Consider the following 544,040-nt stretch of genomic DNA (forward strand, 5'->3'; position numbering starts at 1 on the left):
TGTTTTGGCTTTCTGGAGTAAGTCATTTTCTATCATCTTGATTATAGCATTTATAACTTCAACACAAATCTCTCCTTGAGTGAGAGCAGATTACACTCTAAGAACTGGTGTAATTCTACATGTCTGTGATACTTTCATTCGCAAAGGTGGATAGTATCTCACTGCAGAAAGACCTAACTGAAGATATGTGTGCATTACATACATTGATTCCAAGATGGAAGTCCTTGCCTCTATGGGAATACATGTGAGGATCCACTAAAAGCAGGGATTTTGAGGGATCTAATCACGCCAAACAGTAAGGCACAGGGGCACAGCTTAGGCAAGGTATGAAGGGACTGAATTCTGAAGGAGAAAGCTCCTCTATGCAGATGCATCATGCAGGGTAGGGGCCTACAATTAGCAATAGAGCCTGTATTCAGCTTTGTACCCTAGCTACACTTCTGTCACCTTCTGTTCCAGGTCTACACCTTGAAAAGATGCCAACAGCAACTTTCTGCTTCAGTCATCCAGTTCAAAGTTTGTGGTGTGCACCCCAATCTCGTGCTTTTTTTTTTTTTTTTCATTTTTCACGTTCTACTTCCTGCCTTTTACTACTGGATATATTTTTTCTTTCTAATCTGACATCAAATCCTGTAAAAAAAAGGTGATGCTTTTTCATGTTAAAAAAAAGTGAAACAAATAAGGCCAGGGAGAAGGTGAAGTGCCTCCCTATTACCCTGTGCTGGAGTTCTAGGACTCCTTGGAGCACGCACAGTGTGTGTGTGTGTGTGTGTGTGTGTGTGCGCGCGCGCGCCTGTGTGTGTGAACGTGTGCAGAGGGAGATCCAGGCTAGGCCTGCGAATTGGCCAGCCAGTGACCAGCGAGCCCGCCCCCAGCCCCCTCCCCTCCCCCTCCGGCGCTCACACTCAGGAAGCAGCTGGCTGCAGGCCGGTCCCGGCGGCGCGCACACAGACACGCTGCGCTCCCGGCAGCCGCCCTCCCTCTCTCCTTTCCCCTCTCAGCAACCGCGTCCACACTGCGCCGCCTGGGCAGCCCAGAGCGCGGCGCGCACGGACACCGGCGCCCGGGGTCGCCACCGCCGCGCCCCCCGCACCCCGGGCCACAGCTGGCCGCCGTCCAGGCTCGCCCCGGTGCTCCCCGACCGCACCCGCCGGGAGCAATTAGCCGGCACCTCCGGCGGCCCCGGACGCATCCCCTGCCCCAGGGCGAGGATGAGCGGCGCAGGCGGGGCACAAAGTAGCAAGTCAACTTTCTGAGGAACACTATCCGCGCGTGACCGTGTGCAGCGGGGAGGATGAGCTGATGCCCAGGGTCTGGCCGCCCCCCCACCCCCGCCTCCTCCCCCTGCCGCCGCTGCCCTCCCAGACGCGCGCGCACCCTCGGCGCTTGGGCCGGGTTTCCGCGCTCCGGCCTCCGGCTTGGACGCGAGTTTTCATTTCTGAAGGAGGCAGAGCCCGCGGGGCGCGCTGAGGGGCCAGGGACTCGAGTCGCTCCGCGCCAGCGCCGGCCGCCCGCTGTCAGCGCACCGGCTGGCCCGAGGAAGGGACGCGCACGCCGAGCTGTGTTGTGGAGATCCCGGTTACCTGGTAAGTAGGTGCCATAGGAACTTTGTTCGCAGGCGGGAGACGGAGAGAGGAGAAGCGCTCGCGAGTGTGAGAGTGTGGGGGAGTTAAAGCTCGGGACGCAAACTAGTAGGGATTAGAAATAGTTTTCCGCGAGAGCCGCTGGCGTCCGGGCAGGTTTAAGGCTCCGCGCACCCCACCCGCAGATTCAGAGATGTTTCCGAGACCTCCGCTTATTGAGGTCTCCAGCAACCCCCAGAAAGGAATCAGACTGGGTTCTTGTCAGTTCTAGAGCCCTGAGTGGAGGCGATAGAAAGGGAATCAACACGGCGTTAAAGTTTCGCTCTTTGGGAAGAGTTCTTGTTTTTTCTTTTAAACTGCAGGTTCTAGAAGGCTACAAAGTCGGGGCACGGTGCACGCCACCCCGAGTCCCTACTTGAGGGAAACTGGCAAAGTGGGAACTGATGGGGTGACCTGAGGTCTTCCGCGCTCACACGGGCTGTAGTTGCCTTTTCAAGTTCCACGTGTGTGTGTCCCCACGAAGGCTTTTTCCACCCCTGAGCCTCACCCAGGCGGGTGCCCCCCCACTGTTTCGGGGGTCCTGGAGTTTGGGGGACTGTACAGTCGCGGGGCAGGCCTGGCGACCCGCAGCTGCTAGGTCAAACTCTCACCTCCCACGCCACGGACGCATTCAGACACCAGCGCTCCCAGCCGGTTCGTCACCTCGCGTTTACATTTTTATGCGTCCCGACAAAATGTCAGGACTGTTTGGAAAATGTCTCAGTCTCCGGGACTTTGTCCCGCGCAAGGCTCCAGTCTCTATAAATGACCCTGTGTGTATTTTGAAGTCTGTCGGAGCCGCATTCTGGAAAGCGTGAGTGAGCTGCCGCTCTCTCCTGGACACACACCTTGCCCGAGGGACGGTTCCAAGTTACTCACTGGAGCTGACAAGTCACCTCGAGGACGAGGAAGTCACCCATGTGTCTGGAAATCTTGGCCTTGGCAGATTTGTCATCCTATGGGTGATTCAGTTAGGTACCTGGAGGGAGAAACTTTGGGGAAGGTTCCTGGCCCCGAAGTCCGGTCCTCAGACCTGCTAGGGGAGTTTGGGAGGTTGGAAGCGAAAGGACACGGCCGGCGAGCCACTTGCACCGCCGGGGCTGGGGCCGGCGTGCGGGACACTGCACCCCAGGGCTGCGGGAGCCAGGCTGTGGCTCCCTGGGCTTCAGACTCCTGCCCGGTCGGGCGCGCGCGCGGGTCCCCGAGGCCCGGGCTTCCTGTGGCGGCGCCCTTTAAGCCTCCGACGTACTCAGGACTCGGTTGCACAACAGGAAGCCGGCACGAGTTTGTTTTGTTTTGCTGTTTCTGCGGACAGGGCTGAGGGGTAGGGGCGGAGGCGATGGGGAGTGACGGGGTCGCAGTGGCGCGCACTCTAGCGGCCCGGCCGCCTCCGCCTCCGGGCCCGCCCCTCGCTCGCTGCGTGGGAGCCCCGGGGCCAGGGCCTAGACCCCCTCGGGCCAACCTACGAGGTAAGGAACCTCAGAGGGCTGCCCTCCTCCCGCTCTGCCCTGTGCATCTCTCTCCCGCCCAGCGGGCCTCCATCACCTCTCCTGGCTCCCCCAGGCTCTGCTACCTAGGGAGCCTCAACATCTGGCTTGGTTTCCTTGGCGTGGACTTGGCCCCTATCACTGAAACATTTAAATCAGGGCCCAGGTTAGGGGGTTACTTCTGGACTCGCAGAGAGCTAAGTTGGTAGGGACCAACAGAAGGGCCCGTGCGCCTTCTTCCCAATTCACCAGAGCCCTCTTTCTTTCAGGACAGCAGCATCTCTTTAAAGTTGGGGCCCTGGACCATGGAGTGGGAAGGAGAGGGAGGTTCTGCAGCTCCCTCGGTGGACCGGTTCCCCTCCTGTCTCATCTCCCTATACCTGAGTAGATTGGTGAGGCTGGAGGAGACTTGGAGATCACCTAAAATGAGAAATCTGAGACCCAGAGACTTTAGGGATTTTGCCTAAGACCTCGCTTCCAGGCTTCCAGTCGTTGCAGAACCGGGACAAACACTTATGCTTTCCAGTACCCAGTTCAGACAGCATTTCTTGCCCTGAGAGTGAACTCAAGACAAATGCAAAGTCTCTTCTGTGCCCCTGAACGCTTTGATGAGTCATGATTTCTGCCTTTAAAGGTAGCTGGGTGTCCTTTCCTCCTATATTCCTACATATCGGTTCCCACTTTTTAAACTACTTTCTTGCTACAACATTGTGTTGGTTTAAATCTTCCTCCAAGTTTGCTTACAGTGAGATGCAAAGCAGGTGCAACCTGCTAAAGTTTGTAGAAAAACAATAAAGATTATTCCCTGAAACTTTGAAGCCATCTAGAGACAAGTATATTATGTGCTCTCTCTTGCAATTGAGAATGTGTTGAAATTAAACTATCCTTGAGTGTACTATAGTTTTCATATATTTTTACTTGTCTTTGCAGCCCAACCAGCTCTGTTACCTTTGAAAGGAAGAATATTTCTTTTCCACTATTTCCAAAATACCTGTGGTAGTTGCCAGTTTCTTTTCTTGCTTGGAGGACTAATCACTAAGTATGAGTAGTCAGATCTGATGGCTGGCTGCTGTGGTAAATCCTCACCTTGGGTCACCCTAGGCCAGTTTTAGGTGAGCATCTTTTCTCTGATATCCTGATTCTACTTAGATTCCTTATTAGTAGTCGTATTAGTATGGGTTGAGTACTGGGGGTTGGCTGGTTTGCTTGGAAGTGATCCGTATTTCAAATAGGGCATACTTTTTTCTTTTTGGATGGATTCTAGGTTCTACCTAGTGGGTGAAACTCCTGTAGGGCCAAAATAGACGGGATGGGAGTGGTTCAATAAAATCAAATACATGTTATGTATCAGCCCTGCTCTCATCTATATGGAGGAAAGTGGTCTTTCCTCTATTTCAGGAGAAAGAGTTTTTTTGGTAGTCTTTTTTTTTTTTTTCTTTTTGGTCTGTATTTTCTGCTAGTAAATTAAGCCTGAGGAATTCTGTCTACATCATTCCTCTCATATTGTCGTTATTGATCTTTGGGGTTGGACTGTTATGTTGCAATTCTCCCAGATTATAGGAGTACTTTTGAAGAAGATAACTAAGGAAGCGGCATCCCAGGCACACTTTCATCCCTAGAGAAGTCATTTCCTGTGTTTTTGTAATTATTTTCTGAGAGAATGTTATATCATAAATAAGGTAGAAATTCAGGGCTTAACTCCTTTAACTTTTTTTTCCCTTCTCTGTGTATGTGTGTGGTACTGGAGATTGAACCCAAGGCTTTCACGCTAAGCTACATCCCCAGCTCTCTTATTTTTTTATTTTGAAACAAACTTCCACTGAGTTGCCCAGCCTGGGCTCACACTTGTAATCCTCCTGCTTCAGCCTCTCAGGATACTGGGATTATAGGTATGTGCCATGGTGCAGTTTAACTCATTAACATTTAAAGTATTGTTGGTTTATAGACTTAATCAGGACTGAAGGAAAAAAAGGCACATGGAGAATCTGGGCAAGAAAACATGGTGCCCTTAACAAAACTTTAACACAACTTTTAAAATAACAACAAATAGTTGGATTACAAGATGGTCAGGTTCCAAGTTTAATTCACTTTCTTCTTCAGGCAGATTTGACCCAAAACCAATTGTTTGGATTGAGATAAAATATGTATATAGAAAAGCATTACTGTCTTAAACTTAATTTCTCATGAACTGAACACATAGGGCTAAATAGCATTTGGTCTAAGAAACAGAAACATCTCTTACTCTTACCGTTCCAGGGACTGCCTCCTCCTAAAGTAATTACTGCCTTCCCATCTAACAAGTATGTTAATTTTGCCTGTTTCTTTAAAATATGTAAGTGGAATAATCCAATATGTACTCTAGGACCTCAACACAACCATTTAGTGGGTTAAATAATTTGGATTCTCCTTTAAAGGTAATGGGAATATTTTGACTCTCAGAAATTGATTAGGCGTTACTTAATATGATACAATTAAGGAAAAACACTACTGAAACAGGAGCTACATTTATTATGTCTTCCCAGTATAGGTGAGGAGGAAAACACTGAGGGGCTTCTCCCAGCAGGATAGCCCAGAATGCACTTGGTAGTCCCTACTGGGGCCAACAATGCCCCGTTAGCAGGAGCTTTGTCTCAGTACAGACCTATTTGTTTTGCAGCTTTTAGCTAGGATTTCTCATTGTTTACCAGCATGCCAAGATAAAGGTAAGAAAGAAATACCTTCCTAGAAGAGTACAATAGAATTTCTGTGCTACTTTTTCCTATTAGAGAATGGACCAGATGAGGAATGGATTGGGAAACATGCAGCTGAAATTAAATTGGTTCCATAGTCCACAGCATGGGACTTACGATTGTATGGTCACATTTTATACTATTTTTATTCAAGCAATAAATGATAAATGTAGGATATAATTATATATTTCACTTACAGTTTACTTTTCAGTGTGATTGGTTAATATGAATAATGTGAATAGAATCAATATATATAAATATTATGTAGTGTTAAAATATGTGTGATGAAGTAGTGTGGAAAATATAAGTATATAGGTATAGTATAAAACCATCTATGTAAATGTAAGGGCTGGGGAAAGTTCCAAGGTAAATTAGACATAACCCACAAACTTAATGAAATTACAGTTTAGACAGGGAGATGAAACATAGGCAAATAACTATAATGGAATGTAGACAGGCATGAATATTAAGAGAGAGGTGTTTAAAGTGAAATATTTAACATTTATAGGCTAATTTTACATCCCAGGCACTGTGCTGGACATGGGGCATATTTTCACATTTACTAACATGTAATATTATAAATACAGTAGTGTTACACAACATTGTAACAACTCTCATTTTATAGATCAGAAACTTGGAGGCTAGAAAGGATCAGGGAGGCCCTAACTTGGATATTTGGGGGAGGCCCTGGAGGAAGAGTAGGATCTGGATTTTTGGGAAAAAGGACAAAAGGAGGAAAGAGGGGTCAGACTATTGTGGTAGAGCTTAAGGTGGTGTGGTGTATAGGATGAACAGAAGCAAGGATCCAGTCACGCTCTGCTTTGGGAAGAAAATCAGGGGATTTGTCTGTAAAGCCTGAATCACGAATGATCTCAGTATTAGCTGAGGGCAGACTTGAGATGAACAAAGTTGATGGGGTAATTCTTGTAGGCCAAGAGTGTGAAGGGCTGCACATTCCTTCAGGGGCAGCAAGCCTTGCTGAACTATAGATGAGCAGATAGGGTCACAGGGTAAGATCTCACCCAGTCCTTGATAGAGAAATCAGACTTTCTGAGTATCAGTGGTTTCTGCAGTTCTGAGCCAGATCTGTGAAGTTTCATTTCTAGGGCTGCTGAATACTGTACACAGAAAACCAGCCAGATGCCAGGGCTATGTACAAATTTTTGTTATTCTTGTATGTGAAGAAATGGATTAATATTTTCCCAACCTTTTTAGCATGACCAATAAATTCCACTTCTGTCTGTAACTTGGCTGAGTCATTCATAGAGGTTTAAATTTTTTTAATAAATATGTTGTCATGTTGGTTAAGGGCCTAGTCATTGTTGTGGACATTCATACTTTTACACTGATGTCAGTGAACATAATTTAACTTGTATAAAACTTCTGTCTCTACCAACAGCTAAAAATAGTGACATTGGTCACTTTTAAGCAATAACACTGAAAGAAAAAAATCTCTCAGTTATATGTGTAATAAGGATGCTTTAATATGCTTGAATATTGGCTAAGTTGTGATAAATTTTTATTTCTAGAATCTTCCACAGATAGATGTTTTACCCTTTGAGAGAATTATGGTTTTTACATTGAAAATAGCTATTCATATGGACTAAGTAGTAGATTATAAATGACAACTCTTTTCATTTTGCCATATTTTACCACCCTATGCATACTTCTTTGTGTGAGAATGGGCTTTTTATTTATTTATTTATTTTAAGAAAACTCTCCATCCAGTTTTTTTGCTTTTATAGTTTTGAAGAAACTGTGTGTTCAAACCATGGCCATGTGGTGCTTGCTCTCTGTAATTCAGGTAATTAATTCAGTGGTGACATCATAGGGAATGTGTTCATTTTTCCATTTCAAATCCTGGTCTCAGAATCTAATGGTTAACTCACATTAAGAACACATTTTGAAAACCTACTTTCTCAAAGACAATGATGTGTTACTTTCAACTTTTCCCCTCTTGCATTTTAAGATCAGGGTTTTATTCTAGGGCAGGGTTTTCTGTCTTCTTCGTGACAGAATTGTCAGGCATTTTGATGTTGATCTTCTTAGCTTATGAATTATTATTAAAACACAACCGATCAATTGATATTTACTGAGTAAAAGCACAGTACCAGCACCAGTAGGAATGTGACTTTGTATTATTATTTAGCTCTTATTTATTTATTTTCGTACCAGGGATCAAACCCTAACCCTTGTGCTTGCAGGACTTTTATTTATTTATAAAGCTAAATGTCAAGCTTATCTTAGATCTTTTCTTTATCACAATTGTATTTTCGTGTTTATTTTACTTTAACTCTGTCTATACCCTCACCTCTTCTTTGTAGGTACTGTATAGGTTAATAGTCCAAATGCTTTTATAACAGTGGCTTTTATTCTCTTTTCACTATGATCCACCATAAAACACTTTTTATCTTTATCCAGGACACAGTATTTACATACAAATGTGTACACCCACAAGTAACTTACAAAATGACACTTGACAATTAACACATTTTATGTACTGTGGTAGCTTTTATTTTCTTTTGGTTTGTTCTTTTTCATTAATACTTTTCCCTGTTGAGTAATTTCATGGATCACCAATACACATATTACAATCCAGCTGGAAAACATTGTTTTAGAAAGAATACTTTTTTAAACACAGGTCTGGGAACTTAACAGCATTTTCATACCTAGACTTGGCCAAGGCATATTTCCTTTCTGAACTTACCTGTTTGTCTTCAACAGAGTACTACTCAGCCTTAAAGAAGGATAAATTTGAGTCATTTGTAGGAAATGGATAGATTTTGAGAATATCTGCTAAGTGAAATTAGTCAAACACAGAAGGATAAATATCCCATAGTTTCTCTTTTATGAGAAACCCAAAATATAAATGAAGAGCAAAATAAAAGTAGGAAACGGGGGAGAAAGACTTTGTGGAGATGGGAAGGGGATTTGGAGAAGGGTTGATAGGGAAGGTGGGAAGGGAATAAAAATGATCAAGATGTGGTATGTGTATGTATCAATTCCCCAAGACAAATGTCTTTATTATATGTCACAAACATATACTAACAATAAAAATTTTAGTTCCATATTCACTCTTTTTTTTGGTACCAGGGATCGAACTCAGGACCCTATGCTTGCACGGCAGGCACTGGAACCACTGAGCTAAATCCCGGGACCCCTGTTCACTCATTTTGCATGATTTCTTTTGGATCACCAAAGAAATCCCTAGTTATACCCTCCCCTGCTTCCTTTGTCATTTTTGGTAGGGCCACAGTTTTGTAGATCTTTCTGTCCTCATTGATGAGTTAATGACCGAGGCAGAGTAAATGAAACACTTTAAGTAATTTCTACTAAAACCAGTGACATTTAGTAAGCTACAAGGAAATGAGAGGACAGGATGCACCTAAGTGTAGAAAGCAGATTCTAAGACAAGTTATTGAACTTTAATATTGCCCTTCAGCAATATTTTCCTGAGGGTTCTGAATCTCCTCCAGCAATCTGTAGTCACTGACTGATATTGTGTGGAAGTTCTGAGCGCTGCTTCTGATTTTTAATTTGGGATTGACTAAGAGGGAATGAATTCCTGAACTAGATTTAATTATTCCCTTTTTTCCCATTCCCTTCCCTTTGCCTTTCCCTTCCTCTTCCTTTCTTTTATGTCCTATCCATATTTACTATATTTTGAATACCATAGCCATAATGTAGATTTAAAATGGCATCACCCATTATTTTCATAACCCCAAGAAAGGATCTTTTATTATGAGTAAATTTTATAAAATATAGAAATAAAAAAATAGTTTAAATGTGTCTATATCTAATTAAGGGTTTAAGTCCACAGGTAAATGCAAGTCAGGCTTTCCATTACATGGGATCCATAGTGTTCATTATATTGTGTCTTCTGAGTGGTTTGGAAAGATGGTCTGGAATTTATGGAGGAAAGACTTAATTTGTCTACTTATTTTTAATTAGTGTAACTCCGAATGAACCTCTTTGATTTCATCTTATTGGTGATTGTATTGCTTAGTGTTCAGAATGAATACATTAATATATTTCCAATTACCAATATTAAGCCTTGGGAATACTTCCGTGAATAGGTCTGCACATGCTAGTTATTAGATGTAATCTCCTGAAGTTTCTTCTTCACATTTCAATATTGAGGAATTAGCTTGTTTTTGTGTAAGTTCTGTTTTAATTTTTGCATTTGTCAGTTTTGCTGGATAAAGCTGTGAACCTACAGAAGTGATCAACTGTACCTTGTTGTGGGTTGCTTTTTCATAATATAGGACCCTCCAGTTTCAATTTAGAGAAATATTATACACATCCAATACATTTCCTCCATAATATCCTCCACCTTCACTGGCACATGTTTGCACTTTCCTCTTGTTAAAATTGCAGACAAGAATAATTTTGATTTATTGGTGACATCTAATATAGCTGTGTTTATATTGTTGCCAATAAAATGACTTACATGATTGGTTTTTGTTTATACAATCTTTTCTGAGGAGTCAGTCACCTGTGTTAGGACAAGGTACATTCTGCTTATTAAAATGAACTCTTGGGATCTAAGAACATTCGGCTCTATCTGTTCTTGATTGAATGCCGAATGTGCTTCCCACTGCAGCCGTGCATGAGAATAACATTATCTATCAGTACGTTTTTCATTTCTATATTCTGGCTACAAAAGCTGTGACAAGAGAAGTGAGGGGGAATAGCAAGGACCTATTAACGATCAAGGCAGAGGAATTGAAAAGGCAGTGTTAATGAAATTATACAGTCATTAACCCAAAGGAAAAAAATGAAAAGAATCAATAAGAACTCTATTTAGATGGACTGCACACATACAAGTATGTATATATGGAGCAGTTTGCTGACCAGTGTTTTGAGCCTCATTATCAGGTTTTCTGTGAAGAGGAAGAAATACTTGCGGCATAAGGAATGGAAAATATAACAAACGGTAAATGTAGCCTAAGGAAATGAAATGATGTATGAAAATTAATAATTAACTGGCTCATCAGATGAATTATGACTCTAGATGAGCCTATTAATGATATTTACTAAGAAAGGGCCTTTGGCTGTAAATAGGCATTATAGAACTTGTATTTTTGGAATTTTCTTGAATGGATGATTAACATTGCTTTTATTTGTTTAATCTCTTAATCCAAGAGGAGCAGTGCCTAGAGCCTTGGGTAGAAGGTAGAGTCATGATGTGATATTTTGATTAAAGTCTTGCTTTTCCAGAAAACTAGTGGAATTATTAAATGGTTTTGTGCCTTTGTTTCCTTAGGGAGTTAAGTCATTTCCTCTCTGACCTGATTTACAGGAGTGTTTTAAGAGTTTGAAAGTGGTCAGAAGTAGAGATTTATTAACTCTTATGTTGACTTATTAGCAGAATGAACATTTTCATTGTGTCAACCAGTGGAGTATAAAAATCTAAACATGTCAATGTCAGATTCAAAATATTCTAAATTTATTATACTTCTGGTTGCTCCTTTTTTCTTTTTTCATTTTTTTGGTAGCCTAGGGTAGAGCAGTTGGGCAGAAGACAGATTTAAAAAATGCCGGAAATTCAGTCAAGTTTTTAAATAGAGTGAGTATCTTCCAGTTGAATTTTACCAGTTACATTTTTGATACTGATTATTTGTGATTTTACTTACTTTGCAAAGTTTAAGTTTAATCCTCAGTTCATTGTTCCTGGTTGATGTCATTCTGCACATTGCAGGTGGGAGAGCCTTCTTACATGCTCTTAATTGGTTAGGATTGGTAGAGGTGTTTTATTTTTTACTTCTGTGTCTACTCAGTCCCCCTAGATTTAAGTGCCATAGGTATAAAAGCCACATATTTATTTTCTTGATTATAGTAAATGGACATTTTAATAATCTTCCTCATCCCAATTATCTGGATTAACAAAATGTCGAGAGACCATAGTGATTATTTCCCACTTCTCAGCCTTTTGTGGATGAAAAAAACAGAGAAGTTAAGTCTGGCCTTGAATGCATTATGTAGCCCAGGCTAACCTCAAACCCTGGGTGATCCTCCTGTCTCAGCCTCCAGAGTGCTGGGATTACAGGTGTAAGCCCAGCTGATAACTGCTTTTTGTTACCAAGTGAATTTAGAATTCTGTGCTGATCATATAGATTAGCCGAAAATATACGAAAGTATAATATGAACAAACAAAATTGGTTTTTACATTCTGGTATCTAATGCTTGAAAAATTCTTTAGCGTAACTAATGTGAAAACTGGAATTTTAAGGAACATTTTTACTTTTTTTCTTTTCTGTCTTGAGTCTGGTTTTGTTCAGCTCATAGGCCATTGCCCTGGTTTTTCTTGCCATTGGTTTTTTTTTATGGTATTAATCGCTTTATTTTCCAGTTGCTGCTTTTTCGTAGTAAAATTAAAGTACATTTTGTTGTTAATTTTACTTTCAACCTAATACTATTTAAAACAATTTCATTTTATAAAAAAATCAGATATTCAGCGCAAGACAGACAGGTATGAATGCCTGGTATCTAATTAAGTTCTCAGTACTTCAAGTTATTTTTTCTTCTTTCATACTCACCTTTTTAATGGTACAATGCAATGCTAAGTACTTACATGTTTTTATTCACATCTTTGATGAGAATTCCTGCTTGTCTATGATCTTGCTGCCAAAAATGACTCCCTTATTTTTAAAAACCTGGAAATGGGGACAGTCTGGAAATCTGCAGACACTTGTCAGTTGGACCATGGTCTTAGTGACTCATTTCCAGTCATGTTGAACAATTCTTCATTTTTAAAAAATTGCCAATGTGACATATTTCTTTGCCCTTTTTTTGGTGGGTGCTGAGTAAGTACTTTCTTTAGGGTTCAGAAGGCTCAGAAAACAATATTTTATCAATGAAGGGAGAATAGATGGCTAATTTTATCTGGGAAAGCACAGAAACTTTCAATGACTCTTGCTCAGGCTGACTGGTAAAGCACTCAAGTTCTACATGGACACAACACAAGGGGCATTGGAATTTTTCCAGTGTAAAAAAGAATCTTACTAATGGTGTATTTCTTATTGTTCCATAAACAAACTTAAAATGTAGAGGTTTGGTTAATTTGCACTCACTTGTCCCTTCATGGGTATTGTTGTGGAAGGGAAGGCAAGAGTAAAACCTGATTTAGATTGGTACTATTGAGTGTCTCCTAGGACTGCTGGAGGGCAGGATAGTATTTAATGTCAAAGACTAAACATTTCAAATTTTATGAGAGAGACAGGGAGAAAGAGAGAGAGAAGAGAGACAGAGAGAGAGAGAGAGAGAGAGAGAGAGAGAGAGAGAGAGAGAGAGAGGGAGAGGGAGTAAGCCCTGAGCTGTCCACGCTCAGCTCAGACTTGTGATTCTCCAGCTTCAGCCTCCTGAGTAGCTGGAATTATAGGCATGTGCCATCACACCTAGATGCTAATTATATTTGTAGCTCCTCAATATAGGCACACATGGTAAACTTTGCAGCGGGCATAGTGAGCAAGCATTTGACTTGAAACTTAAATTTTGTTCTTTGATTTCCTAAGATGAGAAAAGAAAAACAGTTCTTCACAAAAAGTTTTCTTTCCTTGATATCCTTTCTGTAATGATTTATGGGGTCATTTGGGAGTTGAGTTCAAAGTATTTGTCTTGAAACTTTGAGTGGATTATAAAGAAAAAATGAAAACTGTATAATTAAAGATATCTGAACACTGCTGCTTTGCACTCAGTCCTTATTTCCTGTGTTTAGCTTGGCTTCTTTCCATGACTGTCATGTCTGTATGGAAAGCAGACTGAATGGGGTCTATCATACATTTGGAGAAGTGGCATTACCATGGCACTTGGCCACCCATGGCATTACGCTTTGGGGGGCAGCTGCTCTAAGGAGGGAAGAGTCTTCCTTAATGCTTTAGAATCATGAGTACTGACTTCATCACATGTGGTGGAAAATGGTGTCCTGTGGTCTCCATCAGTGCTTCTTTGGCTTCTCCCATAGGGAGTTTCATGAGGGCTGTGGCAGAGGAACAGCATATGGTATAGTGCACATCGAACATACCAGAGAGCTCATTTTTAGGAGGACTATTCTGTCTTCATGCTTTCTATCATTGGAACTCAGACTCTAATACAGCTGTGAATTTTTAAATATAAGCATACATAAAACCTTTGTGACTTTTCCCAGGATTAGGCTTTTATCTTTTGTAAATCTAGGGGCTATGAAAAACTTCGTCTTAGAGTGAAAGTGAGAGATAGTATAATGTCCCCATCATCCCATCTAGAGGCTAAGTCTGTTTTGTGATTGTTCACTGGGGCCTCTGACGCATTGGTCTCACTGCTCATGAAGGTAGTGCTTTTTTGTTTCCCAGGACCCACTGTAAAAAAAGTGATCTAGTGTGGACAGATCCTTTTGGAATCAAAATAAGTTTAATTTGGCAAACTGGCACCACTAGATTCCTTGTAGTTGCCAAGAGCACCTTATTGAGAAGGGCTCAGGGGCAAACAAAACAATACAGTGATCCATAATCCATGTCTCCTGTGAATGTAGAAGGGGAGAGTGCCTGCCAATGAGCTATGTATTTTATGACCTTGTTCATATAAAAGGCCATTTTGCTAAGGGTGCTTCTGTTCTTCCTGATATGCGTGCTACAAAGTTGAAAACTCTGTACTTTATTTTCATTTTTACTTTAAAAAATGCCTGTATTTATTTTTTTAAACAGGCTTATAACCCACACCATGGATAACTTACTGGACTTTGCCTGAAAGGAGTCATTAGTACCATTGGATATTTGACCATCTTGGCCACAGGTTTTTCAGGATGAATGGAAGGTCACGCAGAATGAGTCTTCACCATACGTCGGGAACACCACAGGGGCCTAGGATGGTCAGTGGCCAACACATTCCTCCCATCCGAACCCACTCAGGGACTCCTGGCCCCTCGTCTTGTGGCAGCACACCAAGCCCTGCTTTTGGAAGCCCTTCTAACAGCCTGCATCGCAAGATGCCCTTGGGAGGAGGGATGGCTCTTCAGCACAATATGGCTGAGAGCCCCATCCATCTGCCCGCTCTGAGCCCCAGGAGACAAGTGCTCACCAATGAGAAGCCGACATTCCAGGTCACCCAGCCTGGAGGCATGTCAGGGACACACACTTTAAAGCCAAAGCATCAAGAGTTTGGAAGCCCTTTTCCTTCAAATCCTGGGAAAGGTAGGATTGCCTTTTTGGGATCTTTTAAAAGTGGAAACTATTTTTTCCTCCCCCTAGTCCCTTCCCTGCCAGTAAATTCTACAGAAAAACATGTAATTTAATTTCAGGGTCAAACTTCATGGTCTCATAATGATATGTAGCTTGCTCAGTAAGGTTTTGTGTGTGTGTGTGTGTGTGTGTGTGTGTGTGTGTCTATGTGGGTGTGTGAATGCTGGGCACAAGCGTGGGACACCTCATTGGACTGTGAAGCAGATTGAAGGTAAAAAAAGAACAGAGGTAGGGAAGTGGAGCAGGTGGTGATCCTGCCATAAAAGGATCCTGAGTACATTGATCTCTGCCTATGGGTCATGGATGAGAGGGTTGACTGGGATGGCCATTTATGCTCGTGGTAGAAATGCTAGAAGAAAGGTGATGAATGGAAGGAAAAGGATAAAGTGAGGAATTTTAATAAGCAATAACATGAAGAATTGGTACATATAAATGATAAAAATTATGAGCAAACTATAATTTTTACAGTATAGCTAGTAACAAGAGAAGAAAGCTGAAAGAGAATAATGAAGAGTGTTTTGTACTTGTGAAGAACTAGAAAACTTAGTTAACTTGAAATATTTTTGCATGATCATGTATTTTAAATTGAAGCATAATTGTTGGGGAAGAGCAAATTATTTGATAACTCTCTAGAAACTCTTGTGGGTTTTTTTTGGTACCGGGGATTGAACTCTGGACCTTGTGCATGCAAGATGGGTGGCAGAACCACTGAGCTAAATCCCCGGCCCACTCTCTAGAAACTGATGTTGACTTAATGAAGTTATATTGTAGATGGCATGTGTATTTAGGCTAGAAGTAGAAAGAGCATGTATATCATATAAAATATAGCTTTGTTATGCAAAATAGCACAATTATATACTCCTTAAGATATTTTAGATTTAGTCTTTAATGTTTACATTAAAAGTGCTTATACCATCAAATAATATGAGCTAGCAGCCTTCTGAATAACTACTCATTTGGTTAATTGAGGTGAATAATGATTTATACCAGACATGTACACTAAGAGTTGTTTGTCATAGTGTCTATGTATTTTTGGGTATGGAGGAGTTGGTACAAATGGGGATATTAAAAAAAAACAATGAAACACTACACATTGATGTAGCTTTTAAATTTTTCTTTTCTTTTTTGTTTATTTGTATTTGGTCTAGGTTTTGTTTTGAGTTGTTTTACTTCCTAGAGGTACTGATGGTTAGTTTAGGAAAAAGTTTCCCTGGGGGCTATCTCTACAATAGCTCTGTCATTGTGAGGTTGCTCTGCTCATGGCATGTCAAGGTAAGTTCCTTAATATCAAACCCCAGCGTTTAGTTTTTCAGGGGCAGGGGCCCATTAAAATCTTTCAGTTCATGCTTGACCAGTGAACTGTTGCTTGCTTTTATAGTTATTTGTGTTTGCAAGTCTGATGACAGTAATAGTGGTAATAATATTAATAACTTGCATTTATTATATCATAACTTAGTATATGTCAGGTAACATGTTGAGTCCTTTCCAATGCATAGTCTTCAGTTATTCCTCACAATAGCGTCAAGTTGTATGCTATGGTTGATTGAACTGATAAGGGAACTAAAATCTAGAAAGAATAAGTAACTTCAGAAACACCAGCCAGTAAGGAGTTACTTTGATGGTGACCAGAAGTGACTATAATTACGATCATGGTTAAAAAAATGCTTCAGGTACTTAAGGGATAGTTAACTCTCAGGGTCAGTACACTTTGGAATGCATGTAAAAATAGTGCTGCTTCCTGACTGTATTTTCTGTGGCCTTCTGGTTCAGCTTGTTAGTTTATAGTGTGGGTTCTGCATCAGTATGGTTGGGGCATTCATGGAGACAGATAAGGAGTTAAAGACACTGTTATTATTCCTCCTAGCCCTACAGCTTGGATACAGTCAGTGGTCCAGATGATGTCAGAAATGGTTGAACGTGTCCCTTTCAGATTTTGGTTGACAATTCCTAAATTAAGCCAATAATTGATGGTTTAGAACTGTGTGAACTTCATTTGATCATTTATTCAACAAAAAGTTACTGAGGATATATGATGAGTGAGCCATTATTCTGGGAACTCAGTAGCCAATAAAAATAGTTCTAGCTTTCAAGGTGTTGGAAAATTCAGACAAATATGTGGGCAGTTTAAGTATAAAGGCTCTGATAGGATGCACTCTTGAGTACTATCGCAACCTTAGAAAGGAATTTTCTGCCTGTGCTTGGTAGGTGGATCTGGGAGGACAGTTGAGATATCAAGGCAGAAACTTGAATAGTGAGGAGTTAGCCTTGCAGTTGTACAGTGTATGTCCCGTGTGTATTTTTTTTTTGGTACTGGGGATGGAACTTGGGTCCTGTCGCTTGCGAGGCGGGCGGAGGAACCACTGAGCTAAATCTCCTGCCTGTGTGTGTATGTTTGTGTGTGCTTGTGCATAGAACATGTGTGCATGAAGGGGTTGTTTAGAACATATTCTGGGTCGAGAGAAAAGCACATTCAAAACTTCATGGGGATGGATCATGGGGCATGTTATTAATTTCTATGTGATTTACATAGGTTGAGGATGCAGTGACTGCTTAAGAGATGAAGCTGGAAAGGAATAAGCAGAGAGTAGGTGAAGAGTCATGAATGATACACCAAGAAGTTTGAATCTGTCTTGAGAATGTTGGCAGAACATGTGACTCTGGGAATATTATTTAGGGATCTGCAGAAAAATAGAACTAACAGGATATGTATTTGTGTTTGTATGTATCTGTGTGTATGTATGTATGTATGAATTGGCTCATGAGATTATGGAGGCTGTTAAATCCCCACATCTGCGGGGTGAGTGGGTAAGCTGGAACCTCAAGAGAGTGGATGGTTAATTGAGTCTGAAGGGCTTGAGAACCAGGAGAGCTGATGGTGTGGTCTCTCTTTTGAAGGCAGGCAAGCTCAAGATTCAGGAAGAGCCAGTGTTTCAGTCTGACTCCAAAGGCAAGGAAAAAGCTGATGTCCCAGTTCAAAGGCAATCAGGCAGGAAAAAATTCTGCCCTACTCAGGGAAAGAGTGAGCCTTTTATGCTATTCAGGCCTTCAACTGATTGGACGAGGACCATCCACATTAGGTAGAGCAATCTGCTTTACTTAGTCTGCCAATTTAAACGTTAACCTCATTCAAAACCACCACAGTGGAAACACCCAGAATAATTTTTGACCAAATAGTTGAGCAACCTGTAGTCCAATGAAGTTCAAGTGTAAAATTAACTATTATAGTGATGTATAATTGTTTAAGGAAAATGTACAATTTACATGATGGATAGGAAAGTGGATTTTCTGAGCCTTGAAAGTGATGATAGTAACTCTGAAGAACATAGGGGTGCTGTGAACAAAGAATTTAAATTAAAGATTGTCAGATTGGCAAGCATCTCTAGTGAAAGCCTTGTGGAAAGTATACATTTGATGGTAAGGTTTGCGTTACTTAAGGATTGAGTTCTGCTCAATTGGAAATTCGAGTGACAGTGGCTTTCAGATCATATGATGTGCTTCCCAGATGGTGCATCAACATCACTAGGGTGTCACAGCAAACTCAGAGAGTCTTAGGACATTTAAAATTTTAACCACAGTGACATGTGAAATCCTTTAAACACCAGACAAACTACTAGCTTGAGGAGGTTGACAGTTTCAATAGTAAATTGCATAATCTTCCTTTATCTTTGCAAAGCTACATTTTCAGTAGTTGTGATTTTATAAAAACAAATATTTTCTATACCTGTGTTCATGGCAGCATTATCCACAATAGCCAAAAGGTAGAAATAAATGTCCTTCATTTGGATGAGTAGTTAAAAAATGGCATATATCTCTATTTATATATCTATATATAATGGAGTATTGTTTAGCCTTACAAAGGAAACTTCACATGCCACAACACAGATGAACTTTGAATAAATTACACTAAATGACATATACTAGTCCTAAAAGGACAAGTATTGTATTATTGCTCTTATATGAAGTTCTCGGAATAGTCCAATTCATAGAGACAGAAAGAATGGTCGGGATAGGGTTTGGGGAAGAGGAAAGGAGGAGTTAGTGTTTAATGGGTACAGGTTTTCAGTTGGAGAAGATGAGAAAGTTCTGCAGATGGTTAATGTGACAGCTGTACAACGATGTGAATGTACTTAGTGTCCCTGGACTGTAAATTTTGTTACATATATTTTATCACAATTGAAGAAAGCCAAGTACTAAGTGAAAATCAGTGTGAACAGGAAGTGAGGGTGGTGGTGTCCAGTCTTATTTCAAGGTTTGAAAAAAAGTGGTGGACAATTGGAAGACCCATTTCATTCATAATTGTAGTTATTTAAAATTAAATAGCAATACTGTTTTTCTTTCAGTTTATGTGTATTACTTTTCCTGCTCTTTTTTTTTTTTTGGTACCAGGGATCAAACTCAGGACCTTGGACTTGCAAGGCAGGTGGCGAAACCACTGAGCTAAACCCCCAACCCTATATGTGTGTTACTTTTTAAAGTAGTTAATAAGTTGGCAGTACATAAATGCTATTACATGTTGACACCTATCTAGTTAATAAACATAACTGTTAGGTGTTTCTTTTGGCTTAGGGGCACGATGAACAAAATTATTTGAGAGGCTAAGCATGGTATGAACTGAGAGCATTTGGGAGCTTCTGTCATAGGCTATTTTATTCACACAGAGAAGCTTGGGGCAGGGGTTTACAGCTAACCACTGGCGGCTCTGCTGTGTATAGGCCAAGATCACGGTACTTTGCTCAGTCTTCTCTTTTCGGCTGCACAGTGATTCCAGCTCTGGCTAGATGAGCTTGCCTTCTGAGAAGCATGCAGGAGGAAGGAAGGACAAAAGGGAAAAAGGTAGAAGGACAGTTCTCCCCAGTCTGTCCTCTTAAAACAGCTTTCCCAGGAGCCCTGTCCAGCCAGCCCCACTTATTCTAGCCAACGGTTACATACACAATTTCTGAAGTTAAATTCATACATTGGACCTGAGGTTATTTTAAACAAAAGTTTAATCGTGTCTTACATTCTTTTGTACTATGTAAAATAGAAATTCTATTTTACTGCACTTTTCAGCATTTTGCCACCTGTATCTCTCTGAAGATATCTCAGAAGTCTCAGACATTGTGACATTTCACTGCCCACCCCCTAACCAGGCACTCTCCATGTATTCATTATAACTGAGGAAGTTAATTTTTATGCAAAAATATTCCTTGCATGTGGCTATATGTTAAAATATGGGCCACATTGAAATTATGTAGTATTTTATATTTTATTCTACTTATTATTTAGAAATTTTTTTCTTTACTTATAATCCAACTACCCTTTTTAGCTGTTTGTTTTTTCTTTTTGATCAGAATCTAATCAGAGATAATTTGGTTGTCAGGTCTCTTCAGCCTCCTTGAATCTAGAACAGCCCTTTCTGCCTGCCTTTTAATTTTGTGTTTCATGACAAAATATGTTGATATTTTTGAAGACTTCATGTCACTTGTCTTGTTCCACAGTCACATTGTCTGGTCATTTCTTCATGACTGGATTCAGGTTAGATTTTTGGTTGAGAGGATTGTGTAGGTGATTTGTATACTACCCATTACACCAGGAAGCACTGAGAGCTCCTCTGAGAATCTGGGCTTCCGTATTTAATTACCTGGCTAAGGTGGTGCCAGCAGATCACTGCAATGTGAAGGACATTTTCTCTTTCAGAATTAATCATTCGGGAATGTTCTGTTCTCCACAACTTTTCATAGCTTCCATTGATGATCTTTGTATCAGTTTTTACCTTGTTGATTGCATAATAGTGATTTCCTGATAATGATTATTCTTCTATGTTTATTACTTGGTATTCGACTAGAGAGGAGAGCTTTTCTTCTTCCTCTTTTTGAGAATCACTGTAGACTCATGGATTCTTTCATTAAAAATTTATGGTGATATCATTCATTTTCATTTTTTCTAATGCTTAAACTATCCAAATTTGGCTAGAGAGCACCTCTTGAAGTCAGTTTCTTTGTCCTTTTAACTTGTTCCCATCTAGCACTTCCTTGCTTTCAGGCATAACAAGATGTTCTAGGCTCACTTATTTTTCCCAGGCCCAGACTTGGAATCATCCATTTTCCCCAAAATTTCAAGTCTCTTTTAGTTGGGGAGGTGGGGAGTGGGTAACATGGGATGGAGTATGGTATTTGGAAAACTGTGAAAATGTCTTTATTGACTGAGATGTCATTGATTCTAAGCCCTTCCTACAGGGCTAAGAAGTGTATTAGACAAAGATAATGAACTCCAGTTAAAATATATTACTGAATTTTTTTTGTGTTCCTCCTTGCATAGTGTCAGCAACATCAGTATGTTTTTATTTTGTCCTGCAATAGAGGAAAGAACTGCTTTATAGCGTAACGTTTCCAAGATTATAGATACTAGTTTTAAAATTAAATGCTTACTTCATATAAATTTTTAATGTGCAGAGATAAGAGTGTTCCTATTTATCTGAGCCACTGAGTGAGCATGGGAGACATTCTACAGTTGGCAACCAACCGACTGGCCTTGGTAGGACTTGTGCGCAAGCTCCCAGTTTTGTTGTACCAATAACAGCATTTCCCCTACTTCCTGTTCCAACAGTTATTCATTGTAATTAGACTGGTAGAAATGCATTTTTCAAAGCATCTGAGAAATCAGGTTTATGATCCCCACTTTAAGCACATTTGACACACTATTTAAATATTTAACATAATTCTACATTTCTAGTACTCGGAGGACTATATAATTGGGAAGATTTTCATTATAAAGGTTTTTATTTTACCTCAGGGCCTCTGACATTTCTTGTTGGGCTCTGCTGTCCTTGGAGACAAAGGGAGTTAGTTATTCATTAGCGCGTTTGTGGGTTATTCATTATTGTTGGTCAGAAAAAAAACCCAGAATAATATCAACCAAGGGCACAGAACTAATTGGGATTAAAAATCACTTTTGTGCCATTTGAGGCTGGTGTGTCTTGTAAAGACCTGGTTTAAGGAAGATAAAGTGTGAACCTGGGAGGTCTACAAATTAATGTACTTGAAGTAATACATCAAGTTTTATTTTTATTTTTTACTGTCTGTGGTTGGCTAATTCAGTTGGTTGTAATCTGGAGTTTAGGTTAGTGTTTGATGCCTTACTGGGTCTGCTAGCTTCATGTTTTTCTCCCTCTGCTGCATCATAAATTTTAAAATACTGCCGCTGATTTAAAAAAATAAATTTTAAAATACTGCCGCCAATTTCCTGTATCATTTTTTTACTTACGTTTATCGCTGGAAAAACAACAGGCTGAGTCCATTGTAGCCATGTTAGAACCAGAGGTAGAGTAACAACTGCCTCTTATTTTGGAAGAGATACAGTTAATATGTTAGCTAAAGAAAGTTGGGGCAAAATACTGGGCTATTTTTTTCATTTCTGCTTTTCAATCATTTATATTTCCTTGCACTTCCAATGTGGCTTCCTGCAGAATTAGAGCAAATAAAGTTAACATTCCATAAAGCTTTCCAAAAAATAACCAAACCAGCTAGAGACCAAAGGTATTATTCCAGTTGAGGAGGCCAGAGTTTTCGTTTTGTCTAGCCAACAAGGCAGGTGAAATACAGTGTTTACTTTTGTTTACTCCCTGTGCTATACAGGGTCTGCTTTGTGTGATTTATTGATGTTGGGTGTAAATCAAATTGATGATGGATTTCCAAGTATTGCTGAATGTCAGGTACGGTTTGTTCCAGTTATGAAAGTGGTTCATCAGCCTGGTAGCATTCCACCTTTAAAAGCCTTTAAAAGAATACAGTATATTCCATTAACAACCCCCTCCAGCCCCCAAATGCTATAGGACATGAAATTGAAATGTAACATCCATTAGTCACTTAGAACATTTCTAAAGGCTGTTAAGTAGGAACAGAGTTCACAAACTTTCATATTGATTTCCTTGTGTGTTTTGATTGAAAGCACTGTTCTGCTAGGCAAGGAAGGTGTTAATTGGCTGCATTTGTGGGATGGAGGTTGAGGCTCAGTTTTCTGGCCACCTCATTCTTATGTGCTGTATGGGTTTCCCCTGAAGGTGATTCACAATCTGAGATCTCATACCACAGGAGTCTTGGGAAAACTTGTTTCCTTTCTCCACTAGATATAGGGTTGCTGCCATTCCTGAAAGAGGATGCCTTTAGCATTCAACCCAAGCAACTCAAAACACTCATCTTCATTCCCATCCATGAGCTGAAGAATGGGCCCTTGCTGCTACTTTTAGATGGTGTTACTTGACCACTTCCAGTGAGTGACCTTTCTGAGCATGGAAAGTGCCTGCCTGGGGAGGAGCTAGGCAGACTCTTTGTTGTGACCACTGGGGTGACAACAGTGAACACACCAGTACATTGTCATTCTTCTGTCTATATAAAATCACCAAAGGTGGATATCATGAATGTGAATTGGTTTTGTTACTTCTGACTCATCACATTTTAAAGACACAATGGATGGTCGCTCGTATTTAATTCCTATTTTCAAGGCTTCCTTTTTTTCTTTTCTTTTTCTTTTTTTTTGGTATGGGAGATCGAACTCAGGACCTTGCACTTGTGAGGCGGGCGCAGCACCACTGAGCTAAATCCCCAGCCCCTGCCTTTTTTTGAATAATGAAAGAAATGGAAAGTTTATAATTGCTTAAACATCAAAACAGGTTAAAAGGGGAATTCTGTCATCAAGGTCTCTGTTACTCAGGTATAGCCTGAGGACCAGCAGTTCAGTTTTCCTCCAGGTTCTGGGCAGAAATGCGCTGTCTCAGACCTACTGATTGGGAAGTGCATTTTAACAAGATCACAGTTGATTCATGTGCCCAGGGCTGGCTTCATGGCTGCAGAGGGCCCCAAATGCAGAGGGGTGCCTAGCCCTTAGGTTTAATCCTCTGTGGTTCCGTGCTGACATTTCTCACTAATTTTGAGTCTGTGTTTCTTAAGTGGAGTTGGATGGGACACTGGAGCGTGCAGGGGCCTTGGAGCCTCAGCTCACAAACGGCCCCATTTTCTGCAAGATGCAAGATGACTGTTTGTTCCTTGCCTCTGGCCGGTGTCCACTGCTGCCTTCTACCTCTGGCAGGGACAAGGGAACTGGCGTGAGGAGGATTGAGGTGAGTGTGCTACTTGTGTGCCATTGTGGTAGCTGTGAGGGTCTGTCCTTGTCTTGTGTGGAAGGAACCCAATGTTAAATAGCAACTGATAAAGCACCAAGAAGGGGTGGGGGCGATCTAAAAAGAAAGGAAATGTCTTTTTTTTCTTACTTTTCAAATATGAGTCCCAGCAATTCTGTTTTGCACTGGTTCTCACAAGTTATGTAGCTGACCTTAGCAGGTGCACATTGGACTTTGAGAAGCACTGCTGCGGGAGAAGAGCAGGATCGTGGACTCAGAAGACTCACAGTCCTGGAGTTGACCCTGGCAAGCCAGTTAGCCTCCCTGCCTCAGTTTGCTTCTCTGTAGAATGGGGGTCTTGTTTTATCCTCATTCCAAATGGGCAGAATCTAGTCAAAGGGCGTTCATGGCCATGTGCCCTTGGCTAAGGAGGAGGGTGTGTGTCACACAAGCTCTGAGCCAAGAGGGTTGGCTTTCCAGATTGTCAATCCTTGTGTGGAACTCCCTGGTACCTGTAAGATGATGGGATGAAAATGACATTTGTGTTTGAGGATTGGATGATAAAGGTGAAAGTACATTTTAAACTGTAAATAGCCAGGGGCACATAAAGTCTGGTTGTCCCTTGATTACAAAAGAGTGTATGGCAGTATGGACTGTAAGCCACAGCACCTGCTGCTGCATGAGCAGGCTGTCACTACTCCACTTCCCTCCATTCCATGGCTTGTCCTCTGAAATAAAGGTCCATTGCTTCGTCTTATCTCCATGCCTGGACCGTGTGCAAAGCTAGTATGTGTAGATTTGGATCCCTAAAACTGTATTTTCACAGTTTGCTTCAAAAACTAAAAAGAAAAAAAATCCCTCAACGACAACAAATACACATTAAGGGCCGGGGATTTAGCTCAGTGGTGCCGCACGTGCCTCAAAAGCTCAAGGTCCTGAGTTCTATCGCAGGTACCGCAAAAACAAAAAACAAAAAACAAAACAAACAAAAACCCCAAATACACACAAGGTAAGATAAAACATTTTTAATGTTTATCTCTCATCTAAAGTTTTTGTTCTATTTAGGTAGGGTGAGCATATAATTTATTATCCAAATTGGCACACTTTTAAGACTGAAATGGGAACCTATTAATAGTTAAGCCCAAGACTATTCTAGACCAAAGGGTCACCCTCTTTAGAGGAAAGCTTGATTGCATTTAGATTCAGAATCTTGCCCAGTTGCCTTAAGGTAGAGTAGTTCAACCTACTTGGCAGGGTTAGTCTCATATAAGTCAATAGCAAAATTACACCTTGGGGTCAGTGAGTGATTATAGCTTATTATTATGTAGAGCACATATATTTTTGGTTGTTCTAGAATGGAAAGTAAACTAGCTAGCAGTCATTTAGCACTTTATATACTCTAGATCTGTGGTGAGCGTTACACAACTTAGTCCTCAACAATCTTATGAAATGTCTCTGTTGAAAACATGAGAAAAGAGAGGAAAAGATGAAGAGCATTCAGTGGAGGAGCTGGGCATCTTAATCCACGTCTTGTTAACTCCAAATCCCCAAATATCTCGGTATAAAATGTTTGTTTTTTTGGCACATAGATTTTGCCTCAGAGGGTTAAGTTCTTGGGAATTGAGAATAATTTCCTGAAAGATATGTTATGTCCAGAAGAATTTCTGCTATGTATGGTGGTGTAGTGTCTAGTATATGTTTATTTTGGAAAAAGCAAGCTGAAGCAGAGAAATCACTGAAGTAAATTGTTGCAGGTGTTTCTGTTGACTTGAGTGCCCCTTGTTACTTGCTTAACATGGTGGTTTTGATACAGTTGAGTAAGCAATAAGAAGCGAAGAGGAAAGATAGAGAAATGGCTGAATTTTGATCCTTTTTTTCCAGTCTGCTGGTACACTGAGTGGAACTGCTCACTCAGCTCCATGATTAGGGCATATTGTGTGTTTGTGTGTGTGTGTGTGTGTGTGTGTGTGTGTGAGAGAGAGAGAGAGAGAGAGAGATTGATTGATTGATTATGAGAAATTGGTTCTGTAATTATGGAGGCTGAGGAGACTCACTATCTGTAGCTGGCAAGCTGGAGACCCAAGAAAGCCATTGATATTGTTCCAGTCTGAGTCTGAAGGCAGGAGAATACCCATGTTCCAGCTCAAAGATGGACCTGCATTAAACGTTAATTAGGCTACAAAAGATTTGGCTTCTGACTGTGGTAAGACTCTTCATTGTCTTCTCAGTCTGCCATGTTGGAAAGTCTGATGTGGCAGGCAACAGGCTGAATTCTGACCAACGGAGAGGAAAAGCTGCCCTTAGCCCAATAACGGTCAAGAAACTGAACTCTGCTAACAGTCATGTGAGCTTGGAAGCAGATGCTCCTCTCTTCCAATACCTTTGGATGAGACTGTGGCTCCAGCTTACACCTTGAGTATAACCTATAAGAGACGCGAAGTCAGCTATGCCACACCGAGATTCCTGACCATAGAGACATATCAAGTGGATATATATTTTAAGCCACTAAATTTGTGGTAATTTGCTATATAGCAATAGATAACTAGTACAGTTATTTTCTGGGTTTTCCTGTCGTAAAAGACATACTTTTTTATTCAGTACTGGGAACTGAACCCAGATTCTTCACACTGAGCTACATTCTCAGCCCTTTTTTCGTTTTTTTTGGAAACGGTCTTGCTAGGTCACTGCATTGCCCAGGCTGGGCTAGAGCTTGGCGATCCTCCTATCTCAGCCTCCTAGAGTGCTGGGATTACAAGTTTGCACCACCAAGGATACACTTTCAGATTAGGAAATATCTAGGAGAAGGAAAGAAGAAATTGACTTCTGTTGAGGGCCTGTTTAATGACAAGCTTTAACTTGAGGAACCGTAAGGAATTTTTTATTACTCCCAGTAATAAAACCGACATTCAGGGAAGTGAAATTACTTGCTCAAGTTCATTTCCATGGCTGGTAAGAGGCACAACCAAGGTTTAATGTAGCCTGTCTTACTCCAGTGCCCCTGCTCTTCAATGGTTAACTCCCATGAGAAACATCGGTGTGGCATTTTACCTTGAGAAAAAGGTAACTAACAACTGAGTTTTAAAGCATCATCGTGGCCTTGTCCTCAGGTGTCACTTTCCCCCAGTTGTGGGTTCCTACCAGGTATTCTTTTGCTCTTTTCTTCTTGCTATCTAAACATGTGTTTCACAGTCCTATTTTTTGTTGGTTATTATTCTGAAACAATATTAATAGTCAGTATTATCTACTTACTATTCACAATTTTAAAGATAAATGTAATTTCTAAGTTGAAATGCAAGAGAAGTATAAAAGCAATACAGTTTAGACTGAAATATGGATTTAAATATGAAAAATGCTCCAACATAACCACACTAGAAAGATACAATGAAATAGTGAGCTAAGCTTTCATTTAAAAGTGGAATTAGCTAATGCTCTTGTGATTTAGGTAGGTTATATGGTTGATTCAAATATTTAGTAGCTTTGCTTTCAATCATATGATTTGTGAGATGTAGACAATACTTTGTATTATCTTTATCAAAATAATGATCAGTGGTCCCTTGACTTGCACTGTAATTTAAAATAATTGAGCATAAATAAGAATCATGAAATAAAGTAGACTTAGATGCTAAACTCAGATAAACACTGATAGGACTGGCCTGGTCATACAGTGTGTTTGGATGATTCTGAGCATGTGTGGGGAGTGTGGAAGATGTCTAGAGTTTACATGGATAAGAGGCCGAGAGAACGTACCATATCTCAGGTGGAAGAACTGAATTAGACATTAAAAAGAGCTCCTGCTGGCTGCAGTGGCACATGCCTATCTATAATTCCAGCATTCTGGGAGGCCGAGGGAAGTTCAAGAACAACATTGGCAATTTAGTGATTTAGCAAGACACCCCCCGCCCCGAAAAAAAGCTCCCTGTGTTACAAGTTTATTTTTTTAGTGTATTTAGGTGAAGATTTTGAGTTACTATCTTTGTCAGTTTAATAATGTCAATGATTTTGTGTAGTGTGAGAAAATTTGGACTAAATGCTCATCCAATTATATTTGCAAAAAAGGGAGAAGCTGCTCCAGTTATTTTAACAGAAAATTGGAATTTGTTAAAGAGAGAGAGGGAGAGAGAGATCTGTCATTAAGGCTTAGATAGGAACTTCAGGAAGCAACTACCACCTTAGGGCTGGAGGGTCAAAGGGAAGAGCTTGCTCGAGCCTTGGAGCTGACAGCCCGCTGGTGCTGGTAATGTAGAGAGCTGCAACAAGCTGCCCTTCCAGAGACTTTTCCAGAGTCATATGACCAAGTATGGGCCCTACCCTCTGTGAAGTATCATTGCAAATCCAGGAGCGCTCATGCAGTTGTCAAATCAGCAGTGATTCTCAAAACACAAGTCAGGGTATATTTGTGACTAGCAGGACCATTTCCACCTCTTAATCTGATTCTTAAATTGTTGAGATAATAAATAGTTAGGTCTAGGCAAAGTGCACTAAGCTATGCTATTGACATCCTGTCAAAATATTTTGTACCAATGATGCTTGTATATATGAAGTGTTTAGAAAAAGCCCCAGAGAAATAAAGCAAAGTATCTTTTTCATGATTCTTTTTTTTTTTTGTGGTACCAGGGATCAAACCTAGGGATCTTGCACTGGCTAGGCAGGCGGTGGAACCACTGAGCTAGATCCCAGGCCTTTCATGATTTCTTTATAGTTTAAGTCAGATTGAAAGGATAGTGATAGCCAATACATACCATTTATGTTATAGTAGATGTTTATAAATGCTTGATAACTTGTTTTTTATGTATTAGTATGAAAAACATCACATTTAATCTGGCCTAAAACCCAGAAGGTAGGTATCATTAGGCTAGCTATTATTATTATTCTGCACTTCCATTTTAGAGATTAGGAAATTAAGATACAGTTGAGTCATTTGCTCAAGGTCACATAGCCATTAAGTGGCAGACCCAGGATATAAGCAAGTCAGTTGGCTCTAGAGTACATGCCTTTCACCATTAAAACCACACTGTATTTGGTTTTTATACAAAAAAGAGAAAATCTATTCTTATCTATGGATGGATAGCAAATTCATTCATTTCTTCAACAGTGATGTAACACAAACTCCTAGCTTGGTGAGCAGGAGAATGAAACCCAAAACCCGTCTTGCATTAACTTTCTTTGAGGTTTTAAGAGAATAAATTAAGCAATCTAGGCTCTTATTCTATAGAATGAAGAAGTCAAAGGTGATGATTTCACAGATTCTTTATAGCTTTCATTGTTTTATGATTTGTAAAGTGATAGAACTTGGTCCCCCTTTAGGAATTGGGAGCTGTAGATGGAGCCTGCCTTGCAGGAAGAGTTAACAAAGTTTTCTAATATGTATCAGCCATTGACTTGGTACCAGTGTACTACTGATAGTTAAGTAGCTAAGGATTGTCAAGGATAAAGAGATTAAAGACTTGCTTTAGTCACATATTTGGACATTGGGGCTGGTTGTTGTTTTATTTTCCACTGTTTGCTGAATTTCAATTTTTTTTTTTAACATCCAAAACTTAATCTTGTCAGGACCTGACAGGGCCCTACTTAGAAGTCATCTCATTTCTGGGGAGGTTAGCCAAGAGTGAATGGTTCTTCTGTTAGTGTCACTTGCTTCTTTTTTTTTTTTTTGGTACCGGAGATCGAACTTGGAACCTTGCGCTTGCGAGGCAGGCACCTGAACCACTGAGCTAAATCCCCAGCCCTTCACTTGCTGCTTAAGGGGCTGTCTTGTTCCCCATTTCATAGGTGATTTGTATATAAACTTTGATCCGAAGATGGCGACATGGAGTACAGAGGCTATAAAAGGTGTAGGAACTAGAACAACCTAGCAAAAATGCTCCCAGATTAGAATATAGGAGATGAGTTTGTTGGGTTAAAGAATCTTATTGAAAAGTTAAGGAGGGAACATGGGTGTGTGAGGAGTGGGCATATACATGGGGCAGCTGTTTTCTTAGTCTCTGAGTGAGGACATTTCCTCTTTACTCACAGGTATTTTTTTTCCCTCTGTTCCTCCTCACTTCCGCATTTTTCAGCGTCTTGATTTTTATGAAAGAATTAAGTTTAGTCTTCAAAGGCTTTAATTAGGTGAGCTGTATTACAGCATGTAGCACTTCATCAGCAGTTTTATAAAGTTTATGGGCTTATTTAGAGTCCATAAGGGTTTCAGATTAGGTACTGAGAATTGTCAGTGTCAAAATTGATATTATTTTTGGTTAATTTAGAACAACAGAATAGTTTTGGCTCATGTTCATTGATAAAACTGAATGCAGATATAGTTCGTTTTCCACATAATTCTTCCCAATTTTTGAATTGTGTCAGGGTAGTTTTTACTATTTATCTTAATTTTTCAATCATTATCATAGTAGATGATATCTATCCCATACTCATTCAAGAACCATGAGGTTGATAAGAGATTGTACATGTGTTTGCAAAATGGAGGGCTCCAATTGTATATACTATGTACCATGGGTAGTAAGACTCTTGGTACCTTGACAGGGGACACAGATGGTTTACTTCTAACTTATGTTATAGTAGAAAAAAGAAAGTCAATATTGCATCTTTGATCTTGTGGGACTTGTTGTTAGATCTTGAGCCAGTTTAGAATTCAGCTAGAAAATTTTCTTAACGATGTGTCTTTCTGAGGCACTCCATACTGTACAGTTACTCAAAGTTTGAAACAAGTAGTTGGATTGGTTTGGTTCTTTATGCATAAGTCAGGTGGCTAATTTTCCTGGTGACAGATGAAGTTGAGAATTAAAGTGAATGTATTTTATTAATAATGCTCTGCTTTGGTTTACTCCAGATTGTGAACTTGTCACTTCAAGTAGTTTTTGTTTAAATTTATAATCTTTAGAAAGGGAGAATTCATAGTGTGGGTAATATGGGTGGTGAATGGCATGATGAGTGTCTCATTGGATTTGTTACTGCCCTAATGTGACACGTGGTCTCTACATAGGCATTTCTGCATTGGTCTTTGACCAGTAGTCTCCCCTGTACAGTATTTGGATAAAAGAGGTCTTGTGATGTAATATATAAATTAAATTTCAAGCAATGCAAGTGACATTTCTTTTTCTGTGTTAGGAGGTAGAATTGACATATTACAAGTTATTCTAGCACAATCATCCCATTTTCCAGAAAGTAATATAGAGATGGTATAAGGATGTTGACCAGGGCTGTGATTGATCTGAGATTTAATCCCAACTCTGCCTTTATTAGCTCTGGGACCTTAAGCAAAAGACTTACCCTCTCTAAGGGATTGTATTTGTACTTGTAGAAAACTTTAAAAATTAAAATAATGGATGTTTAGAATTTTAGCATAATTCTTGGCACATAAAAATGCTAATATGTTAAGTAGCATATTGTGAGATTTGCATAGTAAACAACAGACTCTACATCAGATAACTGGGTCTTTTGAGCTTGAGGTGTTTTCCTTGTCATCTTTCATGAGATGTAAACTCTGAGGACAGAAGATTGTGATGCATCAAAGTAACTGCACTCAAGTTATATTCTGATGGAAATAGCAATCAACGAGTAAATACCTGAGATGTATGTCACAGGGTAATAAGTGCTATGGGAGAAACAAAGGAGAATAATGGGTATTAGAAGGATGGGGAGAAGATTTCAGAAAGGGTTCTAGGGAAAGCTTCTTTGAGTCAAGTGAAGAGGGAACCATCTGAAGGTCTAAGGAAGAATGTTCCTGGAAGACAGAAAAACACATGTACAGGACCTGATTTAGCTCAGGTATAGCTAGGTCACTTCAGTTCTTAGAGGTAGGGAGTTCAGAGATTCCAAATGTGATGGAAACTCTTTGAGGACTTTTAAATAAAGGATTTTCATGACCTAACTTGCATTTTTAAAAAAGAACATCTGGTTCCTATGTTGAAAATAGATTGTATGGGAGGTCAAGAGGGAAAGCAAGAACACCAGTTAGGTTATTGCAGCAGCCTGGTGAGATAGGTGGTGGCTTAAGCTGGGGTGGTAGTGGTGGAAGTTTAGATTTGGAATAGCATGATCAGTAGGATTTGCTGAGGATTGGCTGTGAGCCAATAAGAAGCAGAAGAATCAAGGAAGACTTCCAGATGTGTCCCAAGCACATAGTGTATGGTAGTACCATTTCCTGAGATGGAGAAATCTGGGGTTGGGGGTAGTAAATCAGGTTTCTGTTTTAAATATATAATATTTGGGACATAGTCAGACTTTTCATGTGGGGATGTTGAACACCTAATTGGATATACAAATCTGGAGCTTTGAAGTGAAGTGGAAGCTAGAGATAGAAATGGAGGTTCATAGATAGAGATGATACTTGATGTCATGAGTCTACAAGGAATCACCTAAAGAGAGAATGAAGGTGGAGAAATTTGCCCAGGCTTGGAAAATCAATGTTGAAGGCTGAGAAGAAGGAGAAATTTGTAAGATGCAACCAACGAAGTCAGAGGAAAACCAGGGTAGGAGATGTCTTAGAAGCCAAGTGAACAAAGTGACTTAAGTATGAAAAAGTGATCAGCTAGGTCCGATGGTGGGAGGTGGGATTAGATGAAAACAGAAAATGCAGTATTGCATTGAAAAAGAGGAAGGTCCTTGTTGCCCTCAGGAAGAGGAAAAAAGCCATGTTGTGCCTGGTGTTTTTGCTACGTCCCTGTGACTGAGCAGTGTTTGGAATGTTAGAGAGACATAAAGATCTGTAGAATGAATGAGTGGTTGAATGAATGAAAGAATAGACAAGCCCGACTTTCCTCCTTCCTTTTGGCCACAGGGTAATCTTACTTGTTTTAGACATTATTTTTTTAGTCTCACTTGAGATAAAATCATGGGATTATTAATAAAACATACACATAGCCTCTTTCTTTCTGTCAGCAATTTGTGATAGATTCAACCTTTAATCCATATGTCAATTAATGAAAACTGTATAAACCATAATGGTTCTAAACATTGTTCTACATTATACCATAGGGCGAAGTAGTTCAAAAAAGCAACCTAATCCATTAAAAACCACATCCAGACTTTCCTCCTTGCTCTTACAGAGTGTGTGTTAGCCTTCTGGGTAATTTATTACTTACATGCTGTTGTGAGAACACTTTTAGTAAGGAAGGTGCAAAGTTACTTCAGTGATCAAGCCCAGGGCCATTTAAATCCAGGCCATGCAGCTTTCTCCTTATTGTCAAGCATAAACCAGCATGGGTTCACTTAATCTAGCCTTGCACTTTCACAAACTGTTTTCTGAGGTATCATGGGATGCCACAGTGAGTTCCTAGAGAGACTGTAGGTTATTTTAATGTTTTTAAGGCAAACACAGAAATAATCAGCATTTGTCAGCTACCATGTGAGCTACTGGCTTAAGGTGGTTCATAGTTGCAGTATTAGATCACAGCATTCCTTTCAATGATGTCATATCTTTGCAAAGCTTGGCTTTCAGGATTTGCTGTGATAAAAAAGCCTCCACCATATAAAGATTAATGTGGAGCAGGAAATGGGATGGCTGCACCCCATCTAATTCCAGATTGTGTAGTGCCCAGTACTGGGGATCAAACCCAGGGCCTTGCACTGAGCTATGCCCCAGATTGTTTTTAAGTTAGCCACATAGGGTCTTGCTAAGTCACCAAGGCTGAGTTCAGACTTGTGATCCTCCTGCCTCAGCCTCCAAGACTGTTGGAATTACAGGTGTATTCCACCAAACCTGGCTTAAATTGTGGTAAATTAAGAATGAAATAAAAACATCATTTACTTCTTTTTAAATAGCTATAAGCTTGTAAGAACATGAATACTTAGTAAATTGTTTAGATCTACCACATGAAATTTTTAGGTATTTCTCTTGGCCTGGAGGTGCCATGAAAAAATAGAGACATCAGAGTGTCATGAACTGAGAAGATTGCTAAGTTTGATTTAGCATTTTGGACATCTATTAAAGAGAAAAGGGAAGGGGGCATCCAGCTACCTTCTGCAGCTTGGCCTCTGTACTTCTCTGCATCTTGCCCCAAATTGATGCCACTTGGTACTCTGTCAAGGGTTGATGAGTGATTGGATGAATTTGCAAAAATAATAGATATCTACGTGTGATGCAGTTTCTGTCAAATGAGTATTCTTCCATTACAGCTTGTTGGCAGCCCCTTCTCACAGATGACTAGAGTTACTCCCCAACCAGGAGAAAGTCAGAGAGCATTCTCTCTCCTTTCACCCTCTTCCCACCCGGCCCTCGTTGTAGCAAGCATTCCACCATAGCTTCTGGAATAGGACTATTGTAAGGCATGTAGTTCAGACAGATGGTTAAGGAGACTTTTAGGATTAGAGTGGATCTCTCTCATGAAAGGTTATTTTGTTTCTGTTTTATTTTTCTGTCCATGAACATGTGTTCTAAGCTCTAGACATGGAAGCGTTCACAACATGGCCTTTTATGACGTCTGAACCACCTGGATCTGTTGGACAGCCCTCTTTGTAGACAATATTATAGGATACACTGTTGTGGTGTACTGTATTTAGTGGTTCAAAACTCAAAGTCCCTATCTGTTCATAGCAAGAGTACGTTTTTTGAGATTCAAGATGAGAGAGTGGAAAGGACCCATTTTCATGGGCTGTGAGGCAGGGACACATGCTTTAAGACTCCGAAATGAGAACTTGGTGAAAGTGCAGGTTTATGGCCATCAAAAAAGATGAAAGGCAGATAAGTGAGTGAGTTACATAATGTGGCATCATCCTTTTGCTCAGGGTACTGTACGGACTCAGAGTGTCTGGGAGGTGTCTTCTACCTTCACTTCTGTGTCTTTTTTTACTGAATGACCCTCTTGAGTTTTTTTCCCTAGGAGAAATTGTCAATTTATTCTTGATACTGCCCTCAGGTTTAGTCTTGAAAATTACTCTGAGCTGTGAAGATTCCGCATTTTCTCCCCCACTATACAGCTATTCTTCCTATCTCTGTCTTTTTTCTTTCTAGCCTCCGTGTTCCCATCCATACCTTTACCAGCCCCTCTGCTCTCTTTCCATCTCAATCTACTTCATCCCTCTTCCTTTCCCCCTTTCTCTTTCTTCCCTCCTTTTCTTCTATCCTTACCTCACTTTGCTTCCATGATGGCAGAATCCTCGAGCTCTGCTTCTCATTTTCAGGTATGCATAAAGGAAATAAATGCTCACAGTGAATTTTGGACATCACTCTAGCCCTGAATGTTGCACAGAGCTTTGGAATATTCTGTGTTAAACTCATAGATAGGATCTAGATGAGCCCTATGAATGTATTATACCTTTAGATGAGTTAGTCTGGACTAAATTCCTCAATCCGTTCTCCAGAATGCCATAAAATTTGGAAAGATTAGTTTCTATATTCTGCTTGGGTTTCAGCATCTCTTAGTACCATTATCTCTAGAGTAGCACTATGGGAATATGAATATCCAATCTCCACAGCAGTTCTGACCTGTGGAAATACAATGATAGGCACAAATATGAACCATGCACATAGTTTTAATTTTTAGTAGGGGTATATAACTTTGGCTTAGCCACATTGCTATTGCTTAGTGGCTATGTTTACTAGTGGCTTCTGTATTGGACAGTACAGCTCAGAGGAGTAAGATATGAAGAGCAAGAGAGATTTTAGGCAATCAGTGAACTGAAAGTAGTTCTTGACCTTTGTGCTTCCAGAAAGAACAGTGCATGGAGCAGGTGCTTGATGAGTAAGGTGAGCTTGGGAAGCATCTTAAAGTTCACCTGATTAGCTGAAGAGTGTGACCTGAATCAGGTAGAAGGCCAGAGATCTCTGCTATTCCTTCCATGCAAACACCAGTTCCCTTCCACATCTCCCTCTCTAGTTCTACTTCCTATACTTAAATTTCCCTCCTTCTTGGAAGTCTAGGAACTAAACAAAGACTAGTCTTGCTGGTGAAAATAACTCAGTAATAGTTCAAGTATGTCTTTAAATCCTGGAAACATTTTCACCCTTTTTACACCTTGGCTTACATGGTAAAAAAGATTTACATTATTCTTGAAATTACAGAATGGCCTTTTATTCCAGAAAGGCTCAAAACCGATGCATTTTCTTAGTTTGTGTGTCACAGTGACAGGAGTTGCTGCTCATCCCCACCCCACCTGAGACAGGGGCAAGTTTGAACAGGCCCTGCTTCCTGTGCCTTGGTTAAGCGTTACCTTATGTTCTTTGTTTTACTCTTGCATAACACTATCAGAAGTATAAACTGAAAGCACCCCCATTTAACTTTGGTCTGAGTCTGTCTTGACAATAAGGGATAGGCTGGTTGGGGTGGGGGCTTGGTGAGTTATCAGGAGGTAGACACATAGAAGGGAATACCATCAACTTCAGCTCCTCCTACCTCAGTCCTCTCACCCCTGACTTGCATCTGTTTTCTTCCCTATGAAGTAAGCAATTTGAATTAGATGAGGCATCTTCCATTGTTTTTTTGTTTGTTTTTGGTACCAGGGATCGAACTCAGGTCCTTGCACTTGCGCAGCAGGCGGTGAAACCACTGAGCTAAATCCCCAGCCCCCAGTGTTTTTTTTATGAGGAGGGTCTGTTTTTAATTATCTGTATGTAAGGGGAATGACTACCTGGGAGCTGTTGGTCCTGAAATCAATTAGTTCTTCCTAAAGATGAGCAATTAGAGAGGGATCCTTAGATCTTGTGAAACCTAAGGCCCTTGGTAGTCTCAATTCTTAGTCTTGCAGAATAGTTGATGTATTGCTCGTCTGTGCTTTTAACAAAGAGATCGATCCAAGTTACGGAGTTTTCATGAGAGAAGCATCAGGAATGATTGGGAGGGTTATGCAGGGAACAGGGGCAACTACCAAATGACAAACTCACAGTTTGCTACAGGAAAATTCTTCGCTGGGTAACACCTCGAGTTTTGTGATAATAACTCCTATAAAGAACTATGTTTAGAAATAGGTTTGGAAAAGTACAGAAGTTGAATTATTACCATGTGTTAGGAATGTGGAATGTTGATTGGATAAAAGAGAAAAGTATGGAAGTATCATCATACTAGTGTAGCCAAATATTTTGTTTCCAAGTAGCTTCAAATTATTAAATATGCTAATTATATATTATACATATTTAGTATAGTGTTATTTAGTGATCATTTTTCAGGTTAATATTTTCTATGAGGAAAAATAGCCCTATTCTTTTAGTATTAAAATGTTTTGTTTCATATCTTACTGAGTTCTCTATATCTTCAAAATAATACTAAATTATAATAGCGGTAGTAATTATCTTGGCTGTGATTTTAATAGGGATGCTTCTGGTGCAGGAATTAGTAACATCCTTTAGAACAGGTGGATGGGCTTTAGGGAGAGTCTCTTCACACCAGGAAGCATACATGGATGTTTGGTTTGATGAGACATTTTGTGTGCATTTTTATTTCTTTATCTCTATATATTCTTATAAATTGAATAATTATATTATTATATAGTTATAATTATGTATTATAATTATTTTAGTATAATTTATATTATAATTAAATGTCTTATTTTAACCATGTAGGTAATCTGTCTCTGTTCCTCTATTTCATTTTACCATAAGATTATAATCTTTGTTTGAGTTCATCTTTCCTTTTCTTTGTTTTATAGAGCTTTAAGGTTATATCCCCTTAAAATAACTAGTTTTGACTGATGGTCGTATCAGCAAAGAGGGACAGCTATCGAAAGAATTCAGGCAATTGTGAGATTTAACTGTGGTAGCTCAGGGTACTTTCTCATGGCTGGGAAGACCTTTCTCATGTGTTTTGGAGTACACCAAACTCGAGAAGACCACAGAAAGGAGGAGGGATGATCAGAGATAATCTACAGCTTTTGAAACTCAGGGTGATTTAGAAACTCTGTTGTTTGGTTGAGAAACACATTGGAGAATTTAACTATTTATCACAAATTATTATATTATACTTAACCCAGACTACATGTGAGCTGGTTTATTTAGGGTAGGTGAAGCTGGTTTTACTTCCTTTGGTGCTAGTGTTTAGCTCAATAATGGGAAAAGGGCAAAACGATAAGAGACTATCTCATTGGACAATATTCACTAAATCAAATGAAACAATAACTTAAAGTTTATTCTAGAAGTTAAGATACAAAAGATGAGGTCTGTTTAAGATCTCCAAATAGGTTCTGTAATAGGGCATGTAATTTTGTCTTAGGAAAGAGCAGGAGGAAAAAGATGAGACCAGTTCTTACCTTTAACCTTGAGCACATTTCTTACCAGGTAAGTGCCTTTAGTCACAGCAGTCAGTGAGGATCCTGAAGTCTACTCTGTTGGGAAAATGCATTCCTAAAGTGGTGGGCTGTGGCTTCATTGAGACTACCAAGGACCTTAGGTTTCATGAGATCTAAGGTTCTCTAATTGTTTACACTTTAAGTTTTAGTTGGAGACATTAGAAATTTTGAAACAACCAAAAGTGGCACTTAGAGAAAATATATGCATATTATAGCCATCAAGATCCTCTATGGAGTTGTGAAAATATTTTATCTTTAATAAAATCCTAAGAAGCTCACTTCCTGCCTGCATTCTTGGGAATCTGTGAGTAGTTTCTCTAGGGAGTGACTTACTTCACATGTTGAATTATATGCAGAAGCATGTCAAATGTTGATTAGCAAAAGCATCACGAACCATTTAGATGAAAGATGTGTTAGCTTTGTCACTGTAACAAAATAATTTATAGAAATCGACTTAAGGTTGGAAAAATTTAATCTGACTCATGGTTTTAGATGTTTAGTTCATGGTTGATTTGTCCCATCACTATGGACCTGTGCCAAGGCAGAATATCATGGCAAAGAACACATGGCATAGCAGTGCTGCTCATTTTATGGCAGTGAGGAAGGGATGGGGTGGGAGAGGAGGAAAGGAAAGGGGGGGAATTATTTTTATGTAGTTTTCTAAGTCAAACTGTAAGAGGAAAAAGAAATGCCAGCATAAGGAATAGAAGATACAAAAGTGAACAAAAACCTGTGAGCTATAACTACCTTGATAGTAAGTTGGAATTCTTCATTCAGCCCTCTTGTGCGTGGGTCAACACAGGGCACTTTGACATACTCTGAGGTGTCTTGGAGATGGAAACCTGTGCTCCATCCTGGAGGCATTTAACAAGCCAGGTAGGTTTATTAAAGTCTAAAGCAGAATTAGGATTATAATAAAAACATAAATTATGATGGGAATCCAGAGGAATTTGAGGAATGAAGAAGGTGAGAATTTTGTGTTTTTCAGACCAGGTATAGATAAAGGAATCCATTCCAGGCCAGAGTGTGGGGGGAGTGTCTGCAAGCGGGGAATGTTCAGGGGGAGCTTGTGGTCCCTTGTGATTCATGGCAAGGTGTGATGGTAGACAAGGTTGTGGAACTATGGTGGAGCCATACTATGAAGTCCTCCAGTGCAGGTTTACTGTGTTGGCAGTGCTAAGTTACTGAAGGATGTTGGGGAAAGAAATGACATGACTTGAGTGGTGTTTTAAGACCATTTGGCAGCCAGTGATCAAGCATTTGGGGAAGGACAATAATTTTATGGATTGCGTTTAGAAATCACATCAGTTTTCAAAATAGCTCTTTCTTTTTTTTTTTTCCCCTTTCCCCTGCCCTCCCTTCACCCCCTCCACCCTTCCCTATTTGCAAAGACTTTATTTCGATTTTTTCCTTTTCTCATATTTTTTCTTTTCCCTTTTTTCCTTTCCCCTATCCCTCCCACTTCCCCTACTCTTTAGACCTTTTCTTCCTGTTACACAATATCAACTATACATTTTAAAAATTACAATATCAATATCTAGTAGACATTACCACAGATTTTACAGAATTTAAAAGGATATAGAAAGCATATTACAAAAATCTTTTTTGAAATAAATTTGACAACTTCTAAGAAGTACCTTGGAAGACAAATTAATGAAACTAACTCTGGAGGAAATATAAAATTTGAATAGCACCTATTAAAGTATATTCCTAGCTTGAAAACCTACCTATATGACAACAGCAGGCTCATATACATTTTAACTGATGAATTATATCAAACAATTAAAGCAGAAAAAAGAAGGAACACTTCTCCCCTCATTTTAGGAACTCAACATTGTGCTAATCCGAAAACTGCATAAAGATAATAGAAGAAAAAAATATGAACATAGAAATTTGTTTAACAAAACAAACTATTAGAAGTCAGATCTGGCAGTATGCAGAAAGCGGTTTTGTTACAGGGATGGCAGTGTTGGTTCATCCTTGGAAGATCCACCCCCAAAAGTCATCATTTTAACAGAGGAAAGGAGAAAGCCATATGATCCTGTCACTAGTTGGAGAAAAAGTATTGGACTAAATTCTACAGCTGTTCATGGTAAAAGCTATCAGGAGACTAGAAGTAGAACAGAACCTTCTCAACAGATTAAAGACATGTACTCCATACTTCCAGCGAGAACGCCTTATATGAATGGAGAAGATACAATGCTTTCTCCTTAAGGTGGGGAACAAGGACAGATATGCTTATCTTTATCTGTCCATTAAACTTTGAAACCTAGGCCCCACCAAAATAGTCTGGCAATAAAATGACACAATTAGGATAGGATTGGCAAGGTAGAAGCAAAATCTTCATATGTAGATGAAATGATCATCTACAGAGAAAATACTAAGAAATCTCTAGGAGCCCCTAGAACTTGTATTTGAATTAAGCAGGATTAGAAAACACAAGGTATATATAAAAATGCAGGTCTGTGTATAAAGGACCTCAAAAGTTAAAAAAACAAAACAACAAAAACAGTGTTGGAAGACATTTAGTACCTAATTTTAAGACTTCTTCTAAAGCTACAGTAATCAAGGTAGTGTTGGTGTAAGGAAAGACATAGATCATTGGAATAAAACAGAATCTAGAAACAGAACCACACATGTATGGTCCACTGAGTTTTGAAAGATTATTTAACATTAGCATTTTATAGAATATAAACTCAATTCAAGAGCTGAGGAAGAGATAGTGTTTTCAGCAAACGGCACTAGAACACCTGGTATCCATATATAAAAAATTAACCTCAACCCTTCATTTCCATACATGAAAATAACTTCAAGGGATCTATGAACCTAAATATGAAAGCCTAAAAGTATAAAACTTTAAGAAGAAATTATAAGGGAAAATGTTTATGAATTCAGGGTAGGCAAGAACTACCTAGTATACAAAAGACATGATATATAAAAGAAACAAATTGATAAATGAGATTCCATCAAAATGTAGAACTTTAAATGACATCATTAAAATGAAAAGTAGTCCTTAAACAGACCATATTTACAATGCATATAACCTATGACCAGAATATATAAAGAATTCTTAGAGCTCATTAATAGACAACCCAATTAAAATGTAGACATAAGATGATAAATAGCCAGTACAGCACAAGGAAAGGCGTGCAATTCTAGAATCAGGAAAATACTAATAAGTATAATAACAAGATTGAATTATACGCTCACTAGGGAGATGAAGTTAAAAGTTTTAAAAGCCTTGTCGTGACTTTTTCTTTTTGTTGGATTCTCCCCCTTGGCATTTAATTTGTCACGCCCAGTGGATTCATTCTGCTGGGCTTCCTGGGGTTGTGATCCTCAATGTCTGTTCCTAGGGTATTGTCTAAAATTTTTTGGAGTGCCGGTTTGGTATTCATGAAGTTCCTGAGGTGCTCTTTGTCATGAAAGTATTTTATTTCTCCATCAATTTTGAAAGCTAGTTTTGCAGGGTACGTCAATCTGAGTTGGAGGCTGTTTTCCTTTAGGACTTGAAATACATCACTTCAAGCTCTTCTTGCCTTGAGGGTTTGCATTGAGAAGTCTGCTGTGATTCTGATAGGCTTTCCTTTGTATGTGATTTATTTCTTTTCTCTCACTGCTTGTAGAATTTTGTTCTTCTGTGGGATTTCTGGAATCCTAACTATTATATACCTATGTGTCGATTCTTTTTGATCAAGGCTAGCTGGAGTCCTATATGCCTAACTTATCTGTATGTCAAGTTCTTTTCCCCTCCTTGGGAAGTTTTCTGCCATCACTCCTGTGAACAGTTTTTTTATGTCATCTGCACTCTCCCCTCTTTCTTCATTGACTCCAGTCAGTCTTATGTTATTCTTCTTTGCATTGTTTAGCAGCTGCTGGATTGATTTGTGTTCCTTTACAATTTTAAAGCAGTTTTTCTTTTCCTGGTCACTAATTGCAATCTTTTATTCTATATCTGAAATTCTGTGCTCACATTGGCTCATTCTGCTGTACAGACTTTTGATGGAGTTTTTAATCTCCTGGAAATCTGTTTGCATCTGTTTTATGGATTCCATTTGTTTCCTATGTTGGGATTCCATCATGTTCCTCAGATCCTCTTTTTTTATCTGTGTCCTCTCTAGATTTATTAATCATGTCTTGCACCATGAGCAAAATCTTTGCTGTTATCTGAGTAATTATTTCTGATTTCATTTTTCCCAGATCCTCTTTTGTTGCCAGTTCAGAGAGTCCAGGTGGTTGAGTATCAGATTGTTCCATCTCGTTTCCCTTTGGCGTTGCTGTAGGTGATCCAGAAGTCTGTTTTTGAGGCTTGTTTACGTGTCTTCTCATTTCCCGGGGGGTGGTGGTGGTTCTGGCTCCCACAAGGCTCAGCTTCTCTGCCCCAGGAGCTTGGGATGGCGGTGGGAGGGGGGGTTCCTTCCGGGTGCCGGGATCCAAAATAGCTCTTTCTTAATGTCATTGAGGATTTAGAGAGTTGCTAGTTTGTTTCTTTCTTCCACTGTGTATTTTTCTCTTTAATCATTTAGGAAGAAAGTTCTCAACACCCACCATTACACCCTTACATGTCTCGTGCTTTTCAGAGTGGCTTTATAATTTTGACTGCCTTGTTTACTGTCAATGCAGTATGAAATAAGTAGGGCTGATATTATGTTTCCCATTTTATATATGTAGAACCTGAAAACTGCTCAAGGTCAAAAACTGTCAAGTAGGGAGTTATCACTGGAATTTGGGTATTCTGATTCCTGAAGCAAATTATAACTTTCACCTTCTGTAAAACATTTGATCTTGTGTGGAATGCCAAAGGCTATGGGCTACAATGACCTGTTCTCTAAGAGCGGTAGAAATCGTCATAGGATTTGAGGCTGTGTATCTACAAAGCAGTAGAATCCCTCCAAACTGACATGATCTCAGCTAATGCTCAGGTCATTTAAAAAATTGGTTCAGGTGCTAAGTCACAAAGGTGAGATAAATACCTTAAACATGTTACAGCAACCTAACCATATGTGCGTATTTATTTATCAGTCTTTTGATGCAGGACCAAAGTCTTTTCTTTGATTGAAGATCTTCTTCTTCGAGTCCACTTCAGTCATCTTTCTTGCATAACTCTTATGTAATTTAAAAGCATTGATTTCTTTAATGTGGAATGAGAATTTAAAAATATTTGTGAAGCAATCAAAGGTGTAGAATCATTTTAGACTTAAAATTTTCCTTTAAGGCCCAGGGATTTAGCTCAGTGGTTTCACCGCCTGCTGCGCAAATGCAAGGACCCGAGTTAGATCCCCGGTACCAAAAAAAAAAAAAAAATTTCCCTCTAAGGTCTCTTACAGGTATCTCCCCCACATCTAATTTAACTACAGCATTTTAAAAGCAGTTTACCCCTTTTTGGGAAAGAAAACTCTTTTCAGTGAATTTTTCTAGAAAACAATCTACTTTCTCTTTCTACTCACTTTATGAAATATTTAATTAAATTATGTAAATAGTATCAGCATACAACTGTCATAACCATGTCTGTCATAAATGGGTTTAGCAACAAACACAATGACTCTTAGTAAATATTCGACTGCATTGGTTGGAGCTAGGTACACTGGCATATTGGAAGGCTATCCTAGCCAAGAGCATTCACTGTGCCATGGAGAACTCTAGTGTCTTTCACAAAGGAAGTGGCAGAAAGCAGCTCTTCTCGTGAGTTGAGATTTGGTTGCAAGAGAATCAACAGCAGGGCATTATGCTGAGGACCTCCAGAGGTTGGGGGTGGGGGTGAGGTAGTCCAGGAGGGTTTACACAATGGTTGGAATGTTAGTTGGGGCTGAAAAGATGAGTGATACTCTGAAAGCGAAGTTCTAGGTGAGTTAGATGAGTGTACATGAAAAATCATTGTGACAGGAACTTAGCCATCTGGTCTCCTAGCTTCAATTTGGACCACACCTAATCCATTCCAGTAGATGAGAGGCTACCCTGTTTTAAGAAAACTGCAACAGAAGCATTTAGGATTTTTTCTTACTGATCTAATGTCCCTTTGTAATAACCCTTTTTGTTTTTGAGAATGATTAAGTCTTGCTTCCTGTGTGTGGTCTGAGTTATCCCAAAGCAATAAAAATCTTTTTCTATATTCTTTATTCTAAACCTACTAAATAAAGAACTTAAAAAGCATAACCCATTTCTCATCCACAGTTTTCAAATTAACCACGAAAGGTGTTGTTACTAAATGTGCATATCTGTGTTAGCATTATAAGTGTACATATGTATATCTGTATACATATATGTGTGTAAAATAATTATGTATGGAAAATAGTGAATATAAACTATACACACAATGCATAAATGTGCACCACAATTTTGATAGACAAAAAAGGAGACACTTGATTAGATAAAAAGTTAACACAGTCTTGGAGGTGAAACTTCAAGGTCAAAAGGTTGAAGTTCTGTCTCCTGGGTTCTGACTGCTGGGAAAGCTGCTTTGTTGATAGCCTTTCACCTCCATCACTTTGGGCTGATGCTTCCTGGCCACTTCCTCTTCTTCCTGAACTCTGTCACAGGTTAAATACTATCTGACTCTCCTATCAGCTTGCTAAGCTTCCCTTAATTAAGTGGAATTGGTGCTGTAAAAGCTTCCCTGTAGGATTGTTTCTTAAAAGAGGATTCTTGGAGATGGAGGGTCTTCAAAACCCACGGTTGGGAATCTTGAATGTGGGACCAAGTAGTTGTAGGGATAATCATGGTTAATTTAGTCTGGAATTCACTGAAATCTTTTTTCTGTATTTATAGCTTATCTAGAGTAGTAATGTTCACTAGAAATTTAATACAAGCCACACAGAGGAACCATGCATATAGTTAAACATTTTTAGTAGCCACATCAAAAAGGGAAAACAAGTGAAATTAATTTTAATGATAGATTTTATTTAACACACTAGATCTAGCCAGCCGGGTGTGGTGGCGCATGCCTGCAATCCCAGCACCCTGAAAGGCTGAGGCAGGTAGGATCCCAAGTTTACGTCCAGGCTGAGTAATGTAGTGAGACTGTGTCAGAATAAAAAAAAAAATTTTTAAAGGGCTACAAATATAGCTCAGTGCAAATGTCCTGGGTTCAATCCCCGGTATAGCAATAAGAAAAAACAAAAAACTAGAACTACAGGGCCGGGGATTTATTTAGCTCAGTGGTTTCGTCGCCTGCTGCGCAAGTGCAAGGACCCGAGTTTGATCTCCGGTACCAAACCCCCCCCCCCACAAAGAACTAGAAGTGCAATATTTCAGTGTGTAATCGAATGTAGAAAGTCAGTCATGAGATATTTTACCTTTTTTGTGCTAAGTCTTTTGATTCCAACATGTAGTTTTGTGCAGCGTGTCTCCACTCAGACATGGCGAGTGTGTAGTTGGAGTGTGTAGTTTCCATCATGGCTGGCTAGTATCTGATGGTGAGGACAGGGAGTGACCTCTTGAGTTTAGGGACCCACTCAGTACAGGAAACTGTTGTTTGACAACCTCCATCAGCCAGGGTGGTTCCATGGTATGCACCGGTCATGCCCAATAACCAGCTGGAATCAGTGTTTTGTGGAGTGTGGGCCTTTGGTATGCCACTGTGTGTTTGATTTCACCTTGGAGGGAGGAGATGGATTCCTATAGAGATCTGAATAAAGGGAATTGTTCCTCAAAAAGGGTCTTGTTAGCAACAAGTATAAGATTTCCTGGATGATTTCCAATCCTGGGCAAGTTTTCTATAGATTGGTTGGCACACATTTTTCTCCATTTCCTAGAGATGCCCTGGAATTAGAAGGTGAAAAACAGCCCTGTGTTGTGGGGGGGATCTTTGGAGACAGCGTGTTCCTGAAGCTGACCAGGTTGGAAACTCTTCCAGGGCTGGAGGATGTGTCAGGAAGCACCCGCAGCAGCACACTGGCTTTCCAACCTCCTGTTCAGGCTCAAGAGCACCCCTGTGAGCCCACTTCACTGCAGAGGGATGCAAAGTCACAGGATAAACATGTAGCTGTCTGTTGAGAATAATGCAGAATTTGCTCACATTAGAAAACAAAAAACACAAGTCATAGAAAAAAGAGTTGACAGTGAATTGCTTTAGGACATAACCTTATTTTCTTCAGCCCTGGAGATCATTTTTCTTTGCCTGTTAGGAAATACTTGTAGACGTGTTGTCTTTCCTCTTACCCGACTGCGCTTAATTCTGTCTTGACTTTAATGTGCCTTCCGGTTTCAGAGTGTGTACAAACAGGCAAGAAAATTCTGGCAAGGTCGTATTATAAAGGGTGTTATCCCAGGGAGAGAGAAGTCAATGTGGAATCTGTATTTTGGAAGAAAGGACAACTGCTGTATGACCAGTTAGGATAATTTCAGAGGAAGTTCAGTTTTAAAATGTTTATATGTATATATGCATGTATATTCTTTGCTTTTATTTTAATATTTGCACTGGAATTTGATGAACAGGGCTGTGTTACTAAGATAATCATTCTTTTAGGCTTCCGTCTTGTGTTTTAAATTTTTTCTAGTTTTTTTTTCTTGTGATCTGATCAGAAGACTAATGCATATTGACTATAAGATGAAAATAAATATATTAGTATTGGGATTTAGTACCATTTTATAATTTTGCTCATTATTGCTAAGGGTTTTTTTTGAGGGAAAGAAGTTGGAAAAAAATAAGTTAATAATGAATAAAATAATGCAGACTGGTGAGACAAGGACTGTTACCCTTTATTGTGGTAAGAGTCTGACTCAGAATTAGGAAATCATGTTCTGTTTGCTGATACTCCTGAAATCTAGTACCCAGGGCAGTCCTATTGGTCACAGTCCTTTTTCTATTGCATTTAGATGTAGCCTCAAAATACTTTTTAATCAGGCCAGGGATTTAGCTCAGTGGTTCTGCCACCTGCTTTGCAAGCACAAGGACCCGAGTTCAATCCCAAACTTTTTAGTCATCTGTTGGTATATTCAAATGGAAACCTACTTAATAGCCTGGATATAATCAAATAAGGGGAGGAAAGTAGGGAATAGAGAAATGACAAAACCCTTAGATCACGGTTTTAGTAGAGCTTGAGAAGGGAGAGATTATTCAGATCCTCTCCAGCCTTCAAGGTTCAGGTCTTGTTATATTGAATTTTTAAGTATGTACTTTATTCATATATATTTTCAATCCATAATCATTAGTTATCTTGGGGAATTGGTACATATCCATATCCCATCTTAATAATTTTTACTTCCCCTTTCCCTCCCTGCCCTCTTCTTTCCTGCATTGTTATATTGAATTTAAGGAAAGCTAGAGAGCATTAATGTAGCAATTTTCAACGTTGGTACCAAGATCCTAGGGACTGATTCATTGAGATGATGTCACGCAAGTTTTCTCATGAATTATGACATACTAGAACTTGCCCTGCCACGTTTCCAGGAATGATACCAAGCTGCATCCCATAATGTAGGCCTGCTTCTCATACAGAAGTATGAGAGCTTCAACCACAGGGCAGAACACACTGGCTATGATCTGCCATGGGAAGTGAAAACTTTGATGGGTGACTATCAAGAACTGGTAATTTTGGGGCTGGGATTTAGCTCAGTGGTTCTGCCGCCTGCATCACAAGAGCAAGGTCCCGAGTCAGATCCCCGGTACCAAAAACAAACAAACAAAAACCTGGTAATTTAAAAAATATTACTCCTAGGGAAAGCCTGACTCACAGAAGGCTTTGGCACATTGATATTTAAGGGTTTAATTAAAGAAAGCCAATCCTGGAAGAAAGATGTCAAGTGGGCTTGCAGTACTGTGGATAGGAGTCTTAATTCACAGGAGTGACAGAAAGAGCATTTGTTCAGAAAATTGTCCATTTTTTCATTAAGAACTGAGGAATCAATGGTGGAAATTTTATTCTACCAGAAAGGGTGATGGTTTTTGGTTGGTTCTTGTGGGCTTTCTGAGTTCAGAGAGTCACAAGTGGTTTAATACGGCAGGGTGGGAACATGTTTGGCACCTTTCTTTGTTAAATGGTAAATTGGTAGGTCTAGGTATATTTCAGGAAGGAAGTTAGAACGTTGGGGGATGGTTAGTATCTTCTTTCATGTGGGTAGACAGTTTCATTTTCAAACCAAAAGGTTTTATAGTTACATTCACATTCTCTTCCTATCAAAGTAACAAATTCCTTCTTCTGTCTCATCTAGTTTGAGCAGAGGTTAGGGGAGAATAATACTGGGTGTGTATGAGGAGCTCACCTCTTTTGCTTTTAGTTACATTGTTTCAGTCTTTTAGGAAGCACTTTGGAGGAATACATAAATTCCATGAGAGGCAGGCATGAGAAGTCCCAAGTTTCTTTGACAGAGAGTGTTTCTAAAAGCTTATCCCTAACATTGTGCTCCCTGGTAAAGAAACAAGGCAAGATAGCAATAGGAAATTCCTCAGGGAAATTTTTGTTGTAGAACATTCTTAGGTAGTGCTCCGGAGGAAGGAATTCTCGATAATCCCCGGTCAAAGGTAGAATAAAGGGAACATTAGAGAGAGGCAGCTTGTTCCTGTGGAGCTGCTGGGCTAGGGAATTAAGGAAAGGGGTGTTATTTAAAACTGTACAAAACTGAATAAAGTGCTGAAGTAGTGGAAGACTGGAAAAGAAAATGTTTCCAGTGTTTCAAAAAACAGGAAGAGAAAAATGAGCCTGTCAGTACTTACCCTCTTAATTTGAAATTAATCTCAAGTGAAACAGTGGAAAAATATAGCAAAACAAAAGGTGTGTCTGATTATAAAGGACTAATCAGGTCATTAGAATCATCAGTTTGATAAACTATACTTTAAAAATTGCATTTCTGGACCTGGGGTAAAAATGATAGTACAATTAGATAATGAAAGTGCTACATTAAAAAGCTAGATTGGTAGTTCAAAAAGTAAACTAATTCCAAATGATAAAAATACCATTTATAGGTTTCCAGCCATGCCTCAGGGCTTATTGGACTAAACTTGAAATTGGAACTTCTTTTACTTTAAACTATTTTTTGCATATTTAATTAAAATATTTATAATCCTATTATAGACTTGATTTTTATTTTGATTTTTTCAAGATACTGTAAAGTTGCCGTGAATGGCTGTTTATTTTTCCTGTTGTTGTGACATTTATGGCTGCATAATATTTCACCTAGAGGCTACTTGATTGTCCCTTGTATTGGATATTTAGGTTATTTCAAAGAGCATTTTTGCTATTGGAATAACCTGGTGTAAACATCTTTGCACAATACACCTTTCCTTTATTGGAGTATTTTCTTAAAATTATTTTTGAAATAGGATGAGTGTGTAAAATGAATGTCTGGGTGACTGGTTAGGCTTATTGTTATAGTAGTTTTAAACATATTTTGTGATTTTTTTTCACACAGAGGAAGAGTGAATGTGGCCACCTGGGCCTGCTGATGCTGCACAGGGTAGAGAATTCCGTGTTTAGTGCAACTGGAAATGATTCTCAGCTGAGGTGATGCTGAGTGATCTCCAGCAGAATACTAGACTTAAAAAACATGTATAATAAATTAATATGGTCAAAAAGCAAACCTGCCAATGAGACATTTTAGGTAGCTTTACTGGAGCTTTTCTTTTCTTTTTTTTGGTACCGGGGATTGAACTTGGGTCCTTGTGCTTGTGCAGCAGGCGGCGAAACCACTGAGCTAAATCCCCGGCCCTGGAGTGTTTTTTTTCAAGTTGGCATTGTTTTGTGTAATAGATTTGGGCCTAAGAACTTAGGGAATAAATTAAATTTTAATACATTAAGTCTTCTTTTAGATAAGATAGCATCTAAAGATGCTTTTCATATAGGGGCTCCACACTATTTGTGAGTAAGTGAAATATTGAGGGAAACTTGTTATTGACAGTCACTTTGAAGTGAATTATTTTTCTCATGTGGAAATTAGACTGTTCTGCTTGACATTTCAGATATTTTTCCACCCAGGTTTCCTTAAAATTAGGTTTGCTTCTACAGTTCACTGTTAACAGCCAATATTCGCAAATACTGTAACAAAAAACTGTTTAAACATAAAAACAAATATTCAGTCTGTCACATCCCAATTCTTGTGGAAAAAGGAAATACTTTTTAAAAGTGGGAATTCTGAATATTATTAACTGCCTGGAGCTGAATTTATTTAAAAACTCAAGCAACTTTAATAAGTGAAGGAGACAAATGGATACAAACCACAAACATGTTTAAGGCATGAGGTCAGCAGTCCTCACCTTAAAAACAAAAGGTTTCTCCTCTGGATTTTCTTTCTTACTTGGTTTTTTCCTGCTTTTTTTTTTTTTTGACAACCACATCAAGTTTTCCTGGCTGTGGACAGGGAGTAGCGCTCCAACTATTAAGCTGTGTGAGAACAGTGAACTTGTCAGCAAGGATCATTTGTCTCCAGTTGTCAACAAAGGCTTGTTTTACTAGGAACAATGACTACGCAGGTTTGTGCAGAGTGTTGTGTGCAAAATCGTTAATCAGTAAGCAGCTTGAGCCATATTCAAAATCTCTTTTACACAGTTATTTTGCTCTTTAGGGGTGATTGTTGTTTCTGTCAATTGGCAGCATCTGAAAAAGAAGTTCATCAGTATGCTGGGATGTGTTCTGCAGAGAGAGCTTGACTCAGTCCTCTGTTTCTTTTGGTTCTCTTTAATCAGTTTTCAGCAGCACACAGACCCGCTATTATTGATGTTTTAGTACAGCAAAGTGATTAAATGATAATGATCTTGTTTTCCATCCAAGATGAAGGATTTTTCTAGGGTTGGGAATACTTCAGTCCCCATTATTGAGTGCCTTTTTACACACTCACACTTGGATTCACATACGCACTCACTTTCACACTCACAGAGGGCCTTGGTTCCAAGAAGTACAGAAAGGAGGACTTGGCCATGGGGAAGAGTGCTAGCTTAGAGCCAATAGGAATAACTGGGGGGTGAATGAATTCTTCTGCTCTGTTTGGCACTTACCAAAAGTACTGAATCACTGTAAGAAACACTGAGCTGAATTCCAGGGTGGGTGAGTGACTGAGGTGAAGTTGTTAGAAACTTGAAGCTAATGAAAGTTCCATTTGAGTCCTGAGCAGTACACACACATGATCCTTCTCCCTGTACTCATATCAGGAGATCCTCCCTAGCTTTCCTAAACACTGACCCATTCATTGTATATTTGTTCAGTCTGATGGGTGTGTTTTCCATATTTAACTGAGGCAGTTGAGACTTGATGCCTTGGAGTGTGTACAGTGGCACCTTTGTGAGTCCTAACTCTAGAGTCTTGTCTTGGTGAGGGAGTGAAGAGTAAGATGAGCCTCGTTTGAGATAGTGGAGTGATCTTGACCAGGTCTCTTAGCCCTACAGTATTATTGGTAGACATTCACATACTAATAGTTTACTACTCAGTGACCTCCCATACATGCTGGGTTCTGCTGGGCATGACGTATGTGGTGTCTCATTTAGTCCTCAACAGTGCAGTGAGGTCCAAAGTCTTGTTGAAGGTGGCATGGCCAGTATGTGGCAGATAACTGAATCTCCAGAACCACATTCATCCCACCACTCCCTGCCATGATGTCTTGTCACTGGGATCTTCTGCTTCTGAAAGACATGGAAGGGAGGAGGTCGACCAAGGATCTCCTCAGATTCTAAAATTATCTCTGCTTGGCTTCTCACCCCTAATTATTGAGGAGCAGGGGTGATGTAAAAGACCTAACATACTAATCGTTGGTTAAATGGTTTATAGCAAGTGGTTTAGGTATAGTGACTTTAGTCGAAGGCCTTTCAGTTTGAAAGCAGAGGTATGAGGATTTGATTAGCTGAACCACAATAGTGACACCACATCTTTTAAATGTTTAAATAAATATTCACCAGAAGCTTTTAAAATACCCTTGGGAGCATCCCCTGAGCCCTGCAGATTTCACTGTCCTTGAACAGCATCCCTGAGCTAAGGTTGTAGGGATTGAAGGAAGATTTGGACTCCTCAGGATGGATAGCCTTGAAGAGAACCTAAACAGGCCCAAGAGGGGTCAGTATAAAGTACAGGCCTTTTAGGAGGGGCCCTGGCTGATGCCTAGATTGGTCCATAGTGACACTGGCTGCCTGTGACTTTTGGAAACTCGGATGGAGACTGTCACAAGAGGAGCAGCAGTGAACTATAAGAGCACCAGGGAATCACCTTCTCTGCCATGTTCAAAGATTGAAGACAGTAAGGGAATTCTTTTCATTGAAAAAGGAAGCATCTGTTTAGGTATATAAGTGGTACCAAAATTATGTAATTGGTCAATGGAACTTTTCCTCCTTGTTAATACAGACTTTACTGTCATGTGGTGGTAGTGGAAGTCCTGGGAGTGCAGTAGTTCATGCTATTCTAAAATAGAAAAGAAACTGACCCACATACAAAAATATTTTGCACCCCCTCTTTCCACCCAAAGTATTCCATGCTTAACAGTCTCCTGTTTGGGATGGCTGAAGTTGCCTACCTGGGTCTGTGTGTGTGTGTGTGTGTGTGTGTGTGTGTGTGTGTGTGACTGAAAATCAAATCAAACTAGCTACATCCCCAGCCATTTTTTCACTTTTTAAATTTTGAGATAGAGTTTTGCTAAGTCAGTAAGTTGCCCACGCTGGACTTAAACTCACAGCTCTCCTGCCTCAGCCTTCCAGAGTGCTACAATTACTGATGTGTGCCACCACACTTTCCTGACCTAACATTTATTTACTTCTTAACGCTGAATAGTTAAACATGATTTGTTTAATGGAAACTTTAGGAGGAAAAATAGAAAAATAGGATTAATGTGGGTAATTTCCTAATTTTAGATGCCTTTTTACAAAGCTCCCCCAATTTCTTTATCTTTAATATGACTACTCCGAGAAGCATGTAGCTATTGTTTTGTAGTAATCTGTCTGTTGTTAGTCTTTGTATAAAGTTTAGAAAATTTTTTGAATAGTAACTTCCAAATAAAGTACTGACATATAATCTGTGTTTGAAATAAAATAAGGACATTCAGAGCAGTGATCACATTGCTCAAAGTCACACAGTAAGTAAATGGCAGTGAGAATAAGAACTTAAGGAAGTGTAGTGCTAAAGGTTGGCTCCTGTGTTTCTTTCTTTTTTCTTTTCTTTTTTTTTGGTACCGGGGATCAAACTTGGGACCTTGGGCTTGCAAGGCAGGCAAGGGGAACCACTGAGCTAAATCCCTGACCCTTCATTTGTTAATATAATGCTTTGAGTTGTAAGACAATGAGCTACGTAAATTTATACAAACCTTATTTTAAAAATGACAATTTTTTTCTCTTGGCTTTTGGTAACTGAGAACAAGTATTATTTGTGGGAGTTCCCTACTGTAGAACAGAAAGAAGGACTTTAACAGGAACACTGTGACAACCAGAGGGCCTTGGCCCCCTCTGTCCCAGGCTTTTTCATAGGCCCACTTGAACTACATCCTTTATGTTCCCTGTGTGGTCTGTGAGTATTAGGCTTTGATTTGAATGTCTGGAAATACCCTTATACAGCATTGCCTTAATGATTGAATGATACTTCAGTCAGGGATAAAATTCTTGATTGATGTCTGTTTTCCTCAGCATTTATGAAGATTTTATTCTTTTTTAAAAAAATTCTTTTATTGGTACATTTTAGGTATACAGTATGTTTACATTTATCATTGGGTGCTTGTGCCTGTACATGATGTATCTTGGTTCTTATTTATTTCCCCATTACCTGTGTGCCCTTCAGCCCCTCCACCCTTCCCTATTTACATAGATTTCGTTTCCATATTTTTCTTTTCTCATAATTTTTCCTTTCCCTTCTTTCCTTGGCCCCCCACCCCTACACTGAAGATTTTATTCTTGTTGGCATTGACTTTTTGCTTTTAAGAAGTTTACTAACCATGTAGCTGCAGTTTCTCTGAGAGTTTTACTTTCTTTGCATGTTTTTCTGTTCCATGACAGTGTATTTGACATGAATGCTATCTTTATGTATCCCAGGCATGCTTTTTTTTTTGGGTATCAGGGATTGAACTCGGGTCCTTGCACTTGCGCAGCAGGTGGCAAAACCACTGAGCTAAATACCCGGCCCCTCCCAGGCATGCTTTTAATCCAAGAACTTTTGTTTCTCCTATTCTGGTAGATCTCTCCAAATATTCTACCTTTCTAGTTTCTTCCATTCTTTTTTCTCTTGAAATTATTATTTGATAGATATTGCAGCCTGTCAATATATCATCTAAGTCTCTTAATTGAAACAAGTTTAAAGAAAAGTATTTCCTGTTTCCTTTTAAGTGTTTTTTTTTTTTTTTTTCCTTCTGGTACTGGGGATCAAACTCAGGACCTTGTGATTGCCAGGCAGGTGTGGCACGGCTGAGCTACATCCCTGGCCCTTGTTTTCTTTTAAGTAAAGTAGCATAATCTTCTTAATTTCTTTTTTAATGTGTCAAATACAGATTATAATACTTTTTTTGGTACTGGGGATCGAACTCAGGTCCTTGCTCTTGCGAGGCAGGCGGTGGAACCACTGAGCTAAATCCCCAGCCCCAGATTATAATCCATTTTTTGAAATTTTCTAGTTCAGTTTATTATACTGTTATGTTCCAAAATTTTTGTTTCTTTTTAATATCTACCTGTACTTACTTTGCTTTTTATTCTCACAGATTCATACTTCTTTATAATGGTTGGTTCTTTATTCATGAATTTCATTAATCATCCTAAACATGTTTAAAAGTTTTTGTCTGACTATTCTATGAAATTAATTTCATTTGGGCTGAATTCTTAACTTGATGGTTGATTTGACTTTCTTAGAATTCAATTCTTTCATTTGTTTTGGAATTTTAGTTTGTGGGCTCATTTTGAATGGGAGGAATTCTTGCTTTTCTGTATTGTTTCTTTCTCTCAGTCTCCCTTCTTGACCAATACTTTTGTGGTTTTACAATTGCTTTTACCTAGTTCCACTGGCCTAGTAGATAATTAAGTATCATAATGGTGCTTAATGTTTCCTTGCTCTGAGATGGCTTGGAGACTAACACAAAATCCTGAAGCAAGCGGGGAACCTGATTTGGTTCCTCTTTGAAGGGTTCTTTCCTCTTTCTCTAAGCCCATAGTTGTAGTTGCTGATCAACCTGGAGACTTAGACAGTTGGACTGGCATTATTTTGTACAGCTTCTTTTACAGATGTGTAGGAATTTGGGTATTTGCAGAGGAGGAAGGGTAATCTACCTTGGTCTTTGACTTTAACTACAAAGTTGAACTAAATACTTATCTAGCATGTGGCAATTTGGTTTTGTGTACCCTTTAGAAGACTAGTTTTCTGCTCCTTCTGTCTGCTTTTGGCTTGAGAGTCTTGGACTTTACCTTCAGTCCCACTTTCTGTATTTCTGTTTCTTTTCTGTCCATTGGAGATTCATCTTGCCTTTAAAACTGATACTACCTGTTGGTTTTCTTTTTTTAATTAAAATTTTAAAATGTTAAAATATGTTCAGGTCAGAGAGATGGTTATTCAGTTTGGACTTATAGGGCTGACTTCTGGTTCTTTACTCAGGAATGCTGAGCTAGTGCTGTCTGCTTGTCTTCCTTCTTTCTCTTGCAGAATTGCTTCAGAAATTAAAGGATTTAGTTTCTTCCTGGTATTAGAGTGATTGGGTAATATTCAGAATAAATTTCAGAGGTCCACCTTCAGTGTAAATGTCAGTGTTATCTCAAGTTCAGGAGAATAATATTAAGAAATAAGTAAGTTTACAGAAATTATTCTTGTGAATCAGTCTTCAGGAGATGTGACATTTGATATATGTACTCAAGTATAAGCGTCTACTTAACTTCCATATATATTGTTATGAAGTAGCTGAGAAATCATGAGTTATGGTCTCCTTCCTTATTTTTTTAAAATATGAAGTAATAGTGTTATAAAAACTTTCTATTAAAGCTTTTTAGAAAAGCAAATGTTAATAAAACTGGAAATACTTTATTTATCTTTTTTATGTCTTAATAAATCTAGAAAGGCAAGGAATATCCATGCTTCAGGACACTTTTAAATGTGCCTTAAGAAATTTAAATGTAGCTTTGTGCTGAGAAAGCTGCTTCAGTCCTCCTTTAAACCCTGTCAAAGACCCACCATCATGCTCCGATCCTTCCTGTGGTCTTCTCCTCTGATCCTGAAATCTGGTTGTTGATCGAGATAACCAACAAAAGTTAGATATCTTAACATTTATGATAACCAATGAAAGTTAGGTATCTTGACCTTCTTTATTTTGCTAAACCTTGGTATTTGGCTGCTCTGAAACTTGTCTAATTTGATACTCGATGAATTCTAATGTGAAAATTTTGTTCTGTTACTTTTCATTTGTTTGGCGCACCACATACAAGCTAGAACTTGCCCATGTCAGTTGCCTCGTGACTCATTACTCTTTCCAGCCAAAATGCCTCTCAGAACCAATTAATGAAAAACACCAAGGTACCTCTGTGTAGTAGTTTAATATCAACTATTGTATTACAAACTATTATTCCTTTTAAATTATCCTTAAATATGTGTATATGGTGAAATTTTTACACAGAGTAAAAGCAAGTGTGGTGAAGGCCTTTTAAGATCTTATCCTCATCTTTGTAAGTGCATCCTTATATGTCCCCTGTTTCATAAATGGTCATATATCAATACACATTCTGAAACTGTGTCTTTTAGTACCTGTTTATTTTAGAGTTTGTTCTCTACCAGTCCATATGAAACTGCCTTGTGATTCTTTTACATTAAAATAGTTTAACTACTATAAGATTCTTGTACTCAGCAAACTATCACATAGTAACTGAAAATGTCCATGACATGTTTGTTGCATTTTAGAGTAGACTGAACTCTGTTTATGTGGCTCTCCTAGTGGGTGGATTTTGAAACTTTACATGCAGGAAGGTAACAGAGCAGTTTCACTGTGGAAGTTAGCTCAGAAACCGGCCCTTCAGTTCTGTGTTTTCAACAATAGGTGGCACCAGCAATTTCTGTATTGGAGCTGTATAGAGATGGAAAGCATCATCATTTTGATCGTTTTTCATTTCATATCGTTGTGTTCACAGATTATTAAGAGCAAAGATGTGTTTACCTGAGAGCCTGGGGGCTTGCCCATGCATGCATACATTCAGAGAGGATTAAGAAGCTCTTTGTAGACAGGTACCTGTAACACGATGCTGTGTCTCTTTTCCTCGCCCAGCCTGTATTTATAGCAGTCATCTAGTGGGACCAAACATTTAGTTAGCACATTACTAATTACGAGTATGATTTAATATATATATATAGATAGATAGATAGATAGATAGATAGACATAGACACACACATACATGTATGTGTATATGAACATATATATGAAATTTATCTTGGCAGTTTTATCTTTTGAGATTTATCTTGGTGGAAATTTGGCTTTGACTGCACATCAGTGCATTTATTATTGTGCTGAGGAGCTGGGTACTCTGGGACCTAACCTATCAGATTTGAATTGACAATTCTCCATCTCTGTCTCACCGCGTCCCCATACCCTCTATCACTTGTGCCCAGACATCGATCAACCTTTAAAACTCAGCATTTTAAAACTAAATTCATCATTAGTCTCCAGAGAGCAGTTCTCTTCTTTTCTTTGTATTGCCACTGTAAAATTCTCCCCACCAGTTTCTAATTTGTTTTTCCAAATAATTTCCTTTATTTCTGTTCTCTGGAAATAAAAGGTTTTGATGGCCTTAGAAGTAGATGATTATCCTGGCTACTCCTGTTCCTGTTAAGTATGGAGAGATAATTCTCCTGGATTGAGGATGGAAGATTGTTAATGTGGTCCTCAGCAAGTTTTTGTAAGTTAAACATATACAGATCCCCAAAGATCTATGTGATCCCAAATAGATTTCAGTGCAAACATCTGATATCACTGTCCCTGTGCATGCATTCTGGGTCCATGAACAGATCCTGGAAATTAGGAAGTGAAGGTAGATTCTGTGGCCCTGAACAGTGTGGATTTTTAATTGAATTGGCATTGTTTCTCCCTTTGCTTTCCTGCCTAAAAGGACCATGTGTCTCGGCTTTCATCTGGCACTATGCTTTGCTTTCATCCCATGCTGATACTTGAAGATTTTTGTCTTCATAGAACCTTTTGATCTTATAGAAGTCCCAGGTAGGACTACTGTGTACCTTTATGCCAACCCCTTACAAATTCATGGATTTTTCAAATCTTCCTTTGTGTTCTGTAAATCAGTACTTGACTCTTAAAGTTATTGGCTTCTTCGGGTATTTAAGTTACTCTTCTAGTCAGTAGTAAGAAAGTCATACAGAATTACCCAAGTGCACATTCAGAATTATGAGTATTTTTTGTGTCCAAAGCTTCTGACTGATCCTATTTTGACATTGTGTTAGGACAAGTCTCCACATTAAAGACGTTGATCTTGCCTTGGAGTTGCTGCCTCTTTTGCTTCAATATTTCAATGGCTTTTTGTAATTTTTGCATTCAAAACCATCACTATGTAGGCCTAACTTATTTTTACAAAATGATAACATAACATGACTCAGAGCCATCTTTGGGAGTCTGGCATATTCTGTCCTGATTCTCTGAGACCAGGGAAGATCATCAGTCTCAAATACTATGGAGAGGAAGAGAAAATAGCAGAGTGCTTGATGAGCTTGCTAGCTGCCCGAAAGAGCTAACTCCAGGGCCTCCTTTTGCACACTCCCCATCCGACCTGCTGGGGGACAGACCTGCTGTGCCATCCTTTGGCATCCTTCCGCAGGGTTCTTCCCATACCGACTTACTGCCTGCTTATGGGACTTTAGTTTTTAACTTCCAAGGATGTTCCTAATTCTTGATCTCACTGGATTTCATCTGTATATGGTACAGATCAATTTTGTACCTCTTATGGAGAAATAACTGATTCCTTTAAAACTGTATGGCTTGATTTTTCTAGGAATTTATTTTAAACTAATTAGCAATAATAGTCATTGCTTCCTGAGGTCCCAGTATAAATAAGCAAGACACTTTATATTTATTGTCTTTTTGGTTCTCTTCCACAACTCTGTGGTAAATCCTGTGACTTCTACCCTATTTTGTGATGGAGGAAACCAAGATTCAGGAGAGTTAAGTTGCTTAAGATCACACAGATAAGAAGTAGCCAGATTTGGATCTTCTCCTTGTACCTTGCTATCTCTGAACTTTGAAGCAGTGCTATAGAGTTCTACTTCCATAAGAAGCAAAATGCCATACAGTTTTCTTATCTCAGACCCAACTTGGCTCTTTCTTACTATCTTACTCTCCGTTATGCCTAGACAGGTTGTTTCTGTGAGATAGAGGTCCAGCCCAGCCAGAGCACCCTTTAACCTTTTCTAGGCAAAGAGCTAATATTGCCCTGTTTGACTTTTATAAGATCTCTGTTGGCAATTTCTTCTTTAATAACATACATCTATTCTAATAAGTATGTGCTAAACACAAGATATAAAATTGTTTAAAATACATGTATAGGCCTGTCTTAATGAAATTTTTTAGATTAGGTAGGAAGAATGTGGGCTATATGTAAGTGAAAAAAAATAAGAATCAAGTAAAAAACCAACTTACTTCCATTCTTATTGTCAGGATGTGGGAAAGCAGAATTAACTTGAATATCAATTCCATAATTTGTTGAGAAAAGATATTTTTACGAATATTTTTATCTCATGGGTGGGAACTAGTAATTCAAACCAGTAAATGTTTGAAACTGATTAAAGGAAAATAGTCAAATTCCTGGATGATTTCAGTGTGCTGGAACAGAACCAACTCCCATACATTATATATTGGAAAATCACAGACAATGTTAAAAACACAATATTTCAGGTAGATGGAGCTAATAAGTGTTCTTACCTAGATTGATGAGTTAGAAAATTTGTGGGTTGCTTTGACCTTCATTTTCTCTGAAGAAATTAAAACTCAGAAATCACATATGTAGTCTTCGCTTTACTTTCCAGAGTCATGACTCGTAGAATGAATAGACTCTAGTTTATTCAAGGTCTCAAGAGTTCAAGTTGCCAACATTTCACCCTCTCACACATTAGCAATGTCGCTGACTTGGAAATTAATATCATTTGAACTTCATGCCTCCTTCCTTTGGATGTGGTTGAAGTACGGTGAGCTCATGATGAAGCAGCAGTTAGTTAGATCTTCTCTTTAGCTTGCCTTTTGTACATTTCATCTTCTACTACTAAGTGACTCAAGTCACTAGTCCTAGTGACTCAAGAGTCAGTTTTACTTTGTGTAACTATTTCAGCAGACCACATTAAAGTATTTATGTTCCTTGTTGGGTTGCAGGAATGAGTTTTCTTAATGCCATCACTGAATTCCAGTGGAAGAAGTACATTACTCATGCATTTTCTAATGTTTGAGAAATTTTCCAGAGTCTTGGCTGTCCAGTTCTCACTATGTAGAGGTTCCATTGCCAAATAGTCGTTGATGTGATTTTGACTACTAGCTTGATACTACTTAGAAAATCAACTGAATAAAACATTTGAGTCATAGATCCTAGGCCAAAATTTCAGAGTAAGGAATTTGAGAGAAAACCTTTTGTAGTTAAGGGGAAAATGCCGGAGTTAAAGAGGGGGAAAAGACTGACCTTGTCTTATTAACTTACTTTGTGTAGAGGACCAAGTGCTTAACATGTCTGAGCCTTGTTTTCCTCATATGTACAAAGGAGGACAATCATAACTATAGCTGCTGTAACCATCTCTTATGATTCTTGAGAAAATCTAATGAGTCGCAAGTGTGAAACCCACTAGAAAAATACTACGAAGATCTGTGTGACTGTTAAGAGTTTAAAAATATTGTAGTAATGAAACTCGAAAGTGACAATTTTTATCTAAGTCTTGGCATTATTATGGGTGTTTGGATTCTTGTGATAGTGTTGAAAAATGCAAGTCACTATTTTGCTGTTTGACATTAATGTCAGTAAATGAAGTAGCTTGAAATACCACTTTTGTTTCAAAAAAGGTTAAAAGTAGCTTTTAAAAATAGAAATGCCAGGGGCTGGGGATGTAGAACAGTGGCACCACGCCTGTCTGAAAAGCACAAGGTCCTGAGTTCCATCTCTTGTACCAGGAAAAAAATAAACAAATAAAATTTGGGCTGGGGATTTAGCTCAGTGGAATAGCACTTGCTTTGAAAGTATAAGGTCCTGAGTTTTGATCCCTGGTACAAAAAAAAAAAAGAAAAAGAAAAGCTGGGTGTGGTGGTGCACACCTGTAATCCTAGCACTCGGGAGGCTGAGGCAGGAGGATTGCTGTGAGTTTGAGGCCAATCTGGGCTACATAATGAGACCCTGCCTCAAAAAACAAAACAAAACAAAAAACAACAACAAAAGACTATAAATGATAGCAGAAGATGATATACAGGTAAGGCAACAGGAGAAGGGAAAATGAGATGAACTAAAAGGTGAAGCTAGGATCCCAAATGTGTCTCAGTGAGGCCCTGTTCCATTTATTAAAGATGAGTCAGAGGTTTGCCTCTGAGTTCTCCTGCACCCAGAATAAGGAGGGAAACATTATCAGCTGTGTGAATCATGGTACCCATAAGGTTAAACAGTGAAACAGTTCTGTTCGTAGTGATGAGATACAGTGATGATTTTCCCAGGGAGTCCTTGTCAAGAGGACAAAGCATCCTACAAAACATCTTGGTGGTAGACAGACTTACATTTTTTGAGACTGGCTGTTCTCATTGTGATTGCTAGATGAAAAATTATTGAAAAATTCACTCTTTACAAACTGTTATTTATTTTGTTATAATCATGCTGAAAACCACATTAGAATTAGAGGTAATTTAAGATCATCTTGGTCCCTTGTTTCACAGATGAGAGAACTGAGATGTACAGGAGTTGAGTTAAAGCTCAGGGTTACCTGCGGGATTTATGGATCTAAGGGAAAATACTTTGCTCTTAGCCAGTTCTTTGTGATCCTGAGAACTTTCATGGTGTCAGTGTTAATACCATTTGGTACTTTGTGCATGTTTCTATTTGTAAGTTTAACAGTGCACTGTGTTTTAGCCCCTTCTGACTATTTGCTGCAAAGTACAAAGCTATTGAATTTGATGGCATTGTCTCATATTGTTTTTTGTTTGTTTGTTTTGTTTTCACTGTAGAAGCTGTCTTTATAAGCCTACAAAATTGGATCTGAAATTTTACAGAGAAATTTCCATATGCTTAATTTCCAACATTTATACTACCTAGACTGTTTCTCCTCATAAAGTATCCTGAACACTCATGATGAGAAAATGTTGAAAAAAAAATCAATATTTAAGCAAAGATTAAAAACCAATTAATTTTGAGATATAGATAGAATTTTAAAATATTGGGTAGATGACTATAGGAATTGTAAATTGGTGTCTGTAGCAAAGTTGTTTGCTCACATTTATGGCCAGTGACTTCTTGATATGAGTAGCAGCAGTTCAGGGGGTTCCTATAGCATTTTAGAAGCTGATGATAATAAGCTTTTGTCATCAGGGAATTTAGAGCAACATGGAGAATAAACTAGTGGCCCAAGTGCTAGAGAAAATAAAGGTGAGTCTTCTAAAATGCCAGGCAGTGGACATGAGAGGAATTAGAGGAACTTGACTCTTGGTAAAGTATTTGGCTATGTCTCTGAAGGAAGCACACATGTAGATTTTCAACCTGGAGGTTGTGGATCACGGAATGTGCGTATTAGAAGTGGCAACCGTGAGGAGTCAGCATCCATCTCATTTACCAGGTTAAATAACTTTCCCAAAGGGACTTCGTGGGAGATGAAGCCTTGAGGCTCCTCACTCCAGCTTGGGGCGGTGTAGGGGGTGTGCTGGGATTGAGGGGCACAGGAGGCAGTGTGGATATGAAATTCCTTTTCCAGCTGTCTGCTTTCTAATTTGTAAAATTAACAGTTAGAGCCAGACTATCTCAAAGGAACTGCATAAATACAGAAAGGGTTCCACATTTGAAGTGTAGGTGTGGAAGATAACAAGTATTCAAAAAGTGAACTTTCTCTTTGTAGGAAAGATCCCAGCCTACCTAAAAAGGAGTGCGGCTCACCCCTCCAATTCCCTAGGAAGCATTAGTTAAAGGAGTAAACCCAAAGGGAGCTGAGATAAACAGCAGAAGATAACCATCACCCCTCTTCCCGCTCACTACAGCCTTGTGAATGAACACGTTGGCTTGAGAAATGTAACATTGCCTCTTTTTAATCTTACCGACAGCCAAATGAATTTGATGGTTTTTATCTCAAACATATGCACTTGCTAATCCAATTTTTGAGATATAAAACATACTCCACATTTTAAACTCAAATCGCTACTTCACAGTTAAAGAATAACTCATTTGCCTGGACTTGATACTGCTCAGACCTGGTTTGGGAGATGCTTTTATTTCTTTTAAAGTAGCACTGTTCTTTGGCCTTTTTGGCAAGCTCGAGTACTAAGGGGTTAGGCAGTTTTTTGGCTGAGTCTGTTTATGTTTGTTGTAGGTAATGAGTGTTAGGTGATTCACAAAACAAATGGCCAGGTAAACATAAGAGGAAATGATGGGCCCATTGTAAGCGTCTCATTTATGCCTATCCATTTTCCAGGTCCTAGGGTGAGTCAGTGCAGGGCTTTCTGGAAGCACTGAGTCATGAGAAACCTGATGCAGAGAAAAGTTGTCTTTTCGTTAAGCGAGTAGTGGGAATAAGCTAGGTGGCATTTTGTTTGGGGTTGCTCAGGAAAAGCAGAAGGAGGGTATACTTTGCAGCAGTGCTTGTCGAGGGGTTAGAGTCCACAATGACGTGTGTCTGCACAGGGCTTAGTGCTTGCGAAGGGATGTCACACATAGCATCTCACTGACTCTTGGTGGAAAAAAGGGAGGGAGGGAGAGGTGCCTGAACTGGCATTGGCAGCCAAATGATGACAACAGAGACATCTGGAGGTTCCTTTGGTGCCAGTGGCAATGCTCCAACTCTTTTCCCAAGAGCCAAAGTAGCTTTTTCCTCTTTCTCTTTCTGGATCTCTCCACAGGCAGCTGGCCTAGGGTCCAGATATGCTTCACTTAGCCATATATAGGATGGAGCCTATAAAGGATAGGAAATGTCTTGCACTTGCTATACGGATGAATTATCTGTGTCCTAACAGAACTGTTTTAAATGGGAGATGGAGATACTGTGGCTCTGGGTTCTCGTCATAAACTAGAGGCAAACTGTGGCACAGCCCTAGGTATCAGTTCCCCCACCGTCTGTGGGGAAATTTGCCTTGGTGACCTCTGGGGTCCCTTTCATGAGGTCTCAGGCAGTTCCCAGCCCAGGGTCTTCTGTGTAACGACTGAAGATGCTGCCTTTTTAGATTCTTATTCCTGTCATCACGTGCCTGAGCCTCTTCTTCCTTTCATTGGAGATACACACAGTTCTTTCCTCAACCCTTCCTACCTGTGGTATTTCCATGTGTTAACTCTGCGTCTTTCTCTTACTAGTATAATTTAGCTGAAGGCAAGTAGTTTTCCAGTCTGTGTACTGGTAGTTCTTTCGTCAGACATTCTTTGATATCAAAGGTGGGTCATAGGGAAAAAAAATCAGTTCAGATGCCTGAATCGAATCTAGAGAAATTTAAAGCCTTTTACCTTGCTAATTTATTTTTATATTCATATTCATATACAGAGGATGGGGAAAAATATTTTCCAACTAATTCATGGACCTTGTACTGTACATTGTACATGTGTTTTGCACATGCATAGGGATTCCAAGAAACTGCCAAATAAAATGTAACTTTGTTTTCCGCTGTCATTTGTTACCTATGTATTTTTTGTTACCTTTTTCATTTTAAAATAACTTTAAAAGTACAGGAAAAGTGTAAAAATAATACAAAGAATTCCCATATATCTTGAACCCAGTTGCTCTGGATTTTAACATTTTCTTTGATTTTATCTTATCATTCTCACTCTTTGCTTTTCAAAATGTTAAGCATTTTGACCTACATATTGTTTTCCTGATTATCTAAGGCTAAGCTGTAGACATGTTGTCCTACCACTTTGAAATACCTCAGTGCAAATTTCCTAGAAAAGAAAAAATAAAATCCTTTTTCTTTCTGCTTTAGGATCCAACCCAGGGTCACATCCTTTTAATCTTCTTTAATCAGGAATAGTTTCTGAGTGGTTTTTTTTTCTGCCGTATTGACTTAGCATTTTTGAAGAGTACTACTTACTTTGTGGATGTTGCCTCATTGTGATAGATATCTCAAGATATAATGTACGTTCACAGTGTACCAAATGAGGAGGTGTTGATTTGTCTATTACTGGTGATGAGAACTTCTTTTTTTTTTTTTGGTCCCAGGGATCGAACTTGGGTCCTTGCGCTTGCGCAGCAGGCGGCGAAACCAATGAGAACTTCTATTCCTTAGTCAAGATAGTGTGTGCCAAGTTTCTCCACTGTTGAGTTAATTAATAAATATTTTATATCCATGATTTATAAGTGAGTAATAAGTTTTTGACTTGGAGCTTTTTTGAGATTTTAAAAATAGCCTATTCCTCATTAAACTTTACCGTCTGCCTTTAGTTACCGTGATTATTTTCTAACTTCATAATTTAAAGAAATCATATTTTTATTTATATAATATATGAGTTTTAATTTGTTTTTCACTATTATCACATATATTTTGATACTCAAGATGTCTTACATTTGGTCAGTGGGAGGCCTTTCAAGCTGCCTCTTGGATCCATTTGAAATGTCCGTGTCATTCTTTGTGTAATTCCTTACTTTTTAGGCAAAACAAGATGTTCTGGGCTCATCCACTGCTTTCTTGCCCTAGTCCTGGAGTCCAGGACTGGAATCAGCTCCTTTTGGTGGACAGTAAGTGGTATTTAGAAACCGAGATCTGAGAGGTAGGTGTGCTTATTGCTACTGAGGTATCACTGTTTTTTGGTTCTTTCAGCAGGGAGATCTAAGAAATATTAAAAAATAACAATCACACAGCATACATACACAAGCAATTATATCTTTATATACCTATCTATATGTAGCAGTTGAAAAATAAGAGTTTGCATCAGTACCTCCAATTCTAGTCCAACATCACAAGGTTTATTCTTGTTTTGTCCCTTTCCCTGTTTGTATCTTCCTTTTCTCACAATGAGAGCCTTATTCCTGCTGTTCTTGGTATATGTGTCTTCTCAGTTTCCTAACCATGTGGATTGTCTCCCAGCTCCAATCTCTGTGGCACAACATTTGTGCTGGACAGACCTCCACCTTGCTTTGCCCACCTTGGGCCTGCTGCATGTGCTGATTATACCAGCCAAGACTCCACACCGCCCCTCAGCTCAGCTGTGCTAGGTGTGTTTTTAAAAGTATTTCATTAGCAGATGCTTACAATAGTGATTGCTTTAACTAAGGCCAAATTAGTAACTAGTGATTATTATCCATCCCCCTGTTCACAATGGATGTACGAGAAGTGACTAACATCTAAATATTTGAATGATAGTTTGATAAGAGCATTGAGTTTGCTCACATTTGTTAGCGGGCTCAGGAGGTTAGTAGAGCATTTCAGCCCTTTTACTATCTTGACATGTGTAGAAAATGGTGGTATTGTACTTTTCAGCCCTTCGGGTATGTTGACATATATAAAAAGTGGTGATATTTGTATTGCATACAAAGTAAAATGAGCATGACTTACAGTGGATGCAGTCAGTGGGCCTGGGGGTGTGGGATGTTCAGGTTACCTTTGTCTTTTTATACTTGTCATCTAATAAGCTGTGGATTAGAACATGGTACTCCAAAGCTGCTACATTCATTTCAAGACCTAAATCTTGTTTTTGTAGCCTGTGTGCCTGAAGCATAGGTCTCTGTGTCAGATTAAGTAAGATCTAGGACAACGTAAGATGTCTAACAGCAACTCACTGGCTTGTCAGGTGCGGAAACTCTAGGCAATTAGTGGAAATGCTGCTTGACCTCCATTACATGATTGTGACAAATCAACTAGTCAGTTGATTGATTTGTTTTAAATTCATTCATGTATTTATTGAGCATTTATTTTTGAGTTTCTGCTTATATGCCAGGCAGTGTTGGAGATAATAGAGACCTGGTGATTACCAATTTTAGCTCTCATGGGGCTCACATCGTAGGAGGGAGAAAGATAATAAAGAAATAGAGAATGGATTGTTTCAGATAGTTATGAGTGGCGTGCTGGAGGTAGAGCCAGGATGGTTTTTAAGGTGGGTTGTGGTTGGGCTGTTACACTGTGATTTACATTTTTAAAAGATCAGTTTGGTTAGTATGTTGGGCATGGAGTTTTGGAGGCAAAGTGTTGTGAGAGACTGGGAGGAGAAAGATGACGGTTTAGACCCGACTGTCCAGTGTGGTAGCTACTAGCTACATGTGGCTATTCAAATTCAGTTCAAAATTAATCAGCATTACAGTTTTTCTCAGTTGCATGAGCCACATTCAAGTGCTCCATAGAAACATGTGGCTGGTCTCTACTACATCACACAGCACCTATACTGAACATTGCCATCTTTGTAAAATGTTCTGTTGGTTGTGTTACAGGTAGAAAGGAATAGGTGGTCTGAGATAAATTTGGGAATTATCATCAAAGACTTACTGATTATCAGGATGTGGTAGAGGGAGGAGACAGATTGAGGACATGAGGCTTTTTGAATCGAGCAACTGGGTAGATGAATCTCTTGGTCATAGGGATCAGGACATACTATTATGCCATCTCTTCTAGAACAGATACTGTGTTCATCTTAATGGAGATAGAAGGAGAAAGTAAAGTCCATTATGATGAGATTTTCAATCTCACAGCAAATACTAAATAAGTCCCTTATGTTTGTAACTCTCATCTTGTTTTCATTTTAAAGGATCTATTATTGTCTGTTGGTTATTTTATTAAATATGATTTCATGCTGCTGCACAATTTTAATTCCAGGGAAAGCCCTTTGCTTATTTTCATTTTGTTTGAATTTGTGATTTGAGATGCCAATTCAAAATGACCGGAAAATTAGGAGTTATCTTTGCGTAAGAGTTACTTATCAAGGGACAACAGGTTATAGGACCCTGGTCTGAGGCCTCTAACCAGTAAATTAAAGCCTACTTGACTTTTTTGGCAAGACAATGTAGAAAAGGCATAACTATCTATATATTTGGCAAGACAATAGATACAGAATAAAATATGTAGATAACGCATATTTTCTAAAAGAGCAGCTTTGGGTGCTGCAGGTAGCCTGCCCTTGAACCAAGTGCATGTTGTGGCTCCTTTCCAGGAAGGTGGTACTTTCAGACACATGGACTGTGCATGGACAGTATACTGTATGTAAGTGTGTATACTTGAAGTTCTTGAGAAATTTCTGCCAATGTTGCCCTGTTGGAAGGAGTCAGTTGCCTATTAGGGTAAGAGACCACATATTGATAGTTGTCATGGGGCGAGGGGCCTTTTTTAAATGCTACAATATTTTTATGGCTAGTGACCTATAGCCAGGTATGGGGTCTGAGCCAAGTGAATGAGTCTATGTCCATGCTCTGTGTTCTTCCTGGCACACATTCTGAAGTGCAAAATTTCCTTTGACTGCTGAGGTTTCATGTTCACTGCCCTTATGCGTGAAATAGTCCCTGTGGTGCCCTACTCCACACTTCTGGAGCCTCTTTAATTGTTCTGTGGGAGTGGGAGAGCACACAGAGGGGCTCACAAGAGCAAACTGGGGTTGACTCTGAAAATGTGACCCTGTCTTTTGTTCCCTTCATCCTGGCATTTCGGAGAACCATAGCTCCTGGTAGCTGTGAGCCTCTTAATGTGCCTTGTTTCCCCTTTGAATGTTCACTCATTAATGTATTGAAGTCTTCATTCTCTCATGATGTTGGGCAGATCAGATTGATTGCAATTTTCTATTCAGGAGAAGGGTTTTGATTTTTAATGTAATGCATGTGACATGCCTCATCTTCATCTCTTTTTGTGGTGACAGCCCCCTCCCCCACATCCCCACTTGTCAGAACTAGGATGAGTATTTACAGATCTATATCTATGATAAGAATAAACTCAACTAGGAAAGTGTGGAGAGTTTTGAAACTTGAGTTCTAGGCCACATTGGACTCTGAGTGAATTGGAAAGCATTGGCAAATTGGGCTAGAACTAAAAACAAAGAACCCAGGTGTGCATCTCCAAGAATTTATATGTGGCAGCCAAACCTTGGCTCTCTTAAGCCTTTTTTCAGAACCACTGTTGCAGGTCTCTAAGTCCAGTGAATTGGCTGATTCAACCCACATTTTCTTCCTGCATGGAATTAATTTAAAACTAAGGAAAAAAACCTGCCCTGGCATCTGTCTTTTTAAATAGAAGGAAAAGTCAAAGACATTAAAAAAAATCTTTTCTAAGCATATGTGGTGAATTTATGTGGACATGATTTTCACAAACACTAGGAAGGCCACAATGAGAGATTGCAGCAAGCAACAGAGTCCAGCATGAAAAGAATTAGATTTGAATTAAGAATTTCATTAGAACCACTTGATTTTTAAATTCTTGTATATCTGTCCCTATATTGCTGAACAATTTTTGAAAGGATTTTGGAAACAACTGAGTTTGCCTTTCTTTTAAAGACAGGCAAATACCAACCAAGTATTGTCATACTGTTGAAGAAGACAAACACTGAAAGCTGGAACATGACTTTGTAGTAACACAATGTTATGAGGACATTTTGAAGTGGTTAAATTATGTAGACATGTTTTCAGAGTCTAGAGTTTTAAGTAGATATTGGAAATGGAAGTTGATGATGGGAACATTCATTGCATAGAAATTGAATCATAGAAAGATGATTCCATGGCACAGACCCAGGCAATGGCATTATTGTGAAGCTCCAGGGTTTTTGACGCTTGGAAAATGAAAGCAGGGCATTGAAAAATCCAGGAATCTTTTCTTAATAGAGTTGTAATAAGGCCAAATAGATATTTTTCTTCACCATAAATGTTAGGCCATGTTGCACCTCCACAGAACTCACATTCATCATTAACAAAGAAGCAAGCTCTCTCTCCAGCTTCTGAAAGTGAGTGTATATAGAACACGTGCTTATTATTTATATGTATGTGCATCCATATGTGCATACAGGCATACACACAGAGACACACACACACCCCATCACAGGCAAACAGATGACCGACCAGTGACCACTCCATGTAGAAATTTAGACAAGGCCAGTTCTCATTGGAGACTTTCCCAGGTGAAGTTGGAAGGGTTTCACATAGATTAATTTGCTTTTATATAAATCATCTCCTCCAAGGAAGAGGATGGAGGTGATCTCAAAAATTTTATCCTTTTTTCAATCTCTCTGCTCTGCTCTCTGTGAACAGTTCAACCAATACTGTGAGGACAAAACCATTATATTTACTCTTATGACCATAAAGGCCTTTTCAAGTGTAGAACATTGTCCTGTTTACTCTTACTGAAATCTCACAAACAGATGAGGTGGGCAAATATTTTTAAAGTCCAGGTCAGCCTGTTGGTGAATTTCCCCTTAGACAAATGATTAATGTAAGTAATATGGCATTGACTAGTCTTTTTTTTTTTTTTTTTGGTACTGGGGATCGAACTCAGAACCTTGTGCTTGCAAGGCAGGTGGCAGAACCACTGAGCTAAATCCCTGACCCTACTAGCCATTTTTTCCAGCCTACAAAATACACTTTATATTCTAATATTTTTTTCAGCTACACAATTTGTAATCTCAATGGTGATAGAAGCTACAATAGCTAAGAAAACTTTGCTTTTGTTCAAGATGTGAAATTATGAAATAACTTTGGTTTTAGCAAAGAATACAGCATCTTTGGAGATTTTATGAGCAGAGGGAAAGTAACAGATAGCTCTGCCCAAGTTGTCTTAGGTATTTTCTGTGAAGCTTCTCTTATTCCTAGCGTAGGAGCTCATGGAGGGCAGACTTCAGGGGGTTTCTATCCTGGGGCTCTACACAGTCTTGGCACTTGGGGAGATGCTCAGTAGATGTGGAGTGAATTTAATTGCACAACAGAAGACACATTGTTGTAGGTGGAAATTTTGATTGGCTGCTGGTTCTGACACATGTTGTGACACTAAGCAATTCTGAAGATGATTTCCCCCAAAGTTTGTAGAAATTTTCTGCCTGCTGGGGTTAACCATTTGACACATTAATAGCTTTGAAATAGAATATGGGTCAGTTTTGCTGCTTCATCTTTTCCACAAAAATGCATACTTGAAAGCTTTTATGACAAGATAATCAGAGAGCAGAATTTATTTCTGAGCAATTATCCGACTTTCTGTTCAAGTTTGTTCCATTAACTTTCATTATGAGTTTTGTTTGATATGTGCTAAATACAACCTATGCTGGGACAGCAAAAGTTCTGGCCAATGGTACTAGTGCTTTGAAGTGTCACTGAGGCCACGCCCACTCCTCTGTTACTGTCTCCTTACCTTGCTTTATTTCTTTCTTAAATAAGCCTCTCGATCTGAAATTGTTTATGTTGTTGTTGTTAGTTTTTAGATTCTTTTTGCTTACATGTTTATTTTCTGCCTTCCATTTTAAAGCATAAGCTCTACAAAAGCAGTGTACTTAACGTCTGGATCAATACTGGGTCCACTGTGAGTGCATGATAAATGTTTGTTGAAAGAATGAGAGAATTAATAAAAATATTGGCACTGAGAGCCTGTGTGTATTGTTTATTTGATAACAAATGTTTACCCAATTCTTATTATTTGCTTTGTATTCTTCTACATACTAGGATTTTAGTGATGAACAAGATAAAGTTCCCGAGTTTATAGCGCCTAGTGTTGGACTATCCAATATAGTAGTCACTAGCCATATGTGACTATGGAAATTTAGATATAAGTTAAATTAAAATCAAATTAAAAATTCATTTTCTTAGTCATGCCAGCTATATTTCAAATGCTTACATGTAGCTAGTGGCTAACATACTAGACAGTACAAATATAGAACATATCCAACATTGTAGAAAGTTCTATTAGATAGACTTTGTTTAGTGATAAAAACAGATTGACAAATAGGAACTTTAATGGGAGAAGAATATAATAGATGTTGTGTGAAGGATAATTACATTTCAAAGGGAGCATATAGGAGAGGTGACTAGCTTAGATTAGGATGTGGCTGGATTGTCAGGAATGGGTTTCTGAAGGACTTCTTCAAAATGAGTCAAAGAATGCATAGGGATTAGACAGGCTGAAGGAGACAAAAGAAGGTAGTTTTTAAGTCAGAGGAAATAGCTGGAGGAGAAAAGGAATGTGTGGTGTCACTGTGACAAAATATCTGGCACAAACTACTTAAAGAAGGAAAGGTTTCTTTGGCTCACAGTTTCAGTCCACATAGTTCTATTGCTTTTAGGCCTGTGGCAAGGCAGAATCATGATGGTGGAAAGGTGTAGAGGCATAAAGCTGTCTATTTTATGATGGCCAAGAAACAGAGAGAAAGAGGAAGGGCCAGAGAAGGGACCAGGAACTAGTTGTAGTCCTCAAGGTCACGCTCTTAGGAATCACTCTTGTCAACTGGGTCCCACCTCATGTTTCCATCACCTCCCAGTAATGCTATCACATTATAACCTCCTCCATGGCATGAGGCACTGATGAAGGTAGAGTCCTCGTGATCCAGTCACCTTCTGAAACTCTCACCTCTGAGTATGTGAGGCTTTGGGGGGACATTTTAGAGCTACTAGTGGTACCCTGGTCCACAAACTTGATTCTTTTCATGATTTTGGTCACAAACCAGACTGGATGAGAACCAAATCAAATTTCCCTGCAAGGTCAGTATTGAACCTAACCTGGAATTTGATTCAGTTCAATTTTTTGACCAGATCATGGAAAGAATTAAGTTCATGAAAGAGGTACCATTGTATATATAACAAGGGGTCAAAATAGGTGTCTTAATCTGGTCAGCTACAGGAGGCCTGCTGTTTTATTCTGAGATATAAATGAGAATGGATGGATGGCATGTAGGAACAAGTCATGTCTCTCAGGGGGCAGGCTTTTGTGGTTTTATCTTATGCCTCTTCTCAGCCCCAAATTTAAACCATCTCCTAATGAGTCTTCCTGCTTCAAGTTTTGATCCCCCTCATTCATCTACAGCAAATCCCAAGTTTGAAGTGATATTCACTTGCTTAGAACACTTCATTGCCTCCCCATACCACTTATGATAAAGCTTAAAATCCTTGATTTGCTTCTTGGTCTCCTGTAATAAGACCCTTTTATGTTTTTCTGAAACTTCTCTTCATTTCTTACACTGTGACTCATCTGGAAAGATGAACATCAATTCCCAAATGTCTCATATCTCTTGCTTCTTGTCCTTTGCACCTGCAATTTCTTCTGCAGGGAAAGCTATTCCCTTCCCCTGCTTTCCTCCTTGTTTCTGTATTTGTCTTTTTAGACCTGACTGAGAGTTAGCCTCTTCAGGAGCTCCTGGTAACAAAGTCAAGGTGAGGTGTCCCACCTTGGTGCCCTCTGTATTGTAGCATATGTAACACTATTGTTTAGCTTGCTTTTCTGGGCATAACCCTCAGTTCTTGTACTGCAAAAAACCACGTGTCTCATTTCCCACTTTATCCTAAATATCTAGCGTAGTGCCTGGCATATGAAGAGTGTTTAGTGAATATTTTCTTGATAATGAATATATTCCATGATCCATCCCAGTTTCCAAGATGTGATCAGTCACAAGTATGTTTCTAATGTAAACTGTCAACATGGTTGTAGCCTGGTGGAAGACACCCTAAAAACTCAACTGTGGGTGAAGGGCAGAGGTGGAAGTCATCCCATGAAGAATAAATATAAGTGTCCTTTACTTGTTGTTTTACTCATTTTTATACTGAAAATTTGGGAATTAAGGTGTAACGTGCATTATTACCCACCCACTTAAAGCCTACAATCTAATGACTTTTGGTAAATTTACTAAATTGTCCAGCCATTATTGTAATACGCTTTTAGAACATTTTTATTGCCCCAATAAGATTCCTTCTGTGCATTTAGCCCTAGGCAACCAATAATCTACTTTCTGTTTCTAAGGATTTGCCTTTCTGGGCATTTTATACACATAGAGTCATATAATATGTGATCTTTTGTGTCTGGGTTCTTTCACTTAGCAGAATTTCCTCAGGGTTCATCCATTTTGTAATACGCATTAATATCTCATTCTTTGCCAAATAATAATCCATTGTTTTGGTATACCACATTCTGCTTATCCATTCATCAGTTGGTAAACATCTGGGTTGTTTCTATGTTGTCAGCTGTTATGAATAATGCAATTATGAACATTTGCATAAAAGTTTTCCAGTAGATAAATGCTTTCATTTCTCCTGATTAAATTTCTGGGTGGATTTATGTTTAACTGTTTAAGAAATTGCCCACTGTTTTCCAAAGTTGCTGTACCATTTTAGATTTCCACCAGAAATTTATGTGGAATAACTCTTGTTTTTATGGCCTAGCTTTAACCAGGACTGTGTATACTCTTTTATACCATTATCAGATGATGTGCTGGCAGTTAATATACAGTTCTTATCGAATAAGCTGTGTACACTATAGATGAGATGGTGATAATCCTGGATGAGTCTCTTTTTGTACTGCAAGTGAACTTAGGACCCCTCAGAGATACTTTTAGGAGCCTTCTGGAAAACCCACTGCCTGTACCCATTCCAGTGAGAATTCCACTTTGCAGGTCTTGTTAGAGTAGAGCCACGTGGACCTTGAATTACACAAATTACAGAAAATCCGTAAAAATGTACATAAAGGACAGGGAATGGATTTGTACATTTAGCACGATCTGGAATAGCCCATGGAATAGGTTTTTATTGAGCACTTGCTATGTGGACAGGATTAAGGTAATGCTCATGGGACATGGGTGACATAGATGGTCAAGGAATTCAAGCTTATTAGGGAGACCAGTTTTAGTACACAGGAAATCATAGCCAAATCTTGCAAGATAGGGTTTTCTCAAATTTATAAATGTGGTAGCAACTCTGAGCAAAGACTGCTTGTGGGGAGCTTGAAGGGTTAGAAAAGGCTTCCTGGGTGTGTAGGTTTTACCCTGGAAGAGGGACAATGGGAGATGCTCCAAGTGCAGGGCAGCAGAATGGAAGGTTCACCAGTACTTATTAGTGAGACCATGGGCACCTTAATTTGGGCAAGCGAAACTTCATCAGATTATGAAGCTGGGGGCGCCTGTAGGCACTCTTCTTCCTTGGACTAGCAAGATAAGCATTGTATTTCTTTTTGTGATTTGAAGCTCTGTCATTTCCCAGCTTTGCTTATTTTAAACTGAACACTTAAGTTTTCTGGATTGTAAAATTCCTGCCAAAAAAAAAAAAAGTCCAGGGGCAACTCACTAAAGTTTGTTCTTAAGGAAAAAAAAAACAAACAACACTGCTTAGCAGTCATAAATAGCTTACTGGATATGAATTTAAGCAGGCCAAATTTGAAATTCTATTCTAATTCAAAGCATGTTGCACAGGCCTGTTTTCAGATTGGCAATTCAAATGCTTTCCCAGATATTACAGGAGGATATTAAGATAAACTAAGGCCACCGCAAAATAGGAAAGGCAATTGGATGCCGAACCTCACTGATAACAAGGGGCACGATAAACTGATGGTTACTTTCTGGTTGGGTTGTTCATAGATGGAATGATTACCCACATCACAAATCCTTTATGTATTACAAAGCTATCATAATAGGTACTTTCTGATGTTTTCTCAAGAAGGACTGTAAGGCTTCTGTTACTGGAATTAAGCTGATTTATTAAGGCTTGAGTTAACTAAGGTATATACTGTTCTGAAGAAGGCTTCTTTCATTCATTAAATACTTACAGGGTACCTGACATGTGTCAGGCATTAGACTAGCAATGGAGATACCAAGCTGAACAAAACATCATCCCCACATTCCACAAAGTATATACCTTACTTTGTCGCCAAGCTGTAAACTGATATTGACAGAAAACATGGATGAGATGATGAGATGAGATGTCTTGTCTTCTTTAGGCCTGAACCACGGACTTCTTTGCCACCTTCACCTAGAGCAGTGGTTTTCAACTGGAGGTGATTTTGTCAACACTTGGTGTTTGGTGTTATGGTTTGGGTTTCGATGTCCCCAGAGCAGTCATAGATGGGTGAGTGTAGACTGTATGATACTAGGATTAAGGGCGTGTGATTATTAAGCCACTACACGTGAGTGATTGGTTTGGCATCGCCCTAATCCGGGTAGTCTGAATAAGATAAAAGGAGCAGAAAGACATTGTTAAGGCCCCTTGTTGCTTTTTGTACCTTCTGGCCACCATGAACTGTTGCTTCTCTACCATCCTGCCTTGGAGCCAGTCGACTGCGGACTGAAATCTCTACAAACTGTGAGCCAAATAAGTCTTTTCCCCTTTAACTTTGAGCGTCAGGTATTTTGTCTCAGCAACGAGAGAAAAGTAACTAACACACCTGGAAACATTTTGATTGCCATAGCTTGGGGGATGCTACTAGATTTGGGTGAATAAAGGTCGAGGTGCTGCTAAGTATCCTGAAATACACAGAACAGTTCCCCATAACAAAGTATTATCCAGCCCAAAATGTTGATAGCACAGAGATTAAGAAACCCTGGCAGGGGCTGGGGATTTAGCTCAGTGGTTTCGCCACCTGCTCCGTAAGCACAAGGACCCAAGTTTGATCCCTGGTACCAAAGAAACCCCCCCAAAAAAACCCCTTGCATAGAGGAACATAAAAAGAGAGGAATCCTACAAAGCCTCTTATCATGAGCCTCTTTTTGACAAATATTGTGATTAACATTGGAGAAAGTGAAATTAAATGAAAGTGATTTATAAGACCAGAAAAGGACAGCAGATGCAATGAGAATAAGCCAGACTTATCACCAATGGAGTTTGTGTTTGGGAAATAAAGCCAATCTTAAGAGAGTTTCTCTAAATAGAGGTTCTTTGACACTTGGGGGTAGAAGGTTTCTCTGGGTGTGGAGTGTTCTGTGAATTGCAGGATATTTAGCATTTCTGAAATGCACTCACTAATGTCAGTAATATGATCTGGCATTCTGACAAACTCGGGGACATCATGTGCTTCCAAATCCCCCAGAAGGGAGATACCAAAAGCCCCTGTTGAGTATTTCCTTCAAGGAAGGAAAATTCAACTAGAAACCGGCATGTATGGATTCTCGATGAACTCAGTGACTCTCTTTGGAAGTTCTTCTACTTCTTTGAGCCACATACTTTTATCTGTCTTCAAAGTAGAACATGGACATCCATCTTAGTGTAAGAAGAAAATCTTGGAAATTCTGTAACTTTATTTTTCATGTCATCTTTTAAAACGGTGTATTTTTAATGTTTTAAGACATATCTGGTCTGGGTAGTGGCCTGGGTAATTTATATAAAAATGGGCGTACATTTGTGAGAAATGTGCTCAGTAGCATTTCATTGACCAGGTCAGAGAAGTCAGGGACTCAGGCCTTCTGACACTCTATGTTATGGAAAAGAGTACCACAGAAGGTTGGGGGCATTCTAGCCATGGATTCACCCCCAACCCCCACTGAAGGGCACAACAGGGTGATGGACATCGGTGTCGCAAAGGAGCCACCCACTGAGTTCCACCTCCTGGCATTTGGAGAATGACATAGGGTTTTGGGCAAAAATTGACATGTTCCTTGTCACATGGAGTCAGAATTTTAAAAAACGGCAAGCCACCAGGGTTTTTCAAATTATTCTCTACATGAGTGTGGAAAATACTATTCCCTGACAGAAAATTTGATTCTCACTTGACAAAGAGCATGGGGACATGGTTGAATTGCATAATCGCCTCTCACAAAAGGGCCCTGAGAAGAAAGAGTGTCTTCCAGTCTTGCCTACTCCAGCATGAGCAGAATAGCACACTTGTTTTCAAACACTCAGGCTTCACTGCGTTGAGCAACATTGTATGACTTTATATTCTTAAGACCACTATCTGGAAGTTGCTCAGGGGCATGGTCCTTGCTCAGTCCCTCTCCATTGACGTCAGGCCGTACTGCACCGAGATATGCCTAGTGAGGTCCAGAACTTGTCCACGGCCATTGCTGTCTCAAGATTTAAGCTAGAAATCCTCTCCGTTCCCCGTGCTTGATACCCTTAATTATCAGCTCTCCTCTTGCCATTTAACTTAAGGGAATGCATACTTATAGTAATATAAAGCAGTCATAGTTTAGAAATCAGCTAGTTTCTCAGATTACTTACATGTGGTAAGAATCTGCTTTGACAAATAAAAGCTCTTCTCCCAATGGACTGAACCAAAAATGAAAACTATGGGCCTAGTTAGGCCTGCTCTTGGCAGGGAAGGAGGTTAATGCGCTGTTAGAACAGGAGTAACTTGGCTGTTGGTGTGCAGATGGTTGCTGAGGTCACACACACTAACTGTGCTGTTTTAAGTGCCCTGTCACCGCTGCCCCCAGCTTTGCTTGAGAGATGTATGGTATTCCCATGGTAGTTAAGGTAGAAGTACTTTAGCCAGACAAAGTTAAAGTCATAGAATCAGTGACCTAAAAGTGATCTTAAAAAAATCTTAACTTGTCAGCCTCTCCCCGGAAGCAGTGTGGTGGAATGGGTAAGGGAGTGGGCCTCAGGCCAGACTGCCTGCTCTGAATTTCCCCTTTGCTCCTCATCGCTGTGTGACCATCGGCCACCTGTTCATCCCCTCTGATGCTATTTCCTCATCCACATGCAGGCACAGTGAGAAAGATGACGCTTATGTTATAGCATTGCTGTGATGTTTAAATGCATTATTATCTTGAAGATTTTATTATGTATATGATACCTAGTAGTAAGCTATTATTATTAGCTACAGTTATTAACTTTAAACACAATTAATCATGAATCTTCCTAGAGTTGTAACTTGTCTCTAAATGACTCCATAAGCATAATTTTGAGATAAAGGCTTAATGAAAACATGCACATTTTAATATGGCAAATGGTTCTTTTGCATCTGATTGGGGAGCACAAATTACTGATGATTATGTATTTTTGGCAGAATGAAAATTCCTAAAGTGAGAGTGTTCCCCTTGCTGGGTTGATTATTGAAGAATATTTTGTGTGTACCTCTAAGTTTAGGTAGGGCCAGCAGAGTCCATGTCCCCTCCTTACAGGGGAAGGACAAAGAAGGGCAACTTCAGCAAGAGGGTGCTCTGTGTAGGAAGTGCATTTGGGGTTAGAACATACCCTCAAATGGGATTACAGGAAGAGGTTATCGGTTATTCACTGTATATCGTTATGAATGTGGAAGTGTGACACGGAGGTAGAAATTAATGTAGTGGCTTTCCAGGGGCCCTCTGCTCTAGCAGTTTTGTAATTTTAAAAGGGCAAGCTGCCTTTGTTGGCTTTCAGTCCCTTTGTCTCCACAAAAAATGTATTTGGTTTCAGGGGGAATGAGTGTCCAAATAAGGGTGTTAATTAAGCAATTGTTTGTCCTTATCACGGATTTGAGCCTCTCTCCCTCTTCCCAGCACAGTGTGCCAAGTATCTACATTAAAATGTGAAAACTATGTTATTAATCTCTCAATTGTTCCAAGATTTGACAGGTCACATTTCAGTAGACAGTTAAGCAGTTCAGTGGTAGTGTAAATTGACCCAGAGTCCATATCTATTAAAGATCTTCATTCAGGCAGTTACCACAATTCTGCATTTTTCACAGGTAGATCATTTCATTTATGGATGGTTCAGACTCCTCATTACACCTGAGAATTTAAGGTCGAGGTGCTTGGTTCCTTCAACCCAAAGACATGCTGTGGGAGAGAGTGTAAAGTAGTCGCTCATTTCATTGACCTCAGAGGTCAGGGAACATGGTGGTTTCCTTGAAAGTCCACTGCACATATGTTGTCTGGAATTTCTCTAAGCCGTTCATAAAGGTACGTCTACATTTTCTATTGGCAGGCATTCTGTGTTTTATGTTATTATAACTTTATGTTGGGAATAGTTTTATTTGTAGAAAATAAATCAAGGTTAGAAGATGCCAGCCAGTTCTCTGTATATTGGAATTTAATGAGTAAGATCCTCTGTGAAGCAATCCTTAAGTACTTTTTTTGGAAAGCCCTCATTATAGCTCTCCTGAGCTTGCTTCTTTGCAGTACAAAACACTTTAATATTTAAAAAAAGTAAAAATACAAAATCATAACTCATTTGCAAATGCCCTTGATTGCCTCTTAGATCCCCTTTTGTGGACAGTCTTGTAATAGACTTCCTTAGGTCCAGGGACGGGCAAGCATTGACTTTCCTTCCATAATTTGAAAATGGAAGGATCTTATACAATTGCTTGCTTTCTTTCCCAGACCTTCAACTTTCCTCCCCTTTAGATACTTCTGGCAGGTATCAAATCTGGTTCAGCTATCTCGTATCTTGACAGAAACAACCAAGCAAACAAGCAAACAATTAAACTGAGCTAAACTTAGACTAGCTGTTCTTCTTTGTCCATACTTGATCTTTCTTTGAAAGCTACCTCAGCTTTTCCCTTTCATTTCTATACCTTAAAGGGAAACCATCCATATTTCATGGGTCTCCCAATCCATGGAAACTGCTTTCCTCAAGGTTATTGCTGACCCTACCTCAGCTGGAATTCTTTGTGTGGCCTTGGTGAACCAACTCTAACCAGCTTAATAATAATGGGACATTCCTAGCTCATGAAGATCTTGAAGTAAATGAGGCTTGGATTCACTTCCTGAAATGATTCATGGAACACCTGGATTCTCCGTGTGAGCCCGTACATGGGCTTCACCTTTAGGCTGCTCTGTGTCACCCACTTACCTTTCAGCCCCTCCACCTGTAGCTGAAGACTCTCACCTCTTATAGCAGTGAGTCTGTAAGCTCCAGATACCACATCTTCACCTCAAACCTTTCAGGGAAGGGAGAAAAAAAAAATCTATTTCTCAGAGTCCCCAGCAAGTAACTCCTCATATTCTATTGACTCTGCTTGTGTTCTTATCTGTGCTTGAACCAATCTATCACACTGGCCAGGGGCTATAGAGTATGGATATTGGTTAATGCCAGTCATGGGCCCATCTTTAGATCTGCTGCTGAGATTAGTAAGTTCAGATCAGGTGACTGAGAGTGGGAGAAGAGGCAAATTGGGATGCTGTTAATGAAGAGCAATTGTCTTGGGTAACAGAAGTGGCTGCTGTCTTTGAAATGGTCATGGCCTTTTCTTTCTTGAAATTGAAACTCCATTCTTTGGTATCAACTACCTTCTGTCTTGGTATCTCTGACCTCCCTGGCTCTCTGAATCTTTCTGGGCTCTCATACATCAGTTTTTTGGGGAGAGGGGGGTGAACTCCTCTTACTGTTTTTGTCAATCAGCATTGGTTTCCCCAGAATGCAGTCTTTCTTCTTACACCTCTTGCTTTTCATTGGTTACTTTCATGTTTTAAATCTTCTCAGTTTCTGCTCAAAGATTAACATAGAGTCTCCCAATCTCAGACATAATGAGTTGAAAACATATCAAATGTTTGCATGTACAAAAGTCAAACTGGAAGGCATTGAGATGTATGTGAAAAATTGTTATAAAATCTCTAATTACACTTTTTCTTTTAGATAGTATCTTCATTCAGAAGGTATTTCCAGAATAGGAAACCTGTTTTCTTGAATTTAGTGCTTTTTCTGCATAATAGAGCTTGCTTTTGTCAGTTTAAATCCAGTGACTACCTGACATTTTAGTAATTTCTGACTTCTCTGAAGCGTACGTATGTTTCTTATTAATATCCGTACTTTAATGTTTTTATCTCTCCATCTTTTGTTGCTATTAAAATCAAAAGGCCAAAATGTAATAAATTCCAGTAGTCACACAATTGTACAAAACATTATTGGGTGAAGATCTTGCTGTTACTGCCAGAACTGAACATCTGGCTGATAAGTACAGTGGGGTTACCATGTGATTGATCAGAATGTCTGTTAATCAGCTAAAGATCCAAAGTGCATATATGGCACATGGAAAGTGATTTATGGATTTTTAGTATACTGTGTGCAGCAGTGCAATGAATCGGGCCTTACTGCAGCCTGCATTTTTAGCCTGTCTTGTCCGTTCACCTCTAGGACATCACCATAGAAATGACTTCAAGGGCATCTCATTACACCAGTTTCACTCCTGCATTCTTCAGCATAGGTGGAGATACCACCATCCTCCCTGGTTATTTAAAACAGAAACCTGAAATTATCTCCAACACAATCTTGGGTCTCAGCCGCATACTCTTGCTCCTGTGTCATGATACTGCCCTGCACTCTCCATCCGTATGACCCCTGCCCTAGTTCAGCCCCATGTCGTTTTTCAGTTGGTATGGTCTATTGCAGAAGCCATCTTCCTGCTCTTCCTTCTTTAATCCATCTTCTATGCCAGCATTGAGCAATTTCTATAATGGGCCAGATACTAAATATTACAGGCTTTGAGGGCCATATGGTCTCTACTTAACTCTTAACTCATTGTCATTACTTAACTCTGCCTTTGCCATTGTAGCCTTTGACGCAATGTAAACAAATGAGTGTGGCCTGTCCTCCCATAAAACTTTATGTGACCATTACATGTTGTGTGCATGTGCCAAAATATTACACTTGACCTCCAGAAATATGTACAATTAGTATATTACAATTGAAAAATTTAAAAAGAAACTCTGTGGAAACCAAAATTTGAATTTCATGTAATTTTTCTGTTTCACAAAATATGAATCTTCTTTTCATTTTTAAAAAACCCTTTAAAAATGTAAAGATCATTCTCAGCTTACAGGCCAAATAAAAGTCCTACAGTCTACACTTTGCTGACCCAAGTTCCACTTACTTACTGGAATGAGCTAGCCAAAAAATGAATCTGAACATTTTCTTTGAAAGCTTGAATCCATCAAAGGTTGTCAACAGGGTCTGAAAGAATAAGGTCTATCTTGCTCAAGATGGCCTATTGGTTTCTTTGTGATGAGAGCACTAGCGTCATATCTTGCCAGTTATCATATGCTGCCCTGCATGCTTCAGAATACTGAGTTCTTTGCAGTTTTCTGGACACACTGAGCTATTTTCTTTCAGAGGCCCTGATCTCTCTTTCTGGAATATCTTCCTTTTACCTTTATCCTCCTCCCCTTTCTTTATAATGTATTAGAACTGTTTATTTGCTTCACTAAGAGATTTCCTGTACGCAGGACAATGTCTTACTCCACTATCCTATCATCTCACTTCTAGCTGGTGTGCTGCTCAAGTAGGCACTTAATAAATATTTGCTGAATGCATGAATGGACAAATGAATGAGTAGAATGCTACTGATAAATGAGCCAATTTTGCTAACAGCTCTGACCAAAGTGTTGATGACTTCATGGATTGAAACCAGTACAGGCAGTTCTTCATAGGAATGGGTTGGGTTCCTATGGTTGGTTTGTTGGTTGGTTGTTTAAAACTTGGAATGCATTTTCTCATATACATGATGTTATGAATTATATTTGACTGTTCAGCCTGGTCCACAAAAAGATTATTAGATACATAATGTTGCTGAAAATAATTAGAAAACTGAGGTGTTAACCTTTTACATTTTATTAAAATATTTTAATAAATTGATCCCATGTAATTTTTAAAAAGCCCTTCCTAGCTTTGTATTAATACTGTAAATTAAACAAGACTGAAACCTATTAAAGGAATAGTGTGGATAAAGAAGGTGGATGGAGAGATTCAGAAAAATTCTATGGAAAAACAGAATTTTTAAGACAGTGAGATCTGTTCTTTATTCATTATACTTCAAAATTCATAGTTTTCTTTGCTAAATGATTCTTTGATAAATGTTTACCACAAGAATCTGCTTTGAAGTCATTAGAGACATCGTGCACCTTTTTGGGGACCCAAATGTAAATATACATCAACACATTTTAGAGGCAAAAAAGGGAAAAGAAAACAATAACATAAAACTTAACCATTTACTTTTAACTTCCTTTAACACAATTCCATTTATCTTGATTTTATTTCCGTTTGGTTTAGCAATATTGTCTTTCCTTTTCTTCCTTTGTCTGCTCATTATCCTCTCTGAATGGTTAATGCTTTTTTTTTTTTGGTACCGGGGATCGAACTCAGGTCCTTGCGTTTGCGCAGCAGGCAGCGAAACCACTGAGCTAAATCCTTGGCCCTGTTAATGCTTTTCTTGTCTTTAATTTCCATGTATGTTGTCTAGGAGGACAGGTAGGCACTTTTCATTTCTTATTTGACTTGTTTGTTAAGTCTTTCCTTTAGTCTACATCTACTTATTTAAATGGTTTCTAAATGTAAGGCAGGAGTTCAGGCTTTCTGGAAGTTAGGGAAAATGGTTTGGAAAGACAAAGGGGAGTTAATTGGAATGAAAGGAAGCTTGATGTGAAAGAACAAGGCTTGATACTTAGAAGCCATGAAGATACAGGTCATTCTTGGTGATGTGTTTACACTTAAAAATTGTGCACATTAACAGAAAATTTTCCTGCAGACAAGTTTCCTTTTAACCTCCCCTCTTGCAGATGAAATATATGTCCAGATTTTACTTCATGTGTATGTGAGCATATATTACTAATAATAACTTTTACAAAACAAGCATTGTCCTTTACTTCATCAATTCTGAACTTCTCAAATGAAAGTACTCCATTGTTTTGGTGTATCACTAAGAAAGAATAAACTTCCACTCAACTTTGACACTCTGTGTCAGGTATGCATTCAGATTGCCCTGCTATATCTGTTCTCCACCCTGCTGTCTTCCCTGGAAGATCTTGTCAGTAGTCTCTCTTGTCTTCTGGCTTCCAGTTGGGTCTGGCCAGTGGGAAACCTGTGCAAGACATTGAGGGAAGGAGAAGAGTGAGAAGGGATGATTTTGTATTGTACCTTTGTCCCTGAAGCATGCCTTGTGCTGAATGTGCTCCAAGATTGAACACTTTCTTACCTACACTGCTGACTCTCTCCATCCTGGCCTTTACTTTTATATACTTAGTCCTCTTGTTAAACTTCCTTTGTAGAACCTTATTTGTTTCCTTTTGGGACTGTGACTGATAACATAAACCATCAGTTGTAAGGCATATTCTAATTGCCAAGATATTAAAATGTGTTGCTCTTTGAATTAGTGCTGTTTCCTCCCTCCCGTACTAGTATATATGGGTATGTGAGCACAAAGGCTTGCATGTGGATGCTGTTATGAATAACAGTGGTATTATTCATAATAGCAAAAAACAGAAACAGCACAAATATCAACTAGGGAATGGATAAACAGAATGTGGTGAATCTATACGATAAAGTACTATTCAGCAACAAAACAATGAATTCTGAAACATGCAACAGCACATGCAAGCCTCAGAAATATAAGTGAAGGAAGCTGGGCACAAAGACAACATGTTGTGCTTTGCATTCTTTATTGGTATGAAATGTTCAAAAAGTCAAATCAGGGGCCAGGGATTTAGCTCAGTAGTTCTGCTGCTTGCCTTGCAAGCGCAAGGTCCTGAGTTCGATCCTCAGTATCAAAAAAAAAAAAAGTCAAATCAGTAGAGACAGAACATTGCGTAATGGTTGCCTAGGGTTGGGAATGCGAAACAGGATTATAGATGGGCACTATGCTTCCCACTGGAGTGATGGCACAGTTCTAATCCTAGATTATGATGCTCATTACATAATTCAGTTGTACACTTATGGTAAAAAAAAATTATACATCAGGAAAGTTGTTTTTGACAAAGTACACATTAGATATCTTTTTATGTCAGTAAATATAGCTCTAACTATAACTTGTACATCTAAATAACTTGAATTAGCTTTTGTAGCTGATTCTCTGTTTTACTGCCATGAAATATGGATGGATTCCATGGCATAAATCTACTTGCATAAAGGCTCTTATCAGAAATTGTTACAGGGGAGAGTTAGTATCCACAGCCGAAAGATCTACTGTCCCAAGTGTCTCCAGGCCTTTCCTTGAGCCAAGGGCTCCCCTTGCTGGAATGTTTCCCCTGCATGCTGTGCCAGCTGGATTGCTCTTCTTTTCTCTGGCATGCAAACAAATTATTTATGCTTCTTGCAGAGCAGTTCTGTCTTCATCTGTCAATGAGGACTGATTCTAGTGGTTCCTTCATCTCAGATACCTATCCAGGCACTTTCACAATAAAAGCAAGTGTTGGGAGTATTCTATTACAGATGCTAAGAAAAATAAAATACTATTATTACATTCTTTATTTGATTGCTGTGTGGTATTTAATTTTATTGATAAGGTAAACTTCTTATCAGATTTTTTCCTAAACAGCATCCTTGTTCAGTTACATATCTTCATGCAAGGATGGTCAGCCCCAGTGTCCCAGATGTAGGTGATGCCTGGCTGATACTCACAGATGCTCAGGGGAACACTTCTGAATGATGCTTGTGGCAAGGAGCTTGTCTGCAGCCGTTCTCATTACCATCCAGGAAAAGTATCCCAAGGATGTTCACTGCTGGTCTTCTGATCATCTTCCAGTAGGACAGACACCTGCTTGTGCTGAAAAGCTTTACTTAGCTCATCCTGCTTATTGGGGTGACACTGTGCTTCAACTTCAACACTGAAGGGCACTCAGCAGACTGCTTATACCCTACCTCCCACATAGAGAGTGGTGTTCATGTACCCAAGTAGATGGTGGCTGTCATGAAGCAGAAAGGATCTGTACTTGTGCTTGGGTGGATCTGACGTTTTATTCATTGGCTATTTGCCCCCTGCTACCTCACCACCTCCCGGGTTGGGATGGTGGTGAAACTTACCTCTAAGTTTTTGACTATCCATCTTGTAGCTCTTACATATCTAAAACAAAATCAGTGCCCACCAAGGTACCTGTTCATTTGCATGTAAGATAGAGATAGGATTTTATGATTTTTTAAAAAATCTGCTAAAATTTCCTTAAAGAAAGGAGAGTAGAAAAAAGTTAACATGAGTGAGAACTGTTCTCTGTTGGAGCAGGAAGTGCACAATGCTCTGATTAAAATTGGAGAGAGTTTCCAGAAAAATGTTTCTGATGATAGGCCTGACATTTATTGAGTGCCACCTGTGTGCAGTACTGAGAAGTACAGTAAGTCCCTTACTTACAAATGAGTTTCGTTCTTGGAGAACATTCGTTAAGTCAGATTCATTCATGATCCACAATAGAGAGAGTCTTACACAGTACACCTGTAAATCTTATACAGTGCACTTGTCAAAGTTTGCAACTTGAATATTCGGAAGTCAGGGAGTTACTGTACGTCACAGGTATGTATTTCATTTGATCCCAAAATAACCCTAAAAATTTATGCAGGGGAGTCCTCATGGGTAATGAGGCAGCTAAGGCCTAGAGCAGCTGAACAGTCCAAGCATGCACCCTGAGTGAGGAAGAGGTAGAAGCTGAGTTCTTTTTGCTATATTACAATGTTCCCTGCACCTCAGTGGGTAGGCAAGGGGAGCCATATGGATGAGATTGGGTTGTTGCTGACTGAGGACTGGAGTAGCTTTGGAGATCATTCTGTTTGGAATCTCTAAGTCTCCCCAGCCCCCACCCTCTCCTTGTGTATGGTCCCCCTGCACTCCCACACCCTTCTGTGTCCATAGGATTCCTCACTGACTCTCCCCAGCTCAGCCTTGACATAGGTAACCACTGGAAGCTCAGAGCTGGGAGGGAGTCACTAAATCAGGTATCCATCAGTTGGCAAACACAGTGTGTTGCAGGTCCAAGAAGATGATGCAGGCTCATGGAGAAATGTCTTTTAAATTTCAAGCCTTTTTATTTCTGTTACTAGAAATTAATTTTAAATGATTTTTTAAAAAGATTATTTTTCTTCTCTATGGGAGATTGTGTACTGAGTTAATAATTAGAGAGACTTAATACATAGGATTCCAAATAATTTATCTTCTAAACAATGCTTTTGAGAGCGAAACAGGACTCTATTAATACGCCAGAACATCTCCAATGAACAGGAATGTATAGCTACCTACACAAGGGAATTTTAAACCTGAACATCTTTGAAAGCTGGGGACTACTTGCACATATTTTGTAATTTGGAGACAAGTTGTTTTAGGTAGTGTCTCAGTAATTTTAAAGAAAATATATGCATGTCTCCAGGGCAAACTTCGAAACAGGGAAAGAAGAGTAACTTTTGGTTTGCTCATTATTAATAGCCTCAGTGCTTCTAAATTACCAATAAATCTCTGTCTGGATCACACATTTAGGTTCTGTCTTTCATTTGGAAAACTGCAAACTATCCAAATATAAACATCCTTAATGAAGTACTAAGATACTGAGATGAAACAATGTCCAAGGTGTGAATTCTTGCACCATCCGTAACTCAAACTGTTAAGTGTGACTTTTTGTGATTGCAGGATGGCTGTTTGCCAAGTTGTATAACACAAACTCTGGTAATTGCAGCCCTAAATAATTCATATTATCTTAAAATATCTATTTTTAAGTTAGTAGAAACAGTAAAATAACTCAAATAGTAAATCTCTTCTTCCATTTTAAAATTTATTTAAATAATTGTTTTTTTGTGCTAAATACCTTCCAAGATGTTTGTTTCTTTTGTCAGTGATTTTTATGAAATATTAATGGATAGTGAGTGGGAGGGGCAGTAAATGAAAAATATCTTAGTGAAAGTCTTCTGATCAACCTGTAACTATTAGAAATAATTTTATGCATTTGACAATGATGCCATTAACTTCTGAATTCCTATAGGAAATTTGGATATATAGTCCTCTATTTTTTTTATCAAAAACTGTGATTCCTTTGATATAGGTTATATTTGCACTTGCATGTTTGGAATACCTAAGGTATATGTTGGTCAGGCCCTAGGCAAAACCATGAAACAAGCATTCAGCAGCACTCATTTATTTAGCTGTCTAGGCACTGGATACTTCTAGCTGTATATCCATCATCCTCCCCTCTTCCTTTTTTGGACTGGAGTTTGGACCTAGAGCCTTGCACATGCTAGAAAAATGCTCTTTCGCTGAGTTGCATCCTCAGCACTTTTAATTTTTTGAGATAGGCTCTCACTAAATTGCCCAGGCTGGCCTTGACCTTTGGATCTCCTGTCTCAGCCTCCAGAATATCTGAGATTACAGGTGTGTGCTGCCATGCCTGGTTAGGTGTAGATTTTTGTATGTATTTCCTCTCTTTGCTCCAGCTTGCTCTTTTCCTGTCTCATTGCTTCAGATCTCTAGTCAACATAAAACTGTTAATAAGTGATAATGATTCACATTAGCTCCTATTTAATCTCTTCCACCCTTTCTGTAGGATATCTTTGAGAAAAGTCACCTGGAAGAGTGAGTAGCTATGTCAGGTACTGTAGCAGAGTAAATTGTGAGGCAGAAGTTTTAAGGGCAGGGCTGGGTCTTCCTCAGCACCTCACAGATCTTCTTGTGCTAGTGTTCACCTGCCTATCTGGCACATATGCAACTAGCCAGGGACATTCTAGTTCACTCAGAAATAGGAACGTATCTTTAAGAATAAGCAGTCCCATGAAAAGCTGTGCTGAAATGTGAGGCTTTTGAGAAAGGACGAAATAATTGCTAGCTTCGCTCCGTAAATCACTATATTTCCCTGAAGGTAGTGATAATCAATGTGCTTTGACTCTCAGCTTCAGCTGGAAGGATCAAGGAAGAAATATTTGATTCAGCTCATCCAGGACCCAAGCTGTGATGCGAGTTAGTGAATTCTGAGAATGGCGGATACATCTGCTGGAAACATTCAGCATTTGGAATACTCCTGTCTTTCTGTCACATAGCTTATTCAATACTGCTTTCTTTGTCTGCACCAACTGTACTTTCAGAGAGAAAAAAGAAATACCTCAGACTCACCAGGGATACTTGCCATGTGAAGGCTCTTATGATGTCTCTTCGATGCTGGCTTTCCTAACTCACCCAGTCTTAATGTGATTTCTAAAGTTTTCCTTTTCTTCTCAGGGAAAGATTGGTTTCACAGAAGTTAAAAAAGATCTTCATAATCAACAAGCTCATAAATGTTTTGTTTTATTCTTTGGAACTGCAGGATCCCTCTGAGAGCTCTCAGAGGGGTGCAAGGTATAGTATATGGGCAGAAGGTGGGTCCTCTGTTTTAGCTCTAGCACCTTCATTTTTATATATTGGGCTCTGTGTAAAATTTCCTCTGACCAGGTCAACCAGATTTGAAGCCTGTATTGCATGTGAAGTGATTAGTTCCAAGAGTTCCTCGTAGTTAATGCTAAGGTCCTGGTCTAGGATATATCTCCTTGATCCTGTAGGTCTTCTGTTTTGTCATGTTGTGGCAACTTTTGAAAAGTGTCTTATTTACTTTCCTGTTACTGAGTCACAATACCCAACATTTGAAACTTAAAGGAGGAGAGGTTTATTTTGTCTCATGGTTTTTTAGAAGATTCAGTCTACAGTCAGCTGACTGACTCCAAGGCAGGAGAAGGGCAAGGGTCTGGTGGAGAAAGCCACTCATGTCTTGCAGTCAGGAAGCAGCACAAAGGAGGAGCTGGGGAAGGAGATGTACCCTTTTAGGTCATTCCTCTAGTGATCCACCTCCAAGGAAGAGATGAATGGGGAGAATCATGAAGACACTACACACAAAGAGGAAATAAAACTTCGGAGAAAATGCTAAACCTCATTGAATTCAGAAATATAAATGAATACAATGGTGATTTTTTTGGGCCCATCACATTAACAAAGATGATAATAGTGTATGACCAGCATACCTTTATACAGGGTTCCCATTTATAATAAAGATGTAAATTTTGTGAGGACACTTATTCTATTAGGGGTTAAATGTGTTGATGTAACTCTCACATATAACCCAATAACTCCACTTCTAGAAATTGACCGTAAGAAAACAATTGACATATGGTAAAAGAAATGTGCATAGTGACTTTTTTCTTTAATAGTGAAAAAAAAATCTCTAAATCAATAAAAGTAAAGGAACAATTACAGAAACTGTTAATGGCTGTATGGTAAAATATTACAGTGAAGTTTACAAATTGTTTTAAGGTGTTAAAATAATTTAAATATATGATTAAGTGATTGTGATTTTATATAAAATTGCATATCAAATACAGGCCAAATGCTTTCAAAATATGTGTAGGTGTAGAGAACAGCCTAGGAACAAATAGCTCGAAATACTATGGTATCTCCAGAATGGGATTACAAGTCATGATTATTTTTTTCTCTGACTTTAAAAGTATTTTCTCAGTTTTTCATATTGTGTATTACTTTCATAAAAGTGGGAGAAATAGCTTTTTCTCTTTCTGACAATTACACCAAAAGTGTCACTAATACCTTGGTTCTGGGTCGTTTGCTGACATAATCCAGGAATGAGGAAAGGGCCAGAGGCTGTCTTCAACTGTGTGGTTTTGGTTCCATGAACAGAAGCGATTTCCTTGTGTCATTTGGCGTGCTCAAGAGTTCTCAGTGTACACTGTTGGGCTTCGTTAGGAGTCAGCAATGTGAAGACACTTTATTCAGCTACAAAGGAGAAGCCCTGGGTCTCAGGCCAGCTTATATCATCTCCTGTGTATGGAACTTTGATCAAATTAGGAAACCTCTCAGCCTCAGTGTTTTCTTCTGTCAAATTAAGATGATGACACTTCCTTTATGGTGTATGAAAAGAAGAAAGGATGTATAATATATGTAAATGGGGCACAAGTTGATGTAAAAGAAATGTTCCATCCCTGTTTGTTACATTGCCTCACTTTGTTTGGGCCTCCTATCTACGTTATGGGAGTTACACAAGAGGATATAACTTGGGCTTTGAAAGTTTCTTATCCAGTACAGTGGGGACTTGAGTAGGTGTGATTTTAGAATCAGAAGGATAGTCCCATCCAGATGGTAGATCATTCTGGAAACTACAAGAAAGCGAGTTCCTGGTTTACAGGGACTGTGAACACCATAGTTAAGAACTTCGTGTGTTTATGTGTGTGTCTCGGAGGACATATATAAATTACAGACATTTGTAGCCAAAGGTGTAGCTTTTTATTATGTATTTGTGACTAGGACAAGGCACCTTGAATAGAATGAGTTGTAGAACTGTGGAAAAGGAGACAGTTCTTTTGCGCACCTCCTTACGTTGCCTCTACTCACGCAAAGCCCTCCACATTTCAATCTCTCTTCTTTGCCTTTTCAGAGAACTACTCTTAGATCCATTATTTTGCCATAATGACATTATTAACAGATTTTTGTGTATGTGGTGCTGGTGATTGAAACCAGGGGGTTGCACATGGTAGGTAAGTTTGATACCACTGAGCTATAACCCCAGCCCTGTTAACAGAATTTGATTTTACCTTTGTGTTAGTAAGCTTTTCCTTCCTGTAACAGAATACCCGAGACAGTTAATAAAGGGGTTAGTTTGGCTCACAGTTTGGGAGGTTCTAGTCCATGATTGATTGGCCTTGTTGCTTTTGGGCCTGGAGCAAGCCAGCTCGCCATAGTGTGAAATACATGGCAGAGCAAAATTGGCAGTACATGACCCGGGTGCATGACAGTGCATGGCAAAAAGGAAGGAGAGACCAGAATTCCATAATTCCCTTTAAAGGCATACAGCCTCTGCCCCAGGGGTCCAAAGACCTTCCACTAGGTCCTACTTTTTAAGTTTCCACATTTCCCAATTGTGGCGATTAAGCCTTTAACGTGTTGGCCTTTGGGGAACTCTCAAGCAGTTTCACTGAAGCAATTTAGAACTCAGAGTATGGGTTTCTAATGGAGAGATTCTCAGGTTCAATTAGCAAGGGAAATTTTTAGAGGTAGAAAGACCGTATAGAAAAATCTTGGCACGGTTTGCTCTTTAAAAGGAATGCTGAGCTGAGCAGACCACATCCTTAGAGAGAGCCTGCCACTGTGCGCTCACTGCCCTCTGATGTCTTTCCTCTGTCCACTTGACCCATTTCTGAGTCATGTCACTACTCCAAATGTCCCTAGTCATATTTTCTGTGAAGATGGCCCACTCTAGATTCTTGTAAGCCTGATGGCTCATGTTGGGAGAACTTAAAATTAAACTAGGTCAGATGCCAATGTATAAATAAAATGAAAAAGAATTATTAAATAATTAAAATGGACTCAGTGTGTACTGTCTCCTGGAACCTAGTCTGGGAGCCTGAATGCAAGTTGGCACACTTGTCTAAGATGATGCAACTGCAGCACGGGATTTAAAAGCGAGTATTTCCAAAGGAACAATTAATTAAAAAGGGAGGTTAATTCACAGTTTACAGACTTAGCATCTGCTTGTTTAGCATATGTAATAAAAAGCATAGTAGCGGTAGATTTATAAAATGTCAGTTAGATAACTGATTATATACATACACACTGATCAGTTTTGCATAATTCAGTTCTCTTTTTCCTTTTGTGATCCTCACTAAAATATTGTTGCAGAACAGAGAGTATATTTGCCCTTTTAAGATTTGAATATTCTGAATTGAAAAATTTTATATACTTTTTCTGTGCCAGATTTGTTGTTGGAATTTCTGGAACTTAAAAAAAAAAAATCAGTGAATTGGGGCCAGGGATTTAGCTCAGTGGTTCCACTGCCTGCCTTGCAAGTGCAAGGTCCCAAGTTTGACTCTTGGTACCAAAAAAAAAAAAAAAAAATCAGTGAATTGAGACATTTCTAATTGTGTATTTTTCTTGGCATGTCTAAGTAATATTTTTGAGCTGAAGTTAACAGGTTATATTGTTTTTCTAAGTAGTTATAATACTTGAGGCCTGTTTGATTTGCTGATAAGCAGGGTTTACATGTGGCTGATTGGGCTAGGAAGAAATTCACATGTTACTGCTTTATCCTCTTCAGAGTTGTATTTACCTTTATTTTTTGAGGGGCACACTGTTACTTTAACTGCTTTTTTTCCTAAGAGATGCTTCTGCTATAGAAGGCTTTTATGTCTTACCTATTTATGCAGAGTTTCCTATAGAGTCTAAACATACTAATGTGCAAGGGTTAAAAGTCAGATAGAAATGTGGGAATCTGCATGTTTTCAGATTTTTGTTTTTTGTACCAGGGATCGAACTCAGGTCCTTGCGCTTGTAAGGCAGGCAGTGGAATCAACGAGCTAAATCCCCGGCCCACAGATTTTTTTTTTTATTTATAAGAGTGTTTAGGTTATTTGTCTCTATGAAAATGCTTGTGTATGTGTGTCTTTACCAGATATTCAGAATACATTCATTTTTTTTTGCTAAAGGCCCAAAGAATATAAATAATTTGAAGAAAGGACTTCCAGTATTTTCCAATGATAATTTTTTGGATACAGAACTTTTCAATAACATTTATTGCTTCAGAAAAATCTTATCCCTCAGAGAATTGATTCTTTTGGTAAAAATATGTAGCTCCTAAATATAGTAATACATTTGCCTATAATTAAAGTATCATGAACATGTGAAAGATTTTATTTGTTGAAATTTACTTATACCCCACCTCTTTCCAAAAAAAGAGTTTGAAGCTATTTACAAAAAGAAAAAAGAGACTTATATGACATGATTAATACATAGCAAGAACAGGGGGCCAATTAGGGGTTTAGAATAAGGTTATAAAATAGGAGGAAATGAATTGCCAACTGAAGTGTAAATATAATTACTGAGATTGAGAGCATTAAGGACTTAATTTAATATGAGCCTTACTGGAATTTAGATGTCTAAAAGCTGTGCCTGTTTTTCCCATATGAATTCCTGTTTTGGCTGATTTCTTCAGTGATATTGGTATGATACCACCAACTCCCATCCTTTGCCAGACTTGAAGATAAGGTAAAAATGATCACTGATTTCTTGATATGTAGAAAGACAGAGACAGATTTACAAAGGGGGTAGTCCACTGGTAGAGTGTGGCTCATAGGTGTGTTTTGTTAAGTCCACAGAATAATTACAAAATTAACTACAGAATTCACATGTAGACATGAGAGGATTTCACAGAAAACTTCAGACTTGGTCTCCTTTGGAAAATTGAGTGACCAACTGTCGGGCTTGGTTTCCTGCATGATCACATGGTGTCTACATGGAGCTTGTACTTGTTCCCATTGCCTGTTGGTAGGGAGGGATTTGTATGGCCCCTGATTACGACAGTCTTTGCTTGCAAAGAGTTTGCAGTCTGCTTAACAGTGATAGAGAATATGTATTGCATAGCTTGAGCTTGTTTCCTAGTGATTTTCTGCCTTGTTATAGACTTCCCTCACCCTTCCCTGTAGAGACTACATACAAAGCCTTTTATGCCATACTTTATTCCAAGTGTTACCTACATGTTGAATATTTCTTTATTCATTCACTCATTCATTCATTGATCATTTAAAAAATTTATATCACTGTTTACTGGCAAACCCACTTCCAGATAACTACATTTATAGTTGATATTTTAGAAAGCTCTAAATATTCTTGTTTGTTTGTTTTTTGAGACAAGGGGTCCCTATATAGTTCAGGCTGGAACTGTAGCCCAGGGTGGCCTCGAACTTGAGGTGATCTTCCTGTCTTAGCCTTCTGAGTGCTGAAAGTTCTAAACACTCTCATACTATGTAAAAGGGGACTTTTTATACACTGTACTTGTGATTTGGGGGTAATTTCAGATGTTTAGAATCAACTTCAGATTGCCACTTCATGTGTTGTATAAAGACCTAATGCTCTGGGTGGGTGAGGTTTACAATCCTGTGCCTGTCAGTCTCCGTTTACCCTGAGGAATGGAATAACTCAGGGGTTGTACAAGCTAAGACTAGAGCTGAGCCACTGATCTGAAAAAGAGAGCTCACTGATAGTAAGAAAGACAAGTGCAAATACAAGATTTTCCAAGTAAATAAGAAAATATATATTCATGTAGATTTATTCTAAGCCTGACTGTGATTCATTTTGAAGGCACGTCTTTATTTTTTCTCAGATCCTAGCATTTGGAGACAAACCTAAATTTCATTTTTCACAGGCTGTTGAATGCAAGGTACCTATAAAAGTGGTACTTTACCAAAAAGAAATTTTCTGCAAATTTGTTAATGGCTGGAATTAAAAAAAAACCAACTACCATAAAACTCTATTTGTTCATTAGTACCTCAAATACAAACAAAAATCTTTAGAAATCTACTCCTTGATAGGTTTATTGTATGTTGATGTTCACCAACAGGTCCCAGATTGTAGTGATGCTGAAGCTGATGTTGGGTTGGGTGGAGAAGAAGAAGTACGTGGCAGTGTGGAGGAGGTAATCAGAGTTAATGGCTCAGATGATGGGCAGGTTCCCAGTTAGGGTGGCCAGGCACATGGATATGTGACCAGGAACAGCCCAAATAGAGGGGCTGCAGTTTTGGATTATCTGAAAAATCAGGAGAAAGAGTTCTAAGATACCTGTTGAGGTCTGTGGTTCCATATAACGAGGATACATTTTCAAAAGAAGAGACTGTTGTAATAAATGAAGCAGTGCAGAGGCAACTAGCCAGATGTCCATATTTTGGATTCAAGCAATTCAGGATAAAATATTCACCCTCAAAACCAAAAATCTATTTCTTAGGAGCCTCTTCAGTCATTTAATTGTTCATCCAATTGACATTTGAACTTTTGTTCTGTGTATGGTATGGGAGTTCAAAGTGACACTCATTGTAAGCCTGAAATATCTAACCACTGCAGACTAAATTTTAAACTAAGCTATATTAAAAGAAACAGTTCCAGCCATCTGAGATTCCTTCCATTGCTTTTGTTATAAATTTTTATATCCTGTGAAAATGTATCAGTCCGTTAAAGATCACACTGAGTGGCCAAAGATAAATTCTTTAAGGAAACCAAGCAGCAAGAATCTTTCCTTATTTCAGATTTTGAAGTCTGCTTTTGATTTTCATATTAAGTGAATGAGGTTTATTCCATCTGTGTTTCTTTCTTTTTTTAACACTAAAAATGGAAGCTCAAATAGAGAATTTAACATTTCTTTTCAGCTGGAGAACAGAATGTGATAGGTTAAATTTTAATCTCTCTCTAAGCAGCATTCATGGAATCTTTTTTTCATTACTTGCACACACCACATTTCATGTTGTAGGGTTTAATTTAAAGTAGTCCCCCAGATTATGTTAGTAAGTAAAAAGAACTCTTTTATCTTCATACTGTGATGGTGAAATTATGTACACACACACACATCTATTTATTTGTTCTTTTCTGTCCCTGAGAAGTTGAATTGTAATAAATAGCCATTTAGTGATGGAAATTAGTAGTATTTCAGGAGTTAATATCTGGTTTTCTACATATAACTTGCAGGTGATACTGTAAAATTGCATTCACTATATACATGAGTGTGATAAATCTCATATGATAGTACCTTGATCAGTATCATATGACACTCTTTGTGTGACCTCAGTGTGCTAAGGACCATGAACATGGTTCTAGATATATGATTTTAAAAATAATTTTTGACAAACTGAGTTTTGTACTTCATTGTGTTCCCTACCTGACTCTGAGTGTGATCCCCAGTTATGAGAATTTTATGGTAATTTCATGAATGATTTTTATTTAGTATTTACAGTGGAAATCTTTTGAATGCTCCTGTTTAGGTGGGTTTAGGTAGTTACTAGTAAAAAACAAACTCTGAACATAAAAATCAGACCATGGATAGCCTTCCAAAGACTTTGCAAAATGGAAAACGGAGTCCTACTGTACATTTTACCCTTGCTTGAAGTTTACTCAAGTGATACGAGGTAAGAGCAACGTATTGACCTGCAAACAGTGCTTGATTTGGGGATGTAGTGTGGGGTGTGTGCTTGGAGAACAATATTGAACAATACTGAAAACACAGTCTTCTGAAAGACTTTAATGTACTGTACTTGGCTTACTGAGTTGGAGGTTTTCCAAAGGGCCAAGAGGGTATTTTTTCACAAGCCTTCATACCTTGGTTGCAGACTCTCATATGGTTTTGGAAAATTGGTTAAAATGCTACAGATCCACTGATTGGCCCAGCTTCACTCATCCTCATGTAACACACTTGCTTAGAATTTCTGGCAGGAGACTTCTTCAGGTCTACATTCAGGCCTCTGTCCAAAAAAGTGGCCCTTCCATACATTCCCCTGTAGCTTCATTGTTAAGTCATATCTCTACTGCCTTTCAGAGCCCACTGAAGCCCCTCTTTCCTAGAAAAGTTTCCACCATTTTCACTCATCCTGAACTTGTTTCTGTTTTATCAACTCATCCTTCTTGAAGGCAAGAATCATGTCTATATTGTTAATTGTTTTCTCCGTATGCTATAGAAAATTTGCTGTATAAGTGCATCATTACTTACTAGAGACATTTTTGGTTAGATAGATTTTAAAATACCCTCTGGGGTTTAATCCTCTCTTATTTTGCACATGAAGATACTGTTTCCAAGGAAATTTAAAGTAACATTCGGTGAATATTTACTGATTGCCAATTATATGCCTATGATTTATTCTGTTTTGTCTTTGTTTTGATATAATTTCAGCCAGAAATTATATCAGAAAAATTGCATGGTTAGTACACAGGATTCTCATATTGTTTACCCAGATTTTCCAAATACTAAGTTCTTACCATTCTTGCTTCATCATTCTATTATTTTTTGGATTGGAGTAAGTTGTAGACATAAAGCTCCTTTACCCCAAGTGCTTTAGTATGTAGTTCCTAAAAACAAGAACATTCTCTTATGTAAGCACAGTATAGTTATCAAAAATCAAGAACTTGACATCAATACATATTATTTGTTAATATAAAGACTTCAATGACTTCACCAGTTGTCCCATATGCCCAGTGCTTAAAGTTACACAGCACAGTGTGACAAGTGTGAGACTGCCCCTCAGATCTTAAACTCATTCTCTTATGGTTCCTTCTGCCTCGCTGAGCTAAAATGGCATCTTTGGAACTCATATTTGACAACACCATGGAGTGATCTGGAAACCTTAGTACACTGAGGGCTTTCAAAACTGTTTGCTAACTTCTGGAATCTGGTGCTAAAATGACGTTATTTTTTTTAAAGGTTAGTAAACACAAAATAGAAATCTTTTTTTTTTTTTTTGTACCGGGGATCGAACTCAGGTCCTTGCGCTTGCGCAGCAGGCGGCAAAACCACTGAGCTAAATCCCCGGCCCCATAAAGTAGAAATCTTGATGTCATTTTTCATGCTTCCTTGTGTCTGCCAGGCAGTAGAGGTCATTTATGAGATTAAACTCTCCGAGAACTACCAGGTGACAATTTTAGACAGCAGCAGAAAACTTGTCTGAGAAATAATTAGGGTTGGAGACTCCTGAAATGTAGGGAGCAGAATCAATTCTGTCCTCACCCTCAAGGAAGGTGGTGGTGATAATATTTGACCCCATATGGTAAAAACATCAAAATACTGTGTGAGACTGTAAGTGTTCATCTCTTACGAATTAAATAGTATACTTTCCCAGATTGCTACCTTGATTTGCATAACTGAATTTTCTGGCTAACAGAAAATTTGGATAAGGAGGTTGATGGTTCAGTGATTAGGCATAGTACTGCTCAAAGCATGTATCTTTTTCCGTGCCGTTCCTTGTTTAATTTACCTTAGACATCCCATCATGGCTTCCAGCACTAAGAGAACATAATAAAGTAGAATGTTCTGCTAGAAAAAGAATTTGGCATTGTTCAGAGGTTTAGAGGACAATTACAGCACTCATAAAACCAGAAAATGATACATAAATCTTTTTTAAAGTAAAAATGCTGGCTTATGTTTCAAAATGTTTCTATTACTTAATAATATGAGTATCAGAGCCTTTGTTCAGAACATAATGTTCAGGATAATTTGGTAGACATGAACTAAAGATCCTTTAAACAACTTGCTTTTATCACAGTTCAATTTTATTCTTCTATTCAGGCATAGTGACATTCATTTAGTGACTTTGTTGTGGGAACATTTCTTTGCATATAATATACAGTACCATTCAAATGTAGTCTGTTTTGGATCATTACTCATTTCTTTGGACTTTCTTGGATGGAACAAATAGAGTCCAGTTAACCGCCACAGTCAAAAGTATCTGAAGAACATCACTTGTCTTATGCATATAGTTAGGAAAAATCCTTTTACTTTTGTATATACTGTAGACAGTCATTTATAGCAGAGAGCAAGTCTGAAGCTTTGGCAAGTACGTATGTGTGTGTGTGTGTATGAGGGGGTGGGGAAGAGGACAGAGACAGAGATGGACAGAGACAGGGAGACAGAGAGGCAGACAGTGTGATTTGCTTGCTGAGCTTTCAGATAAAAACCTTTGCATCAACCAATAACAAAAGTTAGAGAGATTGTGGGGGTGGGAGGGAAAGGAACTCTTCTTCATTCTTGGTGAGAGAGTGAACTGGAACAACCACTATGGAAATCAGTATAGAAATTGCTCAAAAAACTACAAATAGAAATTTCATTTGACCCAACTATTCCACTTCTAAGTATCTTCCCAGAAGAGTTAAACATAACATAACACAGTGATACATGCATACTCATGTTTATAGCAGCACAACTCGTAATAGCTATATCTTGGAAGCATCTTATATGTCCATCAACAGATGTATGGATAAAAGAAAACGTCGTATATTTATACACAGTGGCGTACTATTCTGCGATAAAGAAGGATAAACTTGACTCATTTGTAGGAAAATGGATGCACCTTGAGACCATAATGTTAAGTAAATCGGACAGGCAAGCTTAATATTACTTGGTTTCTCTTATATGAGAAACTCAGTATATAAATAAAATGCAAAATAAAAGACAGACAATAGGAAAAAGAGAGAGAGAGAAAAGTCATTGTAGTCCAGCATGTGGACAATGTATCTAAAAGTGTACCTTGACTTAATATAATTGTTTTATTACTGTGTTTTATATGTTTTTGGTCTGATAGTCTGGCTGTTAATCTGTATATATGATTATTAACTTTATAAAGTTTTACAAATAAATGAATCTGATTCTGGCAAAAAAGGAGGTGTGAGGAAAGTGGAAAAAGAATTGAGATGTGCTATGTAAATGTACCAGTTCCCCACAATGAATGTAATTATTATGTATTGCAAACCTGTACTAATAAAAATTTTAAAAACCCTTTGCTGTCAATGAGGTAAGGAAAGAGTGCGTTTAACCAGAACAGTAATGTTATGCCTACTTGGGAGGAGCAGCCTTCCAACTGAGTGCAAGAGCAGTGTGTTCCTCCTGTGGTCCTCACCTCCTGGTAGCTGGCCCTTTAGAATGTCCTCCTCCGTACCTTAGAGATGGTAATGAGACTTTGCCAGTGGAGAGGACTAATCAGACCAAAAGTGTGGGATCTTGAAAAAAATATACTTGAAAGGAGAAAACACAAAAAGGTTGCAGTAGTCCTAGTTGCTATATAAATCAGCCACACCAAATATTAGTAAGTAAGCATATTTTGAGGAAATATGTAGAAGGCAGCCTGTTGAATGAAAGGAACATAAATGAGCAGTGGCGTCAGACAATCTCAAAATTGGATCCTGATGCTGCCACTTTGACCAGTGAAATGACTACTTTAAATAAATTATATAATCTCCATGATCCTCCTTCATGCACCAGGAAAATCTTACATTCATTCAGCAAATATATATTGGGCACCTACTGTGTACCTTCACAGTATTCAGGCACTGAGGACCCATTAATGAATAAGAACTTCCCTCTCCTCAGATACCTCAGAGCTTGCTAGACTCACAAAGTGGTGAGGTGTATGTGAGAACATATGTGAAATCACTTAGCAGAATGTCTGGCACATAGTAGCAGATTAATGTATTTATTTCCTTTTCCTGTTTGTGTGCTCAGCCTTCTGGGAAAATGGGGAAATCCAAAAATTTCCCAAGACCTTAGTGATTTTAGTCAATTTTCTCCATTACTTCTCAAGAAAAATTTGTTACCAGGAATTAGTGTAATTTAGAATTTGATCAGTTAGATACATAATTATGTAGAATTTGTACTGGACTGAATCAGTAAACATGAACTCCTATCCCAGCTTCTGTTGGATAATTAATTCATTTTGGCTCCCTGAGTCATTTCTCTCAATGGTGCAGTGAGGGTTAGGATTAGTTAGGTGTGATTTTTATCCTTTCTGCTCGGTCTTCTGATTTTCCGCTTGAGTCAATGTCCTTTCCATGTATGCTTGTATATCTTAGGTCCACCTTCTCCCTGCCCTTGTGCTCAATGGCTTTGTTGGAGTTGCTAGTGAATAGGAACATGGCTTTAGCTTTCAAAGCCTTGATTCAGCTGCCTTTATTTTTTTCCTTCCTCTCATTTCTTGTGTGGGGGCAAATGGGAGAGGAAAGAGAAGTGGAGGAAAGACATAGAGGTCTCTACTTTTACTATCCGCCCCCTTAATTAAACTTAAGGGAGCCTTTGAGTTCTCTGTTTCATTCTAAGAACATGAGAAGGTGAGACACTCTGTTCTCTAATGTATTTACCAGTTTATTGCTTTTATTTGTAGCCACAACCCTTAAGTTGTAGAATACCAAAAGTCATAAATGATGAGAGGTAGAAGTAACTTTAGTGGCCATTTGGGAATCTATAAAACTGAAACTCCAGAAGGAAAAGGAACCTTTCCAAGGAGCCAGTTAGGCTGGAACTTGAACTCAAATATCTAGTGTGGCTCTCCTTCACTCTACCATTGCTGTAAGAATGGTTATCTTTATGGTTATCTTCCCCATAAGCTCTTAGGTGACCCAACATTATGTGCCTCTTTTTAACAGTAAAAATCGTCCCAGAGCTTCCATGTTCCTCATTTATGGTCTCTCTTACTTAGCCTTATGTGATTTTCCCCAATGTCTTCTGGGCTGAAACTTTCTTTTTTACCATTCAGAGGAGTTGTAGGAAATATCTGAAATGTTCCTAATCTCCTTTAACTCTGTAGATACCTTCTAATCTTGTTGTTTCTTAACAAACATATTAATTGTGGCTTACCATTTCTAAAATTTGACTGACTGTTTTGCTTCCTGTGAGCACAGCACTGTGTATATTAGTCAGTTTTCCATTCCTGTAACAAAATGCCTGAAATAAACAGCTTACAAAGAGGAAAGGATTTTTTGCCTCACAGTTTTAGCTTATATCCAGTTGGCTGCATTGTGTTTGGGATCATGGCAAGGCAGTAGTACATCATGTTGGAAGTGTGAGGCAGGGGAAGCACGCACCTCAGGGCTGGTGGGGAAAGAGAGACAGAGGAAAAGACGAAGGCTCCAAATCTTCAAAGTCATGTTCCTAAGGACTTACCTAACTTCCTCCCTCTAGTCCCCACCTTTTAAAAATTTCACCACCTTCCAGTAGCACCATGGACTGAGGACCAAACCTTTAATATATAAGTGCTTAGGGGATATTCAAGATCCAAACTATAGCATTGTGTTAAGTACTTTCCATTAGAGAAACTATTTTCCTCCATATTCTAGAGGTTGGTTAAGGTTTAGGGAACTTCTGTGCTTTGCCTGAGATGCTAAGTCTAGTAAACAGCAGTTGCAGGATTTGAAGCCAAGTAGTCTCAGTCCAGAGTTGGTGCCTTTAAACATTCTTTTGTATTCCTCACTTCCTTTCTTTTGACTTCCCTTACCCCACCCTAGCACTTTCTCTGCCTATTTTGAAGATTCTTTTCTGCCTCCTTCCTTAAGCCTTGGAGATACAGTGGACCCTCAAGTTACAACCAGCCTGACATATGAACAACTTGGGTTAATGGAAGATTCATCTGCTGTTATCTATAGCATGTACTGGTAAACATCCAGATCTCAGCTATATTGACTACAACTGACTTGAGTTACAACCAGCCCTCAGGAACCCATCAAGTTCATAACTCAAGGGTCCATTGTACTCAGAGTTCCAACTCTGCCCCTATTCTCCAAGCCCTATATATTTGTGGTCCTTGAGCCATATTATCTGCATCAGAGCCTCAGTTCTTACTGATATGACTAGAACCTAGTTCTGGGCCCACTTCAAGGTGGTCCTTTCCAACTGTCTCTGTGTGGTTCCATTTGCATATGAGCAGAGCCAGCTCACGTTCAGCTTGTTCAAAAGCAAGTGGCAGTTTACTCCTTTGTCAAAGATGAGGTGGCTGAGTGAGTATGTCTGGAGTTTCTGCATCTTCTAGTCTATTCCACTGATCCTCAGGTCTGTTCCTTTGCCAGTACCATGCTGATTTTATCACAGTAGTTTTGTAGTATAGTTTCAAGTTGGGGATTGTGATACCCCCAACCATGTCTCTGTTGCTTAGAATTGCTTTAGCTATTCTAGGTCTCTTATGGTTCCAAATGAATTTTTGGATTGTTTTCTCTAGTTCTGTGAAGTATATTGTTGGAATATCAATTGGCATTGCATTGAATATATATAGTAGTTTTTGAAGTATGGCCATTTTCACTGTATTGGTTCTTCCTACCCAGGAGTAAGGGATATCTTTCCATTTTTATATGTGCACCCATGTTCATAGTGGCACAGTTTGTAATAGCTAAAGCTTGGAAGCAGCCCCAAGTGCCCATCAACTGGAAACTGGATAAAGAAAATGTGGTTTTTTTAATAAAATGGAGTACTACTCAGCCATAAAGAACGAAAAACTAGAGTCATTTATAGCTAAATGGATGCATATCAAGGCCATACTCTTAAGTGAAATAAATAGGACACACATGTGTAAATACCGAATAGTTTCACTAGTGTGAGAAACTAATAGTATAAACAAGGGATAAAATGATTAAAATGAATAGTTGATAATTTGAAATAGGAAAAAAGTCCAAAGATGAAAGAGTGAAGGGAGGGGAAGGGGAAAGGAAAAGAGGGAAAGGAAAAACTATGAGAAAAGAAAAAAAAAGGAAATGAAATCTATGTAAATAGGGAAGGGCGGAGGGAGTGAAGAGTGCACAGGTAATGGGGAAAAAAAATGAGAACCAAGATACATCATGTACAGGTACAAACACCCAATGATAAATGCAAACGAATTATATACCTAAAATGTACCAATAAAAGAAGTAAAAAAATAAAATAAAATGGTGTACTACTCTGCCATAAAAAGGAGAAACTAGAGACAGTTATAGCTATATGGATGCATATTAAGGCGATACTCTTAAGTGAAATAAATAGGACACACATGTGTAAATACCGGATAGTTTCTCTGGTGTGAGAAACTGAAAGTGTAAATAAAGAGTAAAAGGATTAAAACAAATAATTGATAATTTGAAATAGGAAGAAAAGTCCAAAGGGGTAGGGGAAGTGAGAGGGGCAGGGGAAATGAAGGAAGGGAAAGGAAAAACTATGAGAAAATGAAAAAATGAAACAAAGTCTTTGTAAATAGGGAAGGGTGGGACAGGTGCAGGGAAGACAGGGAATGGGGAGAAAATAAGAACCAAGATGCATTATGTACAGGTACAAGTACCCAATGATAAATGTCAACGTATTGTATACCTAAAATGCATCAATAAAAGAATTTAAGCAAAAAAAAAAAAAAAAAGATATTCTGTCCTCAGGATGTTCCCCACCCAATGTATCAAAATGTTCTGTGACTGTTTGTCTTGCAGGATATACCTGCTTAATGGAGCAGATGTGTTCTGTTGAAACAATGTAACTGTTAGTAGCTGATGTTTTTACCTTAGTTAGCTAGTTCTAGCTATGTCTCTGCTCTGAAAGGTTTCTCTCAACTTCCTTTCCCCAACTGTATGTAAACAACTATCCCGGCAACTCATTTCTCAGAATTCTGAGGGGGCAAACTCCTTTGAGCCAGCTGGCTAATAAAAGGTTTTTCTACCAAAAAAAAAAAAAAGTGGCAGTTTAGATGACTGAGTGATTGCCCTGTAGGTATCGGCCTAGAGGTGTTGGATGCTTTAGAAGGCTTTCAGATTCTTCTGTAGAACAACTCTAGCTGTAGCTGTATGTCAGAATGTACATGTCTGGGTACTAGAAATTATTTTATAAGCATTTACCTGTAAATAAAATAAATTAGAAAGTTTTTTTTACAATGGAAAAGAATACAGTTTTAAAAAGCTATGATAATTTCTTTTTCTTTTCTTTCATTTTTTTTTTTTTTTTTTTTTTTTTTGCCTTGGGTATGAGTTGTTGCTATCAAAAGGAACTAAGCAGAGATGATACTGGAAATGGCCTATTTGCCTCATTTGAGGGCCTTCCCAGCCACCATTTTTCTGTATCCTCAAAGGCAGAGGTACGATAGAACCTCTCACAGTGTGAATGAAACACAGCCCATGTCAGCTTTCCTAAGTTCCAGTAACCCAGTGCATCAAACTACAGAGTGATACTTGAAGAGGAATCCAAGAGCAAAATTTGGAATTAATCTCTCTTTACTCCTCTTCACTGTCCCTAGTCTCCAGCTGCTTGGCTATCTTTGGTTTAAACCATGCTATTTTTGTTAAGATTAAGCATCTTTTTGTTTCTTTTAAGTCTGGACTTTGCTTTCCTTGGAAATGTTCATCTGGGTTTTACTCCCTTCCTCCCTGATCCATAAATTTTTGTTTTCAGATAAGCCTTTTACTTTATATAGTATCTTTTGCTTCTCAGTATTTGTTTGTTCCCTGCTTATAGGATGTTCTTTGCCATCTAATTTTAGATCATACATAATGCCCTCTATGCAGCCTCTCCTCTGGTGGGATAAAAGCCATGGTTAAGATGTCACTTCCCATAAATCAGTTTTGGTGAAGATGAAGGCAGGTTTGTGTTGAAAGAGGGGAGCAAGAGCTCACGAAGTCTGACCCTTTTAAAGTCGCATTAATCCTCCCTCTTATCCCCTCCATCTCTGTGCACTCTTGGAGGGTACATGGACCCTCTTTAACATGAAGGAATGAACTTTTGGATTGTTCGCCTTTGTTACAACAACAAAAGCTCTGGAAAATTCCAATTAATTAGCAAGCCTTGGGCTAATGAAAGAATAAAACCGTAAAAGAAATGCTCTAAGCTTTCAGAGAGACATGAGCATGTGAGGACAATGGTGATTTCAAATATGTGGGTCTGTTTGTATAATTTTCCCAAGATTTGCCTTTCTGAGTCTCACAGAGATAAGAGTAGAGAGACAAGAACAAGGATTTGTCAGAGTTAGGATGCAATAACACTGCTGGATTTTAAGACACTAAATGACTATCATTTTAGAAGGCAGTTAAATTTGAACTCACACACTCAAGGAAATTAAAACCAGAATATAGAGCTTAGTCCATTTTGTGTTTAGAGGAAGACATGGCAATTGGGTGGACATAAAGTATATTATGAAATAAAGTAAAAGTTAATTACTATGAAGGACCAGGAAATCACTATACCATTGTATCTTTGAATGAGGATTTGCAGCTAGGGTGGCTGATAGAAATGTGTGATGATGAAAATCCCTGAGGTCATTCACTTTTAGCCTTTATATTGTGTATTGTAGAAGTATAATAACCACCCTAAAACCACTGCTAACAGCTAACATATACTGAGCATTTTGTGTTTTGAGCACATTTAATTTTCTCAATAATCTTATGAGACACTAGATACTCTGTGACTGATGCTTTTATTATCTTCATTTTAGAGTTCAGAATATTGAGTATAAACTACTAAAATACTGGCCCACATATGTAAATTACAGGCCTATATTTGAATCCATGCAGTCTAATTTTGGTATTTGGATTCCCACCTACCATACCATCTTGCCTGTGAAGTATGGTCTTACTACACAGATAGCGTATATGTGGCTTGGCTGGACTGAGAGTGTGAGAGTCTGAAACCCTCTTCCCAGTTTGATCTCAAGTTATTCTCTTTATCTTGGACAAATCATTCACTTATTATTCCTGGGCTTCAGCGTGTTCATTTCTGAAACGAAATTGTTGTATCATTGAAATATCTTCCAGTTCCAGTATCATATGGATTGAGCAAATGATGAGTTTCAGAAACAGATAAATAAAATAATTTTTGAGGTGTATCTGTTTGTGTGTGGGTGTGTGGGTGTGTGTGTGTACATTCAGGCATAAAAATGAGGGCACCACTTTGGATCCAGATATATCCTAACTTTTCTGTATGACTTGGGCTTATTGCTTCAGTCTTTGAAGTTTATTTTTTTTAATTTTTTTATTTTTCTTATTAACCATGGTTGATTTAGTAGCTGAATCCCTGTAGAATGTTAACAGACAACAGTTATATATTATAGAGGAACTTAAGATCAAGAGCCACACATAGTACTTTAGCATGACAATCATGATGACATTTTCTTTATAACACATGTCTATCTTAGTACGGAATAGTCTTTTAGTCAGACACCTCCATCTGATCACGAGACATAAATGACATAAAGAATACTCTTATTTGTTATTCTTTAGTAGGATCCCATCTAAAGAGAACATACATATTGGCCTATACATGCACCTTAGGAGTTCATAATGTCTAGTCTCTAATTTTAATGTATGATATTATTTCAACTGTTTGGCGACTGAACATCCCTAAGTGTGGTGACACATATAACATACATCACATAAGTTTTTAAGAAAACTACTATTTGACGGGTTTTCTCATGTTGCCTTGACATGTACCTCTTATCACAAGTATCTGGAGTGCAAGAGAAAGGCAGATACTTGAGTCAAAAAAGATCATTACCATAAACAATATCCTAGGAGACTTGTACATGCAGAAGGCATAAATATATATACCATGAAATAATGAGTATCCATTACATGATGAAACCCTTTGTCCCTTAATTTTGTTTTGTACCAAGAGCATTTTAAATAAAACCTTGTTTTCCCACAGAAAACTTAGACCATGGCCAGTGTATACATATCACAATGATATGTTTAGCAATGTATTTCCCACAAGGCTATGGAAATTATTGGGGTCCCCTTTGTGAAAAAAGGCTGGAATAAATTATTTTCCAGGCAGCCGCTCCTTTATTTACCAAGGGGAGGCCTGTCCAATAGTTTTCCTAAGCCCAAGAGTCTTTATTATTATCTTAACAAACTTTTAGACAGAGCTGAGGGTGAGAGAGAAGGCCACATTCCAGGTTGAGACTCTGAAAATAACCCATTCCTGGCTCTGTTGCTAGCCTTGCACTGTGCAGTGGAGAATTCTCAGTTGTGATTTTTCAAAATCTGGGTTTGGATTCTTGGAGCAGCTGAATTACTATTGCTCAGCACTCTATTTTCCAGCACTTGAGATTTGAAGGCTTCTGATCTTCAACAAGTTCTTGCTGTCCTCATGCCTTCCAGTCAAAGGAGTCAATTCTGTGACGGTTCAAGCTCCTTGCAGGACACACGCTTCTCTCACATCCTGCAAAATATGCTCCTAAATGCCAGGTTATGTAAGTTGGTGTCATTTCTGCTCCACAAGTATCAAAAGAAGGAGCAGGTCACCATGAAAGAAATGCTGCATGTTCTGCCCCATGATTACCGTAACAACTTCCCTCTGAACTTTTGGGAACTCTGTGAGTCCATGTATCTGGGCTTTGGCATTAAAATCAGGAAAGTGAATCACTCTGGCAACACATATGAACTAGTCCCCGTTTTGGGTCTTACAGTGGGCTACTAGATGGTGATGATGAAAGAATTATTCTCAAAATCGACATCATTATATTTGCCCTGTCTCTAATCTTCACAGAGGGCAACTGTATCAGTGAGGAGGACCTAACTGAAAAAGTGAAAAGATGGGATATGTTAGCTCACCCTGAGCATGTGCATTTTGAGGAAGCCTGGAAATTCATCCCAGAAGATTTAGTACAGGAAGAGTACCTGATGTACCGGCAGATTCCTAAAAGTGATCCTGCTCGCTATGAGTTCCTGTGGGGTCCAAGAGCCCATGCTGAAACCAGCAAGATGAAACTCCTAGTTCATATGGCCCATCTTAATGGAACAGATCCCAAGTCTTATCCAGAACTATATGAAGAGGCTTTGGAAGCAGAATAAAAAGTATAGAGCCAGGGTTCCTGAGAAATGGGGGATATTGCATAAGGGTGTCAGTGAATTTGTTTTCCCCCAAGAAGAAATGAGGCCCATTTTCAGTCTCTGTGGAGAGCAGGCAGTTTTCTAAGTAGTGAAGGGCCAGGGGAGGGGTAAAATAGAACACATAGCATCTTGCTATCTCTTCTATTTGGGTTACTTGGAAATGGACAGGGCTTTTCTTTATGGTTTTTTGAAGTATTGGTCAGTTTTGGGGGAGACTGAAGTAGCTTCCATATTTATTGAATGATATTGATCTCCTGTGTATTTTTAGCTTTGTGATGTTGTTTGTGTTTTCTGATGGGAATGTGATTTTGTGTGATGTTGATCACAAATGGAGTGCCTTTTCCATTCAAATGTAACAGTCTTTCCTGTTTTATCATACAAACAGAAAAACTATTCAATTTATGATAAAATGGGAGTGGAATAGGAATTTCCTTGGAAATTATAAGTTTACGTCAAGTTAGAGGAACCCTAGAAAAGGTGATAAGGATAAAAATCAAATATTGGCTGCTGCTTATTTCTTTTTCCCTGTTCATATATACTATTAAACTTATATTTATTGCATACCTGAAAAAAATTTTTAGATGACCTGTGAGAGCAAGATCATAAAATTAACACATTATTTTTGACCAATGAAAGATTCCCGAGATATTATACATCTTAAAAAATCCAAAATACCAAAAGAAAAATGTTCAAACAAAACAGCTGTATGTGTTGTAACAAATTGAACAGACAGACACACACATGAGACAACTTGTTTATAAACCAGAGTGCACTCAGATGTATTTGGCCAAGTTGAATTATAATAACTTTTATAATTTTTAATTTGTAACTATAAAAAAAGTCAGAACATTGTAGATCAATTAACAGAGATCTCTTGTAATAAGAATCAAAAGGAATAAAAATGTTCTACACCTGTGAAAGCAAAAACGGTTTTAAGATGGGCCCTAAGCTGATGGTTTATCTGACTGGAATACCCAGCTACACAGGCTTCTCATGGTTGCTTTGATAACCATAGTTGTTTGACAGCCACATGTAATTGTTTCCTCTAAAGGGACAGACCATTAAAGGTAATTTTAATTATCTCCAGGGGGCTCTGCTCAGGCCAGGTTTGCATGTAGAAGATACTAGGGTGACCCTCTTTGGAGCCAAGTATGAATTCTGTGCAGTGAGGGAAGAAGGCCTGCCAAGGCTCCAACCTGCTGTGCTGCAGATGTCCACCTATGTCAGTTTTTCCCATTTAAAAAAAACCAAAAAACAAAGGAAAAGAAGGCATCCCTGTCTATCTCTCTTATTCTGTGCCCAATCTAAGATGTCCCTTAGACTTTATCTCATCCAGTGACAGTGGACTAGAGGTGCAAGAAGTGGCCAGAGCCAGGTTAGCTGTTCTTACCATTCTCTAATTTTGCCTGAGGGCTGAAAGACAGATAAATCTGAACTAAAACTTTTACATTTATTCCTTGAGAGGTTCAGGATTAAACCTAGACCAGTTTTCTATATGGCCCAGAGATAAGTGAAGGTCAGCTTTACTCTGAAAGGATTCCAGGGAGGGGAAACTCACCATTTTGGAAGCTTTGTCTTGAAACGAAGCAGCCAGAGAGGAGGGAAAATGCCTTGAGTCAAACTGCGTTATTTCCAAGGGGCAGGGCAGTGGAGAAGGGACAGAAGAGTGCCTTTAAGTATGGCACAAGAACTAAATCTTAACCATCTCAGGAGGACAATTAAGATCAGGAGCTTTTCCAGAGTGGATCTGTGATCCTTAGCAAAACATGTCTCCAGAGACAAAAGCTATGATTGACTCCCACTGCATTGCCAAGCAGAAAGATCAAACTAACAATCAAAGAACCCAAATGGCTGCTTTTTGCCTCTTGAAAGAGAATAAAAGTGTTCTAACTATATTGTTTAGGGCTTTTCTTTTTAAATAAATTATTTTGAATCTATAATATCTAATTTATGACTTAAATACCCTACAGGCAGTTGAGCAGCTCCCTGATCTTGTAGAAACACTCCCAAAGCCACGTCTCACCTTTTAGTAACATACAAACTGAAGCAGTGTCCTAAGTGTCCTAGGTAGGCACTTAGAAGTGCTTGCTTGAGCTTCTGGAATGCCGTCTGGGAACCAGGTTCCCAGGTTAAAATACGGCTGTCTTTTGGGTTTTTCTATAAACTGATAGAAGGACCATGTAATCTCATTATATCCTGCTACCTAAAGGTGACAAAAGCCTATAATTTCTAGGAATCTCCTTAGCTGTTTTAGAATCTTTGCCTGTGGAAAGGAAAGAATTGGTTTAATTCTTTCTTCCCTCAAGTCTTTGAGTTCCCTTAAATATAATAAGGCTTAAATATTTACCTCAAGGCTGCAAAGCTGTGCCTTAGATCTAGAAACATTGTTACCCCTGTCAGAAAGTTTAGCAGAGCACAGGTGTCTTGGCTAGAAAGCTGAGGGGACACATAACACTATACTATCTACATACTGCAAGACTGTCACTTGGGAAAAACTATAGTATTTTCTTTTATCAAATCAGGATGTAGGGATGTCCTATCTTTTTTTCCTGATAAATAGTTGACAATTTAAATTAACTGAAGGACTTAGTTCTCATGTCTCTTAGACCTGCAAGAGTACATGCCTGAAAATGTCTTCTGTTTAATCTCGTATCCGGTTGGCAGGCCAGTGGGGGCCTTGTATAGGAACTGCTTATGTTCCAGTAGAAACCAGTTGTTCCCCTGGTTGCCTGTCTTTTGAGCTTCCAAAATTAAGATAATATTTGTCTCAGGCCGGAGATTTAGCTCAGTAGTTCTGGCGCCTGCCTCTCAAGCGCAAGGTCCCAAGTTCGATTCCTGGTACCAAAAAACCCCTAAAACTAAAGATAATATTTGTCTCTAGATGTAGTAGCAGCTTGTAATACTACTTGTCTGTCATTAAAAATCAATATTTAACAGCAACATTCCATCTTTCTAATCTAGTCCATAGGTCTGAGTAAGTCCTCTAAAGACCTCAATGTACATATCAGGGTCATCTGAAAACTTTCATAGGTCTCATTTAATCTGCCTTATCACTGAAAGAAAAAGACACATGAACACAGGTAGTCCCATATTTGTCATTTACTTCCTGCAAGGGATGTTGTCTTTGAGGTACCTGAAGATAGCTAAGGATGGATATAGCCTCATGGAGGTTTTAATTATAGCTGGCCTAGAAACTCCACCCTCAGCACCTGGTGGTCAAGGCTTAAAGTTGTCTTGGAAACTTTGTTTTCAGGTTCTAAAGGGTGAGAGGTAACTTCAGGCTTAGAGGTACTGAATGCCTTAAGGGTGAGGTGTCTCTCTTTTTTCTTGGCCCACATTTACATTTGAACACAAGCAAGAATTACTTCTCAAGGTAAAGAAAATCTTAACATAAGATGATTTTGACCGTTTTCTCTCTTTTACAGTAATTCTAATTGTGAGATAGCATCATAGTACTGTCCTCTGTGTACTTGGCTTTGGGAGGAAGGCACACCACGTGCGGGTGTAGAGAAATACTAAATTGTTCCTTAGTGTATTCCAAAGGAGTAAGAGGTTCAGATATGGAGTTCCTAATCTGAAACAAGAGACATAAATATGGCATCCCATAAGTCTCTGCTTGATTCCTATGTCCCCTAGGGTGTCCCCTAGGGTGTCCCCAGGGTGTCCCCCGGGTGTCCCCCAAGGTTTATATCACTCCAGGGTAGGTAGCTACCCTTTAGAGAGAGAACCAGAAAATAAAACTGGACTGGACTATCTACCCTTTACCAGTGCGTGATCTTATCTTCCTCAGGTAACTCATATCCTTACTCCAGTAGGTACTTTTAAAGTGCAAGTTACAATTGACTTTAGCCATAACAATCATGTTTAGAGAAGAAAGTATTGCTAGCAGACCAAGAGATTTAAACCACTGCTATCTAGTTCCTTGAAAGAGAGAGAGGAAAATAAGTCAATAGTCAAATTAGGGCACTTTTCCTGAAAAAGAGATCACCTCCAGAGATGGTAAGTCAGAGATTCTGCCCTGGGCCCTAGGGCAGAGAAAGCTCTGAGAAATTTCTGTTGTCTGTCCTGTCACTCAGGCAACTTTTATTAGCAGCAATACAAGGCTACTCCTTTAAGGTCCATTTTAAATTCACTAAGTATTTGAAACTCATAGGCCCTCCTAGCAGCCACAATCTACATAGTAAAGGTGCTCTCATCGAATTCCTATGCATGCATGAATGAAGAGAAAGGCTGGCTAAGATAGTCCCATATTCTAGCTAATGAGTAAAAACACAAATGCAAGTTACTGATTGCTATTTTCCCTAGTGTAAGACAAAACAGTTGATGGGGGTTGCCTTAGTCTGACTTTCTGGAAGGAGGAGTGGTCTGACTACAAGGGATTTTCAAACGAAGTCCCAACAAGTTGGAGAAAAGTTTAAGTGGAGTTTTAAACTTACTAGCAGAGAGAAAAAGCCCAAATAAAGCTCAAGCTGGTTAAACATCCCAAAAAATTATCATACAGCATTTTATAAGTCCACAGTCTATCAGAAAAGGCATTTTTCTCCCCTACACACATAAATGATGAAGACCATGCCTAGGTGGGAGAAAAGGTTCAGGTAGTTTTATACTATCAAAGATTTGTTTTGTACATTTGTCTAGAGATCTTACTAGTAGTAGAGAAAGCAGTCCATACCTGTAGCTCAACTCTTAGGCTTAAGGAAGGGCTCTGATGGCATCATTTCAGATCACTCTGAGACAGAGGATAGCTGATCATCACTGACAGAGTTCCCCTTTCACCTCACTGAGGAGTCCAGATAGGGACAAGATGTGGAGATTTTCTGCTGATGACCCGAACGGGGTGTCGGGGAGCTAGTTTCTTCTGAGGGACTTTTGGGTATCTGCCAGAGGGTATCCCTGGCCATGGGCCCTCAGTTGTCACCTCAGTTCCTGCTAGTTCCACGCTATCAGAGATCTGTCTCTGAAAGGAACACAATTGCCTATCTGGTCAACATTCCACCCACCATTGGTGTCAGTGGGAGTGGGGATTCACCAGAGGACAACTGGAGAATCTTTCTGCTTAGATAGTGGCAGCCTAAAGGCAATTACTAACTGGCAGAGTAACCACTGCTTGGCATTCTATAAGGGACAGATAAAAGCCTGAACTGTCTTTATCTGAGTTGATTTTATAAGAGACCCATTTTACAACATTTTTAAGCAACTAAGTCCAAATGAAAAACATACAAAACAAGAGTAAAATGTAATTTTAACAAAGGACTATGCATAAGAAAACCAAGAAATGCAAACATTTAAAACACACAACTTAAAATGAAGATACTTTTGAAACAAAAGCTGAAACAAAGGCCAGAAATATGAAACAAAAACCAGAATCTGTATAACACAAATATCCAGAGCCTATGAAACAAAAGTTACAATCTATGAAGCAAAAAGACCAAAGTTAGAACTATGGAACAAAAGCAAACTCTTACCTCTGACCAGTAATCTTGGTGGAAGACCTCCAAAATGAAATAGGGGCAAGAGATATAACTCCCAAACCTACTAGATATTTGAAACTTGAGTTCATGTTCTCTAAAATTGAAGAATGAATTCTAGGAACAATGGAGGTTAAGAGGAGGAAGAATTTATTGAGAGAAGGAATGCTTCTGTCTAAGAGAGACAGAAGGGGGACCGGAAAGTGGGTTGCCCCCAGTCTTTCAACTTTAGTTCCTTCCTTTCTCTGATAGAGGTAATGATGGTACATGTATAGAATCCCCAGCATGATGCCCAGGCTGTGTTGATACTTCTTCTATTTGACCCCACATGGATGGTATAAGCATTATTAGGTAGCAGTCACCCCACTTAGGGAGCTGATTCCAGAGAAGAGATTAGTTCAGCCCAAAGGAACATTTTTCTTGAAAAGATGACAGAGGAGGTATGTTTGTGTAGTTGGAACCATTGATGATTGACCTCATAAGTGAGAATAATTCAATCCTCAACCAATTAAGCTGCTGACAGATTTCCTATTAGACTTTATTGAATTATACCACTTACCTTTCATTGTTCTTCTTTGGGGTGATTATTTTGTCTGCAAATGTTCTTCAGATTTCTTGGAAAAGTTGCCAATTGAAAGGATGCTGGCTTAATGGTCATACACAGTTGGAGAGTGTTCCCCTAAAAGTCATGCCCATTGGAACATCAGAATGTGACTTTATATGAAAATAGGGTTTTTGGAGATGAAATCAAGATAAAAGATAAGGTCATGCTAGAGTAGGATGTGACCTAATCCAATGATTGATATGAAAAGAAGGAGATTTGGACACTGAGATAAGAATACCATGTGAATACAGAAGACACACATGGAAGACTCTCACACAGAGGGCCTTGGAGCTGCTTGCTGTCATCATGATTTCTCCTTAAAGAGCTCTTTCTACTCTTATGGTCCAGGATCAGAATAGGTTTCATGGAAATGCTGAAACAGAGAACTTGGTGAAAATTGTACATGAAGTAGACTAACATCGCTTAAATTTTAACTTTCATAAAATCAATATACTGTAGACTATAATCATGGCCACTGAAGATACTGAAGTGTTGTCCACATGATGAATATGAAGAGAGGCACCACTTCTTGGTTAGCCAGTTAATTTAAATGTTCTTTTAAAGTCATTTACATGCTTTGAGAAGTTGGAAAACAATTCTTATATCTGAAATATTCACTGGATACAGAGTAGATTGGAAAGTACAGAGTTCTTCAGGATTTGGTTATTATTTATAATATTAGAGTTGGATTTTTATTTGTAATATGGGAATAAGTCTTGAAATGGTAATAAGAAAAATAAGTCATAGTTACCTAAAAGGTGAGGACTTTGCAGAAAACAGCATGATTATAAGACAAAGTCATCAAACATGCTCGGGCTATATGGACTTTGTTTGTTCCAGAAAAGTCAGAGTGAAGACAGCTCGTGAATTCTGTCATCAAGCAGTGAGGCCCATATCACATGTCACTTTGCTTTGTTTTCAACATGTGGCTCAAGCTATGCCAGACCTGCTGCTGTGTGGGAGATGTACTTTCTGACAAAATAAGGCATTTTCCTGGCATCAGGCTCCTTTGGAATTTTTACTAGTGTACATAAATGCAGGGAGCTTGAGTTTCCCACACATATCCAATATGGTCACACTTTGTGGATTTATGGTGGTCTTCAAGCCTGTCATTGCTAACATGGTGAGTTCCTCATCACCATTGGACATTATTTGGAAGAAATGAAACCAAGCATTCATTCATCCATTATTTAAAAATCGCTCCCCATCTACTATGCCAGTTACAGGGAAGAAACAGTGAAGACAAAATAGATAGACCAATTTTGGGAGGACTGAAAATACTCTGCAGAGTGGAAATGCAAGTATTTCTAGCAGGCTGTCTCCTTTTCTTCTTTCTCCTCATTTATCACAATAATAAAGTTCACTGTGAAAGTTCATTTATATATACCTCTTTGTGTTCAAAGAGGTGATAATGATGACATTAATATTAATGTTCATCCTTGATTGTATGTTATTGGCTAAGTTGAAGCACTGTATAAATTAAACAAATCAAATACTAAGACAAGAGAAACTTGGAGCTACTTGTTGCCACACTGTTAGCTTGTTCGCCAAATTCTTGATTCTTCACTCATGAATGTATTTCATTGTTGATCATATGAGGGATCAGTGAACTCCAATCACAAATTCATAATCTCTGATATAAAAATGACTTTCAGAACTTTTCTCTAGCCTTCAAGAGGACTTGGTATGTTCACATGATATTGAAAGAAGGGGCTGAGTGAAAGCAGATATTGTACAAAATTGTAGCAAAATCCTCAGTGTATCTGTCATATATGACCCTGGGAGATTGACCATTCAGCCCACACTTGTGAGCCATGTATCAAACATGGGACGAGGTACTAGAAGTGCAGACTCAAGTAAGACACAGGGCCTATTCTCTAGAAGCTTGTAGTCTAACATCCAGAGAAAGGCAGGTCATTTCCATATTTACCTGATACCTTGCTCCCCCTTTTTAGTACATTCTACCTACCTACCTTGCTTTCTTTTCCTTCCTCCAACACACCAAGCTGTTTCAGATTCAGGCCAGTTATGGTTTAGATCTACAAAGTTCCCCCTAAAATTTCATGTGTTCAGAAGGGGAGGTTTTGGAAGCTGATTGGATCATGGGGGTGCTGTACTCATCAAGGGATTAATCTATTGTTGAGTTCATTGCTAAATGTGATGTTAGGAGGTGGGGCCTGGTCAGAAGAGGTGGGTCTTTGGGGACCTGACCTGGAGGTTGTATTCTTGCTCCTGGCTCCTCCCTTATTGCTCTGCTTCTTAGCTGACATGTGTAGAGCAGCTTTCTTCTTCCAGGCCTTTCCATTGTCCTGTTTCTGACTGAACCCTCTGAACCCATGAACCAAAACAAACCTCTTAAATTGCAGGTATTGGGTAATATGTCCTAGTGTGGGAAAAGTGACTAAAGTTATTGTACTTGGCTATTTCTCCTTCTGAAACTCTCCTCCCACATTATTATATGGCTATTTTCTTATGATTTGAACCTTAGCTTATGAGCTATTTTTTCCACAGGTCTTCTCTGCCACTTGGAGGAGCCTCCCAACCCATGACCCCTCATCCCACCTACCTGTTTTATTTCTTTCATGACACCTTTGTTTGAAATGGATTTGCTCATTCATCCATTCACTTGTTTTACTGTATATCTCCTTTCCATTCAATGGTACGCTTTATGAAAATAGAAGGGACCTCACTTGTATAATTTATCATTGTATCATTTTTGTTGAATGAGTGGTTGTAAGAATGAATAAATGAGTGAATGAATGACCATAAGATTATAATATATTCTGTAATGAAAATGTTAACAAAGAAAATGAGAAAAAGAGTGGCAACTACTGTATATGAGCAGGTGGAGGGCATTTTCACGGAAAAGGCAAGTGAACTGGACCTGGGAGGCAGGAGAGAGTGAAGCAGAAGGTGTTACTTCTGCCTATGTCAGTAAACTGCTTTCTTCTTAATTCTAACCATCCCCACCTGTCCTGGCATTCAGGGAGCAGCTCAGATTATTTAGTGGCAGGGTTGATGGTCATAGTCCAGTGTCTGTGACCCCTGCCCATCTTCGGACACATGTTTCCTGACAACTTCTGTCATGCTATGGGGAGTTGCTAAAAGCTTGTCTTTCTAATAATGAGAAACTTGGAATTGATGGAGAAAAGGAGCTTATGAAATATAAGTAGGCATTCTTGATGAAATAAAAATAGAAGCTTAAAAGACACATCTTTTTTGGAAAAGAAAAAACGGCTTTTTTTCCCTACTGTAGGAAAATATGTGAGAATGAGGCATGTGTGTTAAACTATAGAATAAAATTTGCATATCACTTCAGGGTACTGCAACCATGGCAATTCAGAGTTTGTCAATCCTGATAGACATACTTGCAATCTATACATCCATTTACAAGATTGTCACTTGAAGAGACAATCATATTTTTACTGAAAAGGTTTTTTTTGAGGATAGAATTTATTGGTATTTAATGAAGCATGAGGTTTCTAAATGAACCATGAAAGCAATAGCTAAACTAATTAACTGCACATAAAAGCTCCCAGAATACATGGGTGGTGTGGGCTGGGTGCTTATCAATTGTGCCTGGTTACACTGACATCTTGAATAACATGCTCCTCATACATGCTTTGTGGAAGCAACAGTAAATCCTCCTGTAATGCATGCAGTAAAGGAGGAAATAACCATTTAGATTTCCTGCAAATGTGGATAGAATATTTAAGTCAAGCACCGCAGGGTATATAGGTTATAATTTAGCAGAGTTAAGATTAGTCATAACAGTATATTATTTCCACACTCTTGATTTAAGCCTCTATCTATGCTGTTTCATTGAATGGTAAATCATTCCCTAGTTCTAAAAATATGCATCTTCTACCTCCCCTCTCCCTTGCCACAAAGAGAGAAACCAAGGATGCTAAATAACATGAGATGAATATTTTATTGTGGGACAGAGATTCATGTGGGCCTTTTTCACTGCATGCAAAAACATACCCTGTTGAGAGCTCTGAGAATTTAAAAGAGCAAGCAAAACCAGTGCTTCTTTGGTGCTAAGTTGCACCAGTTTGAGGGGGAGGTAGCTTTCTGATACGGTAAGAGCTGTTAATCTTGAGTTTTATGACTGACCATTTTGCTTTTTAGCCAGTGTCTCCCCTGGTCAGCCAGTGTGTTAGCCTTAGGTGCTTACAATCTTATCCATTACCACAGAGCTTTGCTCTCAACAAGTGACTTAAGATCCTGTGTGTACCTTTCTGAAAATGATATTCAAATACTAATAAAGGAGTCTGACAAATCATTCAGACATGTGATAGTAGCATGGAATATGCATCAGAAGCCCCCAGAGTGAAAACGCCAACAGTAGGCCCCACTCCCAGAGTTCATGATTTGGTAGAGCTAGGGTGGGGCTTGAAGATTTACATTTCCAACACTTCCCCTGGAGATGTCCATGCTGTTACAGTATTACAGGCACTATACTTTTGATAACCACTATAGACCAGTGTGCAAGCTAGGGTGGGGTAGGCATTTTTCAGGGATACCCTTCAGGGAAGTCACGGACAGGTAAGGATGTGGTTTGTCTCAGATACTTCCTAGACTCCTATTCTATACAGTTTTCTTCCTTAAAAGGTGTTTTTATATTTTTCTAAGACATAACACGGTCTTCCTTATCAGACAAGGGCATAAAACTTACTCACATATAGATGTAATGGCTCTTGACCAAAAAAGGGGTTACCCTTAACAAGAAAGTGGGAATTTTAGTGTGATGAAGTCAAAGGAATGAAGAATTGGAGAAGATGTTTAAGATATTCACTAGTAGATAGAAGGATTTTTAGGGGACATAAAATTCAGGTCTGAACTCATTGTGCGAGCCAAATACTCTACCTGTCTATGCAGAAACTGTGCTCCCGTAAACTCCCAAATGAACTTGGTGTGCTTTCACATTGTCTTTCTATTCCCATCAGCTGCCATACCTGTTACACAGTAGACACCTTGTAAGTGTATACTCAGTGGTTGGGGGTGGTGGTGGATGGATACATGAGTACCAAGGACAAAATGAGTAGAGCTTGTGTGATTTAGTGCTTCTCTCTCCTCTTGTCCATTAAGTAAAATATGAGGGTAACTGAAAAGAAAGAATTGTCATGGTTTGCAAGGTACCCCCCATCACCACCAGCATCACACCTGTTTTTAAGGTTTCATATGCTAATTAATAAGGGGAGACATTTGGGGGAAAGGGAGTAGAGAAATTTTTATTGGAAAGAGCTAAGACAAGATCATAGGACAAGGAGGTCAAAGGAAAGGAAGATCTTTCTATAGGAAAGTTGGGGGGAAGTTTGTTTTCATGTGGGAGAGTGGAAAAAAGAAGGAAGACTTCAGGATGGCTGAAGGGTCTCAGTTGTCAATCAAGAGTAATGGTAGAGAGAGACAACACAAACGATGGTATTTTTCATCTATTGCTGGAGTTGCTTGCATGTTCTACTCCATCTGAAACTGGAATGAGTGGTTCTGGGATTTATTTGGGTTCTAGATGATTAAGCTTATTAACAGGTCCAAAGTAATATGTTCTTAATGTGAATAATAGGGGATACTGGACAGTAGTGGGAAGATGCTTAGTTGTTCATATGATCTTCTGGAGCAGTGATTTTCAAAGTAGAGGGGGTCACAGGACCCTTAGTATCAGCATCATCTTGGAACTTGTTAGAAATAAGAATCCTCAGTTCCGACCCCACGCCCGAATCAGAAACTGAGTGAGGTTCAGCAATCTGTGTTTTAATAAGCTCTCTAGCACACTAAAGTTTGAGAACCAGGGGATGAAGAATTTCTATAATCATGGTTCCTCCATCTGAAGGAGCAGTAGAAGCTGTACCTGATCAGGAACCTCTGAAATTCAGGAAGCTTTTTGGTTAAGATTACTGGTGATGGCTAATATCTTAGGTGTGCATTTGAGTTTTTCCTAGATATTTAATTATTTGAAAGGCCTATCATTTGAGCTCAGCAGAGAAAGCAAATGGGTTGAATATTGAAAGGGGAAAAAGAACAGTTATAAAGCAGTCAGACCGAGCAGCTGTATATGAATCTATGCCATGGCTGGGTTGTGAACCTGGGAAAGTGACTTGGTTGCAGGCCAAATGGTTTGTGTATGGATGGGGCAGTGGGTCCAGGTGTGGTTCCTTTTCTGATGTCACCGGCTGCAAAAGCATGCTTGTTCTCTTGACTTTTTAACTTGCTTTTTCATCTTTTGGCATTCACTCAATAACATGCAGCCTTATTAATCTTTATTTCTTTCGTTAAATAGCATTTCTCCCCTGAATTTAAAAAAGAATGTCTATATGTTTGTTACAGAAAAAAATTTAAATGTTGAAAAAAACCCAGAGAATAAAATCAAATCACCTTCATGGATATGGAGGTATCAACTATTAACATTTTAGAAGAAAAAAAAGTTTATATATCTTGTGAGTTTTCTCTAAAGTTTTGAGTTATGAACTTCCCCCATGTAGTTCAGTATTCTTTGAAAATTTGATTTTTATGTACAGCAGAAATTTTCTTATGTAGGGAAGGTATACTGTAATGGTCTAAACCTATGAATATTTACTTAGGATAGAATGGGTCAAATGAAGATTGAAAGTGCTCTTAACTGTGCTGAGAAGTTGCTTCCCCAAAAGTTTATTTCACAAATTACATTCACAACTCAATCTGCTGGCAGAATTTTGAGTGTCTATTTTTGTCGTGTCTACTAGATTCTTCTCTTATGAACAATTTATATTCTTTGTTTCTTCCTACATAGGAATGCTTGTCTTTACTGTTGATTTATAAGGCCTTTTTTTCCTGTTAAGTAGTTAACCCTTGTATATAGAATGCTGGTTTACTTCCTAGCCTTTTTTGTGCCTTTTTATTTTGTTCTTACTAATTAAATTATTTTAGGAATGCTTGTCTTTACTGTTGATTTATAAGGCCTTTTTTTCTGTTAAGTAGTTAACCCTTGTATATAGAATGCTGGTTTACTTCCTAGTCTTTTTTGTGCCTTTTTATTTTGTTCTTATTAATTAAATTATTTTTGTAGTTATAGTTGCTTGTTTTTACCTCTTGCATCTTAAAATGAAGTAAAAATTCAAGTCTGTTTTCTTTTAATTTTTTCTTTTATCTTTAATATTTAGCTCTTTATTTCCCTGGAATTTATTGTGATATTTTATTGGTGATTGTATTTTCCTGTGATGACTGAAATGATAGCACCCATTCCATATGCTCTTCTGTAGTATGACTTTGGCATGTTCCTGTCAGAAGGCAGAGCCTCTTTCTCTACTACCCTGAATTTGGGTGGCTGCTGAGACTGCTTTGGCCTGTAACACACAGCGGAAGTGACGTGGTCTGAAAGCTCCCTCTTTCTGCCTCTTGGAAGCTAGCACCTGTGCCGTGAGAAGCCATGCGCTGATGCTGTGTGTCTATGCTCCTGCATGAGGCTGCCAGCTAGATGGTCCCTGCTGAGCCCAGTTCACCCCCAGAATCACTGAAGAGAATGTATTACTGTTTTAAATGTTTAGTTGTGGAGTAGTTTATTATGTAGTATTAATCAGAACATATATAATGTGAAAAAGAATTTGGGTTTGATCTTTCCCCCAAACTATAATAAACATCTGTTCCACAACTACTTATTGATCTCCTTTCTCTGGCTCATTTGTAATGTCATCTTGTGCTAATTTTTATTATATGTATATGTTGGGTCATGATCTTGTGCTTCTGTTCTGTTTCTGCATTCAATTTAATTGGTCTTCAGTCTGTTCTAATTTTTATTTCATAGTTTTATAATATATTTATTTTCTTTTTCAAAGGCTTTTTTACTTATGTTAGTACTTTTTTCTTGCAGGTAAACTTAAGAATCCCATTGCCAAGGCTGTGAATAAGGAAAGGCCTTATTAAGACTTTGCATCAAGTCAGTGGTTCTCTTGAGTGCTGTTGTTTTCTGGGGACATTGGCAGTGTCTGGACAGAGTTTAGTTTTGTTTGTCACATCTAGGGGTGCTGCTGGATAGAAGTTAGAGATGCTGCTCAACCTCCTGTAACACACAGAGAACCCCCCCCGTCCCGAACAGATTTGTGAAGCACAAAATGTCAGTAATATAGAGGCAGAGAAGACATATTAAGCCTAGGAAATGTTTATAACAATAAACATACTTGCTATATTTATTTTTCTCCTTCAGGATTGTGTGTATATCTATATTTATTTGTGTTTAGGGAAAATACGGTTTTCTTATATGCTGTTTCTAGAAATTTTTAACTTAAAACTTTTCTGTTTTATTTTGTATATTCTGTTGTATTTTGAAACTCATAATTGATAGTGTGAAACCTATTGCTTTTGTCATATTTATGTTGTTTTGTCAACATACTCAATTTTCTTTTCTAATAATTTTTAGCAGATCTTATTGAATTTTATAGGTAGAATTTCTGAAATTTAACTTGGTAAAAAGAGTAAACTTGATGTTTATTCAGAAAATATTTAAACTGCAAGGTACTTGAGAGATTATTTAATCCTTTGTGTCATTTTAGTAATAATAAATCTGAGGCCCAGAAAAGTTAATTTAACTTCCTATCCTAGAATGGAAAGGAAACAAATACAGCCTTCGGATAATAGTAAAAGTTGTCCTAGAAAAAGTTCTACAGAAAAATGTAAAAGTTAATGCTATTTAAAGCCTTTGGGATGTTTTAGAGTTGGGAATGACTTTAGACATTTTCTCTTCCATTCCCCTCCTTCCAAATTGTCTGTAACCTCACCTTGTATTTTTCCAGGGACAAGAACTTGATTCTGCGCAAAGGGTTCCCAGCCACTTTTGATTTCTAGAAAGTTCTTCCTTTGGTTGAAGCACACACAACCTTTACGGTTGAATGGCTTTGGAGGAAGCAGAATTTTCATCAGCTGGCTAAGTGGCAGCTGATAGAGGTTTGAATGACATTGGGAAAAAAATTGTATTTCTTGCTGGTTAACTAGGTAAGCGATGAGGTTGAGAGGGTTTGAGGGTTTGAGGTGTTTTTTTTTTTAAATACAAGACCTGGGTGAATTAGGCTTCCCATATTGTTGAATGGCATTGTATTTAAATGGTTTTGATGTTTTCTAGTTCTTATATTGAGAGGCTTGTGGCTAAGAGTTTGGCCAGGAAGGGCTGAGGGTCTTAACCTCACATGCCCCTCTTTCTGTCACCTTCCAAATGTCCTCCTTTCCTCTGAGCCTTCGGCTAGGGTTGCCTCCTGCTGTGGAGGGTATGAGCAGATTTAACTAGGAACAGCTGCTTCTTATGCTTCATTTCTAGGCATGGTCCCTGTGCCATGGGGACTCCATCCAAACTCACTTACATAATGAAGAATGCTTTCATTATTTCAGATTCCTGAAGGCAGAATTTTTCTTTAGAACAAAGACAAAGAAAGTAAGGACACAATGCAAAGGAATTCCTCTGGACAAAACTGCTAATTGTTGGACAATTGTTTTACAGTTCATATTATGCCAGGACATAATAGCCTTACAGCCTCACTCATTGCATGTAAACTTGCCTTGAGATGGGAATCTTTCAAAAATTACCCTGTCAAGCTTGATACGCTTAAATTAGACTTTTTCCGCCTTTTTTTAGTAAGGTGCTTACTGTTCCTCAGCAGCCTGAACAGTGGTTCCTCAGCACATTTACATTTAGCAGATAAGCAGGCAGCAGTTCCACTAAAACCTAAGGTTTAAGGACATATGCACAAACTTAAACCAAATCACTTTTATAAAATGTTGAAGTTAAACAATTTCATTTCCCTCTTCTGAAAATTTATACATTTTTGTCTGATTGTGGGAGTGATGGGTTTTATATCCTGTAGGCTTGAAGACAAAAAGAAGAGAGAAATCACTCTGGGGGAGTTTTCAGATTTCATTTGTGGACTGAAATGGAATTGATCTTTAGACACAATTGTCCTTTCTTGTCGCTGGTCCTGTCTTTTGTGCTCACCCCTTTACTCTTCCAGCTCTCCATGTCTTCATAAACACTCCTGTCCCAAACCCACTGCTCAGTGCAAGAGTTATACCATTGGCCATCTTCAATATTTTGATGAGGAAAGACATTTTTAATAGAGTAGTAGGATTTAGTAGAAAGTGGGTTTAAGTGGGTGCCCAGCTATTTAATTTTTATGCATGTGCTGATTCTGCTGTTGACTAGACATGTGATTAGGGGTGAGTCACTGCATCTCTCTGTACTTGAATTTTATTGTCTGTAAAATAAGGAAGTGGACACAGGATTTCTAAATCTCTTCTTGCCATACAAATCTATGAATTCACAGCATGGTGGGAGCAGTGATACATCTATATCCTCTGAAGAAAGACACTGAAATTATTTTATCATTTGTTCGGACTTAAAGATTGTCTTTTAAATGATGAAAGATGAAAGATTTTTATATATGATCAGCAAGTGTGAAGAGGAATTAACATCTCTTGATCAGTGATCAGGCTTGAGCTGGGGCAGTGCTACAAAGTTCATTAGATGATGTCACCAGACTGGTTGAAGTGATATGGTCAAAAACCCAGCCACATAGCTGCGAACCACACATGGCCCTCCTGACTGTCCTGGCTTAGACTCCTCTTGCCACCATGCAGTTGTCCCCTTCCACACATATATCCATTTTCCACCTCCTTATACTTGTGTTTGTTGTATGTGTGTAAGTGGGTGGGTGAGGGGGTACTACGGATTGAACCCAGTGCTTTTGCACTGAGGTGCATTCCTATGTCTTTTATTATTATTTTTGTTGTTGTTAATTTTAATTTTGAAACAAGGCCTTGCTAAGTCACATAGTTGCCTAGGCTGGGCATGAACTTGTGATCCTCCTGGCCTATGCCTCCTGGAATGCTGGGAGTACTGGCCTGAGCCACCACGCTCCTTCTACTTTTATTGATTACTAAAAGCAGGGAATGGCTGCTTGCCTGTGGACAGCTGCTTTTAGGACAGTGTAGTTTTGCAAGATGAAAGTTTGGGCTACTGAGGCAGAATTTTAGAAAAGGTCCCCTTAGGTAGGCTGATTTCTCGTAGAAAGGGTCCACTGTAAAAGGTCATATTTAGAGCTGGGGGTGGTAGCACATGTCTGTAATTCTAGCACTCTGCGAGGCTGAGGCAAGAGGATGGCAAGTTGGAGCTTAGCCTGGGCAGTTTGGTGACTTAGCAAGGCCCTGTCTGTGAATGGATGAATGAATGCATGAATGAATGAGCAGATAGATAGTCTGGGGGTGGAGTGCTCTGAAAAGGCCTTGAGTTTAGTCCTTAGTACTGAAAAAAAAAATCAGGGTGGCATGAGAAGTCGTCCTTTCACGAGACTTCCTATTTCTTATTTTACTTATACATTGTATAACTGTCTTTGTACTCCTGTAAGTGCCTCACATTCTTACATCCCTGTGCCCTGACAAAAATGCACTCAAGACTGTTGAATAAATAGTAAGTTAGTAAATCTCTTTATAGTAAGATTTATGTGAGTTCTTTCGTGCCTTGTTCCTAAATATCACTGTCATCACCATCATTATCATCTTTTCCTCCTCCTCAGTACACTGACAACTTTTTAATCTTATTTTATCAGAGATCATTTTGTGCTATGATTCTCTTGATGTTTTTCACCTGCTGAATGAACAAATGAATTTGATGTCATGGACCAAAATCTTCTGAAAGTAAGAGATGTTATATAATGGACATTTATTTAATCACTACTGCAAATGTTAGGCTAGTGTCATTTATTTATATTTGTGCAGCTGATATCATTGATGATAACCACACAGGATAAATTCAGGCATCACTCCTGACTATTGCTTATATATGGAAGCCAAGATGTTGGAGGCTGTGGATATTTATTTTATTTGGGAAAAAGACTGGATTTCCAATCCTATGCTTTCTCCAGTGAGGTATATTTGCCCCGCTGTGTGGTGGTTGGTGGTTAAGGCATCTGAGCTCATGGGCATCTTTTCAGTTGCAGCTTTTCACTTGGACTGTTCTACTTTGAAGCCCCGATCTTGGCCAGTGACTATGTTTTCTGGACCTCAGGTTTCCTTTCCTTTAAAATAGGATGGTGATATTCAGGGTTGTTGTGTGAACTAAATGGGGCAATCAGAGCGTTGAGCCATGTATCCTTCCCTGGCACCAAATGAGCCTTCCATTGATGTCAGTTTTCACTTTATTTTTTTAATGTGTAGAAGAAGCATTATTATAATTTTTTCGCAGCAGTTATAATAGTTTTAAGTTCTTAGTGAGAGACTGTGATCACATTGTCACATGTCCATAGCTGGGTAACCGTTCCCTCCTTTGTGGCATTTCTGAATAGCTGAGACAAGAAGAGGAGGAGGAGGAGGCTTGTTATGCTCTTGTTTCCATGGAGGGCTTCACAGAAAAGGTGGTATGTTAAGCAGTTTGGAAGCGCTGCATCCCTAGGAAGGAGCTGTGTGGTCACTGGGACATGGAGTGTGCCTGGAGTGAAGTGAGTGTGGAGAAGGGATTAGGAATGGCCAGCTCCTCTCCGAGGCCCCCACCCCCTGCTTATAAGTAAATTATTTTGTTTTAAATTTTTCTCCCTACTTCAAATAAAAGCCTATTCTCCTTTTAGCCCTTCTCCCATCTACCTGGTGGAAAGAGGTCCTGTTTTTACTGAAACGTTCTTCAGGGCTGGTGTGGACATTCCTTGTCCATAGACAGTAGTGAATGCCTGCCCTGTATAGGAAGGTGTGGTACAATCCCTACCTTCATGGACCTGCCATTAAGGGGGGAAGGTAATATATACAAGGACAAAAGGCAGCTGTGACCAGTGACACAAAAGATACACAAATAACATTACCTGAGTTGAGAGAAGGCATAGGGCATTTTGAACTTGGCACAGGAGGCAAGAGTACGAAAGGTATGGTTCCAGGAAGAGGTGACATTTGAGCTGGTCTTTGTCAGTGGGAGTTTGGAGAGTGTGGGGGTGGAGGTCTGGGATTCTGGGCTGCTGGGATGGAGGACCTATGAAAGGACTGGTGGTGGAATCATACCTCCTGTGAGTGCAGCACAGAAACTGGTGCTGCCAGATCGCGTCCAGAATCAGCCATAATTAGTAAGAGTTTTCCTGAAGCTATTTTAGCTACTATAAGAAAAAGGGAGGAGGGATCAGGAGCTCAGGCATTCCCAGCCTTCAAGTTAAATGTTAACTCCTTTGTGTAGTTAACAACTAACTCTTTTCTATGCAGAAGAAAAAAGGAGGAGAAAACTTAATGCAGTGGTAACCACCCCATTTTAAAAATAAACAAAAAGACAAAACAAAACAAAAACCCAACCTTGGTTTGCAAACCAACCCTGTTTGCTTCTGTGGTCCCTTATTTTCAAGGCAATACCATACATATATAGCTATTATAGAGCTGTGTGCAGACTTGAACAACAGACTGTAGACATAACCTTTGTGAATTCTCCGGGTGTCTTCTGCAGGGTTTGCAGAGAGTTAGCTATTTTCAAACACATTCCTAGTTTAGCCATTAGAAAATTACGGGTTTTATTTGTATAAACTCAGCAGCTAAAATAGCGCTTCCATAAAGGCGGGTGAGCTCATCGGCGGCTGCTCTGACCCAGGCAAGTTAATGACCTACCCAGTATTGTCCCCACTGGCCAGCACTGGCTGACTTCACCAGCAGTTCCACCTGAAGGGAGACATTGTTTCTTAGGCTGCATTTGTTTGATACTCTCCTCTCCCTGCACACGGGCCCTTGCTGAGTCCCTGAAAGTTCTGTTGCCTGTACTTTGTGAAACTAGAGAGCAAGTATCCCTGGAAATGTATACAAAATACCCTGCACAGCTGTCTGAGGCCCCCAGTGAAGAGCAAGACATAAACACCGCCACGCCCACGTGTATTCCCAAGCAGAATTGCGAATGGAAGCTCCACCGTGTAAGGACTTGTAGCTTCCAACACTTTGAAGTGCTGGGGCAAGCAGCCTGGGAATGTGAATCAGTTTAAGCACCAGGTGCTTTTGCTGATGATTCTGGTAATATTTCATGAAGAATAATGGTAATGAGTAGAAGGAAGGAAGGGTACTGGAATTAGGAATTTGTATTTGCTATAAAAAATTCAGATATAGCATGGCATGATGTTGAACTTTCAAAATTTCCTAGGATATTTCCTGCATAATGCATATTTTGGTGAAGGAGTGAATGGACAAAGGAGATTAATTGTAATGGGCTTACAATTTTTAAACATCAGATATTAGGGCAGAATGTCTGGAGAATAAGAGGCAAGTGATGATATGCTTTTAATTTGGTATGAGAGTGAACACATTTGACTTTGAAGATGCTATCAGGCAGATAAATGGAGAAAGAAAAGCAATACAGTTTTAGAAAGAATGCTATTTGGAATGAGTACCAAGTAAAATCCTTGGCATACATGTATCAAAACATCACCTAGTGTTCTGTAAATTTGTAAGACTATGATGTGTCAGGAAAAATCTTGATACATTGGTTCTGAGCTATTCTAAATGAGTAGCTTGTATATTTCTCCTTTATGGAGAAGATTGTTTAATGTTTATTATTAGGCTAAAGGAAGAAGAAACTCCATGCTTAAATAAGAGAATAGATATTTGAGGTGAGCTTTCTGCAGGTCTGTCCTTGCTGGAGAAAAACCTCACTGTGGAGTGGGTTGTAATTTAGAAATTCGTTTGCCTGATTCAGGTGATTTTGATAAGACTTTTGTTCTTCTCAGTCTTACGTATTTGTAAATGCATTCTTGGGAAGATTTCTGTTGGGTAGTGTTGCATGTCAGAGATGAGGGAAGTTTAGTTATTAATCCCAAACAGAGGGTAAAGAGGGGCAATAGGTAGCCTGTGGAATGAGGAAAGGGCCCGGTTGAAACATGTCCAAAAGGTATTTTTGGTGTTTATACTTGTTAATTATTAATATTAATTATTGATGAAAAATGTTTTTGAGTTACATGCCACACATTGTTTGGGAATAAATTATCACATTTCTTATCTTGAACTAGAGTAGATATTAAATTTTCAGACAATCCGTATTTCTTAATTTAGTAAATTTTCCCCCTTCTTTCACCATTGAAGACAAAAATCACTGAATTGCTAGAACATAAAGAGTTTGTTTTATGAAAGAGCACTTTCCCCTAAACTTTTGGGGCTTCTTATTTGGTTTTGTTTTGTTTTTTGAGACAGGATCTCACTTTGTAGTTCAGCTTGGCCTTGAATTCACTGTGATCCAGGTTGGCCTGGAACTCATGGTGAGCATCCTGCCTCAGTGTGGCTTTTGGTGGTTTCTAATATTAAACAAATATGCTGAGAAATGAATTTTACCAACTTAGGCCAATAATTAAAAAGTATCTTCAGAACAAAGTAACCATTTCATGTAAGATACAGGTACTATAGAAGGTTTATAGGTTAAAGTTGCTAAATTAATTATGAGTCTTGTGTCTCAGTTGTCTACACCTTTTCAGGTATGCGCTCTGTGGTCACCTTAGTTTCTTGGAATGAGCTTTTAAAAAGTTTCCACATTTTGGGCTGGGTGCTGTGGTGCATACCTGTAATCCCAGCATTCTGGGAGGCTGAAGCAGGAGGATTACAAATTCCAATCCTGTCTGGCAATTTATCAAGACTGTGTCAAAATAAATTAAAAAGGACAGGGATGTAACTCTGTGCAAAGAAAATCCTGGGTTCGATCTCCAGTGCTGGAAAGAAATGGCATATTTTATAATTTATCATATAGATTTAATGAAGTATATTTGGTATATTTTGTTTAAATTCTAATGAGCATGTCCTTCAAACATGAGTTGCAGATTGATCTGGGAGTTAGACTTGAGCTGGTTGCTGCTGGGAAGGGCTGGGAGATTGAGATTAAGATTGGGAGTCTCTGGCATATTGGGAATTAATGTAACTTGGAAACTTTGTTTTGAAAATTGGGCTGTTTTTTAGGCATGATGAGCTTTTGGAATGTTAGATTCATTTTAGCCTCATTTTAAAGATGTGTGTTAGGTTTCTCATGGACTTTACTCATTTTTCCTTTATATTGTGTCTTTCCTCAGTTGGCTGTACTATGTGTCATAGTATACAAAGTACTTAAGTCGCAGCACTGGCACGACAAGAGTGTTTGCTCACAGAAAATAATTCACACAGTGGAACCACCCCTGGGATTAGGTTTTCGTTCGCTGGGGTGGCCTCCTATAACCGGTATTGGTGTATTTTCCCAGCAGGCTTGAAAACCTTACCTGAGGTAGGAGTAGTAGGCTGATCCTAGATCAGTTTGTTCTCTGACATCTGAAAGGCTTGCTCTCTGACCTCGGCTATAGCTGGATGTTTGATCTATGAGCAGTTGGTTCATTGCTTTTTAGAGCCCCAGTCTTAACAGGTCTGGGAAGATCCATCTTACCTTTATGAAGGTTATGGTCAGGTAAACCTTGCTTTCCCTCGGATCCCTTATATGGGGAAGAAAACTCTGCAGTTGTGAAGAATGAAAAGACACTGCCGTTTTAAAGGGAGCTGCCAGCTCTCAGTTTCTCCAGAGAGGATTCCTGGTGAAGACGGTTAAGAAGAACAAGTAACTCTTGTAAATGAACAACATGTTCTTGCTTAAATATTTCCCAGAACAATTCTAAAGAAACATAATACAGGTAAGTTTTGCTGTGTTCTCATTGAGAGTTGTATTTATGAGAAGCCAAAATAGGATTAGAATCATAGAGGAGGAAAGGCTTTTTCATACCAATCGCTTATGTTTTTATATGTCATGAATTCTAACCATTTATAAAATTATCTGGTTTCTTGACCCTACTCAAGGTTGACTTTTTTCTTTTTCCATCTAGAGACCTTTGAATTATTTTTATTCATAAGTGAAAAATGTATTACAGCTTTATTTCCTTTTATTAATAGTTCCTTCTTGCCCTTAACCACGTCTCTGACTTCTTGGCATGTGGAGTCCAATGAGCTCATGCTTAATCATGTATAAACAACCATCTAATTATATGGTTTTGAATTTTCATTTGACCGACTAAACAGAAGTGACACAGAAATGAGAAACCTGACAAATGCTCTGTCTTCGGATACCTGGCCTTTCTCTCCCTCACTCTATCTTCATGAATTTAGTAAAATGCACGTTTATAACTTATCAAAAAACCAGTTTGCACTTGCCAGGTTTCTGAGGTAAAATTGTTATTTTCAAGGCTACGTGTCAAAAAACAAGTCGGTTGAGCTGAATTATACTTATTCTTTTCAAATTTCTTTCGGGCTCTGTTCTTTCCTTCTCTGGATTGAGGTGTTACTAGCATTCCGCGTGTAGCTGGTGTCATATGACAGAACAACATTCAGAGAACAAAATTTCTCAATCTTTGTCCCCTTGGCTTCTGGCCTGAGGAACAATAACAACTATCTCAATCGCCCTTCCTCTGCACCCTCCTTTAAGCCCCTCTGACACATTTTTGAAAGAAGATGGTGAGAAAAGTTTTTCAAACAAAGGTGATCACTGTGTTTAAATTGGAAGGAAGAAGTTGTCCATTCGCTTTGCTTTCTTACTGACTAGATCCTAGAATTCTGAACAGAGAGCAAAATTTCTTCTGGACATTGAGATGTTTTCACAATGGCAGCTTAGTGTGCTTGACAGAAGAAGGTGAAAGAAGAAAAGATACCACAGACAACAAATACTGGATGATCTGACTTGTATGTGGAATCTGAAATAGGGGACTCATAGAAACAGAGAGTGGAGTGGTGGTTGGTTGCCAGGAATTGGGGAGTGTAGGAAACAGGGAGATGTTGGTCAGAGAACACAAGATTTCATTTATGCAAGATGAGTAAGTTCTGGAGATCTAGTGTACAGCAGAGTGGCTGTAGTTAACAATACTGTGTTGTAGACTTGAAACAAAATTCTTTTTTTTCTGGGGCTGGAACTCAGGGCCTTTGCACTGAGCTACATCTGCAGCCCTTAAAAAATTTTTTTTTTTTTTTGGAGATAGAGTCTTTTTAAGTTGTTAAGTTGCCTTGGCTTGCACTCGGAGTCCTCGTGCCTCAGACTCCCAGAGTGCTGGATTACGGACATGTACCACCACACCTGGATATAGACTTGAAATTTGTTATGAGGATGTATGTTAAGTTCTAACCACACATGCTCACATGCACACACACACAAGCACACAAAATAACTGTGAGGTGACGGATATATTAACTAGCTAGTTGTGGTCATCATTTTGTATACATATAAATAAATTGATACACCTTAAATTTACTCATTGTATACCTTAAATTTAGATATTTTCTGTTTGCCAATTATACTGCAGTACAACTGGGGGATAAATAAAAGAAAAGATACTTTGTATTTTATTATTATTTTATGGATATTTTACAAGATGAGTATTTCAGAGAGTTGGTTTGGCTACAGATGTAAGAACTAGGAGAGGGAAGCAATTTATTCCCTCATTAATTCTTCAGACTTAAAACATAATTTGATTTCTCAAAATTTCTCTGAAGCATGCATATCTTTAAATGTTAAACACTTAGATGGTTTAGCAAAAAGACCCCATTTTTAGAATCTAGAGTTTGTATGGTCTTGCTGAGATTGCTGTTTAACAATCTTCCTTATTGAAAATATTTTGGCAATAGCCTCATAATTTTTTCTGCACTGTAAGGAGCTATAGGGATTTATTGTAATATTTTATTCCAAATCTATGGATTTCTTTCAAGGTTCATGTTCCTCTCATGGTGCAAGAGGATCAGAGTGAGATTATTTGCCTGTAGACATTATTTTTGTTTTGTTTCAGAATGCTTAGAGTAGAGGGGAACAATCCTGGCAGTTTATACTTTGGTTCACCTGGAGCAGTGAGCTGAGGAGATACTCCAACACTAAACTGGAGAGGCTACCAAGGCCTCTGCTTAATTGACCCTTTGAGAATGGGAGAATCTTACTTCTCTCCTCATTTACTTTGAAAGCTATGGGTTTTTAAGTTACTTATGATGTGTTATTTTTTCCCTTTCCAGAATTTGTGTATTATTCAGGAAAGAAGCTTTCAACCTTGTATTGAAAAATTTCAATGGAGCTTTCAACCTTGTATTTAAGCCTTTCAACCAGGTCAGCTTTCTTGTCACTAAGACCCAGTACCTGACATCCTGAACTTACAAGAGAAGTAATATTTGGCTTAGTTTCAGGGGGATTCAGTGCATGGTCAGCTGGCTCCAAGCAGGAACATCATGGCAGAAGGGTGTATTGGAGCAAAGCTGCTAGTTCATAGTGGCTGAAACCATATATAGTACCCAGAGTCACACCTCCATAACCTGACCAGAGCACCTGGAAGTGTGCTCCACCAATCCCCAGGGGGATCCCCAAACCAATCAGATTGATACTCTACCCTAACCAACTGCTGGATTAGCATCCTGTTTTTATTCACATTGATTTTCAGCTTTAGCATTCAAATTCAGATAAGTAACTAATTTTTTTTTTTATTTAAGGAAGTGTTATTTCAGGGAGAACATAACTATAACTCATAATTTAAACTTTTTCAGAGCAGTATCAGTTAAGTATAGAATTTCTTTTGTGTTTTAATGAGAAATAATCTGGATTGAAAGTGATGCTCTTCCCTGTTGTTTGACCTAATTTCAGATATAATTGGTTGCTGCTGGTACAGTGTCTGAATTAGCATCCACTGAGGTAAAACAATCATAGTCACTTTAATAATAAATCATGTTCCAGTCATGTGTGCAGAAATGCTTAGATTACTCTAGTTGTTTTGTAAGTTCAAAAATAGCATTAAGTAAAGGATACAGAAACTTGCATTATGTAGGCCCCAACCAGATTGCTTGTGCATTGAGATTTATGATGTTAGAATTTTGTTTTTATATTTTGGCAGTTTGATTAAAATTATATAATTTTATACAATGACAAGTTGCTTGAGCCAAAAGGTAGATATTTCAGGCTTCATATCTCTCCAATTTTAAATGAATCTGTAGCAGATACAACTTATTCTACCAACTCATATGTACAAGAAATAGTTCTTTGAATTATTTCCTTTAAATCAAAATATACCAAACTCTAAGACCATCTGGCTGATTAATGGGGAACTTAATATCACTCATTTTGGGGGGTCACCTTTATACCTTACCAGATAGAACAATATTTCAGCATACAGTAGTTTTTCTGGTTCTTGGCCCACCAGGCTACTGTTGAGGTGTCCATTGAGATGCCCACATGGTCTCTGGGGTCTCCTGCTCTGTGCGTTCTTTGGGAATGCAGGAAGCTTTGCTGGAACTGGGAGCTCCAGGGACAAAGTTCTAGGCTTTGTATGTTTGTCAGTCGTTTGTCAGTCGGGCAGCAGTACTCTCCACCTCCACTGACTTCTCTTAGGAGCTGCCTCATTAGGAAGGGACCATTGAACTGCTCTTCTTCCAGACTCTGGGCACTTACTTTTCTCTCCATTTCTCCTGTCTTCCCCTAGGGGCGCTCTCCTTTTTCAGACAGTTTTCAGGGTTCTGATTTATTGGCATAATTTCATTGAATTTGGGGTTCTACATAGGACTGAGAGGACAGATTCAAGCAGTGTATATGTTCATCTCTTTTATAAGAGACAGTGGAGCACGAAATACAGACAATCACTTGATGAGTTTCCTTGCCGTGCGTCTCAGCTGCTGAGTGGGCTTTGGAGAACAGAGTCAAGATCTGCAGCCCAGAGGATTGAAGGGTGTCTGGGTGATGAGACAGGTGGGCAGCCTTGGTGAATTTCTGAGGAGGAAACAGGGTACTTATTGTTTCTTAGAAGTCTGAGTGTGACTTAACTGTTAATGAGAAAGCATGTAATTTCTATAACCATTTGCCTTTTCTCTAAAGCTCCTGCTTCTGGACGTACCATCTGGTCTTACAAGCCCATGCAAAATGTGGAATAGAAAAAAAACACAACTTAATGATAGTGTTTGTATCTCTTTGGAAAGTTCAGAGGAATTACTGTTTGTGGGAAAATACAAGTAGCCTAGCAGCTTTAATAGTGACTATGTAAGATTCTTAGATACTAAGACGTTCAATCTAATGTGAAGGATTGGTTGGGAGTTTGCTTTTGAACCACACTTAGATACTTTTAAAAAGTTCCATTGATTTATATTAAGTTAACTTACACTCCCTTCACTGTGTGTGTGTGTGTGTGTGTGTGTGTGTGTCTGTGTGTGTGTGTGTACAGTAGGAGGAGCATGGAGAAGAGGGAGCAAACTAATGGAGAAGGAGCAAACTAATATTCCTAGCTGTTCCATAATTCAGAGAAAAGGGCACAGGAATACTTGTGTCCACTAGAAACCTCATCATTCTTGCATATCATGACTCACATATACTTCAGAGGGAAATTCTTATCCTCATTTGTGACATCAAACTACCCTTGCTGTATTAATTGTCCTAAAAGGTACATTCTTTACATTCTTTATCTGTTCTCCTGGCACATATTTGTTGAGCACTCACTATCTGACAGAGGGTCTTAGTCATTGTTCCAATAGGCAGCTTTACCTGTTCTTTTATATCCTTTGTTTTTGGTTATCTTCAGGGGAAGTAGCAACTTAGGAGATACATTACTTTGATTTATGGAAGAAAGATTTGGAATTTAGTACTTCTTAAAGGGACTTCAACAACCCTCACATTGCTTTTTACTAAGAGGAGTTGGAATAGAAAGGGACAAGGGGACAGATTTCACACAATAGGGAAATGGTACAAGGAACAAGGAGAGGGGTCAGGGGAAAGGAAAGGGGAAATGAGAGGTATAAAGATATGCCATGTACAGGAACCTAATAACCCTAATCAAATCAAATATTATAAGCCATAACATGAGCTAAGGCAAATAGTATCAACAAGTTCAAAAACGATGATTAGGAAATCAGCGGAGGAAAGGACATGGGGATTTTTTAAAAAACTCCAAAAAACAAACTGTAATATGTACATGTAACCACTCTCCAAGATGACTACAAACGGCCTGAATTAACGAATATGTATTAATAAAATAAAATATAGCAAACAAGAAAAAAAAGATGAGTTGGAATTGCCCTGTCTGCCCTGGTTGTGTCTACCCAGCCCCCATGCTGAAATCATAACAGCATCACCCTAGCTTGGTTTCTGCCTTCAGTCTTTGCTTGACTTCCATATGTGCTGAAAACAGTTAGACTGTTCCCTTCATAGACTCTCCTCACCTCACACTCATGCCTGGAAACCTTCTGCATCTCTGTTGGAGTGTTTGGCCTTGGAGATTATGTGTGATCTCATTACATGTTAGTAAGAATATGAATACCCAAGGCTTACGGAGTACTTACTGGGTGCTGGACACTGGTTTTAAGGACTTTACATACATGGATGCATTTATCATTCCAAACAGCGTTGTGAAAGTGGGACCGATCATCACCCCATTTTCCAAACTTCAAATTTCCAAAGAGGCACAGAGAGTTTAAGGAACTTGCCCAAGGTCACACAGCTGGTAAACGAAACTGTTTGGGCTCTGGCATCTCGGTTGCTTGCTCCTTCCCCCAAGTTGCTTCCACAATACTTTCTCAGCAGATTCCCCTCCCTTCACCTCGCTAGCTCACTACCCGTTGCTCTCTCCTCTAGCTGCTAAAAGGCTCAGTTCAATCCTTACCTTTTCCACTAAACCTCTTTGGTTTTATCCTCAGTTTTTTTCTTGTTTGAGCTCTTTTTGTACTTAGCATTATATTTCCTAATGTTTTCTGTATTGGTCCAAACACTCTTGGCCGTGCTGGCACCCTGCGACTGAAGGCCAGTCCCGTGGGTCAGCACAGCACCATGCCATACTTCTTAACAGTGACCTGGTCATGGGCTTTGGGAAAGAGGCAGTTTTTCCCAGTAACATATGCTCTGTCCTTCCCTTCCTGTCATTCTTTCTTGTATTTATGTGGTCCTCTTTTGCTAAAGTATGGTAACTGCACCTTCGAGTATGTCCGAAGATTAATCCATTGGATAGACCTTGGTTAGGCACTTTAAATTAGACTGTAAGTAAGAGTTGTCTGGCTCATCTATGTAGCACACTCCCAGGAGTGTGTACCATACCACAGAGCGGGCGTGCACTAAACGGATACCTGATCCTTGAGCAATAAATTAACTCCGTTGTGCCTGTACTGGTATTTCAGTTTTTCAGAGTAAGGTTTGCATATTAAACAAGTATATCTTCTCTCTTTCCATGGGATTGTTAGAAAATTTGTCGAGGGAAAAGCAGTAAAACGTGCTTACATTTTCTTTTTGGTTTTCTGGGCTAATTGTAGGTGAATTTTATTTAACACTCTTGCTATATACTAAGAGTCTCTGTGGAGCAGAGCAGCTCTCAGTTAACTCGGCAAATCATTACAAGAGAGAACAGAAGGGTCAGCCTAAGTACTCTCTACTAATTAGTTGATATTGATGTACAATAACTGACTGATGGAACTGTAGGACATAAACCCCAGGAATATTGTATCTTTGCATCTTCCTGAGGTGGCTTAAAGCTGTGTATTCTTTTTCTTTTCTCCAACACAGAGGATCAAACTCAGGGTCTTGCACTTGACAGACAGGCACAGTGCCACTGAGCTATATCCCCAGCCCCAAAGCTATGTATTTTTAATAAAACTTGTTACTGGGAGTACCCAGTGATGGGAGCAAGACTGAGGCTTCCTGTACAAAAAATCCAGGCCACTGAGTGGTACAGAAAGGAATGTGATAGTTTTAATCCCTCAGGGTGTAAATGAGACTCCATTTAATGCAGGGACAAGATGAAATGAGTAAGGCCAGTGTTTCTGTACTTTGTGGAAAACATTCCTGAGTGCTGGTGAAGGTTGGAAGAGTATTGATGTGAAAGTTGTGGTCTTGTGAGATAAACATGGGAGATTCAAGTTGAACTACTGAGAGCAAGATGGTGGGAGGATGCATGATTCATGGCAATCTCCCTGGCTTTGGATTTGATCTACTTATTGGCTCAGTTTGGAATGGAGTGAGTCATAAGATAGACTTGATGTGCTGCCTTTCGCTTTTAAACTTGATCTCCTAAATATTTATCAATCAATTTTAAAATCATCAGTTTTACTCATTTCCCACCCTGAGTCTCCTGCAGTTTGTCTACCAGAGTTCATGAGCTATCCCAGCCTTCCCCTGCATCTCTACCAGATTAATCTTGGATGAACTGTACTCTCAGTGGAATGCATGATTACCTACACCATGGAGCTCTAGATGTATAGCAGCCGACCTGTTACTAGCATCATCCAGTTTTGTGAGTTTGGATTGGAGCCCGGGAATTTGCTTTTTTGAAAAGTATTCCTACTGATGTTAACATACAGCTAGGTTTGTAGCCATTGGTGAATGAATCTATGATGTCCAGTTTTTAAATCAGGTTGTGTTAGCTTCCTGTTACTATCACAAAATACCTGAGAGGACTAATTTAAAAAGGATGATCAAGATAAATGGTGAATGTTTACATTTTTAAAATTTATTACAGTTAAAGACACATTGCCATTAATTAGTCCCCCTCCCAGTACGGCCCCTTGCTTCTAACAGATTTATTTCACTGTTCTTACCACTTTCTGAGGAAGTTCTGGAAGTCCTCTTTCGTGAGTGCCTTAACAAGGTGGACCCAAACTGTTGTGAATGCTGCTGCTGAGTGCCATCCAGTGGAAAGACAAGCTCATAAGAACATTATGGTGTGTCCTCATCCACCTTATTCACCAGATGTGGCACCGTGTGACTTCTAGCCCTTCCCCCAAAGTCAAAACAACCATGAAAGCCAAACATTTTGAATTGATTCAGGATATCGAGCCAGCCATAACAGCATAACTAAAGACACTCATGAAAGAGAACTTACAAAACTGGTTCAGAAAGTGGTAAGAACGATGAGATAGTGTGTTCAAAGTGAGGGGGTAGTGTTTTGAGGGGGATTAATGGCAATGTGTCTTTTACTGTAATACATTAAAATTTTTAAACATTAACCTTATTTATTTTTTTTGGTACTGGGGATCCATTAACCTTATTTTTGAGCATACCTTATATAAAAAGAGAACTTTTATTTTGGCTCGTGACCTCAGAAGTTACTCTCTGTTGTTGGTGGGTCCTATTGCTTTTGGCTTGTAGCATAGAACACGGTGGAACAAGCCTGTAAACTCAGCATTCCGGGAGCCTGAGGCATGAGGATCGAAAGTTTGAGACAACCTGGGCAACTTAGTGACTTACCAAGGTACTGTCTCAAAATAAAAAGTGCAAAAAGGACTGGGGATATAGCTCAGTGTGGGCTCAGTCTCTGTTGCCACACACACACACACACACACACACACACACACACACACACACAGAGAGAGAGAGAGAGAGAGAGAGAGAGGGAAGGAAGAAGAGGGGGAAGGGGAAGGGAACGAGAACAGAGACCTGGTTCCCACAATCCTTGCTGAGGGCTCACCTCCAGTGACCTAAACCCTCACACTGGCCCCCTCTTAATGTTTCCCCTACGTCCCAGAAGTACCAGGCTGGAGACAAGGCCTCTAACACGTGGACCTTTAGGGAACATTCCAGACCCAAAGTGTAGCACAAAGCCTCTTGTCTACATGAGCCAAGACTGAGCTCCGAACCCTGACTTTCTCTTGGTCGGAGCTGGCTCCTGCAGGCAGTGCTGACTCCTCTTCACTCCCCAGGACACAGTGTGCCTTTCCTACCGCATCACCACCCTACTATACCCTTTTAATTCATGTGCTTATTCATGTCTGAGCTTATTGGTTTCTAAAATATGTTCACTGGAATGCCAGTCTTAGGTGAGTTCTAGGAGGAAAAAAAATCCTCCTCCAAAGTGTTTGTATATTATTTGTTCCTTTGGAAGATTTATCACGTGCATTTGTAGTTTTTAAAAGCTCTAAGAAACCTATAATAAAAAGATGTGTTTAAATCTTAGAGTTTTTCTAAGTTGTTTGACCTTTGACATCTGCATGAACTTTCCTTGTTTATCATTTAAAAATCTTTGGACATCCCAGAGAACTTTGGGAGACAGCTTTGTGGTTAATACTGTTTTTCACTGAATTATCTGTTACATAGTGATCCTCCTCCTTCTTCTTTAAACTCCTGTCTCTATGATTTAGCTTCATGATTAATGTAGTACTATCCAGTCATGTTATCTTATTGTTCCTAAGTGAGTCTATCTTACTGCTTAGGAACTGTAAAGTTCCATGGAAGCAAGATCCTACATCCAGCATTCCTTATCTTCCCATAGCTTTTGTGCAGTTTTGAGCATTTGTAACATTTGTCAAATTGAATATGGGAGGAGTAATTGCATTTGGGTTCTCATCCTTTGGTATTCTAGCCATCTAACTATGCCTTACTGTATTTCACAGGGGCTCACTACACACTCACATGTATTCATTACATTGTAACTGCTATATATATCTCAGCAGTGGAACATTATAAATTTGACAAAACACTACATAACAAACCTATTATGTTTGGTATGTAGGAGTTTATTATTTCTAGTTCTAGGGAGGAGGCTGAGTGAAATGAGTGACCCAACAGCCTTTTGGACCTGTTTTTGCATGGGGCTGGAGGAGAAGCCTACCTTGCCTGTTTCTCTATTTGGTGAAAAGTATATGCTTTTCAAAGTTCTTTCAGTGTATCTGTTGCTTATCCCATTTGAGAGAGGAAAAAGAGCTTAGCCTTGCCTGAGATTGTGTACATGATTATTGATGAGCACTTAGGTTTAATCCTCAGTTCTACGACAAAACAAAACAGCATAGTCAGGCATGGTTGTGCACACTTGTAATCCTGGCATGTTGGGATTGCAAGTTCAAGGCCAGATTGGGCTACATAGTGAGTTTGAAGCCAATTTGAGCTATACAGTGAGACTCTGCCTTAAAAAAAGGCAAGCAAATTCCTAGGGTCTAACCCAAACCCACTTGCATACTTACATTTTATGTATGCTTCGAAGTTAGATGTGTTGTTTCAGTGTTAGATTAGAGTTGTCATTCTTTCTTGAAATAGGTGTACTTGGGGCCGGGGATTTAGCTCAGTGGTTCTGGCATCTGCCTTGCAAGCGCAAGGTCCTGAGTTCCATCCCCGGTACCAAAAAAAAATAAAATGGGTGTATTCTATTCAGATGGTTTCTCTTAAGAATAGAAGGGGTAATGTGTGCTTAACTCACAGTGCTTTTAGAAGTATACATATTCATGTTTGTATGAGCTTAGAGAGACATGAGGAAAGATACACATTTGGATGTTCAAATTGAGTATCTTAAGGGATTAATACCGCAGGGAAAATATGAGCTTTTATTTTACACACTTCTGCATTATTTGACTTTTAAAGTTGCTCACACACAAATACGTATTTTGAATTTAAAGTGCCAACGTAGATAATCCCAAATAAAAGGTAGCTAGTACATTCTGGACAATGATTTGATATATGCTAAGCTAATACACTTAAGGGATAAAAAATATATGCTCTGGTTGCAAATGTAACTTGGTGTCTCTGAAGGGGCTCATAATATATAGTATACATTTCTTCCTTATCAGAGTATCCTTTTTTCCTGATGCACAGTTTTGCATGACAGCCCAGTGGGCCTGCAGACTGGACTCAAAAATTAGGCCACTTCACCTACCCCATTGAGGGCAGCTTGTCAAGACAAGGCTTACACTGTGTGGAGAATTCTGTCCCTCTGAATAAGAATAGTTCCAAGAAGAAACAAGAAGAGTGTTCTGAGATATTCATCTTCTCATCCTTCCTAATTTGGCAGAGAAAGGCCAGGTGTGTACTGAGATACACTTCTTAGAAATAAGGAGCTAGGAAGAGGTATTCCCATGATTTTGCATACATAAATTAGATAACCTTAAGGCTCAGGTTTGCATTACCCAGAAGATTGTTCTGTGACATAAGGAGGATAATAACAATAAAACTGTGCCTGCTTTCTACAGAGCAGGCATAGCTTGTGTGTTGGTTCTTGCTAATCCTTGAAGTGACCCCATAGAATGTGGAATTCAGAGATTTCTTGTATAACAACCAAGTTAAAGTTCCTTTGACTAGGTCATTCTTTTAACCTTTAGTTGGTTGCTAAATGAGGAATTGTATGTAGTATGTACATTATAATATTGAACAAAGAACAGAGATGGTCAAGGGAAACTCCATCTTGATGACTGCTTTTATTTGTATAACTCTTACATGCAGTACTATAGTATATAACAACATAAAACTACGGTACAGTACAATCAGCAAAAATTACAGTACTGTATAAACAAGGTGTACCAAGTAAGAAAGACATTGCGGCTCTATAAACAAAATGTATGGAACGGTACACAAAAAAGATGGGTCGTAAGTTGGAACAGTTGTTAAACAGGTAAGTCGTTAAATGAGGACTATCTGTATTACCTTTTCTCTAATGTTGAAGAGGCTGAGTTGTAAAATTAACCTGCTCAGTGGCCAGAGTTATATACATTAGCTGGCTGTACCAGCCAGACACCTTTTCCCAAACAACAGTATTTTCTAGTAGCATTTGAATTTTTTTTTTTTTTTTTGCTTTTGAAGGATGTATAAGGCTCCTGTTTGTATTAGGCATTTATTTGGATTTATTAAAGGAATCCTTACCAGTTGTGGGGGTACTGCAATACTCAGAACTAGAAATAATGAAAAAATTGTGCCTAAAAGTTGTAAAAACTTCATTTAAAAATGATGTGAATTGGTTTCAACTCTACCTCGGTTTGTGTTCACTGGGAAAAAAGGCCAGATTGACACAAAACATGTTTGCATAGTAAACGGTTTACTGAGAGAGTCAGATGCAGTGGTACACTGCTGTAATCCTAGCTACTATGGGCTGAGGCAGGAGGATCATGAGTTTGATGCCAGCCTGGGCAACTTAGCGAGACCCTGTCTCACAATAAAAAATAGAGGCCTGGGGGTGTAGTTCAATGTGAAGGCCCTGAATTCAATTCCCAATACCACCATTACCACCCTTCCAAAAAATGTTAACTGAGAGGTTTAAAAATACCTCTCTTTTTCTCCTGCCAAGTTTTTTTTTTTAAGTTTTTTTCAGTACTGGAAAGTTTTGACATCCTAATTTTTTGTGTAGTTAAATGCTCTTGAGGTATTTGGCTAGTAATTTACACCTTAGCTAAGATAAGCAGACTCTTTGCTAAAGCATTTAGCTGAAAGAAGCAAAATTGAGGTGAGGAAAACGAGTGGCCTAACCCTGTCCTGCCATCCAAGGGAGGACAAGTGTGTGTGAGTGTGTGAGTGTGAGTGTGTGTGTGTGTGTGTGTGTGTAGGTCATGGGCAGGGAAGCATTAATTGGCAGTCCCTGGGCACTCCGGAGAAAACAAACAAACAGTACACACTTGAAATGAAGGTAGCAGAGACAAGTTCTTTAATAAAATTTAAGTAGTTACAATGCTGTTTGTGACCCTTAATCATGATAAATCAACTTGACTGGATCAAGAGACACCCAGGGGATTAGTAGAGCTGGCTCCTGGGTGTGGGGGGGACATGGAGGCCTGGCGTTTGATACACTGCGTGGTCCCTGGACCATTCTTCTCTGACACTGACTGTTTGCCTGCTCTGCTTCCTGGCCACTCTGAACTAAGCAGGTTGACTTTGCCATACCCTTCTGCTATGTTTCTTTCTGCCTTGGAGCCAGCTGACTGTGGATGCACTGAGTCCCCTGTAACTGTGGGTCAAATTGAACTTCTCCTCCTTTATGTTTTGGGTGTCGAGTATTGTGTCTCAGTGATGGGAACACTGACTAATACAGACTTATTAAGTGCCAGCCTCTAAAATACATTATTTACATTAGCTCTTTTAATCCTCTAAACAACCAAATGAGGTAATTGCTAGTATTAACTTCATTTTAGAGATCAAAGTCCAAGGTCACACAGCCAGTGGGTAGTAGAGTAGGATTCAAATCCATTGCTCTTAACCTCTCTGCTGCTATGTTCTGTTAGCCTCTCACTTCTTCTCTTCCTCCCATTTTTCCACTTTTCCATCTGTCTTCAGTGCCCTAGTGTCCAGTGATTTACTGATCCATTCTCTTTTTTTGAAGCAGAACATTTCTTTGTACATTTTAGATATACATAGTGATAACATTCATCATAAGGAATTTGTACCTGTACATGGTATATCTTGATTCTTCTTTTTTTCCCATTCTCTCACCTCCCTTTGACCCCTCCCATTTACAAAAGCTTTGTTTCCATACTGATCCATTCTTGAAGACCAACTTGTATGTGTCTCAAAATGTTGTTTTGCATGACCCCAAATGAATTATTGATAACATTTGAATACAGGTAGTAAATACATACTATACCAATGCTAAATGTCTTGAATTTGATGATCATTTTATGATTATATATTTAGGAAGAAAAGGGATAAAATCTGTGACTTCTTAAATGGTTTTAAAAATTGATAACAAAATAGTAAGGTTATGTATAGAGAGATCAATGGATATGTCGACCATTAGGTAAAACTTGAGTTCATTTTGCTCTTCTTGCAACTTTTCTATAGGTTTTTAAATGTTTGAAAATGTTCTTGGATGATGGAAAAAAAACCGTCTGATACATAGAGATGATGAGACATATGTTCATATATGCTAGCTCTTTTATGTCTCAGAACAGCCCTATGAGCTAGTTGCTGTTATTGTCCTTATTTTAGCACAGGACACTGATGCACAGACCTTGCCCAATGTCATTACAACCAGCAAGGGGAGGGAGGCAGGACTCAAACACTGACATCTATATTTCTGTTTTCAAAACACTCTGCATATGTGTTAGTCTGAGCTATATAGAAATTTCTCTGTTACAATCATTTTTTTGACCTATCAAAAACCATTTTATTTGACTCCCCCTAGGATCGGGCTCATGATGGGTTTGCTGTGTCTTCATGACCAGGCAATGGGCTCTGTGGGAGAGTGTGTCCATCTCACTTGCCACTGTCTCTACAGACTGCCTGGCTGGTGCTGACCATTTGATAAGTTTGCCTGAAAGAATAATAACAGCCAAAACAGCTTTGATTACTTCTCTCCTCTCTCTTCATCTATATTTCATTTTGTTGTCCTTCCTATCTAGGACAACGGATGGCCTTAGTTAGGAAAGATGTAGCCTCATACATAACTGCAACATAATCAACTATTTGATTTCAAGAGAAACCATTTAACTAATGGAGACATTAATTTAAAATATGCCCCCTACTAAGATGACCTCTCAAGCATTTGGGCTCCCCACTGAGCATGCAGTGATTTTGGCTAGAAAGTATGTGGTACTCAAAATGCCATCCTCTCGGATCCTTACTTGAGCAGTAAACACATTCTAAAAACACATCGTGTTGTCTCTAAAAATAAGCGATATTTCAAAATGAAAACCAGTGCAAAAGAAGTTGGCACATCTGGTAGTCAGAAAAGTTGTATGGTTTGTTTGTAGAGAGTGACAAGCCAAGGAACATTCAAACTTGGCCAATTACAAACTTTCCTTCTATCTGTGATGACACCTGGTTTTAAAAATCTGGCTCCAGGCTTAAAGCAGAAAGAACACTGGAAATGGGCAGAGAATTAAACAGCATCATTTACTATCTTGTTTTGTGCAAGGAATTATAAAGAACTGTTTTCTTCTTATTTTAAGGAAAGAACGGAACAAAAAAGTAAAGGCAAGCATGAAACAATAGCAGCAGTAACAAATGACATCTACTAAATACCTACTATGTGGTAGTCAATGTTCTGAGTCCATTATATTTGTTGTTATTACCAGATGCATATCAACCTTATGAGGTGGTGATGTTTTTCTTCCTGTTTTACACAAATTCCAGTAATTTGTCTGAGTCACACAGCTAGCCCATCCCAGGCAGGTGGTCTCCAAAGTCCACACTCAAAGCACTGCATGATTCTCAGTAGCCCGGAGGTGTTCATTATGTATGGCATTACGAAAAAGAATTAAGAATTAGATGGTTGCATGAAGCACAATGGCTCTTGGTCAAACGGTTGTTTGAAACAACTTGTGAGTCAGATGATACCATTTTCCAGAACATTCTCACAGTTGCACATAAACATTACATGTTCCCAAGAAATTCACCATTTGTTCTTACGCTTCAAGGCTCTCATCTGTGATACCTGTCAGAAGCAGTCGGTCTTCTATGGTTAGAAGATGTTAAAGTGGACCAGTGAATTTGGAAGTAGAAAGGGGTAAAGTAAAAAGTGATGAAGACATTGGAGATAGAAAGGCTAATGTTTATTATAGAAAAGGAAGTAGGGGATGGTAGAATAAAAAGAAAAAGATGACGAAAATATGGGGGAAAAAACTAATGTTTCACTATTATAGAACAAGGAAATAAGGTAATTCTAATAATGCTGAGCAGAGGATTATATGGGCAGCCCTGACCAGTGCAAAATTCTATTCCCACTGGCTTTATCTTCCATCCAACCTAACAACCTAGTTAGCATACAGTGGAAAGACATCAGTGATTTGATAGAGTTGGAGATTTTTTTTTTGGTACCGGGGATCAAACTCAGGACCTTGCGCTTGTGAGGCAGGCGGCAGAACCACTGAGCTAAATCCCCACCCCGAGATTTTTTTTTTTAATGGCACAGTGTTTTTACAAGACAATCAGAAGGGCCTCCATGTTGATCAGTATTTAATATTTACTATAACTTTTATTTTCATTCATTCATTCTTAACCTCCTTGGGCAATGTTTATTGTGTACTGTATAACAGACCCAGGCTAAGTGCTTAAGTATGCAAAGATGTCTCAAACAAGGGCTTTGTCTTTAAAAACCAATAAAGTAAAAAAAATGAGTAGATGACAGGCAGGCAAACAGTTAAATTCCTTGTCGTTTTCCATATGCCAAGGCAGCTGTGTTATGGAAATGCAAGGAAGAATTTGTGACATCCACCCAGGGGGCAGTGGGGAATGGAGGCCTTTTGAGCAGGAAACCTTTGAAAGGAGACCTTAAAGATACAGAGATGCTCATTAGGTCAGTAAGTCAGGGCAAGGGTATTCCCAGCAGAGAAGAGGATGAGCCAAGACAAAGGTTAAAATGACATTTCAGTGATCATATAGGTATTTATCAATTCAAAGATACACATTTTTAAAAATCACAGTATCTCAGAAACTGGATACCATGCCAAGTTTAATTATTTGTTCATGTTCTTACTTGTACCTAAAGTCAGAGTATTCCTTACAGTGTGTGGCATTTTAGAGTTGAAGAATTGAATCTTGCTTTGTCTTCAGGTAGTATTTCTTGAGTGTGCTGTTTCAGCTGCTAATGTCTTTGTTTTAGGGGACAGTTAGATATTACTACTTTTTTATTAAATAGGAAACGGACATGAAGTGATTGAATTCCTTGTATGAATATACGACATTCTGTTTGACACAATATGTGACATCTGATGTTGCTTTTAATACCAATAGCTAGTGGTAACAGAACCTGTGGAGACAATTCAGGTTTCTTATGTACTGGACTAGGCACTGAGCCATTACTTTGCCTTTTTCCAAAGTGAAAAAGAAGTTTCAAATGCAAATTAATAGGGATTTAGGATTTGTAAAGTTATTTCATTTATGATGCATTTTACAAAACTGTACCCACCTCCGTTGGTGTCAAGATGAAGCCTTAGTAATGTAGTGTTTGATGAGTTATGAGAACAGAATATCTATAACTGATTATTCAAAGCACAAGAAGATGGATCAGGCTGCAGTCAAGGTTCTGGTTAGTGTATCTGAAAAAATAGAATCAGCAATTTCTGTTGGAACTAATGATCCTGGAAAGTGTCTAAGCATCCTGGAGCCCCAACTTAAGCACCTTAATAGTATCAGGTTTTGCCGCCATTAAATTCTTGTGTGACCACGGGGTTAGTCAGTTCCACTTGAATTTTCCGGAAAGCTGGACTAGCACAGGGCTCCTGCCAGCTACCAATGCTCTGATTCTGCTAGCAGTTTTGAAATGTGGCTGCATTGATGGGCACATCATGATTATGCCAATGTCTTGTTTATCCTTTGGTTTTAGGGCTCTTGGAAGAACATGTTAGACAACATGACATGTAAAGGCACTTTTTAGCTATCGATTTAATTTTGGGGAAAAAGAAAGGAAATTGTGCCCCTCGAGGCTAAAGAAATTACAGTGATCTGTCTACCTGTCTTGATTCCAAATGCATCAATGAAAAAGATGGGGAATTGAGTGAGAAAATTTCAGAGCCTAATTTGTGAAAAATTGAGATCATGTTTATTTTTATTTGTTAGAAGAGGGAATAAAGTGTACAGTTATTGAGGCTTGATCAGGTAGTTGGCAAAAGTGTTTGAAAAAGCATATCCACATAAAGAGAATGTCTAGAATGATTCTATTACTATTTTTTTATAAACAAATCATGATGATATTTTTCCTTTTTCCTCTTTCTTTTCACTTTTCCATAATGACACAGATTTTTGTGGGCTTCTTTTTTTCTTTTCCCTTTGGGGAAATTTTTCTGTAATGGAGGATTTTAACTAATGAAAATGAAAAAAATCGATGTCAAATCTGGTCACTGTGTTGCTTTTCAAAAGCGTAGTTTGTGATTTTCTCATCTTGAGGTTTTTTTAATAGGATATAGTTCCAGTGCCAATGTTTTGGGATAAAGATTTTAAAAATCAAGTTTGGAAAGACACAGCCTTTTAAAGAGGCTTTTTGGAAGTCCAGATTTGGAATGAAGTAAACCAGTTAAACAGGTTTTTCCAGCAGTGTCAACTTTCCCTGCTGGATGATTGGAGATATTAGCTATTCTAGGAAAAAAAAAAAAACTTGGTTAGATACAGGTAATTCTATCTACATCACCTTAACCGTATCTGTAAGGATATTATATGACTCTCAATATAATTCTCAGAATATAATTCACACAAAGAAGGAGTGCAGTTTAACCCTTTTTGTATGAGTGGTGATTATGGAAGAGTTTCTCTTGTAGCATTATGGCTTTTTCACTGCACTTAGGGAAAGCTCTTCGGTATTATCAATACTAAAAAAAGAAGAAGATCCAAGGACTGTCTCTAAAGATGGGTCCTGATATGTGTGCACATATGTGTATTTACTGATTTCTGATGTAAGGGACATGAAAGCTAACCTGATTCATTTGTTTTTAGGGGCTCTTGGCTTTGGGCCTCAGTGCAAGTCCATTGGAAAAGGCAGCTGCAACAATCTAGTGGTCACCAGCAGTCCCATGATGGTTCAGCGACTGGGACCCATTTCACCTCCAGCAAGCCAGGTCTCCACAGCATGCAACCAGATCAGTCCTAGCTTACAGAGGGCAATGAATGCAGCCAACCTGAATATACCTCCTTCAGATACCAGGTCTCAAGTTACTTTTTTTCCCCCCCTTCTTTATGGTATAATCACACCCCATGAGTGTTTTCCTTTCTTTTCCTGAACAGGCACATACTCATATGTACACATACACACACACTCTCTCTGTCTCTCTGTCTCTCTGTCTCTCTCTCTCTCTCTCTCTCTCTCTCTCTCTCTCTCTGTCTCGCTCTCTCTCTCTCGCTCTCTCTCTCTTTCCCCGAGCAACTTTTTCAATTTGAGCTTTGTAGGGCAGTGTGTCTAAATTAAACTAAGTGTGTGCTATCAGACCCTCTTTACTGGGAAGAATGGTTTAATACCTGCTGTCTTGTGCTGTGAGTGATAATAAATGCCCAGCTTGAGATTCTGGGCGCACTGACTGAAGCCCACGGTGTAAATTTGTCACTTCCTGGTGAAGCAGGTCATATCAGAGCCTAGCACACACCTATCTTACCTGCTAGGTCTTCAGTATATACACTGCAGAGTCTCTAGGCTGCTTTCAAGCTGTTTTGTAAATCCATCCATCTATCCACCCACCCGTTTACTCAAATATATATTAAGCACCAACTATCTGCATAATCCAGTAGTCATAAATTTAGGGTACCTGAGTCATATACCTTACATGGTCCTTTGCACAGGCTGGGCATAGAAGGGTTATTATTTCTGTGTTTTCTGGCATATTTGATTCCTTAGCACAATTTTATAGCCTTGAGGTTAGGGTTAGTAGAAAGAATAAAGGTAGAAATAATGAATTTTAAGACTTTATGATATGTCTGGGAAGACATATTTTCATGTCTGAGTTACATAACATTTCAACACAGTGTCTGATTAGGTGGCAGAATAAGTAGGTAGACTAAATGCCATACATACAGCCCCATTGGGAACTTGAGTAGGAAAGAGAAATCACTCCCTCAGATAAGTTTTTCTCTCTCTTCAAGGTTGATGTGGATTGGTGATAAAACCCTCCAAAATACTGCACAATATTTAAGGTGTATTTCTCTTAGAAGTTAATTGTTTCATCTTCCAGGAGTTACTGTTTGGGAAAAATATAATATAAATTTGTTGTGTCTGAGTCCTAGTACTGCCGTTAACTATGATCTTGCAAAGGAGTTTTACTCTTTTGGCCTCTGCTTCCTCTTCTTTGAGATCTGTAACCTACTAAAGCGCCTGATGATTCTAAGACCCTGTTTTTTCTCCCTTTTTTTTCCCCCTTTTTTTTCCCTCTTCCCTCTTTTCCTTTTTTGTTTTCCTGCACTGTCCTCCTAACCACCATTTGAGACTCTGAAATCAGAGTTCCTGGATCATTTATTTATGCCAATTTTTTCTTGAGGTGGAAACTTGTTTTTCAGCTGAGACTTCTTGTGATGGGAAGCTGCTGTCATTTTCCCATTGATGATTATGCCTTGAGGGACTCCTCAGACTTGCTGAGTGCTGCATGTGAAATTAACTGTGCTCATGGGTGGGTGTCACTGGGAAGCCTTCAGCTTCCTATCTTTGGCAGGTCCAGCCCATGCCTTGAAGGCAGAGTCATAATTAATGGAGAAACTGATGGTAGGCAGAGCACAGGCTGCTTAAGCCATGTACCTTATGCAGTCCCTTTCAAGGGTCAGCCAGAGAGGGGTCATTATCTCGGTGTTTTCTGGCATATTTGATTCCTTAGCATAATTTTATATCCTTAAAAGACAATACCTTAAAATGCACTGACAAGTGTTTTTGACTATGTATTCTGTGAGCCCTTCTATGGGGAAAAAATTTTTTTTTGCAGGATAAGCAAAGAAACAGGAGTTGAGAAGTAGCTTGGCGAAGGATGGAACCTACATTCAGCAATTTGGAAAGGTTGCACATTATTTGTGAACTTTAAATGGTTTGTGCGTTCCATCAGAGGAGAGGCAGCAGTCCACCTTAAAGGCATTTTACAGTCTAGAGATAGAGACAATAGTGAAGGAACCAGCTTGGAGTTTTATCTGTCAGGGGCCTGCTGGGGGTAGATGCAGCAGGAGAGGGTATTAATGGTTCAGTCTGAGATGCCTGGCTAGGAAAAGCTGAAAACTTACATTGGTATTTTTTTTTGATTACCTGTGCAATTCTTATTTATTGCAGAACATGCGGAAAGATATTAGGCAATAAATGGTACTCTTCCAGCCATAGGTGGAAGTTTGATGTACACCTGTCCAGCTATATGCAAACACCTATCTAATAAGCATTTACTTTCCACTAAGTTGATCTGTTATTGACATAGGTTTTATATTACATTTTTTAGCTTATGTATTATACACTTTTTTGTAATAAAAGTCTTCATCAGCCTCACAGTTTCTTCCTCCCCCGAGTTCCATCTTATAAAGATAGTATATAAATAAAATTAAAATTCTTACTAGTCTTTTATTACTGAGCATTTTGTTCTTTTCTCTTATTTTAATATTATAAATAATACTTTATTGAATTGACTCTTTAAATCTTTTTTTGATGGTATTTGGGGCACCCTACCACTGAGCTATATGTCCAGCCCTATTTATGTAAGTATGTTTATATTGCTAAACTGAGTGGGCAGGCTTCAATTTGTGATCCTTCTGCCTTAGCCTCCCAAGTAGCTGGTATTAGAGGCACACACCACTATGCCTGGAAGAAATGTACAGTTTTGATGCCCTTATGTTTATTCTCAGATTACACTGCTGAAAAGACCTACTCGTTTATAAATTCACCAATAGTCGAAGAGATTGCTTGTCTTTCCAGACTATATTAATATTAGGTATTATTATTTTAATAAGTTTGGAAAATTGGATGTATAAAATTTTATTTTATATTAATATGCACTTTTAAATTATTGGTAATATTGAATAGTTTTCATGAATTTATTGGCTGCATTTTTCTTTTGAATTCATTTGAACATATTTATCTCTTGGGATGCTCATTTTGAAGAAAGTGCTTCTCCCTTACCTTTGTTGGGTTCAGTTTTATGCTGTGTGTTAGCTTTGATGAATTCCCAGCCATTTTTGACTAGCTCACCTAAGTGTCTACTGCATCTATTGTCTTGAAGATCCAGCAGCCAGTCTCAGTTTAGGCATCTCTAAAACTCTTTACTACAGAGGCCGTCTTACGTATTTTTCCTAAAATGACAAGGCTGAGGCACTGATACAATAACTTTGTGCGATGGCTTCAGATCATAATGTAGCAAATGTTGGGCAGAAGAGATGGTATGCTACTTGCATGGATTTCTAAAAAATATAATTAGCTTTTCTAGTGTTTCCATAGGCATTATGATTCTGTATTTTATGATGGAATACTCATAAAAGCTGCAGGTTTTATGCTGTTTGAAGACATGATGGGCCCAAGACACAGAAAGGCTAGATGATCTGTCTACTGTCACTTAGCCTGTCAGTCACAAAGTTTACCTATGATCTAAAAATGTCGTTCTAGATCCAAAAAGGAACCACATTTGTTTTTATCTTCTAAACCAGAAATTCTTGGAGGTAATTATCTTTTTGTGTGTTGTATGTCCACAAAGCTTAGAGGAGGCCAATAGGGCTGAGAATGACTGTGGGCTTTTTGTAAGTTCTTCATTTTATGCCATTCTGTGTTCAGAGGCAATGACACTTATTTTGGGAGATTTACCCAGGAACATAGATAAGAACTTGTACAGAGTGGGTTTGGTCTTCTCTTCCGTGATCTATGAATACATGAAATACACACACACGCATGAGCATCAGTATGAGGAATTCCACATGATTTTTAAGTTAAGTTAGAACTTCTTTGAAGCTTGGCAATGAACCAGATAATTCAACCTGATAATCATACCTCTTATGGCTCCATGAGAGTTTCTCAGCTCTTCCTTCACCAGCCACTCTAATCTTTTTGCTGATGGTTTCTAGTTGTTTTTCATATTGGTTTTATTTTGTTTGAGATATATCTTCTTTCCTTTCACATACAGTTCCAAATAAAGCAGTCATCAGAAATAATATCCTTAGGATCAAATGAACATATGGAAACAGAGATTTCTCTCAGTATGGCGACACAGTTCTCTGGGCTCTTTGTCACTTTCTTTCCCACAGTCCTGGTATGTGTAGCAGCAGGAGTTACAGGCGAGAATCCTTAGCAACCTTCACACTCACTCAACATATCGTTGCAGAAAGAACTGAAAATTGGTGTTCCAGCCATAGCTTGTGTGACTTTAAGCCTGTTTTACCCAGTCTTTCAGTCTGACAGAGCATGATGGGCCATATGTGAGGACAACAGCAGAGAATGTATGTGACAGCTAGGTCTGTGCCTATCAAACACAGCTTCTTTTGTACTTCCCTAAGGCCCCTGCCACACTCTGCCCTCTTTTTGGTGTCGCTGGGAGGAATTTCACAGAACCTTAGTTTTATTCTTTGTACAACAGAAGTTGTTAAAAAACTTACCTTACATGTTGTATCGAATAATATACAGGGAAAATGCTTTGTAAGCTATAAATAATGAGTAATTATCATTGTGATGATTATTCACTTTCTTAAATCAGAAATGTGTTTGAGGACTTTAGTATGTATTTAGCACTGTGGTAGCTACTGGGGAGATAAAAATCATCCCTTCTGTTGAAAAGCTTTGAATTATATTGAAGAAGATACCACAGCTGCTTCAAGGTGTGAAACAGACACTATATAACTTTTTTGGAAAGAAGAGTCTTACTGAGAGCTAGTTTATTGGGGAGAGATTTCAAGCATTAGAACTTTGAAAGATTAAAAGGTATGGGTAATTGCATAGGAGGGAGACTGGCTGCTTCTTGGAAAAGGCCATTTTTTGGAAGTATTATTAGGTGTTTGAGATAGAAAAAGGGCAGGAGGGAGGAGAGTAAGAGGGAGGGAAGGAGAGATCTGTTGATAGTGCTGCTTTGATGGCAGAGTATGGAATTTGCTTTTTGAAAAGTAAATGATAGCAGTCTTAGAAAACTGAGATGTCCAAGGAGTAAAGCAACGTGCCTACATGGAGTTAATGCTCAGATTTAAATGAAGCCATAGTTAGGTGTAATTTGAGAGAAATGAGAGTCATCTCTCAACAATGGAACAAGGAACATGTCTCACCATAGGCTGCCCTCAAACCAAATCATACAATTTCTTAAGCCAAGTTTACATAGGTGTATAAAATATTTTATTTGTCACTGCTTAAAAATCTACAAGGTTCTAAATTGACATTGATAGGCAAATGCACCCTGAAAGAGTATCACTCAGTGACATACCTCTGGTAAAGCTCTGTGTCTTTATGTTCTATAAACCTTGTCAACCTCAAAGTGTAAGCAAAGTCATTTTTCCCTGCTTCATATAGAACACAATTGCTGATTTAGCTTGGGTCTGAAAACAGTTCTTAAATCTCACTGGGGAAGGGACAAAAAGGCCCTTGACATCCAATCACCAGGAGCCTTCTGCTGAACATTGCAGGAAGAGCACATGCTCCGAGTGTATTAAGAAAATAGCTGAGATGTTTTCTTCCTAATATGCTGTTCCTCACTTCCATTTTATGGAATGGGAGATGAAAATGCTTGTCTTTTTCCTCAGTTCCCGTGCAACAGATTGATGATTAACAGCTGGATATAGTAAACATGTTCATTTTGGGAAGACACACATTTTATATAACATTTTGTTTTGATTAATTTTTTGATCCAAAGAAAGTGTCTTTAGAAAGCCAGTGCAGGTACACATGAATAAACCAAGCTTTTTTGCTATACACTCTATTTGATTTGAAGATTACAGTGCATATTCTGTATGTCTGGCCTCCTGGTGACAAATTTTCTGTCCAAGAGACTTAACTTTTTTCTTTAATTCTTTTTAAGGAAACAATGTCATAAAGCAAAATGAATTTTAAAATGGTCAGAGCTACATTATGAACCAGTTTGATAAGCAGACCATATATTGTGACGCATAAAACATGTGTGGTGAAGGGTAAGATCAGGAAAGGAATTGTTGTAAAAGTGAACCACTGAAGTGAATGATCTCAGCCCAAAGCTGCTCTGATTCAGGAGCTCATTGAAAGCCCAAGACTAACAAGTGTGATTAAGCCCTACATGGCCCTAACACATAATTCCACATATGACTTGATTTCAGTTTGTTACTCTCTTGTATATTATCGCTATATGTTATTTAAAAAATATTTGAATTCAAGGCCTCTTGCATGCCAAGCATGAGCTGTACTACTGAGCTATACCCCCAGTCCATATATTTTTTTTCATTTAAGGATGATTTGATGTTATGACTGAGTAGTGACAACATAAATTGCTCTTTAAAAATCATATGAATTTGTTAATATTCGTGAAACTAAATTGTGAAATTATTAAGTCTCTTGGACCTGTCCTTTGACTTGGAGGATTTATGTTTTTTCAAATCAAGCATGGGCAGGGTGGGGGATTTAGCTCATTGGTTCCACCACCTGCCTTGCAATCGCAAGGTCCTGAGTTCAATCCCTGATACCAAAAAAAAAAAAAAATCAAGCATGGGCATGTATGTTACATCCTGAAATAGATTTTGCTTGAAGGCTGGGACTCTGCTTAAACATGTACAATTGCAATCCCGATCATAGCATGCTTCACATAGTAGGTGCTTAACAAATATTTGCTTATTTGGTTTGGAATGACAGGCATCAGTGCTTTTTCTCTGGTCTCTAATTTCCCCCCATACGTTAAAAAAGCTATTTAATACTAAAGCAAAGGCTATTTATTATTATTAAAGTGCTAACAATATTTATAACAATAAATCTTTTGTTTCATTATTTTAGTATTAGCTTTTATTGTTCTTCTTGGTAAAATGTATTTACCTGGAACTAAAACCCTTAAATTTTATTTTAGCCCAAGAATATGTGTTTAGCCGAGAATGTAATTAGGAGAAATACTTAAAGTGTTGTCAGTGCAATGTTCTTCTAGCTTTTAAGCAATATATATCCTGCTAAAATGTTATTTTTCTTTCTTCCCTTCTGGCTCTTCTTCCAGGTCCCTTCTTTCCCGGGAGTCTCTGGCATCCACGTCTCTGAGCCTGACAGAGAGTCAGTCGGCCCTGAGTGTGAAACAAGAGTGGTCTCAGGGCTACAAGGCCCTCCCTTTGTTTTCTTCCAACCACGGCTCTCAGAATGGCGTGGATCTAGGGGACCTCCTTAGCCTTCCTCCGGGGACACCCATGTCCAGCAATAGCGTCTCTAATACATTGCCACCCTACCTTTTTGGCATGGAAAACAGCCACTCTTCTGCCTACCCTAGTCCCCGGCACTCGTCCTCCAGGTCACACTCAGCCCGCTCCAAGAAGAGAGCGTTGTCCTTGTCCCCACTGTCCGATGGCATTGGGATAGACTTCAATACCATCATCCGCACCTCGCCCACATCTTTGGTCGCCTACATCAACGGATCAAGGGCTTCCCCGGCCAACATGTCCCCGCAGCCAGAGGTATACGGGCATTTCCTGGGTGTGCGTGGCAGCTGCATCCCCCAGCCCTGCTCGGTGCCCAGTGGGCAGAAGGGCGTGCTGGTGGCCCCCGGGGGTCTGGCGCTGCCTGCCTATGGCGAGGATGGTGCGCTGGAGTACGAGCGCATGCAGCAGCTGGAGCACTGTGGCCTCCAGCCCAGGCCGGTCAACAACATGGTGGTGCAGCATGGGCTTCCTGGCCCTGAAGGCCAGCCCAGTGGCATGCTCAAGACCGAGCGCCTAGAGGAGTTCCCGGACAGTGCCCTGGACCTGGCCCCCGCGCCCCCTCTTCCTCCTCTGCCACAGCCCCAAGGCCCCCCACCCCCCTACCATGCCCACCCACGCCTTCACCACCCAGAGCTCCTGGCTCATGCCCAGCCCCTGGCCCTGCCCCAGGCCACTGTGGATGAAGACGGGGAGATGGACGAGGGAGGCAAGCACTGCTGTCGTTGGATAGACTGCAGCGCCTTGTATGACCAGCAGGAGGAACTTGTGCGGCACATCGAGAAGGTGCACATAGACCAGCGCAAGGGGGAAGACTTCACTTGCTTCTGGGCTGGCTGTCCTCGAAGGTATAAACCCTTCAACGCCCGCTATAAACTGCTGATCCACATGAGGGTCCACTCCGGGGAGAAGCCCAACAAGTGTACGGTGAGTTTCTGAAGCCCACTGGTGACCCTTCTTGAGGGCCCAGCTTGCCTTTTTCATGGATATATTTTTACAGACTTGGCACACGGGTCGGGATGGTTTCTTTGTGGAATTTGCATGTTCAGGCGACCCTGAGATTGGACGTGTCTGCCGTTTGAGGAAGAAGGTTGCTTTAGTGGTTATTAGCTGCTGGTTTCTCTCCATTTCTAGTTTCTGTTCTGCAAAGGCACAAGATCCACCACAGTAGGAGAAGCCAATCTGGCGCTTGCACACACACATGCATTGTCCAAAATCTTGGAAAAATGCCTGCTGGGCACAAACTTGGAGTTGCCTTAATGTGCATGGATATGCAAGAACAGAGGAACACACATTGCACCACTACCAAGCTTTAGCACTTTTCCAAAGCAAATACACAGTCTTTTCTTTCCTTGCAATAGCTGGCTGAGAACTGCGGTGAGGAGAGAGGTGGTTCAGATATTTAGGAGAGGAACTCACCACTTAGCAACTTGGCTAGTAAAAATGTTGCTCCGTGCACTCCATGCCTGCACACTATACCTTCTAGGGCTGGAGACTAGTTTATGACTTGTAGTCAGCATAAAAACAGAGAACACCACAGGAGCAGAACCTCACCAACTCTCACCTCATTTTAAGGACAGGGAATTTTATGGGAAGGTATAAAGAGAAGGAAAAGAACGTGTCTTTGGTCTCAAAAGAAGTGGGCCTGCCATCTCTTTCTCCTTCCTTGTTCTTTCCCAACATCAATCCTGGAACTTTTTCTTGGAAAAATTTGCTATTTTTGAATAAAGTGATTCTTAAATGATTTCACAACAATTTCACACCTTACAGAAACTCTCAGGGTTTACAAGCAAGACATCACCCTTGGGATCACAGGGATGGCCCTGTACCATCTCAGACAGCTTACTTAACACTCAGAAAAAGAACAAGTGTTTTATATTAGTTTAGATGGACAGGAATATTTCTTTAGAGTTAGAATCTAGGAATTCTGTATGCTCCCTGGATATTGAGTATGCTGGATTTTCCTAAATATGTGAAATATCTAAATCAATCCAAAAAGGAACTTATTTGGGCTGTGATTCCCAATAGGAGTCCCTTTTTTCTGTAGTATATCATGTTATAAAGAATCTGGACCATGTTTATGTTTGATTATAGATTGGCCAAGCTCTCTGATTCATGTGAAAAAAAAGCAAACCAAATAGCTGATAGCTGTAATGCAATATTAGAAGCACTTCTTCACTGTCCAGAAGGTATATTTTGTAAGAGAGTTTTAAGGATTTCTGGTGGAACAAAATTGCATTTTTTTTTGTTGCTACATTATGCCCCATATTGTGATTTTTTTTTTCTTAAGGAAAACCTGAAGCTGATACATGGTGAGAATGCCAGGCTCTATGAGTGAAAAGAGTAATTACATTTCAGGAGGCAAAACCTTATTCTGTCAGTGGGGTTCTGCATTAAAAATGGCAGAAAGAGAGAAGCAATTGAAGGCAATTCCATTTACTCTGTTTGGAACACACCAGCCTGTTGCAGGAAGAAAGAGATTCAGCCTCTGAAGGAAAACAGCCCAAACTTTCAGTTCTGACTAATCCTGGCTGAAAATAGTTTACTGGATTTGGCTTTACTGAAGTAAACATAAAGGCTTGAATTATCAAAAAAATTATTTTTGGTTTGCAAAATTAATTTTTATGCAATAGGATTCCCCCATTTCCTCACTATTACCAGACTTTTCAAAGATATGTAACTTCATGAAGTTGACTTTTGCTAAAGTTCGTAATGTGTATTAAAAATAGAAGTAACTGAATATAAGTTGGGGGTGAATGTTTGCAGACCTCTGCATAGCTCTTCATTGTGCTGTTCAGGGTGGGTACAGAAGGTAATTTTTCTCTCCTAATCTACCTACTCCCTACTTATAGATGGAATCTTTTGCAAAATTCAGATTGCTAATATAATAGCATATGAAATGTTATGGTGCAAATATATTTATTCAAAGCAGGGTTTCTTAGGAGCCAGCTAATGCTGTGACTCTAGTCTTGGGATTTTTAGCAGAAAGACATCTATTTTCATATAAACATACTTATCATGGACCTGTGTCTTCTGAAGACCATTATATGGCACATGTCATCTGCTTGATTTGTAGGGTTATAGCCAACTGGCAGCAAATAATTTTTTTTTGCAAATGTTTCGGTGTCCTCTTAAGTTGTAGACTATAGATAGAAGACATGCTTAAAGTGGCTGCATACTCTAAAAAAATGCATTTTTCTGCCTTTTGCAAAAATGAATTCTTTATATTCTTGTAGTCAAGACACAAAGAACTTTTTTTTCTTTTTTGGTACTGGGGATCAAACTCGGGTCCTTGCGCTTTCGAGACAGGCAGCATAACCACTGAGCTAAATCCCTGGCTAAAGAACTTTTAACACTGAAATGTTTCACTGTTTTAAAATCTGAAGGTAGTTGATTCAAAACTAAAGTTCCCTGTGAAGTAAAATAGCCACATTCTTCTCTTAGACAAGTGATCTTTGGGTTCACATATTAAGAAGGAACAGTTCACATATTAAGACCCATTTGTCTTTTATGTATATTCAATTGCTGTTAATTTCTGTGTGTGATAGGGTTAGTCATCATTTCACTCATTTGGCCTATTGACCCAAGAAAGGAACCTCTGTGTTTGGTGACCATGACTACAAGTAGTACAAAGAACTTCTGGAAGTTAACAGTAAAAGGAGGGTGTGACCCAGGGCTACAGCCTGCTCACAGTAAGAGGCTGCCACTGGTGTCTTCCTTCAGTGCCAAATTTCTTTTCTGGCATTTTTGGAATCTCTGATCAGGACTCCCCAGCCTTACCCCCAGCATCCTGGGAATCAGATTACTCAGGATTCTAGGTGGCATAACCGGAGGTGGATTGTGTGTTACTTGCTTCAGTTGCTGGAAGAAGAGGAGGAGTTCTTTTTTTTTTCCCCATCCAAGTGACCCTGCCTTTCTGTAGATCATTCATATTGCTGCTTTGGAAAGCCAAATCAGCTGCTCTCTTTGTAGATGTGACACTGTGGCCAAGAGATTCCGAGCCAGTGGCAAAAGCCTTGAGAAGTAAAGGCCTCAGCAGACAGACAGGCAGGCTGCTAAATCAGAAACTGGGATGTGGCAATGTTATATTTTTAAAATACCTAGGTTTATTCATTGTAGTCTATTACCTGAAGCAATTTCTAGGTGCTAAATCATTCTGTTTCAAACTTCCTGAGCTTAAACCAACCTCCAGCATTGGTAAACCTTGGAGTTATCCAAGCAGTTGAGCATTCCCAGGTATAACTATGTGGAATTCTGTGAAGTTTTTCTGAGTTGATAAGGTTCCAGATTCTCAAGTCAGAGCAAATCATGGAGACTCAAAATTTGTCTTTTTAAAATCTCCATTTCATTTTTCAAAGTGGACAACTACAAAGTGTAACTGAAAACTAGAAAAACACACTAACCATCTCTAACAGTATCTTCAGTAATGCTTGCAGAGTGCATGCAGAGCATGCAGAGTGTTTGTACTGCATTTTTTTTGGCCATTAAGTAGAAAAGTGTGTAGTGCCTGTTAGTTTCCGAGTAAGGTGTGTTCTGAATGAGATCAGGCTTGCTCTATTAGTGCCTGTGTGAAGGAAGTCTGTCTGATGAGGGCACACTGAGGATCAGAAATGATGTGGGGTGCACAATCAAAAGCGGCTGTGCTGGGAGGTCAGGGAGTGTTAATAAGGGAATTAGGGGAATGTGGGTTGCCACTTAAATTTTGCTTGTTTTTCCCAGATGAATTTTTATCCAATAGCAAAAAGAAATTTTTCAAAATTTCTACCCACCCACAGATTTTCACGAAAATGTTACCGACCAAAGACAGTTTTGAGTTTTGTATGACTTGACTCATTTCTCCACAGGCATTTTGCCTGGCAAAATCCAGAGTACTATATTTTCCTTGGCTTCAGTTTGAGGCAGTTTGCTTTTTAAGTAACATTGAATTATGAACACAAGAAAATAAACTGAGAACTGGGGCTGTGTCCCCTTCTTTTATGGCCTGATATATGGATTCACTGGGCCAGCTTTACCCATGTAGGAGATTTCTTTTTCTTTTTTTTTTTTATAGTTCTTAAAATACATTTAATACTTGAAATTTGATAACAGAATAAATCTTTTTTTTCCCATTAAGTTTATTGGTACATTTTAGGGATAAAATACAGTTACATTCATCGTTGGGATCCTGTACCTTTACGTGAGTATCATGGTTCTTTTTTTTTTACCCCTTCCCCTGCCCTCCCTTCGCCCCCTCCACCCTTCCCTATTTGCAGACTTTGTTTCCATTTTTTTCCTTTTCTCATATTTTTTCTTTTCCCTTTTTTCCTTTCCCCTACCCCTCCCAGTTCCCCTGCACCTTTAGACCTTTTCTTCCTGTTACACAATATCAATTACACATTTTTTAAATTACAATATCAAGATCTAGGAGACATTACCACAGACTTTACAGAATTTAAAAGGATATAGAAAGCATATTTCAAAAATCTTTTTTGAAATAAATTTGACAACTTCTAAGAAGTACCTTGGAAGACAAATTAATGAAACTAACTCTGGAGGAAATATAAAATTTGAATAGCACCTATTAAAGAAAGTACATTCCTAGCTTGAAAACCTACCTATATGACAACAGCAGGCTCATATACATTTTAACTGATAAATTATATCAAACAATTAAAGCAGAAAAAAGAAGGAACACTTCTCCCCTCATTTTAGGAACTCAACATTGTGCTAATCCTAAAACTGGATAACAATAATAGGAGAAAAAAGTAGGAACATAGAAATTTGTTTAAAAAACCAAACTATTAGAAGTTAGACCTGGCAGTATGTAGAAAGTGGTTTTGTTATAGGAATGTCAGTGTTGGTTCAGCATCAGAAGATCCACTCCCAAAAGTCATCCTTTTAACAGAGGAAAGGAAAAAGCCATATGATCCTGTCACTAGTTGGAGAAAAAGTATTGAACTGAATTCCACAGCTGTTCATGATAAAAGCTATCAGGAGACTAGAAGTAGAACAGAACCTTCTCAACAGATTAAAGACATGTACTCCATACTTCAGTGAGAACGCCTTATATGAATGGAGAAGATACAATGCTTTCTCCTTAAGGTGGGGAACAAGGGCAGATATGCTTACTCTTTATTTTTTTTTGGTACCGGAGATCGATCTCGGGTCCTTGGGCTTGCGGAGCAGGCAGCGAAACCGCTGAGCTAAATCCCCGGCCCTCAAGATATGCTTACTCTTTATCTGTCCATTAAACTTTGAAACCTAGGCCCCAGAAAAATAGTCTGGCAATCAGATGACACAATTAGGATAGTATTGGCAAGGTAGAAGTAAAATCTTTGTATGTAGATGAAATGATCATCTACAGAGAAAATACTAAGAAATCTCTAGGAGCCCCTAGAACTTGTATTTGAATTTAGCAGGATTAGAAAGCACAAGGTGTTTATCTGTGTATACTTGCTATAAATGAAGAATTGGATATTGAAATTTAAAAGTTATGTAGGAGTACAAAGGACCTAGAAAAGTTAAAAAAAAAACAGTGTTGGAAGACGTTTAGTACCTAATTTTAAGACTTCTTCTAGAGCTACAGTAATCAAGGCAGTGTTGGTGTAAGGAAAGACATAGATCATTGGAATAAAACCGAGAATCTAGAAATAGAACCACACATATATGGTCCACTGAGTTTTGAAAGATTATTTAACATTAGCATTTTATAGAATATAAACTCAATTCAAGAGCTGAGGAAGAGATAGTGTTTTCAGCAAACGGCACTAGAGCACCTGATATCCGTATATAAAAAATTAACCTCAACCATTTATTTCCATACATCAAAATAACTTGAAGGGATCTATGAACCTAAATATGAAAGCCTGAAAGTAAAAACTTTAAGAAGAAATTATAAGGGAAAATATTTATGAATTCAGGGTCGGCAAGAACTATCTAATATACAAAAGACATGATGTATAAAAGAAACAAATTGATCAATGAGATTCCATCAAAATGTAGAACTTTAAATGACATCATTAAAATGAAAAGTAGTCCTTAAACAGACCATATTTACAATGCATATAACCTATGACCAGAGTATATAAAGAATTCTTAGAGCTCATTAATAGACAACCCAGTTAAAAAGTAGACATAAGAAGATGATAAATAGCCAGTGTAGCACAAGAAAAGGTTGTGCAACTCTAGAATCAGAAAAATACTAATCAGTACAATAACAAGATTGAATTATACACTCATTAGGGAGATGAAGTTAAAAGTTTTAAAAGCCTTGTCATGACTTTTTCTTTTTGTTGTATTCTCCCCCTTTGTGTTTAATTTGTCACACCCAATGGATTCATTCTGCTGGGTTTCCTGGGGTTGTGATCCTCATTGTCTGTACCTAGGGTATTGTCTAAAATTTTTTGGAGTGCCGGTTTGGTATTCATGAAGTTCCTGAGGTGCTCTTTATCATCAAAGTATCTTATTTCTCCATCAATTTTGAAAGATAGTTTTGTGCAGGGTTCATCAGTCTGGGTTGGAGGCTGTTTTCCTTTAGGACTTGAAATACATCACTCCAAGCTCTTCTTGCCTTGAGGGTTTGCATTGAGAAGTCTGCTGTGATTCTGATGGGCTTTCCTTTGTATGTGATTTGTTTCTTTTCTCTCACTGCTTGTAGAATTTTGTTCTTCTGTTGGATTTCTGAAATCCTAACTATTATATGCCTATGTGTAGATTTTTTTTGATCAAGGCTATTTGGAGTCCTATATGCCTCACTTATCTGTATGTCAAGTTCTTTTCCCCAGCTTGCGAAGTTTTCTGCTATCACTTCTGTGAACAGTCTTTTTATGTCATCTGCACTCTCTCCTCTTTTTTAATTGACTCCAGTCAGTCTTATGTTATTCTTCTTCGCATCATCTAGCAGCTGCTGGATTGATTTCTTGTGTTCCTTTACAATTTTAAAGCAATTTTTCATTTCCTGATCACTAATTGCAATCTTATCTTCTGTATCTGAAATTCTATCCTCACATTGGTTCATTCTGCTGCACAGACTTTCAATGGAGATTTTAATCTCCTGGAAATCTGTTTGTATGTGTTTTATGGATTCCATTGGTTTCCTACGTTGGGATTCCATCATGTTCCTCAGATCCTCCATTTTTTTATCTGTGTCCTCTCTATATTTATTAATCATGTCTTGCACCATGAGCACAATCTTTGCAGTTATCTGAGTAATTATTTCTGATTTCATTTTTCCCAGATCCTCTTTTGTTGCCAGTTCAGAGAGTCTAGATGGTTAAGTATCAGATTGTTCCATCTTGTTTCCCTTTGGGGTTGCTGTAGGTGATCTGGAAGTCTGTTTTTGAGGCTTGTTTACGTGTCTTCTCATTTCCATGTGGGGGCAGGGGGGTGCTTCTGGTGCCGTGCAGCTCATCATCTCTGCCCTAGGAGCTTGGGATGGTGGCAGTGGAGCTTCCTTCCAGGTTCTGGGACTGGCTCACCTTCTCTGCCCTAGGAGCTTGAGATCTGTGGGAGATTCCTTAAGGAAAAGTAAACTCATTGTAAACTGTGAAGGTTTTTTTTCCACATTCTTTATTTTGTTATTTTGATAGGGCTTGGCATTGATGTGATGGCCAGTTACATGACCAGAAGGGACCCTAGGAAAATATTATTTAACCATAGTTGTTAACACTTCAAAACCCTCATATTGACAAAATGAGTAAAACCTCATAGTACCAAATACTGATAAGGATATGGAGGAAAGGGATTATGCTATTATTGCTAGGGAGAGTGCATTGGTATAAGCTCTTTGGAGAAAAACTGGGGTATCCTAGCTGGGCGAAAGATGAACATAACCAATGAAAGCAGATCTAGGTGTCTCCCCTGGAGACTCTGGCAATATGGTGGCCCAGACCTGAGAAAAGATGTTTAATCTATTTGTGTTTTTAAAAAAGTGTAAATTACTTAACTGTTCATAAGACAAATCAATAAACTTAAGTTATTCTTATGGAAATGTAAAGGAAAGTAAAATTAATGAAATTCACAAATATATCAGCAGGGGTAAAAAGGAACAATATTCAGTGAACATCTGATAAGCAAGAGGATATGTACATTTTAATATAATTTATATACATTTAAACAGAGAAGTACTATATAATTGCTGTAAAAATTATTATGTGGTTAAAAAAATAAAATTGTGTGAGCAGGTAACCAGTAACCTTAGGAGAGTAATATTTCTAAAGAGGAAAGAAAGAAGACGTGGAAATTTTATTGTATCTTCTTTTCAGAGAGAGAACAGAAATAAATATAGCAAATATTAATTTCTTTGTAAATTGGTGATGATAATATAGATGTTATATGTATCTGTTACAGTATTTTAGATATTTTACTGTCTATTTGAAATGTTTTATAACTGCATTTTTACCTATAAAGTAAAAGAAAATCAATTAATGTACTACTACAACTCCCTTTTGCACATATCATTTCCAGATGAGAATAAAGCCTAGAGAAACTGATTTTTCCAAGACTATTAAATTGTTCAGCTGTTCCCCACCTAAAATCTCTAAGGCACTGATTTTAACTTGGCTGTGATTCTGTTTACTAGGAGAGCTTTGCAAAGTCCTAGTACCAGGATCTCCCCCATAGCTTGGAGTCATTGGGCTGGGTTACAGCTCCCTGGGTTCTAATGGATAGGCAAGGCTGAGAACCAGGGCATACTTTACAAGCTGCCAAGTTCTGACCTTGAGCTTTAGATAAATAAAAGTGTACTTTGTCACTTCAGTTAATGTGGAGGTTTAGTGGAGAGTACCTCTCTTTATTATCAGTGTCCTGACAGTGATTAGAACAATTTATTGTGCCCTTCAAGTAAAGAGGTAAGAAGGTATTAGAGGGACTCAGGTGTTGCGAGGAAGTTTTCTATAGTGTCTGTCTCCCATGCAGGGCACTCTTTCTCTGGAGTTAGTAGACTGTTAAAGGTTAGGGTGAGAATAGTGCTGAGGCATGTATATATCGTTGCTGCCTCTTTGCTTCCGCAATCTAAAAGTGGTGCTAATAAATCTGCCATGTCTTTCCCATTTTTAAAGGTGAGAGCGTGTTCTCCCTTCTAAACCAGGTGCAGCTTCTCTGCTTTTAATATAAAATGATCTCCAAAACATTTTTGCTACTATGTATATTTCTGAAGAGTTGGTAAATTCCCAAAATATTGAATTTTCCCTTTTATCAAATCTGCCTGATATGATTAAATAAATAAAGTTAACATTAATATCCTCTTTGTCTCTTGAGGCTGAAACACCACCAGTAAAACATCTGGTAAAGATCAGAGAGAGTGTAGCTTCCAAATTGTATCCCACAAGGCATCACTCTGTCAAATAGTTGATGCAAACTCAATGATTTAAACAAGTAAAGCCAAATCTCAAGGTTTTTTCCCAGTGATTTTTACATAAGATAAAGATACAAGCTTATTTATGTATGTATATACATGTTCAACATAATGTAGACATTTACACATCACTGTAGATTACAAATCCCTTAGTATAGGTAAAAACAAAACCACATAAATTCTCATCAGATGGGGGATTGACCACAGTCTATGAGGCATCTGTCAAATTGGATTTCACATCCCAAAACACTGTTTAGAAATCTGCCATTTGGTAGTGGTTTAATTTGATTTCCCTTTAGAAGGCATTAAATCCAGTTTACCTGGGGAACTGACCTTTCATGAACTTTGTCTTGAAAATAAATTCATAGCAGATTTGGGCAAACATTTCAAAGCAAATTGTGGTTTATGTTTCTTTGCCCTGTGATTCTAGGATTAATGAAAAATAATAGATAATGAGAGCAACCCTAAAAGGTTAAATATGTGAGGCTTTATCCTCATTAAACAAAATCATTAACTACATGATGGTTAATGTTCCCTTTAGTTCATATTTGTTGTGTAGATTTTCTCTAATTTTATGCCCTGAAATAACATTTTAAAAATTAGAAATAATTATGCAAGACTTTTCCTAAATGATCAGATTAAGAGAGTATAGGTCATACCTTTGAGATTTGTTCATATGTGGATTTAAAAATGTATTTTCTTTAGTTCTTTCAGACTGCACCGGTGTGGAGAATTACTTTGGCAATTGATTAGATATGTCTTTTGTGACCTTGGGAATATTTCTTAATTATCTCCTCTTTGAGTAGTTGTGTTGGCATCTTTGAATACAGATAGAATTTGGTTGTGTGGATTGTCCAAACACATTTGTATTTCCAGAAAAAGAGGTAGTCCCATTCTCTTTGATCTTTTAGAATTGTTTTCTTTAAGATCTGGGTAGAATAATTTGGAAAAGAGGTACTTACTTTTTTCCAGGCAGATTTGTTAGTTTCTGCTGAAATTACTGAGCCAAAGCTTCTAGACTATCCCTTAGACAATTGATGTTGTAACCCTGGGCAGTGGAAGTGTGGCTGGCAAGTCCAGAGCCTGAGGAGGGCAGGCCTGACTTCGAAGCTCTGGGACGTCACGTGTCCTCCAGTGGGGATGCTGCTCGCTCTAAGTAGGTGTCCTTACTCATGTGGAATGTGGCTAGAAGGTGGAATGTGGCTAGAAGGTGGAATGTGGCTAGAAGGTGGAATGAAGCCTGTGTGTTCTTTGTAGCACAGTATGTTAAATTTCATAGGTGTGGATGTGAGTAGGGGGAATAATACCTCTTTTAGAAGGAGAATTTTAAAGAATTTGAAAAAATGATTAATTTGATAAGTTGTTGAACAGTGAGGTTCTGGGAAGGCAAAAACAATACATACAAGTAATTATACCCAATGCTCCAAACTTAGGGTGACCATATAATTTATTATTTAAATCAAGACTTAATTAATAGATTAATTTTTGGTACTAGAGATTGAACCCAAGGAGTGCTGAGTTATAGCACCAGCACCCCCTGCCTCTTAAAATTTTTGAGACAAGGTTTTCTTAAGTTGCCCAGGCTAGCCTCAAACTTGGGGTCCTCCTGCCTCAGCCTCCTTAGTAGCCAAGATTACAGGCATGCACCACTGTGCCCAGCAAATTAGAACACCGTTGAGAGTGAAAAGAGTTCTGTTTCCCTGGAATATCAGTCTAAACCAGGATTGGAAAACCAAGGTACAGTACATTGTTACCTTATGCAGATAGTATGTGTATTGATGTGCCTACCCAATGCATTTTCATTCATTCATATGATCACTTGAGTGCAAAACACATACCACATGCTGCCCTGGAAGCCTGGGAGTACAGAAATAAATGGGGAACATTCCTCTGAGTAACTCACGGTCTCCTAGGAGCAGCAGAAATATAAAGAGTAAAGCAATGGCTGTGATGTAAGTCTATGCAAACAGTTTTAATAGAAAAATGAGAAAAAAGTCCCAACTATGCCTGAGAGATTGAACAGGCTTCTCAGAGGAGGTGATGGCATTTTGAAAGAAGAGAATAATTAATTGTCGCAGAGAAAGGAAGGAAGCCATCCAAAGTGAGACACAGGGATATGAAAATCCAGAGGAGGAAACAAGCAAGAAGTTAGCTTGGCCAAGACTAGGCAGGAGTGGTGAGACTGCAAAGATTCATGAAAATACTCTACTATAAAATAGGGATAATGTTATTAAAATTTGAAAGAATTACAAATGTAGTTAATAACAAAGAAAATCTAATTAATGAAAAAGAGGAGGTAGCTTAATGAGGTAGCAAGTACTATGTTTAGTGCATGTGAAATGAAACTTTGACTCCCTCAAAACATCCCCTGTATCTCTTAAAGTTCACAGTATAATTCTTTTAAAATGTGTCGGTTGGTAGCTATCCTGGATAACACGAATTTTTCTTATGCCAGGTGATCAGCCAAAGGAACACATAAATGGAGACAAGCATAAAAGCATTTTCTGTTGTGAACTTTAAAATAAAAAAAAAACAACCAAAAAACCTGGGAAGAACGGAGACCAAAACTATTTGATCAGTTATGTAGAATGATTAAGATGTGGATAAAGGCCACATACATTATCCTGTGTATGAGTAGCTTTCCATTAGTTAAATATTTCCCTTTATAATCTGTAAAGAGACTGAGGTACTGTTAAACAAAGGTTTGGACCAGTGCTCATAATGCTGAGCTTGTCAGTCCTTTCAAGACTTTTTTTCCTCCACTGCAGAGATTTACTTTGGAAATTTTTTTTTCTGCTCACTAATTAATGGTGAACAGAGCTAAATGTTTAAGATGTTTAAAAGAAAGAAAGTTAACTAGATTCTCATCAAAATGGTGTCTATTCCTAGTGATTGCATCCCATGCAGAGGGTCCCATGCCTGTCTACACTGGGGAAGGCCAGGAGAGAGTAGATGTGCCTTGTGTAACTTGATCGTCCTGCTCTGCTAATACTAACCTCTTCAGAGTTTTATCTGCCGGAGTTGGGTCATCTGCCTGTGTGACTAGACAGCCCAGCCTAGAGCCCCATCTGGATACAGGCATTCAGAGTATTCCCAGATCCTGCATCCTTGCTCTTAAAATTTATGAGGAGCATTTCAGGCTTGTCTCTCCAGAACATTTTCTTTGCTGTGTTTTAGAATGTTGGTTTGACAGTGCTTTCATTTTTAAGCACTGAGTACTGGGCCTGTTGAGCATGTCCTTTGATGAGAAATATTGCTACTGCTGAACTCTGTCTTTTGCCATCCTTTTCCCCCATTCCCAGTCACAGCTATTAGTGTGAAACTTGTGCAGAAAAGATCAGACTATGCTTTGTTAGTCCAGAGGATGGATTTGGGGTTGAGACAACAGTTGTAATTAAGGGAAAATGAAGGACTCACCCTTACAAAAATTCTGAAATAGGAATTTGTCTTCCAGTCTACCATTTCATTTGTGGTGACTTCTCTCAGTGTCTCCATGCTGCCTCATGGACTCCTTGTGTGGTATCTTAGTTTTCCTGTCTACCTATTTGAAGATTGTTTTTGAGAAATAACTTTGGGAAAGAGAAATTCATATATATATATAAAATGCTAAATGGCTAAGAAAAGATCACATGTGCTGGCCCTTCCAGGGGGAGCTACAGTTTTGACTAGGAAGTATTAAACTTCTCCTTCAGACCAAAAGAAATCTGTTCTTTCTACTGCATACTCAAAGATCTTTTAGTATTCACATATGAGACCTACCCATTGGCACCTGGCTCAGTGATGAACAAACATATAGAGATCTCAGATATACATATATGAGCACAAACATGCAGATATTCTTTTTCTGTCAATTAAGCATTATTTAATTTAATTTATTTTTTATTAATATGTGCTTGCAGTACATAATGATCACATGCATTGTAGAGAGTTGGCACATATGCATAACACATCTTAACCCTTATTATCTGCTTCCTCCCTCCCTTCCCCCTCCTTCCATCTCTTGGAGCCCAGTGGTAGATATTCAGAGGTTCATTATTCTATTTGTGTACATATTTGAAAGTTTTTATAATAAAATATTAAAAATTTTAACTTAATTTATAGGAAAGAAGAGAACAATTTTCCTTCCAACTCCTCCGCAAAGGAGGCCACCTATTTTTTTCCTTAAGTAACCTGTGTTGTACTGATCTGAAAGTAAATTAAGTTTTTCCATTGCTCTTGAAGGTCTCTGAGATTACTCCGCTTAAGAATAGAATGAGAGTACTTTATGCAGTAATATGATATTTGAAGAGCCAAATACTAAGAGGGGAACACTATTGGAATACATTAAGATAATCTAGCCTCTGTAAAGACAGCTTTGTATCTCTGGCTTGGTATGACAAAGGTTTATTTCTTGTTCATACTCTATTATAGCTAGCTGTTTGCATTCGTATAGTAACTTGGGGTCCTTCAGTCAAATGGATCAGCATTCTGAGCCCAGTGTGAAAGAATTTTCGGAGAAGCTTTGGGGTGATGCACTTCACTTTTTCATCTAGAAGAGATGCATTGCACTTTTTCCCTGCATGCCATTGGGCAGGACCAAGTCATAGGACCCCAACTGTGACTGCAAGGGAGCCTGGAAAGTGTGGCCTCCTGAGTGCTCGGGAAGAAACTTAAACACTGAATACTGATGAACACAATGTGATGTACTCCCAGGAAACTAGATGTGTCCCCTTTTTAACCTTTGATTTATCCAGGTTTTCCATGTCCTCTTGAAAGAAGAAGCATTTCAGTCTTGGTCTTTGAACTTTCCATGATTATGACCCTACCTCAGCAAATTGGTTTTGTTAAAGGCCATTTCTTTTTTTCTTATCAGTGTTTTGGCTCCTGTAACTTGCTTTTTACCTTACTAAATCTTTCCTAGCTCAATCATTTTTCTTATTTACTCTCCAAGGATTCCATTGCCATACAGTCACCAGTGTTGAAGAAATTATCCTTATCTCAAGTAGATTACTCAGTTTTTCCCACCGTGTCCAATTTACAGGTTCTTGGTACATAATTCCCCACTGCTCAGCATCTTTCTAAGTCAGGAGGGATGTGCAGTGTCTTTATGTCCCAAGGCACTTACTCTTAAGGGAGATCTTCTCATTGCCAAGGGTTAGGTCATAAATGAATCACGAAAAGATCCACCATTGTGCACAGAAATTTGGTGTGAAAGGCTATTTTACTAAGACCCTGAAACATAATATTCCCCATCTGTTCATAAAGTAGTTTATTTGATACACACAGTGTAGTTATAAATGCTCTTCTATTCTCTGAATGCTTGCTTTTGGTCATGAACTGGCACACACTCAAGGAAAAAATGACAATGTGCCTCTATGGACACTTTTGGTCCATTTCCATAAATACATTCAAACAAAATGAAATTGCCTGGCTCTTTATATTATGTCCTTTAGTGTGTTTAAGCTTTCAAAATTACCCCCAAGGATGACAAATTGTAAACACCATGCAATACCACAGCCCTAGTTCAAGGCCTATCTCAGTGTTCTGCCGACACTTACCCTTCCTAGAAATGTTTAAAGTGTTTTAGGAAAATGAAGCTAGGCAAACAAGCTTATCAGAAGGGACAATAAAAAAAATTCATTGATTCTAATTAACAGGCGTCACATATTCAGAAACAAAGCTGCTTTTGTGTAGTAGAAAGTCTACCTGCTCTCTGAAATGCATGGAGTGCTTTCCAGTGGCTTTAGATAATCACACTGACAAAGTTTCAGGCCCTGACCTTTTGGCCCATCTCAAGTGATTCAGCTGCACTAGTAGAAACTTGTTGAAGGTGTTAGTGCAAGGTGTGGTGGGATATAAATTGTTGTAAAGATGTAACAATAGGGCAGCACTGTTTGTTTGTGAAAGCTCCAGACAGCATCATAAATTGAGGTAGAAGGTATTTGGGTCCTCCAGGTAAGGACTGAATTGATTGTAATTATCTCTAGTTGCCCCTCCCAGTATCAGCTATTTCCTTCAACATCAAAGTACATTGACCACTGCTGGTGAGGACTTCAGCTTCTCCAGCTGTCTGGGTCACCTTGATACTGTTGCATTGTATGTGTCTGGAAGGCCAGATTTAGACAATGACCCTGATTTTGTGTTGTGTCAGTAGAATGTGCCTTTATGATGGAACCAGTCAAGGAAGGAGCTGTATAATCTAAGCAAATAATGGAGAAATCACTCTAATTGTTTACTCTATTGAGGTAGTAAATCAAAATCAACAAATGTGTCACCGTCACTCTCCTTGAATACAGAACTACAGAAAAAATGAATTTCACCAGACAACAGGGTCAAGAACATAGATTTTGGTGAATCATTGGGCAACTTAGTTCAAAATTAAGAGTACATATCGAACATTTCTAGTGTCAATGATTTATTTTCAAGGAGGAGTTCCATAAAAGGCATTTTTAGTTGCCTGATTGTACATTTCCTCCAAAGATTGGCTTGCTAATTACCATCAGTGAGTAATAGGGGTTGCCAAAAAAAAAATCCATTGTGTTCCAAAGGAATGATGCTGCCAAGTGTCTTGACAGGCTCCTGCTGCACTTGTCAAACAGCTGTGCCTGGGAGTGAAATTTTGAAGTTGGATTCTCACTTAGCTGAGATTAGAATAGACTTAATTGAAGGTGTCTGCAATGGGACAATTTCAAACTCTTAAATACAGAATTCATTCATTTCTGAAAAAAATTTACTGACCATCTCTAACTGACTTTGTTCTGTATCTTCTTTCATTTTTTTACTAAGATGGGTGTTATATAAAATTCAGAGAGAAAAGGAAATAAAAGAAAACTGATAAAATGTAGAAGCAAATGTAAGATTATTTGTGTAATTGCTTCACTTTAAAATATGTTAGATAGTTAAACATTTGGTTCACGTTTACATGTTAGTGCAGGGTTGTTCACCTAATTGTAGACATGCATGCTGTCTGTGGTCTCTCATTGTGGCCCTCAGGTGCAAAATGGAAAGAAACGTCTGTGATAATTTTCTCGGTTTCATCCTTTCCTCTGTTGATTGAGCAACTGTTTCATGTTAGTCACTCTCTGGACACTGGGGATACAGCAGCAGACAGTACAGATTCGACTGAAAGCTGATAATGGAGATACATGAGGGAAGAAAGTTCCATACAGAGAGAATAGCAAGTGTGGTGGCCTTGAGGAGAGGTCAACACCCTTGGTGTGTCCTAGGAGTATCAAGGAGTCCAGATTGGCTGGGATGGAATGAACAAAAATGAGAGAAGACGAGGTGAGGGGAAAAAGTGGGGCCTGGATGGTTTAGGGCACTGTAGGTCACTGAAAGGATGATCTTGAGTGGAAAAATGATAGACTCTAAGTTATGTTTTGATAGAATCTCTAAGTGCTGTGTGGAGAGTAGTTTGAGAGAAAACAGAAAGTAGAAGTAGGCAGACCAAATTTTCAGGACTGAGATCACTGGAGTAGGTTTCTATCTGGTCTTCCTACTTATGTCCTGCAGTAGAAATTGGGATAAACAGTTGGATTCTGGCCATATAAAATATGGTTATAGGGAGAGGGAGACTCCGAGGGGTGTCTTGTGAAGTGTGTTAGGGATGACTCCAAGGTTTGGCTTGTGTATCTGGAAGGAGGATGGGAGTTACCTGTAACTGAGACAGGGACAACTGTGGGAGGGTTGGGAACAAAGCTGAGAGTTGGGTTTTGGACATGTGAAGTTTGAGGAACCAGTTGGACATTCAGATCCTGGGTCTGGAAATCGGGAGAAGTTCAGACTATTAGAATTTGGGGAATCACCCTAGTAACAATAGTACTTAAAGCTATGAGATTGGCTGTCCTACTTGAAAGGAAATGAAAAGGAGACTGATGACAAAAATGTACTCTGGATTCCATTGCATGTGGATAAAAAGAGAGATGAGTAGTAGGAGGAGCGAATTCCTCTTTACCAAATATGTTACATCTCATTCATGCTGCTTTATTTGTTGCCCTGACCCCAACCTCTAAAATGTCTAAGAGAATTTCGAGGGGCTATTGTGGGGAAGAAGATTGTGTTGAAGGGGGTTATTCCAGGTTAGCCTTTCATGGAGATACTTGGGTTTATGCTTTCAGACCAGTGGAAAGAAAACAAAGGGGACATGTTTAAGACAGTAAATTGATTGCTACCAACATGATCTGAACTCTTAAAGTTGGAGACCATTAATGCCAGGATTTATATATTTATTAGTTCCTATAGAATGTAGCAGTGTGTAAGCAGACACTCTGAGAAACAGTATTGAGTCATCCTGTTGTTCGGGTGGCAAGGAACCTACTGGATGACTTCAGGGTCAGTGCGTTGAGGGGATTCTGACAACAATGAGTAGTTTTGTCTACCTTTTTAACAGTGCAGTTCCAAGTTGTCACTTTTTAATAAATTAATCTCAGCGAAATGGGTGGTGCCTTATGGTCCGCATTGCATCTTCTCAGTTGCCTTGCCGACTTGTGCTTAAATGGCCTGTTCTGTGAATGTTTGCATGTTGTGGAGGAGGAGGAAGAGGAGTGTGAAATAGCTACTGTCTGGAAGGTCTCTTGGACTGTACTTGGGGTTACATTCTAAATGTGTATGTTTCTTTTTCGTACCGGGGATCAAACTCGGGTCCTTGAGCTTGCACAGCAGGCCGTGAAACCACTGAGCTAAGTCCCCAGCAAAATGTGTATGTTTCATGAAGGGCTCAGATCCTGTTCTTCCATCAGTGAAATCCAGTGAGTGTGAGGAAATTGTTTTAATTTTAAGATCATGAAATTACGTTTCTTCTTAATATAGAAACAAGATAATGAAAAACCTTTTGTGTACTATGTGTTGAATTTGTTTACTGTGGATTATGATAGCTAGGGAACAAAACCTTACAGTGTAGCTTTTGGAAAATTTTATGATGTTCATGTCTATGGTAATAAAACTGTTGGCTCCAGCTGGGTGCCTCTTTTGTTTGTTATGTGATGTCTACATCCAAAGAAGGGTTAGGAATTTTGTTTTTCCTTTCATATTTATTTTTCCCTTCTGTCGCTTCTCATCTCCCCCCATCTTGATAGCACCTAATTTGTCTTTTTTTTTGTATGCAAAGCTCTTGAAAATAACAACAGTGAGAAAATGGAGGTTATAACTCTACTTAAAAGCTTTGTATATGTGCTTTTCATCCAGTGACTGTGAAAGAAAGCATATTTAGTACTTCAGAATAGTGGCATTTAATATTTAAGTCTACATCTTAGGGAATCTACATCTATTTGGGGACTGTCTTACATTCTCTAGTAACTATCTTACCAGTCAGGGCAGGGCTTTGTAACAGCAAGCACTATTAACATTTTGGACTTTTGGAATAGATAACTCTTTGTTGACAAGGTGCTCTCTTGGACATTGAAGGTTGTTAAAGCTGCATCCCTGGCTTCTACCCACTAGATGCCAGTAGCACCCCCTCCACTCAGAAGGGATGAAAAAATTGTAGGCCAGTATTACTGTTTGTCTCTTGAGGGGGAATTGCCCCAGTTGAGAACCCTGGGTTAGGGGAACCTGAATTTGTAAGAGTTATTCATGTAGAAATAAAGCAGTTATTTGGAGATTTCAGCCAGTGCCTGAAACACAAGTATTTGGCTTTTAAAAAAAGACAGCCTCTGGCTCTGTCATGTGAGAGCTTGTGAGAGCCTTTCCCACTAACACAACTTCAAGGACCTTGGCCAGGACCCATGTAACTTCTGATGATTAATTGATGGAAAGAAATCCATTTTCTGTCCATGATCATAGTAGGAAGACATGTAAACTGTTCCAAGTGCTTAGTTGATACTGGGGTTTCCTTTTCATAAAGAAATACTGATAGAAATGGTGATTGAGTTCCTGTCTGAAAATAATGATGGTGGTTAGAATTTAGCCTCTTTTATTGAAGAAGCTTCTAGGGCAGAAATAAAACGTTTTATTTTAAGGCAGAATTTTAACCTTAGATGTGAGCAGTTTATTTTTTTATTAGTACATGTTTGCAGTACACAATTCCTCAACGTGGAGTTGGTGCACATACATAACACATGCTAATTCCTTTTTTCATCTCCTATCCCTCCGTTCTTTCCTCCTCCCTCCATCTCTTGATCCCCTTCCCATTTGAGAAACATCTCTCTCCCTACTTCCTATTATGTTTTATTTTGCTCTTTATTTATAATTTGTGTTTTTCATGTAAGAAACTCTGAAATATTTAAGCTTCTGGTGTCTGATTTTTTTTTCACTTAACATTATGGTCTCAAGATGCATCTATTTTCCTATGAATGACTCAAGATTATCCTTCTGTATGGCAGAGTAGTACTCCATTGTGTGTAAACACCACATTTTCTTTATCCATTCATCTGTTGATGGACAGATAGGCTGCTTCCAAGACTTAGCTATTATAAATTGTGCTTATATAAAACATGGATATGAATGTATCACTGTAATATGATGTCTTAACTTTTTCAGAAAGATATCTAGAAAAGAAATAGCTGGGCTAAATGGAATTCTTATTTTTAGTTTTTTGAGGAATTTCCATAATGATTTCCTAGTGGTTGTACCAGTTTATATTCCCACCAACAATGTAGAAGGATTCCTCTTTCCCCCGCAGCCTCACTCATTGTTACTATTTGATTTCTTGATGATGGCCATAATGCTTAACACTGCTGGCCATTAGAGAAATGGGATTTAAAACAGCAGTGAGATTTCATCTTATCCCAGAGAGAATAAATCTTATCACTGGTAAGCTTCTCACCAGTTTGAATATTTATAGTGAACCCATAATGTACAAAAAATATGGAGAAACATAGAGGTTAAAGTTTGTGCCTAACATTTTACTGTGTATATTTCCAGAAGCTATGCCTCTTGGTTCTAGAAGTGAAACCCATTCACTCTTCCTTTTAGAATAATTTATTAAAAGGGTGTGCTTTTGTTGCCTGAGATGTATTAGGCATAATGGCTCTTTAGTAGGAAAGGGGTCCCCTTCCATTATGACCCAATTTGGCTCAGAAAAGGCAGGAGAAGCTTGTGATATGTAATTATATCAGGCCTGCAGTGCTTAGAAGATCAAACTTTTCAAAATCAGCTAATTCTAAGCAATTGAAAAACAGCTTTCTGGATTTAATCAGGAAAATAGTAGGTATAATTATTGGTAGTTACATGTATTACACCAGAAAAACAGTTCCCAAATTATAAAATTGTTTAGCTAACCTGCTCCACCCCTCTTAAAGCTGAGTTTGGGAGTGTTTTGTATAACACAACCAGTGGCAAATATAGACATTGACAAATGAAAGCAGCTTTTTATGTTTTATACATAATAATAAAAATCCCACTATGCTCATGACAAAAGAAAATTAGGTAGGAACAGCTGTATTTGGACATTTGCTTTTGGACTCAGTGAGTAAAAGAGTTTTCATGGTCTGGGACATGTTGCAGTGAAGCTTAACTCTACCCAAAATAATAGCATCTTCTATTTGTTAAGTCAGGTTTACAAAGCACTGTCCCATGCGCAAAGTGATTGGTTTCTCACAATAATCCTTTGAGGTAGAAAAGGTGGTTGCAGAGTACATTTTCATTTTAAAATGAGAGAGCAGATCATGTGATTTTTTTTTTTTCCCCCCTGAGTTTATACAGCTGATAAGAACTGGGCTGTGGCCCAGAACCCAGTGTTGTTGAATTCTTAGACCAATATCTTTTTCCATTCCACTACAGCCTCCTATGAAGTTAATGTGTACGTTGAGTTCTTTCATACTTCGCTATTTTTCTGAGTCCCCAATCCTGTTCTTTCCCTCATCTAACCAGGCCCACTGCATTGCACACCTCTAGGGGGACTGCTTATTTTGTGTAGCCCCTGGTGTTGTACAATGCAAAGTGCCTAATCTATGCACAGACAACTTGACAACATGGAATCCCATCCCTGCGGGCAGTTTCTACCCCAGTGCAAGTTAATATTTTGGAGCGATATAGTGGATGAGTGAAATAGCTCTCTATACTGGAATCTTACATATGAATCAGCCCGCTTTAATATTACACCATTTAAAACATTATGCATCTTTATAATGCTACTTACAAACATAACTATTTGGGTCCTGCTAAATTAAAAAGAAAATAATTACACTGGTTTTATTTCCCTGATTGAATAAAGATCCCAGAATTTCACATAGAATCACTGCATCTTCTTTATAATGATGTATAATGATTTTAAAATTTGGTTATTCTAGAAAAGTACTTTTTAGTACAAACATTGCACATCTGAACTACATTATCTAGGAATAAGGGAAGTGAACTTTTAAAACATTTAAATTGTTGTACACTTCCATTTCTAAAAAATACACTGGTATACTCTCATGTTTCCCAGAAGTTATTTTCCACCTGTCATGGATGATCAATTTTGTGGCACCAGAATGCATGTGAGAAGATGAGATTAGTGACTAGGTTAGTGTGTAGTTTAACATTTCAGCCCTGGTAGGAGCAAGGCCAATTAAAATGGAAGGGAAATGACCTCCCAGTGTGAGCTTCCTTCTCTCACACTGCCTTACCTGCTCTGGTTTCTGTTGTAGGAACTCTGTTGCTAATATATCACAGAAAGAAAACTAAGAAAAAGTATATTATGGCTTTCGTTTTTATAGCATTTTACATCTTCAAAACATTCTTCTATATTGTGTAATATTACTGTTACAAAATTCCATATGAAAGAGAGAATGGGTAGTCTAATTGATTCTGGTTTATGGACTAGGAGAAACTGGCCCGGAGAAGTAATGTGAGGGAATAGCTCGTTAAAAAATTATTTGAGGGGCCAAGGATTTAGCTTAGTGGTTCTGCCGCCTGTTTTGCAAGCTCAAGGATCCGAGTTCGATCCCCGGTACAAAAAAAAATTATTTGAAAAATCTTCATATTATGCTGTAAGTCTTAACTATTTTCACATAAAATAATATTAGGGATTTAATGGTGAAAACAAATTTTAGGACAGTTTAAATTCTTTGTGGAATGAGTTGAAATGTCTGAAATATAATGCAGATATTTTAAAACAGGGTCACATTTCTGTGCATACTTCATATGTAATCTGTTGTGTCTTTCAAGACAGAAACCATTAGAGATTAGACTTAGGACTTTAGAAAGTCAAAGTCATCACCCTTAATATCTCAGAATGTCACATTATTTGGAAATAGGGTCTTTACAGAGGGAACTGAATTCGAATGGGTTCATTGGAGCAGTCTCTGGTCCAGTTCGATTGGTGTCCTTATACAAAGGAGGCAGTTGTATAGAGAGACAGACATGCACAGAGAAGAAGATGATGAAGAGCCAGAGATACAGAGAGAGTGATGAGTGAATGAAGGTGAAGACAGAGAATTTTTTTTTTTTTGCCAGAGAATTTTTAATGATGAATCTGTATGTCCAAAATTGCAAGTAACCCATTGGAAACCAGGAGAGAGGCGTGGAATGATTCTCCCTCACAGCTTTCAGATCACACCTTGATTTGGGGATTATAGTTCCAGACCTGTGACATAATACTTTTCTCTTATTTTAAGCTACCCAGTTTGTGATGTTTTGTACAACAATCTTAGGGAACTAATGCAGTAGTCCCCCTAATCCACAAAGTATCCGTCATGAGGTCCCCATGGATGCCTGAGCCATGACTAGTACTGAACTCTGAATACTGTACACACATGCCCATGATGAATTTTAATTTATACATTAGACACAGATTAAGAACAATGATATAATAAAATATAGAAGTTGTAACAGTACACCATAATAAAAGTTCTGTGTGCCATCTCTCTCTCAGAATATCTTACTGTACTGTAAGTAGTCACCCTTCTTGTAATGGTGTGAAGATATTTCAGTGCCTGCGTGATGACACGAATGACATAAGCATCATGATGTAGTGTGAGGCCCCGTTGACCTGACAGTACATCATAAGGAGTGTAAATGAAGCATGATGATGCCAGTTGGTCATGGGGAACTGTACCTACAGAAACAAAACTATTGGTCGGGAGACCACCAATAGAGGCTCACTTTTCCACTGGTCTCCCAGGCCTCTGACAAGCCGCTGGGGACACCACCACCACTGCTGCTTTTTTCTTTTGGCCTCATAGCTATAATAAATCATGCTGGGGGTGTCTGCACTCAGTTCTGAGGATAGTGGAAGCTGCTGGAATATTCTAAGAGGAGAAGAAAGTTATCAGATCTGTGTTTTAAATGATCTCTTTGGCTGCAGCGTAGAAAATGGATTGTTGAAGATGGTAGGAGCAAAACTAGTGACCAGGAAGGAGGGTTCTATACGAATCCAGTTGAAATGTGAAGGCACAGACAGAGGTAGAGGAGACCCTGAGCCCATCATCCATCCATCACAGCAGCCTCATTGTGCACACTCTGTCTCTTAGCCAGTCAGGCAGAATGGAGCGTGCCAGTTGTCTGTCTTGGACACATTTTGGTATGCTGTGCATCAAGGAATACAAGTGTACTTAACAGTGTCTGTTTTCTGAAGCTGACTGATGGGAATTTGAGAATATGCACATTCTGACCCAAACATGGCTACCCTCACTTCCACCTCTGCATATAGGTTCTTTTAATATTTCTTGGCAATATATAAGAGCTAATTTGGGGAGATGAGTGAGTGAACTTCTAGGGAAATTAAATCACGAGTATATCTATATTTAATTCATGATCTCTGGATTTTTATGTCTCAACTTTGATAATAACTTTTACTATAAAAAGAAAGTAAAATGTTATGATGAGAGATAGGATAGACTATTTCAATAACTTAGAAAATAGAATGAGCTTAGAAATACACCAATAGTTTTAAGGTTACAGTTGTACAATGTATAGTTGTAAGGAAAGGAATCCTGCACAAACATTAGTTCACATCCCAATTAATCTCTCAGGGTAATTTTTTTACTGGGTTCTGCTATCAAATCTCTGGGTTGCTTTCTTCAGGGATGAGGGTTAGTTGGTGAAGTAATTTGTTATGATTCTGTTACACGACATATCGATCTTGCTCATGGAAAATGTTAGCGGTGTCCTTTCTATATCATTCATCTTCCACACCCCCATTCATTATTCCCAGTCTCCATTAGTAATTCTTGTGTCACAGAGGGACATCTCATTAGGAATATACCAAGGTCAGTGAATGACATGGCTGTATGTTGCTGCAGGAGTTTTAAAAAGGCAATCATTACTTAGAATTGCAAAAGGGAATTAGCATTTAAGAATGAAAGTGTTACCAAGTCTTGAAAGTTGGTTCTTTCTTAGTTTCAATGAGAAATTGAATTTTTAGAGATTGAAATTTGTTTTTATTTTCATATCCTCAACAGAACTAGCTCTTTGTTCTTTAATCATCCCTTGTCCTGCTGTGTAGAAGAACCTGTGGGCCTTTCAGTGTGATGCTGAGACCTTGATTTTAAAAAGTTATTAACTACTTCTGACATACATAAAGCTGTAAGAATAATGTAGCCAACAAACACCCAAATAAACCTGTGGAGCAGAACAGAGCCCAGAAATGACCCATAAATAAATGGAAACATAATAGTTTTGTGTTGCTTTGCCTGAACTTGGTAATAGTTCTTCCTGCTGCCTTTTCTCACTGTGTAGTTCAGGCTGTCCTTGAACTCACTGTGTAGCCCAGGCTGCCCTGGAACTTGGGGGAATCCTCCTGCCTTAGCCTCCTGCATGCTGGGATTGCAGGTGGGTGTCACCATACCCTCTTTCTGCTGCTGTTGTGGATGAATCAAACTAGGACCCACTGGATTCTTGGGACATGATCCTAGTAAACAGTCCATGTTGACCATAGTATGTCATGTTGCATGGTTGACAACAGCAGCACAGCACACACCGGTTGCAATATGTTTCAGTCAGAGTGTAATGCTGGTAGAGTCTCCCACATCTCAAATTGATACTGCCCGTGACTTCCTGAGGTCTTCAGTCAAAAGTCTCAGAAGAGGATGAAGGTAGTGGAGATGATCATAGGAAATGCCTGCTCCCTCCATCCTCTCACTGAAGGGTGGACAGGTGACCGCAGCAAGAGAGTGACAAGAACATTAGGTGAGCCCAATCCTTCTGTCCCCAGATTTCTGCCTCCATTTCAGGGAGGCCTGTTGTTTTTCATATTCCTTCTTAGACATGTACTGATGTTGAATTAGTGGTATAGATCTTCACTTAAGCAGAGGCTCACTCATACTTTTTTACTCTCAGTCCTGGAAGAATATTTTCCTCTGGTCTGTTAATTTACAATAGAGAGCCAGGTGTGGAGGTACATGCCTATAATCTTAGCACTTGGGAGGCTGAGGCAGGAGGATTGACGAGAGTTCGAGGCCAGCCTGGATATGCATAGCTAGACCTTGTCTCAAAAAACTTTTTAACAAATTACAGTAGAGGCACCCTTGGATCTAAGCAGCTTCAAGTGGCAGGAAATTACAAGAGAAGATACTCCTATCCCAACAGGTTGGAGATGTGCATCTCTCTAAACCACGAGGCCCTCTTGGGAGAAGGATTTCTGTAAGCAGAAGGCTTCTCTATGGGGTGAGAAATGAGTTCTTCCTAGCTTATCCCACCTTTCCTTTCCTTTCTTCCATTAGTTTATAACGGCATACTCCCCACCCCAGCTCTCTGTCTCTCTCCTCTCTTCCACTCACTAAGACCACATCACATCACGTATAACTCGCCTAAACTCAGGGAGGAAATAGTCCCGACCATGAATGACCTCAGATTATAAGTGATTTTTTACTTTACTTTTTCAGTCATTAACTTTATTTTTATTTTTTTATTTTTTTGGTACTGGGGATTGAACTCAGGTCCTTGCGCTTGTCCAGCAGGCGGCGAAACCACTGAACTAAATCCCTGGCTTCAGTCATTAACTTCAAATAACTTAAGATGCCATTTCCTCATCTCCAGCCTTTTTTTTTTTCCCGGAACCGGGAATTGAACTCAGGATGTTGTGCTTTCGAGGCAGGCTTGGTGCCACTGAACTAAAACTCTGGCCCTCCAATCTCACTTTTCAAAAATTATAAATGGCCACAAAATTAAAGGGCTATTAAAGATTTAAGAATTCTGGAATTATTCATGGGATGAGTGTATTGTTTTTGGTATGAGTTAATAATACAAATAACCTTTAAGTTGAGGTCATTCCTGGGCTAGGTGTAGAAGCGATTCAGTGGATTCAGTGAATGTAACACAGCTAGTACTGAAAAAGAACCAAACATCTCTATTTACCTTAGTTTAAATAGTCAATTAACAATGGTAATTTTAGTACCACTTAGAAACTTGTATTCTAAGTCAGTATGGGTGATTTAGAAATTTTCTTTTAAAAATAATTTAATCCAGGACGGGGATTTAGCTCAGTGGTTTCTCTGCCTGCTGCGCAAGTGCAAGGACCCGGGTTCGAGCCCTGGTACCAAAAAAAAAATTATTTAATCCTTTGGATAATAAGCTTATCTTTAGTTTTCTTCCTTATTTTCCCATTAAAATGTTTCTGTGTTTGTTTTGTATTCAGATGTATTGTTTTGATAAGCTCCATGACAGAAAAAAAATGTTTTTCTTTAACTCTAGGTTACTGGGTGTGAAGAAAATACAGCTCAGAGCACAGAGCCCAGCTTTGGAGTTGGAACCAGCGGGTTTCATTCCTTGCTCTGTCACTTGCTGGCTTTGAATCTTGAAAAGCTGCTAAACTCCTCTGAATGTCAGGGTCCTGGCCTGTGAAAAGAAGATAATACCACTACCTTGTGTAATTGTTGACAGGGCTAAGAGAAGTATTGATAAGTATAATGTCAAGCAATTAGTAGGAACTCATTGAGTGTTAGTTTCTCTTTCCATTTGTGAGGGCAGATTGAGGTTCCACTCAGGGTAGTAGTAGTGTAGATGGATCATTAAATGTGAAGAAAATTTATAGCCACTTCGCTTCCATCATTCACCCTTGAGGAGATAGGAGAGTGAATGGTTCTTCTTCAAGAGGACAATATTTTTAGTAAGGATTAAATCCCATAAGTCCCTTTCTTAGGCCTAGACTATTCTTACAATATAGCTTGACCCTTGGTCCAGTGACCCTTACTCTTCAATTCCTCAAAACATAGCAGCCACCTCTGCAACTTCCCAATCTAGTGCCACCAGAAGATCTGGAGATAGGAACAAATATGATCTCCAACTGCTTGTTAATTAAGGTAGATTTATATAACGTATAATTTGTGAGTCCTGTGGTTATTATGAAACCTGTTCTTTCATATCTATCCTGAAATAGAGATGTATCAGAATTTGGTGTAGCATGAGATGGCACCCAGTTACATGGCTTACACCCAGAAGTAGAATGGCTTTTTCAAAGGATCTGTGCATTTAAAACTGAATAAATGGTGACAGGTGTTACCTCCATAGGAGGTCGTACTGAGTTGTACTTTCACTAGCCCTATATAACAGTGCCAATTTCTCCCACACCTCACCAACATAGTACGTCAGCACATGGCCTGATATTTGCCAATTTGGTAGATTTTAACAATGTTCATTTTTAAAAGAATTTGATGACCCATCGTTTTTCCCCCTTGTGTTTGTCTGCTTTCTGTTGCTGTTACAAATTCCTGAGAAAATTAACTTGTAAAGAGGGAAGATTTAATTTGTATGTGGTTTAGAGCTTTCAGTCTGTAGTCATTTGGCTTCATTGCCTTCGGTGTGGGTGAAAATCATGGTGGGAGGTGCTAATCACCTCATGGCATCTGGGAAGCAGAGAGAAGAGACCAGCATCTTAGTATCCGCTTCAAGGATGCATCCCTAATGATCCAATTTTCTTCCACTAGGTTCCACTTCCTACAGTGCTACTTCCCACTAGCACCACAGGCTGTTCACCAAGCCTTGAGCATACTGGCTTTCGGGGAACATATAAGAGCCAAATCATAGCACCTCTCTTGTTCCTTAACTGCTCCTTCTTCCATGTCATGTTCCTTCCCTATTGCTTTCCCTACATTATCTGATTTTTAGATTGCTTAAAGTGTTTTATTGGGAGGTGTCCACCAAACAGATTAGAAGACCTGAGATTTCGAACATTGGCTAGAAACTGAATCCAAAGAGTATAAAAAGGACAATGAATCACTCACAACAATAAGTCAATAGTAAATTATCAATTCAACACAGAGTTGGCGTTAAAATTCCTCAATTTTTAGAGTGGGATTTCATAAGGCAAGACTTCAGAGTTAGTGAAGTATTGATATGGCCTTCCAGTCAGTGTGTCCTGTCATAACCAGGGATGGCATCTTTGACCTGAAATGGCCTCAAATTGAAGTGGAAACTGTTGAGCAGTCCTAGCAGCATAGCAGCCACACAATAGGAAAATTGTAAATGAACCAGTGTATCAGCCCCTGGGTTGGGAGGGCTATTGCAGATGCCTTGGCCCTCAGTAAGCTTCCTCAAGACTGTCTTCAATCCCTGCCTATTCACACCCCCTCATGGTACGGTTAGAAGGTAAAAGGTCTGATAAGCTTTTGCTGCCTGGATTTAAAAGGTGCTAGGAAACCAAATGACTTTGGATTCATGACCACCTCCCTGAGTGGTTTTTAAATGTTCAGGTCACTCTCCTGTTGAAGTTTTGATTAGAAACCCCCTGTGAGGCTCAGAGATGGGACGTTTTCTGCCCTTCTCTAACCCTCACTGGGGTTGTCCTGTGCACCTTGTACAAGAGGTGTCCACAGTCTGTGAAAACGTCTTAGTCAAGGTGATTGACTCTTTTGACAAAGTGTTTTTCCACCAAGAATTTTCATTCATTGACATTTTTTCCAGGCAGCATAGCACAGTACTGCAATTAAGAGCATGAACTCTGGATTCACACTGCCTGGGTCTGGGGCCAGGGATTTAGCTCAGTGGTTCTGGTGCCTGCCTCAAAAGTGCAAGGTCCCGAGTTCGATCCCTGGTACCAGAAGAAAAAAAAAAAAGGAAAGAAAAGATAAGCAGACTGCCTGGGTTTAAATGATGACTGCCACTTACAGGCTATGGGGCCAAAGTGTTACTTATCTAATCTGTGCCACAGTTTTCTCATTTTAAATGAAGAGAATTAAATATGGCAAGAGGGGCGTGGTATACAAGAACTGTGCTCCTTGTTTGGACCCTTCTGCCCTGTGTCAGTGAGCATTATCCTTTCTAGGCTCACAAGGACTTTCAGATGTGTATTTCCTACCCCATCCCACCTAGGATATATATTGAATATGTATATATGTAGCTTAATGAAACACTTGGCAGATCATGATCTGTTTTTATTAGTAGTAGTAGTAACGTTTTTGTTTCAGGCACCAAGGATAAACGGAAAAATGTTCATTATGTACCATTTGCACTAACATTTTATGAGTGTTAACTTCACTCATGATAACCCTGTGGATGTTATAATCCTCTTTGTATATATGGACACCAAGGCACTGATAAATAAATTGTTAAAAGAACTTGACAAAGTTAGAAAATGGCCATGTTGGGGTTTACAGTCAGACTCTAGAACCTGCAATTGGATCCACTGGGTTGTGCATGGAACTTCTCTTCCAGAATGCACAAATTGTGCTCTTGGCATTCTGCTGATGGTAATGCCAGCAGCCCCAGCCATGGCAGTGACAGCAGTGACATCCCCTGACATATAAGAGGGTATGTAGGGTTTCACGTGGCATGCTTACAACTTCAACTGCCCAAGCCCATCTCCTTCTCCAGGGCCTTTCATGTTTCTTTTAGTATTCGTACAGATGAGGAAACTGGGGAACCAGAGGCCATAGCTACCAAGTGGTGGAGCTATCATCAAACCTAATTCCAGTGTCTTTTCCTTAATACCATGGTGATTGGTTCCAGCAATCAAGTCTGTGTCTTGAACCAGGTGGCTTGGGTATGTGAGGCAGGACAGCATTGTGGGTTTGGGGACTTCGAAGCCCACCTCCCTTTCCAACACACACACTTGGTTCTTTGTCACCTGATTTTATCATGGAAACTGCAGTTTTTTAAAGTCCAAAAGAAGGCTAAATGATATACCCAGGTGCTATAACCAAGTTTTGTCTTATTTTGTGTAAATCAGTTTTGAATCTTTAATAGAAATGAATGCAAGGACTGTCCTTAAACTAGATCAAATATTGATTAAGCCTGGTCACTGGAACTGAGCAGAAGGATAAGAACAAGGAGCATAGTTCTTGTACACCACACCCCTCACACCAAGAACATGGTACAAAGAGAAAGGTGGCATTCTGTCGAACAGAAAGAAGCACTGCTCTTTTTGATCAACTGCAAATGTGGATTTTTCCTTCTTCAGTACCTTGTCAGCAAAGACACCCAAGTATTACATTTTCAGTATTTTTTTTATAATTTGAAGATGTTCTCCCTCAATAATTTTGAAATAGTAATGTACTTTCCTTTCTCTCTTGTTTGAATTTTTAAGGCCATATAGGTAAATACATATTAACTTACATACAACACATCCAATTTCCTCTTAAAGCTTTTGTGAAGAAAAAAAATACTACTATACTTTTTAGAATTTGACTTTTCAAGCATTTTAAATTTTCATTTTTGAGGTTAATCAGGATTAAACTCCAAAGGTGATACCAGTGTTTCTAGCTCTGTCCCCCTTATGCAGTGGAACTGTGCCAACTCCATGTAACAGGTTTAAACCTCCACACTGCCATGGTGACAGACACGATTATTTGAATGATTAAGAGTCACAAAAACTGGCCTAGATCAAAAGACTGATATTAATTTATAAAAATAAAACTCAAGCAAACATTTAGTTTTTGCTTGAAGCAAATTATAGGAGGCAGCCTTTCTCCCAGATTTATTTTAACATAGCCACATAGATAGAGATGTTCCTGTCAAAATTAAGTCATTGGTAACTCCATCTATAACACTGTCTATTTCATTTTCTTCCTGAGGAATGAAAGCAGGCCTCCTGGGATGAGGCCGTTTGGACTGGCAAGCTGCCATGGGGGATTTTGCCTGCAAAGTATTTAGACTTTTGCAAGAAGGATTAGAAAATCCATTTTGGCCATGGGCGTAAAACATAGAATTTCATAAGTATGAAACAACATAATTTTTTCATCATATTAATAGGCACTAAATTTTACAAGGAACACTACAGTAGATTGTAGGAACGTTGAAGGAAGGGACAAGGTCACATTTGTCTCTCCTTCCTTGGAAACACACCCTATCTCTATATAGTTGATGCTTAGTCAATACACAATGAAGTGAATGCAGTCAACAATGAGTAGCCAGTTTTAAGATGATAGAAGATAATGTTTAATGTGTAGTATTGGGCTAGTCTCTCAGGACTGTAAAGGTAAATAAAATCCAGTTCTTATCCCCAAAAGGAGGCAGATGGTTCAGTAAATTAAGTTGTTACAGATGTCTTGATAGGAAGAATTTGTGCACATTGTACTAATTTCTCTTTTTCTGTCATCTTTCTTCTTTCCTTTCCTCAGTGCTTCTTTGAGAAGGAGAATTCTTGTAGGGTATGTGGGGGTTCAGGACAAATTCATATCTACCTTGGCTGTGATTGGACACTAACCAGTCCAGCTGTGTTCAGTTGTGACCAGTGCATGAGTGAGAAGTGAACTCTTGACTGCAGCAGTCTAAAGTTCAGTTCCATGTAGACAACCAGCTACAATGTGAAGTGGGCGATAGTGAGATAAGTGAGGTATGAAAATATCGCTGAGTGTGTTTATGAGCCAAAGAGCACAGTTCTGTACGTTGCAGTGGTGGTAACTTGAGATAAAAGGAGAAAACTGAAGACTTTGTGGGGGAAATGGTCATTCTTGGATTGTGCATAAAAGGGTTGATTGGGTTACCTTAGGACTCTCAACTGTCAACTTACATAGGGATGTGGATACTATGAATTTCTGGTTTAGGTGTTCAATGAATGTTTATTGCACTTACATGAATTCTATGATGTTGTACTTTCCCCCCTTACATCTCCTATTGCATTTCTAACTTTTAATGTGGTTTGGAATGCAAATAGATTTTCAACTTTATATTCTGTACATTTTGTTCTTCTCCCAGCAAGGGGTTTTCTAACTGCTCCCTGGTACTGAATGATTTAGTTTAGGTATTTTTACTAGTGGAATTAGGCTTTAGATCTATCTGGAAATTGCTGATTGTTTTCCTATTTTGTTTATGAGGATATCATTTTAGAATCCATTTTCGGTTTCCACTTTCATCTCAAAATATTTTTTTCATCTTCACTTAGTAGTGGCTCTGTATAGGTTTGGATATGCATATATTTTCAAGGCTTTCACTTGAAAGTATGCTTTGCCACTATAAGTGAAGAAGTAATAATACATGTTTATCTATGACCTAAATAAGGCATAAAAATATAGATGATACAGCCATTCTATGTTTGTACTCAGTCTCCCCAGAGAAAACCTAATATATATCTCTATTACCCATTATTAGTAGTTTAGGGTTTCTCTTCCTTGGCTCTGCTGAACATGGATTATTGGTTGCAAACAAGTATAATTATTGGTTTTTTGTTTTTCATTTTAAAGTTTCCCTTTTTTCAGTACTAGTCTAATTCAGGTAAGCAATTCCAAATTTACTATCTTCTCTACACAGAGTACTGTACTAGAGCTTGTAGAGGGCATGGAGACGAGGGTTTGAGAGCCCCTGCCTTCTAGGGTACATGTTCCAGTGTGGAGGACTGCCTGTAAATCATTCCATTGTTAATTAGATTGTGAAAAATGCTATATCTGAAGAACAGGAAGGATCTGTGGAAGTCGAAAGGGAAACAAGATTAATTTACACAGGAGGTAGCCAAGTTCATAAATTTCTTTGGTTAATGAAGTTGTTCTTTGATGCCTGAAATCCCTGCTATGCACAGTGCCAGGCACATGCTGTCACACTTCCTCAGTGCTATGTTCAGCTATGGTACACATATGGGGTGAGAAATCTAAGCTTCTACAGTAGAAAATAAGACTGCCTTAACACATTCCACCATCCTCTCCAAAGACACCTGCTTTCCATAATTTCCTCTGTCTGACTGATTGCTAAAGATTTGCTTCTGGAAGATCTTTTTTTTTTTTTTTTATATTTCATTGAACTCAACCTAATGTAATAAACTTTCTGTGTATGTGCTGTGTTAGGTCCTGGGAATGCCAAGAACAGGATCCTGATCTCTGAGAGCTCACAATATGATATATGTGAAGATAAACTTGCAGTATTACATGTTCGGCAACAGAGATATGTGTGGATATCTGATAAGGATGAAGGGAAGTGGTTGAAGGAATACACACAGAGGAGAGATACGAGGCCCATTTTTCTTTTACATGGATAATTTTGGTGGTCCTCTGAAGGCTGAAATGGGCAGGGTAGAAAGTGTCAGTGTGGTGATCTCTTAGGATTGCAACTCTGGATATCCCTTGGACAGGACAGAATGAGAAAGTGGCAGTGGAAGTGAAGAGCAGTGAGATCTGAGAGTTAGACGAGAAGGAGAAAGGACAAGCTTTGATACATGCTCTACTTTAGGATTTGTGTACCTGCTAAGGGGCATAGATGAGTTTAGACATAATCTCTAGTCCTGAAGGAGCCAGCAATCTAGAGAGAAGCAGAGTGTTCCCAGACTGCATAATAAGCAATGAGAAGAAAAGAGAACTCTGAGAAAAGAGCAACATTTAAACAGATAAAAACAGATTTAAACAGATAAAAAGCCAGTGACGGTAGAGGCAGAGTGATTGATGATAAAACCAGAGTGATGAGCAATTGAAAAGAGCACGTGGTAGGAGTTTGAACAAAGACTGTTCCTCAGTGTCTCATTGCTTTACTTTACTTAGAGTTAAGTCAAGATTGAGAGAGGGCTTAGGCACTTAGGGTCTGAGAGAGAATATGACTTATTTTGGCAAGAAAAGAAAGGCTGTAGTGGAGAGTTGAAGAGAGAAGTAATCAAATGACCTCTGGCCCTGAAGTAGGTATCATGAAAAGAAGTAGAGTCAGTGTACCATATTTCCTTCTCATGTAATCTACTCAGTCAGTTTTCCCTAAGGTGGTTGGGAAATACAAGGTCAACTGTAGAGCCCACTTAGAGTAGAGAAAGATGGATATCTAGAGTAGAAAGTCACAGTCAAAGCAAGAAGAGAGGAGGGTTTAGCGGAGCCACCATGGACATGATTCTGCTGTTGAACTTTCGATGGGTCTGTTTATTGCCTTCCCTGGCAAGCTGTTTGGTTGTTTCTGTTGAATATCTAATTTTATGTGTGAACCCAAATGAGATCGTTTTCTATGGACCTCCTAAAAACTTCCTCCAAAAGTTTTACATCACTTTGTTTGTAGAGCTTGATGCTTTTCATCACAGATGGGATCAACCCTGCCTCCATTTTCCTGCTTTGCATCAAAGTGCATGTAAAAGGCTTCTTTGAAGGACTCATTGCCAGTGTCATAGATGGTTTCTGGGCATAGATTGAGATACACAGATTAATGGCCACAACCCTAACATGGTGTTCTAGAAATAGCGTCGATCTGCATGAGGAGGAAGCTGGGGAGTTTGTTAGGTCACCAGAGCCCAGAGCTTGAAGTGCAGCTTTACTGTACGGCATGCTTCTGTTGTTTATAACTTTCTGTAATGTGTGATAACAAAGAGCAGTGTGTGGTAACAAAGAACACTCTGTTACCACGAGTTATTTTAACCACCATCCTTCGGCTGCTCAGCCTTTTTTCCCCTTCTTCCTCACAGCTCTGTTTCTGGCTCCATGTCTCTGTCACCCACTCCCACCTCCTCCCCAGCTGCTCCTCTTCATCTCCTTGTGTGAAGTCCTTTCCTGGGGCTGTTTCTCCTACAGCGTGGAGAACCTGCTGGGGGCTTTTGTATTATAGAGTTAAGAAATTGTTATTTTTCCCTTTCTGTGCATGTATGTTTCTATCAAGATTTCTTCAATCTTAGATAACCCCAAGAGAAAAGATATTCCAGAGGCCCCTTTAATTTAAAAGAAAGTTTAGGAATTTTGTGTGTGTGATCTCTTCATATCCAGATTGTCTTAAAACTTTGGCACTTGCAGAGGATGAAGACTAAATTATAGTACATTACTCATTTAATATAGCACTGAGTCCTAAAACTTGAGTTTTTTATGACCATAGGGCTAGGAGCAAAAAGAGGTGTCAAGACACATGTGTGGGAGATTATTATACAAACTCTTGTTTAAATCTGTTTCAAAAGCGAATACTCATTTTTTTATAATTGCTCTAAGATTTCTGACAAAATTATGTTTTGAAAATATCTAAGTAAAGAGTGGGGAGCTACAAAACAGTATTTTTAGAATGCTAGATGAGAATGGATAATGTTAATCAGATTTCAAGGTTCATCTTGACCCACTGCCTCTTGAGACAGTGATCAAAGTTTCGTGAATCCGTCTGATGCGGAGTTATTCATTAGATTTCTCAGCACATAATTATTGACTGTCAGAAGATCTCTGTTTTGTGTAATAAATGAGTAGCATGCCTGCGGCTTGCTGAGGTGTTAGTTTAATAACCTCATGAGATAGATTGTTTTTCTTATCCCTCAAGACTTGAATAAACTGGCTTATGTTTTGCCCACCCTACTTTAAATGAAGATGTAAAGTTTAGGACTTAGATTTCTTTAAGTTTATTTCTAAGGGAAAGAAACACACTTTTCACTTTATTTCTTTTTCCTTTGTTCTAACTTCTTCTGATTTGGAAATTAACAGATTTTGGTTTTGTGCTTGAATCTTGGTAAGGATGTATACGTTTTTCTCCTACCACACATGGTTATATACAGTAAGATGTTAGTAAATCAGTGCTGATAAGCAATGCCACATTTAAATTGCTGCCTGCATGATACACTTACTCAGGGATGCAATTATTTCTCTTGGTTTTGACAAGATGTCAACTGTGATATGCACAGAGCACAAACATATCCTAAGACACCAGAGTACTTTAGAAATCTTTCCAGAGGCACATTCAAGTATGTGACTGTGGGTTCCATTCTGACTTGTCCTCTGTCTTAGATGTTTGTTTATGTTTAGATTATTAGCTGATTATGCACATGAAGTGCCATTTAAGAAGTATGAATCATTCTATTTAGTGATTATAATTAACCAGAGGATTCTAGGAGTATTTTGCTTTCATTTTCAAGTTTGAGAGTATAAAGAGAAGGAGAGCAATTCATTATCTGTCATTTTACTGGTAATGTTGGTAGAGGCACTTGGGTATAAGAGCTTCAAGAGGGAAATCATGGTGGCTAATTTATAGTAGATCTGTATTGCACACCTACTGTGTGGAGCTCACTGTTGAGAATACAGGGATGCATCAACTACGGAGTCTTTCAGTGAGGAGTTGATAGTTTAGTTGGGGAAGTATATTAGTCACAATAGGTTATTTGCTGTTCTAGGCCCCCTAATTGCAGTGGTGTAACACAATCAAAGTGTATTCCCAGCTACGTACTAGACTTTTCCACATGTTCCAGGGACCCAGGATCCACCCACCTTAGGTTCCACTGTCATAGAGGTCTACAGTACTTCTCCATTTAACCAGAACAGAAGTAAAGAGAAAGAGATTTACCTACAGGAGCCCTGAAAAATGAGCAAGTCTCTGTGTTCACATCCCATTGGCCAAAACTCAGCCCCATGGTCAGACATAGATAAGAAAGTCCGAGGAATGTAGTCTGATATAATATGTGGCCGCTGCCATTGGTGGTAAGTATGTACAACTTGGGAAAAGGGGTTGAATGTGTTAAGGGTAGGGTGGACAAAGGACCTGTAAGAGAGAAGCTAGATGCTTAATATTTTGAAAAGAATAAAAGGGAGTCATGTTTGTACCAACTCTGTGTGGCAGTCATGTTCTCACATCATACAGTAATCCTCAGAGATAAGCTGGAATTTCTGAGCTCTTGTGTAAACCAAGAATAGCTAAGGGATTGATGATGTCCACACAGTTCTGGGGCAGACTTTGCCCTCTACTGTCTTGACCAAGGAGCATGCAGGTAGGTTTGGAAGACACCTTGTGGAGTACAAACCCTGCCTGTGAAAGCTGATTGCCTGGTGGAACTGCATATGTACAAAGACACATGAGGATAAAAGTATTTTTCTGCTTGTGACTCAGTGTCTCAAAGGTAGAGGAACCAGATGAGGACTTTGAACATGCCCTGACCCCTGCTTTTGGGAGGAGCATCCCTGGACACTCAGATGACGAAATCCCATTGTAGAATTAGTTGATCTAGACTTGTGGCTGTTTCCAGACTCTGTCACCTCTGTTTTGCTTTCTTCCCTATTTGCAGACACTGTTAAGGAGTTTAGGAAGGCCATATCCCTCTTAGCAAGAGTAAGTTACATGTCCATGCATTCTTTTTTCTAATTTGGCTTTGACCAGGATACTAAGCAAATCATACTGTCTGGGCGTCAGTCTTTTCTTCTATGAAAAGAGGATAATTTTAATAACTTCCTCTTTCCACCTTTGTTAGCGGTTCTTGAGAGGATATAAAGAAAAAATGTATTTGCAAGTTACAAATGTCCTATGTGCAAATTTACATATTTGGAATTTGCTCCAAAAGCAATATGCCCCTATTTGGAGAACTGGGAAAGGTACAGAGATAAACTGGAACATGGATGCAGGAAAACCACTTTCGGGATGAAATGTCTTGTTTGAACTAACCTGTTTTGCATTGGAGGAGTTTGAGGGTCACAAAGGCGTGGTTCTGTTTAACAGTTACTTGAAAAAACCACATTATAGTTTCAACAAAGGACTTAAAAATGTTTTTGAGAAATAGAAGCCTGTTAATTTTGAGGGGGAAAAAGTGGAAGGTGGTGGTGGAAGTGGGGTCTTTACAGGTCAGCTTTCTTTTATTCAGAATTATCAGTACCCTCTCTGATTTTTAAAGTTGTGAAGTACATTCTTAGTAGCTTCACTGAAAGTACTGCCTAAAGCCAAAAACTTTTATGCCAAACTTTAATCTAGAGCAGATTTTTATAGCTATGTTAGAAATTGCTAAAAGGAGGGAGATTATAATGAAAAACACTGACCTGACCTTAACTTAGCAGTAGGAATAGCATACCACAGTAACCTGGCTGAAGGGGACCTCTTGGCTTCCTTGTGTAGTCAAATCTGTGGATGGTACAGTTAGGGACCTGTGAGGTGTTCTGTGACAGATAATTTCTGTTTTTTCCTGAGCTGTTTTGGACTCCCATGTAGATTTTTGGACAGCCTGAAACTATGGAAGAAGAATTACATAGTTACAGAATCAGAAGATTTAGAAGAAAATTTGAATTGCTGAAATTAGCAGTTGTCAAGATTGGAGGGTAGAGAAGGCCCATGTGTGTAGGAGTACACAAAGCAATACCTAACAGGTAGAGCCAGGATGCTCCATTGCATCTGCTTTAGCCACAATTCTACTGCTCCTACGTTCTTTGCATGTTGGGTTTGGCCTGCGATTTTATGTTCAAAAAGGATTGCATTGATAAACATAATTTTTAAGACGACTGATCTGGTACAAATTTCTTTCACTCTGATATTTTCTTTTACGTTATCTTTTGCCAGAGGTAAATTGTTCTTATTTTACCCAGTTCCAGTGAAGAGGAGCTATATCATTCAGTGAGGAGACTGGAATCCCACCAGTCATTTTAACAGAGAGAATGCACTGTAAAGAATTGATAGGTAGGTACCCAAAATGGAAAAAGTAAAAAGGGAAGGGTAAGGAAGGTCTGCAGGAAGCAGCTGTCTACCTCTTCAGACAGGAAGAAAGGAAAGAAATTGAAATTATTAAAACCTGGAAGCTCAGAGGAGGGTGTGAGCTGGGAATCAGATCTCTGAAGATGTGCTGATGAGGCTGGCTCTGGAAGTGCTGGGAACGTGACAAACTGGAATCCATTGCTGCCACAACGAAGATCTGCTGTGGAGGAGATGCCCACAAAAGCAGAGCAGTAGTAGAGGAACCCAGCACTTTCTCTCCTTAGGTTTCCCTCCAGTGCCCCCTCTACATAGAAGCTGGCAGGGAACTCCACTGGTGAAGGCCAAAAATGGTTGGAAATTCTGAGCATCCCAAGCATAGCACAGAAGGGTGTTGGTGAGGCTGGGATACAGTAGCTTAATAACAAACCCAGGAAGTAACCCTTCTTCTAGGTGTCCTGTTCTATTATTGAATCAGCTTTAAGTGCAAAACAAGGCAGTCAGGAAAACAGAAATTTCCTTTTCTAAGGGAACTCATCTTTCTTTTCTAAGCTTTCTTTTCTCCAGGCTGACTGTACTCAGTCCCTTCAACCTGACTCAAGGACACACTGGGTAGACATTTTGGTTGTCATCCTTTGGACACATGCCAGTTTGTCGGCATCTCTTTTAAATACAGTTCTCAATTTTTCAGTATCGATTGAAAGCCTTAAGAATATACATACTTTCTTTCTTAGCAATTACACTTCTAGGAATTTATCCTTATGAATTTTTCATGGTTTGCATAGAAATTTAGCTATAAGGTTATTAATTTCAGAGTTGCTGATAATCTTTTAAAAACATGGAAAACTCATGTATGTTCCAGAACAGGGTATTTGTTTAGACAGTGCAATACTCAGCAGGCATTATAAATAAGGATAAAGAAGAAAATTTAACAATATGAAAAGAAATTTATATGTTTTTAGGTAGAACAGGCAGGTTATGAAGTGACAAATGCATAGCAATCTTCAAGTTTTCTAGTATATCCTACATCTACATCTTTTAAAGAATAACAATGGATATTTACTAAAAGTCCAAGATATGGTTACTGTTTTGAGGTGGAGATACTCTCATCAATTTGGTTTCCTTTTTTCAATTTATTTGTATTTTAAACATAGTTTATAATTTATAATTAATTAAAATACCTTACTGGTATTATATTTTTCTTTTGTAATGAAGAAAAATTAATTTGGTGCTCAGAAAACACTATAGGAATGAAAGTATATGCATAGGTCATAGGAGCATAACACTATAGGTATGCTTTTGCTGATGCATCATATAATAGAATTACAATTTCCTTTCATTTAAAAAACATAAGACTAGTAAAACAGCCTTAGATAGCATTCTTTTTCTGTCTTTCTTATATTTCTTTTTTCTTTTACAATTATGTTACTCCATGGTAAGCTTATAATTACTTAAAATTCAGTAATTTTTTTTGTCCTGGGGAGTATGGCTCATGAGATAGTATGTAGTACCTGATACTTACATTTTTTTCACCATTTACAGTTTTAAAATGTATTCGTTAATCAACTTTATTGGGCTGTAACTTGCATTCAGTAGAAAACACCTAAGTATAAAGTTTGATGAAAGTCTAACCAGTGCATATATTTGTGAAACCGGCATTCCGGTCAGTATGTTCAGCATTCCCATAACCCCATGAAGTATCCTTGTGTCCCTTTCCAGTCAGTCCCTCTGCCAGCTCTGGGTCTAGGCAACCAGTTCTCTGTATTCTCTTGCTGTAGATTAGCTTTGTCTGTGTTAGAATTTTACATAGCTGGAGTCATCCATTATATAATTTTTGTTCATAGTTCTTGTGTTTATATAATGTTCTTGAAATTCATTTTTTACTGCGTGCTTAAGTAGCTCATTCCTTCTTACTGCTGAGTAGTATTCATTGTATGAATATGCTACAGTTTGTCTGCCCGTACATTTGTTTATGGGCCCTTGAACTGTTTCCTGTTTTCAGTTACTGTGAATAAAGCTTTTGAAAACATAAAATCCTCTACAAATCCTTACTGAATACCATTTCTTTTTCTTAAATGTTTTTAGAAGTTTTATTGATGTATAGTTAGTATAAAAAATTACATATATTTAATATATATGTGTACATACATGTTGATGACCTTGGACATAAGCAAACAACCATGGAACCATCGCCACAATTAAGATACTAAATGTATTCATCACCTCCAATAATTTCCTTGTGTTTGTATGTGTGTTCATATGTGTGTGAGTGATTCATCTCTGTCTTTTAAAAGTTCAGCTTTGTTTATTTTATTTTTATGAATAAGTCTTTTGCATCTTCATTCTGAAATCAGCATCAGTGCAAGATTCCTGTAGCAGTTGTGGATATGTAGGCTACCCCTTAACTCTGTAATATTGAGCAAATCTCTTAAAAGGCAGCTTCACATTCTCATGTGGAGACTCTAGAGTATTTCAGTAGATGACTCTCTTAGATTGGTTACATCTCTAACATTCTGTGGTTTAGTGAAAATGCCTACCCACCAAATGGAGGCAAGATCTTATTTACCAAGAGGTAGCATTGGAGGTAACAGAGATGGCCGAGATGAGGAAGTTGAAACATAACTTGTGTTTCTGCTTTAGACTTCTGCTAAGATGTCCTGGTGCAGGGGCAGGCCAAATAGGGCTTCATAGTGGAGTTTCTAAGTCACTAGTCTAGGGAAAGCAAGTCTTCTTTGCTGTCAATTGTCGACATAGTGATAAAGTATAGAGCCATAAGAGAATATATTCCAGTTGGGTATAATCTCCATATCCGACAATGGTGGAAGCCAGTGTTGACCATGGAGAACAGAAGAGGTAAAGAACAGGGATAGAGATGTATCTGAATCTCTCAGAATTTTTGGGTTTGAAGCCAGTCCTCTAGAAATCACTAGCAAGAGGTATTTAGAAGTGTATGAGCCAGAGAAGGCTTAGAAAACAAGTGTTCAGAAAAGAAGAGAATTAGATTTTTGGAATTTTATGACTAAATCTGGGCACCAAGTCATGGCTTATATAGGGTGTTGTTTTAACTTGAACCCAAGCTGGTTGCAGACTCACACTACCACAGCTCTGCTGCTCTAGGGACTGCTGTTTCCTAATGTTGACTGTCCCTGACCAGGAGGGAGCTGGACAGTAAATTAGTAAGAAGGCTAACTCTGTGAGTTAAGGGAGAGAAGACCCATCAACTGGAAGGGAGATGGAGAACTAGAAATGCTGGAGAGTATGTTGGAGAAAGTTATTGGAGTTATACTCCTTGTGGAAACTTACTGAGTGGACTTTAAACCCACACTTTGGCTCTCAGTTTGTGTAATGATATCCCACAAATTACCTCTTTGATGATTATTTTATTTTCTGCCTTATAAGCAGAAGTTTAGGTGCCTCAGATGCACACAGGACAATGTGTTAGGGGCAACTTCATATGCTTCATATGTACTAATTTACTTAACTAACCTCATTTTCCATTAACTCATTGTTATTCCCATATCAGAGATTAAGAGACTGAAGCAGAGAGAGTTAAGTCCTTGGTGGAACTAGGGTTTGAATCCAGTTGGTCTAACTCCAGAATTTATACTCTCAGCCGCCATTATGTTCTCCTAATATTTGGTATATCCTGGTCAGGATTAAGAGCTGCTTTGAGAGAGAGGTAAACAGAATAGGAAAGCAACAATTTTCTTCACACAAAGTGTTGTCCCATAGGGGCCATTGTGGTTTCTGCTTTGTGGCTGTGTGTTGTGTTTCCCAGCTAGCTTTGCTTCTGTTGTTCCATTCTGAGCATCTATAGCTCTAAACCAGGGTGTGGAGGTACAGGCTGCTCTTATGAATCAGTCCCATGAATGCTTTAGAATGATCTGGGTGTTCATTCAGAATTCCTTGCTCCATCCACGATCTTTTTCTACCTTCTTCTGAATCTGAAACTTTTGTGGAGAGATTTGCAGTTGCAAGATATAACAAATTCCCAGGTGATTTGGGTGTGTACTAAGATTGGAGAAGCACTGTTTGAAGCATCCTCTACACACCCTGTATTTAGATGAATGTCCCCAGTGATACTTTGTGCCAGCTCAACTGCAGTGATCATGTTTAAATTGTGGCAGGAAATGTATCTATCTCCACTGTACTATGGGAGTCAGTTGATGGATGCTTGAGGAACAGGTGTGCAACACAAATGTGATGGTTGCAAGTTATGAAGGTAGTTTCCAATTTGAGATTGGCAGCTATTTTTACTCAAAAAGGTAGATGTATATACCTAAGGGAGCAATATTTTTAAAAACAAAATAATAGACTCAAGTGAAAAAGGGTTATAAACATATAACTCATACTCTATGGCAAGAACATATGCTTTTATTTGAGTTATTTTACTACTAATTTGGACTTTCAGTTCTATTTGGTGCTGTAAGTGAACTATAAAATGGGTGTGGCTTTGTTATGTTGTTCACGTGTATCACAGTGTTCTCTTTTTGAATTCAATCTGCTTACACAGAAGAAAGAAACTAAACAACCACAATAACACAATGATAAAACAACAAAAAGACATGGTCCTCTCTAGCAAGCCAATTCTCTGTCATGTGCAGAAATCTCTGTAATAAGCAGGATGTCATAAAAAAAGGAGCTCATGCTTGACTAGACTTTTCAGCAAATAGTAAAGAGGAAAAGATGTCTTGTTTTATTTACAGTGAATGCATTTCATACATGGGAACCAAATCCTGATAGTTCAATAAGGACTATTTAAAATGGCCCCGAAAGTTTTATGAAAAAAACCTTACTCTCTTCCTGGAAATTAACTCATTATTGCCCAAATATTATTGCTGAACTGAAGACATAGTCCTTCATTGTCTTAGGAGAGTGGAGTTCTCATAAAACAGTACCTGGTCATCACAGGGAAACACTGTATGCTGAACAATGTGCATTTTTCAACTGAGGGCTTCTTTGGCTGACCCTTTTCACAATGGTCTAAACCTTGCAATGGTTGTAAATAGCAGAGAGAACCCTGTTTTGGAGGCTTTGAGTTGTATGTTCAGAAAAAGATCAAGCTTAGATAATACTCTTTGAGATAAACTCTAATAGAGAAGATGCATAACTTGAAACCAATCCATGCCTTAGAGGAAAGAATCCCTGAAGCAGTATGGGAACTGGGGATAAAGGATAAGCCAAGGAGTTGAGAAGGCCTCCCTACTCAGCTGGAGCCCGCCTTTCTGAGCAGTTGAGACAGTGAGACAACCCAACAAATGGGCACAGTATTTGGTATTTGTTAAGCTTCATCCCTTTTGTTACCCAGAACTGTCTGCTTCACTCTCTGGCCAAAAGGATTGTCCCCAACCCTATTTCTTTTTCTGGGATGTATCTTGACATTGTATAGTTTATTTTTTTTTCCTTTATTATGAGTAAGTTCTTGTGACTTGTGAAACTCTTAAGAGTGGCTTTTTAAAAGTTAAAGCAAATTTTTTAAAACTATAAAACCATTTTAGTAATATTTCTCCCAAAGAATAAAAATGCTAAATTAGGAATTGAGGGTTCCAAGGTGAATGGCAAAGAAAATTTTTCCTTTTTCCTCTGATTATAGCAGTCCCAGGAGCACACGTGTAGTAGTGAGAACTTTTAAAAGGTAGGAATATTGGCAGCTGTCACTTAGGCTTTTGCATAGTATTCTCTTCCTTAACACTTAGCTGATATCTATGCAATCCTTTTAAAAGTCAAAATCTGAAATCCAGGAGTGTAAAGCAAACGTTGGAGATTTCAAAGTCACAGATGAATTAGAACTAGTCTGTTTCAAACACTCTTAATTCAACCTCACCATACCCCATTGACAAGGCTGGTATTTAGTTTGTTTTGTGGACTATTAATTCATAGTACTTTTTGTTTATGTATGCTCATTATAGATTATTTAAAGAGGTTCCTGTATACCTTGTGTACCTTGCAGAGTCATAAAGAAGAGGGGAGGGGAGAGGAAGGAAGAGAAAAGAATATGAATGTATATGAATATAAATGTGTAAGCTTTTTAGGACATCTGCTTTTGATTTACTTCCTAACATCGGATTGACCTGGTGGTTATGTAGCAGATATCTTCTGTGAATATTTCCCATTCCATTGTACCTTAGAATTGTTCCTATAGCCATTTGAAACCCATGCTTCCCAATAATGCATTGTCTCTTTATTTAAATTCAAGGGGTTCTTTGTGACAATTGCTAATTCCCAGGTGGAAGCTTTTGGTATATTAATATGCTTTGAAATTGAAAGGATTTACAGATCTTTTTGCATAATATTGGCCAAAGCATCGTATGCGAGTTTTAAAGAAAGAAAAAAGACCCCAGGTGTGAAAGCAAAAAATAATGGCAAAGATAGCTGTTTTCTATGAGTGCACACGTGCATATTTCTGAGTGTGAGCACACAGATACATAAAGCAGGGTGGTTTAATCTTGCTACCTTGTGGGTTGAAGCAATTTTCTATGTTAGCTGGGCTTCTTCAGCTGACCTGTAAAAGAACTGTAAAAAGCCTTCTTATAAATAATTCGAGATTCACTAGCAACAGATGACATAATTAATTGATTAGTTCTTTACTTAATTATTTAAATATTTGAATGCCGATCACTTGCTTTGGGCTGTACCAGTTGAAGTGAAGCTATTACTTTGCCCCAAATATGCATAGCCTTTCAACTAGGTGTGTGAGAGACAATTATGTACAGCTTATCCACATACCCATCTTTGTTTTTCTTGCTCTTTCTCTCATACACAGATGCATACCCTTCCCTTGTGTCACACACGTGCACACACACTCAGACACAGTAACCACCATCTCCTTTGGGGTCTTTTTGGTTACAGAGTGCATAGAGAGACAATACTATGCCTGGGCACACACTCTTAGATACCGGAGTGATCATATTTAACAGAGTCGCCCAGTAGATATTCCTTGTTTGTAAGTTTGGTCATTATTCTTCGCTGATAAAAACCTGAAGTTACTCTAAGTCATTATACATTAAATTGTAATACCCAGTAGAGAAGAATCGAGCACAGAATATATTGGTATGGAATCTTCCTTCGAGGAAGAGGTTATTAGCTAATTGAAGAATCTGAAGTACTTTTCTATAAAGCTGTCTCAACCATAAAAACCTTACCTTCAGCAGAGACAGAGAGGACAGAATTAAGATCCAGTGTGTACATATAGAGACAGAATCACTTGAGTACCTTCATTATAGATAAATGCAAGCTGAATCAAATGGGCTATAGATGAAAGGCCACCATTATGTCTTGGTGCCACACTCCCTGGGCCTCTACTCCTGTCACCTTCAGGTTTCTGCTTCCAGTTGGACATTTTCAGAGTTATACCTCAAGCTGGAGAAAAGCAGAGTGTCCTTCGAGTTGATTTTTATTTTAAAATCTACTGCAGTATTTTAGAATGACTCCCAAATCTTTTCTAAAAGGGCTTTGGCAAAATAGCAAAACAGCTGTAAAAAGGCTCTCGACAAAATTTAATGGCTTAATTTCCCTGTAAGTATTTGTGATGGACCAGAAAAATACCCCTCCACATGTATTTTCATTTCAAGGCGTTTTGTGCCATCATCTGTATGTAGACATGCAATTGGGAAACAACAAAAAACCAGCAAAACAGAAACTTTTTGATATTCTAGGGTGAGGAGCCTTCAGTTTGACAGATTGGTTAAAAAGAAACAGACTTTTCAGACAGTGTTTGTGAAAGTGACTTCAGGCCACTCTAAACAGGACCTGGGCTTTGAGGACCACATGCTTTTAAATCTGTTGATGATTTTGTATGTAGATATTTTATCTCTAATCCTGCTCTCTCTTGGGGACAGCAGTGGGAACGTTTCTGAGCTGGGGGCTTTTGATGGCTGAAGAGCTGATCCAAGAGCTCAGTCACCAGCATGGCCGCCTTGCCACTGGTTTCAGGTTCAGAGGCTGAAGTGGACCCAAAGGAGCAAGCTGTTAGTCTCAAAATCTGAAAGAAAAAGTACTCAATTAACTCCCCTGACCATAAAGTTTTAGAGCTGGCTGGTATCTTAGAAATCTACTCTGTTCAGCAATTTCTTACATATTCAATAGGACATTTTTATTGAGCCTTCTCTAAGGCCCTCAAAGGCTTCATAAAACTATGAGTTTTATAGTATTTCTACTAATCCCATACATTTATTGAACTACCTCTATTGGCTGGACAAGAACAAGCCACTGTTTCTCAGGGCCTTACTTCTTTTGTTTTTTTCCTTAAATTCTTTTATTGGTACATTTTAGGTATACAATACATTTACATTTATCATTGGGAACTTGTACCTTTACATGGTATATCGTGGTTCTTTTTTTTTCCCCATTCCCCGCCCTCCCTTCACCATCTCCACCCTTCCCTATGTATAAAGACTTTGTTTCCTTTTTTTCCATTTCTCATAATTTTTCATTTCCCTTCTTTCCTTTCCCCTACCCCTCCCACTTCCCCTACCCCTTTGGACCTTTTCTTCCTATTTTGCATTATCAATTATTTATTTTAATCATTGGTACATTTTAGGTATACAGTATAATGACATTCATCATTGGAAATTTACACCTTTACATACTCTCTCTTGGTTCTTATTATTCCCTATTCCCCTGCCCTCCTTTCAACCCCTCCACCCTTTCTTATTTGCAAAGATTTTGTTTCCATTTTTTTCCTTTTCTCATATTTTCTCTTTTACCTTCTTCCCTTTCCCCTACCCCTCCCACTTCCACTGCTCCTTTAGACCTTTACTTCCTATTACACAATATCATTTATACATTTTTTAAATTAAAATATCAAGACCTAGGAGACATTACCACAGATTTTACAGAATTTAAAAGGATATAGAAAGCATATTTCAAAAATCTGTTTTGAAATAAATTTGACAACTTTTAAGAAGTATCTTGGAAGACAAATTAATGAAACTAACTCTGGAGGAAATATAAAATTTGAATAGCACCTATTAAAGAAAGTACATTTCCTAGCTTGAAAACCTACCTATACGACAACAACAGACTTGTATACATTTTAACTGATAAATTATATCAAACATTTAAAACAGAAAAAAAGGGAACACTTCTCTCCTCATTTTAGGAAATCAACATTGTGCTAATCCTAAAACTGGATAAAGATAATAGAAGAAAAAAGTATGAACATAGAAATTTGTTTAACAAAACAAACTATTGGAAGTCAGATCTGGCAGTATGAAGAAAGTGGTTTCATTATAGGGATGGCAGTGTTGGTTCAGCATTGGAAGATCCACCCCCCAAAGTCATCCTTTTAACAGAGGAAAGGAAAAAGCCATATGATCCTGTCACTAGTTGGAGAAAAAGTATTGGACTAAATTCCACAGCTGTTCATGATAAAAGCTATCAGGAGACTAGAAGTAGAACAGAACCTTCTCAACAGATTAAAGACATGTGCTCCGTACTTCCAGTGAGAACACCTTATATGAATGGAGAAGATACAATGTTTTCTCCTTAAGGTGGGGAACAAGGGCACATATGCTTACTCTTCATCTGTCCATTAAACTTTGAAACCTAGGCCCAAACCAAAATAGTCTGACAATCAAATGACACAATTAGGATAGGATTGGCAAGGTAGAAGCAAAATCTTTATATGTAGATGAAATGATCATCTACAGAGAAAATACTAAGAAATCTCCAGGAGCCCCTAGAACTTGTATTTGAATTTAGCAGGATTAGAAAACACAAGGTATATATAAAAATTCAGGTCTCTGTATACGTGCTATAAATGAAGAATTGGATATTGAAATTTAAAAGTCATGTGGGAGTACAAAGGACCTAGAAAAGTAAAAAGAAAAAGAGAAAAAGACCCAAACAAACAGTGTTGACAGATGTTTAGTACCTAATTTTAAGACTTCTTCTAAAGCTACAGTAATCAAGGCAGTGCTGGTGTAAGGAAAGACATATAGATCATTGGAATAAAACAGAGAATCTAGAAATAGAACCACACATATATGGTCCACTGAGTTTTGAAAGATTATTTAACATTAACATTTTATAGAATATAAACTCATTTCAAGAGCCGAGGAAGAGATAGTGTTTTCAGCAAATGGCACTAGAACACCTGGTATCCGTATATAAAAAATTAACCTCAACCCTTTATTTCCATACATCAAAATAACTTGAAGGGATCTATGAGCCTAAATATGAAAGCCTAAAAGTATAAAACTTTAAGAAAAAATTATAAGGGAAAATGTTTATGAATTTAGGGTAGGCAAGAACTTCCTAGGATATAAAAAACATGATGTATAAAAGAAACAAATTGATCAATGAGATTCCATCAAAATGTAGAACTTTAAATGACATCATTAAAATGAAAAGTAGTCCTTAAACAGACCATATTTACAATGCATATAACCTATGACCAGAATATATAAAGAACTCCTATAACTCATTAATAGACAACCCAGTTAAAAAGTAGACACAAGAAGATGATAAATAGCCAGTATAGCACAAGGAATGGTGTGCAACTCTAGAATCAGAAAAATACTAATCTGTACAATAACAAGATTTAATTGTACACTCATTAGGGAGATGAAGTTAAAAGTTTTAAAAGCCTTGTTGTGACCTTTTCTTTTTGTTGGATTCTCCCCCTTTGCTTTAATTTGTCACGCCCAATGGATTCATTCTGCTGGGTTCCCTGGGGTTGTGATCCTCATTGTCTGTACCTAAGGTATTGCCTGAAAGTTTTTGGAGTGCCAGTTTGGTGTTCATGAAGTTCCTGAGGTGCTCTTTATCATCAAAGTATCTTATTTCTCCATTAATTTTGAAAGATAGTTTTGCAGGGTACATCAATCTGGGTTGGAGGCTGTTTTCCTTTAGGGCTTGAAATACATCACTCCAAGCTCTTCTTGCCTTGAGGGTTTGCACTGAGAAGTCTGCTGTGATTCTGATGGGCTTTCCTTTGTATGTGATTTGTTTCTTTTCTCTTACTGCTTGTAGAATTTTGTTCTTCTGTGGATTTCTGAAATCCTAACTATTATATGCCTATGTGTAGATTTTTTTTGATTAAGGCTAGCTGGAGTCCTATATGCCTCACTTATCTGTATGTCAAGTTCTTTTCTCCTGCTTGGGAAGTTTTCTGCCATCACTTCTGTGAAGAGTTTTTTTTATGTCATCTGCACTCTCTCCTCTCTCTTCATTGACTCCACTCAGTCTTATGTTATTCTTCTTTGCATGGTCTAGCAGCTGCTGGATTGATTTCTCATGTTCCCTTACAATTTTAAAGCAACTTTTCTTTTCCTGGTTACTAATTGCAATCTTCTCTCCTATATCTCAGATTCTTTCCTCACATTGGTTCATTCTGCTGCATAGACTTTTGATGGAGTTTTTAATCTCCTGGAAATCTGTTTGCATCTGTTTTATGGATTCCATTTGTTTCCTGTGTTGGGATTCTATCATGTTCCTCAGATCCTCTCTCTTTTTTGTCTTTGTCCTCTCTAGATTTATTAATCATGTCTTGCACTATGAGCACAATCTTTGCTGTTATCTGAGAAATTATTTCTGATTTCATTTTTCCCAGATCCTCTTTTGTTGCCAGTTCAGAGAGTCTAGATGGTTAAGTATCAGATTGTTCCATCTTGTTTCCCTTTGGGGTTGCTGTAGGTGATCTGGAAGTCTGTTTTTGAGGCTTGTTTACGTGTCTTCTCACTTCCTTGAGGGGTTTCTTCTGGTGCCCTCTTGGCTCACCTTCTCTGCCCTAGGAGCGTGGAATGGTGGCAGGGGAGCCTCCTCCCGGGCACTGGGACTGGCTCACCATCTCTGCCCTAGGAGCATGGAATGGCGGCAGTGGTGTCTCCTCCTGGGCTCTGGGACTGACTTGCCTAGTGTGTTTCTTGTATGCAGCATTTTGTTGGATTTTGCTTCTTGACCCATTCTGCCAGTCTGTTTCTTTTGATTATTAATATTGATGGTTATAACTGATACGTTTTGACTTACCGTTGTCATGACTTTTTCTTTTTGTTGGATTCTCTCCCTTTACATTTAATTTCTTGTTGCGCCTGTTGGGTTGATTCTGCTGTGCTTCCTGGGGTTGTGATCCTCATTGTCTGTTCCTAGGATATTGTCTAAAATTTTTTGGAGTGCTGGTTTGCAGGCCTTACTTCTGTATGGGTAACACAAGAATATTGCATTACAGATGATTCTTAAAAGCCCTAATTTTTCTGATATTCTTTAATCAAATGATTAGACCTGGATTTATTGTTCAAATCTGTACTGTGGAGAAGTTGAATAGACATCACACATACAATTAAAAATAAAAAAAATAATCTATAGTCAAAGAACAATGTCCCTTGACAACGCTCCCTTTCAGTGTTCCCACTTTGTGGCTGTAGTTTTTCTTTATGTGGTCATGCGTGGGCGTTTGTAGGCGTGCACAGATTGCAGTGCGAGATGAATGAGAATGTCTCCTCTCAAATGCTTGCTCTTTGAGTTCAAATATTTTCCATAATATTTATTTATTTTTGTTCCTGATTATATAGTTCAGATTATATTTGGTCAATTTAAACTAATTGGAAAAGGCAGAAAAATATAAAGAATGAGAAATGGTAAATTCAGTACTCAAACACTTGACATTTTGGATGTCATATGTCAGCTCTTTTTCTTTCTTACATGTAATATTTCTTTTCATGTTTCCTCTTGTGATTTTGAAGTTATAAATCCTGTTTTAAAGTTAAGATTTATTTTATTGTTAAGCATTTTACAGCTTGATTTTCTATAGTTATCCAGATCATGAATGGAATGCTCTGTTGTTACTCTGCTGTATGAGATGAAAAATATACTATCTTTTCTATTATTTACTTCCTTGCCCTGGAACTTTAGGATTAGGTTATTACAATAAAGTTACTGCTTTTGTTAGATTTTGTATTTTTAATTCAAAAGCAGTTCTGAAAGTTTGCCTTCACTTGCATGTATATCAATGATACCATCTTAGTTTCTGAACTCATGCTTACTACCAGCCCTTTAACACCAATAGTTTTTCAATTTTGAGCTATTAATTCTGAGTTCTCTGTCAGTTGGGGGTTTTTTCAGAATGGATATAAAGCATAGTGCTTTCTGATTTAATGTATTCTGAGGATTTTTTTTCTGTTATTTTTACCCAGGAATGATGACTCTACTAGAATTGAGACATTGTGTCACATCTTTTTCCTTTAAAGTTCAATGGTTGTTGTTTTCATTTTATTTCTAATTGTTAATGTTGTGGAGAAGTCTGTTTCAATCTGTTCTTTACTGGTAGCTTCTTCCCTTCCCTCCCCTCCTCCCCTTGTCTTGATGCTTGTGTCTTTTTAAAATCCTTACACCGATATAATGTTTGTCTTCTACCCTAGGATCCAACCTGCTATCTCTGCTTTATTGTGTTTTAAATTTGGCATCTCCTTTTTTCATCTCTTTATTGTCTTTAGGAGTTTCCCTATTGTTAATGTTCACGTCACATTGTTTCATACATCAAGTGCTCACCTGAATCTTTTTGAAGAGAAAAATTGGAAATTCTCAAAAATTACCTCCTTTTCTCACAGAAAATGATCGTGTAGAAATGCTTTAGTTCTGATCTATTGTGGTTATTTCTTTCTTTTAACCTACAGTATCTTATCCTATGTTCTGTATTCTTTCTCTCCTTGTCATTCCTGCAAAGAAGCTTCTTATGCAAAATAAAGTGTTGAGGCAGGGTACCAGTCAGGTTCCAGCAAGGAGACAAATCTCACCAGTAATCTCAGGAGGGTAAGTTCAGTATATGGTATCATTTACCACAGTTTTTATGTGCTAAGAAGAGGACAAGAGAACTCTAAAAATATATAATTGGAAAATGGGGATCAGTTACTTTCCTTTAGGGCTGGGGCAGGGGTATGGGAAGGAACTAAGCATTTGGGAAGACTGTTTCCTGCCCACCTGAGGTTGAGAAGTAGACTTCATTGGAGAGAGTCTGGCTGCATCTCGCTATGTGGTGGACAAGTTCATTGGGGTACTGGTGAGTCAGAGCTGTTGAAAAGAAACCGGCTCATGTCAATGCCAGCACGCTGGGTGGGTGTATTGGAAGATGTCCACTGGCTTCCTGGAAGAACTCACTAGACAGTAAGTGACACTGGGCCTCCTGCAGGTTGCTGGAGCAGTGCAAAGGATGGGAGAAGATAAGCATTCCCCTGCTCCCACTCTGCTTTGTCCCTCCAGCTCCCGCTGTTGGCAAAGGCAACTTTGTCCAGTGGACAAAGGAGAAATGTTTTTAGGGCCCGGCACTAGTATCACAGAGCAGAACAAACAAGGGTAGACTTGGAATTGATAGTCAATAGTTTGAAAAGTGGCACAGATGAATTCTTTGAGATTAAAAAAAAATGAAGGGATAGTTTTTAGCACAGTTTTATATTACTCAGTAAGAAATTAGAAATTCAGCAGCCTGACTAGCAGGGAAACGGAGCCGTAGCATCAGTGGAAAGATACTGATGAGTTTCTCTGATAATGTAAAGGATTTACAAGGCAGGCTTACAGTGGCCACCTATATAAGTCAGGTGGGAAGAATGCAAAAGGGCCCTTTGTGCACTGGAGATCCCAAGGATCCAGTCAAAAGTTGAAGGCCTGAACACTGCAGAGTCCCATGTGAGTCCTTATCAGGAAGCTGAAGGGTCTGTGCTGGAAGACTGAAGAGTCTGCACTAGAAAGCTGAAGGGTCTGCATTGGAAGCCTGGAGATAGTGAAGGAGACCAGTGCTCCTCTGAAGAAACAGAAACAAGACTTCCTTCCTCTTTCCCTTTTTATTCCATCCAGGCTATAATCCTATTGGTTGATGCCACCCACGCCTAAAGTGAGTCCTCCCTCTATTAAATCAGTCATACAGACACATCCAGAACTGTGCTAAACCAATCAGCTAGGTGTTTCTTATTTAGGTTGATACCACAGAACTGGAGACTAAACCCAGGAACAGCCATCACACTGAGGTACCTGAGGTACATCCCCAGCCCTTTTTATTGTTTATTTTTAAATTTTGAACCAGAGTCTTACTAAATTTCTCAGTTCCTCAGTCTGGGCTTGAATTTATGATTTTCCTGCTTCAGCCTCTCAGAGTGCTGTTGTTACAGAAGTGTGCCAGTATACCTAACTCCAATGAGTTTTTCATTGTTGTTTGACTGTCGAGAGGTGGCTGAGAAAATCCCTCTGCTCTGCAAAGAGTACAAACAACATCATCAAGGGAAAGCTGGGAATATATACCCCAGAGGGTTTCCCATCTAGAAAGTCTCCTTCCTTAGGTGTTTCTATTAACCCTGTTGGGGTCAAATAGACTCTCAACTATCCTGTAATGTATTAGTGTTCTTCTAGGGTCTCTCTTTTTTTTTTTTTTGGTACCGAGGATTGAACTCTGGATCTTGTGCTTGCGAGGCAGGCAGTGGAACCACTGAGCTAAATCCCCAGCCCTCTTCTAGGGTCTCTTTCATTTATTTTTTATTTTTTATTTTATTTTTTTTTCTGTACCGGGGGTCAAACTCTGGTCCTTGCGCTTTCAAGGCAGGCAGCAGATCCATTGAGCTAACTGTCTGGTCCGGGCCTCTTTCATTTACTTCTTGGTAGGAAGCTGCTGATAGAGTCAGCCTCACCTATAAATAACATTTGCTCTTCTATGAAGTAGGAATGCCTTGACATTGTTGGTATAAGAATTTTCCTTTCTAAATTCCTTAAAGAATTTCAGTTTCCTCTGTTTCTTTATTTTTATCTATTTATTTTTGATCATTTTAATGAGATTCTGGAAGAAAGCAGAGTTATATGTATATGTTTATACTACCTTATCACCAGGAAGTCTCACATTCTAAAATGTGCCATAAATGTTTCCCTATACTTGCTTTAATCTTATTTTTAAAAGCCCAGTCATTTTAGCTTGTGTTTTTCTTTCCTTTCTAATTGAAATTAGAACTATCTGAGTTAATCTCAGGCCTGGAATATACTTCCTATGTCATGCTTTATTTGTAAATTTTATGGGTGTCATCTATACATACAGTATAGTCAAACTCTAGCATCTTAAACCAGCCTCTTCACCTGGAACCTTCTATGCTTGCCAGTTTAGTTCATTAATATCACACTTATTTGTAGATTTAGAATCATTTGGATTTTGCTATTTAATTTTTTTTCTGGCCTCAAGGAAACATTCTATGTGAATACAGAGACTTCTATTTTAGTAAACCTGTTTATTAATTGGTAGAACATGACATGTGTGTTACTTAATACATTAAGGTGGAAGAGTTGGGAATTTGTATAAAACAAATTTGATACTGAATTTTGAAAACTGACAGAAGATTTCTCAGTTTAACTGTTCCGGTGTGGGTATAAAAAGATTCAAAAGAGGTAAAATAAAAAGGGAAGGGCTTTATCCTATGTGTGAAAATAAAGCAAATATCATAGTACTTAAAAAACACTACCCATTCCTCTCACCCTTGAGTCATTCTTTGTGCAGGTTTCTGATCCTCCTTTTTCCGTCTGGGCTGTGCCCTGGCACAGCCGGGCTCCGCAGAGGGGTGTCTGTGAGTCGAGGAGAAGCTTAGAAGGGTAGCAGAGGTTTGTAAGGAAGAACTGGTTTGTAAACTCCGCCATCTGGGGAGTTCTGTGGGGGAAAAGGACAGCTCTTTGTTTTTGAACAACAATGGGATTAAATCATTGGCTCTATAATTCCCTGAATAAACTTTTTTTTCCTTTTCTGAGAAATTAGAAACGGTTTCGGTTTTAGTCTTCAGGCCTCTGTTCTTCGCCTCCAGATGACGGATGGATGGTCACATCTACAGATACTTCAGGCTCCCTGGGGAACCCAGGACCAGTTTGGTTGCCAGGATGCTAGGGCCCTCTTGAACATTGTTTCTCGCTATTGTTTCCTTTTGAATTAGTTCTCAGTTTCATTGTTTGAAGCCCAGTTCCCTATATGAGAATAGAAATGACATAGTATTTGAGTCATTTCCTCTCTGACATTGGTTAGTTTTTTATATCTTTCCTGAGTAGAGAATCCGGACTTGAGTGCTGATAAAAAGGGGATGAGCCAATTGGGGATGTAGATCTTACATAAACCTTGTATAATGTAATGAGTGTGTTTCAGGGATAAAACTTAGTAGTGTAGAAAATTTAACAGTCAAGAAAAACCTTGAAATAATGTGTACATTTTATGTAATAATCTCTATGCTTTGTTGTGTGAAAGATTTAAATTTTTGGTAGTCTTACCATCAGTCATTTCTGTTATTTGTAAATTTTTATCTTATTTAAGAAAACTTCCTGTAATTTAATACTAAGAATATACTCTCTGGTCTTTTTTTCTAATACTTTGGTAATTTTTCTTTTACCTTTATTTCTTTATTCCTTGTAGATTTTATGTATAATACATAAGAAAGTTTCTTATGAATCTAGTTTTTTCCCCTCTGTAAATGTCATTTTGTCAGCATCATTAAATAAAAGCTATCTTTTTCCAGTAGAGACAACATGCTGCCTTTAACAGAAGCTGTATTCTAATTTTTGCCTTACTCTATTCCTTATTTTTCTCCTCCGTTTCAATGGTCAGTGTGTCAGTGATTGACTCTCTACATTTCAGGGTTTACCCCAAAATATTTTACAGCTTTCAAATTTGTTTGACATCTGGCCCAGGATGTTTCCTGCTTCCTCAAACTTCCTGTTTCATGATCTTTATCTATGTATTTCACTTTTATCAGTACTTTTATTATGAATATTGGACATACACAGACACACACACTGAATAGATGAGATCCTGTTACACTTTCACTTGTTAATTAAATTATTTGGTACCTTCAACCCATTGTTGAGTTACAGAAATGAGGTGATAGCAAACATTCTTATCTTGTTTCTGATGTTGGTGGATATATTTTTCTTACAAAATATTTTTTAGAATTTTTATTTTTTTAAATTATGAATCAAGGCTTATTCTTACTAGGTTTTTGTTAATAGAGACTATTTAAAACCTTTTAATTTGTACATAATTGTTCATATTTATGGGATACACTTATAATGATCAAATTAGGATATTTAGCTTATTCATCATCTCAAACATTTATCATTTCTTTGTTAAGAGAAGATTGAGGATCCTTGCTTCTGGATATTCTGAAATACATAATAAAATATTAACTATAATTCTCCCTCTCTGTAACAGTATACCAGAACACTTTCACACTATCTAGTTGTGAAATTGTACTCATTAACCAATTTTCCCCCATCTCCCCTAGCCTTCCCAGCCTCTGGTGACCACTGGTCTACTCTCTACCTTTATGAGATTAGTTTTTTAAGAATTTCATACATAGTGAAATCATGTAGAATTTGTCTTTCAGGATCTGCCTCTTTCATTTAACATTATGTCCTCCAGGTTCATCCTTGGTGCTGCAAATGACGGGATTTCATTCCTTCATATTGCTGAAGAATGTTCCATTCTGTATATCTTCTACATTTTCTTTATTTACGTGTTGATGGATGCTGATTGCATATCTTTGCTATCATGACTAGTGTTGCAGTAGACAGGGTGTGTTTATATTCAAGAGTTTTTAAACCTCTATTGATGAAATCATCTAGTTGATTTTCTTATTCTCTTAATGTGCTGAATTACACAAATACATTTCTAGGTATTGAATCATTATTCACCCATAGAGTTAGCCATTTTGGTGGTAAAATTTGGTTGCAGTGTTTTGCTTTCCTGACCCTGCAGGCCAAACCATCACTGCTCCTTTGTATAATTTGTTACATGGCTTTAAAAGTCTATTTCATTCTGAATGATCCATCATATTATATGTTCTTAAAAAGCTAGAATTTCACTAAGCAAGAAAAGAAAAAAGAGTAAGTGTAAGGGGTAAGAAAGGACTTACACATTTTGCACCTGGGAATATTACGAAATGTACAGATCACAGATGGATCTATAGTGATGTTGATTCATAAAGTTCTCCTTTGTGTGTGTGTGCTCTTGTTGCAGAAAATCAGTTTGTTGTTTGTATATTAATCTGGTGAAATAGGGATCCAAGATATGTAGAGGAGTTTATTCCAAGTGCTTAGTCAATGTATTAATAAGAATTGGGTCTCTTGTATATTGTACTTATATTCTTATACACTATCTAAATTAATTTTCACAACAGTGATAGGGTAGGCACAAGGGTTGTTATCACCCCATTTTACAGATAGGAAACCGAGGTTCAGGGAGGGTAAATAGCCCAAGGCAGATCATATAACAGATAAATGATACAGTTGAGACTAGACATCCTCCCCCTGTGTTATGGCTTGTGTCTAGATGTTCCCCCAGAGCTTCATGCAGTCATAGGTGAGACTTCTTCAGAAGTGGCTGGATCTAGAAAGTGTGATGCTGGGATTAAGGGTAGGAGAGATTACTGATTGGTTTGGCACCCACCTTAAACTGAGTAGCCTAGATAAGAATATAAAAGGGCCAGAAAGAAACTGCTAAAGTCACTTGTTACTGGTTGATTGCTTGCCTTTGCTATCTCCTGCCTGCCATGAACTCTTTCTCCTCTGTGATGCCCCTCTGCTGTGCCACCTTGCCTTGGAGCCAGTAGACTATGAACTGAAACCTCTAGGAACTGTGAGTTAAATAAACCTTTCTCCTTACTTTGTGCTGGGTATTTTATCTCAGTATGAGAAAAGTAACTAAGACATCCCGCTATCTTCTTATCCTAAACCAGTATTAGTTCCGTCTTCATTTTGAGCATTTTGAATGATTAAAAAATATGACTTATATGTGTGAGAGACTGACACAAAGACAAAGGAAATGTAGAACCGATTCTTTCCCATCCCCCCCTCTCCCAATCCCATCAGCGTTTTCAATATGAGGAGATTAGCCAGGAATCCTCAAGAAACACCTTATACAACATCATGAAGGTTTTCATTTTGAAACGCCCAATTTCCTCCTTCTAAATTAGTCACTAAGCCATGTGGCAATGTGCCATTGTATTATGACTTTGCATTTGTTGAGCTCCTTTGTGCAAAAACAGGTACCATCCTTCACAGACATCCCTTTCACAATATAGCTGCCCCTGGTGGGTAATTCAGTCTCCTTATTGTGGTAATGAAATTGTATCATGAGAGATGGTGGGACAGCCTGAAACCTTGAGCAGATGAGGTGAGGATGAAAAGGATGAGGATTTCTACAGGATCCTTCGGCCTTTGCCATGTCTCTTTGCTACCTGAATTGAACAAGTACAGCTATGCCAGGCAGAGGACACTGTCTTGGGACATTGTGACCTCTGATAAACTGAAAAGAGCTGTGTAAAATGTACATGACAATTCTTATTCTTCACTTAGGACATCCCAGTATAATTCTTTTTTTTTTTTTTTTTTTGGTACCAAGGATCGAACTCGGGTCCTTGTGCTTGCGAGGCAGGCGATGGAACCACTGGGCTAAATCCCCAGCCCATTCCAGTATAATTCTTCATGGTGTATGCTTGGTACCACCTTGCAGAAAAAATAGCATGTTGTTCAATCTTTGCAAATGTCCAATCAAACCATTTTGTGGCTATTTACATGATGCTTCAAGCCTAGAATAGAAGTCATCTTTTTAAATTTTTTTCCTTCCCTTTTTATTTTTTTCTTATGCTGTGCAGTGTAATGTTAAGAATCGATCAGCAGTCATTATAAAGCAGGGTGATGTTTAAGTCTTATTTTACCAGAAGAAACTTTATCTGAGGCATGCAAGGGATAGGCCAGAAAGAAGGGCCTAATAGACAGGTTCTAAGTCTAAAAAATTCGTAGACAAGGAGAAAGGTGGGGGCGGCAGAGCCTAGGAATGGTTCCTGTGAGCACGATGAGCCTTTTGATCCCTGGGCAGAGGCTCAGTGACTGATGGAGAAAGAAGGGAGTACTCTGAGAATGCTGCCGAGGAGTGATTGAGAGGAAGCATCCCAGGTGGAAAGGACCAAAAGTTAGATCCAGTCGCGAGTGAGAGTGACTGTCGCCCAAGGTGATATGAAATAGGTTGTCCAGAAAGAGAAACAAGAACCAGATTAGTGGCTGAAAAGGCAGTACTTGTCGAATTGGAAAATTGAAATGAATACAGAAAATGGAGACTGATTACAAGTCTTGGAGAACTGAGAACATAATGAAGTGTGGCATGATGACCTCATCAAGTGAGAGGTTTGGAGTAGGCTGGAATTGCAAGCCTGGGTGCTTGGTTGAAACAGACTGGGCTCAAAGTTTAGGCTGTTTGGAAGCCTTGGGTTCCAGGGGGAAAGAAAGATTTGGAATTCAATATGGCTTTAAAAGTGTAGGGGTAGGATTCTGGTTCAGATGTAGAGAATTGGGAAGGACCTCCACCTGCCCTAACAATGAGAGTAACAATTCACAGATGTTTTAAAATCAATGACACAAAGTATGAATAAACTAAATTTGAGGAAGGGGTAAACCCTGCCTAGAAGAGAAGAAACCCAGGGCAGCTTTCCTCCCTGGCAGAGAGTAAGAAGAGGGTTCTGACATGGACAGAGTAAGAAGAAATCAGCCTCTCTTTTCACTGATTTTGAATGACCACAGGTTGGCAGGGATGACCACTAGAATTCCAAGGATCTCCAGCTAAAAACTGATCCCTGAATCACAGTCTAAATTAGTCCCATGGTTTTTCACCAGGTGTGTAGGGATGGTATGCAGAAGACCAAGAGTGGGGTAGGAAAGCTGATAGAGTTTCCCAGTAAGGCTCTCATGACGTTTTTCCTTGAGAGATGGCTGGTGACAGAGCAGGAGAGCTGAGAGAAATCCATTATGGGACTCTGAGTGTCCTGTGGTTACCATCCAAAGCTAAAGGGCAAGGCAGAGAGGAATCTCCAGAGATGTGGACCCAGGAGGTGTAAAGGAGAGTGAAGAGCATTTCTTAATGACTCAAAGAGCAGTCTTTTAGCCTGTAAAGCTGAGAGACGTATCTCTTAGTTTAGAAAACCATTGGTTTAGTCTTATAGCTTAGAAAAATCCCTGATCTTCCAGTGGTCAGATCTCAAGCCTACTAAAAGGGAGAACTGTGATAACATCCTCAAAATTAAAGCAGTGGTGAAATGAATGTAACTAAAGCTGCAAGAAAGCCCAAACCCAACTTAACTACATATCCAACGACCGGATTCTCTCCTTCCCAACTAGTGACCTGACAGAGGCTTGAGGACTTTTGCATGAATAAATACTAGTTTCTCCTTCCTTACTATTTTTTTACATAAAATATTCAGCACAAAATAAGTCATAAGATATATAGAGCAACCAAATGTGACTCTTGGCCAAGAAAAGAAGTAGTCAGTAGAAGTAGGCAGAGATGGTCTACTTTTGGAATTATCATGAAGGGGTTTAAATGATTAAGGACATATAAAGATCTAGTGACAATATGAAAACATGAAGAAATACATAGAAAATTTCAGCAGAGTGATGGGAACTATTTATTTAAAAAGTAGTGGCAGAGAAGCATGTACTGGGAGTCTATAAAGTCGGAGATCAGTAGACAAAGATACTGTTGACTAGGGATAAGGTTTCTAAACCTAGAGCAGTATCTGCTTACTCTCTGCCATGCTTTTGTGTCCTTATGGTGCATGCATGGTTCATAGTGGTTCATTATAGAAAAAAAAAGGAATAAAAAGCAAGAAAAACAAAACAGAATGAAGAAAAACAAATCAGAGGCCTCAGATAATTACTGGACTGGAAAAATCAGAGGCCCGAAAAACTAGGCTCACAGCTAAATCCTGGGTTCACTTCCTTTTCCTTTTCCTTGGTCATAAAGCTTGAGCCCCAGGTGCACTTGTGATTCTGTACAGCAGATGCACCAAGCAATGCATGGTGCATCACTTTTGTCTTTTGTACCTGGCTTTGTTTGAAGAGATTGCTTATTCAGAAGGGCAGGTGAACCAGAAAAAAATGTCTGAGTTCCAAAGCCCAGAAGAAGGATATACATCTATGGATATCTTTAGATAACAATTTCTTTGCAGTCGCACTCCCCCCTTTTTTGTTTTTACATAGGAAGAAGATCAAGGTTCATAGCAATAGCCATGTGCTTTTTTTGCATAAACTCAACATCAAGGCTTCTTTTTCTAAGTTTTCTCGATAAAGACTATTTTTTCTTACAGCTTTAAAAGTATTGTCATGTCTTTACCAAGAAGTGTCAAAAGGTCCTTTTGGTATCATTGAAAAAATTGAGTAAACTATTTTTTTTCAAGCTGCATTCTACTGTTCCCTAGGAAGTTGACTTGACCTTTCTTTCTTTTTTATTTATTTTTCAATTTTCTTTCATTTGAAGAGGAATGAACTGGTTCACACAAAATGTGACTTTACATTGTGCCTTTCAGTCAAGGACAAATAATGAGTCTGAAACAGACCCCAAATGCCTTCTGAACTCAAGGCTTTTCCAGGAAATAAAAAAAGTGCTGTTCTTATTATTTGTGATTATATGTTTTAAAATTGTTCATTGTCACCTGATTCCGTGCTTTCCTGTTCATCTCTTTAGAATAAAAGTGTCATGATGACCTTTGTTCATTAGGAATAGACATAACCAGAGAAAATTACGTTTGAAATTAGGTAAGATCAGCTCCAGAATCACAGCCTTGGTCAGAAATTATTAAGAATTTTTAAGATGGTGAAAACAGAACATTAAACCACATTTGGAGACCTTCATGCCCTTTCTATTTTTAAAATTTTCAACAGGGTCTCACTTAGTTGCCCAGGTAGGCCTTGACCTTGGGATTCTTTCACTTCAGCATCTCTCAGTGTTGCAATGACAGGCCTGTGCTGCTGCACTAGCTGAGTGTGGAGCTCTAAAAATAGCAGCCTGTGTGACAACACAACTTTCATGCCTATGAAACTAGCCCCGGAATTAGGCTTATCTTAGCTTCTGGTTTTTAGGGCTTTGCTGATCTTTTACAAAACCACTAGATAGTCTACAATCATGGTTTTTATTAAGATGAATTTTAGGAGCCCTCTTATAGTAGAGGATGCATGGTCAGGATGTAAGACTGCAAGTATCAAACTGTACAATTCTGGAGGGGGCCATTCACATCCGTACCCGTCATATACTTAGATGATTGTGTGGCTTTCTTTCCAGGCAGATGACACGACATTTGTCTTGAAGAAGAGCAACTTTTTCAAATACACACAGTTGCTCTTTGGGCAATTAACTGGTTCTTTGGCCAACTCTCCTTTCCCTACCCCTTACTATTTCACCTTTATAGATCTAATGCCTCCTTTTGACTGTAAGTGACCTCATTCTTCCTGTGCCTGTGTCAGTATACAAGCACAGATGTGTGTCTGTGTGTTTCTCTTCCTTTAAACCTCCTCTCCTCTCTCTATCCTCTCTTCTTTTCTGCCCTTTGCCTTTTCTTTCTCCTCTCCAATCTTCACTCTGCCCCAGGCATGTGATTTTTTGAGAAGCTAGCATTGGAATTTTGCATTGTATTTCATCCAGTGTCTCCCCTTTCACAGTAGCATTACACTTGGAACCCTCGATTCTAAATAAGAGACTTTAACAACCTAAATGAAACCTGTGAGCAGATGGTGCCTATTACAACCACACTTAGAACTATAGCTTAAAAAAGAGTCCTGTATTTGAAGTTGCATCCATGGCAAATTCTAGTGTGAGAGTGAAATAAGAATAAAATTTCGAAGAGGACAGCCTGATTCATAATCTTTTCTGGTCAGCCCTCAAATTCAGGTTTTCTGAGCTGGAGAGGATCTTAGAGATAAACTAGAGATTCTACTTTGCAGGACCTCTGCGATATTGAAAGTGCTATTGGGAACTGGTTAGGTACCATTCCGGTGTTCTGAGATGTGCCCTACAGAGATTTATCTAGGGTTCAGGGAATCAGGGCTGGATCATGGCTGGGACAAAGAGTTTTGTAACTGATGTATGGAACTAACCCGAACATTACATTAAATGGACTTGATTTTCCTATCAAACCTTTTGTAATTCTGTCCATCACCTTGACAAAGAAGGAAGAAGGTTATATTTATTTACTTGCTTGTCCTTTCCAAAATTCTAGACTTCTAGAATTTAGTGCCAACCTTCATGTTCACTTTAACCCAGTTTTATCTTGCAGTAAGAAATAGGTAGATCTTTGGCATATGGGAAAGGGATCTAAGGGTAGAGGTAGAGGCAAAGGAAGGGAGGGAAAGGGGACATAAAAAGGATTGAGGTGCAATCTATATACCCACCAACTTCACTATGTGTCACAAATGTACTAAAAAAAGTTATAAAGGAGAGGTAGTCTTTGTTATGAAAGCCAGACTATTTTTAGGGATTGTTTATATGCCTCATGAAAGCTGCAAGTTGGCCATTGCTGACCATGAGCCAGCTTGCTGTTGTGGATCCATAAAGAATGTATGCCTGCCGGGCAGAGTGTTGGCACCACCACTCCTTGTGTACTCCACAGGCCTCTATACATGGGAACAACGCATTCTTCTCAAATTCCAAGTTGAGCCTTCTGTAGGAAGATCCTGCTAACTGTACACACGCACTCTCCTTCATATAATGTTATATTTTAAACATTCGTGTATCTCAAGATTGTAAATCTCTGAAAAGCAGCTCTCTTGTCTTGATCACCTTTGGAACTGTCATATGGCCTGAATTTGCCATATGAAAGATGTTCTGTAAAGGGCTTTCACCGTAATGCCGAGGGACAGGCAAAAATAGGATCAGAGCCGGGGATGCACAGAGGCACCCTTGATCTAATTGCACCCGAACTGTAGAGCGATCAGAGGCCAGATTCTGCTTAGTCAGACTCGACATCTATAGCTCCGTTTCTCAGAATAGCCCAGGAAAGAGAAAACAGAGGTTTTTGCCAAGTCATTGATGTCAAGGATGACAACTTTATATGCTAAGAAACAAAGTCTTAGTTGCAGTATTCATTGTTGAGTCCAGGTTGCAGAAGTAATGGAATGGAGAGAGGTGAAGTATGATGTTGCCCGCTCCTGTTCTCCTCTTTTGTGCCAGACTAGGAAAAGGGGCAAACAGAATTTTTAAAATCAAGTAGCATACTAATGATGTTTAAAAGCTCTTGTTAGCAGTGGTAGACAGATCCTTGAGAAGTCCCAGATAGGTTCATCTGTAGCTCCTGTGGGAAAAGCTGTGAAAAACCATTTGGATTGTCTTCATTTGAAAAAATAGAATCTTCTGAGCATTGACAGTCCAAAGGGGTCAAGTGTACTGCGGAGCAAAATGTGGAAAAGTACTTGTTTTTCAGATGTTTTGGTCAACACACACACACACACACACACACACACACACACACCCACCCATAACACAAAAATTTAAAAATCTACTCTGATTTTGCCTCTATGATGTGCTGCTACTCTTCTTATTTTTATTGAGAAACACCACAGGTCTGCAGAAAAAAAAGAAATGAAGGTTCAGGAAGAATGATCATTAGGTCTGTAAACTGTGAATTGCCTCAGAGGCAGCTCTGTGCCCATGTGACCCACAAACCTGTGACTTGGCTCTACCCAGGACAGGATCAAGCCTGTTTGCCCGCTTGCTGTAGGCGGTCATTTCTGTATCTGTGGTCCCTGCCTGCTGACTCCAGAGACACATTCATGCCCATATGACTCTCACCAAGATGTTTCTTGGCGGTCTTCAAACTCAGGCAGGTCTTTAGAACTTGGGAAGGTGTTTACTTGTTCTGTGTCTTGGAGATCTTGGAACTGAGGTGTCGTATGCAGCTGTGGAAACGTGTGGGGCACACTGCTTATAGGCCTGAGTCTGCTGAGCATGAGCAGTGATCATGGAAGACGGGACCTTTGTGGAACCCATGCTCTCACTGCTAAGTGTGGAGCCTCTAGAGTTGGGGAGGCACTTCCACCCCTCCCAGACACACTGTCTTCATCTTCAAAAGAGTTAGACCTTTGGAAAGCTTTGTACTTGCCTCAAACATTTTCTCTTTGTTCCTTTTTTTTTCATGCAAATAGCAGGCATCTGATCATTGTAAAAAAAGATTGAAGGGTAAGAGTGTGCTCTTGAAGGATCTTCTGGAGTAACTTGACTTTTGACTTTGACCTGAAGTAAGTACTTGGAAGCTTTTATTTGATAAACAAAGCAGAACAAAACAAAATCAAAGTCTGAAGGAAGAACTTACCCTAGGGACATTTAGCAACCCTCCTTTATCTTTACCTCAGGAACAAAAACAAGCCATGACAATGCTTGAAGGTCTCTGTACAGTAAGTTAGGGCAGAGCTGTAAATGCACATTGGAAGTGTGAGCAGTCTGCACTTGGTCCAGGATACCATCTGTCAGATGGGGCTCTAGTCTTCCCTTCTCATCTTGGAGCTTTAGGGTCCGTTGTCATCCAGAATTTTTCTCTTTATGAAGAAAGTGAGTAGGCACTGCATCTGCTTCTTCCTCTGATTCTTCTGAGCCTTACACACCATTCATACATTTGTCCACTGAAGAAGTGTGTGCTACGCTCCTGGTGCTGTTTCAAGTTTAGGCACTTGGAACATTGTGCTGAGCAATACAGAAGGGTCTTGCTTGGGGTTGATAGTCTATAAAGAAAGAGATAACAACTAAACAAATAAATAGGTGGTTTTAGAGACTCTGAAAATGCTGTAAAGAGGGTAAAACAGGATGATATCAAGAAATGTCAGGGTGAGCAGAAGGCTTTTAGTTTTAGTGACGAGAGGGTCTGAGGAGGTATTAAGTGCACTGAGCCTGAATATTAAAGAGAAGCCATTGCTTAATCCTGTATTAGCCACTCATGTCACTAATACCAGTCATAGAATTAAACATGAATATAAAAGTCAGTAGCTGCTATGGAACATGGATTGTTTCTTAATAAGTTAAATACAGAATTACTGTATGACCAAGAAACTTTACTTCTGGGAATATGCCCTGAAGAATTGAAAACAGATGTTCAAAAAAAATTACACGTGAATGTTCATAGTGGCACTACTCACAACAGCCAAACAATGGAAACCCAAATGTCTCTCAGTGGCTGAATGGATAAATCATATGTGCTGTATCTATAAAACGGAGTGTTATTCAGCCATGAAAAGGAATCAAGTTATGATACATGATACCACATGGTTGAATCTTTAAAACCTTGTGCTCGGTCAAAGAAGGCAGACATGAAAGTCCATATACTATATCATTTTATTTTTATGACAAGTCCAGGAAAAGCAACAGAATAGAAAACAGATTAGTAGTTGACTAGAGGTGGGGGAAGTAGGGAATAAGAAATGACTGGTAATGGCTTTTGGGTTTCCTTTTAGAGTAATGAAAAAGTTCTACAACTAGATAGTGAGAGTGGTTGTATAACTAGTGACTCATACACTTAAGATAGTTAAAATGGTAAATGTTATATGTATTTTACTGCAATTAAAAAATTAAATGTAAGCACAATGTTTGACACTATTCCATACTGAAATATTTTTGTGTACACTTGGAAAATATCCTGAAAACTAATTATATCTATCTGCTTTGTCCTTTATTTGAAGATAGATGGGGAGAAGTTTTATTTGGTACTTTTTTTAGGTCTACACCCTCTGAAAAGGGGCTCTCGGGGACTGATAAATATAGAATTGAACCTAAATATGCGCACATATTCAGGTGTTCACCTTTTTCCATGAATCAATTTTTTTAAAGCTTTAAATTATTTAGAAATGAATAAAATGTGTTTTATACATGTGCCTCTTATGCACCCTACTGTTTTCCCTTCCTTCCTTCCTTCCTTCCTTCCTTCCTTCCTTCCTCCTTCCCTCCCTCCCCTCATCCCTCTCCATCTCCCTCTCCCTCATCCCTCTCCATCTCCCTCTCCCTCTTTCTCTTTCTTCTCTCTCCCTTTTCTTTCTTTCTCTCTTTCTCTTTCTTTCTTTCTCTCTCTCTCTCCTTCCTTCCCTCCCTCCCACCTGTCTTTCTTTCTTTCTTTCTTTCTTTCTTTCTTTCTTTCTTTCTTTCTTTCTTTCTTTCTTTCTTGATATAGAGTCTTGCCATGTAGTTCAGACCAGCCTTCAACTCACGCTGGCCTCAAATTCTGAGCAATCCTCCTGCCTCAGCCTCCGAAGTGCTGGGATTACAGGTGTGTGCCACCATGCCTGGCTAAGTGTTTTCTGTGTCTGAGGAATGAGGCAGATTGGGGCCTTCTCTGGTGAGATAATTTAACAGGAATAACAAGGAACATTCTCATTTGTGAGCTTGTTGCCTTTCCTTGAGTTCTTAATGAAAAGAGAAGGCCCTGAGGATGATGAGGAGAGAGTTCGTTATCAGGAGGGTAGAGAGTTCATTATCAAGAGCAGCGGCCTTAGAATTAAGCGGGTAGAGAAGGTTTGGACAGGTTTCCTGGGACTGAGTTGAAGAGGAGGCTGAGTTGAGACTGCACAGGGGCAAAGGAGGAGTGCTGTAGGCATTCCAGGTCTGGTGTTAGTCCTGACACCTACCAGTAAGCTGCTTTGTGCCCCTTGCAAGTCATTTTAATTCACATATGTCTGTATTATTTATAAAAATTAGTGCTTTCCATGGACCTGGTTCCTAAAATAAATACAAGTAGGAGGATCACATTTGACCAAACCATAAAACATCAGCCACAGCAGCTGTGCTGTACTTCTTTCTTAGCTGTAGTTGGTGAGTCATCCACCTGACATTTCTTAGAATTGGAGAAATTAAAGTCCTATAGCCTAGAAGAACTATCAATGACATCAAAAGAGTTTTCAGATTTCTGAATGGAATGGTTGGTATGTTCTTTTATAATATCTGTTGTGAAGTAATACTTATTTGGTGTATCAAGTCTGAGTGACATGAGTAAAATACTGGCTGGACCTTTTTGTTTTTCTGCCAGTTCCTCTGATCTGTATAGTTATTAGGAGGTGAAGGTATGTTCAGATACACTTTTGGAGGGATGAATTTTGAATATTTAGGCTTAGATATAAAGTATTCCCAGCAGACTGGCTCAGAAAATGTTAAGACTAAAACAGTTCCAACAATCCCGAATGTTCCACTTATGTTCTGCCCACCTATCCAATTGTAGAGGGTAACCCCTCTTCCCTATACCAGGTTTGTGTTTGTGCAGGAAAGATGGCTGTGGTTGTGTTTGTCAGCCAGTGCAGAGTTTGAAAACAAAAACAAATTTTTCCAAATGCTTTTGTTTGCTAACTGAGTTGTTTGCAAACAAAAGCATTCGTGAACCGAGGCACCACTGTACCTTGCATTTTTTCTTGATCTACTTTACTACCACATCCCGCATTACAAATAAGCATAACTATGTCTTGCTTAAAAAATGTTTGAATTGTTTAACAAATGTACATGTGGTACAAGAGAAGCCTGTTTTTTCATGTTTGCTTGAAGCCTGCATTTCCTGTTTGTCTGCATTCAGTTTGACCCAGTTGTTTTAGGGGTTGGGAGAAGAAGGAGAATTTTAGGCCTCACAGGAGATTATCAATGGTTGCCTTCAGGCAGTTCCCTGAAACTTGTGCCTCAGTAGTAAAATTACTTGCCTAGGACCCTACATGCACCAGAAGGAGTTTATTGTTCTCCAACAGGAGAGAAAATAAATCTCTAGTTTATTGTGAAATTTTCAACTTCCCCCAACTACAAGGACCCTGGCAGCAGGTTTAGATTTCACCTGCATGTGAGAAGGCTTACTCTTTATCTTCTCTTACTGGAGGTGCAGCTCTGATCAGAGGGGTGGGAACATAACTGGGCTTAGAGATGAGGCCAGTGACTTCCAGTGGACTCTAGTCTTTGAAGAGTGAGAAAAAGTTACCACCAAAATACTGGAATCCTGCAGGAAAGATAGGAAAACAATACAGATCCTTCTCCTGACATAGCCTATTCTGTGAAGACATGTACTCTGTGTTCTTGAGGCATTCCTCAGAGGTTCTTAGGTAAGAGGATTATTCCTGTGGGCATGTGATTTGGAGGTGGGGATATAAGTGTGAAAAAGAATGAAGGAAAGAGTCAGAGTATGAATGGGCTCAGCACAGGACACTGTGCCGGCATCCCAGGGCTGTGTGGGCTTTGGTGATAGCTAGCCTGACTGGCATGGCACTGAACAGTCAGAATGGACACTTAAGTGTTTGATCAGGGTCCTGGCAGCCTATTATGTGGTAGCCTTTTATCCTTTAGCAGTCATATTGTGGGAGCTGGAAGGAAGGGTCCTGCAGGAAGAGCCCAGGTGACAGGTCAATGGAAGGGATTTTAGTTATTGGAGCAGGGGTTATTTACCAGACACTAGATGTGATTGAATAGCTACATGACTAGTATATCAGCTGCAGCTCTGGGACCTCTTTGTATTCTGGACTTCTGAAGCCTGTTTGGTACACAAGACAGCTGGTGGTTATTGCTGGCAGTTGTAGATGTGTGTTTGTTTCTTGGATAGTATGCTTCTGTGATAATTTGCTCAGATGTCACTGGTGCCCATCTGAACTGTTATCTAGTCAGAACTCAGCCATTTGTGCTCAGCAATCTGGATGCCTTTGATGTTCAGTGTAGGTAGAAGCCTGCTGACTAAGTGGGAACGTAAAACAATTTTAGGTCCTGTCCCACTATATATTGGTGACTATTTCAGAGCATATGCAGTGAAGTCATTGGCACTCTAGAGGTAGTTTTGAGGAGATCTAGATTGCCTACTTTTGGCAAAAAAACAAGAATGTTGGAAGTAACAAAATAGTTGGTGAGATGTTTGTGCAAGCATCCTCACAAGGGCACAGGCAAGACCTGGGTGCCTGATGGGTGGGTTGTCAAGAAGACAGCATTTGATAGCAGTGACATTGTTGAGAAGTTTACAGCCTCTGAGTGCCATGGAGAGGACTTTGAGTATGATTTTAAAAGATGCTTTAATCCTCTATGGGGAGTTGTTTCTGTCTTTGTTAGGTCATTGCCTCCAGAGCAATTTGGTGCAATTTAAAAATAAGTACTCAGTTAAATATTATAATGTGGTTAAGGAAGCTGTTTCTTACTGTGCAAGCTAAATTTCTTTTCTGTTTATAAGAGCGGCTTGTATTATAGTATACACATACTGAGCTATGATGTGACTGTATGGTGGACCCATATAATATCAGCATTTAAGACTTACTGTATAAATAGATCCACAGGGTAATAAGTTTACAGCAGGATACTTTGTAGTGTACAAACCATCTCACAACTTGATTTGTACCCTTACATATTCTGATAAATATGTTTTTTCATCTTGATCCTCACGGTTATCATTCTGAGCTAAAAAATACTGTTTGCTCTCCTTCATTTGTTTTAAAAGTGCTGTTATGTTTAACTCTAGTGTGCCTATCACGTAGAATTTGCTAGAGGGTCAGAGCAGGATTTGATTACCAATGTTATACCTCCTCTGCTTCAGGGGTTGGGTGAATTCAGCATGAACATATAAACTGTAGGAGATGAACGAAGTACATGTTTAGTAGGGCTCTCTGATCATGAATTATGATGGAGAATGTAGGGAAGCCCCTTCCCTCACTGCTTGACTCTTGAGTCTTACCGATCCTCCTTTCCACTCTAGAATTCCTGGAAAAGTTGAACTAGAGAACAAAGTCCTCCATGGACCTGCCAAATAGAAGTTAGTCACGGAGGATGTAACACCTGTGGGTTTACCAGGTCCAGTGGCTGTCAGTGTCTCCTTGGGATTAATCTCTGTCCTTCTGTGGGGAATGGCCAGAATGACCAGAAACCTCACACCAAATATCTCTCTCCTAAGGAGTTTAAATGTTTCTTGGATAAAGAAGGATGGTAAAGTGCGGGGTTCTGCTTGTACCCCTCCAATCCCAACAGAGTCATCTCACTACCTTGTCCATACTACTTGGAGCAACTTCTCTACACAGCAGAAAGAGCATACAGAGAGGTTAGGAATGCTGGTTCTGGGGCCAAAACACTGAGATTTAAATCTGTTGTGAAACCTTCCCTGGCTCTGCCAGGCTTCTACCTACATACTCGCATCCGATAGCATGCTTAGCCCATTCTGTCTCTTTTCATGCTAAAATTATATTAAAGTTTTTTTTTCTCCATAGTTGTGAGCTCCTTGAGGTGAGGGACAATACATTAGTCATTTATATGTCCCTAGTTCCCAGGAGAGTGCCCAGTTTATATTAGGTATGGTCAATAATTATTTGTGAAAATAAGATTAAAAGCAAGTACATGAGCTGGTAGGGGTCTTTAAATTGTAGGTTGAAAGTAGATTTAAGTGTGTTTGTAATTGGAAGCAATATTAATTTTTTTGAGACTAATAAAACTACAAGATCAGAACTGGAATATAAGACTAAAAGTATTCCTGAGTGTGACAGTGAATGCTGTAACCTAGCACTCTGAGAGGCTAAGGCGGAAGGATCAGGAATTTGAGCTCAGCCTGGGCAACTTGGCAAGACCCTGTCAAAAAAGGGGGAAGAAGAGCAGAAGGAGGAGGAAGAAAGGATTGGGGATGCAGCCTAGTGTGAAGGCCCTGAGTTTAATTCCCACTACTGCAAAAAAAAAGGATTAAAAGCATAATATAAAAAAAGACCTTAAAGTCGTATCCAGTCTAACATCCCACCTTAAAAATCTATGCTCTTCTGTACTTTTCTCATTAATGCTTATTGCACCTTCAGATGCCTGCCAAGACCTATTCTGTTTTCAATGAGTTAAAATATTTTGTATAGTCTTGTCTCTAATTTTGTTCCTGAGAGACACCTAGAGGAAGTACATCTCTCTCTTCACATGACCATCTTTCATTTATTTCAAAAAGAACTGCCATGCTCCCCCACCCCCAACCAGTGCTTGCTGAATAAGCATATATAGTTCACTCAGCCATTTCTCATGTGCTTTAGTTCAGAGTTCTTGCACTATCCTGGGAACTAAACTCTAAATATATCACAGGAAATGTATGTCCCTCAGAAGTGCATCATTACAAGTGAAGACAATATCCCAGCTAGAAACTGCATGCGGTAAGATTAACTTACATTGCTAGATGAGGTGACTTCATCTTTGGTAGTTTTCTGTTGATGAAGCATAGTATTTTCTGATTCTGGTGCTTAAGTTATGTGTCTTCCAACCTCTACTAATATAGTACTTATTTGGACCCAAGAACATCATATCCTGCTAGATCTAGCCCATATCTAATGCTGGCCAAACTTCTTTGTGCTATTCAGCCATTCTAAGTGTTTGTTCCCAAAGATTTAAAAGAGATGCCTTTACTATCTTCATCTGAGTACATGGTGAAAATGTTAAACTAGAGAGACCAAGGGTAGTGTCCTGTGGCAAGCTACAGGAAACCTCTCTTGAAGTGGATATCAACTTTGAAAAGTGACTTATAGAAAGTTTTAACCATAATGTGTAAGAACATCATGAGAGTCTTTGTCAAATGCATTGTTGTTGAAGTCTATATTTTGTTATTGCAGTATAATGAAAGGGAAATAATGAGCTTAAACTGATACAGCCAATTCTGAGCAAAATTTTGCTGCATCCTTGTGATTGCATTTTCACTTTCTGGCTTCTCACGAGCGGTCTAATAGAGCATTTATGATTTTCTCCCAAGATCTCCCTAGGCAACCTCTATTAGAGTTTTTACAATCTACTTTTTCAATTTGAAAATTTGAATGACATTTGCCAGTTCCCCAGCTTTTGGCATATCTTTCACTTTTCCATGATTACTCAAAACATTTCTGACAGGGATGGAGCATTAGTAATCTCTTTTATAGGGATTCATAATATCTAGGGCTGTGATTTCAGGGGTATGTTTAATTTCACCATAAGCTTATTGTCTGATTTTTTTTCAAGTCTGTTGGGGCCAGAACTTATTTTTTCCAAGTTGTTACCTTGCATATACAAAAGAAAAAAATAATCTTTATAGTAAAAGTTCCAAAACACTTCATCTTTTTTGCAGCTTTCTAGTTATGTGAAACGCAAAAGGCCTAGTATATATGCTAGTTGCATTCATTTACAAGAGAGCTCCCTCAAGTAGTAGAGCTTATTTCAGAGATGCAAATGGCAAAAATGACTCTTTGGAAACACAAATTAAATTTTTTAAATGGGCAGGATTTGGAACTGTAGGACCTAAGACAACTCTAGGGGCTGTGTTATATGGCTATTGACATTAACAGGTGAAGTTCAAGACTCCCCACCATAGCCCTATGCCAAGAACAGACTCTTGTTCCTTTTACTTTTTTATGTACTCCTAGACTACTAAACAATTCCTAGATTCTTCTCTACCTAGAATTTTACCCATACTTTTGGAGGGATCTAAAATTTGACAGATCTGTTGTATTTTGTAGTCTGTTTCTTACGTATTTTCTTATCCTGGGGGACTTTTAAGAGAGTATTTGGAATAGTTTAAGAAAGGATCTGTCCAAAGATCAAAATAAATTAATTTCATTATTTTTCTTTTCAAACCAATATGAAAAAATATGCCAATGCCTTGCTAATGCCTCTAACCCTGTGACAGTAGTATGAGCAGTCACCATGTCAGTCATGCCACAGCCTCTTCCCGAGTGTAGGGGTTCACCTTCTAGACTGCTGTTTTATATCACTCAACCCTGAATTACAAATGTGCACCTGAACCAGAGACACTTGATTCCTGGGTGGCCAGCCAAAAGCTCTTCCCATACAGTGATGAGAAGGACCAGCTAGACTCCTCTCTGACTTGTGGTGCCTGAAAAACTTTCATCGGGAAAAAAGACAAGGACAAGATATGGGGTAGCAGAAGCACAAGCAAACAGTGAGAGACCATGAGAGAATAAAGATGATTGTTATTTTCCTAAGGGACAATGGTGAATATAATAAATGTTAATGTTCTATGAGCTTTGAGAGATTACTTAATATCTCCCTCAGTCTTTGGATAGGTCCATATAATCATATAGAGAAATATTTTACCCTGTTATATGGAACTTGGCACTACGAGATGGAGAATAAAGGGTGGTATCATAGTTAGAGTTAAAAACTACACACTCTTCTTAAAACTGACGGTTATTCTGTTGTAGAAACTTCATTATACTCTTGAGTATCTCCTTTCTCATGGACATCTCTGGATTTTCTGGATACTGAAGGATGTTTGTGATAGACCTTGTTGGTAGTTGCTATACTTTGGATCTTGAATGTCCCCTCAAGATCTGTGTGATGAAGACTTGGTCACTAGCCTGTGTGGGTGTTGAAAGGTAGTAGAACCTTTAGCAGGTGGGACCTAATGGAAAGAAGTGAGATCTTTGGGGCACACTCTTGGAGAGGTTATTGGAACCCCCCAGTAACCTTTGGAGAGGTTATTGGAGATGTTAAGTAATCTGCTTTCTGGATGCCATGAGGTGAGTAGCCTCCTCAGCCACTAGGAACTGAACCTCCAGGAATCTACAAGTGAAAATAAGCCTTTCATGATTTAAGTTGACTGCCTCAGCTATTTGTCACAGTAATGGAGAACTAACACAGTGATGCTGCTTGGCCTTTCTTGTGCTCTTGATTGTGTCCAGGGCATTTCCTTCTGTTGTTAGTGACACCAGCCAGCTGTGGAGGCTAACTGGTGTTCCAGATGCTAGATTCTGCTGCTCCTGCAGCTGCCATACCTGGGAGCCCCCAGTCCACCAAACTTTCATTATTCTTTCTGAATCACATATGAACTGATGTCCTGTTCTTGTCTTAAAATGAGATTCTATTCTCTTTTTTGTGTTTCTCCATCCCATTATCCTAAAACAGTGATGGCAAACCTTTTACAGCTTTCAGTGATACAAACAGCTGGCTCTGGCACTAGCACCATAGGTTCACCACTACATATGTCCATCCTAAAGTGTCTGCATCAGTTCTGAGTAGCTCAGAGATAGATCAGAAATGGTTATTTCAGTTATTTCTTCAGGCTTTATTTGGAAGTCCCTGGCTACTGGGACTGTGGGGGAAGAATGTTTAACTGGGAGGAAGCTGAGTCATACAATAGTATACTAAAAAATGTCCCTTCCCGGCTCTCCAATACCTGAGGCATTTTATGGGACCAAACTTGTGAGCCCAACCTTCTCTTTCCTTCAGATAGTATATAAAAGACCCCTCAGCAGCCCCTTCCTAAAGATTGACCCAGATGGAGCCTTCAGTCTGTCAGTTGCCTCAGACTGGCCACACCCAATCACTTGGATGCCATCCAAGTCTCAAGGCAGAACTGCTCCCCACCATTCCCCCTTCACCTCCCTAATATTTGGGAAAGAAAATACATAAAGAACTTTACCTCACCGGATCCCCCGCCTCAGAACTAAGAGAAATGGCTTTCTTTCTCAACACTCTACATTTCATACCTTTAAAAAAATAATCCTATGCCCTTTCCAAAAGACATGAAGTTTTACTGAAAGTGATTGGAGAGAAAGGAACAAATGGGTATTTAAAAGGATTAAAATGCAAACGTTAAGTTGGGACCTTGAGTGGGGCTGAGGGGAGGAGTTGGGGCCAGAAAGCTGTAAGTGCAAAGAGAACTACAGCTGAGCTCATTGTGGCTCTGAAACAGGGGAGAAAAGCCATTTGGGATTCTCAGTGGAAGAATGGCCATTTCTTTTGATATTTCCCAAATTGCCACCCTTGGGGTTCACATTGCTTTTTCACTGTACCTTTTTTTTTCTTTTCAGGAAAGTGCTAATGATTTGGCATCTTGGCACACAGCTGTATTCTGTATAAGTGCGTGTACTTTCAAGTCTTTACACAAACTCAGTATAATTCTTTTTAGAAAAATGTTTTAAAGGAACTTGGTATTAATTCAGGAAAGCCCTTGCTGCTTTTATTGTCACCAAAATCATACATTGTTTTCCAGAGAATACTGCCATTTGTTTATATTTCCCCCACAGTTTTTGTTTTGGGGAGATTTGTTTTGTTCTAGTGGCAGCTGAAGTGATTGAGAGTGTTTGCAGCATGATGTTAATTAACCAAATGTTTCAACCTGGAACTCTGAACACCTGGGCTGACATAAATTGCTCAGAATCAGTGTGGAAATCTTTGGAACAGTGGATGTGAAGGATTGGGGGTAAAACAGACGGTAGATGGTGAGAAGCTTTTGCTGTACTCATTCTCTAGGCAGAAAAAAAATAGACATGTAAGTGTTCTGCTTTGGTACACTGTATTCTCAGCTACAGCCGCATGTCCTGAATGCTCGTGGGTCACCCAGCAGTGGCCCCCAGAATCTGTTCAAATGGAGGTTAATCTGTTTTGTTGACAGTTGCCCCTAGTTCCACTTTATTTCTCTATTCTGCTGATCCTTGGACCTTATCATTTTAAAAACTGGGATACCTGCATATGAAGAGTCAAGGCTGATCCTCCTAATTGCTAGGGTGTCAGGTATGTTTTCAGTACCCAAATCTTTCCAATCTCCTTTCTTTTCCACTGTGAACCTGAGCAACAGAGCATATGCAAAAAGAATCAAGTCAGACAGGAGACAAAGCAGCCTTTTGTTCATAAGTGAGCAGGTAACCTTACACAGACAAGGAGAAAGAGGGCTCTGATCAGGTGTGTTGAATTGAAGTGGCTGTGGAGCAGCCCCGTCCTTTCTTCCACCATGGGAAAGATTCATGAGCTAAAACAGATTGACAGTGGCTGATTTGCATAAGCAGTGTTTCTCAAAAGTAGTGTTATGGACATTTGTGGCCAAATAGTTCTTGGTTGTGGGGTCTTTCCTGTGCGCTGTAGGATATTTGGCCATTTCCCTGGCCTCTGCCCACTGTATTTCAGTTCAGGAGAAGTCCTTGCTCTTTCTCTTTAACAACCAAAAATGTCCTGAGACATACATTATGGCTCCCAGTTGAGAACTACCAGCCTGCAGGCAGCAAAGCCTAAGTGGTTTGGATATACCAATGATATCTCACAGATGAGGCATAAAATGAGGAGCCAAGAGGAGAGGATTGAGAATAAGATTTTTTAAATGTAGCATGGTTTGAATTCATTAACATATCAGTTACCAATTAGAATCATCTGGGGATCTTTGCAGACTCCTGTTGTCCAAGACATACCCCATATTAATTAAGAATTTCCGGAGGTTGGAACCAGACCATAATGGTTTTTAGAAGTTTTCCAGGGATCCACTATCCAGTCAGACTTGAGAACCAATCCTTTGAAGTACAGTTACTATTAGACACAGCCAGAATACCTAACTTGCAAATGTTCTTTGTGAACAGCTTCTTGCACTGTTAATTCTACACAACTGACATCCAGTTGTTCTCAAACTTAAGCATGTGTCAGAATCACCCAGGGGGTTCGAGGATTGAGAAAGACATCTGCCTGATTCATTAGGTCTGGGATGGGTCCTGATGTTTTTCATCTCTTAACAAGTTCTCAAGTGATATTGATGCTGCTGGACTGGACCACTTTTGAGAACCTAGGTGATGCACATGACTTCAGCTCTTATTGGAGGATCAAAGACCCAATTGTCCCAAGTGGGAAGCACCTCTCAAAGATCAACATAGGACATCTGACGTGCGCTCTCTTTCCCTCACCTTGTTGCATCTTCTTTCCTCCACCTTTTGTAATTCACTGCTCTCCAAGTTCCGTTAAAGGCACTCTTACTGTTATCAACCTTAATAGTTCTCAGAAGTGCTCAGAATTTCCATTCAGAATTTTCCTCCATATCTTTATTCATTTACTCTGTTTTTCTTTATTTGCTAGCATTGTAGTTTCTATGGTAAGCACTCTTACTTAGTTTCATTGTTTTCTTGTCCTTATTTGATTTTATCTTATCAGTGGAGATTTCTGCAATTTTCATTGCAAATGCAGCGTACTGTAATAGTTGGTTACTGAAATAGAGTTTAGGTGTTAACTTAGAAGTCTATCAATCATTGTCAAACAATGAATTAATAGTTTTTGACAAAAAAAATCACTGGAGTTAGGGGATTATACAATGTAACATTTTTATTTTGCATTTTGGATTTTTTTGGTTTTTGTTTTGTTTTTTGAGACAGGGTCCCACTATGTAGTTTAGGCTGGACTTGAACTCACTATGTAGCTCAGGCTAGCCTCGCAATGTAACATTTTAATTTTATTTTGCATTTTGGATTTTTTTGGGTTTTTTGTTTGTTTGTTTTTTAAGACAGGGTCTCACTATGTAGTTCAGGCTGGCCTTGAACTCATGGTGATCCTCCTGCCTCAGCCTCACAAGTGCTGGGATCACAGGCATGTGCCACTACGCCTGACTTACTTTGCATTTTTTATCTTGTGAGATACAATGCTTCTTAATTTAAACATATTGAGAATACAGTTGTTGTGCTTTAGAAATTTGCAAACCCTTTGAAGATCAAGACTGTGACTAACCTATCCCAAGTTGTATCTCTCATTAACATCATCATCCATTTAGAAATAAAGGGTTAATGGATAAATATTTGGTCAGTTACATATTGATATTTAGGGGATTTTTCTGCAGGATGAGCAGTAAATGAAAACTTCATTAAGCAGGAGGTCTCCATGATCCTCCCGTTGGAATCAGTTGAAGGAAAACTGTGATTGCCACTCCTCTTAAGATACAGATATTTCCAGTTTGGGCCTCCATGTTTGAGAGAAAGTGCTCCTGTGCTTGGCATTTACCTGTTAGGTTTGCCGATCCTCTAGTTCACACTGTGAAGTTGAATCTTAATATGATGCTTCTCTTCCTTCTACTAATTTGAGCATCCTCACTCTCATTTATTTGTTCCTTTCATCACTTCAAAGTAATGATCATTCAAAAACGCCCAACATCTCCAAAAACTTTTATGACACAGAGTCTGGACACTGGAAGAAAGTACTTCTTTCTATTTTAGGAAATACAGTGGGGAAAAAGCATTGGACTGGATGCCAGCTGGGCTCTAGGGTGGCCCTAATGCTGATCAGTGATGGGACCTTCGGAAAGTGACCTCACTTATCCTGCTTCATCAGTCTGGCTGGGAAGTTGAGGGAGCAAGGTAGCCCCATAAACTCTTGCCGGGGCTGCTCTCCTAAGACTGTGATGATCCATGGTCATGGGCTAGAGACCCATGAGTGCAGAACAGCTTCTGTGAAGTCCAAGCTTCTCTTTACTGCCAGTGACTTACATGGGAATACACCATTTGGAAGAGAGAAGGATGAGTGCTTGGATGCCAGGAGGGATTTGTAATGACTTTACTTGTTTTGTTCTTCAGTGGCTAAATAAAACAGCACTGGGCATCTAGGAAAAATATTCTTTTTAAAAAATTCTATCAGGGCCGGGGATTTAACTCAGTGGTTCCGCCGCCTGCCTAACAAGCATAAGGTCCTGAGTTCGAGCCCCAGTACCAAAAAAAAAAATTCTATCAAGCCTTCAACTTTGGGTCTTCAGAAACAATTTTAATATATGAAGCAATGTCTTCATGATCGAATTTGTTAGATGCCCCATCCAAAGGAGAACCAGGTGGTGTATTAAATTCTATGTTAAATGAACAGTGTACAGTTAACTACCCTAAGCATGAAAGAGTCCTTAAGATGTTCCTTCTTAAACCTCAAAGGATAGGGCAAGGTGTGGTACCCAAACTTATCTTATATTGTTTTTGGGGGATTTTTTGGGTACCGGGGATCGAACTCGGATCCTTGCGCTTGCGCAGCAGGCAGCGAAACCACTGAGCTAAATCCCTGGCCCTGTTACATTGGTTTTCTTCCTTCTTTCTCCTGAGTTTGTAAGAGATTGATGGTTCCTAATGTTGGGTAAGGCTGTTCAGACTTCCCTGTGGCTCTCAGCGAGAGACAACATGGGTTTATCAGGCAGTTCCTCCATTGTACACATGAGTCTGCCTTGGAGATGAGTTGCAGAGAAAAGCAGGTGATCAGAGTTATGAGGAACCCCAGTGTACTAGCTTCCTGATGTTTCTCCAGGCAAGACACCTGTATACACCATACTTAACACATATAGAGGCATGATCCACACATTGAAGAAACCAGGATTAATCACTGCACAAATGTAAACATTGAAGCAAAGGAATAGACAAAAGCATACTGAGTTGAATATATATGTATACATACATACATGAACATATATCTGTATATATGTATGTGTACATGTATACATATCTATATGTGTATGTATACGTAAATAATATATACAATCATACATACATACATATATATGTAAACTATGTCACACCCAAAGGGCTGGTTATCTTTCATAAGATGCTAGCACAGTGGCTTACAGAATAGATTCTCATGCCCACTCCTAGAATGACTACTTGAAAGGGACATGCCCAGGAAATTACTTTTCCTTTTAATCAGGAGTAAAGCAGCCTGTTAAGACCAGGGAAAGCATATTGGATTTCACATTTAATCTCCTAGATGTCAATCTCTTTACAAGTAGTTGTTTCTCTAAAAGGTACAAGTCAGGAGTGCTTTGGCACGGAGTTCTAGAATGGCCTTTATCATCTCAATGACAATTTTTCCAATTTAGTTAGCAGTTTATTCAGTTGTAAAACTACAGTGACTCATGTAATTAGAGGTTTCCTTCTGTGTCAACAGAGAGGATTTTTGGAACTTGGTAACAAGTTGGACAACTTTTCTGTAGCACTTCAAAAGAAGTAGTCAATCATAGAATAATATTTTTAGAATGTTAGAACTGGAATATGGCTGGCTGCTAACCATCCTAAAATAAAACCTTTGATTAATTACAACAAAATTATCCAAGAGTGACAAAATTTACTTGGGCCTCGTTGAAGTTTTACCAGGTTGCTTCCTCCAAGCCAGGTGAACAGGAAGAAGGAAAAGATGTTTTTCTCCCTCATTAATGTTCTGCTTAAAACAAACAAATAAACCAAAAACCTCTGAGCTCACAAAGATGAACAGGGTATCTTTTAAATATTTCACTCAATGAAGTGCTTTCTTTAAAAATGTTTTTTTTCCTTCCTGGATTTTGTGTCTTCCCTGAATGTGGGCAGCTGAAAGGTGTGTATAAAATATTCCTTCAGGAAAACACCAAAGTGAAATTTCTCCACAGCTGTCATAATAGTAGTTCATTAAATGAATGATGTTTTTAAAGAAACCACCTCAACATTTCATAAGCATAAATGAACCAAAGCAACTCTTGGAGAGATACTGTAAATTAGGTAAGTGACCACAGGGCAAACTGAAATCTGAAATTTTGAATTCAGGAGAATTAACAGAATTCAAATGAGTTCATCAGTAAGGTTGTTACCTGCTTTCCTGTTCCTGAGAAGTTTTTTCTAACGTTTGGGTCACAGCTTAATGCTTGAGCCTGTGAAATTTCCACCAGGATTCACTCTTGGGCTGTGTATGTGTGCATATGTGTCCCCCCCCCCCCACTGAGTGTGTTACAGCACTTGGTTTGTGGGATGGTCTTAACTGATGTATTTATGAAATATGAGTAACATCTATTAATATACCAGGTACTTTGGGTAAAAGGAAAGCACTTCATTTAGTCCTCAGGCTAACACTGTCAGACGTAAGGTTATCTTATTACGGCCTTTTACACAGGGGTAAACTGAGACACAGAGAGGTTAGGAACATGCTTGTGGTCTCAAAACTAGAAGCAGACATAAGTTAAATTTTAGGTCATTTGGTTTTGAAATCCATAGTTTGTGCTCCTCTTCTATGTCATTTTTCTCAGTAAATCTTTTGACAAAATGGAAATAGCAGTCTTGTTTGTCTATGATGAATTTATAAAGCAAGGTCACAGGCCAATTCACTTGATCCTCAGAGAACCCAGTAAAGAAAGTATAGCTATTCCCATTTTAGGACATTTAGGTGTGTGTGATTTTCCTAGCCACCTATGGCAAAATGTAGGAATAGGGCCACTCTGGCTTTCTTTCTGCCATAGCTTCAGTGGGGAATGAATTCTGATTTGAATAAAATTCTGCTTCAGTCTTCTCCTGCTATTTCTAGCCCTTTGCATCAATTTTCATTCATTCTGAATATCAGTAGTTCTACACATGTATGGAGTAGGGGAGTAGGAAAGGAAATGATTTTGCATCAAGAGTGGGTCTTTCATGCACCAGCTTTTCTGAAATTCCTCCTGGGAAATCACCCACAGTTTTTCTTCAGTCCTTGCCCTGTGAACAACTAAACTATCACAATGGTGGGGATAGATCTGGGGAGTCATAGTTTAAGTAAAAAATTCTCAGGTCCATTCACTGGACACCCTTTAAGTGTCTGGGTCTCAATGCTTCACGCTGGAGATCTTCATAGAAGCTCCCACATATTTTCTATCCTATCCTCCCTTTTGGGCTCTTGATAGAAATTGTAACCAATTTGGTCTGAATTCTCCACTTCTTTCCCAGTAGGAATCTTCCTTTCAATTCAAGTTGTCAGTCGTTTCTCAAGAACCTACTCTTTATTTATACATCTGTTTATTTATATCCCATCTTGTTCCACAGAAGTTGAGATAAATGGAAGGAAACATAAAATAGTAAAAATACAAGCATAAAGTATAAAATCAAGGTTGAAGAAGAAAGAAATTAGAATAGGACAAGACCTGAGGGGGGGGGGGAAGAGATTTGATTTCTAGTTTCATAGCCAGGAAATAAAACAGAAGAAACCAAAAAACAACAAAAGCGAAGTGTGATATGTAGTTGTTTCCAAAATTTTTGTTGAGCAGCAAGAGGAAAAAAAAAGCCTTCACACTGTAAAAGAAATTCTCACTTGGGGCTCCGTTCAGATGGTAATTCCCTGTGAAAAACATAGGTATTGTGGATGTAGAGATGACTTTGAATCTTTCTGCTTCCAGGGAATCAGGCAAATTGATACCTATAGAATATGGTAAATGTAGCTCCAGCACAAGTCAACTAGCATGAAAGTAGATAGGAAAAGGGGTTTATTCTGACCCACTTAGCTGGGCAGAGTGCAGGAGCTTGCCTGGAATTGAGCCTTGAAGGAAGGGAAAGATTTTTGACTGGAGAAGGAAGAGATGGGCATGTTAGCCCTAGGGGATGGAATAAGCAATGATCAAAATTAGTGGCTTCTGGATGGGGTTGGACAGAAACCTAATTCTTTGAGTCAGGTAGGAGAAGACTGATACAGTGGAAGGCAAGAGAGGAGGGAGGCTAATGTGAGACTGGGCTTTTTAGGAAGCTGGTAGGTTCTGAGGCAAGGGTGCACTCTGGTGCTTTTACAAGCTTAAATGTCACATGATTTCTCTTACATGAGAAACCTAAAATATGAATAAGTTAAAGACCAAAATAAAAGATAATAGGAAACAGGGAGGTAGATCTTTTGCAAAAGGGAAGGAGACTACGAAATAGAAGAGGGGGAGGGGGAAGGTATGAAAAAAGGAATTGAGATGTGTTATGTACATGTACCAACTGCTCACAATGAATGTAATCATTATGCACTGCAAACATGTACCAATAAAAATTAGTAAAATAACAGCTTATTCTGGCACTGGGTAAGGGATGTATAACAAAAGTGAGGGGCTGGATGGAGAACATTAGTTAAGCCACTGTTCTAATACCAGAGAAAAGTGACTGGAGCTTCAGCTGAGCCAGTGGAAGTGGAAAAGAAAAGAAGATAATGGAAAATGTATGGTAGTTGCTTTTGAAGAGATCTAGCCATCTTAGAAATGTAAGGCGGAGACAGAAAGAAGGTGGATAAAGAGACAGATAGGAGCATTGAGATACTGTGAAGTTCTCAAACATCCAAGGATATGTTTGGACCTTTTACAACCTTCTTTTTTTTTTGCTAGAGTATAATACACTGGTCAAGAACTTTTAACTTGAATGGGTAGACTTGGTTTTGAATCATGGCTTACCATCTCCCCCAAAGCAGGCCAAGCCTTAATATTTTCATCTGCAAAATGATGGTAACATCTCCCATAAAGGTTTGTGAAGATTAAATGACAAGCATGAATGCTTGCAAAGGTACTTGCCACACCACACAGCACTAGTCAGTAAGCACTTTTGATTGTTTCTACTCCTAGTGCTTTCAGGCTGGTGTGGTGCTTCTCTTTTATTTCTGTTTCATTGTCTCATCTACAGTCCTATTAAAGACTTTTCTAAAAACATATTCAGGACCTCAGTGACCCAGCTTACCTAGCAATAATAGTACCCACAGCAGCAAGTGGAGTCAAGCACCATTTTTCTGAGTATGTGAAGTAATGAGGCCTCTCACGTTCATACTCTGGCCCCACTTACCACAGAGTGACAAGGAGGGCCATTCTAGGATATCATGTGGCATGACCTGCAGATTCTGAAGACAAGATTCTGTATTCTGAGGTATGAAGAATTGTACTTCTAATCTCCTCAACCGTGCAGTGGTCAGTCTGAGGTTGAAAGACCTCTCTGGACAGAAAGGCAGACCCTAAGAAAGCACCAGTGACTCCAGGGACAGGTAGCTAGCTCCTCAGTGCATTTCTTGAAGACTTAAAAATGTGACAGTCTGCAAAAACAGCAGTAAAAGTGACAACCAGGAGAAATTGTGATGTGGAGTTCTGTGAATCTCTGAGGCCCTCCAACACTACAAAAGGGAGCCTGAAGGGTCAGTGAATTGTTAAAACATTCCTAATTATCAGATGGTGTGGGCTGAGCTTCTTATTGGGAAATTTTCTCCCTAATTAATATATCCCTGCTTAGAACATGCTTGCAGGTCTGTGCTAATTCAAGAAACAGTGGAAGAACATACTGAGAGCTCTGCTTTAATTGAAAATATAATAATTAGATTATGGGATCCTGCTCTTAAATATAGAGCCAGATTTTTCTAACTTCTTTTCTGATGGTCTTATGCCCTGACAGAATTGATAAAGTTTCTGAGGCCCTGTTACAATTTTTTAAAAACTCCATGGCTCAATTTGAAATCGGAAATATAGATAGAATCCCTGTCATTCCAGTTTTCTTGGATCCTTTACCTCACTTGTTGGGGGAATTAAACAAGTCCTTATGTTGCAATGTACAGAAATGGAACTTTTTCATCTAAATTGCTGGCTTTCATGTTTTGAAGTTGGTAAGTAGCAGTTTCAGGGAATTGACAGTTGCTGGACAAAGCATCACTCTGAGATTTGGACAAATGAGTTAGCACTTGTGCTTAAATTTGAGTTTTCACTGGGATCCTTTGGAAATTTTGATTGAGTAGGTCTGGAATAGGGCCTGGGATTTGCCACTTTTTCAAGCTTCCAAGATGAGTGCATACTTATTTTGGTGAAGCTTACTCTGAGGGACCACAGCTCTGAAGGGCTCTATTAATACTGATCCTTCTGCATCTTCTGCTTTCTTCATCTTCTGCTTTCCCTGGGGGATAAGGAGTTCACAGGCCCAGGGACATGTGCCTGTCCACAGCTTTGGCCTCTTCTTCTAGATCATGCTGTATATTCTTGGGGCTCTAGAATTCTCTCCTCCAAATGATCTGGGGCCTTCTGGGGACTTCTCTAGCTTCTTCCCCAGATCTAGCCTCCTGAACTGGGTGTACCCCAGGTCTGAGGGGTAACCAAGTGATACTTATTATGGGCTGTGTATGAAGCTATCTGTGGTATAAGATAGATCTTGGCATAGAAAGAGAAGGGGGCAAGTCAGAGTGTTCATGGTCTCCTTGCCCTGTGCATTCTGGTGCATAATTTGGAGAAGTTCAAGAATTCTAAATTCAACTTGACATTCCAGCCCCAGGTTCTTTGAGGAACTTAAAAGGTGAATGTCATTGGCTATGGGGACTATGGGCATCCTGTGGGCAGAAGTTGGGTGGATGAGTGGAAACCTCCTGGTTTGTTGGATGAATGAGTGGAAACCTCTTGGTTGTGGTATATGGGCTTCCATTTGCACTCTAGCCCCGGTCCTGCAAACCCTAGAGCAAATCTAACTAGAAGATGCCTTGTAATCTTCACAGAGTGAGACCTGTTATCCCTTGCATAAAGGTTGGTTCTTTCAGGTTATGCTAGTGCAGACTGAAGTTTCTAGTTGGCATGAATATTTTGGAGTCAGTTCTGAAAAACTCAGGAAGAAGAGTGTTTCAGTTGAACTCAACCCAAACTTGTTTGTCTTCAGTGTTTACCTGCACATTTGAAGCTTCCATCTATATACAGTGAAATTTTGTAGTTTTAGGGCCCCCCATCCACATACAGCAAGTAGTGTGAGCAGGACTGATGACATTGAATCTGTCACATGTTAGAGGCACCTTACTAGGTAGTCTTTGGTCCTCAGCGCCTCCGTGCTGCCTGTGACTGTTCCTCCACTCTTCCTGCCAAGGTTGAGAGGACCTGTGGTTTCCTTTAAATTTGTTGTACTTAACTTTCTGTCTTGTCTGGACTCTCACAGTCTTGCTAGCACGTTATTCTTGCTTTCTTGGCTAGATAGAGCTTAGCTTCCTTGCTGCATACATGTTGGCTTGGAAAAGAATGATTTTTAAAAACCTTAATTTTATAGCAAAAGGGAGAAGGACTGGAGGTGTTGGAGCTATTTCTAGCTGACCTCCCAGTTGAGCTGCTTGGTTGCTCTATCATTACTACTATAACTCTACAAGTAGTTTCCCTTTTGTATCTATGAGCAGTGTCTTTTTCTTGCTTTTTTGCTTTTCATTTCCTTTTGTGACATTTTAAAATGTAGGTGAAATTCATATGAAATAAATTGTTTTTAAGTATACAGCTCAGTGGTATTCAGTGAATTCAGTGTTGTGTAACACTGATTGACATCAGGTTTAAAACATTTTCATTAACTTAAAGAAACCCTCTGACCATTCAGTAGTAACTCCTCTTTCTTCTCCCTCTCAGCCCCTGTCGCTGTCTAGTCTGAAAGATTTAGGTAAATAGAATGATAGGTTATGTGACTTTTTTATGTTGAGCTTCTTTCACTGGCACAATGTTTTCTAGGTTCATCCACATTGGAGCATATATCTGTATTTTATTTCTTTTTATGGGTGACTAATATTCCATTGCATGGATATGTTACACGTTTTGTTGATTCATTTTTCTGTTGATAGAAATCTGGGTTGTTTCTATCTTCTATCTATTCTAAATGGTACTTCTGTGAACATGTCTGTAGTACAAATACTTGCTTGAATATAGTTTTCTATATATTTATGTGATCGCGGCTGCTAGGTCATCTAGTAATGTATTTTAACTTTTTGAGGCATTGCCAAAAATCTTTCCCACAGCAACTGCACCACTTTACATTCTCATCAGCAGGGCATGAGTATTTCAGTTTCTCTATATTTCTTGCTAATGGTTTTTCCTGTTTTGTTTTTGTTTGTTTTTGCTTTTTGGTAACCAGCTTGTTGGTGGTTGACTCATTAGCTCCTTGTGGATTTGATTATATACTCCTAATGACTACTAGTGCTTAGCATCTTTACGAGCAGTTTCTTGATAATATCAGTATAAGATGTTATGATATTTGTGTTTAAAATGCATTCCATAGTAGAATATTTGAAAACCAGACCATTCAGCTTGCCTTGCCATGTCCTAGATTTCTGTATTCTCTGTTACCTTCTTGTGGAGTATGAATTATGTAAACTTAGCTGTGCTGTCAGGCATAGTGGGGAGCATATATTTTGGTTGAATAGGAAGACAAAAGCAGTTGGAAATTCTAATCCCAAGAAGCAAACATTGTCACAGTTGACTATAGAGTTCTTGCAATTTATTTTCCAAGAGTCCCAGGGGTTACAAAGTTGGGTTTTAAGGTGTTTGAGGGGGGCATATCAGTGAATTAAAAACTTAACTTTTGATGGGGAATTACAGATTTGTATTTTGTATTTAGGGTCATAGATATTACTTTCAGAATTCAGTCTTCCTTACTCCTTTCTCCAAAAGACACTTCCTTCCTCTTCATCATTTTGCACTAATATGCCTGCTTCTTAATCCAGTACCACACTGCATAGCACACAGAGCAGTCCTAGCATCTATGTGTGTAAGATTTTCTCATGCTTATTCTACAGTGTTTGCTTTAGACATTAAAATAAAAAGGGGAGGCCCTCACACTGTCCTAGCAACTTCTGATACCTTAATTGCCCTCATTGCTGTTAACATATTTTATAACTTACTGCCCCTTTGACTTAACTCATTCATATAAAATGTCGTATGTTTTCACTTGCCATTTGTAGGCATAGACATCATTAAAATATTGCTTGATTCAAAAGCAGGCAAAAGTGATCTATGGGGTTGGGATTTAGTAAGGTCACAGTTGAACAATGGGAGTTGGAATGGGGACTGATGAGCTTCTGAAGGGCTGGTTATGTTTTTTCTTTATCTGGGTTGCATACATGTGTCACTTTGGGAAAATTGAGTGAGCCTTTACTCTCACGATTTATACCCTTTTCTGAGTATATATTATATTTCAGAAACAATTTTGCTGAAAAATAGAGGAAAAAAACCCCTAATTCTCAGTGCCATGTATCTTCTCAATTTTAACATAAAGGCTGCATGGTATGAGAAAAATGGGAAAATCTTTGGAGAAAGAAGAAAAGGAATTGGTCTTTTATTAAGTAGCTAAATTTTATGAAGTCAAGCATTATGCTTGATGTCTGACAAAATGCATTATCACATTTGATCTTCACAGCAGTCTTGTGAAGTGATGTACGGTTATCTCCATCTTGCAGATGGAAAAATTAAGACACAGACATTTAAAAATACTTAGGCCTAGATAGCTAAGTGTAAAGAAGTTAGGAATTGACACTGTAGACTGTCAGGCTTCATGCTTCTCTATGGTACAGGATACATTTGTTAACAGGTTGATACAGAGTTCCTATTTATTAAATGGACACATCCCTTGATTAGATGAAGTAAAATGCTGTGCTGCTGCTCTGGTGGATCTGGGTTTTCCCAGTCTGTTCTAGCATGTATTTGCGGATGGATCCACTGAAAGTTAGGTGACAGGACTTCACTCACTGGGTGAGCTGGGCTTCAGTGAGATAAGGCTGAGGGATCTTAAGTGCAACTGACAGTTTGATGGCCTGTTAGCCAGAGTGCACCTCTCCTGTGACAGTTCTGCACGGACTGTTCACATTTAGAGATGAGTGTCTGACTGCCTTGTCTGCCTGCAAACTGGCAGGAATAATGGACTGGTTGGGAGGCTAGACTGAACAGGATTCTAGTGAGCTGTCAAATGTGATTGCTGAAATGATTTCAATATGAGCTTATCAGACTGTTTAGGAAGGGGAACAAGCACAGTACATTTTTATTTATGGCATTCACACTCTTGTAGCTAAGATCAAAATATAGCATGTCCCAGGCTCATATTTAAATTAGAATATTCTGGCGTGCATGTACAGATTAACCGAACAATAGATTGGAGAGACAAGAAGATCCTTAAACCTGGATAAGAGAAAGAGAATATGGCTAATTTTACAGGGCATTTTGCAAGTGTTTCAGTCCTCAAATGAACTAGTTGTCCTTTACCAACTAGGAATGTGAAAGGCATTCTAGTGTATCCAATTGTGAGCTACTTTAGCAAAACTCTTGCTGTAAACAACTGCTGAATTACACTGTTGCTGAATTATACTGTTTTCTTGTGACTTAAAGAGCTGGTTGGATAGATCTTTTAGAATCTTCCAGAAGAATTTTAGGGCCTCTGAAATGACTAAGTGTTGTTTAATTCAATAGCTGTATCCTTTTAGGTAGTTTACTAAAATTGTATCCTGTTGGACTGTAACTACATTAAGAGGAAAATTCATGACAGTACACCAGATCAAGGATGTGTTTGTGTCTAGAGGTTTGGCTTACATTTATTATTGAGAGAGACATGGGGCAGGAGTCCAATTTGAGCAGAGTACCACTGGTGATCCCTTCACTGTCCTCTTCTACATGAGTCTGTAAATTCTGAGAACCTGTGGAGTTCAGTGTCCAACACTGGCACTAGTCCAGTCCCACCTCTTCCCAGCTGGGTCATTTTTAGCCTTTCTCAAGCTATTTTCGTCTATAAGAAAGTGACAAGATCTATCTTGAAAGAGTAAATTAGATAATGTTTACAGAGCCTGGCCAATAAATGTTAATTCTGTCACTCACCTCCTTCTCTCTTGGTAATTTGCAGATAAAAAAAATGTTTTACCAGTTACTTGTTAAAGTGCCTTAACACATATATAGATTTTAAATGTGTGCTAGTTGGGAGATTCTAAACTTATAAGTATATTATTCATAAAACAGTTTATATTTTATTGTATTACTTTACTTGAACTGTATTTTACATATATAAAGAGATAAAGAGAGAAGGATGATTTTGCTTCTCTCTCATTCATGTGTGGAAGGAGTGATTAAAATGTACAGTTTATATTTTTAAAATTTATTACAATAAAGGACACATTGTCCCTAGTCTCCCTCAAAATACTTCCCCTTGCTTTGAATACTTATCCTATCATTCTTGCCACTTTTGGAAGCAGTTCTGGAAGTCCTCTTTCATGAGTGTCTTTACAGGGTGTGATAAAAAATATGATGACTGCTGCTGCTAAGTGCCATCCAATGGGAAAGCAGGCTGTAGAAACATTAAACAGTACCACATGTCCTCACTTCCCCTTTTCACTGGCTCTGGCACCTGTGACTTCTGGCTCTTCTCCAATGTCAAAATGACCATAAAAAGGTAAATATTTTTAATTGATTCAGGACATTGAAGCAACCAGGACAACACAACTAGTGACACTCATGAAAGAGGACTTCCAAAACTGCTTCCAAAAGTGGCAAGAATGATGGGATAGGTTCATTTGAAGCAAGGAGTAGTGTTTTGAAGGGGATTAATGGCAATGTGTTTTTTACAATAATTATTTTTAAATTTTAAATATTCACAATATTTCTGACCATACCATACATACATAAATATATATATATATATATATTCATCACACCTCTTCCATTTTTAGTGTCATCTCAACTTTTTTTGAAAATAGAGGGCACTAGATAACTTGAAAATATGTAGATTTTTATGTATTTGTTGAGCTTTTTAAAGGCATATTAATAAAACTTACTGCACAATAAAGAAAAGTATTATTCAGATATACAATAATAAAAGTGTGTATTTTCTGGGAATTATGAATGAACCTATGTTAATGTGGATCAGTAGTTGAGAGTGGTCTGTAGTACACCCACTGACTTACTGCTTCTCAGTTTAGTACTGAGTATGTAAACTCACTCCAGCCAAACTGGACCTGTCCTAGCTCTCAGAATGCTGAGAGCCTGGTTGGTAAAGTACCTGTATGTTTATAGTACTGATGCTGGAAGAAAGCCTAACCTCATTCCCTTAGGTTTTTACTGTCCGCAGTTGATAATGTTCTTGATTTGACAAAGCATAGATTGAATATGCTATAAAATTTATTGTTCTCTATCAGGACTTTTGTTTTTAAACATCACTTGCAAAATTTTCTTCTAATTTCCTTAAAGAATGACCCACATCTCTTTTCTCTTTTGGTTATTTCCCAAAAGAGGGCTGTTTTGTTTACAAAACTCCCCATGGACAAGAACCGTGATTTACACACTCTTTATGTATTTCTCACCCTCAGATTCTTAGGATTGTTAATGAGCTACCCCCCTCCCTCATACTGTTTTATTACAAGGTTTATGGTTGATTCTTCTTGTCTAAAGACCTGGGCCAAGGCATTGTAAGTATGTTCTGGTACTAGAGACTCCTCCTGTTCACCAGCGATTCACTTCCTCATCTCTTCCTTCAGCAAACGTTTTTGGAGAATGTGCAATTGCTCATTCTGCATAAGTGAGGTACCCAGCAATGAAGAGGATAGGCACGATTCTTGCTGGGGGAGCTTACCAAACAGTAGGAGAGATGGATACCAGTCAAAAGAATCACCTAACAAAAATTTATCATATCTGTGATAAACAGAAGGAAGCAGTCCAATCAGGGAAGGTGGGAAAGACTGTGACAGTTGAGCTGAGTTATGAAGGAAGAATAAACATTACGTAAATCTTGCCTCGAATTGAACTCTAAAGTCCTGGTCCCCATTCTTGCCTGTTTGAAGCCATAGAGTTTCTCTGGCAATCGTGAGGCGCAGCTTCCTCCTATGTGCTCCCTGTATAGTACAGGACAGCCTTTCTGTCATGCTCTCATGAGTTCTCTACCAGCCCATCTCTGTGAAAAATAGGAGAAATGAAGGGACAGAGTCTCCTGTGCTGCATTTAGTTCTACTGTAATTAGATTTAAGCAGTGGCCACATGGAGCAGCCCCATCTGCATCTGATACTTTTGTTATTCCAGAAACTAATGGCACTGGTTCCTAAAGGGATGCAAAAGAAAAGAAAAAAAAGGAAAGAAAATTAATTAATTCTGTCCACACAGTCATTATCATGACCTTCATTTTGATTCTTGATGTGATGGCAACCGTATTTGCAGCTTGTACAGCCGTGATACTACTTGGAATGAAACTTTCCATAGCACTTTTGATAAATTTTCCTTTAGAGAAGGTTTATTTAGTTCACCTTACAAACTCAATCTGAACACCTGCAGACAGGCTGAGAGTTGCATGAATTGACTTGATGATAGAGAATGGCCTCTTCCCACCACTCTCCATCATCACTTTGGGGAAAATTAACTTTCACTAGTAAGCAGTGCTGTGTAGCTCTGTTTCTCAAGCCATCTGTGGAGGAGAACCAGTTTTTTTAAAATTTTCAATCCACTGTAAGTGAAACATGTCCCTACTCTGCGTGATTAGACTCACCATACATGTTTGACAACACTGGATCTTGTCTATACCTTGTTCGCTGAGAATTGAGTCCACTAATCACAGCAATGTCAAAACACTACGTGAGCTTCTGATCACTCTCACTTTCTACACTTACCTCATCAAGGGTCAGCAACACAGTGTGTGAGCCAGCACTGGCAGTCATAATGTTAACAGCTCTGTCTCTTTTTCCAGAGCTAAGAATACTTCCTGGTCTGTGATCTCCTGTGGGACAGTGGTATCACCTACTTTCCCTTGATCCTTTGTGTTGCAGAAAACCAGAAAGTTCAAGCTCAGGGTTGCACTTGACTTTCATAGGCAACACTCCCTGCATGGCCCACATGATCTAACTTGTCTCAGCGTAAAGAGGGTTTCAGAGAAGTTCTGACAGTTACTTGCTGTGGTTCTTCACCCAGATTCTTGAGTTTCTGGCAGTCTTTTTATGTTTAAGAACAAAATCAAACATTTCCTTGATGACACTTTTTAAGGACTAATGGACAAGCTTGTAGGCTCAATTAGAGTTTGCTTCCAGGATTTCTTCGGAGACAAAATTTAAAAAGCAGAAAGAAGTTTTGTTGAGAGAATATTTTCTGAATAGTTACACTGCTAATGCTCTGTTGGTTACTCCACAAGATGGAAGAGAGAATTTAAAATCTAAATAAATAATATGGATACTCAAATTCTGCATATTATGAGATAAAAGTCTGGGCATTTTCAAAAAATTTTCAAGTATATTTAAAAAAATGATTTGATAGTGAGTTCAGTATAAAATGATTTCCTTTATAAATCTGTATAACTTATTTTTTTAATTTGTTGAGTTATAGTCTAGGTGTATTTAATCTTTTTAAAGAGGTAATGTGAATTTCACAGATACTGTGAAATCGTTGTCCAAACAAGATAACAGAGAACATGTTCTTCACCTCCAGAATTTTCCTCATTCCTCTTTGAATCCATTCTTCTCTCAGACTCTGACCTGAGCAAGCATTGACCTGGTTTTTGTCACTGTGAATTCATTTGCATTTTCTGGAATTTTAGGTAAATGGTAGCAGGTAGTATGTACTTTTTTATGTGTGGTTTTCTTTTTTTTTTTTTTTTTTTTAGTACTGGCGATCCAACTCGGGTCCTTGTGCTTGAGCAGCAGGTGGTGAAACCACTGAGCTAAATCCCTGGCCCTGTGTGTGATTTTCTTAACTGTCCTAATCACCTTGAGATTCATCTATGTTGTTGCATATATCAGTAGTTAATTCCTTGATATTGCTCAGGAGTATTTCATTGGGTGGATACACACTGTGCTTTGTTTGTTCACTTCTCTGTGAGACCAGTTTGAATTTTTGACTATTGTGAATAAATGGCCATGAGTGTTTATGTACAAGTCTCAGCAAGGGCAGATGTTTGCATTTCTCTTAGGCAAATAACAAGGAAGAGGATGACTGGGCCTCTTCCTACATTCTCTACAAAGTGAATGTTTACATTTTAGAAAACTTGTTATAGTAAAAAATGCATTGCCAATAACAGTGGGATAAGCATATTCAAAATAAGAGGAAGTATTTTGAGGGTGATTCATGGCAATATGTCTTTTACTGTCATACATTTTTAAATTTAAACATTCATTATATTTTCAATCACCCCTCTATGATCAAACTTTTGCAGAAATTTCTGTCAAATAAAAACTTTATTGTATATTCTCGTCCACTTTATTCACTAAAAATGGCACCACGAGACTTCTGGGTCTTTTGCAGAGTCAAAATGGTCATAAAAGGTAAATGTTTTGAATTGATTCAGAACTTAGAGTCAGCCATGCCAGTGTAGCTAAAGACGCACATAAAAGAGGACTTCCAGAACTGCTTCAGAAAGTGGCAAGAATGGTGGGATAAGTGTGTTCAAAGTGGAAGGAAGTATTTTGAAGAGGATTAGTGGCAATGTGTCTTTTACTAAAATTAATTTTTGAAAATGTTTATAGTACACTGTATTTTTTTTTTTTTTGGTACCAGGGATCGAACTCGTGTTCTTGCCGCTTGCGCAGCAGGCAGCAAAACCACTGAGCTAAATCCCCGGCCCTGTACACTGTATTTTTTATCATTCTGTGTGTTTAACTTTTTAAGGAATTGGGACAAGGTTCTGCTAAATCCAGCCACTTAAGTAATGAAATACACATTTGCATTTTGGAAAGTTTATTTTTTCTATATAAATGAATGAAACCAGGTTGTGATTGGGGGAGGATTTTCTATAAAAATTCATGCTGAAAATAGACTTTTATAAAATACATTCTCAGAACAGGGAAAACCTGAACTATGAATGGAGTGAGTCATAATCATAGGGATATCAAACCCAGCTCAATACCTGGGATAGAAACTCCACCATTTCCTAGCTGGGTGATGTGGACCAGGTGCTTGACCTCTGTGAGCCTCCCTTTGTTCATCTGTGACATGGGGATTATAGTAGTGGGGTGACATCTTATAGCAGTAGTGGCAAACCTATGGCATGCATGCTGCAGGGGCTGGGCTGCTTGTTGTCACTGAAAGCTCTCAAAGGTTCCCCATCACTGTTTTAGAGGACTGCTGTAAGAATCAAGTGATTAAATTCTATCTAATGGTTTTAGCACAATGTCTAGGCAAAGCAAGCTTTGGATGTTCAATTCTTGTCATCTTTGTTGCATTTAGGGAGATATCTTAAACCATCTGAGCTATGCCTAAGCTGCCTCAGAGGCAAACACACACACACATGCATACGTGAAAAACCCTGACCTACTGCTCAGTATGTTTTCTTTGTGATTGTGTATTTATGATCTCTACTTTTTGACAAAAGAATGCACCAAAATGACTGCTTTGGGAACTTCATATTTTAGAGATATGTTGCTGCAGATAAACTGAAATCATTGAGTTGGTTTATGAACTACCAGTTGATTACATGCTTAGTTCTAGAAAAAAATCAGAAAGCTTGTTGAGTGATTTAGCAGATTGTTTCTGACAGAAACCTAGAGACTTCTTAGAGTTATTCATGGAAATACTGTAGGCCAGGGATGACAAACCTTTTAGAGCTGTCAATGGTAACAGCCTGGTACAGCACATATGCCATAGGTTCACTGCTCTAGGCCCTTGGTATATTGTTAGGAATATGGCAGTGACCTTGTTATGTTAAATGCAAGGCTACATTGTATTAATCATATTAAATGAAAATGAGATTCTACCAGTGTTCAGCTGTTGAGCAAGACATTTGACTGGGCTGTAATGGATGCTTGCATTTGTAAAGCACAAACAAAAATGGGAAATTACTCAAGCCTTCGAGTTACCATGTATCAGGCTAATATGAAGTTACAGATATATTTATTCTGTGAAATTTCACATTGCATAGAATATAAGCTTGTCTCTACCTGATGGTGACACTAACTCACTAAAAGAAGCATTAGTCAGATTGCCTAGGATAGGTTTTGCAAAGGACAATGAGAAATTTCTAATTTAGTTGTGTTACCTACCAGCCTACGCAGCTTAGCAAGACTCTGTCTCAAAAAAAAATTTTGAAAAGGCTGGGGATGTAGCTCAGTGCAAAGGTCTGGGTTCAGTCCCCAGTACCACCCAAAAAGTTATAAATTATATAAAGATGATGTGAGTTAATATTTCAGGTTTATTCTTTATGGCCCATATTGGAACCATTCTCCAGTCTTGGTCTTTATTTCTTATGGAGTACAGTGTGTACACATATGAACACATAGAGTATAGCATATGTATTGTACAATATATGATATTGTAAATGCCTAGGTGATAATATTAGAGACTGAGTCCTTCCTTTCAGGAACATGGCCAAGAATTGCTGATGCTTGGTTCCTGTTGCTCTAGAACAAGCTCTGCATCAGAAATTGTATCCTTTTCAATTTCTAAGACCCAGTACTTTCTGTAGCACAGAAATCTCTCCGCTGCTCTATTTTTGGAACTGCGAGCAGGTGGAATTTGATGTGTGGCGAGTGTTACTGTGACTGTGATCAGGAGACACATGACCGGTATCATTTGCTTACATCAGGGTGGCAGCCAGAGAGAATCTGAAATAGAATCCACCATGTGTGCTGCTGCTAATTATTTGCTTTGTTCTTGCAGCTCAGCACTAATTCATACAATATCAGACATTTATAATCTGGCCTTATGGAAATGACTGAGGAGAAGTCCAAAAAGAATCTTAGAGCTGGAAGCTCAGGCTTATTGGAAAGTTATTAATTCTCAAGATTAAAACCTAGGTGAAAAGCCTGGTTGCAGAATCCATGTTACTAAGTAAGTATTTGGCTTGTAAGTCTTAGACTACACATAAAGCCAACCTAATTGGTTTACAAGGTGACAAATATAATTCCAATGAATTTTTCATATTGTGTTTTTCTCATACTAAACATAAGGATCAGCGAAGTGTTCTCAAGTTGACCAGGTGTTTGGCTATGACATAAATGTAAACTGACAACAGTGAGCTTGGTGGGAGAGGGGCTTTGACAACACAGATCCTTGTAGGGAGGAACCAGTGTGGTCATAGCAGCTTAGCTATCTTTACACTGTCTTCAGAACAAATAGAATTTCCCTTCAGTTATCTTCCTCTTGCAGATCCAAATGGGCCACCAAGCTCTTCCATCTGACACTCCTGACTCAGCATCCTCCTGCCAGCAGTTCCTTTTATCTGGATCTCTGTGATCTACTGACAAACCCTGTTACCTCCTTCAAGACTTTGCTTAGATGTTGCCTTCTACATGGGGCTTCCTCTTAGTACTTCGTTAAAATTGCAGCCAGCACCTTCTGTGCCCCCCCACACACTTCTGATCCTTCTTACACTGCTGTGACTTCCTTTCCCTAACACTAACTTCCAGCATGCTGTAGAATGTGCTCATTTGCTGTGTCTCCTGCTTATCATTGGTTTCCTCCTGGTTTCGTTCCCCTCTTCTGTCCAAAGGCAACCACCTTCATGGTATAACAATACTAACAGCACATTGGAGGCACTCAACAGATGTTTGCTGAGTAAATACACTTTATAGAATGAACACTGGAAAATATATACATACTGGGTGGTAAAATTGCCAGATAATAAGGCTGTATTATACAAAAAAGGAATACACATCATGTATTTTGAGATCTGCACACGAAATACATTTGTTCCTTTGTTTATCTTTGGTGGTTGTGGGACATCAAGCACATACCTGAACCTCCTGGGTCAACATTATCTCCCCAAAATCCTACAGAGTGATTGTGAGGGACAAAGAAGTAACAAATACGAAAGCACTGTTTAAACTTTAAAACTCCATCTCCTATGAAATTCTACCCTTTGTTATGGGATTTTAATGTTTTAAAGAGCCGAGTTTATTTATATTTTCATCTAGTTCCTAACCTCCATTCCTCATACTACATCAAATGAATGGAACTAGCATTTCCATACTGAGGTAGATTATGCTGAGCCTGGTGCTCTACTCTTGGCTCCTCTCCACTCCTACCTAAAGAAACTGTTCTTTCCTCATTCCTGTAGGAGTTTAGGGTGGATGGAGCATAGTAGAAAAGCTAGAGTTTGAACCCCAGACTCTCTTTTTCAAAGATTATTTGTGCTTATTCCTCTAAGGGAGAATCTAAGGGTCTTTTCTCATCAGAGAAAACTGGTCTCATTAGCTTCTCCCCATTTGTAGTGTAACCCTCTGTTGTAGTGATTCCCAAGAGAAATGGATCAGAATCATCACTAGGATACCTCTCTTCTCCAAAAGCATATACTTGCCTCCCAGGGGCTTGGAGGTCTCACTGCTACATCTGTTAGCAAGGGACTGTCAGATCCCAGTGTTTAGGTTGAAGACAGTTGGGGAACCATGACTCTTTGGATTTGAAAACTATTCTCTTAAGCTCCCTTCTTCAACTTTTGCCTTTGCTAAGCCCGCTAATTCCAGTCAAAATCCCAGTTATAGCTAAGAAGCTATGAAACCCCTTACATTTTAGTCTGTGTTACAGGCTTAGTTTAATTCAGAGATAATTAACTATGACATCCCAACATTCCTTTAGCAAGTTCATGGAAAACAACCAGCAAGAGAAGTGGTTCATTTTGTTTCCTTCCTCAATGACTTCTTTTTCAGTTGTGGGTTTGGGGATAACTCTGAATTTTCCCTCTGCTGCCAGAGCCAGCTCTCAGTGTCACTAAGGAGAGAGGATAAAGAAGCAGAAATTATTCCTAGACCTCATCCTGATTGCTCACTTTATATTCAACCTTCCTTCTATCAAGACATGAGAAAGACCACTACCAAGTAGCCAAGTGTATTTTAGTTTCATCTCTCCTTTCCACCTGCCCTTCCTTTCTGCCTTCTTTCAGGATGCACTTGAGAAGTATGATTACTTTAGAGGAAGAGTTTTGTCTGTTTTTCAATCCAAGCATTTGAGAATGCATGTGTTCATCATGATTCCCAGAGCACTGGGATGTAGCTGAGTTTTAATATTAGCAGTTAGTTCCTTGAGCCGGGTCTGGGGCTAGAGCACAAAGCCTGCCTTGTTGGTTTCCAGGGGAGGAGCAAGTTAGAAAGACATTTTTTGCATTCAGCAGGGTCTATACTTCACAGTCTTTCTGTGATGTTCCGGTTACACACAAAACTGACTGAACTTTGCAATCACACACTGTCTGCTGAAACTCATCGGAGCCGTAGCACCCATCCTTAAACACTGTTGAGAAGACATCATTTTGGCAGCCTGTATTTGGAGGAGGGGTATTATCCTTGCATTTTTTCGGACTTCTGCCATCAGGCCATTCATCCTGAGTTCTGTCTTAGTGGCACTTCCCTTTCTGGGAATCCCCACAAGCTTCATATCTGTATACCCTAGCCACCTGTTACAGATTCTGATCATCTCTACTGTGGAAAGACTTTTAACATCACCCCTGCCTAAAGAGATTTCTCCTTTTTCTACATGCTTGTCCTCATCCCATTCCTAACCCTCATGTGACATTTATATATTGCCTTGTATGACTCAGGTGTCCATGCATTCCCATATATCTATTGTCAACTTCTTGAAAGTAAGGACAGTATCTTCTGTCTCTTTCAAGGCTTCCAGCACCAAAACCATGCTGTATCTATTGGTTAAAGAAGGGCATGGTACCTGCTACTTCCTGCTGCAGAGTGAAGATTGGTTAAGGAATAGTCAAGCAGATATTTGAACTGGTTAGAGTTAACTTCCTTAGAACTAAATCAACGTCTCTCTTCATCTTTCCAAGCAAATGCCTAGCTGCTATACAGACACCCCCTAATGAGAACTGACCTTTGCAATTATCTGGGTGGTGGTATAGCGGAAGGAAGCTTAGAATAACTTAGTGGTTCCTGAAAAAGAAAAAGTTTTCAGAGAAGAATAAAGGCCAAACTGCCTTCTTTCGGAAGCTCTCAGAACTAGATGACAGGCCCATGATGGCCGACTGAGTGGCTGTTCCTTGATGCTGAAAGCATTTTTCATTGTGATTGTTCAGCTCACGGATCGGATGTCAGAAAATCTCTTGGGCTACATTGCCCAAGAGTGAGGCCTTAGCAGTTCCTTGTGTTGTTTAAGTGTTTGTGTTCACTTTAGTTATCATCTGATCATATGCCAGCTGGTAATGGGATTGTAGTTGTTTTGCACAACAATGGAGTCCTCAAAGGGCTGAGAAAACATGACAGAAATGGTGCGTGGCAGAATCCTTAGATGTCTCATTTAATGCTGGGTGATTGAGTGCATCCATGTGGAGGAGTTTTTCAAGTCAGCATCAGAGAAAAGCAATTGTGGTGAGACATCAGAGCCTTCCCTGAATGAGATGGGTTGGGTGGGCAAAGTCATTTATTGGAAACAAGCTCAGAAATCTCCAAGCAGAGGAGTTGCATTGTTTTTCAGCGGTGGGGAACCTCTTTGTCACTTCACATGAAGTCTTTTAAAATGCCGCTTTGGCATTTCTGGCCTGATGGATTATGCCGAGCTCATCCAATCCCTTTGTTCTGTTTCAGAATATGTAATTTTTATTTATTTAGTGTGAAGTGAAAATGAGAAAGTAAAGGAATCACAAATCTTATGGCCTCACTATAGAAAGAAAATGAGACCGCTTGGCTAGGGGCTCAGTTTCAGAAACAGTAGGAATTTCAGTGGCTTTGGATACTTCCTGACTTCATAGTTGACTCCATATAAAATAGCTTCAGACATGCAAGGCTTTTTGTCAGATGACAGTGTTGTGTGGCCATTGACTTTCTAAGGTCTGGGTGTTTGGGTCTAGCCAGTCATTCTCTCCAGTCAATTTACTTCGAATGTAATGAACTTGAAGTGGAAAATATGACCCATCTTTCAATTAGCATTTGATGCCTTAACCAGAAATGAAATGTTTGTTCAGAAAGGTTGTAATTCAGCCTTCCACAAAGCCATCTTTGAATTTGACAGGCATGTGTAGTTGGGACAGGCTTTATCGACTGTACAGTAATTACAAAATTCCTATTTATCAGCACCAGGTTGGTAATGCCATTCATGGTGAAGAAAAGTCTTTATTATTGTTGTTGGACTTCTTTGTAGACTGGAAAGGCATAACTTCATGCATGTGGTGTGTGAGACTGGAGAGAGTATTTTCAGCTTCACAAAAGGTGAAATATTTCAGTGTTAGAATACTTGTATTGGTAGGGTTACATGGATAGCTTGTGAACATTGTAAAAGAGAGTTTCTTTTGGCTTTTTTAGACTGTAAATATTTTATAGTTAACATTTTGATTAGCATAACTTGAAAGGACAATGACATTTTCTTGTTTTGGAATGAGTTTCCAGGAAAGGCAGTATGGTGGAAAGTAGATCAAAGAGAAGGTCAGAATCTTTATCTGGAATATTTTCCAATTCTACCTATTTTTCCCCCTCAAAGCCACTTTCATCATATAATGTACTTGCACACACAGCCTTCCATGCTATGATTAGCTAACTAATTTATCCTTTGGATTTCCTTTCCAGTGTCTTTCCACAAAGATGATGCTTTACCTAATTCCCAGGTTAGGTCAGAATCTGTCATGTGCTCTTATTAGACACTGTGTTTCTCTCGGTAGTTTTTACTCCACTGCTAACTAAACAATTGACTGCATAAGAAGTGCTTTATTATCTGTCAACTCTGTTGGAATGAGCCTGTAAAGGAGGAGTCTGTTTTGTTTTTCTCCATCCTTGCCAGAGTATAGCACAGCACTCTCTTCTGAGTCAGAAAGATCTCAATAAGTGTTGAAGGAATAGATGAACTAGTCCAGCTCTGCCAGGATTCAGCCCTGTGCATTGGTCAGTTCCCCAACTCTCTCAGTTTCAGTGTGTACCTATGCACTTTGAAGGCTTTGGACTAGATTATATCTGTACAAGAGTTGTGTGGCTGCCACAGCAAAGTACCACAACTGAATAACTTAATGCCAGTTGTTCTCTCACAGTTCTAGAACTAGAAGTTTAACATCTAATCCATTGATAAGGCCATGCTTACTCTGATGGACCTAAGGAAAAAAAAACCTTTCCTTGTCTCTTCCTAGCTACTTTTGATTGTGTCAGCCGGTGGTATTCCTTAGCTTACAGCTACAACATTTCAGTTTCCTCCTGTGTTTTCATATAGCTACCTTCCCTCTATGTGTCTCAGTATCTCCTCTCTTCTTATAATGACAATAGTCATTTTACATCTAGGGCCCACCCTAACCCAGCATATTCTCATCTGAATGAATTACATCTGCCAAGATCCTATTTCCACTACAATCATAGTTTGAGGTTCTGGGTAGTCACAAATGTGCTTTGGTGGAGCAGACAGACAATTCAACCTAGCACAATTTCTAAGACTCCTTCTTAGTTTTATGATTCTGTAACTTAGCCTTCTATAATTTCTTTTTTCCCTAAGCAGATCATGGAAACCCTACAGATTCTGTTGAGGATAAATCCATGAGTTTATGTGGTAGCCAACAGCAAGGCATGTATCAAAGTGTATTTGCCTGGGAGAATATACTGTATCCAAATGGAAGTCTTGATTGTTTTTTCTAGTACTGGGGATCAAAATCAAGGCCTTTGCACTGAGACAAATGCCCAGCCCTTTTAAAATTTTATTTTGAGGTAGGGTCTTGCTAAGTCGCTAGTTGCCCAGTCTGGGCTCCAATTTGGGATCCTTCTGCCTTGGCCTCCTGGAGTGCTGGGATTACAGGTGTGTGCCACCACACCTAGCTTGATTCTTGAACTACATATGAAATCTCACCTCCAATTTGTCTTCCTTTTGTTGGGCCCGGTGCTGTCAGAACCATAGTGAGCCCATAAAGTACCTTTGCATGAAGAAGTAAAAAGACACCTCCATGTCTAGGATTTTAGTCCCCACGTCCCATCAGTGGGCATTCTGTACAGATAAACCTGCCTAATTATATGCTAAGGCACTGGCCTGTCAGCATTCTTAAAAAATGCTACCCTAGCCTATGCCATTTTCCTTGTCTTGCGTCTTCACACTTGAGCCATCCAGGTGTACAGGTTTACCTACTCAGCCTGCCTTTGACTCTCCTAATCTTGGTGGCGTCACAGCCCCCTGACTCTTTTATTCTAATTTGAGACTTCCCTTTGCCACCAAAATATTAAGCATTAACTATAAAAGTGAATGGGAAATGTGGCTTAATACTTCTTATTCAAAACATAACTTAATCCCAGGACTTGAGCATCCATTTGACAGAGAAGTCAAGGAAACATTGAAGTCCTGTGATGTGCCAGGTCCTAAATACAGGATACAGATATATACCTGTGTACACAGATTGGTCATATTAACATATTTAGATGCTGCTATTATTTGGAAAGAAACAATGAATCTTCAAGGACAGAAATTTGATTATATCAAGAGAATGTATACTTTGAAACTTAATATAATTGCACTGCTTCCTTGGATGTTTGGGAATAAAAGTCACAACAACTTTCAAAAAAATATATACAAGGGAGAAATAGAGTTTGCTGTGGAAGCAGTTTTTAAACCCTTAAGCTGTTTTACAGTCTGTCACTTAAGCCTATAGCAGCTCTTCCTTTACAAAGTGCTTGGAATGGTTTTCGAAGAGTTGGGGAGGTGAGAGATCATGGACCACCAGAGCAGCCCGTGAGTTCACAGGTATCTTACAGTTACCCAGACTCTCCCCAAGAACTGCATGTCCTCATTTTTCCTGACAACTTCTAAAGGAATTTAGTAATTTGTGCAAATATGTAAGGAAGAATGACTCTCAGTGTCCTAAAAATGACATAAATATTTAAGTAAAAGCATCAAGAATAGTTTATATGCTCAATGACATTTAAAGAATTGTTGAGAAGAAGTTTAGAATGATCATTGATTCCCACCTTCCCTCTTTTTGTGTTGCTGACGCAAGTAAAAGAATAACTAAGTCAGGAAGAATTTATCTTGCCTAGATTTCTAGGCCCTACATGGTATCTGTGGTATATCCATTGGTTACCTTTGTTCATGCCCTTCCCCTAATTATTAGCAGTTCATTAATTTGTTTATTCATGAGCCTCTTATCAGTGCTCCTAGTGTCAAGCATTTCAGTGACTGCTGCAGATTTCAGAGTTGTAGAAGACACTATCCCATTCTTACGGACTTTACAGCCTAATGAATAGGTATGAAGAGGTAATAGGGCAGTAGTTTACCACCTATACTTATGAAATTGTTTTGAATAAAACATATAAGGGTTAGAAGGGGGTTTGTTGCAAACCATTCCATTTCTTTTTCCTTCTCCCCGTGATGTTTGTTTTACAGGAAGGCTTTCTGCAAATGGAAGAAAAAAAAATTCTCAGCACCTCTAATACTTCCCTCTCTCCTGTCACCTTTCTGACTTCTGCTGCCAAAAGTAATCATTTTTAATGAGAATTCTCAACCATAAAAATCTAACTTTTGAAAGCAGTACTGGAAAGAGAGACCAATCTCTTGGCAGGTGTGTCAAAACAATATAAAAAATGTTAGGAGCAGATATGCCCATTTTTCCATGAATACCTAAAGTTTCACAGAAGTCAGAGCAAAGAAAAACAAAGTATTCAGCCTACCCACACCCAGCTGACCAGAGGAAAGCAATTTACAAAAAATCAATTGGAAAATAAAGATCATACAGTAACTTTCTCCTAGACAGTGAGGTCAGGGGACCAGAGATGTCACACTCCTCAGCAGGTAGGTGAAACACAGGATCCTAGGATTTCTTCCCTGGTTGGGCAGCTTTATATTCTAGGCCTCTGATGAATTAGCTACCTGTCCAGCCCTGTGAGTCTGTGAGGGCACCATGCATTACCTGGAGCAGTGTCTGTTCTCTGTGGCCTTGCCTATAGCATCAAGACCCCTGTAAACCACTGAATGCCATGTGCCTCACACATTTTCTTTGTCTTATGGGCCTTTGCTTCTCCTTTCACCTGTCATTTGACTATGAACTCTTTGGAGACAGATCCTGGTTCTTAACTCATCACCTTTTCTTCCCAGGGCTTGGCAGAGTGCTCTTAAACCACCAGATTCTTTAGTACCATTCATCAACAGTTAGCAGCTCCTCCTCTCTGGGCTCTGGAGATACTTTGCATACATAAGACTGACATATATTTTAAGACTTTGCTCTGACTAAAGGAATTTGCAAATGGGTTTTTTCAGAGCTTCAAGATGCTGCAGGTGTGAGGGAGAAAATGTAAACAAGTTGTAAACCAGCGGAGACACTCCTCTTCATATACCTATCCATCTTGAGCAACTCTACTTTTACCTGCTTTAGTTTTGGGGATTTCTTGAAAACAAAGGTTATTCTGTAAGTACATCCATATGCATACATACATACACATGTATCGGCATGTTCTTAATCCTAGGAATATTTTCCTAATGGTAAGGTTTTAGTATAGCCATCAAGTTCATGGGTTCATAAGTTAGATTTTGCTCTAGAAAACAGGACCCGCCATAGGTATTGAAGCATGAAGGGATTTTTATAAGAAAATTATGTCTTAGAAGATCATTGGAAGGGCTGATGGAGGAAGCATAAGGACATGTGTCTGGCTTTCTGAATTTTTAAGAGGCTTCGGAAAGCAAAGAGTAGAACTACAAATGATCTCAGCCACTTTCAGCACAAAAGTAAGAGACTTGCAAGAAAAAGTCTGAGAACTGAGGTAAATTCACACTTGTGCTTTTCACATGACCCTGTCTGCCATTACTGGTCGGGGACCATGGCTTCTCCTACTGTCCTACCTTCTCAGTGGTGGGCTCTAGATCAGAACAGGATCTGGAGGAATGGAGTTTTCCTGGCTCGTTGGTTCTTCTGGAGGAGAAGAATGCTTACTGTGGACCAGATACCATTCAGAGGGGTTTATAGGTAGGACGAAAGTAGTAAATTCCTGACCACCCTCTAAGGTGGGTTAGTTATGCCATCATCCTATCATGTTACAGCTGAGAACACTGACGCACAAAGATTGAATAGCTTGGCCAAGGTCATATGTCTAGTAAGTGTCAGGGTTGGGATTTAGGGTCCAGTTTTGGGATGTGAGTCACTGATTTTTTTTTTTTTTGTACTGGGAATCGAACTTGGGACCTTGCACTTGCAAAGCAGGCAGCGGAACAACTGAGCTAAATCCCTGGCCCGAGTCACTGCTTTTGACCTCTGCATCAGTGGCTCTTCACTGAGGGCTATTCTTTCTTGTCAGTCCCTCACCCCTACCCCAGGGAAACTGTCTGAAGATATGTTTAATTACCATAGTTCAAAAGGATGCTACTGGAATCCAGTGGGGAGGTCAAGCGATGCTCCCAAACACCCTGTAATGCAGAGGACAGCTACCCTCTGCAAGGAATTATCCAATCCAGAGTCAGCAGTACTGAAGTAGACTCCTCACATTAGTCTGCAGAACAGGTTGACAGAGGAAAGCTCAAGAGTTGAAGGGGCTTCTCATGTTTTTTCGCATCTGCTTCTTCAGTGCCCCTTTGTGTCCTCGGCCCTTGTGTCTGGGCCCAGATAGCCAGACCTTCCTTGTCCCCATCTCCCAGCTCTCCAAGGGGCTGCTTCTCCATTTGCAATGAATCCTAGTGAACCAGGCCAGGCTGGAGAACTGGTCGCTCGTCTTGTGCCTGAGACTGTCAGATTCCTGAATATTCAACCCACCTCTCTGGTGGCACCTGGCATGTTTTTCAGACACAACACTTTGCCTCTTGTTTTCTTCCTCTCCTTGCTCTGTCTGGAACTAGCTCTGCCAAATGTAGCACAGACCCACAGGGAACAGTAGAACAACTTTTGGCTCCAACTGTGGCCCCAACAACCTGGCCAGCATGAGTGAACTGCCACCTCCTTTCTGCTGATCTGCAGTACAAACCTGGCCCTACTTCTGCTTTGAGAGGCTCCATGGAGACTGCAGGTTTCGGGCAGGGGCCACAGGCTGTACCTCTTTCAGTCAGCAGGGACAAGGCCCATCTTCTTCTGTGGCAGCTGTTTCCTGTGACACATGTCCTGGTGGTATCTCTGTTGGAAGTAAGGAGTGATCCTTGCCAGCTGGCTTGTCAGCTGTCACAATAAACAGTGAGCATGAACCACCTTGTGTCTGCAGCACAGCTGAGGGGCTGAATTTGCACACGGGCTGTGTGAGGGAGGTGGGCAGCCTTCTCATATTCCGTATGAGCAATTTCCATTCTGTTGTTTTCTTTCACACATGGTGTTCTGGAATGGCTCTAGAAGGAGAGAGGTGGAGGAGGGAGGGTGGGAGGGAGACTCAGTGTTTTAATTTAGCTTTTATGAGATTTGTGTTAGATTCATCCACTCTCTTGTGTGTAAGACAGAAGGAAATCAGAGGGTCAAGGAAACAAGTTGCATTTGTGCCTCAGTTATAGGACTCTGTGAATCCGTGGAGAATTTTGATGCTGCAGGGGAAAGAGCTCTGGGCTGTTAGTTAGGGCACTGACACTTGACCCTGTTGGGTCAAGTACATGACTTGGTTAATCATGTTATTTTTCCCCATTTCTGTTTCCTCATTTGTAAAGTGTAGATATTGGCACATTATCACCTCTAAAGTTTCTTCTTTTTTTATTTTTTATTTTTATTACCCTATGTTTATGGTACATAATGATTATACTCCTTGCGGGGAATTGGTACATGAATATAATACATCTTAATTCTTTTTTTCATCCCCTTCCCTGCCTCTTCCTCCCCCTTCACTATAAATGTCATGGCTTTAGAGTTCAGCTCACTGCATTTAGACTGGGGTCAGAGGCCCCAGATTTCCAGCCTGTGGGCCTTTTTATGTCACATGATTTCTATAAACAACCACTAGATCAGTGGATGAAAAACAGAGGCCTCTCAGCATCACCTGATGGCCATGTAAATTGTTCCTTGTCCCTGTGTTAAAAGATGTCAAACAGGGTGGGGGTTTTAGCTCAGTGGTTCCGCTGCCTGCCTCACGAGCAGAAAGACCCAAGTTTGATGCCCAGTACCTAAATAAATAAATAAATAAATAAAAGATGTCAAACTGAGGATAAGAGAGTGAGCACCTGAAGGTGGTGTGATCTACACAGAATCCAATATATCCTGCCTCTCTTATCCAGGGGTTCTTGTGGAGCTCTGGTTTTGAATATACACTAGGAGCATTTTGAACAGATAATTTCTGCCCCCTCTTAACCAGATGAGGGCAGGGGAAGGCCCCAGCCAACTCTATGAGGGTTTGGGGCCTGATGGCAACTTTTCAGCCTACATGAGATGCTGGACTAGCCATGGTCAAGCAGATTATGACCCCTCATACAATTTTGTAGTCTGCTATGAGCTGAGCATCATGCCTCATGATGGGCTGATGGAAATGATCCTCGAGGATCTTGCATTATCCCTTCTGAGCCACGTAAAACCTAGGCCAAGCCCTCTCTCGACCACAGTCAGACCCTTTATAGTCAACAAACTTTCCAAGGACTGGGAGGATTTGTTAGAGTTACATTTATATAGAGAGAATCTAAGAGACTGGGGATTAGGGGCTTTCTTTGTGCAAGTGGGAGTTTAGGTGCAAAAGAAGCAAGGATATGCAGCATGGTATGCACAGAGAGAATCAAATCAACAGAAGCCTGGCCTTTGGCCACAAGGCTCTTGGCTGTTTTACAGAAGACTAGAATGACACCCAACAGCATTTGGAAGTAAGCAACAGCCTTAAAAATATCTGTGATGGCTACCCAAGTCCTAATGCCTCTAAAGCAAAGTGTGTGTACCTTCTTGATTTATGTACTCTGCTGCATATACTTTGTTTTATAACTAATATATGTATATTATGCTTTCTTTCATGTTTTCCTTATGTATGTGTCCATGTGTGCATATAAGAATTTGTGAACCTCATCAGTTTTTTCACAGTATCTTAAATTCTACCACCAGATACACAATTTAGTTTTTTAAAAAACTGTTGATGAATCCTCATTGAAATTTTAATTGTCCCTGGGACTGTCAGTACCATATTCCTTTTTTAATTGGAATCTTAGAGGGACACATCTTTTACTTGTGGCAGAGAATTGAGAAGAAGTTATACAGGGAGAACAATGGGGTAAGGAAAAGGACCTTGAACTTGGAAGAGAGACACAGAGAGCTTTGGACTTGACTTCTTTCATTTATTTGGAGTACAGGCCAGAGTAAATGAAATCATACTGTCAGAAGTTCAAATCTTAGTTGTTTTATTGTCCAATCAAAAGGGAGGCAGCCAGGGCTTTTTTCTACTGTTAATTCTAATCCTGATAGTCTCTTCTCTTTTAGGAGCCCTGGGGACAGGACAGCACCCAGCAGGCTCAGCCAGGACTGAACTAACCCCATTGGCCCTCTAGGATGTCTAGATAAACAATTGGTTTCTTGGTCTTTTCTCATAGTTGTCTTTTTTGCTAGAAAGATGAGTTGGATTCATATTCTGAAGGCTCACACCTTGTAAACAAAAAGTCCTGAGTCAGCCCCAACAGTGCCTAGGTCACCAACATATTATCATTTCCTTTTGGGTAACAGCAAAATACCTTAATGACGTTGGACCTTGCCTGTAACCTTTGCCTCTTCCCTAGGCAGCTTGCATCCAGAAGGACTTTAGGAAACACCTGTTACCTCCTAGCGTTTCTTTGAGTAAAGCAGCATCATTGAGAGTTTTTGATGAAAATATCAGTTCCTTTATCCTTACCTGAAAACTCATTATCAGCTCTTACCTGGAAATGTTGGTCTTTAGCAGGCAGAGCATTATATTTTTATAGCCAATCAAACCTGGGTTTTAAATCTAAATTCAATCCCTTTTCTGCTAAGTGAACTTGGGCAAGTCTTTAAGACCTCGAAACTTCACTGTTTTCATCTACACCATAGAGATAATGTACTTAGTTCCTGAGACCGATTGGAGTACTTAATGCATAGAAAGGGCCAGCATTTGATATTCAAGGAAAATGTCTTTCTTCCTTGTCCTTTCCTCTACCCCTCACCTCCAGACTTAGATTATATTATGTTCCTCATCTCAGGGATATGCTTTGCTCAAAGCATGAGTTAAATAATGATCCATTGTTATAATCTGGCTGCCAGCTAAATTATATTCTCATCAGCTGGTTTACCCATTTTGCTTTATTTTTTAAAAATTCCATATGGATGGCCAAATGTGATTTAGAAATACTCTGTTTTTTAAAGACATGACTAACTTTAGTTAAAAATCAGTCCTCTGAAAACTCCATAAAAAATTTTTCACACTGTTTACCTGTCAAACAAGGAGTGTGAAAGGGAGAATTTTTAGCAAAGGCCCTAATGCTGAGGATCCAGGCAGGCAGCATGCATTCTGTCAAATTGTTTTGGGGGAGCTTATGGAAGGTCCTTTGAAAGCAGAGAAGAGAGAAAGGTAGTTCACGTTTTTGCTTCCTACAATAGGTGCAAATTGCAGAGGGGACAACAGGTAGGAAGGGCCTGTGTTGGTCTGTACAGATATGATATCCATGTGCAAAGACAAATGACTTTAGCCTTCATGTTGTCCCACATTTCTACACATATTGAGTAACTTCAGATCACAGTAGTACTAGAGTAATTCAACAAATGGCTGCCAGATGACTGGTGAAAAGAAAGACCCCAAGAGTCCTAAAGAAGAATTATTTGCCCAATACATATGTTTTCCCTCTTCTGGATAAATACCTCATATAGACATACACTATTCTTAGCCCCATTTTATTGATGCCCAACTGAGGTGTAGAGCTCCAAGATGCTCAAGGCCACAATTAGAAAGTGGTAGAATCAGGATTTGAATTTGTGAAGCTTAGCTCCTGGGACTATATTTTTAGCAGTGTGCCAAGAAACCTACTATTAGCCTTTTGCGTGTATGAGTATGTAAAGATGTGATTAAAAAATGTAGTGAATAGTTAAATTTTTAAAGTGTTTACAGTACAAGGCATATTACCATTAACTTTCCTCAAAATATTTCCCCTCACTTTGCACACACTTATCCCATCATTCTTGTCACTTTCTGAAACAGTTCTGGATGTTCTCTTTCATGAGTGTCTAGAGTTGCCCTGTGGTGGCTGCCTCCCGGTTTATCTTTCCCAGTCATTTTGACTTTAGAGAAATAGCCAGAAGTCAGAGGGTGCCAGATGCAGTGAATAAAGTGGATGAGAACACACTAATGTTATTATGAACCTGCCTTTCTTTAGGATGGCTCTCAGCAGCAGCATTCACCAGTGTTTTTGATCAAGCTTCGTAAAGACACTCAGGAAAGTGGACTTCTAGAACTGCTTAAGAAAGTGATAGGAAGGATGAGATAAGTGTGCACCAAGCGAGTGGGAGTAATTTTTTTGGGGGGAGTCAATGGCAATGTGTCTTTTACAGTAATCATTTTTAAAAATTTGAACACCATGTATTTGAATCATACCTCATATATACAGATGTGTACGTGATGTAAGCATGTATGCATAGATACGTATACATGCATGAGTGATTGGTAGGACTTCTTTTGTTGTATAGAAATAGGTTAAATTCTTAGTGGGATTGTTAGGTAAAGAGTATGTGTATTTGAAATTTTGTCAAATTGCTTGCCTCCCACCCCCCAATAGAATGTACCAGTTTACTCTTACAGTGATTATTTGAGGACGTATTTCTCAGCATTAGGTGCCACAAAGAATATAGAAATGACACAAAAATTAGTAAAGTAGTTTGAATGTTTCTGATGATAGCTCAGAATAGCCTGGAGAATTTGCCACTGAGGAGGGCATCATGATTCAGGTGGCAAAACCAATGCCTGTAAATTGAAGAGCTGTTGATTTTAACACTACTTTGGCTTTCTTTCATTTATTCATTCAATTATAATTTTAATTTATGTCATAAAAATGAGATATGATAGAGCCAGGAGTCAAATAGAAGTATATTTAAAAGTCCATATTCTAAGTTTAGTGAAATGAGGTTAATTAAATAGGTTCCTCACAGAGTGGTTCTGAGGATTAAATAGGTTAGCACATCTAAGGATCACATGGTATCTGTTTAGTGAATGCTAATCTCTAACTGTTTCAGTGTCCTATGAAACTATATGGCTACTTGGCAGGGCCTTCTTTTCCATTGTGCTCCCTAAACCAAGAGACCTGCACAGGGAGCTCCCCCAGACCTGCCATAGCTCTGCTTAGTGACATCAACTTCCACTAGCTGTACTTTCTGTAGATTCACATTGCTAGTCTCTTGCCAATGATTCACACAGAAGGATCTAGCTGCATCCTTCTTTCATCATTTCACCTTTTGGCCCTTTGTTACTTGTTATTAACTCATTCTCCAACCTTGTCACCAAAGATGCTTTTAGTATTTGTGGAGGGATTTAGGTAGTTTATGTATTAAAGTCCTCCCCATACCCCATCACTTCCATCTAGTCTATTATTTTCTTTACTTGAAATAGCCCTGTTCTGTTGATCTTCCAAATATCAAGGAACCTTTCTTATTTACCACTGTAGGTCTGGCCATCAATCAATAACAGAGTTGTTTTGCTCGTGTTTTAAATCCATTCTCTCATTCCCCCCAAAGAACTTGCATTTCTCCTTTTACAGTCTTTAATGTGTTTATTTGTATTACTTGAATAAGAATCTGAGCTTTACGAGGGCAAGTACTGTGATTTTTCTTTGTCCCAGTTCCTAGCACTGTCTCTTCCATAGAGCAGGTAGCAAACACAGGTTGTTGACTTAACTTTGAAATGTTTGGGTGCACTGAAGCACCATGGTAATAGCGACTATAAACAAAATGTTCTAATGAAAAATTCCATAAAGAACCCTAACAAACCTCAGCTATTACAGGATGATCCATTATATAAGTGCCAAAGAAAGAATTTTAGAAGGTTGTTAGTGTCATTTCACACCTAGAATAAGCTTCTCTTTTTCTTGGATACTCATTCCCTCTAGTCAGCTCACTACCCATCTATATTTGTGTGCTCGGAAGCTTGTGTTCCCTGTATCTTCAGCACTCTGGAGCTTTTTTTTTTTGAATTGGCAAATAAAATCTCTTTTAATAAGCCTTTGAGTTTCTTTGGTATTCAGGTTTTCAGAATAGTGGAGGAGAGACTTACAGACACTTAAGAAATTCAGCATAATGTTGGAGAGCTCAGAAATCTCAGTCTGATTTTCTTCAATGTGTATTTGAAGTGTTCATTTCTCTAAGTCTGAGGCAGTTAAAGTGGATGCCACTCTATTCTTCAGCATTTCTTTTTAAATTTGTGGTTTGGTAACAGTGATGTCAGTTTAAGTTTGAATTTCGTCTTTCCTTTGCTCTCTCTTCTGTCTCTCCTCTTTTTCTGTCTATCTCCATATGCATACATACATACATACGTATTTACATAACCATGACATAGAGGATTCTGTTACATTTTCCAAAGCCATGATACTGTAGTTGCCTGTGGTATAAGCAGGGCTACACAAAGATAGTATACTAAATTAGGAATGCTTTCAGCTCCAAGTTAATACCAAATCATACTACATTGACTTAAACAAAGAGGAGCTATTGTGCTCACAAATTCACAAATTTCCAGAGGTATGTAAGCACTGGCTTTGTTTCAGTGACTCAGCAATATCAGGACCCATGTCTTTGTGTTTTCCTGACCCTTTGCTCATGGTAACAAGACAGCTATTGCAGCTCTAATCATTACACTCACATTCAAGGCAGGAAAAACACTGGTCACATTTTCCATGTTTGTCAGGAAAGCAAAAGTTTTCCTCAAATATTCCTTCTTCCAGCAGACATAAGGATGCCTCATTTTCTATGACAGTTATCCTGCCTCCCCTTTGTAAGAGAGGCTGGGAAAGAATGTTTGCCTTTACAGCCACCTTAGTATAAAGACAGCAAAGGGGGTGCCGGGGATTTAGCTCAGTGGTTCCAGTGCCTGCCTCACAAGCACAAGGGTCCTGAGTTCGATCCCTGGTACCAAAAAAAAAAAAAAAAAAAAACAACAAAGAGGGACAAGCTGGGAATGGCTTTAGGGTAACCCATCAATGAGCATCAAGTTAGCACAAATCATAGCAGGGTAAAAAATGTAAAGAGAATTTCAGAGATTGGGACATTGATTGCATAGCCCAGAACAGTGCTTGTCCAAGAGAATCAAACAGGGATGAAGTCTAATCAGTGGGTGGATCCATTTCCTATTGCAGCTGTAACAAATTAGCACAAACTTAGTGGCTTTAAGTAACACAAATTTTTTTTTATCTTATATATTGAGAGATCACCAGTCTAGAATGACTCTTATTGTACTTACTGGCAGGACTGGTTCCTTCTGTAGTGTCTGAAGAAAAAAGTCCCTTTTCTTTCCCTTTTCAGCTCCTAGACACTCTCTCCATTCTTTGGCTCATGACCCCTTTCTCATATCACATCCAGTTTCTTGCTTCCGTTATCGCATCCCCTACTAATAACTGATCCTCCCATCTTCCTCTTACAGGGATCCTTGTGATTACATGGGGCTCCCTTAAATGATCCCGGGTATTCTTTCTGCCATTTGGGGAGCCAGAATAAGATGATTATGGGAGAATGGCAGTACATTCCATCAGCTTGGGCAGAATGAAGTTGTATTCAGATGGCATAGCCCCATTATGTAGACGATCACTACGTACTTTTCTGAATTCAGTTTGTTGAAAGCTTATATCTGCAAAATGCATCATTTTAAGTATTTCTTGCCATGTAATATTCATAAATAGCAGATATGACAACTGACTGCTTACTCAAATGCCTGAAGCTATTTAGAAATTAAAAATTTTAAAAGAAGGCTTAATTTGAAATCTTTTATGGGAATTTTTTTCCTTTTAAAGAAAATGAAACACTAAGTAAACATGTTTACAAACACAGTCTCACATGGTAGAGACCAAAAAAGAACACTTTCATTAACATTTTTCATTAACACAACTTGTCTCATGTTATTACTTGATATTGTATTACATAATAAATTCGTTTTAATTAGTTGACTGAATTTATTCTTTTTGGAAATTCCATGAGAATAATTTAAACACACCACCATTAGGATACAAGTTTGTTTTTTTCTGAAACTTTAGGCTTTGACAGGCATATGCGATTTATAGCCTTTAAAAGTCATGAAGGAAAAGACAGTGAAAGTATGATTATTGCCAGGAGTTTTGTTTTGTTTAGGCCTGGATTTTTCCTTCCCTCCCTCCCCCTCCCCCTCCCCCTTCCCCTCTCCCCTCCCCCTTTCCTCTCCCCTTCCTTTTCTCCTTCTCTCCTTCTCTCTCTGTCTCTCTCTCTCTTCTTTCTATAAGAAAAGTATAGTTCTTCTTTCACCCTTCATTCATTCATTCATTGGTTTATCAGCTGTAATTTAAGAATCTACCACTTGCCAGGCATTATGATCAGTATAAACAATACAGGAATGAGGATAAACAAATTGCAAGATCTTTCAGGTGAAAGTAGGCTGTACTCCTAATAAACTTGCTACCTATCAGGAGTACACACTGTCATATAAAATTAACATACAAGAAATATTGGTTGAACTGAACTGAAAACATAGCCTCTGGCTACAGAGAGCTCATAGATAAGCGAGGAAAGATATACAAACAAAAAAATTGGTTATAACTTTGTGAAAGTACAGAAGGAATGACCATCAGGGAGGACTCTATTAGGTGTCTAGCATCTGCTGATTTGGAAAATACAGGAACACCCAGGTTGAGATAGAAAGATCACAAGCCAGACAGAGTGAGCTACAGGTGCATAGCTAAGGTGTGTGTTTGTGGGTCTGATAATACAGGGCAGGGCTGGAGAACCTTTTAGAGCTTTCAGTGATACAAACAGCCTGCTGCGACACACGTGCCATCGGTTCACCACCACTGATACAGGATATCACTGCTGCAAAGGCATCTGGAAGCCTGTTGAAGAAGTGCCTCATGTGCCTTGCTAGGAAATTGAATTTTATTCTGTGTGCAGTAGAATGGCACTAGAAGATTTAGGCAATGATTAGAAAAATTACCCTATTCTTTCTTCTTATTAAATGTTTAGAATTGTAAAATGTATCTTTTCTACTAGAGAGTAAACATAGACATTATGTATATAGTTTTGTTTGATTTTCTTTTTAAAATCAAAGTGATAGTAAATTAAATCAAACTAATGAATCTAACATCCAATTTAAAAGACAAATTTCCCTTTTTTCTTTACTAATGTAACTAGAGATGTGTCAACTTTTATGACTCGTTTAAAAGAATCCATTTTGGACTTCATTCATCCTCTGTGTTGTATCTTCATTTTCTATTGTTTTAATTTATTTTCTTATTTTTGTTACTTTTTCCTTTTGTTACTTCAATTCTAAAATTTCTCCCTCTTAGCTTAATAATTTGTTATTTACTAATACAAGTATTTCAGATTATGAATTTCCCTTGCAAAACTGCTGCGGCCCACAGATCTTTACACATTAACATATATTTAACTTAACAAAAAGTAATCATTATCATTACCTTTTTTTCCAAACAGTACTTTTTTTCAACTCACTCTGTATCAGAATTTGAATTTTATCTTATTTTCCAGAATTTTCTACCTTATTTTTTAATCCCACAGATTTAATGTTAGTATTATTTTAATAGCCAATATTTGTATTAATTCATGTATTTTCTGCAATAGACCCTTGATGTACAAACTCAGTTCAATCCCTAGGGGTGGTTGTAATTCAAGTTGGTCAGTTGCCTTCAAAGTCTCTCTCCTGTATAATTTTAGGCCACGCTTTCTTCCAGCAGATCTCAGTGTCCTTAGAAAGACATTGGCCAGGATTTCTCAGCCCCACACAAGAAAGGATATTTTAATGTTCTTTCCGGAACTCTCCAAAGGTTAAATCTGTATCTGAGACCATCTGGAAACACAGTGGCTGGCATTCAGGTTGTAACTCAAGACTTTGGTCTTAAGTAAAAACAAATTCCATTCCTAACACAAGTTGTTCGTTTGTCAGGCTGGTTATAACTCGAGGGTACACTGTATTTTCTTTGTTCCCTGTTCTTTAATATCAGAGCTTACTTCAGAGACACTTTTCTTTTTGCCTTATGGATATTATTTTAAGTTTTTTTAATGGAGATCTCTTAATTTTTATTTTTCTCAAAATGTATTTCATTCTTCCTGAAAGATATTTGTAACATGAATAAAAAATTGATTATTTAATGAAGCTCTTTGAAAATGTCACTCCTTTTGATATTGTTGTTGAGGCTAATGGTCATTTCTTTCTAAGGAATCTGCCTTTTGGTGGAGGTGGGATGTTGCTTTTAAGATCTCCTCTTTATCTTTCTTTTGTCATTTTGCTACCCTGTACCTAGGTACAAATTTGTTTTTATTATTAGAATGCATTGAGACTGTAAAAATTAATATCTTTTTAAATTCAGGCAAGTCTTTATCCATTCTTTTAAAAATATTTCCATTCCTCTAACATTGTGTTAATCACCTCCTAGAACTCTTGATTAGAAGGCTCTTTGTACATTTCATGTATACTTTCTATATCTTTTAAACTATCTTTCATCACTTTGACTCTGCTGAATCCTACAGAAGTCAATTTTATTTTACAAGGCTGGCTGATCAGTTTTTAGAGCTTTAACTTTGTCATTCATTCTTGTCTTTTATTCCTTAGAATTTTTATTTATATTTACATATCTGATATTTCAATGCTTGCATAGTTGATAATCTTTCCAAGCCTATTCTATAGTGTATAATTTCTGCTGGCAGTTTCTGCTGACTGTCGCTCAAACTGGTAAATTTTTACAATCAGCTCACATTCTTTAGAACTCTACCTTTGGGAATTCTTTGAGACTTAAGTTTAAATGCATACTTTCAAGGAGTATTAGCCTCTTTTGTTTCCAACAACTGAGGGACTTATTACTTGATAGCTTTTTATAACTTCAACATTGGGGGTTTAGTTTACACAGATAACATGAATTCAGGATCTATACCCAGATTTTGTGGTTAGAAATTCTTAAGGGAGCCCTCTTCCACTTCTCCAGTGAGAGGCAAGATATCTTTGCTTTTTGCTTCACTATAGTTCAGAATTTTGTTTTGTTTTGTTTTCCTTGTTTGTTTGCTCACCGTGTCATTTGGAATTCTGTGCTTCATGAATAGATCTCTCCCTGAACTCAAATTCAAATCTGGATTCGTGTTCCATTTCTTTTTCCTGCCTGGCCTCTTTAAACCAACCTGTAGGATGACTGGAATTGTTAGAATACCTCCAATTCTGGTTCACTCCTCCTATTATGGATTATATCTAGATGTTTCCCCCTAAAACTTCATGTGGTCATAGATGAGGAGTATTGAAGGTGGCTGGATTAGGGTGCGTAAATATGGCTTAAGGGTGTGATACTGGGATTAATGGTGTAGATTAAAGGTGCCCCATTCTGGGTGTGGGGGGGACCACTCAAAAAGCTTGCATCTTGGATGGAATATAAAAAGGAAAGAAGGCAGCCTGATGCTGCTTCTGCTGCTGCCATTGCTTGCTGATTGCTGCCTTATGCCTCTCGTGCCATGCCATGGACTGTTTCTCCTCTTTGATGCTCCTCTGCCATGCCATCCTGCCTTGTAGCCAGCCAACTATGGACTGAAACCTCTACAAGCTGTAAGTCGAAATAAACCTGTTCTTTAATTTTAGTTGCCAGGTGTTTTGTCTCAGCAATGAGAAAAGTAACTGAGACAGATTTTGGTACCAGGAGTGGAGTCTTTGCTTTGACTCTACCTGACCATGTGATTCAGGAGCCTTTAGAAGTGGCTTGTGGGAAGAGTTTGGGAAGCTTTGGAGATGCTGGCTCAAGAAGCAGCCCTGGAATGCCTTAAGCTGTTCTTGACAGGAGGTTCTAGTCAGAATTCAGAAGATCAGAATGCCGATGGAAATACATCTGGTAAAGACCAAGCTGAAGAGGTTTCAGTTAGGAACAAGGACTGCATTGGCTTTTGGACTCCAAACTATGTGTGTTATGCTTTGGCAGAAAATTTGTCTGCATTTTCTCATGTCCAGAGACTGCCTGCAACTGAGATTAAAAGCAGTGAAGTAATTAATCTTGCAGAAGAAATTTTCATCAGTCTATTGTTGAAGCTGTGTCATGGCTACTATTGGGGGCTTTTAGCCAAATCGGTGCTGAGAATGAAGAGCTAAGAGCCCAATGGAATGATATAAAACATTTGAGTTTGGCCAGAAATTTAGCTTCAATAAAGTTGCAGACAGTCAAGGTGGAGCAGAGGAGAATTTGGTTGTTGAGAAGAAAGGGAGCAAAAGAAAAGATGGCCTGAGGACACCTTAAGAACCAGCAGGACTCCAGGCTTTGCAGCCTCAAAATTGCAAGGTGGCTTTGAGAAGAGAGCCCCAGAGCACCATTTTCCAGAATAGAAATGGCCTAGAGAATTTGTTCTATCGGATTGGTTTCATAGTGCTCAGCAATCCAGGCACTCAACCCCTACAGCCAAGAAAGAAGCAAGGCTGGCTGTTGCTCCAGCTGTTGGCAGACCTTGACATTATCCACCTGGTGCTGATTTTAGATGCATGCAGAATGCAAGAGTTGGGGGCTCAGAAAAGCTTCCACTCAAATTTCAGAAGGTCTGGAAGACCAGGCAGTGTGCCCTTGAGAGATCAGTGTGAAGCTGTGAATGTGAAGCCAAAGGTGCAGTGTAAACCCCAGAAGGTTGGAGAAGCCAAGAACTTAGATTTGTGAGGAAAGCTCCAAGAAGTGAGCAAAACTGGCCCAAGCAAGAAGCCACAGGAGCTACAACCATTGACAGTGCTTTAGGGGTGAAGGCACCCCAAGCTTTTGGGAGCATACATCTTGCCACAGATTACCCCAAATGCTGGACATGGGTCTATGGGACTTAATGTTTACTCTGCTGGATTTTGCACTAGCTTTCAACTCATTCTTTTCTTTTTTATAAAAATTAATTTTATTTGTACATTTTAGGTATACAATATAATGACATTCATCATTGGAAATTTGCACCTTTATATAATCGCTCTTGGTTCTTATTATTTCCCCCCTTCCCCGGCCCTCCCTTTAACCCCTCCATTCCTCTCTATTTACAAAGACTTTGTTTCCATTTTTTCATTTTCTCATATTAATTTCATTCCCTTCTTTCCTTTCCCCTACCCCTCCCAATTCCCATTCCCCTTTGCCCCTTTCCTTCCTATTTCTCATTATCTATTATACCTTTTAGTCCTTATTTTTACTTTCAGGTTCTCACACTAGAGAAACTACTCAGTATTTACACATGTGTGTCCTATTTATTTTACTTAAGAGTATCGCCTCAATGTGCATACATTTAGCTATAAATGTCTCTAATTTCTCAATTTTTATGGCTGAGTAGTACTCCATTTTATTTTTTAAAAACCAACATTTTCTTTATCCAGTCTCCAATTGATGGGCAATTTGGCTGCTTCCAAGTTTTAGCTATTACAAATTGTGCTGCTATCAACATGGGTGCACATATATCACTGTGGTATGATTCTTTTAATTCTTTGGGGAAGATACCTAGCAAAGGAATAGCTGGGTCAAATGGGACTTCCAGTCCTAGTTCTTTGAGGTAACTTCATAGTGATTTCCGCAGTGGTTGCACCAGTCTACACTCCCTCCAGCAGTGGAACAGGGTTCCTCTTTCCCCACAGACCCACCAGCATTTGTTATTGGTTGATTTCATGACAGCAGCCATTCTTTCTGGAGTGAGGTGGAATCTCAGCCTTGTTCTCATTTGCATCTCTTGAATGACCTGTGATGTTGAACATTTTTTCATGTTTGTTTGCTATTTCTACTTCTTTGTCTGACAAATGTCTGTTCAGTTCAGATGCCCATTTTTGGATTGGGTTTTTAAATTTAGGAGGTCTGATTTTTTTCAGTTCTTTATAGATTCTAGATAGTAGATCTTTGTCTAAGGAACAGCAGGTGAAAATTTTCTCCCACATTATGGGTTGTCTTTTTACACTATTGGTGGTTTCTCTTGCTGTGCAGAAGCTTTTTAATAAGAAGAGATCCCACTTGTTGATTCTTTGTGCTAGTCCACGGGTAACAGGTTTTGTTCATAAAATGTATTCCTACACCAATGTCTTCAGGAGTTCTACCTAACATCTGTTTCAGCCGGTTCAGCGTTTCTGTTTTAATATTTAGATCTTTAATCCATTTTGATTTTAGTTTAGTGCATGGTGAGAGATATAGGTCTAGTTTTAATCTTTGGTAAGCTGAAACCCAGTTTTGCCAACACCATTTATTAAAAAGGCTATCTTTCCTCCAGTGAGGGTGTTTGGCTCCTTTGTCGAAGATGAGGTGGCTAAGTGTGTCTGGAGTTGTTTCCACGTCTTCTAATCTGTTCTGCTGGTCCTCAGGCCTGTTTCTTTGCCAGTACCATGCTGTTTTTATCACAGTAGCTTTGTAGTATAGTTTCAAGTTGGGGATTGTGATACCCCCTGCCATGTCTCTGTTACCTAGAATTGCTTTTGCTATCCTGGCTCTCTTCTTGTTCCAAATGAATTTTTGGATTGTTTTCTCAAGGTCCATGAAGTATGCTGCTGGGATCTCAAATGGAATTGCATTAAATCTATATAGCAGTTTTGGAAGTATGGCCATTTTCACTATATTAATCCTTCCTACCCAGGAGCAGGGGATGTCTGTCCATTTTCTGATATCATCTTCAATCTCTCTTTTCAGAGTGCTACAGTTTTCACCAAAGAGGTCTTTGATTTCTTTTGTTAGGTTGATTCCTAGTTATTTCAGTTTTTTGGATGCTATTGTGAAAGGAATTGTTTGCCCTACTTCTTTCTCAGTGAGTCTGTTTTTCCTGTAGAGGAAAGTTATTGATTTTTTGTGTGTGTGTTGACCTCTTATCCAGCTACTTGACTGAATTTGGTTATTAAGACTAGAAGACTTTTGGTGGAGTTCTTGGGGTCTTCTATATAGAGTATCATGTCATCTGCAAATAATGACAATTTGACTTCTTTGTTTCCTACCTTTATACCTTTCTCTTGTCTAATTGCTGTGGCTAATGTTTCCAAAACTATCAGCATTGAATTCATCAGGACCCAGACTTTGCTTAGTTGGTAAGTTTTCAATTATGTTTGAAAATATGATCCTCTGGATTTCTGCTGGGTCCATTGTAATTTCATCCTTTTCATTCCTAAGTGCATGGATTTGGGCCTTTTATTCCCTTTTTCTGATAAGATTGGCTAAGGGTTTGTCAATTTTGTTTATTTTTTCCAAGAACCAACTCTTGGCTTCATTTATTTGTTATGTCATTCTCTTAGTCTCCATTGCATTGATTTCTCCTCTGATCTTTATCATTTCCTCCCTTGTATGAGCTTTGGGTTTGTCCTCCTCTTCTTTTTCTAGAAGCTTGAGGTTCAGCATTAGGTTATTTGGGCTCACTCTGTTTGCCTAATATGAGTATTTAGTGCTATGAATTTCCCTCATAAGACTGCTTTCTTTGTGTCCCATAGATTCCAATATGTTGTATTGTCATTATCATTTAATTGTAGGAACTGTTCTATTTCTTTTTTAATTTCCTCTGTGACCCATTGGTTATTCAGAAGTGTGTTGTTCAATTTCCATGTGTTTATGAAATTCTTGTGGTTTCTTTTGCTCTTGATCTCCAATTTCATCGCACTATGGTCTGATAATATAGAGGGGATAACTTCAGTTCCTTTGCAGTTACTTAAACATGTTCTATGTGTGAGTATGTGGTCTGTTTTGGAGAGCAACTTGTGTGCAGCTGAAAAGAATGTGTATTCTGATTTTGTGGGGTGAAACACTCTGTAAACATCTGTTAAGTTCATTTGTTTGAGTTTGATTGAGTTCTAGTATTTCGTTGCTAGTTGATCTATCTCTTTGTGACAGTGGGTTATTGAGGTTCCCTACTACAGTTTTATTAGTGCTTATTTGATTTGCCATGTCTCTTAGTATTTGTTTTATATAGTTGGGCACAGTAGTGTTTGGTGCATAGATATTTATGATTGTCATCTCTTCCTCTTGGATTGTTCCCTTTACAAGGATGTAGTGTCCTTCTTTGTCTCTCTTAATCAGTGTTGGTTTGAAATCCACTTGATTTGCAAAGAGGATAGCTACTCCTGCTTTTCTTCGGGTTCCTGTCACATGGAGTATTATTTCCCCCCTTTAACTTGCAGTCTATGAGTTTCTTTTTGAATTAAGTGTGTATGTGGGTTTTTTTTGGTAGTGGGGATCACACTCGGAACCTTGTGCTTGCGAGGCAGGTGCTGGAACCACTGAGCTAAATCCCTAGCCCTTAAGTGTGTTTCTTATATGTGGCATATTGTTGGGTCTTGCTTCTTGACCCATTCTGCCAGTCTATTTCTTTTAATTTTTGAATTCACACCGTTAATATTGATGATTATAACTGATACGTATTGACTTATCCTTGTTACGACTTTTTCTTTTTGGTGTATTCTCCTCCTTTGCATTTAATTTCTTGCCATGCCCAATGGATTCATTCTGCTGGGCTTCCTGGGATTGTGATCTATGTTGTCTTTTCCTAGGATATTGTCTAAAATTTTTTGGAGTGCTAGTTTGGTAGTCATGAAGTTCCTAAGGTGCTCTTTGTCATGAAAGTATCTTATTTCTCCATCAATTTTGAAAGATAGTTTTGCAGGGTACATCAATCTGGGTTGGAGGCTGTTTTCCTTTAGGGCTTGTAATAAGTCACTCCAAACTCTTCTTACCTTGATGGTTTGCATTGAGAAGTCTGCTGTGCTTCTGATGGGCTTTCCTTTGTGTGTGATTTGTTTCTTTTGTCTAATAGCTTGTAGAATTTTGTCCTTCTGTTGGGTTTCTGGAATCTTAACAATTATATGACTATGTGTAGATTTTTTTTTTAATCAAGGCTAGTTGGAGTCCTATATGCCTCACTTATCTGTATGTCAAGTTCTTTTTTTTCCCCATTAACTTTATTGGTACATTTTAGGTATAAAATACAGTTACATTCATCATTGAGATCTTGTACCATTACATGAGTCTCTAGGTTCTTATTTTTTTTCCCCTTCCCTTGCTCTCCCTTCACCCCCTCCACCCTTCCCTATTTGCAAAGACCTTGTTTCCATTTTTTTCCTCTTCTCATATTTTTTCCTTTCCCTTTTTTCCCTTCCCCTACCCCTCCCAATTCCCCTGCTCTTTTAGACCTTTTCTTCCTGTTACACAATATCAGTTATACATTTTTAAAATTACAATATTAAGATCTAGGAGACATTACCACAGATTTTACAGAATTTAAAAGGATATAGAAAGCATATTACAGAAATCTTTTTTGAAATAAATTTGACAACTTCTAAGAAGTACCTTGGAAGACAAATTAATGAAACTAACTCTGGAGGAAATATAAAATTTGAATAGCACCTATTAAAGAAAGTATATTCCTAGCTTGAAAACCTACCTGTATGACAACAGCAGGCTCCTAAACATTTTAACTGATAAATTATATCAAACAATTAAAGCAGAAAAAAGAAGGAACACTTCTCCCCTCATTTTAGGAACTCAACATTGTGCTAATCCTAAAATTGGATAAAGATAATAGAAGAAAAAGTATGAACATAGATAGAAATTTGTTTAACAAAACAAACTATTGGAAGTCAGATCTGGCAGTATGTAGAAAGTGGTTTTGTTATAGGGATGGCAGTGTTGGTTCAGCATTGGAAGATCCACCCCCAAAAGTCATCCTTTTAACAGAGGAAAGGAAAAAGCCATATGATCCTGTCACTAGTTGGAGAAAAAGTATTGGACCAAATTCTACAGCTGTTCATGGTAAAAGCTATCAGGAGACTAGAAGTAAAACAGAACCTTCTCAACAGATTAAAGTCATGTACTCTATACTTCCAGTGAGAACGCCTTATATGAATGGAGAAGATACAATGCTTTCTCCTTAAGGTGGGGAACAAGGGCAGATATGCTTACTCTTTATCTGTCCATTAAACTTTGAAACCTAGGCCCCACCAAAATAGTCTGGCAATAAAATGACACAACTAGGATAGGATTGGCAAGGTAGTAGCAAAATCTTTATATGTAGATGAAATGATCATCTACAGAGAAAATACTAGAAATCTCTAGGAGCCCCTAGAACTTGTACTTGAATTTAGCAGGATTAGAAAACACAAGGTATATATAAAAATTCAGGTCTGTGTATACTTGCTATAAATGAAGAACCGGATATTGAAATTTAAAAGTTATGTAGGAGTAAAAAGGACCCAGAAAAGCCAAAAACGAAAACAAAAACAGTGTTGGAAGACATTTAGCACACAATTTTAAGACTTCTTCTAAAGCTGCAGTAATCAAGGCAGTGTTCGTGTAAGGAAAGACATACAGATCATTGGAATAAAACTGAGAATCTAGAAATAGAACCACACATATATGGTCCACTGAGTTTTGAAAGATTACTTAACATTAACATTTTATAGAATATAAACTCGATTCAAGAGGCGAGGAAGAGATAGTGTCTTCAGCAAATGGCAGTAGAACACCTGGTATCCATATATAAAAAATTAACCTCAACCCTTTTTTTCCATACATGAAAAAACTTGAAGGGATCTATGAACCTAAATAAAAAAGCCTAAAAGTATAAAACTTTGAGAAGAAATTATAAGGGAAAATATTTATGAATTCAGGGTAGGCAAGAACTACCTAGGATACAAAAAACATGATGTATAAAAAAAAATTGATAAATGAGATTCCACCAAAATTTAGAACTTTAAATGACATCATTAAAATGAAAAGTAGTCCTAAACAGACCATATTTAAAATGCATGTAACCTATGACCAGAATATATAAAGAATTCTTAGAGCTCATTAATAGACAACCCAATTAAAATGTAGACACAAGAAGATGATAAATAGCCAGTATAGCACAAGGAATGGTGTGCAACTCTAGAATCAGAAAAATGCTAATCAGTACAATAATAAGATTGAATTATACACTCATTAGGGAGATGAAGTCAAAAGTTTTAAAAGCCTTGTCATAACTTTTTCTTTTTGTTGGATTCTCCTCCTTTGCATTTAATTTGTCATGCCCAATGGATTCATTCTGCTGGGTTTCCTGGGGTTGTGATCCTCCTTGTCTTTTCCTAGGGTATTGTCTAAAATTTTTTGGAGTGCCAGGTTGGTATTCATGGAGTTCCTGAGGTGCTCTTTATCATGAAAGTATCTTATTTCTCCATCAATTTTGAAAGATAGTTTTCCAGGGTTCATCAATCTGGGTTGGTGGCTGTTTTCCTTTAGGACTTGAAATACATCTCTCCAAGCTCTTCTTGCCTTGAGCGTTTGCATTGAGAAGTCTGCTGTGATTCTGATGGGCTTTCCTTTGTATGTGATTTGTTTCTTTTCTCTCACTGCTTGTAGAATTTTATTCTTCTGTTGGATTTCTGAAATCCTAACTATTATATGCCTATGTGTAGATTTTTTTTTGATTAAGGCTAGCTGGAGTCCTATATGCCTCACTTATCTGTATGTCAAGTTCTTTTCCCCTCCTTGGGAAGTTTTCTGTCATCACTTCTGTGAAGAGTTTTTTTATGTCATCTGCACTCTCTCCTGTTTCTTCATTGACTCCAATCAGTCTTATGTTATTCTTCTTTGCATCATCTAGCAGCTGCTGGATTGATTTCTCACGTTCCCTTACAATTTGAAAGCAATTTTTCTTTTCCTGGTCACTAATTGCAACCTTATCTTCTATATCTGAAATTCTATCCTCACATTGGTTCATTCTGCTGTGCAGACTTTCGATGGAGTTTTTAATCTCTTGGAAATCTGTTTGTATCTGCTTTATGGATTCCATGTGTTTCCTCTGTTGGGATTCCATCATATTCCTCAGATCCTCTATTTTTTTATCTGTGTCCTCTCTAGATTTATTAATCATGTCTTGCACCATGAGCAAAATCTTTGCTGTTATCTGAGTAATTATTTCTGATTTCATTTTTCCCAGATCCTCTTTTCTTGCCAGTTCAGAGAGTCCACGTGGTTGAGTATCGGAGTGTTTCATCTCATTTCCCTTTGGCATTGCTGTAGGTGATTCAGAAGTCTGTTTTTGAGGCTTGTTTATGTGTCTTCTCATTTCCACAGGGGTGGGGGGGTGCTTCTGGTGCCCGTGCAGCTCACCTTCTCTGCCCTAGGAGCTTGGCGTGACAGCGGGGAAACTTCCTTCCGGGTGCTGGGACTGGCTCAGCTTCTCTGCCCTAGGAGCCTGGGATGGAGGCGGGGAGCTTCCTTCTGGGTGCTGGGACCGGCTGAGCTTCACTGCCCTAGGAGCCTGGGATGGAGGTGGGGAGCTTCCTTCCAGGTGCTGGGACCGGCTGAGCGTCACTGCCCTATGTCAAATTCTTTTCCCCTGCTTGGGAAGCTTTCTGCTATCACCTCTGTGAACAGTTTTTTATGTCATCTGAACCCTCTCCTGTTTCTTCATTGACTCTGATCAGTCTTATGTTATTCCTCTTTGCATTATCTAGCAGCTGCTGGATTGGTTTCTTGTGATCCTTTACTATTTTAAAGAAATTTTTCTTTTCCTGGTCACTAATTGCAATCTTATCTTCTGTATCTGAAATTCTGCCCTCACATTGGCTCATTCTGCTGCACAAACTTTCAGTTGTGTTTTTAATCTCCTGGAAATCTATTTGCATCTGTTTTATAGATTACTTTTGTTTCTTATATTGGGATTCCATCATGTTCCTGAGCTCCTCTATTTTTTTAATCTGTGTCCTCTCTAGACTTATTATTCATGTCTTGCACTATGGGCAGAATCTCTGCTGTTATCTGAGAAATTATTTCTGATTTCCTGTTTTCCAGATCCTCTTTTGTTGCCAGTTCAGGGAGTCTGGGTGGTTGAGGATCAGATCGCTCCATCTCATTTCCCTTTGGGGTTTAGGTGATGTAGGAGTCTGGTTTTGAGATTTGTTTAAGTTTCTTCTCATTTCACTGGGTGTGGGGTAAAGGAGGGATGTGGGCTGCTGGCTCCCACAAGGCTCACCTCCTCTGCGCTGGGAGCCGTTCTGCTCTTCGGTGCTGGGGTCTTTTCTATCCCCCTATTTGGAATAGAAATGTTTATCTTATGCCATTGTATGTTGGAAGTATTTAACTTTCTTTTCATTTGTACAAGGGCTGGCAGGTAACAGTTTGCCTTAAATCTCAGAGGTGACTTTGGACTTGGGAGTTTTTAGCAATGCTGAACCTATTCGGACTTTGGCAATTTTTTTAAGATGCACTAAATGCCTTTTACATACAAGGATATGCATGAGTCTTTGGGGAGCCAGGGGTAGAATATTATGGCTTGTATCTAGATGTTCCACCAAAGCCTTCTGCAGTCATAGGTGGGGAATTTTGAAGATGGCTGGATTAGGGTGTGTTAATGTGGACTAAGGGAATAATGCTGGGATTAAGGGTGCCGTACCCTACATGTGGGTGCCACCACACAATAATCTTGGAGCCTGGATGTAATATAAAAGGGACAGAGGGAAGACAGTCCTCTGCTCCTTCTGCTTCTGCCACTGCCATTGCTTGCTCATTGCTGCCTTCTGCCTACCCTGTCACTCCATGGACTGTTTCTCCTCTGTGATACCCCTGTGCCATGTTCACCCAGCTGACTACAGGCTGAAACCTCTACAAACTATAAGCCAAAATAAACCTTTCCTCCTTTAACTTTGGGTGTCAGGTATTCAGCAAGAAGAACGTAATTAAGACACCTCCTGATGGCTAGTTTTTGTTTATTTCTGGCACCTACTATGTTTCCTCACTTGCCACCTCAGCCATGCCTTTAAAAAAAATGATAACCATTTGTAGATGTGCTGTATACCCTACTTTCTTTTCTGTGAGATGTGATCAAAACACAATGAATTTTAAATGTAAAAAAATGTATTGCAGTAAAAGTCTTATTGCCCTTATTACCCTCAAAAGGCTCCTTCATTTCAAATTCACTTATCCCATTGTTCTTGCCACTTTCTGAAGCAGCTCTGGAATTCCTCTTTTATAAATGTTATTAGTTTTGCAGATGGCTGCTATGATGTTCTGAATTGATTCAAAACATTTATTTTTTATGGTCGTATCGACATTGGCGAAGAGCCAGAAGTCTCACGATGACAGATCCAGTGAATAAGATAAATGAAGACACACTGTATTTTTGTTTGACAAAATGTGTAAAACCAATTCAAAATGAATATAGTATTAAGTATTACTAGTTATGGAAATAGTTGTTTATTTCTTGTGGTTTTATAAGGTAGGTCTTTGAAAGTATATTTTCCCAGTCTGACCTAAAGGAAGATATATTTGTCAAATTTTGAGTGAGAAAAATGAATTGCAAATTGAGGTATGGGTGTTAAAACTGCAGTCTCTCGCCAGTATTACATCATTTCAACATAAAGAGGGCACTTGTACACATGTCAGGGCATGAGCTATGCTGTGAAATGGTGATTGAAGCAGCACGGGCAAACAGTAAAATGAATTATATGTAAGTATTTGATGAAATTATGTAGCCATCAAAATTATTTAAGAATACTTAATAATCAAGAAAATGCTTATGATAGTATGTTTACTTGTATGTTTATACGCATGTACAAGTACATGTTTATGGTCCTGTATACAGGTGTTCATTAGTATCCCAAGGAATTCATTACTTATCCTTGAAATATGTGAAAAATGACGTTGGTTCTTTATGAATTGTGTTAGTTACTTTTTTCTGTTGCTAAGACAAAATACCCAGCTCCCAAAGTTAAAGGGAAAGGGGTTTATTTAGCTCAGTTTGTAGAGGTTTCAGTCCATAATCAACTGGCTGCAAGGCAGAATGGTACATCACAGGGAAGAGACAGTTCATGGTGCCCACATGGTAGCAAAAGCAGCAAGGGAACCTTAACAGCATCTTTCTTTTCCTTTTATCTTACCTAGACTATCAAGATTAATGCATTGTCAAACCAATCAGTGCAGTGGTTTTGTAATCACACACCTTTAATCCCCCCATCACACACTCTAGATCCAGCCACCTCTGGAAAAGCCACCTATGACCCCATGACGCTTTGGGGGGAGCATCTAGACCCAAACCATAACATGAATAGTGGGATTATGACGGATTCTTACATGCATATGTAATGTACATATACATTCACACTAGTATATTTATCTACAATTGGCAAATATTAACTTAATTGAATACCGTCAAAAAGAAAATAACCTTTTTAAAATGGTAGTAAACTGCCTTGAATTGTAGGATTCAGAAGATGAAAGCTGCTTCCAGCTTCACTGACTTTCCTCAGAATAGTTGGGGAAAGAAATGACACACACACAGATCCTGACCTGAAAAATGGCAGCACGAAGTGCATTTCCAGTGGGTTATTCTCTTGAGGTATATTCAGGCCAGTTCATGACACTGTTGCCTGGGTGTAAATCTTGAAAGCTTGAGAGCTGGAGTGAGAATACAGGAAATGCAAAAACCTCCTTCTCCACAATCCTGTAGTTGAGAAAATCCCCAACATCTGGCTCACGTGTAAAGTCAGGAAAGATACAATTTACCCTGGCAACCAGCCTTACCGAGAGCCTTAGCTGGTTGGCTCCATGACACACAAGGAAAACGCTTTGCAAGGATTTGCGGAGGATTTTATTCCCAAGTGGAAAATCTTCACACACATCAAACTAAAGAAGATTTTGTGTGGTACCTCCTCAGGGATAAAAAGTGTTTGACCTTATCAGAATTGGTCAAAGTAAAGATTGTTGGATGTCACACTGTCTGGTCTCTTTTTCTGTTTTTTATACCAGCTAAATTAAAACTGTAAGATCATTGAGAGAGCAGGGATATCTTTACAAAGGCAGTAACTGTATTGCTAATTTTTTTGCTTTTATTATGGAAATTCATAAAACTTGTTAAAAATAGAATAGTTATAATGAATATACCTACCACCTAGCTTTAACATGATGTACTACTTAATAATGAAATTAAGTACATTTACTCATATTGAACTGCTGAGTTCATAGCCTTACCAACTCTATGCCATTTATGAGAATCTCTTCTTTTCTTGGGATTTGGTTTAAGACCTCTATACGTTTGTTATGGGAGGAGAGGGCAGTGCTGTTTCTTTAAACTCTCCTCAGTTAAACCTGTAAAAAGGAAAGATTCTTTGGTTGCCCCTATTCCCAGAAGAAACAACTATCATTAAAATAAACAGACAACTCATTTTCATTAACTTCTTGTCTTTGGTTTTTAACTTGAACATTTCGCACAGCTGAAATTAAGATAAAGACCCCCCTCCCCAAAATTGCTTTTGGATGGCATGCAGACAAATATGCCCTAAAGCAATGTTTTAAATGGGGAGTCCTATTTTGCTCGTTGACTTTACAATATAAAATTTTATTTTAATTCTTCTGAAAGTAATTGGCCTTAAAGATGCAAATAAAGTCTCACTTAAAAATTCAGCCCACTTACATTAATTGCATAAAATATTAGTAACTCAAGTTAAGCAACAGTTGAAGTATAAAAATACAATTAAAACAGAAATGGAAGTATCAGTAATTCTGTTCATCACCATATGAAATATGCCAAATGAAGATAGAGCAAGTGGAGTTAACAGACATGTATAGTTTTCTTAAGTGTTCCCAATATATTAAGCTTTCAAATGAAATCACAACTTCAGCTGTTGCATCCAGGTTTTTGAATTACTTGATTCACTTTCTTTTATTTTTGCTGCCGTGTGCACTTAGTAAACTCTCCAGATTTGTGCCCAGTGATATCGCCTGATTTTTTTTTTTTCATTTCATTAAAGAAGTTGTAGGGGAGGTAAAATTAAAAATCAGACTGAGTATTCATTGTAACGATGGATACTGGGTTACCAATTTGTACATTGATCTGTAAAACATCTCAATAAAATGTGTTTCAAAACTTCCTGTTACAAGATGTTTAACCTGTCATTTCTCCTTTTTTGCCATTAACATCTCTATTCAAGTGGTGGCAGGAGCTGGATTTTTTTATTTTTGCCCATATTCTGGAAACTTCTTTGTGCTTGAGTAGTTGGGCTAAAAATACAAAAAGACTCTTGTCAAGTTCAATAGCCCTATTTTTTATATCAGAAACTGACTTCTGGGTCAAATAGTAATTTTATGATTAGTTTGTGTATGAAAACTGTTTTCCAGAGTGGTTGTAGTATTTTACTTTTCTACCCATCTGGTTTCTGGCTAAACAAAATTATTTCGCTTTTGACATTCTATACTTCAAAAAAGCCTCTATTGATTAGGCCTGTTTTTCAAATTTGGGGACATGGTTACTGCCAGGGATGAACCTACTTTTGGAGGGTGGGTTGAGGGGAGCTTATATTTGTCATTCAGTCTGCCTGAAATTTTATTTGTAGGAAATGTACCATATTTTTAATTGCTAAAATAAACATGGATTTGTTTGGTTATTCAACAATTAAAGTTGACCTAATGGATGGACATCTTCAAGTTAGTTATATCCTGTGCTCCCTTGAAAGTAAAGTATTCCTTCCTTACTCTGTACAGTTGAAAGAGAAGGGCTATTTTTGAGGGAAATTTTGAAAACTGGGCATAGTCAGTCCCTAAAAATGTCAGGACATTCCTTTTTGCCCTAACGAGCCAGAATATTGTATACTCCTAGTTAGGTGTGAATTTATTCCTCACCAATCAGCTCAACTGAATTCCTGTCATGAGTCAGATGCTAAACAACCTTTGGTGAATAAAACAGATGTGTCATGGTCATCTGCAAATTATTACCTATTTTGTATCACTAATTGCTGATTGACTGATAGGATGTTTAGCAGGATGTCTTCTTCCACCTGATTTTAATATTGTGTGATGAAACATTCCTTCCTCCTTCCCTTTTCGTTGTTGATTAACTGAATGATGGAAACCTACATACTAAAGTAGTTTGCCCACAGACCTTTCCACACTGTATAGCTGACTTTGTTGACCACATATCATATTGAAAATGAACCTCACTGAAGGAATATTACCTGGATTCACCATTCACATTGTGACAGTCTTCAGGTTTTAAATTCAAGTGTTTATTGAGATTATTGTAGATTCAGATATACTTGTAAGAAGTAATACAAATAGAGCCCTTCTACACTGCTCAGTTTCTCCCAGGAGTAGAATTTTGCAGCACTATAGTATCATATCACAACCTGGATCCTGATCTTGATACAAATCATCAATCTTTCTCAGATTTTCTCAGTTTTTCGTGTGTGTGTGTGTGTGTGTCTGTGTGTGTGTGTGTAAGTTCTGTACAGTTCCCTTGCCTGTGTGGGTTTTTATATTTGCCCCACAGTTAAGATACTGAATATTTCCAGCATCATAGCCATCTTGACTATTTTCCTTTCATAATCTTACCCACTTGCTTTCCATCCATCCTGGCCCTAACCTTCTTGTCACCACTAAATGTTCTCTTGCTAATTTTTTCATTCTGAAAATTTTATATAAATGGAATCTTACAGTATGTATCATCTCTGGATTGGGGTTTTTCATTTGGTTTACGTCCCTGGAGATTCATCCAAATTATTTTGTGTGTCAATATTTTATTCATTTTTACTGCTGAGTACCATTACATGCCATGTTTATTCCAAGGTTTCCAGTTTGTTTAACCATTTACCTGGTAAAAGACACCTGGGCTGATTCCAGTTTGGGCTATTACAAATAAAGCTGCTATGAATATTTGTGTACAGGTTTTTATGTGTGGACATAAATTTTCATTTCTTTGGATAATTGCCCAATAGTGCAGTTGCTGGGTCATATGGTAATTTCATGTTTGGTTTTGTAAGAAAACTTTTTTCCAGAGTGGCTAATATTGTTTTACTCTCCTACCAGCATTGCATTAGTGATACAATTTTTCCACATCCTTGCCAACATGTGGTATTATTATTTTTAAGCTATTCTTATAGGCATAGAGTAATATCTCATAGGTTTTAATTTACATTCTCCTGATGGCTAGGGATATTGAAATCATTTCATATAATTATTTCCATGTGTACATCTTCTTTAATGAAGTATCTGTTCATGTCTTTTCCCACTTTCTAATTGGATGGTTTTATTAAGTCTTAATATTTTAAGTCTTGATGTTTAAAAATATCTTTGTACACGTCCTTAGTTGGACATTTGATTTTTCAAATATTTCCTCCCAGTCTCCTTGCCTCTTCATCCTCTTTGAGTTTTGACTGAGCAAAAAGAAATTTTGATGAAGATAAAAATTATCAACATTTCCTTTTATGGATTGTTTCTAGTACAAGTCTAAGAACTAACTGATTAATTTTAGATTTCAAACATTAATTCCTATAATTTCTACAAGTTGCATAGTTTTTATGTTTTACATATGGATGTGTGATCCATTTTGGGTCAATTTTTTATAAAGTAAGAAGTTTGGGTCAAGGTTCATAATTTTTCTCTATGGTTGTTCAGTGACTTCATCCGTTTGTTGGGAAGGCAATCCTTTCTTTACTTGATTTGGAACCTTTGTCATAAATCAGTAGAGCATATTGTGGGCACCTATTTCTGAGTTCTCTATTTTGTTCCTGTGATCTGTGTCTGGCCCTTCATTAATACTCCACTTTCTTGATTACTAAACTAAATAATAAGCCTTAAAATCAAGTTTAAAAAAAACCATTAGCACTATATTCTTCATTGTTACTGTTTTTCTATGCCTTTAATATAAACTTTAAGTGAAGAATGGAAACCTTGCCTCCATTTGGGCCTCTGTACCTTCCCCACTTTAAAATTGCCTTGAATATCAGATGTTGTTACAGTTTTTATTTTGATTATCAAATGCAATTTATATAAGTGAAAAAAATTATAATTTATTGCACATGCCAATATATCTGCTTTTTTCATTGTATCTTTTTCCTTTGTGATGCTCTTTTTACAGTTTCCTTTCTATATATGAAGACTTCCTTTAGCAATCTTTAAGGGTAGCTCTGCCAACACTAGTCTTTGCTTTTATTTATCTGAGAATGTTTTTATCTTTCCTTCATTCTGAAAGGGAATAAAATTTTCAGTGGACAGGCATTTTATTTCAGAATTGAACCCACTTCATTCTGGCTTCCATGGTTGCATATAAAAAAATTCCCTATCACCTTGATCATGGTGAATATTTTACAGTATTATTAAGGTTTAGATCTAAAATGTGCCCCAGATCTACATATGATTGGATTACAGGGGTTATAGCTGACTTGGTCTTGGGAGGTGGGGTCTGGTCGGAAGAGGTGGGAAGGGTTTGTCTTGCTTCCCAGCTCCTCCTTTCATTTTCTGTGGCTCCTCTGCCATGCTGTGGGCACCTTCCTCCACCATGCCCCTCTGCCATGCTGCCCTGCCTTGGAGCCAGACCACCATGAAGCAAAATAAACCTTTCCTCCTTTACACTGTGGTGTTGGATATTGTGTTTCAGCGATGAGGATAAATATATACAGATAATCAAATCATTAAGTTGTATACTTTAAGCGTATACATTTTGAATTATCAGTCACATTTCAGTAAAGCTAAGGTGAAAAAAATTCACAATAATTAAATTAGTGTTTCCATAGAAATAGTGTATTCCTTTTTCTTTTACTGCCTTTAAGATTTTTTTTCCTCGTCTTTAGTTTTCAAATTTTTAAACTCTGTGTCAGTGTGGGTTTTTTGTTTGTTTGTTTTGTTTTTGGTGAGTTATCCTATTTGGAACATTTTTAGCCAGTATTTCTTCTTAAACTCTTTCATCTCTGATGGTACAAATGTTGGATTTTTTTTTTATTGTCCCAAAGTCCCAGAAGGTCTGTTAATTAATTTTCTTCAATACATTTTCTGTTTTGTTGTTGAAATTGGGCAAATTATATTGTTCGATTCTCCAGCCCACAGATAATGTCCTCTGTTATCTCTTCTGTTAAACCCACCCAACAAATTTTTAAGTTTCTGTTTTTAAATTGTAGAACATCTTATTTTTTATAGCTTCTGTTTCTTTACTGAAATTCTCTTCCTCTGTGTTTGTATGTTTCTCAGTCTCTCTCTTCAATTGTTTCAGGAGAACTTGTAATTAATTATTAAAACATCATTTTATGATAGCTGCTTTGAAATCTTTTCCAAGGGCTGGGGCTGTAGGTTGGCAATAGAGCACTGGCCTAGCATGTACAAGGTCCTGAGTTCTATCTCCAACACTGCAAGATGTAATATCCTTTTCAAATAATTCCAACATGGAACTCATCTGACTGATTTTGGCATTGGCATTAGTTGATTGCTTTCATCCAAGTTGTGATTTTATTGGTTCTTGATTGAGGGTTTTTTTTTTATTATGTCTTGAACATTTTGTCTGTTATGTTTGGAAACTCTGGTTTCTATTTTAATCTTTTATTTTAGCAGTCACCCTACTCAGGTTTAGCACATGGGTTTTCCCCTACTTTCATGGACTGTGGTTCCAGTGGCAGTTTAACTTTCAGAGCCCGTATGAGGCTGTTTCACTTGGCCAGAATTTAGCTAATGCCTCTGGGGCTCCTCTGGTTTCAGGTGGTGCGCCTGAGGGGCAAAGAGATTCCCAGAGTTGGCCACTGGGTTTGGGTTTCTCTTCCATGTGGGAGGACTGTGGGAGGATTCCTCTGCCAGTGCCCCCTGATTAGGAGAAGAGTGTGTTAAGCTCATAGAGACAAAGAGATTCCCAAACTTAGTCATTTGAAGAATCTGGAACCCTCTTGTTGGTTTCGCTTGTCCAATATGCAGTTAAAAGTGTCTACTTACTTATTTTTCTTTTTATGCCTTTATTTGAGTATTGGTATCACAGTTCTATATGCATTTCTAACCCCATCCTCCCTTATTAAGAGGCAAAAATTCCATTGAAGTCAGTGGCACTTTGACTTGAATAAGTAGTATTAGGCATACAGGACCTCATCCAGGTTTGATTTATGGTCATGTGCTAAGTCAATCTTCTGAGCTTGTGTGTGTGTGTGTGTGTGTGTGTGTGTGTGTGTGTGTGTGTGTGTATTGGATCCAGTCCTATTTGTTTATACCTGCAGCCTTCCATCAATCTCCAGTATCCCCTCTCACAGGCTACGGTGCCACCGGTATGAGGTGTATGGCTTTTTCATTTGGATGACTTCACATCAACTAGTGACCCATCAGTTTGAAGCTCTTCAGTGGTCTATACAAGTAGCATTAACTTTTTGGACAGTTACAGTATTTTATAGAATGTGTGGGCTTGATCTTAAAACACTTAACTAATTGATCAGTCTGATACCTCTGGGGAGTAAGTAGTTTATGTTAATTGGGAATTCATGGGGTATGAATGGCACTGTGGAAGACAAATTAGATGGTAATGCTAATGGTGATAAGAAAGTATGCCTCCTTGTACAGAGTGTCCATAAATATATTTGAGAGATCATGATGGGGGTGGCAGATGGGGAGTAGAATTTAGAATTATTATGGTACAAGAAAGCTTTGGTCTACCTTTAACATTTGATTCATAGTAATCATATAAGCCCCAAAGCACATTATCCCCAGCATCACCACATCCTCTGTTTTCTAGTCAAGATGGACTCTTGAAGTGCTGGGCCAGCCTGTTTAGCTCTGCTCTGCTCACAGAGGGCATTAGCCAAAGAGAGAGGACATCTGTCAGAGAAAAGCATGAGCCTGCAATGTGGAAGTGCAAAACACTGATCCCTGGGCCCAGGGACTCCAAGGTATTGAGAATTCATTTGGAACTTTTAATTTTCTATAAATTATTCTATAATTTAAAGAAGACTTCCTTTTCCTTCAGGAAAGCCATTCTTGACAGTTGTTCCTCACTTAATTTTTTAAAATTAGCTTGACAGATCATTTCTCTTCTTTTTCTCCACAAATGAATTTGTAACTGATGTGGGTAGAACAAACTACACAGTTTATAATTTAGCGATGTTATAAAGTTTTAATTTATATTGGAGATGGTAGGAACTACAGGGAAGCATAAAGAAGTAATTTTTTATAGAATTAGATTGCTGTGTCACTAACTCCATTTGGGTTTGTCCAAAATGCCCCAACACATGTGGCCCCTGCTTCTGATCAAAGTTGGCATACCAACAAGCCTTTCCTTTCCTTATCTTAGATTTCTCCCATGAAACTAAACATTGCGTTTTTTTTTTAACCAAAGTTTTCTGTTATTTTTAAAATCCCTTGTGATTACTAGTTAACACTATTTCTTAAGAAAAATAGCAGGACCGGGGATTTAACTCAGTGGTTCCACTGCCTGCTTCAAAAGTGCAAGGTCCTGAGTTCGATCTCCGGTACCAAAAAAAAAAAAAAAAGCAAACCCAGTAATAGCTATTGAATATCCATACAGTCTGTCATTGAAAATGATATTCTAAAGAGGACCATGCATTTGCTTTCTGGCCCCAAATAGTTACCTACTAGGAATGAGTGCCTTGCAATGAATAATCCCTGAATTTGTCTATGTTCTCCTTTGTGAAAAGACAGTCGAGTTTTTACTGAAACAGGAGGAATATCAATTTCTTCATGCATTAAGCTCCATGTATAAGGAGTGTACCAAAGACAAGAGAATGCTTTGTTGGTAAGAAGAGCTTTCTTTAATAGTGTTCATTGTGACTTTAACTCTATTTCTTCTAATTCCTGCTTATATTTTCAGAGATAGTGACCTTGTAGTGAATTAGGCATTTTTTTTATTATCTTCACTCTGACCAGCTGTCCAAAGCCTTCTACATTGTAAGGGCAAAATGAGAGAAGCTGAGATGAAAACCAGTTTCCTTTCTGGCTTTGAGAAAAATTGTGGTGAAAAGTTTGAAACTATCCATTGACTCAAACTAAGTCAGTGAATTGTCTATTCTTGTTACTAGACTTACCCTTCTGAACAACCAAAATAGAAAGAATCCTATGTATTTATTAGTTCATACTTATTTATATATTAAATTTATAGAACATCTTTCTGGAATTCATAAAGGGCCCTAGCTTTTATCAACAAGAAAAAAAAAGACTGTTTTCCATCATGAGCCACTTACTAAAGAGGAATGCAGTCAGTCATATAAACACTGTAATATGTATCAAGATCTTTACAAGTCTAAAGGACTAGAGCTGTAACAAGCTGTTCTGATCCTGGCACCAGTAAGTATGACTTTACTAGAGAAGGAGGACATGGAGAAATGGAGTCTCCAGGTCAGGATGCCGTAGATGGGAACTGTATTTAATGTAAAGAAGTAAAGAAGGAGACTAAAACAAAGCAGTGTCGTCCAATGATTTCTCTTTTTATTTGTGCAGTTCTGTTTTAAAAAAAACAACTAAAGCATAATGAAAACAAAACCACAGTAGTGAAGTAAAGGTACTCCATGCTGACAGAGAAAGGACAAATCATGGGAAAGAATACATTTTGGGAATGTCATGTTCTTTTCTGTTCTCTGTATTAGCAAATAAATACCACTAGGAACAACAAAGGAATTAAAATGTGCTATTCCATAAAGGCATAAGAAAATCAGGACAGTAAAGTGTAAGGTGGAATAAGATTAAAGCTGTTACTCGACTCCCTCCCGTGGTAGGAGATATATGGCACTTGTGACATACGTAGTGCAAACTTGTGAGATACACATTAGGGCTTTGAATAGCCTTCTGAAAAAGCAATGTAGCTGGACATCCACCTGGAAAGTTTCTGGTCTTCTGGACCTGCTTGATGATCTTATATGATACAAGAGGTCCCATGCATAGTCTTAGCTGTGATGTCATCTGTAGCCCCAGAAAACTAGACCACCACATCACAGCCCACATCTGCTCAGGTTCTTAGGTTTATCATAAACCATCAATCACAAGATTCTCTTATGGAGTCTCTTAGAAAATCTATAAGAAACAAGAATGTGCTAGCAAAAAAGAAGTAATAGTCTGGCTTCTATCCATCTGTCCACCAACTCATCCATCCATCCATCCAGAGGGCTTTGAATTCTTTACTTATTTATTCAGAGTGTTATGGAGATGCACAAACTGTACCACGCTATCCCAGGGCTGCAGATGGCTTTAGATTATCCAGGAAGTGACCCAGAAAAGACTTAAATCCACCCCCAAAGTACTCTATGTAATTATTAACTATTAACTATTAACTATTAATAACAGAAATGTCAGGAGAACAAAGATTAGTTTCTGAAGACTTCTTGATTTCCAAAATGACAGATTTCCTGATAAACTGATAAAATGGTAAACAGTGTGACTCCAGACCAGCACTAAATAAGAATACAAAACAAAGTTTTCACAGGGAAACAGATCTGCACTCAGTTAAAGAGGACAGAAGTTTCCTTGGCTTCACGCAGCTTTCTCTCAGCCATGAGAGGGTCATGCAAAATATTCAGCCTTCAGAATTTGACTAATTGGTGCCATCCCCACCCCCCATTTTACCTAAGGAGCCTCTGAAACCAGCCTTTGACTGCTTTGACTGACAAAGGTTTTCATAGCTCCTTTTACTATCTTTCCTTCAAAGTGTACATTAAAGTCAAGACCTGGGAACTTCGAAGGTTTCTTTCCAGAAATAATTCCACAGTGGGCCTACTTTGCCCTGTTGAGGGGCCTCAAAATTTCCCAAGGTCTGTGGATGGCAATTCCTGCTCCCTGTATTCAGCCTGGGTCTCCTTGTCCCTCTCTACAGCTAGGCCACTCTCCCTCGCCCACTCCATTTTCAGGATCTCTTTCTAGGGGAGATGAACATCTCCTTTATTTCTCATCCTGACAAGTTGCCCAAGTCCCCCCTCTGTCCCTTGACCCTCTTATCTCCTATGCTCTCCTTTCTCTGAGTTTCCACTGCTTTAATTTCAGTCTTCCAAATTCTAAATATTTCCCTTTCCTTTTTTTTTTTCCCAGTACAGCACCTTTTTAAAATTTTTACTTCGAGACTCTAGGTCTTGCTAGTTTGCCTGGGCTGGGCTTGAACTTGTAATCGTCCTGCCTCAGTCTCCCAGAGTACTGGAGTAACAAATGTGCATCTGGCTCCAAAATCTTAATTAGCACTTAATTATTCTCTCTAATGTTTTATATGCTCTTGTCTCTCCAACATTGTGATTTTTTTTTTGGTACTCGGAATCAAACTTGGGACCTTGCGCTTTCGAGGCAGGTGGTAGAACCACTGAGCTAAATCCCTGGCCCAACATTGTAAATTTTTGAAGATAGGAATGAATTTCTTCTTTTGAAAAAGTTATTTTCACTGGCAAATAAAAGTTGTATGCAGTTTGCCCTCTATATCCTATTCATGACTTCTACCTCCATAGAGTCAACCAACCTTAGATAAAAATATCCAAAAAAGTTATATCTGTATTGAACATGCACAAACTATTTTTCATCATTACTCCATAAACATTACAACTAATATTTCTATAGCATTTACATTTTTTAGTTATTATAGTTTAGAGATGACTTGAAGTATTTGCCTGGGTTATATGCAAATACTATGCCATTTTACAGAAGGGACTTGAGCACCTATGGATTTTGATATCTGAGGGAGAAAGGGAACCTTCCCTATGGGTACTGAAGGTCAACATGTATGTATCTTGCACAAAATGATGATATAAAATATATACACATCTTGGAATGGTTACACCCAGATACTTGTCATGAGGTGAGTATTCTTTAGGATCACCCATGACGGTGCCAGGCTGTGCCCAGGAGCAGGCATTTGTTGAATACAGATTGATTAGAGTGTCCACTCTATGGCTGTGAGGAGATTGAGTTCATACTTCCAGAGAGCCTCTGTATTCATGAGGTATTTGGTCCCGTCTCCCTACTATGCAGGCTTGTCTTACTCTGTTTGAAACAACCAACAGAACATCCAAGATTAGGTAATTTATAAGGAGCAGACACTCATATTTCACCTTTATATAGACTGAGACATCCAAAATTAAGGTACAGTCAGGTTCATTGTCTGCATCCAAGATGGTGCCTTGGTACAAGATGGTGCTCCTCGAGAGAGGAGGAGGGCTGCATCCTTACAAGGTAAAAGAAGGGAAAGGAATGAATCCACTCCTGCCAGCCCTGTTTAGACAGCATTAATGAGAGTGGTGCCTTCATGACCTAAATACCCATTAAGCCCTAACTCCAACACTGTTGCGTTGTTGGATTTAATTTCTGCACTTTTGGAGAAGACAGAGACATCAAACCACAGCAAGGCCTTGGAAGGAAATAGGGACAGTTGGTCTCAGTTGTAAAGATGAAAAAATTCTTGGATCCCACTTGAAATTCAAGAGATTAACTATTAGTGTTGGAATTATATCTTACTCATTACAATCAATTTGGATCCTTCAAAGCATGAATGTATAAAATAATGTAACTTGCCTTAAGGCAGGCAACATTTAATAATCTACACCTGGACCAGTAATTTTCATATCACTTACATTTCCATTTTCTTGAGATAGTTCATCTTTCTGCATCATTTAAGTACTTCCTATATGTGACCATAGTTACTGATTTTAATTTTTCATATTTATCTTTCCTATTAAATTATAAGTACCATGAAAGTAGTGAGGACGTCTCTAACACTACTTACTGCTCTTCCTGTTGAAATGGAAAGATTTAAAGTTTGGTTTCTGTTACTAACTCGGCTGATTTTGTACTTAAAGTGCCAGCAAGGTTAAGTATTCTAATTGCATTTCTTAATCTTGTGAACAGCAATTGTTGCCTGGAGCTAGTTGTATTCCATCCATGAAGCAGGATGGAGAGGAGATGAAGATAGAGGCAGCAAAAGGAGTTTGGGCTGAGGAGAGCCAGGGTATTTTGCAGAGTTTTTCATTCCATAGATAGTTATTGAATGACTCCTGTGTATCAGGAACTCTGCTAGTAACCTGAGGGTACAGCTATGAACAGCATAAACAAGATCTCCGCCCGCATGGAGTTTCCAGCCCCTTGAGAGAGGAAGCTAGTACAGGATTATTTACTTTAAAAGGGTTAAGAGCCACAAAAGAAAAATAACAGGGTACTTTGAAAGCATGTAAGGGGAGGGAGACTTATACCAAAGACCTTCTCTGTGAGATCCATCAAGATTTCAGCTGGCCTGAAACTAATCTGAAATGCTTTTTCTCAGCGTCAGTGAGAAATACCATTCTTGTGTCAGGGAGAATTTTCCAGCATTGGGAACCAGTGGCATATTTATAGCCTCTTTTACGTCAACTTGTCAAGCAGCATCTTTAACACAGCCTGCTCCCTAGAAGCATCTCACGCTTGTTGCAGCCTGTGGGGACAATGAAGCCAGACATTCTTTGCTCTCCATTTCAGCATAGCAGGGGATTCTGGGAGTTAATCTGCCTGTGGCATACTGTTAGCACAAGCATCCTGAGTGAGCTAACAGACAAAGCAGTTCTGATTCCCTGGAGTCCAGAGACACTGCTCCAGCCAACTGGTGTCATATGTAAACCTCTAGACCTTGGAACTTGATGCTGGTAACTGATCAAGAGTCTTATTAATTCTATGGTCTCATTTGTATTTTTTTGAATGGTGTTGATGACATGCAGATCTTTTTTTTGGTCTTTTAACAGACCAGAGAAGGATAGATCGTTAAAATGTTTTTTGCACAATAGGGTATCATGTCTAACTCAGAGAAGAGCAGCGATGCTTGAAGTTTTAGGGGTGCTCAGTGTTACAGAAATGTGAGCATAAGAAGTGTGGAGACATATTATGCTGCAGAAGAATGACATTATTCACAAATTCAGCCTCAAATAGAATATTAAAATGAAGACTATGAAAAAAAAGACCAATAAAATCCAGCCTCGCTTATGCAGCTGACTGAGTTTAGGAGTCCTGCCAACAAGGTTCCAACTAGATTCAATCAACTAGATTGAATTAGCTCCCATTAGCAATCAAGGTGATTTCATTTTGTGCATAATTAAACATAGGTAAGCTCAAGGCAAGGAAGGATATAATGCTCCATATGTAAAATTACCCACAGCCCATCCATGAGGCTTATCCCACTTTGCTCTGGGCAGAGAGGGGTCTGTATTCATGTAGATGTCCTTTAAGATATCTGAAATCTTCTGTTCAAAGGATGGATCTTGCTTAGGGCTTTCTTTCACAAGTATCTGAAACCTGGGTCCAGCCTAAGTGTCTTTACATCAGTTGTACTTTAGATCATGATCCATCCATCCATGTGAGATCTGGCATTAGAATGGTGTACAGCTTCAGCAGGTAAGAGAAGCCTTCACTGATGAAGTGAGTTTTGAGCTTCATTTTTTGTTGTTTTTTTTTTTGGTACCGGCGATCAAACTTGGGACCTTGTGCTTATGAGGCAGGCGACAGAACCACTGAGCTAAATCCCTGGCCCTTTGAGCTTCATCTTTGAGGATATGCAAGTTATGCTCAGATCACAGAGGTGGACAGGAAGTAGAGCAGTATGTGCTAAAACACATGTGTGTGATGTACAGGCACTAGCTAATATTTACAGGAACCGACAGATAGAATTATAGTAGAGAGGAATGGAAAGGTTGACTTGAGTGCTTCATATTCTGGCCTCAAAACTTTCTCCTTTAAGCAGTGAAGATGTGTGCATTGCTTTTTCAGCAGCAAATGGTAGAATTGCATTTGTTTTTTTAAAGAATTGCCATGGCAGTGAAGAAACCAAAGACAGTATTGAGTTATGATGAAACCAGTAGGGGAGGTGCCAGTATCCAAGGCCTTCTGATATAGATTGGATCTTGAGTGTCTCCCAAAGGCTCCTGTGCTAAAGGCCTGGTCACCAGGCAGGTGCTGTTGGGAGATGGTGGAACTTGACCATGAGGGACCTAATGTATGTTTTGCAGTCATGGGGGTGGTGACCTTGAAAGAAATTATGGGACTCTGGGACCCTTCTTGCTCTCTTTTTTGCTTTCTGGTCGATGAGGTAAGTTTTTGCTGTACCATGCTCCTCTCACTATCACTATCTAGCACCTCCACCAAACACCTCAAGAGTGACAAGTCTGACTGGTCATGGAGAGGAACCTCAAAGCAGTGAACCAAAATAAACATTTTCTCTTCATAAGCTGATGATCTCAAGCAGTTTGCTGTCCTGACAGAAAGCTAGCACACTTTATGTGGTAGCAGGGAAGGGAAGGAAGAGAGTGAAGAGCTATCTAGAGGAGGTCTTGACCAGAACTTTGATCAACACAGGAAACAGATACTCTCAGAAGGCATGGCATGTCCATTTCAAGAGACCGGATAACTGAAAATCATTTCAGGAGATGTAATCAGCTGTGACTCACATGCCTATTAGTCCTTGGAACTTAAAATCTGGAGACCAAATCCTTCCTCCTCTTCCTTCCTCTTTGAGGGTCACATTAGTCACTAAAAGCAAAGTCTTTCTCCTAAATACTACACTATTGAGGTGTCACTTCCTTGTGACCCAGCCTTCCCAACCCCTCTCATCTTTTCTAATGTTTTACACCATCTATGAATTGTCTCTCTTACCTTCTGTATTGGATTATTAACTTCTTAAAGGCAGGGAGTATATTTCAGGCCTTTTGTGTGCCTGAGGCCTCTAACATTCTCTGATTCTTAGTCTCGGTACCAGCTTAAAGTTCTTTCCTTATTGATTTAGGCAGCGAAGCTCTATCGTGAAACTTTTATATTTGAATTAACTCATGTTGGGCCCATAGTTGGGGGTGTATAGTTGGTGGTCAAGGACTGGTTCCCAGATATTCCCCCAAAGTAGATTTCTGTAGGAAGGTATTAGAAAAACACTTGAACTTCATACATGACACAGGTCACCAGCAGTTTTAAGGGCCAGAGTGAGGTATGAAATATAGATGACTAAAGACAGCAAATCCCATAGACAAGAGTGCAGAGAATGTACTTCAGCTTCGGGGCATAAAAGTTAGATTACCAGGTATTCCTCAAAGAAATAGACCTTTCCCCTTTATTCCTCTCATATTCTCCATCCACTTGGCATTTTAGAATTACAAGTGACATTGTCTGGGTTTTTAATTAAGAAGGAAAATGCGTTTCATATTACTTAAAAAATTTCAGGCATTATTTTCCTAATGAAATCACCCAGTTAAATTTACAAGTGAAATTTTAATTTTCTTGGCTTTTCTCTCTTCTGTTTAGTGATCACTTTAATTGTTATCATATGATCTCCATTGTCGCCTTCCCTGTCACTTTTGAAGCATCCACATTAATGTCCATTAGCAAAGGCAGGTGTTGTGTAAAACTGTTAGAAATGTGGGCAGAGTAGGGGCCTGTGCTGAAGATTTTTCATGCTATAAAACCTCATTACTTTGGATTCTGTTCCTTTAGATTTGTGATAATTTAGGTCTCGCAAGTGTGATTGTCATTGGGTGGAATGTTTGGCCTTTTATATATGAAATTGTTATTTTTTTCCCACTAATTCTCTGAATACTGGAGTTGAAGGACCTGTAAGTGCTCATCAAAAATGCTTTATTTGGAAGGGCCGGGGATTTAGCTCAGTGGTTTCACCGCCTGCTGCTCAAGCGCAAGGACCCAAGTTCGATCCCCAGTACCAAAAAAAAAAAATGCTTTATTTGACAGAAGAGGACACTGACATGCAGAAAGTGGAAGAATGCTTGTGAGTAGCAAGCCTCAATCCCCTGTTCTCAGATTCTCATGATATCATGTGCAAAGAAAATACTTTTTAATAATTCCCAAATAGTCCTCACCTTGAACCCTGTAAAGTTCCATCCAGATCATCATTTCTCCACCCCTCTCCCATTTTACATTATTCAAACTATAATTTTTTTTTGTACACCAGCAGGGCCTTTACCATTCCAGTGGTAGTGTTTGAACTTTCACCATACTAGAAATACAGCCTCTCACATTGCTTTTCTTCAAAGAAAACTTCAAAGTGGTCACCTCTGGTAGGATGGGAAGAGAGGAAAAGCCTGAATGGTCCCCTCTTCTTTGCATGTTGTGCTACAGTGTGCAACCAGAGCTGGATTCTTCCTTTTCCCAGCCAGCCCTCAGTTGAGCCACCAGCCCAGAAGTCTGCTCCCACTTGGTCTTGAGATCATAAAGGTCACTGGTGTGGACAGGCTCAAGTGATTTGCTCTGAGCAGCAGCTGTCCTGGAGATCATTTTCATTTTAAGTCTGTCTCAGAATTTCAGACCAGCACCAAGTAAGGTCAAAAGGAACTCTACAGCTTTCTCCAGAAGCTCTAGAAAACAGTGTCCATTTCATGGGGGAATGAATGACTTGGAGAGAATAATGAAGGCCGTGGACTACCTCTCCAATCCCAGCCCCAAATACAGAGATGCTTGTACACACACACACTCGCAGCGTTGCATACTACTTCAGGACATCTATGGATTCTCTAAATCCTATCAAAGTGTAAGAAACAGTCTCTAAAGATTTCAGACTTGTAATGAGAAACATCCAAATTTGTACATAACTGTGTGTGGCTTTAAATGACACCTTTAATGTACAGAATAATATTTAATCATGCAGTAGGTATATTCTCCCATTTAAGGATATAAAATAATAGGAAATAGTAATAGCAATGATATTACTATTAGTAGTGTATATATTAATACATTGCTATTAGTAGTAATACAGTGGTACCTCAGTTCACAAACGCTTTTGTCTGCAAACAATTTGGTTCTCAAACAGAAGTATTTGGCCAAAGTTTTTTTTTTGTTTCCATGTGCATTAACTGCACTTCATAGTATCTTTCTGAGGTAGGAATCATTATTGACCATCGTGCAAAGGTAAGTAAATAAGGGAGTATATTAGGGTGATCGTAGGATCAGTGTGGGACTTGAGGACCATGCATGGGATTGAGTAGAACCCAAGGCATCCAAGTTCAAGAATGAGTGATTCCTGGTCAGAACACTTTCTCTGAGATGAACAATTTCCAACCAATTCTTTGACAATTTAATTACTTATTCAGAATCCAGTGCCTACTGGAGGCTAATATTGGCCCAACTTTTAATATATAACATGCCCAAACCCTGGCTGAACTGGTCACTTTATCTGCCAGAGAGAGTGGCCAGCTCCTGGGTTTACCCTTGTGCTCATACCATACCTAGTGGAAATGAACTAATTCTCCCAAAAGAAATTTGGGTGAAATTATGAAGGGAGAGTGAATGTGAGGTAGCTAAAAATGATGAATGGACTGATGATCTGTTGCCATCCCTTGGAGCCATTGGATTTTGTGACCTGGTTATTCTGTTCCATCCCTTGGTTGAAAATTGAATGGATTAATGGTGACTAAGTCCATGCCAAATGTCTGGTGCCAGCAACTGGAGCTGTTGCTGCATCTGCGCCCCGGGCCCCAAGCCCCTGCCACATGCTCTTGGAAAAAGTCAGGAAGTAAGGTTGAGCTAATTGCTACATTAATGTAAGCTATTTTCATGGGAAAAAATTTTATGTGTGGGGTAGTAAGCTGTAGTAAAAATTTTATTTTAGTTTTAATTAGATGCTGGTTTTTAGATGCCTTGGGCAATACTAATAGATGAAGAGTAAATTTGAAGCTTTTTGGATTTTTACAGAAATTTATTATGTAAGAGTAACTCTTTGCTCCACTATAGCTCTTCCTACTTTCTATTTGCTTTAGCCACAGAAACATGCATGGGACTAAGTTTTCTTCTGAGGACACACTCTGACATGCATTCATGTGTTTCAGTCCATAGCTAACGTTTGTACAGGGAACGTCATGAACATAGACTGTCTCTGTCCAAAAACACTGACATGTATCCTGCCTTAGGGCTCCACACTACATATCATCCTGCATACCCACCTCAGCCAGGAAGTCACATCGCAGCAATTAGGGGTCATTTGTCGTGTGCACCTGAGAAAACACAACTGGGGAGAAGGCATACATACTTGGAGCCACACATAACTAGGTTGGCGCATTGATGCTCTGTTCATTTTTTAAAATTCTATTTTCTCTGTTTCTTTTTGGATGCTTTCTATTGCTGTGTTTCAGCTTCACTAATCTTTGCTTCTTCAAGTCTCAGCTGTGCTGTTAATCCTCTCCAGTATAACTTTGCTACCAGGTACTGACATTTTCACTTCTAGAAGTTTTCTTTATTTTTCTTTATTTTTTATTAATTTTATTGGTACATTTTAGGTATACAATACAATGACATTCATCATTGGAAATTTGTACCTTTACATACATAATATATCTTTTTTTTTTTTGATACCAGGGATTGAACTCAGGCCCTTGTGCTTGTGCAGCAAGCAGAGAAACCACTGAGCTAAATCCCTGGCCCTACATAATGTATCTTGGTTCTTATTTTTTCCCCATTCTTCTGCCCTCCCTTCAACCCCTCCACCCCTCCCTATTTACAAAGACTTTGTTTCCATTTTTTCTTTTTCTAATATTAATTCCATAGCTTCCATGTCTCTTCTTAACTTTTGGAATCTAAGGAATAGACTGATAATAACTATTTTAATGGCTTTGTCAACCAATTCTGACATCTTTGCCAGTTACCACATCCATCAAAGGTGGCCTGATTCTTCTTTATGTGGTGGGTCATGTTTTCCTGCTTCTCCGCCTGCCTGATCATTTGAGGACTTTCAAAAGGTTTTATTTTTCAAAGAAGTTTTAAGTCACAGCAAAATTGATTAAAAGGTTCAGAGATTTTCTCATATACTCCCTGCTCTGCGACAGGCATGGCCTTCCGCGTTATCGATATTACTCACCAGAGTGGTACACATTTTAAATTGGTTATCCTGAATCAACACATTATAATCACCTAAAGTCCATGGATCACATTAGGATTCATTCCTGATGCTGTACATTCTATGGCTTTAGAGAAATGAATAGTGACAGCTGTCCACCATTATCGTACTATGTAGAGTACTTGCCTTAAAAAACAATGTGTTCTATTTATTCTTCCCTCCCCCAGACCTCTGTCAAACACTGGTCTTTTTTTTTTTTGTACCAGGGATCGAATTCAGGACCTTGCGCTTTTGAGCCAGGCGCTGGAACCTCTGAGCTAAATCCCCGGCCCAAACACTGGTCTTTTAATGTCTCCATGCTTTTGCCTTTTCCAGGATGTAGCCTTTTCACTTTGTTCCTTTCACTTAGTGACATGCATCTAAAGTTCTGTAAGTGTTTCTATGCTCAATAGCTTATTTCTTGTTAGTGCAAATACTCCATTGTCTATATATATCACAGTTTGTCCATTAACCTATTCAGTGACATTGTGGTTGCTTCTAGGTTTTGGCAGTCATGAATAAAAATGTCACTAACATCCATGTGCAGGTTTGGGGGTGGAAATGTTTTCAGCTCCATTGAGTAAATATTAAAAAGCACAATGCTTGAATATATGCTTAATTTTGAAATAAACCACCCAAACTATCTTCTATAGTAGATATATCGCTTTGCTTTTTCACCAGCAGTGAGTGAAAATTCATGTTTCTGTACATCCTTTCCAGAATTTCGTGTCTATGTTCTGACTTTTGACCATTGTAATAGTTGTGTACAGTGATATCTCATTGTTTTAATTTGCATAATATAATGTGGCGAATCTTTTCATGTATTTATTTGCCATCTGTATATCTTCTCTGGTGAAGAGCCTGTTGCCTGGTAGGTAGTTTTTGATTGGATGCCAAACAATGTGAATTTTATTTTATTGGGAACTTGATATTTTGTTGAATTCTTGAAATTGCTGCGTGAATTCCGATAAATATTTTCACACTTTGCTCTGAACTGTAGGTAAGGTACTTGAAAACCATTTGATCCTTTTAGACCTTGCTTTTATGATTTGTTAGCTAAGTATAGAGCTAATTACTCCTTCCTACTAAGGCAAGCCCATCTGGAATATTGTACCCAATCCCCTTGAAATTGGATTTTCCAGACTGGCTGGAGGAAGCAGTACCACGGAGCCTCCCCCAGTGCCCTGTGGTGTTCCCTCTCATCCTTTCATTCTTTTCCTTGTGCTCAGGTAGTTTGCTTGCACGCATTGACTTTCCAGTCCCCTACTGAGTACCTGAAGAGACCCTCTGTAAGTCTTGTCTTTCTGAGCTGTTCTCCATACTTTTTGTATTTTAGCCCTATCAACTCTAGCTGCCTTCTTAACCTCTCGCCCTCTTTCCTCAACCTAGGTGGATGCCTTTATCTATTTCTTTATCTAAGGAGGGGGGACTTGCTCTGTTTTTCTCAACTTAGGGGGCCATTTGTTCTTCCTGGGTCCTTTTATGTGCTAGACATTTTCTTCAGGAAGTAGCCAGGTCCTACTTCATTTTTGTTTTTCTGTGGAGAATCACTGTCTTTCATTGCCTGAGTTCTGATGCCTTGAAAAACATTATTTCATAGATTTTGGGGTGTGTGTTTCATATCAGAGAGTGAATCTGGTTCCTGTTACTCCATCTTGACTAGAAGCAGTATATTAATAGGAAGTGAGGTGTATGGGGTTAGTAGAATATCACTCAAGGATTTATAGTCTCCAAAGGATGTTATTGATTTCACCCCAAAATAAAATTACCATAGTATATTGTTTCCATGAGGTATGTGCTATTTTCCTTCCTTTTCTTAAATGTAGTAGTATCAAGTGTATTTGAAGTTTCTTGTTTATTCATGTTTTCCCAAATACTCACTGAGCATGAAGTAGGTGCCATAGACTTTGCAAGGCATTGGTAATGTGTGACTTGATTGTTCAAAAAAAAAAAAGAGTGACTTGATCGTTCTCAGACTGTGATGTAGTCACTGATTGGAAATTTCTCCAAGAGTACTAATGAGCCAATTTCTGGCACATAGCCCATGAATTACCTTCTTAAATGGAGAAAATAAAGGCTTTTACAGGAGGAAGAAAAAGGATATTTGAATTTAAGTCCTTTGGACAATGTCTGGAAAATAGGTGCTTAGTAAATATGTGTTGCTTGAATGGATGAATGAATCAGTAAGAATTATCTGTTAATTTAATAAACGGTGGTAATTTTAGAAGCAAATTTAGTACACTATGACTTGAAGTTATTTGAAATCAGTTTACCATCTCATTTGCGGAGCAGTGTGATTGGAACTATGCATGGCACTCCTGCTGTGCTCTGTGCATTGTGTTAGGCAATGGGACAGTGGCAGTGAACAAGGTCCTTATGATACGGCCTAGGACCGTGCCATAGCAGCTGGATCAGAACACATATGAGAGCATGTAGCCTAGACACGGGGATTCAGGAGGGCCTCCAGGAAGAGGCAATGGCTAAGCAATAGCCTATTAACATGTGACATTGGGCAAAGAGGCACATTTTGAACGATGCCCTTCTTCTAATGTCTAAACTACTGCTTTAGAAGATAGTCAGACTTTTGCAACCAATGTCTACTTCTGTTCTGACTAATAGCTTTCATATAAAATTGGATGAGCTGTAAAGGTGAAATGACTTTTCAATCATGTAGACTGCAATATTCTGGCAGTACCTGGTTGAAATGAAAAAGCCTAAAGTTGTGTTCTTTTTAATACAAAATTCATCCTCAAAATGTCCCAGCAGAGGGCTAGACACAGAGGGCTAAGGTCTTAACAAATGCTTGTTTAATTGAATTGAGGACATAAAGTTCGAGAGGTGGCAAGGACAGAGGTTGGGGAATCTGTTGACTCCCTCCTCTCAGTTCTGGGCTGCTGCCCGAGTTCATCTTTCTTCAGTTTGTCCAGCTCAGCAACAAAGGAGCCCTTCAGTTCAGCAGAGCAGCATCAAGCCTGCACGCATGCTGAGCAGGAGGGCTGTCGAGAGAGACCACGTAGTAAATACAGAGCACTCATTGAAATGCCAAGTGTCACTGCTTTGGCATTTAATTATCTGACTTGCTGGCAGCTGGAAGTAGGGAAGCACACAGGAAAGAGGAGAGAGAGAGAAGAAGAAAAAGCAGTGAGGAGCAGAAGGCAGAACTGGACGGTGATCTGATGTAGACAGTTTAGCCAGGAACAGCACATCTTTGAAAAACAGTTACCTTGTGTTTACCATTAGGCTTACTTACACTTTTTGAGAAGAAATCTCAATTAAAATGCCTTCTGATTTTTAAAAAAAATCTTCACTTTGAGCATACAGAGACACATCAGTGAACTTTAAAAGTAAAGATCAGTTTAGGTTATGTGCAGTGTTGGCTGTCAAGGGTGTCTACACACTCAGCAGAGTCATGTGAGAAAAATTCAAGCAACACCAGTGCTGCATAGCTCCATCCGATTTGAATTAAAACAACCTGCAGCCTGCTGGTCTAGCTTGTGTCTCTGGATGGCGTAGAGAGATGTGGGTTCTGTTGATAGCAGACAGAGAATTTAATCCAAGCTTTGCTACTTACATATGGTGTGAGCTTGGGCCTCTCTTAGTTCTTAAGGACTTCCTACCAGAAGATTTTTCATCATTTGGGGAATTGTGCTGATGTAAAAGTTACTTTATTGCTTAGCATGCACAAGGCCCTGGGTTCATTTCCCAGCACATACATGCACGCACACGCACATATGTCACTTTATCTAATGTCTAACACAAAGCTGTTAATACAAAGGGCTATGTTCGAATACTCTTTTAAGCATCAGACCCCTTTTATGAAGCAACGTCTTATGTTACATAGAGCACTGTGTTAGAAGCCATTAGGAAAGAGCCAGCTGCTTTAAAGAAGTCAGATTGGCCTCTCCCAATTAGATGCCAGCATGCCTTTCCTCACGGTTCACCTTTCCAAGTGACCCCACACCCCTCAGCAGTAGGCTCTCCCCATCCCATTCTAGATCTGCCCCCGTAGTTGTTACTGTCATCTGCTCTATGGTACACTGACCTGTTTGGCTATTGGCCTGCCCTTCCCTCCACTGGATTATATGCTGTAGGAGACCCATGGTACTCTCTGCTAGATCCCTTGATTTTCCAAAGAGGTAAGTAATCTGGAGCTTGACAGTTACCTTCTTAAGATACAGATGAGTATCTAAATACTCAATAATGATGTTTTTCAATGACTGGCTCGTAAGTAGTGACCAAAATTTATATATATGGAACCTGCTCTGATTGTCCAGTTGGGGAATGACAGGTAGCCAGGAAGCCACCAAAGTATGTGTTAAGTTCTGTGCTGAGTGATATGTGGAGGATAGTGGGGACACAAAAGAAAGCCTCTAGGGGGTCCTAGAGGACTTCTTGGTAGAGACACTTAGGAGGCACATACAGGATAAGTCATTGTCCTAAAGTCTTATTGCCTGAAAAGTGGCAGAGCTGGTACAGAGCAATGAAATGGCACTGAATGTAGGCCTTGATCTCCATCCTAAGCATATGATATTTAGATATTACAGAAGTCAGTATTAAAATTTAACAAAAAGAATTTCAGTCATTTTCACGGGGAGTCAATACAACTCTGTTCACATCATTGAGGAGAGAATCGAACAGAGTGACTTGCAGGGATTGGGTCCCAAGAATTATTCTGGAGAGTGAGCAACATCATTGGAGAGGAAGTGGAGATGAAATTGTAGGCTTGCATGATGCTGTGAAAGTGATAGTAGCAGATTTACCAGGAGTGTATTTCTAAGAAATACATTCCATTCTCAGGCATTGAAACAGAGGTTTCATATGTGTAAGATCTTTTTCTAAAAACACAGACACTTTGACCTAGATGTTCCAACTGAGAATTTATTGTAAGGTAGTTTATTCTAAAATAATAATCAAACTATATATGTATGTATATAGTACATGTTTATATATTAATATGTATGTAGTATACATTGCCACTGCAAAATAATTTAAGGCTCTGTAAATATCCAACAATGTGAAATTGATCAAATAATTTATGGATTATTCATACAATGGACTATTATATCATGGGTAAAATAATGGCTTTGAGATACAAATTTGCATGGAAAATAATAACCGTAGATTAAGCAAAAAAATCTTACAGTATATTATTTCATTTTTAAAGAAAAATACAGTCATGCCTTGCTTGATAACAGGAGTATGTTCTGAGAAATATGTCATTACATGATTTTGTCATTGTGTGAACTTAATAGTCGTTCTTACATAACCAAGATGGTAGAGGTCAGTCAGATGGCATAGTCCATGGATGCATTCAAGAGACTCTGTAAATAGAAAGTACTTGAGCTACTGCTGGACTAACACTACATATTGTCTTATACTTATTTTTTAAATAAGTAGAAAAAGTATACTCTAGTGATTAAAAAGTACTGTACAGTAAATACACAAGCCAGTAACAGTCATTTATTATCATGATCAGATATTAACTCTTGTACATAATTGCCTGTGCTATATTTCTGTATGACTGGAAGCACAGTAAGTTGGTTTACACTGGCATTACCACACACATATGAGTGTTGGGCCACAATATAACAATGGCTATGATAGGACTTTGTAGCCCAATCACAACCGTAGGGATCTCTGTGTCATGTATTCAGCCTGTTACTTATGAAACACTGTTACACAGCCCATGTCTGTATATACACACACATTGTCCTTCAAGCACAGAAGACATATGCTAATGTATTAACAATATTTGTATATACTGTGTTTATTTCTGTAATAAGTATTTATGCAATCAGCAAGTTTTTATTCATGTACAAAGCATCAATGGAAGTATAATGACAACCTTTGACATACTCACACCTTGTGAGAAAATAGTGAGACCTTGGGCCCCAGTTTTTTACTGGAGGTTTCCTACTGCTTTCCAGTACCACAGGCTGAAGAGTGTTCATAGTTGCATGTGAGGGATTCACCCTTCCTCCCCCATGTGCATCTGCCCTCACTCTGTAAGCTTTGCGTGGGAAAGCCCCATTTGTCAGGACTCCACTGGGACCTCCATTTGTCTCTTAAGTTTAGACCAGCAGAGAATGTACCCAGCGGCATCAACTGGCCTTTTGTTGTCATGAAATATTACTGTTCTACCCTCACAAATAAAAGTTAGCATCATGTCATTGCTGCGTGGTGTGAAATTAGACCTCCTAACCAGCTGGATGCAAGAGCCTGGTGTAGAAATGGTGATGACTGCTAGCGTTTGTGGTTCAATTCAATTAAGAATATTTTTTTCTCCTCTTTGGTGAAAGGGGTAGTCAAGATGAATGCCTCGCAAACTTCTGAAATATGTACTTGTATAAAAGAACTATTAAAGTAGAGTAACATCTCTATGATCTTTGAACTAAGCCGTCATTCTGCCATTATTGATGTAGCTGCTTTAAAACATCTAATTAAAATTGGAGTGACAGATTTGTTATTGAAAATCTGAAACCCAGCTCACATCCCATACAGCACATCTGAGCAGGGTATATATCTGCTGTTTTGATGGCCTCTCAAAATTACGAAGCTGTGCCGGGTGCCAAAAGGAATTCAATAAATCTTTTCTTTTCTTACGAAGGAGCTCTCATTAGTTTTTTTAATAATAGCACTAGTGGATATCAACTTCAGTTCTCCAAAATAAATTAAGTGTGTCCATTAGGGTTGTAATTATAGCATCAGATATGAGTTTCTTCTGGTATAAAAAGATGGCAAGCCTGATAAGCTGAGCGTGCTCTCCGTCCTCATGTTTGAAACATCTCATGGTGTGGAACTCAGGGATCTGATGTGGCTTTGGGAGGGGCCCTGGGGAGGTCTTCTGTCATTTGAACTGACATATCTCTCCCCCTTGGAGCTGTGAGCATACGGTTTCAAGTGGTGTGAATTCTGCAGATTCCAAGTGAAAACTGGTCACCGACTAGCAGCCCGCAGTTCAGCGCCTGCTAAACAAACTGCACAAACCTCAGAGTAGGAGAACATGACAGAAGGCTGCGTTATCTGAAAGTTTAGCTAATTTTTTCTTTTTTTGAAACTAGCAGGAGCCATCTGTCATGGTTATTCTGATTTGAGGGCTAAATTGAATGGAAGGCATCGCTGAGCAATTAAACAAGTTCTCTCAAAATATTTTCATACCTTTCCATCTTGTCGGAAACTCTCTCCCAAAGATGTCATCTGATTGTGGTTTTGTTCTTCGGTTTTTGTTTTTCTGGAAAGTTTCTGTCCTTGGTGCTGCAGAGAAACCTTGTTATTCCTTTGCCACTAAAAAATGGGGTGAGATGAAAGAAAATGGGTGTGTAGTGTTTGAAGTTTGAAGCGTTTGAAGTGTTTATTCTGGACTTGTGCCTCTTGTAGGCTTATAATGTTACACCCTTTCCTGCTAGACATGTTCTAAATTAGTCCATAAGAGTTTTTTTTTAATTAATTTTATTGGTACATTTTAGGTATACAGTATAATGACATTCATCATTGGAAATTTGCACCTTTACATAATCACTCTTGGTTCTTATTTTTTCCCCATTCCCCTGCCCTACCTTCCATCCCTCTATCCCTCCCTTTTTACACAGGCTGTGTTTCCATTTTTTCCTTTCCCCATATTAGTTCCATTCCCTTCTTTCCTTTCCCCTACCTCTGACACTTCTCCTTCCCCTTTGCCCCCTTTCTTCCTATTTCACATTATCTATTATACGTTTTAGTCCTTCTTTACACTTTCAGTTTCTCACACCAGAGAAACTATTCAGTATTTATACATGTGTGTCCTAGACCTCAATGTGCATCCATCCATTTAGCTATAAATGTCTCTATAATTTCTCATTTTTATGTCTGAGTAGTACTCCATTTTATTTAAAACCCGCATTTTCTTTATTCAGTCTCCAGTTGATGGGCAATGGGGCTGCTTCCAAGTTTTAACTATTACAAATTGTGGTGCTATCAACATGGGTGCACGTACATCACTGTGGTATGATTCTTTTAATTCTTTGGGCATGATACCCAGCAGGGGAATAGCTGGGTCAAATGGGACTTCCAGTCCTAGTTCTTTGAGGTATCTCCATAATGGTTGTACCAGTCTACACTCCCACCAACAGTGGAGCAGGGTTCCTCTTTCCCCACAGCCCCACCAGCATTTCTCATTGGTCGATTTCATGATAGCAGCCATTCTTTCTGGGGTGAGGTGGAATCTCATTGTTGTTTTCATCTGCATCACTGGAATGACCAGGGATGTTGAACATTTTTTCATGTATTTATTTGCTATTTCTACTTCTTTGTGTGAGAAATGTCTGTTCATGTCAGATGCCCATTTTTAGATTGGGTCTTTGAATGTGGGAAGTCTGATGTTTTTCGGTTCTTTATAGATTCTAGATAGCAGACCTTTGTCTGAGGAACAGCAGGTGAAAATTTTTTCCCACATTGTGGGTTGTCTCTTCACACTATTGGTGGTTTCTCTTGCTGTGCAGAAGCTTTTTAATAAGAATAGATCCCACTTGTTGATTGTTTGTGCTAGTTCACATGCAACTGAGGTTTTGTTCATAAAATCTATTCCTACACCAATGTCTTCAGAGTTCTACCTAACCTCTGTTCCAGCTGGTTCAGTGTTTCTATTTTAATATTTAGATCTTTAATCCATTTCAATTTTAGTTTAGTGCATGGTGAGAGACATAGGTCTAGTTTTAATCTTTGCCAAGCTGAAACCCAGTTTTGCCAGCACCATTTATTAAAGAGGCTATCTTTCTTCCAGTGAGGGTGTTTGGCTCCTTTATCGAAGATGAGATGGCTGAGTGTGTCTGGGGTTGTTTCTGCATCTTCTAATCTGATCAACTGGTTCTCAGGTCTGTTTCTTTGCCAGTAGTATGCTGTTCTTATCACAGTAGCTTTGTAGTATAGTTTCAAGTTGAGCATTGTGATACCCCCTGCCATGTCTCTGTTGCTTAGGATTGCTTTTGCTATTCTAGGTCTCTTCTTGTTCCAAATGAATTTTTGGATTCTTTTCTCAAGGTCTGTGAAGTATGCGGCTGCAATTTTTTTTTTTTTTTTTTTTGTTACCGGGGAGGCTGCAATTTCAATTGGGATTGTATTGAAAATATATAACAGTTTTAGAAGTATGGCCATTTTCACAGTTGATTCTTCCTACCCAGGAGCAAAGGATGCCTTTCCATTTTCAAATATCATCTTCAGTCTCTTTTTTCAGAGTGCTATAATTTTCAGAGAAGAGGTCTTTGATTTCTTTTGTTAGGCTGATTCCTAGGTATTTCAGTTTTTTGGATGCTATTGTGAAAAAAATTGTTTGCTCTATTTCTGTATCAGTGAGTCTGTCATTGGTGTAGAGGAAAGCTATTGATTTTTGTGTGTTGACCTTGTATCCAGCTACTTGACTGAATTTGGTTATTAAGTCTAGAAGACTTTTGGTGGAGTTCTTGGGGTCTTCTATACAGAGTATCATGTCATCTGCAAATAATGACAATTTGAGTTCTTCATTTCCTATCTTTATCCTTTCTCTTGTCTAATTGCTGTGGCTAATGTTTCCAAAACTATATTGAACAGGAGTGGTGATAGTGGACATCCTTGTCTTGTTCCTGTTTTTAGTGTGAAGGATTTCAGGTTTTGACCACTTAGTATGATATTAGCTATTGATTTTTTTATAGATGGCTTTGGTAGAGACCGTCTATGCCAATTTTTTGTAGGGTTTTTATCATAAATGTATGTTGGATTTTGTCAAATGCTTTTTCTGCACGTATTGAGATGATCATATGGTTTGTCCTTGGCTCTATTGATATAGCATATTACATTTATTGATTTGCATATGTTGAACCATCCCTGCATCCCTGGGATGAATCCCACTTGGTCCGGGTGTATGATCTTCTTGATGATCTTCTGCATTCTATTTGCTAGTATCTTAGTAAGGATTTTTGCATTTATGTTCATTAGTGAGGTTGGCCTATAGTTCTCTTTTTGGTTGGATCTTTCTCTGCTTTGGGGATCAAGGTGATGCTTGCTTCCAGGAATGAATTTGGGAGAATTGCTTCCCTTTCAATTTCATTGAAGAGTTTAAACAGTAGTGGCAGTAGTTCCTCTCTAAATGTCTCATAGAAATCAGCAGTAAAGCCATCAGGACCCAGGCTTTTCTTAGTTGGTAAGATTTTAATTATATTTTCAATTTCATTGATTGATATTGGGTTGTTTAGAATTTTTAGGTCTTCTTCATTCAACTTTGTAATTCATCCTTATCTACAAATCTGTCCATTTCTTCTGTGTTTTCCATCTTATTGGCATATAGGTTCTGGAAGTAGGTATTGATGATCTCTGGATTTCTGCTGGGTCCATTGTAATTGCATCCTTTTCATTCCTAATTGCATGGATTTGGACCTTTTCTTTCCTTTTTCTAATAAGATTGGCTAAGGGTTTGTCAATTTTATTCTTTCCAAGAACCAACTCTTGGCTTCATTTATTTTTTGTATCATTCTCTTAGTCTCCATTGCATTGATCTCTCCTCTGATCTTTATCATTTCCTCCCTTGTATGAGCTTTGGGTTTATCCTGCTCTTCTTTTTCTAGAAGCTTGAGGTTCAGCATCAGGTTGTTTAATTGGGCTCCTTCTGTTTTCCTAATATGCGTATTCACTGCATTGAATTTCCCTCATTAGACTGCTTTCATTGTGTCTCATAGATTCCGATATGTTGTATTGTCATTATCATTTAATTGTAGGAACTGTCTGATTCCTTTAATTTCCATTGGTTGTTCAGAAATGTGTTGTTCAATTTCCATGTGTTTATGAAATTTTTGTGGTTTCTTTTGCTCTTGATCTCCAATTTCATTGCACTATGGTCTGATAGTGTACAGGGGATAACTTCAATTCCTTTGCAGTTACTTAAAATATGTTCTGTGAGTGAGTATGTGGTCTATTTTGGAGAGCAACCTGTGTGCAGCTGAAAAGAATGTGTATTCTGATTTTGTGGGGTGAAACACTCTGTAAACATCTGTTAAGTTCATTTGTTCAAGAGTTTGAATTTTAGTATTTCGTTGCTTATTTTTTGTCTAGTTGATCTGTTTGTGACAGTAGGATATTGAGGTCCCCCAGTACTATTGTATTAGTGCTTATTTGATTTTTCATGTCCGTTAGTATTTGTTTTATGTAGTTGGGTGCACTAAGTGTTTGGTGCATGTATGTTTATGATTGCCATCTCTTCTTCTTGAATTGTTCCCTTTACAAGGATGTAGTGTCCTTCTTTGTGTCTCTTAATCAGTATTGGTTTAAATCCACTTGATCTGCAAAGAGGATTGATTTTTTTCAGGTTCCTGTCACATGGAGTATTGTTTTCCACCCTTTAACTTTCAGTCTGTGAGTTTCTTTTTTAATTAAGTGTGCTTCTTGTATGCAGCGTATTGTCAGATCTTGGTTCTTGACCCATTCTGCCAGTCTGTTTCTTTTGATTTGTAAATTCAGACCGTTAACATTGATGGTTATAACTGATACATATTGACTTGTCCTTGTCATGACTTTTTCTTTTTGTTGGATTCTTCTCCTTTGGGTTTAATTTCTTGTCTTGCCATACAGATTCATTCTGCTGGGCTTCCCTGGGTTGTGATGCTCATTGTCTTTTCCTAGGATATTGTCTAAAATTTTGTGGAGTGCTGGTTTGGTATTCATGAAGTTTCTAAAGTGCTCTTTGTCATGAAAGTATCTTATTTCTCCATCAATTTTGAAAGATTGTTTTGCAGCGTATATCAATCTGGGTTGGAGGCTGTTTTTCTTTAGGGCTTGAAATAAGTCTCTCCAAGCCCTTCTTGCCTAGGTGGTTTGCACTGAGAAGTCTGCTGTGATTCTGATGGGCTTTCATTTGTATGTGATTTGTTTCTTTTCTCTAATGGCTTGTAGAATTTTGTTCGGTTGTGTTTCTGGAATCTTAACAATTATATGCCTATGTGTAGATTTTTTTTTTTTTTATCAAAGCTAGTTGGAGTCCTATATGCCTCACTTATCTGTATGTCAAGTTCTTTTCCCCTGCTTGGGAAGTTTTATGCCATCATTTCCATGAACAGTGTTTTTATGTCATCTGCACTCTCTCGTGTTTCTTCATCCACTCCGATCAGTCTCATGTTATTCCTCTTTGCATCGTGTAGCAGCTGCTGGATTGATTTCTCGTTGTCCTTTACTATTTTAAAGAAATTTTTCTTTTCCTGGTTACTAATTGTTATCTTATCTTCTATATGTGAAATGCTGTCCTCACATTGGCTCATTCTGCTGTGCAAACTTTCAATGGCATTTTTAATTTCCTGGAAATCTGTTTGCATCTGTTTTATGGATTCCGTTTCTTTCCTATGTTGGGATTCCATCATGTTCCTCAGCTCCTCTGTTTTTTTTATCTGTGTCCACTCTAGATTTATTAATCATGTCTTGCACTGTGGACACAATCTCTGCTGTTATCTGAGAAATTATTTCTGATTTCATTTTTTAGATCCTTTTTTTTGCCAGTTCAGGGAGTTCAGGTGGTTGAGTATCAGATTGTTCCATCTCATTTCCCTTTGGGATTGCTTTAGGTGATCTTTAAATCTGGATTTCAGACTTGTTTACATGTCTTCTCATTTCAAGGGGGGGTGCCCTGTGCTGCTGATACCTGAGCAGCTCTCTTCCTTGGTGCTGGGGGTAGTGGTATGGCATCCCAGAAGGCTCCCATAAGAGATTTCTGCAGAGGTTGTCAGAGGGAACATCTAAGCCAGGGTCCTTTTTCTTCCCATGCATAGAAAAGGGAAGGGGAAATGCAGTGCAGAAAAAGTAGTCTGGGGGGATAGAAGACAGAATTTTATGGCAAGAATCTATCACTTTCCTGTCATTCCAGTTATTTTTCCACTTTCTCTTCTAATTTGGAAGAAAAGTTTCCATGATTTCCTTGCTTTTTGGGCTACTATACACATATAAAGCTCAAAAAGATGTTTATCTCTTTTAAATATGTATGGCAAGTAACCTTCCTCCCATCTTCTGACTTTATTATTAAAAGCAAAAAAAACACAACCCCACGAATTCATGTGTTGCTATGAAGACAACTGGGTGCCACTTCCCTTTAAATAGTACAAAACATATGGGGGCAGGATTGCATTTGTCACAAATTGTCAAAATATTTTTTTAAAAAACCCAAAATCTTCTAGGGATGGTTCCAAATGTGCCTGATTTCCCTGAGCAGTGAGCAGCACGACCTTTACATTAGCAGATATATTTATAAATACACATATGGCCTGCCAGGACCTGATTGGCTACTGATCTCACAAGACAGCAACAGAGAATTATGGTGTTTCACCTACACAGAGTTAGGAGTTAGGTTTTTTTTTTTAATTTTTTTTAACTGATTTACCTCAGCAGTTTGGCTTACATTTCCCTAATATAGCTATGTTTTATTGACAGGTGCAATTTTTTAATGAGGGCTGTAGAAGTGGAAAGAGGTTTTGAATGTCTTAATGTTTCTTGTGGGGTCTTTACATGATGATAATTTTTTTTCTTGGTGAATCTGTGAGAATGTGAAGATGGACAACAAGTGATTAGAAAAGAGCCAAATATATTGATTTGGAAAAGAACACTGAAACCTCAAGGGTAATGCTTACATCTAAATTTATAATCTATTTAAGGTATTTTATTTGAGAGGTTTAAGAAATAAGCTCTTACTAAGAAGATGCCACGCAAATGCAAAAAGAAAAAGTACCCTTCCCAGAGATCTAAGTTCCAGCAAGGGTGAGAGGTGGTATTCCAAAAAGTCAAGACTACCTTGACAGACAGAGCAAAAATTACTGAATAGAATATTTACTGAATAGAATTCTCAATGATGTTAGTAATATTTTCCAAATGAGTTAGGGCAGTGGCTTTCAATCCTTTCAACTCTAACACATTTTTTTGAGAAACATACGCAGATACTTTGTGCTTCTTGCCTAGCTTATGACATAAAAGGACATTTTTCCACTAAGACAATGAAATTGCCTGAGCTAACTACATACATTAGCCAGTGAGTTCATTTCTTTTTCAGCTTCACAGGCACAGTGAAATGTGTAAATAGAGACCTTAATTCCCCCTTAGCTGCAATCTAGTCTTTAACACTTCCTAGGTTGAAGATACACATGAATGCTGTTCTTTTAACTCATAAAAGTTACATTGTAAATTCTCCCTGTACTCTCTCAGCCCTCTACATTTGTGAGCCATTGGACTTTCTGAGGACATAAATGGTGTTGATTGACTTATAGAAAAATAGCAGAAGCCACATGTGTCAAGTCTGTGGGATAGTTTTCTATCCCTGCTTCCTGTCTTAATTTGGTCAAAATTACTATGAAATAGAAATTGCAGATTGAACAGAGATTATGGAATTTACTATTTCACTGTATGTGTGGCCAGATAATCTAGCAGCTTCTGTGGAATAGTTGCATCATCCCCCTATTAACTGTGCATCAGAGGGAGGGAGGTTCTGTATCTTAACTAGTAAGGAAGAAAAAAGATGAAATAAGCAATAGCCCCTTTGTATTCATCAAATTTGTTGATTGCAGTAGAAACCATTCACTAATTTATGAATCCCAGTTCCTGACCTGCTGCTGTATGTAATTCATAAAATTTCATGTTGAGGAAGAAAAAAAAAGGTGTAAATCCAAAACTCTTTACTCTGTTTTCATGTATGGTAGGGAAGGTCTTGAAGAGCTTTACACATCTCACTTGCAAAATAAAGTAGAAATGAGTGAGAATTTGTACCATATGTCCACTTATTTTTCACACTTACAAGAATCATAAGTGATTAGAGCTCATGAATTGTTGATTTTTATGAGAATTTCCTTTCCTTTTTAGAAATTTAACATAGGTCTAGAAGGCTTGAGATAGGTTACAATAAAAAAAACTTGATTAGCATGCAGCAACAAAGTTAAATCTATAAAGTTTAGAAAAATAAGGTAACTGTGTAGTAGTATGAAATGATGTATATCTATATTTTTTTTCTTTCAATGTGGTTACTGTTTTTTAAATTTTATTTTATTGGTACATTTTAGGTATACAATATAATGACATTCATCATTGGAAATTTGCACTTTTACATAATCTCTCTTGGTTTTTATTTTTTACCCCTTCCCCTGCCCTCCCTTCAATCCCTCCATCCCTCCCTATTTACAAAGACTTTGTTTGCATTTTTTCATTTTCTCATATTAATTCCATTCCCTTCTTTCCTTTCCCCTACCTCTGACACTTCCCCTTCCCCTTTGCCCCTTTTCTTCCTGTTTCACATTATCTATCTTTTAGTCCTTCTTTACACTTTCAGTTTCTCACACTAGAGAAACCATTTGGTATTTACGCATGTGTGTCCTATTTATTTCACTTAAGAGTATGACCTCAATGTGCATCCATTTAGCTGTAAATGTCTCTAATTTTTCATTTTTTATGGCTAAGTAGTACTCCATTCTATTAAAAAACAACATTTTCTTCATCCAGTCTCCAGTGGATGGGCATTTGGGCTAATGATGTATATTTTTAAAGCTCTTCCTCTATGATTCTTATTTTAGAATTAGCATACTCAGTAAAAACAGGTAAATTATTTGTTTGGTAAGGAAGTTGCCCCTTGCCCAAAGAGAGTTCTCTTATTTTCCGTGTCTGGGAGTTCATTTATATTCATATATGATACGAGTACCTTTGTTTAGTGTGGGATACCAGATCTAAAGCTGGACCTGTGCCCTCATGTTAGGATGGGATTGGTCATCCCAAGAAGAACAGTGATACAGTTTAGAGTGGTGGCCTTCGGTCTCTGATATTGTCTGAAGGTTGACATCAGCCATATCAGCAGTCAATCAAGGATGGTACATAACAAGGCCTAATAAATACTCTGAACACCGAATTCAAATGACCTTCCCTGAATGAAAATATTCCCTGCCTATTGTCACACATCAGTCTGGTGAGGGTCGTGTGTTCTGACAATGGAAGCATTTGCCTTTGAACCTGGCCAGACCACCTCTTACCTCTCTTCTTTTGACTGACCATAACCATAAATATAACAGTTTCAGTGGGTTCTGTGGGTCCTTCTAGTGAATCATTGCACTAAAAGTAAGCCCCCCCGACACACACACACACAGGTACAACTCATGGGTGGTGTCAGAGGTATGAAGGACCAGGTCAAGCAATGTGGTTTGGTCAGCTCCTAGAGCTAGATTCACAAGAACAGTCCTGTACTCATTGAACATGTGGTTTGGGAAGAATTGCTACAGTCCAGAGATCAAAATCTGCTTTTCTGTAGGTGAAGTCTGTCTTAAATCATTTTTGAAACAAGTTGAGGCATAAGCATATACATATATACTTACTAATAAAGATACAAGCTAAGCACACAGATAGAAAGTTTTCTAATAGCACTCTGATCTCAAGCCCTACAGCTTTCCTCCCCACCACATTTCATATTTCTGGACAAGGAAGAGTGCCTAAATATGGTTCATCTGAGAAATGACTCCTGATAATCTATACTCAGTCAGACCAGAAGACTTCAGTGAGGAAACCAGATGCAGGGTAGGAGTTGGTAGGAATCGAATACTGAGGGAGAAGTTTATCCTTTGTTGGGGAACCCCCATCTAGGACAACATTATCTGTAACCCAGGGCCTTGTGACCTGAAACAGCTAACATCCACTCCAAAACTGAGCAGGGCTACACACTACCCACCTCCCCAGACTCATAGGATCCAGAAGTAACCAATAACCAGCGTATAGAATGAGGTGGGGAGGTTAAAAGTTTCATTGGTGGAATAAACAATTGAGGTATTTTGTTGTATACACAGATTTCACCCTGAGAGAGAGAACAGTCTCAACTTTAGTGTGCGGGGGCAGTGGGGTATATTTAATTCATCTTTCCAAAATCAGCACTACTCCCCCAAGCAGAATTTCTTTATGTTTTATAAATAGCATAGAAGTTCACTTTTTTTATTTCCCCCTTTGGTTGTGCCAGGGATGGAACCTAGGGCCTCACACATTCTAGGCAAGTTCATTAGCACTGATCTGTACCTTGTTCAGTGTTCTAAGGAATAATGTCCATTTATAAGGTGTTTTAGCCTAGACGTGAAAACTACTAGAGCTCGTGTGTAATGTGAACGATATGTGTCCTAAAATATCTTCCTGAGTAGAAACCTGTCCTCATACCACAGATGGCAGGAATATGCCGTTTTTCAGTGTTTTCTTGTTAGCAAACAGGTTCCACTCAAAATCACAGTGACCCCAGTGCCGCCTCCAGTGGCCACTGCTGGCCTGACTCAGAAGGGTGGGATAGGAGCCAGTTCTTTTCTTTCCAACTTGAGGAGGGCAGCAAAACAGACCAACCTTCTAAAGTGTAATAGGATTTAATGCTGGGCTCCCTTGTCACTTAAATATGACAGTCCTTTTCAAAGAGTGAAAAGTGTACACCCTTACAGGTTAAAATGTAAATATACCAAGTAAAGCAGTAATGGTGCTGTGCATCGTTGCTAGTCAGATAGCTGTGTACCTATCATGTTACTGTGTGTGTGTCACAGAATCCTTTATTATGTTTAGACCCAACTTTGCATCCTGGAGGTTGTGGTGCCAGCAGAACCCTGGCACGTCTTTGTCATCTGTGTCTCCATGAAGCTACACATTTCTGTTCATTTCCATTTCTCTTTCTTCTAAGACACCTGTTACAAGTTTCCCCACATAGCTTCCTTAGAATTTTCTCATTTTTGAAGAATGCCATTTTTAGGTAAGTGACCACTGCATAGAAATAAGTAATGATTATTTTTCGTTTGTTTTTGTTTTTCTTGACACAGGGCCTCATTACATGTTTAATGCTGGCCTTGAACTCGCTATGTAGCCCATGGTAGCCTTAAACTTGTGGCCATTGTCTGCCTCAGCCTTGTGAGTACTGGGATTACAGGTGTGCCCTACAATGCCTGGCTCTTTGTTTTATTTTAAGCATGGGCCAGTTTTACCTTGACTTGGCTGTTTTATGTATGTGACATCATTAAAACAGACAGTATTTTGAGTTCTGCCTCAGGTTCCTTCTGATGTGTGACATCAGGCAGGAAGTAATTAGTGTCTTCATGCAGAATGAAGGATCTGAAATAAAGCCCCCAATATTCTTCCATTGTGAGAGGTGTGACATGGCTACCTTGCTATGGCTTCTTCTTTGGTAGTGATGGAAAGCATGATGCTCCTTTCTCTCCTCTCTTCTTTCTCTCTCCCAGAAGACTAAGGTCATATAAAGGACAAATGTAGCCAGTTTTGTACCTCTGAACTTACTTCAAACTCATTACTTGACTTGAGGAATCCTCAACCTCCCATCCTTCTCTTTTCCAGTGACAGCTTCTCATTAAGATATTTACTTGGTAAATAGAAGTTTAGAAGAAAGTGAACTGTGGTGGCTTTCCTGAGAGATTTGTGTTTAGTATCAAAGTGGTCTTGGTTTCTGCTTCCACAGATAATCTTGCATCGGCACACTGTAGAACAGGACTCCTCGGCCTCAGCACAACCAGCAGTCCTGTGTTGTTGGTAGTAGTGATGATGAGGAAGCTGTCCTGCGTACACGGGGGTTTAGTAGCATCCCTGACCCGTACCCACTAGGTGGTGGTAGTACCCCCACACTCACACTCACTGTGACAACTAAATATGTCTCCAGACATTGATAAATGATTTCCTAGAGGGCAGAGTCACTCACCCTGGTTGAGAATCCTTGCTCATAGATGTAACATTGATGCTCTCTTACTTCTAAATTTTCTAAGATGACGGCTACAGCAAACTTTTAGATTGATAAAGCAATCATTTCTCCTCCAAATAATGTATTGGTTTCCTCAAATTGAATAGAAGACAGTTACACCATGGACTTTGTGTCCCATAATTACCAGTTTTCCATAAAATCAAAATTATTTATATTCTTTTTAAAGTTAATTTTATTGGTATATTTTAGGTATACAATATAATGGCATTCATTATTGGAAATTTGCACCTTTACATACTCTCTCTTGGTTCTTATTTTTTTCCCCTTTTCCCTGCCCTCTCTTTAACCCCTCCATCCCTCCCAATTTACAAAACTTTGTTTCCATTTTTTCATTTTCTCATATTAATTCCATTCCAGGGAATGGAATTAAAATTATTTATATTTTTATAGTAGAAAGACTAAGATTAAATTACATTGGGAGTTTTTCCACCATTAGAAGATCTCATTTATAACTATTTTAATCCCAAACCTTTATAGCATAGATGAAACAGCAAGGGTCTTGTTTATGCTCCTCTTTAAGAAATATCAGAAAAAAAAAAAGAAATATCAGAGTTTAAGCAGTAGAATCTGTGCCAAATATTTGGTGATTCTGTGTGTGTACTGGCTCTAAAAAACACCCTTAAAAATTGTTTGCCAGTTACATTGTGTGCCAGATTTTTGCATGTAGGCAAAGACAAAAGGTAAAACTGAATCACTGGCTTCCCGGTTCTGGGTGACTGCCACCACAGGGTCCAACTTTACAAGTCTGAATAAGGCATTTTATCCCAGGTAGCATTTATCAACCAAGGTACAAACTTCCGAAAAATAACAGAATGTGAACTAACAATCTGTTTAAAGCCCCTCACCTACCTTGCTCGCCTAAAAGTGTACACTTGTACACTGATAATGCTTCTTTTTGAATTTTACTCAGTTTCTGGACAGTGGTGCTGGATTGCTTAATTTCCCAGTCATCAGGAGTGACTCTGAAAGCAACCACCTGGGGCTTCTTCTAGTAAGTCAAGTATGGAACTCAAAAACAGGAACCCGAGTTATTTGGGTTAATTCATACCTAGCAAACTGAGTCCTACAATCGTTCTGTTTTGTTGGTAAGGCAAGAGCTCCAGAAGAATCCAAGGGCTGTCCTGGGCTTTTGTAGGCCTCAGCACAGCTAAAACTGCCATTTGCTGTAAGCAACAATCATGTCATGGCCCTGAGATTTCTGCTTTCATGGACTTGACCCTGATGACCTTCTATTAGTTCTGATCAAGTTAAATCGACTTGCATTTGATGTGTGTAGGATCAAAAGAAGATCTACTGTGGGTGGAAACACTGGGTACTTATTAGTCTTTTCCCCGATCCCCTTCTTCTTTGGAGATGTTTCCTGCCAGGTATAGGGGGTATAGCACAAGGCCTGTGAACTTGTGCATTTCTAACCTGAATGTGAATTCTAAGCAGCCTTTTATTCAGAGAAAGAATAATAGGCTGAAAAAGAGATTGATATTTCAGCCTTCTGAGCCTTCACTTTGTGCTGACAAATTAATCATCTGTTTTACCTTCTTCGAACAGTGAGGCTCATTGTTCTCTTTGCCAGGTCATATGCATTTCATTACTCTACACCTTGGTGACAAAGGAAACTTTGGGGTAAAAATGAACCCAGAGATGAGTCAAGGGTTTGGCTTTAGTTCTGTGATTCAGACATGGACGAGTCATTGGCCCTGACAGCTGCTCCTGTGACACAGTGGGAAAAGCAGCAAGCCATGTTGATAGAGCCTAACACATTTTTCTAAGGGATGTTTTGTCGCTGGATTCCATGGAGTCATATTTAAATTTGCTCACTCATATTTAAATTTTACCCAGACAGCCCAGTCTAAACCCCAGTGGATTGAATAACTGCCTAAATACACCAAGTGTATTTGGCAATTCTGATTTTCTGCCCTGGAACTAAAGATTGACTTTCTTTTTAAGAATAATATGATAAAATATTCCTATTTCTTGATCTTCAGTGGTTATGTGAGTCTGCTCAGCTTTCAGTAATTAACTGGATTGTATAATATCATATCTGTAGTTCCCTGGATACTTAAAAGATTTATATTAAAAAGAATAATGATGAAACCAACAAGCATGACAAAACTTTATGAAGGAGAAAGAAGCCTTATCTGTGGAAAAATTAGAACAACAGAACCTTATTGAACTTTAAAATACCGTTTGTATAATTTAATCAAACATCTTTGCAAATATATTTCTATTAACCATTTTTATGGGAGGTCTGTCACGTAAATATGTATTTTACACCTGTGCATATAGCTACCATTTCATTTTGTGAAGTTGAAAATGCCATTTCCTATTTTTAAAATCCCTTTTTGCTTTACTGATAAATTGTGTCTTATTTAATTAAACCACAGTGGGTCTTGAAACAGCTCTGTTGGACTGCATTTCCTCAGCACAGGAGTCAACATTTACCATCACTTACTGTCCCGTTTGGTTAGAATAAGTTTGACGCCAATGAAGGTGAGGCTTTCTTCTCACTATCATGCTGCTCCTGATACATGCGAAAATCACATTGTCAAAGTCCTCCTCCCCTTACGCTAGCAGGCAGTGGATTTGAAGTCCAGTTTCAGAAACTCTTAAATTACTGAGCGCTCTCAAGAATTCACATCGTATTTTAGCCCACAAATTTGGAAGACCATGAGAATTTATCTTTATGGTGAGGAAACAAGGATAAGGAAGTTAATCTTGGTTAATGGAAAATATAATTATAGTTTTTAAAGATATAATTTATGGGTTGTTTTTCAAACAGCCACGCACTATTTGCTCACCACACTATACAAAGGGTTTTCTTTACTTCCTGCCCCCATTACATTCCCTCTTAAAATAGCGTTAAGAATTTGGTGCTTATTATTCTGCACATTCTTTATGGTTATAGAAACATACAAACATATACACATAGGTGATTTTTTCCTTTAAAAATTGGGGTCAAACTATTCATATTTCTTATCACACTATTTTTCTCTTTTGGCAATCTGAATTGGACATCTCTCCAGGTCAGCTCACATAGTTTTGCCACATTGTTAACAACTACATCCTAGCCTAAAGTACTGACGAATTTATGTAAGTGAGGACAGCCATGTGTCCTGTGTTTCTGCCCCACAACAAATGAAGCAATAGGTTTGCTGGCATAGTTACTCTTATGTACTAATACTGATATTTCAATAAGATGGAAAATTGTTAAAGAAAAATAAATTTAAAAAACTCTTTTCAAGTGCACGCAGCAACTGACAGCTGCCCAAGTACTGGCACAGATCCTTACTGGTCTTCTTTATCAGATGCCCAAGAAGAATGGCACATACTCCATCAATCATGTACCTGATTGAGGAGTCCTCTTAGTATCAGTTTTTTGCAGAAAGTAAATTAGAGTTTCTCTGTAGTTGAGGATAGGAACAAAGATTAACTGTAAATGGGCCTAAGAGCTCCTATTAGGATAATGAAAATGTTCTAAAACTGGATCATGGTTCAGAGAGTTGTACATCTCAGTAAATTTACTAAAATCCATTGAATTTCACTTTTAAATTGGGTTGTTTCATGGTATGTAAGTCATACCTTAATAAAGTTGGTGAAAGGGGTAAAATTTTAAAACAGTTTATGTGACATCTTTTTTTATATCAATTAGCATCATCTGAGAACAAGCTTTGCTTCAGTAAAGTCAATCTCAGCCCACTAACACCTGTTTGATTTATTACAGTCTTAGAATTCTTGGAATTTGCTCAATAAATATTTTCTTCATTTAGTTTTATAAGGTGTTTTGCTCCTGCTGATTGCAGTAGTCACTTCTCAGAGTCCCTTCTAAGGGAACCGTGACCTTATTGCAACAGATGAGTTTTCTCGCTCCTCTTCAACCATTCCTGTACATACTGAACACTTAGTACATGCCAGATGATATTTTAGCCACTGAGAATATTTCATTATCCAAGAAAAGTGAAGATACCTGCCTTCTTAGAGCTTTTCCTCTAGTTTAAAGTCTAAGAAAGGAAACAAGATCAATATTTCATGTTTTAAACTGGAGTTTCTGTTAAAATATATTTTCTGATTCATAAGGGACAGGTTTTGAAATTCTGGATTTCTAGCAAGCACTAGGCGATACTGATGTTGCTGGTCTAAACACTACACTTGGATTTATGTAGTCAAAAGTTCTGTAGAATGAGAAATTTAACTCAAAGCTGTGAATCAGTGGAGTATAGCAGTAGCAAGGTTGAAACCTATGATGACATGGACACACACAGTGTTCATGATTATTAGGAAGTTATGTTGTATTTCATACCCTTTGTACTTCCAAATTCTCTGCACTTCCTGTGATACAAAAAATCAGCACAGATTGGGAGAGGAGGATGGGTTGCTTTTGATTATCACCTGGCACATTTGCAACTTGTCTTTGAGAGCTTCACTGCCTGCTGCAAAGACTGGGAACACAGCTATTCTGCAAAACAGCCTCTTCAGACTACCCCCACCACTGACCATCCTTTCTCACCCATGCATTTGGAAAGTTAAGGCAGTTTAACTTTTTCTACAGATTTTATAAAGTTCTCTGGACTCTTGATGATTAAGACATGGGATTTGACTCAAAGTTGAGCCAGTGGATTAGAACAATAGTTACTAAAGACATTGGGAACAAGGAAACCAGTATTTTTTGCAGGCTTACTGTGTGCATTATAGAAATCTTAGGCATTTATTATTTTCATTTTCAAGCACAAAAACTGTGACTATAACTGCAAATATTTTATGTTTTGCTGATTTTAAAAAATGTGTCCAAATCACACATTTGAGGCTTAGTAGATCTAGTATTAAAATAGAAGTATTTGTATTTGACTTCAAAGCAGCAGCAAAACCTTTAGCTCCATTCTCTGCTAGAGATTTCTTAGCTTGGGACTATTTCTTTTCTCTTCAAGATATCCTTTACTATTTACAACTTTTGAAGTTGAAGAACCACAATTTCCTTAAAAAAATCACCTCACTGGGCCAGGGATTTAGCTCAGTGTTACCGCTGCCTACCTTGCAAGCGCAAGGTCCAGAGATCGATCCCTGGTACCAAAAAAAAAAAAAAAAAAAAAAATCACCTCACCATCATGTCCTCTTACAACTGGGAAACTCTGAAAATACAAGGGCCTTGACATTGTCTGTTCTAAAACATTTCACCTGATAGCTTTTGCAAAGACAAAATATGGAAAGACTGTATTCCTGTCTCTTGTTATCTTCACATATTCCAGCATGAGAAGAGGCAAGGCATGTTCTAGACACAGACAACTTCAGAAATATAAAAGCATCATCTGAGGGAGAATAATTTATCCTTGTTATATCTGATAATAATTTTGGCTAGTCATCTTCAGAACATTGGATTTAATTACATGTTGTAACTAATTAAAGGACAGAGTATATGATTGAGTTCCTGGGAAATTAGAGAAAGAAAATTTCAGATAATAAGTAGAATTTTCATCATATGTTTGTTGGGGTGAGAGGGGGGTCATTTCTTGACCTTTTGTCAAATGCAGTGCAAAGAAAATGTAATTAATGCAAGTGTGTTTTGTACGCCCAAGAAGAGATTTTTTTCATTGAAACATAACCTTTATGAGATGCTTCTGTTACTACTGGCTGTCAGGCGAAAATTAAATGAGCTTGCTCTGAGGTTCAGATTTATCTTTCTGTCTACAAAAGGCTATGTGAGAGGCTGAGGAGATACATAGCATTTACTGATGATTCTCTAAATTATTCCCATCAATCTGTGGTAAACATAATACATCCTCTCCTTGAAGCTAATGGCTGGGCCAGCAGTAATACTCTGCCACCCAGCACTTTGCCTGTGTCTGCTTGGAAAATACCTGCAGCTACCAGGAATTTCTACCCGTTAACATGCTGATGCAGTTGTTTGCTTAAAACATGTGTGGTAGTCCGAAGCAGTTCAGTGTACCTTCACAGATTGGAGAAACCTTCCAGTGTACCAGTGGGATATAGTATTCAGTTCACTGTAGCTCCATGGTAATCAGATTCACAAATGAAATTGAAAGCTGACTTAAAACCATTTACAAGTCCAATTATTTAAAGAGTGGATAGCCAAAAATTATGTATTTTTTGTCTAATTTAATAAGCTAATCTAACAGGAAATATAAAAATGACAATTTTATCAAATTTATTCAATACAAGAATCGACTGGTTGAAATAACACCTGCCCGAGCAATGCTTGGGAGAATCAGTAGGGAAACAAACGGGCTGCTCGGGGTAAACTGGTAAGTGGGTGATGGACATGCAAGGCCCTTCCAGGCACTGTCTTCAAAGGACTTGACTTTTGTATGCTTGTGTACTGGGAACCACTGTCCTTGGTTGTCTCAGTGCAACCCTGACCCCACCCTAACCTCACCATGAGATTGTCACTCAGGGTTGGCAAAGACACCTGTCCATCATTTTACCTGAATTTCTAAAACTGAGCAATACAGCAGAACTTAACTCTTAATTACCCTTCCTGTTTGTGGCTGGTAAACTTAAGATCAAGGCTGAAGCATCCATTATTCAGCAGTTATGTTTCTCCTATCTGATCTTGGTGTTAAAAGATGGGTTCTCATTAACCTAGGGTTAACTTGGTCTCTGGCTGAGTCACCAAGGATTTGGAGATGGCCACATACTTGGCTAAGCACTAGAAAGTCTTTAGTTTCTAGTTTTAACTCAGACTTCCAGGGGTGGGGGGGTGTAGCATTTTATGGAACCAAGTGGCTCATTTACAGCAGCACCAGCCATGCTGGGGAGCAGTCCTTGCCCTGGTGTTCCAGAACATTCTTGCTGCCAGTTTTGTTCAGAGATCCAGAAGTGCAGGAGATGTGTGAACATGACAAATTAATGAAAAACAAAGTCAAACATTTCAGAACCTGCAAAGAGTTCAATTCCAGAAATGAGCAAAGGTTTAAGAGGAGCCTTCTTTTTTTATGTGTGAGATTTATTCATTCTCCATAGACACAAAAATAAGTCTTTCAAAGAACATGAATATTTGAGGCACTTGGCAACACGCAATCTCTGGCAACCTCTCCCTTATTTATACCATGTAATTATACTTGCTTTTATGTGTGTGTCCTTTTCATTATTGAGTCTAACATGGTCTTTTGTCAAATTCCAGTTATTGATTAGCACTGGCAACTCTGAAATGTGGCTTTTTATACGTCAATAAATCTCTTTCCCCCATTCTGAAATCATAGCAGATCTTATTGGACATTTGGGGAGAAAACAACTTAAAATTCACATCCAGATTTTGGCTGCCAATTCAGGACTTTGTTACTCTGCGGTTTGCCAAGATTTTAGCTTACTCCTCACTGAAAGTGCCGTGCTTGGGGGTGGGGGATCCCTGTTGCCAGAGTGAAAATGGAGTGACATCATTAGAATTCAGCTGAATCTGTGACTCCCATGAAATTCTGGCTTCAACATTCCTCTTTTTAAAAAAATTTCTCCCCTCTTTGCTGCTCTTCGACTCATCCTGGAATGTCTTCTCAGATGACAAGCAAACAAAACACTGCTCAGATGCATGACCTTAGTGACCAACTATGAGCCTACAGACTTGTTTGAGTAAATACAGTAAATAACTAGACTTGGCCTTTTTTTCAGAGATTTAATCCTTTTGCCAGTTGTGCACTTACAGTGTTAATTTTCATTGGCGGAACTTGTGCCCTCTTTAGTAAGAGAAAAGGAACATTTCTGGGGAAGAACCTAGTGAGTCATGAGTATGGGCATCAGGTGTTTATAGCTTCCGTATATTATGTAAGCAAATTGTCATTGTGTCTAATCTCTAGTGCCACCAAAATACTTAGTTGCAGTTATTCTCAGTTCCTAATCTCTTTAGGAAGTAAAGAATGAAAGTTCTTTGATAAATTCTGTGTTCTTTTTCTGTGTTTATATCAAGATGCCTTGCGATTGTAATTAATCTTTTATTTGAAAAAAGTTTCATTAGTTCCTTTATTAAATAGTAATCTCAAGCCTGAAGGAGTTAGTGGAACTTTCTGCAGTATCTTATCAGCAGTCACCAAAGTGCCCCTCATTCTTTTCAAATTAATCAACTTGTTCCCACCTTTGTCTGCTTGTGCTGGGATTCATTTGCAGACTCACTAAACCTGCCAACTCCAGCACATGGTGAGTGAGTCCAAAATGTACAGTTTCAGAAAGGGATGCTGTTTCCTCACAGCAAGTTTCCTTTTTCCTATTGAATGTTGGCAACCTTAATTTTGGAATACTTTTGCATTTACAATCAAGAAACTTTCAAAAAATGTTATTCTTACTGGCTTATTAAGGACCCATGATTTATGGAACATTTAATTCCACCTGACTTCCATGGGGAGACTGCATGGAGCGAAAACATGTAATGTATTCGGATTTTGTCATAGCTAGAGGAGAGCATATTTTTGTCACATATCAGATTCAAGCATTTATTCATTTTACCTGTTCATTTGTATATTTTTGTAACACCAAGATGATTAGTACATGGGTTTTGTGACTTGTGTCACTTATGGGATGACGTTTCCACATCTTTGCGGGTTAGAAGGCCAGGGTAAGCAATACAGCAAGAGCACAGTGGGTTCTGAGGAGCTGTTTACTTTCTTGTAGTGCAGAAACCCATTTAGGGTGATTCTTATGCTGCTGTCAGAGCAATGAGGGTCAGCAGTTGTGGTGACAAATTAGTTTTGACAAGCTTAATGACCCCAAAGAAGAAAAGTCTGTGGCTCTGATAGCGACTGGGTAATAATTGGTAAGCTCAGCAAAGTGGGGAATGTGTTAAAATTCCCCAATTCTCTATGGCAAGCCAATTACACCATTCAGCAAAGGGGTGGAAGGTTGCCATCGCTTCTTTAGCCTTACAAAAGCATCAGCAGGCTGTATTTCAATCAGTTGAATTTGGTTTGGCAGGGACATTAGGACATTTAAAGAAACAACTGGATCTTTCAAAGTATGTTCCTAGGAAAACTTGGGCTTAGAGCAAAAGGAGAATTTTTGTAAGGCACCAGTGGACAGTGCTGACCTCACTATTGGCAAATTCTCTTTGTGTACCATGAGCTACTTTTCCTTCACTTCCCAGGGTGGCAGGCCCTGTGGCCAAGTGTGGACTTAATAGAGTGCATGATAAATAAATGATTACTAGTTATCAGTCCACAAAAGACAACATTTTCACTAACTTATTCAACAAAAATTTTTTTGTGAACCTACTTTGTGTTGGGACCATTCTGAGTGCCAGGGACTAAGATGAATAAAGTAAGAGAAGATTCTTGCCTGCATGGAGACTGTTCTAATTGATAGTAGTTCATAGACAAGTAATAAATTGGATGGTTCCAGGTGCTAGCAAGCCCACAGAAGAGATAAACAGGGCATGTGGCAGATTTTCGGTTTTCTTGGGCTGCTGTAACAAAGTATCATAACTTATGTGTGGCACAACTTATAGAAATTTAATGTCTCTCAGTTTTGGAGGCTATAAGTCTGAAATCAGGGTATCAGTAGGGTTGGTCTCTTGTGAAGACCGAGCTAAGGATCTGTTCTAGGCTTCTCTCTTTAACTTGCAGATGGATGTTTTCATATTCACACAGTGTTCTTCTGGTATTTTAGATCATCTTCCCTTTGTGTGTACCTCTACAGTGTCCACATTTCCTTTTCTTAAAAGAATACCTCACAGATTAAGGCTTGTCCTAATGCCAAAGATCCAGTTTCCAAATACAGTCCCTGTCTGAGAAATGGAGGAGGAGGGGACTTCCACCCATGAATTTAAATAGATATAAGTAAACAATCAAAGACTTGGCCTTTTCTGAATCTCATAATAGCAATTAAACCACCTAAGAGAAGGTTTTCAGGGAAGCCTTAGAAGTCATGTAATGGAATTGAGACTGAGGAGAAGAAACTGTCCTGAGAATAGCCTGAGGCAGGGTGTTTGGGAAAGGACTGTGGAAGGCCCTGGGGTGGGAAAGGCTTTCTGTGTATGAGAGAGAGTAGCTGGAATGCTTGAGTGGAAGAAAGAAGGGATTAAGTCAGAGACAAGACAGATTAGATCACCTGCACCTTGTTGGCCTGTGAAGACTAACCTTAATTTTATTCTGAGCGCAGCAGTGTCCCCCTTATATTTGGAGAATGTTTCAAAACCCCAGTGGATGCCTGAAACTGCAGGGTTAGCAACTAACCCTACACATCCTGTATATTTTTTCTTACTATATAAAGAACCTTTACATTTTCACTTTAAGGAAACTTTATAACTTCTCCCTGGCAAATCCAAGTTGCCAGCATCACTCACTCCTGTGCTATGGGGCCATGATTAAGTAAAAATAAAAGAGTCACTTGAACACAAGCACTGCAATACCAGGACTGTGGATCTGGTAACTGAGACAGATCCTAAGTGACTAAAAGGCAGGTAGTATATATAGCATGGATATGCTGAACAAATGAATGATTCATGCCCTAAGTGTGGTGGAGTGGGACTGGAAGAGATTTCATCACCAGAATGACATGCAGTTTAAAATTTAGGAATTATTTCTGGAATTTTCCATTTCATAAATTTTGGACCACAGGTAACAGGAACCATGGAAGGTGAAACCTCAGATAAGGGAGCACCACTGTACTATTAGAAGCCAATGGGACACTTTAATCAGAGAAATTACATTTCTTGTTTTCATTTTAAACCAGCCTTCCTGTTTTGGGGCTGTTACAACAAAGTTCATAGGTTGGGTGGCTTATAAACAACAGAAGTGTATTTCTCACGGTTCTGGAGGCTGAAGATCAAGGCATCTAGGGAAGACCTGACTGTTGCCTGACTGTTCCCTTGGGTACCTTCTCCCTGTCCTCACATGGTGGAAAGGGGCAGCTAGGTAGCTCTTAGAGACCTCTTGAGGGCACTAATTCCATTCCATGATCTACTAACTTTTCAAAGGCCCCACATCTTTAATACTATCACCTTGAGGGTTAGGATTTCAGCATTTGGAAAGACCACAAACATGCAGACCACAGCAGAGCCTACATTTATAGAGTGCTCTGGAAACAAAGCAGTGTATTAAGTACAGTGTGGGGCTCAAGGCTTTCCTGAAGCCTTCACTGTAGCCTCACCTGACTTCATGCCCTGTACTTCACCACCAAGGATATACTGCTGTCCTACTGCTTCCTTTCACAATGCACTGTCTTTTGTCCACCTTCTAGACCTTGCCTGCTATTTCTTCTGTCTGGATTTCCTTGAGCACCTGCACTACACATTGAACTCCTAGTCATTCTCAAAAACGCCCCACAGCCTTAAAAGTTACTTCCTATGTTATTGTCCCATATTTACAGTCTGTCCTTGTAGTGTACCTTTTATCAGGTCATGTTATATTGCTTTTCTTTGTTTATATGCCCGCTTTGCCAAATACTACGTGAGATTCCTGAGGACAAGAACTATATCGCATTCATCTTCATATACTGAGATCCAGCCCACCCCCCAAAGCCCAGCATTAAACAAATGACTAAATGAAGTACAAGATTAGGCACTACACTCAAGGATCCTACTAAGAACTCTTGGGATAGCAGAGTAGAAATAATGAGGAGCTTTTTAGACATATCAATCTGACTCTGATGCTAGCTAACATTACTTCTATTCTTTATTGCTTAATGTCTTTGAGTCTCCATTCCTTCATTAATAAAATCAGCCTAATGATTCATTCATGATCCCTTAAAAAGCTAATTTAGGAAACTTTTGTGAATGCACCTGACCCCATGACCTGGTGTATTCTAGATGCTCAATAAAATAGTCTTTTCTTTCTCTTTCCTTCATTTTCAAAAAACCTTATTGTTATTATACATAGGGAGTAGGGAGAGCACATGAAGATTCATGAAAACTCTCAATTGACCAGTTGTTCATTTTGGGGTTTGGTAGTTGCAGATATTTAGCTCTGAATTATGTTTCCAAGGAGCTGAGAGAATGGAAGACAAGGTTACAACATTCTGGTGGAAAATCAGGGGGTGGGTTGAATGATGGGAAGAGACACAGTTTTCCATTACCAATCAACTCTTTACAAAGAACTTGAAGAGTATAACCTTTCCTACTGTAGGATTCCCTTAGTAAAGGTCTGATTCATTAATCATGATAATCCCTTTGTTTGGGACCTTATTTCCCACTCCTAAGAGGTTGCCTGGTTGGCATCGAGGGCACTTTAGGCAAAACATTTTGCATAGTCTTGCGATATCTACTGTGTAAGTCTTTGTGTGGACCTGAGTAGATGATGTAAATGTTTAATTTTTAAAATAAAAGGAAAAAAACATTTAGAAGCTCTTTCCTTTCTGCATCTGAGCCAGACTGAGAATGAAAATTAAAGAAACTTCACCAAGAAGTCTGTTGGTGCTGAGATATCTTTGTCTGTTTTCCAAAGTCATAGCAAAAATGTGTGCCGAAAAGCAAGGTTTTAAATATGGCTTCTGTTTAAAAATTGCTGCTTTCTTGTGTTGCCTCTGGGGTGCGGATCTAATTTTCTGTGTCATTACTGCCCTGGTGATATATCCTTAGGGCTGCTTTATAAGTCCCTTGGTTGATGCGTCTGTAATATGCAAATTCCATCTTACAACTCAGAGTTTGAATCTTTGTCCTTCTGCATGCACAGTCTCTGCCTTTTCCCCAATACCTCAATAGCAACTTTCAAAATCTTCTTTTAAGTGTGCTAATTATAAAGGTGAAAGCTAAGACATTAATTGGCTAGGCAGCCAAATCGGGGAAGTGTTATTTAATCCAAATACATGGATTACTGCATAAACAAGAACAGGTTTAATGTGTAGGCAGTGTAAAACACTCTCCGAAAGTGCTCCCAGCCCACTGCTTGATGATTATTTTATCCTGCTTTTCCATTTGAGACCCCTAGGCCACACCTTCAAAGAAGGAACAGATAGATAGATATGGCACCACTTGGAGACTTTCTTCCCATTCCACTGCTTAGTGGGAGGCAGGGGGCTTAGAGGCCTAGTAAAGATTTTTCAGGTTTTAGCTCCAACTGCTATACCATGCTGTGAGTTCCAGGGCAAGTTCTCAAGGATAGAGTTCTTAGATGATTTACCAGGGAAGATGCAGGGGCCTAATCAGCTTGTGGCTGCAAGTGTAGATTGTTCTACCTGTCGTTGGTGTGCCTGAGAGTTGAAGCACAAGGCTGCTCTTTTGGGGGAGCTCTCATCATTTCAGTGAAGCTGTAGAAGACAAAGACAGATAAAGACTAAGTATTCGCAGTCCTTGCAGCTGGTCTGCTCTCTCATGTCCAAGACTTTCTGTAAAGGAATTATTACTGTTCAGGAATTTTACAAAGTTGGCTCAGGAAAGAAGTTAGTTGAGTAATGAAAGGAAGAAAAAGTACAACTGGTTCATAGGATCAAGAGAAACAAAACAAAACAAAAAACCTTCACGTAATAGTATTATCTTTGGTTCACCCTAAAGCTAAGAGTTTGAGTGTAAGTTACTAAAGAATGGCCTGAGAATCAGAGTTGGCTTCTGGGAAAGACCTTTATTTGACAGCTCAAATATATTCTGCTTGAAGGTTGGGTCTCAATAAATAAAGGGCATCAAAGCCTGTTCCATGGTGATCTGAAGGCTTCTGTCCAGGGCATTTCTGTTGATTTGGATACCATCTATAGTCTCAAATCCACGGTGCTTGCTTGTAACATTTTAATAGCCAGCTTGGATTTTTGGCAGGCTTTTGTTTAGTTTATTTTTCTCTAAGCTTAAAACGTAAGGAATTGAAATTTGAGAGCATTATTGTGTCTTGGAACTTAGAATTGAAAGAGCTATTGAAGGTGGGTTTTGGGGGTTTTTTGTTGTTCTTTTTTTCTTTCAACTGGTGCACTGAAGAATGGAATTTAACTTTTATAAACGACCATTGGGCAATGTAACCACATCAGTGTGTGTGGGTTTTTTTTTTCCATGAACAATGTAAACAGGTGGTTTGAGTTGAAGAGTCTTTTTTTCTCATTTTCTTCTTTTTCTTATTGTTGTCTATCATCTTCCCTCTCTTCCACTTCCTCCTCCTCTTCTCCTGCTCCTTCTGTTCTTCCTGCTCCCCTAGCTCCTTCTGCTTCTCCTCTTTCTCCTCCTCTTTCTCCTCCTCCCCTTTCCTTGTTTCCTAAATCCAGAGAAACTGTAGTAGGAAATATTTATGGACGAGGGTACAGAAGTAGGATCCTAACCACTTGCATTCATGTGTATACTGCTTAATTCAAGTTCCCTGTCTTTCTCACAGCTGCCATTAGAGGGGAACTCCTCTGATGATTATGATGCCACCCTTTGGTCCTTAGATTTTACTTCTTTGTGCTCAAACTCTTGCCTCACCAAACTCATTGTAAGGTATCTGAAGAGCTCGATACATTTGCAATAACCAGGTGAAAAGTCTCTCCTTAACTATAATTTATTAATTATTTTTTCATATGGCTTTTGAATCCCCAAATGCTGGGAGAGAAAATTTAATTGGACACATTAGTACTTTTTATACTTAACTCTTACCAATTCTATTTAGGTAAGAAGGAAACATCTTGGGTTATTTCTTGTTCTTTAATTCAGTGCCAGCCCTGCTTTCATTGGCAGGATGCTTTCATGTTTGTAAATACCATCTCTTTGAGCTTCACACACAACAGCCTCTTGAAGCAGGCCATTCTGAAGTGGAAGAAATTCCTCCTGAGGTACCAGGACATCTCCATCCTGCCTTCCATGAACTTCAAGTTCAGGGGGTTTTGCGTCTCTAAACAAACAAACAAACAAACAGAATTTGTATGTAGCTAAGTTGCAAAACCTTGGCCAAACTGTCTCCCTTTTTTCTTTAAGCCATAAAACGAACTTCAATTTTAAATTTAAAACTTGAAAGATACGGGCAGGGCAGAACACCCCATGTCCTTAAGGGTGTAGTGATTGAGGATGGAGGGACTTTGGTTCATTGCCCTTGCTGGCCACCACCCCAAGAGGCCATGCTTTTGTGACATCTCCCCAAGTAACAGCTATTTCTCAGGCCACCTTCCTTTGGCATAGCTGCAAACTTCAGCCATGTGTGCTATCTCTCCCCAGCCTGGCCCCTGTCCCCTCCAGGTCCTGAATTCTCTGACCTTCTCTGAATTTCTGCGCACCAGGTGGATTTTTTTTTTTTTTTTTTTTTTTAGCTTTCACATCTCTGTTTTATTTATTTATTTTTACCCACAGGCTTATTCCATGTGCACTGTTGTCTGAATTGTCCTGAATTTTGTACTTAATTCCAGATCGTCAAAGGCATGTTTTCAGCTGAACAAACCAAATGAACTAAAAAGCTTCAGCCCCCTTTTACTTTATTCTCATCACTCATCCCAGCAGGGAGGATGAGTGAAGAATGCATCCTCTAGATCCTAAAAGAATTTGTAATATTCATTCTTTCTCCGTAAGATACAGAGCTTAATCCTTGCTTTAGACATTTTCTTTTCTTTTTTTCTAAATAAACAGGCCTAATTGGAAAAAGCTGAGAGAGCTAAGCAGAAAAGAATAGAAAACATTTACTGAGCTTGGAAGTGCATATTGAATGCTGCGGGAAATTTGCATATGGATTACTTGGTGAAAAAAATAGAAATATTCTCAGCCCATTAGTTACTGTGATGGACTCCCACTGACTAAAATCCAAGTACTTTTGCCTTGTTTTCTCCAACTGTTCTTTTCTGTAATCATTTCTCTTTGACCACAGGGCAGCTATTCTGTTTCTGTACTTTGTGCTAAAGACAGAATAAGGAATGTAGCTGTGCCTAGAATGTGAGCAGGCTACCTCTGATTTAATCCACCAGTATTATACCATTATTTCTAAGAACATTGTCCTTTCATCAGAGGAGCTTCAAAATCACATTTTTCAGCTCTAAATGTGACAATCCAGAGAGTCTTTTCTGGTGCCTCAGTTTCACCATATGGAAAATGGAGAGTACTATTTAGCATTACTAATGAAGATGGGAGAGGGGAATCAATGAATATTTATAAAAGTAAATCAAGTCCTTGGAATATAAGATCCTACAGAAATTCGAAGCATAATTAAGGTAGGGAGAACAGATTAGTGTTAAATATATGTGTGAAACACATTTTACATTTCCTTCCAACAAAGGCTGAAGTTAATTTACTCCAAGTGAGGGGGAGAAAAAGAAAAAAATGGTATTGTGAATTAGGATTCTAAATTTGGATTTTGATATGTTGATTGGTGTGCTGCAGACATAAAGCAACATGTTGACTTTTTTAGCAAATGCATGTGTGTGTGTGTGTGTGTGTGTCTGCTGTGTCTGTATGTGAGGGGTGGAGGAAGGAGATATATATATATATTTTTAACAAATCTAATCATCATTGGCAGTATGCCTTTAGGAATACAAGTATTAGCAAAAAAATGTTATTAAAGAATATTTTAAACTATTTTTAATCCATAGAAAACTCATTAAACATGGATGAGCTCTTTGCATTGTGGTATATGAGGCAGGACCATTTGTACAAAGAGGTACTCAGATATTGTCTTCAGAAATTATCTGTATTACTGTGTCATTGTTTTAGGAAGCAATTCAAACTGTCATTTTCCAAGTGAATTGTTGAGTGTTAAGAGATGTGGAAGTCAGTGCAAAGATCAAAATATCAAGATCTGTCAGCCGATTTCCACAATGGCTTGGAAGCTGTTGGGAAGAAAGGTCCATGTGATATTGACCACATAAATGGAAAGAAATCCTCATAGATGAAGATGAACCCTTTGCATATTGTAAACCAAAGAATATATGTGTGTGTGTGTGTGTGTGTATTCTCAAAAGGTTTTATCATAAAAAATGTCTTGTAGAAAATCTTAAGTTTGCCAATTTTTCATGTTGAAATTCCTCTGAAGCAAGCGACTCTTTCATTTAACTTAATAAGGACATAGATAGATCTTCTGATGAGAGCTGGAATTCACCAGAATATGTGTAGTGCAGAACTTCAAATCCCCCCAGAGGAAAACCAAGAAATGGTATCCTTTTATCTCCCATCTCCTCCAAGAAGACATCTCTGTGAACAACTAAACTGGAAACCACTTAGGCAACAATCACAATATGATCATTTTAAATGGAAAATAACTAAGATTCACATTGGGGAAGTCAGTATTTGTTCTGTCTGTTGGAACATCTTGGATCTTATTATTGCAAAGTGTGACCTGAGGACAGGCAGCATCAGCATCTTTGGAAGGTTTCTGGAAATGTAGAATCCACTCCCCACCACAGACATGCAGAACTAGAGTCTGCCTTGTAAGGAGTTCCCCCAGGGTTAATAGTCACTGTCCTCACTTACCATTTAATATAGTATTGCTTCAGGTCCTGTCTGTTGTCTTCACACAATAATTTCTTGATAAACTCTCAGTAATTGACTTTCGATTATTGAATTAATGATGATCCAGAGAGTAACACTGACATGCGAATAATCTGACCCATTATTACCCATCAATCCCAGATTTTGATTACTGGAAGATTCCAGGCACTGTGCTAGGCTCTGGAAACAAGGGCACAAACAAGATTGATTCAGAATTCAGGAGATAGCTACTAGCCAGATAATTACGTAATGACACATGGGTAAAGAAATAGGAAAACACAGTGTGCAGAGAAGGTACACGATCTGGTCAGGTCTGGCCTGGAAAGTCAGTGTAACAGGCAGCCCAAGTAGTGAATGGTACTATTCTTTGGAGGCTTCTGATTCAAATGAGCCAAAGGTATGCATAGGAGTTCTGATGTCAATTACCATTTCTCAGTAGGAAGTAGGCTAAGAAGGAAATGGATGTCAGTTAACTTTTTGCCCCTAAAACAAACATTTTTATTGGCCATATGATTTTATTTTTGAGGTACCAAAAGTTTGCATTGTTCAAGTTAGAAAAATAATGACCACCACAAGTCCAGGCAGCGTGAAAACAACAATTGTAAACAATGCAGCATTTCTAGATCTGCCTCATTGGTTGTCATCCTCCACATTTTCATGGTCTGGGTGGACCCATGGCTAGTCAGCCTTGGTCTGTCCCTTTGTCCCTCACCCAGATTGTCTTCAAGTCTCATTAGTGACAGTGATCAGCCAGGTCCAGAATCTGTCTTTAATCTGTGTTTTCAGCTAACCTCAGATTATCCAGAAAGGCTATGGTGGGCTTTTTGGTTTTATTACATTTTTTTTCTTTTTCATACTTTTTCCTCTACTTCTTTCTTTCCTTCTCATTTTCCTGTTGAAATTACTTTTCCATCTCACTCATTACAAGTTTGAATTTGATTTGCATATCTAAACTGCTAATTATGCCAATTACTTAGTGCTTCTGCATTCTAAGAAGAAGCCAGAGACTGACCCCTTTCATTAAAGTCAGTGTCATTTCACCCTGAAATTTGGCGCTATGGAAACAGGTCCTTTTTCTCGCATTTTTTCCTTGTAAATATATTATTAAAAGGCTAGCTGCCAGTAACCATATTTTTGGGATCCACATAGTCATGTTTCTGGTCATATTTTTCTGTAGTCCAGCATATATTTTTTAACTAAATACTGCTCTCGAAAGATGAAAAGGGGTGCTCCTGCTTTCATTTTGTTCTTGGCTATAGCTCATGGATGGCTTTATTTTCTTTCTCAATTTGCAAAAAGCTTTCTTTCCTTCAGGAGAAAAAAAAGTGGCTCTGCAGATCATAAAGACATCATTAACATTTACTAATACAGTATATTCTGAAGTTTCTTTACTACCACATCCTTTCAGTATTATTTACTGAGCAGCTAAAATAATTGGGCTTTGAATTTTTAGATTACTATAAAGCAAGACCTATTGTCACTTATTGCTGGATGTAATTGCACCATATGTATTGCGTGGAGCTATTTATTCATCTCCCTGGTGGATAACTTTGTCAAAATGAGCTGAGATATTTCTGTATGTGCAGTTGGAATCTAGAAAAATAGGCATTTTGTGTAGCATTTAGAAATTATAAAGAACTTCATAAACGTTTTTTGTCTCTAGACCTGAAGTTCTGTGTTTTAATTTCTATTCATCTTTTATTATTCCCCACTGTTGGTTAGGACAAACACTGAGTGAGTATACAGTGATTCTGGGTGGATTTTAAGCCCTAGAAGGATGGGGTTGGGAAAGTCAGACACATTGGTCCATGTCCTAATGAAGCTCAGGTTTCCATGAAGATGTTATAAGGGAACTATGTGGGAAACTAAACCTAACCTGGGGGACACTAGAATGCTGTGCTGGGAAAGGAATATTTCAGTGAGCTCTAAAATTTAGGTGTGTAGGATTTAATCAAGCAAAATAAGAGGAAAGCATTTTTCCAGGTAAAGGAAATGGTATGTGCAGATGCCTTGAGGTGGGGAAGGGCATGGCATTTTTGATGAGGTAAATCTCTTAGAGGAAGAGGGAGGAGGAGAGAAAGGTGAGGATGGGGCTGGAGAAATGGTGGGGAACCATATCAAGCAAGACCTTATCAGCCATAGCAAGACTGTGATCTTTTTTCTGAATACCAACAGGAAACCTTTGAAGACTTTGACACAGAGGAATAACTTGACTAGATTTCTAGTCTTCAAAAGATTAGTTTGGCAGTAGCATGGATCCTAGATGGTAGATGGGGTGAAAAGTGGTTCAGAGAGACCTGTTTGGAGAGCACTGAAATAGATGGGGGGTGGGGTGGTTTAGTCTAGGGAGGTTAGAAGGGCATAGAAAGAATGTTATGTTTGAGAGATTCTTGAAGACTTGGAGATTAGAGGTGGGTATGAGTATGTGAAAGAGGGAGATGTTAAGTATGTCTTCCAGGCCCTGGGGTTGCATTTCTGGGTGGGTAGAGAACTGGAAATGAAAACTCTGTTTTGAGATAAAGGTCATTGTTAAATGTTGAAATTTGATCTTTGAGGTGCCTGTGAGCCCTCAGTATAGAGATACTGAATGGGCAGTAGTCCTTGGAGCTCAGAGGGGAGTCTAGACCAAGCTATGCTGACAGTGGATAACCAGGTGTCTTCTGATGTGATACAGGTTGAATTCTTTTATCTAACAGTGGGGAATTATGAAAGAACCTGTTCTACCAGCCTTGAGGAATTTTGCCTCAGTGGAGTTAGAAATGCTATAACAATATTTAGGCACATATTCAACCAATTCACAATTTTAAAAAATCCATTGAGCACCTAATGTATATTAATTAGGTTTCTGTTAGATTATGGGAATTTCTGAAATGTCCTTTTTTTTTCATTAGTTAGGTTACTTTGAAGGAAGGCTTGGGCACATATATATTGAATAAGGGCCTGGTTTTTTCACTCTTGGTAAATTGGTAGTAATGTCCAGGACCCCTGTATTTAGTGAAATGAGAAGAGTTCATCCTGTAAGCTGTTTTATTGTTTGGCTGAATACACAACCTTGAGTTCCTTCTAGAATTATCATGTTGACTGTTTTGTGCCAGCCCTCACTTCGCATTTGTTTCTCAGCAGCCTATGCTTCTGAGTGGCTCACAGATGCATACCATATTTTCCCCAAATTTGAGAACTATAGTTAGTTAAAAGGAAGGTTATGCCAAGAACATAAGGCTCACAGTACTTTCTAGTCATAGCTAATGGCTTAACTCTGGGCTCAGACTTTGGTGAGAATGGCATAATTTAGGATGGTTGGTCCTTGTAATTTAAATTACTAATACTTTTTACATTATGAAGGGAAAAAGCATAGCACAATTGGATTCTTCTAAGAAATATTATTTACTTATCTCCTTGACCTCTTAATGAGCTAGCGTTCCCTTGAATTTCATGGAGGGAGTACCTGATAGTTGACCTCAAGGCCAGGATTCCAGTGGAAGCTCTGCCACTTACTCTGTGTGACTTTGGCAGATCCCTTCACCTCTCTAATCCTCAATTCCCTTCACTTATAAAATGGGGGTAACAAATACTACATAATTTGAATGCTTAATAGATGATGATGATGACTCACATTTATGGAGAATTTACTTTGTGCTAAGTACTTTCTGCCAGTATTGTTGGCGCTATAAAATGGCAAAGAGATAAAGGAAGAATCATACATGGAAACAACTCATCTTACTTGTTCTTTTACTTTTTTGGAGGGTAAGAAATAAGAATAACATAAATTGATTACAGTGGCCAACTACTTTTGAGTTATTAGAACAATATTCTCATCTAATCTAAAATATTTGAGGTGCTGGAATATACACATCCACACACAAAACTTTACAACTTTAGGTAAAATTAGATGTATCATTCTTGTGATAAATGGACAGGGAGTGGAAGTTGCATTTAAGTAGGACTGTCAAGAAGGTTGAAGTTACACTTCTTAGCCAAGGTATTTTCATAGTAACTTTAGGGACAAAAGTTCAGGGCTTGCATGACAGTAATTGAACATCCCATAGGTCTCAAAACCTAAAAAGGTCATCACTTAAAAGAGTTAATGCATTTAATGACAGCTTTTTGTCCATGAGTGAAGGCATATAGGAGGAAGAGGCATTCCCTTCACAACCAAGAAGGAAAAGCATCAGAAGGGACAGGATAGAGCAGTTTAAAATTAGAGAAAGGAAGAGGATGTGGAAGGAATAAAGGGTTTTTTGAGCAACATGATGGGAAAGCCACACAGAAAAGCTCAACCTTGAAAGAAAAGGAACTGGAGTGGTTACATTTCAGAAACAAGTGTAAGTGAGTGGTTCTGATGAACCAGTGTGAGTTGTCAGAGAAGGTCATCAGTCCCAGGACTTTGGTGCCACAGTGAGACATGACTCTGAGATCATCCCTTTGTAATGTCCACCAAAGCTAATGCAAGGTTTTGAGTTCCATTATTTTCATATTGGCTGCTTTTTTCAGCAACCAGTTACAGATGGCAAAGAGGTTCAGAATTTATATTTAAGCACTGTATAATGGAAGTGATGGCTTTTTGTTGAGAAAAGCAGTGTCAGGAAAATATCCCTGCCCCTCTTTTTCCCCTGTCATATTGGTAAGAATTTTACATTTGCAAATGAAAAAAGCTTAAGATGTAATTTTTAATCCCATCTTTCCTACCCACTTGCATCTCTTCCAAAGCTTGTCAGGGCCAGATCTGGAAGAGCAAGAGCCATTAAAAATTTGGCATCTTGTACTTCGTTTTTTTGGAATGCACTCAGTGTGGGCCAATTTATGGTAAATTATTCTCTTCATGTGTGAATTTCCTTTTTTCTCTTGGCAAATTCCTGCTTGCTTCTACACCCTTGCACATAGATTTTAAACACACATCTATTACAGAATCTGTGTGGGATATGTGTGCAAGTGTTAAAGCATGTGCCCATGGCTGCATCCACAAGTGCATATGTACATATTTGCACCTATGTGCCTATATGATAAGCAAATTGACTTAAACAGTTTGTCTTGGAGGTTTGTGTTGCTGAATGTATGTTAGCATACATTCTGTTTCATCCCCGCAAACAGTTTCTCAGTCAAGAGATGACAGAATTCAGTAATCATTTTCAGAAACACCACAGTAAATAAATATATTGCTTAGTTCTGTTAAACCAAGCCTGCCAGTTCTTAATAAAACAAAGCAGACAGTAGCATTACTCATCTTCACAGTTGAAGATGATTAATTACTGGGCAGCCAAGTCCACTACCAATGGAGAAGTTGGCACCAAGGCCTTGGCCACGTCCAGCCTCTGAACTGTGCACATAAATAAACTCTGGAGCTCTGTAGTTATCATCTGGGGCATAGGATTGGAACCTCAGCACCCACTTGAGGGAGACTGGCTGTAGGACAGTGATAGTGAATCTTTTAGAGTTTTCAGTGATACAAACAGCCTGCTGCGGTGCACATGCCATAGGTTTGCCACCACCACTCTAGGATGTTTGACAGAGGCATGGTATCATGGGATATTTCTTGTTTTTTGGCTATACTTAGGGAAATTCGGGGCAAGGTCTGAAAGATCTTTGTTCTTTGAATGAGAAATTCTGATTAGAGGCTAGTTCCCGGCATATTTGGAGTGTATTAGCTCAGCATTTTAAAGTGCAATTTAAAACAGTTCCTTTTCCTTTATGTACGAAGAGGCCAACATTTATAAGCCTTGAATTATTGCTAATAATGTGTTCCCAATGGATCTGTGTATGTTTAGCTCAAATTTGGAAAAGGGTGTGGTAGGAAAACAGTTCACTTCATTTTACTAGTATTGCTACAAATTTCTCAGAACATCAATAAAGAAGTTAATCCATCACATCCACACACACAAAAAAAATACAACCATATGTTGTTATTAGTATTTGCCACATGGTTAGATATTAAAATGATTAAATATACATTTTATAGTAGCTCTATAGGACATTAAAATCCAGCATCTAAAACCCGTAAATGCATTTTATTAAAGCTTTCACGATGTTGGCCGATTGATGTCATCATGAGCAGTAACTAGCCCTACCTAATTAAAAGGCCTTAATGAGTTTACTACACAAAGGAGTCTAGGAAATCAATATGCTTTCTTACAAAGAGTTCATTCTCTCCATTTCATTTAGCATTTATTTAGTAAATAATCCACAATCACTTGAGGTTATGCCAAATACTGTACGTATTTGGCAGTAAAAAGATTAATACGACTCAGTTTCTTGTCCTCGTAAAGCTCACAGCCTAGTGAGGGAAACAAACAGTCCAATTAGTGTGCCTCCATGTGTTGGCCAGGCAACAGGCAGAGCATGATGGGCGTGTGTGGAGACAGAGCCATTGTGCTCTGGTGAAAGCCTGAAGGAAGGCTTCCCAGAGGAGGTGGCCCCAAGCTAAAGGTCAGTAGAATGTCACAAGCAGAAGGAGTCTCATGTGAAAAATCAAGAGGCAAAACAGAGCATGCTGATTAATTAAGGCGCTGCAGCTGAAGCCTGATGGGTAAGGCAGGGAGACAGGGAAGAGGGAAAGGGCCTGATGATGTAAATTCTAGGCTGTGGGTCTCTGGTACTTTCTTCTGGCCTCTTCCCTTTGATGGATTTCTTTCTCTGTCTCTGCCTCTTTGTGTCTCTGTCCTACCCCCTCTCTTTTCCCTTCCCTCCTACTTTTCCTTTTCTTTTGCTTATTTCTCTTTTACTTCTCTGATCTTGGTCTTCTGAAAGTTGAAAATGTATTTCTGAGCTGGACCTTTCAGATAAACTAGTTTTGAGGCATGTTTTAAGATATGCAAAAATTATTACCTAAAACCCACAAGACAGTTTCCCCAGCTTCTCTATTTCCTCACCTCCCAGTGGTCACTTCACTTGTAGCATATAGAAAAATCATGCAAGGGTATTGGAATAGACTGTGTACATGCCAATGTTCTTGAATGTACTGGGATGTACTAAAGGTAGGACTGAGATTGATGTGTTTCCTTTGTCATCCACAGAGCCTAGTACAGTGTTGGATGTGTAGGAAACTCATTATGTGCAGGATCCATTTGGGGAACAGGGAATTGGTCACTTGGTACATTGACTTGTACTTGAAAGTTTTGAAAGAGTTCTTTTCTTTTTTTTTGAAAGAGTTCTTTTCTTTCATATAGAGCAGCACAACATCTGAATGTTGCTTTTATTTGTGTGCCTTGTATAACTTAACAAAAGTATTGTGCTTATGAAGAATATACACAGGGAGTAGCAGATGCAAAGGCAAGAGCAAAATGGCAAGAGGCTCTTCAACAAATACAAGGTATCATTTATTACTCACCTTGTCTCAACACAGTGCTAGGTTATTACTGTGTTTGTGAGTGGGTAAATAATGAAAAACTAGTTGTCCCTGTGCTATGAAAACACAAAAATTAATATTGTTGTTGTTTGTTAGCACTGATTTCATGTAGTTTGTGAGTATATATCCACTAAAACATGCACACACTATGGGTTGGAATTGTATTGGGCTATGTGATGGTGAGAAACACAGATACACAGAAAATTAAATAATTTAATTGCTTTTAGGAATGTTTATGCACAACTAATTTTATAGCTATAAAATATATTTGCTCTACTGGCATGTAATCAAAGTATATTTATTGTGACTTGTCAACCCCTGAAGTATGCATGCTCTAGTGGATGTATATTTACAGATTGTATGAAATCAATGTCAATAAGAAACAACAAAAACTTATTGTTGTGTTTCCACAATGCCTTGACAACCAATTTTTCATTATTTACCCTCTTGAGAGAAATAATAATTTGCTTAAGATTGTAGTTTTCTGGCATTGTATTGATACAACATGAATAATATATGATACCGTACATTTGTTAAATAGCTGGAGAGGACCATGTGACATGTCTTAAATATCAGTGTTGCACTATTGAGGATTTTTTTCCAGTGGTAAATATAATGCTCATGATGATGTTCCATTTGTCCCCAGCTCCTTTCAATTGCTATAAACCAGATACTTGATAATTTCCATAAAAATTGAATATGGTTCCATTATTGGCACAGAAATAACATATTTCTCTCCATATTTTCATGTGGCTTCTCGAAAACTCTTTTTCCATTTTCACTTTTAGGTTGAACTCACTTATTTTGCCACCTCATTTAGAGTACCCTTTAAGATCAACTGCTACTCATGACCCAGTATGTTAAATCACAATGAATTACCTTAAATCAATTAGAAACACATACATACTGCCCAGTTTGGTGACCTTTGTTTTATACAGACTTCCTATTAATCAAAAACAAAAAGCACAAGAAGCCAAGAAGTTGAATTTATGAGCAAGTTAATGAATTCATTTTGTACACCAGCCTAACCAGAAAAAGAACAGTGACTGGAATCTCTTTATTTCAGTTTAGGAAAATACTAAAGAAGGGGTTTTATATTAATTCTACAAAATTTTTAGTAGTTCTGGAAAACCTGGATAAATAAGGACTATAGGCCCTTGCAGAATACCAGACCAGTAGCATACACTTAAATTGGTTGACTCATTGAGACCAAAGTGCTGTGGGCTCTTCTTCCCTTCAGGGGCAACAGTCAAATTTTGAGGGTTTTAAGGAATGAGTGCAAATATGTTTAGATACCTAGAACATTTAGAAACTCAGTCTGAGTTGCATTGATTTCTTTGAAGTTAATAAACTCTGAAATTAGGATAAATTCTATCTACCACAACTTTAATCTCCAGTGAGGCCTCTGTCACTCTGAATAGACCCTTTGAAATATTATAAAGTCAGGTATTACCTTTTAGCAACCAAAAGGAAACACAGGCCCTGGGTACAGTGTTCTTTTATGGACAAGAGAGTGATTCACCTGTGAACATGAGTAAAATCACAATGTAAGAACATGTAGAGACACATTCTCTGCCCTCCGTGTGCAGTTGCTAGTCTGAATGGAACAAGGAGCAGAAGAAATTCATTATTACTCAATGTGATGGATTCATGTACTGGGTACTTTTTTAAAGACTCAGAACATTTGAATATTTTCTTTTATGCCTTTATGTAACACTTTCTACAAACTGATGTGGTAAATATTAAGGTTTTCAGGCACATCTAGAACTAATTAGAATGCAGGGGAAGCAGAAACCAGCGTGGCACAAGGCAGGCCTTGTGTCCAAATGCAAGTCAACTGAAGGAGGAATAGAATTAGGCAGCCCAATGTTCCTCTGAGGTCTTTCTGTTGTGATTCTTTGTCCTTTTTTTAAAAAAAGTGATTTTTCTTCTGCTTTTTCTTCCTGCATTTTCTCAACCTGAATTTAAAAATTAGATCATACTGCCCAACAGTATGAGGACTAAGCTGCCACAGTTTAGGTCATCAAAGTTATTTATTCTTTAGGCCATCGTGTTCTTTATTCTTTTATTTTTTTTCAAGTTCTTTTGCTATTTTCTTTTTTCTTTTCCAAATCCTAACAAACTGAATATTTTCAACATAAGAGTCACTAATGATTCTTAGAACTTTGCTTCTCAACATATAATCTTTGAGCATTTAGTCTTAATAAGCATCACCTTGTTAGAAATGTACTCTCACAGGCCCAACCTCAGACCTACGGAAGTAGAATATGGATTTCAACAAGATACCTAGATAATTCATGTGCACATAAAGCTGGAAAGTACTGCTGTGGAAGGACATTTCCAGAACTAAGTGCCAGTTCCACATTTCTCCTGTTTTCTCAGATGTGTAAGCTGTCTCTCGGCTGTCCCTTTGGCCATCTCCTCCCAAGTCACAGGAGTATTCTGTTATTCACACCTTTTGAAGGCATGCACTTGATTCAAATAGATTTGAACTCTTGGACTTACTGTAGAAGTCACCTTGACTGTATCCAGGGCATTAGAAATGTCCACTGACCTTCCCATCAATGCCTTTCATCAGTGTTGTCTTTGGTCTGTATGTGGAGATATAAACTAGCATATACTACAATTCATCAGTCAATTCTTGCTGCTTATCACGGTGACAGCCATCACTAATGGGATTAATTGGTCTTGACTGATGAAATTGTAAAAGCGTATACCTCCAAGGCTCATAAACACTGAACCTTAATTGAAATCAAATGTATATTTTTTAAAAAGCATGCCCAGCATCTTAGACTCCTTTTTGTTTAGGTTCTGTTGACATTAGCAAAGGTAAAGAAATCTGATCGAGAAGGTTTGCTGTTATTATTGCTTTGAATACAAACTTCTCATCGCTTTTAAGTAGCTGATTAGGGAAGGGGGGAGTAATATTCTCTTGATTATTGGTTACACATATGGAATAAATCCCATTTTAATTATGTCTAATGAGGCTCTCATTTTTAGAACCTTACACAAAAGCTTCTAATAGAAAGGGAAAGTAATATTTCAAAGGTCGTCTTAATGTTACTTAATATCAACAATCCCTAATCAAACTAATAGATAGAGATGATGATTACAGTCCAGTGTGATTCTTTAAATATGAAATAATTTTCTAAATTAGCAAAGTGGTGCAAGCTAAAATTCTTTAGATTTGAGGCAACTTAAAACTTATAATTAAAGTTTGTTACCTAAAAACAGCCTCAGGGTTAAAGAGATATGTCTCAAAGTGAAGCTTCCTGCAGTGCAGTATTTTCAAAACCCACGAGATTTAAAATTCTGTCTCTTAAAGTTTCATGCACTATTCTTACATGTGTCTGTAATTCCACTGAAATGTGAAAATGGCTTTCCTTCAGTGATTTTTGCTCAACAGAAGAATATAAGGGGCAATAGAAATGTGGGATGTCTTATGGGTCAAGAGGCTACTGAGAAAACTGGTTGGCATGCCTAGTTTAGAACCAGATGTCTGCCTGGTAGCAGATTTAAAGTCAGGAATTTAAAGAATTTTTAGTAAGAGATTGATATTCTTGGACTTTTGTTCCATTTGCTGTGTGAATGAAGATAACCTCGCCCTTCTTTGGAATGAAGATACTCCTTTCAGTCCTAGGGTAGCTGCTACTATACTAGTCCACACGGCTCTTGTCCAAATTAGAAAAGAATGGATTATATAAAATCCTTTTCTTCTCTCAGAAGATTATTGTAAGAAAATGGGCAATGATCATCGTATGAATGGCGTTTTCTAACTCATTTGCCCACATTGGGCATACAGGGGCCCCATGCACAGAGTGAGGTCAGAAAATTTGCATTTCTGACAAATTCCCAGGTGATGCTGATGCTGCTTCTAGTCTAGGAACCATATCTTTGAGCACCACTGTTCAGGGTTCTTCAGTATTGAACCTGACCAGCCATATGCACTGACCTTGGTTTCTATGTTCATGTGAATCACTTCGCATTTTACTCATTTTGTTCCTATAGGACTTATTCAGTATTTGTTGGAGGATAAAGAATGCTATTTAGATAGAAATCACTAACCCAATGAAAATACATAGCAAGAAGTTTAGCATGGAATAAACCTTCAGTGGGCCACAGCTCGCTTTTCCATCACTCCCTGTATATTGTTGTCATTTGTTTCTCTTATGTATCCTATTTTTTTATCCTTCAACTTCTCTGTGGACTCTAAGGTTTGATTATGTATTATTTTTCTCTTGTCTACCAGTACATGATCTATAAATCTTAGACAACCTCAGCTTGGTGATCCAGTTCTAGGTCACTGGGCTTTGGGTTCATGGCTCCACGGCCAGTCCAGGAGGAAAAGGAGCTGAGACAAAGCAATTGCTCAGTTGTGTGGGAATTGGTTGGTAACTATGAGAAGAGCAGTCAGTTGACAATTTGGAACTTACCTTTCAGGATAGATCTTGGACTGTAAGAACTTCCGTGAGAGGTTTTGACCTATGATTAAAACCAGGGAATTACTCATAAAAGTCCTTGCTTCCCTAAATTTAAATGTTCATTTACAAGATCAGAAGTACTTAGTAAAGATTTGGAAAATATGAAAAACCTAAGAAGAAAGGTAAAAGGCATCCATTGCCCAAACACCCAAAGATCCAGTTTTAGTATATCTTGTAATAGTCTTTTGTAAATGTACCTAAGTGTTGGTTTATTTTAAAAATATTTTCATTTAACTGAACTTATATGTCTAAGGGTAAAACTGCCTCAGGGAGAGGAAATTCTTGTGCCGAATTACCAGATTAGTCCCATAATGAATAATAATGATTCATTATAAAAGTATTTGCTTTTATGTTTCATCAAGAGACCATTAGAGAAACAAACAACACCTTCTTCCAGAATCTTCAGTGACAAGTTCATCCAGGTGTTTGTGATGCATTGGGGTTAGGCCCCCTACCTACGCATTGTCAGTCCTTCAGTGCCTAATTTTACTGGTCTTGGGATCATGGTTTCTTCAAGTTAATTTCTTTAACAAGAACGAATGGGTGATATGTATTATGAGCCCTTGCACACATGAAATTGCCTTTCTCCCACCTTTATTTGTACAATTCAGCGAGATCGAACTCTTCACTCTTAATGTTTTCTCCCTGAAAATTGAAAATACTGTGATGCTACTGTGTCATCTTCTGGCCTTTCATGTTACAGAGGAAACATTTGATATCAGCTGGATTTTTTGGGGGGGGGACCGGGGATTGAACTTGGGACCTTGCACTTGTGAGGCAGGTGTTGGAACCACTGAGCTAAATCCCCAGCTCAGCTGGATTTTTATTATTTAACTGATAGTCGTTTTGTTGTCATTTTTAGCCTGACCGCTTATAATTTCCTCAACCTTTGCTATTTTTAAATGATTAGGATATTCTGAGAAATTATTTGTTTTCATTCATTTGCTTGAAGTGCAATGAAATTTGGGGGCTTTTATTATTGCTTTTGTTAATAGTATTAACAGTTGAATTCTAAGTGGATTTGTAAGTGAGCATTCAACTGGGAAGACCTGGGAAAGGCTAGCCTACATAGCATTGATGTCTGATCAGTTGGGGGTTAGTCTACCACATATCCAATCACTGCGTGGAACTAGGAGTCTTGGTTTATCTGGTACTCACAGGAGCCTATTAATTTGTTCTAAAGTTGTTCTCCACTCCCATACTGGTGTCAAAGCAATGCAGCTTTCTCTCTGAGGAGACTGTGGGAGGGAGAGAATCCTGGGGCCTGATCTGCTCTGGGTATGTGCCCCTGGAGCTAGCCCCGAATGAAATCCACCCTACGAAAGAACCTTGCTAGGAATCAGGCTCCAGGGTTAGTGCATCCAAAACCACAGGCTCATTTCAGGGTTAAGTGTGGTCCACCAGGTGATTACAAGTAAAATAAACTGAGCTGTAGGAGTTTTTTCTGAGTTGTCATTCAAAGGGAACTTAAAAACAGAGGTTTGGTCAGCAGAGACCGCTTAGCTATGAATTAGGAGTTAATTTTGAGCCCCTTTCTCCTCAGACTTGACAAACACTTGAAAACCGGCAGAAATAAGCCCCTCAACTCCTCTTTTCCTCTAACGACATGGCATCATATGCCCTTTGCTGCTGAAAAAAACTAGTTGGCTTCGTCAGCATTCATTTTCTGTTCAGGCTAAATTTATTTTTATGTGAAATAGAAATCAGGAAAACACCAAAATTATTTTAAGCAAAATATCAAAATTGAAATAAACCAACATATGTCTGTGAAACATGTATAATTCTCAATCAAAAATAAGTGCAACTTTCATAAATTTCTTAAAATACTCCAGCATGCAAAATCTGAACAACTTAAATAGATGGAATTTATGACATGTTTGATTATTCTTTCTACTTAGTTCATTCTTTATTTGAAGATGAAAATTCCAGTCACCAAAACTTGGCCAGCTCTGCATCATCCTTTATGTGAGCTACATTGTAAGAAGTAAGAGAACAAAGGAGTTTCTTGAAATCTTTGCACCAAGGCTTTGCGATTCCTACTAATTTTGAATGAGAACCTTCTTGACCTGACCTTCTTTGCCTGTATTCTTTTCTAAAACACTCCCTACCTCTACAGTCCTCTTTAAGAATTGAGTTTCTCGATTGCTTTAAGTATATTATACTTTATTCAGGTAGGCTTTTCCATATTTCTAACTTTCCCTTCTAGTGGCACTCAAATGAAATTAAAGCTGTCAAAGTCAGACAGATATTCTTGGGTGTAGCACCAAAGGGAGTGTTAAATGATAAATCTCAATCTCAAATGTATGCTTCATTTATAGGCTTTTCCTAGTAACATTTCCTTCATTGTACTGTCACTTTAAGGATTAGAATCCCTTTGATCCTATAAAGTAGCTGATATTTTACCCATAGAAAATATTAAGTAAATGTTACTGTCAATAATTATTGACAAAAAGACACTTTTATTGTAATATCCAAACTTTCATTTTGAATTTTCTTCATGAATTACATAAGAAAATTTTTTAAAATAGAAGTTAAACTATTGGGAAAATAATTTAACACTAAATGAATTGTCTGTTTTTTAGTTCCTTTTTAAGGATGTTTATAACTTTATCTCTTTAAGCTTGACATTATCCTACACGTTAATATGGTGACTCTGGGGGAGTTGAAAAAACCCTAGTTAGTGTAGTTTAGTTTCAAATACAGTTAAGGAAGTTCTGATCATATCGATCTAGTGGACATGTGCCTGCTTCATCCTGGACTCTCACATCTTCAGTTCTCCTTTTTTTCTCAAACATCACTCTGATTTTTCCTGTTAGTTTATTAGTTGTCAAAAAGTTTCTTCCTTCCTGGTTTCTTCAGTTTAGACCAATTTGGAAATGGAAAAGTGTGTTAATTTTTTTAATAAATCTTTAAGACACACATTACTGTATTTTTATTAACTGAGCCAGATGGCTCACTGTGAATTTTTTCTAACAGAAGTGATCACAGAAATCAGTTTGGGACCCAAATCTAGTGTAGAAAGTGGCATGTATATTCAGTGGTAAAATGCAGTTCACATAAGCGTATGGATAATTTTAGCAGTAATACTTGTTATTCTTTGGATTTCATTTTAGTTTATTGTTTTAAGCTAAGTATAAACTACAGACTTTGTCCCCCACCCACCCCTGAATCAAACACTCGAGGGTCCTTCTCAACAACCAAAGATTGTTTTCCTTTTGCAGTTTGAAGGTTGCAAGAAGGCCTTTTCCAGACTTGAGAACCTCAAGATTCATTTGCGGAGCCACACAGGCGAGAAGCCCTACCTGTGCCAGCACCCTGGCTGTCAGAAGGCATTCAGTAACTCCAGCGACCGTGCCAAGCACCAGAGGACACACCTGGACACTGTAAGGATGGGGGCAACTTTCTGCCTTGCAGCAGAGCCTGGTGTACAAAAGTGCTCCTCTGACAGTGGGGTGGTACAGGTATTTGCTGTGTGATCTGCAGGTTACAGGGGCAGTGCCAAGGGCAGCAGTGGAGCCTGGTAAAGTGCCCAAAGGGCTCCTGTGTGGTTCTTTTCATTTTTCTGTAGTCACAGGTTATTCTAAATGTTAGAATTTCCTGGGACAAAAGGCTACTTGGTTACTTCTGTATATAAAACACAAAGCATTTAGAGGATGTTCTGTGGTAGATTTTAATATGGACAATCACCCATAGAGACTATTAAAATAAGTGGCTAATTGTCAGACATACCGAAATAGCAGTGTGTGCTACTGCTAGAAATATGAGATGTGTTTTTGTTTGTTTGGTTATTGACCCCAGTTCTTTTCTTCTTGGTGTAAGAACTTTGCAGCTGACATAGTTTTTGAAAGTGAATCTGGCATTTTGCTTTAGAAACACCTGGTATTTTCACCTTCAGGCAATCTAGAAAGAAACAGCAAATATTTCCCAAGGGTTCAGTTTCTTCATGCTTCCTCTATGTTAACAGCCACATATCCTTGGATATCAACCCTGTGAGAACAATTGATTTTTATTATCACACCCTTAACTCCTTTAATGCTGCTACATTTTGATCATTCTCAAATACCTTTTCTGTTTAACTCTTGTTTTTTATTTTCCTATTATGTTGATAGGCCTCCTTGGCATTTCTCGGGCTTTGATGCCATTTTTCTTACATGAGACCAGGTAGACCTATGTAATTTCATTTCACTTAACAAAGCCACTAGGATAAATGTATTATAGACATCACAGATCTCTTATCCCACATTCTTGCAAATAATGTATTCATGACAGTACTTTCTCAGCATTAACATTCTGATGTCTATTATTAAACTACACCAGAGTTTGAATTTTGAAAAGATACTGTTATTCCTACACACCTTCTCATACATATTTAAGATTCTTCTGATGTTATAGTTGACATATTTATTAAATTTTATATTAGTCTCTATTAGTCACATTGATACAAGTCATTTTAGCTATATGTCACATAACCTTTCTAAACAGAATTATCTCCTAATATACGTTAATGTGATGGTTTGTCTAATAAATATCTGAAATACAGTTAGCATAGGGTGTTTCTTTTTGGCTCTCACTGAATTGAATTCAGTGATTTTAGGACCAATAGAATAGACTATTAAATGAACAAATGTGGTGCGTAGTGGGGTTTTTAATGTAGAAAAATGAAAAAAAGAATAAATTATGTTTAAATACCTTCTTGTGTTTTGTCTAAAATGGTCTTGGTTGAATCCAGAAGATTTTCCAAGTTGTCATTAAATTTTATCATGGAAGAATAAACATTCATGAGACAAGATTGTGTTGAGAAATTGCTTATACTCTAGCTGGTTATCTGTAGCTTGAAAGAACTATTGTAAGGGTAAGTGTTATAGTTCAACAGCACCCTTTACTTGGTACTAATTTTAACTGATCAAACAAAAAGTAATTTCAAAAATCATTTCAGAATTTAAAAGTATGCATCCCTTTTTAGAACTTTTAAGAAAAGCTACCTAAGATAATAATTTTAAGATTTCATTTCAATGCATTAGTTCTTAAAACTCAGCTATTCTTTTTTTTAAAAAAAATTCTATTAGATCTGTTAAAACTATCATTTCTCCTTGATATTCCAAACAAGCTATTTAAATTTTTACTAATTTAACAAACTGGTGAGTTCTTTTGAAACGACATTGAAGTTAAACACTTTTTTAAAGAAGCAAACTATAGTTGATTGAAGAATTTATGATTTAAATTTAGGTTTCAATTCCCTTTCATTAATCATTCCTTATGCAAATACTGTCAGAATTTTGGATAAGGTTTCTTTCTTCAGCTAAGTGGATTCTTGACACATAGGAAAATTATTTTCCCATAAAGATTACTGAGTTCTTAATTCTAACCCTGAAATGTTTTATTAGTTCATTTCTCTGTTAACATTTTAACAGCTAAACAAGGAAAATAATTATCAGTACAGATGGAAAACAATGAAATATATAGTTTAATGAAGCAAAGCATTCTTTTTAAAGCTTAGGTAAGCTGAGATAAAACGAGCAGGATAGAGCACTACTTTAGCTACTCCCTGACATTGCTATTTTGGCACCGGTGGTCCCCGGTGGCAGACAGCAAGAACAGAGAGAGTCAAGGGTCCTTGGCAGGAATGGTATATATTTAAACTTTCTCCAAGAACGTCTCAAAATTACATACCAATGACATTACCAACCCAAATCATATAGGCATCAGTTTCTGTAGCATGTTAATATTCATAAAACCTTTTTACATGAAACATACTCTCTCATGCTCAAAACATGAGCTTATGTGCTCATGATGGCACTTCCAAGTACAGATTTTGGCTAGTAATTCTCCTAAAGTTGAGACAGTGTAGGGAAGGCTATTTTAAGAAAGCTCTATAAACTTAGAAAAGATTCTCAGGCTAAAGAAATCTTTGTTTACCCACATGGAAGATCATTAGCAAGTAACTTTCCAATAATTAGCTCATCATTTTGTAAAAATTTAAGTATTGAGAGCCTGGCTCATCCACTGTTCATTCTCTGCTCCCTCATACTAACGCAGTGCCTAGCACATTCTGAAAATGTGAGAGCTACTGAGTGATCTCAGTTAGCCAATCAACAGACACATCAGATACTAAACTTAGAATTCAAACTAGGTATGTCAAATTAAATTACATATTCATGATTTTACCTTGTTCTTGGAATTAAAAATGGAAAAAGTAGTGAACCATAAATACTGCTTCCAGCGAAGAAAATAATATAACCCACACGTATGTTGGCTCACAAAATGACAAGCATGTACATGGAAACAAGAGTACAACATAAACAATAAAAGAAAATCTGAGGTTTTTTTGTCAGTAGTATGAAAGCTTTCTAGAGCAAGATTACATTTTGGAGACAAGGTTTGTTTTCCTCCTTGTGTTTCACCTCATGTAGGCACAGATCTTTTACCTCACCTGATGAATACTAAGTTACTATGTAGATCAGTGACAGTTAATACATCGTACAAACACAGTTTATCCTGGGGCATTTTTCCTTCAGTTCTTGGAATAAGCAGAAAGTTTGGACTGATCTTGCAACTGAAGAGTCATGATTTCAAAACTCTTGATAAGAATTCTGTCACTGTAGTAGAAGTGATAATGCTGAAAGTTTTGTGCATGTGAGGTGCTGTCATTCATTCATTCATTCATGCATTCATTCATTTCTAACTCTTGTGTACCATGCACCAGGAATATGAAAATAAAGTAAATTCCAGATTCAGCCTTAGGCTCCATACTTCACATCTCTGAGGTGCATGGAGAATTGGAATAGCCAAAATCACACTCAGCCAAGGGCTTATTCACTTAACTTGGGCTCAGCACAGGACTCCTCTGCAACTAGTAATATTAACCTTCTTGCCAATTTTTCATGTGTCTGTTATTTGAAGCTTACTGTCTCTTACTCACTTTATGCTAATTTTTTCTTCTCAATTCTCTCCCTCTCTCTTTCTGAATCAGGTTTCTTCTGAAACATACCCAGTCTTTTCTGGACTTTTCTACAGCTTCTTTACCTGAGCCCTTAAAGAATATGTGTTTACTAGTTTCTGACAGTACCAAAGATTTTTCTCAGGGAAACATAACTGTAAGTATGCCTGGAGATGCTTACTAATAATTTTCACATTAAAAATGCCACAAGAGGTTTGTGGTTAGCATGCAGTCTAAAGCAATCTCTTAAAAATCAGCAAGGATCAGACAGCTTTTTGTATCTTGAAAGTTTACTGTCCTCTCTACCATGATTCAAAGTTCCTGGGCTTTCTGATTAAAACATGTGAGTATTACCTAGTAGTTCACATTAGTTGGTTGGTAACAGTTCATGCTCTGGATAATCTTTGAGTAAAACCTTCCCTGGATACTTTTATAATTTAACCATAGCTGGTTTTTCTTTTTTCTTTCTTATTTAGAAACCTTACGCTTGTCAAATTCCAGGATGCACCAAACGCTACACAGACCCAAGTTCTCTAAGAAAGCATGTGAAGGCACATTCTTCCAAAGATCAACAAGCAAGAAAAAAGGTAATTTTAGAAGGGAATTTTCTGTCCAGAAAAATCACTTTTAAATTACTCTGTAGTACTTGGAGCTTCTGCAGGGCATTGGAAACTCTTATACTTCTTAAGGTGTAACATGCTTCAGGTGGTTTGAGGAGGGATGTCTTCCATGAAGTAATAGCAAGGCTATGGTAGGCACAGCTGATAGAGCCAGATAAGAATTTCTGGGCAAGGTTTGTACAGTTGAAATCAAAGGAAATTAGTGAAAGTCACCTAAACCAGGAAGTAACAAAAGGCTTTTATGGAAATTAGGTCTAAATAGGTAAGAAAATTGAATTGAGGAAAACAACAATAAAAGCCCTTTGTGGAGAGACAGACATACTATTTCATAAAATATTAGTTGGCTAAAATCATTTTAGCTTTATGAAAAAGGTAGGTGAACCTCTAGGATAAGAATAGGGTATTCACATTAATTTTAGAGAACAAAAAGGTTTGTTGATAGGCTATATGAAATCTGAAAAAAAATTTAATTTAGTCACTTTGACATCAATGAGGAATTAACTCACTATTCAAAGTTTGTAAAAATCATTATATCTCAGACTTGGGATAAATGTTACAGATCAACCAACCAGTTGGCCTTACCTCCTCTCCAACCCTCACATTATGTGGCAAGTAGTTGGCCATACTGGTCTTCACTTCTGCTAGAGACAGAAGCTTACTCCCTTTCAAGATAATTACCTCATAACTGAGTTTAAAAAATTTTTTCCCTTAAGTTTATTGGTACATTTTAGGTATACAATACAGTTACATTCATCATTGGGATCTTGTACCTTTATATGATGTATCTTGGTCCTTATTTTTTCCCCATACCCCTGCCCTCCTTTCACCCCCTCCACCCTTCCCTATTTACACAGATTTTTTCCTCATTTTTTCCTTTTCTCATATTTTTTCCTTTCACTTCTTTCCTTTCCCCTACTTCTCTCACTTCCCCTACCTGTTTAGACCTTTTCTTCCTGTTTCACATTATCAGTTACACATTTTGATCCTTATTTATGCTTTTAGTTTTTCACACCAGAGAAACTATTTGGTATTTACACATGTGTGTCCTATTTATTTTTCTTAAGAGTGCGGCCTCAATGTGCATCCATTTAGCTGTAACTGTCTCTAGTTTCTCATTCTTTATGGCTGAATAGTACTCCACTTTATAAAAAAAACCCCTGCATCTTCTTTATCCAGTCTCCAGTTGATGGGCAGTTGGGCTGTTTCCAAGCTTTAACTATTACAAACAGTGGCTCTGTAAACATGGTTGCACATGTATTGCTGTGGTATGATTGAGTTTTTAAATTTTATAGTTTTTCCATGGCAGTAAACATGTTGAACTACCCTGGCTTTTTGAGTGGTTCATTTGTATTGAGATGGGTACCTGATTCATTTCACGGCCCTTTATGACAAATGTAAGGACAGTTTAAGACTCAAAATTATTTCAAGTAATTGAACCCCATGGCAAGGGTTTTCAGGTACTGGCTTCTACTTAGAAATCTTGCATTCTTTCAAGGTTTATAGGGATTTAACATTTGATGTTGGAAAATATTCAGTCTTTTTGTTGCTTGAAGTTTTTCTCCCTTGAGATTGTTACCACAAGGCCAGCTAAGGTCTCATATATGGAAAGAACTTGACCTCTTCCTGTGAGTTAGAAAAATACTCATCTGGGAAGATTTAATAGATACATTTAACTGTGCACCTACCCAATCTTGTAAATCAGTTGTTAAAATCATTTATTTTTCTCTAGAAATATATTTAAATCATTTTGTTTGAACCCCAGTAAATAGATATCTATGATTATTTGGCATGAATATATTCTTGGATTTCAGAAAGCAAAGGTACAGTACTGCTAAGTAATAGTGTGAATAAAGTTGGAAGGAAATGCTTAGTCTTCTTAAAATAATACACTCTTGTTGTGTACTGCTAAGTACTTTTAGCAGAATCACTGTCTAATGGTTTTTGTCATGTGTATATTAAATATTTGAAGTGGTAAATTACATTTGTTTAAAAAAATAGCCTTTCTAGATGAAAGGTATTCACTGTAAGTATGATGACTGTCTGCCTCCAAGTTGTCCCACATGTCAGGCATTCCTTGCAATATCAAATTTATCAATAAAATTGGGGAGCACTTTTTAGAGCATAATCATTATTATGAACATGAAAGGGTATTCATCCCCTACGTAGATAAATAAGCAACAACACAGTGTTCCATTTAAGAAGGCTTCCTAGGTTGACAGATAAAAGAACAAAACAATGGATATTCTCAGAAATTGTTTATGATTTCTGTTGTTCAAATACGATGTGTTTCTTCCTCTGTATAAAGGAAGAGTAGTTTTGATTGTGTGAAAGATTTTTAAAGCACTAATTGACAAAAGAAAAACAGACGTTGAAACTAAGAAATACAATATTATTGACAGTTTACCAGCAACTTTCAACAGACAATCTAGATCTCAAGGATATACTGTCAAGTAGTGTTATAATCTCCGTCAAACATTGCAGGTCTTTCTTAAATTTGTCTTATGTAAAATGAGAGGCCATCTCTCAGATGGTTTAGCTTTTGACATTTACTCTGTTTCCTCCAAATGGTTGAAATTGACCTTGTTGATTTTTATGTCCAATCTTTAGTGAGTTTACAGTTTCTCTTTTCCAAATTTTAACCTGGTTTTTTTATTTTTAAAACCCTTTATGAATCTGTGATGGATTAATTTGTGGAAATGAAAGTAATGAGAGTTGCTTCGTCCAAGAAAAAGAGGAAATGTCACTCCCTCCAGAAAAGCAGTTGCTAATAAACCTGAGATCAGTCAATCTACATTTCTTAATCTTGGACTGATATACCAGTGTGTTATATTTACATGGTACAATGTTGTTACTAGACCTTGGAGAGATTCTAATTGCTCGCTCACATCAGGTCTTGGTATTTGAAATATTTCCTGGCAGCAGTAATAAAAAAAGAAAGAAAGAAACAATAAACCTTTTAAGGCAGAATTAAGATTATTTACGACTTTAATTAAAAATTGAAAACTGGCATCATTTCAAAAAAGCCTTTACAAAAATGTGAATTCATCAGAAATAACCATAAAAATTCCAAGGTGATAAAGGCACAGTGGAGTAATGGTCCCAGCCCTAGGGAATTGTTTGGTTGAAAAGAATAAAGCTCTTTTCTGTCACACCCTGTTAGTCATGGACTAGTTTAATATACCCTGCCTGCCGGCCGGCCTCTAATCCTCTTTTTAACTTCTCCCTAGACACTAAATGACAATATTTTTGGTCTTAACATCACTGACTTTGTGAAGCCCTACTCTGGAATTGGGGCCAGTGACAAAGCATCCATAGCCTTAAGATTAAATGTGTATAAGGATCAAAATGTATAACAGGTAATATGAAATTAGAAGATAAGGCCCAAAGGGGAACGGGAGGTGGGTGGGATAGGGGAAGTGAAAGGAATAAATACGAGAAAAGGAAAAAACAGAAGCAAAGTTTTTGTAAATAGGGAGGGGTAGAAGAGAGGGCAGGGAAATGGCGAAAAACATAAGAACCAAGATATATCATGTAAAGGCACAAATTCCCAATGATGAATGTCATCATATTGTATACCTAAAATAGCCAATAAACTTAATGAATTAAAAAATGTGTATCAGGAAAGGCCAGGATCTCCTAAGTGATGCCCTGGCCATGAGCTTGTGGTCCTTCCTTGTGCCTGATGAGTTCTACTGAAAACTGAGAAGAACCAGGACTCTCAGCTAAACATCAATGTGTAAAAAGAAAGAGGGAGGGAAGGAAAAACTCTTCTGCAAAGAAATGGGGATAATTTGCATCCAGAGAGTAACTTTTCTCTTTACATAAATCTTTCACACCTGCACATCCCATCAGCCAATGTACAGATTTCTTCCATCCTATGCACTTTGCAGTTCTTGAGTCCATTGAAACAGGGCTACACAGATAAATAAGGGAAAAAATACTCAAGTTACCAGCAACAGTCTCCACTGAGAATAGAATTTAGCCTATAGAGCAAACAGCAGAATCTGTCCTTCAATTCCATCTGATAATGTGTAGTGAAATAAGAGAGAACTAAGGCAATAAGCCACTTGAAATCTTCCTCAAGGCTGGGAGCTTTATCAGAATTTTTCATTTTCACCTTGGAAGTGCCACAAACAGGGGTGTTTCCTTCAACTCTTGCCTGTTATCAAAATGAGTATTCTAAAAAATGAATGCAAGCAAAACCTGGCCAGAAGTTAGAGGTGACATGAATGTTTCATTCATTTCACACTTCCACAGAAATTTTGAACTTTTGAGTGTGATTCATTAAATGTTTGTTAAACATTGAGATGTTTAATTTGCTATAATTTGCTATACTTGATGACTTTCACTCTTATACCTCAACGCAGGCTGTAACAAACCAAACATAGTGTTTTAAATGTGTGTGAATACAACATTTATTTGTTGTATAGCTCTGTATAGCTTTCTGGCTAAGTTAAAGTGCGTATTTAATGCAATTCTCTAGTATGGTTTTTTAACAACTCTCTATTATTTCTTTAGAGCCACCACCTCTCCCCTGTATATTCTAAACAACCACATAGGTTCCCCTTGCTTTGTGTAGTTCTTGGAATCTTGAAAAGCTATGTAAAAAAATCATTTTTTTCTCTGATCTGAGGCATGTAGAAAAAGGACTAAGTACACTGTCTTTTCTCAGCTGTTTTCTGTCGTGGTCTAAATGGCAGGTCAGTTACACAGTCAGGCCCCTCCCCAGGTTTTGCAACCTTTTCTCATCTGTTTCTCATCAGGAATAAATTAAAACCACACCCACTACTAATGGAGTATTAGTAATAGGCACATATCACAGACACAGCCTGTCAAGATGAACCAGCACTCCTCGTCTTCCTCCCACATTTAGGAAACTATGTTAGAATGCAAGTGAACTAGAGCGGTGCTGTTGTAGGCATGATGCTCAAACAGAACAAAGTGCTTCTGAAGGCGTCACAAACTACTGCACTTTAACAGTTCTTGGTGACAGATAACTTGCATTACACTTCAAAATCATATCCTGATGCCTCAATTGAAAGGAACTTATTTCAAGAAAGACTGTGGGAAATGTCTTTGTAAAACAGAGTTTTTGGGGCGAAAAGTAGTGTATTAATAAATAGTTAAATTTAAGTGAAAGAAATACATAACCTTAAGTTTAAACCTACATCAGTAAGACAGATTTAGGTTTGAAACCATTTGCCTAGCAGCTTCTATTTGAAATAGACCTAATAACGTTGCCAGCCTTGCTTTGAGAGCATTATGATGCTGCACCGTGTCAGGAGCTACTTAAAAAGAGTTGAGAATTCACACCTGTAGGACTTGGGATAGGTTGCCCTTGACAATGAACAGTAAATGACAATCTGTTTCTGTTCCTTTCTTAAGTCATCAGAAAGCCTGTTTGTGGCCTTACAAGACAACGTATACTGCCATCTCTGTGGGAATGGCCCAGGGTCTTATTTAGTACTGAAAGCTGTTTCCCAAAATGTATTAATTAGAACACATTCCACAGGATTGTATTGGGTATTTCTTTTTAAAAGGCTATTTATTGTCATATAAGTTTAAGAAACATCGAGTTAAATAGTATTCAGTGGTATCCTTCTTACAAGAGTTCTCTGATCCTTGGATATTTCGATATTTCTTAGGAAAGATAACACTAGGCATTGCTTAAAATTACTAGATAAGGGGCCAAAGATGTAGCTCAGCAGTGCCGTACCTGCCTGGCAAATGCAAGATCCTGAGTTTGATGCCCAGTACCAAAAAAAAAACACTCAAAATTATTAGATGAGCAAAACAATTTTCTTTCTTCTAGAACATCTCATCAAGCCACTCAAATTGTTTGAGAAATACAATATCAAAGAATTGTATTTATTCCATTTTATGAATATTTACTGAGCACCTAGTGTGTGCCAGACACTGATATATATATTTATCATATATATATCATATATATATATTACCATATATATATGATAGACATGTTTTCTTCCCTCCTAGATATACATTGACAAAGTCCAACATAAACACAAGCAAGCAAACAAGGAGTGGGCTATTATGGACGTTAGTGGAGGGAATCCATTGAGGTGAGATGGTCTGGAAAAGACTGAGGAGCTGAGCAGACGCACGTTGAAATGACTTTAGAAATGAGAAGAAATATATTTGCTGCAAAGTTTTATAAAGCACAGATTCATTCAAAATATTATCCCTTCCTGTTTTGTTATTTTCAAGGCAACTGGTAGGTACAGCTAAGATGACAACAGTAGATGCCACCATCATCCTAGTATGTTTGAATTGCACTTTTCTGCAGCCTGACCCTTTGGTTGAGGTGGCTCTAGAGTGACAGGATGCTGGTTGGTGAGAAACACGGCTTCCATCTCCCACCTAGAAACACCAGCTTTGATGGTCAGTGTGTATGACCCTCTGCGGATGCAGTAAGGTGAGGCCCTGTGGCAGCTCTGAGGAGATTGAACCACATAAAGCTTGGCCCTGCCCTCCAGAAGGTGACACTCCAACAGGGAACACATAGAGACAGGTACTTTTGGTACAGTAGGAAAATGTGTTCAGATTGCATCCTGAGAGTGCTTCCAGAATATGGTACATTGGAGTTTCTTTGCCAATGGTATTGTGAAGGAGAGAGATCTTCTATTTTATTTTTTGAAAGCAGTGAGGAGATCTGTGGGTTTTTATATTGCTCTTGATTATATTACAGTGCTTTGTCATACATAGTAAGGTAGTTTTATTTCTATTCCTCCTGAAAATTCTTGATTGGGACAAAAATGTAGGTGGATGTTTGGCATAGCTCTCTGGCCAACCACGAAAAGAATGGGGACACTTTGACAGGTGCTTTAACGAGCAATTCAGGCCATACAGTGCCTAGCACAGCTAACTTATAGAAATAGTTCATAGATAATTGCTTTTGTGATTGATTGACTGACAGAGGTTTTTAAGCATTGCATTTTCTTTTTCTTATTGAATTTTTGCATTCTTGATGAAAATGATTTGGGAATAAAAACATTTATTTCAGACTCCTGCTGCCTAAACACAGTTGCCTGAGATGTCATGATGTCCTGCTCAGGTGTCCACTCTGTCTCTGCTTCCAAAATATTCCTGACCCTCCTCAGTTACTGCTGCCTCTGACTGTTCTTCCTACTAGTTCTCTCTTGTTGCCCCTTTCAGCTTCACTTGAGCTTTGTCTTTGATATCCTGGGTAATATTTTCCCTTTTGTTCATATCTTGGCTTTCTGAGCTGTGGAGATTTATTTTCAGGGTGACTTCATAGAGTGGCTTGGATAAGCCTACTACAAAAACTTTTCAGGATGGATACTGGATGGGTAGCCGTGTCTCAGAGTAGTGTTTGGGTTGGATATTGGGAGGAGGTATGGGCTTCTTTTAAGCAATGCCATGAATTGCTTCGTGACTAAGCTTAAGTTACATTCCCCTGATTTTTCCACTTTCCCATCTTCGCAACTGGTTCAAAAGTCAAACACAGGGTCATAGCTATGAAAGAAGAGCTATTTCAGTAGAGAGCACTGCTGTATCACACCTGCAGTGAACAGCAGCCTGTTGTGACTGACAACACAACAGTGTCCTTAGAAATACTTTGCCTCTTGAGATCTGAGTGTTCTTATAGGTTGAATCATCTTTCGGTGATTGCTATCGCCCAGTGGTGGCAAACCTTTGTCATGGGTGCCGCAGCAGGTTGTTTGTTATCATTGAAAACTCTAAAAAATTCACCATCACTGCTAACCTCACTAGAGCACATGGATATTGCCTAAACAAACAAACAAACAAACAAGTAAATGGTCCAGAAAAAGAAAAGAAAACTGGAACCCAAACTGGAGGGAATTCAAATTAAATTTGAACCTGTGACATTTGATTCTATCCAGGGGTTATTACCTTAGGGTTCTTAGACTATGGAGGAGTATTCTGTGGATGGATGGGTTTTAGGGAGGTGTCAGAACTGGTAGGCACCGTGTGTTTTTCTGAGAAGTTTCATAAAGTTCATCCACTCTCTGAAATTAAGACTCTCTGAACAAAAAGAAATTCAGAACTCCTATTGACTTGGTTTTAGTTACAAAATCCCCCCAAAACTTTGCCCAGATAAGAAGATTCTGTGCCTCATACTCTGGAGAACTGACTCCTACTGGTACAGAATTTCAAAATATTCAAATTATTCAACAAATACTTGACTTTTACTATTTTTCTGGTATTTTGCAAAAGTGCTTGGAGATACAAAAATGATAAGAGGTGCACCTTTCCCTTGAAGCAATCAGGGATGTTAGAGCTGGATTTTGACAAGAGGCACATGTGTAGTGCCTCTTGAAAGCACATTCTGAAGCTTAGAATGGAAACAGAATAAAAGCAATTGTACTGACTAGAATTATATTCACTTTTACAAGATCTAATAGAGGATTGGACAAAGGTAGTGGTAACTGTGACAAAAACAAGTGGACAGGAAGTGGTGATGGATTCAATGCCAGGGGTAAAAAGATAGAATAAAGATGGCACCAGTTCTTAGTTTCTGAGTTTTGTTGGCTAGCAGCTGAAACTATATTCCACAGCCAGAATTTCTTCTTCCTCAGGGAAACCACAATTCTGCTCTTGAGGACTTTGATCTGATTGGATCAAGCCTATCCAGATGACAAAAAATAATTTCCTTTATTTTAAAATCATTTGATTGAAGATATTAAGCACACCTTTAAAAATGCCTTTATGGCAATGCCTGTAATAGTGAATGTTTTGTTGAATGACAAAGACTGTAGACTAGCCAAGGGACTAGTAAGACTGACCACCATTACAATCCATTATGTTAAATTTTAACTAACATTTCTTTATTGGGAGGTAACACTAACTACGTGGAAATGGAGTCTGGGGCAACCTCAGAGTGTCCTTTATGTTAATGAAAATTGAACATGCACTAGGAAAACAGAAGGAAGTTAATTATTCGATGTACTTGGTCCCATTCTTTTTCATTATAACAATGATTATTCACAGCAAATATGTTTAGGACAATTTAAAGACACCATGCTGGAAGACAGAAAGAGTATTGTATTTTAATCACATAAGTGGATACTCTTTTGTTTTTACTGTGTATTTTTCACTATAATACCAGAATTTGTACAGTTACACAGTTATCATTGTGGTAACTTATAAATCAGTAATTTTTGTCATAAATTTCTATCATATAGTTTGTTAATACAATGTCTTTGTATCATATTAAATGAGATTATGAGAGTAAAATATTTATCATGGTACCTGATGGGTTGTACTTGTCCAGTAAAAGTTGGCTATTACTACTGGAATTATGTATTATTTATTAAGGGTTTTTAAGAAAGAAAACAAGTGGTTGTTGAAATGCTAGTAAATGCTAGATTTTTAAATTAATTTTCCCCTTAGGGAAATTTTAATTGTTTAGAAACAATTAATGGATACAGCTCATGGTGTGATTATAAAATTATACTTTGCTTTCTCCTTTATCCAGGGAATATTTTTGTGGTTACATGTATGTATTTTAAACTCTCACCCAGCCTGATTATCCTAATGCCTATTTTCATCTAGAAATTCTTGTCTTTGGGTTGGAAATCCCTGACTTTTGTCAGATGTTCCATAGCTATTGTATCCTTCACATGTAGTCCTACATTTTTTATTAGTACATATATGCAATACATAATGGCTACATTCCCCCTGGGCAGTTGGAACATGTAATAACACATCTTAATTTTTTCTTCATCCCTTCCCCCTCTTTTCCCCTCCCTCCATCTCTGGGTTCCCCTCCCTTTTGCAGAAGATCTACCTCCTTATTGTCTTTTATCTGTCTTTTATTTTGCTCTTTATTTATATTTGGGTTTCACATATAAGAGTAACTATACCATTTTTGAGCTTGTGCATCTGGTTTATTTCACTTAACATTATGTTCTCAAGGTGCATCCATTTTCCTATAGATGACTCAGGTTTATACTTCTTCGTGGCAGAGTAGTACTCCATTTTGTATACATACTACTTTTTCTTTATCCATTCATCTGTTGAAGAACATACAGGCTGCTTTCAAGATGTAGTTATGAGTCGTGCCGCTATAATCACAGATATATACATGTGTCACTGGAATATGATGTCTTTAATTTTTTCGGAAAGATACCCATAAAGGGAATAGCTGGGTCTAATGAAATTTCTCTTTTTGGGTTTTTGAAGAATCTCCATAGTGATTTCCATAGTTGTTATACTAGTTTATAATAAAACCAATATTGTCAAAAGGTTCCTTTTTTCCCCACAACCTTGGCAGAATTTGTTATTATTTCATTTCTTGATGACAGCCATTCTTTCTGGAATAAGTTGGAATTCCAGTGTTGTTTTAATTTGCATTTCTTTAATGGCCAGAGATAACTAGTTTTTTCTCATATATTTACTGAGAATTTGTACTTACTCTTATGAGTAGTGTCTATTCATTTCAGCTGTCCATTTTTTTATTGGGTCTTTTATTTAGGGAGTCTAATTTTTTGAGCTCTTTATATATTCTGGATATTACTCCTCTGTCTCAGAAATAGCTACAAACATTTTTCCCCATTCTATAGATTGTCTCCTTACTCTGATTGTTGTTTCTTTTGCTGTACAGAAGCTTTTTAATTTGATATAATCTCATTTGTAGGTTCTTGATGTTATTTCTTGTGCAGCCAGGTTCTGTTCAGAAATTCCTTGCCTATGCATAATGCCTTCAGAAGTTTTACTTATTTTATATTCTAGCAGATTGTGTTTCTATTTTAACATTTAGATCTCTGATTGATTTTAATTTTAGTCTAGTACATGGTAAGAGAAATGGGTCTAGGTTGTATCTTCTGTATGTGGATAGCCAGTTTTCACACTGTGACTTGTTGAAGTGGCTGTCTTTCCTCTAGTGTACGTTTTTAGTCCCCTTTTCAAAGATCAGATGCCTGAATGTGTCTGGGGTTGTTTCTACATCCTCTATTCTGTTCCATTGATCCACATGTCTGTTTTTGTCTCAGTATCATGCTATTTTTATCATTGTAGCTGTGAAATGATGATTTAAAGTCCAGGATTGTGATGTCTCCGGCTTTGCTCTTGTTGATTAGGACAGCCTTTGCTATTCTGGTTCTCTGCTTGTTCCATATAAGTTTTAGGATTGTTGTCTCTAGTTCTGTGAGGAATCCTGTCTGTATTTTGATTGAAATTGTATTAAGTATGTATATCAGTTTTGGAAATACAGCCACTTTGACAATATCACATCTGCCTATTTAGGGACAGGTGATATCTTTCCATTGCCTGATGTCCTCTTCAGTCTTTCTTTTTCAGAGTATTGTAGTTTTTACTGTAGAGGACTTTCACTTCCTTGCTTGGGTTAGTTCATAAGTATTTAAGTTTTCATGATGCTACTGTGAATGGTATTGTTTTCCTAATTTCTTTCTCCATGAGTTCCTTATTGGTGTAGAAAAATGCTATTGATTTTTATATGTTTTATATCCTACTCCATTACTGAATTTGGTTATTAATTCTAGGAGCCTTTTGGTGGAATATTTTGGGTCTTCTATCTAGAGGCTCATGTCATCTGTGAAAATGACAATTTGATCTCTCCCTTTCCTATTATTTCTTTCTCTTGCCTGATTGCTCTGGCTAGTATTTCAAAGACTATATTGAACAGAAGTAGTGGTAGTGGAAATCCTTGTCTTGTTTCTGATTTTAGAGGAAAAAGGTTTCAGCATTTATTCATTTAATATGATATTAGCAGTAGGTTTGTCATAAATGGCTTTTATCATATTGAGACAAGGTCCTGCTATACATATTTTTTGAGGATTTTTGTCATGAATCAATATTGGATTTTGTCAAAGGCTTTTTCTGTGTCTGTTGAGATACTTGTGTGATTTTTTTCCTTCATTCTTTTTATATGAGGTATTACATTTATTGCTTTGTGATGTTAAACCATTCTTCTGTCCCTGGGATAAAGCCTGCCTTTAATGATGAATGATCTTTTTGATGATTTGTTGCATTCTATTTGCTTTTATCTTTTTCTTCTATCATCTCCATTAAAGAGATTGACCTGTAGTTCTCTTTTTTAGTTGGATCCTTGTCTGGTTTTAGAATCCTAGTAATACCAGCTTCCAAGAATGAGTTTGAGAGCTCCTTCCTTTCAATGCATTAAAGCGTTGAGGAGTATTGACATTAGCTAGATCTTCCTTGAAGCTCTTGTATAATTCAGTGGTGAAGCTGTTGGGTCCTGGGCCTTTTTTTTGTAGGTAGATGTCTTATTATGGTTCAATTTCATTGTCTCTTACTGGATTTTTCAAGGTCTTTATATCTTCCTGGTTTAGTTTTGTTAATTCATATGTATCTGGAAATCTATATATTTCTTCAGGATTCTCCAATTTGTTGGCATTCAGATTGTCAAAGTAGTTATTAATAATCTTCTGGATTTTGGTGGTGTCTGTTATGATTTTTGCCTTTTTCACTTCAAATTGCAGATTTGGGTCTTATCTTTTTTTTTTTAATGATTGGCTAAGGGTTTTTCTATTTTTTAATTCTTTCAAAGAACTAGCTCTGATTCACTGAGTCTTTGTATTGCTTTTTATTCTCAATTTCATTAATTTCTGCTCTGATATTCATAATTTCCTTCCTTAGACTTGCTTTAGATTTTGATTGTTCCTGTTTTTATAGGACCTTCAGGTACATCATTAGGTTATTTATTTGGACTTGTTCTGTATTTGTGATGTGGGCATTCACAGCTATAAACTTCTCTCTTTGCACTGCTTTCGTTGTGTCTGTTATGGTATGTTTTACTGGCATTAACATTTGATTGTCTAATTTCTTCTGTGACTCATTGATTATTCCAGAGTATATGGTTTTATTTTCATGTGTCTGCATAATTTTGTGGTTTCTTTTGCCATTGACTTCTAGTTTTATCACACTATTATCAGATAATATGCATGGGGTAATTTTGATTCTTTTGCATACTTTATGTAAGCATGCTCTGTGGGCTAGTATGTGCTGCTGAAAATATGTATTCTGATGGTGTTGGGTGAAACTCTGAAGCTATCTGTTAAGTTCATCTGTTCAAATGTTCAGTTCAACTCTGGTATTTTTTTTTTGACTTTTTGTCTAGTTGATGTGTTTGTGACAGTGTAGTGTTGAAGTACTTCACTGTAATTGTGTTGTTTACCTGATCTTACTTGAGAAGTTAGAGAATTTGTCTTAATAAATCTTTGGGCCTTCTGCAGACACCATTTAAATTGCTCATCGAGTGGAATTCGATTTGTGATTTGGATGCTTTAATAGTGATCGTGGTGATCGTGCTAATAGAGAAAGGGTCTTAGTTTTCCTACATTTAGTGCCTTTACATTTCAGAACCATTATGTATACATTATGTTGTTCTATTCTTTCGGCTTTCAGATTCAAGATGAGTTTTTTTTTTACTACTTTTATTCTTATTAGTTTCTTCCTGAGAAATAAGAAAGTTTAGAACTGGGAAGGAAGCCAAGTGAGATGGCAAAAGGTGGTATACTGCTTTCCTGCAGACAAAAGACCTACAGATTATGTGGCAGAATTAGTTAATACTGCCTAATGCAAAGCCATCCATTAAGTCTTGACATACTGTTTGCAATCTTGGCATTCCACAAAATGTTTTGGCAAAAGATTATTCTCCCACTTGCCATCCAGAGCCCTCCTTTCAAACTGTAGCATGAAGTGTCATGTGACATATGAAATGCTTAGTTTCCTGTTTGTTGAGAAAGGACTCACTTGCATTAACTGTTAAAGGACCACAGATAATAGCTGTCTTACTAAACCTGGTTTTTAAAACTAGAATAGAAGGATATTTTTTCCAGAGGCTTTTTAGGATGGATATTTGTATTGGCACTACACAGGGCCAGGTGCCAGCATGGCTGGAGTAGAACTGTAATGCACTCGCATTATTAAGGGTCCTGAGTGTCACTTTGTCCACCCTGCAGGCTAGTATGAGACTCACATTTTGCAAGTCCCAAACACTATTCATAAAGCCTCTTCATGTAATCTTACATTTTCAGACTTTTAAGATAATCTTTGTTGTTTCTATTGTTATTTAGCAAGTCTAATACATCCAAATATGCTTTATATTATATAAAAGAAATCCTGCCTTTCTGAAGCATCTGCCACATGATGTAGTTCTATCTTCCAAGTATGGCATCTCTTTTCCAGAGTGACCTTGCTGATACATGGAGTATGCAGAAGCACTGCATTAATATTCCTGGCTCTCAACAATTTTTTCTTATCACCCAGATTTTGGATTTTTTTTTAGTATATGTATCTCATTGCTCTCTCAGTTGTCCGTTTTATTCATGCTATAGAATTCAGCAAGGATCACACAAGACCTACAGGGTCATTTATTGACTATTGAGGCAAGCACTGAGGTTGAAAAGGTTGGTAAGGGAACTGATGCTAATGGGCTTTCTATGCCCTGTTAAGACATTAAACATGGACTTTGGTCAGATATGTGATTTAGGATGGTGGTAATTATGGTTGTAGTGTGGGTAATGAATTGGGATTTAGGGTGAAAAGAGACAGGACAATTAGGTTGCCATATTTCCGTTGATCAGCATTCTTTAGATGCAAAAGTCTAACCAACTATGACTACACCCAACTGTGCTGTCAATAATTCTGGTTTCTCAGCCATGAGACACTGTTAAATACCTTGTTGGATTTATGTGATTTTTCCCTAATGGTGTCTAAATAGGAAATGATTCTCTGGTTGTTCTCAACATCCCCATCCTAGCTTCTACTGATTTCCTCTAATCTTTACTGCCCACCAACCTGTGATTCTTTCTGGAATCTTTCCAAGCATGGTATTTATGCTTTCTGGTCATCCAGTTACATTTATCAGATTAATCATTTTTGCCTTACTGAAATATGGAGTATAGATATCTCTTTCTGTATTTTCTAGCTTTATCTGTTTGTAATTTCTCAAAGCATTCTTTGATGCATAATCACATTTACAGGTGTTTTTGTAAATGTGTATCAGTGTTTGTGTAGATTTAGAACCTTGAATTCCCTAATTAGATCTGAGAATCCTCTCTTTCTCTTCCATCTTGGGCCTGATTCTCCTCCATTCTATCCGTAGCAATTATTTTTCTATTTCCTTTTCAGCACACTTTCCTATGGACCAAATACAAGTCAGGTAATAGAATTTTTATAAACTTCATAACGCTCAGTGTTATGTTAAAATTATAAATGATGTTAAAATTATAAATGTTAAAATTATAAATGATATATTATAATATATCATGTTAAAATTATAAATGATGCATATTTGGATAAAAATTCATATATAGGCATACTTTCATTGAAATCAGTAGACTACTGATTATAACACGTGCTGATGTCAGAGACATTAAAGTATGTCTCAGAATCAATGAATTACAATGACTTAACATTAATGCACGCTGTTCCATATATTTTTCTATCATATATAAACATACTATGATGTCTCTTTACTTTTATTCTTTTTACTGGAATAGTAGTTACATTTGCTTTCTCAGTAGCTATATTTTTAAGGGCAGCATTTTGGATATACTGCATCTTGTTGAACCAGTCATCTACTTGTAGAGATTTAGGTTGTGTCAAGATTTTCACTCTTGTGAACAGTTCTATATAGTACATATGCTTGTGCAATAAATTCTTAGGCAACATATTACTAAACCAACTTTCCAAAACTTTATAACAATTTACTAAAATCTATATTACTAATTTAAATCTAATTACTAAATTAAATTATTAAAACTAAATTATTATAAGCTAAAATTATAAAATTTATTATATTATAAATATATCTATTATTATATTATTAATAAATATATCTATTAATTATCTGTTATTAATAAATATATCAATAAATATATCCATTATTATATTATAAATATATCTATTATAAATTAAATTATTAAATTAAAATCTAATTACTAAATTTATAACAATTTTACTAAAATCCCAGCTAGGACTATATAACAGCACATATCTCCATATCTCTTACACTTTACCAACAAGAGGTGAGTGAGTTTGTGCGTGTGTGTGTGTGTGTGTGTGTGTGTGTGTGTGTGTGTATGATAGATGAATAAGGGACAGAGGGATTATTGATGTAAAAGCTTTTCTTAGATTGCTTATAAATTTATTTATTCAATATTTTATTAGCCATTTATACTTGTATTTTATGAACTGTGAATGAACTTTTCTCATTTTTTTATGAAGAATTTTTATATTCATCCAAAGTAACTTTTATATGTGGTAGATATTATTCAGGTCATTGTCTTATATAATGCAATTATTCTTAATATTGGCCATTTTTGAAACTTGATTTGGTAATTGAATTTTTACCTATATATAATTTTTACCTATATATAATTTATATGAATTTTTACCTATATATAATTTATTGTAACATTTTTATAGACTTAGATTTTTAGATTTTTTTCCCCTTTCTGTTTTGGTATCACTCTTTCAAAGACCAACCTGTTGTCCAAACATTTTGATCAAACTTCCTCATTTCTCTATTTTAATAAAACTGTATTCTCCTGTCAGTGGTTATGACTTGTTTTTAAAGAACAATGAAGGCTTTGGAACTGTGCCTAAATGTTATCATCTCTGACTCTGGGAAAAATTATTTACCTTCTCTGAGTTTCAAGTTTAACATTAAAAGAATATGCCTCCTCTGCAGGGCTGTTGTGTTATTCAAATGAGATTATGCATATGAATGGACTTGGCAAAAAAAAAAATTAGACTCCAGAATCTAAGCAGTGCTCAACAAATAATTTTTTTTCTTTTCTCTTGGAAACAACTTTGCTAAATGAGGGGGCCACTTTACTTTGAATGATTGAAATAAAATTTTAAGTCTTCTCACTTTGAGATCATTTTTACAAAGGTCAGCCTGTTGTCAGGCACCCTTTAAGGAGTTCCACACCTATCAAAAGAAAAGTAATGACACCACTAAGCACAACACATTAGGTCTGATTTACTCTCAGAATCAGAGTCAGTCATACCACTATATGGTTGTAACCTAAGACCACTAAGTTTGGAAGATCAAATATACAAATCACTGCCATGAGTTAATTTTTCTCATTCTCTATCCCCAAGGATATTACTCTACTCTGAAAATGAACTCAGAGTGGAAAAGAGATAGAACACTGCTTTCTCTAAACAATAAAACAACAAGCTCTTGTTTCACAGTAGTGCTTTGGGCTACCTTAGCACACAAGTACTGGGTATAGGAATGTAAATAATGTGGACTTTGGATAGAATTTGTATTTTGAGATACCAGTACAAAGAACATCCTTGACATTTCCTCATTTCTACTCATGCAAATACAGAAATCACATCCCATTCTGTGTACTCAAAATAGCAATGGAGAATGATCTATTCTCCTTTCGATTTTTTTAAATCTTGTTTTTTTTTATTCAAAAAAATGTCAAGAACAAATTCCACAATTGCCAGGTCATAAAGACTCAGATACCCAGAGGGCCCTAGATCATGACACAAATGAGCCAGAGGAACACAGTAGATCATAATATTTCCCCTGCCTCCAGTCTCTGTCCCATTATGTTTTCATTTTGCCCTAGAATATTAAGCTTGAAATTGATCAGACTTCAGCACAGCAAAAACACTCAAATACTCATGAAGTCAGTACCATCAATGAAACAAAAAAGATTGGATTGATATTCAAAACACCTGTAATAGCATAATGGGTGCAATTACATATTTTTTAAATTCTCTTTCCTTATAAAATAATAGTTAAAATGAAATGGGAAGAGCAACAATAAAAAGCACCAAATACCTGTGTAGGATAATTTCCTGGATATTTTCATACCTATGGCCCTTTCATCTTCACAGTGATTCTACAACATTAATATTATAATTATTATTATGGCCTTCTGTTAGAGACACTTAGACAGCATGGAGCCCTGTGCTTTAGCATATCTTCCTCAGAAATTCTGTAAGCCCCCTTCCTGGTAGCTGGGCTAGCAGTTGCAACCAGATGGGGCATCCCAGAGCTAGGCTGGGACCTATGTAAGTGTCAACTACACTCCTCTTCTTCAGTGTACTCTCTCCTTTCTACCCCATATATGAATCAACTAAATACTGCAAGAAGCTCTTAGACTCATCTCTGGGATCATCTTGGAACCTGATAAATGACCCTGATCCTAACAGAATGGCCTAGTGAGCAGATCACTCCTGCTGCCCCTTGAGGAGTTTCATTAGCTGAATTGCCTGAGATTGGACTTCTACAGTGCTGCTGACATACTGATTTGGAGTGCCTCAAATGCATTTTATAGACCAGACCCTCCCCCCAAAATCTTCCAGTGTTATTCATATCCTTGTGGTGGCCCTATAAGTAACAGAAAATGTAGAGTTTGAGATTTTTATCCTTGGCACAAAATAACAGATTAGCATGCTGCAGTTTCATGCATGCTGCAGAAGATATGAGCCTCTTGGGTCTGAGACAAAGGACAGTTTGATATTCACAGCAATAGTGGGAGCCAGAGTATAATCATTTTCTTAGGTCGGTTTAAATCCCAGTTCCCACAAGGCAACATGAAGAAGACAAGGCACACTCAGTGGGGTGTGTTATAGGAAGGGAATTCTCAGTTTAGGGAACTTAAATCTTTTAGAATGAACATAGTGTGCCTGCCTTTTGATCAGGAGGGAGACAGCTTTGGTATATAAACATCTTTGAAGGATGGTGCTTTGAAAGGTTCATGCTCTTTGCCATGAACAAACTACAGAGACCTCTTAATAGTAGGAGAATTGCCTCTTACCAGTAGGTTCTGTTTGGTACCTCTTGATTGCAAATGTTCAAGGACTATCCCTACCCTGCCCTAGAATAACCTTAATCTTCAGGATAGTCTTAAGTAAAAGTGGTTTCCAAAAGAAAAGTGAAAATGGTTTCTTGAGGCTAAGAAAAAGGAACATGGATATCTTAAAGGCATGTTCTACATTTTCTAAGTCTGTATATTTTACTCTGTCCATTTCCATCCACATTTGTTTCAGATTCTAAAGGCCAATCTATGGGTAGCAGCAGTTATCTAATGTTCTGATTTGGAACCCTCCCCCACAACTAAAACTACCCAGACTACTAATCTTTTAAAATGCATAGAATTGCCATCATTTCAACCATTCTCTTCAGTTACGGATTATCCCCAGAAGATCCTTGTATAAATGTGTTTCATTATATGACAAAACTAATGCAGTGGTCCCTTCACTCCTGTTAATCTATCAATGTACCTTCAATTACCAGTTTCCAAGCAGCAACCATGTTCATTCTCTGTGGGTATTATGCAGGAAGGGTGGTTTTAATAGGAATATGGGATTGGAAGAAGTGAGAAATAATAAATATACATGGACCTAGATGAGGTCATTCCAGCAGATCCCTATGAAATAAAAGAATAACTTGAAACCACTGGATGTGATCACTCCACAAATTATATTGGAGCCCGTCTTGCTATTGGGCTTTAAGATTAGAAGTTAAAATGGAGTTTACTATAGTGCATCTCTCTCTTCAATTTTCCCTTGGCTTTTAAAAAAATGCAGACACTATTCTTCTAAAGTGAATGTCAGTAGAGTGTTTTTAAAGGAATGTCTCAGAGGCAGTTATATTTGCTCACTCGTCAACTTCACCCTCTATTCTGGATGCCTGACTGGGCTCCAGCCGTGTGCCCTGCTCATGGAGGTATGTTCAGCCTTGACAGCGTGTACTTTCCATGGGTATCGCCTCTTGGGCCACACTCTTAGAGACTGCTGCACCAAGAACATCAACAACTTGGTATGTGTGCTTCCGAAGCGAGCACAAACACCGGCAGCTTCGATACAAAGCAATGATGTTTACATTGATAGGGTTAAGTGAACTTTGTGATAGTGAAAAATCTCAGTTTTTCATTTCTTGCCTGGTATTTCCAGTTTGGAATTACAACACTGCACTTACATGCATTTTTGCCATTTAAGTGTTTCGTGGCGTTGCAACATTTGAGAAATTCCCAGGAACCCTTAATCCTCCTACAAACACTGGTTTGTAAGCTAAGGACAAACTGACTCTATCAGAGTTATCTCTTTGTGCCCCTGCTGAATAATTCTGATTTTGCACTGTTCATCTTTAGATTATCCACGTACTATCTTTTAGTTCAAGTTTTCTTTTTGAAGATACCAATAAAAGGACAAAGAAAAAAAGATTTTTAGAAAATTCTGGCTGCTTCTTTTAAGAGCAGTTGAACTTAAAGCTACTTCCCCTATTGTTTTTCATGAAGCCTCATTTAAAATATTTTATTAATGTGAAGAGACATACATTCAGGGCTAAGGACCAATGAACAGTAGCCATGGCAACCAGGAAGCCATTTGGGACAAGAAAAAAAAATCAGCAAAGAGTAAGTGTTTTAATCCTTAACTTTAATCCCTTTATTTCCTCTTCTCAAAATGAAATATAAATCAGGCACCATGCAGCGCTACAATTTTTCTCTGAAAAGGATGTTGGCAAAAGAGGATTAGTAATGGACAGATGTGTTTAAGGAATTTAATCACACAATTTGTTGTAAAACTTTTGAGACCACAAGTGACCAGTTCCTTTGAGTGGCATCAATGAGAACCCACAAAACATACTTTGAAACTGATTAGAGAGTTGGCACAGGGGGACACCCTGTTTGCTGTTATTGTTACATCATTTCAGCTATGGTAATGACATGAGAAACCAAGGAATTTGCTTGGTTTCCCGTGGGGAGGTAGAAGACTTGTGTGTGGGGGGGGGTCTCCTTGGTAGAATAGATATTCTTTTGATCTTCATGGTACTACAGAAAAATTAAGTCGCCTGTTTTTCATATACTACCTTTTCTTGATGTTTGATTACTACGGGGGTTCTACAAAGACATGTGCTCTTCATTGTCAGCAGATTTGGGATTCTCCTGAAAAGCAGACTTTAGTTTCTGGGGATAGTAAAACAGTATTCTCAGAAGGACAGATTGTTATATCTTGGTATCTCTACCCCCTCTCCCCAGATAATCTTTTATATGAAGTAGGAAACTTATTCTACTCATTAATTTCTGATATTAAAAAAGCCTGATTTTCTTTCTCCAAAGTCATTGAAGTACTGTTTGACTTTACAGTACCTCAGTCTTCCCTATTTCTACTTTGGGGGATTGCTAGGGAAGAAACAAAAGCATGCTTTTTGTGGCACTTTTCCTTCCCTCAACATATATATCAGAGTTTTTCTTTGATAAATTTATTTCTGGTGGCCTGAAAGTTTCCAGCACATAAGGCTCTTTGCAGAAATCTCAAGTACCTCCAACTTGTACTAGCTTCCTACCGTGTCAGAATGTGAAATTACTTCCAATAATAGCATCCTCTCAAGGGGTTGCTGATAATTATGACAGACAAGCAACATGAAGTCCAGAGCATTTGAGAATGGAATTAGACATAGTAGACCTCTGAGTTTGAAATTGCAGGTAGATGCTGAGAACAAAAGTTTATATGCTAAAACCTGCAAATGGCAGGACATCTGAGGAAGGAAACGATCATCGTGTTCTCCAGTGTGGAGGACAACATACAGGATTGCTAGCACCTGGTTCAGCTTCCTTGCCTTGACCTTGTCTTGTTTCTCCTCATTCTGCTGGACCAGCAAGACTAATGTATGCACATATTGCTTCTGAAATGCTGTCTTTGTACCATGAATGGCCACTCACAGCATTGATTATCCTCACACTTCTCTTGGATTTTTGGCTTTTGGGTCTGGATTTCTCAGGTAGGGTTATTTTATTTTATTTATTATTTATTTTGTGGTACTACGATTGAATCCAGGAGACTCGGAACTGTATTTCCAGCCCTCCTCCCCTTTTAAAAATTTAAATCAAACACAAGGTCTTGCTGAGTTGCCCAGGGAGGTCTAAAAACTTGCGGTCCTCATGCCCGCCCCCCCCGAAACTGGGATTACAGGTGGGTGTCACTATTTTTTTGAGAATGAATTAGATTCATTAGAGAGAACGGATAAGAAGAACAATAAAATAGTGTCACTCTCAAAAAAAAAAAAATAGTAGATTGTCACGTGATGATGACTTCAGCAGAATATGAAGGTGCTGGAGGAGTCCGGTCTCTATCCTGCGCTGCAGTCTGAGGCACTTCTCTCAATCTGGCCTCCTTTCTGATGACAGCTGAGAGAAGCTTCATTCTACTAAAGCATCAAAAAGGCATGGGATTCATGTATCACTCTCACTAAGACAGAGTCCTCAGACAAGAGGAAGGAAGTGACTGTCAATGAAATGGGCAAGCTCTTATTTGGTAGTATTATCTCAGAGAGAAAAGGCTGTGGAACAGTATTAAAAAGTGAACATGGAGCAGTCAGTGGCCAGGGTGACCAGGGCTATGGCCTGGTTACTTATTCAATCAGGAAGCAGAAGATGGAGGCTCCTGTCAAAAGGAGGACTAGAATGTGTATTTCAGGTCCACTGAGCTTGAAATTTCTGTGTTCTGCTTGTTAGATATATGCTAGACATTGAATCTGGTTTTAAAAGCAAGGTAGAAAAATTGGATTTATTCCCAGCCTTTCCAGATGAATGAGAAATACAAAGTGTGTGTATAAATGTAATGAATTAGCATGTCCTATTGGAAGGATTGCTCATAGGCACACTCCAAAAGGAAATATATAAATGTGAACAGTATTATGTAGTAAAATTTGGCATGAATGGGGACTGTTATAAGGAAATAAACTTACCTAATTTTTTTTCTTTCAGCTTCTTTTAAGATTTCACTGGGTTATTTCCCGTTTTATTCTAAACCAATAATTTAGGCATGCTTAAACAGCTTTACCCTGTTCTCCCTTCATTGATCATTTGTCTTGGAGGCCTGCCCTGAAGGAAAAGCATGGATTAATGAATCCTTAGCAGCTATTGATTCATCTGTTATTCATTCATTGATTTGTTCATGCATACCCCAAACATTTATAGAGTACCTTCTGTGTGGAAAGAAACACTATTTTAGGTTGCAGGAACCACTGCCTAGGGCAATCTGTTTACAAAGACTTTTTTCCCCTTTTGATGATCTACATAGAGATACATGTGTGACTTATAAGTAACTACTATAAAATGTAGAAAACCAAAAGTGGCCATCACCAAGATGAAGAGGAATTATTATTAGAATGTAAAAAGGAAGAAAGGGTTTTGAAACAAATCTCTAGGAAAACTCCCAGGGAGAAGTGACACTGACTTGGACCTTGGAGAGTTTTCACAATGTGTTGAACAAGAGCAGATTACAGAGGAAAGGGAACTTGAGCAGAGCATGGTTTGTGGCTGCAAGTGTAGCATGAGACTTCAAACTGAGAATGGACAGGATTATAAGGAAGAGCATCTTGACTCTCCCTGACCTGAGTCATAGAACAGGAAGCTGCGCAGCCAGGAGAGGCCAGCTTGTTAGAGCCTGTGAGTTTGGGTTGTAGGTCGTGTTTTGAGGGAAGTCACTAAGGAACTTTGAATTAGGGGAATGATATCTGTCAGTGATGTACTTGAGGAAAATTAAGCTCCTGCTGAGTGTGGGATGGAAGAGAGAGCAAAAAGCAAGTGCTCTCCATTGAAATGACAACCTTCAACTTTTAGAAGTTAGCATTTTAAAAATTGTCCACTCATGCACATTAAAATCGGCCTTAAATCTTCTTTAATCAATCCATTTTAGTTACACGAAAGGGAGAAAAAATAAGATCTTCTGTTTCAGCACTTAGTTCCTCCCTACACTTCCTGAACTGTAGCATAGGCAGAGGCTGTAGTCAGAAATCAATTCAAGGGAAGACAATGTGGAGCTAGTAAGATGGACAGAGGAAGTAATTACAAGAGAGCTGGCTGCTTTTATTAAACCTCGAGAATACTTGAATGGAAAGAAAAGATGCTACACTTGAATGGGTCACATTATGTATGTGGCCACATCAGTACAGTAAGCCAGTGTCAGAGGAATTTGTGAAACCATGATGGAAGTAGACACTTCACTCTGTCTTGCTTTGAGTCTTCACAACTCCATGACCAGGCCCCAAAGGGTGAAGGAGGGTGTTACAATGATCAATTCTATATTAATATTTCTGTTTATAAATAAAAAGAACCTGTGCTTTAGTTTAGTCTTCTGCTTTTGAAATATACCTCCTGATGAAGCTTGACCTTGTAAAGCATACCTTTGGCTGTGTCAATTTATGTATCATTTTCTAGTCAGAAATAGAGTAAGGTTCTTGGTGTCAGTTTTAGAAAAATATTGACTTAAGAGAAAGGTGATATTTTTACAAATGTAACAATACACACACACACACACACACACACAAGCTGCATGCCTTTCTGATCTCAACATCCTTTTGAACTCAACTCCCCAGCTCTGTCCAAGATGACAGCTAGAATAATGGTACAAATTTAGGTAAATAAGACATCTAGATGAAGTATTCACATCCCTTGAGTGTTCTGAAAATACTTTTGGTTTCTGATATATTTTGGCCTCTTCCAGGAGAATGAGCACTAGCTACATTCTTTGAGATAGAATAATTCCAGAGTGATATTCAGAACTTCTCATGTTTTGATTGGAATACTGTTTGGCCTTTGACTCTGGTTCCAAGGCTAAGCAAGACCTCAGTGTACTGCTGACACATATATTAGTGTTGATGATATAAAAGCTTCTGCTTAAGTTAAAAAATGATAATAAACATGGATATGCAGGTCTTTTTATGGAGTGCTGACAGTAGAGTATTATTCAACCGTTGAAAAGAACACAGTTTTGTCATTTGTAGAAAAATGAGTGGATCTGGAGGTTATCATGTTGAGTGAAATAAGCTAGACTCAGAAAGGCAAATATCACATGTCCTCTCAAATATGTAGAATCTAAAAAGATGACAAAAAAGTAGAAAGAATACTGTTATCAGACAAGAGGAAAGGAAGAAAGAGGAGGAAGGGGTGTAAGGAAGGATAATAGGGTGCATAGATATGACCCCCAAAAAAACTGAAATTCCTGGGGCAGGAATGAGGGGAGCTTTGAGGGAGAATGATTTAAGTATGTTACATGCATGTACAAATATGACAAAATGAAACCTGTTAATCTGGGTAATCAATACACACTAAGAAAAATGGGAGAAAAGACAATAACTGTATACAACATTAGCATTTGTCCTTAGGTCAGGTCATATTATCCTGTAATAATCACAGAGTTGGTGTTGTTACCCCACTGCGGAAGAAGGTCCTACCTAAGCTGTCTTGAAACTTCAATTTCACCTGAAGTCCTCAGACTTCTGTTGTCATGTTACTACACTATTGTATACAAAAAGAAAAAGTTCATATAAAAGGGACTCAAAAGCTAGCTGGGGAAAAAAGAAAGTAAGAGTATTATAGTACCTCCACACTGAATATTAATGAAAATATAAGAATAGAACTATCAGTTAACAAGTGTTTAACTATGATTCAAACCATGGTTGGTGAAATGATTTATTATCTCATGTTATCCCTAACAACAGCCTTGTAAATATAGTTGCCACAATGATCCACATCTTACAAGGAAAATCAAGCTAAGAGAGATATTGAACAGCATTTCCATAGTTTTCTATTATTTCACAAGTGAGGGTATAAAAGTTCAAATCCAGGTAGTGTGAACAGCCCATACTCTTATCTTTTAGGGTCCATATAGTGCATGAGCTGTTGCTTATTTATGGATGTTGTCATGGTGTTCACAGGCCACAGGCTATTTTTCATAGACAACTCACTCATGAGCAGAGATATTATTAACACCATGCTTAGTGCCAGAAAATACTTTCATCAAGTTTGCAAATGGCCCTGAAGGGGACCAGTGATAGCAAGTTGAGTTCAATGAAGTGCACCTAAAAAACAGGTTTTGAATCAGTAAACTTTAATGGAACTTTAAAAAGTTAGCTCTCAGAGCCATCAGGAATAAAGAGCATCACATATGGAAAAGATACAGGAATTTTACTTGATGAGTTTTATTTACACCACACTACACTGCACAAGGGCAGGGAGCTCTGTTGGATGAAACATTTTATCTCTTAGACCTGACATAGTGGAGTGCACAAGTTGACAAATATTTGCTGAAGGAAGGAAGGAAGCAAGGAAATGAATAATAGGGATTTTTAAAAAAAACTATTGACTATTTTAGGCTGTGTTAATAAAAGGAATGGGAAAATACAGTATCTAAAAAAACCTAGAATAAGAGTTATGTTTATTCTATTGTACTTGTTCAGACAGCTGGCCCACTATATTCATAATCTGGATATTACTTGTTGGTTCAGTATACAGTACTAGTATTTGGGTGGTATTTGGTGGATTGTCTCAGAAAGATCTAGTATTAAGAGTAATTAAGCTATGTGTGGTGGTGAATGCCTATAATCCCAACACTCTGGGCTGAGAGAAGGGGCTAGCAAATTGGAGCCCAGCCTGGGTAACTTAACAGGACCCTATCTCAAAAAAATTTTTTTCAAAGGCTGGATTATATTGTTGCTCAGTGTGAAGGTCCTAGGTTCAATCCCCAGTACCAAAAAAAAAAAAAAAATTGAGGTAGTGACTGAAATAATACACTTCATGGAGGAACAGGGGATGATGTTTTAATAAGTGACTGTTGTGTGTCAAGCATGGTGCTTTCTGGATCATACTGAGTTCTCAAAACAACCGAGATAGAAATTGATATTACCATCATTTTACAGAAGGGAAACTGCATTGAGGAAAGTGAATATACTTGCCCAGGGTCTCACAGTAGTTTAACAAGTTTGTTAAATGAACAGGGCTCAACTCTTCTTGCTTAAGAATTCTCTTAACTCTATTGAAAACTTAACAATGTTCAGCTTGGAGAAAACCTGCCAAGAGGGCTGACAAAGAAGCTTAACCACAGCCCTTCACGTGTTTTGAAACTTTTCAACTATTAGAAGAACTATAAAACTAAACTGTGAGCAAAGTTACTTGGGGACAATTTTGGTCTGGGGGACAACTGGAGAAATAAATCCCAGTGGAGGAAAATTAGGCAGATTATAATTCAATTCGAGGCACCACTTTCTAGTTACTAGAGGAGTGGTAAGGAAGTGACTTCCCTGTCATCAAAAGGATGTAGACAAAGGCTGAACTGACACCATGGGAGGAAGCAGTGCTGTGCAGCTCAGTACTGTAAATTCAAATATATTTTAAAGGAAATTAAAAGTTTGGTTCTTAAATTGTGCTAGCCACAGCTCTAGTGCTCATTAATCACACGTGGCCAGTGGCTACCAATTAGTGCAGTGTAGAACTTTCCATTGCAGAAATTTCAGTCGAATAGCAATGGTATAGAACCTGTGGGTAGGATTATGGGACCCTAGCTCCACTTTACTTGAAATCCTTTGCTTCTTTGAACAGGTCCCATCAATCATCATTTTTTACTAAATAACCATTAGTTTCATCATGTGCATTTTTTTTTTTTGGTACCAGAGATCGAACTCGGGACCATGTGCATGTGAGGCAGGTGCCGGAACCACTGAGCTAAATCCCCAGTACCTCATCATGTGTATATTGGCACTTATTTTTCACGTATCTTATTGAGATGCTGCCTGGCATGTGTATCCAGTCAGCTGTCTTGGTGTGGTCATTAATCAGCTGCGGATAAAATTTAGGGCCTTTAGAGTCTGCTAAATAAATAGGCGTCCTCTGTATAAAAGCTCAGGATGCCCAAAAGCTTTGGATGCTTATGTTCCCAAAGAGGTTTTGTCCTGAGCCATTTTTCTAAACTTTTATTATCAATTTTTTTTCCTCTGCATATTGGTCATTCCCAGAGGAAACAAATGTGATAGCAGATTGTTGGAGATTAATTACCTATGAGATGCCAAAGCCACCTCATAAATGTCAGTGCTAAGGAATCCCCTAGAGATGGAATTCTTAGATTCAACTGAAAATTAATTGTAATTAATATAATAGGTTAATTCATTGTAATTATTTTTAAGCCTTTTGGCAACGAGTTAATTCCCCATGATCCACTTCCACATTGCTGGAAGTGTCACAGAGAACACTTGATAAGAATGTTCTTATAATAAACCTTAACCCTCTAGGGGAAAAATTCCTACCTGTCTTCCCTTCAAAAACATATTTTGGTAGCATTTGATTTCTAGAGAACAAAGAAATCCCTACAAGGTGAGGCATAAACTTGCACAGCTCATTGCATACTCACTGGAGAAAGAGAAAAAAAAGGCCTTTGATTTTGCCTCATTTTCTTTGGAAGTATGTCCGGCTTCAGACTAACAGAATACTTTTGCTCATGGAATAAAATGGAATGGAGCTAAAAATTGAAGAATCTGAGCCCCTTTCCCTTTCCTAATTATTTCCACTTGACTCACTTAATCTCAGACAATTATTCAATCATATGTGAAATGAGAAAATGATGGGAGTAGAATTTCCATCTCTTGTTTCAAGAGCTTATAAACATTAACAGAATAGTTTCAAACAACAACAACAACAAAGTACAAATCACAGTTGACCATGCCTTGATTTATATATTAGGAAAATTCTCTGCATTGTGAGGGAAACAGCTCAGATTTCCACATGCACTTGTCAAGCCTTGATGGGTAATTTCATGATTAAGGTTGAAAAACTTATCAGTTGGAACAAATATTTTATAATGGGAGATTGTACAGAAGCTAAAGAGCTAATTTGTTTACTTGCACCTGGATAAGCTGAGAAATTAAGTCTTCAAATGATTGATTGAAGATAGGATCACCAACACTCAAAGACTCACAGATTGGTTTCCAAAACTCAGAACTATCTCCTGTCTTCCTAGTACATCCGTGAACCTGACTGCAGATTTACAAGTACCACGATATAGGTAGACAATCTTAATAGTTGCTGAGAGCTACATACATATTCATATACAAAGGTTTTTGGCAATTGGAACTGTCAGAAACTAAAGTGAACTGCCAAAATGAAGATGTTGCCCCTTACCGTAGGACAGGGAGCTGAACCTAAGGCATGTGTACTGCAGTGGGCTGTTTATTATTAGTGAAATCTCCTTTTAGATTCGCCACCACTGCTATAGGATATCAAGCAACCAATTCTGAAGTGCCACCTACTGGGGTTGCTGCAAGGGATGTCATTTGTAAGAGAGAAATTTTGATTCAGTCATAGCTGAAGCCCTTTTGAATGGTGCTGATTGTTTTGTAAATTAGGGTTATGTTTTTAAGTAGTCTTCACAACTGTGTTTTTAATATTATCCATGGTAGCCCAGAACACCCCACTTTCATTAAATATTTAGTTACATATTGATAAGGTCTGAATGAGTGTTCCCCGAAGGTTCATGTGTGAAAATCTTGGCCTGAGTGTGTCACTGTTGGGAAATGGTGAAAGCCTTAGCAGATGGGCCATAACGAGAGGTCCTTTGGTCACTGGGGGTAAGTCCTTAAAGGAAATTGTGAATCTTGGTCCTGGATTCCCCTTTGCTTTCTGGCTCATGCAGTGAGAAGTTTGTTTTGCCACATAATCCTGTGTCATCTTTGCTGGAGATGCAAAGCAAGAGAACCACTCAGTGTTGGACTGAACAAGGGAACTGAAGTAAACCTGTTTGCTTTATAAGTTAATGGCCTCGGGTATTTTGGTATAATAATAGGAAGCTCACTAATACTCTTATCCCTGTGTGAGCAGAGCAGGTACAGAAGAGAAATGCATCCATGCACTCTTTTAAATGCTGCTGATTGGCTCTGGGTAGTCCTCAACCAAACCACATCCAAGTTTGGAAAGTTTTCTAAGTTGAGAGCCCCAAAAGCTGATTATGTACCATGGATTCTATAATCTATGCTGTATTAAGGAAGCAGTCCTCAGAAAGTACCAGGAAAGGGGAAGAAGCTAGATAGTGGAGGTTGCTGATTCAGGTGCTCCATAACTTAGCACCATCCCACAGTGAACTCTGATGCATAACTCATGTCACAGAGTTTGTCCCACTGTTTAGTCACTGTGATCTGCTGGTACACAGGAGTTGGGGGAGGGGCGGCACATTGCTAAGCACAAGGATCAGATGGGATCTGATCAGGCCATCCACAGCCTCTCAACTGCATTTCTTCTCATTTGTATCTTTGCAAATGCTCCATCAGGAAGGAAAATTAAGAGATGACTATCTTGTATATTTTAGACATCATTAGAGATTATCACTTCTGTAGACAAAGCATTGTGGCTCATTCTTACAAATCTGGTTAGCAGTTAGTGACGGAATAATTTACCACTGTGCTGATGCCACACAGCCTAGTGCTATGGGCTTGAAAAACTTAAGGCTCAGCCATCCAGGTCCTTATGGACTATACAACACAGTTGTACAGACTTACTTCACAACAAGAAACAAAGCCCCATACACATGTCCAGTCACAGGAATGTTGACAGCAGGCTTTGCGGTTCTTGTCCCCTAGGAGGCCCAGTGTGACCTCTCCTGGTCAGGGAGACTCACAGGGGGAGGGAGGGATCTTGGAGGAGCTATGCTGGGAGGGGAAAGGCCACTCCCAGCAGGAAGAATGACAGTACCGAGTGGGACACTTGCAGACAGACAGGCTCTGTGGAGACCTGGAGGAAAACCCACTCATGGGATATGGCGAGGTCCCAGTAGCGAGACTCCTGATGTCTTATCTTACCCTTTGGGGCCAGGGTGCTAACCAGCTCATGAAGATATTTGTTTCTTGGGTACAGCATGATAAACGCCACTGTAGGAGAGTGCACCTGAAATCCCAGGAAGGACTGCGCAGGGGCACAGGGACGAACACCTGGAGGCGTTACTCTTGGTGGCCCAGTCCCATTTGCTCCATGGCCCACCCACTCCTATGCAGGCACCTGCATGTTTTCTCCACCCTGTGTCCAGAAGTCCTCTCAGAGTTAAGGTCTCCAGGCTGCTGATTTACCTCCAACCTGGTCCTTATGTGGTTTCCTCTGCTATTCCTTGGGCCAGAAGTTGGGATCCATCCTAGATTCCTTTCTTCTTCTCACAGCCCATTCTAAATTTATCTCCACCTTTCACATCAGCATCTCTTATCTTGTGTTTTAATAACTCTCCTAGGATACTCTTGTCTGTTTCCACACAGTAATCAGAGCAATTCTTTAATAGTATAAGCCAAACCACTTGCTTTCCGCTCATTACCTCCCATTAGCTTATTACCACAAAGAAATCAAGTACTACATCTCCATCTGTCTGAAGGCCTTACCTTGTTGACTCTGGGCCTTTTCTCCAACCCTGAGCCCTGCACCTTTCTTGGTCTGTTGCTTATTCCTCTTTGTTGACTGTTTTTAGAAACCATCAGCTTGTTCCTTCCATGTGAAAGATTCTGGCTGCAGGTCTAGCTTCCTTGCTTCAATAAGGTCTCAGCTCATAATGTCCCATCCTCACAGAGGCCTTCCCTGACTTCCACACCCAGAATGGAATGTGGGAAGCATGTAGATGTGAGTGCTGTCCCCAGAGTCTGTTCAGCTCTCTAGTGATAAAGTGAGGACCAAAGAAAATGTAAGTACATGAACGTGAAGGAGAAAAGGAGCCAGGGAGTTGGAATTCAAACAGATGGAGGTGGTCTGTCTTAGGAGGGGTAGCAGGGATGCCTCTATGGCAGGGCATGCCCAGTGCCATGCTTTAGTCTTACCAACTGCAGATCCTCATGTTAGTGAGCAAGGATCAAACCAGGTGACAAACCTCAGGGGAGGGACACAATATCCTAGGGACGTTTCCAGAGACCTGCAGGCCCTTTGTTCTTTCCTCTCTTAGACCAAGTTCTCAATGATAGGCTCCTGGCTAAAACATGATAGAGCCCTAAGAGGAAAGGAAAGTGTGTGAGAGCTTGTGCCCTACCAAAGGTGAGGGATCGGAGAAAGTTGGGGCTGGATTACTTTCTCTCTCTATCTGGATTGAATCTAGAGCCATGCATTTTTAAACTTTTTTTTTTGATTCACAGTCTCAGTCACCCAGGCTGGGCTTGAATTTGTGATTCTCCTGACTCAGCCTCCCTAAATGCTGGGATTATGGGCATCTGCCACCATGCCTTGTGCAGATTATTTCTTGTGCCATTTTCACGTAACATCTAAGTGCCTGACTGGATTCTAACACACCTGAACCCAGGCTTTGAGGGCTGGGGATTTAGTTCAGTGATGCTGCCGCCTGCCTCGAAAGCACAAGGTCCCGAGTTCGATCTCTGGTACCAAAAAGTAAAAGAGGAGCTTAATCTAGTCTTGGCATTTTCTAGCTACATAATTATAGCTGTCTCATCTCTCAAATGGAGAACAAATAGTCTGTACCTCATAGAGTTGTAGTGAGGCAAATTATGGAGCACATTACAAGGATTCATTGTGTTTATTGCATTGTAATAAAAGTGTGTCCTGTTGACTGCATGCATCCAGAGCTTTTCTGCGTCATTCCTTTCCCTCCTGACCAAATCACAGTATGGTAGAGATTTTACAGAGCATTATAGTATTATCTGTATCAGTGAGGGTTTCTCAGAGAAGCAAAACCAGTACATGTATATTGTGGTTATATGGGGTGTGTGTGCATGTGTGTAGGGAGGGAAAGAGAGGAGCTTTTGTGTGATTGTGGGCCTGGCAAGTGAGAAGTCTGTAGGGCAGGCTGGAAAGCTGGAAAATCTCAGGCAAGATGCTGCAGTCCAGTTTCTTCTTTTTTTCAGTCCAGAAACAATTTCATCTGTTTTAGACCAGAAACAGTTTCTTCTTTTTCAGTGAAAATGTTTTTGCTCTTAAGGCCTTTTACTAATTGGATGGTTGTAGATATTAACTCCATCTACACAGTTCCCTGGCTGTAACAGTGTCCTAACCCATAGCTCACAGAGACACTCAGAAAAGGGGGAGACATGGTGTCCAAGAGACTGTTGATAAAATGGTTGGTGAGATGAGCCTCCCAGAAGGCAAATGGTGGAGATCACATAAGGGTTCCCTACTGCACTAAGACAAAAACTGAACTCCTCATTAAGGGCTGCAGGTCCTGTATGCCTAGCCCAGGCCCACTCACACCTCATTTCCTATTTCTCTTCCACATCACACCCTTCTCCAGCCGTGTGGGCCTCACCGCAGGTCCCTTCTTCTGGAGCTCTCTTGCTCTGCATTTGAACTTAGCTGATTCTCCAGTTACTTAAATATTTGCTCAAGTCTGTCTTCTCACTGAGGCCACAGTTCTTCCCAGCACTGTGAATCCCTCTTACTCTTCTCTTCCTTCTTGCAAAGCATTTACTGCCTTCTATTTTATCAATAATTGGTTATCTCCCTCTCTAGAATGTAAATTCCTCAGGGGGAAATCTTTATGTGCTTTGATGGTTTGATGGTTGTATTTCAAGTGCCTAAAACAGGGCCTGAAATATGGCTGTGGCCAAAGAAAACATTTTCAGTGGATGAATGAGAAGGTTTAGCAAGGGTGGGGCTGCTCTGGAGCCCAAAGGATCCAGTTAGGAGAGCAGAGTGGAACAGTTCCCAGGCACTGTTCACTTTGTCAGTGCAGCATAGCAGCCATTTAGATGAATTTATGATCATTGGGTTTAAATACCACTTCTTCTGCAAAGAGCAGTAAAGGATCCATAAAAGGCAGATTCCTTGCCCTTTCCTAAGAAGAAGTATTAAACTTGATTGACATTTTTAACCTTTTCATCTCTGTGAAAGAATATGCATCCAAGTTGTTTTTAAAAAATGAATCTCATATAACCATTTTATTATGAGTTTTAAAGAGAGATGGCCAAATGCCTATGTGGGAATTTAAGAATCTTTTTATAATGACTGGTTAATAGACATGGCCCAGGATTAGTGGTTACCTTCTACAGGAGATGACAGTAAACTTTTAAAGTCCATATATCACAAGAAGACTAATTGCTGAGATGTACAAAACATGACACATTCACCCCTCCATGGGTTTAAACTAACTTTTCCAATATCTGCAAGTCCAGTGACTTGCAAACTTCCCTACCATTTGTCCTCATCTTCTCTCGGTGGCCTTTCCTAACACCTGCTAACTAGAAGCCTGAACTCTGTGCTTCAGAAAGATTTTAGTAACCCCAGCTAACCAGAGGAAATAAGATGAAAAGATTGCAGTTCATACAATAAAGAACCTTTTCATCATCCCATTTCCATAATTCATTTCCTCTTCCCATAGCCAGAATAACATTAGCTCTTCTTATCAGGATTCGTCGAGACTGGTGTTTTATGGTTTAGATCCACAATGCCCCCGCTATGTCTCATATGTTCAGAGTTGGGGCTTTTGGAAAGTGATTGGATCATAAGGATGTTGTACTCATCTGTGGATTAACCCATTGATGAGTTCATGCTGTTGGTGGGTGGCACCTGGTTTGAGGTGGGTTGCTGAAGGCATGACCTTGAAGGGTATATTGTTGTCCCTGGCTCCTTCTTCTCTCTGGTTCCTTACTGCCATGGGTTGAGCAACTTTCCTCAGCCAGGCCCTTCCACTATGTCATTTTTGCCTTCTTGAGCCAGCTGACTATGGATTGAACCCTCTGAAAGGGTAAGCCAATTGAAACTCTCTTCCTTTATGTTGCAGGTGCCAGGTATTGTGTACCAGTGATGGGAAAATGACTAATATAAATAGACTTTGGTTTCTCAAGACCACACAGCCAGTATGTAGCAAAGCTGGCTTTCAATCCATCTGACTTCTCAATCTTCTGGATTTGGGGAATTTCTATTTTATGTAATTTTCAAGTGACTGTCAGAGTGAGCAGCTTTTCTGCACCATACCTTTCTGACATACTATTTCTGCCCTAGAGCCAGGAAACCATGGACTGAACTGACTAAAACCATGAGCCAAATTAAACCAGTCCTCCTATATATTGTGGGTCTTGTATATTCTGTCAAAGCAATGGGAAAGTAACTAATACACAGTGGTTCTAAAACTGTGGATCGATAGTATCACTACCTATGAACTTTGAAATGACCTATAGATGATTTTGATACATGTCTATTTTCAGAGGTACAGTTATGCCATGTAACAGTTTCCCTCTACCTTATTCATATATCATTAGCAGCTAAGATGTTGTTGAATATGCATTATGTAATTGTTTTATAGAAATAGTTTTATTTATTATTTCTAATATAAAACTATTATATTACAAGACATTACAGTTTCCCAGGAAATTTTGCTTTGTGCTTCATGCCTCACCTATTAGATAATTCCTGGATTAGAGAATATTTAAGAGCCTTAAAATGGTCTGGAAGCCCCTTTTCTGGTCCAGTGACTGAGAAGGAAACTAAACTTCTATATTGTTACTGAGTATCTATGTATAAGCCCCCTCCTTTCGAAGTTTCAAATAAGTCCCTCAAGGCTTGTTCAATTTAAGAAGCACTTTCTAGAACCATGCCTAATTCCAAAGAAAACCAAATTAAATCTTACCAAAAAGTCGTATGGAATCACAGTCTTAGAAAACATGAATTCTTGTCAAAGCTAAGGAAGAATCGCCTGCTTTTGATGCCAGGATTAACTATGGCCGTGAAATTCCTTGGAAAGACCTCACTGGTACTGATAACTGTAAAACCCTAGAGTGGCTTTTAATAGAAAGCAGAGAAACATTCATGTCTGCACTTAGTAGAACATGTGGACCCCAGATCATGTTTTAATGATGGAAGATAAATTAAAAGTGATCACCAGAACTCATTCTAAGCCTTGATTTTTTTTCCACTTTTCTTAAGTGTCTTGTGTTAGTTTAGTACCAAAATAACAAACATACCTTGCAAAGGCCCTGAAAGGGCTAAGCATCAACACAGACAATCTTGGTCAGAGAGAACAGTGTGCCAACACTGAAGAAATTGTAATTGTCTCCTTTGATATGTGTGCTAAACACTGTTTCTCTATACTTATGGTTACACGGCCATTTTGATATTCTGGAACTGAGATCTGACATATGTTTGTCTCTTTATGAATTTTTTTGTGATCTAAGCAATAACTACTTTCAAAATACAGTAAGTGTGTGTATATGTGTGTGTTTGCGTGTGTGTGTGTGTGTGTATATTTGTATGTGTATTAGCCTATTTTCCATTGCTATAACAAAGTACCTGAGTCTGGACACCTTATAAGAAAAGAGGTTTATTTAGCTCATCTAACCATCTCCTGACCTAACCATCTCCAAGTCATCCCACCAAAGGTCCCACCATCTCACAACCTTTCTACACTAGGAACCAAGCTTCTGTCACATGAACCTTTGGAGAATGAACCACATCCAAAGCAGAGCAATGTGCATGTGTTTCTTTCTGATCAGTGCAGTTAACAGTCACCACAAATAGTGTTCTGGTAAGGTTGATCAACCAGCACTAAAAATGAAAAAGCCCCAGTTTGTAGCAGTTGTTAATTTCCATGGTATAAAAATTCTCACCATGACTGACTTCAGGCTATCAAGTCTGACGTGATTGCAGGGAAAATTTGGGAAAGAAGTGCACAGTTGATACTGTTAAATTGTTGTCGGTCGACTCTAGTAAATCATTGAAAAGTAAACTATGTAGAAAGCAAATGGAAGGATTTTTAAAAATGAAAGGAAATTTGTAATATTGTGGCTGAGAACAAAATCAGCTTTAAAATGGAATTATATTTACTTTTGGTGTTTTGTCTATGTGTTTTTATGTAATTGTTAAAATTTTCTATGTAGAATTTTGTGTCTTGTCTTTATGAACATCATTTTAATGGCTGCATATTATTCCACCAAACTGTTGTAAGATTATTTACTGGCCTTAATTGTGGACATTTAGGTAACATTTCCTCATTTTTGGTATTGCTATAAATAAAGTTATATGTAATTAGAGATATACTTGTTTGGGTGTACATTTTCCTTTGCATTTCTGATTGTTTCCTTAAGACATGTTCTTAAATCAAATTATTTCAATTAGAAATCCTGACACTGCCTTGAAAGTTTTGAAAGCGTTGAAAATTGTGTGATGTGTATATTTTATTTGTTCATTGTCTACTTCGTCATAAACAGTATAAGTTCTGTGAAGGCAGTCAGTATCTCTTGGATCGAGAGGAGTATGGGACACTCAGTTGGTATTTGTTGAATAAGTATATTTCAGCCCTATATCTAAAGGTTTAATGGTGCCTTTATAAAATTAATTTACATGTTTTCTTTAAACACCAGTGATGGTAACAACTTGCAATATTATAACAAGTATATTTTTAGATTGTTTTAAGCATTGTTTTAAATAAGCATGTTAATATTTTTATGTCAATAAATCTTCCATTGTAACTTTTTCCATTCAAATTACACTTAAAATGTTTTGTTCATGAAGCTATCACTTTTCACTTACACTTTAACATTTTTATGGTCTGATTTTTTTTACTTGTGACTCTTTAATATGTAATTTTCTTACATATGATTAAGCTAATACAGAAACTGTTTTGATTTGTTTTAATGTAACCTATTATTGGGTTTTTGTTGCTGTTAAGGATATCAGGTTATTTTTTAATCATGCTCCATAATATTTTTTAATTTAACTTGAATATTTTTCTCTCATGCTAAACCTGTAGGAGTCAAATCTCAATGGACATTTCTTAATTATCTCTAAGATATTTCATGACAGTATCTCTATTCTAAAAGCACTTTGCAATATGGACTAAACTTACTTGGGTTTGTTTTAGTTATCACTACAAGTTCTGATAAGATACAATGCAAATAAATGGAAATATAATAGGAAGTTGGGTTCCCAGAAAGGAAAATATCAGGGACTAAAGTCAAATCCGCCTGTAGCCACATTTTTCCTGAAGCGCCTGCCAGGTGTCACTAGGATTGCAGAACTGACCCTTTCATTGACAGCGTGTTAAGCTCGTGCCTTCCCCATAGGGGCTACTTGATAAATATCTGTGCGTTGAATTGCACTGAACCTTAGGGCATGAGGCCTTTCCGGGTAAGTGTCCCCAGGACCAGCTTTCCTTCTCCATCTCTTGTTTTTTCTTTCTCTTAGCTGCGGTCCAGCACAGAGCTTCACCCAGACCTGCTCACAGATTGCCTTGCTGTGCAACCCCTGCAGCCAGCCGCTTCTCCGAGAGACACTGCTGCTGATACCAGCCTGGGACGGTCCCCAGGGCCGGGCCCAGACCTCTATCCAGGTAAGAACAGCAAAGGTAAAATCAATCCCACCACCACCCTTTTGTTCTTTCTGGTTGAAGGGAATGCTTACATGAAGAAAATTCTTCTAAGATCACCTGCATTTTGCTTTATCAGTTAGCTGAAAATTGCCCTCTTCATGTGATTTGTGAGCTGGGTTTGGCAAAAGCCTTTTTTTTTTCTGATAAAGGAACAAAGTAAAATCCTGGACTAGCTTCTTTAGTTGTGAACTTCTGCCAAACTTCACTGCACTCAATCCTCCCAGGTATCTTAAATTTACTAACTTGATTTAGGCTTAGAGGAAATGTTTCCCCCCTTAAGTGGTAACAGGCTGCATTTGGATTTCTTAGTGGAACAGTCATTGTCATCTTTGCATTTTAAAGGAAGCACCAGTACTCTACATAAAATTCACATCAGAAAACCCAGGATTAAGAATATTTATTAATGTTTACTTACCATTAGGGAAGGGGAAGGGAATAGCACTCCCAGACCACCTTCCTTCTGCCTGTTTGAATAAGAAATAACTCTGTATTTAGAAAAGTGCATGTATTCAGTGAACAATAAGAAAGGATTAGTATGCTACAAGGAAGTCATTTTTCTTCTACTTTCTCACCCTAGCTTTTGTGCATTTTTTACTCTATAATGGTGATGTACAAACTTTAGTTATTATCTCTCCATATGGAAGTGCTTACTGTCATGTGATGAGTATGCAAACAAAGTCTCACTGGCTCCACATTTCCAACAATGGGAATTTTATATTTATTGTGAATTGCAAATCTTACTTCTACTCTCATCCGTTTTCAAAGCCAGGCTTCACAGCAGGCTGCCTCCCCATTTGGAAATTACTAATAAGCTGTAAAAATAAAGAATTATTTACTAATACATTATAGTGGAGTAGGAGAAAGACATCCTTGTACAGGTTTTTAAACTTGACAGCTCTCAGATGGTTCAAATATAGGGGAAAAGGATAGTAAGCAATCATTTCAAGAGTGTCAGTCATCATGACGTCCTTAATGATGGTCCAGTGTCAGTAGACCTTTAACAGTTGCTTTGGGTACTTAGAGACAAACTTGCCTCTACTTTTTGAGACCCAGTGAGATGATGTTAAAACTCATTCAAAGGACTGACCAACTCTTAAGAGAGGTTTTACATACAGATAGATATACACATATCACATATGCCATTGCACAATGTTACCAACACATACATAAATATTTGGTATAAGATATACGGACATATGAAAAGCAAAACTAGCTTTTGTTTATATATGTCTGTTTTCTGTGACAAATTGTTGAGAAATTAACTTTTATTCCAGCCCATTAAATTAATAATCAGATTAAATAACCTATAAACATTTTCCTATTCCTCAATCTATAAATCTATCAAACTAAAGGCCTGGACCCAACAATTAAGGGTTAAAGACAATCAGAAGTGATTGAAAAATGAACCAGCATCCAGGATAGTTTCCAGTGGTGGGACATATATTAGTCAGGTTTTCATCACTAGGACATACACAACCTAAAGGAGGAAGGGTTTTGTTCATGGTTTCAGATGTTTCAGTCCATGGTCAGCTGGCTTCAGAAAAGAAGCATCATGGTGGGAGAGCATGGCAAAGGAAAGCTGCTCAACTCATGGTAGCCAAGAAGCAGAGCAAGGCAGAGAGGAAAGGGCAACCCCAAAGTCACACCTGCATAACCCATGAAGACATAGCCTGAAGTGAGTTTTTCTAATCCCCTGGGCAGCTCCCAAGCCAGTCAAGTTGACAATTAAGCTTAAACAGCACAGTCCAGTCTTGTACTTACACCTCTTGGGGTGGGTTTGAAAGCCCTGATATCTGCATCTGTGGGAATATCAGTGCCTTTGTTGAATGTAGCATACAGCATGTGGTTCATTTCAGAACTGTCCTGTTTGTTCTAATCTGTGTTTTGGTGTGTCTTTCTATGTCTTTAAAGTTTTGGAGTTTGAAGTTTCAGTTTGAAATGGCTTTATCATTCCCAATTGATTTCTACTTTTTGTTCATGATGCTTTTCTATATTTGGTCTTCAAAAAGATCTTGAGCTCTTGACTTTGAGCCTCTAGCTGTGGCGGGTGAGCTCCCATGACAGGTGAGGAACCATAAGCTTCCACAGCTATCAGCAGAGCATCTTCAGGTTGACGTGCATTTTCTGTGACTCTGAGAATACTATTTTATTTCCTCTGAGAATGCTTTTAACTGGCAAGTGGCCATCTTCTTGAATTTTGTTCTTGGAAATTTAATTCATCAGATAGCTTATAACCATGAACACTTATCCTCCCTACTTCCTTAGTCCTTAAATCCTATTTTATTGTCTTGGCTTCTGACTTTTTAAAAATAATCAGTTGTGCCTTTTATTTTGCTGAGTAAGCAACAAACCCAGAGGCAAAGCCATGAAGGAGAAAAACTACAAAACAAATATTTTAAGCCTTCCTTTCAAAGTTCTAGAAATGCACTTGTGGAAAGTGCATATACACATGTTAGCTGCAGACCTGGCTAAAGATCCATGAAAAAAAGCAGCATTCTGAAAAATGCCCAAAGTACATGAGGAAACTGTTCATCAGTCAGTTAAATGTAAAATTTCAAGTGTTAGGGAAATTTGATGAGATTAAAACTTGGCTACATGGAATTATTATCTTTACATTCTTATTACACAAAGTCAAGAAAAGGTTTGTTTAACAATTATCAAGCATGAGGCCATACTCTTAAGTGAAATAAATAGGACACACATGTAAATACTGAATAGTTTCTCTGGTGTGAGAAACTGAAAGTGTAAATAAGGATCAAAATTATAATAGATAATGTGAAATAGGAAGAAAAAGGTCCAAAGGGGAAGGGGAAGTGGGAGGGTAGAGGAAAGAAAAGAAGGGAAAGGAATAAATACGAGAAAAGGATAAAAAAACCAAGCACTTAGCCTTTTAAACATTAGTAAATTGATTTATCACAAAAATATTTTGATGGAAAACTATTGAGTACATGTAAGCATAGTATAGGAAGCAGTTAAATCAGGTGTTGCACCTTGTGATCTCTCAGAAGCCACCAAGATTGAGGATTTGTATTCTGAAGACATCATGGTTTTGAAATGGAAATTTTTAGTGGCTAGCAGACAATGATTTACAAGGTTCCAGGAGAGAGACAGTTTTTGCACAGCATTAAGATGAACAGGAAAGATGGTGGTTCTGATACATACAAATCTTGCACATCTCCTGGAGTGTTGGCTTCTCTTATGGAAACAAACTTTTCAGGTTGATAAGACAGAGCTTGATTGGAATGGATTGCCTGAAAAGACTTTCATTTCTGTGCAAGGAAGCAGTGTCCCTGGTTAAAGCAGCCAGATATAACTTGGGGCTACACTGAGGATGATTGTGAACTGACATGCTTACCTTTCCACTATTCTGAAAATTCCAGGGCTCCCCAGGCATGCTCCCAAGCTAACCTGAGAGCAGTGTTGTGATCTAATGGGACAGTCAGGGCAGTGATGAGCGAGCCTCGAGGCCGGCTCACTCTTATACTTTTTGCCCTTTTGTTCAGAGATTCTCTGCCCCAGATAGATAAAGCCAGAGGCCAGCTTGTAAATTTAGGTGATTTATCTGATGATCTAAGAGAGACTATTTCATAGCCAGTAGATGGAGACGTGAATGTTGCTTTCAAGGCTTAGTACCTGTACAGATCTTCTGGTGAGCTCCTGTGATGAGCTAATGAAGCAGATAAGCCAAAATTTAATGAGTCTACAACATCATGGACAGCCTGGATTGATTCCCTCACTAATAAAGAATGCTCTGCAGAAGATGATCTGTCCCTTGGGTGGTCATAAAAATTATAACTTTCTCCAAAACAAAGCTGTACTATGGATAAGTAAGACACAACCTTTTAAATCACCTAAATCATGAAGACATCAAAGAGGCCAATTTGGTTGAGATGCTTGAGTTCCACAGAAACTACCTACAAGTGAGCAGCTGATGCAGCCAGAGCAAGAGAAACCTAGGAGAGTGAGAGAATTTTACTGGTACCACTTCTGTTGGGGTTTTAAGTAATTCTTATGTTTAGAGCTTTCAAATCTTGTTACATTGTCCAAATTTTGAATGTAACTTTAGATTTTTCAGAAAAAAATAGGTGTTCTGTTCATGTCGTGCAGAAATACAGAAGGAAAACAAAAGACCTCTTTTTAGAGCAGGAATTGTTGAAGTCATGTATTCTCCTTCCCTTCCCTCTTCTCTCATTCCTGGGAGATGAGGGATTCTCTGTACAATAGCATCAGTTTTCGTAATAAATAGCGCTGTGTTCAATCTATGTAGGATTTAACCTTCTTTATGAAACAGTTTAATTTTAGTGTAATTTTAGGGTATATGTTTTAGTACATTTTCCACATTCTTAAATTGAGTATATTTGCTGTCTTTGGACAGCTTGCAGAGTTGTAAGTGTTAGAAATAATTTTCTGTAAAAGTGCTCGTATAGTCTGTTCTCAAAAAGTAGTTGTTAATTTAGGGACTTTTATTAGAGGGTTCTAAGTTGACATGCTGATTTCCCAGTAGATTGAACTCTATAGCAGAGTTGTGAAGATAAAACAACGTGATTTTTTTATAAAACTATTTTAAAAGACATAGAGCACTGTAAAATTCATAGTTATTACTTGGATTATCTCCAGAAACACTGCTTTGCTTGGAATTCACAAAGGTAAAAAATCGACAAAACAACTTTGGAATTGACAGTGGACAGAAGGAAGTGGAGACTTGGGGCACAAAAGGCATTTAAAGGAAAGGAAACATCTGACAAAAACATTTTTGTGATATCTCTTATGATGATGCCATGAACTGTTGTCAAAATCTCGTACTTTTTTGGGTAACATTTCTTGCTTTTTTGGTCTGGGCAGCTTTGCATTGGAGACTCTGTGAGGGTAGGAGTAAGCTTCATACTCCTCTACTGTAGTCACTGAGAACTTTAACCTGGAGATGTAGCCCTCCCTAGGCCAGAGCCAATCCTTTAGTGTGCGCCATATCATAGCGAAGCCTTGTGAATGTAGTTTTCTGGGTCCTGCCCTCACAGTGCCTGACTCAGCAGGTCCCAGTGAGTTACAAGGATTTGCATTTCTGCCAGGCCAGGTATTTTTTTTTTTTTAACAAGTTCTGTGTGACACTAAGTCCTGTTAGTCCAGGGACCACAATTTGAAAATCATCACTATGGTTCTTAAAATGTGGCAACATGATTTCTAGCAACGCACGTTTAAAATTCTGACTAGAGGAGTTAGAATAAAAATTGGTTCTGTAATGCATATTTCTGTTGCTTACCAACCTATAAATGAATATTCTGCTTGCCATCCCATGCCAGTGTTCCAATGGTACTGCTTTTATTTTGGTTAAGAGATCGTATAACTCCCCTCAACTTAAAAAACATAAAATGTTGGTTCCCAGCATAGGGCACATTTGCACATAAGAACTAATGTTAATGTTTTATACATTTGCAAACTGCTTAATTGGTGCTTCCATGTGTACTTATTACTTTGTATTCATATTAGGTTTTTATGCAAGATTAAGCTGTTATTCATTTTTATAATATATACAAGTTTTTGCTATAAAAATATTATTATGGATAAGCAAAAAACAATTCCACACCTCATTGAAGTGGAGAAGAAAGTAGTGAGGCTAGGCAACCATCGATTTATTGCCCATGTTGAAAGTTTTAGTTATCTTAGTGCTGTTATTTCTTTTTTCCCCTCATTTAATATTATGCTCCCAGCACGCAAATGGAACATGAGAAGGGAATGTGTGATCTACTTTGAGGTGTACCCCAAGCAAGTCTTAAGTAGCAGATGGATGGCAAGACTGAAAATTGAGAATAGAATGTCTGAAATGAGAAAGTGAGAAGCTAATATTTTTTGTCATTAGGAAATTATGGACCAAACCTATAGATCTGAAGCTCTAACTTTCTGTTTCAACTTAATTTACCTTCCAAGAAAAGAAAGAAATAAGTAGTGATGTCTCTAAGAATAAAGAGAAAGTAGGTATTTTCACAGTATTTGTAGTCATGGTGAAAGTTCATTTTTTATATTAGTATGTCAAGGACAACATAATACTCTAAATTGAAGGACATTACTGAATTACCTTGGATTTTACTTGTCATACTTTACAGTAATAAGGAAGTGTATTGCGGACACTGAATAGAGTCAGTATTGGGGAATTTACTCATTCCATTCAACCAACAGCAAGCACTATCTCAGAGAATGGCCTTTACAGTGTCTTCGTTACTATAGTCAGAGACTGATCAGCCCTGTTCAGTGCCCTGGCCATGACTTGAAACTTTAACACGGCGTAAACAGCCTGCATTGATTCGTCAAAGTTGCAGCTGCCTCCTTGAGGTCTTGGTTTTCCTCCCTCAGTTTCAAGGCTGCCCCTGCCTCACTTCAGCACTCCTTACTTCTAGTGTGATCTGGGCTTGCTCCTTGGGCTCCTGTCCCACCTGCTCTCAGGGAACTTAGCTGTTTATGTCTGGCATCTGCTCTGCTTTAGGTTTCAGAGTTGAGTCTTATCCTAGAGTTTCTATGAACACACCTATGCACATCTAAAGAAGCCAATTTTATAAGCTTCACTGGAACTTTTTCCCTGGGGCTGTAGAGAAAGTCTTTGATTTTACCTTCTAGGAGAGAGTGGCTGCAGAAAGTGAAGTATTTACTATTCAAAGAAAAGAAAAGAATAAATTCTCATCAGCATTCTTAGGAATTTGCTCCAAAGGCTGGTTCACAGGGATGTATATCAAACATTTCTTTGGGATGTATGTACTTCATAAAAAATGCGATCCATCATCTGCCCTAAAAGATTTTGTAACAGAAAAGAAAAGATCCAGGATCCAACATTCTAGAGCACTTAAGGCAGTTTGGGTCATATCTGGGTTTTTTTCACCTAGACATAGGCAGTCCTTTATGTCTCTTTTCTTAAGTCATACTTAAGTCACTATGGACCGTATTCTGTACGGTTCTGATCATCTGTACTCACTCTGTCCTGAAACGTGACATTTACAAGTGAAAATACTTCCTCTAAATCAAATTTCCCTCTTACTGAGATCAATTACGTGATTAAATAACATAAAGAGTTCTTGAAACACAGTAAGTGTTCAGCATCTATTACTTCTAATTATTGTTGCTTTTATCCAAATACTGGGAAAATTACATCATAGTTCTGTAAAGCACATAGAGAACAGGTGCCATAAATTACCCACCACCTTCATTTTTTTAGAAATGAGAAAAATGAAAGCCTAAAGAAATTTAGAATTTAATTAGCATCATTCTGTAGAATAAAAGAAAACTAAAATATAGCTCTTTACATTTTATATTCCAGCACTTTGCCCAGTAGTTCACATTACATTTTTTTAATTAAGGAAACCTACTGTTGATCTCTAAAGAGAAAGTGGAATCAGAAACTCATCATTTGGATGGTAGTGCTCCCAAATTCACAATGTCAAAATTGTTTTTGGATAGTTATTAGTGTCTGGGCATTCAAAAAATAGTGCATTCATTTGGTCATTTGTTTCTGTTTATTTGTTTGATTTTGGTTTGTAGACACAGTGTGGTATGGCAGAAAGAAGGTGGAACTAAATTTAAAGCTCAATCCTGACTGCATTCCACGGGTGTTTAGTTTGGGGAAGTTAATTTTCTTTTCTACAAAATGGTGGTGAGAACCCTAATCCCATAGGGCTGTTAATTGAGATAGCATGAATGAGAATTCAGCACACTCCCTGGCAACTGGCAGATACTCAATTTACATTCTTTCTTTCCTTCCTCTTTGCTTAAGAGCTTAGAGAATTACATGTGAGCCAGGTCCATGTCTGTGACAGGCAATAGAATCACTTCTAGCTGTTCCTTTTATGCTGGGTGCTGCCATCTAGGGTTCAGAAGTAGGTGTCTAGATATAAAGAGTTCATTCCAAGAAGTCACATCAGGATGAGGACTTGGACTTAACATTTCGAGGCTCTACTTTGAGATCTGTAAATTAGACTTTCTTTTCTGTTGCCGTGAAAAGTAGAAGTGTACTTAGAGTGGGTATTAGAGTGTCACTGTGTCTGCTTGAAACATTAGCTTAATGAACAGTAAATCTGTGAGAGTGAGGCGGGTGGAGAAAAGAAACTGGATTGATGGCCCAGACCAGATCGTTTGTACACAGTTATTGTTTAGGCATTGCTGATGTCATCTTGTAAATGCTCTTCTAGGCTATGTCATTTATCCCAAAATATACTTCAAAGTGTCTAGCAACTGTTCTTGATGATTTGTGTTATGGCTTGTATCTGGATGTCCCCCCAAAGCCTCATACAGTCATAGGTGTGGCTTTTTGGAAGTGGCTGGATCTAGGATGTGTGATGCTGGGATTAAGGGTGTCCCACCCTGGGTGTGAGCACTGCCGACTGTAAGGTCAGGTAGCCTGGATGGAATATAAAGGACAAAAAGTGGGCTGCTGCCATTGTTTTATACTGCTACTATTGTTGCTTGCTGCTTTGTTGCTCCTGCTTTGCCATGGACTGTTTCTCCTCTGTGATGCCCCTCTGCCATGCCACCCTGCCTTTGGAACCAGCCAACTATGGACTAAAACCTCTACAAACTGTGAGCTTAATAAAATTTTCCTCCTTTAACTTGGATGTTGGGTATTTTGACTCAGCAGTGAGAAAAGTAACTAAGACAGTTTGCCTACCTCAAATTTAGTTTTCATATTTGTAAAACAGTTCTCTAGTCTTTTCAACATGGCTTTTAGTAGTTAACCTAAAATAGGCAATTTGTTACCCTGGGGATCCTCAATCTGCAGCCTACAGGCCAAATATGGCCTGTTTCCTGTTTTTATGTAGTCCAAGAACTAAAGACTGTTTTAAGATTTTTAAATGTAAAAAAAATTTTAAAAGGGTTAGACGAGAAGAGTTGCTTGAAGAATTGTGAACATTGTCTCATCTGCAAACCCTAAAATATTTGCTATCTGGCCCTTTCCAAAAAAGGCTTCCAGCTCATGCTGTAGACTACTTCTGGGACATTCATCACTGGATTACTGAAATCAAGGTAGCTGTAAAGTGAATTAACTCAGACAAATTAATTATAAAGGAGACTGTGTTAATGCTAATGTAATACAGGTTTTGCTGATCCCTAAAATAGTTTAGATTTATTAAGTATTTTAGTAGTCTTCTAACCCATGGGCTTTAGAGAATTTCAAAAGGCCCAGTAACTAAAACAGATGGCAGCGGAGTTGTTTGCCTTGCAGGATCTTCATCACACACACTGCCCAACACTCCAGGTCCTCCCTGTTGCAATCTATGAAACCCCAAAATAGGTGTCTCTCAGATCCAGTGATTACTAGTAAGTCATCAGGCTGCAGAAGGACACTCTCAGAAGCAGCCTGGGCCATGGACTTCCCCGAGGAAGGGGCTGCCGGAGCACAGGCAGGCTCTGTTCTAGTGATGAGCCAAAGGCTGGCAGAGAGATCCGTTTATTCTGCCTAAGTTTGTTTTTCCTAGCAAAAGAAGTGTTTAGAAACTTTGATTATGAAGGACCATGTTTTCTAAAAGCAGGGCCCCTTGTAGACATGTAAATTAATGCTCAGAAAAAAAGCAAAAGTTGCAATATCAAACTTCAGGTACCAACAGGGAAGATGTTTGCTTCCTTAGAATACACTGTCTACAAGCAAAAAGTATGTTTGAAGTTGATGTAACTGAAGACTGAACCCTTTATCCCACAGATCAAATCTTTAAATAAAAATCCATTGGGGAAGGTTGTATATGGGCATAAATTCATGGGGCCATGGGGATAACTTGCCGGTGTCTATCTTGAGAATATAACTAGGAGGCAACACTAAGCCCTGAAGGCAAAAAGGAAGAGCTTCTGCAATATGTGAAAAGAAGAAAGGGCATTCCCTAGAGTGGTAACAAAATCACCTTGACTGGCTGTATAGTTTTGCTTTGTGCTAGTAATAATTGCACACTTTGGCTCTTTGTTATACCACAGTCACCCAAAATGACTGTTGTTACTCCATTTTACAGACCTAGCAAAGAGAGAGGTTCCATGAGAGTTTGGAGTTGGTGGGTGTTTGTAGTCAGGGTTTTGGCAAGGGAATACATTTAATACAGGACACATAATTTATAGGATTATTTTATGATATTTACCCAAAAAGTCAAATACAGAGGAGTGCAAAAGATTAGCCGCATACTAGAGACCCAAATAATCCAGCCAAGGGTCTAGATCTTACAGCAGTGTCCTGCACAAGTCCAGCTGAAGGCCTAGAGTCCAAGGCAATGTGCTCCATAAGTCCAGCCAGTGGCCTAGAGCCCACAGCAATAATTCATGCTTGTTTGTATCGAGGATCTGTACCAGGAAGGCCCAAAGGCCAGTGGTGGAAGCCAATATAGATCTGAGGGATCTATATTGGAGCCAGGAAGTGATGCTCATGGTGAAGATCAGAGCTCTCCTGAGGAGAACAGCAGCCATTCCCAGCGACACTAAAGCCCTGAGCTCCTCCAACGAGAATAGCCAAGTTCACATTAGGAAAACCATCCACAGCAAGCTTCTCCTAAAAAATCAACAGCCCATGATCTTCCCCTCCAGTTTTCTTTTTATGCCACTGACAACAATCCTCAGGTGGGTCTTTCACACCTAGGCCATGCTGATTCAGTTCAGCTGGGCATTATAAATTGACCATAAATTAATCTACTACAGTGGATCAGCCCTTGATTTGGCTGGAAGAATATTGGATTAAAAATTTCAATGAAAGAGAAGCAACATATTTTTATGGTCATTGTGGTACAGGGGCAGACAGTCAAGGAATGCATAATGAGGAATTAGGGACCCCAATATGTTTTACTAAAACTTTGTTTTTAATGGCCAAATTGACTTTACTTCCAAAGAGATGGGAATTTTTGAAGAACTCCATGAGACATAATCCATGACTACTTTCTGTGTTCCCACTGTGCCCCAAATGGAGGTTAACATAACACCTAGACCATGGGGAAACAGTGATTTCCTATGTGGCCGTCGGAGAGATTTGCCTGTTCAGATTATGTTACTGACTTTCTCTATAGCAAACTGTCTGAGGAGGAGTGAGGAGGAAGAAGGAAAAAAGAGTAAGGTATATGAGATTTGAGATCATGCATTACCTGGAAAGATCCAAGAGGGCTGCTTGAAATGTTGGTCCCAAAGAAGTTGAGAGAGCTGCCAAAATTATGCCATTCTACTTGGAACAAAGGGTTTTTGTTCTAAAATACAGATGTTTCAGGAGCTTTGCTGAACATGGAATTAATTACACCTGGTGTTTTAGAATGTTTGATGGTAACCTTTGGCATTTGTGTGGATGACATCAGCCATTATCTTCTAGTTGTATCATAGTGTATTCCAGAAAGGCACATAAGTGTACATCCTCTTCCAAAGACTAATAACTTCTTTGCTGGCTATAAATCCAGCTGCATGATGTGGAAATGTAATTGGGCAGCCTACACAGAAGTTTGGAGCTCATGGGGGAATATCTGTTTGTAAGAGAGCCTGAATATTCATGTAACTATCCAGACATCAATAAATTCTCATTTTACCTTATTTATTTCTGTTCACCAGTGAACAGCAGCACTTTTAAGCTCAAAGTTAATAGGCATGTTCTTCAGAGCTGTGCCCTTACTTACCTTAATACAGTGTCTCCCTAACAGATTGGTTTATCCGTTGCCAGGTAGCTCTCCCATCAGGTGACACAAGTGTTTTCTTTGTCTTAGTGCAGAGGAGACAGTTGCCATTGTTTGCCATCAATTAGCTCAGGGTAGCATGTCAAGGATGTACAGGTGGTGTCATTTTACTCTGACAGCCGACCGATCTGGTTGAGAAGCGATTGTTTCATTATCCTCTTATCAGGGCTGCTGGATAATGATACTCCACACTGCAAAGGAGCAGGGGGAGACAGGCAGAAAGAGTAGATTTTTAGTGATTGGCAATATTAAAATTATTCATGCCGCAAGGAAAAGGGAAAGATTAGAGGGGTGAATGTGCAAACCCTTAAGAAGATACTTTTTCCTACCACAGGTAGAGTGTGGAATGAGGCCCTTCCTAATGGAGAGGCAGGGGAAGGGGGAAAATCCCTGGACCTCAGGAGAAAAGAAAAAAGAAAACCAGGCTCTTCTCCTTCTCAACAAGGCAAGAATTCACTGAGGCATTTCTCCCATTCTCCAGTTAACTTCAGTATCAAATACAGCCTTCCAAATGACCCTGGTGGGGCATTTTTCTTGCTAGAAAACTATATGGTTTATGAATTTAGATTGAGAGAACAGTTTCCCGCAAATGACAGTTAAATTAAATTGCTCTGAGGTGAAATGCAAAGAACAGCAGAAGGTATCAGGGTCTAATTGCCACTGGAGCCCCAAATTCTAGTTACCCTGAATATTAGTCGTTTTCTTCAGAATGCCTGCAATGAAGTCTTTCTTTGAATTCTGAAAATTAACCACATCTGGATCTTTATCCTCTTGGAGCAACAAACAAAGAGAAGTGCCGACAATGTAAAAATACTTCAAGGTAAACTAAACTTCAAGAGGGACAATTGTGTTGACATTTTAGTAACAACCCATTTTCGCTCCTTAACGAAGTGCAGTCATGCATGAAAATGACTTGTTTCTTTTAAACTGAAATGCATTATGGGTTGTAACTCAAAGGTGCGTACTACTCCTTGGAAATAAAGTACAATATTTTAACCCTATGAGGATTCTTTTGCATGCCCCAGCCACCTTATAGCAAAGTGTATACAAAAATTGAACAATAGAAAGTTGATTATGATGTCTAACTGCATTTTAAAAAGACTCTAGTCCACAGTTCACTGTATAGATTCTTACATCAGTATCTTAGTCTACTTTATGGAAGTTTACCATTTTAAGGCAACAGGTTATTTTATCTTTCCCTAATCCTATTAAAAATGGTGATGGTCACAGAATTTAAGTGGCCAAATAATACAGTGGCTTCTGTGTACATAACCATAGTTCAGACACTGTGTTTTAAAATACATTGTGTAATACTCCTCACAGTCCCATGAGATGAGATCCTTAGTCAAGATGAAGAAACCCAGACTTGGTTAATGACTTGCCCAGAACACCTTGTTAGTAATCACTGAGACTCAGCTTTAAACCCAGATCCCTCAGACTCACACTGTGTGTGCTTGGTGCTGTTAATCACCCTGACGCGCTCAAGGGCCCAGTTGCTAGTGAGGCCAAAGAAGCTAACATTTGCACTACAGTTCAGCTGTTCCCTGGACTCTTCCCAAGTCCAAAATTCTCCTCCATGGAGAAGACAGAAGGACAAGATTGAGCTCACCATTTGGAAGGGTTCTGTAGTAATTTTTTAGCTTTGTGAAAGCCAGTGTACCTTGGTTCCATTGATTAGCTGGCCCTCTCTGCCATGACCCTGGAAATACTGCCTGAGAGATGAATGGGCAGCCCTCCCACTCCCATGTACCTAGCAATTAATGTCATTTCTTGGGATCCCAGTATTACTCTGACACTCATTATAAGTGAATTCAGAGCCCGTGGATGTGATTGTTTCTCCTTTTTCCATAAGACCAAGCCAGGGAGCACTATGGCTTTTCAGCAACCATAAGTGACTCCAAATGGAAATTTGCAGAGCAGCTCAGTGGCTTCAGATCTGCACAGTAAATCTCTTTTTGGTACATTATTGACAGACTATAGCCTTTCAGCCCAGGATGTCGTACTTGCTGTGGTAAAGGGCGCTTATTGCTGATTGCTCACGAATAACCCCTCCAAGCCTGCCTTCCTTCCTTCCCCACTATTGGATCAATATGCCTCTGACAAGCATCTGAAATCTTTATTTGGGAAAAAGCACATTTCCTACCAGCTGTTTGTTTTCTAAACCAAATAATTCAGTTAATTTCTTGCCTGAATTAAATTTCAGGACTGTAAAATTTCTCTCATCAGCACTAAGGTGCTTTTAGGATGACCAGAAACAGAAATGGGAGTACATTTCCCACATTCTCAGTGGCAGTATCATGGTTAATGCTGCCCTTGTGCCTCTTTAAGTCCAAGCAGCCTTGCCTGCCTTCACAGAGTGTTCAGAGCCCTGGTTTACTATGGACACTCTTATGAGTGGTGGTTAGATCTGAAATCTGGCTTCCTGGTTTGAATTCCAGCTTTATTATTTACCCACAATGTGACCTACACCAGGGAACCTAACCAGAAACTACATTAGGCCTTAAATTCTTATCAGTAAAGTGGAGAAATATTTAAAGTTCTTGGTATTAAAAGTACTCAGTATGTCATAACTATGGATTCCCCACTATGAGGCAACAAGCAGATGAAATGCAGCTGAGATATAGTCTAGTTAGTATCTACTGCTCGAGCTTGTTAGAAGGTATACTCTTTGCCCTGGATACCTTGTAAATCAATATTCATCTTACTCTGGTGACTTCTTGGATTTGATGATTAAAGCTTGAGTATCAGGGCTCTAGCTGCCTAAATAATTTTGTACAAAAAGCATGTTGGCTGTTTTACTATATCTCAGCCTGACAGGGAGGTCTTCATCTTTGTCCTCTGACAATGAAAATAGTCATCCAGCAATGCTTCCCTCAGCTGTGGGGATTGGTCTGACTCAAGCAGCCTTTATCTGGGGACACTTTTAACACTTCTTGCCTCCCTCCATTTATACAATGAATATATCACAGATGAAGTATCCCCAAGGCTTGGTTCCTGTCTACACGCATTAGAAATATAGATTAATAGCTTTCATTTGGAAGACAGAGAGCTGCCTGTTAACCCTAATTAACCTAAGCTAGTTAAAGACTCCAGCCTAGAATGCCCTGGTCCTGGTAGCTGATGAGATGGCATCTGAGAGCCACATAGATCAACAGATGCTGCTTTGTCAAAGCTCTGAAGCCCACTGAGTCATCTCCTCCTACCTCTAATGGAGCCAGGGTGGGGGACGGTAGCGAGTCAGGTCCCAGAGAGAGAAAGGGGCTGAAGCAGCAGGGAAGGTTGCTCCTGGTCCTCTGCTGCGGGCAAGGCTCACGTATTCATCACCAGACCAGGCTTTTATTTCCTTGGGGAGTCTACCATCTCTTAATCACAAAAGCAATAAGGACTTCCAGTATGTTCCTTGGCCGTGCCTAATCAGTTGTTCCAGCTGCCAGTCATCAGCCATGTCTGGAAGTTCACTTAAAAGCCCTAGTCCAGCTTTGAGCGTGGCACTGACCCCCGAGGTGACACAGACAATGGAGACCAACCCCATGGGCAGCCTGTGTGTGCCGGTTGATTTGATCACAACAGTTTTGTTAATATTGCCCTGTATTCTGGAGGGATCTGTTCTCTTCCTTATCCTTTGATCTATAGGCTGCATTGTGCACCTGATTGGTTGAGTTGGGAAAAATCATTTTTGAGTGTGTATGGAAGGAAACTTTCCCTTTTGCAAGGGACTTCACAATTTTACTGTAACATGGAGATTTTCTTCTTGAGGTTAAAACTCACTTGGCAAAGTCTGAGCATTTATCAGTGAGCATATGTTACGAAAGGCAAGTCTGTGAGAAGCCAGCAGATATTCAGATTTATAGCATTAGTAGAGATTAGCACCTTCCTGGTGCATGGATATTGCATGGAATAAAATAATATCACTAGACTGTAGTAATTATATCCTGGGCATACGGTGTAATAACGTCAGCTATTCCTAGAAGTTAATGTATATAGGAGAGCTATTTCCTCTGCCATAGTGGCAGTTTCTGAGGAATACAGGTTTTTGGTAGAGACCAAGGACAATCCTATTGAAGCTATAAGCTGTCAGACTCCAGAGAGTTGTCCATTTTAAGGATGGGTATGTAAGATGGGGATCAGAAGAATATTGGAAAGTTATCCTTGTGTCCCATTGTTTCTCCAAATTTTTGTCATTATTTTGGCCACAGGTGACATCTGCAACCAGCAGTCCTGCCCTAGACTCTGCCTGCAAAGTGCTCTGTATAAACATTGCACTATAAGTTTCTATTAGGTTGTAATATTTTTCTTTTCTCATTCGATTTATTATGAAATAGAGGTGAATTAAGTGGAATGACAGGCCTCAACCAGTGCTTTCAGTGAGTGGCAGGCTATATATCCCAAATCTCCCAGCCTACTTTATTGTAGCTAGTGCTAAATGTAACTTCTGTAGCTAATATAGACTTCTGAAAAGCAACATATTTTCTTTTGAGCCATGCAGTAAACCATAAAGTGTGCACATCAAGTTTCCCCGTTGCCCACTGGGTTGTAAACAGCAAGGGCAATGCTTCCCTTGTGATAAACACAAACACACACATACAGAAATACCACCAGGGGAAAATAAGTGATGAGTGCATTCAGCAACTACAACAAAAGAAGTAAGAGAGCTAACATTTCTACACCAACGAAGAAAAAAAGTTAGCTGTGTTTTCACAGTGTCTCTGTGACCTCTTATTATTCCATTAGTTTTTGGAATAATATATAAAAAGCCAAGCTCCATGCTGACAAACACCAATATTAAAACTACTGCCACAGTCACTCCAAACAGCCTTCTCCCCTGGGTAAAATTATTATTTGGAATACAAGCAGAATTGTGGTTCCCTGAGCTAGCAAAGCATAAATGAGGGTAGTGATTCATAAGGTGACTCTAGCAAGTTTGCAAATGTGCAGCTTTTATGGAGGTGCGTGTACACACACACACACACACACACACACACACACACCAGAAAGTTGGCAATGCCTTTCTGAGCTGGTAAGCACTTTCTGACCTCACTACCTCTCAAGGCCTGGGAGGGCTGTGAAGGATGCAGGCTTCTGAGGACAAGCATTAACCTGACACAATGATGGTTTACCAGAAATAAACCCTTCAAATTAGATCACACCCCTGTCAGTAGCTTTTTGAGCGGGAAGATGGTAATTCTGCCTCTTCACATGTTCATTTAAGTACTTGAACTTTTGTTCCATTGGATTAAGCCTTTGGGGGCTGGGTCATCTGGGGTCTTAAGTCTATCCTAGAGAGGTTGGAGGAAAGTGTTACTGGTCTAAAAATACAACTCCCTGAACTTTTAAACCCTCAAATCTTTTTGATAATGTGACTTTTCTTTCTTAATCTCGAACTTGATTTCTCTTATTTTTAAAAATCCACTTATTCTTTGATATGAGTAGAGTAAGTTCAAAAAGAACAGAGATTCTGTTCTTTGTACACGGCTTTGTACAGAGAAGGGAGTTAAAGAGAGTCTGCATAATGATGCTGGTATGATTGCACAGTAATGAGATGTCTGCTGAGCAGGTCCCGACACCAAAAGCCTTTCTGATAGACTCTGAGAGTGACAAGCTCCAGGTTCTTCCCTGACATTGCACCAATTAGCTGATCTACATGGGCACATACTCAAGTTTGAGGTCACATACAGCTCTCAAAGGCAAGCCTGCCCCTGTGTGTGGGGGTCTAACTCACAATCTGTGTCATAACAGGCGATGGTGGGGGAAGGTCCTGGAGCTGCATTTCAGTCCCTTTTTCCTATTTTGTGGTCTTTGGAAAGGACTTATTTTTGTTGAAGACAAAGTATGTTCATCATATTGGGGAAATGCCTGGGCTTAGTTAGACTCTGAAGTTAAAAGGGTATATATAGGATTCTGTGCTGGTGGTCAGATCAGGGAAGCACTGATCTCATTACTTTGATTTATCAGTGACAGAAAGAGCCTGTCCTGACCCATGCAAAGTACAAGAAGACCTGCTTTGTGCCCTCCTAGGCACCTAACCAAATATTCTGTCACCTGATGCATCCTCTTGTGACTAAATGTGTGAACACAGAAACCTTTGCATCGATGTGAACAGCGCAAGATTATAATTATACATTGTCCAGACAGGGAGCTGGCAGGGCACTGCAGCACTATGGATCCAGGCCATGAATGTCAACTTGGAGCAAGCTGAATGTGAGCTCCTGAGATGGCAGGAAAGGCCCAGGAGTGGCGGAACATGTTCTGCCAAAAAAACACAAGCTGTGTATATCCAAGAAGGAGAGAAGGTTCCCTGAAAGCCACCCAGGGAAAAACAAACAAGCTCTCAAAATATGCTTGCTGTCAGCCTTTGGTGTTTAGAAAATGTGGGTTTCTGTTGGGGTGCAGTCTCATGCTTCTTCCCCTTTGCTTTCAGCTCCCATTTTCTCCAGCAATCATTCGAGCCGAAGTGGAACAGCTGCTGGGGCCGGGCCACCCCCACACCTTGTCAGTCACCCTTCTCCAGGACATAATGTACAGGGGAGCCCCCACAACCCCTCCTCCCAGTTACCTCCACTCAGAGCTGTGGATGCAGGAGCTGAGAGGTAAGGCCATCTGTCTCTCTCGTAATAGGTGTAGCCGCCAAACCTCCTTCCACGGAGAAGAGCTTTGACAGTTGCTGAATTTTATTAATAATCTGTTGGTGGGTTGAGTTACCCAAAGGTGACATTTTAAAAGTAACATACATAAAGCACATGGACCAAATATCTCACTATATTATATTTTTCTGTGGGAAAACAAATGAAATGGTACTGGCAATAGCCAACTAAAGTGCCAAGTGCTGGAAAAATGAATTAGAATGCCCCTGCCCTTCCCATTTTCCTCAGTTTGTGTCAGGGATTCAATTTTAAGGTATGCACAGGTTGACGTGCTTTCAAGATCTAAAAAGGTACCCCGGTCACATAGATGGTGTGAGCTCATGTATTAGCCAGCTTTCCATTGCTATAACAAAATACATGAATAGCCAAACTATAAGGAAGGAAGGTTTATTTTAGACCACCACAGTTTAAGAGTTTTCAACGCATGGTCACTGGACCCTGTTGCTTTGGGCCTGTGGCAACACAGTATGTCATAGCAGGAGACCATGGTGGAAGAACCTGTTCAACTAATGGCAGCCAGATAGCAAAGAGAGGTCCTGATGTCTTCTGGCCTAACGTCCTTCCACTAGGCTCTGTCTCTTAAGGGTTTCACCACCTCCTAATCGCACCACAGGCTGGTAGCCAGGCCTTCAACACAGGCCTTTGGTCCTATTTAAGATCTGAACTATAGCAGCTTGGGAGCCAAGCATAAAAGGGCATGAGATTTTATATGGGTGATTAGAAAGGGGAAATTCACTGAAAATTTTATATTAATATCATCCTCATAAAGGGTTTTTGGGGGGAGAATTTTTAAACTGTGATCTTCAAAATAGCTTATTTCTGAATTCTACACTGGTTCTAGGAGTTTTGGGGGACCTTTGTCATACTTTTGCCTCCTCCCATCAATCTTATGTATGCTTTCATGGACCACAAACTAAACAAGAGTCTGTTCAGTGAGTGAAAGACACATGATGTAGGTATCAAGGGAAGACTAAATCTTTTCTAGATAGATAAATGGGGAACAGCATCCCAGACAGCAAGAAGAATATATGCAAGAGGTGAGGAGCAATGAGGACATTCATCATGGCAGATGTCTATAGCTCTCAGGACAGCAGCATCCACAGTGCACAAGACCATTGGGATCAGGTGACAGTGGATTGGCTTATGTGGAACCATATTATTTTATTCTAAGGAATTACCCCTTTATCCTCCTTGAAGCAAAGAGCCATGATAGGCTTTCTTTTAGGAGACACAATCAGGTTGACGTTATAGAGAAGGGACTTGGGACAAGATAATAGAGTAATTGAGGTTGGAAGGGGAAAGGTGGAAAACAAGGGTGAGGCTGTTGCAGGAGTCCTTGTGATGAGCTTATTTCAGCATGTTGTATCATTTCTACTTAGCTTGAAAATACTGTTAGCCATGGGCTTTCCATCTCATTCCGTTCTACCTAAGAGTTGTACCCTAGATGGTAGTGAAGTTCACTGAGATCAGTGAGAACTTCACCTTCTCCTTACCTACATGAGTGTAAGAAGAAAGTCATCATTGTGATGCCTCCTCGCACACATCCTTTGAAAGAATGTGTACAAAAAGATTTTAGCCAGTACTGGAGCACAAAACAGCCACCTTGACAGTCCCGTTACTTGACAGTTTCATCTGAGCCCCAAGAGTGGCTACTTGTTTGTGGATGAGTTCCTTAATGACTCCTGTTGCTTGGAGTTTGGTTTCTTTTTAATATTTAATTTTCTTTTGCAATTGTTTGTATTTTTAAATCTTTCTTAAAATTTTAAGAATAGTACAAAGAATAACCATATGCAAGCTGCATTCATATTCACCTATTGCTAATATTTTACCATTTGCTCTCTATATCTGTGTCTTTCTCTGTCTCTCTGTGTCTCTCTGTCTCTCATTTCTCTGTCTCCCTCTGTTTCTCTGTCCCTCTAGAAGTCCTTTGCTTGCTTATCTGTTACTTCTACGGCACTTGAAAAGTAATTGTAGGTTTCATTGAGCTCTATCCATAATTATTCAGTAGAGCTCTTCTGAGGATATTCTTCTATATAAACCCAATATAAGTAATCACACTCAGCATAGTTAACAGACACAGTATTATTATCTAATAATCAATATTCAAATTTCCCCAAATTTGTAAATAATGTCCTTTATAGCTGGTGTTTTTCCTCCTTTTTGATGACTTTGGATTCTAACAAGAATTCCATAATGCATTTAATTCTCATTTCTTTTTAGTCTCCTTGAATCTAACGAAGTTATCTTTCAGAGCATCAGTGATTTATGATGAGCTTAAGACATTTACTTTTTACAGTGTTCCATGGTTTAGATTTGTCTGATTGTTGCATTTGGGTGTGGAGTACCATATAGCTGATATGATGTCCCTTAGCTTTTTTGAAAATTATTTTGCACTTCACAGAGAATTAGGATTAAATGAACCAAAGTGGTTAAAGCACTTAGCATGTTTTGTCGTGTGAAGCACATGCATGGATACTCCTAAAAAGACAGACAGGCTTCCTTGGAATAGCAGAGGGATTTAGGTTTGGAAGCAAGAGGATGTTGTTAAATAATCACAGGGGTTGATAATGTAAATAATCATTGAAAGGAAGAAGGGGAAATGGAGAGGAAGGATAGTACTTTATGTGAATGGGTGAATGAAGTGGATGTTTGCATGTTTCTGCTTGCTGCTATATTCTTCCCATAGAATGTGTGACCTGACCCTTTGCCAGCCCTGCTAGAGCAGGCAGGTGCCAGTGTGGTAGGTTATCCCTTCTGATCAGCCTGGAGAGAATGACATGAAACAGCCCTGAATTATTCACTATGTTTGCATCAGTGACCAGGATAAAAACACTAAGAGGAAATGTGCTTACCTTCTGCTTTTGGTTTATATATCTTTGCTTTTGTTTTATTGGGAAGTCCCCCAATAAAAACTCCAGCAGTTTTCTTAACGGAAATAGGTTTATCACACTTCACGATTTTTAGTGGGACACTGGCATCTTTTCCTGCTTTGCAGGCATTGATTCATCATTTACTTGGCCTTAGCTGGTTAATAAAATGGGATGAGTCACTGTCAGAAGTCAGGAAAAGTCCACAACATCTACGCACTTAGCATTAGATCCTTTGATCTTTATCATCATAAAATAAAATAAACGGAAGTTCTCTTAGTTTGACAAGCTTCTATTTTTATTTTGAAATGTTATCTGCATGACACATTATTTCAGTGACTTTAGCAGAACCACACCACATCACCTAGTGCTGATTTAAACTTGTTATGTAAAGTGGTGTTTTACTACGTCATGTCCAACACACCAGGCATTGGTACTTTATGTTTATGGTTTTCCATGAGAGGAACTTGGTGGCTTTGGAAATGTTAATTCACTGTGTTTCATAGTCTGTCGGTTAGACCAGTGAAAACAAAAATATTGATGGGCATTCCTTTTTGAAGTTGGGAAATCTTTGCCATCCCAATAATAAGTCAGCTTTGCTCATCTTGTTTAAGAGATGTCATCTGGGGCCCGGGGATTTAGCTCAGTGGTTCCACCGCCTGCCTTGAAAGCACAAGGTCCCGAGTTCGATCCCCGGTAACAAAAAAAAAAAAGAGAGAGAGAGAGAGATGTCATCTGCCTCCTTCCTCTTGAAGGCCACTGATGTAGTGTGCTCTGGAGAGTAGGTGACAGAGCGGAAGGAACCATGGACTGAGCTCAGTGTGCTGACTTACCACAGAGGTTTTCCTAGGAGCCCTACATCTGAGCCAGAGAAGATGGGAAAGAAGGGATATTGGCATCCAGATATATGTCCTTCCCTTTCTTCCAGTTACCTGTGTTTTTAGATGGTTTTCTCTGAGTAACTCCAACATGGCTCCTCTTCTATTCAGCTATGAATATATGGTCTCATTGCAGAGTACACAACTATATACAACAGTGCAGAGTATACAAGTATTTTTGTTATTTTCTTGTTCCTGGGGCAAAATACCTGACACTAAGTTAAAGGAGGAGAGGTTTATTTTGACTTACATTTTGCAGAGATTTCAGTCCACAGTCAGCTGGTTCCATGGCAGGGTGGCATGGCAGAGGAGTAACAGACCATGGCATGGGGAACATGAGGCAGAGAGGGATAAAGGGAGGAAGAGGGATGTATACTGTTCTAGACCACACCCATAGTGACCCACCTCTTCCCACTAGCCTTACCTCCCAACATCACACCCAGCTATAAACTCATCAGTGGATCAATCCACCCATGTTCCAGTCACCTCCCAAAACCCTCACCTATGAGCACATGAGGCTTTGGGGACACATCTAGAGATAAGCCATTAACATCAACCTCATCTAAATCAGCAGAAGCATATGTTAAGAGTAATTGTTTGGGGCAAAAGTAGACAGAGCACCTTTATCAAATAAAGAATGCCTATTTCTTGAGTCTCTGTGGAATATTGAGAATCCTTACTGTTTTTCCCTTAGAATGCATTATTTTAGTTGTGATATTGCTAGACTTCTGGGCACTTTTGTGTATTTATGGTCTTTCTATGCCTCTCAATATTCAGGACTGACTTTTGTAGGTGCCATTTGTACATTCGTCACTTGAAACATTAATGTTGCCCCCCTAGATGCTATTGGTGAAAGACCAGCAGCCGTTTCAATTTAATGGCTTTGCAATTCTGTAGTTTCTCATTTCTAGTCAAGCCAGCCTACTCACTACTTCTGACTTAGTTTGCATGTGTCTGCTTCTTAATTTAGACTTTAACTCTTATCTAAAGTCTTCCCTTCTTTTCCTACTCTTGGCCAGATATTACCCAGCCTTGGGACCTCAGCTTCATTCTCAACCCAGGAAACCTCCCCTGCATCTCACAGCCCTCAGACAGATCCCCCTGTTTAATCCCTTGGTTCTTATTTTCTGTTTCACAAATTTACCAGACATTATCTTGCTAATGGGGTTGCTTGCTTTTGGAAGGCGGGAATCTTGAGTTTCTTCAGAACCTCCAGGGTGCCTTTTTCTGAGTGATGCCATGGTAGATGCTGAAGAAGATTTAACAAGGGACCCAGACCAATGAGGGAAATGCCTCGGGAAGTCACTGTCAACTTACACTGTCCAGAAGGGGAGATCCCAAACAGGAATTGATTTGTTTATGAGGAGGGCAGGCCTTAATTCTCAAAGTTTCCACTATTTTATGTAAACTGCACACTTTAATACAATGCCTAATTGCTGTAATGCATATGTTCACACACACATTATTAGGAGTCCCTTGCCACCATCCATTACTAGGGTTTCCTAGAGTGTTTTCTTGTGGTCTTAATACCATAAGCCTGATACCATTCTCTATCATTTGCCTGTCTAGTATCTGAATAGTTCGAAATTAGACCTGCTACTTTGCTGTTCGTTCTCCCCTACCATTTCCTGAACAGCCACAGGCTTGATATTTCCACCAACTCAGCTTTTTCACAGCTTTACGTAGACGTACACATGTGTGCATGCACATCCCAGCATTAGGTGTTCTTTGGTTTATCAGATCTTTCGCTGAGCTGGTATTTATGTCACAGGCAGGGTGCTGGATAACACAGCACACTGTGTGGTAAACAGGATTAACAGGAGAGCATCCAGTCCATTGGGAGTCAACCAAGGCAGTAGGGAATGGTAATTTGGAGTCATTCAGGGGTAATACATGGGACCCAAAACTAGGGAGGAAGGAATAGTGGGAGAAATGTCAACCTGCAAATGGATAGTCAGTAGGTAAGGAGATTGTGAGCAAAAGGGTTGTGTGCACAGATTAGGAAGGAAGAGAACAAGGAAAGGTAGATCTGAGTGTGTATTTGTGAGAGTAACTTCATTAGCCACATTGAGGATTTTAGGCCTCATCTTGAGAAGAAGAATTTCTATATTTGAGCATTAAGGGAACCACTGTGACTCTGGCATACATTCCACATGTGCCTAGTGTGCACCCCCAAAGGCTTCAGAATCCATTGCATACCACAGAAGAAATGTTAAGGAATGGAAACGTGGTTCATTTGGTCCTTAGCCAAAGGCTGTGCTTTGTACCTCCTAGACTGATGAGGTAGCACTATGGATTTTTATGTCATTTTCCTTTTTAGTAGAATTTGAAAAGATAATTTTGTCCTTTCCAATTATAGGCTTGTATTTTATGTAGTCAGTGCCTATTGGGGCTTTGAAGAATCACTTGTGTGTCAAATTAATTTACAACTTATCTTAGAAACAAAGTGACAAACATGGAACTTAGAGCGCTGATATCAGCCATAATGTGACCTCATTTGTCTTCTAAGGAAGACTTAGGTACGACTAAGAATTGTCCACATGGCCGTGCGTTGTCATGTGGTTGCAGTTTACTTGGTGAGTGTCACACTGTGGGGCTCCTGGACATATGTCACACACTCTGTTTGTACCTCACCTAGAGGGCAACAGATAGAGACAAGAAATAAAGTTTATCAATCTTGATCACTTGAGAAAAGCCACAGTCAAAATACAAGTATGAGACACAAATAGTTTTTTATTTTTATCAGCCTGCCTACTTATCATCCAGTAGTAGTCTGTTACCATGGTACTTAACGTATGTCACATGACCGCAAGGCCCAGCCTTTCTCTTTGGGCTACAGAGCTTTCTATACAGAAGTCAAACTTGTTTTCATTTAGTGTCCCATGAAGGGGTTAGTTTCTTTCTAGCGAGGTATCTTCCCCAGACATTTAAGATGAAAAGAAATGGGATCCAAGATCCATTCCCTCTCCCAGAACATAGCCTCACACACACACACATACACACGCATGTGCACACTCACACACACACATGCACACACACTCTTCTACTTGAGATTTAATGAATATAATAAAAAGTTTTTCTAATGTGAATGCTGGAAGCAGTGCACAGACAGAAAACTCATGTATCTATCCTGGAAAATGGTGATTAAAGATTTGAATAATTAGAAACGTTGGTGGCTTATTCCTACTTTGTTTTCCTTAAGTCTGTAGAAAGCTCCTGGTAATTCTTGATGTTTATTCCAGGGCAGATTGGCCTACCAGTTTTCAAACTTCTTAAATATTGAAAGTCTGTGACTACAGCATGCTTCATCTCTCTTCTGGCAAATATAAGTTGGGTCATTGGCTTTGGGAATAGACTTTATTTTCATGGAGATGCTCACCATACTGATGACATGTTTAATGCATCCCACTGACTTCCCCCCAAGAGTTGCACATACACATATAAGAAAATTAGTGATACTAGTTACTTTCTTCTCACCAGCCTGGTCATTGTGAATGGCTCTACTGGAATGAGTAAATGAATAAATGAGTGAATGAATGAAACAAAAAGCATTGTAAACTGGCTCCTTCTACTCCTTTGTAATCTGTCTCTTATTTAAAATCCATGCGGTCTACAATACTGCTGTGAACATAATTTTCAGATCCTAGTATGTTTCTTGATAATAAAGGAAGATCAAGAATTAAGTCTACATAGCTGTGTTCAGCTTACTATTACAAACATAAAAAAGGATAGGAACCAATTCTGTCTCCATTTTCTCCAGATACTTTCACATCTAATTAATCTGTAGGTCCTTCATAATATATTTCAAGCCTTCTCAATACCATTACTCCACTTTAGTTCAAGCCATTATCCCCTCCCATCTCATCTGTAGCAGCTGCTTTCTAGCTGGTTTCTGTATATTTGATCTTGCCTTCCATGTCTTCCACCTTCACTCCATCAGCGTGCATAGGCCCTTTGCTCTAGACCACAAGAACTGTCCTTTAAAATGTAAATCAGATTATCTCTTTCCTTCTCAGACTCTTCCCCATCATACATGCAATAAAACACAAACTCCTGCTTGCAGTGTACATGGGCTTCTGTGGTATGGCCACTGCTACCCTCATTTACTCTGTGCCAGCCACACAAGCCCTCTTAATGGTCCTGGACAAGAGTTCGTCTTGCCTCAGGGCCTCTGTGCTTGCTGGTCCCAAAATCTAAAGGTACTTTCACCAGAACAGTGTAAGTTATGCCTTCACTTCTTGTGTCTGTGCCAATTTCTTTGTGTGTGTCTTTTCTTCACTACTATAAAACTTTGCTTCTCCAGCCTCACTCTGTTCTTTAACCAGACTATGTTTTTCATCAACTTATCACTCCCTGAAGTTAAACTGTTTTTTCACTGGTTTGCTTTCATTCTACTGCACTGGGGAGCAGAGCAGAAACTATATGAAGTTGAGAATCATTTGTTCCCATCCCTTCTCCCTCAGAATTTCTGTTGGGGTCTAAGGAATTTTGTAGAATGACTGGTATAGGTGGAAGGAAGGAACACTACTGTGATTCCTTTATCATGTCTGGAAAAGGTGATAGTAACCTCGAGCACACGATTGTTGTTCTTCTATCTCCACATTCTCTATGAGCCACCTCATGGGCAGGCAGGTGGCCACGATGTTAGCCTCCATACACACTTTACCAAGCAAACACCTTGCTTTGGGTTCCAGTGTTTGGTCATCTCAGATTATTTTCCATTTTTTAAATTTTAAAATAAATTGGTTCTTCATTTTAGGTTAATTTACAGTTATACATCAAAAACCATTTATTATCCCCAATACCAAAAAACCCCAACAATTATTAGAATGCCTGTAAAAGGAAATATATTTTTGTAAGTGCCAAGGAAATCATTTGGCCCTTGGAAGCCAAATCTGCCATCTTTTTTTTTTTTTTGTTCCCATACTCCAAACAAACCTACCTCATGTTAAGCCCAAGATGATGTTTTCTTAGTCTCCTTGGATTTTCTTTCAGTCAAGAAAGTGAATCATGACAGTAAGAACGAAGGCTTGAGGTAAAGCAGAATTTCTTTTCTTGCAGCTTCCACTTCAGAGCATTAGCCTAAAGCAACAATCATGTGGTACTGCTGCTAAGCCACAGTACTACTCAAACATGTCAGTGTGTTATTTTCTCCAGCAAGTCATATGGAGCCAGAATTCCCAAAGCAAAAGGCCAACCTCATTGTAGCTTCAGTCGAGACATCACAAATTCCAGAATGTCTCTGCTCTGAGGTAGAACAGCTGCTCTAAGGACAGCCTCTACTTACAGTTTTCACAGTATGATCTACAAGTCACCAGGGTCTTTCCTTCTCCTAAGTACAGATATTCAGAGACTTGGCTGCTAAGAGACAAGTGAAGGACTTTTGTTTATTACTGAGGAGGAGACTATCGAGGTGAACAGAAACCAAAAGCCAAAGTTCTTTGGATGAGTCTTTTTGCTTCTTTTTCTGAGAAATTATTTGATTGCTTTTCTTTTTAGTTACAAGGAGAAAAAAATTTTCTCTATTTTAGTCATTCTTGTCCTTGGAGTAAATGATTAAGATCATTCTTTTGAATAGATATTCTCCCCACAGAAACAGAAACTATGGTCTCTGAACAAATACTGTATTGAAAGAAACATTTGGACCAGTTGAGCAAATACCACATGTACCTAGGCACAGGAATTAGATCTAAGTTGGGAGCTGAGTTGATGGAAATAGTGATATGTTCAACAGAGTAGTTCTTTAACAGCAGTGACCAACATTTGCTAAATACTTACCTTTTCATATTGCTGCAGGAGGTACTGGAGATGCAAGATGGTAGCAGTTATCTAAGGGTTAATTCTCTTTCCATTTGGAAGACTGGAGAGCCCTTCTCTGATTGTGAAATTTAAAAATATATGCTACTTCCTCCAGTTCATTTCTCTAGTCAACAACTGTTGAGTTTTATCTTCAAGAGAAGATGCAGAAAATTCCTTTGTGATTACTGCAATAGTAACCTGACATCCTAAAGATGAAAATAAAAGCACATCTAAATAGCATGTCATTACTGACCAAACCACCACCCAGCGAGTTTCTTTTAAAATTTATGGATTTCAGTGACTTTTATAGCTACTTGGCAGTGGCTTACAAAAGCACCTGGCCATACTTGGCAGAAAAACTGCATTTGAAGCTCTAAAAGTTCTTTTGGTGTCTTCAAGGGACTTGTATTTGCATTTTGAAAGCAAAATGCCTTTTTTTCTCAAGTATAGCCAAAAATAACACTTTTCCTCTCATTTTTCATCTGCCCTTCTCATTAAACTCTGTTATGAATGTTTTTCTTTCATCTAATCCATTCTGTTGCAAAGCAGATTGAACACTGTGTCTGACACCATGCTGAACAAATGAAAGAGTTTTCCATTTGCTCCACGACCTGAGTCAATCCCCTTGATTTGGCCTCCTCATAGTGGCCCAAAGGATGATATCTCTGCAGAAACTTTTTTCACAGCAGAATTTTTATATCAAATGTCTCAGAAGCTGTGAATAAACTTTCTTCTGGTTGGTTCTTTTTTGAAAGGAGAGTTTGGCAGAATCAGACTTTTCTTCTCCTTCTCCTCATCACATGAGAGTCTGAAATAGACAAGCAACTGAGTCACAGCCAATTCTGCAATCAGGATTTTCTGGAAAACTCCAGCCCTTGCTCCTGTATAATTCATCTTTCTTACACACCCCATAAGTCCTCCTCTTTTCATTCCCACCAGGAGACATAGCAGTACCCTGGGCCCTGTGTCAACACTTAGCAGGAAAAAAATATATACTTCTCTGCCTTGGGCTTTGTTTACTTTGTTTTCTTGACAGACAGCTTGCTCCCTGTACCCGAATGGAGTCACTTTTCTCCAGAACACTGTGCTTTCTATTTCCACAACACTTGCTCATTCTAGTATATATTTGAGTCATCATTAAAAATCCTTGCTAATCATTTCACCTATGCCACCTTCACAGTCCCCACTTTATCCTGTTCCTAAGGTGATCATTCTTGAGTCTTAATCTCATCCAACCTCAAAAATTATTTGCAGTTAATGTTAACCCAGCCTCTCATAAGGATTCAGAAACACTAAGCTTTTCCAGGGTTCAGATTTGGCTCTTTGGCTCTTTGGGCACCACGTCCACGGACAAGCACATAGCTGTTGGCCAGCTTTGGTCCTGCCCAGATGGACAGTGTTTCCTTACCCACACTGCCCAGCGGCCATTTCTTCATTACTGAAAGCTGGTCTTGATTGTCTCAAAAGCCGAATTCAATTTGCAGTTCCCCCAGTAACGTGCTGTGATTCATTTGGGGACAAATCTGGATTGAACGGAGTCCAAGTGTCTCTTTTGTGAGACAGAAGGGAAGTATAAGTAGATACTATAGTCACCCAGATGAGTCAGCCAGGAATTCACGAAGTGATTCATAAATCGTTATAAAGACCACTGAAGTCTACTAAAATGGAGCGCTGTCTGGCTATACAAAGTGGGGTATTATCATTGGGGGGTTTTTTTAGATGTTAAATCAAATGTGAAATCCTTAAAACTGTGCTTTTCTTTTTAGGTTTTGAAAAGGATTTCTTTCTCCCCCCTCCACAGTAGGCCAACTGCTAAAACCATTTTTCATTGATTAGTTTTCAAAGATGAATTTTAAAACTACCACAGATGATGCCCCACAATTCTCTGGGGAAATAAAAAAATTTCTTCCCAAATCTATCATAGACCAGTTTGTATCCCATTATTTCTATTCTCTGGCAGCAAATCAATAAGATTTTTTGTGTGAATACAATGAAACAAGCTGTTCTAAAGTATTCTTCCTTGTTTGGGAGATCGAAAGGCCTGGTGGAAGATAGAGCAGGACTATCCAAAACACATATCAACATTTAATCTAATTGATCATGTAAACATGTAAGTTATTTATTTTCAAAGTGTTACCCCCAGAGCAGTGAAACACACACACACACACACACACACACACACTGTCCACACTGCTGGCTAGAACTGCTTGTGTACTTAGCACAAATGAAGAAAAATAATAAATATTTAAGACATGTGCTTGACTTGCAGCATAGTCTATTAGTACATTTTGTTTAAAGAAATAAACTTGTAAGTTCATATAGAAATATTTGGGGCTTATAGATAGGGGAAAGAACCCTACCTGAAAGGAGCTTCCCAGTTAGAAAGACTAAAGGTTTCCACCTGCCTTGTGCATGGAGAACTCCAGCTCAGGACTGAACAAGTTCACCAAAGTGAACTGGCAGTAAGTTGCTGAGCCACCTTCCCACTAGCCCATGATGAAAGTGAAAACCTCAGGAGTCCTCTTCTATTCCTCCCTTATCCCACCCCTCCTGGCTTGCTCTGTATTACAAACAGGAGGTCTTCCTTACCTCACTGGGATAAATTGATATCTCCAGAATTACTTTGTGACTTTGGGTAACTCATTTCACCCTCAAGACCTCTTTTATTCTCATCCAAAAAAGGATTATACTCTTTAAGTACCCATCCAGCTAGAACATTCCATGATTTTATCAGTTTCTGAACTCTTAATACCCTCCATCTGGGAACCCAGTATCAAGAAATTAGACACTTACCTAAGAACAAGACTCTGTTCCTGGTACTGGAAAATTAGCCAGATGATCAAATATTTTATTTTCCTTGAGACTTAGTTCCCATATCTAAGTAGTTAAGGGAGAAAAGCAATTCTTTCTTTTTTAATTTTAAGAACACTAGGTATTCGAATGTAGTGCTGGAACCACAGTCTTACACAGCTCTCAAGCGATTCTATTTAGATCAATCATTCCATAATTGTATATTGATCACCTGAAATCTCTAGACATTCCTTAAATGCTTTGATGTCCCCAACTTCCAATGTAAAATTCTTCATGATCCACTCCAACCTCTTTAACCTCTTTTTTTTTAATAGAGAAACATACTTTATAGCACTCATTTCTTCTAGCTTGTAGTTTTCTTACTGAAATAAGTTAATTAATTGCCTGCCTCCCCTCACTAAAATATAAATTCTAAAAGGACAGAAATGTGCCCTTCATTGCCGTATTCCTAGAACTTAGAATAGTATAAAAAACCTAGTCAGTGCTCAATAAATATCTCTTGAATGAATGAATAAATAAATATTTTCTCACACTTTAATATCTGGTGAGAGTTGGGATCTCTTTATTTTACACTTGAAATTGAAGCTTGAAGAAGTTAGAGGATTTATTCAAAATTACCCAGCTAGTAAAACACAGAGCCAGCATCTAAGCCCAGGTGGGTCTGAGTTCTAATCAGTTCGTCTTTCTGCATTCACCTGTTTGTGCTACCATTCGCACATTTTTTGCACATGAACCTTAACAGTGTATTCGTCCCTGCTGTGACCTGCTGTTTTGTAACAGTCTGGGATTGAGCACTGCATTTCCAGGAAATAATGAACACTTTGATTCTGGTCCATCCCACTTCAAGGTTGGAGAGTCGAAGGTAGCAGAGGATGGGGGACAGGGAAAACAGAGGAGGGGGGCTTAGAGGGGAAGAAGCATGCATTTTCTAAGGCGTATATAAGCAAATATTTGCAGAAATATGTTAAGTCTCCCCTCCCCAAGAGAATCTTTATGAGACTTTTAAACCTGTCCCCCTGCCCACTCACTCTCTTTGTCTTGGTAAGCCATTGCTCATGCTAAGGTTACACAAACTTCACCAAGCGAGTGGAAATGCTTGACTCAGTTCCCTGATTTGCTTTGGTGTGATGTTTCTGGTAAGCAGTGGGGTTTTTTTCTCTCCTGGTCTGTTATATGCCTATTTACATAGCAGTTGTCTATTTCAAGGCCCTGAAAAAAAGTCTTTCAGAAGAGGCTAGCAGGCTGTGTGGATAAAGTCTCAGAAATGTCCTCTGCATATCTGCAGTGTGGAGTGGGGCTGGGCTTAGAAGTGATTTCAGAAGCTCTTTCTTCTGGCTCTTGTACACACTGTAGCTCAGAATGAAATAAGAGTGCTATCACCTTGGCCTGAGGTAGCTGGAGAACAAGATACTCCGTAAGAGAAAAATGGTAAATAACTGTAGTTTATCCTTGGCACTGCAATTTTTGTTTATTTATTTTAGCATCAAGAAAATTGATTCAACTTAATTTGATTTTTTTAAAAAACTTATTCAACTTTTTTGGAGGGTAGAATATTTAAAGCATGTTCATTTTGATACCTAAGATTGACACTACAGAGCCACCAGGAATGTAGCTCAGTGGCACTGCCCCTGCCTGGCAAGTGCAAGGTCCTGAGTTCAATCCTAGGTACCCCCCCCCAAAAAAAAAGATTGACACGACAGATACAGAGTTGGAAAGTAAGTGCAGATACTTAAAATGGGGTTCTGAGCCCTTCCCCCCTTAATCATAATGAGAAGGGTTCATGTTGCTTAGTGAGCTTCTGCATGCTTTCTGTTAGCAATTTGTTTTGCACTGAGTGGCCTCAAACAACTTAGTTTATTGAGTTTATTTGGGTTTTTAAATCTTTTTTCTGGCATCTCTCTTGCTAGGAGTTGTCAGTGATTGTTTCTAGATCCTCCCAGGAGCCTTTCTGTTAGCAGTAAGACTCTGTGTCACCTTTAGCATTCCTCTTCTGTCCCCCACCTCTGATTTTTATTTACTGTTTCTGCTCTTACCATGAGCAGAAATAAGTAACCAAGTCTCTAAAAGTTAAATTAATAGAGAGGTTGTGGGATATTTTTCAATAAAATACTACACAGTATTTTTAGATGGTAACGAAATTGATTCTAACTGCTGTGCTTGAAAATCAATTCTATTTGTGTACACACGTCTTATCCTGGACTTTTTAGTGATGAATTCTTATTTATTTCCATGTTCCTAGCAATGTGTAGATGACTGTGAGCATTTCTTTTCACATTTCATTTCTCTATAGATGTAAAAATTAAAATTTTTGTATTCTTTCCTTTCCAAATCAAAGCCTATTTTATGTGTACATTTTATTTTACTTAGAATAATTTATATGTAAATTAACAATACTTTATTTGAGGTGACAAATTATGCCTTCAAATTATGTGAAATCTGTATCATATAATCTCATTTATTTGAATACCAGAAAATTAGTGAAAAGCAACATGTAAGTTGGTGGAAAGCATGATATTTTTTCCCCTGAGTATGAGACAGCAGTGCTAAAATCTTGATATGTGCCTACCACATTGTTTTCCTTTATTAAGTGTCATTATTATATTGAGTAATATTTGTTAGCCAAGGAAGTATGGCCAGAGTTTGGAACTTGTGTGAATGGTGAAAAAAGACTAATTTATAATGAGCACATAATTATAGAGTATATATCTATTCTAAGATTTTATAATTCTGAGAATCTTTGCCTTCTTTCTCTTTGTCCACCTTTTCTACTCTTGGCTAATGGAATCCCTATTTATGAGTCAGATTTATTGTGCTGTGGGAATGGGGATTGTAAAACAAAATTGTCCTCTTCCATCAAATGAATTGTATCAGAGTCCTGCCTTCTAAATACTTCCAATTTATGGGTCCTTATGTCTCCTCGCCCTTTCAGTCCTTAGCAGGAAGAAGACAGAGATACTGGAAGAAAAGACCAGAAAACTATCTAGAGCATGCTGCATCTTTTATTCTCAAATGATAAAATAAGGATCTCACTCCTTTTCCCAAATTAAAAAACCAAACAAAACTGAGACAGCAAAGATGCCAATGTGATGGTGACTAGGTTGCCATGCTATCTGTCCTCCCTTTCTCTCCCTTTCTCTGTCTCTGGAGACCGTTAAAGGTCTAAGCGATTTCAGGATTGGGTGACAGTGTAGACTCCTTCAACCCTTAAAGGCCACAATTCCACAATTCCTCATTCCTCCCCCACAACTCAGAGGAACTTGTGAGACACATTAAGGACATGTTTCCCCAGAAAATCACCTCCATATGAGGAATCCTGGCATGTGTGTTTTACTGGATGTTTTCAGGGCAGTGTCAGGATTCGTTTTCCATGTTTTCTCTCAGGGCCATTTGGCACATGTTTTCAAGACAATTCTAATTAAGATGATATGCCTAGAAAAGTATATGTTTACCCAGTACCAGGCACTCAGTTACTATTCTCTTTCGGCACAGTGAAAATGAAAATAATGAATTAATAGGGATCCTCACACATCTGGTTTGCTTAAGCCTCCCCTGAGTTCTAGAGGTTAACGGACCCGAGATCTCCCTTGTTGCTTCTTACATCTGTGTTACACACCCATATCACACCTTGCATGGGAAACACAAAAGAACCTGGAATTTTTCCTACACTTTATTATAGCTGTGACACAAATGCACAAGCTCTGCCTTATTAGATAGTCTGGCTCAGAATGTTTGAAATTACTTTATAAACTTGCCTGGTTCATCTTCCCTTTTTATCATCTAGGGCTATATACAAAAGCCAAGCCAAGGGGATGTAGTTGTTCCTGTGAAATAAGTGATATAAACAGTTTCTGACGTATATGTGTTAGTGTAAAACAAATCCCAGTTTAATAGCTTCTTGAGAGAAGGGGACTAAACAATTCACTGCTCGTATAATTTTCCCCAAAATTATTTTGCCATTTCATTTCACTGCATCAACAGACTTTCTACTCCTTCCTCTGCAGTACTTGTGTTGGCCCACTATTGGTCTGGCAGATTGAGCATGGTTTTGTTTCTCTGCAGACATTGCCCAGCCTTGACATCGTTCTCACAAGTACACTTTCCCTTCAGTGTTAGAAAAAGTACACTGTCCCTTTAAATCTAGTAAGTCAGATCCTGCCATTTCTCCCTTACAAGCAGAAGACCAGTGTGCAGGCATCTGGGGTTTTTTTTCCCAGGTTATTTGGCAGTTCGGCCTTGTTTAAACACCATCAGACACCCCCCAACAGAAAGCAATAGTCTTGTGATTGGCACATGGTCCCTCAAAAGATACCCTGCACTGTGTTCCTGCTGCCCTCTCAGGAATGTTCTTTGCCAAGCAGGGAACCCATGCAGTCTTCTTGGGTTCTGGGTTTCAAGCTACACTTGTCCTTTGAGGTCTAAGTTAATTTATAATTGGCAAAAAAAAAAATGTATTGTTTAAAAAGGATAGGATTAGAAAGGGTCATAATAAGGACTTGTAACACTTCTTGGAGCTCAGATATGTCTTACAAAATAAAATGTTTATGAGCTAAGTGTAAATGATTCAGAAACATACGGATCAAATTTCCCCTAAATTGCTAACGGATTTCAAAATTAGCAGAAATGGGGCCTAGCAAAATATGTGTTTTGAATTTCACCAAACCCAGAGTATTTGAAATGCATTTTAAGGAGCCTGACATAACCAAAATGTGTCTAGGTTTTCCTTTGTTGTTGTCTTTTATTCCCTCAATATCTCAATTCAGAACTCAGCAGTTAAAAGAAACAAAGAAGGATCCTGAAATATTTTTTAAAGGTCCTCTTGTTGCACTCATATAGAGCCAGAATGAGGCGTTAAAATCGGCTCTGGAGCATTGTCTTTGCCCCTGCTTGTTTATGCCTCTCATGTTGCCTTTTATTATTGTTTTTTCAGGTTTGTTCCTTCTGCTCCTTCTCCTCACCACATCAGCCCCCAGAGAGTTCCTGCTCCTTCGTCCATACTGCAGAGAACGCAGCCTCCTCACAGCCAGCAGCCATCAGGTCCACACCTGAAGTCTTATCAGCCAGAGACAAACTCTTCTTTTCAGCCAAATGGAATCCACGTCCATGGTGAGCAGGGAACTCGAAGCCCCTTGGGTTTCAAACAATGGTGCTGTTGATTTTAATCAAGTGTCTTTGTTATTACCAGTTGTAGGTGTCAGTTGTTATACATCCTACTTTTAAGCTTTTAGAATTTCCCTTTAAAATTTCACACTTAATAGACATGAAATCCTGTAGTATTTTCCTGGCTTTGGCCCTTTGACTTAGAAACATCCTCGCTGGTCAGCTCCAGGTCATGATCAGATCGTGGACCTGGTGCTCTGACACCTCAAGGATAGACCTCAGCAACACGGTCCCATTCCTAAACAATCAACAACCCATGTGACAGACCACTGGAGTTCTTGTGTCCACGTGTGCCTCCTACCCTGGGTCTTTGTCCCCATTCTCATAAGCCAGATCCTGTCATTATTCAAGGCTGAGATGAAATGTTACCCCCTCCCTGAAGCTGTCCCTGGTCCCACAGCCAGTGTCTTCTCTTCTCACTCTGAACTCTGTTTACATCTCAACCTGTATTTTGCTCTGTGTACTTTGTCATTTATCTGTGAATAAATGTATCTTCCGTATTAGTGGATACAGTTCCTTCTGAGATCAGAATTCTCTTAGGGAACTTAACACAGTTCTTCACATACCGTAGCAAAGATGCAGATTCTTGTTAGGTACATAGAGGAAGAAAAGGAGATAACGAACTATAAGAAATCACAATAGTTTTTAAAATGTGCCTATCTTGTTTTTAATAAGCAACATTCTTGGAGAACTAAGACTGTCTTGCTTCTTTTCTTTACTTAAACTAATTCAGGTACATATCATACTAGAATTCCACAGGAAGTTGAAATGCCAAGTCCTACAGACTCAAACTATGAAAGCCTTTTGCTTCCTGGGGTGGTTGAATCTTCTGTACAAGCAGAAGGGCTACGGTCTACTTAGACTGAGCATTTCAGCTCCTTCTGAAAAATACGGCTTCTCTATCTGCCTCTTGCCAATTCCTGAATTCTCTATGAGTTATTATTTGAAATTAATGAGTGGTGTTTAGTGTTGATAATTTCCCAAGATGGCAAAATTAAGCAATATTGCAGAGCTAGACTTGGATAAGAGACTGAAAGGAGAGGCCTGAGCAGCAAAGAGGAGACAATGTAAATACAGTGGCTGCCTTTAGGAAATTTGAGAAAGCACTGGAAAGCCAGGAAGGACCACTAGCTCTGGCTCAAAGTTTGTCCATCTCCCCCAGTCCCCACCTATCTGTTGTAGCTATACAAAGCCCCTGCTCCCCAACAAAACTTAGACTTCTACCACTCTTCAGACTTACGGAAATTTTTATCATCTTCTGTTTATACATTTCTTCTCAAGCTTTGGTTATGTTCTTACTCAACCAAGATCTTGAGTGCGCATTGTACACAAGGCAAGGTATGTGTGAGGGAAATAAGTAGAGCCCCTTTCCTTCTGCAGCCGCCACCCCGCCCCCCAACCAATCTCAGGGATCGTGTCTAGTGTGGAGGAGATGCAGGCCCCTGGGCTGAAGCCCCTGAACCCCTCTGGGCAGGAGGTGAACAGCATAAGTATGAGATCTGCAGAGTGCAGAGCACAGAATAGGTCACTGACTCTAGGACACACTTTTGTACCTTTACATTTTAACATGGCACATCTCATAGTCAGTGGCGTCATATAATTGGTAGTGAATTATTTCTGATGTTATATAGAATAATGGAGCATTTCACAGTCATGATGTCATAGTTCCAATGAAATCCAGTATAATCTACTTTAATTATAACGGTGAAATAAATTTTTAAAAATGTAAGTGTTAACTTACATGTTGAAAAAACTTGGAAAGAAATTTGCTAAGATATTAATAGCTTTGTATCAGGGTGGTGGGATAATGGGTGACTTTTTTCTTCTTTATTTTTTCTCTTTCTAAAAACTTTTTTTGAAGGAAATTTTGGAATTAGACCAATTCAAATGCAAATACTAGTCAACTCTGAACTCGGTGACTGGACAAATTGTCTAGGCTCAGTTTGTAGTGGGAGAAACGTCATCTACCTTGTTTAAGGGTTGTTACGAAAATTTGGTAAGAACCACCCACCTAGTGCAGAGTAGGAGCTTATTTAATTTAATTCTCTTCCTTGTACTTGCTTCCTTTTCTTTATTAGACTCTTTGAGAACTGGGATCTTGTTTGTATGTTGCCCCAGGACATCCATAATACTTGGTGCAAAGTACACATTTGATAACTTATTTCCCAAATAAATAATGGTCACTTTCTCATTCAACAAATGAATAATGAAACAGGAGGACAGAGAAAATGGGATCTGCCTTATCATTTGGGCAAAATACTCTTTTTTTCTACCTTTTTTCCTTTTTAGTTAAATAATGAATATGTTGTCAAGTTGAAGTTGTTGAGACTTTTTTTAAACTTTTAACTTTTTTTAATAGGTAAAAATTCTCAAGGCAAGCAAGAAACTGCTAACATCAGCCTTAAGTTAGATTCAGGATAGTTAGGCAAATTAGGAAATTATGACTTTCTCCGGGAAGATGGGCAAGTAGTTCTGTGATGAACTTGTAAAGAGAATGTTCACTGGGTAAGGGGTAGGGAAAGATGCAGCCTTACTCTCTTTACAAGCGTTTTTCTGAAATGTTTCTGTGGAACTTTCTAGACACAAGCATTTCTTTAGAAAAAGGACAAGGTTCACTATTTTTCAAGTGAGTGTTACAGGGCTAGGGGTTAGGGAGATCTTGTTAACGAATTATGCTAACTGGCTGTGTCTTGTTTTCCTTTTGTTGGATAGGTTTGCTGCATGGAGTTCCACAGCATCCCAGTGTCCAGAAAGTCCATTCCCTATAAAACTTGAATTTTAAATCCTAAACAGTGTTAGGGTTTATAATGTGATAGCTGCAGTGAGTGTTTGTTCTCTGTTTCAAAACATCCATGGTTTAATAAGCAGCCTCAGCCCATCTCCTCTGTCCTCCCTGCAGCAGGTAGAGGTCAGGGAGAAATGTCATCACTGTATTTTTAGAGATGGGAACTGAGAAATGTAAGAATATGAAATGTATAGATAGTGCTACCTGTTTGAAGTACACAGGCACCTTTAACTAGTGGTCCACATTTCCAAGCCACATTTTTAATGTATTTCTAAGTTGAAGGCACGCTGCAATAAATATGTACTTCTGTATTTCCATAGGGAAGGGTGGATGCCTCTCGGTAGATGGTGATCCATTACATAGAGCCATAGAAGGTTAGAATGCAGAGAGGCTTTGGTCTTGCTGATGAGAGACAAAATGAAGTCCACTGAGTTTTTGAGTCACATGATACTGAGCTTAGACATCCTGTGCTATAGGTATATTTTCATTACGTTTTGTTAAAAAAAAATACTTGAAAGTATTACAGCATTTTTTCCAAGTTTTCTCACCTCCATTTTATTGATTCTGCATCTGCTTCTTCCATTTATATCACCTTCATTAGTAAAATGGATAAGATGTCCTTTCTTTTTAATGTTTGAATATATTTATGTGTCTCTATTTGGATGCTATCTCTAAGGCAACTTCTTAGTTCATTTTAGTCCTTTATTTTAAATGTAAGACATAAGGGTACTCTTTCCAATCATGTAAGCTTGTTCCTTGGTCTTTTCTTTGCTAAAACAATTTTCTTGCCTAGGCAAGCTTCAGAATTTTGCCTGGATTAGTCACCCGAGAGTTGACATTTGTACATTTTGTTATGGTACCAGTTAATTTCTTTTTAAATGCCCTGTTCACTCCAGGTTGTTCAGATGCCGTGAAATTCCTAGAACAGCATTTTCACTCTCTTCCTGCTTTGGGGCCCATCAAGGGGAGGCCAAATGCCGTTCCACAAATGTTGATTGGTCACCTTCTATATGCCAGGCAAACATGAAAATCATTTAATCAGTGCACCACAGTACATGCAACACTAGAAGGCGTAACGGGCCCCTGGTGTATTCAGAGGAAGGTGGCAGAGAAAGGTATGTAGAGGTGACTAGAGTTTTGAAGTAGTGCACCGGGCAGGGGAAAAGCAGTCCAGGCAGGGGCAGAGCAGAGGCATGGGTAACAGCACAGATGAGTGAGTGCATGCAAAGAGGAGAACCCAGGGGAGGTTGAAGACTTTCACTGGAGAGAGAGGATGATGGAACCAGCAAGGCAAGCTCACAAAGGGATTCTGTGCCAGGCACAGTGCGATGCTATCCACAGAGGTCAGCCTGGTATTTTATGAAAGTCAAAGAGAGCCCTGTAGAGAGAATGGAAGGATAACAGCAGAAAAATTAAGCTCTGTTACCATTATATTGGGCTGTATGTGTAAACACCCAAACAAATGAATTAAAGAGTTCCATTCACTCAGATGCAACTAGTAAATCAGAGGATGATATCAGAATAATATGGAATTGTGTTTATAAACACAAAGGTATTTTTTTGGCAAGGAGACCTGGAATAGCAAGAGAAGTAGAAAATTTAAAAATCTTCAGCTTAGCTGCTACAGAGGCAGGAGCCCTTCAGCTCTGTTTTAATAAGATGTGAAATAGGCACAAACTAGAGAGCTCCCTCTGGAAAGAGATGCACACCCAGCCTTGCATGGTCCTCAGCTCACGGCAGCTCACACTCCCTCCCTCCTTTGAGCTGGGCTGTCTTACACCAGTTGTCTCAGTACCTTCAAGCCAACATTTCCAATCTATTGTTTTGTGCATTTTTAATGATCACCCAAGACCTACAGCTGCACTGAACTGGCTGCCCTAGCTGCCAAAATTCCCTCTTGAATATTTTGTTGCTGTTGTAGTTAAAAAGTTGCATAGATTTTTGAGTGGTCTCTTTCAATCCTAATTTCCCAAAGACCATGTTACTGTAAAAATTTGTGCAAAGCATAAGACTTTCCAGAATTTTTTTACTGTGTTGTAGCAGCAGCACCTATGTACAGGTTTACTCTTCTTGCATGACAAGTCTAACGGAACCAGAGCAACCCCACTGAGTTAACAGTGTCTAGGCCTCCTGCCATCTTCTGTCTTGTTGTTTAATGGGGAGCTTCATCCTCCTGGTCACAACATGAATGCTGAGATTGTACACAGCTAGTCTTAGTTTTAGGCAGAGAGGAGAGTAAAGGGCAAATGACAAGTGGACCCCAGGCTTAATCACATGACCACTCTCAGATGCAAGAGAGATTGGTAGATGGATACATTAGTGTGTCACCTTGCTTAACAAAACTGAAGCTCTGTTAATGATGCAGTGTGGATAGGCACACTACAAGTCTGCCACATACTGTCTGATGTAGTTTTCTAATCCTGTAAAATGGGACCACTGCTACCTATCTGATCTATTGTGAGAGTTCTGCCCTATTTTATGCCCCTCTCCTCCTTTCTCTTGGGTTTCTGCTGCTGCTTGCTTTTATTTTCACTCCTCTGAAATTTCCAGTTGCTAACACAAAGATTTCCATCATCCATGGTCCAGTTCTTAGATTTCATTAGGAAAACACCATGAGGCAACCTCCTTAGCCCAGGCTGTTTGATATCAGTGCAGCAGCAGTGGAAAGTGGGAACCTTCTCCGTGGGTCGCAGCTCCTGTGGTTTTTAAGCTGTCTTTCTCATGATTTAAAGCATGCCCTGCCTGTGGGCCCCAAAGAAGCAGGCCAGTCAGCCCCCAGACAATGGTGGCATTTTCCCACCTCAGTATGGAGCTGTAAGCTTGTCAACTCAATTCAAATTGACTGCATTGGGAAACAAAGGGTTTCCAGCCACCAACAGGCCTCTCTCTAAGAACAAAAGACATTGTTAATGGCTTGTCCTACTGGAGAAGCAAAGCATCCTTCAAACTATAGAAATCACAGAGCATTGATATTGAAATGGAAATGAGGTGGCAGGTATGAGTTTAACTAACTTCTTCCTTCTTAGCTGTTTGCTCATGGTGATTGTGGATTGGAAGAGCCATTTGGTTTATTGCCATGACTGATCTCATTGCTGGGGATTTATAATGTTAAACCTTTAAAGGTTATTTTTTAAAGGCAACTTTTAAAGACAATAAACAAATTTTTCCACAGGAAGTTTAGTCACAACTGCATATGTGAGGTTACAAAATACTTAAAGCTCTTAAGCCTAGAAGTTGTGTTGCTTAGAACTTGAGCGTGTCACAATTCCTTGAAATCTCTGGAAGACATATATAATTGATGTAAATCAGCAGTGTCATAGACTTCACTAAGAAAGTTGTGACATGTGTACAAAAAAATGAGCCAGTGAGTGTACTTCATGCTACTTGGATGTTATCAGCAGCAGTCATAATCAAGAATAACTCTCAGTATCAGCTCTGATTTTATTAATGCCTATATAGTACTAGAGATTGATGATTAGATTCAGAGAAACCCTTAATTACTCTCATATACTTAATTACTACAAAATTACCCCAAGAACAGTTTTACATAAGTAGTACTTGATAAATTCTGACAGTGTGCTAATTCTAAAAAACAAAAGTTAAATATAGGTGTGTATGTGGGTTACAGGAAGCATTTTAACATGCTGGGTTTCCTGAGTTTCAGATGGTCATGTTAACCAGAGACCCATTTGAATGATTGGTTATGGAACTGACTGCACTGTGAGTTATCTCCATGTGTAATCTGAACATTGAAGCGTCTGAACTCAGAAGTGTGTGGCCACATGCACACGTGTGCACACACACACACATACACACAGATGAAACCCACTAGATTAATATGCCATGGTTCATCAATAAGGATAGTAAGATGATTAAATCAACTAGCAATTGATAAATCATGTTTCCTCAGATCAAGGAGTGTAACCTCACATCGTGCTTTGCACACAGTAACTGCTTAATAAATGCTTGCTAATGACATATGCATGAAGAGAGAGAAGAGAAGGTAGGAAAAGGACATTTGGTCATGGCTTCTTAGACAGATTGGTGGGGGTCAACCATTAACAAAATTGGGCCCTACAGTCAAGTTCTGAGAGTCTCTCTTTGCTCTAATCACACCCTGCCTATTCCTTGACTCCCTCGTTCGGTTCCCAGTATTGACCAGTTGCCTGAGACCTCACTCTAAAGGCAATAGAATGACCTAATGATTCACTTACAATTGAAGATACATTTAATATAGGGGCCCTTCTCCATGAGTATTTGCATTTTAAGAGGCTACCCGAGATTGGCTGGTGCTGAGTATCCAGTAGAGAAATTGTGGGTAGTAGCCAACCTATAGACGTGGTTATTTTGAAACATTCCCTGTGCCCATAGATACAAGTCCCTTGCTTCAAAAGCATTTTTAGTTTTCAAAACATTTACACCCATTAGGTTACATAATGGATTCCCATTCAGATCTGCCATCTGCCCACCTCCAAAGTCCGTTTCTGTTCCATTCTGTTTCCCTCACTTGGTCACCTTGGACACATCACAGCCTCTTCTGGTAATCTCTCTTCTGAGATGTGACTAAAACGGGTTATAGAACATGTGCCATGTTTTTGCAAGCATGTTTGTGCTGGGAGAAACTTTGGAAGCGTGATTACTAAATCAACAAACCTGAGCTCCTCAGCTCTCATCGTAGTCTTCAACTACAGTTTGAAAATTCTTACTGACTCTTAAATTATAAAGGAAAAGTTTTACCTGCTCTTTTTTGTGAAGTTCATATAGAACATAAGTTCCCAGCCTTATTCTTGACCCTAGTTCCACTGCCCAAAGGCAGTGACTGTTTATAGAGATCTGTGAGCATTCTTTTACACCTTTTAAAATGCTCATAGAAGTGAAATCAATATTAATATATATACTTACATATACATGTGTGTATAAATCTGTGCTTTATTATAAAATGACCTCATCATCTGTATTTTGCTTAATGACTTCTTTCATTAACTTTGCAAAATATATGCCTTTGTTTTCCGTGTCAACATACGTGGCTGTACTCCTTTTTTCCTTAATTTTATAATTTTCACACGACTATGTCGCCATCTTTTAAAAATCATTCCCCTATCAATGGCTCTTTTTTTCATTTTCTTCTTCTAACACTATGTTCAATGTCCTTGTGTATGTGTACATACACAAACACACATGTGTATCTCTGCATACTTTCTCAGGAAATATTGCTGAAGAGAAATGGCTGGATTAAGAGGTATGCACGTTTTGAAGTTGGACAGGTGCTGCCCCATGTATCTTTACAGAGGCTGTACTGACTTAGACTCCCACCAGCAGCACACTGGTATGTCCTCATCCTCACACTACGTGAAATTTTAATTGTTACCTATTTGCACAGCCAAGGTTAGTAATTTAATTTTTCCTTTAGTTAGTAATGTGACTGAACATCTTTTCATATTTTCATTTAACCCTAAAGGAAGTTATAATAATAACAGGGATTGAATGACAGGAACTATGACTTAGGTTTTTGCGTTACTTATTAAGTAGTCCACCTGCTCATTCCCCCTGCTGGTTAAATTGTGTCACTGGGAGCATAGCAGTTTGTTTTCATAATTGGAACTTTAAAATGTATAGAAGAAAAGGAAATTTCCAGAAAAATCTCCCTTTCATTGACAATTGTGACTCCTCTGTCCCTTAAAAAGAAATCTATGAATAAAAATTTAATGAACATTATAGATTTAGTTCTTTTTCATTCTTTTGAGGAAGTAATGATATTTTTCAAAAGCAAATATTCTGTCTTACTCCTGAAACTCATGAAGTTTGGCCTCTAGTGAATAGAATCTTTAAAATCAATTACATATTTTTCTTATACCTTTATTTTAGAGGCTTGTTGAATTCTTCAGGGCTGAAGATAGCAACATGAATCTAGTAATTCTCATATTTGTAGCCTTTGTAAATATGATGAACACTTGATGGTGTTGCTTTACTTAAACAACTGTCAGTGTTCTTTGTATTGTAGGAGTTTACCTCCTTAACCAGACTATTCTGACTAAACCTTCCATTCCATTCTTTTGCAAAGTTTTTGAGAACTAGACCTTATAAGAGGCAAGTTTGTTGAAGTAAAAACATTTAGGCATTTTTCTAAATCATTTAAGCATAACCACCAAGTCTTCCCTTTCTACATTCCTTCACCAAACCCAACCTCATATCACACATCCCAAAGCAAGTTCTCAGATTTCCTTGTTATTATGGCAGAATTATTTAGGGAATCTGAATGGTCCAGTAGTTACCGAAGATCTTTGCATCTGCGATCTGGGCTGATACAGCGTTTTTATCAACACCAATGATGTCAGTGATGTTACCTACATTTATATTACAATATCTTCTATAAATTGCTCTTATTGATGTAAGTTTATCAGGGCCTGGCAGCTATGTAGAAACCACTCAATAAAACCCTCATTATAATCTTATAAAGACAGAAGGAAATACATTGTCAACCCTATTTATAGATAGAGAATAACTGAGTAAGTTGTGTGATGTTGAAATAGTTTCCTAAAGGAACACAAGGTGTTCTGTGGATGAATTTAGTTGCTCAGTTCTCCTTCCTGCTATTTTTTTCTGACTTCAAGTTCAGTGGCCTTTCTGGCGTCCAACAGAAAAAGATGACTCACGTAGCAGCAAAACCCTCCAGATCACCTGGACAGAATACATCGTATTTTCATCACCTTCATTGTTCTCCCTCCACCTAAAAAAAATTCAGTGAGGGCCGGGGATTTAGCTCAGTGGTTCTGCCACCTGCCTTGCAAGCGCAAGGACTGGAGTTCGATCCCCGGTACCAAAAAAAAAATTTTAAAATTCAGTAATGGAAAGAAAAGTTACATTTCCTCAACTTTGGATAAACTATAGTATATAAGGTTCATAGTTCAGAATCCTTGAACTCAATTGTGATCCTTCTCACCATTAATATTTTCACCAAGTGCTCTTAAGTGCAGTTCATTCATTCATTCATTCATTTATTCATGTATTCATTCTCAGATATTCAATTCCTGCTAAGTGCCAGGTCCTGTTTTGGCTGGTAAAGCTACATAAATGGAGAAAACAAACAAAAGTTCCTTGCCTATTCTGAGCATATATTTATCTAAATAGTGTGCAGTATTAGTTAGTAGGTATGTTTCTTGGCAAGAAGAACCTCTGAACTCAGCAGTCAGACATATTCCTCATGGTCCATGGAATCATGTCATCTAATCATGTCATGTGCCTTATAGCACTTCACACATTTTGAGATACTTCATACGTTCCTAAAAATCAAGAGTTCGGTGTGCAATGGAATAAGACTAAGCAGCAAAGGAAGGACCTTGTGGATTAGATGTGTTCATCAAGGTGGTACCACCAGTGGCATTGGGAAAAAGTGATTATTACCAAGAAGGGTAGAACAAAGATGGCAGATCATAAAATAGATCCTCAGATTAGTAGTCAGCATCCACAAAACAAGATAAAAAGGCAAGTTTTCTGACGGCCACTTGGAAGGAGGTAACAGGAAACCTGAGATCCAGGAACATGTATCAAGTTTCACAAATGCAATATCCACTCTCCTATCTCAAAACCCACAAATATGGGTTTCTGTAATCTTTTACCTCAAGCTCAGATTTAATTTCAACATAATGTTCTAGGCAGTAGGTTTTGGGGAAGCCTATAAGTATGTAGTAGAGATTTAACTATAAGGCAGAGGTTCAGGGGGAAAAATAATTTAAGTCATTAGATTACTGGCAAGAATGAGATGAGGCCCACTGTTAGAGTGCCGGAAAATTGTATAATCACAGAGTTGGATTCAGTAAAGCAAGAAGTCACCTAGTTAGTAGAGTGGATGTAATGTGGGAGGTTGATCATAGCTAGACAATAGAAATCTAGGCCACACGATCTGTATGGGGCCAACAATGAGAGAAACCAAGACTTCAGAGTTACTCAAATGAGGTCATGTGATTTCACCTTGACCAAGAATTTATGTATGAGAGAAAGGCATTTGGGAGGAGGGGCAAGCCAGTCATCATGACCCATATCTCCAAGAGTGTAATTCAAGTCACTTTAGAAGAGTCATTGTCATTCTGTCTTCAAGGGTCCCAAAGTCTAGCAGAAAGGGCTGGGGAAGAAATGCCCACTGAAAGAGCTCCCTTTGTCCATTTCAGATGGAATCGGAGCCCTTCTGTTTTTTTCCATTGGGATTTCATTTGAAAAAGTTTCAGGTGTTTGTAAATCATCTCACAATGTTTTTAGATCCTCTTAAGCTTTGGTGTAACAAATAATCTTGTTAAACACACCAAATTCTGGACCCTTCATTCCAGAGCTTCTGGTTCAGTCAGACTTCCTGAGACACCAGGAAAGTCTAACAAATCTGGGAGAATGGAGTTGATGCTGGTAGTACCCACCTTACTAAGAATCTCTTGCTAGACCCCAAGTATAGGAATCTGTGCTCACCATAGTTACCCAATTCGCCATAATCCAAAGGAAGTAATTTACCTGTGAATACTGTCCAGGTTCCTTTTCCTTTTCTTTCCTCCTGAAGTACCTCAAATCTTCCACAATCTGAGAGCATAGAAAACTAAGATGGCCCTCATGGAAAGACAAGGATGGATAATTAAATTTTGGGGTTTTTTATACTTTACTTTTCTTTAGGTCCAAGCACTCCTGAGTCAGAAGGTTGGTTGTAGACCTTATGGAATGGAACCTGATAAAATCATAAGCACATGTACCTTAAACTCAGAGAAAGTAGGATGATAAATAACACTGGGTTCATAATAAAGCAATGTGAGCTAGGATTTCTAGTGAGTTTCACTGCTGACAAAATATTTTCTTATTTATTATTTCCCATGGTCCTTACCCAGATAGGTAGGTGTCCCATCCATTAAACAGCAGGTGTCCCATCCATTAAAAAATGCCAAGCTCATTCTCATCAGCTATGACCAGTATGGAATGTTAGCATCACAGCACTATCAGATATAGAAAGTCCAAGTGCTCTACCCTTCTTGCCCTTCAATTCCAGCCTCACTTACACCCAGGATTTCTGAATGGGTATAATAACCGGGTGATAGAGTGTGGGCCCAGCTCATGCACATCTGGTCAGTGAATCCTTTCCATTGGTTCTCTATGCTTCTTCTTCGTACTTTGAAGCTTCTGCTTCCACCTGAGTATTATTATTCTCTTTTCTGACCAAGGAATCATATGCTATTTTGGTTTAAATCTATAATATCTAAGAGTCTCTTGTGTTCAAAGTAAGGCTTTTGGGAGGTGACTGGACTGTGAAATGCTGTACTAATCAGTTGATGAGTCCATAGTTGAATGTGCTGTTAGAAGGTGGAGCCTGGGTGGAGGCAAGGTCACTGAGGTATGTCCTTAAAGGATATATTGTCCCTGGCTCTTTCCTCTCTCCCTGCTTCCTGGTTGTCTCAGATTGAGCAGCTTTCCTCCACCAGGCCCTTCTGCTATGCCAATTTTGCCTTGAGCCAGCTGACCGTGAGACCCTCTAAAAGGGTAGACTAATTAAACTTCTCCTCCGTTATGTTGCAGCTGTCAGGTATTTTGTCCTAGTGATGGGAAAATGATAATACAGAGAGACTGTGGTTTCCTCAAGACCACACAGCCAGTATGTATCAAAGCTGGTATTGGGATCCATCTCAGACTCCTCAATCTTCTGGGTTTTAAGAGTCTCTATTTTATGTAATTTCCAAATGTGCATTCTCACCATCAGGATTCACTGAACCATTTTACTCTTAACTGTATATATCTGCACATGGCAATTACTGAGACACATTGCAATTAGTTTACTTTGGCAGCTTATCATTCTGGGGATTTGGAAACCATAGGCCATCCACACACTAAGGTTTTGGGTGGTTTGGGGATTTTTAAATGAAAATTGATTACATATTTTAACCAAGGGTGTTTTACACATGCTTTCCTTCTCACTATGCTTTTTCCAGTTTCCTTATTGTCCCTTTCAGTAGCAAGCTCTGCCCACTCCCATCCCCTTATTTGAACTCTTTGTAGATATCAGTAGCGCCTCTCCACCCTCCTCTCTGGAAATAAGTAAGAGCAGGGGAGCTGCCGTGGAGACACAAATGGAGAAGCACCTGGAGTGTTTAGAGCACATTTCCCCGTGGCCTGCAAGTGGCAGCTGGAGCTACAGAGGGAATCGGTTCCACCAGCTGCGATTGGGTGCGCTTTTCCAACAAGAGTCCTCATGCTATAGTCCATCTGACCAAGGGCAAAGGGACTAGGCAGTTGCTCCAAAGATCAACGTTTATATCACGGTCATAGGCTTCCCTCAGTAGAAATGTGCCCAATTGGAATTTTAAGGGTTAATATTTCCATTATTTTCCTCTTTCTTAGTAGAGTTGCTTAAATGTCAGTCGTAAATAGCTCCAGTGCTTTGCAAGCTGGTTCAGTTCTCAACATGAAGAAAAATCTGTCTTCCTAACACAGCCTGTGAGCTGTTGCTGGAGCTCCCCATTTATAGACTGTGTATTAAAGTGGAGTGGCAGTTTCTCTTCCTCCTCTGGGAAGGAAGCTTAGTCAAACTGTAGCTCAGAAGAAGACCTGGATGATGTTATGGCCCAGATGAGGAGCAAAGGCAAAAATGACAACCAAAATGTGGATATTTCACTACTAGGGGTGCATTGTTTTACACTTAAGGGGTGGTGGGTTATGTAAGGAAAATTGCTTAAGAACCGCCGGTGCTTTTTCACAGAACCTCTAAACCTTTCTGAGCTAATTTCTTTGTAGTAGAACTGCTCCTCTTTACTGCGGACTACTAAGGTGCCAGGGAATGCATTAAATGCTTTTATAAACAATGTCATACATAGTTTCCACAACATTATAAAATAAGTATTATTTTCACAGAAAGTGAGGCTCATGAAGGAAAAGAATTTATCTGAAGATATGAATTTGGTTAACAGATCATCTGGGAATCCAGTTTAGATCCAAATTGTTCATGTAATGGATAGAAATAAAATACTAGCTAAAAAGGAAAAGTGGCCTAGGAAATTCCTGAAATGTCTGTTCCTTCTCATGAGGGTTTTGAGCATTTTTCAGTGATTAGACAATTTGATCAACTTTACTAATTAATTCAATACTTTTCACCCTAAAAAAGTACTTTCTAAAATGTACACCCAGTCTGAGTAACTTTGCCTATAATTTGGCAACAAAGTGTCTCAATAAAAATACTAAGATTTTTTACATTCACCTGGGCCATGAGCTTCAACCCCAGAAGTTTTCATGAACTACATCAGCAACAGACCAAGGCTTGAATCCTGGTTCTGAATTGTAGCAGCTATGAGGATTTGGAGAAGTTATTATAACTTCTGTTTCCTTGTCCATAAGCTGGGGACAATACTGCTTAACTAAAAAGGTATTGTAAAGATTAAGGTTCTCTTTGTAAATCTTAGGACAATGTGTGTCACAGAGCAAATAAATATTAGATCCTCTTTTCCTTCCTTAGAACAGAATTCTGAGTGCTGGTGACACACTGACCAAAATTTGCCCAAAAAATGCCTGTGCAAGGGAGATTTTGACTTGTGATAGGTGATTATATGGTTGCTGTTTTAGTTCTGCTGACCATTTTAGAAAGGGTAATTCCAAAATTAATTCAGAATATCTGGATATTTAGAAATATTAAAATGGTTGGACTCTCCACTTGTATTTGCATGATATCATAGAAATAAAATTTCCATTATAATGACAAGGCTTTCAGTAGTTCCCTGCTTCCATCTCTTTGTCTGTAAAATGGGAATATTGGTTTGAATTACCTACTGCCAAGAAAGAATCATCAGATGGCTACCTAAAAAGGACTCTGTAAGGTGTCCTAAGACTATGGCACCATGTGTTTAGTGCCTTAATACCGTGGGCCTTTCTCTGAGCAAAATTGGAATGCACAGAGTCAGGCTGAGAAGGCTCCAAAGACTATCCTCATGGCCTTTAGGAACTCGCCCAGGGACTATGTTTTCTCCCTTTGTTTCTCATTGGCTTCTATATTGGATTCCAAAAGGTATTCGAGGTAGGCAGGTCACAGGACCCCAGAAAGTAAGGGCATCCGCAGATAGGCATAGAAATGAAAGGACCCAAGGACTATGGGGACATTTGTCTCCTTTCTCTTTCTCTGTCCCTCTCCTCCCAATCAAAATTTGAATATTCAGAGACTGCCCTAGTGTGGTGGAATGAAGTGATTCAGACTCTGATTAGTGATTGTGAGCTTTCCCAGAGGCAGGGAGTGTTTGAACCCGTGGGAAGGAGTTATTTGACCCAAGTAAACTTCCCTCCTCCAGAGTAATGGGAGGCATATTTTAAGCAGGAATCCTTCTTACACTTGGCTGTTACCCTTGTCCCCTGCTTTTCCTTGCCTGCTCAATTCACCTGGAAGCAAAATTCCTTGGATTCAGAAACCCTCCTCTGCTCTACCCTCTGACTCTGGCTTGTAATGCTTCAGTGAAACCAAACAGTCTTCATAGCAAGAGCAAGATGTGGAAATGTGTTGGCCAGGGCTTCCAGTCTCTTTCAAGTATGGTGATTTATATAGAGAAAAAAGATACCAGTAAAATCCTATCTTTTACCTTGTAATTAAAATAACCAAAATTTCCTGTCATTCATTCATTTAACTAGTATTTATTGAGTGGTTACTATATGCCAGGTGCTATGTTGAGTGCTATGGAAGTGATACTAAACAAACTGGACAAGTCTCCACCTTCATGGAACATACATTTTAGCGAGGAAAGTATACAATAGAGAGAGATAATGTACAGGCATGTATGACATCCATTTTTAATAGACTTTATTTTTAATAAGAGGAATTTTAGGTTCACAGCAAAATTCTGTGGAAGATAGGGGGTTTTCCCATATAACACCTTTTTCTGTTCCCTTTCTTGGTTTATAAGAGGTATTGGAGTACCTGTCAAAGCACAGCAGTCAAAGATCACCAGAGAGTAGAGGAATCTATATAGAGCCATAAAATGTTGGAGAAGTCTTCCAAAAAGCCAAGGAGAATAGAGTCTCCTTAATATGTCCCTGTCTCTGGAGCTCTGATTTGACCCTGCCCACTCATTGCTTGGGTCATCCACATCACAACACATAGGATAATCATATGACTAAGGCCAAAACTCTACATTACTGAAAATGACCCACAAATTATAGCCTTCGTAGAAAAATAGCTGTAAAACTTAAAAATATGTATCCTGCCTTCTACTTGGGTAGCAAACAACTGTACCACCAAGAAACCAAGAGTCTCCCAACAGTGTGTCTGCCACGGATATCTGCTTGTTCTACTCAGGCATGAACTGTTTAGCAACATGATAGGAATTCCTCTCTTCCAGGGCTGTTCCTCCCAGTTACATATACCTGCCATTACAAAAAGGCAACCGTGGAAAAAACTTCTTTGTTATTGTCTTAGTTACTTTTCTCATTGCAGAGACAAAATACCCAACACCCAAAGTTAAAATGGGAAAGGTTTATTTTAGCTCACAATTTGTAGAGGCTTCAATCCTTAATAGGCTGGCTCCAAGGCAGGATGGCACATGGCAGAGGAAGAAACAGTTTATGGCAGACCAAAGGTAGCAAAGCAACAAGGGATTTTAACAGCATTTTTCTGCCCTTTTTATCTTATCCAGACTACTGGGATTAGGGAGGTGCCAAACCAATCAGTGGACTGATTTGGTAACCATGCATCCTTAATCCCATCACACACTGTAGATCTCAGCCACCTCTGGAAAAGCCCTATGACTGAATGAGGCTTTGGGAAAACATCTAGACACAAACCATAACAGTTATGTTCCATTCTTCCTGTCTTCAATGCATTATGAGGAAGAGAATTCCATCTCTATCTTTTTAACAAAATTTTCCTTGTATTATCATATGTATTAAGATATTACATTATTCAGTTTCTCATTTACATGTTTATTGTGTTTTCTTCCATTAAAGTATAACCCCTAAGAAGGCACAGAATGTGTTTTATTCTTTACTGTGTCCCCAGCACTTAAGCAGATACTTAGCAAAATGGTTTTCAAGTGCATAAAAGCATAGAAATTTAAATACGTGTGTTATTAGAAGACTAGGAAAAGAAAAATGAAAGGTACTATTTAAAGGGTATGAAATAATGTGTCAGGAACACACTCAGCCCTTTACATTGGATGATCTCTTTCAATCCTCTTCTATTTTTGTGGTTGCCTTATGATTAGACACTGTTAACACACCAATTTTATAAAAATACAAAAACAGTGGCAGGCATACACATCAGTCGGCATTTCTTCTGAAAAGTCCAAAGAAGAGTTGACTCCTGAGATTTGGGTAGTAGTTGAAAAACTATGGTACTTGGCCTGGACCCCTGAATTGATACAATCCAGATGACACTGGAGTTGGAGCTTTTCCCATGTGAAGCTATCAAGGGATCTTAGGGAGCAAGTGTTCTCACCTGTGCTTCTGAGGCGCCTCACAGTAGACACTTCCAACCCTGATTAGGCCAAACCTTTGTGAAGGAGGTAGTTCTGCGACTTTCTTGATGTCTAGAGGTAGGGTGCTCATGCTGAGTTGTACTCATGATCAGTGCTAAACCTTCTGCGGGGAAGGGCACCAGTCTCAGTTCAGTTCAGTTCAGGGTGTTGTCCACACAGAACTTCTCCTGGCACCCAGAATCTGTGTGTTCTCCCATAAAGGAGAAGAAGAATTTTGTTTGGCAAGCTGTCTGCTACATAAACAAACTTACTAAGTACTCATCGTGATGTAGCAATTTCACTATCAGGGAGCTGATGGCACTAACCTCCATCCACATGTGGACAGAGCTGGGAGAGCCTTCTCCATTGGCACTTCACTCCACCATCACATGGCACCAAAAATGGAGACCTACCTGTGACACTGTCACTTCTGGTGCGCTTAGTGAGTTAAGCCCACGATCTAAAGTACAGAATATGGGTAACACATTTTTTCCTGCTGCTGATGCTTCCAGAATAATCCAGAAGATTGAAATGCCCTGGCAGCTTAGCCTAAAACAATACACAACTTCTTGAGTGGTGGGAGTTGAGTGACCATTATTTACTTATTGATATATTTATATTCTGGCTCCTTCCACAAAGACTGAAGTGGTAAATTTGTAAGGAATAGCTAGATGTAATAGTCTCTAGTATATTTGCTATCTTGAAGTTCCAGAATTTAAAAATCATCTACCAAGCCTTTATTTCAACTCAGTGGATCATGTATTTTTCTTTCAGGAATTTAAACAGCAACATTCCTGAAACTAGTTCTACTAAATCTGGGAATTTAGATTGCCTTAGTTACACTCTCTCAGACAATGGCCAGGAGCCTTGTATAGCTTTTAAATTTGAACAAATTAAAATTAAATAACATGTAAAAATCAATTCTGCAGATTCTGTAGTCACACTAGTCATGTTTAAAGTGCTTGATAACCACATGTAGCTATTACTGTATTGGACAACACAGATAAAGAACATTTCCATCAAGGAAAATTCTGTTGGACAGCACTGCTAGAGATGACCTTTCTGGTATTCCTGTTTAGTCATGCAGTTCCTTTTTTCTATACCTTCCATTTCCTCTTGGGAAGGAAATCCACACCCAGCTTCATGGGCTGCTTTATTTTCATTAGCAGCAACAGCAACTGTAAACTCCCAGTCTTACCTATCATTACAGATACATCAGTGAGCTTATATGATGGAGAAAAGCTTTTTGAGAATGAATTGTGATAATATGTGAAGAAACTCATAGATAATATTAGGAAAGAAAACAGGGTAAAATACATAATACATTTGATTTTATAAAAAGGATACAAATATGTAATCCTATATTTTATCCAATAAATATAATTTCAGTTTTGAATGTCTGGCCATTTCTAAATCATGGAAATACAAGATAATTTTCCACTCTTTGTTTATATTAGCCTACATTTTCTAGTTGTTATAATTAGCTCCAAATATTTTTATAATTAGAACCCGTTTGTTTTTAGAAGGGGGAAGCTTCCCAAAATTGAGTATAGGAGGGATGATTCTCCTTGATCCTCAGGAACTGAAATTTATGTAGAATTCATTTATTTGCAAATTCCTTCCCTCTTTCATTCTTGGAAATAAAATAACTTCTAAAAGGGAAAAGGGGTAAATTTGTAATTTAACGTGACAGCTAATATTTATTGACAGCTTATTTCTATGTTCATTCTTATGCTATTAGTAAATGTATATGATCTTGATCCAACTATATTATGAACACTCAAGGACAAGGTATTATCATCCATTTCTTTGGTCTCTCCTGTAGTGCCCTAACCATCCCTCGAAAACGTTTTTACTGAAGAACTGAGGGACAGATTGGCTGACCTTGCTATTACTCTTAGGTTTTATGGCCATGAAATGTGTTAACATCTTGCCTCATTTTGCTTTGGGTCCGAGAAGTAGTGTTCTTTCCAAATTTGCTATATGAAATCCAGCCACTGGAATACAGGAGCCATTCTCAAAGAATGAGTTAGGCTTTCTCTAGGCTTGTGTGTGTGGCAAGATCCTAATGGAATGTCTTTTAAATTTCATTAGCTTTATGGGAATAGCACTGGGATGGGAAAATATGAAAACTCTTATTTGAGTGACCACAACCATCCACACTAGTGTATTTACCATCCTTATTAACTGGTTACATGGAAGGAGGGATTTAGTAAAGAAGATTTTCTTTTCTTGGGTTGGCTGTTAGAGTGATAAAACATGCTTGCGGGGCTATTCTGGTTTTAACAGTTTCTCACATCACCCAAGATACTCCAAAGGCAAGAATTATAGTTTACTTTGCCTTCCTTGCTGAGATGCAGACTGAGAGAAGGAACTCAGCATGTTGAGTTTGCTGTTTAGCATATTACCTATTTTCCCACATCACAAAGCTTTTAGACATAGAAATCACAACACCCAAACAGAGATTGGAATCGTATTACATTCCTGCTCCCTCTTAGAAACAAGGGAGAAGATAGGAAAGGGAGAATGAATTGGTTTTCTCAAAAGGCCAGCGAATGTCTCTTATCATTGTCTCAGAATGATCAATGTTCCTATTTGGGTAGTTGTGGGAGCTGGGTGAAAAATGTCTCCTCTTCTCAGAAGGATAATGTTACGCTGAGGAGTGCTACCAGGGACTTTATGGGTGAGAAATTTGAACAGAACTAGTGTAAGGCTGCACAGAGCAAATATCATCTATTTTACTCAGGGAGGAGGCGCATTACATTCTAATAGACCCACCATGATGGTTCATGTTGTTTTCCTCTTGATGAATATGCCATGTTTACATGAGTCTGACCACAGGTACCCAAAGTCAAGGTCAGTCCAAGGGACTCCCCAAACCACATAGGTCCAATTTCTGGCTCCTTCAAACCACCCAGATTTGTGCTCTTTTGTGTCCCAATTAGAGTAAATGAAGAAATCAAAAGGTTTGTCAGTTAGTTCAGGATGCAGGAACCATGGACAAGAGGTACACAGCTCAGGTCTCCAAAAGGCCAAGAACGTTCCAGAATGTTTTGTTTTCTTGGAGTGTAATATGTTTTTTAAAAATACAGTGAAATTTTAATTTCATACTAGGGGTGTGCCACATGCCTGCTGCTGTGTCCATTCTTATGCTAGATTATTGTTGAAAGACCTACTTGTTGTTTTGAAATTTTTAATTTTGTTTATAAAGTTTACCTTATTTTTGAAAATTACACCATTAATGCCAAATAATTTTCCTTTTTACTTAGCAAATATATAATTATATTATTAAAATAAATAAATATTAGTTATATAATTAATATTACCAAATTCTATAATATGAAGCTGTTAACTCTTTTAATCTTCATAATAACGCAGTGAGATGTCATTACTACTGTTAGTCCCATTTTACAAATTAGTAAACTGAGACTCTAAGGTACTGAATAATTTGCCAGAACTATACAGTTGATATGTATGTACTAGGAATCTGAACCCAGGAAATCTGATTCCAGACTCCTCTCTTTGCACCACTAATAAAATTCATAAGAATATAAAAGCAATAAAAAAGTACTCAAAGACAATATAAATGTGGTTTTTTTCATTTTTAATCCTGTACATAAGTGTCACATAACAGATTCTAGCCTTTATATTCAATTTTTCGATACATGAAATATTTCATTTTCTTTCCTCTCTTTTTCTCTGCATTGTAAATTCCATCAGTATTACACAGTGCTCTGTGGGACATCTCTAACAATAGTAGGGCGACCAGCCATCCAGGTTTGCCAGGGACTTCGAGGGTTCCTGGGACACAGACTTTCAGAGCTAAGACTGAGGAAGTCTGGACAAAACAGGATGAGTTGGTCACCCCACACATTTCATCTGCCCACTCCACCAGGGGTGGACCCCCGACTTGTCTCCAGTTCACCTCTCTAGAACCACAGCATTCTTGTGCATGTCTCTTTCGCACTGTGTAAGCATTTCTCTGAGATGTGCCCCAGGCCCTGAGATCGCTGCCTCATGGCATCTGCATATACTTAACTTGACCCAGCACTGCCCTCGCCTACACTGCCACTGACAGTGTGAAGATCCTAGTGCCCACATCCTCATTCATCCCTGGTGTTTCCCAGCCTGCTGTCCCCCAGTTCAACAGTGATGTCTTGTTGTTTTAATTTACATTTCTCTGATTACTAATGGATTTGAGCATCTCTTGATAAGCCTTTGTCCTTTTAGTTTCCTATTTTGTAAATTGTCCCTATTCCCTGTCCTTTTCCAAACTGGAAAGGCTTCATTTTTCTTATTGATTTGTAAATCTTCTGTGTATATTCTAGATATTGATCAATATTTTAGATACTGGAAATACCTACCCCCAGTCTGTTGCCTGTCTATAAACGAATCTGTGGTGCCCCTTCACTGGCCAAAAATCCCCCCACTAGGTTACCAGTTGAAGTGTATCGTGTACATGTACCATTTCCCCACAATGAATGTACTGCTTGGACTGCAAACATGTACTAACAAAAACCCACATATTCTACAATATTTTTTAAATCTTATATTCAATTTTTGTAACTTGCTTTTTCAAAAAAATTGAAACTTAGAATGGTTTTTCCATGTTGTTAAATAGTCTTATAGATGTTGTAATGGCTGTTTTATGTTCCCATTATGTGTGTGTACTGCTCTTTCTCAAACCATTTTCTTAGGGTTGGCCATTTGGCCCTCTAGTTTCATGTTACAATCATTAGCTCTGTCATGACTGTCATATGCAGAATTATTTGTGTTGTTTAGAATATATGTTTAAGATACTTTCTCAGGAGTAAAATTCCAAACTCAGGAATATGAACTCCTTTAAGTGTACTTTAGATATAGGTTGTCAAATCCCAAAGAACTGGAAAAAAGAATACACTTTTCACAGTATCTACCACACTATAAAGAACTACCTTCACCGTTCGCATGGTAGCACTAAGAATGATGTATTAAAATTTTTTCTAATGTAATAGGTAGAATATGGCCTTTTATTGTTGTTTCATTTTTATTTCTTTGATAGCTTGAAAGTTAACAGTTCATTCATACTGGCTGATCGATTAGGAAAGTATTTATGAGTGGTATGTTTGGGTCCTTTGCCTATTGAGATCATGCAGAAGCTTTGGGGGAATCAAAAAGAGAACTGCTAAAGTTTTTCCATTCGCCGAGGTGTTTTCTTAGTACATACTGCTAACACGCCTTTAATCTTGCCCCAAACCTTGTGTGGGATTTTTTTCTGTTGATTCTATGTAAAGTGTACTGTTGTATATGTATAAAGGATGTTATTATTTTGTTTTCAACTGTGAGAGTTCTCTGTGCATAAATCTGCATTTGATCTCTCTTTTGGGTCGTAAGTTCCTAAAGGGCCACTTTGAGTCTTTAGAAGCAATTAAGCACACTTGTGGAACGAATCCTGGGTCATGTCCTCTATTAATCCTCTTGTTTTCTCCATCAAAAACAGAATAGTGAAATCAATAATAACTGACATTTTTGAAGCACTTTTAAAGCAGTGTAGATGGACTTCCTTATTCAGTGACTCACTTGTTCTTCACAGTAGCCCTAGACAGTGATGTTCACATTCCTCAGTTGGAGAAGCTACATTTCATTGTAACATCAGAAAGAAAGAGCTTTCTTTCCACCAAAGTGTAGAATTAAAAGTTCATTATTTTATTTTTAAAATTACATTATGCTCCAGAAAAACAATCTGTTGATTTAAAGTTATGAAGCATGGAGAAAGAAGGAAAAGGTAAAGAATTAAGGAAATTTTGGAAGATCATATAAAAGGACCACATAGGCCACCAAGGAAAACTTCAATGAATCAAAAATAATTGAAGGGAATAGATGAAATCAGATTATCAAAAACTTGATGGTTCTTTTCAAGTACTAAAAAATATTTTATCATTTTTCATTATTTACTTACAGTTTTCCCATTTACTACAAAAATCAACAATGTAGTATATCCAACTGTAGATACTGTACCACCTATTTAAAATAAAAAAGAAGATATGTGTTTGAATGTATCTGTTGTAAAGACCGATGAATAGGTAGATACATCTGTACTGTTTTATGATTTAAATGGCCCTTACTTAAGAGCACTCTGCAGGGCTTTTTCCCCCTTAATGTAAAAACAGAAAAGAACGTTGAAGAAAGGAATTGAAGATGTATTCAAACCCCGGTGGTAGTGCCTGGGGTGGGAAGGTCAGGCCTTCAGTGTGTAGGACCCTTTGGAGAATCCAGTGAAGGTTAAAGCCCTTTGCTTTAGGTACTGGAGAGCAAACTAAAAATGTAATAAGCCAACAAGCCCTGAAATCCCTCTAAGGTCAAAGGGCTTCAGCCCAAGTAGTGCATTTCAGATGTGTGTCCGGAAGATTTTACAGGTGATCTTAAGGGAGAAAAGCATTTTGCCATAAGAATCCAGGCTGAGTGAGGTTCTAGCTTAGTTGGAGCAGTCTTGTGCCTTGAAGTAAGTTAATGTCATATTTGTGTTACAGGATTTTATGGACAGCTGCAGACATTCTGCCCCCCACATTACCCTGAATCCCCCAGAACTGTGCCACCTGGCAACTCCTGCAGTGTGGTCCCTTCCTTCGAGGACTGCCTGGTCCCCACATCCATGGGCCAGGCTGGCTTTGATGTTTTCCACAGAGCCTTCTCGACTCACTCAGGCATTGCAGGTATGTGGGGTGACTGTGACTTAGAAGCTCAGGCCCAATGAGGAGAGATCAGCTGGGTTTCCTGTGACTGGCCTGGACTAGCCTTGACCCAGGGTGCGACCGTAGCGCATCTGTTGATCTTCCCCTGACATGTCTCTCCTCTACCCCTCCCTCCTCAGCCCTTCTCCAGCCCTGCTTCCACCACCTGCTGCAGGTGCGGTCGTGTGTCTCCCAGATGGTCGCAGTCGCCTCCCTGTCTCTCCCCCTCACCTTTACCCCTATGCCCTCCATACTGCCCTGCACATTGCCTTCCAAACCTAAGGGATAAAATCGGCCACATTCCTCCTCAAATACCTTAATCAGTTTCCAGTCAGGTAGAGAATAAACTTTTCTCTCCAACATGACATTTCATCCCTCTTACCTTAGGACTGATCAGATTTCCAGACCTGCCCATACGTATTTTTCCTGTGTGTTCTTCTCTTGACCTTTTACCAGCACCCTTGACCGCACATGCCCCTCCCTCTCTATCTTTATAGTGTTTGCACCTTCTGGATTATTCTTTCCCTTCCTCTACATCTCTTTTATAATGCCTTTCCCTTTTGTGATTACTGTCACCTCCTTTTTGGGCCACTTTGATCCATCCTTAAAACACTTTTCTCTTACTTGTACTAAGCCTGAATTCCTGTACTTCCTGCTGAGTCATGACGTGGCAGCAGCCTTCAAGTCAGCCCCCTCCCCACTGGGCTCCCTAAGCAGAGACCTGCGGAAGGGCCAGCACGTGATGAACTGTCCCACTGCACTGCACACCTGGAAGATGTGTGGTCTACTTTCTGACTTCCTGTGTTCTTTCTCTTCCAGTGTATGACTTGCCTCCGGCTTCTTCAAGCCTCTTTGGGGAGTCTCTTCGCAGTGGGCCTGAGGACACCACATTCTTACAGATCAGCGCTGTAGACCGCTGTCCTAGCCAGCTTTCCTCCGTCTATACTGAAGGCTAAAAGCTCCACTGACCTGTGCTGCACACCCAGAATCTTTTAGTTGCTTGCAGCCTTTTGTTTTCAGACCATCACAGGCTGCATGAAGAAGGGTGTCAACCAACTCAATGAAGCCTGCCAGGTCACTTTGTCTTTGGAAAGCAGGACTGGACGATCAGAGCTGGCTTTGCAGCAGTATTTGCACTTGCTCCTTTTTTCTTGCTGGATTTGCCGGACCAAGTGAACAGCGGGGCTGTCTTTTCAAAGGGAAGTTAGAGTCTCACCTTGCTGGATACCTGTTACTTCCTGGCTGTTAACCCTCAAAGGACACCAATGAAAGGACGTGCATATGAAAATGTGGTTTGGGGATAACCTTTGCTGAAAACTCCAAAGAGGGAAGAGCCCAGTTACCTGAGGCACCATGAGCTGCCTCTCCCAAATCCAGGTGGTGCAGAGCCAAGCATAACAAGGAAAATCCATGTCTAAAGCATGGTGTGATCTTGACTCAGAAATTCCTGAGTTTTCCCTCTTCTCTTAGATGTTGTCATGCTAACCAATTGCAGTCAGCGTTTCCCTGCTGACAAAAGGTTTTCTACTTCACCAATCTACTTTATTTTTTAATTTTAGAGACTTGTTACTTACATCTGCTTTAAAAGGAAAAAAATAACAAAGTTTTGTTCTTTGGGTGGAAATCATGATCATTTTAGTCACCCCTACTATATGCATTTTGTCACAGCTGTGCTCGGCTTGGCCCTAGCTCTGAAATGTTAGTTTTGGAGATTGCAAAGGCTCTCTGAGGGTGACAGGATGGCCAGTCACCTGTGTGCACGCACACACACACACACACACACACACCCCCTCTCTGCACTCAGTGCTGTAGCAGGAACCCTCATGGATTGACTGCTCAGTGACTCTACCTTGAAAACTTTGTACACAGGAAAAGGCCATTTGACTTATCCATCCGTTGCTTTCACTCTGGCACTCGACCTAACAAGCATTGGGAGATATGGGGACAGGACCCATGGCAGGTCATATGTGTGGGTTCCCGCAAAAAACCAACCCTGGGATGCCTGGCATCCAGTTACTTTGCACAGCCTCTGCTCAGCTCCCTCAGGGAATCCACTCATCTGTCTGTCTTTCCCTGATATTTCCCTCCTCCCTGTTTCTGCTTCCTTCTCAGCATCTTGACCTATTTCAGACATGCCAGCCATATCCCATCATATCCTGGTATCAGCTCTTAGGAAGGTAGAAGGAATGGTTCACAGAAGGTGGGCTGAAGAATGCCATCTTTTTTTCTGAAGCTTGTTTGAAGGCCTGAAATTATTCACAGAGCACTTGGCCATTTTATATCAAGCCTGAAGAAGAAGTCATTTCTATTGACAAGTAAGGTCTCGTGTCCTAGTGTGTAAGCTATAAAAACTGGCCAGACCCCAAAGACTCAGTCAGTTCCAACATTCTGGTACATTCACATTTCAGTGTTTCTTTGCTCTCTTAAAGAATGTTTTCTGAACAATAGTAAAACAATGCTGTTTATCAGACTGAGATAATTATAATCTTCAGCAAGACAGTTAAACAGCTTGGTATCAGACTTAGGGTCCCGTGACAGTTTGCTTCGTGACAGATGGGTCCTTCTAGTCTGGCTCCAAAATCAGAAGTGTTCCACCTAGTTCCCATGTTCATTCAGTGTGCAGTAAATGAGGGGAATGAGGAGCCAAGTGTGGATTTCATTTTTATAGCACACTTGCTTGATCTAGCTTGTCTTGCTAGTGGGCTGTGTACTAAGGAAAGCTATAATGCAACTTTCCAAGTCTGCAAAATATTTGCATTAACCACATTATACAAATCTGCTCTGCTTTACAGAAGGATGCATCAGGCTTCTCTGACAAGTGAGCTCTGAGACTGCATCTAAAATCCCACCATTCTTGCAGACATTCTGGGTTCTGTGACTTTTCCTAAGCAAGGATACGTGCTAACACTGGCTTGGTCAGTAGCATCCATGACGTGTCCTCTGTCACACTCTAGAAAGAAAGGAAGACTGCTGTCTTTAGAGAGACTGTCTATCCATTCTTAACCACTGACTCTGTTACAAGCAACTCAAAATACATTTCATTGGTGTTATGAGAAAAAAATGAAGAGGCAAGGTTATTATTGCAGTTGATGTTGTCAACTGCCTGTGGCTTTATAGAGAAAGTGGAAAGGAGGAAGGAGAACAAAGCCAGAAGCTGAGCCGCAGAAACCACGGATGTCATCTCCTCCTTTGGTTAAGCGGAGATGCTTGTGAGCCAGGCTCTGGTCTCACAGTGGCCCTGCTCTTTGCAGCCTCCCCTGGCCCTGGCCCTGGCCCAGAGAGATCCACGGAAGAGCCAAGGGTCAGTGGCACCTCCAGCATCTCTTTCCTCAGCAGGATTTCGAGGCCCAGCCCCTGAGGGATATTGCTGTTGTCAGAGGGAGACGTGCAGTGCCCGGAGCCCCTCACAGACCCTCAGTGTTGCCTGATGGACATGGGTTTGTGATTAGGCACTCATGACAGGATGCATTCATGTTTCTCCAGACTCTAAAAGCTGTCCTTAGGACCCAGAATTTCTCCTGACCTTCAAATTTGTCCCTTGCTTACTTTTGCATTGCAGAAGATTTATGTATCTTACTATTTTATAGCAGTATACCTGAAACTTCAAAAGATCATTCCTTTCATTTCTTGACCTTTTTAGTCTTGATATGTAGCCATTTTCATAAACAGCTGAACAGAGATTGTCATTCCCCTTTAAAAACAAAAAACAACAAAAACAAACCGGGTGCTTGTGAAAACACGCAGCGCAAAGCCAATTACCCTATTACATTAAAAAATAAATCAGTATGTCTGGGAGCATTTAATTTGCTACATTGTCTTAATTCCCTAAGGAGACTACATCAAAATGTCAGTTGTAATTTGGTCTCTGATCATCATTTAAATATTATTTAAATATTTACTGGTCCTCTGAGGTATCTCCCTCTACCCTTGTCTCCCACAAATTACATAGGTGATCCTAAAATGGAAAAAGAGGTCGTTAACAGATTACAGCATAGTTTCCACTGATAATAGTGTGTTGGTTTTGTTCAGTTGTTTTGAAATTACTAGTTGTCGAGTGGGCTAGTACACTAATACCAGTTTTGAACAGGGACACCGCTAACTCTCCCATCAGAGAACCTTTCCTTTCCAGTTGCCTTGAAGTAGTGGGAATGGTGATTGTAACTGTTCAGTTTAACTGTTTGGTGTTTTGACTCTTTTACCATGTCATTTTATAACAGCATTTCTTAATGGCACTTTTTGTTGGCGATGTGGAATTTTGCAGTTACTTTTTTTTTCCTTTTGCCATGGGTAGAAAAAAAGAAAGAAAAACCAAACTCATTGGAGAAATAGTGAGTGTAAAAAAGAAGAGATTTATTTTATACAGACAGCAAAGCATCCTGTGTAATGTTGCTGACATGAAGCATTTGAGGGGAGTGGAAATCTGTTTTCCATAAATCACACAGGCTTTTGTACATACTTATATACACTCACGTAGAGAAATGAACTGCATATATCATACTGGATATGGGGCCCATTTTACTCTAGAGGCACATCTGGTGCTTATTGTCATAAATCTTTTAAAGAATTAGGTACACTTTTTTTCTATTAATATGTATAGTTTTGTGATTTGTCACAGTTATGTTTCATATAATCATAAGTTATTTTGTCTTGTTTTATGAAGTTCTTTTTTATGTCAAAGTAAAATGAAGGGATTGTGCACTTGGTACAGAATAAAACTGGAACTACAGGATATGCCCTCCTGCCTGAAATCCTCCTTCAGCATGTCGCTTTAAGACACAATGGAAACAACCATTGTTTGTTTGTTTGTTTGATTATTTTGTTTTGTTTTGCCATCAGCCTCCTATGTATTGGGGATGGTAATTATAATTAAAAGCAGATGGGGGGAGGGGGTCCAAGGCCAGCTTTAAAATGCCTCATTGCTTTGGGCCAGAGCTGCAGCCTGGATTTAATTATAGATATGAGGACGAAATGGCAGTAAAAATGAATGTCTCCCTGAATCCTTTACATGTTGGGAGTGTCCATAAATAAAACATGAAGCTTTATTTCATCAGATTTAATTAAAGCTTTTATACATGTTTTATTGGTTATTCTATTAATCTGCTTCACAAACTGGATAAATGTGTGCTAGGGTTTGAGGTTTATTTGTGCCTTTTCAGGATAGTGCTACATCATGCTTTAGAAATGCTGCTGGTGCTTGTGCCCCAGGTGCGAGGGCTGGGGTGTCAGCCTACTGGCAGTTATAGGAGGGAGATTTTCCAGCACCCATTTTCCTAAAACCCTGTAGAGAAAGACTTGAGCCTCAGCTCCCCAGGGGCTGATTCCTTGACCTTTATAGTCCTCTCACTCCCCGGAGGAAGAGGAAAGGACAGTTACCCCTTCCATCCCCTCCTGTGTCCCCACCTGACACCCTGGCTGTGCTGAGCTACCTTCCTCTGGACCTGTCTGTGAGGAGGGGTCAGGGTGGTCTCATCTGGCCGGCTTCCTACCCTATCTCCACAAGCATACTTAGAAAGTTTACTTTTCCCTATGTCTTTAAGATGTGAGAATGATTTAAAGGGAAGGTACAAAGTAGAAGAGACAGTGGCCCCTGTATACTTTGTCAGGCCTCAGGCTGAGAGAGCAGACAGACACCATTTGGTTCTGGAGATAGAAGTGGAAAGCAGCACTGACTGACAAAACTTGGAGAACTCCTCAGCTTCTTAGAGGGGGCTCCTGGCAGGAATGTGATTTCGCCTAACCTCTTTGGAGAACAGTTTGGCGTTAAGCAGGAGAGTTGAAGGTATACATTTCCTATGTCCCAGAAATCCACTTCTCTGAAGAAACTCTGATGTCAGTGATGGCTCAAACATAAGATGATCCCAGCACTATTATTCAATAATTGCCCCAAACTGGAAATGACCCAGCTGTTCACCAATAGTAGAATAGATCAATGAGCCTTGCCTAAGGGTATGAGTGACATGGAGAAAGGCAATGACAGAACTACAACCACACACCATAACTCAGAGCTGAGCCTCACAAACAGGCTGAGATAGATACAGTGTTACTGTGTACAATGTTAATGTATACACTTCATAAATAAAACCCAACCATGGAATAAGTGGTAGATGTGTAGAGAAGAACAACAAGGAAATATCACAAAGGCCTGACTCTGGTGGGGGCGAAAGGACACATGGAAGTCCTGGGCTTCTGAGGACAATATTTTATTTTTTGATCCAAGTGTTAGGTTATACAGGTGTTTGCTTTATAATTATTTAACTGTGAATATGTATTTTATAGTGTTGAGTTCAAATAACAGCAAGAGCCAGATCTTTCATCCCCTACTCTGAGGTATGCAAATGTGTGCAAAGAGCCCAGATGGTACATACTTTAGGCTAAGGCTTTGAAGGCTATCTGGTCTCTGTCTCAGCTACTCAACTATGCAACCTGCATAGCTCAAAAGCAGCCACAGACAAGATGCAAACAAATGGGTGTGGCTGTGTTCCAATAAAACTTTATTTATGGATGCAAATCTAAACTTCATCTCATTTTCAGATGACATAAAATAGTCTTTGAAAAAAGTTCCCCTATTTAGCATGGTAGAAAAAATATTCAAAATTCACAGTCTATACAAAACCAAAAAGGTTTCAGGCAGGATTTGGCATGTGGACCATAGTTTGCTGACTCCTGTCAATTGAAAGAACATTCCCTAGCCCTTCCCATAAATACCCACTCAGAATTGCAGATATGAGCCTCTCCACTTGTTCTGCCACATTGGGTCCTTTCCTAGAGGACATTCATGAGTTCTATTGATTTAACTTTTCTTTGTTCAGATCCTGAGTTCTGCTCCCTGGGATACAGATGAATGCTGACAGCCTGGAGTGCCATTCGACTTTATCTCTGGATTTAATGTTTTTAATAAAAGGAACTGGGCATAGAGAAATCTGTGAGAATTGGAAAATGAGCATCCATTCTTTCCAAGCTAACTAAATATTTGCTGGATCTTGGCAGTCATAGTCAACTTTATTCCTCTGAAATGCTGAGAGGTTATAAGCAGTAGGAGGCTTCATTTCTCTCAGGTCACAGCTCTTATGAGAAGCTGGAACTGCCTTTAGTGACCTGCAGGGAAAGAAAGTCAAAGACGCCATGAAGGGCTGGAGCTATAGCTCCGTTTTAGAGCATGTGCACAGCATGAGTGAAGACCTGAGTTTTGTCACTGAGAAGTGGTTTTAGCAGAGTCTGGCCCTGACAGTTCCATCTGCTGCCCTCCTAAACACCCCAACTGCCCCCTGCCTCCTGGCTTCCTGTAATTCCCTAATTATGGCCTGTCAGCCCTGATGGTGCTGCCTGTTGGCTCCTCACACTTTCAGGAGAGAACGCATGGGCACAAGTGAACACCTCTGCGTCTCCAGCCTGTTAATGAAGTCAATAATTTCAAAAATAAGGTTATTGCTGAGTCCCGAGTCATTTGCCAGATACTAGCTTGAACTAAATCCTTTTCATCAGGTCTTCAGGGGTTTCATATGTCTGAGTTTATGTATTGTGGGCAGCTCTAATATTAAAGCTGCCGAGAGCCTAGTGTTTTGGGTAAAATAATTCAAATTTTAAAAAGAAGTTTAACCAGGAAAAAGCTGAGAAAACATCCAGTCCAAGCTCATCATTTATAGAAGAAACTGGGTCATTCATTCATTCATTAGTGCATTTATTCACTCATCCAGCCTTTATTGTGTGTCTACTATGTGTAAAACACAGTTGAGTTGGCCCATCTTCACAGAGCTAAAGGGGATTCCAAGAATTATCCACCTGAAAATATTGCCTGGGGCTTGTTAAAAAGGCACATTCTAGCCGGGGATTTAGCTCAGTGGTTTCGCTACCTGCTGCGAAAGCGCAAGGACCAGAGTTCAGTCCCCGGTACCAAAAAAACAAAAAAGGCACATTCTAGAACTACTAAATGTATACCATAGAGCTACTGTTACAAGTTTTAGAGAGTGAGGCATCTGCATTTTCAGTAAGCTCTCCAGGTCATTGTTTAAGCAAGCTAAAATTGACCGCCTTTGATATAGTAAAGGCAAACTGTTTCACAGGCAGCTAACTGTAAAAAAATTACTCAGCAGAAGAAGAGCTCCCAATTCCTGCCTGGGAAAATAGGAGAGTAGAGTCACAGTTACCTGAGAGAAGGAGAGAGTGGGTATCTGAGCTAGTCCTAAAAATAAATAGAACTTTAAAAAAGCAAAGAAGCAGAAGAAGGGTACACAGGACACAGAAAGGAGCATGTGCAGAGCCATCAAGAAAAGGAAAGTCACCCAACAAGCTAATTGGAGTGATGGAGGTGGACCCTTCTCTCCATTCTGAATGATTCTTCCATAACCCACCAGTCTGGAGTCACAGCCCTTTCCATGCAGGCCTGCTAAGTTCAGAGCACTTTTTCCCATCCCAGCAGGGGATGATATTTTCCCAGTTATTCTACAAAAAGGTATCCACCATCAAATCAGTTTGGGGAATTAGGGGTCAAAGTTGTATAATGTCTTTGTCTCAGGACCTCTCAGAGCCTTCCCTGTGCTCCAGGGCATTCTGACTCCAAGAGTGGGTGAGTCAGGGGACCCTCTCTCCAAAAAACCACCTTGTTAGTACCATGGAAACAATTTAGTGGTTCCTTGAGAAGTTAAACATATCATTACCATATGACTCAGCAGTTCCACTCTTAATTCAGAAGAATGGAAAGCAGGGACTCAGATACAGTCATGCACCACATAATGATGGTTGATCAATGACAAACTCTATGTCCGAGGGTGGTCCTGTAAGACTTTAATGGAGCTGAAAGACTTATATCACCTTGTGACGTCTTAGCCATCACGGGATCATAGCACAATGTATTACTTACATTTTTGTGGTGGTGCTGGTGTAAACAAAACAACTCTACTGTCTGTTGTATAAAATATAGCACATACAATTATGTGCAGTACATAATGCTTCATAATGATAAACTATATTATTGTTTCTATTAACTGTACTATTATTTTATCACTATTTTAGAGTATACTCCTTATACTTATTCTTTGAATTGACTGTAAAACTTTATGCTGTGTTATGCTGGCAGCAGCCTCATACATCTTATGCTTACCTGTCTCTTGACTGTATTCAGAGGCCACACTGAGTGATGAACCTTTGCCATCTAGGTCCGTGTAAGCACATTCTGTGATGCTACACACGGACAACATTTAACGTGCACAGTTTTTATTGAGATGAGATTTTTCTAAAGGTGGATAGTGATCATGTTAGCACAAAATTGTGAATGTACTTAAAATAACTGAATTGTATAAAGATGGAGAGAGTGGTAAATTTTATATTGTGCATTTTTTAACCACAATTTTAAAACAAAGATAATGCAAGCGGCGCACCTAATAGGATGGCTGACACCTGGTTGATATTGAAAAAATTCCGAAAGCACCTTGTTAGACCAGTGTTCCTTACAATGCTCTCTCTGTAAATGTCACCTACTCTGGGGAAGGTCAGAAGTAGAGCCCGGTATAGGAGGGTCAGTATTCACCCCTAATGGTTGGAAATAATTGCTGAAAAGGTTTGCTGAAAAAGCAGAAGAGGCAGAGAAGCTGAGGAAGAGGTGGTTTTGGAAGAAACTCTACAAGGGGGTTCTGAGCATAGAACACTGGGCCTGCTATGAATTCCCAGGAATTCAAGGAAAGAAAAGAAGGAGGAAGGAAGGGGACTGGATGTCAGTGTAGCAAAAGGAAGAGGTAATAAGGGAGAATTCCAGAAGCACTACTTTAAACCCAACTGATCCTGATTGTGAGCAAATGCAGAGATTTGTCTGAATTTCAGTGGCTCATTTAAGTTGTTTACTGGGTTCCCTATTAAACACTATGTGTCAGTTACTATTCTAGGTGCAAAAATCCCCACACAAACAGCCCTGTTTTCGTGGCATTATATTCTATTGGGCTGGCATTTCAAATAGTTTATTCTGGTTGTCTGTGAAGTATAGGAGTCGGGGAGTTCAGGTTTCCCCACAAAGCAGATGCTGAGACAGAGTTGAGAGTGTGAAGGATCGATTGAAGAGTCATCCCTGAGAAAGGAACAGGTTAGAAGGTGGATTAGGCACTAGATACCATCAGACTGCAGTGCCAACCAAACAGAGGCTCTTGATCTTGATGCTCCCTCACAAAGATTGCTCTTACCCAGTAGAATATTTCCATTTTATGGAAATATCCAAGCTGTTGAATGTCCCCTGGCTGAACTCCACTCTGAGCAGAGTATCTTGCTTATCATTATCTTGATCATTCATTGCTTAGGGTCCATCCAGAGAGCTGCAAAGCTAAGGAGAACCAAGAAACAGTTAATGCCCTCTTCTAACTACAACCCCAGATAGCTGGGGGTCTGATTAGTGGAGGTCTGTGCCTGCTATGTAGGGCACTGGAGGAAAACAGGTTCCCTCATCATTATGTTTCCCAGTTTGCAATAAAGAATACATTGACAGGCACACACAACACACACACTTTTAATGAGGGCATTCAGCTTCAGCCTTTCCCCTGCTGGATCTATCAAACATACATACACAGTCTTCTAAGACCAGCATACTCCTCTCTGGAACTAGTGGAGAGAGGTTGCATCAGGGGGAGGGGGTCTCTTGTTTTGGTGGGGGGGTAGGGGCAATCTATTGCTTTTCTTCTCTGTGGGAGGCATCAGGAAAAGGTGAGGCTTTGCTGTCAGCCATTTTCTGCCACTTATATGCTTGATAGCCCAAGAAGCAAGTTAAACTCCACTGCTCTGAGCCCATTTCTTCATGGTTGAAAATGGATTCAAGTGTTTAAAGAAAAGGAATAAGCACAGGCAGAAGGGCTGGGGCTGGCTGTCCTGGTGCCACCATATTCTAGCCATGAAATCCAAGTAGTCTCTGATCATTCCAACTCAAACCTGGTACAATAAACCAGATCTTAAATGTCTCCCAAAGGCTTAATGTTGAGGGCTTGGTCAGCAGCCTGTAGTGCTATCAGAAGTTGGTGGAACCTTCAGGAGGTAGGACCTACTGACACATGCTTCACTTCCTGGTAACCACGAGGTGAGCAGCTTTGCTCCACCATGCTCTCCTGGCTCAGTGTTCTGCCTTCCCCCAGACCCAAGAACATTGGCGCCAACCAACCATAAACTGAAACTTCTTAAACTATGACTCAAAACAAATCCTTCCTCTATTAATTTGATACCCTTGGGTGTTTTTTTCATACTAATGGAAAGGTGACTAACAATACTTAGCCTTTCAAGTTGTTGTGAAAATATACTTGTTAAGAGGGGAGCACGTATTTTTATTTAACAGGTTTTGTTAGCTTCTTTTGAAATTTTAAATATTTAAATCTATAAGTGTGTAGGTCACCATTTGCAGAACTTGCCCTTGGCCCTATAAATATTAGAGGCAGTCCTGAGAAAATTCTTAGAGTCAATATCCCCAAATACTAGAAAAGAAGATGCACAGTGAAGATTGTAAAGTCCATGAAAAATTGAAATTGTCAGAGTATCAGATTTCAACAAATACCTTGACAATTGCCAGACAGCAAATGTTGTACAAGGTAAACATTTGTTGTAGTCTAATACTTTTTAAAACAAAATAATGCATTGTTCTTTCTAATCCAAGTGCTTCCTGACTTGGCTGTGCACTACAGCTGACAGTAAACATCTGCAGACCATGACTCCACACATGGTACCCACAGCATCTGTACAGCTCAGCCCTTTGTGTGGCCCAGGTATGCAGCGTGACCCATTATACTGAAGACTTGCTCTATGGAACACCCCTTCCCGTCCTGCAAATGTGCGTGCATGTTGAGGTCATGATCTCTCTGGGGTACTGTAGGGGATATCTGTGTTGCCCAGCCATGGTCACTGCTGGGTCTTCTATCATCAACTCCAAATCATCTCCTCTCTTATATCTGCACATACTGGTTGCTCACTCCTGCTTAGATCTTCAAAAGGCCAGATTCCTGTCCCAAGATGGAATTTATATCTGAGGTCAAAGGCCCATGGTGGAAGGATCATTTGTACTTTAGGCTCTAATGGCTGTCTCAGTCACTGAACATTATACAGTGCAGGTGCCTCCTCTAATACCACAGTGTAACTGAAAGGATAAGGCAGTGGCTTGTCCAAGGAACACCTAGTTAACAAGACACCAATCCCTGTGCCTTCTAGGACTTAACCCTTATCAGAACGTGACCACGCTGAGCTTGTATTTGAACACTTGCTCACAGTCCATGGTAGAGGCACACCTGCTTTGGGAAATCCTGGACTCTTGGTCTATTCTCCCCTTTACTGTAGACCTCAGGCTGCTTGCCTTGGCTCTGATCAAGTGGCATACAGTCAGTGCTGCATAGCCATACAAGCTGCACCAGGGCAGGGGCAGTGTGGTGAAGTATGAAGAGTACTGATTCTGAGTCCTGGAGTTCGGGTGCTGGTTGGATGACGACGTTACCAACTCACTGTTGCCCAGAGCTTGGGTTCTAGTGTGAGATAGTCGCAGGATTTACTCCATCTCCATCACTTCAGCAAATGATGTGATAACTCTGAACCCCAAGTGTTTTGTCTGTTCACTGAAGACTACAATTGAGTGACAATGTTCTTAGGGGCTTCGTGTTTCTGTCATATGGTGACCTCTTAATTAGTATTGGTTTCCCTTTCTCACCAGTAAAATTCAAGGAGTTGAAGTGAGTGATCTGTACTGCTCAGACAGCAGTTGTGCTGTCACTTGGCTTCCTATCCCAGCATTTTCTCCAGGATCTATGATTTCTCTATCGGGTCATTTTCTTCCGCAGTCCAGCTGCTTCTATTGAAAGGTTTGCCATGAAACTGTTGTCACTCACCTTCCCAGGCCATGAGGGATTTTGTAGCCAGGGCCAATCTGCCTGGTAGTCAGTACTATTAATGATTCACCAAGATGATGGCTCCAGGAACCGACCTGTGACAAGACAGCCTTCTGTGCCACATGGGAAAGATTCCAGGAGAGCTCTGAAGCTAGAGAGCATGGCATCTTGAAGCATGGAAGCCACTGTGATCCTGCAGTAGGAGGAGCCTCCACTCACAAGAGACCAAACTGCACGGGATGTGCCAGTTCTTCCCCGCTTAGCCTTATGACTCCTGGACTCAGCCTCAGGACTAGTGCAGAGGGAACGGTACTGGGGGCTCGGGGGTCCATCAGAGGATGATAAAGAAATTGTACACAGCCAGACCAAAAATAAGCAACAACTCTTGTGTTTGCAAGTAACAACAACAACAACAATAACAACAGCCCCTTCGTTTGCTTAGTTTGAGAAGAGAAAGTTATTGCAATTACACAGGATATAAATGCAATGGGACATCAGGAATGGAACTGAAAGCTCTCTGCTCTCCTTTCCTGTCCTCTCCTCAATTTGGCATGGTATTGTTTTTCTGTCTCTGCAGACTTGCCTCCTCCACTTCTCTGACCTACTTAACTGGAAAATGATGCCTATCTTTTACTCCCAGGCTTAGAAACATAAAAAGGGGAAAAAGAGTAAATCAGCCAGTTCTCTATATACTTAGATAAATAGAGAAATAGATGTGCAAGCACAGACATAGATATGGATATATATCCTATCAATCTGGACTTCAGGTCTACAAATAAAGAGTTCTGAAGTACCCGTCTTGGCTCAGGTACTCAGCCTTGGTCTAATCAATCATCCATAATGAATGAGGCAGCTAGAGACCAGGATCTCTGTGAGCCTGGCGTATGTATGCATAGCCAGGCATAGTGGCACATAGCTGTCATCTCAGCTACTTGGGAAGCTGAAGTGGGCAACTTAGTCTGACCTACAGGTGTGGCTCAGTGGTAGAGCATTTTGCTAGCGTGTGTGACTCCCTGGGTTCAATTCCCAGCATCCCAAAGGAGGGAATCTACAGCAGCCAAAACAAATTACACCATTCTGGAAGCCAGAATTGTGACTTTGTCAAGGGAGCCCAGTAGTTCCAGATTGCCACACACCAATACAGTAAATGTATAATGAACCATAGTCAATGTGAGCCTATCCAGGCCTGACTTGACTGAGCTCTCGTTGAGTAGACCTGCTCCTGGGCCTTCATTACTGCTACTTTTTGCTGCAACATTTACTCTGAGTTCAGACAGTCAGGAACTCACACCCAGGTTTTTGCCTGTGGGTTTCACCAAAAGGCTACCTGCGCAGTGTCACAGCTCACGGTCTCTCCCTAACCCGTGTACCCTGAATGATATATACACTTTCTAGAAGCTGCATTCTTTCTGAAGATCCAGTTTAGGGAGCACAGAGATGAGGGGCCTAAAAGTCTTTGGGTGTAAAGGTAGGAGTGACAGATGTGGCATTTTTATACACTTCCCTACACCCAAAACTTTCAATAAAAGCTCTTTGACTGATCATTTCTGACTATATAACCACCCTGGCATCCACCTCTTTTTTTGTTTAGAAGAACTACTTATTAGCATCTCAGGAATTGTATATGCTCTCAACAATGCCCTTTTAAGTTCCTATCTGCCATGCCTATCACATCCAACAGTATTCCATTGAACTTTTACACTTGATTTCTGGGAAGATTGGTGTCATTCTGAATTTTACTCCTATGCGCCCAAGTTCTTGGATTAAATCACAGACAAAATCTTCTCTTTAATCATTATTTGTCTTTTCTAGAAATCCAAGATAACAATATGAATTGTTCCCAGACTGAATTGGAGCAATGTCTTAGCATCCCAGTACACAGGGATAAGGAGAGCATCCTCTCTCTGTGCTTCAGTAAGATGTGCTGCAGCTCCTACTCAGAACAGTGGGGGCACAAAGAAAGGCTTCCATTCCTGCTTTAGTAGTGATTACCACAGGCTCCTTATTTCTCTCCTCTAAATCAAATCTGTGGAAACTCAAGCAAGAGGGAAATGTAGGTTGCAAAACAACAATAAAATCTGAAACCCTGAGAAATGCCTGAGGATGTTGAAATCAGTGTTAACCAGAATGAGAGGGGAGGATGGGACAGTGTAGGAGGGAGGTAACAAAAGCTCTGAGAAAGGTTGAACCTAGAGGATAAAATGACAATTAGAATTTCAGGTTCCCCCTTCCTTTAAGACCAATGCTGCCCAGCTTTCACTCAGGAATCAGCTGCCACATCCCAGTCCACAAATGCCTGGGAGTATGATAGGGTAAGGGGTTGATAAAAATGACCTAGGCAGGCCGGGGACTTAGCTCAGTGGTTCCGCTCCTTGCCTTGCAAGCACAAGGTCCTGAGCTCAATCCCTGGTACAAAAAAAAAGAAAAGGCCTGGGAGCAATCAGTTCCTAAAGCTCTTCACTTCTCTGCCCCACTTCCACTCCAGCCTCCCCAGGGCTTTTGGTATAGGTCACTCTTTTCCATATTGTTCAGGCCTGTGGGTTCAGTGTTAAAACCCTGTGGAGAGGTGCTAGATAAAATAGCAAAGAAAAAGTAACAGTCAATAGAGGTCCTGTGGCTCTTTCTGTGGCACTGTACCTTGGACCTAACCCACCAATCTCTTCAGCTCTTGCAGTGACAAGGGCTGGCCACTGACCTTTTTAAATACATACTGCCAGATAGAGTTGATGACCCCTATAAAGGCACGTGAACTCACAGGCTGTACTAACCAGACTCCTGCGTAGTATCACAAGCTACTTCATATACCATTTGAAGCAAAATTATTAGAAAAGAGAAAACAAAATTGTAAGTAAGGCCTGTCAAGATAATTAAGAAAACTAATAATTAAGATAATTAGGAAACAACTAAGATTATTAAGATAATTAGGAAAATATCAATGATGTAGAATAAGAAAAAAAGAAAAGAAAAAGAAAAGGAAAGGAAAACAATTCAATGAAAACATTGGCTATGAAAAAACAATGATTGGAACAAAAAGATATAAGAGCAGGAATGTAGTTGATAAAAGGAATTAATGAAATGGAAGATTATATTGAACTTTAATAAAAGCTAATAGGAAAGAAGAAAAATAAAATAAATGGATTATGTAAATAAAAATGCCAATACCTGGAAGCCAGAAACTCTAGACAGAGAGGAAAATGAAAATGAAAAAACATTTTGACAAAAAAAGAGAGACTTTTTGCAGAATTGAATAAAACTGAAACTCTTTTAAAAAGCCCATATATGGTCAAACACAAAATATTTTAAAAATGTGACACCTAAATATGGCAAAATTTAGAGACATCAAAGACAAAAAAATTGTCAATACTTCTAGATAGAAAAACAGCCCAGGCAAAAAGGGATGATGACCCTTAGAACATCACTTCTCCATAGCAGCACTGCTACAAGAGGGTGATGGCATAAAGGTATAGTGCATTTAAGGCAACAAAAGAAAGAAACAACATAGAGAAAGGCCAAATGAACCATATAGTTCAGAAACATAAGGATGACAAAAATGTTATAATACAACAATGATATTAGATAAGAATGTATTAAATTCACCACTTAAAAGACATAGATTCTCAGATTAGATTAATAAAAGAGACCTCAACTGTATGATATTAGATAAGCTCATTGGAAATAAAATGACCTAAGATAAATTGATTTTTTTAAAAAGCAAGAAACTATTAACCAAGGGAAGGATAAGGTTGCAATTTTAATTTTTAAAAATATAATTTAAGGAACAAAGAAGACCACATATACAAGTATAAGAAACTAATTAAAAAGATGTATTGATCATAAACATATACACACCTAACAATACAGATTAAAATTATACTAAGCAACAACTAACAGAACTGAACAGATAAGTCAAGTAGTGTTAGTTGCTGATTTTAATAGATCAGTTTCAGAAATCAAAATTGTTAGATCAATCAGAATAACATGTACAATCATTCCCAGATGCCCCATCCAGCCTGCGCCCTTGGCAGCGATCCACTTAGCCGCGTGGGTGCCTGCAGGACCCCCTCCCCTGCCACTCCTCTGGCCTCTTGGCTGTATTGCCACTTGGTTCCACACTGCAAAGACACAGGGGACACCGGACCACCAGACCACCATACTGGGTAAGTTGGAGGGATCATCACCTCCCATTGGAACCAGAACTATCTTCAGGGGAAGGGCAGCTGGAACCTGGAGTACAACCCTGCAGAGTTCAATCTTACAGGAGGACAAGGAGCTCAACTTGGGACTTGCAGCCAGAAATCTGCCTGAATCTCACGGGTCTGCGACTGGCTTGCTGAGACTCATTGACTTATATCTGCACACTGCTACCCACATTGTCTATTGTGACAGCAGAGACATACCCTGAAGGATGTCCTTCATTTTCATTTTTAATTTCCAAAATTAGTATTATTGGTCTGCGTTTTTTTCTCCTCTTATCTTTAATTTTTTTCCTACTCTTTGCAAATTTTTGTTTTTCTCTCCTTTTTTTTCTTCTTCCTTCTCTCTTTCTCTCTCTCTCACACTTACTCTCTTGCTGTCCCACATTGTTCATCTCCTTCTTTGTTCCTGTTCTGGCCCTCATTCCAATTTCTTCTTTATTTTTATATTATTCTCTTTTTCCTTCTCTCACCTCACTGCTAACTTTCCCCTATCCTTCTACCTATCTATCCCAGCCTCCCCAACTTCTTCTAACTCCCCATCCCAAAGGGTAAAGTTGTTATATTGAAGAGTTTATTCAATATAAAAATATGTTGGGTTGGCCCTCAATTTTGATTTAATTCACACAGTTAAAGGTGATAGATTAATAACTACCACAAAATGTCATTTTCTAAGATGTACTTGATATTATGGGGTTGCTGATTGTATCACTTGGGCTAAGGTGTTGTTATTGATCTAGTCAGTGGACCTTCCTGTATAATGAAAATGAGATAGCCTCACAGTCATTAGAGACTCAAAATTTAAAGATCAGCTGTATCTGGAAGATACAATCATTCCATAAGGGTTCTAATTACAAGCAACAAAGATACTTACAATAAGCAATTTCAAAGTATCAACCCAGGAGTTAAACCAAGGACAGTACCAAAAACAAAAATGAGAAGACATTTAAGCAAGGCACAAACTCAGACTTCCACCCTACCAAGGGTAAACCCCAGGGAAAATGAGGTGGAAAAGTCCAATAATCAACCACCTGGACACCCTAAACTGATAGCACAGGAAGTAACAAAACAGATGAATGAGACTCTAGAAAAATTAAAAGCAGAAATAATCTCCCAGATATCTACAGACATGGTAAGGAGAGTGAAAGACATTATTAGAGGCTCTAGAGCAGAAACAGATAAAAAATAGATGAGCTCAGAAACATGCTGGAAGCCATGAATACCCAGCATAAGAAAGAAATGGAAACCATGATTGCCCAACATAAGAAAGAAATGGAATCCATGAAACAGATTCAAACAGATATTCAGGAGATTAAAAACTCCATTGAAAGTGTCCACAGCAGATTAAGGGAATCTGAAGATAGAATATCAGATATAGAAGACAGGATTGTGGTGAAGGACCATGAAAACAGAGATTTCTTAAAAATAGTAAAGGACCATGAAAAATCAATTCAGCAGCTGCTAGATGAAGCAAAGAAGAATAACATAAGACTGACAGGAGTCCAAGAAAAAACAGAAGAAAATACAATTGACATTAAAAAACTGTTCACAGAAGTAATAGTGGAAAACTTCCCAGACAGAGGTAGAGAACTGGACATACAGATAAGTGAGGCATATAGAATTCCAACTAGCCATGATCAAAAAACTCTACATCTAGACGTATAATAGTCAAGATCCCAGAAACCCAACCGAAGAACAAAATTCTACAATCATTTAGAGAAAAGAAACAAATCACCTACAAAGGAAAGCCCATCAGAATCACAGTAGACTTCTCAAAATAAACCCTCAACTCAAGGAGAGCCTGGACTGAAATATTTCAAGCCCTAAAAGAAAATAACTTCCACCCTAGACTGTTATATCCTGCAAAATTATCCTTCAAAATCAATGGGGAGGGCCGGGGATTTAGCTCAGGGGTTCCAGTGCCTGCCTCACAAGCACAAGGTCACAAGTTCGATCCCCAGTACCAAAAAAAAAAAAAAAAAAAAAAAAACAAAAATCAATGGGGAAATTAGATACTTCCAAAACAAAGAACACCTGAGAAATTTCATGAATATCAAACCAGCACTACAAACAATTCTAAACAATATCCCGGAAAAAAACAATGAAGGTCACAACTCCATGAGGCCCAAGAGAGGGAAGCCACCAGGCAAGGTAACAAACTAAAGGGAAAAGGGGAAAAATAAATAAAAGAGCCAACAAAAGTAAAACATCATGACAAGGATGAATCAATATCTATCAATTATAACCATCAATGTAAATGGCCTCAATTCATCAATCAAAAGAAATAGACTGGCAGAATGGATTAAGAAGCAAAATCCAGCAATATGCTATATACAAGAAACACACCTAACTCAAAAAGAAATTCATAGACTGAAAGTAAAAGGATAAAAAACAGTTCCTCCACGCCAAGGAACCCAGAAAAAAGCAGGGGTAGCAATCTTATTTGCAGACAAAGTAGATTTCAAACCAAAACTAATTAAGAGAGACAAAGATGGTCATTACATCCTTGTGAAGGGAACAATCCAAGAGGAAGAGATGACAATCCTAAATATATATGTACCAAATACGAATGCCCCCAACTATACAAAACAAATATTAATGGACATGAAAAACCAAATAAGCACTAATACAATTGTAGTGGGGGACCTCAATACCCCACTATCACAAAGAGACAGATCATCTAGACAAAAAAATTAACAAGGAAATTCTAGAAGTGAACCAAGCTATTGAACAAATGGACTTTATGTTTACAGAGTGTTTCACCCCACAAAATCAGAATACACATTCTTTTTGGCTGCACAGGGGTCATTCTCCATAATAACAACATGTTAGCTCATAGGACATGTCTAAGTAAATGGAAAAGAATTGAAGTTACCCCCTGTATATTATCAGATCATAGTGCAATAAAATTGGAGATCAATAATATAAGAAACCACAAAACCCCAACAAACACATGGAAACTGAATAACGCCCTCCTGAACAAACAATGGGTCACAGAGGAAATTAAAGAAGAAATTGAACAGTTTCTACAAGTAAATGATAATGCCAGTACAACATATAGGAATCTATGGGACACAATGAAAGCAATTTCTATGTGGGAAATTCATAGCAGTGAACACCCATATTAGGAAAACAGGGACAATTCAGTTAAATAACCTAATGCAGAACCTCAAACTCCTAGAAAAAGAAGAGCATAAGAAATCCAAAGCTCATACAAGAGAGGAAATTATAAAGATCAGAGCAGAAATCAATGCAATGGGGACTAAGGGAATGATACAAAAAAAATCAATGAATTAAAGAGTTGGTTTTTCAAAAGAATAAATAAAATTGATAAACCTTTAGCCAACTTTATCAAAAAAAGGAAAGAAAAGGCACAAATCCATGCAATTAAGAATGAAAAAGGTGAAAAGATGCAGAGGACACCAGACCACCAGACAACGGTACTGAGTCCGGCTGCTCCTGGCCCAGAGGTTCGGACTTCTGAGCTGCCGTCCCACTGCTCCTGGTCCAGAGGAAGGGGCTTCCCAGCCACCGTCACTCCTGCTGCTCCCAGCTCACAGGAAAGGGCTTCTGGGCCACCTTCTGTCCCGCTGCTCCTGGCCCAGAGGAAGGGGCTTCTGGGCCACCATCCCTCCCACCGCTCCTGGCCCAGAGGTAGGGGCTTCTGAGCCGCCATCCCACTGCTCCTGGACCAGAGGAAGGGACTTCCGAGCGACCGTCACTCCCGCTGCTCCCAGCCCACAGAAAAGGGCTTTTGGGCCACCATCCATACCACTGCTCCCAGCCCCTGTCCCACCTCTCCCAGCTCAGAAGAGGTAATCTGTGCAGGTGCTAACAGCCCCCCCGCCCCAGTTGAATTGAGAAAACATGTAAATAAGTCTCAAAACCAGACTTCCAGATCACCTACAGGAACCCCAAAGGGAAATGAGATGGAACACTCTGATACTCAAACACCTGGACCCACTGAACTGGCAACAAAAGGGGATCTGGAAAAAATGAAATCAGAAATAATTTCTCAGATAACAGGAGAAATTGTGTCCCTAGTGCAAGAAATGATGAATAAATCTAGAGAGGAGCTCAGGAACATGATGGAATCCCAACATAAGAAACAAATGGAATCCATAAAACAGATGCAAATAGATTTCCAGGACATGAAAATCTCCACTGAATGTCTACACAGCAGAATGAGCCAATGTGAGGACAGAATTTCAGATATAGAAGATACGATTGCAATTAGTGACCAGGAAAAGAAAAATTGCTTCAAAATTATAAGGGAACATGAGAAATCAATCCAGCAGCTGCTAGATGATGCAAAGAAGAATAACATAAGACTGATGGGAGTCAATGAAGAAAGAGGAGAGAGTGGAGATGACATAAAAACTCTCTTCACAGAAATAATGGCAGAAAACTTCCCAAGTTGGGGAAAAGAGATTGACATACAGAGAAGTGAGGCATATAGGACTCCAAATAGCCTTGATCAAAAAAATCTACACATAGGCATATAATTGTTAAGATTCCAGAAACTAAACAGAAGAAGAAAGTTCTCCAAGTAGTTAGAGAAAAGAAACAAATCACATACAAAGGAAAGCCCATCAAAATCACAGCAGACTTCTCAACACAAACCATCAAGGCAAGAAGAGCTTGGAGTGACATATTCCAAGCCCTAAAAGAAAACAGCCTCCAACCCAGATTGATGTACCCTGAAAAACTATCTTTCAAAATGGATGGAGAAATAAGATACTTTCATGACAAAGAGCACCTTAGGAACTTCATGAATACCAAACCAGCACTCCAAAAAATTTTACACAATATCCTAGGAACAGTCATTGAGGATCACAACCCCAGGAAGCAAAGCAGAATGAACCCATCTGGCATGACAAAAAATTAAATGTAGAGGGGGAGAACCCAACAAAAAGAAAAAGTCATGGCAATGACAAGTCAATAGGTTTCAGTCATAACCATCAAGGTTAATGGTCTCAATTCATCAATCAAAAGAAATAGACTGGCGGAATGGGTCAAGAAGCAAAATCCAACAATATGCTGCATACAAGAAACACTTCATTCAAAAGGAAACTCATAGACTCAAAGTTAAAGGGTGGAAAACAATACTCCATGTGACAGGAACCCAAAAAAAGCAGAAGTAGCTATCCTCTTGGCAGATCAAGTAGATTTCAAACCAACACTGATTAAGAGAGACGAAGAAGGACACTACATCCTTGTAAAGGGAAGAATCCAAGAGGAAGAGATGACAATCATAAATATCTATGCACCAAACACTAGTGCACCCAACTATATAAAACAAATACTAACAGACATGAAAAGTCATATATGTACTAATACAATTGTAGTGGGGGACCTCAACACCCCACTGTCACAAATAGACAGATCAACTAGACAAAAAATAAGGAATGAAATACTAGAACTCAATCGAACTCTTGAACAAATGAACTTAACAGATGTTTACAGAGTCTTCCACCCTACAAAATCAGAATACACATTCTTCTCAGCTGCACATGGGTCATTCTCAAAAATAGACCACATACTCACACATAGAACATGTTTAAGTAAGTGCAAAGGAATTGAAGTTATCCCCTGTATATTATCAGACCACAGTGCGATGAAATTGGAGATCCACAGCAAAAGAAACTCAAAAATTTTCATAAACACGTGGAAATTGAACAACACATTTCTGAATAACCAATGGGTCACAGAGGAAATTAAAGAAGAAATCAGACAGTTCCTTCAATTAAATGACAATGACAATACAACATATGGGAATCTATGGGACACAATGAAAGCAGTCTTATGAGGGAAATTCATAGCAGTGAATACGCATATTAGGAAAACAGAATGAGCCCAATTCAACAACCTGATGCTGAACCTCAAGCTTCTAGAAAAAGAAGAACAGGACAACCCCAGAGCTCATACAAGGGAGGAAATTATAAAGATCAGAGGAGAAACCAATGCAATAGAGACTAAGAGAACCATACAAAAAAAATCAATGAAGCCAAGAGTTCGTTCTTCGAAAGAGTCAACAAAATTGACAAACCCTTAGCCAACCTTATCAGAAAAAGGAAAGAAAAGGCCCAAATCCATGCAATTAAGAATGAAAAGGGTGAAATTACAACAGATCCAGCAGAAATCCAGAGGATCATCAATACCTACTTCCAGAACCTATACGCCAGTAAGATGGACAATACAGAAGAAATGGACAGATTCCTAGATACCTATGAATTACAAAAGTTGAACAAAGAAGACCTAAAAATTCTGAACAACCCAATATCAACCAATGAAATTGAAAATGTAATTAAAAACTTATCAACTAAGAAAAGCCCTGGCCCTGATGGCTTCACTGCTGAATTCTACAAGACATTTAGAGAGGAACTGCTGCCACTACTGTTTAAACTCTTCAATGAAATGGTAAGGGAAGCAATACTCCCAAATTCATTCCTGGAAGCAAGCATCACCTTGATCCACAAAGCAGAGAAAGACTCAACCAAAAAGGAGAACTATAGGCCAATCTCACTAATGAACATAGATGCAAAAATCCTTAATAAGATAATGGCAAACAGAATGCAGAAGATCATCAAGATCATTCACCCTGATCAAGTGGGATTCATCCCAGGGATGCAGGAATGGTTCAATATATGCAAATCAATCAATGTAATACACTATATCAATAGAGCCAAGGACAAAAACCATATGATTATCTCCATAGATGCAGAAAAAGCATTTGACAAAATCCAACATGCATTTATGATAAAAACCCTACAAAAAATTGGAATAGATGGTCTCTACCCTACCTCAAACTGATAGAAGCCATCTATGAAAAACCAACAGCCAACATCATACTAAATGGTCAAAAACTGAAAACTTTCATGCTAAAATCAGGAACAAAACAAGGATGCCCACTATCACCACTCCTGTTCAATATTGTTCTGGAAACATTAGCCATAGCAATTAGAAAAGAAAAAGAAATAAAAGGAATAAAGATAGGAAAGGAAGAAGTTAAACTGTCATTATTTGCTGATGATTTGATACTTTACATAGAAGACCCAAAAAACTCTGCCAAAAGACTTCTAGACTTAATTGACAGATTCAGTAGAGTAGCTGGATACAAGGTCAACACTCAAAAAACAATAGCCTTCTTGTACAGAAATAACAGACTCACTGAGAGAGAATTTAGGGAAACAATTCCTTTTATAATAGCATCCAAAAAAATGAAATATCTAGGAATCAATCTCACAAAGGAAGCAGAAGAACTCTACACTGAAAACTACAGCACCCTGAAAAAAGAGATCGAGGAAGATACAAGTAAATGGAAAGATATCCCTTGTTCCTGGGTAGGAAGAACCAATAAAGTGAAAATTGTCATACTTCCAAAACTACGATATAGATTCAATGCAATGCTGATTGAAATTCCAACAATATACTTCACAGAACTAGAGAAAACAATCCAAAAATTCATTTGGAACCAGAAGAAACCTAGAATAGCAAAAGCAATTCTAGGCAACAGAGACATGGCTGGGGGTACCACAATCCCCAACATGAAACTATACTACAAATCTACTGTGATAAAAACAGCATGGTACTGGCAAAAGAACAGACCTGAGGATCAGTGGAATAGATTAGAAGATGCAGAAGCAACTCCATACTCAGCCACCTCATCTTTGACAAAGGAGCCAACCACCATCATTAGAGGAAAGATAGCCTATTTAATAAAAGGTGTTGAAAAAACTGAATTTCAACCTGCCAAAGATTAAAACTAGACCCATACTATCACCATGCACTAAACTAAGATTGAAGTGGATTAAAGATCTAAATATTAAAATAGAAACACTAAACACTTGCTGGAAGATAAGTTAGGTAGAACTCTTGAAGATATTGGCATAGGAAAAGACTTTATGAATAAAACCTCAGTAGCACACGAACTAGCACAAAGAATCAACAACTGGGATCTCTTATTAAGAACTTCTGCACAGCAAGAGAAACCATCAACAGAGCTAACAGACAACCTACAATGTGGGAAAAAAATTTTAGCAGCTGTACCTCAGACAAAGGACTACTATCTAGAATATATAAAAAACCGAAAAAATCAGACCCCCCCCCTAATTCAAAGACCCAATTCAAAACTGGGCATCCGAAATGAAAAGAAATTTCTCAGACAAAGACGTAAAAGCAGCAAATAAATATATGAAAAAAATGTTCAACATTGCTGGTTGAGAGATGCAGATGAAAACAACACTGAGATTTCACCTCACCCCAGAAAGAATGGCTGCTATCAAGAAATCAACCAATAAAAAATGCTGGCAGGGGTGTGGGGAGAAAGGAACCCTTCTCCATTATTGGTGGGAGTGCAGACTGGTGCAACCACTGTGGAAATCAGTATGGAGATACCTCTAAGAACTAGGGATAGAGGTCCCATTTGACCCAGCTATTCCCCTGCTGGGTATCTTCCCAAAAGAATTAAAAGAATCATACCACAGTGATATATATGCACTCGTGTTTATAGTGGCACAGTTTGTAATAGCTAAAGCTTGGAAATAGCCCAAGTACCTATCGATGGGAAACTGAATAAAGAAGATGTTTTTTTTTATATAAAATGGAGTACTACTCAGCCATAAAAAATGAGAAACTAGAAACATTTATAGCTAAATGGATGCATATTGAGGCCATACTCTTACGTGAAATAAATAGGACACATGTAAATACTGAATAGTTTCTCTAGTGTGAGAAACTGAAAGTGTAAATAAGGATTAAAATGATTAAAATGAATAATTGATAATTTGAAATAGGAAGAAAAGGTCCAAAGGGGTAGAGGTGGTGGGAGGGGAAGGGGAAAAGGAAGAAGCAAAAGGAAAAATTATGAGAAAAGAAAATGGAAACAAAGTCTATGTAAATAGGGAAGGGTGGAGGGGATGAAGGGAGGGCGGGGGAATGGGGAAAAAAATAAGAACTAAGATACATCATGTTCAGGTACAAGCACCCAATGATAAATGTAAATGTATTGTATATGTAACATGTACCAATAAAAGAATTTAAGGAAAAAAAAATAATGTGCAAATTTATCAGATGTATCATATAGACAAGCTTGTGCATATATGTATGGAATTATATGCCACATAGGTAGAGAATTCATATTGTTTTTGAGTTTATGTTTAAGAATTTTATAAAACTAGACATTTATGCAGATATTTTAGGGCTGCTTTGATCTTACGAAAACTTCACATCACATTATTTTACAATTGCCATGATTGAGAGAGGATGAAATTGCTCTTGGTTTCTCCATGCTTTCATCTGAAAATGACATAGTTTCATTCTCACACCATTGTCTAAAGAAATTAAAAATATCATGCCTAACTTTCAAGAGGCTGGGAAAGAGAATTGTCCTATATCCTGGAAGAGCTGGAAAACTGGACACCAGCAAGAGTAGGAGTGTCTAACAGAGGTAATTTAATGAAGAAGAAAATCCACAAATCTAAATATGTATGTAGCAAATAAAGAAATCTTTAGAAATTAATTCTGAATGAAAAAGTAAGTGCTATGGTTTAGATCTAAATGGCCCCTAAAGTATCATGTATTTGGGAAGTGACTCAATTATGGAGGCAGTATAAATGGTTTGCTGTTGGAAGGGGGGGGTCTGGTCAGAGGAGACAGGTCACTGGAGCCATGGCCCTCCTCATTTCCTCCCTTCTCTCTGCTTCTTGTCTACCATGCCATGAGCAGCTCTCCTCCAATATCCCCTTGACCATCCCATCTTATCTTAGAGCCAGTTATCTAAGGACTGAAATATGAGCCAAAATAAACCTCTCCTCCCTTAAATTGTGAGTGTTGAGTATTTGTCTCAGTGATGAGAAAGTGAGTAAGATAGATTTTGATAACAAGAATGAACCATGGCTGTGACACTATCTGACCATGTGATTCAGAAGCCATTGGAACTGGTCAGTCTATGGGAAGAGTTTGGAAAGATTTGGAGATGTCAGCTGGAGAAGTAGCCCTAAAATTGCATAAGCCAAGCTGATGAATATTCTTGTCAGAGCTCAGAAGGTCAGAATTCTGATTAAAGGGTAGATGGTAATGACTAGGCTCAGGAAGTTTCAGTTGTGAACAAGGACTCCCTTGCCAGTTCAACTCCAGCCTATGTATGTTATGCTTTGTCAGAAAATTTGTCTACACTTTATTAATGTCCTGAAACTTTGCAGGAGATTGAGATTAAGGGTGGTGGACTAAGTAATCAGAGAGAGGAAATTTCAAGGCACCTTAGTGTTCAAGTTGTGGCATGGATATTGTTGGGGGCTTTTAGCCAGGTTTACATGGAAAATCAGGAGCAAAAACAAATTTTAAAAGTTTTTATTTTCACCAGGAAGAAAGCACCTGCAAAGATGGAACAGAAGAGAGCTTTGTTGCTAAAAAGAATAGTATTTTTTTTAAAGCCAAATACTTTGTATTTAGACAATAGGAAAAATGCCTTGGAGGCATGTGAGGAATCAGCAAGGCCTCACCTTTCGGGGGATCAAGACTGTAAAAATGAAACACTTGGCTTTGAAAAGAGAGCTCCAGGGTACCATGATCTGGAACACTGGCTGCCTAGGGAACTTGTTACCTGAGATTCTGCTCATAGTGGTCAGCCATCCAGGTACTTGGAGACCTCTGCAGCCATGATACAAGGGAGGCTAGCTACTGCTCAAAGTGGTGGCAGATGTTGGCATCATCCATGTGATGCTAGTTTTACAGACATGCAGAATACAAGAGTTGTGGGGTCATGGAGGCTTCCACCCAGCTTTTAGAAAGCCTGTGTAGCCAGGCAGTGTGCTCTTGAGAAGGCAGTGCATGAAACAGTGTGACAGTGAAGCTGAAAGTTCACTGAAGACCCCAGAAAGTTGGAGAAGCCAAAAGTGTAGAACCTCTGATGAAATCTGCAAGCAATAAGCAAAGCAAACCCAAAAGAGAGAGACACAAGGAGTACACCACTAGCAATGCCATAGGGTGAAACCACTCAAGCTATTGAGAGTTCACATCTCACCATATCTTTCCCTGGGTATTGAACATGAAACTATAGAATTTAATGTTTGCATTGCTGGGTTTTCATTTTGCCTTGGTGATTAGATTATGCGGGCAGCATAGCTGGCTTGCTCTTGGGACATGGAATCTGGTCAGAAGAGACAGGTCACCTGGGGTGTGGCCTGGAAGAGTTTATTTTCCTCCCTAGTCTTCCCTTCTCTCTTTACTTCCTGTCTCTCATGCCCTGAGTAGCCCTCCTCTTCCATGCCCCTCTCCCATGCTGTCCTGCCTTGGACTAAAATGGACTAATCATGGACTAAAATGTGAACCAAAGTAAACCTTTCCTCCTCTATGTTGTGGGTGTCAGGTATTGCGTTTGAGTGATAAAAAAAAAGTCACTAAGACAGTGAGAAAACAATAACAAGAAACCATAAAATAAAATATTATCTATATAAATATAAAATGTGTGTGTGTGTGTACATATGTGTGTTTGATCTCAGACACATTAAGATAGGTGTTTATAGGGGAAAGGAAAATAGCACTAGCATGCTGTGAAAAGAAAAATATGATGAATATAGGTGTCTGATGCTCAGTGGTAGTGGTTGTTGTTTTAAGGTATAGAGTTTAACTCAAAAACTAATAAGTTAATTTCATTATTTTCAGATGATATGACCATTTTAGAAAACCTAAAATAATATACATAAAATCAGAATTAAAACATTTATCAATGTTCCTGGATTCAAAATCAATATAAATAAATCTGTTATAATTCCACTAACCGACATAAACAGTTAGAAAATGTCATTTTATAAAAGATATTTTACAATGATATTTTGAAACACCATTAAGGCATAGGAATAAATCTAACTAAATATAGAAAAATATTAATGGAGAAAACAATAAAATTTTCTTAAAAGTAATTGAAAAAATCTAAATAAATAGAAATAAATACCACATTTTTATGAATTATAAGACTAAAAATCATAAAGCTATCTGCTATCTCAAAATTTACCTATATATTCAACACTATCTGAATTTTAAAATCCTAACAAGTGTAGATGTATATATTAAGGAAAGAGAGCTTAACTTGGCAAAAAAAAAAAAAAAAAAAGCAAAAATAGTGAGGGATTTGAAGAAGAATGAGAAGGAGAAGGAACAAGAGGGGCAAGTAGAGGAGAGAGAAAAAGAGGAGGAAGAGGTAAAAAAGGAAGGCAGGATCAGGAAGATGAGCAAAGAAAAGGAAAGGATTCAAAGATGACAAAGGGAAGGAAAGAAAGAGGAATAGTAAAAAGAAGAGGGGAAAGGGGAAGGTGTTGAGGATAATGACTATATGCTTTCCCAAATATCAAGAAGTGTAACAACATAATAGGATATTACCCCAGAGAGAGTAACAAATGGAACTGAATAAAAAGCCAGGGAACAGACCCACACATGTATGGAAACAATTTATAGCATGTCAGATCAGTGGAGGACACTCAATAAATAATACTGGGAAAATTAGTTATCCATATGGAAAAATTAAATTGGATCCTTATCTCACACCATACATTAAAATGAATAAATTTCACCAGGATTTAAATAGGAAAGGCAAAACTTTAAATATAGAAGAATATTTTTATGACAATGAACTACTTAAGAATTTCTTAAACACAAACAGTAAAAACCATAAAGATGATAGATTTGACTTCACCCAATCTAATAATATGCACAGTGCCAGACACCTGAAGAAAATAAAAAAGCAAATTACAGGTGAGAAGAAATAATTTGCAGGATAAAATGCTAATAAAATGATAGTAGTCAAAGGAAAGAACCATAAATGAATAAGAAAACAACTCTATAAGGGAAAAACAGGCAGAAGATTTGAATAGGAACTTAGCAGAAGAGGAAACACAAATAGTCAAGAAACTCATAAAAAGATGCTACAGCTCATTATTAATCAAGGATTTGGATAAAAATGAGGTAACTTTTTACAAATATTAGATGATGCAAGTCCTAAAAGTAAAGTAATGTCAAGCTGGTGAGGATATGAATCAACCAGAACATGAATATTCTGCTGGTAGAAGTGTGTATAGGTATAATTATTTAGCAGTACCTAGTAAAATTAAATATGTACAAAAACACAATGACCTAGAAATTCTCCTTTTTTTACGTCCTAGAGAAACTCTTTCACATGTGATCAAGAGACAAGAATTTTGAAAGCAACATTGTAATAATAAAAAAACTAGAAATAAGACATCGGATTGTCACTATTAGAATTGATATATTTGTTGTGAAATATTCGTATTAGGGAATCCTATACAACAGCAGGAATGAGTCATGGCTACATACACCAAGAATGAGTCTCAGGAGCTTGCTTTATTTTAAAAACAAAGCAAGTAAAAAAAACCCCATACAGTATAATTCCATTTAAACATAGAAATGTGGTAAATCTGTAGGGGAGAGAAAGCAAAAAAGATCATAATCGTAAGATCCAACATAGCGAGTACCTTGGGAGGAATTGGATAAATACAGGGGCTCAGAGGGACAAAAAAGAGGCTATACAAATACTGGGAATGTTTCATTGTCTGTAACTTGAATGATGGGAAAGGGAGTCTGCTGTGTTACGTATGTATCTAATGTTATCTTTTTAAAGAAACATTCCATTCAGTAAAAGAAAAAAATATATTACAAAAGGAAAAAGAGGCGTGTTGAGACATAGTGTTAATGATAATTTGAAGAAGCATCCCTAGAGAAATGGTTTCCCTATAGAATAGATTAGAACTAGATTTTGGCTAGATTTCCTGTTTTGGACAAGTTCAGAGCCTTTCCTGGATCTTTTGAATTTGAGTTCATCTCTGAGATCTAAATCCTCAGTTAGATAGCACTGTCTACACTATTGTGTGCTTGATCATCCTGAAAACTATAAAGAGAGGAGCAACCATTTTGCAGAGATTCTTCTTCTGTTGTCTGAAGAGGAATTTTATTCCCCATGGAATGTTCATAACCAGTTCCTTCAGGTGAATTTCCCAAATTGGCACTGATGGTGGCCTTTTGCCTCCTAAGAAGCCCCTTCCCCTCTGGTCATGCTCAGTAGACCACCCAAGAACTGAAGCAGGTTCATCACTTCCCCCACCTCCATCCCTCTGCAGCAGAACACACAACAGGAATTCACATTTGTGCTTTAGCCTCTGTCCCTTGCTTTCCATTTTCTGCAGTCTCTGTCCCTGTGATTGTCAATGGGTTATTCTCAAACTTGACCATTGCAAAACTGTTCTTTTCAACAGCACAGAGCTATTTTACCTCAGTTCATTAAAAAACATAGATTCATATAGCTTGTAAAAGTTTAATTCAAAGACTGGCTATATTTGGATAACACGAAGCATGGCTAAACAAAAATACATTTTGTTAGAAAGATATTTTTAAGGGGGGAAAGGCTAGATGCTTCTTTCATGTTATAGTTGGTGAAGTTTGTTTCACCTACTGTCCACACAGCCACATTCCTCCTCATGAGACCATACAGGTTTGTTTTTAACTCAAAACATTATGACACATGAGAAATGGGCTTTTTAAGAAAGAGTAAACATATAATCTGTAATAATAATTCTATGAAATTAGTCACATATTGATAGACCCAAGTGGCAACAAATATAAAGAGGGATATATAGATGTCTCTATTTTTTCCTTACAAATAAGTAAGTGAAGACATGAACTAAGGAAATAAGGGTGTGGCCCATATCTTTGGAGTCCTGCGGGGTGTTCTGTACTGTGATGTCTCCTTCTTGATTCAGATGTTGATCATTTTCTCTGCCTTCTCTCAAATAAAAATTTTAAGAACTCCATCTTTTCTAAATATATTAAGAGAAGTTTCTAGTTCTCTCAAACAGCTCTACAAATGCCAGCTTTGTTCCTGTGATGCTATAGCAGTCTAGCTTTCTATTCTTAATACTCCAGGTATACATTCTTACTTTGCTTGTTGCAATACCTTTGTGTAGTCAGCATTCCTTTGAGGGGCAATGAGGAGACTGCCACTGGCTCAGATAGGCAGTACTCTGCTTAGGCAGTCCTCAAGGATACTTCTATTTAAGTATTTCCCTTGAAGTTTAACAAACATCTATTGAGTGTGTATAGATTCTTCTAAGCATAACTCTGGTTTCTTTTCTCCTAGTAGACATGCAGTGTTTAATCTTCCTTTTCAAAACCATAAAATGAATTCAAGAAGAAAGACTCAGTGGAGGGATTTTGAGAGCGAGAGGAAATAAAATTTCCTGATGATTAATTAGGCTATGTCACATTTGGTATCTAAATAAAATTCAGAACTTGTGTATCATTGGGTCTTGTGCTGGTCACTGCTTATTTTCCTCTGTGGAGGGAGGGGTAGTGGGTAAATTAGAGATAGTTGGGCTGTTACATTCCTCTAGTAAGAATAAAAGAAATATCTAAAAGAAATATTTAAAAATGAAAAGCTAGATAAGCTTCCATACTCATTACAATTCATGTATAGCAATTTAATTTTTTCTTTATTCTACCGAGTCATCACTGACCTCTTTATCTCTTTGATGAATGCCTCTTTCCCTGCTAAGTGGCTTAATAATTGCTATTTAAAAGTCATATTCATAACAGTGTGATGTGTGTGTGTGTGCTGGGGAAGAGCCAGGGCACAAGTTTTAGTGGGCAAAACATTTTCTATTGGTTTACTTCTCAAAATGTATGTGATGCACATATGTGATGTAGGAGGAAATGCAAGTAAATAAAATGTGGGGGACCTCCTTAGAGCCGAGGCTTCACACACACATGTGCTCACAACAAGGGCTTTGGTCAGGCATTTTCTGTGTTCTTCAAGCCATAAGTCAAGAGTTGAGACCCCTCATAGGAATTCTGTGAAGTAACATTAGGATTGTCAGACTTTAACGCGCATTTAAATTATGTGAGGCTCTTATACATTCTCATTCAGCGGGTCTGGGTGGGCCCTGAGGTTCTACATTTCTTACAAGCTCCCAAGTATGGTGACCCTGTTAATATGGGTCCACACCTTGAGAACCAAATGGAGAGACAAAGACCAGCACCTGATCAAGAAGAGGACAGCACAGGTCAAACCAACCTTTATGAGCTACAAAAATTTGGAGCATACCCACTGAAAGACTGTCCCCTTGGACACCTTGGTAAAGATTAAAGAGAAGTGGAGACAAATATATTCCCTTTCATATTTGCTGCCACTAGCCTATTCCATTAATCACACATAGTATAGAAGTCCAAACTTTTCTGAACTTCTGGTTAAAATTCTTTCAGCAGTAGCATGCAAATCCTTACAATATTACTTGCACATAGACTATGTTTAGTAATTTTTAAAATATATTGAATGTGTGTATCTGCAAAAAGAAAATAAGACATTTTCCCTCAGGAAGACAAGCACTATTTAAAGGGAAGTTAACTGATTTCTAACATAATATGGAGATTATTTCTTCACCTCTTCCAATACCCACAATACTAGATGTTTTCAGCACTCGGACCATCCTGTGTGATTTGGTTTATCCATCTCTGTGTTGTTGTCCTCCTGTTTTCAGTAGATGACTTCCCATCAGACATGAGAGTGCAGGAAGCCAAAGAAAAACAACAAGAAAGCTACAGTAGACTCATTCCAATGTCTACCTCCCTTCTGAAACCTTTCCCCAATATACTTACCCTGCACAACCCTAGCCACCATTCTTAAGACATTCTATGTTGCCATAGGCCTTTGGGCATTCCCTCTAGAAGAACCAGTTTATTACAGCTACTTACCAATGTCCACCATCCTCCACTACCTTGTGACCTTCTTGGAGAGACGGTATGACTTCTTATCATGTGTTGCCTGAGTATAGCATGGTGTTCGGCAGAGAAAATGCACTCAATGGGCTTTGTTGAATTGAATTGCAGGTCAATGAAAAGTTATTTCCAAGCTCTTTGGTGAAGATGGAAATTATGCCTTCTGGGACAAGAATGGGACAGGGATGGATCTGGAATGTAAAGATATGAGAGACCTATCCAGGCAACTAAAAATACTTCAGTCTTTGTAGTGTTATTCAGTGAGGGGTTATCAGGAAGAAAAAGGTCAATGAGAGATCTTGAGGGGCTATGAACTTTCTCTGAATTGTTAAGAACATGTCTGATGAGATCTGGGAAAGCAGAAAACAATTGTAAGCCTGTAAATAGCAGGATACTACTTGGTTTACAGACAAACTCTGGCAACAACAGCAAACTGAGACTAGAGGCAGAGATTTAATGATCAAGGGCCTGGAATTTGAAGGGTTGGAGAGAGAAGATTTGGTGGTCCAGGTAGTTATGCAAATGTGCCTCCTCTAGTATCATCCTAGGGTTTCCCAAAGTTGTTCAATAATTTTCCCAGAATTTTGAGAATCCATTGGATTATATTTGAAAAACAACAAAAATGGGCCTTTCCGCCAAAAAAATAAAAAATTTATTTTGTGTTAAAAGCCCATAAATTTATTTAAGAATCTGGGGGTGGCCATTTTGGCAAAATGCATTTCCCATCAGCTTACTTGATTTCACTTCCTGCCTTTCATGAAATATATGTATATAGAAAGCATGAGACTCCCCACTGGGTTCTGCATTTATGTGCATCTGCCGTCCAATTTACAACTTGCAAAGGAGGTGTTAATTAGTTGGCAGAAGCACCTGAACAGGGAGTACTAAGTTGGCTGAGGGGGTGGGAAGGTCTCTGGCATTTCCTCATTCTCACAGGCAGGAAAAAAGAAGGAAAACTCATATTGCTGTCCAAAATGGCAACCTCCAAGCCAAGGCAAGTGGTGCAATTATAGCAGGTAACTCTTTCCTCTAAAAAGAGTCTATTTCTGGATGCATGTGCTTAATACCAAATTAATATCAAAGGCTCGTAAGAAATTTACTTTAGATTTATCTTTCTATCTATTCTTTGAAATTTAAAGATCTGTTAGAGAACCATTGGTGAGTTTTTGCTCTAGAGTAGGGTAAAGTTCACACTGAAGGAAGAATCAGACTAATTTCCACAGGAGAAAAAGCAAGGAAAATGTCTTATGAGAAACAGGGCAGTGATCCAGAACTAGGAGTATCTAGGAAGTGGAGAGTGGAAAGGGGAAGTCACAGATCCAGGTAGAGTTCAAAGGATTATTCATTTGTGGTCAATAAAAAAAGTTGGCTGGGTCGAAATAGATGGTTCCAGGCAACCATTTGTTGGGGGGAGAGCAAGGCTAAATATAGATCAACTCTAGCTTTCTTCAATTTGCATGTCAAAATTCATCCAATCTCTGTAACTCAGAATGAATAAAGAGACAGAATGAAGATGGAGGATGATATTTAGTAAACTATTTTCATTTTAGAGCTGGCACAAGTGAGGGGTAGAAGAAAAAATGTAACCTTCCCAAGAACATTGATGATAGAATCATAGCTTGAACCTTGAGTTCCCCACTTTCTTCCCATTACTTTTCCCACCACCACAGCATACCTGGGGCATACCCTCCCCGCAAGTCTGATCCGGCACAGCAACTCACCAGAATTTAGAAGCACAGCATTGTTGCCAGAAGAGCAACAAGGCTAAAGACATGACCAGAAAGAAATGAGTACACACCGTATGTGTGTGCCTTTAGTGACTACCAAGAAGAAATAAAGTTGGTGTAATATAAACTTACAGTTGGTCAATAAATATCGTAGGCACCAATGGTGCAGAAGAGACATTGTGTTAAAAGTTCAGAGGTGTTCAGATTACACATATAAAGAATATATGGAGATCACTTGCTTTCTACTTTGAAAAATGCCACTGAAACCTCATAAAATACAGCTTGCATTGAAGTAATGTAAAAAAGGAGAAAGCAACATAAATTGAGCTTCTAGCACACTCAGCAAGTACTCTTTTGGGCTGCCAAGGCACAAGATACCAAGACAGAGAGAAGAGACCTCTTTTATCCAACCCTGAGATGGCTGCACTTAGCCGATGATGAAGCTGAGGTATCCAAACAGAGAAAACTGAGTACAAGAAATTTAGTGAGAAACACAGACAATGACAGGGTCTCTCTGGAAGACCAAAGGGTCCAGGTACTTTTGCTTCCTTGAGCATATCCTAATTATCCCAGGAGATGACAAAACACAATGTGTTTCCCAGACATACACCCTGGAGAGAGAGGGGCATTTTTGAAGTATATAATCAGAGGCAATTATTAAGGGCTAGAGGGAAGTAGGATGGAATGTAGAACTGGCTCAAATGGGTAAGGACTTCCCTGGAGAATTGTTGGAGGAGGACCTGCTTAGGGCTTTTCTAAGCTGAGTTTGCCTCAGGCTCTGTGCTCAAAATCTTGAGGACAGAGATTGGAAATTCAAAGTGGATTTTCTTTCTTCCTCAAGTTACCAAATAACTTCTCTATGAATTATTTTAAATCCCCAGTTCCCAGGGCAGTCCAGCTCATGGTAGATTTTTGTTAATGTTTACTAATGAAAAAATAAAGTGAAATGAAATGGTGAAGGAAATTTACACATTTCCTGTCCGTCTTTATCCTCTACATAAACTGTGAGGAATTTCGCAGAAGTAGGTCAGGTTATGTTTATTTAAGAAGCAAAACCTTTCTGTTTGTTTTATACTAGTCCCAGATAACCTGTAAAACCCAGAAAAGACAAACCAGGGTGACATTTCCATTGCTTGAGGATGTACTGGTATGACAGAAAATAGTGAAACTAGTCTTTGTGAGCACCATTTGTACTGGAGACAGTTAGTTCCAATCCACTACTTACTGGCTATGGACCTTTAAAAATGTGATTTGATGTGTGTGAATCTTAATTTGCTCATCTGCAAAATGGACCTGACTCATCTTGAATTGTTGAAGGGATTAATAAGATAATGTTCCCAGCTGGCTATTGTGAACAACCCAAGGCAACAGGCCAATAAATTTATTTACCCAAATGTGTGTTTTGGAATAACTTTATATTGGAGAGCTCACCAGGACATTTTATTGCTCAGAATTAGACATTCTAAACCTGGGACATTTATTGGGATTTTTATGGCCAAGGTGGGTGTTTGGCAGTGCCTACTTTTAGAGGCTTTTAAATTAAAATTATTGTGGCTAGGCAGTATGGTGTCCAAGTTTGAAGCCATTCATCCGTGTGCGGGGGATTTTCTAATTTACTTTTTTCATACTTTTTATTGTGATAAAACATACATAGCATAAAATGTATCACTTTAACCATTTCTAAGTACAGTAAGTACCTTGTTGTGCAACAACCAGCACCTTCCATCTCCAGGAACCTTTTAACTTCTCCAAATGGAAACTCTGCACCCATGAGCACCAATCCCCTTTCCTTCCTCCCAGGCCACTGGCAACAACCATTCTACTTTCTGTCCACAAATTTGGCAACTTTAGGAACCTCATATAAGAGGAATCTCACAATGCTTATCTTTTTGTAACTGACATAAAATATTCTCCAAGTTCATCCACTATACTATATATCAGATTTTTTTTCTTTTTGAGGACTGCCTAGCACTCCATTGAACACATTGTGTTCATCAGTTGGTCTGCTGACGGACCCTTGGTTGCTTCTATCTTTTGGCTGCTATGAACAATATTGTTATGAACATAGTTGTACAATCTGACTTATTGCTTAAGAAAAGGATTTTTGCCAAGGTATCCTATTGACTCACCTCTGATAATTGTGGGGTTGGATTTCTCTTCAAGTATGTCACCTCTTTGGGTTCTTAATACCTCACAGAAACTGTCAGCTCAGTCAGTTGTGGAAGCATACGAATTTGCAATTAAACAAAACAAACTAAAACAGAACAACAAAATTTTAAAAAGGGCAAAGCTGCATGTCAAGGATTTGTCAGGGAAGATAATCTGCTATTTAAGGTCCCTTAGTAGCCTTCAAAGGATTAGTTGAGAAATATACTTTATTATGCAAGAGCTGCTTGAAGGTTCACTCTTTCCAATACAGCCCTAAATTAGGCCAGACTACCGTGGAATTCAGTAACTTGTAAGTACTGCTGTAGCCTCCAAAGAAGTGATCTTTGGAGGTTTTGTAAAAGGGCTGCACCTAGTCTTGTGGTTTTATGAAACTGTATGGTATTATCACATAGACATTGTTCACCTTGTCATACTTTACCTTCATTAGTAGGACTCATGGTAGAAATTGTTCTTATGAGTGTCAGCTACACCTTCCTGGAAGTATTGGTTTTTTCTTTTTTATGAGTACAGAATTGTGTAACAAATTGTATCCTGATCATTGTTTTTGACTACTAGGAAGCTGGGACTCAGATGTGTTATCCACTTGTTCCAAAAGGTAGGGAAATATATAGCACAAATTTCATTTCCTAAGCTCATCTCTGACTTTGCTTACATTTTCTACTTCAATTTTACCTTTTGCAAATATTTGTTCACTTATTCCTCATTGCAGTTGTATTTTTGTGTAAATCGCTCAGAAAGAGAGAGAAAAACAGTGCACAGAGATTGAGATAGTTACGAACTTTTAAAATGAAAGTGAGAATGAGAAGGTATTACTCAACATTCTTGGCTGCAAACAACAGAAACCAATTCTAATTAACTTCACCACAAATGAATTAATCAATTTTAAAAAAGGAATTAATGGGAAAGCTATTAGCTTAGCTCATAAAATTATTGGTAAGGGTGGGAAGCAGGGCTCAAAAACTAGGGAATATCCCAAAGAAGCTGGGCACTTGGCACTGTAGCCGTACCAAGCTCGGAAAGAGCTGGGACAGACACTGCTGCTCCACAGCTCAGCCTGGCCTGCTCCAATCAGCAAGAGCTCCACTACCAGGATCTTTCTACTGGAGGAAGAGCTCAGCTAGGATTCCTTTGAAATAAAATGGGTGTTTTGATTGCATAAAGTGACAAACAATTAATATCCACTGAAGATAACAAAAAAAGTAAGGGTAGGGAGAGACAACACACAAGAGAGAAAAGCGGGGGTGCGGGGAGATTGGGATTCTACAAAATCAAAAAGAATTGGTCTTATTCTTGTTGAGGAAGGATGGTTGGCAGAGAAATGATCTAGAAGTTAAAATCATATGTAACTGCTCACAGAGAAGTGCCGTTTATGGAGAAATTGTAGTGTCAGAGGATTTTTGTCTTCTCTGAGTTAATCCTAACAGAAAGAGAAGAGTGCTAATATTTCAAGTCACTGATTGCCAAGCAATTTTTTTCCTTATCACTCGTCTGAATCCCAATGAATTCTTAACTAGTTATCCCCTCCTTGGAAAGTAAAATATATGGAAGCTTCAAGGATCTCTTCTGCCTTTCTAGTTAAAATTTTGGACCAGAGGTGATCTGCTTCATTGCTTCATTCTTTTGAATCCACTTCAGTTTCATCTTGTTCTTCTAAAAAAGGGATAAGGAGAGACTTAGGTCCTGGTTGAAGGCAACATTGGGTCCACCTGTTGCAACAACCAAGTGGGAAGGAGTAGAAAGGAAAAAAGGAAGGGAGGGGAGAGGAAATGAGAACAAAAGAGAAGGGAGAAAAAGATGAATGGAGGAGGGTAAGCAAAACAAAAGAACCAATGCAAAAGACAAAAGGATCTCAAGGGAGCTTTCAGGAATAGAGGACTTTTAATCCTGTTCTTCCACAGGAAACCCAGATCTATAGCAACCCTCTTATTTGTATAGGCATAGCCATGTCTTAGCAGATATCAAATCTTTGTCCCTTTCCAGGGTCGCATGACAAAATTTTATGACTTAGACGACAGACTTTACTGAAAGTTGCAAATAGAAAAGAACACATAAACTAGATGAGGACGTTTTCGCTTCCCATCCCCCCTCCCCACCATAGTAAGCAGTCTCAGACATCTGCATCCCATGTACACCCACCTTTCGGGTTACCTCTCTGGTGTGTGCTCCTCCTGTTTTGTCCCTAGCACCATGTTCAGTTGTCTGAACTCTGATACCAAAGTTTTTAGATGGAAGTCTTGTACTGAATAGAACCATAGCCCTTAGAATACAGTTTATTGTCGTCTGTTGCAGTGGAAACAATTCCCCACCCCACGTAGTGACATCAATCAGCTCATAAAAATATATAAAAGACTGCCCTATTATACACTGAAAGATTTACCTCTTTGTTCAGTGGAAATTTCACCCTTTCTTAGGTAAGTCTGAAAGAAACTTATCTGATGTCTGAATCCCAAAAATGTTTTAGATATATCCAGGGTCTGATTAAGATATAGTTGGTGAAGTAAGTTTTGTAGTAGTATATCTGAAGCTTTTGACATTGCCCCCTGCATACTCTCCACAACCCCCGAAAGGGTGTGTTATCGTAATGGGAAATTCTGTGTGGAGCCAGTGGAAAAAAAGAAACGAGACAAAAATTTTCAGGCTTGTTAATTAGAAATGGCCTCCCGACAGGGGGACTGGAGAACTCTTTCTCTTGGGCAGGTAAAACCCAACATTTGCACAGTGGGAGTGATGGCATTAAATCTGCACATCATGAGGTTACAGAGTCACTTCCTACTTAACCAAGTAACCTTCGAAAGAATCTCTGACTTCCCACATAGATTTCCATACCAGGAAAGGACACAATGACGTGTTGGTATGGACATCTGGTGGCCCTCTTGCCTGTTTTAAATCTGCTGTGACAGATGTAGGGACAACAAATTCTTTTGCCAGTTTATGAGCATGGTCTGTATGGGATAATTCCGTGGGTCCACTGAACTATATGTGCACTAAGGTGATCAAATTTCTAGATCTACAAAGCAGGATATCCTACCATGATGTTGAAAAGTATGATGATGTAGTCTGCCTCTAACCCAGGAGGTCATAAAGAAGTGGCTGACAGGATTCTTCAATAACCACAATACTTATTTATCAAGCACTATATACCATATTTTTTTATACAAAAAGAAAATTAACTAACTTGATCTTTACAACATCCCTATGAGATAGGTACTGCGATTATTACCATTTCACAGATGAGAAAGCCGAGCCAGGAAAAAGTCATATATCTTGCCTGAGAGGTAGAGTCAGGATTCAGTCCCTGGCAGTCAGGCTCTTGAGCTTGTTCTCCAGTGCTTTGCTATGATGCTCTGGGGACTGATGACGTCTTTGCTCTGCAACTACAATATGTTGGACAAACTACAAATAGCACATCTGGAAACTGTTCATCTGAAGTCCTTGGAGAAGCTATGTCTAGTGGCTGAGGGTCACTTTGATATGGGAAAGCAAAGCAAAACAAAAGTGAGAAAGAATAAAAAAGAAACCAGCATATGTGGTATATACTAGGTTGTTCTGCAAGCTGGATACCAAAGTCATGTCAGCTGACCGAGGGGACTCAGGGATATTGTTGAAAGGTCATTCCAGTGTGTGCATGGGGACAAACCAATTAATTGGCTCAAATGGTCTTTCTAGAACTCTGCTCTGCAATCCGAGCTCTTCACCAATTATTTGTGATACCTGCACTGACAGATAGCACACATGTGGCGGGCAGTGTGCAGCAAGTTGCCAACATCAAGCCTCATCACATGAAATGAAAGGAAAGATGACAATGTGGTGAGCCCTTCGGACAGGGTCTCCTTCCTCAGTTGCCCTCCTATGTTCAGTATGAGTCAGGCATTCTGACTAACTAGCCATGTCGCTTGCTTTCATTTTCTTCATTCAGACACATCAGTAGGTCTTACAGCACAAATTGGAGTCTGGTTTATTGAACATATTCTTTCTTTGTTCTCCTATAGAAAAAGGCTGAGAATTCTAGTGTTAGAATATGATGTATTCCCACAACCACAGCTTCCACAGCTGAAGCTCAGGTATCCACATGAGTAATGGAATTATTTCTCCCAGTGTCACTTGCCAAAATGCAACTACTCATTTAGAGACTCTGCTCTAGAGTCATCAGGTAGTCAACTCTGTCTCTTCTACCTGGATCACCAAGTCTAAGACCATGCTCTTCTCCGCTAAGCTGTCCTGCCTCTCCTTCAGTGTTTCTATATTTATGGGCATCCTTTGCAGTACTAGAACACAGGATTCCTCTAGCTAAAAATAGTTTTCATCAACAGTAGTGTTAGAGAAATTTGCTATTAAAAAGAAAAGAAGCATTTCACAATGCACCTTGCAGCTTCTTGTCCAAGAAGTGTTGCCTAAGAATAAAGCTTGGTGCTACTGCTCAGCCTGACCCCAGTTTCTACATCACAAGGCTCTTTCATTCAGTCTCCAAGTGGTACCCAGCTTGTCTGACCCATTGTGTTGCTCTTTCCCCCTCTGTGTGGCCATATTTAGCCAGTAGATTCTCTTTTCATCTGACAGCAATTATTTGCTGCTGATTCTACTGCTGCCTGGGACCCTCTTGTCATTCTATGACCTCTCTCAAGTTCAGCCCAAGGTGACTCCTCTGGCCCCAGTTACTACTGGCCCAGTCTTTCAAGGAGACCTGAGCTTCCTACCTTTTCTCTCTCTCATTGATCTCATTTTTTTGGTACCGGGGATCAAACTCGGGTCCTTCCACTTGTGAGGCAGGCAGGGGAACCACTGAGCTAAATCCCCGTCCCTGATCTCATTTTTTGAGTGACTCATTACTTTTTATTTCACTATCTCAGTCCTAGAAGCAAAAGTGCCCTTACATGGACATATACAAGCATGCCCCCCATTTCTATCCTCTAGACAACTGGGACCATTACCCTTATGAATGATTTAGGTTTGATTTACCTTGATGGCTTATTGGTTTGGCTAAATTAAAATTGCTTTTATTGAATATTTTGCTGCATAATGCATATTTTTGTAAAAGATTCAAGCATTGCAAGTAATAAAATAACAAAACAATACAATAATAAATAAATAAAAAATTAGAGTTCACATTGAAGAACCACTCGTAACAGTTGTGATATATGGCCATCTGTGTGTGTGTGCATGAGTGCATGCTTGCATATGTGTGTGTAAAATGTATAATGTTCCTTGGTAAAATGTTCCTTGGTATCCACAGAGGACTGATTCCAGGACTTCCCATGGACACCCAAATTCATTGATGTATAAAATGATACAGCCTGTATGCATAAGCATTGTACATTTTCCTGTATAGTTTCATCTCTATATGGTTTATAAAACCTAATACAATATAAATGTTACATAGTTAATATATGTTATAGTTTGGTGAATGGTGACAATAAAAAAGTACCTATATGAACATAAAACTGGAGTTTCTTGAAACTATGCATATCATTTTGGAACTTTTTTTTCCATTTAATAATATAGCCTGAACATCTTTGGTTAGCACATAGAAATGTACCTTGTTTTGTAAAAGGTTATACGGTGTCCCATGTTATAAATATATCACAATTTACTTTAAAAATACCTAATGATAGAAATATGGTTTGTTTTCAACCAATTTGCTATAGTAATGCACAGCAAATATTCTTGGACATCTATCTTTGCTTATTTCTATATTTCTGTATAGCACACATTTTTGGATTTAGGGTCTCTAAATTTCAGTTTCCTTTTCCATGTAATGAGGATAACTCGCAGAAAGTCACAAGAATTAAATGAGATGATTACAACTGTAGTGTGTGTCAATCCCAGCTCCCTAGCATCTAAGCCTCTATCAAAGGTGAGAATTCTCACTTGATGTGTCTTAGTTGAGGACAAGGACTTCTATAACAAGTAACAGATGCCAGCTACTCACCTTCCCAGACTTCTTTGCAATCAGGCAAAAATCATATGACCTAGGATACACCAATCAGATGCACTCACAGTACATGTATACTGGGGACCTAGTGACTCAACACAACCATGGGTCAGGGAGCATGCACACTTTTCAAGAGTCTTGGCAGTAGTGGTGAAACCAAGATCAAATTCTCATCAGAGAAATAGCAAGTCTGTAGCTTGAGTGTGTGGTGACTGACAGGAAGAAGGCCTCTTCATTAGAACAGATTTCAAGCATGGTTTGGGACTTTGTTTCTGGTGGCTTAACCTCAAGCTTCATTCTTCAGACATCTTGACAGCTCTGAATTAGTCAAAATCCTGTGAATAAAGTCATTTTCTGATTAAATCAACTGCAGACATTTTCTATTGCTAGTAATTAAGGATACTTTCTGCCACATATGCATAGCTATAAAACACCATATGAAAATAAGTAACCTGGCAGATGCTCTCAGGTTCCTCCGCAGTGATCCCTTCCACCTTCCTTGCTAGCAGGGTGAGCATTTGACTGTTTAGCTGAGGTGATATAAAGAAAAGGCCTCTTGGGATTTCTTGGAAAGGGTTTTCATTCATTCTCAATTAGAGTCATATAAGAAAAGATTTTTTTGTAACTAAACTTTCGCTTTGTGCTTGGGATGCTGTCATGTGAGAATGAGTTGCTTGGAGACCTGGCAGCCATTTTCTGACTATGCAGAAAGGTGATCCCTACATACTGGGGATGAATGACTACAGAATGCCAAGAGCTTTGGTCCTTGGTGACACCACTGAATTTCTAAAACAAACTTGTAATGCCTACTTATCTGTTGAAATTTTTTTAAATGACCATGATTCTAGATGTTAAAACTTAGGTATTCTGTTATTTGCAACTGAACTCATTCTAATTGGTACAAAGTATTTTGAGTACCTTGATAAAAGCTGAGAGAGACTGAGCTGAAGGTTTTGAGCTTTCAAGACCTCTACTATGTGACCACACCTCCAGGTGCACAACAACCCCAAATTACTAGTGACATCCAGCTTTTTTTCATTTAAAGAAAGCTTCTGGATGGTTGACAATCTTTTAGGGTTGGAAGCCCAGGCTTATTGAAGTGCTCTTTGAGAGATTGTTCTATGGTCCCAAACTAGGATGTATTACAGCAATCTTATTTATTAGCCTGATAGGACTCCCTGGTATGAGTGTCTGGCTCTCAGGGCCTCTTGACAAACTTGTGGTTTCCAGGTCTTGAGCTCATATTATAGGACTGTCTGCTCTCTTCTGGACTCTGCTAATCCTAGGGAATCTACAGCATGTAACAATTGACACTATTCAGAATTCTTCTAGATTTATTGTCTTATTTTAGCCTTAAAACAAGTTGGTGAAGAAGGTATTATTTCTTTATCTTATTCTTCTCTTCAAATAATGTGCTCTAAAGGACATAGCTAGTGAGTTTTGAAGATGCAATTCAAGTACACTTTTTCCTCTACCTCAGTGGGTCTCATCGACTGGCTATCTAGAGAGCTTTAAAAAATACTAATGCCCAGGTCACAATCACAAAGATTCTCATGTAACAGATCTGGAAAGAAGATTGGACACTAGGATTTTTAGGGCAGCTTCACTGTGTTCTAATTTATGTAGCATAAAATTCACTCTTTATCATTATAAATGCAATTATTTAAAAATGTATATGAAAGAATGGTGCAGCCATTACCGCAATCTAGTTTTAGAACATTTCCATCAACCCTAAAAGGTCTTTCTTGCCAGACTGAAGTCAGTGCTTACTCACTTCTCTGTCCCTAGACTGCCATGGATTTGCTTTCTATCTCTATCAATTTGTCTTCTTTATATACATAATCACACCCATGTGGTCTTTTGATCTGGTTTCTTTCACCTCTCATAATATTGTTTACATGGATCAGTGTTGCATCATATTTCTTCTTTTTGTTAAACAGTATCCCACTATATGGATATATTACATTTTAATTTTCTGTTTTGCAGTTGATGGATATTTCAGTTTCAGATTGTTATGAATACTGCTGCTATGAACATTAGCATACATATCTTTATATGGAAATACATTTACATTTCTCTTTAGTATATTTATAAGAGCAAAATTTCTGGATTATATAATAACTGACTTTTTAATAAACAGCATATCATTTTCCAATCTTGTACTGGTCAGCTTTCCTGTCACTGGGAAACAATACCTGTCTTAGTCACTTTTCTCATCACTGGGAAAAAATACTCAACACCCAAAATTTAAAGAAGGAAAGGTTTGTTTTAGCTCATGTTTCAGGCCATAGTCAGCTAGTTCTAAGGCACAATGGCATGGGTGAGGACAGCTGATCAAGGCCTGGTGGTGGGGAAGCAGAGAGAGCAAGGCGAGGAGCCAGGGAAAGAGATAAACCCATTGGGGCATGCCCACAGTCACCCACCACTTCTGACCAGACCCCATCTCCTAACAGCCCTAATCATCACCCAAAAGCCCACCCATGATCGCATGAGGCCTTTGGGGGACATCTGGATGTAAATCGTAACAGTATACAAGACCCACAACTTAAAGGAGAGATTTAATTTGGCTCAAGTGATTCAGTGAATGGTCAGCTGGCTCCAAGGCAGGAACATCGTGGCAGAGAGGTTTGGCATAGGAAAGCTGCTCGCTTCATGGAGGTCAGGCAGAAGGGCAGGGAAACAGTGGCAGAGAGGCAAGGATAAGGGACCAGATATAGTACCTAAGATCAAATCACTATGACCTAACCACATGCACCCAAAAGTGGGCTTTATTAAGCCCCCAGTGGCTCCCAAGCCAATGAAGTTGACACGATTAAGCTTAACCACCACAAATGTGCCCATTCTACCTTTTCACCAGCAGTGACTGAGGGTTCCATTTTTTTTTTCCACATCCTTGACAACCCTTGGTGTTGACAGTCTTTTTAATTGTAGCCATTCTAGTCACTATGTAGTGATCTGTCATTGTGATATTACTTTGTGCTTCCCTAATAACTAATAATATTGAAAAGTAGCTACCATTTGGGGCACTTGGTGTGTTCTAATGCTATGCTCAGCAATTTGTAGATATTGTCTCATGTAATCATCATTTCCTAAGACACCTGAATTGTGCTTCACAGAGGTTAAATAACTTACCCAATGCCACACAGCCAAGATTCATACTCTGGAAAGTCTGTACAAAAGCACAAAAAACAATCAAACAAACATTGCTGGACAACCCAATCTCTTACAGGAAGTGGCTCTGAGTTCTCCAACATGTTACACACCAGTACCATAGCCATAGCATGAAAAAAAATGGATATGTATTCAAAACAGGTGAGCAAGAAGGACTAGCAAAAGCCTCAGACATGGATGAGTTGGGTCTCTTCATGAGGTGGCACTCATAGGCTTTGTTTTTATTTTCTATTGTGATGAAAATTTAGAATTTTTACCTCAGTGGAGATAGTAGCAATTCATTTTACATTTTATGTGGCTGGTTTACTGTGCTTTTGATAGTTTCCTCCTATTCTTGACAAGGGTCAATTTTGATCTTTTCTCTATAATGACAGAACATTACACTGAGACACTGGGGAGGATGTGTTCTCCGTGATCAGCTAGCTACAAAGGCATGATGGTTTGACTCTATCTGTCTAGTGGCCTCTTCCTTCTTGAAATATGCTGCTTATCCAATTTCTGACACCCCTTCTCAGAGCAACTTGCCACAACTGAGGCCACACCTTTGCTCAGCTCAAAAGTAGGGCCCACCTGCCATCCTCTGTCAGTTTTTTGGTAAAGCGCTCTATTTTTTGCAGTCCGGGCAGCTTGTGCCATGTAGGCAGTATAAAAGAGTGCAGTGAGTTGCACACCTGCCCTATCAGGAACAGCTTGTGCTGCCACTGCTGCTGTCTTCCCCAATCACTACTACTTTCCAGGTCACCTGTACTTCATGCCTATCTAACCCACCAGACCCATGCAGCCAAGCTCTTCCTGGGCTGGCTTTGCACAGGGCTTCTGAGCCTCTACTCAGGACCCCAGAACAGTCTTCAGTTTTTCCTTCCATGGGAAAAAAGCTAAGTCACAGCAGCTGGCTCAGCCCAGTGACTTCCAATAGCTATCTTTCATGCTTTATGCTATGTTAGCTCTACATGTCTGCCCTTCAGCTTGGGCAAGTAGAACAGAGTGCTCCTCCCAGAAGTACTTGCTCTCTGATAGAAACATAGGAGTCCTGCCCTCACTATGAGTCACAGCTCCAATAAGGAAATAACCTGTCTTAAAGTCAAACCTCATCAATTTATTAGAATGCATTTCGAGGTCCATTACTCACTGGATATACCATGTGGGCCTATGGTGGTCACTTTTGTTTTTTTGAAACAGATTGGTTCTAACAACTTGTACATCAATTTATAATTCACCAGAGCACTTCCTACTCACCATTCTTCAAAGCTAATGAGTTTGTAATGCCCTGGCCACATAATAACTGTGTTTGGATCAGTAACTCTAGACAATACCTACTGAAAACCAGGACAAGTCTCAGGATTTTTCTTTGAGCTTTGATAGTGAGGAATTTATATGCAAGAAAGTAAGGAGCACTCCTTAGATAGCCAAGTCTGAGTTCTGAGCCTAGTGCTACCACTCTCTAGCTGGGTTACTTTGGTTAAATAACTTCACTTCTAAACTCAGTGGTTAATTAAGTTGGGAAAGCTTCTTTGAAAGTCATCTTGTTCACTTGGAAATTTCTGATGCCTCCTTTAAGGTCTCCTCTAAACTCGGCTTCTTCACAAAGCTCCCCAGATACATCCTTCCCAATAGAGTCCATCTCTTTCATTCTCCTTCCCACACACTACTTTTTAAATTCTTCTATTATATATTGAGTATACCTAATCCACAAATCCATATTCTGAAATGATCCAAAATCTGAAATGTTTTGACCACTGACATAATGCCACAACTGGAAAATCCTGCACCTGATTTCATGTGACAGGCCTCAGTTAAAATGCAGGGGCACTAAAAATAGTGTATGAAATTACTTTCAGTCTACGTGTACAGGTTGTATATAAAACATACACAAATTTTATATTTAGACTTGGGTCTCATCTACAAGACACTTCTTTACATATATGCAAATATTTCAAAATACAAAATCTGAAACACTTCTAGTCCAAAGTATTTTGAAAAAGGGATACCAAACCTGTATATCTCTAATCTCCTAACACTTAACTTATTTTTACAAGTATCTATACAGCAATGACTTGAACACTGAAAGATTGGGATCTTCTCCCATTTTTCCATACATAAGCAAGACCTAACACAGATACATAGTAGGTAAAAAAGAAGTTTTGCTATAAATAACCACAAATTGTTATTTGATGACTGGGGACAAGTTAACACTTGGTTGTAGTCAGGGCAACCCCTTCTGTTGGTTGCCCACAAATCTTTTTCCTTTTCTTCCTTGAGAAATGGCTTCTGCTCAAGTCTAGTTGTATAATCCTTGTGGAGATGTCCATCATGGTCCTCTGTCCCTTCTCACAAGAACAGCCCTGATGTGGCATGATCTGGACAACTGCTTTACCTTAGGCTCCTCTCCAGTTGGTAAGGTAGGGGTTCAGGGTTCCTGTGATCCAAGCGTGGCCCATCACAGGCCTGCTGGGATCTATTTTGTGCATAAATCCTTTACCAAATCTTGTCTTTACATTAATCAATGTCTTTTCTACGTTAAACTGCCTTGGTAGAGAACCACAAACTTATGGACAGGTACTCAAATTAATGTGGCTGGTGATAACACTAGGGCACCAGTGTTCAAGGAAAGCTCTGTAATATGTTTGTTTTCACAACCATATACTATGTTCAGAGATACATGTGACTAATTTAAAAACATTGTTAGGAATATTTTATCACACTCTCCTTGATCCTTCTGTGGTATATGTCTATATTTTTCACCACTCTTTTCTCCGTGACACTTGACTCTGCTTGAGTTTTTGTGACAATAGCTCTCCACTTGATCTTCTCCTGCTCTCCTCACTCTTCTCATCTCCTTCATGGACTTCTTCCTCCAGATTTGTCCCTAGATGCAGAGTGACACAGTGCCCTGCTTTGGGGGTCATAGGAATCAGAGGACATGGGTCAGGAGCTGCCGCGGGTCATCTTTCATCAGCTGTGGAAGTGTGTGTTGACTGGGCAGAACCGGAGTGGAGAGACGGAGGGCTGGAGGGAAAGGCAGTGAGAAGGAATGAGGTTTCACAGGAGTCAAACCTCGAGGCCCAGCAATGTGTCCGCCTTTCTGTTATTCTCCAGTGTCTTTCTAACATTCCCCTTCAGAGTTAAGTAAAATCCTTTGAGTTGCAACCTAACTTATCTGACATTCAACCCCAACCCACCATTTAGCTCACATCATTCTATAAATGTGATTGATGTGATGGCTTTGAAAATGAAACACATAGTCCAGGATCTCAAAAAGGGATGTAAGTTTCCAGGGCCTAGAAATGGTTTTTCCAGGGCAGGAAATTTAGCTCAGTGGCACCACGCTTGCCTTGAAAGCACAAGGTCCTGAGTTCAGTCTCTGCTACCAAAAAACAAACAAAAACAAAAACAAAAACAAAAGAAATAGTTTTTCCAGATCACAACTCAGGAAACTAGCACATTTTGCAATAATTTTTTGTTCCTTGGATCTTTTACAAATCCAGTTTATTCCTTGCCTCCAGCATAGCACTCTGAGAAATCTAAAAGCCTTCAGAAGAATGCCTATATCTGGATGCAGACTCGGCAAAAACAAACAAACAACAACGACAAAAACAAAAAAAACCTCTAACTAATTTAATTCTGTAGGTCCCACCAGTGACTGACTGACAATGTCCTGCATTGGAAGTACTGAAACTGAAGGCAATAAGTTGCCTGCTGTTGTTTTCTCCTTTCTTCTAATTTAATTGCTTTTGTACATGTGCCTATTACATGAAGAGCTAAATGAACACTCATGACTAAAAATGATACTTAAAAAGCCGGGGATTTAGCTCAGTGGTTCCGCCGCCTGCCTTGCAAGCGGAAGGATCCGAGTTTGATCCCTAAATTATCTGTGTGGCATGGTCTTAGCTGAATGGAGTTGGGTTTGGATAGCAAAATGGGAGGGTATATATAATAAAGAGAGCACTATACTATTTTTAGATTGTTACAAACTTCCTCAGTATTCAAGTAGCATTCAAGTAGTAGGGCTCCTATGATTAATACTATGTATTGATCCACTCCTTGCCTTTCTTCTCTTTTCTGGACCACAGCCTGTATTTCTGTAGCAGGTATAGCAGCAGGCCTCCTAAAGGATTTGTCAGTGGATGACCTGGGTTTTGCTCATCCCGTGACCAGGATCCAAGAGTCTCCTTGAGAAGGAAGCACTTAGAAAGGAAGCAAGGTCTAGAGCTATAGAGAACAACTCTTTTTAGCATCTGGATCACACCATGCCTGACGTGAGACCATCTTTATGCTTTTCATTGATATGAGCCAGTAAGTATCCTCTTTGCTTATGCTTACTGGGGCTGGTTTTTAATATTTTCTTGTTGTTGGTCACCATGAAAGACTTCTAACTGATTTGGATCATTTCACTGACTGCTGTCTTTCTGAATGAAGAATGATCTTTATGTAAAGCAGCTATTTTATAGAAAAATAAATTTCCCAGATGATAACATTTTGATATCATCTTTGGTAGTTGCCCATCTAGTTAGTAAGCTTGAAGGTTTGGGGGAGGAGGTAATTATTGGACTCCTGTATGAAACAGATTTAGTTTCTGGTGTGGTGGCAGCTTATCCAACAGTATCTTGCCTAATAATGATCCTTGTGATTTGGAAGAAACCAGGAGGAAACTCCTTACCTCCTCTGAGCATGGAGTGCTCGGTGGCTCTACCATTTAATGAAGACATCGCTGCATTAGAAGCTGTGATTCATTCCTCAAGAAAGCCCTCAGAAGAGCCTGTGAGCCTTGGCGAAGCATTCCTCACTTAGCTACAGCTAAGCCTTCATGTTTACAATAAGCAGAGAGTTAAGAAAATCCTGACTTCCTTGGCCAGGTGAAGACTGGCTATCTTTGGTTACACACCAGCTTGTCTTTTTTGTTTGTCCCCTTCCTCCTCTCGACCCAACTTTTCTTCTAGACAGTGTCCTAATGGCAGTAACATTCTCTCAATATGCAGAGTCAATCTTCATTATTAACCAGGAAAAAGCCTGGAGTATAGACAAACAGCCAAACTGGTCCAGCTCCCAGGCCCTGGGCAGCCATTCCAGGGAATTCGGCAGCAGTGGTTAATTCTGGAGCTCTTTCCTGCTAATCCAGCCTCACATCCTAGGTTCAGCAACATTACAGGAAATTAACAGTTTCTACCGTGTGCTTCCAGGGCAGCCCCTGTTGGCTACTCCTCCTTCTGAAAGATATCTGTGAATGACCAACATTGCTTCCTGTCAGGTGTGCTCTATACCCATCCATCTCTCTATCTCCCTTTGCTGCCAGATAATTAGTTGGTATCCAATAACTGCCATTGTTAGATGCCTGATAAGTGAGTTAAGGTTCTAGGATGAAGGCCAATGTCCTTACACAAACACAGGCAAGCAGGATGTCCTTTTAGCTATGAGTTGCATTACTTAAAATAATAAAGAAACAGCAACAAAACTGAGCAAAGAAAGCTCACTGTCTCCATTGCTGCCATAGCTGCCACCATATTGTCCTGTGCTGGGATGAGTGTGAAACCTCACCACTGGTGCTGTTTGCCATCTAGACGTCAGCTGGTTTTCCTTGCCCAGTTCACCCATGATGACAAGAGCCAGGACTTCCCTTTGGGCAACCCTAAGTCCAAATGCTGGTTCTGCCATTTATTTGGACAATCCTTGCATCTTGATTTCAATAACTATGCACTGAGTGTCTGCTCTATGCTCAGCACTGATCTGACTACTTGGAATTAATCAATGAAACACACAAGTATATCTGGTCTCATGGAACTCATGCTAGCAAGAAAAGACAACAAATATAATAAGAAAATATATACTATATTAGAAAGCAGTCATTGCTATATAAAAAAACACATTAACTCAGGGCATGAGTAGCTTCAGAGTATGATGGGAGATAGGGCTGCTAAACTGATCAGGGCGCTCAGCACAACTTTCAAGGGTTAAGATTGGAAAATAAGCAACTTAGATGAGAAGACACATGGAGCAAGAGCGCACATGCCAGGCGGGAGGAAGAGGTCAACCAAGGTCCAGAGGCAGAAGCACAGCTGGTGAGTTTGAGGAAGAGTGAGGAGGACAGAGGATGGTGGGTCCAGAGTAGAGTGAGCAATAAAGAGAGAAATAAAGAAGATTTCAGGAGGTAATGGAGACATGGGGTTAACTTTCTTGATACAAGAAGTTGTTGTAGGATTTTGAGGAGCCATTTTGGGTCATCTGACCTGAATCACTCAGGCTGGTGTATGGAGAATGGTCTCTAGGGAGCAGGATAAAGGCCTCCAAAGGTTTTGGTCTGAGCAACAGGAAAAAAATGCAACTGCCATCAACTGCTGTTCTCTGCAAAGTGACCATCAAGCTCATCACCTGGAGTCAGGCACACAGAAGACACTTGCTGAATGTCCTCTCCTCTGTGCCAGCCTCTGTGTTGCTCTGCTTCTTTCTCCTCACACTGCCTGCTAAGGGATCAAAATGTTGTTCCTCTCTTAATCTTCAGTCTTCTCATCTTTAATTTGAGGGTGGGTAAATAAAGCCAGAAATGTGCTGAGGATTGCATGAGAGAAAGCACTTTGTAAAGGCTTGGCACCAGTAAATTCTCAATAAATGTTGACTTTAATTAGACAGAAAGAAAATTGAGCCAGTTGAGCCACATTGGCACAAGTGATTTGGCTGGTCTTTGATTTTCCCATCTTTGTGGTTAAGGAAACTTCTCAAACACTGGCCTGATAGAATCACATTCAGTGGCTCCCAACTACTCACGAGATCAAGGCTGGGCTTTTAGGAAACTTACAGGTCCTGCAGTCCATTCCAGCCTCATCAGTGTCACTCTCTATCAGCATGCTCGGGGTAGACCACTCCACGTATTTCTCTGTCAATGTCTGCACATGTATCGGGGCCACAGGACATAGTCCCACTCCTTGGTCCTCTAGAACCCCCTCTGTTCTTCCTCTCCCACCTCTCAGTGATGCCCTGCTCTTCCTTTAGGACACAGAGCCAATGCTTCCACTTCAACACACCCAGAGTTATTTTCTCTTCTCTATACTACTACTGTGGAGTGTCCACATTTATCTGGTCATACTTTTCATGTGTCACAGAGCAGGGATATTAACACATTTAACAGTTGGTATAACCTGGACACTGAAGAATCACAATCAGACACCAGCAGCCACCAGCCAGCTATGTGCACCAGCTACACACCAGCCTTCCCATACAGCCTTGTGCATTAATTTGGCTGCCTTCCTTATTTGATTCTAAGATCCCACAAGCCAGAGACCACCATTACTGAGTTTATCTTCATGCCCTCTAAAGTGTATCTGATACCTATTAGCTTCTCTCTGGATATTTTCTGCATAAACAGTCACGTGAAAGAAGAAAATCAAAGCTCCCGCCTCCTTTGAAATCTCCTCAGCACCGACTTCTCACTCATGGTGCTGACTATACCAAAGAACCCTGGTCCCTCTTCCTCTGGAAGTCCGAGCCCCCTGTGCCTCTCTCCTCCTTCCTCTTGCCCACTGCTCTATTACAAAGACATGCATGTTGGAGCTGAAAGTGTCTCCACAAGAGCAAGTTTTCACAAGCTGCAAAGCCAAAACCCACAGCATTCTCTGCTGCCATCTGTTTCAGAGTGCACTTGGCCCTCTGTGCCAAGGGAGGACACGGTCAGCAGAGCTGGAGGTTGTTTGAATTCACAGCTTCCAGCTCGGCTCAGCTTTGGCAACTTCCGCTGCCTACTTTTCCTCACTTGTACACTCACCTTTTCTAGTCCCAACTTGAAAGTGGGTTTGGGAAATTTATTCCCTCCCCATCAGGAAAAACAAGCTCTCAATAAGCCAAGGTAAATTGGCTAGGTATTTGAATAAATGATTATTTTTCCTAAGTGGCCTCTCACACATAGCCAAAGTCCATGATTTTTGCCAAAAAATAAATAGAGGGAAAGTGAGAAATATTAGATTAAAGAGGGTTGGACAGTCTACACAGAATTCCCCAAAGTTCAAGCTGGAAGAGGCTCTACAGATCAACTAATTCAAGGTTTCTCAAACTGTTCCGAGAATCCCTGGGAGTTTCAAGTCCCCCCATTGAGGGGGGATAGGAGTTTCAAGAAGTCCCGTCAACAGAGGCTCCAAGTCTTCCCTTGGATCTCCAACAAGCTTTGCTAAAGTTTTATCTGTTTTGTATAAGAATTTTCTTGAGGTCCAGGGGGGTAGCTCAGTGAAGCCATGCCTGCCTGACAAGCATGAGGTCCTGAATTTGATCCCTGGTACCAAAAAAAAAAAAAAGAGAGAGAGAGAATTTTCTTGAATAGAGAGTTGTGTGGTTAAAGTGTTAACAAATATTCTTCCAAGCACAGTATACAAATTTTACAAAGTAAGAAACCAATGCTGGGAAAATCAAAACACGTTGGACTTTCACAATTAACTGATGATGGTTGGAATTCAAGTCATCTAACTCCAAGTGGATACGTTTTCCTTGACACCTGGCTGCCTTGCAGTATTCCACTACTGTTGTCACTTGGATTACTTTTTTTTTTTTCTGGCAAGAGACTCTGTTTCCCTTCCTACATGTGACTGAGTCATTGGGTGTTTCGTGTATCTCAGATCCCCAAGGACACCACAATTGGTCCACGGGTGGATACAAAATCCAAGCAAGGCCACCAAGCAAAGTCCTTTCTTAAGGAGTGATAGTGACACACTCAGACAGAAAGTGTCTGTGCTTCTGAGACTCATGCTATTATAATCCTGTGCAATCTGGCCCTGAAAGAGACTGACCCTTCCGCAGCCATGGGGAAGAGTTTGAAAATAAACCATCACAAAGGAAATCAATTCAGAGTGATGGGAAGAGAGGTAGCAGACTCCTGAAACCCAAGTGTGTCAAAAACTTGTATTACCTCTGGGCTTTTCAATCATGTGAGCCATTGTTTTTGTTGTTGTTAAATTAGTTTGATATCTATCATTTGTTTAAACAGTGCTCTAACATGTTCTACTGGTAAATTTTTTGTTACTATAGTGAAATATCTGACACAAGGTACATAAAGAAACAAGGTTTATTTTGACTCAGGATTCCAGAGATGTAGTCTATGGGGCTGACCTAGTGATGGCTTTCTCACTGAAAGGGTCTTACAGAGCCTCATATGGCAGGAGACAGAAAGTGCACATGTGTATGTGTGATCTCCCTCTCTCGCCTTATAAAGCCACCAAGATCCAATTATGAGGACTCCACTCTAACCCCTTTATTTTATTCTAATCACTTCTCAAAAGCCCCACCTCTAAATACTATAGCTGAATTACACATTCACTTTTTTAATACCACTGATGATTAAACTCCTGCATAAGCCTAAAGGTACAATCCGTATTTAAACCACAGCACATTCGGTCTACAATTACTTTTGTGAATAGAGTATTTTATAGTATATTAAGCTCTTCTATTACCTGAGGTCACAGAGGTGTGTGGAGCTATCCTCCCTCATCCAAGAATGGGACCACCTCCTTTCTGGTCAAAAGTTGGCCGCAGGAATGCAGGAAACCCAGGAAACACATGCTGGAGAGACTCTGGTCCAGCAGATGTTCTTTGAGAGCCATCTTAGTGCAACTCCAGTTTCTCACATACCTGAGATGAATCCACAGTCTAGGTGGTGAGCAGCTAGAGAGGGGAAAATACTGATTTTAGAAGTAGGTGACTTGAGATTGGGTTGAGATCTTGTCTCCTGAGGTAGTAGTCTGAAAAATTAGAAGAATTCATATGTATGAATCAGGGTCTAATCAGGAAAAGAGGAACCAGTTTGAGGGCTGACAACAGATTGAGTTTCCTCAGGGAATTGGTATGGCAGGTGATGAAGGAACCAAAAAGCCAAAGGAGATACTGAGGCAACCCAGAGATTAGCAACCACAGGAAGCATGTAAATGCTTACTATTAGGACTGGAAGGTTAGAAGGAGGAAGCGCTGATCCTGGAGCCCAGTGGCCCAGATTACTGGATAGAAGTTGGACACATAGTGGGTACATAGTGTCCAGTGGGAATTAGAGAGAAGGAGCACACTCAGCTTCACAGGAGACTGTGGAGATGCAGGCAGAAGGCCCGTGAAGCAAGTGACTTGGGAAGGAGTACCCTGGCTTCTTATTTTTCCTACTCTTGGTCATGCAAGAACCAAAGCATATTTCCTATGGTGTTTTGCTGGTAGGAAGACACAAGTGAGACACTATGCTGACCTAGATCTATTTGTTGCTTTTCACAGAGTTGACATGGAAATGGTGTCTCAGCTAGGCCAGCAAGATCCAAGTCATTTTCCGTGATATGGAGGCTTGGCTAATTTTTATTTGGGAAAACTGTTTTCTCTCTTTTTCTGATACTTTCACACTGAGCAGACATTTACTACTGAGTTACATCAGCCATATCCTGGGAACCAACAGTGAGGATGGGAGCAGCCACCCCATCAGAAGCAGGCAATCTAGGCTTTTTGTTCCTCACCTGTTGTGGTCTGGGTGAGCATGGTCCTGGTGATCTTCACAAAGCTAGCTGAAAAGAGAAACATGTGTTTGCCTACAAACCTATCTGATGGAGATCCATGGCTCTGAGCCTGGCAATGTGCAGTTAAGAGAAAGTCAGGCCATCCTTGGGAACTGATCTTGTTGACAACTTCCAAGAAAGGGGACACGACTTCCTGAAACTCTTGGGTCATCTTCTCTGCCCTGTTTTATTTCTCCATGGAATGTGCCAAGCCAAGGAAGCCAGAAGGTCACTGAGCAAAGTTACTCATTTATAGGTCCTTTATTTCGTCCAACCTCAACTTGTTAGAGCCTGCTTCTTGTCAGTAAGCAAGGAAAATCTCAGCCTGGCAAGGAAGCACTGCTTAATCTCTGTTGATATTGGGAGGGTCTGCAGTTCATCAAGTGGAAAATTGGGATTTAATGGGAAATGACTCCCAGGGAGAAATTGAGACATCTTCTTGTGTTTTATGTGTTATAAAATGTTGCATGACTTCTGACTGCTTAATTATAGAGCTATTCATTCACCAAACATTGGTTGAGTAATATATTAGTGTGTCTCCTTAGTTTTTCCTCGGAAAACAAAACTGATGAGGGCAACACTGAGAAATCTCCTTTAGTATTTTCTCATTTACAGAGACAATTAACACCTAAGCAATTTTTTAAAGGAGCTTAATTTTAGGCAAAGAAGATATTTTACTAATTCAAACCACAATAAGATGGTGTTACAGAGTGGAGAGAGTGCAGGCTCAAAAGGCAAAGTTGAAAGTGATTCCTGACTTTGCCATTTATCAGCTGCGTAAACATAGTTGAATCATATCCTTTCTAAATCTCAATTTTCGCATTAAAAGAATGAATAGTACACCCTGAGTTCAATCCCCGGTACCAAAAAAAAAAAAAAAAAGAATGAGTACTACAATACCCACCATGTAAGAAAACCATTAGGGAGAAAGAAATCTCTAACATATTAGCATTCTATATAAATACTTCTGTAGAGAAAAGAAAAAAATATGAGAAAATAAAAAAATGGAAACTGTCTTTGTAAATAGGGAAGGGTGGAGCAGGTGAAGGGAGGGCAGGGAAATGGGGAAAAAATAAGAACCAAGATACATCATGTAAAGGTATAAGATCCCAATGATGAATGTAACTGTATTGTATACCTAAAATGTACCAATAAACTTAATGAAAAAAATGCTTCTGTGTCGGGAGCAATGCTACATAATTTAAGGGAAAAATCATTTGGTTAGCCTAGTTCTCCTGTCTACAGCCCAGCTATGGAATTCTGAGACATAACTCCATTTTGGCCTCCGGTCACAACTGAGACCTCAATGATCCGGTGATGCTGTGATTCTTCAGGACAAGATTACACCAGCTGAAGACATCCTGGGAGGAACAAAATCTTCATCTACTCAATTCCTCATTGTTCTTGGATTGTTACATCTTGTTTATGCCGATGTACTGAACTCTCTGCAAGTCATTTGTTTCTCCCAATGTATGGTAAGCTGGGGGCTTTCATCTTTGCCGCCCAGAGCAGCACTGATCAGACCCAAAGCTCAGCTTCTTCTCAGTCTCATTTTTCTACCTTTCCTGTAATTCGCCATGTGCTGCCGTGGCTTACAGGAGACTAGGACTTACTGCAGATGTTCTGGTAATGTCCCCTTTCCCTGTTCCCTACACTTCTGTAAATGTATCATTATGGTTTATATAATATTGTCAGTCATATCTCTTTGCCCATTTATCTTAAACCTAATCCCCCACTGCTCTCTCCCTTCACTCTCTAATTAGGCTAACCAGGTACACAATGTTAGGTCCTCTTTGAGAAGGTCTCTAGCTTTGGACGTTTTGTGAGTTCTCTTCCCCCTTTCCCCATCTCTAAATAGCCTGTAGTACACCATTGTGCTGCTCTTGGTTTGTGTAAATGTAGCAAATATAGTGCCTGCTACAGAGTAGGCTCTCATTAAATATAGCCATCCCTTGGTATCTATGGGAGATTGGTCCCGAGATACCAAAATAAAGGATATTCAAGTCGCTTATACTAAGTGGCATAGTATTTGCATATAACCTATACATATCCTCTTATATACTTTAAATCATTTCTAAATTACTTATAATACCTATTCCAATATAAATGCTGTGTGAGTAGTTTTTATACTGTATTGTTTAGGCAATCATGATAAGAAAAATCTGTACATATTCAGTACAGGTGCAAATTTTTTCAAATGTTTTCAATCCACAATTGGTTGAATCTGAGGATGTAGAACTTGCAGATATGGAGATCCCACTGTATGTTTTGATTGAACGAACAAGTGATCTAATTGACTTTATAAACACAACCATATCGTTGCACACAGAGATATAACTAAGCCTAAGAACCTGTGTGTATATTAGGTTGGGACTGCTGACACTATTGAAGATAACCTAAAGCAGGGCTACTAATGTGAGAATTTCAGGGATTCTCACATTAGAATTGTGGGGGCAATGGGTAGGGTAACTCTTTTTGGGAGGAGTACTTTGGAGTGTTCCTTTGACATCCTTTGAATTGCATTCTGACACCCTCTGTGAAGCACTGCTTATTCCAGGGATTATGGAAGTTGGTAGTTGGATGATTTTTAAGTAATTACCAGCAATTCCTTCAAAGCTTTTTAAAACATTGCAAAAGATTGTACTGCCCAAATATTTCACCTTTAACAAAGAACTACAGCAGGACACACACTGTTACAAATTATTTGGGGGTCAGTGGCTATGGACATGCTCAGGCTTCCTTGTAATAATGACAGGACACTAGGCCAAAGCCTGGGCCATAGCCTGTGTCTATGTGACACGGTGCCCATGTGCCTGCACTTCTAAATCTGGCCACAACACCAGGCTCTAACCGAAAGAGCTACCCAGCCACAGACAGGAGACAGTCAGGGGTCCCATATTTTTCCCATCCCTGTCTTCTAGAAAAACCTAACTACTGAATATTTTGGGTTTTCAGTTGGTGTTAAATTTGGGAAATAATCTTTTTGTATATATTTATAATGTGTATCATTTTCATATGCATTTTATTTCCCACAAAAAATAAGGTTGGTCTGCTCCTTGCGTTCCCCCTTTCTGTCCTCTACCCTTCTCCACCCTGCTCTGAACTTGGAGGAGGATGGAGCTAACTCTCTATACTGTGTCCCCAGGCTCCCTAGATTCTCGCTTCTACTCATGTTCAGCCAAAGGGAAGCACCAGTAATGGATCAGAAGCCAGGAGAGATAGGTGTTAGATTTCTTCCCCTGCTATTGTGCTGTCTTTGCTTTATTCTGTCCATAACTGAATCCCTACATCTACAGCCCTCTCCGGAGCCCTTTCTTTAGAGCCTCAGTTCTCATTGGATTCCCAGCCCTGCTTTCTCCTCTGTCCCTTGATGACTACTTGGTAAAGGTTTCTCCTTGTTGCTAGTTTCTAAATTCCCTGACACTCCTTGCTGGCTTCCTTACTCATTCCCATACCTGTATAAGGACACCAGTAATTAATTCTCTTTAAAATCCAAGCTGAGTACCCTTACTATTTCTTTCTGGGATCCTAAATCACATGGCAAATTATGATATTATAGCTGTTTTGTAGTATCATGCTCAGAATAGCTTGCAGGAATATCCAACTTATAAAATAGAGCAGCCAGGAATCACCTCCAACATTGCAAACTCTATGCCTATATCATATCACCTTATGGACAATAGAAAAGCCTTAGAATAACAGTGCCCTCTTGCTTCTTATAAGACTGAGCTGTTTCTTAGATATCTAGCTTTCTTTTATCTCACCCTCTCAACACTGGATCAACTATATATACATTTATAAAAATTCATCCATCCATTCAACAAATATTTATTCAGTGCCAATTTGGGGCATAATTTGAAAACTCAAGACAACATATGATTCTCGTCTTTGAGGAAATTTTCCATTCCAGGAGATGAAGACAGATAAAAAGAAATGAAGATAAATTCTTGAATTCAATCGGGAGGAATGAGCTGCTCATCAGATAGGCAGGAGACAGACAGAATTTCATCAGAGGGAGTAGTTTAACAATGGTTGTAAGAGGAGAATGAAATAAGCCAATTGTTCAAGAAACTTCAAATTATGTGTTCTGCCTAAAATGCAAATGGAAGGGAGAGAAGATAAGGATAATACTTTTGGTTGGATAGTTAAGTAACTATAGAGCACAAAGAGGCTTATGTTCCATACCAAGAAGTTTAGACTTCATATTTAAGGTAGTGTACTCACTGAAAGTTTTTACATTGGGAAGTGACATGATTTGATTAATAGCATTTCCAATAGAGTGATCTGAGGACATTATGAAGGGTAGATTAGAGAGGGACTATAACTGGAGACTTGGAGATCAAAATGAAATTGGAAGGTATTATAGTAATCCAGATCCGATAAAATTAGGCTAGAGGGAGCTGGTAGCTAAGCAGGTGGAAAAAAAAAATAGAGCAAATCCCAGAGATATCAACTGAATCAGTCAGATAGAAACCAGTGACCCGAATGGAAAAGTTTAATATAAATAATTATTTATAAAAAGAGATTGAGGTAATAAAATATTAGCTAGTAAGAAGTAGGGAGAACTCTAAAGAATATAGAGATAGCATCTATAAAAGAATATAGAGATAGTATATATAAGGAGCAGCCATACCTTACAGGGCTGAGGCAGAGTGTCCAAGGAAGAGTGAAACAACAGATCTAATTCCTAAAACAAAATTGTAATTTAAAAAAATTAACAAAATAGACAAAACACTAGTTAAGTTGATCAAGATAAGAAAGATCAAGCACAAACATGCTAAGAAATGACAAAGGGGATATAACTATTCAAGCAGAAAAAAATTTAAAAATTTATCTAAAAAATTAAAATACTTCACAGATTTCTATGCAAAGAAATTCAAAAGCCTAGATAGAATGGACAACTTCTTAGGAAAATCTGAATTATCAAATTTAACTCCACTAGTGTAAAAAAAGCTCAAACAGACCAATTCTACAAAGAAATAGAGTTAATAGGGAACTAGCTCACATCCAAAATTTTATCATACCCAGTTGGTTTCACAAAGGACTTCTACCAAATCTTCAAAGACCAGATTGTCCCAAAGTTCTAGGAATGATTCTAAAACATTGAAAAAAGGAACAATTCCTAAGTCTTTTTATGAAGCAAGCATAAAACTGCTACACATATGAAAGACTGTACAAAGAAGGGTAGAGGAAAATACCATCTATGAATATTCATGCAAAAATTCTAAACAAAAGCATTCAACCTAGCTTAAATTCTGAAGAAAATTTATTGAATGGAGTCTGTATAGAGGTAGGACAAAGTTAAAACTAGTAAGCACAATATTAACAAACAAAACCCAAAACCATATTAAATATACTATGTTGTGACCAAGTAAAGTACATTCAAGAATGCTAGGTGGGTTTAACATAAAGAAATCTATTTACCTAATATATTAATCTAAGAAAAATCCTACATTTGTCTCTATAGATGCTAAAAAAGCCTTTGACTAAATTCATCACACGTTCATAGAACAACTAGAAAGGTAAAAAATATGGTAAATATGATTAAAAATATGATAAAATATGAAAAATATGATAAAATATCACTTTAGTCCTAACATTAGTTTTCTATTTAATGAGGAAACACTAGAAGTATCTTCATCGTGATTAGCAACAAGGCAAGAATTAAACATTATTCTAAATATGTTAGTCAGTGCAACTAGATAAGAAAGATCAATTAAAGGCACAAGAATGGAAAAAGAAGCAGTAAAACTATCTCTATTTTTAGACATAATACTACACTTTGAATAACCTATAAAATCAATGATAAAACCAACTCAATAAAATAATTAGGGAGGAGGCTATGAAATTGACATGTATAAATGGTAATCATTTTTAATCAGCAGCAAAGATTACTTATGAATACATTTAACCAGAAGTGGGTAAAACCTATATGAGAACAATTTTGAAATACTGAAAGACACAAACACAGGCTTCAATAGCTGGAAATCCATTTCCTGTTCTTGCATAGGATGACAACATTAAAAAGATGTCTGTTTTCCCTAAATTAATTTATAAATTCATGCAACTTCAACAAACCAACAAAAACCCAAGAAGCTATTAAATACACAAATTGATACTAACTTTTACATGGAAAAAATATGCAACAACCACCTACAAAAACACAAGCCACTTAAAAAGTACACTTATTGGGGAGGACTAGCATGACTAGATATTGAAATATAACATGAAGCTCCTGTAATTAAAACAATGTGGTATTGGCATATGAAGAGACAAACTATTATAGGCCAGTAGAATATGATAGACCAATGCAAGAGGAATAGAAAGTTCAGAAGGTGACCCAAATATGTATGAGATTTCTCTGTACTTTACTCTTTCTGGCATGTGAAGATACCTGTCAGCAGTTTGCAACCAGCAAGAGGGCCTTCGCTAGAAACTCACCATGCTGGCACCTTCATCTTGGCTTTCAGTCTCTACATCTGTGAGGAAGAAATATTTCTTGTTTACACCACCCAGTCTGTGGTAATTTGTTATAGAAGTCGCAGCTGACTAAAACAGAAACTTGCATACATTTCTGATAGTAATATAAGATGATGTAGCCACTGTGGAAAACAGTTTGGCAGTCCTTCAAAAAGTTAAGCATGGAATTAGTATAGGACCCAAAATTCCACTCCTAGTTATAAAGCCAAGAAAACTGAAAACAAATGTTCATGCAAAGACAAATATATGAACATTCATTGCACCATTTATTATAGACCTAAAGTGGAAACAACTCCACTGTCCATCAACTGAATAAATAAAAATATGAATAAAGATGTTGACAAAAGTGGTATATCCATACAATGGAGTATTATCCAAACAAACAAAATAATGGAGTACTGACATATGCCACATGAATGAAGCTTGAAAATATTAAGTGGAAGAAGTCAGAGACAAAACAAAAAGTGGCATATTATATAGAGTCAAATCTACAGTGACAGACAGTAGAATAGTGGTTGCCTGGGGATGAGAGAAGGAGGGTTAATTGGGATGGACAGCCTAACAGGTTTCTATGGTATGTAGTTATATAGTGGTAATTGTTGTACAGTTTTGTGATTATACTAGAAAAAATTACAGAACTGTATACTTTAAAGTGACAAATTTTACATTATGTCAGTAAAAAATGGAAAATAAAACCTCATACAAATGAGAAACAGAGTATCATCTAGCAAAAGAAATGTGTTTAAAAGGGCAGGCTCCATTTTCATAAAAGAGAGGTAACAATAAGTGAATCAGTGGCAAATCCTACCCCTTGGGCTACTTAACTTCCATTTCCAGTCTTTACACATTTGAAAACAGAAACTTCTATATCGATGTCAATGATTTCACAGGATTTGCTTATATCCTTACATCTTTTCCTCTTTTCTCTTTGAAAGCAATATTATCTGAATTCCAAATTTTCTGGATTCAAAGGGGTACTTTTAAATCACTGCCACCACACAAAAATGGAGGAATAAATTAGACCTGGCTTTTGTATCTTTAGTGAGGCTAGAAAGAAACATAAATGAAAAGGAATGAGATGAGGAGTCTGAGTGAGAAAGCTGGGGAAAGCCCTCTTTTGTGTCTATACCTGGCATACAAAGGAAAACTGCATTCAGCTCCCCTGGGTTCTGAGTATAAAGGGAATATAGAAAATAAGAAGCGCCACTTATTTCTCTCCTATTTTTTTCTAGACCAAGTCTACCAACTCTTACCCTTCCTTGGCATGGCCAGACTATGGAAAAATGGCAAGGAACCCAGAGCTGTGGCTTTAGATGGAATTTTCTAGAATGGAGCATTACATATATTTTTGCCTATGCCCTGAGGGCTTGAAGGGAATTTCTTCTTCAGAAGCATTGGTTTTTTCAATCTTCCTCTGGATATTTGATGTTTCCATTTCCCTGAGAAATACATATGTATATAAGGCCTGAGTAAATCTACACTGAAAGTGAGTAATTGCTGTCAAAGACCACTCTAGCTGCCTATGAAGTCCTTAAAAGTTGTGTATTCATCTTGGGATATATCGAGTAGTGTGTGTTACTTTAAGAAACCATCCCTTTTTCTGGTGGGGAGGTAACAAAACAAATGGCTTTGGCACTCAGTTCTCTCCCTGAATCTCTCCTGGAGCTGGCCAATTTGCCTCCATCCCACAAACATTCCAGTCCTCCCAAGTAGCAACAGAGGGTCTTCATCCAACACTGGTCTCACTGGTAAAAACACCAAAGCACTGTGTCATTCCACACCATAGCAATTATCTAGAAGGAGTTGCATTGTCACAGACTTGACTGGAGCAGATTGCAGTACTATTCTTTCCATTTAACCCTTTAATCATTATGGAAATACCGTCTATTTCAGTATCCTGAGGTAAAATTATAAACTATAGTCTTGTGTGGGCAAGACTTGGGTGAGTCAAAGAGCATGGAATTGTAAGTATTTGGCATCTGTCCTAGCAAAGACTTTCAGTTAACTGAAATTTCCCTCCTTTAAGACAGGGGATGACATTTCAAGAATTCAAGCCAAGGATTTTTAAACAATTTCCAGGGCACTTTGTGGGGGTCTGTTTACCTCTGGACTCTTGTTTCTATAGAAACAGACTTGATATTTTAAAAGATAAACCTAAGGAACTAGAAAATTCCCAATTATTAAGAGAAAGAATTCAAGTATTGTCACTCTAATATTATAGTGAACAACAACGCACAGAAGAGAGTTGATTATTTAAAAAAAAATACGCCAGCCATAGAAATTTAACTAGGAAAATTCTAGTCAATGTTTAATTCTACAATTCAATTGATTTAGGTCATGAACTTTTTGAGCAATTGAAACTTTATGAAGATTCATATATAAAGCAGTGTATAGACATATACTTTTGAATTCTTAGAAACATTCCTTTGCCTATAAATTCCTTGCCTGAAAAATGTGGTATGTGACTGAGTTACAATTCTTTTTCTTTCAATGAAAACACTCATTCGAAGATAGTGTGCTGTTTGAATCTGGAAGCATTATTTGATCCTCGCTTTGTTTGAGAGAACCTTGCTCTGGATCCCTCCATAAGCCTCCATTTGACTTCCACTGGCCAAAAACCCATTGATGAGGAGGCTCCTCTGAGAGTTCATGGGTGCAAGTGTGGGGCAAGAGGGAGATGAAAAGGACACTACCAATTCTTCCCACCCACTCGCCCCCCCAGCTCAGCTCACAGGTCTTGTGATTGATCATGCCCCATCATCTATGCTGTTTATATCTCTGACAGAGTCTCACTGAATAAAAATAGCTGAAGTAGCAAGGAGAAGCAAATTTGGCAGAGTCCTTCAATTAGAAGCTAATGATTAAGTTCATTTGGTATTCTTTTTACCATAATGACATTATTTATGAGGAATTCTTTTGGTGAGAATGTGGATGTTTTTTACACTTTCAGCAACTGTTTCTTATCTATTATCACTTAATAATCTTTATTTCTTGTAAATCCCCTTGCAAAGCCTTCTTATAAAAGAACTTAAAACGAAATAAATCCTCAAAGATATTACAGGATTCTTGCTGTGTGCCTCCCATAGATTTGGATGAGGACTTTTCAGCTTGAACCCTGTACATTGCTTTGAAGATCCAAATCATGTGCCTTTAATTCAGGAGGAAAAAAAAAAAAAAGAACAACCATAAATATTTGTAACAGAGCTAACATCTGCATCAGTTGTGATATTTCTGGTATAGAAGAGGAGGAGAGAGTAAAACTGTAATGTTTATTTGCAGCCTTCTTTGGGGGAAATATTTATTTATTTTTTGGGTACAAGGAATTAGAATTAACCTTGGACAGCATGAACTGCACAGAGGTATTGGACTTCAGGTGGGTATGAAAATGAGAAGAGAAATTAAATAATTATTTGACAGCTACCTTTTATTATTAAGAAGTAACAGGCTTGGGGTGTAGCACAGTGCTGGAGGGCATGCTGAGTATGGGCAAAGTCTTGGGTTTTCTCCTCAACACCAAAAATAATTTTTTTAAAGTAACATATATTTGCCCAAGTAAGTCTCTGAAATGTAGCCTTTTCCCCTAAAGGGCATATGTGGACACCTGCCACACATGGGCTTTCTGCAGCTGCCAGCGATTTCAGCTTCCTAAGTTATGGCTTTGCAGCTGCCAGAAGAGCCACTTTCTTGATTACAGAGTTCCTATTTTTGATCGGTCTTGCAAGAAATTATGAGCATCTCTTATTTACTTGGTTTTAAAACATTTCCTGCATAAGTTTATTTCTTCAGCAGAGAAGATAAATTGTAGATGACATTATCTGTGTACTTCAGAAACATTCTCCATTGGACTGTGGGCTCCTGTTCTTACGGTTGGTAATGTGGGGCTTTAGTGTTTTTTACAAAAGTCCTGGGTCTCTCACTAGCTGTGTAATCTAATAAGTGGAATTTTACTGAGTGCAGAAAAGTAGTATCAAAGAGTTTTCTGCTGGGATGCTGTAGTGGTCAGAAAAGAACAAGGCCACATCCGTTCCATCCTACCATGCTGAGTAAATTTCCCTAATACCAAGGCATCAAATGAAGGGTCAAGATCAAGATTTTTAATTACTATATTTTATCAAATCTATGAGGCTGTGAAGAAAGGGAAAAAATAACACTGCCAATTAACTTTGACACACTACCAGTGGAATGACTGGTTTCCAAGATATTAAATGTAACATAAGTGTGCATCTTCAAATTGATGAAAAGTAGTCATTAGTCTACAATTAATTCACGAGCACTTTATGTGCCTGTACCTTTGCATGGCACAAAAGTATGTGATATGATCCTAGTGTAGGGAACATATGTTCCCTTGGAGAGATAAGATCACATATGGAAGTAATAGCCACTTAAACTTAATGAACAGGGCCAAATGCTGTCAGATTGCAGAGAAATGGGAGAAAGGAGTTGGGAGAAAATCTCAAGGGAATTTTTAGATGGACACAAGTTGAGTCTTAAGAATGGTCTTATGGAGGAAAGCATTCCTGGGAAAGATAAAAGCTCTGATGTCTATGGAAATGATAGGAAACAATGCAGTGTAGACAGGCTCTGGAACCAAATTGCTTGGATTCAAATCCTAGCTCAGCCTTGGTTTAACCTCCTCTTACCTCAATTTACCATTTGTTGGAGGGAATTAATTTTGTTTTATTGTAGTTAGAATGTTATTTATCATATATTAAATAATCAATAGGAATCATCTCAGGAAAATAATAATACCATAAGAGGCAAAAATATTATAGCTACCTTCTTAGGTTCAGTGCTTCTGTGAATTAGACTGAAGAAAGGAAGATTAAGACGTTTGATATTAAATTTTTATGCATGAACAGAGGCTTCAAAGAAAAGAAGTAACCCAAAGAAGTGGATAGACTCAAGGGCTTCTGTATCATTTTAGCAAAGGGTAATAAGTTGCAAAAAAGAGGCTAGATAAAGGAAAGGAACTTTGGGCTTCTAGGGTCAGTCAGTTATGGGAAAGTCATGGAGAGAACTAATGGGAAGTAGGGTATTTTATTAAGGCCTGGTTGTCCAAACTCAACATGGCCCTGGTTTTCCATCTTTAATGATGTGCTGCTCTCCACAACCCAATACAGGAAAAGTAGAGATATCTATGCTATCCTTACAATAGGAAATTTAGACTCAGCTTTTAGGCAGAAAAGTGTGTGTGTGTGTGTGTGTGAGTGTGTGTGAGTGTGTGTATTCTCAGTTGATTCAGCTAAAAATAATCACTATGCCAACGTGGCATACTTTGGGATGGCATATCCCAATCCCTTTCACATGGAATATTGCAGATGGTGAAGCTATATTGATCTCCTCTTAAATATAGGAACACATTGAAGTACAAGCTGATTCCTTGGCCTAGAATATTCTTTCCTTAGCTGCCATTTGACTTGCTCCTGTACAGATCTTTCTTTAATGAAATATAATCTGACCATAGGAGCTGCTTCTGAAAACTCTATGTAAAGTAGTACACTGTACCAGTAACTCTGCTCTGTCATTTCCTGTTTCTATTACCTTAGTTTTAAAGATGTAGCTCTTATTAATACATATTTTATATGCATATATGGAGTGATCAAAATATACGGTGAATACTTAATTTTTTAAACATTTTATTTTAGTGAAGGACACATTGATTGCCAAACTCCCCTAAAAACGCTCCCCTCACTTTGAATACACTTATCCCACCATTCTTGCCATTTTCTTTAGCAGTTCTAGAAGTCCTCTTTTGTGAGTATCTTTACAAGGTATAATAAAATATATGGTGAGTGCTGCTTCCAAGTGCCATACAATGGAAAAGCAAGCTTGTAAAAACATTACAGTGTGTCCTCATTCACCTTATTCACCAGATCTGGCACCATGTGACTTCTAGCTCTTCCCCAAAGTCAAAATGGCCATGAAAGGTATTGTTTTGAATGGATTCAGGACATCAAAGCAGTCCTGACAGCACAACTAAAGACATGAAAAAGGACTTCAAGAAGTGCTTCAGAAAGTGGCAAGTATAATGGAATATGTGTGTTCAAAGTAAGGGATAGTCTTTCAAGTGATCTCAATGGTGATGTGTCTTTTATTGTAATTGTTTTTAAAAAAACATTTACCATATTTCTCAATCACTCTATTTCATTAAACGTGTGTGTGTGTGTGTGTGTGCGCGCGCGTGTGTGTGTGTATATATCTGTCATCATTCTCTGGCAACTAGAATGGAAGTTGTAGGAGAGCAAGTCTCAGGTAGATAAGAATAAGAGAAAAAAAGAGTAAATCCTCAAAGCTAAAAGACTTGGAGAAATGCATATAAATAACATTGTCAGTGAATTCCTCTGCCCCAGAGGTAGAGCCAAGTTTCAATGACAACAAAAATTATGAAGCCCTTTGAAGGTAATGTTTGTAATCTTAGTACCCACTCTATGTGTGAATAAACAACTATCTCCCTGGATAAGGATACCTCCTCTGGAAGCAATTCAGTCTTCACGTGGCCTGGAATCACTCAGTGTTCAGGCTGAATAATGATCTCTAAAATATCTATGTTTCAAACTTTTACATGGTAGAAGGGACTTTGCTGACATAAGTTCAGGATTTGGAAAAAAAAGAAATTATCTAGGGTGAGCCCTAACTGTTCTTACAACTATTCTGCAGCCAGTAGAATGCTGGGAACAGGATGGTCCATTGTTGCTTTGAAAATGGATGAAGAGGAAAGGTGCTAAGAAATGTAAAGAATGCAGCTCTAGAAAGGGAAGGAAAAGAAGGAAATGGATTTTCCCTAGAGTCTCAGCATGGTGAGTGTCCCTAGATTTGAAACCAGTGAAAGTGATTTAAAAGGAATAAATGCAAGTTATTATAAGCCACTGAGTTGGTGGTTATTTGTTACGGCAGACATAGGAAGCTAATACATTCACCATGGTGCCTTTGTGTTCACTGCTCCTTAGATATCCTATTCATGTGTCATTTGTTTAGGGTAACCACAGTTTGGGAGAGTGGATCTAGCAGTCTTAGGAGCTTTGAGATTTGGATTCAGATTAGAGCAGAATTTTTTCTTATACTTCATTTCCTCAAAATGTTAAGTCACTAGCTATAAAGAGGGGTTTTCATTGTTTTTAGCCTGTCTTACTTGAGTAGGACAAAAGACATTGTGAACAAACCAATGGAAATTCTCTGAGGACCTACTAGGTATGGATGTTTGAGCATAAAGGACCTTATTGACATGTAGTTTAAGCTGTATTACACATGTTCTCCCCAGAGGAGAACATGGTGTGTGAAGAACTCAAAAGGAAAATATCGAAAGAAAGCTTTGAAAACCAAAATGTTATATCCATAAAAGATATATTTACTGCTTAGTAGTGTATTGAGACATGAATGGGCTCAATAAATATAGTATTTAAATTACAAACCTTGTTAATAAGTTTAAAACCTAGGGAAAAACATTTATACAGAAAGAAACCAAATAGTTTTTACATAGTAAAAAGTTTTACAAAACTCATAATTAAAACAATACGATTCTGGTGTAGGAATAAACAGTCAGATTACTAGAATGTCATAAACTTTTAAGAGTAGAATAAAAATTTAATCTATAATGGATATTTAAAATAGTGGGGAAGAAACAGATTAGAAAACAAAAGATGACAATAAAACCATGTCATCTTTTGAGGGAGAAGACTTAGTTCTCTATCTAATACCTTGCATCACAAGAAATCTTAGTGGGGTTGTAACTGGAAAGAGATACATGATATTCTTGATGAAATAATACAAATTAATATTAATTTTACTTTGGGGTTTAAAGATTTTTTTGAAACTTTGCACAAAAAGAAATGCTATAAATTTTTAAATTTCTAAATTTGCTTCCAAAAAATTTTAAACTTTAATTTGTATATCCACAAAGAGAGCATACATATATATCCAAAGATGAAACCTGAAAAATAATTCAGGAATATGAAAATAAAAATTTAACTGGAGGAGGTTTATTGCAATATATACAAGATTTATGTGTATTTATTTCTACATATAGCTGTAGACGTATGCACATATGTATAAAAATGTGGAAAGAAATCACCCATGTTAATACAAGCTGTATTTTGCAAGTAAGATTACAGTAGTAGAGTCTGTATATCTGTTTGACTAATAGAGATATGCATTTGATTTGCTTATTCATTTGATAACTGCTGATAAACTACCATTTTACTATCTTGTTTCTTGTTACATGGGTTAAGGAAATAGGTTTAGCATCATATCAGGGTACAATGTGCCCTGAAGGAAAACAGAAACATTTTAGAATTCTTTATCCATTCTTCTATTTATTACTAGAAATTTCATTGTTACTTATAGGCAAAATAGAATGAGTAGACATCTGCACATAGGTTATTCTTGAATTCATTCCTTTATTCTATCAAATGAATATCAAATTTCAGTGTATTTAACGTAAGTAAGCTCTACTTGGGGTGATTTGAAATACTTTGTTTGTTTGTTTTTGGTACGGGGATTGAACTCAGGACCTTGCGTTTGTGAGGCAGGCAGTGGAACCACCGAGCTAAATCCCCAGCCCGATTTACAATATTTTTAACTTTGACTTTGGAAACAGACATTATATAAATGCAGTTCCACTGTATAGATGAGTTTTCTTTGATTTTTATTTACCTTATTTTGTTATGAAAACAAACCCACTTTGCACATCCACACCCCCCTGCTTTCTTACTTCCAAGATTAGACATCTTTAGCCATTTTAAATTAGGGCAAAAGCACCACAGATACTTTCCCTCAGAGAAATGTAAAGATACAACCCTAAAGGAGAAGGGAACCAGCATTCCTGTTGGTACTAATTCTGCTTCAAGATTTAGTGTTAGTAAAATAATATTTCTTACTCAGAGTATGAGGTGAGAATAGAGACACGGAGGGCTAAGGGACCGAGGGAGGAAACAGGAAATTCATCCAACAGAGTTCCTTGACTCTGGGAGTTGGTCCTGGGGAAAGCAGCTAAAAAATGGGAGAAGACAAGCAGACCAGGAGAAGATCAAACGCCTAGGAGAGCCTGGTGGCTCCAGCCACCGTCCTGCTCACTCGTGGGTGTCACCTGTTGCCGGAACATGGGCCTTTTCTGGTGGGTTCTCCAGTAGGCTCAGGAGGGAAATAGGCCCCCAGTGGCCTCACCAGTTATCTCCATTGGAAGTTGTGCCTATCTGTGTCATGAGGGTTGACTTGTCCTTGTCATACTGTTTGCTGTGGATATCCCTTCCCTACAGTGTTACAAGATATTTTTCCAGTTCAGAAATTGCAACTGGGGTGGTGAGGGGCATCAGATCCCACCATTGGTGATGATGAGAGCACCGAAGTGAGTAGATGAAAATGCCTGGGCTCGATATAGTCAGCAACACCCGTGACACATGCATCTGCTAACTTGTTTAAAAATTAAATAAGAAAAACTTTAAGCAATAGAAAAGATTGGAGTAGAGAATATCTGTAAATTTAATTACACATACGAGAAAAGAAACAAAAAACTCCTCTGCTTTCAAAAAAATGACTAACAAAGTTAACAGGCACACAATATACGGTGGTAGAAATATTTGCAGCAAGTTTACCTTCCTTTCCTCCACATGACATAAAGTGTCTACTGGGTTCCAGACTGATGATAGTGAGGGTGGTGCCGAAGGACATGTGTTTCGGGTGATGGTTGGGGGCCCTGGGGATTGGCTTGCATTTTCTGAACACAGCAATCCAAATGCCTTGAATACTGCAAGATGCTGGTGGAGTTTGCTCATTCCAGGGGGACCAGAGACGGTCAGTGTAGTCTGACCAAACTCATCCTTCCAAACCTAAAATGAGAAGAAGCCACTAGCTGAGATAGAGTGGAGTGAGAAATCTAGGCAATTTTGACTGACATGTTACTAATATAACCTGCATTAAGGACTCCGTTTCTAGAACTCTGAATTTTATAATGAGATCCGTTAATGTGTCCACATGTGGGCTCTTTTCAGTTTGTTATTTAGGCATATTGTGAAAGTTCTGGTGAGATATATTGGGCAAGGTAAATGACCGTGATATGACATAAAAAACAGTAATTTGCATAGTAGGGTTATGAGGAATTTTAAAATTCTTATATGTGCTTTTTCTTTTTCTATATTCTTCAAATTCTTCAACATACATACTTTTTTATATTGCAAGTAAACAAAAAAATTTTAAGTGCTAACAAATCTACAACTCTGAAGCATATATGTTTTTCCCATAATACTTGTCACTGCTTAAAAATTGTGCCACTATTCTATGCTTAAAGTGCACCTATTTGCTCAGTTAAGGATACTATTTGTTGGGAAATTGTATCTATGCTGTGATACAATCTAAAGAACACAAGCCTCATAAACTGCCCACGTTTTCTATTCTCCCTCACTGAATTCCTTCTAAATGGGGTAATGACCTTGTTTGGTGTAATTTCATACCGCCAGATTGTCAAGTGTACCCAAGACAAGAGAACAAAGGGAATGGAAAGGAAATTTTTAAAAAATGAAATGCTTAAAAACTTTTAAAAAGTCACCAATCTTAGGCCTGTTTGAGGTCTCTTGAAAGATATTATTACTTCCCTTTTAACAGAATACACGGAAGGAGAAGCTTCCATCTCTTATTACCTGGAGGCTGTATCTATACCAGAGTTGGACTGTAGGAATTCCAGTTCTTTCTGCTTTGCTTCCAAGAAATGCATTTGTACCAGAAGACTGCGCTTAACAAAGGTAACCCTAAAAGCTGGTCAATAATTTATGTGAAAGAATTTGTGGAATTTTGTTGCTCCTTGATTTTCTTGTTGAAAGGGAGAACAAAACAAGCAAAAGGCCTAAAAGCTTTTTAAAATGAATGTTACAGCAGGTTCTGACTTTCAAAACAACCACCACCATAATCGTGAATAAGGCAATGTGCCCCTGTGGTTTGGTCTGTGACAAAGTTGCCAAAACTCACCAGCCTGCGGTTTCATTGTTCTGTGTGAAGTAAGAACAGAAAGAATGGAACAATTTTTTTAAATTTGATTCTTTTGCTTGTTTTCACAGTTGCTTTCCAGTCAGTGTGTTCTTACAGCTTGACCATAACCACTCTTGTTTCTAGAAATGGGGTAACCCTCTGAAGGGCTTACCATAAACTGTAACCCAGCGCATCTCTGGCTATCCTGTCTGGGTTGCTATTACAAATACAGCCTTCCCTGTTTTACGTGAAGTTTTCAGATTTTCAGAAAAATTTTAGGTCTTCTATCTCATTGAAATGAAGTAACTGACAAAATGTAGTATTACCTCATATTTAACAGATGAAAGAAACCCAGAAGGTTCTACAACTCCTACAGGAAATTGTTGGTTTGGGACATTCTGGTATTCAAATCACCTTTACTTTTAATATCTTGGTGTACCTCATGTTAGGGTCTAGCTCCCGGCTCTTGCTGATGGGGCCCTGCTAGAATTATGCAGTTCAGTAACAGCACACTGTCTCCTGACCTCTATCCTGAACATGCTCCAAAGACAAAGGGACAAGAGATACCTAATGTTGGCCCTCACTTGTGTCTTCTATCCTCCATCTACCATAACTTTTTCTCAAAGGCCTCTTCATTTATCTGTTTTTAAAAAATATATTATTTTTAGTGAAATAAATTGGCATGCAGTAAAGTATTAGTTTAGAGTTTAGTCAATTCTTTTAACTCAAATACATGTATAATCCCCTGAGTCAAAGACAGCCCTTTCCCAGTCCCCATAAGTTCCTGTTAGACCTCTTCTGCCCGAAGTGGCATCTGTCCCCAGAGTCACCATTAACCTGACTTCTGCCATGATCACTGTCTTGGTGATTCCTAATTTTATCAAGCAACTATGAATCCATGAACAGTATAGTTTTGCCCATCTTTATTCTTTAAATGAAATCAGACACTATGTATTCATTTATATCTGGTATCTTTTGGTCTTTCGTTTGTAAATTTTATCTGTGAGGTTGGGTAAACCTGTAACCCTTTAGTTTTCATTCTTTGTAGTATTCTGTTGTGTGGTTATAATGATATATTCATCCATTCTACTGCTAAAGACTCTCTGGGATATCAGGCTATTAAAAACAATGCTGGTACAATGCTTATACATTTTATCCTGAATTACGTGGTCAGAGAGTTGTTATCTATGCCTGAGAACAGAATCAATGCATTAAGTTTTATGTACCTATAACCTTACTACAGGATGCCTGAGAGATTTCCCCATGTTTGTTCAAATTTACACTACTGCTGGCAGCAAATGAGTATTCCTACTATTGTACATCCTCACCAACATTTGGAATTATCAGATTTTTTAAAAATGGCATTGAAATGATTTGCACATTTATCCTTGTTTTGAATGAAGTGAAAGGGGGATAGAATAGTTTCCTTATAGTCCTACAAGTGAAAGAGTACTTATTGTAGTAAGAGTACTGACTTTGGATATAGCGTGTTTGAATTTAAGTCCCAGCCTTCTGCTTAGCTGTCTGACCGTAAGGAAGTTATTTAACCTCTCTGTGCTTTATTTCTTACATCTGTCAAACTAGATAATAATACTGCCTGTTATAACTTGGATTGCAACTGGCCCCCCAAAGCCTCATGCATTTATAGGTGGGGCTTTGAGAAAGTGATCGAAGCTCTGGGTCAGAGCTGAATGTTCTGTAAGGAGGCAGGGTCTGGTCCGAAGAGGTGGGTCACTGGGCCATAACCTGGAAGATATAAACTTTAGCTCCCTCTTTGGCTCCTCCTGTCCCTCTCTGCTTCCGGCCTGCCATGACTTGGGCAGCTTTCCTCCACCCGTGCCCTCTCACCATGCTGTTTCCATGTTTAAGTCTGCTGAGCATGGACTGAGACTTCTGAAACTGTGAGCCAAAATAAACCTCTCCTCCTTTAAACCGTGTGTGTTGGATATTGTGACTCACAGTGAAGAAAGTGACAAAGACCCTGCCCAACTTCACAGTTATTGTGAAGATTAAACCTAATAAACAAAGCATGGCTTACATTGAGTGCTACATAAATGCTCAACACTATTATTATTTTTGTCTAAATAAAAAATAAGAATGCCTAGGATCAGATGTTGCTAATCTTAGATTAGAATGCTGGTATATTGGAAGGAAAATTGGATTAATAATTAATACAATAAACATTTAAAGGACTATAGGGTGCAAGAAGATAAGAGACCTAGCTCATCCCTACAAGAGACTCATAATTTAGGAGTAAATGTGAGCACACAAACAAGTAACAACAAACTCAACATGGTGTTATAATGATTTCATGCACACAGAAGAGGAAGCTATTTATTAAGCCTAGACACAAAGAGTTAAAGAAAGCTTTAGATTGGCAATAACAGTTGATATGGGCATTACAGTTTGAATAGGAGTTCAGCAAACAAAAATAGGGAAGAAAGGATAGCCCAAATAATGACAAAAGCCTGAGGAAAAAGGTACCAAAAACCCTATTTGGAGAATTTATATTGGTAGGAAACACTTTTTTTTTTTTTTTGGTAGGACTGAAGATTGAACCCAGAGCCTTTGCACTAGGCCATGACCTGAAGGGTGTATCTTACTCTATGGCTCCTGCCTTCTCCCTCTGCTTCCCGAACACATGAATTCAGGTGCCTTGAAAACTGGGTGATGCTTTGACTTGTTAAATCAGAGCCACATCCCTAGGTCTTTTCATTTTTTATTTTATTTTGAGATAGGGTCTCACTAAGTCACTAAGTTGCCTGTGGTGGTTTTGAACTTGTGATTCTTCTGCCTCAGCCTCCCAGACAGCTGGGATTACAGGATGTATCACCACACCTGGCTTTAACATGTCTTTTTAAAAAATTAGAAAGTGCCAAAAAATTTGGATTGAGGTCAGATTGTACAATGTTTCCATATAATGTTAAAAAGCTTGGAATTTATTCTTTATCTGATAGAATATTAGCTAATACTATAGTTTAAATCAGAAGAGTGGCCCAGATCTTCATGACAGGGTAATAGTAAGCCATGATATATGAAATGGTTTGGAAAAGAAAAGAAGAAGGTATGTACCTGACCATATTTGATTCCTTACTAGGGGATTAGGGCCACAAGCACTTTGCTCTTGGCCGACTCTGTTTTCAGACAAGGTTCTCCAGGTGTGGCCATAAGATACCTAGTGTGGCTCTGTATTGCACATCCTCTTATCTTCAAATCTGTGAGGCCAGAAGAGCTCTCTTCCTCACAGCTAAACTGCCACTGATTTGCCAGAGTTTAAATTGGTGATGGTAGGAGAGAGAGGTGGGGGGCGGGGGGACAAAGAGCTGCCCCTTTACCATGGGAAGATCATTTAGGACATGATTGAACAGACCAGGCAAGAAGTTGCTAGAAAAATTAAATGAAAAGAAGGGTACAATACGATCAGATTTGACAACTGATGTGATATGTGGGAGCTGTGAGGGGGTTGGAAAAGGCGGAAGATGATGGCAAGGATGGGGGCTGCACATTCAGGAGTTCACTGACATCGTGGACTGAGATAAGAAGCACAGGAGGAGGAACAGGTTTGGGAGCCAGATGAGTCTCATGGACGTGCCGAGCTTGCTGTCCTGGCAATGGAGCTCTGCATAAAGGTTGAGCAGGCAGATGGATGAGCAGGTCTGTAGGAGGCACAATACCCTGCACACAGCTTCCCCATAAATGTTTATTAAATACAAAATAAACAAAGATGAAACCAGTTTCCATATTAGCGCTCCCACAGTGATATTTACTGGTTGGGTCCTTGCCGAAGTGAGGCTTGAATATATCCAATTTTAAAATAATTGCTTACCCCTTCTGTGGCCTCCCAGATGGCTCTCCTGCCAGTTCCTAATTCAATTTTAAAAGTAATCAAGATTTTGAAAACATAAAAAAGGCACCATTCAAACACACTTTCTCCTTGCGCCAGTATGATCAGTTACTGGACAGAGGGACTTAACAGAGACATTTTCAACTAAGTGCACATAGAGTGGCAAGGGTCATGAACTTGGCCTTGAAGTGAACATGTTTTCCAGCTTCACTGTGCTATGGCAACTACAACCCTTGGTATCATCCTTCAGAGATTTTGTCTTCTTGTTAACATTTTAGATAATGGCTTCACGCCTTCAGTTCCAGAGATATGCTTAGTGTACATGTGGTTGTCCAAATATAAGAAGTTAGCTTCCGTTCTTTGTTCTGGCCCTTAAGGTAAATTTCATCCTCATGTTGTATTCCACAAAATCACCCCCATCACTCACTGTTGTATTATCTCTTATGTTTGTCTGCTTGACTCACCTCTCAGTCCCTCCAAAGGGAGACAGAGTTTTATTCATCTTAGGCTCCCTCCCACAGCTATGCTGATTGCTTTGTGCAGAAGAATTTTTCAAACAGAGTACACGAGGAATGCACTGGTAAGAATAATTGTTTATCTGGTCAGATCTGCTATGAGGCCTCCATGCTTAATGCTTATCTTGCTTCTGTTTACCTTGTGCAGTTGGACAGTGGCTTTTCCCAGACCAATTAGAAGTTGAAATGATTTCCTGGATGGGGGATAACAATGTCATGCACTTTTCCGTTGTAATAGAACCAAAGTCTGGCAATGGTTTATTCTTTTTCTCCGTTGCACTCTGAAAAATTCCCTACTAGTTTCCTTTTAAATTTTTAAGAACGAGTTTCTCTTTTACTCTCAACCCGACTCATCCTAGCCAGGTGCCCAAAACACCACAACATGGGAATCTCTGACTCACACTTGCAAAAGTAGAACTGTACAATAGGGTACATTCTTCTCTGACTAATTTCTTCTTCTTAACACATGTTGACTCATTAGAAATTGTGAGGAGAAAGTTAGCAAAAGTCATTTGCTTTTATTGCTTCCTTTGAGAAAAATTTTTTCTTTATAACAAATTAATTGCACACTGGATCCCATATAATTCCACAGCCACTTTAAGAGTACCTACTAGGAAAATGACACTGAAAAGTGCTTCATTTGGAAGTCATAAAAAGTAAGACATGAGGAGGAAAATCTTACCATATTTTTATGGCTGCAAATAAAGGACCTTGGTGAGGTTGAAAGGTATGTTCAAAGAGAAATGGGCAAACCTCAATATAGAGGAAAGCTTGAGGGTGAACGGGAAGCTCAGGAGAGGAGAGGAGAGGTGGGAGTATCTTTGACCATGTGATGGAATAGGGCTGAGTACACTTCATGGTCTCTTTCAGTTTTCTGCAGTCATTTGTCCTCATCACAAAGGCAAAAACTCTGGTCATTGAGTGTTTTTCTTGTATTTTCAATCATTTTTCATTTGTTGTGTTTTGCTTCTAAGAGCTCCTATCTTAGTTTTGGGAGGTGAGATGAGGGGAGGATTATGGAAAATTGGCCCTCAGGATCCACTTATCCCATTGAGGTTTGGCTCAACTCCTACTTCTCGGAATCCCTCTCAGATTATCCTCAATAGTCTCCCTCCTCCAAATATTCCTATGGTGTTTCTATCTCTGATATTTATTGCTATATAATCAATCCACCATCCTGAAATTAGTGGCTTAAAGCATAACCCATTTTCTCACTCGGTCATTAGTCTGTGGATCAGGAATTTAAAAGGGCTCAGTAGGGATGACTCATCTCATCTCTACTCTGTGTGGTATTAGCTGGGTGCAGTTCCACTGGGGTTGGAGGAGCCAAGATGGCTTTATTCTCTGTCTGGTGCCCTTTCTGGAGGGGCTGGAATAGATGGAGGATTTGTTTTCTAGAAGGGCGGTTGAACTTTTCTTCAGAGTAGCTCGGTCTCCAATGGAGCAAAATGGGAAGTTTTCAGGTCACTTAGGGCCTGGGTACTGATATTCTGGGACTTCTGCTATATTCATGTCCCCATGAACCAAAACAAGTCACAAGGACAGCCTAGATTCTAGAATAAGGGAGGTGGTACAGGGAATGTCATGCCCTGAGAGGGAAGACCTTGATGGCACAATCTTTGCAGACATCTGCTACAACTTCCATGACTCTGTAGAACCCTGGACTCCAATAGTCTTTTAATATCTGTTGCCCACCATGTAATTCTTTGAACTTATCACAAGGCAGAGCCATGAGATCATGTTTAGTGTTGTGTTCCTCCTACTTAGGGGCTAAAAGGCTGTTGGCATAAACCAAAAGATGTGTGTAGGGTAGGGACAGAAAGTGGAGAAGTATCTTGGAAAGACCACTGACTTTGGAGCCAAGTTATGTGGGTTGAAGCCCCAAAGTTCACACTTAACTAAGAGCTCTAACTGTGCCCTTTATTCTGTATTTCTGTTTCTTCACATGTAAATCGAGGTGATGATCTAAAGTGACTATTAAAAGCAAACAAGTTATTGTTTGTAGAAGTACCTAGGGCATGGAGTAAGGTGAGGCAAACAGGTCTTATTCTTGATTTTTTATTTAAGACTTCTTTACTCTTCTCAAATGTTCAGACATATTTCAACATACTTATTGACACATCTGAAGGAAAAATCTGTCTCACTTAGGTGGTTAAAGGTGGAATACTATTTTAAACCAGCCCGGTATTCAACCATAACAGAATGCTGTAATTGTTTCTGATTGT

General features: G+C 38.8%; 1 protein-coding gene and 1 pseudogene across 3 annotated transcripts; both read left to right on the forward strand.

Moving 5' to 3' along the window:
* The first annotated feature begins 958 nt into the window (after positions 1–958).
* On the forward strand, positions 959–467,460 carry Glis3 (GLIS family zinc finger 3). 2 transcript variants are annotated; one of them, XM_004838230.4, is made up of 10 exons: positions 1,350–1,586; positions 151,026–151,233; positions 158,171–159,287; positions 360,578–360,739; positions 364,770–364,880; positions 402,794–402,938; positions 421,053–421,221; positions 438,558–438,733; positions 462,529–462,711; positions 463,549–467,460. In XM_004838230.4, the coding sequence occupies exons 2-10, from the start codon at positions 151,103–151,105 to the stop codon at positions 463,683–463,685; spliced, it is 2,331 nt and encodes a 776-aa protein (XP_004838287.1). In that variant the 5' UTR covers positions 1,350–1,586; positions 151,026–151,102; the 3' UTR covers positions 463,686–467,460. The 2 variants fall into 2 exon arrangements, with proteins under 2 accessions (XP_087040129.1, XP_004838287.1); XM_087184003.1 differs by lacking the exon at positions 151,026–151,233 and having other exon boundaries at positions 959–1,586.
* LOC147825936 (melanoma-associated antigen 10-like) lies at positions 14,867–151,019 on the forward strand (annotated as a pseudogene). The gene is made up of 2 exons (XR_015440094.1): positions 14,867–15,005; positions 23,978–151,019. The product of XR_015440094.1 is annotated as a melanoma-associated antigen 10-like (transcript).
* Positions 467,461–544,040: the final 76,580 nt, after the last annotated feature.

Source organism: Heterocephalus glaber, unplaced genomic scaffold, assembly GCF_053883595.1.
Source record: "Heterocephalus glaber isolate CG9 unplaced genomic scaffold, H.glaber_assembly_v1.0 deba00001481, whole genome shotgun sequence".
NCBI classification, from domain to species: domain Eukaryota; kingdom Metazoa; phylum Chordata; class Mammalia; order Rodentia; family Bathyergidae; genus Heterocephalus; species Heterocephalus glaber.

What these genes read in the sequence shown, in the direction of transcription:
- Glis3 (XM_004838230.4), top strand. Translation starts at nt 151,103, where the DNA reads ATGATGGTTCAGCGACTGGGACCCATTTCACCTCCAGCAAGCCAGGTC. An exon ending in ATCAACAAGCAAGAAAAAAG is followed by an intron (nt 364,881 to 402,793) that starts GTAATTTTAGAA and finishes TCTTTCTCTTAG; the next exon opens with CTGCGGTCCAGCACAGAGCT. An exon ending in GACTCACTCAGGCATTGCAG is followed by an intron (nt 462,712 to 463,548) that starts GTATGTGGGGTG and finishes TTTCTCTTCCAG; the next exon opens with TGTATGACTTGCCTCCGGCT.